General features: G+C 43.4%; 21 protein-coding genes, 1 long non-coding RNA gene, 3 other non-coding genes and 5 pseudogenes across 85 annotated transcripts; 17 read left to right on the plus strand and 13 right to left on the minus strand.

Moving 5' to 3' along the window:
* Window positions 1-3,751: 3,751 nt before the first annotated feature.
* Hk2 (hexokinase 2) lies at window positions 3,752-101,837 on the minus strand. 2 transcript variants are annotated; one of them, XM_021258253.2, is made up of 18 exons: window positions 101,725-101,837; window positions 54,714-54,876; window positions 35,852-36,000; window positions 31,153-31,272; window positions 30,519-30,614; window positions 29,662-29,761; window positions 29,269-29,452; window positions 26,393-26,548; window positions 24,726-24,959; window positions 23,124-23,428; window positions 21,508-21,656; window positions 21,147-21,266; window positions 18,333-18,428; window positions 17,762-17,861; window positions 17,488-17,671; window positions 16,242-16,397; window positions 14,913-15,146; window positions 3,752-6,214 (listed from the first exon to the last, which is right to left on the minus strand). In XM_021258253.2, exons 1-18 carry the CDS (start codon window positions 101,731-101,733, stop codon window positions 6,070-6,072), a joined length of 2,700 nt encoding a protein of 899 aa, XP_021113912.1. In that variant the 5' UTR covers window positions 101,734-101,837; the 3' UTR covers window positions 3,752-6,069. The 2 variants fall into 2 exon arrangements, with proteins under 2 accessions (XP_021113912.1, XP_004844710.1); XM_004844653.3 differs by lacking the exon at window positions 101,725-101,837 and adding an exon at window positions 72,132-72,638.
* Window positions 78,425-78,541, minus strand: LOC147829815 (U5 spliceosomal RNA). Its single transcript, XR_015448578.1, has one exon. It is a non-coding gene; the product is annotated as a U5 spliceosomal RNA (small nuclear RNA).
* LOC147829816 (UPF0690 protein C1orf52 pseudogene) lies at window positions 85,581-87,825 on the plus strand (annotated as a pseudogene).
* A 22,402-nt stretch (window positions 101,838-124,239) lies between the features above and the next one.
* On the minus strand, window positions 124,240-294,938 carry Sema4f (ssemaphorin 4F). Of its 8 annotated transcripts, XR_015447678.1 has the most exons (16): window positions 237,819-238,083; window positions 235,150-235,301; window positions 234,401-234,460; window positions 234,081-234,179; window positions 229,120-229,213; window positions 219,571-219,690; window positions 219,319-219,470; window positions 218,527-218,705; window positions 218,172-218,319; window positions 217,817-218,039; window positions 217,571-217,680; window positions 217,299-217,459; window positions 213,294-213,352; window positions 212,890-213,038; window positions 132,184-132,343; window positions 124,240-124,326 (listed from the first exon to the last, which is right to left on the minus strand). XR_015447678.1 is itself a non-coding variant. In XM_087202139.1 (15 exons), exons 1-15 carry the CDS (start codon window positions 237,961-237,963, stop codon window positions 132,296-132,298), a joined length of 1,899 nt encoding a protein of 632 aa, XP_087058265.1. In that variant the 5' UTR covers window positions 237,964-238,083; the 3' UTR covers window positions 130,730-132,295. The 8 variants fall into 8 exon arrangements, 7 of the variants coding, with proteins under 7 accessions (XP_087058265.1, XP_087058258.1, XP_004844711.1 ...); XM_087202139.1 differs by lacking the exon at window positions 124,240-124,326 and having other exon boundaries at window positions 130,730-132,343; XM_087202132.1 differs by lacking the exons at window positions 124,240-124,326; window positions 132,184-132,343; window positions 237,819-238,083 and adding an exon at window positions 294,828-294,938 and having other exon boundaries at window positions 210,716-213,038.
* Window positions 248,438-338,296, plus strand: M1ap (meiosis 1 associated protein). Of its 3 annotated transcripts, none has more exons than XM_021258263.2 (10): window positions 248,438-248,848; window positions 253,954-254,243; window positions 278,464-278,649; window positions 284,418-284,586; window positions 310,574-310,747; window positions 315,241-315,403; window positions 316,157-316,238; window positions 334,432-334,638; window positions 336,552-336,692; window positions 337,760-338,296. In XM_021258263.2, exons 2-10 carry the CDS (start codon window positions 254,004-254,006, stop codon window positions 337,919-337,921), a joined length of 1,524 nt encoding a protein of 507 aa, XP_021113922.1. In that variant the 5' UTR covers window positions 248,438-248,848; window positions 253,954-254,003; the 3' UTR covers window positions 337,922-338,296. The 3 variants fall into 3 exon arrangements, with proteins under 3 accessions (XP_021113922.1, XP_004844716.1, XP_021113920.1); XM_004844659.3 differs by having other exon boundaries at window positions 248,439-248,848; window positions 316,097-316,238; XM_021258261.2 differs by lacking the exon at window positions 248,438-248,848 and having other exon boundaries at window positions 253,947-254,243; window positions 316,097-316,238.
* LOC147829817 (U6 spliceosomal RNA) lies at window positions 251,843-251,949 on the plus strand. Its single transcript, XR_015448567.1, has one exon. It is a non-coding gene; the product is annotated as a U6 spliceosomal RNA (small nuclear RNA).
* LOC147829818 (U2 spliceosomal RNA) lies at window positions 271,344-271,478 on the plus strand (annotated as a pseudogene).
* LOC101723798 (cytochrome c pseudogene) lies at window positions 294,956-295,809 on the plus strand (annotated as a pseudogene).
* Window positions 338,297-339,039: 743 nt separating the features above from the next.
* On the minus strand, window positions 339,040-342,356 carry Dok1 (docking protein 1). 2 transcript variants are annotated; one of them, XM_013072092.3, is made up of 5 exons: window positions 341,712-342,356; window positions 341,122-341,421; window positions 340,844-340,940; window positions 340,452-340,636; window positions 339,040-340,209 (listed from the first exon to the last, which is right to left on the minus strand). In XM_013072092.3, exons 1-5 carry the CDS (start codon window positions 341,811-341,813, stop codon window positions 339,460-339,462), a joined length of 1,434 nt encoding a protein of 477 aa, XP_012927546.1. In that variant the 5' UTR covers window positions 341,814-342,356; the 3' UTR covers window positions 339,040-339,459. The 2 variants fall into 2 exon arrangements, with proteins under 2 accessions (XP_012927546.1, XP_004844717.2); XM_004844660.3 differs by having other exon boundaries at window positions 341,754-342,353.
* Window positions 342,357-342,565: 209 nt separating this feature from the next.
* Loxl3 (lysyl oxidase like 3) lies at window positions 342,566-363,338 on the plus strand. 5 transcript variants are annotated; one of them, XM_021258257.2, is made up of 14 exons: window positions 342,566-342,697; window positions 343,511-344,467; window positions 345,878-346,041; window positions 346,643-346,857; window positions 359,900-360,116; window positions 360,341-360,521; window positions 360,660-360,814; window positions 361,062-361,229; window positions 361,343-361,505; window positions 361,699-361,942; window positions 362,047-362,162; window positions 362,241-362,377; window positions 362,479-362,590; window positions 362,783-363,338. In XM_021258257.2, the coding sequence occupies exons 2-14, from the start codon at window positions 344,158-344,160 to the stop codon at window positions 362,854-362,856; spliced, it is 2,256 nt and encodes a 751-aa protein (XP_021113916.1). In that variant the 5' UTR covers window positions 342,566-342,697; window positions 343,511-344,157; the 3' UTR covers window positions 362,857-363,338. The 5 variants fall into 5 exon arrangements, with proteins under 5 accessions (XP_021113916.1, XP_004844723.1, XP_021113918.1 ...); XM_004844666.4 differs by having other exon boundaries at window positions 342,572-342,697; window positions 344,056-344,467; window positions 361,702-361,942; XM_021258259.2 differs by having other exon boundaries at window positions 342,574-342,697; window positions 343,936-344,467.
* LOC101726111 (elongin-C pseudogene) lies at window positions 348,406-348,838 on the minus strand (annotated as a pseudogene).
* On the minus strand, window positions 363,280-366,609 carry Htra2 (HtrA serine peptidase 2). Its single transcript, XM_004844663.4, has 8 exons — window positions 365,929-366,609; window positions 365,641-365,845; window positions 365,359-365,553; window positions 365,091-365,123; window positions 364,767-364,872; window positions 364,478-364,547; window positions 363,738-363,833; window positions 363,280-363,638 (listed from the first exon to the last, which is right to left on the minus strand). The coding sequence occupies exons 1-8, from the start codon at window positions 366,420-366,422 to the stop codon at window positions 363,473-363,475; spliced, it is 1,365 nt and encodes a 454-aa protein (XP_004844720.1). The 5' UTR covers window positions 366,423-366,609; the 3' UTR covers window positions 363,280-363,472.
* A 48-nt stretch (window positions 366,610-366,657) lies between these two features.
* On the plus strand, window positions 366,658-369,690 carry Aup1 (AUP1 lipid droplet regulating VLDL assembly factor). 3 transcript variants are annotated; one of them, XR_015447720.1, is made up of 12 exons: window positions 366,658-366,845; window positions 366,923-367,060; window positions 367,139-367,289; window positions 367,475-367,659; window positions 367,905-367,977; window positions 368,067-368,140; window positions 368,363-368,429; window positions 368,528-368,630; window positions 368,761-368,880; window positions 368,991-369,106; window positions 369,228-369,408; window positions 369,512-369,690. XR_015447720.1 is itself a non-coding variant. In XM_004844661.4 (12 exons), the coding sequence occupies exons 1-12, from the start codon at window positions 366,796-366,798 to the stop codon at window positions 369,546-369,548; spliced, it is 1,233 nt and encodes a 410-aa protein (XP_004844718.3). In that variant the 5' UTR covers window positions 366,659-366,795; the 3' UTR covers window positions 369,549-369,690. The 3 variants fall into 3 exon arrangements, 2 of the variants coding, with proteins under 2 accessions (XP_004844718.3, XP_021113924.2); XM_004844661.4 differs by having other exon boundaries at window positions 366,659-366,845; window positions 369,290-369,408; XM_021258265.2 differs by lacking the exon at window positions 369,512-369,690 and having other exon boundaries at window positions 366,741-366,845; window positions 368,991-369,140; window positions 369,228-369,409.
* Window positions 369,691-370,533: 843 nt separating this feature from the next.
* Window positions 370,534-379,670, plus strand: Dqx1 (DEAQ-box RNA dependent ATPase 1). The gene is given in 10 exon segments (XM_013072207.3): window positions 370,534-370,938; window positions 371,173-371,366; window positions 371,718-372,102; window positions 372,676-372,909; window positions 372,995-373,094; window positions 373,189-373,581; window positions 376,304-376,423; window positions 376,629-376,819; window positions 377,460-377,650; window positions 377,862-379,670. Coding segments are annotated over 10 exon segments (2,202 nt in total). The 5' UTR covers window positions 370,534-370,701; the 3' UTR covers window positions 378,019-379,670.
* Window positions 379,622-379,724, minus strand: LOC147829819 (U6 spliceosomal RNA). Its single transcript, XR_015448577.1, has one exon. It is a non-coding gene; the product is annotated as a U6 spliceosomal RNA (small nuclear RNA).
* Window positions 379,725-379,815: 91 nt separating this feature from the next.
* On the minus strand, window positions 379,816-382,396 carry Tlx2 (T cell leukemia homeobox 2). The gene is made up of 3 exons (XM_013072206.3): window positions 381,361-382,396; window positions 380,739-380,976; window positions 379,816-380,626 (listed from the first exon to the last, which is right to left on the minus strand). The coding sequence occupies exons 1-3, from the start codon at window positions 381,758-381,760 to the stop codon at window positions 380,410-380,412; spliced, it is 855 nt and encodes a 284-aa protein (XP_012927660.1). The 5' UTR covers window positions 381,761-382,396; the 3' UTR covers window positions 379,816-380,409.
* A 1,218-nt stretch (window positions 382,397-383,614) lies between these two features.
* On the minus strand, window positions 383,615-393,285 carry LOC106009369 (uncharacterized). Of its 2 annotated transcripts, none has more exons than XR_001183426.2 (3): window positions 393,186-393,285; window positions 388,519-388,698; window positions 383,615-387,933 (listed from the first exon to the last, which is right to left on the minus strand). It is a non-coding gene; the product is annotated as an uncharacterized LOC106009369 (long non-coding RNA). The 2 variants fall into 2 exon arrangements; XR_015447756.1 differs by having other exon boundaries at window positions 387,745-387,933; window positions 388,519-389,410; window positions 393,186-393,279.
* On the plus strand, window positions 388,136-390,643 carry Pcgf1 (polycomb group ring finger 1). 2 transcript variants are annotated; one of them, XM_004844670.3, is made up of 9 exons: window positions 388,136-388,341; window positions 388,778-388,883; window positions 389,022-389,174; window positions 389,502-389,573; window positions 389,699-389,804; window positions 389,984-390,017; window positions 390,118-390,204; window positions 390,333-390,413; window positions 390,496-390,643. In XM_004844670.3, the coding sequence occupies exons 1-9, from the start codon at window positions 388,249-388,251 to the stop codon at window positions 390,541-390,543; spliced, it is 780 nt and encodes a 259-aa protein (XP_004844727.1). In that variant the 5' UTR covers window positions 388,136-388,248; the 3' UTR covers window positions 390,544-390,643. The 2 variants fall into 2 exon arrangements, with proteins under 2 accessions (XP_004844727.1, XP_004844726.1); XM_004844669.4 differs by having other exon boundaries at window positions 390,333-390,516.
* A 42-nt stretch (window positions 393,286-393,327) lies between the features above and the next one.
* Window positions 393,328-400,952, plus strand: Lbx2 (ladybird homeobox 2). The gene is made up of 2 exons (XM_004844671.3): window positions 393,328-396,240; window positions 397,181-400,952. Exons 1-2 carry the CDS (start codon window positions 396,042-396,044, stop codon window positions 397,564-397,566), a joined length of 585 nt encoding a protein of 194 aa, XP_004844728.2. The 5' UTR covers window positions 393,328-396,041; the 3' UTR covers window positions 397,567-400,952.
* A 172-nt stretch (window positions 400,953-401,124) lies between these two features.
* Window positions 401,125-409,637, minus strand: Ttc31 (tetratricopeptide repeat domain 31). Its single transcript, XM_087202335.1, is given in 14 exon segments — window positions 401,125-403,246; window positions 403,394-403,495; window positions 403,718-403,859; window positions 403,943-404,033; window positions 404,113-404,224; window positions 404,419-404,488; window positions 404,490-404,611; window positions 405,257-405,337; window positions 405,442-405,498; window positions 405,882-405,965; window positions 406,119-406,348; window positions 406,464-406,566; window positions 409,201-409,289; window positions 409,434-409,637. Coding segments are annotated over 14 exon segments (1,617 nt in total). The 5' UTR covers window positions 409,474-409,637; the 3' UTR covers window positions 401,125-402,952.
* Window positions 409,638-409,730: 93 nt separating this feature from the next.
* Window positions 409,731-417,524, plus strand: Ccdc142 (coiled-coil domain containing 142). Of its 2 annotated transcripts, none has more exons than XM_087202149.1 (9): window positions 409,731-410,781; window positions 411,047-411,133; window positions 411,189-411,362; window positions 411,453-411,583; window positions 411,658-411,771; window positions 415,929-416,043; window positions 416,355-416,532; window positions 416,659-416,858; window positions 416,997-417,524. In XM_087202149.1, the coding sequence occupies exons 1-9, from the start codon at window positions 409,731-409,733 to the stop codon at window positions 417,251-417,253; spliced, it is 2,307 nt and encodes a 768-aa protein (XP_087058275.1). In that variant the 3' UTR covers window positions 417,254-417,524. The 2 variants fall into 2 exon arrangements, with proteins under 2 accessions (XP_087058275.1, XP_004844730.2); XM_004844673.4 differs by having other exon boundaries at window positions 411,210-411,362.
* Window positions 417,525-418,010: 486 nt separating this feature from the next.
* On the plus strand, window positions 418,011-420,336 carry Mrpl53 (mitochondrial ribosomal protein L53). The gene is made up of 3 exons (XM_004844672.3): window positions 418,011-418,313; window positions 418,400-418,512; window positions 418,609-420,336. Exons 1-3 carry the CDS (start codon window positions 418,222-418,224, stop codon window positions 418,740-418,742), a joined length of 339 nt encoding a protein of 112 aa, XP_004844729.1. The 5' UTR covers window positions 418,011-418,221; the 3' UTR covers window positions 418,743-420,336.
* A 4,208-nt stretch (window positions 420,337-424,544) lies between these two features.
* Window positions 424,545-428,325, plus strand: Mogs (mannosyl-oligosaccharide glucosidase). The gene is made up of 4 exons (XM_004844676.3): window positions 424,545-425,065; window positions 425,250-425,476; window positions 425,987-426,183; window positions 426,382-428,325. Exons 1-4 carry the CDS (start codon window positions 424,714-424,716, stop codon window positions 428,111-428,113), a joined length of 2,508 nt encoding a protein of 835 aa, XP_004844733.1. The 5' UTR covers window positions 424,545-424,713; the 3' UTR covers window positions 428,114-428,325.
* Window positions 428,326-428,503: 178 nt separating this feature from the next.
* On the minus strand, window positions 428,504-431,263 carry Wbp1 (WW domain binding protein 1). The gene is made up of 4 exons (XM_004844677.4): window positions 430,717-431,263; window positions 429,618-429,720; window positions 429,329-429,505; window positions 428,504-429,157 (listed from the first exon to the last, which is right to left on the minus strand). The coding sequence occupies exons 1-4, from the start codon at window positions 430,783-430,785 to the stop codon at window positions 428,697-428,699; spliced, it is 810 nt and encodes a 269-aa protein (XP_004844734.1). The 5' UTR covers window positions 430,786-431,263; the 3' UTR covers window positions 428,504-428,696.
* Window positions 431,264-431,458: 195 nt separating this feature from the next.
* On the minus strand, window positions 431,459-434,419 carry Ino80b (INO80 complex subunit B). Its single transcript, XM_004844678.4, has 5 exons — window positions 434,113-434,419; window positions 433,702-433,894; window positions 433,366-433,484; window positions 433,028-433,197; window positions 431,459-432,024 (listed from the first exon to the last, which is right to left on the minus strand). Exons 1-5 carry the CDS (start codon window positions 434,219-434,221, stop codon window positions 431,494-431,496), a joined length of 1,122 nt encoding a protein of 373 aa, XP_004844735.1. The 5' UTR covers window positions 434,222-434,419; the 3' UTR covers window positions 431,459-431,493.
* Window positions 434,420-443,985: 9,566 nt separating this feature from the next.
* Window positions 443,986-459,118, plus strand: Rtkn (rhotekin). 12 transcript variants are annotated; one of them, XM_087202211.1, is made up of 14 exons: window positions 443,993-444,406; window positions 445,404-445,745; window positions 445,923-446,529; window positions 452,720-452,919; window positions 454,609-454,670; window positions 454,768-454,821; window positions 454,924-455,041; window positions 455,246-455,455; window positions 456,057-456,151; window positions 456,237-456,343; window positions 456,568-456,696; window positions 457,447-457,615; window positions 457,750-457,854; window positions 458,429-459,118. In XM_087202211.1, exons 3-14 carry the CDS (start codon window positions 446,458-446,460, stop codon window positions 458,761-458,763), a joined length of 1,656 nt encoding a protein of 551 aa, XP_087058337.1. In that variant the 5' UTR covers window positions 443,993-444,406; window positions 445,404-445,745; window positions 445,923-446,457; the 3' UTR covers window positions 458,764-459,118. The 12 variants fall into 12 exon arrangements, with proteins under 12 accessions (XP_004844740.1, XP_087058349.1, XP_004844746.1 ...); XM_021258276.2 differs by having other exon boundaries at window positions 446,114-446,529; XM_013072211.3 differs by lacking the exon at window positions 445,923-446,529.
* Window positions 459,119-459,457: 339 nt separating this feature from the next.
* Window positions 459,458-462,934, minus strand: Wdr54 (WD repeat domain 54). Of its 3 annotated transcripts, none has more exons than XM_013072214.3 (10): window positions 462,807-462,934; window positions 462,212-462,434; window positions 461,989-462,051; window positions 461,322-461,388; window positions 461,175-461,228; window positions 460,753-460,841; window positions 460,244-460,344; window positions 459,981-460,143; window positions 459,722-459,796; window positions 459,458-459,645 (listed from the first exon to the last, which is right to left on the minus strand). In XM_013072214.3, exons 1-10 carry the CDS (start codon window positions 462,848-462,850, stop codon window positions 459,514-459,516), a joined length of 1,011 nt encoding a protein of 336 aa, XP_012927668.1. In that variant the 5' UTR covers window positions 462,851-462,934; the 3' UTR covers window positions 459,458-459,513. The 3 variants fall into 3 exon arrangements, with proteins under 3 accessions (XP_012927668.1, XP_004844739.1, XP_004844738.1); XM_004844682.3 differs by having other exon boundaries at window positions 460,753-460,880; XM_004844681.3 differs by lacking the exon at window positions 461,175-461,228 and having other exon boundaries at window positions 460,753-460,880.
* On the plus strand, window positions 461,385-468,796 carry CUNH2orf81 (chromosome unknown C2orf81 homolog). Of its 9 annotated transcripts, none has more exons than XM_087202187.1 (6): window positions 461,385-461,711; window positions 461,795-461,895; window positions 463,414-465,480; window positions 466,707-466,937; window positions 467,022-467,258; window positions 467,383-468,796. In XM_087202187.1, exons 4-6 carry the CDS (start codon window positions 466,902-466,904, stop codon window positions 468,721-468,723), a joined length of 1,614 nt encoding a protein of 537 aa, XP_087058313.1. In that variant the 5' UTR covers window positions 461,385-461,711; window positions 461,795-461,895; window positions 463,414-465,480; window positions 466,707-466,901; the 3' UTR covers window positions 468,724-468,796. The 9 variants fall into 9 exon arrangements, with proteins under 9 accessions (XP_087058313.1, XP_021113931.2, XP_087058310.1 ...); XM_021258272.2 differs by having other exon boundaries at window positions 463,414-463,518; XM_087202184.1 differs by having other exon boundaries at window positions 461,385-461,707; window positions 463,414-463,518.
* On the plus strand, window positions 466,148-466,221 carry LOC147829820 (U4 spliceosomal RNA; annotated as a pseudogene).
* A 19,255-nt stretch (window positions 468,797-488,051) lies between the features above and the next one.
* On the plus strand, window positions 488,052-517,921 carry Dctn1 (dynactin subunit 1). 20 transcript variants are annotated; one of them, XM_087202023.1, is made up of 32 exons: window positions 488,052-488,201; window positions 500,379-500,624; window positions 500,914-500,992; window positions 501,189-501,223; window positions 501,906-501,926; window positions 504,228-504,245; window positions 505,631-505,651; window positions 506,917-507,108; window positions 507,461-507,658; window positions 507,808-508,012; window positions 508,098-508,176; window positions 508,299-508,458; window positions 508,556-508,660; window positions 508,811-509,002; window positions 509,088-509,204; window positions 509,444-509,596; window positions 510,615-510,775; window positions 510,881-511,049; window positions 511,325-511,393; window positions 511,637-511,699; window positions 511,800-511,949; window positions 512,112-512,273; window positions 512,356-512,487; window positions 512,710-512,835; window positions 513,453-513,595; window positions 513,861-514,027; window positions 515,476-515,490; window positions 515,678-515,811; window positions 515,930-516,122; window positions 516,367-516,446; window positions 516,957-517,046; window positions 517,437-517,921. In XM_087202023.1, the coding sequence occupies exons 2-32, from the start codon at window positions 500,397-500,399 to the stop codon at window positions 517,572-517,574; spliced, it is 3,795 nt and encodes a 1,264-aa protein (XP_087058149.1). In that variant the 5' UTR covers window positions 488,052-488,201; window positions 500,379-500,396; the 3' UTR covers window positions 517,575-517,921. The 20 variants fall into 20 exon arrangements, with proteins under 20 accessions (XP_087058149.1, XP_087058162.1, XP_087058166.1 ...); XM_021258283.2 differs by having other exon boundaries at window positions 488,053-488,201; window positions 501,906-501,929; XM_021258280.2 differs by lacking the exon at window positions 488,052-488,201 and adding an exon at window positions 498,344-498,653 and having other exon boundaries at window positions 501,906-501,929.
* Window positions 517,922-528,984: the final 11,063 nt, after the last annotated feature.

The following is a 528,984-nucleotide window of genomic DNA, read 5'->3' on the forward strand; positions in this document are numbered from 1 at the left end:
GTGAGAAAGTTCAAAAGAACAAACCATAAAGCAAAAAAGATGAATCTGGTAACTGAAAAGAAGGATTCTTAGTTAACAAAAAAGACCATGGACAAAATTAACAGGTTGGGAGAAGATACACGCAATTATCTAAAGCCAGTAACAGACTAACATCTAGATGAAACAAAGAGCTCTGGTAAATCAGGAAGGAAAAGAAAGCACCCTGGTTGAAAAGTCAACAATGACTAGGAAAAGGCAATTATCTAAGGAAACCCCAAAAAGCTAAGAAACATAGGAAGAGATGCTCTATCCATAGTAATTAGAGAAAAGTAAATTCACATAACTATAAGATCCCACTTGACACTCATCAGATTAACAACAATTAGACAGCTGGATATTCCAAGTGTTAGAGAAGTTTTGCTGCTGTTGGGATTGAGGGCAGGAGCAGCCTTTCAGGAGGATAATCTGATAATATGGGGGTCAAATGCAGCAAATCCACACACTATGACCCTGTTATCCCACTCTTGGGCACGTGCCCAGAGAGATTATCACAAAAATGATTAAGGGGATGTGTACAAAAATGCTCCTTGCAAAGATACTCATTGCCATGGTATTTGTGTAATCAGAAATGAATCAATGCACATAGGCACAATGCACATAGAGAATGAATGGAAATGCATAGTGTGTGCACACCAACCAGAAGTAATGAATTAGATGTCCACATAGCAACATCTATGGACTTTTAAAAGCATGGTGCTTTCGGAGGGACAGAAAGAGACTTTTAGCCAATAGGATTTTGTAATTTTTTAAAAGGCAAACAGCAACTGGAAATGTAGCTCAATGGTAATGTGGTAGTGCACTTCTCTTGCATGTACAAGCCCATGTGTTCCATCCATAGCACTGCAAAACACACACATGTGTGTATGTATATATGTATATATATATATATGTTTACTCAAGACACATACAAAAGTAAGTACACTAAATACAATATCATGCTGATTGCGCATGGAGAGTGAGCAATTAAAGTGAGGATAAAAGAGAATAAGAAAATAAAAGAGTAAGAAGGGTTTGTCTAAAGCCTGAGGAATGCCTTGAACAAGACAGGAGTATGAAACTAAAGGAAACAAAGCAACAACAAAAGACAGGAAGGGGCTCAACAGGCTTGGCAGAAGCTGGAAAACTATTTCCAAGCTGTCTACTTGTTTGGAAGAGACATTTTCCCCCTGGTGAGAGCAGAGGAGGTGAGAGTGGCAGGGAGGCAGTCCCAGCAAGCATATGAGCTGGGGAATCCTGGGCACTGAGGATCTCATCTTGCAGGAATCCATCTTAAATTACACACTGACAATATCCTCCACTGAGTGTGTTGTCCAAGACAAGGAACTGTGGGGAATAAAGGGTCTGCCCACTCTAAAGCCCTGGTGAGAAATGGCAGAGCAGCTCTTCCTTGAGGCTTTCAGGAGCGGCAGTGAACTAGGAAGGGCAGGAGGCAATGGCTGGGCTGAGCAGAGGCTGGCAGACAAGGCACAGGCCTGGGGCAACCACCTCCCAGCAGGGAGGCCAAGTTGAGGATAGCTGCTAAGAAAGGGGGCTGTGACCTCTAGCTCAGCTCTGTAAAGCAGAGGGGACACTGAGGGAATCCCATTGATGGAATCTTTTGTGTCATAATGCATTGTTCTTAACAAAAATAGGACCATGACACAATCTTCCCTTGGTATCTGTGTGGGATTGGTCCCAGGACCCCCCAGGATATTAAAATCCATGGATGCTCAAGTCACTTATATAAAATGGTGTATTTACATATACCCCATGCAATACTCCTATATACTACTTTGAATCCTCTCTAGATGACTTACAATACCTAATACAATATGAAGAGTTGTTACACTCTTATTACAGGGAATTATGTTTTTGTGTGGAATAATGATGAGTCCACATACATATTGAGACAAAAACAACCATTATAGGCCTGAATACATTTTGAATTCACAAATGGTTAAATCCAAGGATACAAAACCCTTGGAGGGCCAACTGTACCATCCTGTGCCACTTTTAATGTGCAGCAGTGTCCTGTCCACACTTCAAATATTCTTCTGTAACACTATGCAATGGTCTTATAGGGCATGTTCTTTGTTACTTTGAGTTACTTGGTTCATTTGCTCAGATCCATGCTGTGCTTTGCATGTTGCTAACACAGGTCTCCCTATGTTTAGCCAGAAGGAAACACTGCAGAAAACTAGAGGGTAGGAAGGAGAGAAACCGGGGTATCTCTACATCTACTAGGCTTTGTGGTCCCAGCCCCTCCCCCACTCTCATCCCAGCCCTACCCCCAGCTTTCAGACTGATTCAGCCAAGATAGAAGTGGCTTCTCCTGATGTTATCTCTGAGTGGCTTCTCAGCTCTTCCATCACCTATATAATCAAATCACTGTATAAAAATATTTGAAAGAACTACAGTGAATTTTTTCCTGACCTTGAAACTGGTTGGGCAGACCCATTCTATAGACAGTGTCTCTTTTTAGCTATTATGTGTGAACCATACTATAGTCAAACCCTTAAAGCTAAATATTAGTCCCAAGTATGTATACTTCCTTAGCACAAATTTCTAGAAATTTATACAAAGCCTGTTTTGGTTGCATAATGCCATTTCCCCTACTATACAATAGGATTGTACCAAGTTATACTTCCAAAAATCTAATTGTAATTTTTCCCTCACTAGGAAAAATTATACCTGTTGGCTTTTGTTTTTGAGACAGGGTCTCCCTATGTAGTTGTGGCTGGCCTTGAACTCATTATGTAGCCCAGGCTGGCCTTCGACTTGCAGTGACCCTCAGCCTCCTGAGTGGATTACCAGCATGTGCCACCACACTTAGCCTGTGGGCTCTATTATCCTCTTTGCATTGATCATTTTCTTCCCTTAGTTACTGTCAAGCCACATCAATGTCAATGGGTATCACTAGAAACCTCTGGGAAATTTGTTCACTGGATGTTTTTCTTATTGGGGAGTAGGAAAAGACTGGTAGAAACGGACAAGAGGCAAGTGCTTTATGGATGTTTACATCAAGAACTACACATCCTGAAAGAGAATCACATCTGCCTCCTGAGACCAGCTGCAGACCCTGGGGGTAACACTACATCCTAGCCCACTGCTTAAACAAGAGATGCCAGGATAACCGTGGTTCTCTAGTGGTGGTTGACTCCAGGAAAAGCCACTTTCCAGTTCCATTAGGACTGAATTTCTGGGGAGGAAAATGTCTAGGATCAGGCCATGTCCTGACCACACACATGCCTGTCATACACATATATTTGGCCTCCTTGTCCATGGACTCCAAGGGTACAGCCAACCAACCTCAGGTCAAAAATATCCAGAAAAAAAATGCATCTGTATTAAACATGTACAAGTTTGATCCCCAGTACCCCTGGCCCCCCCCAAAAAACATGTACACTGTTGTTGCCATTTTTCCTTAAACAATACATTTACCTAGTATTTATATTGTAGCAGATATTATAGTCTATACAGAGGATGTATATAAATTCTGTGCAAATGCTACACTACTTTATGTTTTATGTAAGACTTATATAAAATTCATAGATTCTGGTATCTTTGGGTGGGTTCTTGAGCCACTCTCCCTTGCATACTGAGATGACTATACACACAAAATCCAAGACATACATAACTCACTCATCAGACTGTTCAGGAAGTACTAATATGTCCCTAAGATAGCCAGTCTTAAAAATGCACACTGAATATTTTTCTCAGATGACACACTGAATATTTTGAAAAAAGTTAAAATTTATTAATAATATTTAACATCACATAGTTAATTCAACTAGTTCTTTATTGTACATAGTGACGACATCTTCACCAAACTGAGTGCTCAAGGGTTTGACTAATCCACGTTCGGCACACTCCAGGCAAAGACTGAGATCAACTCTATTTACACCATGCAGAGCAGCAGCAACCAGGGGATCACAGTCAACATGCACTGTTGAGAGTTCTGGCTTAGAAATCAACAACATATCTTTAATAGCCACACACATATTACACATTTAAAACATGTAATTTTAAAATGTAATAATAAAATTAAGTTAAAAATTCGTCTACATTTCATGGATATCCTTTAGTGATTGACAAGTCTATAGGTGGCTTTTGACTTTTCATTGCAGTTGAAGGCACCCACGTTTTAGATAATAACTGAAGATGGGGACAGCAGAGGAGCTTCACTGGACATGTAAAGTCAGACTATAACAAGTGAGGACGTGTCCCCTTTCTTTTTTCATTTCCAGGAGGATCTGGGCCATTTTCACTTATTCATACCCCATCTTGTTCAAAAACGATAACTGGGCGCTGTTCTCAGCCCAAGTTTGAAAATGTACAAAAATTGGGTGCAACTAAGTTGTGAGCCTGTCCATTTTTCTGTTTTGATCCTTATATTTTATTTAATAGTTTTACAAGGCCATTCCCACTATCATACTGTGTCCAAGCTTAATGTCCATGATTGTTTTTACATTAGGGCAGAAGTGGGTTTTCAGATTCAGATTCAACTGCATTCTTGGAAAGTAGTCTGGTGGCTTTTACACCATTCTAATCTCTGCCATGAAATAAATATGTATATAAAAAACAAAAACAGGCCCGTAGACCAATGCCAGCTCAGATCAGGAGAGCACATTTCTTGTAAAACATTTACAAGACAAACTCAAGATGAAATTTGCTGGGAGGGCACAAACACACCAAAAATGTTGTCCCTGAGGTTTTGTTTGGTTCATTACTTCGTTTTGGTTTGATGTTGACAATTAGAATTTTAAAAATTTTTGGTGGCTTCCTTTGTTAGACAGCTTTAAAATACTATTGACTGTCATAAGAATACAGATAAAGACTTCTAGGCAATGGGTCTACTTGAAATGATTTCTTTGGTTTCCTTTGGTTCATATCCCCTGTAATATTGCCCCAGGAAAGTCTCTAGACAGAGCAGACAGTTGCTGTGGTTTCTTCAATCCATGGGCCCAGATTTTAGTCTCCATTCCTGCCTTCCACACATTTTCAAGAATGCAGGGGAGGGAGGAGCCAGAAAGCTGATGCTTTGCCATTCACTCACCCCGAAGAGGCTTCCCTTCTCTTCCTGCAGGCAAATGAGGTATTTCTAGGAGCTTGTCAATATCTTTACCTTCCATCCTAAACTAAATTGCTCTATTAAGACTTGAGGCCAAGTCTGAGGATACTTTGTGTGTGTGTGTGTATATATATATAACAAATTAACATATATAAATACATTACATACAATCAATCACATAATGAAGAGTAGACCTACTTCATGAACTAAGTAAGTTTCACATATAAATTAAAATACAGTATTTCCACTTATACAGGAAAATTTTAAAAAATAAACTCAAAGGTTCCCTTTTCCCCAGGTTCATTGCTCAGATGATCCATGTGCCCATGGTGAGATGCAGAGATCAACCCACTCATGGGATGTGTCAACTCCTGGCTTTGGTTTCATTGCCCAGACTTGGAATTCCTTGATTCCAGAATAGTAAATGCTGGAATCCATGGGGTAACACTCATAAACATGTCAAAGAAAGGATGCCATGGATGCCTATGAGATTTCCTTCCACTTGCCACCTCTCCGCCCTTCCAAGTCTGCTTGCAGGAGGATCAGGCTTGCATCATTAGTGGAAACCTGCGTCCTCTAACTGGAGAATCAGCATCAATGTTCATGCAAGGGGATGCTCTCCACCTAGAAATGTCACGTTCAGCTCCAAGGTGAGGCAACCCCATCTTTAGGACTGCTTCCATCTTGTAGGATTGTATAGGGATGTAGAATTTGGCCAGGGAATCACATTTTTTTAAAGTGAACCAGTAGGAATGGTTGTGACCAGTGTGAACAAACCCTTACTCTGTACCTCAGAAAAGGCAAATGTTAGGTACCAAACTCTACAGTGAACATATTCAGAGACAAAATCTAGTCCACTGGGGTCCTCTCTGCCAAAGGAAAGCCATGGGGTCTGTCTGTCTCTGATACAGGAGATGACACCTTATAATTTAAACAGGGAAAGGGGAAGCAGAGATGTCCCTTCCAATCTTGGGGGGGTTCTATCGCTGTCCAGCCTCACGGATGCGGCAGGCCACGGCAGTGATGAGAGCAGCCCCCTTCCCACTGCCATCCTCCGATTCCAGGAAGGACACTTCACATTTTGGAGCCAAGTCCTTCACTGTCTCATGCATGACTTTGGCAAAGCTGGAAAAAGGGTAAAAGAAAAAAAAGACAAATGAAAAACCATCTTAGTCATGAATTGATTTATGTCCTCAGAGGTAAGACCCTAAGAAGTGATGCTGGAGATCCAGGAATAATTAAGAAGAGAAGGATAACAGCTACAATATGGCAAACCGTTACTATGTCTTGTGTACCAGAAAATTAAGACTGGAAAATGCTAGTAATATGCCTAAATTCTACCTCACAGTGGGCCACTGAGGGATTAAGATTCAACCATGAGGAGTTGCGTGGAAGATGCTGAATCACCCCGCTGCAGACAGGCAGGTCTGCCCACGCACTACCGAGGTCCTGAGTCACACAGAACACGCTGAATCAGCCCGCTGCAGACAGGCAGGTCTGTGCATGCCCTACCGAGGTCCTCGGTCATGCGGAAGATGCCAAATCACCCCACTGCAGACAGGCAGCCACCTGGTTCCACACTACAAAGATGCAGAGGACACCAGACCACCAGACCAAGGTACTGAGTCCCGCTGCTCCCCGCCCAGAGGTAGGGGCTTCTGAGCCGCCATCCCACTGCTCCTGGTCCAGAGGAAGGGGCTTCCCAGTCACCATCCCTCCCGCTGCTCCCAGCCCAGAGGAAAGGGCTTTGGGGCCACCTTCTGTCCCGCTGCTCCTGGCCCAGAGGGAGGGGCTTCTGAGCCGCCATCCCACTGCTCCTGGTCCAGAGGAAAGGGCTTTGGGGCCACCTTCTGTCCCGCTGCTCCTGGCCCAGAGGGAGGGGCTTCTGAGCCGCCATCCCACTGCTCCTGGTCCAGAGGAAGAGGCTTCCTGGCCACCATCCCTCCCGCTGCTCCCAGCCCACAGGAAAGGGCTTTTGGGTCACCATCCCTACCAATGCTCCCAGCCCCTGTCCCACCTCTCCCAGCTCAGAGGAGGTAATTCGTGCAGGCACTAACAGCCCCCCGCACCAGTTGAAATGAGAAAACACGTCAATAAGTCTCAAAACCAGACTTCCAGATCACCTACAGCAACGCCAAAGGGAAATGAGATGGAATGCTCTGATACTCAACCATCTGGACCCACTGAACTGGCAACAAAAAGGGATCTGGAAAAAATGAAATCAGAAATAATTTCTCAGATAACAGGAGAAATTGTGCCCCTAGTGCAAGACATGATTAATAAACCTAGAGAGGAGCTCAGGAACATGATGGAATCCCAACATAAGAAACAAATGGAATCCATAAAACAGATGCAAATAGATTTCCAAGGCATGAAAAACTCCACTGAAAGTCTACACAGCAGAATGAGCCAATGTGAGGACAGAATTTCAGATATAGAAGATAAGATTGCAATTAGTGACCAGGAAAAGAAAAATGGCTTCAAAATTATAAGGGAACATGAGAAATCAATCCAGCAGCTGCTAGATGATGCAAAAAAGAATAACATAAGACTGATTGGGCTCAATGAAGAAACAGGAGAGAGTGCAGATGACATAAAAAAACTCTTCACAGAAATAATGGCAGAAAACTTCCCAAGCAGGGGAAAAGACCTTGACATACAGATAAGTGAGGCATATAGGACTCCAAATAGCCTTGATCAAAAAAAATCTACACATAGGCATATAATTGTTAAGATTCCAGAAACTCAACAGAAGAACACAGTTCTACAAGCAGTTAGAGAAAAGAAACAAATCACATACAAAGGAAAGCCCATCAGAATCACAGCAGACTTCTCAACATAAACCATCAAGGCAAGAAGAGCTTGGAGTGACATATTCCAAGCTCTAAAAGAACACAGCCTCCAACCCAGATTGATATACCCTGCAAAACTATCTTTCAAAATTGATGGAGAAATAAGATACTTTCATGACAAAGAGCACCTTAGAAACTTCGTGAATACCAAAGCAGCACTCCAAAGAATTTTACACAATATCCTAGGAACAGACATTGAGGATCACAACCCCAGGAAGCAAAGGAGAATGAACCCACCTGGCATGACAAGAAATTAAATGTAAAGGGGGAGAACCCAAAAAAAAGAAAAAGTCATGGCAATGACAAGTCAATACCTTTCAGTTATAACCATCAATGTTAATGGTCTCAATTCACCAATCAAAAGAAATAGACTGGCAGAATGGGTCAAGAAGCAAAATCCAACAATATGCTGCATACAAGAAACACACTTCATTCAAAAGGAAACTCATAGGCTGAAAGTGAAAGGGTGGAAAATAATACTCCATGTGACAGGAACCCGAAAAAAAGCAGGAGTAGCTATCCTCTTGGCAGATCAAGTAGATTTCAAACCAACACTGATTAAGAGAGACAAAGAAGGACACTACATCCTTGTAAAGGGAAGAATCCAAAAGGAAGAGATGACAATCATAAATACCTATGCATCAAACACTAGTGCACCCAACTATATAAAACAATTACTAACGGACATCAAAAGTCATATATGCACTAATACAATTGTAGTGGGGAATCTCAACACCCCACTGTCACAAATAGATAGACCAACTAGACTAAAAATAAGCAATGAAATACTAGACCTCAATAGAACTCTTGAACAAATGAACTTAACAGATGTTTACAGAGTCTTCCACCCCACAAAATCAGAATACACATTCTTCTCAGCTGCACATGGGTCATTCTCCAAAATAGACCACATACTCACACATAGAACATGTTTAAGTAAGTGCAAAGGAATTGAAGTCATCCCTTGTATATCATCAGACCATAGTGCAATGAAATTGGAGATCCATAGCAAAAGAAACTCAAAAAATTTCATAAACACGTGGAAATTGAACAACACACTTCTGAATAATCAATGGGTCACAGAGGAAATTAATGAAGAAATCAGACAGTTCCTTCAATTAAATGACAATGACAATACAACATATCGGAATCTATGGGACACAATGAAAGCAGTCTTACGAGGGAAATTTATAGCAGTGAATACACATATTAGGAAAACAGAATGACCCCAACTAAACAACCTGATGCTGAACCTCAAGCTTCTAGAAAAAGAGCAGGATAACCTCAAAGCTCATACAAGGGAGGAAATTATAAAGCTCAGAGGAGAAATCAATGGAATGGAGACTAAGAGAATGATACAAAAAATCAATGAAGCCAAGAGTTGGTTCTTTGAAAGAATCAACAAAATTGACAAACCTTTAGCCAACCTTGTCAGAAAAAGGAAAGAAAAGGCCCAAATCCATGCAATTGGGAATGAGAAGGGTGAAATGACAACAGACCCAGCAGAAATCTAGATGATCATCAATACCTGCTTCCAGAACCTATATGCCAATAAGATGGACAACACAGAAGAAATGGACAGATTCCTAGATACATATGAATTACCAATGTTGAATGAAGAAGACCTAAAAATTCTGAACAACCCAATATCAACAAATGAAATTGAAAATGTAATTAAAAACTTATCAACTAAGAAAAGCCCGGGCCCTGATGGCTTCACTGCTGAATTCTACAAGACATTTAGAGAGGAACTACTGCCACTACTGTTTAAACTCTTCAATGAAATTGAAAGGGAACCAGTACTCCCAAATTCATTCCTGGAAGCAAGCATCACCTTGATCCCAAAAGCAGAGAAAGACCCAACTGAAAAAGAGAACTATAGGCCAATCTCACTAATGAACATAGATGCAAAAATCCTCAATAAGATAATGGCAAACAGAATGCAGAAGATCATCAAGAAGATCATATACCCTGATCAAGTGGGATTCATCCCAGGGATGCAGGGATGGTTCAATACACGAAAATCAATCTATGTAATACACTATATCAATAGAGCCAAGGACAAAAATCATATGATCATCTCAATAGATGCAGAAAAAGCATTTGACAAAATCCAACATGCATTTATGATAAACATGCTGCAAAAAATTGGAATAGATGGACTCTACCTCAATCTGATAAAAGCCATCTATGAAAAACTAACAGCCAATATCATACTAAATGGTCAAAAACTGAAATCCTTCACACTAAAATCAGGAACAAGACAAGGATGTCCACTATCACCACTCTTGTTCAGTATAGCTCTGGAAACATTAGCCACGGCAATTAGACAAGAGAAAGAAATAAAAAGAATAAAGATAGGAAATGAAGAAGTGAAATTGTCATTATTTGCAGATGACATGATACTCTATATAGAAGACCCCAAGAACTCCACCAAAAGTCTTCTAGACTTAATAACCAAATTCAGTCAAGTAGCTGGTTACAAGATCAACACACAAAAATCAATAGCTTTCCTCTACACCAATGACAGACTCACTGAGAGAGAAATAGGGCAAATACTTCCTTTCACAATAGCATGCAAAAAACTGAAATACCTAGGAATCAACCTAACGAAAGAAATCAAAGACCTCTTCTGTGAAAACTATGGCACTCGGAAAAGAGATTGAAGAAGATATCAGAAAATGGACAGACATCCCCTGCTCCTGGGTAGGAAGGATTAATATAGTGAAAATCGCCATACTTCCAAAACTGCTATATAGATTCAATTCCAATTGAGATCCCAGCAGCATACTTCATAGACCTTGAGAAAACAATCCAAAAATTCATTTGGAACAAGAAGAGACCCAGAATAGCAAAAGCAATTCTAGGTGACAGAGACATGGCAGGGGGTATCACAATCCCCAACCTGCAACTATACTACAAAGCTACTGTGATAAAAACAGCATGGTACTGGCAAAGAAACAGACCTGAGGACCAGTGGAACAGATTAGAAGATGCAGAAACAACGCCAGACACACTCAGCCATCTCATCTTCGATAAAGGAGCCACACACCCTCACTGGAGGAATGATAGCCTCTTTAATAAATGGTGCTGGAAAAATTGGGATTCAACTTGCCAAAGATTAAAACTAGACCTATATCTCTCACCATGCACTAAACTAAAATCAAAATGGATTAATGATCTAAATATTAAAATAGAAACTCTGAACCAGTTGGAACAGAGGTTAGGTAGAACCCTTGAAGACATCAGTGTAGGAAAAGATTTTATGAACAAAACTTCAGTTGCCCGTGAACTGGCACAATCAACAAGTGGGATCTCTTCTTATTAAAAGGTTTCTGCACAGCAAGAGAAACCACCAGCAGTGTGAAGAGACAACCCACAATGTGGGAAAAAATCTTCACCTGCTCTTCCTCAGACAAAGGTCTACTATCTCAAATCTATAAAGAACTTAAAAAGATCAGACCTCCCAAATTTAAAGACCCAATCTGAAAATGGGCATCTGAAATGAACAGACATTTCTCAGACAAGGAAGTAGAAATAGCAAATAAATACATGAAAAAATGTTCAACATCACTGGTCATTCGAGAGATGCAAATGAAAACAACGCTGAGATTCCACCTCACTCCAGAAAGAATGGCTGCTATCATGAAATCAAACAATAACAAATGCTGTTGGGGCTGTGGGGAAACAGGAACCCTGCTCCACTGCTGGTGGGAGTGTAGACTGGTGCAACCACTGTGGAAATCAGTATGGACATACTTCAAAGAACTAGGACTGGAAGTCCCATTAGACCCCACTATTCCACTGCTGGGATCTTCCCCAAAGAATTAAATGAATCATACCACAGTGATATATGTGTGCCCATGTTCATAGCAGCACAGTTTTTAATAGCTAAAACTTGGAAACAGCCCCAATGCCCATCAACTGGAGACTGGATAAAGAAAATGTGATTTTTTTTATAAAATGGAGTACTACTCAACCATAAAAAATGAGAAATTAGAGACATTTATAGCTAAGTGGATGCACACTGAGGCAATACTCTTAAGTGAAATAAATAGGACACACATGAATAAATACCAAATAGTTTCTCTGGTGTGAGAAACTGAAAGTGTAAATAAGGACTAAATGTATAATAGGTCATGTGAAATAGGAAGAAAAGGGGCAAAGGGGAAGGAAGTGGGAGGGCTAGGGGAAAGGATAGAAGGGAATGGGATTAATATGAGAAAATGGAAAAATAGGAACAAAATCTTTGTAAATAGGGAGGAATGGAGGAGTTGAAGGGAGGGCTGGGCAAGGGTGAAAAATAAGAACCAAGAGAGACTATGTAAAGGTGCAAATTTCCAGTGACGAATGTCATTATATTGTATACCTAAAATGTACCAATGATTAGAATGAATAATTGATAATGCAAAATAGGAAGAAAAGGTCCAAAGGGGTAGGGGTAGTGGGAGGGCCAGGGGAAAGGAAAGAAGGGAAAGGAAAAATGATGAGAAATGGAAAAAATGGAAATAAAGTCTTTGTAAATAGGGAAGGGTGGAGGGCGTGAAGGGAGGGCTAGGAATGGGGAAAAAATAAGAACCAAGATGCATTATGTAAAGGTACAATTCCCAATGAGAAATGTAATTGTGTTGTATACCTACAATGTACCAATAAAAGAATTTAATTAAAAAAAAAAAGATTCAACCATGAGATAAATGCCTTCAGTGAATTCTGCTCTTAAAATTAGTCTGAGAGAGGGATGGGGATTAACTCAGCAGCAGTGCGCCTGCCTGGCAAACATAAGGTCCTGAGTTTAATTCCCAGTACCAAAAATATAATAATAATAATCAGTGAGAAAGTCATAAGCCACATACATGCCTTGCTGTTTATAAACTCTGCAGGGGGCACCAAGACCCTCAGGTGTGGTTTTATATTGTCCTAGGGTAAGGTTTCACATTAAACCCACATCTACTCTAAAACACAACTGAAAACAAAAAGGGAAGATGGGGCAACCATTTGGGACCCCTCCTTTCTCTTGGGAGCTATTCTTATTCCCTATTACTATTCCCAATCCTATTCCCCAATAGATTTTCCTACTCTTAGGGGAGGGCAGATGTATAGGGTTGCTCTTAGGACATTAGAGTGATCACAGATTTTCTCTATATGGGACTTGAAAAAGAGCAGTCACTATTCAACCCCACACAGCAGGGTCTAGAGGCCCTACCATCTGTGAAGAAGAAGACACCAAGCTCTAGGGCTGCTAGCTAGTTTTATTCCATCCCTGCCATAGTTTGGATCTGAAATGTTCCCCCAAAAGCCAATGTGTGAAAGGGTTGGTCTCCAGTTTGGTACTATGGGGAGATACGAGAACATTTAAGAGTTGGGAGGTATTTAGGCCACTGGTTGAGTGCCCATGGAAGGAACTGTGGGACCTTGTCTTTCTTTCTCTTTTTTACTTTCCAGTTACAAGGTATGCAGTTTTACTCCACATACTCTCCTGCCGTGGTGTGCTGCTTTTCTACAGGCTGAAAAGCAACAGGGCCAACCAATCATGGTTTGAAACCTCTAAATAAATATTTTCTCTTTATATGCTGATTATCTCAGGTCTTTTACTACAGTTACAGAAAGCTGACTAACACAGTCCATCTCCCAACTCATATCTGGAGCCCAGGCTATTTTTACAATATTACTGATCATCAAGGAAAGGGACTTGGATCTTCCATGATCCCCTCTTTAACCAACACACACAAGGAGTGCAGGTCATTGTTCAATCCAGGACTCTTTGTCCTCCCCTCCATCCTGCGTATGCTACCAGGCTAGGGCACAGGTCTACCCCTTTAACTTCTATCTGAAAAGTTTCCAGGGAGAGTGTTTAGGACTCTTCTTGACTTTTAAACAAATTATGTAAAACATACACAAGGGAGGGAAGAAGAAAAGCAAAATGGTGATGGGAGAGAGAAAGGAGAAGGAAAGTAGGATGAAAATGAAATTTGGTATTTACATAGCGAAAGATGGCAAACTCTCAACAAAGGAGCAAGCAGCAAATACTTTCAGCATTGCAGACCAAGTGGTCCGTTGCAATTACTCTTCCTGTGAGAGCAGCCGTTGCCAGTACAGACTCACTTGGGTGTGGCTGCATTCCAATAAAACTATATTTACAAAAGCAGTCAGTGGCATTACTTGCCAATCTCTGCTTTAGACCATAGAAAAATGTCTTGCTTGAGGTCCTAGTGTATGTTTACTAGATATTCACAGCAGTACTGAAATAGTCAAAATCTAGAAATGATCCAAACATCACATCAACAGATGAAATAACATACTCATACAAAGCTATGATATCCAAAATTAATGAACTGTAACTGCACATTTCAATGTGGATACCTCACAAAACCATAAATACAAGCTGAGCACGGTGATGCACACCTATAATCCCAGCTACTTGGGAGGCTGAGGCAGAAGGATTGCTTAAACTTGGGATCTGTGAGGCTAGCCTGAGCAACGTAGGGACACATCACCCTGAATGAAGGAAGAAAGGAAAGGACAAAGAAGGAAGGGAAAGAGAGGAAGAGAAAAGAGAGAGCGGGGAGGAGGAGGAGGGAAGGAGGAGGGAAGAAGGAAGGAAGGTAAAGGGAGAGAGGGAGGAAGGAAGGGAAAATACTTTTTTTAATCATACATGCGGTATGTGAGAAAAGTCAGAGAAAAGGTGCCATGTGATTCCATTCACAGAGATTTATACCTAGGTACATGGGAAAATTAAAGCAAGAGACTGATTCAACCCAGCTCTGGTCCCTGGCAGGAGAAAGGAGTGTAAATGTGGGAGGGCACACGACGAGGCTTCCAGTGCTGGGGGTGAAACATAGGCCTGCTTCTGATTGTTAATTTTCAAACTGTAAACATCAAACACTCTTTGGAATGGCTGAAAATTTATATAAAGTTAAGAAAGAATGGGAGAAGGGAAGAGAGAGTAGAGTAGGCCAGGGCCAGGTACTCACTGAGGATGTAGCTTGTAGAGGGTCCCATCCACACCCACTGTCACTTTCAGGGTGTCCAGCCCACGATTTTCTCGTATCTTGTCCACCACGGCAGCCATGCCTGCGCCACAGAGCTGGGCAGCCCGCCGCGCCACCACAGTGCACACCTCCTTGACAATGATGCTGTCATCACAGGTGCTTTCAAGCCCCAAGTGGTGCAGGATGGCACGGACCTGCAGCAGGGCTAGGCAGTCACTGGGGCAGGAAGGAGACAGTGTGGTCAGTCATGCACAGAGAGGGAGGTGGCCCCAGATCCTTTATTAAGAGAGGCTCCTTGGGGTTGGGCTCTCAGGGTGCAGGCTCTGTAAAGTGGGCCCTGCCCCTGAAATCAGAGCACTGCCCCTCCTATGGTAACACCCTGACTCTTCCCAAGAGAGACAAGAATATAAAGACATGGCCACACAAGGTAGCATTGCCACTATACAACTGATATTCAGAACAGAAGGTGGTTCACTGTCTATATATGCCCCTCATTTGGAAATAATAAGGCAGTGGCAATGCCAGCATGTGGTAGCTTCCAGGTGCAAAACTCATATCCTTTCTTTCATTGCTGTCTATGGGTCTGCAGGACACAGACACTTCTGACCAGCATTAGACTCCTGTTGTCTGGATCCTACTTATGTACTATTTATGAAACAGGTGTAAATAAAACTGCACGAAGAAAATAAATGCTATTATATACAGTGAAATACTTTGGAAACCTAGAATCATCTCCTTGCACATGAACAGACATGCAAACTAGAATACACTCTCTCTATTCATCTGTACAGATGCCCAAGGGGTCTATTCATGTCAAGTTCCTAGTCTATGAGCTGAGAGTAATGACAGGATTAATTTTTAAAGGGCTCTAAAATTCACCATTCTAATTTGGAGCCAACTTTTCTGCCATTAGGCTGGAGAAGCAAGAGTTTGCTCTAATGGGCTGCCTGATGATCCCACCTGTTCTCAATCCTGGCTGCCCAATTACTATAGCCAGCAGTTGAGAAGCACCTCCAAGCAGAGCATGGACACATTGTCTGGTTTTCTTCCTGTGTGTTTCAACATACATCCTATAAGCAGGTTTCTTTCTAGCTTTGATATTTGGTCTAAATTCCAACGCTATCACATTTCATGGCCTCATGCCACACTGAACATAAACTTTCAAGAGAAAGTTATCCACCAATGTGTTAACCACTAAACTGACCTTTGTCTAAGCCACACCCTAAGCTCACTTGAGCTGTGGAATTCCTTCAGTTTGTCTGTCCATGAAAAAAAAGGAGGACACAGTTCCATCAGCCCCAAAATTCATACCTCTCAATCTGAGACAGGAACTTGGTTTCAAAGATTCCCCTTGTCTTGAGCCGCTCTGAGATGCGGCCACGGAATAGCAGCCCACGTTTGGTGAAATCAATGAGGATGTTGCGGACAATCTCGCCCAGGTACATTCCACTGATCATTTTCTCAAACCTGCAACATGTGTAACATTCACAGAGGTTAAGCAGGAAGGTGGTGGGACAAAGTAGAGAGCAGCAGCCTCCCCCTAGTGGGGAAGATGCCTCTTAATTCACTTGGGCAGGATTCCTGGTGGCTTCACATGCTGATCCACCACCTAACCATGGTACCCAAAGCCCATGGGGCTTCTTGGCATTGGCCCCACCATCTAGGCTCATTTCCTTTTCAGGGCTTATTTCCAACTCCTCAGGAACACACCCCAGAACTCCACCACACTTCCAGCAGCAGGGAGGGACACTCGCTGAGTCTTAATCCTTAATTCCACTAGGCAGGTAGCATGCTTTCTGTTGGACCTGACCAGTATTCTCAAGTAGCTAGTCCCCGCTGCAGATCCTCATGCTGGTCACTGGAGCTGGAGGTGACTATGACATGGTTTGAGGGTCTTTTGATCCTGAATAGTGCCCTTCACAAAGTCAAAATCCCCAGTGTTAACCAAAACCTGGACACTGCCCCATCTTACCTTACTACAGCCTCTTCCCACAGATATTTTATTTAGTCTGGGAACTGTATGGTAGACAAATGTTTTGCAAAGTACATTCTGTAGGACTAGGGTCCCTGATTAATCCAGTTAGGAAACCCTACAGATAACATCTTCCTAATGGGCTATGTGCTAGAGCTTACAATCCCTCAGCTGAAACCTCCCACTGCCACACCACCACTATCCATGGGGTGTTGTGACTCTGGCAACAGAGGGCACACCAGATGCTGGATGGCTGAAAAGGATTAGCTCCTGCAAGGGCTAACCCAGCAGTGCTTCTCCCCAGGGCAGCAGGTGGTCTCACTTTCCATTTGCTGTCCCTCAGAGTCTCAAGACCTGGATTCCGATGCTCTCCTGCCCGTTCTCCAAGGCCTCCAGGTGGAGGGCTGCTTATATTTGCTAATTCAGAATTTTCCAGGTATTTTTGACAAGAAACCCTTTCAAGAAAATCCATTAGCAACTCAACAGAACAAGCATCCTGGGGACTATATGGTGAAGGCTCTGATCACTCAATCACTAGTTGCAGGCCAGTTCTGAGTTGTGTGGCCCACACATTTGCGTGCCTACCTCTGTTTACTGGGGTTCAGGGAGAGTTCATCCACAGCCACATCAAATTCTGTGCGGAAGTCATCTAAGCATCCATTGTCCCCGAAGGCCCCCCACTCCATGTTGACACACATTCGCCCCTCTTCTCCGTCCACCAGCTCCACGTTACGCATCTCCTCCATGTAGCAGGCATTGCTGCCAGTACCTGCCGATCACAAGGGCATCTTGCTCACACCTGCCTTCCACCCATCTGACACTGAGCATCACCATGTGGGAAGGGTGGTTGGTGCCTTACCAACAATGAGACCAACTTCACAGTGAGGGTCTTCATAGCCACAGGTCATCATAGTTCCTACTGTGTCATTCACCACTGCAACTACATCCAGGTCAAACTCCTGAGAGGGCAGAAGCAGATATCTAGTCCACAAATGAACGCCAATATTCAACTGTCAGACATTTGTAAGGGAGACTTATATGTGCATAAAATATAACTCATATCATGGGTCATTCTCTCATCTCATTCAAGTCTTTGCTCAAATGTTACCTGTTCAGAGACCTGGTCCCCAGTTGTGCTAGTAAGATTGTTGCTTCCCTGCCTGCTCTTCTCATCCATTTCATTTTTTTTTCATAGCCCTGATAGCACCCACCACTGGGTCATGGGCTTTTGATTATTGAGCTAGATCTTGTTGTGGTCACTCATGAATCCCTATGCCCAGAGCAGAGCTTAAGGCATAGGGGACATTCAACCATTGTTAAGTGGCTAAGTTAATTTTCCTCCAACCAAAACAACAACTCAATGTTGCACCCATGTTTCGCTTCAAGATAAAGAAATTGACACAGGAGGTCTCACACTGTGTCTCCCCTACCTCTCGCCGGTGGATTGCTTCCTTCAGCAGGGTGACCACGTCCTCACCCTCACAGCCAGATGCCTTGAAGCCTTTTGTCCACTTGAGGAGAATGCTCTAAAATTCACATATGCATGGTGAGAAAACATCAGAGAAGGCCTCCTGCGTCATTCCGGAAGCCTGGCTATGCTTCTAGACCTCAACCTCACGGATCAGACAGATTCCCTGGAATTACCAAAAATCTCACCTACAGAGGATCGTAAACCTGTTTCTTAGGTACTCACTTTGATTTACTGAGTATCTATTGTGCACTACATAGTGGGCTAAGCACAGCACAACATTTAATCCTCACAGCCACCTTGTAGAACACTTACCACAATCACACCACTTGACAAGTAACTGAGGCACTGATGTAACCTGTCTGAGACATGCAGTTTGAAGTCAGGAGAAGAACTCACCTCCAGGCATACAGACACCCATGAATGGGCTCATAGCACTGAGCAAATAAATGCCCCTACACACTTGTTTCCTTCACTGGGCAAAGCAGTTTACCCTGTCCCTGTCATTTGTCAGAAAGGTCATGTATGTCTCTTAATTTTGACACTCTAATATTCAGTAAGTAAATGCCCCTGCCATAGCTGAAAAGATGTCTAGACTTTGCTACCACCCTACATTTCTCAGAGAGGAAAGCTCTCCACCATCTGCAGAGTCCTCTTTGCACCTGTCTTTAATGTGGTCCTTCACAATGTCACAGGATCGTCTGGGGAGCAGATGCTGATGGCTTTGCACCTGAGAGAGGTGTTTGTTTCCTGAGACCCTCTATTCTATGGCACCCATCAGGAACCAGCACCGGCATCTCCAGATCCTTTTGCCAGAACTCACCCGTATGCTGTGTGCTCACTGCCACCCACTTCCATCTCCAGGACTTCTTTGGTGGTTCATCCCCATGAGCCTGGCACTTTATCAACCTGGGTGTATCCCAGGAGATTTAGAAGAACAAAGTACATCCCTGTGAAGCCCTTAGTTTAAACATCCACATCCAGACAAGGGAGTGTTTATCTCCACCTACCTCTCTTGTCTACAAGTTAGCTTCACTTCTCTGGCAAAGGTTTGTATTTGACACTTCAAAGTTTACAAGGGCTGGGGGTGTAGCTCGGTGAACAAGCACTTACCTAGCATGCATAAGGCCCTGGGTTCCATTCTCAGCACCAGACAACAAATAGAAGTCTATAGAATGTTCAAATTAACATCACTCAAGTGATCCTTGTAATAAGACAAACAGGTCCCAACAGCTGAGGAGACTGCACAAGGCTAGTGATGCTAAAGTGCAGCTGGATGCCCCTGGGCCTCTAGGTCTCTTCGGCACCTCACCTGCTGACCCTTCATGAGCAGGATGAGCTCACCAGAGCTGACAGACGGAACTGCCTCCCGCTATGCTCTTCCTTCTTATGATTCCAGACTTACATGTGCTTCTTACAAAATAATTGAAACATACAGAATAAAATCCAACAGAATGACCTGGAATCTTATGATTCACATAGAAACAATTAACAGTTCTTCCAGTTCACCTGATAAATAGATAAAGGGTATATACACATGTTGATGTGAAAAGATAGTGTCTGCTTAAAATGAAATTTAGTAGGAAAAGCCCTGGAAGAATATATACTGGAGTGTCATACTTCATGTTCCTCTTAATCATTTTTTATATTTGTGTATATTATGAGATTATTATTTTTAAAGAAAAGTTTTGCAAAACAACTTTCTCCTGACTTTTCCACGAACTCCTCATTCTTCTGGTGTCCTACAGGTGTGTGCTCCATGTCCTTGGCTCTGCAGCATCCCATTAATGCATGTTCCAAATGCAGCTTGTACTTTTCTGAGCTTACTTCATCAGCCCAATTTATCTGAAAGTATCTAAGGCAGCAACCACGCCTTCTTTACTGGCAACTGCATCCACAGCAAACCATACACCCATGGCATGCATGTGGGCTTCTTCTACATGACTGACAAAAAGAGTAAACCACTCAAATAACTGAGCTCTCAGGCCTAAGTCAATAGCCCAGGCTCAACCACTGCCTACTCAATCCTTTACTTCTTAGGACAGAACATCTGGGAGCACCAGACCTGTATCCACCTGTTTCATCCACCCAACCTAAGTTGAAGGGGAATGGGAAGCAAAGGTAGAACCAGAGAAGACCCAGAGGATCCACAACAGGAGACAACAAAAATGACCTGAGCCGTAACGAGCAGGATAGTATAACTTGGCAGCCATGAGGAGCCAGCTTCATGTACACCCAGATCCTTTTTTAAGAGGCCAGAACTTGCTAGTAATCTGTGTGCTCCCTACCACCCACTTGCACAGTGCCTCCAGCACTTGCTCAGTGCTTTATGCCCGTCAGCTTGGCATTTTATCAACCTGGATGTGTCATGAGTTTCAGAAGAACAAAGCACATCCCTACAGAGCCCTGGCTTACACACCCACATCCAGATAATATGGATCTACAAACAACTATCTTATATGGTTGCTGTGAGGATTAAAGGAGATCGTGCACACAGGAAGCCAACATAGCACATGGCAAAAAGTGCTTAAAATTTTTGAGTAATATTTTAATTTGATCATTGTTTTCATTATTATCCCAACAACTGTTGCAGCCAAGCTAACCTACTTAACTTCCATCAGCCTTGATCAACTCATTCCCACCAGGAAGCCCCCCTCCTAATGGTCACTTGAGCTCTCTTTTCCTTCCTCTCAGCTCAGCTTTCTCCCCAGCTCCAAACTTGGGCTCATTTAGTCAATAAAAGTCCCTGGAAAGTGCTCCAGGAGGGCAGTGTTACCTCATCCAGGCTGTTCTGCTGGCATGGGAAGGAGAAGGTGAAACCCAGAGGCAGAGACACACCCTTCATCCCCATGTACTCCAGGAAGTCAGCGATGCACTGGACAATGTGGTCAAAGAGCTGCAGGGAGAGGTTGGGGTGCTGAGAGATGGACTCTGGCCAGGGCAGGCTGCCTCCAGCAGGTACTAAGCCCAAGTTCAAGGTTTCTACCCAGAAGAAACATAAGTTCAGCTTAACCCCAGACTCAAGGAGAAACCAGACTGTCATCATGGCCCCACTAGGACCACGGCTGAGCAGAGACAGTGCTGTCCTTGAAGCCAAGAAGTCTACTGAGCCCTCATGGGGTACCAGCCTGCCTCACCTCCTCCCCAGTGCCGTGCATGACCTCCTGTGGGATGGAGTAGATCTTGTTATGCATCTCCACTCCTCGCCGCTTCCCATTCCGCACACGAACCAGCAAGACCCGGAAATTTGTTCCTCCAAGGTCCAAAGCCAGGAAGTCCCCTTTCTCTGAAAAATCAACCCAGGAAGATAATGAGTTGGGGTGGCAGAGAGTGACAGATTTCATGCTCCACTCCCTGAATGGGGGTCCTCCCTAGAGCTTCTCAAATTTCAGGGGGAAATGGTATGTGAGCTCCCCCTAATAGGGAAGATGATTAAGATCCCCAGACCATATCCCTGCTGGCTTGTTAGTGGTTCTCAAAGAAGACTATGTGGTGGGGACCCAAAAATCAGAATGAGTTCAGCAGAACAACATGGGGAACTCTGACACTCTACACTTAAAACTATCGAAATACAACATTTGTACCAAGACAAAAGCCACCCTAGGTTAGACTCTAGAATAGAGTATAGCTCTTTAAAAGAAGTTGAAAAGAAATCTTTTAAAGTGAGGGCTGGGGATTTAGCTCAGTGGTTTCACTGCCTGCTGTGCAAGCGCAAGGACCCGAGTTTGATCCCCAGTACCAAAAAAAAAAAAAAAAAGAAATACAGGTGATGTTGACATCTGTCAAACCTGGGTGGTGGAAAATAGAATCTATTTTCAAAAAAAAAAAAAGTCTTGAAGTGAGAAACTCTCCCTTTTTGGGCAATTTCAATGTGCGGAAAAACCCTCGCATACAGTCCTCATCCAACCCTTAGGCATTGCTTGGATGGAGGCATCTCATTCCTCTCATGGAATGAACCAAGATCTGGCTGAGCTGGCAAAGTTACTTGTTCAGGGCTAAAATGGTAGAAAAAGTTGAGCAGGAACCAAACTCCACCTGCAACCTCACTAACCATGCTCTACTGACCTCCTCATCAGTCATTTGGTCTGAATTGGGAAGAGACTAGATAATTTTTCAGGTTACAAGACCTATATAAGAGGTCAAAAATCTCTTTGTGTAAAGGGAAGACAACTAACATTTTAAACTGTGTAGGATATATAATCTGTCTCAACCGTTCAGCTTTGGCAGAGTAGTATGAAGCTATGAACACTGCATAGATGGATTGCATGGCTCTGTACTAATAAAATTTTATTTACAAAAACAGGAAAGGGTCAAATTCACCTATGGAATATAGTTTTTGGCCTCCTAACCCAGACCAATGTGATGGTTATGGGAAACGGCTCTGGAGCCTGAGGTCTTAGGTTTGAATTCCAGCTCTGACATTTAACAATTGTATGATCTTGGGGCAAGTTCTGTTTTCTGCCAAACATGGCAGTTTGTCAATCAAGGAAATTTCTAAGTTTTAACAGTTAACAAATACTAAATGAATTAATACACAATGGGTGTGTTAACATAGACCAAGCACTCAGTAACTACTGACTAATATTACTGTTTGATTTTTAGCAGAGGAACCCCTTGTTGACTACATGGAACACTAACATTCACTTAAAGTACAACAGCTGAAGAAACATTCTGGTTCAAAAGTCCATGGCTAAGTAATGCTCAGGGAGCCCTCTCTGAGCATCAGTACCAGGTCAGGGCACCTGCCTCATACCTGTGCCATCGGGAGTGGCACATACATAGGTGGGCAGCATCTTCACAGGGGCAATGGTATGTGTCTCCTTGCTTAGACCTCGCTCCATTTCAACCTTCATCCTTCTCTTGACCTCCAGCAGCTGCTCGCGGCTCAGCTTTAGAGGTTCAAGGGTCTTCTGGCGAGCTCTGTGTTGGTCAGCCAGCCGATAAGCCACTGCAGTCACCATGGCTGCCCCTTTGCCACTGCCATCCTCAGAGCGGAGGAAGCGAACGTCGCAGTCAGGTACCAGCCTCCGCACAGCCTTGTGAAGATGCTTGGCGAAACTACAGTCACCAAAGGGGTTGAGAGACAGGTGTCCACAGTTAAGAGCTGGGGTGCAAATGGTTGCCCAGTGGCTAACTGCCTCAACCCCAAATCCTAGGAGACCCCTGTGGAAGCAGATGCTATCCTCAACCTCCTCTCTCCATTCTCCTAAATTAGAGGTCACTATGCAAAATTTCAGGTATTCAATTGTGACCAACCCTGCCTGAGTTTATCCCCCACTGAAAGGAAAGAACCCTTCTAACAAGCCACCAATTCCAGCTTACAGTCACATAAGACTTCCTCTTCCTCAGCAAGCTGACCTGCACACCAGTTCCTCTGCTCAGTAAGCTACAATCAACCTCTGCTGGGGCAGCCTGAAGGACTCACATGGCTCTGATGCCATTTTACTTTTCATTCCTATCATTTGTCTTGATGTTGCCTAGGAAAGACACTAAACAGGTAGAAATGCTTTTCTTCTGGCCTGTTTCTGCCAAAGATCTCAAAAGCATCTGAAGAGCTGAGCACAACAGGCAAATTCAGCAAGTAACTCTCCAGGTGAGAGAGAAACTTCCTCACTCGCTTTGAGCCATGTGTCGTCTGTGGGCAGCACCTCACTAGGGACTGGTAGAGATACAGAATCCCAGCTCATTCCAGAACTTCTCACCCAGAATCAGCCTCTTAACAAGATCCTCATAGGATTCATATGTACACTGAAGTTCCTGAGGCTCTAGGCTAGGAGACTAGGGAAGCTTCAGGTTACAGCTTTCATAGTAGTCCATTCAGTTAATGAAGGTCCATTGACCTGGCACTCCCATTAAGAGAAAATGATGGGAAAACACGTGAGCACAACTGAGAAGTATCTCCCAGGTCCCAGTTGAAATTTGAGCATTTTGGTATATATGGTATATATATATATGGAAGGGATCAAAACATGGACAAAGTGGGATCAATTTAATATCAAAATCAGCCAAGAGTAACCCACTAGGCTAGAGTGGCCCCTAGCAGAGGACACAGCACCTGTAGGACCCACTAAGAGTCATGCAAGAGTAAAGAACGAAAGACTAACTCATAAGGAAAATGGTGACAGGGAGAGTACCCAGGAGCTAGGGGAGCTCTGAGCAGAGCCCGTCTCAGCAGCCTCCAGAAATCACCTCTACACACAGCAGGGATGACATCACCCAGCTCCCACCTGCTCAATGGACACTTATTCTACACAGAACCTCAACTCCATGGAATGCACACTGGACGGCCCCATAGAGTCACCAGTCCCAAGTGCTCTCGGGTCTCCATCACCTCCAGGCAGGGAGGCTGACTCACTGAGGGTGCTTCTTGTAGACAGAGCCATCAACACCGATGGTGGAGCGCAGCCGATCCCCGCCCTTGTTTTCCTTGAGGCGCCGAAGTACAGCAACCAGTGTGGCTGCACACAGGCTGGCAGAGCGTGTGGACACGATCTGGCAGACCCGGCGGGTGGCCACACAGTCTTCCTGCAGGGGATCCATGCCCAGCCGCACCAGGATCTGGTAGGCCTTCTGGATGCCATCTTTCTCCCTGGAAAACAGAAAGATGATGTTGTGGGCAAGTGTATGACCACTGTGGGCTCACAAGGAAGCCTCAGCTCCAGCAAACTCCATTTCCAGGGAGAGCAGAATCCCTCATCACTGCTGTGTGGGGTGGGGGTGAGGGAGTAGGACCAGAGTGGGGATAAAAAACAGCCACCTGAGGTTTTTCTCGTGCTCTCTCTCACTTTCTCTCTCACCCTGTCTCACCCCTCTAGTGCCCTCTTTTTCCCCCGATTAAAAAAAAACTTAGTATTTCTCTCTATGTGCAAAATGAGGACAAGGCCTTGTTTGTGGTGCTTTAAACAGAGTTGGTAAGTTAGGGCTATTTGCTCACGTTAGCACAGACAGATGGAGTCTCTGCCATCAGCCACCTCTGAACATGGGAATCCGGCTGTTGTTTTCACTCCAAAGCAGCCACAGGCTATTTGTGCCTGAAGCTGCTGGTAAAGGGCTGGCGCAACCTTGGCTGAGCACCCTTGGCTGAGCACCCTTCACATGGGAGGAAATGCCTAGCTAGTGTGAATACTCTTCTCCTGGGACTAAGCAACAGGAAAGCATAGTTCCTCTGGGGTTTCCACTTATAAGAAAATCCTTTAAACTTTGTTCATTGCTCCCTTTGATTCTAAAACCACCTCCTCTCTACAACTGGCCCCTGAAACCACAGGACCTTCTCAATCTACAAGAGAAAATCTCACAAACAGACAACTAGGCCCAACTCTTGTGATACTGTTTCCTGAAAAATAAAAATTGGACCTCATGCCTGCCCCTGCTGGGCTGTGAATAGGTGGGTCTACCTCTGGGCATCTAAGGACCTATTTTTGTACCAGGAAGCAGGGGTCAGGATGGTGTCCTGTTGTTGTTTTATTTTGGTTTTTGGTACTGGGAATTGAACACAGGGCCTTTGCACTGAGTTACACCCCCAGTCGCTTTTTTAGTTTTTATTCTGAGACAGGGTTTTACTAAGTCACTATGTTGCTCAGGCTAGGCTTGAACTTGCAACCTTCCTGACTCAGCCTCTCAGAGTGCTGGGATTACAGGTGGGTGCCACCATGCCTAGCTGGGACGGTCCTTTTTGAGAATTGCCAATGAGGAATGAGAAGTCAGAGCTTCAGGGGAAGGAAATGGAGGCAAAAACAAACAATCATTGAAGTCCCCTCTCTGATGCCTTCAGCATTCAACCCAGCGCAACGCCCCAGTCCTTGCACTTGGGAGCCAACTGTCCCCAGCACTGAGTCACTTCAGTGTCACTCTCATCATCAACAAGCCGGGACCCCAGCAAGTGGAGTGCACCATGGGCTACCTGTGAGACCTCTGTGGCCCTGCATAAAAGGTCAGAGCCAATACGTCTTTCTTATTCCCTAGACACCTGTGCCCACATCCAGAGACCCAGTGAACAGAGAGGTGGTAGAAGCAGAAGCTTACTCTTCAATATCTGAAACGTCTTTGGTCTCAAAGCTGCCTGTGGTAAGGAGCTCTGGGCTGAGCTTCCCCCGGAACAACAGCTCCTCCTTGGCCATCTTCACCAGGATAAGCCTCACCAGCTCCCCCATGTACATCCCACTAATCATCTTCTCGAACCTGCAGGGAGACAGAGACAGAACAGCAATGTTCCTCTGTCAGTAAACACATAACCTTCCTGGGGAGGGGAAACACACACGTGGGACACTTGAGCATAACTTAGAGGCTGGTGTATGGTTAAGGATTAACTTATATGGCACTGTCTAGAAATCAGATTCAGGGCTGGGGCTGTCCCTCATGCTGATAGCCCTTCAGCAGCCAAATGTAACATCCAAGCCAAGTAGGGAACTTTCTGGAACAAGCTGAGATGTAGGTAAAGCAAATTTTGTCTAGGAAAGTGATTTTTACAAATTTTTCTCCAGCAAGATGATTTTTAGAAATAAAATCTTATGTTGAGGCCCAGTATATATTTTCAAGAGAAAAAAATATGTCAATCTGATTAAATGCAGGGCATAGTACTTGCTACTCATCAACTTGCGCTACACTCCCCCCTGCAGCTCATCTGTAGGTTCCTGTGAAAACCACCCAGGACTAGGGTGAGGGGGAAAGGTCACAAGGGAAGGCTGGGACAGAGCTGGAGAGTCTAGGGGTAAACACACTAAAAGTTTCTGAGCAGGTAGGTAACAAGGGAAGAGGCAGAGGACACCCCTCAAACAGAGAAGGCAGCTGGAATAATTTAGTTTTCCAACACTAGGTGACACTGTTTTCTTTAGAAATTAGTGTTTCTGGCTAGGACTATGTGACAGAGTAAAGCAAGGCCTGGTGATTTTCTTTTTGTGAAAGTCTCTCCCTCAGAAAGGATCTGGCTCTTAAAGAGTGGACTGCCTGGACTAACTAGGGTGAACAGTAATGGAGGTCCCTGAGCAAGGGTGTAGAAAGGATTTGGACATCATCTCGCAGGGAGGAAGCCCATGCCCCAAGGCTCAAGGTCCAAAGCCAGGTATGGTGGGGTTGGAGCTAAGGGAGAACTGGCCCCATTTCCCTGAGCTCAGGCTTCACTGGAGATGCATAGTACCAACACAGGCCCTGCCTGGGCAGCAGCCTGGCCTCCACAGTAAAAAATTCTGCATGTCTACTTCGACATCCTCTCCCCCCTGAGAAAGTGCCCTGGAGTCAGTGGGTCCCCATAGTGTGACACTGTCTATCGTGACTTCAGGGCTACCACAATTAAAAATTTAGAATAATGTCCTTCCAAACTTTGTCTTGTCCATGGAAGGCCAGGGATGTATCGCCAACTGGCTGGCAATTTTCCCTTTGGACATTTCAAAGGACACATGGCTCCTCAGAATGACAAGGGTGTGTCTCACTAACGGAGGCAGACATTGAGTGACTTCCTAGCTCATAAATATCTCATCACCCTGGGCAGACACAACCAGTATGTTCCTAAGAAAGTTCAAGTAAGTGGACTCACATTTCAACATGTGAGCAAAGCTTGTAACCAAAGGAAACCCTGCACTAAGGAAACAAGGGCTCTCTGGTAAAGAAAAAGGCTACCAGTGCTGATCTGGAATAGGGCTGGTTTTCCTCTCCAAGAAGAGATCTGCCCTAAAAGCTTTCCGAAAGTGATCACAGCACCAAGAGAACCACAGAGGTCCTGCACTGCTGCTCAAAGTGTTTTGCAACTGTCCTCAGCACTTGAAGCAATCCTGTTTGAAGCTCTTCCAATAGGAACATTCGGCAAATGTGAAAATGAAATGATGTTGTGTAAGAATCAAAAGTGACCAAAAAGGAAAACAAAAAACTTCCGCAGCCTGCCTTCCAAGCGCAAGGACCTGAGTTCGATCCCCGGTACCAAAAAAAAAAAAGAAAAAAAGAAAGAAAAACAAAAAATACCAAGTCTGATCAGGCAGGAGTGTATAGTACTCAGGGTGCAAAATGCTGGGGTCCTTCCTGCAATCCACCCCAGGACATGGTTGGACCACAGATCCACAGCAGAAGCCAAAAAGCTCCTTCTCCAGCTTTTCCATAGGTCTTGGTCTGCCAGCTGCTGGGGCAGGAGGCCCTGGGACTCTGTGGGCCAGAAATAAGCAGCCACCTGTCACAGCCTCATCTTCTGAGGAAGTGATGCAGTGAGAGCTACCAAAGGCACTTCCAGAGACCCCAATCTTGACCATCTAGATATGACTTTGCTATGTTGCTTACAGGTTCTACGGAAAATTTACAAGTACAGTAGACCCTTGAGTTATGACCAGCTTGACATATGAACAACTTGGGTTATGACCAGAATTTTAGTTTTAAGTTACAACCAAAGTATTGAGTTACAACGCAAGTGCTGGCCACTTGTGCTTCCAGATGGTCTCAGACACAGATTTAAACCTTAAAGAGTCCTGGAAGGAACATTACAGCATCCTTTCCTGTGTGGGGTTAATTGAGAAGTCCTGGGCCAGTGTCTCTCTAAGGACACTGAGATCTGCCTGTATATAGGAGAGAGATTTTGAAGGCTGTGTAGAGGAGCCTGGGCCTTCAGTTGACCAACCTGAGTTACAACCAGCCCTAGCAAATGAATTGAGTACTAAGGCAAGCACTGTAAGGTTGAAAGACAAAGGCCACACACTTAGACTATGATCTTCAAATGTGACTGCCTGAAGGATGATCTAGTTTATCCACTCTATTGATTTCAGAGCCATGGCAGAGATTGACAGTCAGTAGTACCTTGGCAACCTTTTGCAGAAAAGGTTAATACTATAAAGACAACATGAAAACCAACCCCTGTCCCAGCCGGCCCCAACCGAAGCCTTCCAGCCCTGCCCTGCACCACCCACACAGGAAGGGACACTCACAATTGCTTCCCAGGGTTCAATGAGCCCATGTCGATCTCTTGGTCAAACTCAGTGCGGATGTCATTGAGTGCACCATCGTCTCCAAAGGCCCCCCACTCCATGTTGATACACATTCGTCCCTCGTCGCCCTCTACCATGTCGATGTGGCGCATCTCCTCCATGTAGCAGGCATTGCTGCCAGTGCCTGGGCAGAGCAAGAGACCAGTCAACACCTATTTCCATTGTCGGCATCCGCCTCATCTCCCTCTTCTTCCCCTCCAAAGTGACTGAACCATTATTTTAGAATGTAAAGTACAAGGAAATATCCAGGCATCCAAACCTCCTTCCTCTATAGCCCACACCCTCCATGTACTGGGCACTGGACTGCACCATGCTCACACTGTGCTCACTTACCCACAATGAGACCAATCTCACAGTTCTGGTCATCATAACCACAGGTCATCATGGTCCCAACTGTGTCATTCACCACAGCCACAATGTCAATATCAAAGTCCTGCGGGATCAAAGAGAGGGCTCACCATCAGAGAAAGGACACAGATGTGAAGATGGAGAAACAGTAGCAAAATATACAGCTCAAGGGTAACAGAAATGCCCCTTTATATGCAGAGCCAAAGATGAGAGCTGGAAATCTGGGCCTAGATCCAGTCAAAGAGCAGCAACTCACTCCCACCAGTTATCTCCATCGTGGAGGACAATTTTCCTGACATCATCTCTATATTCTAGTCTGTAGCCATCAATGCACTAAGAACTCATCTTGCTGTCTTTTCTTTCTTCCCTCCCTTCACCTCTTCCTCCTTTTCTTTCTCCCTCCCAATAACCCCTCCTATGATAGACTTTTATGTTGTCCTCTCTCTGCCCTGTTCCACTTTCATCTCAACATCATCCCAACTTTCTTAAAGATAATAGTCAAGTCTTCTTCATAGTTAAGGACTGAAGGGGTTTTCTTGCACTAAGGTTAAGATTGCTTTCCATCATGCTCATCTCAAAATGCCTGGGCAGTCAGGGATTTAGCTCAGTGGTTCCGCCGCCTGCCTCGAAAACACAAGGACCCAGGTTCAATCCCCAGTACCACAAAAAAAAAAAAAAAAAAAAAAAATTACTGAAGGATCAAAATGCCTGGGTAAACATAACATAGCAGGGAAGAAGCAAACTTCTCCAAAACTTTCTCATATTGAGTGTGAGGACAGATAGTGAAAGACTTCAGAGTGGACCCAGCAGAACCTGCAGGCCCAAGCTTCTGTCCCACTCACCCCTCTCCGCTGGATGGCCTTCCGGATCAAAGCCACAATGTCTCTGCCTTCCACTCCACTGGATTTGAATCCCTTGGTCCACGAGACCAGGAAACTCTAGAAAGGACCAAGGAATGAATACTGAATCTCCACAATTAAAACACAGACCACATGCCTCCACCAGTCTTCATTAGCAGAGACCTCTGCCAGTGGGCTAAAGTCATGACTGAATTTATAGACTGCCTCTTGACTAGCCTAGGAAGAGAAAGAACTCAGGCTTCAGACTGGGAAGAGATTAAATGAATGATTCCTTCTGCCCCTAAGAAGGGGGAAAAGCGGGTTATAAACTGCCAAAATCTCTTATTCAAAATAAGAGATTCATGCCATCAACTGCCAAGCATCTTACAGGGGTCTTTCTCATAGTACTTTAGATCAGAAGAGTTTTTAAGTGTGTGGAAGGCAATAGGGAATATCCCAAATGTCTTCACACACACATACACACACACAACTATCAACTCTCAATAATGAAATGTCTGCCCAACACCTCACGCTGGGAGTCTTCCAGAAGCAAGTAACTCAGGAATTCTTTCCCAGTCCTCCCAGGCCAAAAACCGATGCATTGAAAACATCAGAGAACCTTGGAGAACCTTCTTACCTCATCTAGTTTAGTCTGGTGGCAGGGGAAGGAGAAGGTAAAGCCCAGTGGGAGCTTCTTGTCTTTGATTTGTAGCTTATCCATGAAGTTGGCCAGGCATTCAGCAATGTGGTCAAACAGCTAAGGACACATAACACAGGAAGATGTGTGGGGAGGCAGAAAAGCACAGAGGTTAGTAGAGGGAACTTTTTGATTCAGAAAGAAACTAGTTGTGCCAGATCTTTATCCTAGCCTCTGATGTCTTCATTCGGTCATCTATAAAATGGGAATGATAACTGAACCTGCTCTTGCAGGGTTACCACAAGGATTAAATGAGTCAGTATGTATAAGGGCTTAACACTTAGCACTCATCAAATGGTATCTTCCATGTAAGCCATTTACCCAGGTTCCTCTCAAAATAACCCTGTGGGCAGGGGGAATCACAACCAAAGTTATCAGAAAGTCAGCAAAGGCCCTGAGAATACAGCATGCATTTGGTGACTCTATCACAGATGCCCAGCTGATTATCCTGCAGAATGCAAGGCCCATCTCACTGCCAAGAAGTACCTTAGCATCCCTGTCTCTCATGATTGGGAGAGAAATGGGTCTTTCTCTGTTCCCATTCTGTGAACCAACTTAATAAAAATAAGCAACTTTTATATTTGTCCATTCTAGAAAATGAATCCCCTGGGGACAATTCAAAGTTCTCTCCTCATTCCACAGAGGAAGACAAATGCTCTATGAAGAGCACTGCAGAATAGTGTTTTGTGTGTGGGTAGCCTCACAATTGTGGCCACACTGAGCAGGACCTAAAGCTCCTAGGCCTTAGAGAAAGCTGTTTATAGTAAGCCAGGCTTCAAATCAGCTCTGGAGACCACAGCCCCCAGGCTTCTTTCTTGCCCACTCAACACCCTCAGAGAGAAACTGATGCCTCTCCAGATGCCAAGAAGCTGAAAGAAGGGGCATTCTGGTACAGAAAGTAATCAGAGGCCAAGGAGCCTGAGCAGATTCCAAGGACCAGGTTGACTAGATAGCAATATTCAAAAGCCAGGGAAGAGGGAGAGGAATGGAAGAGAACAAGTATCTTTTCTCCACTAAAGATTCCCAAAGTGGTAATCCTGAGCCAGCAGCACCCCTGCCATTACCTGGGAACAGGTTAAAAATGTAAATTACACACCACCACCACCCCCAGGCTATGATAGCAGAAGCTCTGGGAGGCTCAGCAATATGTTAACAAGCCCTCCAGGTGATCTGATGCTAGTATAAACCTCAGAACCTTATTTGCATTTACACAGGAAATAAGAGGTTCAGGGAGGGAGGTTGACAGGCCCACTGGCCCCAGATGCCTGGGTATGTATGGTCAAGGGCAGGGGCACAGGAAGGCAAAGCCAGACCAGTCTGGGGAGGTGGCCAACTTTAACTGACCTCCATTGTCAGATTCTGTTCCTCTATCTGATCCCCTGCAAAGTTAACCCCAGCAGACCTGAACCTTCGACCTCCAAAATAAAAACATCCTTGAGTGCTGGACTAAGGCAGGGCTCTCTTATGAAAGGCCTCGCCCACACACATGGGCCAGCTCCTTTGACAAATTTTAATATGTAAATAGAGTTTCCAGAAAGATATCCAGCAAATTCTATTCTTTTTTTAGGCAGCAGAAGACAAATTGAGGGATATATTTATATATTAAACAAATACATAGCATCTTCTTATTCACTAGTCAAACTTAGCTCTATTATTTTAAAAAAAAAAAAAAAGGAAGTTGCAGAAGCTGTGCAAAGAAGTAAAGCAATCACTGGAGATGGAAGGACCCTTAGAAAGCAGAGAAGCAAGATGGCTTCCCCTCACCAGCCCTGGCCCCTGCTCCCTCTCTAGCTGCACTCCTAATGGGAGGAGGCAGAGAAAACAGGCAGGAAAGCAGCTCTAAATACTGCCTTGGCCCACAAAGTAGCCACTGACCATCTGTGACTATTTTAATGCATTTGTTTGTTTAACAGTACTGGGAATTGAACCCAAAAAGCCTTCCTACTAACCTACATCCCCAGACCTTTTTTTCATTTTTTATTTTGAGACAGGTCTGGCTAAGTTGTCCAGGCTGGAGTAGAATTTATGATCCTCCTGTCTCAACTTCCTAAGCCACTAAGAAAACAAGCTGTACCATAATGCCCAGCAGAACTTTTAAAAATTAAAATTCAGCTTTTCAATCAAACTAGACATATTTCAAGGGCTCAATGTCACAGATGGCCGAAGTTAACATATTGCACAGGACAGTTAGTGAACGTGTCTATCATTGCTCAAATTTCCCATCGCCAGTGCTAGGTTCAAAGAACTTATACCTTTTTTAAAAGAGGAGACCATCTGCTTCCTTGAACTGGAAGGTTGTCTCTGTTAGCTGAAGACCTAAGGATAAGATGCTTGGAAAAAGAGCTAATACCTTCCTGCCATAAAAAGGTTCAAAGGGCATTATTTTATGAAGTTAGAAAGATTTTCTTTTCCTTGTTGGTCTGAGGATCTGCCCATTTCCCTTTCTACAAGATACACCTTAAAACTCTTATGTGGCTGCTCTTCAAGTTTGTGGACCAACGCTCTGAAATGGAAATCAATGTGCCAGAAGACAGGTTCTACCTGGGACCCACACTGCCCAGGTTCTCAGTTCAAGAGCCTCTTGCAAGTTTGGCCCTTGGTGGTTTTGGTCTTGGTTTAACTAAATCACATTTTTTAAATCCATGTTTTCCTTTGATTAAAATACCTATAGCTAATATCCAAAAGGAGGGAAATATATATACTTTTATTATATATATATATATATATATGAAAAATAGCACCAGTTAATTATATCACTAAATAGCTCCTTTGAATTTCTATTTTTTTCCAAATATTTTGTTGTTTTTAGGCATATAGCATTATTTCTCTTCCTGAGGGTGACAGACACCTGTCTATATTATCTTCTGGTTTTCTGTTTCATTTTTGTATAGTATTTTTCCCATTTATTCAAAACCTTTGTAATACACCAATAATGCTATTGTTTCTTCCAGGTAGACATCATACTTTTTATTTTTTTATTTGAACCAAAACATTTTATTCATATAATATATTAAGAATAGAATTACCTTTCTCTATACCCTCTAACTGGGTGAGGTTTGAGGGATTTTAAATTAAGTTTTTCAAAGAACTTTACTCAGATCTTGAATGTCTGAAATGAATTCCCTCTCTGGATTACCACAGACCCATCTGTATTGTCCACAGCCATTGTCTGGCTCTTAGGAGACCCCTTGCTGCAGAAGCTGTGAGGTGCCTGAGCATTTTGTGTTGCTGAATGAAGAGTGAACAGGAGGCCATGGAGATGAGAAAAATCCACCCAACATGTAATCATCGCATTGCAAGTCTTTTTCAGAAACACAGAGAAACTTTTTGGTTTTGTCTTGTTTACTTGGTTCTCAAATATTTGTAATCTGGGGTTGGGGCTCAGAATGGAGATACAGTGGACACTCGATCAGCCTGACATACGAACAACTTGGGTTATGACCAGAATTTTAGTTTTAACTTACAACCAAAGTCTTGAGTTACAATGCGAATGCCGGCCACTTGTGCTTCCAGATGGTCTCAGATACAGACTTAAACCTTAAAGAGATCTGGAAGGAACATTACAATACCCTTTCCTGTGTGGGGCTAACTGAGAAATCTTGGGCCAATTGTCTCTCTAAGGACACTGAGATCTGCCTGTATACAGAAAAGGAACTTTGAAGGCTGTGTAGAGAAGCCTGGGCCTTCAATTGACCAACCTGAGTTACAACCAGCCCTCACAAACGAATTGAGTTCATAAGTCAAGGATCCACTGTAGAACCAATGGGAAAAAAGTGACCACAGCCACCATGATGGGGAATAGAGCAATGGCTGCAACAGAGACCAGGAGCAGAACAGGAGGAAGCAATTAGATGAACAGACAAAACTTCCTAAGGAAAAGCAGTAAGAGTACCAGTTCAGGTGCCAGGCACTGTGCAAAATCCTGAACATGCATCTTCTCTTCTAATCCTCACCACAATCTGGTTCTATTACCTCTCTCTTTACAGATGGATAAATCTAGGCTCTGCTGGGTGCTTTCACTTGCCCAGAATCACAAACCCAGACTAGTGAGTACAGGGCCAACCTCTTTAGCACCTCAGCATGGCAAGAATGGAGGAGACAGTGGAAGAGCCTCCCCGCTCTATGTCCTTCCAGACATTGTATTAGAGCCATGTAACACACTGTCCTAGGACACTGCCTCCTCCTCCCACCCCAGTATTTAACCAAGAAAGGAGGTTTACCCTCAAGGCCATTCCCAAAGACAAATAAAGGATCAAAAAATATCTCCCTCACTTGCTCTGCTCATAATCAGAAATTCCTTTCCCAGGAATGGCCTGGTTGGTGGAAGGAACAGCAAATAGAAAACAAAAGGCTTCACTTCTCCCAAGCCTGAGACCCATGACACAACAATGCTGGAAAGGCATCTTATATCAATCTTTCTCCCCAACTCATTCCTTTTATTATCATACCCCACTAGGTACGAAATCCAGCAGGAAGAGCCAGAGGTCCAGCTGACATGAGTCCCTCCAGCTATGCTAGTTTCCAGGAATGTCTTGATGGTTCATCTTTCCATGGGTCAACAGCAGCAAGAGAAGGTACATAAAGAACATCCCCAGCAGGTATTTGTAGAGCAGGACCTTTCCTGAGAAAAGGATCCTACCTGAGTGCCACTGCCTCGCATGATATCCTCCGGGATGGCGTAGATCTGATTCTCAATCTCAACTTTCTGGAGTCCGTTGTCTGTTACTTTTACCCAGAGCACGCGGAAATTGGTCCCTCCAAGGTCCAGGGCAAGGAACTCTCCATGTTCTGTAGACAAAGGAAGGACCATTAAAGTTTTAAGAAAGATTAAGATCTGCCGGGGATTCAGCTCAGTGGTTCCGCAGCCTGTCTTGCAAGCGCAAGGTCCCGAGTTTGGTCCCTGGTACAGAAAAAAAAAAAGACAAGACCAAGCTGCTTCCCAGAGACAAATCATGACTTAAAACCCTGAGTCTTTCCATAAGCAATAGTCATCTATGGGTGATATAAGGTCATCAGTGGATTTTTTTTCTACACATATTTATGTTTGGTTTTCTTAATGCTAAGCACTTTAACATTACTTTTCTAATTCTCATCAACAATGGGACAGTTTCACATCCATCAGTGGGGCACTCACCCCCTCACAAGACTAGGTCCTCAGCTCCTTCAGCAAGTCTCATAGAGCTCCTGGGCTCCAGCAAGCCTACTGCTCTGCAGGTCTGTAGGCCCCAGACCTGCTGCCAAACCGTGGCCCCTGTCCAATATTTTCATACTATGATGGCAATGTCCTACAACGGGATGAGTTTCACATGATGGAATGAAGTGGGATCCAACCAGCTATAAATTCAGGAGCCTACCAAGTAAATTCTGCAGCCCCTTCCCCAAGGAGCTTAGGCTTACTAGACAGGAAGAGGATGCTGACCCTAGAGTGTATATGACAAGATTTGGGACCCTCAGTTGGTCCACTTGAGCCATAGAGCTGTGAGGGAGTGAGAAAGGGGACTCCTCAAAAGTTCCACAAACACCAGGAAAGTAGAGGTCCTTCCTGCCAGGAAATAAGCAGTGCAGGCAGGAAACATCCAGATTTGGGACAATAATACGGCCAGCTACAGGGAAGTGCCTCCATTGTATGACACAGAATGAAAGTGCTGAGGCATGGAGCCCAGAGAGGGCTGTGGCTGGCAAGTGAGCAGTGGGCAGGCAAGGACCAGGAGAGGAGGCAGCTTGCCCACACCTCAGCCTCAACTGGTAATGGCTGCCTGAAAACCTGCTCTAAAGATACGAGGGCATGTCGGCATTCAGCCCCTCTCCCAATGGAGGCCTGCCACTGAAATAAGGCCAAATGGAAACCCAGGCATGAGCTCTGACTAAATAAACTGCAAGGCTTATTCTGGATCTGGGTTTCCTCATTGCCTTTAGCACTTTGGTCCTGAGAAAAGCTACATCTTGCCATCTCCATGGCAACACCATCCAGTCTTTAGAGTACGGAGAGGAAACCTGGAGCAGACCTCATCTACTGGAGACTCCTCAGGACTCAGCTGCACACACAGCCAGCTGTCAGGTGACAATGGGAAACTAGATATGGAACCCATATTGCCTATGCAAGAATCCTTTTTAGCAGAAACAAGTTCCTGGGCCCTAAGTCTCAACTGGCTCATCTCTAAAATAGGAACATCATACTTCATTCACAGGGTTGTTGTAAGGTAGAAGATTATTAGATAATGGGCCTCAAGCAATCAGCATTGTACCAAGAACTCAAGACACATTCGGTAAGTGTGAGATTGGTTCTATCCAGCAAATGTTTCCCCACACCTACACTTGAGTCTCCCAAGCTCAAACAGCGAGAAGACTATAAAAATCTATCCAAGAAAAGCCACAGGAATCAGCTCCAGTGACTTTCAGCATTCCTCCCGAGGAGCACTAATTTTCCATTCCCTGCGTAGTGTCTGGAGAAGGCCCACCACTCAGCACACTTGCTTGCTCACTAAAGCAACACCAACCCATCTGGGGGGACTTGCCCCGTCATGGCCATGGGCAACTTTTCCAGACACTCCGGTTCTGAACCTCCCTTGTAGTGGGGCTTCAGCCAGATTCAAGGAAACAGCTATGTGGCAGTTGTCATGAGGGATGAAAAGGACAATCAAAGATGAATGGCCTCATCAGCACTCTCAGGCCCAGGACATGCACAATCTGCTGAATGTGTGAACCCAGAGGACTGAGGCAGCCAGGCCATCCCTGGTTGGTTCTCGTCCAAGGCCAGCCCAGCTGGATTCACTGGGGGGCCCCGGCTCTACCAGGAATGTGATTTTGCCATATTTTCTGGTGGACTGAAGGGAAATGACAAATAATAAGGGACTGCTGAAAATTCCCAGAAAGAAATGTCAAACCCCTCTGGAACAGCATCCCTCTTCCCAATACCCCCTCCACAAATACAGGACAACTACCACAGCCAAGGACTATCATCTCCTTCTGATTCCAGAATCTGAGGCAGGCCCAGCATCATGACTCCAGAAATCTTAAGGTGATCTCAGGGCAATGAACAGACTCTCCCTCATTGTACCCACATCTACACTAAGCGTGACGGTCTGCCATAAAGCCGTGGTTAAGTGTGGGACCTTAGAGATGGTGGGCAGGCCTCATGATTTCCAGCTCAGCTGTTTCATTACGTGTGTGCCATAGGCCACACAAGGCTCTCTGGGATGTCACCCTACCTATAGAACACGGCTCATAATGCCAAATTTTCCTAGCAGTTGTGAGGCTTACATGAATATGGAAAATGTTAAATGTGTATATGTGTCCTTAGGTACATTTTATAATGTAAGCCAGTAGTGGCAAACCTATGGCATGAATGCAGCAGCAGGTCATTCATATCACTGAGAGTTCTAAACGTTTGCCATCACTGTAGTAAGCCATCAACAAATAGCTAACATCCTTAACATTATGTGTTATTACCTTATTCCAGTCTTATTATGTTGCTCCTCTCTCCTAGTTTTTGGCCACTCCAAATCCTACCTATTGCTACTGGTAGCTCAAGATTTACTTCCACTGAGAACTTTCCAGGACATTTCCGAAGCCCAGAGTAGAGCTCATATGAGGATGTGATGGGGTGTGAAGGACAGACACATACATCTGCAGGCCTGGGACAGAGCAGGATAAAGACTGTGGCACAAGAAAACAACATCCCAAGGGCAGGTTTCTTAAAGGACAAAACCACATAGCAGAGAGCCCAGTATTACAGTCAGAGAGGACATTCTGTAAGTATCTGATATTTGAAGAAACTGTCTCATGCTGAATTTGCCCATTGATAGTTCATTTATTAAAATGTTTGAGTACCAACTATGGGATTTCAATGAGACTATCGGGTCAATGGTGAGGTTTCTTTGACTGCTAAGCACGCTATTATCTCTGGATAAAAATTTTAACTTTTTAAAAAATAATAAAATACAAACACTTGATATATAGTTCAAACAGTACACAAATAACACCTCTTTCTTCTCCACACTCTCTAAGTAAAGTTTCTTGGTGTCCTTGGGTATATTTTGTAAACACAGGGAATTGCTGGCTCTGAGGATGTGTTTTTAATTTAGGATATTGCCAAATTATCTTCCTAAAATTTCTCATCAATTTCTACTCAAACAACAGACATGCTTCACTCATGTTATATAGCATGCTACATAGCAATTAATCTTTGCCAACTTGCTAGGTAAAAGTGCTAGCTCATGTTCTAAACTTGGTCTCTCTATTTGTGTAAAGTTAACATTTTGAAAGCTTGGCCTTTTGAATTCCTTTGTCTGTGAATCATCTATTCATGTCTTTTTTAAAAATATTCACTGTCTTCTTAATACTCTAAATGATCTTTGTGTAAAAGAAAATAGCCTTGTTTATTCTATATTTGCAACTATGTTTTCCCAGTTGGATGTTCATCTTTTCATCTTATTCACTATTTTTTCCATGCAGAAATGTTTAATTTTTTATGTTACCAAATATTTATTCAATATATATTCAATATTTATTCAATGTATAGTCAAGGTTTTGTCATGTCTCTAAAAATTCTGAATAAAGATTGCACACACTTGTCAGCCTTTTAGAGATCTCCATTTCCTCCTAAATGTGGCCACCACTACTGTTAATAAAAGAAAGCAAGGTATCTTATAGATTTGTCTAAAGGATCGAATTTTTCTATTTTCTTATGTGACCTTTTTGGAAAATAAAATCAAAGACCTTCTCTTTATCTCTATTACCCCAGCACAGAGTTCATACTTTCTCCCTTACATCTGGATTATTGTGGTAATAAAGCAATGAAAAGACAGAGGAAGGTGGGAACACTATTTAGTAGATTGATGGCCCAATATATACCTGTCTTTCAAGAAAGAGAAACTACGGCTTCTTAAGCAGCAGGCACTTTTTTTGTAAACAGTATCTCTCTAATCCTCAGCAACCCTGTTAGGTCAAACAATTCCAACCAATATCCAAATCTAGAGCTGGCTCTTTAGTATGGCAAAGTTGAAAATCCTCAAATAACGAATTTTTCACTCAAAATCCCAAGATTATAACAAGACCTAACTAATAGTGACAGCAGCCTCAGAGCTGGCTGGGTGAAAGGAAGTGATGTTGTATCTCTGAAATTGAGTCACCCAGCTAAGGTCATGCAAGGGTAAATAAGAATTGGGCTTTGAAGCTAAGTCTACCTGACTCCAAAGCCTGTGCCTGGCCTTTGGTACCACATCCTCATATTTTCTGGCTCTGGCTTCTGGAAGCCATAAAGTAGTAAGAAAGAAAGCAAAAGCACCCGAACCTTTATCAGTAACCACAGCCCACCCCACCTTATGACATGGCCACATCCTATCAGGCTCAGCTTTCTACATTGAGTAGGGGGATATAAGGGTGAGTGAAGTGGCAGGTACACAGCCACCAGCTAGAGGTGATATGGAGGACCTACTAAAGCTGGCGGATGTAAGCGTGTTTTAGTGGCCTCTAATTGGTGGTGTCTCATACAATTACACCAAACCTTTGTTCCCACCTTACAGCATGCCTTTCGAGTCCTCTTTATTGGAGATTCTCCTTATTAACAGTGTACCAGCTCCCCTCTAACAAAAGAAGGGCACTGACTTTCTACTAAAAGAAAAAAAAGGGTACTCAAAGATACAGTGCTTGTGCACAGCAAAGAGGAACTGGAGAAAGGAGTGTTAGGTATCTTTGTCATCTCCAGACTTGAACCTATATGGCTACCCAAGAGGAGAACACTTGGCATCTAGAGGGCCTTTAGATAGACCCTCTGGAGAGTATGTCTGACTGCCAATCACAACTACCCCTTTAGCCAGAAATAGAGGGGTCAGCCCCCTTCCCCCTTCATGGCAGTTAGGAGTACCTCTTCAGAAGGGGGAATATTATAGACAGTTAAATTAAGTAGAGATATTATAGGCAGTGAGACAGGCCTAGGCCCCTCAAGGGGGTCTGTGCAGAAGAAGAGAACACATCAAAACTGGCTGGAGGCTCATCTAAAGATTAAAATCACAATGGCCAGATTTACATATTCGAAGGGATAAATTGGAAGCTTGAGCTTATTGGTACCACCCTTTTTGAGATTTCCCATATAAACAGACATTATCTCACTAGGGGTGGGCCATCCTCTCCCACCCACTAAGACTAAGACTAAAGACTAAGACTATAGATTACCAACCAAGATTAGTGATGTTATCCATATGCCCTTGCTACTATTAGGTCAATATTAGCTAAGCAGCTAAACTTGTAATCTTGTTGATTATAATTTAACCCACCTGATGAATTTGCTGTCTAAAACTTTCTCAGAAAAATGGGCTCATTGGCAAACCACTTTCAGATCCCTGCCAGTCTCTCAGGAGCTATTTCAATAAATTTTCCTACTCTTAAGTGTTAGGCTCAGCCAGGCATGGTGGCACATGCCTGCGATCCCAGCCTGTGATCCCAGCACTCAGGAGGTTGAGGAGATTGAGGCCAGCCTGAACTAGAAAGAGAGACCCTGTCTCAGAACAGAGAGAGAGAGAGAGAGAGTTAGTTAGTTCAATGGTGAAGGCTGAAATGGCTCCAGCAGTTTGTTTGGTGACTCCTTTTCCATCCTAGACTACCAGTCAGCTCACTTTCAGTTCCACTCTTATCAGGATACATAAAGTCAGCAAAATAAAGGCATTACAATTTCTCTTGGGAACTCACCTGTCACAAGGCAAGGCCAGGGCTCATATAGCATTTGACTAACCACCTACACATGATAATCAATGTCACCTTAGGTGATCTGACATCAGTAATGTATTGGAACAAATCATTCCTCCAGCATTGTTAAAAGTGTATATTAACAGGTGGCCTGGTACCTAACTGCGTCTATGAATTTTTTGAAGGAAGAGGGGCAAGAGTCAGCTGAATTTCCCAGCAAGGTCTATTTTCAATCATTAGATACTTGCCACTAATTAAAATAGATCACCACCTGTTCCTCTCATCAGGCACTCAGAGCAGTGTGCCAGTCAGGGCTCTCAGTGATCTGCAAACAGTTTTGGTTTGGTTTTGTATTTTTAACTAGCAGTGTCCTGTCTAAGGTTGGAGCTAGAATTAGATAATTAAACAGCCTTGTTCAGAATAAGCTCCAGAACCCCCTTTCTAAACAAGTAATTTTTATGTGGTACATATTTCCAGAGTTCTAGGCATCCTCGATGATAGCAAGATCTGTCCTTAGCAAGGGTTACAGGAGATTACTTAAGGTACAGCTCACTTCCTGTACTCACTTCCAGTTTCTTTTTTCTGCCTCTGTCTTTTATGTATATGAGATTCTACATCAACTTTCATTTGATTGAATTTGGGACTGTGATCTGCTTTCAAACAAATGAAAAACAAATTCTTTTCAAACAATGTTTGAAAATCACTATTTTAAGGGTCAAAATCTGAATCCATTCCCAGATCTGAAAACAAAATATTTCTAACACGGCCATTAGTTGTTTCAACACGGAGCATGTAAGCCAGTTGCTCAAAGATTCTTAGTGCCTGGTGCTATATGCAACCCAGCCCATGATTTGCTAGGGAAAGGAACATGTATAGAAAAATGATTAAGTCTCCTCAAACAAGGAAGGCTTCTCAGGAGGCAACATGAGAGAGCCAGAACTTAGTATGAAGCTGTTACACAGAGAAATGAGGACATATAAAGGACATGTGTCGATGTCCAGTGCGCTTGGGTTTCCAGTAGTAAGGCATGATAGAAGTTTGATATAACTATACGAGATAGCGCCAATTTGTGGCTGCCAAAAAAATATCAGGCATGTCCAACATAGGGCTTACAGGACCTGGCTACAAGCATGCAACAGATCCCATTGCCAAGCCTTTGATTCTTCAGCAGGTCAGACTTACATTCAAAAGGGCTAGAGTAGTACTGTGAAGAGTAGGTCTATAGCCAAGGAAGGAGTCTGGCTAGAAGGTTGCCATGGTAGTCCACCCAACCAGCAGTAAAGGCCTGGGTTCCAGGGCAGTGTAGGGTGGGTCAACATCCTAGTTTGACCAGGGGATGGAGGGGTTTCCTACAATATGGGACCATTCAGTGAGTAAAACTGGCAAAGTTCCAGGCAAACCATGATGGCCAGACTGCATTGGATCAAACCACAAAACTTTTTCAGCCCTTCCTTGTTACCCAATGCCTGAGACATGTAACCTTGAGCTTTGAGAGAGGTCAAAGACACACATCCAGACTTCCATATCCAGTTCCTGAACTAGCCCCCTATAATAATTCCATGTCTCTAAAGGTACTTGACTCTTCCTGCCCTATAATAGCATTTCCAGTGCTTCAAAGTGACTGCACTGAACGTCCTGCTCTTCCTTTATGAGGGCTTTGGTATTTTGTGGGGAAGAGTTTGCTTTTCCAGTGCTAGCACACAGCAGCAATGGCCTGTTCTAAAAATGTATGGCATGTACTCTAATTCAAAGGAGGACTAAAAAGATCAATCTCCAGGTCCCGGGGAGGTAATCCAGCAAGACACAGGTTTCAAGGCATGTATTCTCCACGGACTTGAAATGATCACCATCACTGCCACATCTGGCAGCCTCTTCTTAGACTCTAGGATCTCAATTACTCCATGGCAATGCACACCAGCCTCCACTCAACAGCTCGGCATTAAAGTAACTCTGTGTCATTAAAGGTATCAGATCACAGTTGGGGAATGCTGGTGTGTGGTACAGTCAAGGAATAGAGTAATCTGATTTTCTATGTCATTGGTTTTTAAGACATTTTAAGAAACAGTATGCTTTTCCCACATAAAAATTGGTATACTGGATTCCAAAACAAAGAGTTCAAGAAAGTAGAGCTGCTCCAGTTGAAAGGAGGGGACCAGAGCACATAAAGCACATGGTGTGTATAGATGGTGCTTTTTCCAGAAATGGTTAACACTCCAAATATGCTCCAGTCAGAGAGGTGCAACATTAGCCCCACAGATATGAAACCACCCTTCCAAGAATTAAAACACAATTATGGCTGGGGATTTAGCTCAGTGGTTCTGCTGCCTGCCTTGCAAGGACCTGAGTTCAATCCCCAGTACCAAACAAAAAACACCATTATATTTCAATTCTGTATAGGCTTTAAGAGTGTTAAACTTTTCAGGCAAGAAGACCTGGTTTCAAATACTGTTTTAACATGTACAGTATTACCCACATGACTTCATATTATTTATTAGGAATCTGATACTCAGATTTCATTATCTGTTTAAAAAGGGATAATGTAATTTCCTCTCTAGCCAACACCCCAGAAGACTGGGACATATTTATGACACATGCTCATGCACACAGTTTGTCAAAATTTAATACCTTGAAGCAATCCCCCCAGCCCCCCGTGCAAATGAGAAGACATGTAAACAAGTCTCAAAAACAGACTTCTGGATCACCTACAGCAACCCCAAAGGGAAACAAGATGGAACAATCTGATACTCAACCACCTGGACTCTCTGAACTGGCAACAAAAGAGGATCTGGGAAAAATGAAATCAGAAATAATTACTCAGATAACAGCAAAGATTTTGCTCATGGTGCAAGACATGATTAATAAATCTAGAGAGGACACATAAAAAAATAGAGGATCTGAGGAACATGATGGAATCCCAACACAGGAAACAAATAGAATCCATAAAACAGATGCAAACAGATTTCCAGGAAATTAATATTTCTTTGCCCAACTTTCCACAGCAAACCCCAATGGGGGATAGACAATAAATCTTCATGGGGATATGAACCATGCAGAACTCTATGTTGTTTTTAGGAATATAAAACTGTTCAACAACCTGTGGAAAAGGTCTGGTAGTTCTTTAAAAGGTAAGCATATACCAAATTATGACCAAGGATTCTATTCCTAGTTACCTATTTACCCAAGAAAATGAAATCTGTGTCCACAAAAGGTTCATGCAAACATGTACATAGCAGTATTATTAATAATAGCCCCAAACGGGAAACTGCCCTGGTATCCATCAACATTCATGTTATGAATGATTTCAATCATACCATAGAAACTGAGTGAACTACTGATTCACAATATTGATAAATCCCACACTAAGATGAGTTTAAAAAAAGATTTGCATAGGGCCAGAGATTTATCTCAGTGGCACCGCGCCTGCTTCAAGCACAAGGTCCTGAGTTCAATCCCTGGTACCGAAAAAAAAAAAAAAAAAGATCTGCACAAAAGCAATTAATGAAATAGTCAATATGTGAAGTCCTAGAACAGACAGATCTAATACATGTGGAAAATATTAAAACACAATGTGTGTAATCCCAGCACTCTGGGAGGCTGAGGCAGGAGGGTTGCAAGTTTGAGCCCACTTTGGCAACCTGGCAACTTAGGATGACCCGGTCTCAAAATTTTAAAAATATAAAAATGGCTGAGGACTTGCTCAATGTGAAGGTCCCAAGTTCAATATCCTGTACCACAAAGGGAAAAAGAAAAAGGTGACTATCAGGGTGGAAGGGTAAAAATCAAGGATGGAGAATGACTGGGAAAGGACATGGGAGATCTTTCTGGAGCATACTAATGGAGACTGAATTAAACAAGTATATATTTTTTTTTTTCTTAAGTTCTTTTATTGGTACATTTTAGGTATACAATTCGTTTACATTTATCATTGGGGAAGTATATGTATTTTTGCCAGCTGATCAAATGATACACTTTCATTGCATGTTAATATTACATTAAAAAAAGAACAAATATGGAATTCTAGTTGAACTCCATGAATGCTCAAGTTTTAGAGTTGAAATAAATGTATTTCTGTAATTTATTTTGCAATACATCAAACACCACAAGATGGACTGCTGGGTAGAAGATGAAAGATTATTATAAAGCAAATCTGGTAAAATATGGATGTTCACAATAGAGTTCTTTGAATTTTTTGAAACTGGGAGAGCCAAGCATAGTGGCACCTGTCTATAATCCCAGCACTCAGAAGGCTGGAGCGGGAGGACTTGTTGCAAGTTCAAGGCCAGCCTGGGCTACATATACATAGTGAGTTGAAGGCCAGCCTGAATTACAAAGTGAGACCCAGTCTCAAAAAAAAAAAAAAACACTGGGCAAGGAGGGAACAAAATACAGAGAAAACATTCTTTTATATAGATTTTTAATTGTTTTTAATTGTCATGAGTTACCATATTAAAATTCAATACATACAGGAACTTCCAGGAAAATGACAGAGTGGTGAGCAGCAGAGAAAGAGTCTCTCCAAGATTTAGTGTCCTGACACTGGAATATAGTGGCATGCAGAGAAAGTGGAAGGATCTAAAGTGAGAATTAAAGCCCACAGGAAGAGCAAAGAGAGAGATTTCAATGAAGAGCAGGGAGGTGGCAGGCAGCACTTTCAGGGAAGGATGGCTCCAACCTGAAGATGCACAGTGACTACTGGCAACCCCAGGAGTCTCCAATGGAGAAATGCACCAGTGAAACAGAGCAGTGGATATAGTGGACTGCAGTGGCTGGTGAATTATTTGGGTTCAGATGTCCCCCAGGAGAGAGCAACTGGCCAGTAGCTGTCTTGGAGAAGGGCTGAGCTCAGAACTCAGAACAGCTGTGGGCTGGCTCCTGGTGTCACAGTGAGACTGCTGAGTTCAAGTCAGCAGGAGGTCAGGGAACCAAGTTCAAACCAGCAGAGAGCAGAGTTCAAGCTGGCAGGAGGCAAACAGACTGTTTCAGGCTTAGCAAATCCTGTTCCAGCCTTCACAGCCAGAAACCAGCCTGAACTTCAGTGGAACTAAAGGTGCAGGCTTGCCTCAATTATCTACTACCCCACTGTGAAGCTACCTCTGGCTGGCTGGGATTAATCAACTTGGATCTGGATTCTGTCTGCCCATGTTATCTACCAGTGACAGCAGAGATACACCTTAAATTGGACTTTTTTTTCCTCTTCTTTGGTTTTTGTTTTGTTATTTCTTGATTGTTTGTTCTTGTCTTTATGAGTGTGAACAGTTGGTAGTTTTTTGTTGTTGTTCTGTTCTTGGCTTTATTTCTTCCTTTCTCTTCCCCTCCTGTCTTCTTCACCAGTTTCCCAAAGTTTGCATAATCTTCCTTTGTCCTACCTACAGCCTTGCTTCTAATCTCCTCCTCTTCTATTTCTCTATTTTTTTCCCTCCTAGCCCCTTTTAAATTTTCTCCCGAGAGTAAAATTGCCATATTGAGGGCTTAATAACTCCATACAATTTTCTGGCTCATTTTAGATTTCATTATATAACCACAAATTTAGTTCAGATGGTTAAAGGTGGCAAATTAATAGTTACCACAGTTTGTCCTTTTCTAGGTTGTGTTTGCTGCTATTGTTATTGTTGATTATACTCCTTTAGCCAAGGTGACATAATTATGCTAATCAGTTGTTCTTCATGGTATACCAAGACTGAAATTGCCTAAGAGTCTTAAAAAAATACTATAACCCAGTGCTGAAGAACCAAGGGCTGGGCTAAGTAGGCAGCAACTTCTCATTCCCAATAAATTGAAGAGGCAGGATTTTGCAACAAATTCAAAACCCAAAAACCAGATACATCTGGAAACCTCTGAGAAGTCATTTCCTAAGGGTTCTAAATACTAGTGATAAAGCTACTTACCATAAGTAATTTCCAAGCATCAACCCAAGAATTAAAGTAAAAAAAAAGAAAATGAAAAGACACTTAGGGCTGGGGATTTGGCTCAGTGGTTTCGCCACCTGCTGCGCAAGTGCAAGGACCCAAGTTCAATCCCCAGTACCAAAAAAAAAAGAAAAGAAAAGACACTTAAACAAGATGCAACCCCATAGTTTCAGCTCACCAAGGGCAAACCCATGGGGCAATGAGGTGGAACAATCCAAAAGCCACCACCTGGACTCTCCGAAGCGGTAACAGCAGAAGTAACAAAGCAGATGAACAAGCCTCTAGAAAAAAAATCAAAGCAGGGCCAGGGATGTAGCTCAGTGGCACTGTGCCTGCCTAGCAAGTCCAAGGTCCTGAGTTCAATCCCCAGTATGGAAAAAAAAAAAAAAAATCAAAGCAAAAGTCATTCCTCAGATAACTACAGAGATGGTGCCCAGAATGAAAGACATGGTTAATGACTCCAGAGCAGACACAGATTTTTAAAAAATAGAGCTGAGAAAAATAGAAAACATGAATACCAACCAGAGGAAAGAAATGGAATCCATGAAACAAATTCAAATAGATATCCAGACTAAAACTTCCACTGAAAGTATATACAGCAGAATGAGCCAATGTGAAGACAGAGTATCAGATATAGAAGACAGGATTGTGGTTAGCAATCATTAAAAGATTTCTTAAAAATAGCAAGGGACCACAAGAAATCAATCCAGCAGCTGCTAGATGATACAAAGAATAACATAAGATTGATCAGAGTCAATGAAAAAGCTGGAGATAGCACAAACGGCATAAAACATCTGTTCACAGAAATAATGACAGAAAATTTCCCAAACAGGGAAAACAAATTTGACATACAGAAGGTAAGTGAGGCATATAGGACTCCAATTAGCCATGATCAAAAAAAAAAAAAAAAAAAAAGTCTTCCCCAAGGCCTATAATAGTCAAGATTCCAGAAATTCAACACAAGGACAGAATATTAAAAGGTGCTAGAGAAAAGAAACAAATCACCTATAAAGGAAAAAAGCCCATCAGAATCACAGTAGACTTCTTAACACAAAACCTCAAGTCACAGAAAGCTTGGAGTGAAGTACTTCAAGCCCTAAAAGAAAATAACCTCCGACCCAGAATGATGTACCCTGCAAAACTATCTTTCAAAATTGATGGAGAAATAAGATACTCCCATGATGAAGAACACCTGAGGAAATTCATGAACAGCAAACCATCACTCCAAAGTGTTCTGAAGGATATTCTAGAAAGAGATAACAAGGATTACAACTCCATGAATCCCAACACAACGAATCCACCAGGCAAGGCAACAAATTGAACAGAGAAAAAAGGCAAAGCAACAACAGGAAAATAACATGACAAGGATAAGTCAATACACATCAGTCATAACCATCAATGTTAACGGTCTCAATGCACAAATCAAAAGAAACAGATGGGCAGAATGGATCAAGAAGCAAGACCCAACAACATGCTGCATACAAGAAACACATTTGATTCAAAAAAAAATTCATAGACTGAAAGTCAAAGGGTACAAAACAATACTCCATGTGACAGAAACTTGGAAAAAAGCAGGAGTAGCAGACAAAGTGGATTTCAAACCAAGACTGATTAAGAGAGACAAAGAAGATCACTACATCCTTATAAAGGGAATAGTCACAGGAGATAACAATTATAAATATACATGCACCAAAGAGCAGTGCACCCACTATATAAAACAAATATTAGTAGACATGCAAAATCAAATAAGCACTAATACAGCTTTAATGCAGTCGTAATGGGGGACCTCAATACCCCAGTATCACAAATAGGCAGATCAACTGACAAAAAAAAAATCAACAATGAAATATTAGAAGTGAACCAAACTTTTGAACAAATGGACTTAGATATCTAGAGTGTTCCACCTCACAACATCAGAATACATTCTTCTCAGCTGCGTACAAGACATTCTCCAAAACAGACCACATACTAGCTTATAGAACATGCTTAAGTAAAGAAATTGAAATGCAAAGAAATTGAATGCAAAGAAATTGAAATTATCCTTCATATATTATCAGACCATAGTGCAATGAAATTGGAAATCAATGGCAAAAGAAACCACAAAAACTCCATAAACACATGGAAATTAAATAACACTCTCCTGAACAACCAATGGGTCACGAATGAAATTAAAAATTCAATATATACAGTAGGTAACAATCAAATCAAGGCAGTTAACATTTCCATCTCCCTAAACATTTTTTTAAGTTTAATATATAAAACTTGCACATGCCCTGGCTAACACCAAATTCAGTCATCAGAGTAAGATATTCTGAAGCCTTTTTTATCTATTGCGCTTGCCAGTCATGTTTCTTCATACATGTACTCCACTCAAACTCCGCCTCAAGCACCTCAGCCCCAAAGAGCCCAGTGGTTTCAGACATCCACTGCCTTCTCACCAAGAACTGTAAGCCAGGATTTACAGGTTCCCTTTCCTCCAGTGTAATGGAGGTGCCCACCAAAAAATGGATGCCCTGAAACTTTCTGAATTCTCTCCTACATCTTCTACCTAGACTTTTATTATGACTAGATGGCTGGGCTAGATATAGAGCCCAGTCCCTGCTCTAAAATGTAGGCTCACTGATGAGGATGAGCCCTCACTCTACTCACTCTACCCCAATCTCCTTCAAAAGAAAGGACCTAGGGGGAGGGCCAGGGATTTAGCTCAGTGGTTTCGCCGCCTGCTGCACAAGCGCAAGGACCCGAGTTCAATCCCCTGTACCAAAAAAAAAAGGAAGGACCTAGGAGGCTCACTCGCCCTTTCTCAGTAAAATCTGAAACAAGCATGCCTTTTACCCTGATGAGCTTTGGCTATAGGAGCATGACCCTCGCACACATGGGAAGGTCACAGAGCTGGTTCTTCTTTATGTCTCAGAGAACCAATGCTGATGTTTCCTCTTTTTATCAAAGCAGAAATGGAGAAGCACAGTATAAATGAACAGCTTGAATTAAAATCCATTTAAACCTAGATTTCTGCTCCTCACCCTTGTCTCCACACGTACTTGACACTATATATTTTATGCCTGGCAAGTAGCTATCAATATTAGGGTTGCCAGCCTACTAGAACAAGACTGGGGTGAGAGTTATTTAAGGCAGTAGCTTTCTTTTTTAAATTTATATTTTTATTAGAACATTTTTTAAGTACATAATGATCACTTCATCATGGGGGATTTCTATGGGTATGGCATATCTCGATTCTTTTTTTGTTGTTGTTCCCTTTCCCTCCCCTTCCTCCAACTGTTCTCCCCTTCCCCATTTACAAAAGTTCTATTTCCACTTTTTTCTTTAAATCCCTTTCCTCTTCCTCCCTTCTCCCCTCCCCCATCTCTTGTTCCCTTTCCCGTTTGAAAAAGTTCTCCCTACTTCTTAATATCTACCCTCCATTTTGCTTATTTGGGTTTCTCACACAAGAAAAACAATGTATTATTTAAGTGTACATGTCTGATTTATTTCACTTAAGATTATGGTGTCAAGACGCATCCATTTATCTAAAAAGTCTCAAGTTTATCCTTTATGGCAGAGTATTCCATTTGCTTTATCCATTTTTTCATGTACCTCTTGGCCATTTCTACTTCTTCATTTGAGAAGTGTCTATTCATTTCACTTGCCCATTTTTTGACTGGGTCTGTAAACGTGATGGGTCTTTTTTTTAGTTGTATATTCTAGTTATTAGTCCTCTGCCTGAGGAGTAGAAAGGAAACATTTTTTCCCATTCTGTAGGTTGTCTCTTCACTCTTTTGGTGGTTTCCTTTGATGTGATCCTATTTGTTGATCCTTTGTAATATTTCCTGTCCAACCAGGATTTTGTTCATAAAGTCTTTAAGGTGGCAACTTTCAAAGTGCCAAGTTGCAAAACATTTTGTAGATTCTGGCTACGTAGATTCTTTCTTAAAGAATGGGAAATAGATCCAACTGCATCGCATTTAAGAATAAATTCCTGGAGCTTGCGTCATTTCATATAAACATTTATGCATATGAGTCTCTTGCCGTAAGGATATAGTTTCAAAAAGTTAGAAAGCTACTGATTTAAGGATTAGGTCCTTCTAGATTTGAGGTTTTAATTCCTTAGATTTAAAAAGTAATGCTGGAAATGAACCAAGGCTCTGATAAAAACCATGTTGAGTAGGCAACACTGGAGCAAAGGTCTTGGGCCTTCTGTGGCAGAAACACATATAAGCACCAATAGCAGCAACAGAAGCTCAGGCCCCAGCCTTGACCAGGAAGCAGGTGCATGGGCAAGGCCCATGGTTACATGTGACGAGATTTAGGCAGAAAGCTACAGGCCCTGTCTGGCCACCACTGCACCCCCAGCCCTTCTCAGCACCTCACTGGGGTTGTCCACAACAAAGAAGAATCTTCATTCTGGCTAGTCTTTATCAACTTAGGAGAGCATCCCCACCCCCACCCCTCATTCTGTAACTCACACCAGCTGACAAAACACGAACTTAAAAGCCATGATGTCAACCAAATTTGATAGCTCATGCCCTTACATTCATCTCCTCAGTTCCACTTTCCTTTCTCTCTGGAGAAACAGCCCCTATCACCTATCTGGTGGACATGTTCAGTATCTATCCTAACATTTCTAGGATGTATCTCTATGTGTGTGCCATCGGCAATGTATTGTTGCTTTGAGGGATTTTTTTTAATTTGCATTCAACTACTAGGAGGTTCATGTCCTTCCCCAACTGTTTATTCACAATTTTTTGGACATATATCCATATTTAATATGCTTATTCTTGTAACATGCTGTGATTTCTCATCACATATGAACATACCCCACACTATTTCTAATATGCTGTCATTATAAGCAACACTGCTGTGAACATTACTAGACATGTCTCCTCAGATATACATGGGAGTTTGTTCAGAGTGTAGTTAGAATTGCCAAGATGTCCCACATCTCATAACTCCCATAATTGGTTCAACAAATTTTTCACCCACCTATAACATGGGCAAAACTATAAGCCCCAATATCACCTCAAAAAATTTTAGGTGAGTATTTTCTGTGTGCTCCAGTACTGAGTGCAAAGACCCACACATGCACAAAAACACCAACACAACAAGTGTGGTCTTAATGCCTCAATTTGGGTTAAAAAAAAAAAAAGTTTAACTTATGGCTTAGCTTCTCATTAGCTGCATGATTTGGGGCAAGGTTTTGGACCATCCAAGGCTCAAATTCCTCACCTGAAAATTGTGGCTAAAATTTGCACCTACTTCATATAGTTTTGTGAAAAGTAAAAATGAGTTAACATATGTAGGTGTTCGGAATAGTCCTTAGCCCATAATCTGTCTTTGGACATTTATGGCACTTGATGTGAGTGCTGAGTAAAATAAGATCTTTCAAGACCAGGTAAATTCATCAGAATGTCAAACAGAATCAATAGAAGTGGATGTGGTTTCTCTCTGAAAGTAAATGTGCCAATCTAGAGGGCACAGGAGAAAGAACTCCCAGGCAACCCCACCTCAAGGGAGTCTTTGCAAAATAGCCCTGGAACAAGGTCACACTGGGTCCAGGCTATGTCCCAAGGCTTCAGCAAACATACACTTAGGTTAAAAACTATACAGTTTTGTTGGACAGACCAGGTCCCTAGAAACTCTCAGGATGGTGAACCTCAAGGACACATGAGATAGAAATAGCCATGTGGCATGTAAACAAACCCTCCCATGTGCCCTTCAGCAGCCCCCAGCCCTGTGCCTCTCTGCAAATACCTTACCCCACCAGTTGGCTTCTTGGACTACTCTCTCCTCCTCAGGTCCTTCTGCTGCCTCACAGTTCCCCCTTGGGCCCTCTCTCCTGTCCTCCTAGATGTAGCCTCCCCCTGCCCCCACCCCTCATGGGCCTCACAGGTGTCATTTCTAAGACGTGGGAGGGTCATTGTGAGGAGTAAATCAAACAAGTTGTGTGAAAGCACTGACATAGATCAGTTCTGTGCCCTTTTCTAGGAGGGTGTCATACAGGCAGCTGTGCTCCCCCTCCTGACATCCCCTTTGATTCTGCTCTCTTCCCATACCCTACATGGACCATGTCTGTGCCCTCCCAGCCTCCACCTCTCTCCTGCACTCTATAGCTACTGTTGCTGCTGCAACATCCATCAGCAAGACAGTTGTGCTCACACACCCCAAAACCTTTCACTGATCCCCAGTGCCTACTGAGGATTCCACATTTTAGGCTGGCATGCAAGGCCTTCTGGGAACTAGCTTTTATCTACCTTTTAACTGTAGTCTCCACTCATGAGAAAAAACACTTGCTAGGTGGCACACCACAAAAACAGTATCCAAATAGAGGATTAAAAAAGCATAACAGGTTCTTATTGCAGAACTTCAGAGCCTTTAATACCTTAATGTGTACTCTGAGTCTTCACATTTTCCCCAACTTATACTTCTAGTCATTTTTTTTTTTTCAAGTTCATGACACAGTCGAGGGCAATCTGAGCTATGCTTTCCCAATATGCCTACAGAACGTGCCAGTTAGGACATGTGCATAGGTGGACCTGAGAGCAGTTGCCACAACCAATGACTGTGACCATGAGGGCACATTTGTTGTGGTCCATCACTACCACTGTGGGAAATCTCTGCGGGACTATAAAATTCCAAATGGAGCTAGGAAGCTTTTCTCAGCACATGGATGAAAAGTAAATGTCAGTCAGCAGTGCCTTGTGAGGGCTCAGAGATCCTTCAAGCTTGACTGCCAAGGCTGCCAGCTTCCCAGTCTCCAGCCCAGTCCATCCACAGCCTTCCAATGGGTCCCTGTTTGACTTCTGAGACTTGAACCTTCATCACTGACACATAGGTCTTTGGGTCCCCGAGCAAGCCCCAAAATATCGCCTGTCAGTCAAGGGGCAGTCAGAGCCAGCAACCCCCCAGGTGCAGTACCTGTTCCATCTGGGGTGGACCTCACAAAGGTGGGCAGCATTTTCACAGAAGCAGTGGGATGGGTGGTAGCTCCAAGCCCTTTTACCATCTCCTTGCGGAACCGCTTAGAAATGTCCAGAAGGGTCTCATCAGAGAGACGCATGTGGTAGAGATATTGGTCAACCTAAAAGAATGAGAAACCAAAAACAGAGACCAATGAGTTAAATTATCATATAGTTCTTTGGCGTGGAATGTCACTCAACTTTTCAAAAGGCAAAATCTGTCATGAACAGAAGGTGATTATTAGACTTTTAGCAGAAATCAATTTGACAAGGCTTTGTTCTGGAGAAACACCAGCAACCCTTCTCAGTTTCCTTCTTGGAAGCTCCCACAGTCATTATTATACTTTTTTATATTTTTCGGCACTTTTGTCAGATCCCCTTGACTTTTCTTTTTCCTTTGCAGTATTGCGGATTCACCTAGCAGTGCTCTATCATGCCCATCCCTTTTTATTTTTTATTTTGAGATAGACGCTTACTAAGCTGCCCACGCTGGCCTCAAACTTGTGATCCTCCTAGTAGCTAGGATTATAGGCATGGGCCACTATGCCTGACTTGAATATTTCTAACAGAACTTGTAGCCTAGGATTTCCAAAGCAGCAAAAGGCATTTAATCCTCTAAGGGCAAATCCAGTGTCCTCCTCTTTGTGACAAGAAAAAGAAAGAGAAGTCCCTTATATCTCCCTTGAGGCTGTATCTTAACTCGCCATGGGGTCAAGCAAGCCCTTCTCTTTGGGACTGTCCCTGCCCCTATCAAATAATGGACGGGCCTTCATATCTCTCAAACACCCTCGCCAATACTGATCTTTTATCGTTCCTCCAAGATCCCAAACATTGAAAAACCACAGTCTGGGGTAAAACACTGAAAGCAGCTGTGAGCAGAACAGAAAATTCATGGTGTACTAGTCAACTCCTCCATGACTGCCAGTATACAAACAAGGAATCACAAATACAAGGTTTGTGTGGGCTAGATAAGGACAGAGTAGGAAGAGACAATGGTGAAGGGGCAGCTTCTTCCCATTCATCAGGATTCAGCCTCTTCTCTATTCCTTCCCCCACCCAAAGTGAGACTTGTCTATTCTGTTGGGTTTGGGATTGCACAAATGAGAATTTCTTACAAGTCTCTTATTGCCATCACATATTAGAGAGCTCTCTTGGGCTATTTGAGTCTCTTGGTCTAAATCAGGGAGAACCCAACTGTCATTCCATTTCATTTCAGGCTCCTGGTACCTCAGCCAGCCAGAAGGAAGGAGCACCTGGCCCAGAGTCACGGAAGAAAGCCATAAAGGAGATGCCAAGTATACACATGGCAGTGGGACAGCTAAAAAAAAAATCCACTTAACAAAGGAAAGCCCTTTAGGGTCACTAGCTCAAAATCCCAGTGAATACAGCATCTGTATTCAGACAGATGTAGACTTTGTCAGACTTTGTAGACTTTGTCACCCTCCCACCCCAATAATTATCCAGCCCATATTCCAACACTTCGAAGCTTGAGAGGCTCACTGCTTCTCTAAGTTCCAGTTTGAGTTAGAAAGCTTTGCCTCAATTAAAGATGAATCTGGTAACTCCTGCCCAGTCTCCATTTTGCCACTTGTGATAAGAGTTCCCAGAATTGAATGCACATCAGAATCATGAGACACTTTTTTAAATCATTAAGAATTCCAAATATCCATTCCAACTCACCAAATGAGCACCTCTACACCCTCCGGCCCCAGCAGAGTTCCATCTCCCAGTAATGGGATGAGTGACTGTGTTGTAGTCAACACTATTTAAGGTCATTTTTACCACTTCTCTGCCTGGGGTCTCTGAAAGCCCATAGTGAAAGACATTAGGCCAAGAGTGTCCCTGTGAAATAATCCTGTGTTGACCCCAGAGTGCTGGGAGCTGAAAAGACAAACCCTGCACTTGCTGGAAAGAGATCTGAGTTGTTGGAAACTATCAAAGCAGAATCATTCAAGCTAAACCTTAACTTTTTTGCCACTGGTGGTGGTGAAGTCAGGGCTTTGGCAGCAGAAAAATCAGCGAGCAAATCCTAGCTATAGCACTTGCACGGATATACAACTGGAAAAGTCACACTCGAGTCACATTCAGTTTCCTCACTATAAAATAGGACAAAGAGCCCTATATACAGAAGCATAATTAAAAGTGCCAAACCTAAAGCCCTGCACTGCCCCCTCTTCTACCCTTCCTCTTCTTTCTGCTGAATGTCTCTGCCAAGTGGCACCCTAGAGGAACAAAGATATTTCTCAACCCCACTTAGTCATACTCGGAGTTAATAAGGCAGAGACTGTTTCCCAAAATTGTTCCATCTCTTTCCATAGTTGGTGGGCCTATCACACAGGGCTGCTTCTCTGTAAGTCTGGGCCAAAAGAGGAAATGAGGGGTTCTTTCAAGCTAGAGAGCCCAGAGACAGGCCACAGTAAAGCCTGGCTGGGGTTTGTGAAAGCTGCCTGCCTGCCTGCCTGCCCTAGAGGCAAGGGTGTGTGCTACAGAGAATGAGATAGCAGCTTTAGTTGAAATCTACTCAGCAATGTTAAGATTAGAACTTCCTCATAAGGCAATTTTGGTCAATTTCATTTTCCCCATAACACACCAGTCCCATACCCTTCAGTGCCCAAGTTTCCTTCAAGATCAGCACTAAAAGGAGGGAACATTGCAAAGAGCAAAATAAGAAGTGGGGAGGTAAATTTTTCTCAAATGAGAAGGAGGTCAAGAGATGAGGAGAGGAGGAAAAAAGGATACAAAAAAGAATTAAGATGTGTTATGTAATGTACCAGCTCCACACAATGAATGTAAACATTATGTACTGCAAACATGCACTTTAAAAAAAAAGTAACAATGGAAGGAAGAGAGGAATCAAAAGGTCATTCTCAAAGAGGCACCACCTCCAAGTGTGCAGGGGCAGGTTGGGTCAGGAACAGCCCTGGTCAGGTATGGGGCTCCAAGAAGGAAAGGCCTAGAGGAAGAGGTCTGTCAGGAAGCAGCCTTGGCCAAGGCAACACAGTTGAGACTGGAATCTGTATCACCCAGATAAATGACAACCCTGCTGGCCCAGACGGGTCCACCTCATTTCACAGGCCAACTCTAATTGAGTAGTTGGTTGGTGGCTAATGCCTGGATCCTGAGACAATCCCATCTGGTCTCAGCAAGAATCAAATTATAGTTGTGCGTCAAAAAGAGTAATTTTCCTACTATAAATCCTACCTTGAGTACCTGGAGAGACTTTAAAGTCTTATATTTCTAAATCTATAAGATTTGTTATCATTCAACCTGAATCCCTGACAACTGCTGCAATCTGAATCTTCCACTTTAAAGCACTTATTCCATACGAAGCACCAATTCCATACAAAATACCACGGTGATCAGGTGTGATCAAAAATACATAATGTTTAAATTTATTACAGTAAAGACATTGCCATTAACAGTTCCCCTAACTTCAAACACACTTATTCCATCATCTTTGTGACTTTCTAAAGCCGCTCTAGAAGTCCACTTTTAGTGTCTTTACAAGGTGAGATTAAAAATACAATAAATGCTGCTGCTGCCAAGTGCCATCCAATGGCAAAAGAGACTCATAAAAACATTAATGTGTCCTCATCCAGCTTATTCACCAGATCTGGCACTATACAACATCTGTCTCTTCCCCAAAGTCAAAATGACCATGAAAGGTAAACATTTTTAAATCAATTCTAGACATCAAGGCAGCCACAACAATGCCACTACAGACACTTACAAAAGAGGACTTCCAGAACTACTTCAGAAAGTAGCAAGAACCATGAGTATAAGTGTGTTCAAAGTAAGGGTATTTTGAGTGGGATTAACGGCAATGTGTCTTTCGCTGTAATAATGTTTTTTCTGATTTAAAGTCACCATATTTTTCAATCACACTTCAAACAAACATAATTTTAAAAGAAATCCACTGTAGAAATGTATACTGGTGATGGTTGAACAACAATCTGAATGTATCTAATGCCATTTGATTGTATAATTTAAATGGTTAAAATGGTAAACTTTGTTATGCATATTTTATCAGAATAAAGAAAATTGAAGAAATCGTGATCCTTGCTCTCTAGGACTTTATAAGATAGCAAAGAACCTGCCTCAAGTTATAGAGCAGTTAATGCCACTGGGATGCAAGGAAGGATAATTTTTGGTAGATCAAAAACCAAGCACAACACAAGGCATCCAGCCCATGGCAGTATCATGGGCTTCGGTGACCTGTGAGATGAACATCCAGCGGACATGGCTTCTGAGCTAAGCCTTCTCAGTGGATGAATGTTGACTTGGAGATCTCAGTGTGAAAATGTTCAGAAGGTGTGGGCAAGCCCAAGATCCTACAAAATTATCAATTCCAGGTGCCAGAAAGCTATTCAGATCACTACATTACATTATCTCCCTATTGATTTGCTTCAATGTAGTATGATTTAATTCTATCATTTTTCCTCTTTAAGGGTTATTTGTTATCTTATTCATAATCAATCAGCACAATGTAGAGTCTGAGAAATCTCAAATGAGGCCACAGCAGGTCAAAAAAGGAAACAAAACGCTGAATTTTTCAGATGCTATTTGTATGAACTATATAGATTTTTTCCACCTAGGAAACAAACTCAAGCTGCAAGCATCTGGTCAACATAATTCTATCATTTCTAAGCAAGGAATCATGGGGATGAAGGATCATAAAGATCACCCTATGGAGTAAAGCTGCTGTGTGTTGTTCACTAACCTTCCCCCTTCCTTGGCCAGTCAATTCCCTGTAGGGTAGTGTAGAAGTCTAGGTGCCCAGACCATGACACCATGTTGCCTACTATGGGCCAATGAGATGAAAACGCTGATTCACAGAAAGCTGTCCTTTTTGCCTTAACTATCAGGAATCTCAGAGTTTGTCCTCAACTCCAGTGAACTATCCTTAATCAATGGGTTTTTTTGGTCATTACTCCTGCCCATTTGATGGCTCTTATTCTAGAAATCCTCTTACTGAAAACTGACCCAAGTTGCCAAAGCTTTTCAGTAAGCAGGCAGAAAATAATACGTGAATAAGCAAATGCTCACCAGTTATTTCCACAGGACACACTCTCCTGGCAGAAGGGTGAATTTGAGTGATCAAACAGGATAAGAAAGTGACTGTACAAGCTTAGAAGCATCAGAGCAAAGGATGCAGGGACAATGATGCAATCTTACTTTTCTCCATACTTTTAGTGTTTTTGCTAATACCTAGAACATTCTCTCCATGTAGCACTGGAGGAACACTAGCCAGTTGCTACCTATTAGCTTCTACACCCCAAGCAAACCAACCTATCAAATTTCAGCTTTCTTAACACACATGTTCTTGTCCTGAAGATACAATCAAGTCATCTATATTGTCCAACCTGCCCTCCTGGAAATTTAGGAAGGGCCATGCCTTCTGAAAGTGAAGCACCCTGTTACTTACTCTTGCCTGCTTTAAATCAACCACAGCCAAAGCAAGGTGTGGCAGGAGGCACTACGTGACCTAAGCATGAACCACCTACCACCACATGCAGCAGAAATGAGTCTCACAAGGTAATGTTGGGTGGAAGAAGCAGACACAAAAGGGGACACCCTCACAAAGTGAGTCATTCATATTAAGTATAAAAAAAGATCTATGCTGGCAGAAGTCATGATAGTGATTACAATTAATGGTATGAGAAGGAGAGGGAGGGGTGTCAGGGCCAGAAAGTGAGGCTGCCACTGGTAATTACTGTTACTGGATGTGGGTGGCAGTGACCACATGTGTCCTGTTTCCCATGTGCATTATACTTCAATTTTTTGAAATGTAGGAAGAAAAAGAGTCAGAGGATACCTACTTGGCCCTCGTAGAGAGATCAGAGGTCAAAAGAGGACAATCCCAGCTGGGCGTGGTGGCATAGGCCTATAATCTCAGCATTAGGGAGGCTGTAGCAGGAGGATCACAGCAAGTTTAAAGCCAGCCTGGGATACACAGTGAGTTCAAGGACAGCCTAAACTACATAAGTGAGACTCTGTCTCAAAAAACCAAAGAGGACAATCCCAAAGGGAGATTCAGAGTTTAAATCCAGCCATACACAGCCTTCCAGTGACTATGCTGACATATACTCGCTACTAAGTATCAGAAGAATTTCCTATTTTTTGCATTATTCCTTTGTCAGTGTTTTCCCCAAACCGCAAGCCTTGTCCCTGGCAGGACCCACAACATCCGGTGGCTAGCCAAGTGCCCCAACCTGGGCCACAGGTATGCCCATCCCAGGAAAGCTGGGCTACTGCTATCCATGACCTCATTAATAATAATGCCCTAGCCAGGGATTTAGCTCAGTGGTTTCACCTCCTACTGCACAAGTGCAAGGACCCAAGTTCGATCCCTGTATCCACCCCCCCCCCAAAAAAATGGGCCTCAGGGGCCAGAGATTTAGCTCACCACCTGCCCGGCAAGAGCAAGGACCTGAGTTCGATCCCTGGTACCAAAAAAAAAAAAAAAAGTTTGGTTCCAATAATAATGCCCTCAGACTCCCTGGGAGGGCCAAGTCTGTGCAAAGAACAGCAAGTTTATCCTGTATACCTGCCAAGGCAAGGCCAGATGTTTCTGATAAAAGCAAAAGAGATGACTGGGAGAGGACACACAGCAGCAGCATAACAAGGGTTCTTTGAGGGCTTGTCCTCTGAATCCCAGCTGCTAGAAAGTTAACAGAGCTGCCACACTTTCTTCAGTCAGGAAGAGAAGGCCTCTCTCGAGGTCCGCCGTGCCACCTCAGAGAGATTCCAGTGTTGATCACCATGTACTCACAAGCCTGGGTGGCGGGGTAAGTGTGGCCTTACCGGGGAGCACAGGAGCCACTCCTCCAGGATCCTGTTGCACAGTCATGGGGTTTCCTGTTCTTCCAGTTCTCACTCTCAGCTGCATCAAGTTACAGCCAGACAGACCTCAGGGGGGAGCACCTGTCCCAGCTCCAGGAGATGGGCATTTGGGGTACCTAGCACCGGGCCCTCCTGTCCTCAGTCTGCTCTGACTATGGGGCAGTAGTGAAAATGAAGAGTCTGTCCCAGGTGTCCAGGACCCTGGCTCAGTCCATTTACCCAAGGATCCTGACTGAACACCAAATTGAGTGTGCCAGGGATGGGCAAGGAAGACACTAGAGAAAAGGAGACACCAGCCTCTGACAGCAAAGGGCCCCATCCATGGCAGGAGGCGATATGCCAACATGTAATTACAAACTGAAAGTGAAGGCAGAAGTGGCCAGTTTTGTCCACTGTAATACACACATCACTACAATTCTGAGCAGCATTTGTCTTGAAAATGTTAGGAACATGTGCATGTATTGGCTCCCATGCCTAGAATGTTCTCCTCAGACCTAACAAATTCCCATTTGCTTTCAAAATAAATATCCTCTCCCCACCCAGTGATGCCAACGCACTTTTGACACCTGTTTCCTCCTCAATAGTCCCAGAGGACTACAGGCACTAACTAAATCTTCTTCATACGTAGGCTGCCAGCAGTTCTCTCAAAACTCAAAATATAGTAGATTCTCCAGAAATGTTTGCATTGGCTCCCTACAAGAGGGTACAGAAATGCCAAGAGGAGCTGGAATAAAGAACAACTCAGTGAAGGAAGAGCTGGCTACTCTGGACTGACTGTGCTGTGCCTAACCTCATTCTTCAGGCCTGTGCCCTTGCTGTAGGGGACCTGCCATTGTTTCCTCCCTATCCACCTGCCTTCCCTGCGTAGATTCCCTAGAGGTCAAATACCACCTATTCCTAGACAGCCCCATGCCAGGGACCAGAGCCTGCTTCTGAGCCTCTTGCCCCACAGTGGCACCTGCACTCCCTGCTCTGCTGACAAGTGACCACCTGGTGAGCCAAATTCCTCTCCCATGCATCCCTGTTCGCGCAAGACAATCTAAATTTATACCTGTGGTGGTGGCATGGCCATGAACAGTACTCTCTGCATTCATTTAACTCTCAAAAGTAGCCCAGTTTGAACAGAAAATTATAGGGTTCCCACAGGGACAGTCCACAAAGTAAATCCTGACTTTTCTCTTGGGGAACCCACACTTTAAAGATAAGAGTTCATGCCAGGCGTGTTGGCACACACCTGTAATCCCAGTACTCCAGAGGCTGAGGCAGGAGGATCGCTTAGTTCAAGGCCTGCTTGGGCTACATAGTGAGTTGAAGGCCAGCCTAAACTACATAGAAACCCTGTCTCAAAAAAACAACAAAAAGAAAAACCTTAAAAATAAAAATAAAAATAAAAATAAAATAAAGATGAGAGTTTGTGCTACACTGACAGTGTTTAATAAAGGAAACAGGACAGAGATCAGGAAACCCTTTCCAGTCTGAGGTCTATTTTATGAGTGCTGGGCTGCTGAGTACATAGCATCAGCTTTCTTAGGTGTAATTAAAGGGTTTGGATGACTTGATCCCAAAGGTCCCTTCCTAGATGACATCTGACTCATCACCCCATAAAACCTCCAGTAGTCCCAAGCAACCCCATGCAAAGGGTGGGGGTAATGTGCATGCATGGGTTCAGGAATCAGACTGCCTCACAAATCCTAGCTTGCCCTTGGGCAAAGTGCTGTCCCTCTTTCTGTGCCTGGTGTTTTCATCCAAATGACAGATAAAGTAACTAGCCTAAAGGGCAGCTTGAAGGTGGCCTGAGCTACTGCACAGTGGAGTGTACTAGCAGAGGTCAGCTCTTAGAAGTATTGCAAATGTCTGTCAGTTTGCAGACCTTTGTGGGGAAGCAACTGATAGGACACAATTGGAAAGTTTCATGGAGGACATTGAGAGAAAAATCTGAAAAGATGCAGGAAGCAGGCAGAGGAAGCACCTCAAATGAGAAAGAAGGAAAAGAGACTCAAATGCACTCATTTAAATTAACCCTAATTAAAGCTGTCAGGTGGTTTATCTGGTTTCATTTCTTCCTTTATCAGATGATAGAAATACCAAAAAGAAGGGGCTAGAAAGCATGGGGATGTAATGTAGCTCAGTTGCTACAGTGGTAGAGCCTTTGCCTAGCATGTGCAATGCCCTGGTCTTGATCTCCAGCACTGCCAAAAATAAAGTTGCATGTGACTTCAATGTGGCCTAACTAGGCCATCCTGAAGCTTATCTTTAAAAAAATAAAGAAAAGAGAGAGAGGTTGGGTATAAGGCCTTTTAAGTATTCAGGTGGTTTGCCAGGCATGCTGGCACACACCTGTAAGCCCAACACTTGGGAGGCTAAGACAGGAAGATCTATGTTCTAGGCCAGTCTGGGCTACAAAGTGAGTTCAAGGCCAGCCTGGACTACACAGTGAAACCCTGTCTTAAAACAACAACAAAGAAAGAATTCAGATCATCTCCAGGTGGGAAGGATAACTGGGTGTACCCCAAGGGCTTCAGGGCCAGAATCTTAGAGCCCTGACCCATTCTCCTGGTTGGCTCTGAGATAAGGCTCGACAAAGGTCCCTCCAGGAAAAGAATGTCAAGCTTGTGACCACCTGTAAAACAAGGTGGCACTTTATGGGAAATGAGATTCTCTATTCACGGGAACAGAGCCAAAACTCCTGACTAGGACAAGACAAAAGTTGTTCAAGGACTAGAGAATATGGGTCCCACATAGAGAATCCCCAGGGCTCTGTCAAAAACCTGAGGCACTCCAGTGTCCGCAGGTGACACTCAAAAGCCCAGGGTCTGAATATGAGGGGTAAAAGGGCTCTCCACTGAGGTCCAAGGTAGCCAAGAGCCTCCATACAGTGAGCCAAAAGACTGTGGGGAGCACCTGATTCCTTCCAGCCCCAGATCCCTTCAGGGGATCTCTGGACATCAAGGGGAGCCAAACCACCCATGGCATGACCTTGTGACCTTTCCGCCCAAGGAATCTCAAGCAGTTTCCCCAGTGGGAAGCCGGAGTCTGGGACAGATGTCAAGAAGGAAAAAGCAAGAATCCAACTGGAAAAAAAAAAAAAAAAAAAAAAGAATCCAACTGAAGGCCTGGGGATGTAGCTCAGCAGCACAGTGCCTGCCTGGCAATCGCAAGGTCCTGAGTTCGATCCCCAGTACCAGAAAAAAGAAACCAACTGGAAAACTCTGTAGCAGAAGGAAACTTGGAAGGAAGCAGCCTCAGCACCTGTCCTCTGGAGCCTCTGCCCTCCTGCTCTCTGAGGGAAGTTCCTGAGGGAGCTGAACGATGCTGAGATCACTCAGTGCAGCTGTGTGGAGTCATGAGGATACTTCAAACCTGGAGTCCACCGTGGGCAAGGCATCCCAGAGACCCAGCCCCCACCAAGATGCCACCCCACCCCCAGAGAAACAGGAGAGCTAGTTAGGATGAGTCTTCTATGTTCAGAAAAGCTGAGGTTTCACAAGTTGAAAGGACCCCTGAAGATGCTTCTTTCTCTCCCATCTTCAGAAACTTTTTACCCTCTGCCCCTCCATCCTCTGACCTAATCTGACATCAGAGCACAAATGAGCCTGAACTCACACATTCTAAAAGCCCTCAAGCAATACGAAGGTGAATGCAGGGCATCTTTCTGCTCCTGTCCAGGTGGGTAGGGCAGCAGAATACCTAAAACGTTTCCTTTCTCCCTGCATTAATACGTAATACTTAAAGCAGAAACAGTCCTTAAGAGCTTGACATATTAACTCTCAATTTATTCCTTCAAACTCCCCTATTAAAGGTGTTATTCAACAATCTTTTCTTTCACAAAAAGAAGAAACTGAGGTCTAGAGATGTTTCAGAATTCAACCCTAGGGAGCCCAACTGTGCCTCACCACACCACCTCCCCCAAGAACTGCTGGACTGTCCCTACCCCTCAGGGGTGCCACTGGCCTCTCGCCTCTGCTCCCCAGCATGGTAGCTCCCCAACTCACATTTCTCAAGCTCACGTGCCTTCCTTGCCTGGAAGCAGAGCAGATGCCCAGCCTCCATGAAAACTTCAACACAGCCAGAGTGAGAGTCTCCCTAGGACAAGAACACTGGCACTGCCCACATTTTTCTGGTTGAGAACAGAGAAACATCAATTAGCCCCAGCCCCTGCCCCTGCCCCTGGGAATCCACCTTTCAGTGAAAGATCACAGGCAGCTGCTGACTGCTACGGGGCTGTATGATGCATTTGAAAACTGAACACAGGGAAGAATTGTATTCTTCTAAGGCAGTTTATCAACCTCCACCCCATAGACACTTTGGATCACATAATTCTTTGTGAGATATTATGGTTTGGATCTAAAATGATCCCCAAAACCCAGCTGATGGGCTTTGGGGAAGTCATTGGATCATGAGGATGCTAACTCCATCAATGGGCTAATTGATCTCAGAGTTCATCTGAAGAGCTATTAGGGAGGTGGGGCCTAGGTAAAGAGAGTGGGGCCTGGGGGAAGCATGATCTTGGGGGAACTACACCTTGACCTTGCCCCTGGTCCCTTCCTCTCTCTTCTTCCTAGTTGCCATGAGGTGAGCATCTTTTCTCCATCACACCATTCTCTTCTGCCTCCCCTCAAGCGCATAGCAACGGAACCAGCCAAAAGCAAATGAAACCATAAGCCAAAATAGATCCTTCTTCTTCTAAGTTATTAATTATTTTCAGGTATTCATTATGGCTAACTAACCCAGTGGGCTACCCCGTTCATTGCAGGATGTTATCCATCCCTAGCATCTACTTACTAGACACCAGTAAAACTTACCCACCAACCTTGTGACAACCAAAAATGTCTCCACACATTGCAAAAGTCCACTGAGGGGAAAATCATCACTCCTAGATGAAAAATATTGCTCAGAAAAACAGTAAAAAGACATAGGCTTTATTCCTGCCCCTCTGCATCCCCTATAAATCTAGGTAGAGTAGAAATTGTTACTTTTTAGGATAGGCTGGGATAGCCAGCTCCTTATAAAATTTTCTGGGCCAAAATGTCAACAGTATCAAGGTTGAGAAAATTGCCTTAGAAATAACAGCAACAGAGACCAATACCACCACACCCACCCAGCAAGCTGCTGTAAGATCCATAGATGCTATTAAGACACATCTAGCCAGGCGTGGTGGCCCATAATCCCAGCACTTGGGAGGCTGAGGCAGGAGAATCCAGCTTGAACTACACAGTGAGACCCTGTCTCCAAAAAAAAAAAAAAAAGACACCTAGTGAACTCTGGGATTTTATTTGCCACACCCTACCCCTGCTGCTTTGAAGTGGCAATGACAAGACAACACAGTGTTAGAAAACAAACCAAACTTGCTGACTCTAAAACTCCACAATGATAATGAGGAACCTCTTATCAAGAGTTGCTCTCTTAAACAGGAAAAGTCTGAACAAAGGAAGCCGGTTTTCTAGGGTGCCCAACTTTTTTTGGCACATCCTATTTCCTTACTCCAGCTACCACCTTTTAACTTTGCAGTTTGTGTTGCTCTGATTGTCCTTGGAATGAGGTCCCCAACTGCCCCCGAACTCCTCAGGTGCTACAAAAGTTTGACTTTGAAAAAGGATGTTAAAAAAGGTGTTGGCTTTGGCTGAGCAGCCTCAGAGAGAATTTTAATTCATGCAAGGGTAAAGATAAAAGTTCTTCTTAGCATTCTCTGAAATAGGACTTTGGTGATATGAGGCAGATGGTTATTTAGCAAGCGTGTCTTCTGAGCAGGAGAAGGGGTAGTATTAGGATACTAAGATGTTACAAATTGAAGAAATGACACACTGTACCTGTCAACAACAGTTAACCTAGCCAAAACTAACCCAGTCAAAAATAATCTTAAGATTTTAATCAGTAGACCACTCCTATTACTTTAAATAGCATTCAGTAGGTGTTCAAAATGTACGAAGGTTCTGTTGAGGTCTAACTCCCCACCAAGCCATCGTGATGTACCCCCTTTAGTGTTAATGGCCATAAATTATCTTTCCTGGAACCTTATCTCTCCAGACATCTGAAAGGTGTCTTGGTTTCTGTTTCTTACATAATCCCCAGAGGGCCTTGTACCTTTAGTAACTTCTTGTCTAGGGCTGGGGATTTAGCTCAGTGGTGCTGCTTCTGCTTCACAAGGGCAAGGTCCTGAGTTCCATCCCCAGTATGAAAAAAAAAAGTAAAATTCTTGTCTATCTAGACTCGTGGAGGTTGTGCTGAATCTTTCTGCTCCCAAGACAGTCCCCACTCAAGTCCAAGTTGAAGGTCACCCCTTGCTATATGGTAAGGAGCCTTTATTTCAGGATTAGAGTTAAATATCACTAGTCTGTGCACGTTAAAACAATTTGATCATGGCAAAAAAATTATACACTTCATTTCACTTTTAGTTAACTTAGCTCTGATTCTTGTTCCTGAGACAAAAATCTTGCGTCTTGCATTTGTTCACCTCAAAAAAATGACCACACACACAAACAAACAAACACTCGAACCTTGATTACTGGAGAAGGAAACACTCTCCCCTCCCTCAGGATCAGCCCTGGCAGGCCAGGGATCCGGAGGAGGAGTAGCCCTGAGAACTGCTTTCCCCTGAAGGGTCTACACACCCATCCCTTGCTCCACTTCTTTCTCCACAAAGGTCCCCTCCTTTATTCTTGCACTAATTAGTGACCAGAAGCTTCGATGACAAAATTGAATATCCAGGATGCTTCCTGCCCTAAGGAAGAAACTGGAACTGGACACTACCAACTCTAACGTAGGGCAAAATGAAACAAATGCCTTGAAATATTCAATTCAGCAACATGGGCACCCAGGCAAAGTAGAAAGCAGGAAACAGTCTATGTAAATAAGGAAGAGTGGAGGGGGTGAAGGGTGCACAGGTAACGAGGAAAAAATAAGAACCAAGATACATCATGTGCAGGTACAAGCACCCAATGATAAATGTAAACATACTGTATACCTAAAATGTACCAATAAAAGAATTTAAGCAAAAAAAAAAAGAAAGAAAGAAAGCAATAGTGTGAAAGAGGAAGTAGCTTTTGAGGGGAGGGTGTTAAATGAAATAACAGTCTGAACATTCAGGGTCACAGAAAGGGCAAAAGCAGAACCTCACATGAACAGGCATAACAGAGGAATGGTGACTCAAGTTTCTGGAGAATGAAAAAATGGAGAGGAAGACAAAACTGAATAAGGGTAGAGCCAAGTGGCTTGCAGTAGCCAATACAGAGCTGTAGAAGGCTTCTGAAATACTCTAGCCTGGCTCCAAAGAGACTAGAAATAAGAAATGCATAAGCCTCTGAAGTAACCCACATACCAAGTGACAAAGATGTGACAGTGAAAAAGGAAAGTTGGTGAAAATGAATCCAGGGCTCACAGTCATCAACCCAGCAGGAGAGCTAGTTCACTTCCAGACTTACTGAGTAGAAATGCTGCCACAATCCAGGTGTGGACAGGCACAGGCACAAGCCAGGATCCCACTAGTGTTCCCCAGATACAGGTGAGCATATGGTTAAGAACATGGTACTCTTATGCAAGAGAACAAAATAGGAACATAGTACTCTTACAAAAACCTTGTGACCCATTTGTACGTATCTCATGGAGTTGTTTCAATGAGCTAACCTATGTCAAAAGCTTTGAAAGTGCCAGATACACAATACATGCTCTGTTTGGTCTTGAGTTCCAAAGTTTTAATTGGCAAAAATTAGCAACAATCCTTACTCTCTTCCCAGTGCCTCAAAACACTGGGCTTGTCCACCAGGAGTTGGATGGGGCTATTTCCCTAACCCTTCAATGCCACAGACTATAACATATAAAATGATGTTATCACAAGTGGATTTCAGGACAATCCAAAATCAAGACATTTTCAGAAGACTCTAAAACTCAAGCTCTACATAGTGAGACTGTCTCAAAAACAAAGAAAGAAAGAAAGAAAGAAAGAAAGAAAGAAAGAAAGAAAGAAAGAAAGAAAGAAAGAAAGAAAGAAAGAAAGAAAGAAAGAAAGAAAGAAAGAAAGAAAGAAAGAAAGAGAGAGAGAGAGAAAAAGAAAGAAAGAAAGAAAGAGCGAGCAAGCTAGCTCAAGCTTCGGGGCAGGCATGGTGGCTAACACCTATAATTCCAGCACTTAAGAGGCTTAAACAGGAGGCATGCCATGAGTTTGAGGCCAGCCTGGGCTACAAAGAGACCTTGTCTCTATTAAATAAAGGCCGGAAGTGGTGGCACATGCCTATAATCCCAGCACTCAGGAAGCTGAGGCAGGAGGATTGCTCCAAGTTGGAGGCCAGCGTGGGCTACATAGTGAGTTCAAGGCCAACCTCAACTACATAGTAAGACCCTGTCTCAAAAAGAACAAACAAGTAAATGAGTAAAACTCAAGCTTCAGCCTTCTCTAATGTTTCCTTCCAGGAGCGACTCATCAGAACACTCCCAAAATACTCTGATTCTCCTCTTCCTAATTCAGCTGGAATCAAACAGCTTTGCTCAATAAACCCGCTTTAGTTACCTAAACTGGCAATCTAAATCCCATGCCTGACACCTGATGAGTTAAAGGCCTTATTCAATTCTGCCCCCATTGGTAACTTAGAAGAAATACGCCCAAGTATCCTCAGGGGAACTTCACAGGCTGAAAAGGTGGCTGGCTGCAAGTGTGAAGAAGAGAGGCCTACAGGAAAGATATTTCTACATTATTGTACTTCATCATCACTGCTCCATAAAGTGGACAAGGCTTCAGTCATCTAAGTCTTACAAAAAAGAAATGGGTGATCCAAAGAGGCTACAAGGCCCTGTGGCTACAAGGAACTCAAATCATTTCCCAATACTCAAGCTCAATTATTTCCACTCTGGGACAGAAGATGATCATTCCAGGCCACAGAAGCAGTGTAACTCTACAGTTCCAGCCCTACCTTTAAGCCTCTAGGCTAGGGATAAGTAACTTTGTGAAAGAATTTAAAATGCCCTGGAGCAATAGTCACTCAAATGAGAAGACATCCCTGGTATTAATGATCCTCCACTTTGTATTTCAGGACTTGCAGAGAGATGACAGTCTTCTCCCAAGAGTTAACTCATATCTTGGAAGAAGTTGCCAAGATCCTGCCAGCTCAAAGACACGTTTAAAATTAACAGAATTAGAGTGCAGGGCCACGGCTGGGCGTGGTGGTGCATGCCTGTAATCCCAGCACTGGGGAGGGTGAGGCAGGAGGATCGCCGAGAGTTCAAGATCAGCCAGGGCTACATAGTGAATTCAAGGATAGTCTGACCTACAAAGTGACACAATGTCTGAGATTCATCTTCCACGGCTTTGGAAATATCAAGACGGTAACTCATCATACTGTCCCCTAGGCCAATCAGGACTGCCAGAATGAGGACACAGCCCTAAGACTTACAGAGGGGAAGGAAGACCTACAGAGGATGTCCAGACATTTTCCCTAAAAGGTGTTCTCATTAGACACTGAAATTTCAAGTATGTAATTGAGCAATACTCAGTACTTGCCTCACAGCCCTAAAACCCTCCCAACCCTAACCACTGCCCCCCCCCAACCATGCCGTCCTTTAAATCCTAGCCAAGACCCCGGCCAAGATCCAATCCCTGAATTTGGGCATTTCAGAAACTCAATTCCCCTCGAATTTGAGAGCCCGGAGTCTGGCCCTGACCCACCCCCACCTTCACACCCCGAGGCAGGGATAGTGAAAACCCCGGCTAGGCCCGAGGCTCTTTCTTATGTAAATCACCTGCGGGCCTCAGCGAAAGCTCGGGTTGGGTGAGGGAAGAGCCAGGTAGGCGCAGACAGATCGTGGCCTCTGGCAGGGAAAAAAAACTCGTTTTCAGAACAACAATCTCAAAAGATCTGGGAAAGCGGGGGTGGGTGTAGAGGGAATGGTCCTTTCCGAGTAACTTTTACGCGAAAACTAAAAAGTGTCTAAAAATCTAACCCCAACTCGGGGGCAGATCTACGGGACGGATGCGGGAGAATGGTCGCCCCTCGCCCAGCCTCAGTTCCGGGGAAGGGGCGCGCGGGCAGAGTTCCTCTGCGTCTTTTCCCGCTTCTCCCTGGGTCGGCTTTCCCTCCGATCGGTCTCCGCAGGGTGGTGAGGAATCACAGGAGAAATAGCACCCTTCCTAAATGCATCCTTAAGCGCCTGAGGCCCCCGGCTGCCCTACGCGGCCACAGAGCCTCCTCCCCCAGCCGCGATTCTCCTCCACGTGCTCTCGCCGGAACTCCGGCTTCAGAAGGAGGGCTCCTCCCACGTGGCCCCGGCAGTCCTAGACTACGTGCCGGCCTGCGCCCCTCCAGAAACAAGAAAAAAGGGGGTAGGAGAGGGCAAGCGCGCGCAGGACCACAGGGAAGGGGAGGGCGCTCTCAGGCGCGCGACAGCCGGCCAGTGCCTAGGAGACGTGGCTCCTCGTGCCCCGGAGTCTCCCAGCTACCCGACTTTTTCCGCGTCCACGGCCCCGAATAAGGAAGCAGGACCCAGGAGTTCCGGGAGACCACGCAACTTTGTCAAAAGTGAGCCACCACCCCTGCTCTTGCTGGCTTACCTTCTGCACTTGGTTACGGTTGAGCTCCGTGAAGAGGCAGGCGATCAAATGCGAGGCAATCATCCTGCTGAGGCCAGACGGAGTGAAGTTGGGAAACCAAGAAGCAAAGGCTTGCAGGGGAGGCCGGTGGCGCGGTCCGACCGCTTTGTACCGGGGCTCGGCTCCCGGGTGGCGCACAAAGCAGGCTAACAGCGATTGTAGGCCGGCCGGGGAGGGGGCGCTCAGGTCTCCAGAAACAGGTTTTTGGAGTAACAACTGCTGGAAACTGCCTAAGTAAGTAACACTCCTGGCAACTTGTTTGGTTACCCAGTGTCAAGGCGCTAGCTTCAGCCACAGGGTCACTTAGGAAGAATCACAGCCAAGCTCCACTAGGGTAGTGGGACCTCTCAGACTCACTCACACGATGCTCTGACTGAGCGAATCTTCTCAGATGAGTGACACGGCGTTGCTAGTAACCTGGGACTCCAGCGCTGGAGTTTCGTGCAACAATGTGCCTTATTGAAGAGCTGCCGGCTCGCGGGCCGCCCGCTCAATGACGTGCGCGCTCCCATTGGCTGCGCAGAGAGGGTGTGTGCGCCCGCGGGCCGCCCTTCGGCGCGGCACAGCCAATCAGCGCGCACGGCCCGCAGGCGCGGCAGCTCTTGACACCCTAGCTGGCTGGCTGGAGAGGCGCGCCTGGGGCGCGGGGCGGGACCTGGTGTCGGGATGGGACGTGTGTTCCGTGGCAAGAAGCTGGGACGCTAAGGCGCATGAGCCACCGCCGCGTCAGCCCGAGCTACTACTGGGGGCCGCGTGATCGCGGATCCAGGAGAGGTGGGAGGACTGGAAAGACAAGTCACTGGACTAGCACACGCCCTGTCCAGAGGAGATATACCACCTGGTATCTCGGGATCATGTGAGGGGCTCCATCACACGTCTGAAGCATCCGTGTTCTCACCTATTCTAGCTCAACCCGTCCACCCATCGGCGATGCGAAGTGAGCCGCCTTAGCTGCTGCTTACTGTATGCCAAAATTATGAAAATCCTCCCATCTAACCCTCACATCGCCGATAGGAATGTAAGTTACACCAACCCCGTTTTACAGATACGGAAATCAAAGCACAGCACTGTTAGATTTTCCCAAGATCACACAGCCAACAAGTTGCAGATGGAGAAAGAAATTCACATTCTTTTTATTTGAGACCCTATTCGATTCCCCATTATAGAATCCTGCCTTTCTAGGAGCCAGGGAAGTAGACAGTGGGAAGGGGCATTGTCTGCAGCTGTGGGGCTGAAATGTGGGTGAAACTAAGTGAATGGAAAGTGTAACAGGATGAGCTGGAATTGGGTGGGGCAGGGTGGCTTCAGAAGCTGACAGGAGCAGGAACCCCAGCCATAGCTAATGCCTGGCACCAGACTCCAAATTTATGTATATTGGTGGAGTGGCAATGCAATACCAACCTCAGAAAACACAAGGTTAATACTAGTGGAGAAAGATAAGCCTAGGGTTGGAGAAGTCACAGTGGAGGGAAGGTAAAGATCTGCCATGTTCTACTGAGGAGCTTCTCTCCTCGGTAGGGTGCTTCTGCAATGTGTGTAGACATTATTACATGAGAAATAAATGCTCTTTGTTGGAAAACAAGAATACCACAGGGATAAACAGTAAAACCTACCAGCCTCAGCAAAACCTGAAAGGTGGATAGCCTTGTCAACTATACAGCCCTACCCTTCCTCACCTGTCAGATTTGGGCCCGAATTGCTTTGGTCCCAGTCACCACAGTGACCTACGTGTTGTAAATCTTGTGCTCTCTTCTCTTTCCTGTCCAGCTTTATTCCACCTCTCAGCGATGCTGGGGACAGGAGATTTCATCCTCCATTTGGACCCAAACACACTTTCCTTGCCCACTCAGAGCCAGAGGCTTCACTCTGCTGGGTTCCGGCCCAGCTGCATTCCCCCAAGCCCCTCAGCCCGTGTTCTCTGCTGGCACGTGCTGTGGAATTCCAGAGCTGCCTTCCACCCTACTCTCTGATCTGGTTACTGGCTCTCCCAGGGTGATCCTTCCCAGCCCTGTGACTGGAAATATCACCTACATATGGGTGAATCACAAAAGTAAATCTACAACCAAACCTCTCCCAGAGCTTCAAGCTTATTCCTCCAACTGGCATTTGTCATCATCACTGAAGTGACTAGTATGTCACACTTAACATAATGCAGAGTTGAAGTTGACTTTTTTTTCCCCAAATCTTTTTCTTTCCCACTTGTTTCAGAAAATGGCATTTCCAGCCAACTCAAGTCATCCTTGATTCCTTCTGACCTCCCACCTTCACATCCCACCAGTCTGTCAGTAAGCAGTCTGAATGACCTGTTAGGCAGACTCGGGTCTGACCACCTCTCCATACCGTGACACTTCCTATCCAAGTCACCAAGGAACCCAGCAGAGTTGATGCCCCATCGTCCTGCTTCAATTCTTGCCCACCTCCACCCTGACCCCTGAAATCTCTTCTTCACTAAGGAGCCAAAATGACTCTTAAAGTATAAACCACACTGTTTTCCCCTAGCTCAGAGCCACCCAGTGGTTTCCAATCTTAGAAGAAAATTTGAGCTCCTGACAATGACTGCAAAGGTTTTAAGGTTCCTGCTTCCCTCTCTACCCCATCATAAGACTTGCCCCAGTGCACTGCTGGGCACCCACATGGGCATGCTTTTCTCAAAAAATGCCAAACTATTTCCCTCCCAAGTACCTTTGCTCTTCCTTTTTCTTCTAAAATATTCTCCAAGTCTGTCTCCTCATCTTTCCTCATCCTCCCTTCACCTCAGATATCACTTCCTTAGAGGACTCTCCCCTAACCAGTTTATCTCAGGAAGTTCCCATTCACTGTCATTTGGCTCTGATTGACTTCCTATTTACTTTCTATACACTGTATTCTTTCTCTCCTCACTAGAGGTTATGATCTCTGTCTGTGTTCTCTTATATTTGCAGTGCCTAGAATGATAGATGTGCAAAAGCATAAATTAATAGAAGAAATTATAAAACTACTAATGTTCACATTTTGTATAACAACACACACAGTTTGGTTTTATATGTTTTATGTATTTCTCAAATCTTTCCCACCTCTAGAGCCCAGTTCATACATCCAGTGTCTCTCTCCTAATTGCAAAAGCCTCATAACTGGGCTTTCTTCTTTACACATAGATACACCATAAATATCCAACAAAGGAGAGCTTAAAGTGGGGAGTGATGGAATCCAACTGGTTTTTGTAAGACAATAACTGCCCTCACGCGAAGCAAGAAGAAGCAGAAACTATAACATAAGGACCTGAGCCAAGTGGTGAGTGGGGCAGGGAGTTGGGCTATGAGTTTACATGTTATGAAGTCTAAAGCAGAAAAGGAAGATTATCTAAAACCAGGCATGGTGGCACACGCCTATTATCCCAGCACTCTGGAGGCTGAGGCAGAGGGTTCTCTGTGAGTTCAAAGCCACCAGGGGCCAGGGATTTAGCTCAGTGGTGCCGCCACCTGCCTCGAAAGTGAAAGGTCCCAAGTTTGATCCCCAGTGCCAAAAAAAAAGGAAAAGAAACAGGGTCACCCTGTGCTACATAGTGAGTCCAAGCCCAGACTGAATTATAGAGTGAGACCCCATTTCAAAAAAAAAAAAAAAAACCCCAAAAATAAAAATAAAATGATCTTTCTTACAAAGGAATTGACACTTAAAATAGAAAGATTGGGCCGGAGATTTAGCTCAGTGGTTCCGCCACCTGCCTCAAAAGTGCAAGGTCCTGAGTTCGATCCCCAGTACTAAAAAATTAATTAATTAATTAATTAATTAATTTAAAAGATTATCTAAGCCTGCCTAGAAACACTTAGAAAAATAACAGCCCAGTGCAATAAAACCCACTGTCCCTGGCAGGTGAGACTAAAGTCAGTGGGGTCAACCATGACCCCCTTTCCACACACTAATGTTAATGCCTCCTCCACTCCCCTGTCTGTCCCATCATGTGGATTAGATAATAGTCACAAGTACTTTAGGTACATATTATCTTTTACAAAGCTCCCAATAACCCTGGGAGATGGTTGGAGTGGGTGTTGTTATGTGCCTCCAGTTTATACATGACAAAGTAAGGAAAAGCTGCCCACCCAGGCTGAGATATGCATCTTTGGCTTTTCTGACTCCAAACTCCATATCTAGAGTTTATTTATTGATGCTCAGATACCCCTCCCTCCCCTCCCCACACACATAGATGTAGTGATGGGACAGCCATATAATTTATACTCCACTCCAAAAAGAGGGAAATAATTCAACAAATATTTATTAAACCCTTACAATGTTCAGAACTTTTCAGTGCTATGAGAAATACAAAAGGAAACATAAGCTATGATTCTTGTCCCTATGTGATTAACTGTTTAGTCAGAGATGTAAGCTAACACATTAAACAAATACTACAGAATAGAAAAGTCTGTCATCGAAACCCAAATATGCTTGTGTCTTCATATGTGGTGGAGGTTCTGGAGAGGGAGAGTCACAGCCACAGGCAGCATCAGCCAATGGTGGTCTGAGAGATGAGTGCCAGCTTTCCAGCTGCACGCCAGGCTGGTACTGGCACGAGCCCCACGCAGAACTGACGTGAGCGCGGCCACTGGGCATCCAGGAACTGTCCTGAGAAGACAGCTCTTTGCCGAAAGATTTCTGTCTACCAAATATTCCTCTTTTTATTTTATTTTATTTATTTTATTTTTTTGAGACAGGGTCTCTGTGTAGTTCAGCCTGGCCTTGAGTTCACTATGTAGCCCAGGCTGGCCTCAAATTCACAGTGATTCTTCTGCCTCAGCCTCCCAAGTGCTGAGATTATAGGCATGTACCACCATGCCCAGCTATTCCTCTTTTTTAAATTAAGATTTATGAAGTTTGCAGACATTCTTTTTTTTTCTTCTTCAGTTTTTTGAGACAGGGTCTCACTAGGCAGTTCAGGCTATTTTTAAACTCACTATGTAACCCAGGCTGGCCTTAAACTCTGATGATCCTTCTGCCTCAGTCTCTCGGGTGCTAGGATTACAGGCGTTTACTACCATGCCTGCCTTTTCAGCGCATTCTGATTGATAGGATTATGTAGAGAATTTTAAAACAAGGTGGATAGTGGACATGGTCTGAATATAGATACATTTCCTTGCATCCTAATACCTGTGTGTATGTGTGAGCACACGCATGCACTCATTTTTCTCAGCACCAGGAATTGAATGCCAGACCTTGCACTTCGCAGGCAGGCATGGTGCCACTGAGCTAAATCCCAGGCCCACATCCTAATATCTTTAAATTGGGCCTTAATGGTATAGATAATCTCGTGTTTCAGAGTTCAGTCAGACAATTATAATGTATAAATTGGAGGAACTGGGAAAGAAAGGCATTTAAGTGTTTGTTTGTTTGTTTGTTTGTTTGTTTGTTTTCAGTACTAGGGATTGAATTCAGGGCCTCTGGCATGCTAGGCAGGTCCTCTACCATTGAGTTACCTCTGGAGCCCTTAAAAGCATTTAAAATAGAGAAATGGAAGCCACAAGGATTCACAACTTCATGTTACCTATCAGAATTGCAAACAGAACCCACCCAAGCTAGTTTAAGCAAAAAGGAATTTATTTTTGGGTGTGGTGGCATACACCTATGATCCCAAGGCTGGGGGCTGAGGCAGGAGGATGTAGCCTGGGCTACACAGTGAGTCCAAAGCCAGCCTGCATTATATAGCGAGACCCCGTCCCAAAAAGAGGGAAGGGGTTGATGAATTTTAAGACCCATGCTAGATCTTTGGGAGGGCCAGAGAATGAGGCATGGAGGCTTAGCCTACCAAGAGTGATGCCCAAGTTATATACCATAAAACCTGTCGGGGGAAATGGTATTGCTATAGCCACTGGGTTATTATCTCTGCCCGTGTTCCTGTTATCAGACATGGAATGCTACAGCTAAGATGTGTCACAGCTGCCTTAACAACTGGATGTCTGTCTCTTGGATCACTGATTGAAAGTATGCTGCATAGTACCTCCATCTTTATGGTATTTCAAATCACCGTTTTGCAACTGGTTAGCAGAGCTTGAGTAAGGTGCCCATACCCTACCTGCAAGGGAAGCCAAAAAAGTGGTCCAAAGAGTCAGGAGTCATAATGTGAAGAAGTCCCAAAACAGAAGAAAGATATTGGAAGAACTGGGAACTCCCAAAATGTCACAAATATACACCACACCCAACAACTACTGAATGTGCTGTGGTGCAAAGTTTTAAATGCCCTCTTCATGCTACCTCTTTTTTTTTTTCTTTCATTATACACCTTTATTAGCCCTGATAAAAGCAAGGCCTCAAAAAATTGGGTTAAGACTCAGAATTGTTCCTCTCCATGGAAATCTTTAGTAAAAGGTGAAAGATTTATACGATCTGATGAGAAACCAGAGTACCCATGCTACCTCTTATATTTTTCTCAATTCTTTCACTGATTCTCTATCTTTCTGCCATGAGTCTAACAGAGGCCTCCAGCATCTTTTCTCAGGACTCTAGGATCATTTCCCATTAATTTATCCTCTGCTTTGTTTCCAGCCCATGCACTGTGTCTTCCGGCAATGATGGTATTGTTTTATTTTAATAAATTTTATTCTATTTTACCCCATTCCCCCCCATACCCCTCCCCTGCTGATGGGATTCTGTTACCTCCTTTCATTTCAACTGAGCCCTGTCTGCCTGCCCAACCTCCCTTCTGCAATTCCCCTCTGCAATCATCTCTGGAGAATAGAACCCTTAGACAAATTGGCTTTCTAAAGTCCAAAACACATCAAAAGCATTGAAAAATAGTACCTCTGCACACTGTCAGTTAAAGCCAGGGGAAAGTAGTCAGTAAGCAAATTAAAATCAGAAAAACTGACTATGAATGAATTGACATTGAGCTTGACGACTAGCCTTCTCCACACACAAGCTTGCAGCCCAGTACCTGTACATCAATGGCTTCAATGTCACAGCAGATGTGGGGAAGGCCACTATGAAGATCTCCTGAGGCCTCCTCCAAAGGCCATCCCAAGTTTGGGGGCTACACGTCTGACACTCTAATCCTGATGGGCATAGGGCAATGAGAAGGACATGGTGGCATGGAAAGCTGACACAGGAATGCTGTAGGATCTTGGCTGTAGGATCTTCTGAGCTCCATTTTCCTCATCTTTAAAGTAGACATTATGAAGTGAATGTGCAAAGCCTGTTACCTAGTAGATCATGAATACTAGTTTTCTAAATGCATCATTCATAATACCATGTTCTATATGAAATAAGAACTCAGGGGATAAAACAAACAAAAAAATCAGTCGTGTGGCAAGAAGAGCACTCAGGATGTGCAAAAGACTGGTTTGTTCCAAATGGAAGTACAGAACTCAGTCTAAAGAGATGATTCCATATCAGAATGGCAACAGGGAGGCTGGGCAGGTAGACAGGGCTCAGCTGAAAGGAAGGGGGCAATAGAATCCCATCAGTGCCTGAAGACCCAGAACGTGAGCTAGATGCAAAGAGAACAGATCAGTGGGTTTTCCCAGAGTCCCGAGGAAACATGCTTCATGAAGACCTCTTTTAAACTCACAGCGAGAGAGAAGCAATGAAAGAATATGAGATTGGCTGAATAGGACATGATTAAGTGAGTGAATGTGAAGGGAGTGCTAGAAGACTCCAAGACAACGGTTCTCAGACTCCAGTGTTCTTTGGAACAGGGCACACCAAGGTGTGGGGGCAGCCCTGCCCGTGGTCGTGAAAGGAACCACACCATAGAGAAATTGTGAGCAAAAATAAAACCTTCAGTCAGTCTGCTTTTTTATTATCACAGTTGCTGACAATCCTAAACAATTCAGTGACAAAATATACCTTTCTAGATTCCAGCCTATGGATCCCAGGGAACCCCTCATTCCTGCCCCTTGTACACCTATTAGGTTGGGATCTCCTGGAGAATATCAAATAATCCTGAAGCCAAATTAACAACAGATGTTAGTGAGATCTTTTCTTCCATTATAATAGTGAACAGAAAAACAAAATTTGAGGAACTCAAACTGTGTAAGGAACTTAAAAGATTGGAGTAAGTAGGGAGACCTAACTAACAGTCATGAATTTAACTTCCTTGTAGATTAATCTGTAAATTTTAAACACACTACACCTAAAATAATGGGCTTTTTAAAAAAAAATACTTATTCTAGCATTCATATGGAAAAGTAAATAAGACTACTCCCCAAATTTCTGCCAACCATGGAAGGAAGCTAGTTCATTCACTTTTTAGAGGTTGATTTTTTTTTTTAGATACGGACTCACTATATAGCCCTGGGTGGCCTCAAACTCATGGTGATCCTCCTGCTTCAGCCTTCTGAGTGCTAGGATTACCACCATGCATCACCACACCCAGCTTTCATTTACTTTTTAGTTCATTGAGACAGAGTCCCACTGTGTAGCTCAGGCTGGCTTTCAACTGACTATGTAGCCCAGCTAGCCTCAAAACTCCTAACAATCCTCCTGCCTCACTGTCCTGAGTTCTGGAATTACAACTGTGTGCCACCACGCCCAGCTTCATTGGGAAGAATGATGAAGCCATTTTGGGAAAGACTAAAAACCTAAATGCCATTAAAAAAAAAAGTCCCATAAGCCAGGCATGGTGGCATACCTGTAATGTCAGCACTCAGGAGGCTGAGGCAGAAGGATCACTGTGAGTTTAAGGCCAACCTGGGCTACATAGTGAGTTAAGGACAGCCTGAACTGCCTAGCAAGACCCTGTCTCCAAACAAAACAAGTCATAAAAGACTCCCTATTAAGCAAGTTGAAAAGACAGCTAGATAAAAATATGTATCACATACAAAAGGGTCGTTTTCCCACCAAATAAAGAGCTTCTTCAAATTATTAAGAAAAAAATTCAAGGGCTGGGGATGTAGCTCATTGGTGCCATGCCTGCCTGGCAAGCACAAGGCCCTGAGTTCGATCCCCAGTACCAGGGGGAAAAAAATCCAACCCTTCGGTGAAGGACACAGTTAAAGAGGTCACAAGAAAAGAATAAATAGACATTTGACATATGAAAACACAATTAATATCATGTACAATAATAAATGCAAATTTAAACTACACTAATGTGTCTTTTTTTTTGCTCATGGGGTGGGCAAAAATTAAATAATGATAACAGACCTAATCATACCAAACCACACTTTAAAGAAACACTCTTTAAGGTGAATAGATTTCTCTAGAAGGAAATGAAATTTATGAGGCACTGTTAACCCTTTCGTGCTAGTCTTCCAAGTTCCACATACAGTTGAAGTTTCTAGATATTTTGTCTTTTTCTTCACTATTGTAACAGAAGAACAAACTATTGATGGGAAAACTTAGTCTCCATGAGACCAATTTGACTCTTCGCCAACATAAGGGCACCTGCCCCATGGGCCAGCAATTCCATTTTTCTTACAGGTTTATCCATGCATTCTGGAAAAAGGTCTTCACTGCAATATCATTTGCCATAGAAAGACTAGGATCCACTTAAATTTTATTATTTGAGGACAGGTTCAATACGTTAGAGCACATCCACACAATGGAACCACTTAGCCACCATATAAAAAAAAAACAAGTAAAGAAATTCCGTAAGCATTAATATGGAAAGATCTGCAAGATTCAGTTAAGTAAAAAAAGCAGGATGTGCTGCTCAAGCACAAGGTCCTGAGTTCGATCCCCCGTACCAAAAAAAAAAAAAGAAGAAGAAGCAGGATGAAGAACAGTACTGTAGAAAGTTACCACTGGTACACAAAAAGAAACTGAAAATTAAATTATATCTGTGCATGACATAATGCAAGTCAGAGGAATGAGGTGACTAGGAAATGTGAGCAGGGAGATTATCTTGTGTAGTTTTGAACCAATACAAGTGCTAGTCACAAAAAAGTGGTATTAAATTAAGAAAAAACTCTTCTAGTGTGAAGACAGCACATAGAATAGAAAATTCGGAATAAAATTACCTGAAGCTATCAAAGTTTTAAATTTAAAAAATATATTAATGTTGCCCAGACCACAGCACAGACCAATTATATCAAAAACTTTTGGAGGTGGGAACCAGGCCTCAGTAATTTTTTTTTGTACCAGGGTTCAAACTCAGGACCTTGCATTTTCAAGGCAGGTGCAGTGCCATTAAGCTAAATCCCCCACCCAAAGCCATCAGTATTTTTGAAAACTCCTCAAGTGCTCCAGTGTGCAGCCAAGGGGGCAAGCCAGAGGTCTGGCAAGACTCTAGGTGCTTTGGTTTCAGGGTTTGGAAATCAGCTGAGCCTGTGTCAGTCTTAGCATCTAAATCTGACTCTTCCAGGCCCTCAACACCACAACCAATCTGACCCCTCTGCCTGTCAGAGCTTCGAATCTCTTCCTGCCCCCACATCATCTAGTCCTTATCTTTGTAGCAGCCTCGTTCCTGTACTCTAAATAGGAACTCAGTTTTCTTCTTATAAACTTGTCAAAATCCAAGAAAACTCGCTCACCTCCTGTCATTTCAATGATGGGAAATGCATTGCTTCTAATTAAGAAGGTGCTTGTCCCAGCAGGCAGAGCCAAGGCCCTTTCGGCAGCAGTGCCGGCAGACTAACAGTGCCTCTCCCTGCACCACCCGCACCCAGTGACTTCAGTTAGGATGGTTTCAGATGCAAGTAACAGAACACCCTGCCTCCAACAATATGCATGTTTGTTGTTTCAAATAAAAAGCTGCCCAGCTGTGGGCTGAGAGCCAAGCTGGTGCAGCAGGCTCTGGCCCTACCTCTCAGAATCTCGGATCTGCTTTGCTCCCCAAATTGCCTCATGACTGCATGGTGTCCAGGTTTCATCCACAAACAATGAGATCTAGAGACATCCTTGCTTGTCACAGCTGGAGAATGCTACCACTGAAATAACCTGGCTTAGACTAACCAAGACCCACCCCTATAGCTGAGAATAGGGTCACTTTCTCTTAGTTATTGGGTGGTTCCCAAACAGTACTAGCTTTTTGGAAATAAAAAGGGGATTATGGTAGGCAACCAACTATTCCCCTTATTCACTGGCTCACAAGTGCTGGGGTCCAGCACCTGCCTCCAGCAGAGTAACCAAAATGGGAAATTTAAGAAATTGGTGTTCTTAAATGGATGTGGTGGTGCACACCTGTAACCCCAGCACTTGGGAGGCTGAAGTAGGAGGATTGCTACAAGTTTGAAGCCAACCTGGCTACATAGTGAGTTCAAGGCTGAATTACATAGCAAGACCTTGTTTCAAAAAAAAAAAAAACTGCTGATCTCATTGCAATAGATTATATGGGTGTATAGTTCTGGAACACAGTGAAGCTAACATTCTTTATATAGTATTTGTATTTTTGAAGAAATAAAAGGCTGGCATGCAAAATGGCTACTGGACACTTGCTCACTAGTGAGTCCAAGAATATTGCAAAATCGCTTCCCTAAGTCAGAAGGAAAAGTATAGCACCATTATTGGCAGAGTTTGAGCCATCAAGGAAAATGTGGAGTTAGTTGCTCCCATTTGAAACACTGGTTAGTATTTCAGGGAGACATAGGAGTTCAGGGAGGCAAGATTAGAGTATCAGCTAAAACATCCAGAAGAACAATATATCTCTGTTCTTTGTTTTTTGCTGATACTATTCTTTATCCAATATCTCTTTGGAGTGGGGAAAAAACCCCATTAATTAGAGGACTAGTTCTTAGGGCAACGATTAGGGTGGGTGTGCCACACTAGGAATTATATAAGGTTGTGTTTATTTCTGATCATTAACCCTTTAGAAAAGTCTTGAAATTTTTTTTTAATTTTTTTTTATACCGGGTATCAAACTCAGGACCTTGTGCTTGCGAGCCAGGCGGCAGAACCACTGAGCTAAATCCCCAGCCTAGAAAAGTCTTGAGAATCTATTTGCATTTACAGTAGAGGTGTGGATGCAGCCCCTCCCCAGGTGATACAAACTGATTTGTGAGCCAATGTGACTCTATTCCAGAGTTTTTATCCAAAATTTAGAATTCAGTCAATTCACCTTCTACATTAGTCAGCTTTTTGTTGCTGTGACAAAATACCTGAGAAAATCAACTTAAAGGAGGAAAAGTTTACTTTGGTTCATGGTTTCAGAAGTTTCGTCTATGGCCAACTCACTCCATTGCTTTAGGTCTGTGCTAAGATAGAAACATTGTCAGAGGAAAGTTGCTCACCTCATGGCAGCCAGGAAGCAGAGAGGAAAGAGCCAGAAAGGAAGTGGTCAGAGACAAGATAGAGTCTCCCAATTCCACACCCCCATGGCCTATTCTCTTCAACTAGGTCCTACCTCCTAAGATCTCATTCCCTATGAACTCATCAGTGGATTATCTGTTAATGAGGTTTGTGCTCTTATGATCCAGTCATTTCCCCAAACTCCATTAGCTGGACTTAGTGGGAGCATTTTAGTTCCCAACATAACACCTCATGGCTCACATCATTATAATTCAGTGATGACAAACCTTTTAGAGACTGAGTGCCCTAACTGCAACCCAAAACCCACTTACTTATCACAAAGTCCCAACACTGAAATTAAACCTGAATACTGAGGTTTTAGCATAGAAAAAAACAACTGTTATCTGACGCTTGGCTCCTGGGACAAATTGGCTTGTGTACCAACAGAGAGAGATTTGCATACCCAATATGGCATGGATGCCATAGGTTTGCCACCACTGTTATGGGCTATCATCACTACCTATAATAATCTCTACCTTCCTGCCTTGCCTGCCATCATTATTCTCTAGCTTGGTAGCTATTCTGTAAGATAGGTAAGGCAAAAATAGGCTGATTGGGGCTGCCTTTTTTTTTTTTTTTTTTGGTACCAGGGATTGAACTCAGGACTTGATGTTTGCCAGGCAAGCACCGTACCACTGAGCTACATCCCTGGCCCTGGCATTTTTGATCTCTAGTTTTCAAGGCTGATTATTTTCCAGCTCGGTCTTATTTTCAGGGAAATTCAGTAGCTCTATTCCCCAAGTATGTCTACTTCTCCCTCTAACTTCTTGGTAGGATTGCATAACCACATCCTTTTAAGGTTGGATGTGGCCATGTGACTTACTTGGGCCAATGAAAAATTCAGCAGTTACACACACACACACACACACACACACACACACAAATTGTGCTTTGACTATCACAAAGAGAGACAGAGCCTCTACTAGCCTAAAGATGACATAGAGCAGGATCCCTACCTACCTGTAATGAACAAATAGTTTAACTAAGAAATTACCTTTTAGTTTTAAATCACTGAATTACTGAATTGTAGGGTCATTTGTTACTGCAGTATAACCTATTTTATCCTGACTGATACAATATTAAAAACGTTGTCACTGGGTATGATGCACACGCCTGTAATCCCAGCACTTAGGCAGCTGAGGCAGGATCATCACTTCAAGTTTGAGGCTGACCTGGCTATATAGTGAGTTCAAGATCAGTCTGAACAGGTCGCTTGTCTCCATCATGGCAGTTGAGAAGGATTCGCTGAGCTATTTCACGGCTTGCAGGAGCATCAGCTCAGACTCTTCGGGCTAGGAGGGTAACAGCGAGCAGGAAGAGACGAACCGAACCGTAAAACTCCAGATCCGGCAAAGTCATCGGGCAGCTGCGGGAACAAGGCGGAGAAGCGGCTGCTGGGACCAGACGAGCTGTTCCGGAGCGTGACTCGCCCAGCCTTTCTCTACAATCTGCTCAACAAACAGATCGACTGGGAGAGGCACGTCTTCAAGGCCCCCAATTCCACCAAAGGAATTCAAAATATGGAAGTCAAACTATGTACCACCTCCCAAGACCCACACTACTGAGAAGAAACCTCCGCCTCCAGAGCCGGATATGGCAATAAAATGGTCGAACATATATGAGGACAGTGGAGATGATGCCCCACAGAATCCTAAGAAAGCTAGGCTTTTACCAGAAGGGGAGGAGACATTGGAATCACATGATGAAAAAGAGGCGCATAATTCCAAAAAGCGCAAAGTAGAAGCAGGAGAATCAACAAAAAAGAAAAAGTAGAAAACAACAAAGGAAGAGACTTCTGGACTACTAAACCTGTTGAAATGTGACTTTGGTCAGATTAGTGTGATATTGTGGGTTATTATGACAAAACATCTCCATGGAAGTATTTATGTTAATGAACTAGTAAGTATTGCTTCAAGAACTTTCCACTATAGAATTCATTTTTTAATTTAAAACTTGTTTGTATTTAAAACACAAATGACTACCTGTGATTGTGAAATTGACAATACTTGGAGGCATTCTTTCTGTCTATCACAGAGCTGGTGGTGTGCTTTGAGAGTTGTCACACACTGACATGCCAATGTTCTATGAACCTTTTATAAAGGAATATATTTTTAAAGTAAATACACTGTACTGTGAACTTGTGAGGTGCTTTTCATCAGTGTTTGTACAGTGTAAATAAATCATGGAAACAAAATTACTTAATTCAATATAAAAAAAGATCAGTCTGCCTAATAAAACCCTGTCTCAAAAAAAACCAAACAAACGAAAAGAACCTTGCCTCTCTTCCAATCATCTGCTTCCTTCTATATCTCCTCCCTCTATTCCCCCAAGTTTATTCTCCTCCATCTAATTTCCTGCTTCTCATCCACATTTCCAACATCTGAAGTCCTACATTTTGACTTTTAATTTTTAAAGCACCTCATAATAGCTGGGCATGGTGGCACACCTGTAATTCCAGCGCTCAGGAGGCTGAGGTAGGAGCATCACCTGAAGTTTGAGGCCAGCCTGGGCTACACAATGAGTTCAAGGCCAGCCTGAACTACATAACGAGACCCTGTCTCAAATAACAAAAAAAAAAACCAAAGGACCTCATATTGTAAATGCATAACACACTCTCATTGCTCAGCATAAGATCCTTTTACAGTATTTGTAATTTATTTATTTTCACACTTCAACCTTAATATTTATACCCTTTTTCCTTCCCAGCACTTGTCATAGGCTAGCATTCTACTGTGTTGAACAGGTCCTTAAAAAATATGCAATCAAACTCAGAAAATGAGTTTTATATGCTTGTGTTTTTAAATTACATAAATGATGTGCAATTAAAAAAAACAAAAACAAAAAAACAAAAGAGGCCTTCCTGTGAGGTCTTGTTGGGTGGCTTCTCCTGATGAGATGGCTGAGATCCACATACAAATATATACACAATGACTCTTATTATTTGAATGGGCCTCTGAATCTGTTTCTTGCAACCAAAATAACTCAGAGAACACACTACCTCATATGATCTTTGTGAGGCTTAAATGAGAACAAGATGTGTGGTGTCGAGACATCCCCAGCCCAGTGCTCAAATGTCAGAACCTGTATTGGAGTAGTTGACCTGAGGATGAATAAAGAATTATTTAAGCCAAAGTTAAGGATTCAGTCTCTATATGGTCCAGGTAGCTTTGCTAGATTCCAACTCTGCCCCAACACTAGCCTAAAAAACCATCATGACTGCTTTGAAATAATAGTAAAAGTCAAAGAATTCAACACATGAAGCCAGACATGATTAGTCCAGAACAGTGGACAGAGAAAAAGGCTCAGAAACAGACTTGGGGAAATGTAGAGGTTTAGTATATGATAAAGTTTGGGGTTTTCAAATCAGTGGGGAAAAGATGTATATCCAATAAGTGACATTGGAACATCCAAGTGATGACATGGAAAGAAAACTGAACTTGGATTCTTATTTTACTGGTTTTAACAAATTCCAGAAGGAGCAAAAAATTATCTATTAAAAAATTGAATCATTAGGAAAAAAGGAGAGAGCTTTATTTTGGCACACTAAGTTTATTGGTACATTTTAGGTATGCAATATGATGACATTCATCATTGGGAATTAGTACCTGTACATGATATATTGTGGCTCTTATTTTTTTCCCTACCCCCCTGCCCTCCCTGCAACCCCTTCACCCCTCCCTATTTACAAAGACTGTTTCCATTTTTTCTTTTTTCACATATTTTTTCCTTTCCCTTCTTTCCTTTCCCCTACACCTCCCAGTTCCCCTTCCCCTTTAGACCTTTTCTTCCTATTTCACATTATCTATTATACATTTTGATCCTTGTTTACACTTTCAGTTTCTCACACCAGAGAAACTAGTCAGTATTTACACATGTGTGTTTTATTTATTTCACATAAGAATATGATCTCCGGGCCGGGGATTTATCTCAGTGTTTCTGATGTCTGCCTTGAAAGTGCAAGATCCCGAGTTCAATCCCTGGTACCAAAAAAAAAAAAAAAAAGAGTATGGCCTCAATGTGTATCCATTTAGCTATACATGTCTCTAGTTTCTCTTTCTTTATGGCAGAGCAGAACTCCATTTTATTACACACACACACACACACACACACACACACATATCTTCTTTATCCAGTTTCCAGTTGATGGGCAATTGGGCTGTTTCCAAGTTTTAGCTATTATTAACTATGCTGCTGTAAACATGGGTGTTCATATATCACTGTGGTATGATTCTTTGGATTCTTTTGGGAAGATACCCAGCAGGGGGGTAGCTGGGTCAAATGAGACCTCTAATCCAATTTTTGAGGTATCTCCATATTGATTTCCACAATGGTTGCACTAGTCTGCATTCCCACCAACAATGGAGAAGGGTTCCTTTCTCCCCACAACCCTGCCAGCATTTGTTGTTGGTTGATTTCTTGATAGCAGCCATTCTTTCTTGGGTGAGGTGGAATCTCAGTGTTGTTTTCATCTGCATCTCTCGAATGACCAGTGATGTTGAACAATTTCTCATGTTTATTTGCTATTTTTACTTCTTTGTCTGAGAAATGTCTTTTCACTTCAGATGCTCATTTTTGAATTGGGTCTTTAAACTTTTTAAAGTTCTTTATATATTCTAGATAGTAGTCCTTTGTCTGAGAAACAGCTAGTAAAAAAATTTTTCCCACACTGTAGGTTGTCTCTTAGCTCTGTTGGTGGTTTCTCTTGCAGGGCAGAAACTTTTTAATAAGATGAGATCCCAGTTGTTGATTCTTTGTTCTAGTTCTCATGCTAGTGAAATTTTGTTCATAAAGTCTTTTTCTATTCCAATGTCTTCAAGAGTTCTACCTAACCTATCTTCCAGCAAGTTTAGTGTTTCTGTTTTAATATTTAGATCTTTGATCTACTTTGATTTTAGTTTAGCGCATGGTGAAAGATATGGGTCTAGTTTTAATCTTTGGCAGGTTGAAATCCAGTTTTTACAGCACCATTTATTAAAGAGGCTATCTTTCCTCCAGTGAGTGTGTTTAGCCCCTTTGTCAAAGATGAGGTGGCTGAGTATGTCTGAAGTTGTTTCTGCATCTTCCAATCTATTCCACTGATCCTCGGGCCTGTTTCTTTGCCAGTACCATGCTGTTTTGTTGTTGTTGTTTTATCACCATGGCTTTGCAATATAGTTTCTTGTTGGGGATTGTCCCTGTCATGTCTTTGTTGCCTAGAATTGCAGATCTCTTCTGGTTCCAAATGAATTTTTGGATTATTTTCTCTAGTTCTGTGAAATATACTGTTGGTATTTCAATCGGGATTTCATTGAATCTATGTAGCAGTTTTGGAAGTATGGCCATATTTACTATATTGGTTCTTCCTACCCAGGATCAAGGATGTCTTTCCATTTTCTTATATTCTCTTGAATCTCTTTTTTCAGAGTGCTGTAGTTTTCAAGATAGAGGTCTTTTATTTCCTTCATTAGATTGATACCTAGATATTTAATTTTTTTTATGCTATTGTGAAAGGAATTGTTTCCCCAATTTCTCTCTCAGTGAGTCTGTTGTGCATAAGAAGACTATTGATTTTTGAGTGTTGACCTTGTATCTAGCTTCTCTGCTGAATCTGTCAATTAAGTCCAGAAGTCTTTTAGCAGAGTTTTTTGGGTCTTCTGTGTAGAATATCATGTCATCAGCAAATAATGACAGTTTAACTTCTTCCTTTCCTATCTTTATTCTTTTTACTTCTTTCTCTTTTCTAATTGCTGTGTCTAATGTTTCCAGAACTACATTGAACAGGAGTGGTGATAGTGGACATCTTTGTCTTGTTCCTGATTTTAGTGTGAAAGATTTTAGTTTTTGACCATTTAGTATGATGTTGGCTATTGGTTTTTCATAGATAACCTTTATCAGGTTGAGATAAAGACCACCTATTCCAATTTTTTGCAGGGTTTTTTTAATTATGAATGGGTGCTGGATTTTGTCCAACGTTTTTTCTGCATCTATTGAGATGATCATGTGGTTTTTGTTCTTGACTCTGTTAATATAGTGTATTACATTTATTGATTTGCATATGTTGAACCATCCGTGCATCCCTGGGATGAATCCCACTTGGTCAGGGTGTATGATCTTCTTGATAATCTTCTGTATTCTGTTTGCCAGTATCTTATTGAGGATTTTTGCATCTGTGTTCATTAGGAAGATTGGCCTGTAGTTTTCTTTTGTGGTTGGGTCTTTCTCTCCTTGTAGAATCAATGTAATGCTTGCTTCCGGCAATGATTTTGGGAGTATTGCATTCCTTTCAATTTCATTAAAGAGTTTGAGAAGTAGTGACATTAGCTCTTCTCTAAATTTCTTATAGAATTCAACAATGAAGCCATCAGGACCTGGGCTTTTCTTTGTTGGTTAATTTTTAATTACATTTTCAATTTCACTGTTTGAAATTGGGGTGTTTAGTCTCTAGTGTGAGAAACTGAAAGTGTAAATAAGGACTAAAAGGCATAATAGATAATGTGAAATAGGAAGAAAAGGGGCAAAGGGGAAGGGGAAGTGGGAGGGGTAGGGCAAAGGAAAGAAGGGAGTGGAATTAATATAAGAAAATGGAAAAATGGAAACAAAGTCTTTGTAAATAGGGAGGGATGGAGGGGTTGAAGGGAGGGCAGAGGAAGAGGGAAAAATAAGAGCCAAGAGAGATTATGTAAAGGTGCCAATTTCCAATGATGAATGTCATTATATTGTATACCTAAAATGTACCAATAAAATTAAATTTTAAAAAAAGAAATTGGGTTATTTAGAATTTTTATATCTTATTCATTCAACTTTGGTAATTTATATGTACCTAGGAATCTGTCCATTTCTTCTGTGTTTTCCATTTTATTGGAGTACAGATTCTCAAAGAAGACATTGATGACCCTCTGGATTTCTGCTGGATCTATTATGATTTCACCCTTTTCATTTCTAGTTGGATGGATTTGAGCGTTTTCTTTCCTTTTCTTGATAAGGTTGGCTAAGGGTTTGTCTATTTTATTTATTCAGTCGAAGAACCAACTCTTCGATTCATTGAATTTTTGTACCTTTCAGGAGAGAATAATCTTCAATTAAAGGTTTCCTAACCACTATACACAAATTCAGATGCCTTAAAATAAAGGTGAATTTAGCTACATTAAAATTTTTTAATTCTTCAAGATAAGCCTACCATGAACAAACTTTCTTAAAATATAAATAACTTGTACACGTCACTAAGGAAAAGAATATCTTTCCAGCTGAAAAAATGGGCAAAAATATGAAGAGTTCATAGAGAAGGAAACATAAATTCTCTAAATGTACAAATATATGCTTGAGATGAAATAAAATGCAAACTAAAATTACAATGACAATGAATTTTTCAGTTAAAACTCAGGACCTTGTGCTTGCCAGGCTGGCGTGGTACCAGTTTGTTTTGTTTTTAAGACAGCATCTTGTTCTGTAGTTCAGGCTGCCCTTGAACTCACTATGTAGCCAAGGCTGGTCTTGAATTCATGGCAATACCCTGCCTCAGTCTCCTGAGTGCTGTAATTACAAGTGATTACTGTGATTACCACCACTCCTGGCAAGATAGTACTCTTATAAATCACTCTAGAGGGCAATTTGACAATCTCTATCAAGTTAAAACACTCCTTGATTTCTTTCTTTTTTTTTTGTACTAGGGATCGAACTCAGGACCTTGTGCTTGTGAGGCAGGCGGCAGCACCACTGAGCTAAATCCCCAGCCCTAAAATACTCCTTGATTTCTGATAATTTATTCACACATATACTTGAATGTGTGGGAAACTACATATTCCATTTTCTCAATGTAAATTATGATTCATCCAAATCCTATGCACCTATAAAAAGTTAGTAAGTTTCTGGATTATTAATACAGAACATATTGCTCCTAGAACAGAGCAAAATGCAAAACAGGGGGAAGGAAAGGACAGTGAAACTATCTGCCTGTGAGTCTCTGGAAGGAATGTAAGAAACTTACTGAGAGGACGTGTGGGTGTGGAGGGAGACAACATTACATGTTTACCTTTTGTAGCCATTGAATTTTATCATATGTGCATCATGATGTGATATAACGTAATTGTGAATTGATATATATACATCCAGGTAAAATGCAACCAGTAGTTTTTTCAGCAGTAACTTCAGTGTCCACTGACTTATGCTTTTAATTTCTTGTACTGTATGTATGACTCCCTTCCCCCAAAAAAGGAGAAGTTTAAAAAGGAAATAGAAAGAGGCCACAGAGAAAGAGAGATGTCCTTACTCAGAAGAATGTTTACTTAAGCACTTTGTGATGAAAAAATACCTGTTTCCTCAAACCATGGGGGTATAAGAAATGGATCCTCCTGGCTCTTGAGAAAGAGTTTCACATAGCATCAGAGAGTGGGTGTTAGGTCTCAGAGGTGGCAGGGCCATGTACTAGTGCCTATGCTGGGCAGCCAGTCAAGCAGGAAGTGGGGGGGAGTGCTCTCCAGTCAAGAGTTGAGCATAGGATCTGGTTGGTCCAGCAGTTATGGCCAGAACATTCCAGACCCTTCTGGAACACAGGGGCCAAAAAGAAAGGGCAGCTTTCTGGGTGTGGGGAAGCAAGAAAAATAGATAAGACAGACAGATAGACAGATGTATGAGAGAGAGAGAGCACACTGAGGATGTAGTTCAGTGGTGCAGTGCCTGGCTGGTACCAGAAAAAAAAAATGATAGAACCAAGAAGCTTGAAGAAGCAAAGAAGATCAAATTATGGAGGAGGAGTATACTCAAGGAAAAAGGCAGAAAATACTCATTTGCCTTTGATTTGTATTCTGATGATCATATAAAAAGACAAGATCTCCAGCAAGTTCTATGCAGATTAATTGCACATTCCAGGCAATTATCGTGTGTTAATGTTTATTCTCACATTATAAATAAATAAATAAATAAATAAATAAATAAATAAGACCCTATCCCCCTTTGCACTGGAAGTATTCACTCATGCATTCAGCAAGAATATATTGAGTACGTATAATGCTGTTGCAGCATGTATCTAAATGTTCCCCCAAAGCCTCATGCAGTCATAGGTGGGGCTTTCTGGAGATAGCTGGATCTAGAGTGTGTGATGCTGAGATAGAGGATGTCATGTTGGGATTGATTCACACTGTAATGCTAGGATTAAGAGATTAAATATAACAGACAGAAAGAGAGCTGCTGGCGTCACTTGTCTCTGCTTGCTGCTTTTGCTGTTTCCTGCCTTCCATACCATGAACTGTTCTCCTCTGTGCTGCCCCTCTCCCATGCCACCTTGCCTTGGAGCCAGCCAATTATGAACTGAAACTTCTACAAACTGTGAGCTGAAATAAATCTTTCCTTCTTTAGCTTTAGGTGTTAGATATTTTGTCTCAGCAACGAGAAAAGTAACTAAAACACCCCTAAAGCCTCATGTGCTCATAAGTGGAGCTTTTCAGACCTGGCAAGATCGAGGGTGTGTGCTATTGGGATTAAGGGTGTATGGTACTAAATTAGTCCATTGATTGGTTTAGCATAGTTCTGGGTGTGGCTGAATGGATTTATTGAAGACAGATTTTGTTACTGAGAGTAGGATTGTCGCTGTGACATTACCTGCCCATGTGGTTCAGGAGCCTTTGGAAGTGGTTTAGGGGAAGAATTTAGAAAGGTATAGAGATGCCATCTGAAGAAGCAGCCCTGAAATGCTGTAAGCTGAACTTGAGGAGAGATTATGGTCAGAGCTCAGAGACCAGAATGCTAATAGAAATGCATCTGGTAAAGACCAGGCTCAGGAGTTTCAATTAGGAACAAGGGCTACATTGGCTATTAGACTCTAGACCATGCATATTATACTTTGGCAGAATATTTGTCTACATTTTACTTTTTTCCAGAGGCTTTGCCTAAAACTGAGATTAAGGGAAGCAGATTAATTCATCTGGCAGAAGAAATTTCAAGGCAGTCTAATGTTAAGGCAGTGACATGGCTACTGCTCTGGGTTTTTAGCCAGCTGTACCTTTGGAATCAAGAGCAAACAGCCCAGTGATTTAAAACATTTTGAGTTTGGCCAGAAAGGGAGCTCCAGTAAAGTTGCAGCCTCCAAAGATGGAATGGAGGAGAACTTGATTGCTGAAGAGATTAGCACTAAAATGCCAAGTATTTCAGAAAAGGACAATAGAAATGATGGCCTGGGAGCATCACAAGAACCAGTAAGGATCCATCCTTTGCAACTTCAAAGTTACAAAGATGAAAGACTGTTTTGAGAAGAGAACCTCAAAGCACTAGGTTCCAGAATAGCAGCAGTCTAGGGAAGTTGTTCCTTGGGATTTGTTTTACAGACCTCAGCAACTGAGGCACTCAACCCCTAGAGCCAAGAGAGAAAGAAGCCTGGCTACTGCTCCAGCTGGTGGCAGTCCTTGGCATCATCCACATAGTGCTGGTTTTAGGCTCATAAAAAATGCAACAGTTGTGGGGTCAGAAAGGCTTCCACCCAGATTTCAAAAGAAGGCCTGGGAGGTCAGGCAGTGTGCCCCTGGGAGGGCAGTGTGTGAAGCTGAAGGTACAGTGGAGACCCTAGAAGGTTGGAGAAGCCAGGGATGTGGATTGTCTGAGGAAAAATGCAAGGAATGAGCAGAGCTCACACAAGAAAGAAGCCATGGGAGCTATAGCCACTGGCAGTACTATAGGGGCAGGGCCACCCAAGGCAAACTTGGCAAGTTCGCATCTTGCCAAGCTTACTCTGGATCCTGGACATGGAACTACAGGACTTAATATTTCCCCTGCTGGATTTTGGGCTTGATTTGATCCCATTCCTTTCTATTCCCTTATTTGTACATTTTGGAATGGGAATGTTTATCTTGTGCCATTGTATGTTGGAAGTGTTTAACTTTTTTTCATTTGTACAGGAGCTCAAAGCTAAAAGCTTGCCTTAAATCTCAGAGGAGGCTTTGTACTTGGGCTTTTTAGCAGTGTTGAACCTGTCATAATATTGGCAACTCTTAGAGATGTACTAAATACCTTTTGCATAAAAGGGTGCATATGAGTCTTTCGGAGGTGAGGGGCAGAATGTTATGCCCTTTATTTTGAGTTCCCCCAAAGGTTTATCCACTCATAGGTGGGGCTTTTGCAGCTGGCTGAATCTAGGGCAGTAGTGCTGAACTTATGACATATATGCCACTGCAGTCTCTTTGTATAGTTGAAAGTTTTAAAAGGTTTGCCATTATTGATCTAGCGTATGTGACACTGGGATTAAGGGTGTGTGTTATCATTATGTAAGCCTAAAATGTACCAATAAATGTTTTGCTATAAAAAAATGAAAAACAAACAAAAAATTAAAATTTTCTGAAACAAGATTGCCATTAAAGTGTAAGAAAAGGAAAAAAAGGGGGGGGGTGCTACAAAATTAGTCCACTGATTGGTTTAGCATAGGTCTGGGTGTGGTTAATGGAAAGGCCTACCCTGGGTATGAGTGACACCACCCAAAAGTTTTGTAGCCTGGATGGAATAAAAGGGAAAGGGAGGCTTGCTTTACTGCTACTGCTTCACTGCTTGCTGCCTTCTTGCCTTCCCTGCCATGGATTGTTTCTCTTCTGCAATGCCCCTCACCATGCCACCCTGCCTTGGAGCCAGCCAACTCTGCTTTTGTTTTTGTTGTTGTTGTTGTTGTTGTTGTTTTTGGTACTTGGGATCAAACTTGGGACCTTCTGCTCGCAAGGCAGGCGGCAGAACCACTGAGCTAAAACCCCAGCCCAAGCTAACTCTGGACTGAAACCTCTACACACTGTGAGCTAAAATAAACCTTTCCTCCTTTAACTTGTGGGAGTCAGATATTTGTCCCAGCAAGGAGAAAAGTAACTAGACAAATCCTAAGCACTGTATCAAGCCCAGAGCTAGAGATATGTCAAGTATGATCCTTACCTTCATGGAGTATATAGTGTAGGAAGGAGACAGGCATTTAAAAAGTAAAAACCCACATAAATATATAAGTATATACTACAAATTATGAAACGTTCTAAGCAGGAAAATGTGACATATCCAGCAGGCAGCATGCAGGCCATAAAACTTTCCAGGAGAAGGAACAACATGCTCAAAGTCATGACAGCAGGAAACATTTTGGTAAGAACAAGCCACCATAAGAAGTACAGAGAGAGTACAGCACAGAATAAGGGAGCATGGAGCTTCCTGGAGAACCTGGAAGGCTATGAAAGGAAGGTGAGATATTTTATTCTAAGTTCAATGGGAAGACTTCAAAGAATACTGAATGGCATGTTGTATTGCGTGTGTGTGTGCACGCACACGTTTGTGTGTGTGTGTGTGTGTGTGTGTGTGTGTATTCAATCACTCTGGCTACAGAGTCTGAAACACCAGTTAGGAGGTCACTGAATCAACCAGGTAAAAGATGAGAGACTTGGCAAAGTGGGATGGCTGTAGAGAGGGAGAAAAGTGGATGGAGTCAAGACATACTATGGAGACAGAACTGACACCACTTACTGTGCATTGGATGTGAGCAGTGAAGAATGACTCCAGATTTCTGGCTTAAGCAAATGGGTAGAACCATTTATAGAGACAAGGGAATATAAGGAAGAATGGATTTCAAGGCTAGATCCAAAGTTCCATTTTGAACAAGCTAAATTGAAATACTTGTGATAATCCAAGTGTGGATGACAAGTAGCCATTTATATGACTTTCAATTCATATTAGAAATGTGGCTGCAGATAAAATTCGGGAGTTGTCAGCCTAAGATTATATTTAGAGCCATGGGAAAAGATGAACTCCCTGACTGAGGGAGCCCAGACAAAGAAGCTATTATTTCTAAGGGGCATGAAATGTTGTGGTCTCTCATACATCATGGACTACAACATACACTTGTTTTCTGAAGCAGCTGGAGGCAAATCTTCACCTCTGTTTTTGGCACTGCAACAGTGAACCTAAATATCTCTCCTTCCAGCAGAAATCTGACCACCTTGGTAATTGTGGGGTGCTGGGCATAATGAGTCTCAGGTCTCCTGCATGTGGGATTTATTCTCTACCCCTTTACCTCTAGTGTTAGATCCGTTCACACATGGATTGAAAAGCTTTTTTATTGTTCTAGGGCATAACAATGTTATACAAGATTTCAAGGATGGACTAGGAACAAAGATGAGGATACAAGGAAATGTAAGGGCATACAAGGTCTGTTTATTCTTAATTTTTCAATTTGTCTGAGTTCCAATGTATCCTAGGTTTGGGTGACCAGCATGCCTCAAGAACTGAGACACCAGTAGCTTTGCTTACTAAGGGTTTGCCAACATCTCTCTGTACATTTGACATGTATACTCCCCAGTAAAGAGAAGTTTGTGCTTGCTTGTCCATCCAATATGGGTCCCCTATACTAAGCTAAGTTTTTCTCCAAGCCACCTCACAATCGATTGACCTCTATGATATGCAATGCAATTATTGAAATGGATACAAAGTTACTGTCACTTTTCAACATATATGGCTGAGATACTGCAACAAGATGCAACTGCTACTTCTAGCCTGGGAAGGGGCCAAGTAAGGTACATCCTTTTTTAGAGCTCTGGCTTGAAGGAACTACACTTCTTAGTTCTATCAGCAGGGCTGTGGTAACAACTCATCCTCATCTGAAGATGCCAGAGTGTGAAACTTCAATCTGGCAAAATTAGAAAACAACAAGACTGGTGTTCTAGAAGAACCTCAATATTTGTAAGTTTACTGTTACCAATCACCTCATAAAATCTTTCATTTTGAGGTGTTTTGGTTGTTCTGTTTTGCAACTCCTTTCTGCAAAGTTTTATTGCATTTTATTCTTCTCAAACTTGATAAAATCTTTTAGGACAGTTTCTCAACATTCCTCATACAAATCTTAATTATGAGCTCAGCATTTGATCAACTAGAGTTGATCCAGTTCTGTAGCACTTTAAGTTGTAAGGCATATGAAAGCTTCCAGGTAAGAAGAATCAAAGTAGCATGAAAACCTAGTCAGTGAAGGATTATTGGATCAGCCATGTGCAGACAAGTAGAACTTCCCTCTAGGGTACAACTTCAGATCTTAGAGGTCAGGTTTTTAAGATATTTTAAAGAATGGCAATCTGATAGAATACTTGATCTATTAGATCTTCTGGAAAAGTCACAAATGTATTATGGATTCCACAGAAGAAAAAAAAATAAGGAGTGCTGTCTTGTAATGTGAGGAGATAATTCTTCATAGGTCTCTGGCATTTTGGCATATCCTGGAGTCAGAGCACTACCCACTTTTATTCCAAATTAGCCTTTCGAGGATTTATGTATGGCAAACAGCCTTGGAAGACAGAGACAGTGTCTACCTCCAGAGCAGGGAGCAGGTTTGTTCATATCCTGATGTAATAAAAATAGTGTTTTTCTGGGCCAGGGATTTAGCTTAGTGGTTCCGGCACCTGCCTCACAAGCACAAGGACCCAAGTTCGATCCCCGGTACCAAAAGAAGAAAAGAAAAAAAAATAGTGTTTTTCTTCAATGCAAAATCTAGAAAAGTATACTGTCTATTGTAAATATCAAGTTCTCTAAGCTTGGGTTCCTCCTTGTAATATAATCCACTAAATGTACAAGTATTACCTGGCTCTTTTATATCACTCTGTGGAAATTGGGATTTGAGGAGCCAATGCAAAAAATGGTGGTACTCTGGTTACTGCTATTACTCGGAGTAATAGCTGTCCTTTGTCTGACCAGCAGACTTGTTTTTGTTTTTGGAGACAGGGTCTCACTTTGTAGTGCAAGCTGGCCTTAAACTATGTAGCCCAGGCTGGCCTTGAACTTGAGATGATCCTCCTACCTCAGCTTCCCAAGTGCTGGGATTACAGGTGTGTGCCACCACGCACAGCTGACTAGCAGACTTGTGCCTTCCATCAGCACCCACACTGGGAGCCTGTTAGCTTGCAAGTAGGGTAAACTCTCAAACCTTTCACAATTCTTGACAGTCGAGGCCCTGTATTTTAGCATAGGTTTGAGAACAGTGTTAGCATTATCAAGAATTGTGTTGGAAATTTTAAACAAAACCTTCCTGACAACCCAGATAGGAGAATCCCTTTACTTCTTCAGACTGTAGACTATATGCTAATAGCTTGGATCTGGAACATCCCCCAGAGGCGTGTTACAGTTCGGTGCCCAGCCCAGGACACTATTGGGAGAGGTAGACCCTTTTGGAGGTAGGTCATCATGAAATTAGGTCATTGAGGATATGCCTTTGAAGGAGACATTGGGACACTGGCCAGCCCTTTCCTAGGGTCTCTCACTTTGCTTCCCAACAGCTTTCCTGTGCAGCACATTTCCACCTTACTGTGCTACCTGACCACAGACCCAAAAGCAGTGGGGCCAACCGATTATGAGCTGAAACCTCTGAAACCATGAGCCAAAATAAGCTATTTCCCTCATGAAATTGATCATCTTAGGTACTTCGTTATTGAGAGGAAGTTGTAGGAACAAATACAAATCTTCTTCCAGAAGTATTTCCAAAGAGTCCCAGAACTGTACAAGGATTAGAGGACAGACAATAACAGCCATCAGTAACAGTGGCCACACACAACTGGGCCAGATGTTTTCAAGAGCCAAGAACTTACCGCACAACTCCCACCAGGAGCTCCTTCCTCTCCCTTGAGTAGGTTTGGGCTCTTTCTCTCTCCCTCCTGTTGCTTCTCCTTCCTAAGTTCTTAAAATCCACTGTGTTTTTCTCATCTATGCCATCTACAATCTCATCATTTCTCTCTCCCATTCTTCTCTCCTTTCAATCAGATCATACATGGCCATCAGAATTTATACTTTCCTTGAACCCTCATCACCACAAGCAAAGGCTTCCAAACTGGGAAAACCTGATGACCGCTTGTATCTGTTTGGTGTATTGGACTTCTGCTAAGATTATTTGGACAAACAAAAGAGGGGGGAAATTAAAGGTTTTTTAAAAAAATTTTAAGCCAGGCAAAGTGGCACAGATCTGTAATTCCAGCCCTCAGGAGGCTGAGGCAGGAGGATTGCTGTGAGTTTGAGGCCAGCCTGAGCTACATAGTGAGTTCAAGTCCAGCCTGACTATGTAATAAGACCTTGTCTCGAAAAGCAAACAAACAAAAAAATTTTTTGACAAACTAGTCTGAAAGATAAACTTCAATCCCTTTAACTTATCATTCAAAGGCCTTCATAATATTGCACAAGCCCTGGTCCTCTTCCATCTCAGGATCCCTACACCTGAGCCACCCTCCTGCATCCGTATCACCATCTTACACACCTAAAACTTTCTCCATGCTTCTGCTTTCATCAAGCCTCGACACCCACAGGATTAAGTGCCAGCTGCCTAAATTGTCATTCAGCACTCTCCCTGTTCCACTCTACCCAGCTCCTTTCTGACACAAACTCTCCCCTCCAGCAAGTTTGGTCTCTCCCCGGTGTAGTGGAAAGTGGGCTTCTCTGAGTCTTCTTTGAACTTGTGTTTACACATGGCTGAGCCCTTTCTCTCTGGTGTGCATCCCCTCACCTTGGTTTTCCCCACTTTCCACCCTGAATATGTTTAACTACAATGGACAAAGCCTGTTGAAAACACTCAGTGGGGTGCGTGTGTGTGTGTGTGTGTGTGTGTGTCCCAACATATTTATAATTCCTTGAAGGCAGAAGCACCTTACTCTCTCTCCCACACTCACACACATACTCAGTTCCTGGCAGTGGCAGATCCCTGATAAATGTGAGTTGCTTCATGGACCTCAAGACACTTTCCTCTTGTTTTCTCTACCTTTCTATTTGAGAAAAACACATTTCTGATGCACCACTGCCATCTCTGACTCTTGACTCATGCTGTGTGCTGCCTCTCACCCTACTCTTCATCCTGGAATCCCCTGTGCTTTTCTCCCTTCACTGCCTATCCAATTCCAGTTTATTCTTTAGGATGCAGTTCAATTGTCACCTTCTTGTTCAACCCACGGTTCATGCTACCCTGGACAATTTTAGCAATGAGATTGATCCATTCTACATCTTAGGGCAAAGAGGAATCATAGGGGCTACTAAGGTAAGCCCTAGATGATAGGGACAGCCAGCTATACAATTTGCAAGTCCCAGGGAAAATGCAAATGTAGGACCCCTTGGTCAAATATATTACAATATAAGGGTTTCTTTTGGCGGGGGGGGGGGTCGGGTACCGGGGATCAAACTCGGGTCCTTGTGCTTGCACAGCAGGCAGCGAAACCACTGAGCTAAATCCCCAGCCCAATAAGAGTTTCTTTTTCTTGACTTGTGGTGTTGTTTGCTATTTAGTGTCATCCTAAATACAGAATAGTTAAAATTTTATATTGTCATGAATTTTACTGTTAATGTTTATATTACACAATACCAGTTTTAAATATGATATACATTTAACTCATACTGGAAACTAACAGAATTACATATTTTTACTTCATACCTTGCACATGCACGTGTGTTCATGCCAGAACAGTGGAAATGCCACACAAGTCAAATTCAAGTCTTTTTATTTCACTTCTGGATACATGCACCGACACTTTCTGCTTTTGGCTTACTGCTGAGTGAAGGAGGTCTGAAAAGAAAGGGAACTGTGAGTTGTGCAAGGTTTCCTTTCCTTCCATGTCTTCTTCAGCATAAGTGGCAGGGTGGTACAGTAAGAAAAGATCTGATAGGGTTCCTTGGTTGTTTTTGTTTCTCAAAATGCATTATTTCTATATTTGAAGAAATTTCTATTTGGCATGAAAAATGGCTTCTATGGCTGTCGAAGTTCCCACTTACTCAGTTGTAGACATAACATGTTTACCTTGCATTCAATTGCACTTAAGTCACACACTGCCACACATCATGAGTCCACCAAGTTCTGTACTCATGGGGCATCATGAGCTCTGTCAGCAGGTGGAGCAGCCAGGATTGGCAGACCACATGGGGCTCGTTCCTCCTCTGTTCATGTGCATGCCTCAATTATCCTACTGGACTTCACTTAACTAAAACCAAGATCAAAGTTGAAATTATTAAGTATTGCAAGAGGACCTCAGCAGAACATTAAGTCAAGCACAGGGCATTTCTGAGCATGTTCGTGTGTGACTATGCAGGTCACACACTTGTAAGCTGGCTCTGTCTGGAAAGCTACAGATGTCATTGAGGAGAGAAGGTGATATGATCAGGTGTCTCATGTGTGGTCTCACCTCCCACCACTTCCCTCAGATGAGTTCTTGGCTACCTGTTCCTGAAACTAGGAGATTAATATCACCCTTCCCATCCTATGACAGCTGCCATCCACTGTATGAACATCACCTGGGTCATTCCTTCACAGCCTTCCAGGCCCAGCCAGGGCCCAAGTGCGTGAGTAGGGAGGGTCAGAGGTGGGTCCGCTTCCTATAGGATATGGCGAGGGCCAGGCCTGCCCTGGGCTGCAAGGGTTCTGGTAGTGGTGTATATGGCAAGTGGCCTCTCACCCACTCCAGTTTCAAGCAGGTCCTCACATAGAGATTGCAATCTCTTGTGGAGCACCTGTCAGACATAAGTCAGGGGAAAGGCCTGTGGTAAGGGGAGATTGATTTCCCAGGACGTCCCACATCTAGACAGGGCTCACATTTCATTATGCACAAGACCCCACAAATCAGTGTCATCTGCCTGATGTTCTCTCTCCCTAGAATGCTTTCCTCTCTCCTCCCCTCACCCTCGTTTAATAGAAAATAGTAATAATAACTATCATTTATTGGGCTCTTTACAGCACTTTAGGCTGCAAGGAATGTAAGGACGGTTTATAATTCCAGGTAGATTTTGGGAGCAGAGAAAGTTCAAGAGAAGCAGAGATGGTTCCAGGTGAGGGGTTTGAGGGTGGTGGATCAAAGGTGATGGATCTGGCCCTGAGAGCTTCACAGCAATTTAATGCACCCAAGACATCTTTGTACTGTGGGAAAAGCAGGGTGGGAGGCTCTGTCCCTGAATAATGGGAACAAACTGGGAAGAGCAAACAGCAAAGAACACATTGTAACACCCTTAGCACTAGCTGGTCTGGTGCCTCCTAAGCACCTATTTTGGGTTACTTCAAGATTTTTTTTAACTTGAAGGAGAAGAGGCTGGATTTGAGCAAGCCCTATAAATCCTGTCCCGTCTTGACTTTTTTTGCTTATAAATAACTACTCTTTTGGAGGCAAGTCTCCCTCTGACTGCCGTTGTGGCTGAGAAGGGCTTCTCTAGATAGAGCTTAGAGAACCAACCCAAAGGACCCAAGATAAGAGGGTGGACGAGGCCAAGGATTTATCTCAGTGGTTTCCCCGCCTGCTGTGCAAGCACAAGGATCCAAGTTAGATCCCCAGTACCGGGGTGGGGGGCGGTGGGGGGATGGGGGGGGTGTTGGATTTTGAGCAAGTTCCCAGGGAAGCCTTTGCTTTACTGTGAGCTAGGAGCAAAGTGACTTTAAAGGGCTGTAGAAAAAGGATTCCCCGAACACCACCTCCTTTTTGTGTATCATCAAGATCTTGCTCCATCTCCTGCCACTTCCCTATACACACCCCACCTTCCAGCCACTGTTCTCTATTGGTTCCCCAAACTTTCCCCACTAGATTCCACTGCCCATTGACTGCCTGTGTTCAGTTTGTTCACAGCTCAGATCATTTTTCATTTGTCTCCCTGAGAATCGACGTAACCTGCCCCTGCCTCAGACACCTGCTGGAGCTTCCCTGATATGCCCTGGATGGACTGAGAGGATTAAAAATTGGAGGGATAGGGCCGAGGATTTAGCTCAGTGGTTCTGGTACCTGCCTCGTGAGCACAAGGTCCCAAGTTCGATCCCTGGTACCAAAAAAAAAAAAAAAAAAGTTTGAAAATTGGAGGGATATATAAACAAGAGCAGCAAAAATAGATGTTGTTGAAGCTGGGTGTTGGATTCAAAGGCAATTCATCGCTGATTCTTGCCACTATTAAATGTGTTTTTAGACTTCCATAATAAAAAGTTCAAAAAGAAAAAACCAGAATAGAATAACCTTGCAGACCAGCAAGGACTCTTTGGAGTTCTCCATACATTCTCCTTTTAGAGAGTTAAAAGGGAATTCTTTAAATACCCCATATCTTATCCCCTAGCCCCACTCAACAGCTCTTCCTCCTCCTTCCTGCCTCCCTTCCTTCCCCTCTTTCTTCCCTCCCCTTTTTTTCTTTCTTTCATCTTTCCTTCCTTCCTTCTTTTCTTTTTGGTGGTAAAATACATATAAAATATGCTCTTTCATTTTTTCTTTATTTTTTTTCTTCTAGTAAAATACACATTATATAGAGGCTGGGGATAGCTCAGTAGTAGAGTCTTACCTAGCACATGCAAGGTCCTGGATTCAATCCCAGCATCACAAAAATCAACAAAAAGACAAAATGTACCTTTTCAACCATTTTTGAGTAAACAACTTAGTGGCATACAATATTGTGCCATTATCACTAATGGCTCTTAAATGTTAAATGTCAGTGTGCAGGGAAGCTACTAACATCCTCTAACGTACAAGGCAGCCCACCACAAAGCAGAATCATGACTCGCCATGAGTGTATTAACTGTGCATAGCCTAAAGTGTGAATAGGGCCAAGACTGAGAATCTCTGAATTATCTGTAAATACATTTCAGGATGACTATAGTTTGGAAGGCTCAATAGGAGGTCACATTGCTTCATATTATACATTCCCTGGGTTCTTTGTCAATTAATATTTATAGCCATACTGGGCAATTGATCATAACTCTGAAGTTTTCCAGACCAAATATGTTACAATCATGCTTTTGAGTGAAGAATGTTGAAGTTTCCACCACCTACATGTTGGTGCTTATATTGCTATACATCTAATACAAAAGTGGTTGCCAGAGAGAAATCTTGGCCCTCCATGATCTCAGGTATGTGGCTGGGACAGTAGCTTTAATTTTTATAGAGGAATATCCTCCTTCACTTGGCTTGGTTCACAGAATCATCCTTAATCAGCATCTTTATCTACACTGAAGTTCTCTTAAAGAACATCACATAGGGCCGGGGATTTAGCTCAGTGGTTTCGCCACCTGCTGCGCAAGCACAAGGGCCAGAGTTCCATCCCCAGTACCAAAAAAAAAAAAGAAGAATATCACATGGCAGGGAGAGCTGGGAACCCAACACAGTTCTGAGCTCCCTTCTACAGGAAAGCATTGGTGCAAGAAAGTGGCAGACCCGCCGGGTAATGTATTTCTTAGCATGCCCCCTACCCACCCTTTGCTTGTGCTTCCCTCACCTCCCAAAAAATATGTTGAAATCCAAACCCCCTTGCCAGGTGTGATGGCACATGCCTATAATCCCAACACTTGGGAGGCTGAGGCAGGACGATCACTAAAAGTTTGAGGCCAACCTGGGCTACATAGTGAGTTCAAAGCCAGCCTGAACTACATAGTGACACCTTGTCTCAAAAGAAATCCTAACCTCCAAGGTGATGATATTAGGAAGTGAGGTCTTTGGGAGATGATTAGGTCATGTCATGAGAGCTGTAATCATTCAGTTATGTAGTAGTTCTCACTCTGGAGAGATGTTGTCCTCCAGGGGACATTTGGCAACATCTGAAGACAGTTTCGGTCCTGAGGTTTTACTAACAGGATTCATGACCTTCCAAAAAAGTTAGTTTGCCCCTTTGACCATATGAGGCTGCAGGAAGAGGCCAGCTTGTACAAACTAGAGAGCAAGCCCTTACCACACACCAAATGTCCATTGACCTTAGATTGCCCAGTCTGCAGACTTGTGAGCAAAACCTTTCTGTTGTTTATAAGGTACCCATTTATAGTATTTTTCTTACACTAACTCAAATGATCTGTGAAACCCTCACCTCCCACTTTCTTAATTGGTTATAAAAATTCCTCTTTATGGAGGATAACCTGAAGCAGAGATACCAAATCATGGCCTGTGACCCAAATTCAGCCTGCTGCCTGTTTATGCACAGTGATAGTCTACAGCTAAGGATGGATTTTTATAATTTTAAGTGGTCAAAAAAACCCACTCAAACAAAGAATTCATCTTTTGTGACACATGGACATTATAAGAAATTCAAATATTAGTGTTACTTAATAAAGTTTTATTGGAAGGAGAAGGGGATAAAAAAAGATTAAGATATGTCATGTGCACGTACCAACTCCCCATGACAAAGGTAGTCATTCTGTACAGCAAACACATACTGTGCTAATAAAAAGTAAATTTTTATTGGAATCCAGCCACATTCATGAGCTTATGGACTCTGTGTGGCTGCTTTTACACTACAACAGCGTTGAGTAGTTGTAACTGAGACCTAATTGCCTAAAATCCTAAAAAATTTAGTATCAGGTCCTTTACAGGTAAGGATTGTCAACCTGTAGCTTGAAGGATATGCAAACTATCCATTCCTATGGAGATAATGTTTGGAATTTGTCTCCTGTCTCAGGCAGAAAAGCTCAGAACACACACCAGGTCTAGTTTGTTATAACCCCTAAGAGCATGAGTTTCATTGAATGGCTCCAAGGTACTTTATCAAAGGCCTATTTTTTTAGGACCCCTGAGATAGTTCTCATTAATCTCAGGACCAGGGAAATGTGTGTCACTCGCTTTGTGACATCTTTGCCACAAAATATTTACTTTGGCTGTAAGTTTGCCCTGAGTCAAATCCATGGTCCCGTCTGCAATGGAACAGGCACTTAGATGAATTTCTTGAATATTAATACCCCTTTGGGATTATTTCACTTCCCTACACATTATTCTCTCCCTTTATCACTGCCTTTAAAAATTCCACTCAAGAGCTGGGCGTGGTGGCACACGCCTATAATCTCAGCATTCAAGAGGCAGAGGCAGGAGGATCATCACTTCAAGTTCAAAGCCAGCCTGGGCTACATAGTGAGTTCAAGGATGGCCTGAACTACATAGTGAGATGCTATCTCAGAAAAATATTCCATTCAAGCAAGGCATAGCAGCACACATTTTTAGACCAAGCTATTCAGCAGGCTGAAGCAGGAGAATTGCTTGAGGCTATAGGTTCAAGACCAGCCTGGGCAACATAGCAAGTTCCCACCTCAATATAAATTAATTAATTAATTACATTTAACTACACTGTATTAATACTATAGTTTGAATCTCAAATGTTCCCCAAAAGCCCATGTGTTAAAAGCATAGTCCCCAAGGTGGCACTATTTGGGAGGTAGTGACCCTTTAAAAAGTACAGCCTTGTGGGAGGTCTTCCAGTCATCAGAAGCAGGTCTTCAAAGTGAATTATGGGACCTCAGTCTCTTCTTTCTCTCTTTCATTTCTTGGTCAAGAGGTGGGTAGTTTTGCTTTGTCATGCCCTCCTGCCCTGATGTGCTGCCTTGACACATGCCTTAAAGCCATGTGGTCACCCAGTCAGGGATTAAATCTCCAAACTGTGAACCAAAATAAGCCTTTTCTCTCATGAGCTGATTATCTCAGGTCTTTGTTACAGTAACATAAAGCTAAAAAATCACAGATGTTTGTTTCTCTGAGCCACTTCAGAAATTCTTTTTTATATGTGGTAAAATACAAATTAATCAATATGTAAATAAAGCGAAGGAATTGTATTACATCCTTAAAATAAATGTGCTATCATCAACTTGAAAATGTTGGGAACTCTCACAAAATCCCCTTGCTTGTAGGGTCCTGGATCTCACAGGTGAAGGTGAGATGGGGGAGCAGCAGCAGCAGCCACCAAGTCCTAAATGTCATTGTACATTTGAGTAGATTAGAGACATCTGAAGAGGGACAGGTGGCTTCCCCACTCTGTGACCTGCTCTTCTTCCTGCTGTCTTTCCCAGTTTTCAGCCCTGCTGTCCAGTAGTGAGGCCAAGCCCCACCAGCAGACATTTTGCTTCATAGCCACAGAGGCCACTCTGAGTCCACCACCGTCCCTGGACTTCTACACCAGCCCCTCGTAGAAAGGAAGTCCAGCTGCAGGGTGTGCCTGGACTTCAGATTTCCGTACAACTTTCAGCTCATTTGCCAGCTGCAGGGCCTATTAGTGACTCTTCTCTTCTCTGATTCTTCAAGGCCTCCCCCACCTCTTTCAGACTTGTGATTTCTCAAGATCTCCCACACTGTATAAGGTCTAATTCCTCTAATAAAGTCCTGATGCCACAATACTCATAGTGGTACAATGTCTCAAATTAAACCCAGACTCGCACAAGTAATGTAACATATATTATTACAACAGGATTAATAATGAGCACTTGTCTATCCTAATCCCTCACTTTCTGTTATTGGCCCCATGGCTGCTTCTTTCACTAAGTGAAAATATCCTCATTTCTAGATTTCAACATACAGCAAAAGTATTTCTAATTATGCAAGGTTTTAGAGTTATGTAAATTTCTCAAGTCTTGAGCCAACCAAACACACAGGCTGTGTTAGAGGCAGGTAGGACCACCTCCTCCCTCCACTCTGCACCAGATACTCATGTGGTCATCTCCCAAGCTTCTCTCTAGGAAACAGAAGTTAGGAATTTTGCCAGCTATTTACAACCAAGAACAACTCTGCTCACCTCACCCAGTTTTCCTAAATCCTCTCTAAATGAACTTCCACTGGAATTGACATCACCCTTTTGGTGCATTTTGAAAGATATTGGAATTCTGTTATTAATGACTCATTCTTCAGGCAAAATACCGAACCACTATATAACTCTTACTATGTGGCAAGGACTGTACTAGACATATCTCAAATACTAACTCATCTGAGCCTCACTGCCATCCTTTGAAGGAGTTACTTTTATTATCAATATCCTCCCACTTCCTCTCAGATGAAGAAACTGAGTGAAGTACAGAGTGATGAAATAACTTTCCCAGGGTCTCTAGCCAGTCAATACCACACTGTGACCCCAGCAATCACTTTCAGAGACTGTTTTTAACCAGCACATTGTGCTCTAGCTCTGGAGACATAAACAGCTTTGGCCAGATTTTACTTATTCATTTAATCAAATATTTATTAAGAACCTGCTATGTGCTAGCTGTTTTGCTAGGCCCAGGATACAATCATGAAGGCACCCACACTGTCCTTGTCATATGGTCCTTGCTGTCCTAGAGCTCATTTGTGGTCTCATCTTCACCCTCATTTGTTTTGGCCTGGCATTTTCAGTGAATAGAGTGCTTTGGAAAATAGCAGTATGGCTGATAATCCCAGCACTGGGGAGGCTGAGTCAGGAGGATCTCCTAGAGTTCGAGGCCAGCCTAGGCTACATAATGAGTTCAAGGCCATCCTCTACATAGTGAGACTCTGTTTTTAAAAAAAAAAAAAAAAAAGAAGGGCCGGGAATTTAGCTCAGCGGTTTGCCCACCTGCCTTGAAAGTTCAAGGACCCGAGTTCAATCCCTGGTACCAAAAAAAAAGGAAAAAGGAAGCCAGGGATTTAGCTCAGTGGTGTCGCTGCCTGCCTCACAAGCCTCAAGGTCCCAAGTTCAATCCCCAGTACCAAAAAAAAAAAAGGAAAAATATCAGTGTGAAAATTATAATAACCACCATTTATTAAGTAATACTATGAACCACCTGCTGTGGTTTTTACCATAATGACCTGCCTGATTCCCCCACAGTAACACCCACCTACCCCAGTCCATCATGCTCCAGCCAGTCTTCCACAGGCCACCCGTGGGGCCTTTAACCATCTTCCTACCCACAAGCAGCTCAGACCCACCCAAATTTCTGTGCTCAGTCTTGCTTGGCTTGGAGAAAAGAGAGACACTGGTTGAAACCTACTGGCCCTACAAGTTGGAAGCTGTTATACTGGAATTGAATTGAACGATCCTTTTCTTTATCTGAAAAAGGAGTAGAATTTTTTTGAGGATTTTTATAAGTATTTACTGAGCACCTCTATAAAGAGACTTTAAAAAATCTGGGCTAAGGATATAGCTTGGTGGCAGAACACTTGCCTAATATATGCAAGGCCCTGAGTCAGTCCCAGCACCATACACACACACACACACACACACACACACAATAATCTTACTAAAGCTATCACTAGTTATCTAAACAACATCAAAAAATGTTTAGGGCCGGGGATTTAGCTCAGTAGTTTCGCCGCCTGCTGCACAAGTGCAAGGACCTGAGTTTGATCCCCGGAACCAAAAAAAAAAAAAGGTTTATAGAGCTACCCATGGTGGTGCCCACCTGTAGTCTCAGCTACTCAGGAGACTGAGGAAGGAAGCTCACTTGAGCCCAGAAATTCAAGATCAGCCTGGACAACATAGTGAGACCCTTATCTCAAAATAAATAAATAAATAAATAAATAAATAAATAAATAAATAAATAAATATTTAAAAAGAATTTATAGTATGGAAGTAAAGGAACAAATTAGCAGAAGGTGTTTTTTTGGTTTTTGTTTTGTGTTTTTGCCAAACTATCCTCTTACTCGCACCCCTTTGCCAGCCATTCCTGATGGTGTTGCCTAGCATGGGTGTGAAATTAGGGACCCCTAGATTGTAATCCTGACTTCTTCACTCTGCAAATTACATGAGCTTGGGAAGGTGCCTCATCTCACGGAACTTCAGCCTATTATCTGAAAATGGCAATGTGAGCTACAGAAGCAGAAAGCTTTCCACACTGCCTGCTGCTTTGCACAGTCAGCCCTTTGCATCCGCACATTCCTCATCTGCAAATTCAACCAACCGCAGATTGAAATGTACTTCATACCATGATGGTTGCATGTGTACCGAATATATAGACATTTTTCTTGTATTTATTCCCTAAAGAACACAGCATAATACCTACTTAGACAGCATTTACATTAGGTATTATAAGCAGTCTATAGATGTTTTAGTGTATAAATGTACCTAAGTTGTTTATAAATAATATGCCATTTTATATAAGGGATTACATCTGTGGATTTTGATATCCATGCTGGACCCAGAATCAATCCCCCATAGATACCAAAAAATGACTGTAAGTGCTCAGTAAATTGATAAAAAGTATTATTCCCTTCCATCGCCCTCAAAGATGCCACTGTAAGTGTCTAGGGCCTGATTATATTTTGTCGAAGTGCCCAATTCCATCTAACCTCTCTCACCTAAAGACACTGCTACAGAAGCATAAGTGCTGGTGAAGGAAGGTGACAAGGGCTAATACCTTCATCTTTCAAATGAGAAAACCTAGTCCCAGACACAAGAAGTTATTTGTCTCAGCTTGCATAGTAGCTAAGATAGAGCTGGACTTACAACCCAGGTATCCTGACTCTCTGCTGGGAGCTTTTTAAATTATGAAAATTCTGCTTGGAGTGGTTCTCCACCTGGCAGTCGAGGGCAGCATTCTTCAATCCATTGTAAGGAACTTGGAAGAACAGAAGTGACTCAAGTGTCAGGGAGGTGATGCCAGGAGGTGAGGCCAAGTTACTCTCCACTCTTTATCCACATCCTTGAGGTCTCTTCCAAGCCCTGGACTCCTGGAGCTCCCTAGTGACTGGGCAGCATGTGCATGGCTCATAGGTCCCCAAACTAAACAATTCAGAACTGAGCTCCTAGTCTTCTTCCCTAAACACATTATTCTTTCTACATTCTCCATCTTCCTAGTGACCTCTCCAGTCATCAATGCTGATGCTCACCTCAGGGAGCATCCTCATCGCTTTCACACATTTACCCACCATCTCCTCACACTCAGTTGATCCATGTCGTAGCTTGTCACCATCTTAATCAGCACCCAGAGCCTGCCATGTCCAGCTCCATGGTAATCCCCTCTGAGACCAGCTGTCATGAAATTATAAGAGGAAAAATTGTGCTAAAGAAACAAAATCTTCCTTCTGCCTTATCGCCAGACAGTCTGGATCCTGGGAAAAATTTTGTTCAAAATGTTTTGAGGAACACAAGTGTACAATTAAACATTATCCATTGTCTTAGTTAAATGTTTGGAAAGCAGAAAAGGTTAGGAAGCTCAAATTAAAATTCTGAAGTGGGAAGTATTTATCTTCCAATAGAGAAGACTTGAATGCTCACCTGGTGGCTCATCTTTCTTCTCAGAGTAGCTAATCTCCAGACAGCTAAAACAGCCCTGAAAGGCCACTAGGTAACAGATGCAACTGCCAGTCTCTGGGAAGACCAAAGACAACCAAGAGCTAGTTCTGAGATTAGCAGAGTCAGAGGGTCAAGAATAGAACTGCAGGGTGGTGAATTTTGGTAAATGTCCATATTTAGAGATAGGAAAAGGACCAGCCTGGGCTAACAATTCCTCCTAGGAACTCTCATGCCACTTTCACAGCATGCATGATGTCATTCTGGTTACAAGCTTGTCCTCTACTGTATCCCTAGTGCCCAACCAAGAGATTAGTTGCTAGTTGTGCATACATTCAATCAATATTTGTTGAATAAATAAATGAAAAATTGAAGAGTCAAGAAAGATCTAGAGGGAATGGATTTACTAAAGCAAAATCAGCTGGGTGTGGTGGCAAACCTCTGTAATCCCAACTCTCCCAAGGCTGAGACAGGAGGATCAACATGAGTTCAAGGCCAGTCTGGACTACACAGTGAGACCTTGTCTCAGAAAAACAACAACAAAAATAAAGCAAAAGAAAGTTAAAAAAAAAAGTATTAGGTATTCTGTTCTTGGCCAAATCTCTTGCAGCATTGGTGTAGCATCTGGTAAGTGACAGTCACCTGGGAGGTTAGATAAATGCCTGTCCATTCTTGATGCTAAGGGACACTTTGAGGTCATGCCTGCCTAAGAAGGTTTCACTGATGGTCTTTTTTTTTTTTTTTTTAGATAGGGTCTCACTATGTGTTTTTTGTTTGTTTGTTTTGTTTTATCACTATGTATTTGAAACTGACCTTGCGCTTACTATATAGCTCAGGGTGACCTTCAAACTTGTGGCAATCCCCCTGCCTCACCTTTCCAAGTGCTGGAATTACAGGCATGCACCACCACACCCAGTGGATAGTCTTTTTTTTTTTTTTTTTGGTACGGGAGGTTGAACTCGGGACCTTGCGCTTGTGAGGCAGGCTGCGGCACCACTGAGCTAAATCCCCGGCCCTCCTTCTCAGCTCTTACCAGGGACAAGAAAAAAGAAGAGAAAGCTATGCACCTGTCCCCTTGAAACAGATAACAGAAAGAGGAACCTAGAGAGAGTGAGCGGAATGGCTGCCTAAGCCGTAGCCATGGCAACATCTCCAGCCCTGCCCCTAGCAGCTGCGTGCTGCTTGACATGTGCACTCTGCCAGGTCCCTGGAGGGCACTGCTGTCTCTCACTTGCTCAGGGTTCAGGAGTGAGATGTTAATCTCAGGATTCAGACAATAATATCCAAGGGCAATCACGGGACCTTGAACCAGCTGAGGCTGAGGACTCCTGTCTGTGGGCCCTCGAGGGAGGGGCCCCTGCAGTCCTCCCCAGACATAGGGTTTGGCTCAGAGCAAGGGTTCAGGCACTGCTGCTAGAATGGCTGAAGGAAGGAAGTCTCTCCCAGGTTCCTATACTCTTCGTAGATGGAGGTGAAAGGAAAGTAGAGCTTGGAGGAGAGAAAGGGCAGACCCAACCCCATTCCGGAGGATGTGTATACATTTATCTTCATCAGGATTCTGTTAATCCTGTTGCTGGTTCCTCTGAGCAGTGCTAAGGTGTCATTAACAAAGTGCTATCTTCCAGGGTCCTGAGCTCCCCACCTCTCCCCACAGAATGCCCCCACACACACACGCACACACGCACACACACTTTGGGAGAGAGATACGCAGCCTTGGATTACTAAGAATAGAATCTTTTTTTTTTTAACTAGGAATAAAATCTTAATACCCTCTGAAAGTGATATAGGAAAGAAAGAGGCTACATGGAGTCCAGCAATTTGCGATGAAGGCCTGGAGCACATTTAAAAACATATATCCTAGCCAGGTAAGAGGACAAATGCTTGTCATCTCAGCTTCATAAGGTTGAAGCAAGAATATTGCAACTTTGGGTCCAGCCTGGGCAACTTAGTGAGATCCTATCTCAGAATGAATTTTAAAGCTGAGGCAGGAAGATCCCTGTGAGTTCGAGGCCAGCCTGGACTACATACCAAGACCCTGTCTCAAAAAGCCAATAAATAAATAAATAAATAAATAAATAAATAAATAAATAAAATGAATTTTTAAAGTGAGGGGAAATTAAGGCTGTAACTCAATAGTGGAGCATTTGCTTAGCATGTATGTGGTCCTGGGTTTAATCCCCAGTACTACCACAACAAAACAAGACAAATTGCATATATATGTCCTCAATATCTTCTTCCTTTGAGGGCAGCTATCATATATGGAAATGGAAGATTTATGAAGGAGGTAAGATAATGCCATGTGAGATAAAAACATTTTGAGAGCTAGAGTAAATAAAGTGTTAGTCTTGAAGTTTGCTTGTTTGGGGGGAGATTTGTTTGTTTTGGGATTGCAGTCAAATGAACAATTTGAGAACTATTCCTTGAATGTGTCCCAAAATCAGGCACCCAACTCAAGCCCTGGGGACAGTGAGAAGTAGGCTGGGATGGGATGGGACTCCCTGCCCTAGGGATGGGAGGGGTCACAGCCCACAGAGGAGACAAGTGGGCAACCACAAGACAGCTGCTTACATAGTTTGAAACGTTGTCCATCCTCCAACACCCCCAACCCATTGGTCCCTTCCCTTTGTCACTCTCTGCTGGCCCTCTGCTCAGTGTCCTGGTTACTGAAAACTGCTAGAGAAAAGTTCTCAGCCAGACAGACCTCCATTGCTTCAATCTTATATTCTAAGAAGCTTAGAGGCTTTCACACAACAGTGACTCTACATTTTAACCACATCCTCAGGCCCACCCCGCGGGGCCACCATCTTCTCCCTCAACAGCAGCAGATAGCCTAACATTTTTCAGAGGTGAGAGCTCCAGCAACCCACCAAGCTCCCAGCTGCTCTCTCTAGGGACCAGTCCTCCTGCCATCTTGCCCATCTCTACTCCTGCCTCCTAGACCAGTCCTCACTCATGTACTTCCCAGAGAACTGGCTTCATCATCCCATATATCTAAGAAACACACCCAAGTCTCCCCTGCCCCTGCTGTTTATGAACACTCAAACAGCCACTGCAACAACAAACCCTTGACTCTCTGTCCTCTTCAGTACCATGTCATATCACTCTTTTCCTTCTCAGTAAAGCTTTTTTTAAAGAAAAAAATAGCTTACTAGACTGGGCATGGTGGTGCACACCTTTAATACTAGCACTTGAGAGGCTAAAGCAGGAGGATCACCATGAGTTCAAAGCCAGCCTGGGCTACCTAGTGAGTTGAAGTCCAGCCTGAACCACATAGCAAAATGCTGTCTCAAAAAACCAAAACAAAACAAAACAAAAAACATTTGTATTTTCTTTCCTGTAATAACGGTATAATTCTGTATGAACTGCATTCATGTTGTTTACCCATCTTTACTTTAGGTTGCTCTTTCTCTTATTAATATATAGGTCTGTATTAGTTAGTTTTTCTTGTTGCTGGGACAATATACCCAACACTCACAAGTTAAAGGAAGAAAGGTTTATTTTAGTTCACAGTTTGTAGAGGTTTCAGTCCATAGTTATCTGGTTCCAAGACAGGGTGGCATGCCACAGGAACATGGCAAAGGAGAAACAGTCCACAGCAAGGTAAGCAGGAAGCAGGAAGCAGTGAAGTAAGCCTCCCTTTCCATTTTATTCCATCCAAGCTATAAGCCTTTTGGGTGGTGCCACCCATACCCAGGGTGGGCCTTCCCATTATCCACACCCGGAACTATGCTAATTCCAATCAGTGGGTTAATTTTTTTTTCTTTTCTTACTATTTAATGGCAATCTTGTTTCAGACAAATTTTATTTTTGTTTGTTGGCTTTTTAAATAGCAAAACATTTATTGGTGCATGTTAGGCATACATAATGATAACTCTCAATGTAGGGACTTTGCACCTGTATGTAATACATCCTGCCTCTTTTTTCCTATTCCCCCTCCCCTCAAGCCCTATCCCTTCCCTACGTACAAAAGCTTTGTTTCCATTTTTTTCCTTCTATTTTCTCTTTTTTTTCTTGTCCCTTCCTTTCTCTTTCCCTCCTCTCTTGTTCCCCTTCCCATCTGAACATTTTCCTCCCATTTCCTAATATTTATTATATATTTTAGTCCTTATTTCCACTTTCAGTTTTTCACACCAAAGAAACATGTGTGTCTGATTTATTTCACTTAAGAGTATGGTCTCAAGGTCCATTCATTTAGCTATAAATGTCTCAAGATCGTCCTACTTTGTTCTTGTTTGTTTGTTTGTTTGTTTGTTTTGGTACCAGGGATTGAATTTAGGACCTTGTGCTTGCCAGGCAGGTGCAACACCACTGAGCTACATCCCTGGCCTAAGTTCATCCTTCTTTATGGCACAGTAATACTCCATTGCATAAAAAAAACCACATCTTCTTTATCCATTTGTCAATTGATGGGCATTTGGTACCACACACACTTAATCCCAACATCACTCAGCCTAGATCCAGACACTTGAAAAGCCACACCTATGAGCACACATTTCATAGATGGCTTTGAAGGAACATCTAGATACAAGCCATACCAAAGTCTTTATATATAAATCCTTTTATGATGAGTTACCTTAACTAATCTATATAAAAATATGTATTTGGGCTGGGGATTTAGCTCAGTGGTTCCAGCGCCTGCCTCGAAAGCTCAAGGTCCCAAGTTCAATTCCTGGTACCTAAATAAATAAATAAATAAATATAAAAATATGTATGCATTAAACAAAAACTAAGCCTGGCATGGTGACACACACCTATAATCCCAACACTGGGGGTGCTGCAGCTAGAGGACTGCCGAGAGTTCAAGGCCAGCCAGGGCTGCATAGTAGTTCAAGCTCAGCCTGAACTACACAGCAAGACCCTGTCTCAAAAAACAAAAACAAAAACAAAAATAAGAAAAATCCAAAAACTAAAAAATACCCTAAAATGTTATTACATTCAAGTGATAGGAGATCGTAAATTCTTTTTTAAATAAATTTTATTTTATTTTATTTTATTCAATTCCCTCCCCTCAAACTCCCTCCCCTCCCTATGTACAAAAGCTTTTATTTCCTTCTTGAATCTTTTCTACATTTCTCAAATTGCCTACAGTGAATATGTATTGCTTATATTCAAGGTGGAGGAAGAAATGTTTTAGAAATTACTAAACAAGGTATACAGATCTACATTCAATCCCTTGGTGTGTATGCTGCCCTGCCCAGCATGCTGTCACATGCAGCCAGCCCGTTCTTTATATTGTATCACAGAGAGCTTTCTAGGGGTGGAGGTGATGCCCAACATTAGGACTCTATCTCCCAGCCAGTGTGAATCGATTTTCTGAGCAGTTCTAACCCAGCTAATTGCCCTTGGAGCCAACCTACATTATACTATGGCTCTAGCAACCAGAATATGAACATTCCTGTCAAAAGTCTCCCTTCAATCAACAAGTATTGATTGAATCTCTACTATGTTCCAGGCCTTGTATCTATCATATTTCCTTAACAAAAAAGCCTAGAAACAAGATTAAGGAAAGAAAAGGTCAGACTAGCATACTTTGTTTTCAAAATCTCAGGCTGGATGATAGTGATTGCTGCTATTCCAAAAGTTTCCCAAATATTATTAATGTTATTATTGTTTAAAATAATCTAGTGTAGAATCTAGTCTGAGACTGAAGCCAAACTCCATCAGTATTGTTTTGAGAAAGCTATTTTCACATCCAAGTAACTTGATTTCACTTTCTTCTTCTGGGATTGCTGTCATTGCCCTAAAATCTCTCAAAGATCACCACTAAGCCATTCCTCCCTCCCATAAACCTTCTAATAACTGGAATATAATTCCTTTGCTCCAGAGCTAGAACCCCATGAGAACAACAAAATGCTGGAAATTCTTAATTCTGGCACTAGTGTGGAAGAAAGTCAAGGAGAAGCTAAAAATTTACAAAGCCCTAGAGAAAATTTCTCAGGAATTTTGACTTCCATGTAGGCATGCAACTCCACATTATGGACCTTCCTGAGGAATATATGTTTTTGCAACAATTCTTTTACTTCAAAACTACTGTCTTTGGCCATCCTCCACCAGGGCAGATTTTGGACCTGTCTTTCCCCTACAGTGTCTCATACAAACGCCTTCTGGACAGTCATTCACTCAGGACCACAGTTAAATGGGAGCCCTCCAGGCATTTGCCATCTGCCATGAGGCAAGAGGCTCTGATCTTATAAGGACATGGCTGTCATAGATCACTTTGCATCAGGCATTTTCATGCATTATCTCTAATTACCAATACTCCAAGGTAGATTGTTGCCATTTTTCCCATTTAATAGGTAGAGAAAGTACAGCTCAGAAAGGATGACTTGCTCCATCATACATGTAGCAAATGGGTATCACAGCTGAAATTAAACTCCAAAATGGTCTTTAACTCCAAAATCCAAGCTCTCCCTATGCCCTGCATCCTAGGTAAATTGAAGTGCTTTCTCACCATGGTGGTCAGAGGTAGGTAGGAAAGAAGGCAAAGGATAAATCCTGGCTGCAGCCCAAGGACTTGCCCAGGGCTGGGGACCTGGGTGAGGGCATAGCTTGGCAGCCCCACGGCAGCTTGGAATAAAGGAATATGAGCAAGCTCCAAGCCTGTGGGACAGGGGAGTTGGGATGAAAGCAACTTGTCCTTCATTCTCACAGTCTTCACAGGCCAGGCCAGCTGACTGTACTGCTGGCGGGCATCACAGCAGGGAGAGAAAATTCCTTTCACACAACCTGTTGGAATCCATTCCTAATGGCTATTCTGACCTGGGCTCAGGCCCCACTGAATTATCCTACGTCAGGCAGCAACCAGGTCCTCACTAAATAGATACTTCATTAGGGTTTATTTTTTTGTTTTGGTTTGGGGGTGGTGTCTTTTTTTTTCCTTACACCTAAATATTGGACAAGGAGGATGAAGAGAGGAGGAAATAGCTAGACATAAAAATAATGTGTGGGGTGATAAGATTATTATACATGAAATCTGAATAAAGGAAACTATGTGGTTCTTTTTTTAACATTTTCCAAAGTACAGCAGTTTTGAAGTAAAAACTCTGTTACTAAAACATAAATGTTCCACTATAATTATTGTCCATTACCCATGTAGACATAAAATAATATTTTGTTTGTTAAATATATTTCTGGATATCTGTTTGCAGACCCAGGCTGATCTTTTTGGGGCAACCCCATCTGAATGCCCTTTATCTGGGTGGCAACTCCATGGTCTCTTTGGTCCCCAGTACATTTGTCTTCCCCTTTCTCTTTAAAGTTTAGACACCAGTCCAATATTAACTTCAGACCACTTCAAAGCTGGCTTTCCAAGTTTATTTTCTTTCCCTCTGTGAGTGAACACAGGCTGTTAGGATTTTGCCTTTAAAGCATGGTCCTGCCGTGGGTATTCTGTCCCCAGGTGCTCAGCACCACTGGCCACCCAGGGAGACATTATACATACTAGACATCAGGAGTCACCTGCTTGCCGCTGACTTCTCCTCACCCACATGCCCAGCACTGTGATGTGGTGGGGTAAAAATGGGCAATCTTTTCCCACCTGGCCATACTGAATTACCTAGCTTTACAGTGTGGTGGAAAAGAGTATAAGCTTTGGTGTCAGATTGAGCCCTGGCTTTGTCACTTATAGCTTGTGCAACCCTGAACACACTCTTTTCCCTCTCAGATTCAGCTTCCTCATCAATAGAACAGAGATCAAAATAATGCCACTTGCAAAGAGAAGCTGTGAGAAACCAAATAATGCACCTAACATGAGCACTGAACAAGTGCAGATTCATCTCATTATTCTCCCTCCTCTATACCCCATTTCTGCTTTTGGCTAAGCTCCCACCACTTACAAGATGAGACTTAGAGTCACAGGTACTCCTGCTTCAACAGGCCTGAGGCTTTTCCTTCTGGTGTCTACTGGACTTCACAGGTTGCCCTGGGGCACAGCACTCACCCATGGATGTGGATTTTTGTTGCTGTTTTGTTTTGTTTTGTTTCTTGTCTGCTGTATTGGGGAATGAATTCAGAGTCTTTGCACTGGGCTACATCCCCATCCCTTTTTATTTACTTTATTTATGTTTTTATTTTTTTGGTACCAGGGATCAAACTTGGGACCTTGCACTTTCGAGGCCGGCGCTGGAACCACTAAGCTAAATCCCTGGCCCTACTTAATTTATTTTGAGGTAGGATTTCTGTCTTCAATACTTTCTCATTGCTGAGAAACACTACCCAACACCCACAACTCTAAGAAAGAAAAGTTTATTTTTGCTCACAGTTTGTAGTGGGGTTTTTTTGTTTTTGTTTTTTGGTAGTGGTTTCAAGCCATAGTTGACTGGCTCCAAGGTAGGGCAGCATGGTAGAGGGGCATGCCATGACGGCTCATGGCATGGCACCAGGAAGGAGAGAGAAATCAAAGCAGAAGGGGGGAAGATGTACCCTTTTAGGCCACGCCCCCCATTAACCAACTCTTCCCACCAAGCTTTCCCTCCCAACATCACATTCAGATATAAACTCATCAGTGGAGTATCATGCTCCCATGATCCAATCACCTCCCCAAAGCCCCACTATGATCTCAGGAGTCTTTGGGGGGACACCTAGATATAAACCATAACAGTGTCCCTAAGTTACCTAGTCTGGGCTAGAATTTGCCACCCTCTTCCTTCAGCATCCCAGAGTGTTGGATTACAGGCATGTGAGCCTGTAGTTCCCTTGGGAACTCCTGGGAGTGAGAGGAGGGAAGGGGTATTGAAGGAAAAAGAAGAAATGACTTTATAGAATGATTTGAAGAATTTGATGCTTATTTTTCACTGGGAAACCACAGACTGGCAGTATTGTTTCTATGGAGGTAAAACACACTTCAGGGTCCAGACCACACACTTTGGAGACACAGCTGATCCATATTTCATGTTCTAGAATGATATAATCAATGAGTCCCTATCAACTGCTGCAAGAGACAGTGAAACAGAACCTAGATACTCAGCTTAAACATCAAAAGCATTCCAAGCTCAAGTAGCTCATATGTCCATGGCCAATTTTCTCCTCTTTCTTTTCTTTTTCTCCTCTTTCAATTAAACACATCTTTATCAATGATTTATCCAGCTCTTACTGTGAGCCAGCAGCAGAACCTGGTATTGGGGATACTGAGATAAGTAAGTTCTGGGCTTCACCTTCCAGGACCAGTAGCCTGTGGGAGAGCTCTTGTGGGGCTGGTGAGCAAAGAGTCAGGGGTGGGGAGCTCCATCAGGAATAGTCAAGCTTCCTGAGGGCAGTAATGCCAGTCTGAGACTTCAAAGATGACAGCAAGGCACCGGTACCAGACAATCCACCCAACCCCTATCTCCTTCCTACTGAAAACGCCAGGCCCATGGGACCCCTAAACAGGTGAACTGTGACAGGGCTACTGACTGGATAGGTAGATGCCTGCACAATGGCTTGGGCTGGCTGGAGTGTTCTGTGAGGTGTTCAGTACGGGTGGCATTGACTATATCAGCCAACCCCCACTGCCTCTGGAATTTATCCAGAAAGCATAGCAAGGACGTGGCTAGTAAGTGAAGAGTCAAGTGCAGAGAAATAAGGATATTAGACCAAACTAGGCATAGACACTAAAGCTGCCTCTGCCTAAACTTTGAGCTCTACTTGAATCTGTTCCGCCTAACAGACCACCTCAAACTTAATGGCTCTTACACTAATAATCATTCTACCACTCACAATCTTCATGAGTCAGGAATTTGGGGAGTGCTTTTTGAGGTTCATGGCATGTGTGGAAGCCATGGCAGCTCCTGCTGGGTATAGAACCTGGCCTTTCTTGGCATCTGCTGAGACGATGAGAAGCAGAGCATGTTGCAGTTTAAAAGTAATAGATGCAGGCAGGGCCTGAGTGATCCCCAAGAAAGCAGAGATGGTATAATGACCTGTCACATACATCTGCCTCATATTTGGTTCTGAAGTTCAACTGTATGAATGAATATTGCTCTAAGTCTATTTAAGATTGAAGGATTGGCTGTGAACTTTGAAAAAAAAATCTGAAAACTCATTATCCTAAGGTATGGGCTAAAGGATTTTCATGATGAGATTTCTATAAATGGTACATTCTCAGCCTGTTTCTGAGACTGAAAAAGGATCCTCTGGTAGGTACACTGCGCCAGCCATCCTGATTCCGGAGTTGGGCCAGGACCCACAATGGAATATCTCATTCTAATGTCTGTGGTATGAGACAGAACTGATTTTCAGTTTATCTCCCAGTGATGATGGACTGGATCAGCATAGGCCTGCTTCTGCTTCTAATGCCTGTAAAACCACCACCCCAAAATAGAATTATTTAAGCATTCTTTGGGTTTCACCTTCAAAAGTAGCCAAGAAATTCAAGTGACAGATATTATCCTAGGAAACCATGGGAACTCAGATAACTGCTTTTTGGTATCTTTCAAGTGCCTTCAATTTAAAGCAACGTGTTTTGGAGTGGTATTTCCTGAACTCCTTCAGTGGCTAACTTTGTTAATGAGCAATTAGAGCGTACTTTAAAACAAGTGAATTAGGTAAATGAACTTATCACAGCTCAGGGAATCTTTTTCAGTAACTTAAGTTCTTGGAGTACAGTCTGTAGAATTAAGTGGTATATATTTATGAAATACTTGAGTTATTTTTACTAAGTTAAAACTTATTATAGGATAAATGTAATTTTGATTAATGGGAGATTTCCCAAATACCTTTGTTGTTTGGAGTAGGCCACTAAAACGTGGTTTGTTTTTTACCGGGATCAAACTCAGGTCCTTGCACTTGTGAGGCAGGTGGCAGAACCACTGAGCTAAATCCCCTGCCCTAAAAAGTGTTGTTAAACAGGTAAGCCGGGCAAGGTAGACATGCCTGTAATCCTAGCACTGGCCACAAGTTCAAGGGCAGCCTGGGCTACATAGGGAGTTTGATGTCAGCCTGAACTATGTAGTGAAGCTCTGTCCCAAAAACTTAAAGCAAAAAAGTGCTCTGAGGAGAAAATAACTGTTCACGGCTTTCAGTGAAATGTGACATGTCTTGGTCAGTTAAAAAATATTGAGTAACAAAATGACAAGTTGGTTGACTGGTAATCAATGTGCGCCATTTCACAGGTATTTAACTACCTTCTATGTGTAACATTCTGCTAGGTAGATGTCTCCTTCATGAAGTGTCATAGTATCATAGGCAACTAAGTTATGAAGAAATATTATAGGCAGTCTAAAAGGGCTAGACTCTTGAAGGAGTCAGTGCAGAAGATGAGAAGGCATCAAAACTATGGCTGGAGGCTCATCTAAAGAAAGGGGCCGGGGATTTAGCTCAGTGGTTTTGGTACTAGCCTCAGAAGCGCAAGGTGCAAGTTCCATCCCTGGTACCAAAAAAGAAGAAGATTAAAGTCACAATGGCCAGATTCACATACTTCCCTAAGGGACAAATTGAAAGCTTGAGATTATTGGTACCACCCTTTTGAGATTTCCCATATAAATAAACCATCATCTCATTAGGGATGGACTATCCTTTCCCACCCACTAAGACTAAGACTAAAGACAAGACTAAAACTACAGATTATCAACCAAAGTTAATGATGTCATCCATATGCCCTTACTACTACTGGATCAATGTTAGCTAAGCAGCTATACTTGTCTCGCAATTTTGTTTGTTTGGGCTTTTTTGGTACTGGGGATTGAACTCAGGACCCTGTGCTTGCAAGGCAGTCAGAGGAACCACTGAGCCAAACCCCCGGCCCTTTATACTTGTAATCTTATTGGTTAACCATAGTTTGACCCACATTGTACCCACCTCGTGATTTTGCCCTATACAACTCTCTCAGAAAACTGAGTTCTGTGGCAACCCACTTTCAGGACCCCTCCTGTCTCTCAGGAGCTATCTCTTTCAAATTTTCCTACTTTTAACCTCCATTGTTCCTTAGAATTCATTCTTCAATTTCAGGGAACACAAATTCAGTGTATCTGACATCTAGCAGGTTGGGAGTGGCATTTTTTTCTCCCTATATCAGTAGAAAATCCGGGCACGGCACGTGGCACACACCTGTAATCCCAGGTCTCTGGAGGCTGAGGCAGGAGGATAGCCACGAGTTCAAGGCCAGTCTGGGCTACCTAGCAAGATTCTGTCTCAAAAAAAAATAAAAGAAAGAAAGAAAGAAAAGAAAGAAAGATAAACAGATGCATATACACAGGATAAATAAGAAAACACACAAAACTAGTAACTGTTAGGTGCTGTGAGAAAAAAGAAGGCTGTCCTTCACCATTACCTGTGTTAGTGTCTGCAAATAAAGAATGATTGAATTGAGGTTCTCACACCAGCTATGTTTTATGTCAGCTATTTTTTTATTATCTTTTTTTTTTTTTTTTTTGGTACTGGGGATCTAACTCGGGACCTTCCACTTGCAAGGCAGGCAGCAGAACCGCTGAACTAAATGCCCAGCCCAATGTCAGCTATTTTTTGTTGCCTTACTTCATATTAAACATGGTTCTGGTCTCACAGTTCAGTATCTGGCCATGAATGATTTCAGCAAGTGGAACATCCTGTGATGTGGTGTAGGGAAGGAAGGTATATTTGGGCCTGTTGATAAACATGAGAAGTGTGAGAAAATATGTTTATAGAGGTCCTGAAATGGTACTCATCTACCAAACACTAGTATAAAATAGTTCAAAATTGCTCACTTCCTAGGTTGGCACTAGAAATTAGGGCTTCTGATATATATATGACAGAGATAGTAACATAGTAACACTAAAACTAGAACTAACTCATGCAAAGAAAGAGTTTGGGTGGGTAAAGCTATAAAGCTATCAAGTGTGAAAGATGTCTTCTTTTTAGGGAAGACCAGTAATTTTTGGCCCAAAGTGACTGCTTATTCTAAAATGAGAGAGGAAATGAATAGGACACATAATTGAAGGGATATAAGAAGGTTATAGAATATTTGTGAGCGGAACCTTTTGAAAGGAATTTTATGTGATCAAGCTGGCTAGAATTTAAATAGAACTATTCATAAAGTTTTCAAAGGATTGAGCACTAATATCAAAGCTATAACTGTGGAAAAACATAATTTTGTTTTCTATGTAAAAAATCATTTTCTTGGAAAATTAATCTGCTCTTACTAGGAAATAAAGCTTTATTAGGACTTTTGATTACTTAGGAAGCCTGAGTCCTCTCTGTTAAAGAGCTGAGTTTTTTTCCCTATGATTATGTGACTTTCTATATTTGCCTCTGAAATGTTTTGTCATTTTGGTTAGGTAAATAACTATTTTGCAGTGACCTGTGATTTTCTTTTTTTTTAAGGGATGAGGTCTCTTATGTTGCCCAGGTAGCCTCAAACTCTTTATCCCTCAGTCCTTTCACCTCAGCCTTTCAAGTCTGGTGTAATCTTATTTTACTCAAGAGTACTGAAATTTTATTTCTGACAAATTTTCCAAATTCAAATTCTAAGTTCTTTTGATCTCTGATTTTGAGATATTCCAGAAGACCCCCGAAGCATTGAAAGGACAATATGAAGTCATGTAATTTTCATGTTAACATGTAAAATTTTTAAGTAAATTGGGAACATTGTCAAAGAAGTGATGCTATAGCATTTTCATTATTTATATGAAGTGTTAGTGTTTTAAATTCTATGAAATTCATAGAAATCTGATAGTCCTGATAATATTGTCAATCATAATTCTAGTTACATTAAAAGATTATATGCAAAAAAAAAGGAAACAACTTTCTTGTCAGTTGTTTCTGTATTTGGCAAACTCCCATCAAATCTTTAATCATGGCCATTTCCAATCTCATCAGGTCATGGATGGCTAAATGCTTGCTTTGTCCTAAAGTATTTCATCTCCAAGAAGACTCAAGGAAAGGATTCTGACAAGTACAGATTTTTTTTTAAATCTCTTTGAGATCTCATCATTGGACAGGATAAGAATTCTACAACACTAGTAGAGAGACTGATTTTGTTTGGGGGGGGGGGGTGGTACCAGAGATCCAATTTGGGGCTTTGCGCTTGCAAAGCAGGTGGTGGAACCACTGAGAGACTGATTATTTATAAAATTGTTAATCCAATTTCAGGCCAAGCAGGAAATGATTGAATATTAGGGTAATGCCTTGATAGTTTCATGCTATATCATCAGGGATGAGATTGACATGTGCAGTTCGAATGAACTCCGAAGATTGATTCAGTCTAATCCCCCAAACCTGTGATCTTCCTGCCTCATCCTCCCAAGTAATTGAGATTACAAGCATGTATCACCACACCCAGCATACATACATTCTTGAAATGGTCTACACTCTCTAATATATGGAAACTTCCTGTGAAGTTATGCCAATATCATAACAGTAGTTTAAAAGTTATTAGAAAATGTATTTTCCTTATGGAGCAACTCTGGAGCAATTCTCCAGCCTCAGAGGAACTTGTTTTATTGTGCAATTTATAAAGCAGTTCAAGGGAGGGGGGTAAAAAATTAAGAAATGTAATGTACATGTACTAACTCCTCACTGTGAATGTAATAATTATGTACTACAAATAATGTACAATAAATAAAATAAATAAATGAAATAGTTCAGATATTACAAATAAAGTGGCATTGCTATTGTCCCTATCATCCTCAGCATTCTGGAAATGTTGAAAAACTAGATGGCACATTGAAACTGAAACTGGCAAGGTCAGTTGGATTGTCTTGGCCAAAGGTACTACCATTGCTTTTAAATTACTGCAAGGTCTATGTCCTTAATAACAGAATTTTATGTATCTCCTATTCTTCTAAATTCTGATGACTAAATCCCTCATGGCTTTAATATACTATGCTAAGGGATATTTTTACCAGATAAAGAAACTTCTTTGTGACCTATCAACTGATGACAACCAGACCTTTCATGACCTAAAATCTGAAGACTAAATCTACTAGAAATGAAGTTCTTCAATCCCATTGGAAGAGGCTATATCAAGTTCTTCTCACTATTTACTCCTTGGTAAAGCTTTGGACCCTCAAACTCTGGCTCTATATCTTACAACTTAAGGGGATCCCCACCACCATGGACTCCTGGAGTGGTGCGCCTGATAGAGACTTTAGAGTAACCCAGGAGACCAGAGGATATGGTCAGCTTTTGTCAAGACATCAGAACAAGACGCACTCTTTCCTCTGTATTTTCCTTATTTGATAATGCTGTGATGAAATTTTTGGACCCTTCTAAACACTTATTATCCTTGTTTTAATTTTACTTAGTTGTGGTATGCTAGATTACTTACTAGCTAAATAAGGAAGACTTTGTACAATTGCTAGTACTTGGTGCATAAGAGTAAGTACATTGGGTATTGTAGAGACTCACAAGAAAATTACAAACAGGTTATGTGGTTAAAATTGATAGGTCCTTCATTTGTCTCATTTTCTATCATTTGATTATGGTTGGTGTGGTTCATGGGTTCCTGAGCTAAAGAGTATGCTCCAAATTCTTAGTATTATCTCTTTTTTTTTTTTTTTTTTTTTTTTTTGGTACCAGGGATTGAACTTGAGTCCTTGCGCTTGCGCAGCAGGTGGTGAAACCACCGAGCTAAATTGCCAGCCCAGTATTATCTCTTAATAGGTAAGAGCAGTCTCCCTGGGGCACTGTAATCTTGAAAATTCTTAAATGTCCACTGCAGCCATCTGCTAAACACTAAATGGTTTTTTCAGCTCCAATGATAAGAATTCAAGTGCCTGATCACAAGTACAGTGTAACCTATAAATATTGTATCAGGACTGGAAACTCAGGATAATGGAGACTGAGATTAGCACTGATGCTCTAGGTTTTGGTCAAGACTTCATCAGATGAGAGTAAGAACAGAAAGCGTGGGAGGCTCTTCTGGGGAGAGACTATGGATTTCAGATGAGCACCTGTACTGGGCCCAATAGACCAAAGAATCACAGTAACTGAGCTTTGATGGTTTGCAAAGCTGTAACAACTTGTAAACAGTTAACTAAGTTGTAAATAAGTAACTATTAAGCTGCAACCAATTGGTTAGTTGATGAGGTTATTGTCAATTGTTTGGTATTTCTCTCTTCCATTTTCCTATAAATGCTATCTGATCACATTCTTGGCTAGTGTTCTTAGAACCTACCAGATTGAGCAAAACATGTTTTGCTTTGTTTTTTTTTTTTCTTTTCAAATTTAACTTGACATAATTGGCCTAAGGAATTTTCCTCTTAACTTTACAAACCAGAAAATTGTTAACAGTGGACTCTTTATTTTTGCTTGGATGCAAAGCAAGAGAAAGACTAGCCACTGTCCTCTTTCAGTGAAGCATGTGCTCTCCCCCTTAGCCATAGTCTCCACTATTTCCTCTTGCATCACTGTTGTCCTGTTGCAATAATTTTCTGGTAAATACTTGAGTTCGGGACTCTCAGGACTCCCAAGGGCAAGAACTTTGCTATTAAACCCTTCTCTTGTTTAACATTTGGCCATGAAATTCCTTATATACATATATAGTCTCTCTTTATTCAAAGCATAATTTAAGTTTGTGAACATCATATGTATACACGTTTTCAACTCCTTTAGAGAGAGAGCTTGCACTTGGGGTCATCTTGCTGAATTAGGTTTTGCCAATTTGTTTAGAACAAGAAAAAAATGTATAAAGTATAAATTAAGCACCTGGTGATGCCTCTGCAGGAAGTTACCTCAACTGCTCTTGTGAGCCAGCATCTCAGCCTGACGGCTGGACCAATCAGCACATAAGTGATTTCAGAAAAGTCCAGTTTGGATATAAATCACTGAGTGTAATCTCACCCAATCAGAAGTGGCTTGTCATACTCTTCTTTAACCTTGCAAATCCTACGCTTTCTTAAAGCCCCAAATCCAGTCCCACCTCCTTCTTAAAGCCTTCCCAAGCTATACTGCTTGCATAGACAGGCGTTATTAACCAGGACAGCCTCTATGGATGGCTTTGTGCCTGTATTTCCAAGTCCATTCCTCCTCTCTCTTCCCTCATTGTGCTTTATTCCCATTGGACTCACTTTTGGCCAATAGCTTGCCTGGATCTTGCCCCATTATGGCTGCAACCTCAGTTTTCTTGCAGCTTTATGTTCCACTATGGCCTCTCTGGTAGGGTCAGCTCCTCCAAGGCCTGTTCCTCTCCACTGGGTAGCTCTGGGGCCTTTACAATTCCCCCTCCCTTTGATAAATGTCTATTCCTATGTCTCAGAGACACAGAAAACAATGAGAGGGTGAGAAAATGAAAAGAACAGATTTTGAGGAGACAAAGAAATAGCCAGAGGAAATTTCAACAGGGGCTGACTCGCCTATATCCTGGTATCTTCTTCATTCAGATTAGAAAATGAACTATTGCAAACAATGGTCACATGAATGGCCACCAGGGATCCATACCCATTTTTATGTTGAGATTGCATTTCAGATATGAAAAAGGGAATTTCCTGAAGAGGCCAATATGACAAAGCAGACAGTCTGAAGAAGCAAAGAGATGGGGGCCCCACCATTAGGAATGAAAAGAATGAAAGGACAACAGGCCCCTCAAACTTCATGAAAGAGCAGGGCGTGATGGCATAGGCCTGTAATCCCAGCACTTTGGAGGCTGAGGCAGGAGTATTGCCAGCCTAGGCTACATAGGGAGTTCAAGACCAGCCTGAACCATAGAGCAAAACCCTGTCTCAAAAAACAAAAACAACAACCACTTCATGATAGAGAATCACATGCAGTACAGAAGGAGAGGATGGGTGATTGGCATCTATCAATAGGCAGTATTGTACCCTGACTCAAACATTTAAAAATGAAACCCTGTTGTAATTTAGGATGTACAGATGTGACAGCAATAGAGGTTCATGAGCTAGAAAACATCATGTGTGGATTAAAGTAGTCTGACTTATTGATCCAAGAAATGATCAAAGTTTGATTCATGTTTCTAATATATAATGAACATTAAATAATATCGCAGATAATATGTTGAGATTATATAGACAGGATGCGTAATGAGATCAGGCCAGATAACATCCAACATGATGGTGAAATGCTGTCCATCTATCAATCATCTCACATTTATCCATTAGATGATTTCTCAATATCTACTAAAGACCTACAATAAGCCAGGTTCTAGGGCTGCAATCACGAGTAGGAAAAACATGGTCCCTGACTTCATGATAATTGCTGTCTAGGATTAGTTGTCTCCACCCAATGGTAATAACATCCATATCCTCAGGGCACATTTAAATACAGGGGATTTTTAATTATGTAGTGACTGAGGACCCCACTGGCATTTAGCTGGCAAGCACCAGGGATACTAAACGTTCTGCAGTGTACAGACTCTGACTAAAAGGCTAACAGCACCCCCATCAGGAAATACTGGTAGTTCAAGGTACCACACACCATATTTAGAGGCAGATTCTTTTCATCATAACATTACCAAATACATAATGTTTTTCTGAAGTATAAATTTTCCTTATTCTCTTATGGGATTACTATTTAAATAGCATGGAATTCTTCTAAATAACAAACTTTGGAAAATGATAGAATAGAAGTTAAGAGCAGACACTATTATGTTTGAATCTTAACTTCATCACAAAATTTTGATCTCAAGAAAACTAACAACTTTGAACTTTCTAACATGCGGCAAATAACAGCAAGCTTGCTGAGGTACTGTTTATATTGTTGGAAGGACTTGAGGTAGTCATGTCTATAAATTGCCTTGTACGTTGTCTGGAAACCAAGATGGAAACAGTGGCCATTATAAACAATGTAGCCCAAGCAGCTTGGGTGTGAAAAAAGATGATGTAATGGGCAGAGAGAGAATTAGGGACAGGAGATGACTTCTTAAATAAGAATACCTGAGGTACTGAAGGGCAATGAGGAATGAGAAGGGGCGAAAAGTGGGGAAATGATCCAGGTAAGAAGACTACACCTAGAAAGAGCTATTCCCATTCCACTGCATTCCAAAAAGCAATTCATTTTCTACATGGATTCCTTTGAGCAACCACATGCCTCTTTGAATTTCACCTTGATCTACCCTTCATTTTCTTTGTGAATCTAATGCCACCTTCAGAAGAACAAAGTCCTCCCTCTTCATCTCATGTGTCCCTGCCTCAGATGAATCCCCTTTTTCTGGAGGGAAAGGGCAGTGTCCAACCAACACCTAGAAATGCCCTTGGCTCAACCTCTCTTGGCAGGTCATCTTAGGGCCCATCACTGTACTACAAAGTCAGGAGCAGGAACAAGAATGGGGAGGCTAAGCATATTGACAGTTTGTTTTTACTCTCTATGATTTTTTTTTCTTGCTTGCTTGCTTGAAAGTGTTAACTATCTTGGTAAAAATTTTTCAGAGTTACTTCACATCACTTGCACTGGGCAGAAATCTTTTTCAGAATTCTGCCCCAACCAGGAGCAATCATTTCTGAGGCAATTCTAATGCCAATTGCATGATATAGAGCAGTGCTCTGGGTTTATAGTCAGAGAGGAAGCAGAACCAAGGGCAGGACTCTGTTTCCTGGCATTTATTTCCATGAAGACTATTGTAGGCTTTATTGACACTTATTGACTCTTCTGGCTGGTTGATTTTATGCTAGCTATAGGAAGCCCCAGCTTCACAAACTAAATATTGGCTCTACCCACACATTAATGAAAAGGCAACATCCCAGCTGCTGCCCCCGTCCTCTTTGCCTCCTTCCCTATATAAAAATATCCAAACTGTAGTTGTCTCTTTCTTGGCCTCATCTATGCTTTCCATTCATTCTCAGTATCATGCCCGGAGCCAGCAGCTCTCTGAAAAGGGGAGTCCTAGCTCCCAATCATCAGAGTTATAGCCAATGGGCCACACCTTTGCTCTGTGCTTGTAGATGTCACCAGGCAGTTTCCCTTGGCTGGGTGTTAGCATCCATCAGCTAAATGCTAAGCTCTCCGGTTGGCTCATTTGATCAGTCCAGGAAGTGATTAAACTATAGTGCCATTTGGTTTGTTTAGAAAAGAAAAAACTAAACCCATGCAACTGTTCCTCCTTTTTTATACTCACACTTTAGAGCTGATTGTCAGGCGACACAGAAGAACCTTGACCTTCCATACTGATATGATCTCCAGAATCTCTTTCCATGTAAAAATCTCATCTTTCCATTTATGCTTTGGATTCAATATTTAGGGAAGCAGTAACCACTCTGCAGTAAAGAGCTGTCTGTCTGGAAAACAGAAACATGGCAGAGTGTATCCCATGTGTTTATCATCCCTAAATTATGGAATTGCTTTTCCTATTATTCCTAGGATCAGAGTTCAGCCCATTCATTGTGCTGTCCTTGAAACCTATAATTACCATGAAAAGAAATCTATTTTTACCTGGGCCACTCAACTTCTTGCATTCAATTAACTATTTACTGAGCCCCAACAATGAGCCAAATACAATCCTAGAACAAAGTGTCAGTGAAGAAGAAAGGCAAGATATGGCCCTCATGGAGCATATTTCCAAATAGGGGAGCAAATTCAAACATAAGAACATTCCAGGAAATAAGTGTTTTGAACAAATAGAATATGCATTAGTCAGCTTGCTATCATTGTGATAATCACCCCATAAGGAGGAAAGTTTTATTTTTTTTTCTTGAATTCTTTTATTGGTACATTTTAGGTATACAATACATTTACATTTTTTTTACATTTACATTTATCATTGGGTGCTTGTACCTGTACATGATGTATCTTGGTTCTTATTTTTTCCTCATTACCTGTGCACCCTTCACCAGCTCCACCCTTCCCTATTTACCTAGACATCATTTCCATTTTTTTTTCTTTTCTCATAATTTTTCCTTTCCCTTCCCCTTCCCCTCCCATTTCCCCTACCCCTTTGGACCTTTTCTTCCTATTTCAAATTATCAATTATTCCTTTTAATCATTTTAACCCTTATTTACACTTTCAGTTTCTCACACTAGAGAAACTATTCGGTATTTACACGTGTGTCCTATTTATTTCACTTGAGAGTATGGCCTCAATATGCATCCATTTAGCTATAAATGTCTCTAGTTTCTCATTCTTTATGGCTGAGTGGTACTCCATTTTATTAAAAAAACCACATCTTTATCCAGTTTCCAGTTGATGGGCACTTGGGCTGCTTCCAAGCTTTAGCTATTACAAACTGTGCCGCTATGAACATGGGTGCACATATATCGCTGTGCTATGATTCTTTTAATTCTCTGGGGAAGATACCCAGCAGGGGAATAGCTGGGTCAAATGGGACCTCTAGTCCTATATTTTTGAGGTTCTCCATATTGGCTTCCACAGTGGTTGCACCAGTCTGCACTCCCACCAACAATGGGGAAGCATTCCTTTCTCCCCACACCCCCACCAACATTTGTTATTGGTTGATTTCTTGATAGCAGCCATTCTTTCTGGGGTGAGGTGGAGTCTCAGTGTTGTTTTCATCTGCATCTCTCGAATGACCAGTGATGCTGAACAATTTTTCATGTTTATTTGCTGCTTTTACTTCTTTGTCTGAGAAATGTCTGTTCACTTCAGATGCTCATTTTTGAATTGGGTCTTTAAACTTTTTTAAGTTCTTTATATATTCTAGATAGTAGTCCTTTGTCTGAGGCACAGCTGCTAAAAATTTTTTTCCAGATTGTAGGTTGTCTCTTAGCTCTGTTGGTGGTTTCTCTTGCAGTGCAGAAGCTTTTTAATAAGATGAGATCCCAGTTGTTGATTCTTTGTGCTAGCTTCCATGCTACTGAGGTTTTGTTCATAAAGTCTTTTCTTATGCCAATGTCTTCAAGAGTTCTATCTAACTTATCTTCCAGCAAGTTTAGTGTTTCTGTTTTAATATTTAGATCTTTAATCCACTTCGATCTTAGTTTAGTGCTTGGTGATAGATATGGGTCTAGTTTTAATCTTTGGCAGGTTGAAATCCAGTTTTTCCAACACCATTTATTAAAGAGGCTATCTTGGAGGAAAGTTTTATTTTGGCTCACAGTTTCTCAGGTTTCAGAAACCAAAATTTCAGTCCATGATCAGGTGGATCCAGTGCTTTTGTGCATTTGGTGAGGCAGAACATCATGGCAGAGTATATGGCATAGAGACTAGAAAGCTGAGAAGAGAGCTAGGAGGGGGGCTGGGGTCCCAGTATCTAACTTCATTCCACTAGGCCCCATTTTCTCAAGGTTCTATCACCTCCTGATAATGCCCTCACTGGGGACAAAACCTTTAACACATAGGCTTTTGGGGCACAGTGAAGATCCAAATTATGACATACACCAATGGGATGAAGAGTGACTAATGAAGATCTGTTTGCTTTTTTTTTAATATACAGAGATATACTATGACATGTTTATAAGACATTAGGGTAATTCTTGTATAAAAATAGAAATTGGTAGTTTAAGAAAGAAGTATGGTTATAGGAACAACTTGGATTCCTCTTTCTCTTTCATATACCCTGCCTTTACCAGAGCAGATCCATTTTTCTCTCAATGGTTCATTGGTGATGTTGTAGCCATTAGGTTTTCTGTGACTCTGGGGTTACTTCACATATGCCATGCCTATAAATTCCCATGGAAAGTAACTCACAAGAGCATGAAATATCCTCATATCCGGTACTTTCACATAGATATAGGAATTTTTATGCTGTCTGGACTCACTTGTGCCTTCTTAAAGTTGGTTATGTCTCATATGCTACCACTAAAGATTGGCTTTCCTCTCTCATATTTCTTCCAAAGGATCCATTTTCTTGATTCTTCCTCTTAATAATCCTCTCTATTTTTGTCAGCAACAACAAAGAATTCTTTTGGCAAACTAGTATGATCATTTAGTGTTAATTTTTCCCAGTAAAAGTAAGAGAGCAATCACTACAACATCAAATCCACAAATTTATGGCCAACAGCTCAAGTTCTCCATAAGTTAAATATATATATATGTTAATTAATTTATGTAAAATATATTTTGGTGTCCTTTTCAGGTCAATTTTAATTCTATCATCAGGTGCCAGTTATATAAAAGTGAGCTACCATATTTGTCAATGCATTAATTTCAAATGTATAAAAAGTTTTAAAGTTCAAAAATCACTTAAAACATAATATGGTTAGTCGTCAAATCATTTTTTCACTCTTATTATTAATCATGAGACAAAACTGATAATTATCAGATTTAATCTTCAGCTAGATGAACATCACTCTGACATTAAGATGGAGAAAAAACAAAAGAATAATAAATACAAAAGTGAGATAGGGTTTCCCTATTGGTATGAGGACATGAGGAGGGAGAGTGGGATATGTATATGTCATCAATAAAATGGATAATGTTCTAGTTTATAAACTAGGCAGTGGTCTCACAAATTTGTCACTGCTACAAAGGATGTGAAATGTCCACAAAAGCCCCACATGCTAAAGGCTTGGTCCTCAGCTTGGCACTATTGGAAAACAGTGGAGCCTTTAGGAGGTGAGGCCCAGTCACAGGAAGTTAGGTCATTTAGAGTGCGCACTGGGAGAGAATATGGGGACCCCTTTCCTGATAGCATCTTCCTATCTCTCTCTTTGCTTCCTACCACCATGAGGTTAGCATCCTTCTCTGCTATGTGTTTTCACCATGATGTCTTATGTAAATGTTCCACAAGCCCAAAACTACAGGGCAAGCAAGCATGGACTGAAATCCTGCACCAAAATAAACTTTTCTTCTTTTAAATTGATTAGTACAGATATTTTGTCACAGTGATAGAAAGTTGACAAACACAGTCACTATGTTTTATAATATGCCAATATATTATATATATTCTTTTATGTGTATAAAATCTTATAAAAGAAATATATCAAGTTCTATCTTTTTCCAAATGGGCATTTAAATATCCCAGTACATTTATTGGCAAGACTTCCCTTCTGCCCTGTCACCTTTGACAGAAAAAAATGGTCCTCTTATCTGTTTACTGTTCTTAGCATCTGGTAAATACATTCATCTTTAACCCAATACCATGCAGTCTTAATTATGATAGTTTTATAATTAACCTACATATTGCCACTGGGAATAATTTATCCCCTATTTATCTTTAATCTTATTTACATACATATAACCTCAATATATTTAATACATCACATGCTACATTATTTATTGTAATGTGTTAGCATATTACAAATGTATAATTTTATACATTTATCTTTTCAAAATACATATCTCCTAGGCAGTTTTATCTGTATCATACAAGTTGCTTTATATAGTAGTTTATTATTATCCAGCTTAATATTTTATAATACTATGGGCATACATTTTTAGTATTGTTGTATCTTCCTGGGGAGTTAAACCTTTAATTATGCCTTTTTCTAGAGAGGATTTGTGTTATTTCTTCGATGTGATCTGGGATCACCTTAACCCAGTTTCAGAGACTGAATAATTAAAGCTGAGTTGCAATCCCTCTGGAGGCCTATTTACTCCTGGTGCAGTCTCACTCATAGGTGCAGGGATGTTTGGGGTCTCAGTGTAAAGGGAAGCAGGCTCACCAGGCTTCCCTCTTGCTGGGCCCCAGGTTCCAGACCTTGTGACCCAGCTCCATGAGTCTATCAAAGGGGCTTCTCGGCCTCCTCCAGGATTGGCAAGCATCCCACTAAATTTTATTGCTGGGAAATAAGAAAACTGTTGCTTTGGTATATTAGTTTAAACTGGTCGTGAGACTAAACTTGCTCATTAACTCTGGACATATTTTTCTGCTGCTTCTGTTGCAATTTCTAGGTAGATAATAATATAATTGGCAATAATCATGCTTTTGTCTCTTCTTAGCATTTTGCAAACACAGGAGATATATACAACCAGACCCATTTTTAATCTTGCTGCCCAGCCTTAATACTTTGTGTTTATTTTATTTATTTATTTATTTATTTATTTATTTAGGTACCAGGGATCAAACTCGGGTCCTTGAGCTTGTGGGGCAAGCAGCAGAACCACTGAGCTAAATCCCTGGCCCTCTTTGTGTTTAAATATGACTCTCTTTTCATTGATTTGGTGTGGATGGAGCAAATCATTTTTAATCAATATGTAAACCTCTTTCTAACAGTCTGAAAATATTCTTTTGTTCCATAATTTTCACTTCTGTTCCATTTATTATATACTTCAATTATTAGAGTTATTTACAACTATTTATAAGTTATGTCTCAATTTTCTATTCTCTATGTCTATATTCTCTTACATATTTTTTCCTTTTCCTCTGCATTCTAGGAAAATTTTTCAAGCTTGCCTTTCACATACTCTTGTTGTCATCTTCTATGTTACCAGTTATGTTCTTTATTAATGCTTTTACATTTTTGTTATGTAGTTCTTTTATCTCTTTGTGGGCTTCTGTCCTAGTTCATAAGAACATTTTTTTATTCACTGAGTATATCAAACAGCTTTCTAAAATTTTCATCTGAAGCCTATAGTATTTGTTTGTTTGTTTGTTTGTTGATACAAGGGCTCACTATGTAGTTCAGGCTGGCTTTGAACTCACTTGGTAGCCCAAGCTAGCTTTGAACTCATGGCAACCTTCTCGCCTCAGCCTCCTGAGAGCTGGGATTATAGGTATATGCCATCACTCCCAGCTTACATTATTTTTGAAAATATATTTGGCCTCTGAATCTTCAATCTGTTTCCCTTCCCTTGTTTCTATAATTTATTTACAAGTTCCATATTAAACTGCTTTTCTCTTTAATTATAATCTTCATCATCATAATATAGCTTGCATTTATTGAGTGCTTACTATAGACTGTCCCAAGCATTTCTTGTGTATCAACTCATGTAATCCTTACATCTCTGTGAAGAAGCATTATTAACCTTATTTTACAGGTGTGAATGCTGAGACATTGTGGTTAAGTAACTTGCCCAAGGTCATAGAGCTGTAAGTGCTGGAGTCAGGATTTGAACTCAGACAGTCTGGCTCCAGAGTACCAATACTGTACTGCCTCTCAATGGTCTTTGTCATTTTTTTAAGACAAATGCTGTCTAACTCAGTATTTTGACAGCAGATAATGTGTATGGGTTTCACCTAACTCCATTTCTATCTGTGTGAAGGTCAAATTCCATTCTCAGGTCCATCCAGCCCAGTTCTGACTTCTGGTGGGGCTCATCTATTTAAACTCTGCACCTGAAACTTGAAACCAAAGCAATTCTAGAAAAGCTATAGCTCTAAGAGTTCTGAGTGGTTCCAACTGAGTTCTTTCTCTCAATCCCCGCTCTGGCAGCTCTTTACTTGTAGAGACTATATGACCCGGGATGTAAGTACTATCACCAGTCCCTCACCCTGTCATCTCCAGATACACACAACACCCCACTACCTACTACTGGTTAACTTCTGGGTAATTGTTGCTGTCTTTAAATAGATGAAAAAGAGATAGCAAGAAGAGAGGACTCCCTCTCCATTACCTCACAGTAGGAGGACAGTTGGGTCTTCGGGTCAAAAGACAACTAGTGGGCAAGTCTGAAGGGTATGGCTTTTCAGGTATGTTCTATTTTGTGAGCCAAAATGAGGGGAAGGTTTGTCATATATTCCCTTTTCTATTAAATATGTCTCTGAATTTCTGGGTATATGCTTTCCATTAAATTTAGTTTTCAAGGTGATTATAAGCTTCTTCCCAGCATTCCTTGCCATGGCTTTCCAGAGACTTTACTGAAAAGTCCAGAGATACTGTGTCACAGGCTGTTAATCAGATGCATTTTTAAACCAGAAGTCCTCTCAGCCATTGTTTTTAAAGCTTACTAAACATATTAGAACAAATCTGTGATCAAAGGCATTCTTATAAGTACTGAAGAACCGCATTAATTTCTAAACCTAATTAATTTCTTCAGTAGCCTTTGTGTATACACTCACACTTTTCAACTCAGCATCTTCAAAATCCTCAGCATATCAAAATATCCAATCTAGAGCCAGGGATTTAGCTCAGTGGCACCGTGCCTGCCTCTCAAGTGCAAGGTCCAGAGTTTGATCTCTGGTACCAAAAAAAAGTATAGGGCAAAATATCCAATCTAGACTGTCTGAAACAACCTTCCAATATTGGACATAAATAGACAACAACTACTGGTTGACTACCCAACCAGTACTACACTTCTCTACTTCCTGAGTGACACAACCCCAATTTTATTAGAAGTGACTACATTTTCAGCCTCTCTTAAAATTGTGTGGCCATGTGATGTTGTTTTAGCTATGGAAATGTGAGTAGATGCTGGTGGGGGTTGGGTAAGGGGACAGTGCACAGAAAAAAATCCTTAGACAGCTGGAGATTGCATTCTTTTTTTTTTTTTGGAGATTGTATTCTTGTACTCTTTTTTTGTTCTTCCTCCTGCTTCCCACTTAGCACATACATTTTAGCAGCAGCTATCTTAGACTATGAGCTACCTAGAATGGAAGCCATGCACTGTATCTCTAGGAATTTCCTGTGTGATATGTATGTCTGTTGTTCCAATGAAGTAGCCCTAAACACAACCCTGGTTAGCTTCAAGATGGGAGCTTATCATGACAAAGAACAAGCCATAATTAGAAGTTTAAACTTTCAGCCCCACCCTACCTCATCTTCTAAGAGGAGAAGAGGAGCTAGAGATTGAGTTAATAATCAAACATGCCTATCTGCTGAAGACACCATAAAATCCCTAAAATACAGGGTTTGGAGAGCTGCTGGGTTGGTGAACACATCCACACACCAGCACAATAGAGCACCCCCAAGTCTACAGAGACAGAAACTTCTGTACTCAGTACCTTTCTAGACCTTACCCTGGGTACCTCTTCATCTGGTTGTTCATCTATCCCTTATCTTGCCCTTTATAATAAACCAATAAATGTAAGTCTTGCCCAAGTTTTGTAACTTGTAATAGCATATTACCAAACCTGAAGTAGGGGAACCCCAATTTGAAGCTAAGCCAAAAGTATCAGTAAAGGGACACACTACTTTTGATTGGTTGTCTGAAGTAGGGGCAGTCTGATGGGACTGAGTCCTTAACCCATGGAGTCTTCACCTACTCCAGATCTTGTCAGAATTGAATTAAATTACAGGACACCACTTGGTGTCATAAGTGAAGTATATGGAGAATATATAAAAAAGAAATTTTCCTACACAGCTCTATTCTTTTTCTTTTTTTTTTTTTTTTTGTACCAGGGATTGAACTTGGGACCTTGTGCCTGCGAGTCAGGCGGCAGAACCACTGAGCTAAATCACCGGCCCACACAGCTCTACTCTTAACCTCCTCTAACATTCCAATTCAAACATCAAAACTTGCCCAGAAAATATACCAGGCACTGCAACTGCACAACTGTCAACCCCACGATGTAAGCTAACCAATTGTCAGGCTCATGTGTGCCTTTGTAGTATTCCATGACTTTCTGATCATTGGATCACAAATGTTGCCAAAAATGCAAACTGACAGCTGATGCACAGGCTGAGCTGCAACCCTGGCAGGGATTCGGGACACTGTTGCATGCAGGTGCTGGACCTCCTGCTGCCTTCTCAGGCAGCCCAGCCGTAGCCCTGAATTCACATCATATTCAAGGATCTTGCAGTTTAACTCACCCTTTGGCAAAATCCCAACTTCCCCCCAAGTAAAATAGAAGCAGAACAGTCATAAAAATTACATATTTGTAATCCTTTAGCTTTTCTAGTGCAATATGGTTAGGTGTAGGTGTTCAGATTATTAGCATGTATGAATCAACCAGCCCAGAACAGTATTCCTAGTTTTTCTTTTGTTCTTCTTCCTTCATTCCTTCCCTGCCTTCCTTCCTCCCTCCCTCCCTTCCTTCCTTCCTTCCTTTCTTTTGTACATGTTTGAGATACATTTACCTTGGGGAACTGGTGCATACACATATCACAGTATGATCATTTTTTACTCCCCCTTCCCCTCTTGCCCTCCTCTCTCTTTTCTCAGTTCCCCTTCCCATCGCCACAATCTACCCTCCTATTTCTTACCATTTCTCTTTTATTTTGCTTTTTAAATTATTTATATGTTGGAAGTTTCATATTAGAGAAACCATGCAATATTTAACCTGTGTCTGATTTATTTCACTTAGTATTACGGTCTCAAGATCCATCCATTTTCCTACAAATGACTCAAATTTACCCTTCTTTATGACTGGCTGAGTAGTATTCCATTTCCTAATTTTTCTGTCTGTATGTGCATTGCATTCACAGCTTACCACAGAGTAATCAAATGCATTTATAAAAGTTTACCAAGATCGCTTGTATCATTTATATATACTGTATATTCATATAAGGTATTTCCTTTTTTTTTTTTTTTTTGTACCAGGGATTGAACTCGGGTTCTTGCGCTTGTGCAGCAGGCGCCGAAACCACTGAGCTAAATCCCTGGCCCCATATAAGGTATTTTCTAACCTTTTCTTGGTTGATTTTTTTTTTTTTTTTGAGACAGGGTCTCACTAGGTAGTTCAAGCTTCCCTTGAGCTCACTATATACCCCAGGAGGCCTTCAACTTGTAGTGATCCCCCTGCCTCAGCCTCCCAAGTGCTGGAATTAGAGGTGTGTGCCACCATGCCTGGTTTATTGGTTGATTTCAAGTTAAAAGTCTATGCTTGCACCGGGGATTTAGCTCAGTGTCAAAAAAAAAAAGAGTCTATGTCTACAGAAAATTTTTGCTTTTCTCCTTTTTGTTCTCACCTATAATCTGTTAAAAAATTATACTGAGAACTTTTGAGTAGCGAATAAGAGTCCAAGATATACCAATTTCAGTAAATGGAGAAACTGAAAATTTTACCAGGCCCCAAACACATTAGGCAATGCTGCAATAGGACCCAATTTTAAAACATACATTGCCAAGACTCAGGATTTTAGAAGCTTGGAGAGATGGGGGCCAGGGAAAGAGTCAATCTTAGGCAACCTGGGTAATCCCCTCTCCACAAAACATGATTTGACGGTGAACAGAAAGTTTCCTCTTAACTGTAAACTTTTCTCCCACTGCCTACAGGTCATGTCTGAAATCCTACCTCTGTAAAACTTAATCATCTCCTCCTACAATTACAGAATGCAGATACTACTCAGAAAGAAAATAATAAACAACAATTTTGTTCTCCAAGAACAGTGACCTAGTTTATCAGTGCCTTTCCAACCTTAAAACTTCCTGAGAAGGAAACTAGTAGGACTCCAAAAATTGAGCAGGGGGTGGGGGGTGGGGCATGAAGGCCAGACATAGTGGAGACATGGGATATGCAGAAAGGTCAAGGTATACAAAGATGGCTGGAGGCACTAGAAGATGTGGGTCCTGCAGGGCTTCTTGGGGAGAACTGGGATCATGCAGTCTTATACAGGAGATGAGAAGAGAGGAACTGGACAGATGATCTTCAGCATAGAGCCTTTCCCCTGTAGAGACACCTGGGTAGAAGATCTGCCACTGGAAAATGAGAGCAACATAGAGGCTGTGGGCCCCAGAGGATGAGGCAGGGTAGGGACAAGAAGAATAAAACACGTCCAGTGCCTCTTGAGGCCAGCATGAACACTGTGGAGCTATTCCCAGTTAGCTCTAAGCCGGCCTCACAGCTCCTCTTCCCAAGGTCAGTCTGCAAAAGCTGGTTGCCCAATCACATGGGAATGAGTCAGGGCCCCACCAGGCTGCAAGGGGCGTGAGTGTGGGCAGGAGCCCAGGGAACTTACACAAGCCTGGACTGCTGAGGTCATCAGAGGGAGAGCAGCTGTTGGAGTGGCTCCTCCAGACTTGGAGGGGAGAAACTTCGGGCAGTGGGATTTCTGGCCTCCTCTCTGGGTTGGTCCTCTGATGTGTCCTGTCACTTCCTGTATTAGTAGGAATAAGTAGGCTGGATCCTGCCTGCCTCTATGGGTAAGAGGAGAATCGAGGAGGTCTAAGCGGCAACACCCTGCCAGCCCCAAGCTTGACCTCTTGTGCCTGCGCTGGCTCTTGGCCCTTCTGAGTCAGACAGTGGCAACAGCACATCTCAAGGGGATTCCCTGAGCCTCTGTCACAGGGGAACTGAACTCCTGCTGAAGGAGCAGAGTCCTTGGGGGTCACTAGCTGGCTGGGGTCTCAGGAAAAAGGAATCAGGGATGCTGAGCCACCAATCCAGCTGGGGGTGGAGGGCAGAAGTGCCTCAGAGCCAGCCTAGGCTTTCAGCACATTTGGTATCCAACCATCTCCATTCCCCACAACCATCTGCTGAGAAAAGACAGGGAGCCAAGTGGACAGGAATAAAGACATATCACTAGAGATGGTGCAGAGAGCAGAAAGTTAGACCTAGCCTATCCCTGCTCATACCTAAAGCATGTCACATCCAAGCTGAAGTCAACAAGGAAACTCATGCAGTTCTCCAAGAGAACATGCTTTGGTAGGAGGAGGGGTTTTTTTTCTTTATTTTTAAGGCATAAATTTCTGTCTCCTCCCATCTCTGCCTCCTGAAGGTTGGGATTACAGATGAGTGCCATTGTACCTGGCTTGAAGGGAGAGTTTTCCATTCCCACCAGCGACACCATGCTGAGATTTTCAATCACCTTTCAGGTTAAGAAGGCTGCAGTAATGACAGCCAAAAAGGTGCAGTAATAACCTTCAGAGTGTCTGCATGCTCTGGCCCCTGTGTGCATATTCTTCAGGGTACTGGGGCAGACAAGTAAAAAGCCCTGATTCATTGTGTCATTACTCTGAACTTGTCTGAGCATGACAGTTTGTTTACTCATAAGACAGTCCAGTCACAATAGAGGATGGTCAGAAGAGGCCAAATTTCACCCCTGGGAGGGGTGCTAAGGGAAGTGACCCACCCTGATCCCAGGTTCTCAGCCAGGCAGGTGAGGCTGGGAGTCAGTCACAGGAGGCAGACAGTGAACAGTGGGGCCAAAGCCCAGGCTTGATGTGATCACAGGTGGCTGGAGGGCACCAGAGGTAGATTCTAGTCGGGCAGGTTGTCCACCTTGAGAAATCTGCAACTTTGTTCCAGGATTTACAATTCTCCATTGTGAGGCTGGGGAATTAGCAGGTATGGCAGTGAGGGAGGGACCCTAAGACATCACCAGAAAAGGGGCCCAGGAATAGAGGCTAACAGGGAACACATGTGGCTCACCTTGTCAGTTGAAGGGAAGGGAAGTGAATGGCAAAAAGTCTTGGGGAAAATGGATGAGGAGGAGGAGAGAGGAGATTCACCTGGCTAAGAAGAATCAGGAGACGGAGAAAGGGGTGAGTGCTGGAGCGGCAAGGAGGCTGTCTGCCTCTTTAGGGTGCATAACCAAGGCCTCTACGTGACCACATGGAACACTGAACATACCAAGGTAGTAGACCCACCAGTGACACACAAATGGCTCCTTTGTAGGGAGAGAATGTCTTCACTTCTTGGAGATGAAAGTAAACAAGGGTGCAGAACTGGAGGACAGAGCATGTGCTAGATTTCAGCACTCACAAGGCCAGCATCTGTGTGCAGTCCACACACAGATGGACACCTGTATATGGATGCCCTTTGAACAGGTGTGTGAACCCACCTGTTCTTCCTGACAGTGGGCAAGCTTAGACCTCCCAATGAGAAGCAGCGATTGTAGGTAAGCTGGGTGCAGCACAGGAAATGGCACTGGAAGAAACTAGTCATTGTGTGATTGAAAACCACCCCCCACATCTCAGCTGCCACCCTGCAGTATAGGCTGTAATTGATTCCTTGTTCGCACCATGTTGGAATTTCAAGAATCGGTGCTAATAACACCCCCTCCACACCTTGCAGTCCCAGAGCCTTAGTTGGAAAGAGGCTGATAAGCTGGGTAGGCTCGGTAAGGGCTTCCAGCTGGAGTCCTGACCTGCAAGTTGTAATTACCAGTAACAACGAAATTCATGAAGCACACTGCAATTCACCACATACTTTCATGTGCATTCTGCCACTTGCTCCCTGTGAGATAAGGATACCTGTGGCCTTCCGCATGTCTCACCTCTCGCCCTCATGCATCTGCTGTTTGTGGCACACACACACACACACACACACACACACACACACACACACTCTTGTTGGAGTGCTGATTGTTTTCATCTCAGGGAGGCCCTTCACAAATGAGAAGACAGACACCGAGAAGTCTTATGTGGCCAGGGAGTATAGCAGGGAGTATAGGAGAATGGAGCTTGCAGGGTTCCCATTTCCTGCCTGTGTGACATACTGCACGTTGCCTCACCAGAAATGGAGATATTAGTAGCTACCTCATGCATGAAGCAGCTGTGGTAGTTTAAACACTTAGAACAGTGCCTAGACTGGACAAGGACTCCCAAACTCACTATTTTGTATATAATCTCACATTTTACAGCAGCCCATTTGTAGCACACATATGAGATATGCTTTAAAAATACAGTGAATACTTGAATTTTAAAAAAATGTATTACAATAAAAACACATTGCCATCAATCCCCCTCAGATACCTTCACTTGATTCAAATACACTTATCAACCATTCTTGCCACTTTCTGAAGCAGTTCTGGAAGTTCTTTCTTGTGAGTGTCTTTAGTTGCCTTGTTATGGCTCCCTCAATGTCCTGAATGGATTCAAAATGTTTACCTTTCATGGTCATTTTGACTTTGGGGGAGAGCCAGCAGTTGTGTGGTGCCAGATCTAGTGAATAAGGTGTTCTTACAAGCCTGCCTTTCTGTTGGATGGTATGTAGCAGCAGCAGTCACCATATTTTGATCACACCTTGTAAAGACATGAAAAAGGACTTCCAGAACTGCTTCAGAAAGTAGTAAAAATGTTGGAATAAATGTGTTCAAAATAAGGGGGAGTATTTTTTTTCTGGTGCTGGGGATCGAACTCAGGACCTTGTGTTTTCAAGGCAGGCACAGCACCACCGAGCTAAATCCCCAGCCCAGGAGGAGTATTTTGAGAGGAGTTAATGGCAAGGTATGTTTTGTTTTAATGTATTGTATTGAAATATTCACTGTATATTTTGATCATATCTCATATGGTCCATTCCATTTGGAAAATTTAATTGCTGATAAGTTTTTTTAAAAACAGGGTCTCACTATATAGTTCAGGCTGACCTTGAAATCACTGTGTAGCCTGGTTTGGCCTTAAACTGAGGCAATCCTCCTGCCTCAGCCTCTCAAGTGCTGGGATTACAGGCCAGTGCCACCATGCCCAGCCACCTGGTAAGTTTATTGAGCATCTTTTAACCTCCACATAGCTGGACATAGTTGGCTAGATACTCAGAGATGGCGACCACAAATGCAGGTGACCAAGAGGGAAGCAGGTAGACAGATTGGACTGAGCAGTGTGTGCCTCCTCCTATGGAAAAGCAACTGGCCAAAAAGGGGCAAGTGGGATACAAGCCCAGTGGAGCCACATCTTCTCCTTTCCAACAGAATCTTCCCATTTCTCAATACAAGACCTCAGTGCTGTTTTGTTTTGTTTTGTTTTTTGGTACCAGAGATCGAACTCTGGACCTTGTGCTTTCAAGGCAGGCAGTGGTACCACTGAGCTAAATCCCCGACCTGCAGTGCTGTTTCTTTTTTTTTAACTATGAAATGTCCTGATTTACAATTTTAGCAACTCTTTTTTTTTTTCTAAACAAAGTCTTGCTTGTATGGGCCAGACCCAGCTGCAAGCAGTTGCTACCCCAGGAGCCTTCAGTGTCTGCTGACTGCATACACTTCTCCAGGCCTGGCTTTGTCTGTCTCCACACTGGACGCCACCTTGGTTGTTCTGCTCTGTAGGTGGGAAAATTCAACCATGTAGGTGATGAGTATTCTGCATGAAGCATTTCAGAGGGAAGACACCATAAAAATTACTCATACTCATACTTAAGGAGTATGAAAAATTGTGCCATATAATACAACATGAAATGCACTCTTTCTTATAAATATCCAGTGGGAGAAAGTTGGACACACACGTAAGATGAGGTATTATGTGCTTCCTGTAATTTCTAATACTCATCTCAGGGGAGAGCTTTGACACCACATGCAGAGTCCTTGTTAGGGGAAGAAACTTCAAGATCATCTCCCCCGACCTCTTATATTATAGATGGAGAAACTGAGAGAGACATGTCAAGATCCCAGAGCTGGAACGCAACACAGTGTTCTCCATATGCCTACTAAGCCTATTCTTCCAACTTTACTATCCAATTCCTATTTTGCAGGGCCTAGATTTCCTCCATGAGCTGCTCCCATATGTGTCATCCCAAGTCAAATATGTTCTTAAGTGGGTGCTTCTGTATGTGCAGTGTGGCACCAAAGCCTCAGGAAAGCAGCTTACATTTATAGGTTACCACATATGGTTATTTTACAGCCTCAGTGTGTTTCCCTATTTTTCTGAAATGGGCACAAGGCAGGAAGAAAAAAACTAAATACTACTTACAAATCATGTGACACTGTGGGAGGCATTTGGCCTTCTTAAGCCTCCTCTTTTCATGCTCTGAATAATACTACCTATGCTCTAGTGTTGCATATTTATTGCAAGGTTTCCCATCCCCCAGTTAAAGACATGTTACTGAGTAATTGTGACACTGGGCCCCTGAGTCCAGTCCAAGAATTCATCTTGGTTAACAAGTGGCATATTGAGAAATGGTACAAGGTTCTTGAATCCAACACAGAGGAAAGTTATATGCACAAACATATAGGCATATACTTGCAGGCGTGCAAGGCTGAGCACTGCCCAGCAGAAGGCTGCTGAGGAGTGGCCCTCGGGAACCCACCCATAAGCACCCGTGACAGTTTACTGTCCCTGTGAACCAGACTTCAGGTTATTCAGACTTTCCTGGCAGCAAGGGCCAGCAAAAGTCTTGGCTGGGGTTGGTGGCCCCTGTACCTGGCTGGCTACTGGCACTGAGACACCTTCTCCCTGACTTCTGAATCCACTTGGCAATCCTGGTATACAACGAGACCAGATTGTGGTGGCTGAGAATTACAGAGTGACCTCAGCAAGACTGAGGCAACAGGATTATTAGGGCTGAGGGCAGTCGAGAGCAGCACTGCTCAGATGCGTGCTGAGAAAGTTACGCAAGCTGGTGGGGCCTAAACTTGAGGGGATCAACATTCAGAGTACAAAGGATTTTCCAGAGGGGAACAACTGATGAAGATCGATGGCTGAGTGACTATTCAGATAGACAGGGATGGAACACCTGTGGCCTCAGCTAGAGGAGCCAGGAGCTCATTCCAAACTTCATCACTGGGATCCTACTTGACTCAGGGAAATACCTTAGTCTTCTTGGCTGTAGTCCTTCCCAATTGTAAGGGTGTAAAATAGTAGTCTTCAGATATCTAGTGGACGCTTACAATAAGCTGGGAACTGTGTTAAAATTACGTGCTTTGTATATGTGCCTCATTTAATCCTCACAATGAGGAAGGTTCTATTACTATTTCCATTGTCCAGATGATGAGATTGAGATTTACAGACGTTTAGCTATTTGTTACCTAATAAAAGGGGTGATAAATTATCGTAGGAGGAGCTTTAGAAAAGAGATAGTGATAGCAATATCTTTTAAAATAATCTTTAAGATGAGCTGTTAAGTAGGCAGCAAGAGGACAGGAATTGTTCTAAGCAGAGAGAACAGCTTATACTAAAGCCCAGAAACAGGAAATGAGCTGGAAAAGCAAAGTAGGATTAGACTGAGAGTCTAAATGAAGGAATTGGGTAAGGACTTTTGAGTAAGAGTCATATGGCAGACTTGTTACTTGGACTAATGATTTGAGGTGCCTTTTAGAAAGAAAGTTTGCATTCTTCATTTATAATGGCTACAAATTACGCTCTACCCTTTGTATCCGGCTCTATAGCTTATTATCCAAGTGGAGCGTGTATTTCTGCTACTATTTAATCTTAAAAGGAGACAAGGAACCTGCTGACCTACACTGCACATGTATGTACACACATGGTGAGATGCAGCCCAGGGAAGAGAACATGGCAAGTGAGACAGAGAGAGGGATTGGAAAAGCAGAGTCCACAGATGGGTCACCGTAGCCAGAGTCAGCACAGGGAGCAGCTGGCCGGCATGTCACATGTTGCCAAGAGGTTAAATTGGATGAGGACTAAAAAAAGGGCCTGGGATTGAGCGATGAGAAGGTCACCAGGGACAACAAGGACAGTTCTTTGCCCTGTTGAGCCAGACACAAGTGGGAGATAAAGACATACTGGCAGCAAAGTCAGACTCACACACTCCAGAAATCTGCAAAGGGAAAGAGAAAATGATTGGTAGGTGAAGGAAGAAGAGTGTCTTTTACTGCTGGTTTGTGCTGTACGTTTTAGAAGGATATGAACATGAGTGGCAAGATGAGCTTTGGACATGTAAAGTGACCCTGAAAGAAAGCATGAAGGGATTGATGCACCTTGAGGTAGAACCAGACGGTGGCCCTGGAGATGGGGAGGAAGCTAAAAATCTAAGCTCTGGGATTGCCTTAGAATGACAGATGAGTGTGAAGTCAAAGCAGAGCATCTGGGAAGCGGGTTCCTATCCCCCACCTCCAGAAATAGAGGTCACTGCTCCACCAGCAGGGTCCTAGCACTTCATTCCCATAGCCCCCAGATACATGAACTTACTACAAGTCCCTGGGAATTGTCCTTTCTCGGGGCCTCACTTTTCCTGTCTAAGGCTCCTGATAGGGGTGGAACCACCTCCAGAAAGGAAAGGGAAGGAAGCCCCACACTGGAAGGGAGGCTGGCAGGAAAATGGCAAGCCAGGGCTTGGTATTGTGGGCACCAGGTCCAGGATTTCTGCCTTTTATGTCCAGCTTCTCTTAAAGGACTGGTTTTCTCCAACTGATGGACAATTCCTGTTCTGCCTGTTCCCCAATAATGCTTCCATTTCCATCCCAAAGTTGAACTCAAAGAAGCTTGTATCCAAAAGGATTTTTTAAAAAATAGTATGCCTGGGATAAGAGAGTCTGGAGACTGCCAGCACATATGTCATGCTGCCTGTTCCTGTGTGCTTACATCCTCACAGAGCAGCTGTGAGTCACAGCAGCCAGCAGAGCTGAGACGTGATTAAGTTCTCATAACCTCTCTTCCTGGAACAAGGCAGGGTGTGCCATTTAACCCCTCTGCTCCCTTGACCTGGCACAGCAGGGGCTGTTCTTGGGTGGACACAAGATGGTGAATTCAGAGCACTGAGAGAGGAACCCCAACTTAGAAAAATACTTCTCTGACAATAGCAAAAGACCTTTCTCCCACAGATGCAAATGCCCCTGGAAAAAGCAACACATAGGACTCCAGCATATCAAAGCTGAAGGGAACTCTAGTTATATAGTTTAGTAACCACTTAAGGTCACAAGCGGGATAGTAGCAGAATGAGGACTTGAACCTGGGTCTCCTGACAGCAAGTCCACAAAGTGGGAGAGGATGATGTATTGCCAACATTGCCCTCTGTATTTCAGGCAGGAAGTTAACTGGTTCTCTACTGTAGCCTCATGCAGCTCTAGGAAGAGTAACCCCAAAAGAGTTTGCCCTTACTCCTCAGGTCTTACTTATAATACCCATAGCTGGAGTTCTTGAGGGAATTGTATTTGGGTTTAGGTTGAATCTCTGGAGCCTGTGTGCATGGATGTGGTCCTATCTCTGGTGCATCCCAGCTCACTGACTTTGGGCATGTTATCTAAGTTATCTGTGTCTCACACACTTCACCCATGAAATGAGATAAAAACAATAGGGTTGTTGTGAACTGACATAATTTATGAAAAGTGCTGAGCATGGTCCCTGGAACAGAGTAAGTGCTCAGTAAGTGGACGTTACTATTTCCAAGCTGGAGCACAGCTGCCTTCACAAAAGATAAGGAGTGCTTGCCAGAAACACACCAAGAATGCTGCCTGCAGGCTGCCACCCAGATACTCTCCATCTCCATGATAACCTCAGCCTAGAGTCTTTCCACAATGACTTTGAAGCTCCTCAAGAAAGCTAGGCAGGTGCTGTGTTTCAGGCCCCTGCCCTGTGTTTGCTGACATCTAGATGTGAGAACATCTGAATTGCCACATCCTATGTGGTTTTGTCTCTGGCGATGGCAGCAAAGGAGTGCCCAGGGAGGCAGGTTGTCTTACCAGCATCCCCCACAAAAAGATTAAAATGCCATCCCCCACCTCAAACATCTCTCCAAGTTTTACCTAATAACTAATTGACTCTGACATCTAAGAGTTTATCTAAATGAATGATTATAAGAAATATTTTGTATTTTTATAGTTGTTTTATAATCTGAACATGTTTAAAACCTACATTCTAGGAGTGAGAGGCGTGCAAATATTAGCAATAGTAAAAGAGGCACTGGACTGGGGACCACAGACAGAGGGAAAGCTTGGGTAAAGAGAAAGCTTGAAAATGGGGCATTATGAGCTCCGGGTATGGTGGCACACATCTGTAATCCTAGCAAATGGGAGACTGAGACAGGAGGATCACTGCAAGTTCAAGGCCAGCTGGGGCTATATAGTGAGTTTAAGGCCAGCCTCAACTCCATAGCGAAATTCTGTCTCAAAAAAAGAAAGAAAGAAAGAAAGAAAAGATTATGTAATATCTGCACACTAAACAGTGAGACCTCTTTACATTTCCCTTGCTTAGTTCCAAAAATGCTGCCTATCAGGTTCCAATCTCCTAAGGAAAGCTTGATCTGAAGAACTGAATCACACCAAGAGAAAGACCTACAGATCCTACAGACACTGACATTTGGAAGCACCTCAGTGCAAAAGTCCCATTGACTATAGCACAGTTGCTCTCAACTCTATCAGACCCCACCTCTCTCTCTCTCACTCTCCATCCCTCCCTCCCTCTCCCTCCCCCCTCTTTCACCTCTCTCCCTCCATCTCTCATTTTTATTGAGGAATAATTGACATATAATATGCTACTTATATTTAAGGTGTATGATTTGGAAACTTTTGATACACACACACATACTCATGAAACCATCACCACAGTCAAGGCAGAAAACTACCTCTCAAAGTTCCTTCATTCCCCTTTGCAATCCTACCTCTTGCCATTCCAAGTCCCATTTTCCATTCTCAAGCAATCACTGGTCTTTTAGGCTAGTTTGCATTTTCAACAATTTTATTAGGGTGGAATCATTCAGTATGTACCCTTTAATCTGGCTTTTCTCACTCAGTGTAATTTTTTTTTCAGTATTGGGGATCAAACTCAGGACCTTGCACTTGTGAGGCAGGCACGGCACCACTGAGCTAAATCCCTGGCCCTCAGTGTAATTATTTTGGGATTTGGCTTATGATGTAGGTAGCTTCAACTTTCTTTATTAAGCAAGTATTTTGAAATAATCCCCTTTTACTATCTGAAATGAAATCCATAGTTAAAATACTCAACTTATCAATAATTTTGTTAGAAAATTATACTACCCTGAGAAAGGACAAATAAAAGAAAAAAATGTATGATATAATATGATGTGTTTCATTATGTTTCACTATGTGATCACATGGGCCACATACACTGGAAAATGTAATAAAGTAGTTACGTCCTTTCATCATCTCAAAATGAGTAAGTTCAAATTTAAGACAATGATCATTGACACTTTTAAAATTGTATGTTGTCCTGTTTCTCATACTGTATTTGCCATCCTGAAATAAGATCTAAATCTGTGCATTTGAATCCCCATAAATAAGGGGAACAATTACACAGAGATACTGGTATATTTAATCACAAGTAGCACTATTGTCAGTGACACGTTTTTCTAAATGTGACAATCCTTGATTAAGTTATAATTAAAAGTCTAGTCTCCTCTCCACTTAAACAGTAGTTGCATTCTTTTTTGAAAAATAATTTTATTTATTTATTCATTTATTTTTCAGTACCAGGGATCAAACTCAGGACCTTGTGCTTGCCAGGCAGGCATGGCACCACTGAGCTACATTCCTGGCCCCAGTAGTTGCATTCTTAAAAATCACAGGGTTAATTAAATCCATGCAAAAATTTTTCTGTAAGTTTTTATTTTTATTAGTACCTGTTTGTAGTACATAATGATTACATTCATTATGGGGGATTGATATATGTACATAACACATTTCAGTTCTTTTTTTCCTCCCTTTCCCTCCACTGCTTTTTTTTAAACTTTTTGTTAGCATCAGATTCATTTATTTATAAGTCCTTATCAAGTTAATTATTATAAATACAGATCAACAGCCAGACTAACAGGCAAAAAAACATATAAAACACATAAGACAATTATACTGAATCAAGGTACATATTTAGATACATTATGCTGGATTACATAACTTTCTTCTCTTTCTTTTCTTCCTATTGCCTGTCTTTTATTTTGAAATTTATTTATATATTGGATTTCTCATATAAAAGAAGCTGTATAATATTTAAGCTGTGGTTTCCTTTGTGGTGCAGAAGATTTTTAATTTGATATGATCCTATTTGTTGATTCTTGGTATTATTTCTTGTGCAACTGGGGTTCTATTCAGAAAGTCTCTGCCCACCCCCCCAAAAAAAAGAAAGAAAGAAAAGAAAGTCTCTTCCTATGCCTACGTCTTTAAGAGTTTTACTTATTTTATCTTCTGGCAGATTAAATTTTCTGTTTGTTTGTTGTTGTTGTTGGTACCGGGGATCGAACTCAGGACCTTGCACTTGTAAGGCAGGTGTAGTGCCACTGGGTAAATCCCCAGCACAATTTTCTGCTTTAATATTTAGCTCTTTGATCTATATTGACTTTAGTGCATCATGAGAGATATGGGTCTAGATTAAATCTTCAGCATGTAGATAGCCAGTTGTCCCAGCACTGTTTGTTAATGAAGCTATCTTTCCTCCAGCAAATGTATTAGGCTCTTTTATCAAAGATAGCTGACTATGGGCCGGGGATTTAGCTCAGTGGTTCCGCGCCTGCCTCGCAAGTGGAAGGACCCGAGTTTGATCCCCGGTAACAAAAATAAAAAAAAGAAAGAAAGCTGAGCTCCCCCACAAAAGTGCTATTTGGGAAAAGATAGCTGACTATGTCTGGGAGTTGTTTCTACATCTTATACTATATATATAAAGCATATATATAATATACGTATATCAGAATTGATATCATGGATCAAATAATTATAAACATATTTGTACCTATGAAACTATCCAGCAGGACATTGAAAGTAGAGTGAGAAGCCAGGCAGGGTGGTGCACGCCAATACTAAGCCCAGCCTGATCTATATGACAAGTCCCAAGCCAGCCTGACTACAGAGCAAGACTGTCAAGAGAGCATGAAGGAAAGAAAAGGAAGGGAAGGGATAGGAAGGAAAGAAGGGAAAGGAAGAAAGGAAAAGAAAGTGGAGAAGGGCACAGATAGGATCTCTAGATTTAGGCAATAAGCATACAATACTTGAGATATACTAATACAAAAAAATACATTTGTTTACCTGAAATTCAAGTTTAACTGTGTTCCTATATTTTATCTGGTAACTCTAAACACAGGGAAATCTTTGTTGAATGGAGCTGTCCTTTAAGTCAACTAGCATTCTTAGCTCCCACATACTAAATGCCAATAACTGTGATAACTAAAAATCTTCATGAATTTTCAAAATGCCCTACTAGCTGCTTCTATTGAGAATTGCTGTTCTATATTGAAGACTTCCAGGGGTAAGACCTACTCCTACACACAGAATCCCATCACCTTCTTAGTAGTTGACTTATATATCAACAAATAGCTAAGGATCCACAGACATTTGAAAAATATCTTCAAAATGAAAGACCAAGGCCAGAGCAAACCTAAAGGAAAAAGGAACTTGGAGAAAAGATCAGGAAGAAAGAAAGAAAAAGATGTTAGAAAAAAAATTTTGTAGATAATCTTTGGAAAGATAATAGCAAGAAGAAGATATTATAGAAGGACAAGTAGAAGGAAGATGACCACACCTATATAAGCACTTGGAAATTAAGTATATGAGAGCCAAAGTTGAAAGAAATCAATAGAAGAGGTGGAAGATAATTCAAGGGGGTATTCCAGAAAGCAGAAAAATAACAGAGGTAGATAATAGGAAAGAATGAGATAGAAAATTAGAGGATCAATTTGGAGTACCCAATGTCCAAATAATAGGACAAGGGAAGAAATTTATCAAGAAAATAATTCAATAAAGATTCTTAGAACAAAAAGGCATGAGTTTGTAAAAGGATTTATCAAGTACCAACATAAAGAATATAACCTATATCATGATTACATTTCAGAACCCTGGGGATGAATAGAAATTTCTAAAGAAAAAAAAAGATCACACTAAAATAACTAAAACTAACAGTAGCAATTTCTTAGCTGTAACATAGGAAACTAGCAAATGTGGAGCAATGCTTTCCAAATTCTAAGGTAAAAATCATTTTCAGTTTAAAATTCTACACACAGCCAAATTATCAATCAAGTATAAGGATAATGAAAAATACAGGTTTTCAAAAGAATTTTCTCCCATGTGCTCATTCTCAGGAAGCCTTTTGAGAATGTGTTCTATGAAAATGAATAAATCAATAAAACAATATTTGGAGATCCAGGAATTGGGATCAAACATAGGCGAGAATCAAAGAGGATTTCTAGGATGATGAAGAGAAGTCCCAGAGCCATGCAGCACAGGTCTCCCAGAAAGCTACAAGTCAGCATGGAGCAAGAGAATAGAGGCAGAAAGCTATGGGAAAGTCATCTGGTAAATTATTTCATACATGTAACCATGTAAATAAACATGTTAAGAGAAACAAGTAATTAAAGCAAACGAGGGGGACAGTTATTAACTCTAGAAACATTCAGAAGATCACAAAAAAGAAACATTTATAATACATTTCTCATCTCTGCATTGAACAATGTTTACATAATAATGTAAACACTGAAATCATATTCAACCAACAATTACAATGAATCTCTATTGGCAGAAAGAGGAGTGGAAAATGGAGGTGAGGGACAGAAAGAGAATTATATCTCATTGAATCTATAAGAAAGTCAATAGATAATGTCTAAGTTAATGCCTCAAACCAATGATATGCACATACCACGTAGAAAAAATAGATATAAATAGTAAAGAAAAAAGAACTAAAAAAGAGTTTAAGACCCAGAAACCTCACTACTGGGAAATGAAATTAGTAGGTTGAAGAGACATCTGCATTCTCGTGTTTATTGTATCACTAATCACAATAGCCAAGAAATTGAATCAACCTAGTGTCTTAACAATGGATGAATGGGTAAAGATAATACGGTATGTATACAGAATGGAATACTATTTGACCATAATAAGGATACAGTCCCATCATTAGTGATAACATGGATGGACTTGGATGATATTATGTTAAATGAAATAAGCCAAAGAAAGATTCGTGTCTGGAATCTAAAAAGTCAACCTCACAGAAGTGGTGAACAGAATAGCAGTTACCAAAGACTGGAGAAGGGAAGAGACTGGTCCATGGGTACAAAATTACAAGTACATAGGATGAATAGGTTCTAGTGTTCTATTGCATAGTAGGGTGACTATGGTTAACAATAATGTATTATAAATTTCAAAATATCTAGAAGAAAGATTTTTGAGTGCTTTCATCACAAAGAAATGATGTCAGAGGCAATAGATATGCTAATCGCCCTGATTTGATTATTATCCAGTGTATCCATGCATCTAAACATCGCATTGTGCCCCATAAATATATATAATCATTATGTCAATTAAAACATTTATATTAAAAGGTAATTGTTAATGGGAGAAGAATTTCAGAGTAGATGGGACAGGAGTCAGCTGTTCTTCCTTATGAGCCTTTTGGCACTGTAACTTGTAAACCTTAATGTGTGCTTCTTAGATAAAAGTGAAAATTAATTTAAAGAAATGGATGGATGTAATAGAAAAGGTTTGGAAATTTCTAAAGCAGGAAGAACAGATGCATTCTGATGCTGAGTTTAATCATTGAGCTACACTCTACCAAAGTGGACCAACACCTTTGAAAAGTAAACCAAGGACTTCCATAGAAGAGGAAAGGGTTGGGGAAGGACCCTGTTGTGCATACCTGTTATTGCCAGTCTCTATCTCTGTCTCTGTCTCTCTGTTTCTCTGTTTCTGTCTCTTTATCTCTGTCTCTGTCTCCCCGGCTCCCTGGCTTTTATTTGTGTTTTGCCAAGTCACCAGGAGAAGGAAGCCACTTTCTCTATTATAAAGAGCAACAAAAGGATGAATGGTTTCAATAATGAGGACTGATAACTGTCTAACACAGAGAAGACCTGGGCCTCTGGAAAGCTTTAAGTTACAACTTTGATGGCACTGATCAAGCACTGAAGTTGCAACTGGGACATAGAGAAGTCACAGAAGATGCAGGCTGAGTGTTTTTCTCAAACACAAAGAAAAGCTTAGATTCAGATTAAACCAAAATTCCCAGCTATTGAAGCAAATTGGTGAGAAAAAAATGAAGAGATGTGTTTATCTCTTTAATCTTACTCTAAATTGCAGGTTGCCTTGTATGTAGGGTGAAGATTAGAGATTATTTAATTGCTCTTTGGTTTTAATGGAGAGCTCCATTTTGGTAGAAGAAACACAAATGGGTCATGTGGGATATAAGAGTTTGATTTGTGACTTAGTTAACCACACTTAAGAAAAATTTGGTCGACTTGGATCACAATCCTGGAACTCAGCCTCCTCCACTCGTACAGAAGCAGCTTTACCTGGGATCAGATCTGGTGTTCAGAAAGAGCAATGGCCCTATACTAGCTTTGCCTAAACCCAGGACTTGATGAGAAATGACATGCTGTTATAGTTTAAATCAGATATGTCCCCAAAAGTCTCATTGTTCAGAGGTGGAGCTTTCAGAGGGTGATTAGATCATGTAGCATTATACTCATCAATGGATTAAAGCATTAATGAATTCACAGCTAAATGTACTGTTAAGAGAGGCACCCTGATTGGAAGAGGTGAGTCGCTGGAGGTGTGACCTAAAAAAAGTATATTCTTGTCTCTGGATCTTCCCTTCTCTCTCTGCCTCCTGGCTGCCATGGGTTGAAAAGTTTTCCTATGTCATGGCAGTCTACCATGCTATTTGTGCCTTAGTGCCAACCAGTTATGGCACTAAACCCTCTGAAACTGTGAGCCAAAATAAACCTCTCCTCCTTTAAGTTGCTGGTGATGGGTATTTTGTTCCAGAGATAAGAAAGTGGCTAATACAAGGTCCCTGTGTCTCTTTTCAATGTAGAGTCTCTTGAGTCAGATCTGATGATTTTTCCATGTTCATTACAAATTCTGATTGAAATAACAGTGATTTGACTCTGCCAAGCAGAATATACTGTGGCCCAGGTGTGTTTCAGTAACTATTTCATGAAGAAACTTTGAGCACTACATCCATGCTCATCCATTGCGGTGGATCATGTGGAGAGATAATGAATGGCCTAGCACTCTTACCCCAACTCTGGATGACTTTGAAAGTCAAGTCCAGCTTCATCACTCTCGGTGGAGCCAACAGAGGGTTTTGTGACATCATAGCCAAGTTCTCCCTCTGTCCAACCGTGCTTCCTTCTCTTCCTTCCCCAACCAGGGGAATTCCTTCTAATAAAAGTCTACACAGTAACTGGAAGGAAGGAAGGAAGGGAGGGAGGAAGGGAGGCGAGGGAGGAAGGAAGGAAGGAGGGAAGGAAAAAGTGAAAAGAAAGGGGGAGAGGGGAAGAAAATGATGAGAACTTTTGAATGTTTAACAAAAGCAGTTGAAGAGCTACAAACCAGACATTAAGGTAATCATTTCTGAATTTATCGGACATTGGCTGGCTTTAATTACATATCTTAACTAATTCTAATATCCCCTAAAATGGATTTAATTTGAGCAATAAAAAGACAAAAAGATGGACATAGAACATGTGAAGTGTGCAAGTGTACCCTCCATATAGAATCAGCAGCTCTAAATTCTCGTAGGTGTCTTATAGAACATTCTGTGTCTCAGGACCCAACATCTTAAGCTGCCAAGCTCTCAGCTCTCCAGATAATCTGTGACAAAAGTCTCCCTTCCTTACTGGTGAAGTGTAAAGTTGTCCTGGACCTGGATGCAGGAGCCTATGCCTTAGTCAAGAAAGTCATTTGGGGGCCGGGTATTTAGCTCAGTGGTTTCGCTGCCTGTGGCGCAAGCGCAAAGACCTGAGTTCAATCCCCAGTACCAAAAAATAAATAAAAAATAAAAATTTGATGAGAAATGGAAAAAATGGAAATCAAGTCTTTGTAAATAGGGAAGGGTGGAGGGGGTGAAGGGAGGGCTAGGAATGAGGAAAAAATAAGAACCAAGATGCATTATGTAAAGGTACAATTCCCGATGAGAAATGTAATTGTGTTGTATACCTACAATGTACCAATAAAAGAATTTAATACAAAAAAAAAGAAAGTCATTTGGGGCCTACTATATGCTCACCCTGAGTACTTGCAGTGGAAAGGGTGTCAGCAGCACAGGGATGGTAGTCTCAGAAGAGTGTGCATGTGTGAGAAAGAGAGGGCCTGCTTCACTCTCCCTGTTCCCTGCCTTCCAACTTCTTCCAGTAATAACAGGATAATAACACAACTATGTCCACTCCTCAGGACACCAGCTACTACTCAATTACTGCTGATCCTAGCACCATTACTGAGCAGTTACCACCATGGCAGGCACATGACTCATTTATTTCACTCAATCCCTATAACAACCTCACAAGATGGTGAGTGCCATTTTCCAGGTGAAAAAACAGGCTTCAAGAGTTTAAATGACAAGCCAAATCCATGTAGAGCTGGTATGCCAACTTACGTGATCTGAGCAGGCCTCTGTTTCTATTTCAGTATAAATAAGTTCATCTTGGATTTCTGTCACTTAAAACCAAAAGGGTGCCATCCGATATAGAAAATTAGTATAGTGGGTAAAACATGAAACTACCAAGTCTCAAGAAGGGCAGGAAGCTGGGTCTGAGAAATTTCGGTTTAACTATGTGTGTTGCTTTCTTGCATTAAGTGATTGATGGTATGTTGGACTATTTCTGAGAGCACAAGTAATTTTTATTTATTTAATATTTTACTTTTAATTTTTCTGCAAAAATATATATTACACAGTTTTTTTAAGTTATGCAGAAAACAAAATCAAAACAAATTCCAAACTGCTAATTGTCATCACCACTTCACTGCTAACAATCCCAGAAAACACACTAGACTCCTGAAAGCCAGAAGGGTGGACAAAATGTGGCCGGATAATACGCAGAGATGACAAAAATGTTCTGTCTCTCTCATTTTTTCATTTCCTTTTCTTTTTGCCCAACTTAAGTCACAGTCTGCTTATCTCAGAGGAGGTATATCAGACAACAGAAAACAAAAAATAGCATGCAAGATGCTCTCTTTTCTGGGTTTTTTGTTTTTGGTACTGGGGATCGAACTCAGGACCTTGCGCTTGTGAGGCAGGCACGGTGCCACTGAGCTAACCCCCTGGCCCTCTTTTCTGATTTTTATTTCCAAAGCCTAAGTACCAGAGAGGAGAGAATTGTGGAAGGAGGCAGGGTATGTGGAAGATGCATGAACAAAAAGAATTTCCTCACAAATCTACAGAGATTCACCAGGGAGAGGATGGGAGGCAACAGTCTCAGAGTACTGCCACAAAAGGTTAAGATTTTCTTCCTTTTCTTTCCTAAGTATACATTACAGAAGTATGTAAAAAAATTAAAACTTCCTAGTAATTCATACACTGAAGAATGCAAAAGTCTGCATGGAAAGAATTACTATAAAGAACTATTTTACCATCAACACAAGAAGCCCACCAAAAAGGGACTGGGGATTTAGCTCAATGGTTCCACCACCTGCCTCACAAGCTCAAGGTCCTGAGTTCAATCCCTGGTACGAAAAAAGAAGCCCACCAAACAGGAACCCTTACCAAAAAGTTTTAGAATGTTCTAAAGAGATGAAAAGGCCATAAAATCAAAGATCTCAAGTTATTTCTATTTTGAAGCTACTCTTTTAACTTTAGAGCTCACAAGAGACAGAGATTAAGTGAAGTGAGGTCCTGTGAAGATATTTTTGGTACTTTGCTTTCTGGAAAACTTAAGGGAATTGCACTTCATGTTTTTTCTGCATAAATGCTCTGTCCTGGTTTCTGCGTCTCTGCTTATGGATATCACCCACCAAGGAACCAAGATGTGTTCTACACAGCCTTCCCTTCTGGCCCTTCTTCTGCCATCTGAGGATCAATCCAGGTCCACAAGTAAATTACACCGTCCTACCTTGTAATGCCCAACTAATTAAACCCAAGAAAGAGTGTAGGGCTGGGAGACCGGAGATGGAAGGGCCTCATCTTATCATCTGATTCAATTGTGTTGACTTCAAGGTTTTTTTAAATAAACTTTTTGATTTTTGAATAATTTTAGATTTACAGAAAAGTTGTAAAAATAATACAGAAAATTACTATTTACATCTTATTCAGTTTCCCCTAATGTTAACAAAATTAAGAAATTATTATTGGTGCATTAGGATTAACTAAACTTTATTCAAGTGTCACTAGTTTTTCCAGTAACTCCAATTTTTGATTCCAAGATCCAGTCCAGAATACCACATACCATTTTGTGATTTATTATTTTTAAGTTTAACATTTATTTTTATAAAAGGTATACATATTCACAGTTGAAAAAATAAAATGATCAGAGATGACTTTACAACATAGAAAAGCAGGCTTCTGCCCAAGCCCTCCTACTTCCAGTTATCTCACAGACAAACAATGTCAAATTTCCTATTTCTTTCACCCTTTCTCCCTTCCACCCAGCCACACTGGCCTCTGAACAATTCCTGAAACATGCCAGGCCTTTGCTCAGACTTTGTCTTTGTCATATATCCTTCCCAACAAAGTCTGCCCTGTACACCCCATTTTAAATCATGATATACCTCATATGCACATTACCACTCTCTCTTTCTCTGCTGTTTTTTTACCCCTACAACACCTTTGTATTTGTTTGTTTTGTATATCATATCTCCTTTCCCTACTCAAAGGTAAAAACCTAGAACAGAGCCTGGCATACAATAGACACTCAATAAATATCTGTTGAATGAATGAATGAATGAGCATTTACAGAAAAAGAAGCAGGTAGGGAGATAAGTTCCCTTTCCTCCTCCAGGTCTGCAGAATCTCTATAGTTCCCCACCTGACAGAGCCTAGCCCAGACCCAGCAACAAAGAAGAAATATGAGTTTTCAGAGTTTCAACCCCAGCATCATAGAGTATAAAAGGATAATTTTATACCTAAGAGACGAGAACATAATAACTGGAATGCATGCATTCACACAACATTATGTTGCACTAACCTTCTCAGTATATTTATACTTCAATTTTTTGTTAAATATATATTTGCATTACTTTAATATAGAGTGTTATTCATAGTTAAATCATCTAATGTAGCATTATTTCATTTCATTTCTTATAAAGCTCTGATTTTCCTGAATTTATTAATTATTAATTGCCTTACTTTTCTATGTCTTAATTTTATGTGAGTTTCATTTTGAAAATTTTCACATAAAACTCCTCTCACAACAAAAACATCAGGAATCTATCAGCGAATTTCTTCTCTAGGCCACACCGTTTCCATGCACTCCTCTGTACTCTTGCTTTGCATTTTCACCCATTTAACTTCTTTATTCATAAGGCCAAGTCTTCCCAAATTCTATAACAATTTATCAATACAATTTTCCATATGGTCTAATATGTCAGGTGACCCATCTGTTCTGTTATTTTCCTTCCTCTTGGAGCTGTGTGCCTCCTGCTCCGGGATGGATTTTTTTTTTTTTCTTGAGGCCTACTTCATGGTTGTTGTTTTAGAACTACCCTTCCCCATTATCCTTAATGCCCTCTTGTCCTGTATTTATTTTTTTAACTAAAACATTGATCGATACATTTTAGATATACATAATGATAACTTTCATCATAGTCCTGTCCTTTATTGAACCTCATATTTAGGGATCCCAATCCTCCTCTTTCTTGGTGCATTTTTGTGGTTTACAGCCTCTGGTATGTTTCTGAGAAAGAATATCATGGAGATAAATGTTTTTCTATATTTGAATTGGTCCACTCTCAGACTTGATGGATAGTTTAGCTAGGAACAGAAATTCAAGTTGAAAACTACCATAATATATTGAAAGCATTGTTCCATGGTCTTCTAATTTTTCAAATTGTTATTGAAAAGTCCTATGTTATTCTGCCTCGCAGGCCTTTTATCTCCACTCTGGAGTCTAGGGCTTTCTTTGTTTCCTGTGGTATTTGCTGATTTATGTGTCTGTTTTGGTCTCTGGCAATCCATGACTGATTACATAGGTAAAAAATGAAAGAGTGAAAGGCTGTTGGCAATTAACTGTACCTAAGCAGGGCTTGTAGATTAGCAGGCCCTGCCTTGATATATGATGATTAAGCAGGGACTCAGGCATTTTACTGATGAATCCTTTCTGTCAGTATTTTCTCTTAGACTGGTCAGTTTCCCCAGAGATAAGTAGTTCAGTTTAGTTTATGTATTTCTGATGAACTTAGTGTACTGGGGGAAAGAAGTCTGCTTGGCCTACTCACTTTTATTTAATCATATTCTTTCAGCAAGATACTTTTACTCTGCCGTCTGCTATAACCTCTTCAGTTCAGCCCTTATGGGACTTGAAAAGGATGAGAGAGCGCTGTGAGAAGTGGAAAACTGTGTCCCGGCAGGTAGTGCAACATGAAAATTACATTAGGGCAAAATCATTACAGCATGTTTGGGGCCCGATCTATAGATGGAAATGATGAAATTGGACAGTAAACTGGGGCCATATTATGGAGAGTTTGCGCCTATTCTCTAAATCAGTGGCTCTGATAATTAAAATCCTTGGAGAGCTTTAAAAGATGCCATGGACCCCATCAGATTTTATAAATCACGGCATCAGTGTAGAGCCCAGGAACCTACATTTTTAAAACTCCTCACACAATTCCAATAACTAGCATCCTTAAAGAAGGAAAAATTTAGACACAAGAACAAACATTCATAGAGGGAAGATGATATGAAGAGAAGTAGGGAGAAGACTGCCCTTTACACATAGAAAGGCCTAGAACAGACCCTTCCCTCCCAGCTAACAGAAGGAGCCAACCTGTTTGACACCTTGATCTCAGACTTCTAGTCTCTAGAACTATGAAACAATATGTTTCTGTTGTTTAAATAACTCAGTTAGTGGTACTTTGTTTTGTCAGCCATAGGAAACAAATGTACTTTTGGAATCATCATCATGGATCCAAAGTTTTCTCCAAGCCACCCTCCTGAGAGGTCTGGAAGCAGTGATTGCAGATTGACATGTTTCCAATATTGTAGGAAGTTTTCTACCTAAAGAGTGAATGGGGTGGCTTTTCTGAGTCAGCAGCCAGATTGTGAATCAGACTGTGGCTAAATCCCCAGAGGAAAAAGGAGGCTCATTTCTTTGGAGTCATTAACATCCCACTGGTAGCTCCCCCAGAGAAGGGGGAGCTGCATGAGATGGAATAAACTATAAAACAAAAAATGCAAACCCTAACTCTGTTGTTCAGTGTTTTGACCTGTGCTGAAATAACTAACCTCCATGGATAACCAAAGAATTTCCAAGAACTCAATATATCAAGTTCAATGGCATGATGGCTGATATGACTTCATTGGGCCAGGGACAGGTGAACTTGCCCCAGAATTCATTCTTGGCCTCCCTCACATTCCTGCCCAGCTGGAACCTATGGCCAGCTATTTAGTGCTGTCCTTGGCCCCCCTGGACCTTTTGCCTGCCAATGTGCCCAATGCCAACCTCACTCTAAGTCATCCACCACCCATTCACTCTAGTACTGCCAAGTTTGCTAGAAAAAGTATTCCAACTGTGATGCTGGTCTGCTATGTATTCCCACTCCCCAACCATATCTGATCCCTTCCTGTTCCCATGATTATCCATTTGCCCTTAGCTTCCTGTTGCTTCTCTCCAAGCCCTTGCAAAGACTTTTCTAGTCTCCACAAATCTCTAGCTCTATCTCCATGCTTCTCATTTTCAGCCAAGGATTCCCTTTAATCTTCCTTGAAGTAAAAGCTCTCCAGGCATATACCACCTTAGACTTCTCTCTGTCCACATCAGTCCTTTCCTAGCTTCCTCCTGTTCCAAGGGAGAGGTGACGTGTTCGTTCCCTTGTCCGAGCAAAACCATCTCTGCTCTGGGCCCCATTCCTCATTACATCAACAATGTTATTTATTTAAGATAAACACATATGAATTATTTTATTTACTTTTTATTCTGCTGTACTAGGAATTGAACCGAGGGCCTCAAGCATGCTAGGCAAGCCCTTTACTACTGAGCTACATCCCCAACCCTGTACTTTTTATAATTTCAAATTTCTCTGCCTTTTTTTTTTTAACCTGTAAGCTCAGGTTTCATCCACCTTAAAAGCCAAAAAATGTAAAGAATCTTAGTCCTACTACTCCTTTGAGCTATTTCCAAATTTCTTTCTATTTTTTAAATGGCCAAATGTTTCCAAAAACTTGTTCCTTTGTCCTGTTTTTTAACTCTACAATCTAGCTTCAATCCCTGCCATTTATTGGAATTTTCCTTGATTTTCTTCTTTGTTACTTTTAAATAAATTTAGACTTTTTAAAAAGCTGCCAAAAGTATGAAAAGAGTTCCCATATATTCTTTACTAGCTTCTCCAAACATTAACATGTTATATAAACAGAGTACACATAACAAAACCAGGAAATTACTTTTGTTACAAAACGATTAACTACAGAGTCTTGGAATTTCAATAATTGTTTCATCATTGTCAAATTTCTAAAGCCATTCTTTTAAAAATGGTTTTCATTAAACTCATCTTAAAAAAATTTTTCAAAATGTCTTGAAAGTAAGGAATAATGAATGGAAAACTTGGAAACTATACAAAGATATGAAGAAGCAAATAACCTCCCCACAGTCTGACCAGAGATAAAACTACTACAGTAGTACAAGGGACAGAAAAACATGGTAACCACCACCACCACAGAGATACAGTATCATCAGCAAAATTCAGACTGAGGATTTCTTCAAGAAAAAATAAAAAATAAAGGAACAATAAAAGAGATGAAAGAGGAACCTGTATCTTAAGAGATTTATGAGGGAAAAAAAGAGATTTATGAGATAGAATAACCAATTGCAATGTGTAAACTTTGCTTGGATTCAAATTTAAATATACTGCAAAAAGTTCTAACAATAATCTATGAACCATGAATATTTATTTGGTGATACTAAAGAATTATTATCAATTTTTCAGTGTGATATTCCTACAATGTTTATGTTTTTTTAAACCACTCATTTTAGATACGTATGGAAATATTTACAGATGAGGAAGTAGGTGAGGATACAGGTAAAACGAATTGGCAATGTACTAACAATTGGTGATGCTGAGTGATGGTGAATCGGGTTCATTAAACTATTTTCTGTACATTAGTGTATGTTTTAAAATTTTCCATCATGACATACTTTTTTTGGAAGAAAGAATCATCATTTCCTGTTTCTCATCAATAAGGCTTTATCTTGATACTCATCGATTAAATAAATATTTATTTATCTATTTAAGCATCTTATTAACACATCTTATTATGCCTAGGATTAGTAAATATGATTTTTCCCTCTCAAAGCTTACAGCCTAGTTCAGAAGATTATATTTATAGAAGGAAAACTAAGAACGATTTAGGGCAATATTTAACAATGTATCTAATCAACTACAATCAAATTCCATATTGTATAACCCAGAAAGAAGATTTTCTGGGTGGGCAAGATAGGGAGGAGTCAGTAGGAATTAGAAGTGAGGTGGGGAAGGGTGAAGGCAGAAATCTTTATTTTTTTTTTTTGGTACTGAGGATTGAACTCAGGACCTTGCACTTGCAGACCACTGAGCTAAATCCCTGGCCCCTAAAGGAAGAAATCTTTACAGGAAGATCAAGCTGGCCAAAAAGGTAGCCAAATGCAGGGCAAAGAAAGTGGAGAGAGGAACCATTTTACAGAAGAATAATTATACCTACTTTCATGGGGGGGGGGGTGACTAAAAGCAGTCTACCAGCTACTTGGTTGATAATTCTTTTTGCAGGAGTACTATGAGTAGATGACAATGTATGCCGGCTGCGTTGTCGGCTGCATTGTTCACATGTGGCAATTATAATTATAAACACTGGGGAATAAGATGTACCTGTCAGAAGACTGGGTGAGCAATGAGTGTTTCACAAACCTGTAGCTGAATAAAAGCAACTACAATTCCTGGAGAACCAGGTCTGATTAATGAAGCTTATTCTTTATTTTGAGACTCCAAGTCACTATTCAGTCACATATAATAAGGTCGCATCTTCAAGCTTCACCTAAAAAAGCTTGCCTCTCAGTAGGTCTTAAGTAGGGCATGAGCTGATCTTCAGTCGTTGAAATGTAATTTAAGGAATCCTAGAAAGAAACCTACCCCTAATAAACTGTCCCCTAAGAGCCTGTCCACAAGTCTGAAATGCAACAATCTCATCTCGAAGTTACCTCACAGTGCCTAGTTCCTGTCTTAGAAATGTAAGCATCCTTGTACAAGACACATTAAAGTTTTGAATCTTTTTTTTGTGTGTGCCAGGGATCGAACTCGGGACCTTGTGCTTGAGAGGCAGGCAGAGGAACCACTGAGCTAAAGCCCTGGTCCAGTTTTGAATCTCTGAATTTGACTGTGATTTAGCCTGATTTGTTTTTTTTTATTAGCCTGATTTTAAGGGGAAAAATACAGTTTCCCTTCACAGGAGAAAGGTGGGGGACAAAATAACTAAAACCTTGCCTGGTCTAAAGAAAAAAGCCTCCTGTTTCCAAAGGGCAGACCCAAGACTGGTTCCCCCGCTCCCGCAGCAGCCTGCAGCAAGTGAGAAGCCAGCCTGGTGGAGCCTGCAGGCAGCCCACTCTTGAACGTGCAGAGCGGCAGCCCTCGGCATCCCCAGGAGGGACAGCACGTGGGAGGGCAGCTGGCCTTGCTCAGATGCTCAGTGGCAGTGGATGCAATTATGTAAGGTCTTATGAAATGTGCAGGGCCGGTCCTGGAGCCCGCAGTGGGACTACGGAGGGCTCATACCCACGCAGGATATTGATCAGGTACCTGCTCACGGGAGTGGAGTGGGGAGGGGTAGGGTGAGGTGGGGGTGCGGGGCTGTTTAAGGGAGTGGATGGGTGGGGCTCCCACAGGCTTGCCAAAGGATGCTGCGCCCACCCTGGCCCGCTGCAGGTCTCCAGGGCCCATGAGCCCTGCTGTGGCGGAGTTTCAAGTTGGGCTGGACAGAAGCTTAAATGAATGACGTGTTCTATCCGAAGTCAGAGTTCAAGCGATCATATTTGCCTATCCAACCCAGTTCTCATCTTCTTATCCCCAAGTTACCCTTAATGGCTCACAACTTGAGAAACCTCAGGGGCAGCGATCCGCCCTCATGCTGCCACCTACAGGTGAAAGAAGAAATCGCGAGCGCTGTAGCTGGGTGGCCCATGCCTAGAAGGGGGATTTCAGGACTCTGTAATGTATATTCCAGATTTCTGGAACTACTGGTATTACTGGTGTTTCAACAAATTAATTCCAAAGAGCACAAAAGTTGGCCAAAGCCTTGGTCCAGTCCCCTCATCCTCTGGAGGTTTCCCTTTGGTTTGTATTTTCATAGTAAATATTTGCACAAGTGTAATTCAGTATTGTAAAACATGTTCACCACCAAACATGTAATTGAGGCCCATGGGTCAGAGCTGGGGTTTTTTAACCATAATGTCACTGTGATTTCCATCGCAGTCAGTTCCTGCCTGCATTGCTCAGTGACCCATGTGACACCACCCGTGGTCATTATCTGGGTCATTCACAGACGGGCGGGTTCCCCCATTACTCTTATTGTGCACAGGAGACAGCCTTTCCTCAGGCATTCCAACACCATGTTTCTAAAAATGAATGAGTATTGTAAAAATAATTTTAGATTAATTTCATTAAAGTAGTGATTAAGATCATGTCCCTGAGTTTGAATCCTGACTCTCACCTATTAACTTTGTGACTCTGTGGGGATTCTTTGTTTGTTTTTTTGGTACCAGGGATCAAACTTGGGACCTTGTGCTTCTGAGGCAGGTGCTGTGCCACTGAGTTAAATCCCCAGCCCTTTGAGGGGATTCTTTATTCTCCAAATGCTTTAGTTTCCTCCCCTAAAGCATAAGGATGATAATAGGGTCCCTATAGGATTGTTGTGCATTATAAATGAGATACTACATATGAGTGCTTACAGTATTGTATTCAGTTTTTGACACATGCTAGTTTGGGGATATGGGATGAGTTTCTTCCCTTCTCTGGGCCTCGGGTTTCTCACTTATAAAATGGAGATGATAAGAGTATCTCTTTCACCAGGTATTTGTGAGAATTAAATAAGACAGTATGTCTACCATACTTAGATAGAGTAAGAACTAAATAAATGTTAAACTTTAGTCTTTGCTGGTTTTGGTATTCTGTTGTTTGGAATATTCTGGTTTTTAGACTCTCATATAAATAATCTTTATTTGTGCATTGATTTACCTTTGTCTCTAGCACAATCATATAGTGACCCAGCCATCACCTTGGGAGGTAGATGTCCTCATCTCTAGTTTATAGATTAAGAAACTAAGGCTCAGAGTGGCTTAGTGACTTAGCTGAGATCAGCAGCAAGTGGAACCAGGCCATCCACCCAGCTCCTCTCTCCAAGACCAGGACTATATTTACTATATCACCGCTATCTTTATAATGCCTCTAACCACGGTAAGTACACATTTTACTCTATAATCTTTTTCCACATATCTACGCAGCTTTGAAATTTTTCAAGTTATGGAAACTTCCTAACCAACCTCAAAAGTTCAAGAAAACTAGAAAAAATACACATAAAGCCTTCTCTTCATAACAAACCTTCTTTGTGACTTGTTAATGGCTCATTAGGATCATATCAAATTCAAAAGCTTCTGTAAAGCAAAGGAAACAACCAACAGAATGAAGAGACAACAGAATGGGAAAAAACAATTCTCCAGGTATTCCTCGGACAGAGGACTAACATCTAAAATATATAAAGAACTCAAAAAAAATTTAGACCCCCCCCCAAAAATAAAAGAATCAATCAAACAATGGGCAACTAAAATGAATAGACACTTCTCAGAAGACGTACAGCTGGGGATTTAGCTCAGTGGCACCACAGCTGCCTCACAAACACAAGGTTCTGAGTTCAATCCCCAGTACCAGGGGGAAAAAAGTACAAATGGCCAATAAATATATGAAAAAAATGTTCAACATTGCTGGACATTAGAGAAATGCATATGACAACAGCACTGAAATGCAATGCAATCTTACTCTAGAAAGAATGGCTATCATCACAAACTCAATAAAAAATTCTAGTGAGGCTGCAGGGAGGAAATAAAGAAATCTTCTACATTGATCTCTTTCAAATGGGAAGGGGAACAAGAGATGGAGAGAGCGGAGGAGGGAGAGAAAGGAGATAAAAAAGAACTGAAGGGATAAAAGTGGAAATAGAGCTTTTGTAAATGAGGAGGCAATGGAAGATGCACGGAGAGATGGGAGAGGTAGGAGATGAAGAAAGAATTAAAATGTGTTATACATATGTACAAACTCCCCATGATAAATGTAATCATTATGTATTCCAAACATGTGCTAAAATAAATAAACAAATAAATCCCCATTAGGTATTTATTTCAAAGTGAGCTGAAGTTAAGCTTTGTTCCTCTCCCATTCCCAGGACTCCACACTCCCCTTTTGAGACTCTCCTCCACTGTACTGCAATTACTGATTTTCATCCTTTTTCCTGGTACACTGTGAGCTCTAATGAAGCTCAAGATAGTGTCTAACATGTCAGTTCCTTAAAAGTTCTTTCCATAAAAAACAAATGAAAAAAAGAAATAATTTTTGATGAAAGAAGTCGAGAAAAAAGAAGATGACATTTCCTTATGAACACTGAATAACAGATTCATCATAATCTAAAGAAGGATATTCGGGGGCCAGGGATTTAGCTCAGTGGCACCGAGCATGTCTCACAAGTGCAAGGTCCTGAGTTTGATCCCTGGTACCAAAAAATAAAATAAAATAAAAAAGAAAGATATTTGGGATAGATTTAATCATTTGGCCAAAATATTCCATCCAAGAGCTTCCTTTTATTTGTTAGAAATAACAATAAACATTTATCCAGTTCCAACCATGGGCAGGCACTACACTAACCATGTTGTACATATGAGTTCATGCAAGTCCTACAGTGACTCCATACATAGCCCCAAGTATCTACAAGTTCCACAACCATGGATCAAAAATATTTGGAAAAAAATTGCATCTGTATTACACATGTACAGACTTTTTTCTTGTCATTTTCTCCTAAACAATATAGTACAACAACAGTTTACATGGCATTTACATTGCATTAGGCATTATTTTTTAAATCTAGAGACAATTTAGTATGCCAGAGGATGTGCATGGCTTATGTGCAGATCTTACATCATTTACATAAAGGACTTGAACACCTATGGATTTTGGTATAAGTAAGGAGTCCTGGAACAAATCCTCTACAATACTGAGGGATTCCTTCTCTTTATTTTCCATCTCACTGGCTGGAGCCATTTTCTTTGTCTGCTTTCTTGGCCATGCCTGGCATTCCTGGCCTTGACTCAGGCCTAGAATGCTCTTTCCCCTAGTCCCTGGCACAAGGGCAAGAGGGATATCCAGTGTCAGGGTCAGCAAAGCCCTTCATGTGACCACCAGACAGACTGGCACTCACCCTCCCAGCAGACTGCATCCATGACTCCAACGAGTGGCTTCAGTGGCAGTCAGCCAGGCGCAGGCCTCCTCCCTCCTCAGCCAGGCACAAATGCCCAGGTCACAGACAGCAGCTGCTCCTCTGCATGCTCCTGGCCCCAAAGGCCAAATCTTTCCACTTGATTCATGTGGTCCCAAAGCCTCTCCATTCCTTTACCTGTGTCCCCATTTGTTCCTTCCTATCAAGGCTTCCAGAGCCAGATTCTTTTATTTCCAAATACTCAGCAGTCCCATCACAGTAACCACACAGATAGATCCAGATCATTTAATAGCTTCTGTGCCCAAGATTTTTTTAAAAGCTTTTAAGGGTTGTTTAGAATTCCACGTTTCTTTTCCTGTTATATGTGGTTCTAAATAATCATTAGGAACAGTGGAAGACTTTAGAAACCAGAGATCACACACTGGACACTTGCAGGAAAGATTTTGGAACACCAATGCTCAATGCCAATGTGGCACTTGAGGAAAAAAACTCCAACTGGAGAAGATGGCAGAGGAGGCAGGGATTCTGGAGAGTGCTCCAGAACAACTTTCATGGTCAGAGAGTAAGAGCTTCTCAACTCCCAGGTGCAGAGGAACTATCAGGAGACTGTATCAAAATGCAGATCCCAGCCAGGCATGTTGGTATACACCTGTAATACCAGTACTCTGGGAAGCTGAGATAAGAGAACTGCAAATTCAATCTCTACCTGGGCAACTTAGCAACTTAGTAAGACCCTAAATTTTTTTTAAAAAAATTTTAAGGGTGGGGATGTAGCTTAGTGTGAATCCCTAGTATCCAAAAATGCAAATTCCAAGGTCCCTCCCCCCAGAGATTCCGATTCCTTGGGTCTAAAGTGGACCCAGAACCTTCAGGACCAACTAGATCCCACTCAAACCAAGAGATCCATAGATAACACTCAGAGAAAGGCTGCACAAGAGGCCAAGAATATCCCAGAGGTGGAACTGGAGCAGGGGAAATACAGGGAGTTATTCAGAGGGGAAGTCAGAGAGGGCTCATACTATGAATGAGAAAGAGATGGAGACCTCAGAATCCCACTTTTTTTTTTTTTCAGAATTCCACATTTTGAAGGGAGGTAAAAGTGAAGCTCTTTCTACTCCTTATAAATCCCACATTCCAGAGAGCATTCAGCACCCCCTTAGGTGTTTATAACCAGTTATCCCACTTTCATTTCTGTATATTAGAATATTTATCTTATTGAACCAAAATAGACCTATTATTTTTATCTGATCCCTACAGAATAAAAAAGTTTTGAAAATTAATTACTGCTAATTAATGTGTGAGTGACTTTTAGTCAATAATCTTACTAGAGATAACTTTTATTAAACAACTTTATTGAGGTACAATTCATATACTGTATAATAAACTCCACACATTTAAATTATACAGTTTGTAGGGCTAGAGCTCCCATTTGACCCAGCTATTCCCCTGCTATGTATCTTCCCAAAAGAATTAAAAGAATCATACCACAGAGATATATGTGTACCCATGTTTATAGTGGCACAGTTTGTAATAGCTAAAACTTGGAAACAGCCCAAGTGCCCATCAACTGAAAACTGGATAAAGATGTGGTTTTTTTATAAAATGGAGTACTACTCAGCCATAAAGAACGAGAAACTAGAGACATTTATAGCTAAATGGATGCATATTGAGGCCATACTCTTAAGTAAAATAAATAGGACTCACATATGTAAATACTGAATAGTTTCTCTAGTGTGAGAAACTGAAAGTGTAAATAACAATTAAAACGAATAATTGATAATTTGAAATAGGAAGAAAACGTCCAAAGGCGTAGGGGAGTTGGGAGGGGAAGGGGAAAGAAAAGAATGGAAAGGAAAAATTATGAGAAAAGGAAAAAATGGAAACAAAGTCTTTGTAAATAGGGAAGGGTGGAGGTGGTGAAGGGAGCACAGGGAATGGGGAAAAAAATAAGAATCAAGATACATCATGTACAGGTACGAGCACCCAATGATAAATGTAAACATATTGTATACCTAAAATGTACTAATAAAAGAATTTAAGCAAAACAAAAGAAACTGCCAAACTATTTTCCAAAGTGGCTGTACTATTTACCCCAGTAATGTATGAGAGTTCTGCTTTCCCCACATCCTTGCCAACATTTGATATGATCAGTATTTTTAAGTTTAGTAACTCTCATGAGTAACCAGCAATGTCTCCCTATGGTTTTAATTTGTATTTCCCTAATAATGAGATGTTGAATATCTTCTCATGAACTTATTTTCCATGCATATATTGTCTTTGGTGAAATGGTTGTTCAAATATTTGGCCAATTTGGGGGAAGGAAGGTTGTCTTATTATAATGACTTTTTTTGTATACCGGGATCAAACTCAGGACCTTACGCTTGCCAGGCAGGTGTGGTACCACTGAACTACATCCCCAGCTATAATAACTTCTTTTTCTCCCATGGTTAAACCAAGAGCAATGTGTTTAATTTATTGTCTTACAAAACCATTTCATACTTTATTTATTTCCCCTAAGGACACAAAATTGATAAAGAAAATAAAAGCAAGTGAAAAACTCAAAAGAGTTCTCTGCAGGATAGCATAGAATGTTTATAAAGTCAATAAATAGTTCAAAGATGACTTTTAAATCAAATGCTTATCTAAATCCCAAACTGTCCTTGGTTCTGCTTTAAAAATCTTTCAAATAAATAAATACAGAAATGAACAAATTCAAAACTTTAAACAAATGAAATTAGAGCAAGCTCCAGGAAAAATTCTAAATGGAAACAAGAGCAAAAAAGATTAGCTTAGGAGCCAAATACTGGTCTAGTGTGGTGGCACACATCTGCAGTCCTAGCATTCTGGGAAGCTAAGGCAGGAGCAGCTAAAGTTCAAGCTTAGCCTGGGTAACTTAGTGAGACTTTGTCTCAAACAAAAATTTTAAAAGGCTAGGGAATAAATAAATAAATAAATAAATAAATAAATAGCTACGGATATTGCTCAGTGTGAAAGCCCTGGGTTTAATCCTCAATACCAGGAGGGGGAAAGCCAAATACTGAACAAAACAATTCAAAAGCTAGGGATTATATAATGTGATTGACTACTAAAATGGAATGCTTTAAGTTCTGCTGCACTTGCAGCATCATAATTAAACTTTTGCTTTGAGTTACTTCCAGTTCTGACTTCCTCATTCTCCGTGGGACCCTGACTTCCCCATTTTCTGCCAGAGGTGTCAGCTTCACCCCACTTCATTGCCAGAGTGAGAGCACAGACTGGGAGAAGCAGAGGGTCATGGTTGTGGGAAACGTCTACTCCCCAGACTCCTCCCGTATGCTACAGTATAAAATGCTAACATCCCCTGTGGGTAGGTTGACTTGAGATCTCAGTTGGGTTCCTGCCTGAGCTCATTACCACTGAATTCCACATGGGCATTGTTCTTTTTAAAAAGCGAAGGTTATTCTTGACTAGCTTATCTTCTGAGCACTGTCATGACTTCTTCAAATGGTGAACAGCTGTGCCATAATTTTACTTTTTCCATTGTTCTTTCTTCCATTCTGACAGTCCAAGATTCCTCTTTGTATCCTGCTTAAGGATTTCTTTCAGCATTCTTTAGGATAGGGTCAGGTAGGGTAGGGTAGGGCATGGTAGGGTATGGTAGGGTACAGTAGGGAGGGGTAAGGTAGGTATGTGCACTGGTGATAATTTCCCTTAGTACTGTATTCTGTCATCTAAGAATGTCAATTCCTCCTATATTTATGGATTATACAGGATTCTGGACTTTCTTTCAGCACTTGAAAAATGTTGCAGTACGTCCTTCAGGCCTCCATGGTTTCTGATGAGGAACTTCTGTCTTTCAAATCATTTTTTGACTATAGGCTATTTCTCTCTTTCTGCTTTGTTTTAATTTTCAGAAATTTATAATGTGCCCTGGGGTAGATTTCTTTGGGTTTATCCTAGTTTGAGTTCCTTCACTTCTTAAATCTTTGTGTTTATGTATCTTGCCAAATGTGGGTACTTTCTAGTCATTATCCTCAAATTTTGGGGACAGTATTTTTTCAGTTCTAAATTTTCCATTTGACTCCTCTTTACATCTTTGCTGAGACATTATTTTTTGTTTGAAGTGTATTTATAACTGCTCATTGAAACATTTTATAGTAGTTTCTTTAAAATTTGTCACTATCTTCATCATCTCAAATTTTATGTCTATTTATATCTTTTCTCATTCACATTGAGATTTTCCTGGATCCTGACATGATGAGTGATTTTCTTTTGTGGTCTGGAAATTTGGGATATTGTTATAAGATGGTAGATATTATTTAAATTTTTATTTTTGCCAGTCACTTCAGACACCATGCAAGCCAGAAAAGGGGGTTACTGCCTTATTACTGTCAGGTGGGGTCGAAATCCACATTCCTCACTTTGCCTCCATGGACACTCCAGTGAGGAAGGATTATCTCAAGACTTCTGGGTGCAGGTGGGAATTTCAACTCCCCACATGGCCTTCCCTGACATTATAGGGGTGAGGGGTCATGGGGTAAACACCCCACCCAGGAAGGGTAAGAGTGCCTGATTACAAACTGGGTAAGAATAGACATCTAGGGTACCTATTTCACCTTTAATGACAGGAAAAAGTCATAGCTTTTTATGTGGGTCATATTTTTCTGCTTTTCTACATAGCTGAAATTTTTTGCGTAAGTGCTAGGCATTGTTACTTCGCGGATATTTCATTGTTATTCCAATATACTTTCATGATGTTGGGGGGGTCCTGAGAAGCGCTTGGTTGTGGGCTATTTTCTCTGCCTATGAGGCAATCTTCTCCAATGTACACTACAGAGTGCCCTGTGAATCATGAAGCTTTCCAATCTGGTTGGCACTGTTCCAAAACCTGGGAGCACCAACCCCTGTTGCTTCCAGTCCTTCAGGTGGTCACACACATACACACACACACACACTGGTCAATACTCAGCTGAGCTGATTTTGTGGAAAACTTCAGAAGGTCTCTTAAGTTCTCTCCTGTGAAGCTCTTCTCTCCCCTACAATCATTTTCCTATAAACTCTTAATTGCTTTGATCTCCCCCAGACTCTTACCTCTGTTTCCTCAACTCAGAGATTTGCCAGGCTCTACCTGGATACCTTGATTCCCTCTCTCTGAAGTGTGCCCTGGGAATTCTTTCAAAGCAAAAGGCTAGATCAATTATAGGACTCTTTTTGTTTGTTTATCACCTGTCAGCAATCACTGTTCTTCACTGCCTGATGTCCATGTCTTGGAAAAACATTCTTTCATATCTTTAAGGGTTTGTTGTTGCTGTCATTGTTATTTCAGGCAAGAGGACAATCCGAACCTGTTTCTCCATCTTGACCAGGAGCAGAAGTCTCCTAGAGAAGTTAACTTGTGTGTGTGTGTGTGTGTGTGTGTGTGTGTGTGTGGTGGTACTATGGATTAAACACAGGGCCCTCACACTGAACTACATCATCAGCCCTTTTTTATATTTTATTTTAAGACAAGGTCTCACTAAGTCAGTAAGTTGGCCAGGTTTGGCTTGAATTTTCAATCTTCCTGCTCCAGCCTCCCAGAGTGCTGGGATTATGGGTATGTACCACTACACATGGCTTAACTTTTTATTTATGAAAAAGAAACTTTCATAAAAATTACAAGCGTAGTACAATGAATACTTACATACCCTACCTAGATTCACCATTTGTGTGGGGTTTTTTGTGTTTTTTTGTTTTGTTTTGTTTTTGCTACCGGGGATCAAACTCAGAACCTTGCACTTGCAAGGCAGGGGGTGGAACCACTGAGCTAAATCCCTGGCCCACCAATTGTTAATATTTTGTTTTGTTTTACTTCTGTCTAGAGAGATATAGATCTACACACATGTACATATCATCATTGTTTTTGCTAAAGTAGTTAAGAATAAGTTATTGACATCATGCTCCTTAACCCTATATACTTCAGTACCTATCTTCTAAGAAAAAAATTCTTTTATATAAACACAAACAAGTTCAGAAAACTTAGCATTGATAATAAACTATTATATAATATATAGTCTACATTCAAATTTTGCCAGCATATTTTCTAGTAATTATTTTCCAATCCAGAATCATCTAATGTATTTGTTTAAAGATACATTTTCAAATAAAATCCAAATGAATCTATATTTAGCCAAATGCCAGGCAGCAGAGGAGGTAAGATATCAGCCTGCCCTGCTAGGCTTAGCCTAGGATTTACCCCCAGGCCCAGCCCAACTCCTAATTTGCCCCAATTTCACCCCCAGTGTCTACCTCTGCCCTCTGCTCCTCGCATCTCTTCTCCAATGTCCCTGGTATTCTGGAGGCTTTTGAGTGATAAGAGGAATGGCATAGCAGGAGTCCTGCTTGGTCACTGTCTTTGGGACCATCTACCCAGTCACTGCAGATAGGATGTTTCCCCTCCTCATCTGGCTCTTTATTTGAAATAGAAATGCTCAGAAGTGCTCAATGTAGTCCAAAGGGTAATAAAAAAGAAATGAGATTTCAAACAAATAGACAAACACAGATGTGAAAAATCAATGAGGCAAAAGCTATCCTGTTAGAAAATAAATTAAGTGTAAAGGGATCAACCGTGAAATATGAACTACAAACCTCATTTGGTACTGCTTGTACCAGAAGCTTCCTATCCACTCCAGACTCCCAGCCTGTTCCCACCCTTTCTCCTTGCCACTACACCCCCCACCAACCTCTAAAAGCCTTAGTCCCAATTGCTGACTCCTGAAATCTGACATCAAGTCCACCTTAGATCTCCCTCCCTGATTACTGCAGCTGGAAGAGCTCCCTCCCTGCATCTCCACAGCCCTCAGTTGGTGTCATTCATGTGCCACTGATCTGGGTCTGCCTGGACTTGCCTTAGTAGGTTCTGAGCCACTCACAAGCTCTTGTGACATCATGGAAAACTTTTAAACCTATGTGAATAGTGGTAAGTGCTTTGGGATCAGACCTGGTTTTGAATCCCAACAAATGTATAGCCTTAAACTAGTTATTTTTTTCTCTCTCTCTCTTTTTGAGATTTAACTCAGGACTTTGCACTTGCTAGGCAGGTGGTGGCATCACTGAGCTAAATCCCCAACCTCTTAAACTTGTTCTTAATCTTGTATGAGCCTCAATTTCTGTAAACTGAGGACATAATATCCCATGCAATTATGGTAAAAGTTAAATTAAATAAGTTGTACAAAGGATTCAGCCTGGTATCTGGCACATTAGAAACTTTGAATACATGTTAGTTCTCCTCTTACTCATTTTGAATTCCCCAAAGCCTAAAATATGCTGCCAGTAATTTTATGCGTCTTATAATGGCTTGTAATTACATGACTAATTCACATTCATAGTAGAGCAATCAGAGAAATAAAGAAACAAAAAGTAAAAAATCATCTGTAATTTCCAAACCCAAAGATAATGATACTAGTGTATAAATTGGTACCTATCTTTCAAAACTTTAAAAATATAGATGTTCTCCACTTACAATGGGGTTGTCTCAATAAACCCATTCTATATTGTAAATATTTTAAGTCCAAAATGCATTTAATATACCTACACAACTGAACATCATCATGTAGCCCAGACTACCTTAAACATGCTCAGAGCATTTGCATCAGCCTACATCTGGGCAAAATTACGTAAGCAGAGACCATTTTATAATAAAGTGTTAAATATTTTATGTAATTTATTGAACACTGTACCAGAAGTGGGAAACAGAGTGGTTGTATGAGTATAACTTGCACATCACATTAAAATTGAAAAATCAAGGGCCAGGGATTTAGCTCAGTGGTTCTGCTTCCTGCCTCACAAGCACAAGGTCCTGAGTTCAATCCCTGGTACCAAAAAAAAAAATTGAAAAATCATGAATTGAGTTGTTGTAAGCTGTTGTAAGTTGTTAATACATATTCATTATAACATACGCCACACAATGTTTTGTAAGCTTCTTTGCTATATACAACAAACATCTTTCATTGTTCATAACAGGTTAATTAATATCCATTATGGTTACAGAGTAATCCTATATAGGGATATGTTTCAACTCTCTAACCAATCCCAACTTTTGAACATTTAGATCATCTGCAATTTCTCTACTATTTCTAAGCAATTACTGTGATGATCAAGATTATCCTCATTCTCAATTAAATTCCTAGGAGTGGTATTGCTAGAATAATGTGCAAATGTTAGTGCTTTTGATACACATTGCTGAATTGTTCTCCAGAAAGATAACATTATGTGTATTCCTACTCGGGGTATATAGCGATTTTTTTTCTTGTTTTTAGCATAGGGAAAATAATATGTAATTGTTATTTTAGTTCCCTTCTTTTAAAAAAATTTCACTTGTGTTTAGTAAATATTGAACTGAATGAGTGCACTTTTTGTCCATCTTGACCCACAGGCTAAAGCCATCTACATATTTGCAAGCTTTGCCTGTCTGGGATGAATGGTCTTGAAGAGAAAATGATCATAATTTGCATGAAGCTGACTCACCTCTGGGTAGAGAGAGGTAAAGGACCAACCAGATAGAGGAACAAAGACATCTGCAGTGTTGACAGGAACTGAAGAGGAACAGGGCAAATCATGGGACTCTAGGGCTGGCAGGAAGGAAGGTCAGGATTATGAGGCCTGGCTTGGAGCAGAGAGGATGGGAGGGGGTAATTTCATAACCATTCAGAAGGCTATCAGGGCTCTGCCAGTGAGAATATTATTGAAGATGCCTGGCTAGGTTTGAATCCAGCCCACATTGGTGGATTAGGTACAGTTTTTATTTGTTCTTATGTAGTCCTTTATACAATATTTATCCCTAATAATCATTTTTCCTCATTCCCAATTGGCTAGCTAATAAGAAGGAACATTTGTTGAGTACTTTCCACATGGCAGGGGTTACACTCTACATTCATTATCTAACTTGACCCTTGAAATGATCCCATTAATTTGCACTATCTTTCTCCTCATTTTACAGAAAAGGAAACTAAGGGTTGGAGACATGCAGCAGCTTTCACACAGCGAGTAAAGGGTAGGGGTAGTGACAAAATAAGAACTCAAGCCTGCCTATCTTCAAAGTAACCACGTTATTTTCCAGGGGCTCAACTCTTTCCAGTACATGGGTCATACTTAGATAGCATTTCAAAGTGAAGGCCAAACAGCTATGAGAAAATAAGAAACCAGTGGGAATTGGAGAAAAGAAGATCAAGAATCCTGCCTTCATCCTTCCCCAGCCCACTACAGTGGCTCTCCTAAGGCCTCAATTATCCAAATATCTACTCTGTTAAAGAAACTCAGAATATGCCTCTCTAAACAGGGGAGAATGTAATATACTTGACTCCTCACAGATTTGATGATCATTTTGGACCAAAAAAATCTATTAGTTTCCTGATTTTCATATGTGATTGCTTTCTCCCTTATTCAGTCCAATCTAAAGTGGGTGCCAGATGCCAATGATGGTGCACACCTGAAATGTCAGCACTCTGAGAGGCTGAGGCAAGAGAATCAAAAGTTCAAGGCTAGCCTGGGCAACTTAGTGACTTAGTGAGACCTTTGTCTTGGAATTTAAAAATTGTAGAAGGGCTGGGGATATAGCTCAATGCAAAGGCTGTAGGTTCATTCCCCAGTACTGAAAAAAATGAGATAAAAGAATTAAGATGTGTTACATACATGTATAAACTCCCCACAATAAATGTAATCATTATGTACTCCAAACATGTACTAATAAAAAAATAATAATAAAAGAAAAGAAAATGGCACTAGGGCACTGGAATCTGTAGCTCAGTGGTAGATACTTGCATGAGCAAGGCTCTGAGTTAAATCCCCAGCATAGCAAAAACCAGATAGATACTAGGAAGTCAGACTTCTCATTCCCTATTTGCACCTGCCCTGGGGGAGTTGCCCAAGTTCAGGTGAGTGAAGGGGAGTGGTCCCTTAGCCCAAATTGTACTATCTATATTAGGACTTAACCAACATCTCTAGAGGACAGATGCAAGCTCATTAGGAGTCACAGAAGGACCTTCCTGTTGGCAGCTTCCAGGGATAGCCCAGGGCAGACTATGACCCCCTAAATTTTCATACTAGAAATATTTGGAGGTAGAGGTTGTTGTTAAGTTCCCAGGGCTTTGGTTCTTACTGGATTCAAAGCCTGGGCTTGACCTGAAATATTTCTCCCTTCTCCAGCCAATTCTGACCAGGCCATGCAGAAAGCTGCTGAAGACAATGTCACAGTTTTGTGTTCCTGTTAGTGTCTTCTCCTGACCCCATCTTCCTGAAGAAGGCCAAGGTTACCATTTCATTCTGGCCCATTACATCACAAGCTGCTTCCCAGCAGCTGATGGGTGGGGAGGGAAGGCAGGAAAACTTGCTTCACTTTTTCCCAGCTGAATCCACTCCTTCATGTGGCTTTTCCAGACCTCTCTTGCCAACAGTTCTTTGGGTTACATCCCTTCTCTACCCTGTAGCTTCTCTGACCTTCTAGAATACTGCTTATCTCCCTCAGTCATGCACATAATGCCTGGTTTGTTGCTTCTCCAATTGACATGTTAATGCTGCATTTGTTTCCTTAACAAGATTGTGCATTTCTGGAGAGCTGGAACCATATTTTAAAGTGTTTTTATATTTTCCCCTAGCTAAGAATATGGTATTATGTATCTTCACTGATCACTTTATTTTATTTTCTTTAAGACAGGGTCTCAATATGTAGTCTAGGTCAATCTGGGACTTGGCATCCTTCTAAACGCTGGGATTATAGGTATGCATCACCATACCTGGCTCTGATTACCCTATTTAAAACTCCAAATGAATCATTTCCTCCTCTCCAACCTGCAATATAAATTATTTCTTTTGCTTAATATCTGACCCCATTAGGTTAATTCCAGGAAGACGAGAGATTTTTGTCTTTTTTGCTCATGGATTTTTCTTCAGAACATAGAACAGTGTACCTGCTCAATTAATCCATGTTGAACTATTAGATGAATTAAGGAAGAATAATGAAGCAAAGCATCATTATTTATGGGAAAAATGACTTTTTCTATCTCAAGTTTTCAGTGAATATTCTATGTATTTCTCTTTATGAATTTCCAGAGAATTTCTTTAGGGTCCCAAATAAACTTCTATTTATAGCTCAGGAAATTCTGAGATAAAGAGTAACCACTAGTACTTAATTGAGTTTTTATTAGGCAATAGTAATTACATGTATTCTCATTTAATCAACATGCCTCTCAACTAGATTGATGCTATTTAAACCACCATTTTATGGATGAAAATCTGAATCTCCTAGAAGGAAAATAACTTGCCCAGTCTCACAGTTAGTTAAGTAGCAGAGCTAGGGCTTGGACCCAGGCCAGTACAGTTGATCAACAATCTGCTTTGCTGACTGAACAAGCCACATTTCCAGGATTCCTCTTATGCTTCCTTGCCTTGAAGTCCTCAGGTCCTGCCCAGACTAGACTAGCTTTACCTGGTTTAAGAGACTAGTCTGGAGGTATCCAGGAAGGGTTGAAAGTCAGTGACTAGCAGAAAGACAGAACTAGCAGAGAGTAAGTTCATAGCAGGAAAATAATATAACGTTCCTGGTCAAGTGTCTTCATTAGGTACTAATGAGCAATTTTCGTTACACCCTCAGCATTAACTGGACAGAGAACAGTCCCCCTGCAGGCAAGGGTTAAGTGATGTCATTCTGAATTCAAGAGATCAGTTTAGCCCACAAGGGCAGCTGTATTCCATAAGCAGCTGAATATACAAGTCTTAAGTCAAGTAAGAGAGTAAGAGAAATTTAGAGTCCACAGCAGCATGGAACTTTGTCTAGAGCAAATGCCTCAAGCCTACCAAATTTGCTTTTAGCTGTCAGAGCCTCAAACTGTGTCAAGTGCTTTTGAAAGTGCCATGTGGAGGTTGTAGAGTTTCCTGAATTGTGCAGCAGCTGTGTTACAAAGCTCAAGTTTCCCTACTTCCCTTCGCACCAGGGTCCTATTAGCACAGCATAGTGTGCACAATCAATTGCAACTGTTCAATAGTTGGCAGTGACTAACCCCAGAGATTGCCTCTTCGGCTCCTTTTTTTTCTGGGCTTCCAGGGCTGCCCAACGCACTTACAAATGGATTCTTTTTAGATATGTTAAAACCACAATCCAAGCCTGAGATCTAACTTGCTTCTTTTCCTTGACTTTCTTTGATCTGAAATAGGCAACACCAATTTCCTAGTGCGATTTTAGGACCCTCCAATTTCCTTTCTTTTCACAGGAAGTTCCACCCTCACTAACTACTCAGTTGATATGCAAGCCCTTCCCTGCTCCAGGCTGTGAATGAAGATGGAAATTACAGAGAATGAGGGTACTAAAAGGGAGGGGGAACTCAAGGAGTGTATGTATTGGACAGAGGTGGCCAGAGCGCAGAGCAGTTGACATGAGGTACAGTATCTGAAAAGTACTGGCTGAAGGAGAAATAAAAAGATTTCTTTAGCAGCATTGAGAATCCACCCAAGGTCAGAAGTCATAAATTTGTTCTGGAACCAGCCAACCTGGCTGTGGAATTTTCTTTAACTGAACTCAAGCACAGAAAACAAATGGTAGGGATGATTTAGGGTTAGGAAGTGACCTGACACAAATGCACAGGGAAAGCAAGTTATGGGTCACTGACAAGAATGTAGGTGAAATAATTGCCAGTGTGTCCCCAGCTGGGTGAGGAAGGGAAAGGAATCCAGAAGGAATTAGTAGTGTCCCATCTCAATCTGGCTGCAAGTAAACCATGACCTCAAGGGACCAAGCATGAGAGCAATCACACCAGTTGGGTTCAATTCCCTCACAGTCCCATCCTCTCTCACAAGCAAGGCAGCAGGAGTCCTACACAACCTCTCACACTACCCCTCAGGGTTCCCCAAATATCAGAGAGTAGTGAAACTTGAGTTTCCCATGAACAATCCAATACTTCCAGCTGAAACTCCACAGCTTCACCTTTCATTAAAATGACCATGAGTATCTGATGAATTGAATCTCAAAGAAAACAGGAACCAGGAAAACTCCCAGGGATCATAAAAGGACTAGAACTAACCAGACATGGTGGCACACACCTGTAATCCCAGCACTAGGGAGCCTGAGGCAGGAGGATAACCACGAGTTTAAGGCCAGTCTGGGCTACATAGTGAGTTCAAGGCCAGACTGAACTACATAGAGAGACCCTGTCTCAAAAAAAAAAAAAAAACACATAAAAGGACTAGAAGCAGGGACTCAAATACCATTAGTGTTACACCCAGTGAGAAAGAACCAACCAGAGACCAATATTAAATCCACACAGGAGTTTATTACCGGCCGGGACCCAAGCCGAGCATCGGACTCGAACCTCGACTGGGGGTTAACAAACATGTTTTATACACCTTTGAGGCCAACAGTTTCTAGGCCCCCCTATGGGATAGAACTAGTAAAGCAAGCAAAAGGTGCAGAAGCAGAACGTCCTGCTGTTAGAACATTTGTAAAACAATAGTTGATTAATCGTTATTTCTAGAGAGACTTTCTAAGGGGAGGAGGTTTTTAAGCTTCCTCCTTCTGAGTTCATCTAAAGGGCAGGCAGGTGGATCAAGCAGCAATATGGAGTCTGTCTTGCTAACTAGGGTCCTTCAATTAGAACCATTGCTCTCTTTTTACCCACCATCTCTCCTTTGCTGTACAGGTTACCTTCACTCTCTCTTACTAAAGAAAGGCAAGAGGGTGGACTCAGGAGCCAGATGCCTGAGGTTTTAATCCTAGCTGCTGTTCCATTTATGGGCTATATGACCTTGAGCAAGTTCCTTACCCTATCTGTGCCTCAGTTTCATCATGGCAGCAATAGTGCCCATCTCATAGGGTTGCTTGAGAAACAAGTTATTTAATATTTTGAAAGCATTTGAAAGAGTTCCTGCCCTACTCCCAGGCTCTGTCTTACTGGAGTTTGGATGCCAAGTACATTAAAAACCTATCTAGCAGGGAATGGTGGGAGACATTTGAAATCCCAGTTACCGGAAAGTCTGAGGCAGGAGGATCACAAGTTCAATCCCGGCCTGAGCATTTTAGTGAGGGGCTGTCTCAAAATAAAAAAAATTAAAAGGGCTGAGACTAAAACTCAGTGGTAGAGTGCTTGTCAAGTGTAGGTGAGTCCCTGGGTTTAAATCTCAGTACTGCCAAACATAAATAAGTGAATAAATACAAGTTATTCAAATCCCAAGGTTGAAGGTCCCATTCAGACCTATAGGATCACAGAGATCTCATGTCATAAAGAGGGGAGCTAAGGCACTATTAGAGTCAAGTAGAAGACATATTGTTTTGCTGGGAACAGGAGAATCTATTCCAAAATGTAGTGTTTACTCTCAGACCCCTATCCTACCATTGCTCCACTTACTCTCAAAATATCACCACATGGGGCCGGGGATTTAGCTCAGTGGTTTCATCGCCTGTTGCGCAAGTGCAAGGACCAGAGTTCAATACCTGGTACCAAAAAAAAAAAAAAAAAAAATACCACCACATGAATGGACAAAGAAAATGTATGGTTTACATATACAATGGAGTACTACTCAGCCACAAAGAAGGATGAACTTCAGTCATTTGTAGGAAAACAGATGCACCTTGAGACTCTAATGGTAAGTGAAATAAATCAAACACCGAAGGTTAAATATCCCATGATTCCTCTTATATGAGAAACCCAAAATATAATTTTTTGGTACTAGGGATTGAACTCAGGACCTTGTGCTTGCCAGGCATGCAAGGCACCATTGAGATAAACCCCCAGCCCTCAAAATATAAATATTTAAAAGAGCAAACTAGAAATAGATGATAGGAAAGGAGCCAACCATCCTCACTGGAGGAAAGATAGCCTATTTAATAAATGGTGTTGGAAAAACTAGATTCCAACCTGATAAAGATTAAAACTAGACCCACATCTATCACCATGCACTAAACTAAGATCAAAGTGAATTAAAGACCTAAATATTAAAACAAAAACACTAAACTTGCTAGAAGTTAGGTAGAACTAGAAGACATTGGCGTAGGAAAAGACTTTATAAACAAAACCTCAGTAGCGGGCCAGGGATTTAGCTTAGTGTTTTCGCTGCCTGCTGCGCAAGCACAAAGGACCCGAGTTTGATCCCTGGTACCAAAAACAAAAAAACAAAAAAACAAAAAAACCTCAGTAGCACAGGAACTAGCACCAAAGAATCAACAACTGGGATCTTATCTTATTAAAAAGCTTCTGCACTGCAAGAGCCAACAGAGCTAAGAGACAACCTACAATGTGGGAAAAAAATTTTAGCAGCTGTACCTCAGACAAAGGACTACTATCTAGAATATATAAAGAACTGAAAAAAATCAGACACCCCCCCCAATTTAAAGACCCAACTAAAAAACGGGCATCTGAAGTGTACAGACATTTCTCAGACAAAGAAGTGAAAGCACCATATAAACATGACACATGGGGCCAGGGGGCGTGCCGGACTGAAGCAGAGCGAAGGCACCAGGGAGGTGGCAGAAGAGCCCCCCTCAGGTTACCACCAAAGAACATCATTCTGGTCTAGGGGCTCCAGTTTCTGAAGCTGAAAAAACCCAGAATACTCTCCAGCTAGAACAAGAAGTAAAAAACCAAGATAAATTCATCTCCACACTGAAATTACAGATTGAAGATCTCAAACAGACAAATCATGGCTTGGAAGAATATATTAGGAAACTCTTGGATAGTAAGGAAGTGGTAAGCAGTCAAGTAGATGATTTAACCAGCCACAACGAGCATCTTCGTAAAGAATTAATTAAAACTGACCAACTAGCAGAGCAACTAGAAGAAGAGAAAAATTTTGTGGTGGATACTGCTGACAAGGAACTTGGAGAAGCAAAGATTAAACTTATATACCAACAAAATAATATAACAGTATTGGAAAATTTAAAAAAGGCTTAGATCTGTAATTTTAGAGACTGAAAAAGCACAAAATCAATCTCCTTCTAGACTTGATTCTTTTGGCAAGACTTTAGAAGCAGACAGAAATTACTACAAAGGTGAAGCTCAACATTTGAGAAAAGTGCTCAGAAATAGATCTAAAAGCCCAAGATGCCCATCTCCATCTTCCAGGGGTGCAAACTGTGATGTAGAGCTTTTGAAGTCAACAACAAGAAATCGTGAAGAACTCAAATGCATGCTGGAAAAATATGAGCATCATTTGGCAGAAATTCAGGGTAATGTCAAGGTTCTTACATCTGAGAGAGACAAGACCTTCCTTCTTTATGAACAGACACAGGAGGAAATTATCCGACTTCGACGACAAATGATGAAAAACTGTAAGTCTCCTAAATCAACAACAGCGCGTGCTATTCTCCGGCAGGTGGAGACTGAGAGAGATGTAGCCTTCACTGATTTACGAAGAATGACCACAGAGAGAGACAGTCTGAGGGAAAGACTAAAGATTGCTCAAGAGACAGCACTTAATGAGAAGGCCCATTTGGAACAAAGAATAGAAGAGCTGGAGTGTACAGTTCATAATGTAAAAAAATCAGTCTAGGCTATAAAAGCCTCTCAGTAACCTTTCCTTTTCCCTGTTTTCTATGTTCAGAGAAGTTCTTTTATTTTTATAAGATAGTGTTTGTAGTCCTAAAATACTTAAGGTGGTATATATGGTATAAATCATCACTGTTTTACTTGTTCATTTCTTTCTAAAAATATGAGCAAATTGTTTTGTGTGTTTGGTTGCAAAATGTGTTCTTCTAAAAAAATTATCAGGATTCACTAGCAGGAATTTTAACAACTTTCTCCTCTGTTTTGTTAAAAATAATATTTCCAGGGCTGGGGATTTAGCTCCATGGCACTACACCTGCCTTGGAAGTGCAAGGTCGTGAGTTCAACCCCTGGTACCAAATAATAATAATAATAATAACGCCAACTATGAAGATGCTATAGATCTATATTTGAGATGTTATGGCTATATAAACAGGATTAAATGGATTAAGGTTTTTCATCAAGTTTAATTAGAAGTTTTTAATAAATTTATCTGTACTTTTTTGTTTTAAGTAGAAAACACTAGACAAGAGAAATAGAATTTTTATTTTCACAATCCCACTTACCTCCCCATAATCCCATTTGTAATTTATTAATGATGGATAACAAATAAATTCTTTTGCAATTTGAAAAAAATATGAAAAAATGTTCAACATCACTGGTCATTGGAGAGATCCAGATGAAAACAACACTGAGATTCCACCTAACCCCAGAAAGAATGGCTGCTATCAAAAAATCAACCAATAACAAACGTTGGCAGGGGTGTGGGGAGAAAGGAACCCTTCTCCACTGCTGGTGGGAATGCAGACTGGTACAACCACTGTGGAAATCAGTATGGAGATACCTCAAAGAACTAGGACTAGAGGTCCCATTTGACCCTGCTAGTCCCCTGCTGGGTATCTTCCCAAAAGAATTAAAAGAATCCCACAGTGATATATGTGCACCCATGTTTATAGTGGCACAGTTTGTAATAGCTAAAGCTTGGAAACAGCCCAAGTGCCCATCAACTGGAAGCTGGATAAAGAAGATGTGGGTTTTTTTATAAAATGGAGTACTACTCAGCCATAAAAAATGAGAAACTAGAGACATTTATAGCTAAATGGATGCATATTGAGGCCGTACTCTTAAGTGAAATAAATAGGACACACATGTGTAAATACCGAATAGTTTCTCTAGTGTGAGAAGCTGAAAGTGTAAATAATGATTAAAATGAATAATTGATAATTTGAAATAGGAAGAAAGGGTTCAAAGGGGTGGGGGAGGTGGGAGGGGAAGGGGAAAGGAAAGAATGGAAAGGAAAAATTATGAGAAAAGGAAAACATTGAAGGAAACAAAGTCTTTTTTTTTTGGTACTGGGGATTGAACTGAGGTCCTTGTGCTTGCGAAGCAGGCAACAGAACCACTGAGCTAAATCCCCAGCCCCTCAAAGTCTTTGTAAATAGGGAAGGGAGGACAGGGAATGCAGAAAAAATAAGAACCAAGATGCATCATGTACAAGTACGAGTACCCAATGATAAATGTTAACATATTGTATACCTAAAATGTACCAATAAAAGAATTTAATGATCTTTTTGTTTTTTCATAGTGGGGATCGAACTCAGGACCTTGCGCTTGCGAGGCAGGCAGTAGAACCACTCAGCTAAATCCCCAGCCACAAATAAAAGAATTTAAGCAAAAAAAAAGAGAAAAGAAGATAGATGATAAGAAACAGAGAGGTAGACCTTTTAGAGATGAGAAGAGGATCTAAGGATGGAAGGAGAAGGGAAGGGCACTAGGAGGAAGGGGAGTAAAAAGATCAAGATGCAATACGTATACGTACCAACTCCAAATCATGAAAGTATTCATCATGTATCATAAACACATACTAATAAAGAGATATATAAGCAGAAAAAATATCTACTACATCAAGAGAAAACCAGGTATCTTGCTCTTCACCCTACCCTTACATTCAGATCTGTCTGCTTTGAAACCTATGTGTTGTCTTTCCTCCATCCCTGTGGATGAGGTGTCTTTCTTACTTAATAATCCCTCCTTATTGTCTTTCAGTGCCTTCACATTCTTCCTCCAAATTTGTCCCATCAGCCATCACTCCTCCCCACCCCTCCTCACACATATATCTTCCACCTTTTTCTTTCTCCCAGCCCTTTCCCATTAGCTCTGAAATAAACTAAGATCTCTCTCACCTAAAAATAAACAGCTCTCCATTGACCCCTTCCTTAGATTTCTACTTCCCTTCCCCACTAGCATCTCAGAAAGTTGTCTCCACTCATTGACTCCACTTCCTCCCTTTCCATTCTGTCCTCCACCCTCTGTTTTCCTGTTCCCACTTTCATTTCAAAGAAATGACACCTCCTTGCAATTGCCAAACATCTGGGCCTCTGCTACATTAGACAGTGCTGTGTCCTCCATTTTTTTAAACCCGCACCTCTCTGGATTTCTAAGTAACACCGTCCCAGGCCATTATCCTGCCACTCTTTCTCCATGTCTCTGCTGGACTCCTCCCTCTTTCTCCAGGAAGAATCCATCTTCCCCCAGGTTCCATCTTCTTTCTTTCTTACAGTTTCCCTACATGACTTCATCTACCTCCAAGGTTTCAACCACCCCTAACAAGCTAGTGATTCTCAAATCTATATCTGTTAGCTTAGTCCTCCCTCTGAATTTCAGATTGTCTAACCAAAGCTCATTCGACATCTTCCCTTGGAGGTCCCTCTGAGACATTGAAAACTCAGCATGTGGGTTTAAGGGTGTTCCTAAAACTACAATGTATCAAGAATAGTTGAAGACACAAGAGGTGTCTAATCAACAGTGGTGACTCTGATGGGTTATGGTGGTAAACCAAGCCAGTGGTCAATCCAGAAAGGAACTGGAGGTATTCTCCACGTACCCTAAAGGGTCAAATAAAGGCCAAAAATTGAAAAAGACAAAATTCAGCTGAACCTGACAGTCAGGCTGGGTAGGAGTTTTGTTCCTGAGTCTGCAGGATCCCTCCTGGGTAGAGGACAGAAGACTGGAGTTGCTGTCTGAAAAGGATGGTTCCTGCCAGGCATGGTGGCACATGCCTGTAATCCCAGCATTCAAGAGGCTGACAAGGCCAGCCTGGGCTACATAGTGAGTTCAAGGCCAGTCTGAACTACATAGCAAGATTCTGTCTCAAAAAAAAAAAAAAAAAAAAGATGATTCCTACTCATAGCCAGCTCTATGCATGTCTATGGCACAATGCACCCCAACAGCTCCATCCCTGTCCATTCCTCAGGTATCCCATCCCATCATATGAGATTATACTTACGTTTTCTTGCTTATGTGACACCTACACACTCTGCCTACTTTCTCCTGTTTAAATCTTCTTACTATGAACAGATTTCATTGACTTCCATCTGGTTTTTCTACACCTGGATTTGCCAACTCTATCGTATGCCTTCAGATTGATGATGATTTGACTGGATTCTTTCACACAGTACCACCCTTAGACTTGGTCTCTACAACTGAGAGGGTTTTGCTCTGGAGGAATCTATGGGCCTAAATGGTTGTGCCTCCCTAGAGTCTAAAATTCCCTCTGGGCCTCCTCCAGATACCTGGGGCCCTGGAATTCCCTATTCCAATAGCCCTAAGCCTACTTCCAAGGCCTGGACAGGCCTCAACCCTGATCCTGGAGAGTCGGCCTTGCTGCCTGTGAGTAGAATCCCAGGGCTGGGGGTTGGGGTTGGGGCTGCTAAGGCCAGTCCACAGGACTCCCTAAAACAGAGGATGGAGCCAGGATGAAAAGGGGGAAGGCTGGAGTCTGGGATCTTTCACTTGTACCCTTGCTCTGCACTTTGCAAATCCTAGATGTTCCAGGTACAAAATGAATGTGGTCCAGTCCCTGGCCTCAAGCAACTTCAAAGACACAAACAAGCCAGGGATTAAGATATTAATTAAACTAAAGATTCATTCTTCTGTCTTAAGCCTGGAGCCTGGAGCCAGTCTTCAGTATGCTACTCTCTGAATGACCTGCACCTCCCCTGCAAGAGGCAACTGCAGTTCAAAGAGTTCCTCTCTCACCTGGTGTGACTGTGCACACCTGTAATTCCAGCACTTGGGAGGCTGAGGCAGAAGGATCACTGTGAGTTTGAGGCCAGCCTAGGCTACATAGCGAGTTCAAAGCCAGCCTGAACTATATAGCAATACTCTGTCTCAAAAAAACACAGAGTTCCTCTTCCAAAATGCTCCCCAGCTCAAGTTTATCCCCAGCCCAGAAGAGGAGGGGACATTTAGTACTATCTTACCCTTCTATGCCTCTGTTTCCTCATCTGTCAAGTAGAAATCATAACTATGCCCCACACTGCACAGGATCACTTTAAGGATAAATTTAGAATCAACCACCTGATTGCCCAACATCTAAGGCTATTCTAAGCAATAGCCTGTTGAAGGGAAATTCAAGAGCTAATTTGGGGTGAGAGACAATTATACTCTAGACTATATATTATGCACTAACTATGCCAAGTTTTTAAGTCAAAGCTGATTCCCCATGTTACCCAGCATGCCTCAAGACTAACATTCCTTAATTGATGCCAATTGGTATATACTCAAGAAATGAAACAAAATTTAATCTTAGTCCAAGGAAAATATAACCTAAGATAGAGCTCTAGCAAGGATGAACATGAGCTGTGGGAAAACAGGCACACTTATGCTCTGCTGATGGGAATGTAAAGTGGTACACACCTTGTGAAAGGCAACTCAACAAAATCTACCAAAACTACACCCAGCTACCTTTTGACCTCCCAGGCCCACTTCTGAGAATTTATCCCCTGGATAACACCTGCATTCCTACCAGATGACATTTTTACAAGGTTATGGCAGCACTGGTTGCAACAAAGATTAAAACTAAATCAAAGGTCCTTACCTAGAGACTACTTAAATATACTGTGATATACCCTGTGACAAAAGACCTCAAAATGGAACAAGGAAGATTTCCATAAGAGATAGTTTGAAATGAGAATGTATTTTAATCTTTTTACCTTTGGTTAAGTTTCACAAAGAAACAGTGGAAGGGTTGTGGGAATTTGATGATAGAAATGGGAAGTTTTTCAACATATACCTTTTAATATTGTTTTTGTTTTTAAATCATATGACTATTTTAACTTTGTAAAAAAAAAAAATCTCTCCGTAATACATTCTAGAAGGGCATAGTGCTGAACTGGATGGCAAAGGTTCTGATTTGACCCTAGCTTAGTTCCTGCTGCCCTGAATTCCCTTTGCTAGAAGACAGCAGGGGGTGACCCTGTCTGTTCTCAGTTCCTTCCAGCCCTTCTCTTCTATAAATAAGATACTTTCTGGACTGTGCCCTGTTTTTATATCTGTGCTACCTTCTGTGTCCTTTCGTTTGTATAGACAAATGCAAATTGACTGAGCATGTTTGGCACCAGTCACTGGAGAATTTACAGCAATTTACAATCCATATTTGGTTACTTCCCACTCTTGGACTGTATTTGTCACTCATCCATGTTCATGTGCTTCTCTCTTCTTTTTTTTTTTTTTTTTGATACTGGGGACCAAACTCGGGTCCTTGAGCTTGCGAGCCAGGTGGCACATGTGCTTCTCTCTTAAGCTTAATATAGAGACTTTTAAATTTGCACTTCAACTTGGATTAACCCTTTTAGAATGCAATCTGATCATATAAAAGGCAATTCATAAAAGTTTAGTAGAACATTCTATTTCTTGGATAATTACCTTCTACATGACAAAATCCATTTCTGTCTGATTCATTCATTTGGAATTACTTGTTAAGGCTTGTGGAGATGAGGGACCACAAATAATAGAAAACCATAGATATATATAGATATATGGATGATATGAGCTGATTGCTTGGCGATGTGTTGGGGAGAGAGGTTAAAAGCTAGGGACTAAGGTGGAGCCAGATAGAGAAGTGCACTGTGCCTTGGGCTTTTCAGTGCTCTGTGCAGGACAGAAGCACTGTTGAGCTCTTAGGTTGTGCTAAAAGGAAGCACTATGTGGGGTACAGAGATGGGGGCAAGGCTACAGGCTAAAGGACAATGAGGAGGTCTGTAAAAGTAAAATACCAGCTCAAACATGTTGAGTCCCAACTACCAAGGAGACAGCTGGATTGTCACTCCTGGCTCGGCATCTGATACTGGGGGTGAACAGTGCAGGTATAACTCCCTGAGATCCTCAGAGATCCCACCAAATGAATTTTCTTAATTTAAAAATCATTTTTTCCCCAGAAACTTAAATTTTTTAAATTAAAAATATTCTCAATCTAACAATCACGACTCTTGGCCTTTACCCAAAAGAGTTAAAAACTTATGTCCACACAAAAAACTACCTATGAATGTTTATAACACCTTATTTCATAATTGCCAAAATGTAGAAGTGACCAATATATTCTTCTCAAGTAAATGGATAAATAAATGGTGGTATATCCAGACAGTGGAATATTATTCAGCACTAAAAAAGACATGAGCTATCAAGCCATGAAAAGACATGGAAGAAACTTAAATGAATATTTCTAAATGAAAGAAGCCAGTCTGTATGATTCCAACTATTTGACATTTTGGAAAAGGCAAAACTATGGAGACAGTAAAAATATCAATGGTTGCCAGCATTTAATGGAGAGAATGGGATGTAGAGCACAGATTTTCAGGGGAATGAAACTTCTCTATGGCAAGGTGTGGTAGTGCACACCTATAATCCCAGCACTTGGCAGGCTGAGGCAGGAGGATCACTGTGAGTTTAAGGCCAGCCTGGACTACATACTGAGACCCTGTCTCAAAAAAATAAAATTTTTTTAAAAAACTGCTTTGCATGATACTCTACATGACATTACGTATTTGTCAAAATCCACAGAGTATATAACACCAAAAGTGCAACCCAAAGTAAACTATGGACTTTGGGTAATAATGATATGTGCCAATATAGCTTCATCAATTGTAATAAATGTACCACTCTAGTAGGAAATATTGATCATGGAGGAAGGTATGCATGTGTAGGGATGGAAGATATATGAAAGTTCTCTGTATCTTCCTCTCAATTTGGCTGTGAACCTGAATCTACTAAAAAAAAAGTCTACTTTATAAATAAATTCAAATTACCCTCACTCAAATATAACTCTTTTCTTCATATTTATTTCCAGATTCTGACCATAAGAACTTACTTTTCCAGAAGTAGAATAGTTGTGTAGATAAACTTCTGCTGTTTTTATATAGCATTGCTTTATAAGCCTATGGCCTCAAAGTCTTCATGATGATTATTTTAGTGACTTAAAAATATTCCATTGCATAGATACACTTTAACTCAGTTAACCATTTTCCTATTATGCTGAGGTTCCTTGTAGTATATTTAGCTTTCCTATCCTTAGGCAATTTTCTTTTGAACAAATTCTCAGAGCCAGGCATGGTAGTCCTAGCTACTGGTCCAGCCTCAGCCAATTCATAGATTTTTTTTTTTTTTTGGTACTGGGAATTGAACTCAGGACCTTTCATTTGTGAGACAGGCACTGGAACTCAGCAATTTATAGAGACCCTGTCTCAAAATAAAAAAGGCTGAGGAGGTAGCTCAATGATAGAATGCTTGCCTAATATATGTAAGGCCCCAAGTTCAATCTCTAGCACTGCTAATAAAATGAACCAGAATAAAATATTTTCTAGAGGGGCATACCTAGGTTAAAAGACATGAACATGTTGGATGTTTTTCTACTTTATATTCTTCTTCTCAACTTTATCCTATCTTTAGCCATAGACTTTACTAATACAAGTAGGTAGATTATCCATATACATTTTTTGGCGATTCATTGAGATCAAGACTTTGTTTTCTTATGTATTTGAATAAGCTTTTTAATCTTCAGATTTAAATTAAAATTTAAAATGTCGCACTGATAGATATAATCTATTGTATTCTTAAATTCTTTTTAGAAATTTTCCATTATTATCAGTCCTTTATCTTTTTTTTCTATAGCTTCATTTCCTACAATGTTACTCTTTCATGATAGCAATAAATAAACTTTCCTAGTTTTTCCATGATTTGATTTAGATGTTAATAAGCTTGCAGACCTGGAGTTCACTGTGGTGTGTGACTCCAGGAAGGAGCAGAAGTCAGTCCTGATTGACTATATTTGTCTTATAACATATACAGTTCCTCCCTGGGGAAATAAATTAGGCAACATTAATTATCCAGTGGGAGCAGTTATTTATAAGTTAACCAATCAACTTACATATTGCTCTATAAGATAAGGCTTCTATTTATCCAACCATGAGCTGACTTAAATTTCTATATACCCTATAACAACTAGCCTCATGCCTTCCACATGGCAGATATTCCATAAGTATTTGTTAATTTCACCTGATCTGACATCAAAATGAGCTGTTACTTGAAAAAAATAAACCAGAAGCTGAAGGGCATTTTTTTTTTTTTGGCACCAGGGATCGAACTCAGGACCTTATGCTCATGAGGCAGGTGCTGGAACCACTGAGCTAAATCCCCAGCCCGAAGGGCATTATTTCTAACCACCAGAATATAATCCCCACCAGTCAACTTTTCCCTGCATGTTTTTAGCTGCAGAATGGGAATGTTAGCAAAGCTGAGGATGGGCATAGCTAATAAAAAGGGTCTGGTATAGATGAGACAGACTTCGCTTCTAATTCTGTATCTGCCACTTTCTAGCTGGAGGCCTTGAGCAACGTTAAGTTCTGGGTTTTTCCTTTTGTAAGAAGATCCCAAAAAGAGCTCTGGCATTGTTGAAATAAGAGTGAGATATAATACAGTCAAAGCATCTAGAACAGTGCCTGGCCCTGGGAAAGTGCTCAATGATGCCTCATAACAATTACCATCTTTACTTTCTTTGTCCTAGAAAATCTGTGCATTAAAAACTAATGAGAGGCTGGAGGATGTGTACACCTATAGGAAAGCATAGACATCAAGAAGGAAATATAAAATGTATGGGAGAACCAAACTGTTATGGCTTATATCTAGATGTCCTCCCAAAGCCTCATGTGGTCATAGGTGGGGCTTTTCAGAAGTAGCTGGATCTAGGGTGTGTGGTGCTAGGATCAAGGGGATGATGCTGGGATTGATTCCCTGTGGGATGCTAGGATTAAGGATGCAGGTACTCTGGATAAAATATTGGAGACGAAAGAGAGCTGCTGTCATTGCTGCTTGTTGCTTCCCGTCACTTGCTGCTTGCTGCCTTCAGCCTGCCATGAACTGTTACTTTTCAATGATGCCCCTCTGCCATGCCACCCCATCTTGGAGCCTGTAAACTATGAACTGAAACCTCTATAAATTGTGACCCAAATAAATCTTTCCTCCTTTAACTTTGGGTGTTGGGTATTTTGTGTCAGCAATGAGAAAAAGTAACTAAGACACAACCCTCCCCCAAACACACACACACGCCCAGCAGTTCAAGGCCCAATGAGTAATAATAATGTGTGTTTCATCATACATACATATAGATCATGTCCAAGTTATCTAAATTCTGTTTACCTGAGTTTATCAGAGTTCATCTGTTTAGTTGTCACTCTCTAAAAGGCTGAAAGCTTCTCAATTCATTCTAATACACACAGCAGTCTCATTTCTGAGAACTTCTTTTAAAGTATACACTCATGAAATAATGTATTAATACTACAGCAGAAGACTGGAGACATCTAAAATCTTTATCACTAGGAAACTGGCTGAATAAACTATGACACAACCACACAAAGGAACACTCTGTAACTATAAAAAAACAAATGAGGAAATTCCCTATGAATTGCTAGGAGACAATTTCCTGGATTTATGGTTAAGTAAAAAGAGCAGGTGTAGCACAGGTTATAAAACATGCTAACTTATCTATAAGACTTCCAAGAGCAGCAACTTCCCCTTGCCAAGTTGCAAAATCACAAACACAGGATTCATCCCAGGAAATCAAGTAGATCATTAACAAGCTAAAGGAGAAAAACTATACAAATTCTAGAAAGTTATTTGATATAATTCATACATCCTGATTCTCTTTCTTTTGTTTTGTTGTTGTTGTTGTTTGTTTTGTTTTGTTTGTTTTGTTTTGTTTGTTTTTTTGGTACAGGAGATCGAACTCAGGACCTTGTGCTTCCAAGGCAGGCAGTGGAACCACTTAGCTCAATCCCAGGCCCCACATCCTGATTCTCTTAAAAGAAAAATTTAGGGGCTGGGAATGTAGCTCAGTGGAACCATGCCTGCCTGACAAGTGCAAGGTCCTGAGTTTGATTCCCGGTACCAAGAAAAAGAAAAATTTAGAATCCCACCAGTGTTAGAAATAATACAAAGAAACTCCCTTAACACTGTAAACTTATTAGAAACCAGCAGGAATTATGAGAAACAAGGGTGAAATACAAAGGCGCTGCTATAAAATCAGAATGAGCTCCATCTGGGCTGGTTCTGGAAGTTCTAACCAACACATTAAAATAAGAAAAAAAGAAACTTATTTTTGAGGACTTGCTAAAATAAGAAATTATCAGAATAGAATCCTAATGTAGCTACCAAAGATAAGAATGTAGAACTATATTATTGTGGGGTCTAACAGAAGATTATAAAAGTTTTATACTATGATTTCATGTAAAAATTATATTTATTTATCTATGTTGAATATATACATAGAGAAAACCTAGGAAGGAAATTAGTCAAAATATATTTAGAGATTATATCCCTGGTATATCAGGGGTTTTTTCTATATTGTTCAGTATTTCCTGAATGCTTATTTGCTCGTTTTTTATTTGTTTGAGAGAGAGTCAATCTTGCCTAGAACTCACTATGTGGCTCAGGCTGGCTTGGAACTTTCAGGGATCCTCCTGCCTTGGCCTCCTGAATAATGGGATTACAAGCATGCACTGCCATGCCCACTTTCCTGAATGCTTTAGTATGAGTATATTTATATAATAATTTTAAAACCAATAAATCTCTTTTGTCCACAAATGGGTTGTACACATGCAAAATCTATTTCAAGGTCACTGAGATAAGATGCATTTCTCCTAAAGTAGTAGGGTTTGTGCTACTTTCCAACTCATCTCCACCTACGTGGAAAACCAGAGTGATCTGCTCTACTTGGTCCCTTCCTCGGAAGGGAGGCCTCAAATCATTGGGTTCCAAGAAGGTCTAGTCTGGCTTGATTCCTCGGGTGACCATGGCCCCTAGTATCAGTATGCATACCCAGTCCTACCCTATGCTAGCTGTTTGCAGAAGTCCCCAGCCCTCCAGAGGCTACCCACCTTGCCCAAAGACAAGAGGGCTCCTCATTGCTACATACACCAGAAGTTTCTGCCTCCCAACTCGGTGGATTTGGAAATCACTCTGGTAGCCTCAAGCCTCTAAAACCCAGGCTTCTCAGTCTCACTGTTAGACTGAAGGTCATGAACAGAATATGCCAAGGCCAGCTACTTCCTTGCATGGTTCTTGAAGACCTTAAATGTCCTTCATGTGGACAATTCCTTGGGTTTCATCCCTGTTCCTCATACAGCTGAGTCTTTCTGCTACCTCACTCCTACAGGTCACATTTTGTAAGCCCTCTACCTGCCATTCCCCACCTCATGTTAGACATCACCCAGCACAAATGGCTCCTGTGTGTGGTCCTCTTATTCTCCACTCTTCACCCTGAAGTTGTGAGACAGTCTCTACTGGGTTTCATTTCATCTGGGTACTGGATTGACCATCTCCGTGTCATAATCTAGTCACTTTCCCTAGAGCCTCCTCTACTTCTCACTCACCCCACAATCCATCGCCTTTCTTCATGGCCCAGTACCCACCACACCTTTAGAAGGTGTGAGGTTGCTCCCAAAGGCTGGACATCTTTCCCTCAGCCAGGAGCATTCCATTCCAATCACTGCAGCACTGGAGTGAGTGATCAAGCCACACCAGTGTCCCAAACTAAGATCAAGTCTGGCCTTCATCATCTCGGGAATTTGAAAAATATTGACATAGTCATTTCTTGTTGTGGGGGCGTTGGCCAAAGATATGTATGAGATGAATATGCAGAGATACTACATGCCCAAAACCTCTTGGAATGCATAGAGATTTAAAACATAGCCTATAGGAAGTCCAAGTAGGCTCAAAAGACATTGCCTTAAGGAATGAATGCTCTGGCCCTCTCCTCCCCATACTCTGATTTATCACTTAAATTGAACCTAAGGTCAATCATGTAACAGATCACCCTGACCTGTCCCTTTCCTCCCCTGTCCCCTACATGAATTCCTGCACAAAGTTTCTTTTGTCTTTTATCCTTGCTTCCTGGTTCTAGTAAGAAAAAGCCACAGAAGCTTCAGTTTGGGGTTGTCCTTATGAGACTCTCTCACACTGAGGAGTCTCAATTAAGGGCAGCCCCTTTGGGCCTTCTTGAAGTTTGAATTGGACACTGACTCCAAGTAATCTCTCATTCTTTGTGCCATGCCATGGTCGTGAACTGTGAAACCTTGTCTATCCAGAACCAGCTCTCTTTCAGACTCCTCTTTCCATAATTCAGTTATGAACCAGGAAATAATATACCAATACAAATGCCTTCAAATAATTACTTTGAACCTGGTAAACTTTAGATTATACTAATTTATACCTGCTTTGGTTATTTTATTTCTAATTTCAGATTATTTTAGGAAAAGGAAATAGAAAAAGGGAAATCAGCAGCTACAAGGCAGGCACCAGAAGTGACTGACTGGTAATAACATGCAAGGGTTGAAAAAGTATAAAACCTCCTAGAGAGGAAGCAAACAGCTCTATGCCTCTGCTATGCCACTGATTACCATGCAGCACAATAGCCTGTTTTTATAACTGGGCTCTCAAGTCATGGACACACAAACAAGGGTCACCTTCAGCATGCTTCCTGAGGATATCTAGATGTTTCCAAAGAACTCCAAGACCTCTGAAGGCTGCCCACCTTGCCCAAAGTTGAGAGGACTCCTTCTTGTAACTCCTCCACCAGAAATTTTACTCAATTATCTATATGGACAACATGAGTTGGTTCACATAATTTGTATGGCAGTTTTCAGAAACTGATCAGAAAGTATTTTTACTGTTGATCTACTAATATACTTAAGGTATAAAATGTTTCATCACATATGTGCCTGTTCCTACAACTAGCTAAATGATGAGAAAGAAAGCTGGAACAATTCATTGTAATTATTTAAGCTTTCTGGCTAGCTTTACCTTCCTCATCTGTAAAATGGAGTTAATAGTACCTTTCCGAAGCATTTAAAAGATTATCCCCCAAAATCTAATAGGGTAGCTATGCAAAAGTTCTATAGAAAAGAATAAAGAATGTGTTTGTTTTTGTTTTGTACCAGGAATCAAACTCAGGGCCTCATGCTTGCTGGGCAGGCACTGTGCCACTGAGCCACATCCCCAGCCTTAAGAATGTGTTTTACTGTGGTAATTTCCCTTATCTCGATTGGGTCATGAATTAGTTACCAAATGAAAGAAAGCTATAAGAACCTATTACTGAAGAGTTAGTGTTGAGGCAAATCTCAAGAACAAAAATAATTGACAGAATTAAGCACAGCTCTGAGAGGACTTCTGCCTGCATTAGCCGTAGGCCATTGTCGGGGTAACAGCGACATCTACTGTACCTAACTGTACTGCACTGACCTGGAAAACCAGAGGCTTTGACAGTTAGTTCAGTCCTGACCTATGTACAGTTTTAGTCAGGTGCAAAGTTCTTGTTTTACTGTTGCAAAACTAAAAATTAAAAATTGACAACAAGTATATTCTCTGGAAAAATAATAATATTTTCCATTTTAAAGCAACATTATTTTCATTTTCAAATGTAATACATGTTATTTGTAGAAAATTAAAGAAAATAAAGATCCTTCAATAACATCATTATCAACATTTAATGAATGCTTCATTTAGAACCACTGACCCACCATTATTATCTTTCTCTTCTCTCTTTCCTCTTCTCCTCTTCCTCCTCATCCCTTCCCTGACTCAATCTCTCTCTCCACAAACATTGTAAAAGAAAAATGATAAATCAAAAATGAAATCTCTCACCAGGGTTTACTATTGCTCACAGATTAGTGTGTATTATTCTACACAATTTTATGATAATAAAAATTCATACCATCACAAACAATAATGAAATGGCACTGTCATTGCTGTCCAGCCAAAGGCACAGGAACACACCTATGGTTGAGCAAGTTGGGTTTATTACTCTGGGTGAAAGAGAACACACACCATGGGGAAACTATCGGCCATTTCAGTGAGAGGAGGTTAGAATTCACGATGGTCCTCCTCTATCAGGAGTTGTCATCTTCTTCAACCAAGTGAGCAGCTTCGGGAAGGATCCACTTGGAGCTGTGAGGGAGGAAGGGGACACCCCCCTAGCCAGCCAGATCAGCAGAATCGACCCTCTCTGTGGTGACAGATGTCGCAGCCAGATCACCCTCACATCCTTAGAGTTCACTGAAACTGGAGCTTCTTTTAGGTGGTTTGAAGAAGGGTTTATAGAAGCAGGATGTTTCTTGGATTGTGTCAGAAAACAGTAAAGCTATGATTGGGTGTATTAAATATCATCTAAAAGAAGGGAGGATTAGTGCAAGGCTAAAGCTGATGAAAAATTGGTATAGCTGCAGCATTGTTCATAACAAGGACAGGTAGATGCTTGGTCATTTTTGTCATTTGGACAATGTTTTTGTTTGTTCCTGTGTCTGTGTCCAGACATGATTATGGAGTCGTCTCATTTTCATTTTGATCTATCTTTGGCATTGATTGTCCTTATCTGATGTATCAGGCCTGACTGTGAGTGCCAGGCCAGCTCCCAGCTCTCTGGGACTGCTTTTCTCTTGCTTGTTGTTCTCTCTCTCTCTCTCTCTCCCTCCCTCCCTCCCTCTCCCCCTCTCCACCTCTCTCTCTCTCTCTCCACTTAATGTTGTAGGCATTTTTATATCAATATGAGTCTTATTTAATCGAATTTCTCCTGTTGAATATTACATTTTTCATGTGCTTTAAGCTTATAATTTAGTATTCTTTTTTTTTTTTTTTTTTTGGTACCAGGGATTGAACTCAGGCCTTGCGCTTCCAAGGCAGGCGCGGTGCCACTGAGCTAAATTCCCAGCCCATAATTTAGTATTCTAATGAAAAAAAAAATTTTTTTTTTGGTTTTTTGAGACAAGGTCTCACTATGTAGTCCAGACTGGCCTTGAATTCACTATGTACCCCAAACTGGCCTTGAACTCAAAGTGATCCTCCTGCCTCAGCCTCCTGGGTGCTGGGTTCACAGGCGTGCACCCCCACGCCCGGCCTAAAATGAAAAGCTTTAAAGATACATTTGTGTGCAAGCTTCATAATCTGAGTGACCTTGGATTTGGTCCCAACTCAATCTTCAATCAGCTTCATGACTCTCAGCAAGTTACTTCTCTCAGAGCATTTTTCTCTGACTGAAAATGTGGCTATACCAGATTTTCTGGGATTAAGATTGGTTTGCAAAATGTTTAGCCCAATGCCTACAACTAACAAATTATTATACTTTAGGATGTTTTAAATTATTTAAGGCAACTATCACAATTTAAGGCATTTATGCTTAGTAAGGGACATTGGGTTTCCCAGGAATGTTTTAATTTCTTCATTCTGAAAGGAAGAACAGGGAGAACCTACCAATAAGCAACCAGATATAAATTAGGGCCCAAAGGAAAGAGAGGTTCAGGCTAGAGTTCAGAATACAAAACAGAGAGAAGTTGTTTGGGATCTAAACTATCCCACGCAGAGCACCAGCCTGGGAGGGAGAGGGACCCAGAGGCTGTAGCTTGGTACTGCAAAACCAAGGAGGCTGGGAGCTACGCAGGCTCCTGTAGAAATACCAGCCAGCTGGTGGTGTTGGGTTTTCTACAAGGTCTTAGTTCTTTCCATTGCTCACAGTAAGCCAGTTCAGAAATGGCCATATTCACTCATTCATTAAATATTTATTGAGCATCTACTATGTGTTAGGCCCTGTTCTAGATATTGCAGATATATGGTGAACAAAACACTGAGCTCTCATGGAGCTTATAATCCAGTAAGAAGGAAAGTAAAGATAAACAAGAAAATATGAGTTAATGATAAACTTTATGTTGAAAAGCAGGATAAAGTGTTACTCCTTAGAGTAACAGGAATTTTATATTAAGTGATCAGGATGGGCCTCTGTGGAGGTGATATTTGAGATGATTTAAGATTTCATAAATACTAGCCAACAAGCCAAGTTTGCAAAAACTAGGAAGATTAGTTTAACTGCCTTAAGGTGGAAACAAGCTTGGTGTGTCCAAAAAAATTGAATGATAGCTGGTTTCATGGTGAGGGAGAAGAAAAAATAGTTTGGGTATACAGGCTAGGGGCCTAGCAAATAAGACTGTACATGTGAATGAGGAATTTGGATTTTATTCTAAATATCATACGAAAACACAGGAAGGTTTTAATTTGGAAGGAACATGATCTGATTTATACTTTTGAAAGATAATTATATTTATGAGGGCTACAGTAAAATACAATACCTATTATTTGGTCTGCCAACTTCATGCCTTTCTTCTGAAAATTTAATTTTGCCCTCCTTGTGCATGCATGTGACTCAGATCCAGCCAATCAATGTATACCATTTCATTGGTTCAGTGTGGGCATGTGATCTAAACAGGGCCAATCAGAGTCTTTCCTTGAAATTCTTGGTTTGGAGTTAAAGAAGTGGCTTTGGTTCTGGGGAACAGAGCTGAAAGAATATGAAGGCAGCCATCTTCCCTACCTCTTAGAATAGAACCATTATAGCTTGGAGAGAAAGAAATCAAAAGAAACAGAGATGACTTCCTGTGGTTCTGAGAGCTACCTACTCCTTATCTTCTCTATTAAGTGAGCCACTAAATTTTCTTTTTACTAAAGTCTATCACCATTAGAGGCAGCTTGGGCTGGGGATTTAGCTCAGTGGTTCTGGCTCCTGCCTCGCAAGCGCAAGGTCCTGAGTTCGATCTCCAGTACCAAAAAAAAACACATACACCATTATAGGCAGCTCTTTCTTATCCCTTTTTTTTTTTTTTTTTGTACTGGGGATCGAACTCAGGACCTTGAGCTTGCAAGGCAGGCAGTGGAACCACTGAGCTAAATCCCTGGCCCTTATTCCAATATTTTTTAAAACTCTCTAGTTTCCATTTCTCTAGAAGAAAATTCAAGCCAGGTATGGTGGCACCCACCTGTGATCTCGGCACTCAGCAGGCTGAAGCAGAAGGATCGCTATGAGTTTGAGGCCAGCCTGGGCTACATAGTGAGTTCAAGGCCAGCCTGCACTACAAAGTGAGACCCTATCTCCAAAAACCAAAAAAAAAAAAAAAAAAGAAAGAATTCACTTCCATCATAGATATGGAAGAGAATTGTGCAATTGGGTTTATGAGTTCAAAGATTTAACATAATTTTTCTTCCAAAAAGAAACAAAGAGGATATCAGTGGCTCCTGGTCTAAGCAGAAGGGAACTGTGGCTATCAGACTTTAGGACTGTTGTCTGAACTCAAGGGTAAGATAGCCCATCTTTGTTGGCTTGAACTCAGGCATACTCATGTGACTTGCTTTGTTCATTAAAATGTGCTTAGAAAAGATGTGTTGCTTCTAGCTAGAAACTAGGTGCCCACATGTGGCTGCTCACATTCCATTTTTTGTCTCAATAGTTAGGGAAGCCCATGTCAAGACTGAGCCTCCAAGAGCCTCAGGTGTTTTGTTGTTGTTGTTTTCTTTTGGGGTTTTTTTGTTGTTGTTTTATTTTGTTTTTAGAGACAGGGTCTTGCTATTAGTTTATGATGGTCTTGGGCTCACTATGTAGGCCAAACTAGCCTGGAACTCATAACGATCCTTCTGCCTCAGCCTCCTGAGTGCTGAAATTATAGGAGTACATCACCACACCCAACCTTAGGAGCCTCAATTTCTGAGTGATACCCATACAACATGAGTAAAAAATAAGCATTTTCTTTTAAGCCACCAGGGAGTTTGGAGTTGTTTGTAATTGCCTCATAATTAAGCCTGTCCTGACTAACATACCAATAAGTACCTCAAAGTATAAGAATTTATCTAGCAAAATTCAAGATGGCTTTATCATAAACCTTTGTATAGGTAGTATGTGGACATCTGGTTTGTGGACTAGGACCTCGTAGGTTCATGTTCCTTTTCTCTGAGTTTTGCTGTTATGATTTAGACCTAGAATGTTCCCCAAAACTCTGATGCACTCAGGCAGGGCTTTTGGAAGGTGATTGGATTGTAGGGGGCTCTATACTCATCAGTGGATTCATGCACTAATGCGCTCAGCAGCTGAGTGTGCTGTTAGGAGGTGGGGCCTAATTGGGGGGGTGGTTGCTGGGGGAAGACCTAGAGGAAAGTATCTCCTTCCCAGCTCCTCCCTTCCCTTTCTGCTTCTTGGCCACTGTGATATAAGCAGCCTTCCTCCTCCAGACCCTTGCACCATGCCATTTCTGCCTTGGAGCCAAGCAACCACGAACTGAAACCATGAGCCACAATAAACTTCTCCTTTAAATTGTAGGTGTCAAATGTGTCCAGTGCAAAAAAGTGACTAAGACATTTGTCAAGGAATTATGAGATTATCACAATCTATGATGACCTATAAAGTATAAGGAAAGAGCTAAGGATTTAGCTCAGTGGCACCACGCCTGCCTGGCATGCTCAAGGTCCTGCATTCAATTCCTGGGAAAGAGAAGAGGAGAGGGGAGGGGAAGAGGCCACGGATAAACTGCTTAAATCCACAAATAAACTGCTTAAATCCAGAAAATCTGAGCAGTGATGGGTTTTGGGGGGTTTTGTATTTTGTTTTGTTTTTGTAACCGGGGATCAATCTCAGAACCTTGCGCTTTTGAGGCAGGCACAGTGCTACTGAGCAAAATCCCTGGCCCAGCAGTGATGAGTTTCAAGCTTGGTAGAAGATTAATTTGGTGGATATCTGTGAAAAGAAGCTATTTTATGAAAGATGACTCCTGCAAAGGGTTGAAGGGAGCCTCTCTTCATTTTGAGCATCTACTGCTCACTCAACTCCATCTAACCTACAGCTATTTTACTTTCTCAATCTACAGGCAGGTCCTTAATGCGTGTGCTCCAGACTCAGCTAATTTTAGAATGCTGATGTCAGTCGAGTAAGCAGGAATTTTCCTCTGCAAACTTATTAGTACAAGAATTATTTTATTTCTATCAATCAAATCAACTTTGTTGACCAGCTACCAGTCATCTAAGAGGTGAGATATTTGATCTCAGCCATCTTGGGGGTGGTCATCCCTCTCCCTAGAATTTCACAAGAATCCAGGAAGCATATGTGGCTCTCAGCAAAGGGCAAAAGAGCCTCTGGTTCTTATGATTGCTGCTAGGAAGCTCATTATCCCAGGCCACACAGAGAAAGGATGGGCAGGCCCCTCTCTCCATATCAATCATGGGGACACTTTTCGACAATCCACCAGGCCACAACTGTCCCCATGTGAACACTAAAACACTAAAGAACACTAAAGAAGCTACACGGAAGCAAGGTTCAAGTCTGTTTCACTCCAAGAATAAATCATTCTCACCTCAAGGATGGTGCTTTCTCCCTTCTTACAGGTCTTATCAAACACACAGACATCTTGAGAGTGTGGGGGCATGCAGAAGAGAATTCTGACAAATTCATTTGAGTTGACTAGAAGCCCTTACCTGACAGACATGCAATGTACCTGTGGAGGCATGAGGCCTGAGTTTTTACCATGAAGTCTCTGCCTCAACCTCCATGACCAGATATCTCCAATCTCCTTAACCATTAAGCCTCAGGGAGTCCCTGGTGTTTTAAAATGCACCCAGGATTTAGCTGGTTATATGACACACAGACGCAGAAATGACTACCATCAAGGAAGAAGAGTGTACTCATAGCTAGAAACAGGTGGAAGAGCACTCCACGCAGGGAGCCACACAGAAGCACCAGGGTGGGTCGGGAGGGGCTAGAGCCCTTAATGTGGTTTTCCACAGGAAGAAATGAGTAAGACTGACTAAGTTTAGGATTAACTACTTTGAATAATCTCAGTGGACTTTAGGGTATAGGAGCTGTCTTTAGTTGTCTGGTACTTGGCCCTGAAGTGATTAAGACAGGAGGATTGGAGTCCAGTGCCTAAGATCCCTGAAAGACCTCAATAAGGAGACTATTGGGTATGGGGCCTGAATTGGCTGGTTTGCATAAGAAAGGTCATCTGCAGACAAGTCTTTTACTCTCTCTGGGAATTGGCTATTCATGGGAGTAACATTCTCTCCAGGATCACCAAGCCCCCAGATGTAAAAGCATCAAAAATACAAAAAATATCCCCAGTACCAAAAAATACAAAGGTATGATGAATACACCTGGGCTAAACCTCAGTCTTGGAAGGATTTTATTCCCAGCCTTCTCAACTCAAAGGACTTGCTTGTACCTGAGAGATGCTGGTCCTGGGTTTCAGCATCAGTTGCTGCTGTAGTTACTTTTCTCATTGCTGAGACAAAATACCCAACACCCAAAGTTAAAAGAGTAAAAGGTTCATCTGGCTTACAGTTTGTAGAGGTTTCAGTCCATAATCAGCTGGCTCCAAGGCAGGGTGGCAGAGGGGCAACAGTTCATGGCAGACAGTAGCAAAGCAACAAGGGATCTTAACAGCATCTTCCTTTCCCATTTATCTTATTCAGACTACTTAGGGCAGGTAGCACTCACACCCTTAATCCTAGTGCTCTCAGGCATACATTGCATCATGAATCACACACTGTAGATTCTGCCACCTCTGAAATAGCCCCACCTCATTCACAAGAGGCTTTGGGGGAACATCTAAACAAGCCATAACAGTTGCTGACTCCTCCTGTCCCAACCATGACTCCAGCTGCAGGTGCTCAAAGCATTTAGCTTGCAGTTCAACAATGCCATGGCCCAGAGTCTGTGAGAAGAATGCCAGCTGGGACTTAAATAAGCAGTGCCTTACCCACAAGGGACAAGTCTGGAATTCATCTGTAGGCCTAAACCCTGTGTCCAGTGTGTCCAGGGAAAACCCCAGTCCCATAGGCTGGGAGCCCTTAAAAACAGGAAAAGTCCCTGGTTTGCACTTATTTCTCCACAGGAACAGCCCTCCTCCAAACCTGAGCCATCATCTTGGCTCTTCCAACCACCTTTGCCCTACCTGACATCCCAAAGAAGCTGGATCATTCTATTGTTTTTCCTTCCCAACCACAACCAGGACCTAGTGTTTTACATGAATCCAGATGGACCATTCTGGAACCTGATGTCTACTGGCCACACTACCTGTGTGTCACAGAGAAGCATGTCCCTGGGCCCCATAAGAGAGAATCAGAAAACTGCAGAAAGATTTCTTTTTGTTTTTATTGCTAGTTTTCCCTCCACGTGATGAAAATAATCTTTAAACATTCCAATCTTGCATTTGCCCAATTAAAAAGGCAAGTTTTAGCTCTTTGCCTTTAAGAGATCGGTCTCCAGCCAACCAAGAATAGTTAATTGTGGTTGTGACCCCCTCCCCCCATACAGCAGAGTAGCAAGAAGGGTCAGGACCCAGCAAGCACTGAAAGGAGCCCTTTTCTGATATCACTGAGGCCACTAGTTAACTTGGGGGCTGCTGAGGAAGGTGGAGGAGCAGGGGCAGTTCTTGGACAGGAAGTAGATTTGCCTCCTGTTGGGGTTAGGGCCAGTAATGAGCATCTCTTTCTAGCTCTGCATCAGTAAGGTTACATTGATAGAAGCAGATCACTGCTTAGGTGTAACAGGCTAAGAATCATCTTATGGATCAGGAACCAGAATCAAAAGCAGAAGGAAATTTGAGAGTGAGGGACAGAAAGCTGCAACCCTCTGGAGGTAATACAAACACAAGTGACCACCCAATAGCTGCAGTAATGTGCAAACCTCAGGCAGGACCCTGGCAGCCAGAATCCTAACAATCCTCCTGCAGAAATGCAAGGGTTGAGGCCTCAGTCTATCCCAACCCTACACTGTCTTTCAGTTCCTTGGTCCATGGACACTCTAATTTCCCACACAACCAAAGATGGTGTCATCATTCATACTATTTCTTCCAGAGTTAGTTTCACATTCCCAAACTCGTTTACTCTTGGGGCTTGAATTTTCCCAACAATCAAAATCCATATCCCTTCCTTTCATACCTTTTCATGTCCATCCTTCATTTTTTCTACATTCCACATCCCATATTTCACTAACCAGAGCTACAGTTCAAGGACTACATGTTCCAAATCCACTGTGAACTCTCCTCTCCTGAAAAAACTCTGCTCCTACCTCCCAGGGACTCTAATCTTCCCACTTTCCTCTGCCAAGCAGAACCGCCTCAAATAAGTAGTTCTGCAGTGAGGACAAACCAAAGTACGTGAAGCATTCCTTCTCTGTCACATATGGAGATGAGCAGGTCACAAAAGTCAGACACTCTGAGATTTATAAAAGTCACAGATCTGCCTAAAACCCAGACCCTGGCAGCTAAGATCTGGCAAGAAATGACGCAGGATAAGATACCTGTGTGACAACGGCCCTCTTCTTCCACTTCAGGGGACTTAAAATGATTGCATGTGTCATGGTTTTCATATGGTTAAGCTATACAATTATGGCACAATAAGTCAATGTTTACAATAACAACATCTACTTGTACATATAGTGCTTTATTGTTTACATGTTTTCTCATTTAATCCTTGCAGCAACCCTGAGGTAGGTATTACTATCCCCGTTTTACAGATGAGTAAGCCAATGTCCCTAGGTTAGAATACATCCCCAAGATTATATGCTTCTTCATGGCAAACCCACTGAAATTTCAAACCCAAGGGGACTCTTGAGTAGTTCACAGGCTGCTGTCAAGGAAAGTAGAGCAGAAAACTTCAACTGGAAAGGACTAGGCCATTCACTGGACCTTGAAGGAGTCCCTCACTAGGGATGAAAGAGGCACATTCACAGGCCAAGACCAGGACCGGGCAGGAGAAGCCTAGAGCACGTGGGAATTACAAAGCAGGAAGTTCCGGACATTGAGTGAGAGTTGACAGTGTCTTCAAATATGCAGAACCCAGCTTCCATGGACTATAGAAACAGAGGGAGGACCTTCAGCAGCTACAAGTCCAGGGACTGGCCACAGGCAGCAAGGCGAGGCTAGGAGGAGCTGCCATAGAGTGGCACCTTCTTGGCTTGGCCCAAGTGCAGTGACCTCCGGGAAGTGGTCCTTGAATGTTGTAAGGCCTTGAGAATCTGATGAAAGCCATACCCCACCAGCCACCCCCCAGAAAAATACAGACACACATGTACAAATGTACAGACAACATTTTGCATACAATTTTAGGGAGCCCATGGACCTGAGGTGGGGGACTCCTGCTTGAGGGCAGAGGAGTCAACCTGAGTAAAGTCACTGATCCAACTTATCTTTAAGCTGCTTATATTTCCTGTTACTGTACCCCTTTTGCTGTCCTCTAATATTTAGAATGTTGTGAAGTTCATTTTTAATGGTTGCCAAGGAAAAGAGGTTCAACCTACACTCTAGGCAGGGAAAGAGCATCTATGTCATGGCAGTGGTGGCAAAAATAAATAGAAGGATGGGGTCACACGTAATAGGGCCCTTCCCACCCAGAAGATCACTTCAGGAGCTTCTCTCTACTCAGATTTAGAAAAAGGTTGTGGGTCAATGGAGAGAGGGCAGTGTTTTGTTGCCTTTTAGAAAAAAAAGCCACTCACTAGGTGCAGGGTGTGGAGTTGTGCAGGTATTGGCCCCACTTCAACCTCCCCCCTCCCCACAACACCTAAGCTTCAGCCTGGTCACTCATACACATGTAGCCAGGTCTTCTATGAACACCAATGTATTTACACACACTCTTTCATGGAAAAAGGAAAACTGGGGTAGGGGGCTTCAGGCAGAGGTTCCACATTGCAGCATAGGGATCATGCACTCACCACAGAGAATCAGTAAAATAGAGAATCAACAGAACCATCTCAAGGACTCAGTTCATATTGGCCCCCAACTACCTCCATCGCTCTTCCTCCTGACCAGAGCCCACCTAGAAAGCAGTCAGGGTTCTATCTTGTGCCCCATAACCAAAAAAAGGGCCCAAGATAGTAGCTCATGGCTGAAGGGTCATAGGAGCTCACAAGTTGAGGAGAGGAGGCAACCTAATTCACTGCAGCCCCAATTCTCATGGGAATCAGGAATCAGACAAAGGCCTGGCCCCAAGCCCATCCAGGCCCAGACAGGGCAGACACTGACATCCAGGTGATCATTCAGACTCAACAAAAAATGAGAGGCCATGATAGTCTTCCAGGCCCAGCGACCTGGTCTCAGTGGTCACTTTGTTCCAGCATTCACTCATTTGCCTGGCTCTAGATGGATGTTTCATCACATGTGGCCAGTGGAGCCCCGGTGAGCCTAATATGGGCCGGGCTCGAGCAAGGATCAAGCAGGAAGGGTGGAGGGAAGCCACCAAAGCCACTACCCCTCTTGGCCAGGGCCAGAGGCAACCGCTCATCTTCAGGAGAAGGGGAGGGAGGGTCTTGGCTGTAGCTTGTGGTCCCAGACGGTAGGGCCCCTAGGTCTAAGCCCACCTTATCTCTAGCCAGAAGTTCCCTCTGTTGCCGTCTCTGCTGACACCGACCAATCAAGAGGAGAGTCAGAGATGCTACAAGAACCCCCAGGAAGAAGCCAATCAGTCCAGCCCCCACTGTGTGGGCTCGGTTTGAGGGGCCCTGGTGGCTGCCCCACACCAAGCTGTAAGCTGCTACCACACGGGCTGCCCCACCCTCCTGACATTCACAGGCGTAAGCACCCATGGCCCCTGGGCTCACCACCACCTCTAGCCCATCACGCCGGGGGGTGAGTGCAGTCATTCCGCTGGGCTGATGCCACACACAGGATGCCCATGCTGAGCTGGGGGAACATGGCAAGACCACATGTGCAGATGTGGCCACAGGAACTTCAAACACTACTGGGTGTTCTGCAGAGAGATAGCACAGGCATAAAAAGTGGTGAGACTACAGGCTAATGTGTAGTGGAGAGAAATGCTGGGTGACATCAGACATGAGACAGTACCATGGGGACCAAGCTAAAAAGGAGATTCCCAAAAGAGTAAGGCCGTGGGTCACTGGCTGCCATGTTTTCCAGAATCCAAGTTTTAAAGCAGGTATAAAATGGACAGCTTTCTAACCCCCCTTTTATCCATTCTTCCCATGTTTCATGAAACCATACAAACCTCCAGGCTCTTTGGGACACAAAGAAGAGACATCTGCTGACTCTATGTCTTGGACCAACCTACAAAGAGAAGAATAATTGATAAATCCAATGTCAGCATTCTTTTCCATCTTCTCAGCACCATGGAACATTTATTCATGCATTACATCTACTGCCATCTTATAAATCACTCCTTCTTAGCACAAGCTCCTGGAAGAAGTCACCAGAACTCCCCCTGCCTAGTGGGCCTTCAGGGCCTGGTAAAGGGAATGGACACTGACTACTGGCCAACCTGGGCTTGCTGAGTCTGTACAGTTCCTGCCCAGCCACATCTCCTGTTAGAGGAAGGAATCTACTTTAGCTCAGGTCCCAGGCAGTTCCTCTGTCTGGAGCCACAACTATGTAGATCTCAGAAGGTGACTCCTACCCTCAGCTGGCATTCAGCCCAGAGTCTTGCCTTAAATTGCCAGTTAGCAGGGAGTGCTTTCTCTTCCCACTCTACCTTGAAGCCCTTTAAGGACCTTCCCAGAGTGCAGTGGTACTACCCCTCTCCACAAGTCCTTGACCCCTCCCACTCCATTCCTTTGCCAAGTCTCAGATGCCAATAAAGTTAAAAAAGAAAAAATTGCCGATTTTTCCCCAATATCCCTTATATACTTCATCATCATATTTTCCAGGTCAAATTCTACATTTATTTCTAGCAGATCATTGTCTATTGTAAAGATGTTTGGTGGGTGTGCTTAAAAGAAACAAAATTCTTCTAAGAAATAGACCTGATTGTCCACAACCACAAGATTTGTCTGGAATGAAAAAAATACAAACTATAGCTCTTGTTGTTTCTTCATTAATAGAAAGAGCAAATTTGTTTTCTATAAAATCTAAGCAAAAATTCCAGGACTGTAAGTTATAAAAACAGCTTGTCTCAAGGAGGAACTCTCTCTATATAGCTGCTGATATATACTGACTTCTAATGGATCTGTTTCAAACAGCACAATCCTGGTTTTCCAAGATGGGACACTCTCTACTTAGTTCTCTGGCACCACTACCTGAGGACAGGAGACCAATGAGAACTCTACTAGGACTATCAGGGGAAGACAGGTAGAAGTCTTAACACTTGAAAGCCTCAGCCAGAGATAGACTCTGTTTAAGTATGAACTCCTTTAAAATGAATTTAAGTCCTTGAAGTGAGTCCGTGAAGTGAAGACTAGTATGAATGGGTAAATCCAAGGCTGATCAGTCTAGCTGAGAGTAGAGAAAGTGCAGAGATCATATGTACAGATGGAGCCACAAGAACCTCATAATCTGTTTTTCTCTCTTCCATAAATTGAGGTATGGAAGGCAGAATGTACAGAAGTACCAACCTAAGACACACACACATAAACTACCCCCAATTCATATCTGAACCATTCAGGCTCAAGTACAAAGGATATCTAAGACCAGTGAAATTCTTTTTTCAATCAATATTAGAACAATAAAGTAAGAATAAAGCATTTGCTTTTGTCTTAGAGGTTTAAAGTTCTCCCCCAAAGAAACTACAAAACCAGGTCAAATTCCTTAACCAAAAATGCTAAGCTGACCAAGCCTGACACCTTATATTTCCAGTTAGCAAAATGTCAAGAGGTGGCACAAAATTTTACATTTATAATTCAGTATGAATATCAGAAAGGCAATATTAAACTTTATGACTACTTGGATTAGATATCAGTTACCAAACATTTTCACTTTGTTTTGACATATGTAAATTAATCTGTTTTATTCTGAAAGGCAAGTACATTTACTTCTAAAGGATTTGTAACCTTGTAAAACGTAAATTAACTGGGCTTCAAAATAGGAAACTTTGGGCCAGGGATTTAGCTCAGTGGCACCGCGCCTGCCTCACAAGTGTAAGGTCCTGAGTTTGATCCCCAGTACTGAAAAAAAAAAATATCAAGGGCAAAATAGGAAATCTTAAGGTTAATTTGAAGAAATAATTTCCAAACAATTGATCAAAACATACTACATAAGGAGATTTCAATTAAAGATTAGAAGAATTAAGAAACATACAAACCAATTATAACTGATTAATATTATTTGGATCCTGACTTAGATTAATTTTTTAAGTATATGAAATGGAGAAATTAGAATATTGACTTGTAGTTATAGCTTGCATCTAGATGTCCCCCAAAGCCTCATGTGCTCATAGGTGGTGCTTTTCAGAGATGGCTGGATCTAGGGTCTGTGAAAATGGATTAAGGGTGTGTGATATCTGGATTAATCCCCTATCTGGATTAGCATAGTTCTGGGTATGACTGAGTGGGACGAGGGACGCCCCACCCTGAGTGTGGGTGGCACCAATCAATAGTCTTGTAGCCTGAAAAGAATATAAAGGGACAGAAAGAAGGCAGGTTCTTTGCCTCCTTCCTGTCCTGCCATGGACTGTTTCTCCTCTGCCATGCCACCCTCCCTTGGGGCCAGCTCATTATGGACTGAAACTTCTACAACCTGTGAGCTAACCTCTTCTCCTTTAACTTGTAGGTGTCAGGTATTTTGTCTCAGCAATGAGAAAAGTAACTGAAACAACTGACTCTCTGACGACATTAAGAAATTAAGTTTTTGGTACAGTAATGATAATACTCATTATATAACATAATGATTATATTTTGAAAGAGCCCTTATGTGTTTGTGATAAACAAAGAAAGATTTATGGATGAAGTGATATGATATCTAAGATTTGCTTCAAAATAGAAGGAAGTAGGGTCATTCATGAAGCAAGACTGGCCAGGAGGTGATGGTTGTTGAAGCTGAGGATAGACACATGGAAATTCATTATTTTAGTCTCTCTACTTCTGAATATGTTTTAAACTTCCTACAATAAAAATTTTCAATGGGCCGGGGATTTAGCTCAGTGGTTTCACTGCCTGCTGCGCAAGCGCAAGGACCCGAGTTCGATCCCTGGTACCAAAAAAAAAAAATTTCAAGACTATCTTTATCTAGTACAGATCTATATTGAAATATTTAGGATGAATACAATGTCTGGGTTTTTCTTCCACGTGACATGTTTTTAAGCAAGCTGCTAAGTGCCACACATATGGCAGGAGCCAAAAATGCTGTACACGACGATATCAATTGGAAGGTTATTAAAGTAGTCCAGTTAAGAAGTGATGATGACAGTGTTGCCACACCTGCCTGGCAAGCACAAGGTCCTGAGTTCAATCCCCCCTACCAAAAAAAAAAAAAAAAAAAAGAAGAAGTGATAATGGCTTGGACTACAGTGGTGGCAGTAGGGTTGATGGGAAGAAGACAAACTGGGGATATACTAGAAGTATAATTACAACAAATTACACTATGATGTGAGCATGTCTGGCTTGAGCATCAGGAGGGACAGAGGTCCCTTTATTGAAGTGAGAACTGGAAGAGAAATAATAAACAATAGTACATACTTAGACTTGCTAAATTTCAGTTGCTTGTGAAGCATCCAAGGGGAATATCAAATAGGCATTTGGATAGAGAATTCTGCAGCTCAACTAGAGATAGATTTGTGATTACCATCTGCACTCACATGATACTGGAAGCAATAGATAGAGTGTGGCAGTGTAATGAGAAGGGGGCCAGGAATATCCACAATCAGTGGCTGGATGAGAAAAGAATAGATAGAGAGACAGAAAAATACAGAGTTAAAGAAAGAAAAGAGGAATGGGTGGGAATGGGTGGCTGTGAAAACACTTCTGAGAGCTCTTGTAAGATGAAAACTAAGAATAGCCTACCCAAGAACTGTCTCACAGACTGACATGGAGTGTCAGTCTCACTGTCACTAACTGACATGGACTCAGTCCTACTACCAGGACAGGTCTAGTAGAAAGGCAAAGACACTGATGAGGCAGCACCAGATGGACAGACAAATGGAGTTAGTACAGGTTGACAGATGGACATGCAAGTGATGCAGACATCAACAGAAGAAAAAAATAAACAGAGACAGGGTGGCATTAGTGGATGAGAAACAGGAAAATCCCTAGAACAGCAGGCCAGAAACCAATATAGCTGTACTCACCCTTGGAGCTCCCCAGCATGGGCCACACATGAATCTAGCTGGAAGCTCCAAGCACAGGCAGGGTCCTGGGCCAGGATACACTCTGAGCAGCTCAGGAGACGACCACAGTTGATTGTGTTCACTTGTGTCACCTCAGTACGGGAGCCAACCAGGAGCCAGCCCTATAGGAAGGGAACAGGGAAGGGAAATATGCTGGATGTCTCAGACCTCAGGGTCACCTGTCTCTACACTCCAGTGTCTCCCTACCGGATTTCTCTAAATCTGTAACTCACATGGTATAATTTCATGTTTTCAACTGGCTGTGGCTCTGGGAACAACGCCAGATCCTCAAGGACACTAAGCTGGGCTCCAATGCATACTGCTCGGTGCAAGTGTCCATCCTCTAGGAGACAAGAAAGGGATAAGAATAATGGCCTAACACCCCTGTGCATGGGAGTCTGATGCCTGTATATATTAGAGGGTCCTCTCTGTGATGAGAGTATACACTATATGGCAACTTGTTTGACTACTAAATATACCTGTACCCAGGTAGAGCACATCATACTCTTTCCCTGAGAGGCTAGTCACCCTGTGGGCCACCACTCTGAGATAGGCTGTATCCGTAGTGACCAGCAGGGGATGACCATCAGCGGGAAACACTGGCCTGTCCATGAGTGGGTGATCCCGGATGAAGGTGAGCACTCGATCAGGCAAGGAGAGTGATGACCCAAACTGCTGGAGCTTCATGTTCTTGGTGATACACTAGAACAAACATAGGTCTAGGTGACAAAGTTTCTCAGGGAACAAAGTGTCAGTGATATTTAGCTCAGCTCTTGCCTTGAGGGCAACTCTTTAATTTAGCCCTGGGTTGAAGACCCAGCCTGGCTCCCTCACCTCTCCAGGTCTGGGCTGGGGCACATCATTGTCCATGACAGGTAGTCCCCTGTTGCAGTCATGTTTTAGCTCTCTGAATGAACCATTCAATACTGTCCGAATGTCTTGGGGTCTGAAGGCACAGATAGCAGAGATGGCAGCCCCTTCCCTGGAAAAGTTATAGGTTCAAAGAATATACCTATAGGGAGCTAGAGAACACCAATTTATCTCTTATCAAATGAGATGACCCCAAGAATCACACAGGCAGCCACACAGCCAAGGGAGAGAGTCTATCACACTCTGAGGGAGACATCAATGACACGGTGCCAATCTCATGGTCTCCCACCTTATAACTCTCCACACCAGCAACCCTCACCACTGGGAAGAGAAGATGCCATAGAAGACGGGGGTTCCTATTCCAAGATCAGGTCGAAGCTCAGCCATGTCCTGCAGGACAGTGGAGGCTCGGCCATGCTCAGGGCCTGGACACAGCAGGTCAGCCTTCAGGAATGTTGTCCACCTTTGCTGAAGGGTCTTCCGGCCCCCAAGGTCCCCCTAGGGTGACAAGCACATGGAAAATTCTCTTTAGAAGGCTAACATTGAGCACGGAGCATGGAAACCAATGCAAGTTTCCTCCTTGACTTCAGGGCAGACACAAAGATGGGGAGACATGCATAGAAATATAAGAACAGACATACAGACAGAGAAACTGTAGGGATATGAGATTCAGGAGTTGATAAGGTCATAATAAGAATGGCAGTAACTAAGTCAATTGTGCACTTATTATGATGTGTTTTATTAAGTTACCCCATATAATCCTCAAAACAAGTTACCCCATTTAGTCCTCAAAACAACCTAGGTCAGCATCACTATTATCTTCAGTCTACAGATAAATTTCAACTGTGCTATAAAACCCACCCAGGTAAAAGCAAGTGGTGTAGCAGGACTTAAACCTGGGTCTGTCTGCCACTGGTTCCAGCCTTTATCTTCTACATTCGTCCACCCTTAGGGACAGGAGGGGTCTGAGAGGCCAGACATTCCTCAAGTTCCCAGGAAAGAAGGCAGAGAACAAAGAAGACAGAGGAGAAATGCAAAGACAGAGGCCCAAAGAGGAAAAGACACGAGTACAGACAGCAGGAGATGACAAATAGCCAGAAAAGGGTCTTACCGCACACACACGGGCCACCCGTGGGACCTTGATGTGCTCATATGAGTCAAATGTTCGGGAAGTCTCCGTAAAGAAGAAGTAGATTTCGTCATCACCATCTTCATCCCCCCACTCGGCTGGACTCAGGGCCACGGCTTCGACAAAGGCTGGGGCTGGGGAGACCAGTGGCCTCAGATCTCCACAGACACAGCCTGGGGCCACCCAGCCTCCACCCTGCCTGTACTTCAGGGGACTCTGTCTCCCTCTCCCCACCATTAAGCCAGGCTGGCAAGGTCTCTGTGCGAATCCAGTCCTCAGCGCGACCCACAGCCCGGGAGATAATTGGCTCCGTCCCCAGGTAGTTTTTCACAGTGGCAGCATAGAGAATCCCCCCTGTAGGGTGACAGGGAGGAGATGGGCTATCAGAGACCCACAGAGGGAAGCAAAGGTGGTTACAGGCAGGGAGGAGCAGGGAATAAAGCAAAGCAGCAACTCTCAGGCCTGAATGCCCACCAATGCCAGAAACCACTAAGCACATAACAGGGATCAGTTTATGATAAACATACAAATAAATTTACAAATAAATTAGGGAATAAAGCAAAGCAGCAACTCTCAGGCCTGAATGCCCACCAATGCCAGAAACCACTAAGCACATAACAGAGATCAGTTTATGGCAAACATACAAATAAATTAGCCTAGGGAAGTACAGAAACCAATGTGAAGAAAATACTGTGCCAAAACGTTCACTGGTATGAAGGAAGAATAAAGGGCTCCCTGGTAGAAATCAGATTGTGTCTTGAGTTTTTTGTTGCTAGTGTAGTTACTCAGTAATATGCTTATCATCCTGTGACCTTCGTGGAGGGGCACTGGCTTTGTGGCACATTCCAGTATTACTTAAGTTTTCCACTATGGTAAAGTCAGGGAACTCGTTTTCTGAGTATCAGTAGGCATACACTGCTCTGGAAAAAGTCATAACTCTAGAGTACACTAAAATCACTTGGGGGCTTAATCAAAATACAAATCCCTGAGCCCAGAAATTCCTATTCAGTAGAGTTAAGGGGTATCTCAAAAACCTGAATTGCAAACAAGAAATCAGAATTATTCGATGCAAGTGGGTCAGGCCTCAGTTTGAGAAAATTTGAGAAAACACAAGCCCAGGGGATAAATGGGGCTTCACAGACAGCAGAGAAAGCAGCAAAGGAATTGGGTCCTCTATCCTGTACAGTGGAGGGGCAGACACACTCCAGGAATGCTGGGGATTTGAGAAGAGATCAGTCACTCTGGGATGGAAGGGAGGCACAATTCTTTGGGCTAAATAGGAAAGAACTACAGCCACCCTAATACTGCCAAGGACTCAGACATGAGTAGGAACATAATCAATCAGTGTAGTAGAAAGTCATGGACCCCTGGAGCAGTCCTGAGCATCACAAGTGCCCTGAAGAGAGCAAGATGACATCCTTTCACCACCTATAACATCCTTTCACCACAAGGCACTATGTTGGGTGGTGACTATGTTACTGCCCTCAAGAATTCCCATTTGAGCCAGGAAGACAAGCATATAGTCAGACACTAGGAGGTTGGAACTAGTAGAAGAGGGCAGCAGGGTTACATAGGAGGATCAAGCTACATCTACCTAGGAGAAAGCATGTCTGAAGAATGAGAAATCTGTCATACAAGGGGAACTTTGGGGAGAAAGACAGGCATGCAGCAAAGAGGGGAGCCATATGAATGCTGGTGGAATACTAGTGGCTGAAGCCCAAAGGGGCAGAGGGGGCTGCCAGGCAGGGCAGGTGAGCAGAGATAATGATGGATGGGTGGAGTTGGTCTCCCAGATTGTGAAGAATCCACTCTGCCATACCAGCAACATGGACTGTGTCCTACAGGGAAAAGTAAAATGGCAGGGGTATTTTTTAAGAGAAGAGTAACATAACCAGTTTTTTTTTTTTAGAAGATAATACTATTTGCAGGCCATTCACACAATCCAGGCAAGTGTAAAAGGACAGAACAAACACAAGGCAGAGAGGATAAAGGAGGTGGACTTAGAAGATATTTCTGAAGTAGAATCCATTAACATGATTTGAAAGTCAATTGAATGTGAGATATGACAAAATGGAGTAAAATAATGTCTCTTAAGCTTACACAGCTGATGACAGTAGATTATAATATTACTCAAGCCAGAAAATGATAGGAAAGGTCCATGAAGGAGGCAGTGGAGGGGAAGTGAGTTCCTCGGCCATACTAAGGTAAATATGCCTTCAGGACATGGGTCAGAGACACTAGAAAGGATTTAAAGAGAAGGGTCTGGGAAACAGGACCAGAGTCAGTAACTTGAGAATCATCACACATCCTGTTTAAGTTACAAGATGAACAACAGGAAGGCAATAGGGAGAAAGGCAAAATGAGACAAAAGTCCTCCGTTTAAGTGAAGGAGGAGCTGCTGCTGACTAGGTCAGAAAGCTGGAGAAGCAAGAAGACTGCTGTGCTGGGAGCTGGTAAATGGGGGCCTTAGCAAGATCTTTCAGGACTCATGCTTGCTAGGAAAGCAGAAGAAAGCCATATGGAGGGAAGAATAATCACCCTAGGCCACACATGCTCAGAAAAGTTGCATGTGGGAGGCACTGGTAAGATAACTGACCTATGAAAAACAGAGCAAAAAAGGCCCAGGAGGACTCAGGGCAGCAGTGGCGGTGTGGGAAACCTCTTTAGGGAATGGAAAGGGAGTCTGTTCTATCATTTGAGATTGTGGGACTGAGTTTGGTGGCATACATCTGTAATCCCAGCATTTAGGAGACTGAGGCAGGAGGACTGCCATGAGCTCAAGGCCAGTGTAGGCTACATAGAAAGTTCAATGCTGATCTAAACTACATGTTGAGACTTATCTCAAAAAAAAAAAAGGAATGAGATTGTGGAAAGAATCCAAGTGATTTGGAACCAGAAAGACTTTGGTTTGAACCCTGACTACTACTTGCTGTATGATACTGGGCAAATTAACTTTCTTAAACGTCAGGTTCTTCAAATGTAGAATAAGGATAACACCACCTTCCACTCAGAGAAAGTGCAGAAGGTTCAATGAGATCAACAACTACAGAGCCTTGTCTAGGATCTGGCACATGGTCGGCATTCAATACACATTAGTTACAGCTCCTTATGAAACCTCAAATAGCTATATGCTATCAGAAGGAAAAGGGGAGCTACAAAATGACATCTCATTCCCTTCCAGAGAATTTCAGAAAAAAAAATATTGAACATAGGTCCTAGCAGTAAATGGGGCAGTAAATGAGGCAACGCTTTGTACTTCCAAGAGGGAAAAATGTTGATAGAGAAGAGCTGGATTGAAAATTTTTCCTAACAGCACAATACATAGAATACCCTAAAGCCAAACTCTCACAGAATCTGTGTGGTGGACACCTGAAGACTGAAAGAGATGTGGAACAGGAGACAGTTACATTTATTTTGAGAATATGGCTTAGAGTATAAAGTTGGAGGAAAATAATCATTAATATTCTAAATACTGTAAAAAGACTATAGATCAGCATGCAAAAACCCAACAATGGATGGAGGTAAAGGGTCCCAAAATGTTCTAAGGGATCAGTGGGGGAGCTAGCAACACTGGAACCTAGAAATGCAGAAGAGAACACTCAAGGTAAAATAACAGAAGGTCACTGACACCACAGGACTGCAGGATGGATCAGACACATTGGGAGGAAGTAGCAGAGCATAAGTGCTCCAGGAGCACCAAGGGAATGTGACAGTCTTACACACACACACACACACACACACACACACACACACACACAGAAGACACAGCAGGCATTACAGTCACGAGGCCAGGATGACACAGGACCACTATGTAACCTAGATTTTCCAAGACACTATCAATTCCCAATTCCAGTACAATGGAATTGCAATGTTCATATAATAAAATATCCCCGAACATGTAATCATTTGCCAAATTTGTGCTCAGTGGATCAAGTCCATAAAAATTAAAATACACAGCTGAGTGTTAGTAAAAGATTATGTGCAAAACAGAGTGATGCCCACAGTTAAATTCAGTGGACAAGCTAGTTAGGGGGAAAAAACCCCACTGGAGCTAATTCAGCCCTGTTTTTAAAAAATACATATACTATCCACAGACATAGAAAAGATTTTTGAAGAAGCTGTAACTCTACAGTGATGATGTATCTTTATGATTAATGGAATCAGAAGTGATTTTTTTACTTTTTTATATTCATTTTTTGTACTTAGCTTTGTAACCTCAATAAGATACTTCATTTTAGAAATACAAAAACAAAAGATTGAAAGCCACAAAACATGAAGAATCATAGGCAAAGAAAAAAACCACAATTATGTGTGAAAATGGATCCCTACTTGTGCAGATAGAAAGCCTGTGAACCCAGGCCTCCCAAAAGTGTTAGTACCCCAAAACTGACATGCTAGGATGTATGGCATGACAGGGAATATTGAAACCATGGAGGTTTCAATTTTCCATTCTGATGGCAAAATGCTCACTTTGAGGGGAGAGGTACTGGGAATTGAACTCGGGACGTTGCACTTGCCAGGCAGGCACGGAACAACTGAGCTACATCCCTGGCCCCAAAATGCTCACTTTTAAAAGGAGAATTTAAAAGGAGCCTTTTCAAAGAAGCATAAGAATTACATGTTCCTTAGTTTTCAAAAGATTTTAAACATGCTCTGGCCCTGTTTTTTGCACCCCTTTTTCTCCTCAAGTTCAGATTCTTTTTAGGGTAGATACCTCCTACTTTAATGTTCTCTATTTCCTTATCTACGGATTGAGCCAGGTGAATACTTTTTTTTAACAGCCTTTTAGTAAGCCATAATTAGATCACTGAAGATGCAGTGTTTTCTGGATTTAAGAGGTAGGGTTGGCCCCCAAAAGGTACCAGCAGCCAGTGCATCTGCAACAATTCGCAGCATTTCTTGCCAATGCATTATCACAAGATACACTGAAAGCAGTGGATAAAAAAAAAGCACAGGATGGGTTTCCAAAGAGCTTCTGCTCATCTTGATGAAAGCTTGATTTACTACAGGATATGGAAGGGAGGAACCAAGACAGACTGACTGCTGGCTGTAGTTTGAGTACCTAGGTAAGTAGTAGCACTGTGCACTCCGACAAAGAAATGCTGGTAGAGGAGCAATTTTGGGGAAAGTAAGCGAAGATGATGATTTTGAGATTCCTGTGGGACATCCAAGTCTGAAAGATGTCTGAAAGGCAGCTGAAAGGCAGATGTCTGAAAGGCAGCTGGATATGTGGTTTATACCTCGATAATGTCTGGGAGGCAGATACAGATTGGGGAAGCACCAAAATGTGGCAGAAAAAGAAACAATGGGGCTGGTTGAGATCACAACTACATTGAGCAAGGAGTTGCTTGGTGGCAGCCTAAGGAACCCTAACACTTAAAAAATGAGCAGAAGACAAAAAAACCTACCAAGGAGACTGAGAAAGACTCACCAGTGATTTTAGGCTAAATGTTACTGTCAAAGTACATTCTTCCAGAAGGAAAAAATAGAAACAAAGCTTCTGTACATAGGAAGGGGAGGGGGCTTAAAGGGGGGAAATTGGATAAAATAAAATTTATTTTTAAAAATATATTCTTCCAAACTTGAACAGTACAAATAAAGACACTGAGATCATTTTGCTAATTTTATCTAAGGGCAGTATGGATAAATGCCATATTTGAAAACTAGACTTATGAAGCTTTTCCCAAAAGACATTCAAATCCCAATAAATACATGAAAAATTATTCACCCTCACTAGCAGAAATGCCAAACAGAATACAGCAGAGGAAGCCACTGTTATTTTGTATGTTTGGTAACTATATTACTTGGAACTTACAAGGGTGAAATGAAACAGACTCATCACTGGTGGTAGGACTAACTAGAGGCAATTTATCAAAATCCATCAACCACCATCAAAATCTTTACACCCTTCAACCTAACAATTCCACATACTGGATTGTCTTATATGCCATTTATTAAAGTCACATAAAGGACTGACTTAACAATTGTATAAAAGGATTTTGGTTGCAGCATTCTTTATATGACCAATAGTTAATTTTAAAAGTGGAATGCATAATTACATGGGAATATCATCCATGTGAAAGAAGAATATGCAATTACTACAAACTATGTTTTGAATAATTATACAATTTCTATGATAGGAAAATGCTTAATATTAAATGAAGTAAGCATGATAATTCCTCCTTATTTATAAATGCACACATACACATAGACAGACACAGTAAGAGAAAATATTCAGTATACTCCATAATAACAGTAATTACCTGGTGATGATAAAATTTTCACTTTCTTCTTTATATATTTCTAAACTTTCTACAATGCACATTGTAATTTTTATAATGTAAATAAATACTTCTGGTATTATAGCCCAGTAACATTTTCATTACTAAAAATTCTTTTTTTAAAATTTCAAAATACCTCTATTTTTGTTAAAGATAGTTTTACAAAACTAACTGGGAATTTTGGGTTAATTCTTACATACTGTTTGGACTAGTTTCTATATTGATATTTTCAAAACAGAAGGACAATAGAACATAATGGATCAATACTAAAAGTGAATACTGCCACTTAAGAAGTACAAGAAAAAAATTTTAAATGATAGCCCTATAAAGCAAGAACTACAGACAAAATTTATAATACTGGTATTGACTGTGACTGGAATCTGAGGCATCTGGAGACACAGAGATTCTAATTGGGGATAGCCGTTCTAAGCTAAAAAATGTGTTCTGATAACTTCTATCAATTGCCAGTTGAAAGACAATCCTAAATTTTTTTCTTTCTTTGGCCAACCCAGAATGTTATCATTTGAAAAAAGAAGACTGAAATGCTCTCTCTTTCCACTTTGTCATACAGCAACTTTATTTATGAAATTTGTCTTCTTAAATCACATCCTAATATGAATTCATTTGCTGATTAAACAAAGAGAAATTATGCAGTCACAATCCTTAAAGATTACTACTTGAAACAAAGCATGTTAATTGATTACTTTGGATTATTGCAACTGAGAAGTCATTTCTGTTGACAATTCTGTAGAATCAAGAGATATTTATGACTAAAACTTAGCAATCTTTCTTAATGATTCCAATTAATGGCTCAGAGTTTTTGCCAAAAATGTTGATAAAAGCCAAGAAAAATATTTACTAAACTTTTGTTTTATTTACTAAACAGGTATGAGTAATCGCTTCTCAGCCTAATGAGTAATCGCTTCTCAGGCTAAGATAAAGTGTAGTATCAAATATGTATGAGTATAAACAAGATCTCATCAATCGCAGCAGTAGATAATAATTATGACAACTCAAACTTTGTGTTTACTTACCATGTACATTATGCTACTTTCAAAAAATTTTACATTATTTTATTATTTTTGGTACCAGGGATCAAACTCGGTACCTTGCACTTGCAAGGCAGGCGCCGGAACCACTGAGCTAAATCCCCGGTTTATTTTATTATTTTTCAGAAAAGGAAAGTCATTAACTTACATGTGACTTACACAACTAGAGAATGATTTAATCTGTATAGCTTTTAAGACTTTTCCTAAAATAAAGTTATACATAAGAAAAATTTTCATTGGTAGATCCTGTGTCCCAATTTTTAATTCACATAAAATACTGTTCAGAAGTACATAAAATATCAATTTTATGATAAAGTTGGCAGCACAAGTCAGTGAAGAAAGAAAAACAGTATAATTAATGTCACTAAGTAACTAACTACTAGCTAGGAAAAATTAACTTAGATTCCCTATCTCATACCATTCATCAAAGTTAATTTTAAATATATCAAAGAAGAAATTTTTGAGAAAAAAATTAAAGGAGAAAATTTCTTATCTGCTCTCTACATGCAGACAGACTGAACTTTGAAAAATATAACTTGGATCCCAGTTCTCTGGAAGGCTAAGGCAGGAGGACTGCAAGTTTAAGCCCAGTCTGAGCAATTCAGCAATTTAGTGAGACCCTGTCTCAAAATAAAAAGTAGACAAAAAGGTCTGGGAATGTAACTCAGTGCAAAGGATTCAATCCCCAGTACTGGTGATGGTGGTGGTGGTGGTTGTGGTGGTTGGATAGACAGATCTCAAAGCAAAAGGTATGTAGGTCAGAACACTAGTATTCTACCAGTAACTGCCCCAAGGATATAAACAGAGGATTTGATAAGGAAGAAATAAAAATAAGCACTAAAACATGAAAAATGTTCAACTTCACTAATGTTCAAAGAAACACAAATTCAAATAATATACCATTTTTAAGTCTCAAATTAGCAAAGATTTTTAAATTACAATATATTATGGTGAAATTTACGTGAGAAAACAAAACACTCATATATTTCTGGCTTAGGGTGTAAATTGGTACACCCTTTCTAAAAACTCAATTAGCAACAGATAATGAGCCATAAATGTTCACACCCTTTGCTATATTAATCCATTTCTAGGATGATCTAAAATGAGGACAAAAAAATATGAACAGTCACCAGGTGTCGTGGCGCATGCCTATAATCCCAGCAATTGGGAGGCTGAGACAGGAGGATGGCCCTGAGTTCAAGCGCACCCTGGGCTACATAGTGAGTTCAAGGCCAGCCTGAACTACATAGCCAGACCCTGTCTCAAAAAACAACAACAAAAATATGAACAAAAATATTCACTACAGCAATGTAGATAATAACAAAAACTTTGGAGTAAACTAAATAAAATAACAATTTGGAATTGCTTAATTTATGGTATGTTCAGAGAATGAGTAACTTGATCCCATTAAAAATTAACTTTACAATTTCAGAATTATAAAGAAATTCCTACCATATAAAGTTATACGACAAAATTCAAATTCATATATATAAAGTATAAAAGTGTTATATAAAATTTCCATTAATCTGCTTTATAACACTATCACGAGAAAACATCTAGGTTTTCAATGAATTTGGAGGGTATATGTGGGGTGGTATAACCTAAAATACAGTATGAGTCACAAAAACAATTTGCTCTCTGGCTACCAAAGAATTAGACAGTCATTCTCCAGAAGAGATTCAGGCATGATCTATGATGAACCATTCCAGACTTGCATAATTGTAGATGGCTTGGTCAAAGGAAGCAACCACAGGAATGTATTTAACAGTCATTACTGATTCCCCTGAACAACAAAGCACCAGGTAGTAAACTGTATGTGCCTATGTGTATATGGTTGTGCACAGACACATTTAAAAGGCTAGAAAGAAATAAACTAAGACACTAGCAGTGGTTTTATAAGAAGAGATATTCTAGAACTGCCTTAATATGGTAGCCACCAGGGCCAGGGATTTAGCTCAGTGGTTCCGCCGCCTGCCTCAAAAGCTCAAGGTCCCAAGTTTGATCCCTGATACCAAAAAAAAAAAAAAAAAGAATATGGTAGCCACTAGACACATGGGGCTGTTTATATAAAATTAAATTTAAAATGGCTTCCTTTAGTCACAATAGTCACATTTCAAGGGCTCAACAGCCACAACAGCAAGTGGCTACTGAATTGGACAGTGCAGATGTAGTACATTTCCATCATCATACAAAGACATTTTAGACAGTGCTGTTCTAGACTTATGTTTTTCTTAATGCTTTTTCCAAATTTATTACAATATGCATTGTAGTAGATTCTTCTTTGGTCCCAAGCACTCAGGGAAGAACAAGAAAGGCAAAAAAAAAAAAAAAAGAAAAAAAAGAGGAATAACAAACACTCCAAGGAAAGAAATGACATAGAAATTCCAACAGCAGGGGTGGGGAAGGAAGCAATTAGAGCAAGAAATCACATGATCTTGTCTCTCCCCACTCACCAGCCATTACAGCTGCTGACCGCTGAGCTGGCTCAAAAGGACATTTCCCCCGGCCACTCTCAAGTCTTTCAACCTGCTGGAAACTGGACACATCCTACAGATCATAAGGGGGCAAATGGTTTAGGGTCATGGGGAAAGGTTTATGGTGAGAAGTACAAAGATCGTCAGATGAAGGAAGACAATGCCCATCCATGTCCCTCCCCTGACTACTATCCCCACCATCACCTACTTCTAATTCTTCTACATAGTCCTCATTTCCTGTCTCTGCTATCCCTTTTGCATCAGTTTATTGCTTTTTCCTTAATTCCTTTAGTACCTGTCAGCCACGTGCCCTGATAAAGGAGCACCTAGGATGGTCCTAGAAAATACTGAGGCTGGATGAGGTATTTCTGCTGGTGCACTACTAACTGTAGAGCTTGCAATTTACTAAATAATGTTCTACAGAATGAAGAGGATCAGGGAACATAGCAGCTTCCTAAGGGCTGGACCTCTAAGGAAGGTCAAAGAAAACTGCAGGCTGATAGAGGATCAGCTGAAGTCCAGGGATCTAGAGAGAAAAGGACCATCCTCCCCCTATTCCTACACCAAGGGTGAAAGACAGGCCTAGAGTCATATATCCAAGTGAGGAAGAAAAACCACAAAGTCAGTGAAGAATGACCTGAAGCGCAGATCTGAATTTGAGAATCTGATAGGTAAGTATATTCCTCTTCCACAGACTTCAGAGGAACTGACCTGGGTAGGATTCAAGAGTTCCAGCGGGGCCAGCCAGAAGTTACCTTAGTCTAGCATCCTAGCTAGAAGAGGTGTCAAGATAGTATCTAAAGATGGAAATCAAGGATGATTTCAACCTAGGACTGAAAAGGAAGTTAACTGTAGCTGGTTGGGAATCAAAGTTATGACATGGAATGCAGGCATGCTATCTCCAGCTCACTAACTGGGTGGACATACAGTATGGCTACAGCTTAACTTCTTTGATGTTAGCTGGAAGCTTAACATATATAAACTACTGGCCCATTCAGATTGCTCATCTCTTTGCTGTAAATGGCAAACAAGGTATTTTACTCAGAAGCTCTTAAAGGCAGTCTATTAAAATGAGATATGATCTGGGGTCCCCAAAAAGGGGATATTAGGTCAAAAGACCCTACTGGAATGGAACACCCCTCAGAGGCACAAGTATTTCACTTGTGTATCAGGGGAGCACCCTCTCCTGAGAAGAAAGTTAACAGTTCTGCAATTAGCAAGATTAGCAAAGAGTTCAGGCTCTGGAAATGGAGGTTATCACCTGCTCCTGTCCCTCTTCACTCTCCCCTGAATCTCCCAGTAACCTCTTTTCGCTATGCTATCTAGCCCTACCTCCACTTTGTATATCCACCCCAGTTTTACTCTCCAAAGTATCAGCCACTTACCAGACAGTAGAATTTTGAGCATGAGTACAAAAAGGCCCACTGCCTAGAGTATAAATTCTGATTTGATCTATTTATTTTCCGCTACATCTTAAAATAATCTCTATTCTACCCAAATCAAATCATCTAATCCTGGAAAACATGTTTTCCCATATCTATGTCTAAGAGCTTTCAGTTTTCCCTCACATTTCACCAAAGACTAAAAATATAAGCCTTTTCTCAGTTCTCAATCTCTCCCACCTTTATGCACCATTTGACACTTGATTCACTGTCTTCCTTGAAATACTCTATTTTTTGGCTCTTGAAACTCTACCTTTCTGGAGTCCCTATTCCTACCAAATTATTGTTTCTCTATCTCTTCTTTAGTACCTACATGTGCATCTTTAAGACCTATTCAAAGTCCTTTTCACATATCCTTCAAAAGTCCCATTCATGGGCTGGGGATTTAGCTCAGTGGTTTCCGCCACCTGCTGTGCCCGAGTTCCAAAAAAAAAAGTCCAAAAAAAAAAAGTACCAAAAAAAAAGTCCCATTCATTCTTATATCTCCAGCCCTTCTATGTAAATCATTCCCTAAAATCTGAGTCTAATGTTTTCCAAACCCTAGTCCATGTTTTCGTTTGACTGCTAGACTCTCTCGGAGAGATCAACTATCAACTCCTTAAAAGTCAGCATGCCAAAAGTAGTCTCCTTCCAGTTTCTCCCATCTTTCTTATCCTTCTCATCCTCCCAGTCCTTCTTATCATTGAGAAAATGAGCTTCTCATTAAAATACTAGATAGGCTCTGATTACCTTGCAGTCAAAATGACCTTTCGCTCCGGCTTCAAAGGGGCAAGACCTTTCCACTATATTCTCTATTGATATGTTTAGATTTGTCACTGTATTATTGTGTCAGTCAGCAGAATCTCCCAAAGATCAGCTGTAGTGAAGGCAAGTCCCACAAGGTGAAAGCCAGGGCTAAACAGGAAGGCTCTCATTAAGCAGTGAGGTTGGAACTGGTCCTCTGCCCTTTGTCAAGAAGGGAAGAAGGCATATAAATACAAAAAAGAAAAGAAAGATAGTCCCTGATACATGAAACATGTCACATGCCACAAGAAACTGAGGCCAGATAAGGTCTTCTGGGCTACAGGCTGGATTAGTGACACAGAGTAGAAGAAAAGAGCCAGACAAATCTAGACTTAGATTTTGGCTCTGTTTCTTCTAGCTACAGAATCTTAGATAGGATAGCTATTTCCTCTAAACTTCAATTTCCTTGCTTACAAAATGGAAATAAATAATACTTAAGTATCATCATGAAAATTAAGCCTAATCATAAATGTAAAGTACTAATACCAAGCCCACAACCAAGTGGTCATCATTGTTGTCACTGTTAGAAGCCTAACATTTTTCTCTGTTAACTGCTGGAATTTCCTCAACAAATCAAACTAACATATTTTCCTCCAATGTCTGATGAGATAACATTGAGGGAAAGCACTCCATTGTTAGAAATGGTAGATCCAGTGTTTCAACTTCCTTTTTGTAAGAATCTCATTTCAGGGCCAGGGAGTTAGCTCAGTGGCACCCCGTGCCTGCCTCAAAAGCACAAAGTCCTGAGTTTGATCTCAGGTACCCGGCCCCCAAAAAAGAATCCCATTTCAACATGAACAATTCTGAGCAAGTTGTTGTGTCTAGATCAACCCTCTCAGAAAAAGTTATATATAGTCTCTGCATCATCAGTTTAGGACATGAGAAGTTCAAGCACTAAGTTAAGAACTTTGCGAAGCAGACTGAGATTGCCAACTGGGATAAGACAGGTAAAAGCAAAAGAGAATGTTCAAAAAGTCTATAGAGCAGGCTCAGGATATGGCTTGAATAACCATAACAGAACTGCCTTCTTTCTCCTACAAATGATCTTTGACCAAGAATAGCCCCTCATTTCATGAGTCTGCTCTACAGGAGGGTTCAAAGAGCCAAACTGGAAGGAGTACAAGACACAGAACCTGGCTTCATTCTGTGTTGCTGATGTCCTTCAAGAATGGATAGAGGTCCAATTCAAGTCACACAAATCCTAATAGATATGTCCAGAATATTTTCTATCTAGAGACCTTATCTAACAACCATTTGGTCACAAGGAAAACCAGAAAACCCTACAACACTATCTTGATGATCACACTGTCTCTAGCCCATGGCTCTGATATTCACATTCATGTGATCCATGAGCCTGTGTAGACCAGAAATGACCACATATGGCAATGACAACATCACTACTGCTTTGTAAGCTTGTTGAGAACTGTAGGAAAACTAGAATCTCAACATTACCTGATGGAATGTAGGGATTTTTTTATACCACCTTGAAGTGGAAAAGCATACCAGGATGAGGGAGCTATCCAGGCTTTTCTAAGGAGCCCATCACCCACATTATGGAAAGGACTCAACACAACTCCAACCAACCCCAGGGCTCACCTAGAGGGACTAACTGTAGCAATCCAGCATATACACTTATACCCTCCTGAGCCAAAGATATGAGGATGGTCTACAATGAAGAGAGGTTTAGAGATACACATTGACTAGATCCAGCTGGATTATTGGATCACTGAAAACTACAGACGTATACAGTCAAGATCTACAGTTAAGGATCAAGATCAAGAAAGGAGATGCTGGGCCGAGGATTTAGCTCAGTGGTTCTGCCACCTGCCTCAAAAGCGCAAGGTCCCAAGTTCAATCCCCGGTGCCAAAACAAAAGAATGAAAGGAGATGCTGTATTCCACTGGATACAATGGACATGTGAGGTTTTTAACCCACACTAGAGCCTATATACAAGTGTGTGTTGCCAGAGGACTAGTGCTGGCTGCTGTATAACTGATGGGGAAAGCTGAGAGTTTAAGAACAGTCACCATCCCAGGGATTCATGTGGCCATGACCAGAGGAGTAAACGTGTCCCAAGACTGCTTGGGTATGAGGATGGTGAAGCCCAGGCCTTCAGCAGTAATGAACCGGATCCAAAAGAAAACATGGCTGACAGAGTGCTTACCCTGAAGGCAAGATTCAAAATATGGGTCTAGTAGGTATCACATTAGTGGGCAGTGACATCACAAGGCAGAGAGCAGAGAGTCATATCCCACAGAATGAGGGTGCAAGTGGAGGTGAGGGAAGGTGGCAAGAGAGTTACAAGCTATTAGGGAAAGAAACAGACATTCGCTACACTAAGAAACAAATGCAGACATCCTGGCCAAAGCATTCACAGGGAAAGGGAAATAGGAGTTCCTGGTTTCTGAAGTTTCTTGAATTTGTCCTCCCCACTCCCCAACCAGCATCCCTAACTTCTTTCCTAACTGTCCTACTACATCTCTTTTTATACTTTGTACACCTCACCCTCTACAGACAACCTCCCTCTCCCTCTGCATGCTACCCTTCCTGTGAAGACGTCCCCTTCCCCCAACGCTTATCATGCATAGTGGTTGACTTAAGCACACCCAACATGATCACTCACTGAAAAGCCTTCCCATCCTCCCACTCACCACCCCCAAATAACTCACACTGGTGCAGGCACTTTCTCCCTCTTCTCCCACCCCTTTCACTCACAATAACCCCGCACTTCGGATCAAAAGCGAAGGTGCCACAAGTGAGGAGGTGAGAGGCATTGGCAATGACGAGAATCTGGACAAAATTGTGACATTCATCCTGGGGGTCAGAGATGGTTAGAGAGAATCAGAAGCAGCAAGTATGCAGAAGGTCAGCTAGCTTCAAGACAGTTAGACGCAGCTCTGGGATCAGGGATGATGGGTGATGGCTTCATCCCTGCCTGGGCCCATTGTGATGGGAGCAACAGGGGACAGACAGCAAGTCAGGGCTGGATCAAGGACTCAACAAAAACACAGGACAGGGCCAGAATTTATACCTACCTCTTTCTTGCCTTTCTTCTTACAGTTCTGTCTGTGAGCCTCAGGCACCATCCAGTCAATCTGAGAAAGGAGAAGTGGCCATTTTCCTCAGATTCCTTCTACCTTAAACTCCCTCAAGATCAAGGTGGGGTGAAACAGTTCCATAACCTCCCTCAATTTGGGAACTTCTGCGATCCCTCTAGAGCACTGCTTTTCAAACTGGAGGTCACCACCCAGCAATGAGTAATAAAATCAATTGTGACCACAAACCACATTGTTTTTAATGAAATATAATAGCACGTATCAGAATGTATCACATAGAAACTACTGTGAGGAGGAAACTTTCTTCAGTACATGTCTGTGCACTGGGACACAATACTAATGGGTAGCCAAAACAGTTTGAGAGCTGCCTCCTAGAGTATGGCAATTGTAATAATCCATCTGCCCACTCTTCCCTGAAACCTGATCACTGTGGCCTCATCATCATCATCATGAACCTCCCCAATAGCTTCCTCAGTCACCATGACTCCCCATCACGCTCAGCCAAGTCAATGAAAAGACAACCCCTCTATCATGACAATTATATCTTTAGTAATGAACCCTCCCACTACTGCCCATAAAACTTTTTTTTTTTTGGTGCTGGGGATGGAACTTGGGACCTTGCGCTTGCAAGGCAGGTGGCAGCACCACTGAGCTAAACCCCAGCCCTATAAAACTATTAATCTAGCAAATGCTATGGGGACTGGTATCCTCCCACTCTCATCTCTCACCCTTCGGGGTCTCTCCCCTGAGAAGGGCAGAGATAAAGCGAAGATGGTGTCTCGGGCGCCGACATAAAGAGTTTGGGTAGCAGGATCCACAAGGAGAACAGAGTAATCGTATGTATGAGGGACAGCAAACCTGGTGAGATAGGCGTCAGCCTCTGGTAGGAAGAAAGGAGGAAAGAGGAAAATGGTATCAGAAGGGCAGAGCCAAAGGGGCCAATTTTTGTTTTCATCCAAGTATCATTTATTTGACAGCCATCAAAGGAAAAAACAGAGCCGTGACAGGCCAATTATCTACACTTCCTAAAAGACAGACAACTGATGAGACAAGAATATTTAGCACACAATGCAGTCAAGGATGCTTTCCTACAAAAATGAAATACTGTATGAAAATAACAGCATAATTATTAAGTCTGTAATCTCTGCTTATAGCAATGTAATACATAATTTGAAAATACAAGGTACAATACTTTCCTTTTTTTTTTTTTTTTGGTACTGGGGATCAAACTCAGGTCCTTCTGCTTGCGAAGCAGGCAGCGGAACCACTGAGCTAAATCCCTGGCCCCTTTCCTAATTTTTTAAAATCACTGCTGAATAGTAACTTCTTCTTGCTTAGAAATGCTTTATTTATTTATTCATTTATTTATTTATGATACTAGGGATTGAATCCAGGGCCTTCCCACTGAGCTATATCTCCAGCTTTTTCTTTTTTTTGATACCGGGGATCAAACTCAGGACCTTGCACTTGCGAGGCAGGCAGTGGAACCACTGAGCTAAATCCCTGGTCCTTTTTTTTTTTTTTTTTTTGAGACAGGCCTAAATTGCTAAACCTCCCCAAGCTAGGCTGGAACTTGTGATCCTCCCACCTCAGCTTCCCAGAGTTCTAAGATCGCAGGCAGGTACCACCATGTCTGGCTGAAATGTTTCATTCTTTTACTAACATCAGGAGTCTATCTTCTCTCTTGTCTACAATCCTTGACCTACAGAGTGTATAGTGGAAAGAGTATGTGTTCCAGAAATAGCCCAGCCTGAGGTTAAATGTGGCTCTTCCACTTACCAGATGTATGATCCTGAGAAAGTTACTTGCCCTCTCTGAGTATCTTTCCTCATCTGGAAACACCACCATCCAGGGTTTAGAAAATTAAATGAGATAACATGTGGAAACACCTGGCACACACTATGATGTTTCACAAATGGTCCCTTTCTTCCTTAGGCATGGGTTGTTTTTGCCAAATACAGAACTCATACATCAGCACTTAAAAACTCTTATCTATTTAAAGATCATACAAATAACTTTTCATGAATTTACCTTCCTAGCTTATCTTTTGGCTCTGGGGATCCTACCCTTGCACCAGTAGAGCTCTGCTCTGCCTGCTTCATCTGCTCAAATGCCTCAAGACAGCAGACGGGCACCAGACCATTCATTCTGAGATGTGCTGACCTAAGCCCCACCTGCTTCATCCTTCCACATACACCCACACTCCTCTCTGCTGTACTCTTTCTACTCTCTCATGCTTAGTATAAACCCTGAATTACCCAACCTCCTTTTGTAACACCTTGCCTTCTAGACTCCTCTGGATTCCTGGACATCAACTTAGCCTGGCAACCTTAATTTACTTTGTGGCTATTGCTTCAGCAAGAATTGAAACCCCAAGCTCTAACCACACCTTTGCCTCTGGATTCATAGCATCCCTGTATGTCACTGGGCTGTGTACAGACTGTAAATTACTATTGACCAGTTGTGCGCTTTTACCAAGAGGTTGTACTTTTGGCTTCACTGGTTCTGTCTGCCCAGTGCGTTAATACTGAGAAGAAACAAGGTCCATGCCACATGCATACGCACCTCAATAGAGTCTCTAAACTGTGAGTAACCACTCTTAACCGTGAGGCATCCCTGGCTTCCTTCACGTCTTTTCAAAGAAACATGACCCTCCCTCTCCTTTTTCTTTCTGAAGACTTTCAAAATCACTTAAGCAGAACTTTAAATCAACTCACTGGTTTTCCAACATTTAATGTAGTGAATGGGCAGATGGACCAGGGAGCTATGAGGAATTTCAAAGGGTAAGGTGAATCTGGTAATAGGAGGTGGTGTCGAGAGATTCGAAAGGACTGGAAAGTCGGTTACGAAGATGAAGGTTGTGAACAGGGCAGGAGGGTTATGTGGCTGTGGGAATGTTACTGATAGGGAAGTTGGAAAGCTAGAGCTGCGGACTGAGGTTCGGATGAGGTAAGTGGTTAGATTAGAATGAAAGAATGAACGGTCTGGTAGCAGAATAGGCTTCCAACCGAAGTGATGGTGATGGATTAGGTGTATTTGCGGGTAGAACAAGAAAATAAAGGTGAGGGAAGAACAATGAAATGGACAACCTCCAGCAATCCCATTCCCTTCCTGGGCCTCAGTGTCGGTATCTGCACGGTATGGGCCTGAGGAAGCAGCCAGGGTGCGTCGTGGAAGCCGAGGTGTGAGGAGGCCCCGGCCGGGCCTGCGATGGAGTAGCACAGCGTGGGGATTTCATCCGGGTTCCAGCGGAGAGTGCGCCGTGAGACGCTGTGCAAAGCGTTGGGGCGCTCCGGACGCTGTCCCCGGGTTGGGTTTGGGGTTGGGGTGACACCTGCCGGCGAGGGGTGGGCGCGGTGCAAGGGAGGGACTAAGGGCGAGGGCGTCCGCGCCTTACCGGAGATGGGAAGCGAGGTCCTGGGAACCGAACGGGGGACGCGGCCGGACACAGAGCCACTCAACACCATGAGCAGTACCAGCGGGAAGGGTAAGGCCAGAGGCGGCCCGGGGCCCGGGCGGGGCCTTGCATCCCAGGCCAGCATCGCTGGCTCCACCTGGCTGTTGGGTGGGGCGCGTCCAGCAGCCTTCAATTTAGGGCCGTGGCGCAGTCGGGTCCCCTCGGCAGAATTCGGCTTGCGCCGCTAGATGGAACAACCCGGCTCCTGCCCCTCCAAAGGGACCAATGACGGATCGTTTTCTTCTTCAAGCCAATCATAATTGAGTAGAGGCGGGACTAAGGAGCAGAAGCCCAACCTAGGCAGAGGCAGAGCTAGACACAGTTAAAGGTGGAAGTTGTACTCGGAAGTGTACTGGCGGTGATCCTCTCGGGAGTGGCAAGTTTGCTCCAATCGCTCGAAAATATCAAATGCCAGTATCTGTACTATAGGGAAAATATGTAAGTGAGTATACGCACCAAATTCCTGGGAATTACTACCAGCGTAACACACACTCATACACACACACACACAAAGATATGACACAAAAAGTACTAAAAATCAGTCCTTACCTTTAGGGAGCTCACAGTGCAGTGGGCCCCCCAAATGTAAACAAATAACTGCAAATAAATTACAACACAAAGCAATGCATGTTTGCCTTAGTAACGTATATCAAAAGGGATAGATTTTTGTCTAAAAAAGGAGTTTCACAGAAGAGGTAACATTGGAATTGAGTCTTCAAGAATAAGCAGGCCTTTGAGGGTAAGGAACAAATACTGCCTATGGGACAGCTCCACTTGAATATCCTACAGACAAGCCAAATACAGTCCTGAACACAATTGCCTTCCTCATCCTAATCTCAGTTCTTTCTTAAAGCATTTAGTCCTCTTAATTTATAGCCTTGCAGGTAATTATTGGTTTCTCCTCTTTCATCCACCTTTGTATTAGTTATCTAGGCTGCATAACAAATACAACAAATTAACTTCAATATTTGGCAGTTTACAACAATAAACATTTATCTCTCAGTATTTCTGTGGCAGTTTCAGGCTGTATGTTCTGGCTCTGGTCTCTAATGAGATTACAGTCAAGATATCAAATAGGAGTGAAGCTCAGCCGGTCCCAGCACCTGGAAGGAAGCTCGCCCCTGCCATCCCAGGCTCCTAGGGCCAAGAAGGTGAGCCAGTCCCAGCACCCGGAAGGAAGTTCCCCCGCTGCCATCCCAAGCTCCTAGGGCAGAGAAGGTGAGCCTCATGGGTGCCAGAAGCACCCCCACACACCCGTGGAAATGAGAAGACACATAAACAAGCCTCAAAAACAGACTTCCAGATCACCTACAGCAACCCCAAAGGGAAACGAGATGGAACACTCTGATACTCAACCACCTGGACTCTCTGAACTGGCAACAAAAGAGGATCTGGGAAAAATGAAATCAGAAATAATTGCTCAGATAACAGCAAAGATCTTGCTTATGGTGCAAGACATGATTAATAATCTACAGAGGACACATAAAAAAATAGAGGATCTGAGGAACATGATGGAATCCCAACATAGGAAAAAAATGGAATCCATAAAACAGATACAAACAGATTTCCAAAAGATTAAAAACTCCATCGAAAGTCTGCGCAGCAGAATGAACCAGTGTGAGGATAGAATTTCACATATAGAAGATAAGATTGCAATTAGTGAGAAGGAAAAGAAAAATTGCTTTAAAATTGTAAGGGAACACGAGAAATCAATCCAGCAGCTGCTAGACGATGCAAAGAAGAACAACATAAGACTGGTTGGAGTCAATGAAGAAAGAGGAGAGAGTGCAGATGACATAAAAAAACTCTTCACAGAAGTGATGGCAAAAAACTTCCCAAGGAGGGGAAAAGAACTTGACATACAGATAAGTGAGGCATATAGGACGCCAGCTAGCCTTAATCAAAAAAAATCTACACATAGGCATATAAAAGTTAAGATTCCAGAAATCCAACAGAAGAATAAAATTCTACAAGCAGTGAGAGAAAAGAAACAAATCACGTACAAAGGAAAGCCCATCAGAATCACAGCAGACTTCTCAATGCAAACCTTCAAGACAAGAAGAGCTTGGAGTGATGTATTTCAAGCCCTAAAGGAAAATAGCCTCCAACCCAGACTGATGTACCCTGCAAAACTATCTTTCAAAATTGATGGAGAAATAAGATACTTTCATGATAAAGAGCGCCTCAGGAACTTCATGAATACCAAACCGGCACTCCAAAAAATTTAAGACAATACCCTAGGAAAAGACAATGAGGATCACAACCCCGGGAAACCCAGCAGAATGAATCCATTGGGTGTGACAAATTAAACGCAAAGGGGGAGAATCCAACAAAAAGAAAAAGTCATGACAAGGCTTTTAAAACTTTTGACTTCATCTCCCTAATGAGTGTATAATTCAATCTTGTTATTGTACTGATTAGTATTTTTCTGATTCTAGAGTTGCATACCACTCCTTGTGCTATACTGGCTATTTATCATCTTCTTATGTCTACATTTTAATTGGGTTGTCTATTAATGAGCTCTAAGAGTTCTTTATATATTCTAGTCATAGGTTATATTCATTGTAAATATGGTCTGTTTAAGGACTACTTTTCATTTTAATGATGTCATTTAAAGTTCTAAATTTTGATGGAATCTCATTTATCAATTTTTTCTTTTATACATCATGTTTTTTGTATCCTAGGTAGTTCTTGCCTACCCTGAATTCATAAATATTTTCCCTTATAATTCCTTCTTAAAGTTTTATACTTTTAGGCTTTCTTATTTAGGTTCATAGATCCCTTCAAGTTATTTTCATGTATGGAAAAAAAGGCTTGAGGTTCATTTTTTATATACGGATACCAGGTGTTCTAGTGCCATTTGCTGAAAACACTATCTCTTCCTCGGCTCTTAAATAGAGTTTATATTCTATAAAATGCTAATGTTAAATAATCTTTCAAAACTCAGTGGACCATATATGTGTGGTTCTCTTTCTAGATTCTCTGTTTTATTCAAATGATCTATATGTCTTTCCTTACACCAACACTGCCTTGATTACTGTAGCTTTAGAAGAAGTCTTAAAATTGGGTGCTAACATCTTCCAACACTGTTTTTGTTTTTGTTTTTGTTTTTGGCTTTTCTGGGTCCTTTGTACTCCTACATAACTTTTAAATTTCAATATCCAATTCTTCATTTATAGCAAGTATACACAGACCTGAATTTTTATATATACCTTGTGTTTTCTAATCCTGCTAAATTCAAGTACAAGTTCCAGGGGCTCCTAGAGATTTCTTAGTATTTTCTCTGTAGATGATCATTTCATCTACATATAAAGATTTTCCTTCTGCTGTGCCAATCCTATCCTAGTTGTGTCATTTTATTGCCAGACTATTTTGGTTTAGACCTATGTTTCAAGTCTAATGGACAGATGAAGAATAGGCATATATGCCCTTGTTCCCCACTTTAGAGAGAAAGCATTGTATTGTCTCCATTCATAGAAGGAGTTTTTGTTGGAAGTATGGAGTACATGTCTTTGATCTGTTGAGAAGTTTCTGTTCTACGTCTAGTCTCCTGATAGCTTTTACCATGAACAGCTGTAGAGTTTAGTCCAATACTCTTTCTCCAACTAGTGACAGGATCATATGGCTTTCTCCTTTCCTCTGTAAAAATGATGACTTTTGGGGGTGGATCTTCCAATGCTAAACCAACACTGCCAGCCAGATCTGACTTCTTTTTTTTTTTTTTGCACTTTATTAAATTCTTTCATTGGTACATTGTAGGTATACAACACAGTTACATTTCTCATTGGGAATTGTACCTTTACATAATGCATCTTGGTTCTTATCTTTTCCCCATTCCTAGCCCTCCCTTCACCCCCTCCATCCTTCCCTATTTACAAAGACTTTATTTCCATTTTTTCCATTTCTCATCATTTTTCCTTTCCCTTCTTTCCTTTCCCTTCTATCCTTTCCCCTGCCCCTCCTACTACCCCTACCCTTTTGGTCCTTTTCTTCCTATTTTGTGTTATCAATTGTTCATTCTAATCATTGGTACATTTTAGGTATATAATATAATGACAATCATCATTGGAAATTTGTACCTTTACGTAGTCTCTCTTGGTTCTTGTTTTTCACCCTTGCCCAGCCCTCCCTTCAACCCCTCCAGTCCTCCCTATTTACAAAGATTTTGTTCCTATTTTTCCATTTTCTCATATTAATCCCATTCTCTTCTATCATTTCCCCTAGCCCTCCCACTTCCTTCCCCTTTGCCCCTTTTCTTCCTATTTCACATGACCTATTATACATTTAGTCCTTATTTACACTTTCAGTTTCTCATACCAGAGAAACTATTCAGTATTTATACATGTGTGTCCTATTTATTTCACTTAAGAGTATCGCCTCAATGTGCATCCACTTAGCTATAAATGTCTCTAATTTCTCATTTTTTATGGCTGAATAGTACTCCATTTTATTTTTAAAAACCCACATTTTCTTTATCCAGTCTCCAGTTGATGGGCATTTGGGCTGTTTCCAAGTTTTAGCTATCACAAACTGTGCTGCTATGAACATGGGTGCACATATATCACTGTGGTATGATTCTTTTAATTCTTTGGCGAAGATCCCCAGCAGTGGAATAGTGGGGTCAAATGGGACTTCCAGTCCTAGTTCTTTGAGGTATTTCCATACTGATTTCCACAGTGGTTGCACCAGTCTACACTCCCACCAGCAGTGGAGCAGGGTTCCTCTTTCCCCACAGCCCCAACAGCATTTGTTATTGGTTGATTTCATGAAAGCAGCCATTCTTTCTGGAGTGAGGTGGAATCTCAGCATTGTTTTCATTTGCATCTCTGGAATGACCAGTGACGTTGAACATTTTTTCATGTATTTATTTGCTATTTCTACTTCTTTGTCTGAGAAATGTCTGTTCATTTCAGATGCTCATTTTCAGATTGGGTCTTTAAATTTGGGAGGTCTGATCTTTTTAAGTTCTTTATAGATTCAAGATAGTAGACCTTTGTCTGAGGAAGAGCAGGTGAAGATTTTTTCCCACAGTGTGGGTTGTCTCTTCACACTCCTGGTGGTTTTTCTTGCTGTGCAGAAGCCTTTTAATAAGAAGAGATCCCACTTGTTGATTGTTTGTTTTAGTTCACGGGCAACTGAGGTTTTGTTCATAAAATCTTTTCCTACACCGATGTCTTCAGGGGTTCTACCTAACCTCTGTTCCAACTGGTTCAGAGTTTCTATTTTAATATTTAGATCTTTAATCCATTTTGATTTTAGTTTAGTGCATGGTGAAAGATATAGGTCTAGTTTTAATCTTTGGCAAGTTGAAGCCCAATTTTTCCAGCACCATTTATTAAAGAGGCTGTCTTTCCTCCAGTGAGGGTGTTTGGCTCCTTTGTTGAAGATGAGATGGCTAAGTGTGTCTCGTGTTGTTTCTGCATCTTCTAATCTGTTCCACTAGTCCTCAGGTCTGTTTCTTTGCCAGTACCATGCTGTTTTTATCACAGTAGCTTTGTAGTATAGTTGCAGGTTGGGGATTGTGATACCCCCTGCCATGTCTCTGTTACCTAGAATTGCTTTTGCTATTCTGGGTCTCTTCTTGTTCCAAATGAATTTTAGCATGGTTTTCTCAAGGTCCATGAAGTATGCTGCTGGGATCTCAATTGGAATTGCATTAAATCTATATAGCAGTTTTGGAAGTATGGCCATTTTCACTATATTAATCCTTCCTACCCAGGAGCAGGGAATGTCTGTCCATTTTCTGATATCTTCTTCAATCTCTATTTTCCGAGTGCCATAGTTTTCACAGAAGAGGTCTTTGATTTCTTTTGTTAGATTGATTCCTAGGTATTTCAGTTTTTTGGATGCTATTGTGAAAGGAATTATTTGCCCTATTTCTCTCTCAGTGAGTCTGTCATTGGTGTAGAGGAAAGCTATTGATTTTTGCGTGTTGGCCTTGTAACCAGCTACTTGACTGAATTTGGTTATTAAGTCTAGAAGACTTTTGGTAGAGTTCTTGGGGTCTTCTATATAGAGTATCATGTCATCTGCAAATAATGACAATTTGACTTCTTCATTTCCTATCTTTATTCCTTTTATTTCTTTCTCTTGTCTAATTGGCGTGGCTAATGTTTCCAGAACTATATTGAACAAGAGTGGTGATAGTGAACATCCTTGTCTTGTTCCTGATTTTGGTGTGAAGGATTTCAGTTTTTGACCCTTTAGTATGATATTGGCTGTTGGTTTTTCATAGATGGCTTCTATCAGTTTGAGGTAGAGACCATCTATTCCAATTTTTTGTAGGGTTTTTATCATAAATGCATGTTCAGATCTGACTTCTAAGAGTTTGTTTTGTTAAACAAATTTCTATCTATGTTTATGTTCTATCTATGTTCATACTTTTTTCTTCTATTATCTTTATCCAGTTTTAGGATTAGCACAATGTTGAGTTCATAAAATGAGGGGAGAAGTGTTCCTTCTTTTTTCTGCTTTAAATGTTTAATATAATTTATCAGTTAAAATGTTTATGAGCCTGCTGTTGTCATATAGGTAGGTTTTCAAGCTAGGAATATACTTTCTTTAATAGGTGCTATTCAAATTTTATATTTCCTCCAGAGTTAGTTTCATTAATTTGTCTTCCAAGGTACTTCTTAGAAGTTGTCAAATTTATTTCAAAAAAGATTTTTGTAATATGCTTTCTATATCCTTTTAAATTCTATAAAATCTGTGGTAATGTCTCCTAGATCTTAATATTGTAATTTTAAAGATGTATAACTGATACTGTGTAACAGGAAGAAAAGGTCTAAAAGAGCAGGGGATTTGGGAGGGGTAGGGGAAGGGAAAAAAGGGAAAGGAAAAAATATGAGAAAAGGAAAAAAATGGAAACAAGTTCTTTACAAATAGGGAAGGGTGGAGGGGGTGAAGGGAGGGCAAGGGAAGGGGGAAAAAAATAAGAACCAAGAGACTCATGTAATGGTACAAGATCCCAATGATGAATGTAACTGCATTTTATACTGAAAATGTACCAATAAAGTTAATGGGGAAAAAATAAAAAATTTTTAAAAATAAAAATATTAAAACGATGAAAAAAAAAAAAATCAAATAGGGCTGCAGTCATTTAATGGCTTGACCAGGGCTGGAGATCTACTTCCAAGGTGTCTTCCATGCTTGGCAAATTGGTTCTGGTTTTTTGCAGTTTTTCTCCACATAGATTTCATGGGATTGCTTGAATGTCTTCAGAATATGAAATGGCTTCCTCAGAGCTAGTTATCCAAAAGGGCAAGGCAAAAGCCACATTATCTTTATGACCCAGCTTCAGGAGTAACACACAATTGTTCCTGCCATATTCAGTTGGTCACACAGCCCAACCCTAGTGCACTGTGGAAGAGGACAACACAAGGTAGAATATGAGGATTTCAATTATCCATCTTGGAGGGTGACTACCATACCAATATGTAAATATTCACCATGTCCTGATAATTTTGACTCATAAACAGCTTAAGTCCATCCTTTTCCTTCTATTTCCATCATAGTTCAGGACGTATTTTCACTTCAAAATGTTAACCTGGGCTGGGCGTGGTGGCACATGCCTGTAATCCTAGCACTCAGGAGGCTGAGGCAGGAGGATCTCCCTGGGGCCAGCCTGAGCTACTTAGTGAGTTCAAGGCCATCCTGAACTACATAGCTAGAGCCTGTCTCAAAAAAAAAAGTTAAAATTGTTTCATTTGAAAAATGCTAATTGCCTTGATTTGATCATTATACAATGTATATACATGCATCAAAATACCACACTGTACCCCCATAAACATCTACAATTATGTGTCAATTAAAAATGAAAATTTATAGCCAATCATGGTTCACATGCCTGTAACCCCAGCACTCTGGGAGGCTGAGGTAGGAGGATTGAAAGTTTGAGCCCAGCCTGGGCAACTAGGGACTCAGAGAGACCCTGTCCAAAACAAAAAATAGAAAGGGGTATGGATGTAGCTCATTGTGAAGGTTCAATCCCCACTATATTAAAATAAAATAAGATCTTGTGGAGAAAAAAATCCAACTGTTTCCAATCTCTCCTTTTCCAGACTATCATCAGGGTGCTTTCTCCAAAGTACAAGTTCTAATTTTTTCATTCAGTAGTTATGGAGTGACTATGTGCCAGGCATTGTTACATATTAGGGATAAGATGAAAGCTACGACCTTTGAATGCAAATTGTTTCATCTAGAGGAGAAATCAGATCTTGAAATGAATACCTCAAATCTCTCTAAAATCTCTTGAACACCAACTCTCCTTGAGTTTCTTCCTCTGACGTCAACATATTCTCCTTAGCTACTCTCCAGCAAGCTGGTATAGGCCTTAGTCCCTTCTGTGAACATGACTTAAAAACTGATTTTTTTTTTGTCTTTTGATTTTTTTTTTTTTTTTTTGTACCGGGGATCGAACTGGGGACCTTGCACTTGTGAGGCAGGAGCTGGAACCACTGAACTAAATCCCCAGCCCTGTCTTTTGATTTTTTTAAAAAATCTTTTTTCAAATTTTTTATAGCAACACATAAAAGTTTATTTTTATTGCTACCTAAGCATATATAAGTATATACATTCATAGTATATTAGTGAAATAAAATTTCCACAAAGACATACTTACGTTTAACTTTATTTCAGATGCTAAACCATAATATTTTCTATTATATTGCATTTTATTCTAGTCCATTTTTTAAAATGCTCATTGCAACCTAACAAATTGATACAAATACCTATCAATGAGTTGAGATCCTCACTTTTAAGAAAATCACTGTTCATGAAAAATCAGTAAAATTCATAATATATTTAATTACTGTTAATTTCCTAAATCTGCATTTCCAGGCCACATTTCTCTCTTCAGGTCCTGATGTATCCAGCTGCCTACTAAACATTTCCACTGAGTGTGACAACAGACACCCAGATTTCAACATGTCCAAACTGAATTTTCATCCTCACTCCTGTAACAACTAGAGTAACTCAGTTGATAATGGAACCAGTGTTCTCTGTCTTTTGATTTAACACCACTATCCTTACAGCCAGAAACTTTGCATTCATTACTCAAAAAATATTCATTGACTGCCTATCATGTTCAAGGACCTATCATTCTGGATTCCTCCTTTATCAACTCAAGCAATCACTGAGACCTGTTTAACCTCAAAAACTCTACCAATATCTCTGCATTCTCCCTTCTAACCACTGTCTTCTCTTCCTAGACTACTTCTCGCTCATCTTGCCCCCATGCCTAGCTACCACCACCCAACTTCAGCCCGCAATACATTCCCCTTGGAACAGGTAGAATGCTCTGTTCAGTACACATGTTGCCCCTCACTTAAACATTTTTCAGTCCAACTCCCCCCAACCTCACCCCACTTTTGCTATGGAATGAAATCTAAAATCCTGGGCCAGGGATTTAGCTCAGTGGTTCTGGTGTCTGCCTTGCAAGCACAAGTTCCCAGGTTCGATCCCTGGTACCAAAAAAAAAAAAAAAAAAACAAATCAAAAAAAGAAATCCAAACTCTTCAGTATAGTCTACAGGACCTTACTTATTCTGCCCTTTTGCACTATCTCTCCTTCATTTTACAACTCCTCTTCCACATACAATACTCCAAATTGGCTGAGTTTTTTCATTTCCCTCTGCATGAAATGCTTTCCATGCCTCTTGCGTGGCTAACTCCTTTTTACTTTTGTTAATGTGAAGAAGATAACCCCTTTCTCCAGGAAGCACTCTTCAATTCTACAAGTCTATGCCTTTCCTGTGCTCGGTAAATTTGTGTCTGCTACAGCATGCATCGAATGACCTCCCCAAGGGACAAGCAATATACTATAATTGTTATCACCTGGCCCAATAAAGTCTATATAGACATCAGTCGCCCAGGTGGGTGACCAGGACCTCCCTACTCATCTGTTCCAAAAGATGTTCTTATTCTTTCCATGTACACTTGCTACCTGACTTGTTTCCCCATTGGATCAATATTACCTAAGCAGCTATACTTGTAATCTTATTGGTTGATCATAGTTTTGTCCCTCATTGTACCCACCTCATGATTTTGTAACCACTTTGCGATTTTGCTCTATAAAGCTTCCACTGTAAAGTGAGGTCCACGGCAACCCACTCAGGTCCCCTCCCGCCTCTCAGGAGCTATCTCCCTCATAAATATTTCCTACTCTTAACCTCCTTTGTTCCTTACAATTCATTCTTCAGTTTTGGGGAACATGAACTTGGCGTATTTGATATCCAGCAGGTTGGGAATTATATTATTTCCTCTATATCGTTTGGAGGTCCTATATCAAAACGAACTGTAGGAATCAACCTCAAGGAAGTGAGAATGAGAGGAGAGGGGCACACCCTTAGAATGGAGGAATTTGAAAAGATTTAAAAGAGCTGCTTCAGTGATTAAACTCTAACTTTGGGGGGTGGCATTATTTGGGTATCTACTGTACCCCAATCCTAGTACAATGCCTGGTACAGGGCGCCCATCACAAATGATTACTGAATAAAATAGTGACTGACTGATGATGAGGGGAAATGTTCAAGCCAAGAACACGGCGGGGGGGGGGGGGGAGTGGGCAGGGATTTAGCTCAGTGGTTCTGCCGCCTGCCTTGCAAGAGGAAGGATCCGAGTTCGATCCCCGGTACCAAAAAAAAAAAAAAGAACACGGCAAAGGAGCTACTAGAATGTTCCGTTGCAGGGGGTATCTGAGGAGGAAGTATCGGATTTAGCACAATATTTGCCAACAGAGATGCAAAACTCTCAAGAGTCAAATAAAGGACTATTCTCAGGGCGCGGGCAGAGTAAGAGAGGGCGGTGTGAGAGTAGCAGCCTCAGGTGAAGCCTAAGAGATCGCCGCGCACCCTTAGCGCCGCTTGGCCCCGCCCCCCGCGACCCCCTGAGGGGGAGGGGCGCCCCAGCCGAACGCGGGAGCCGGGCAGCCACGGGAGGCGTCAGCCGGTCCGAGGTTCTCCCTCTCTCCAGGTTGGAATTCCCAGGGGTTGGGACCAGCGCAGTATTCCAGATGTAGCTCCGCGAAGACTTAGAAGGGCTGAGAGAATATTCAGACTTCTTTAGTCAGAAGGAAAATAATGAACCCTTAAGGTCACAGAAAATGTTTTCATTTTTTTTCCTCACATGAGGGAAAAACAAAATGTTTAAGGCCCACGAAAATTTATTAATTTATTATTATTATTAATGGGAGAAGCAGCGCGTGAAGGCAAAGATGCTTAGGACCACTTTTTTTTTTTTTCGGTCCAGGGCCGCGCCGGACCCTGACGAGCTTTGGCACTGAGCTACACCCCAGCCCCCCACCAAATTTGTAAAGGGCCCCTGCCACAGGGAGAGCCACTGAATAATTTATCACACGGCGAAGCGTCCTGCAAGCTATAAACACATAGCCTAGGGCTGCTTTAATGAGGAGCCTCGACTAAGTAGGTGGGGGAGAATGGGGGTGGGGTGGGGTAGGAAAAAAGCGTCCGGGCCAGGAGCTCAACTGCAGGCCTCTGCTTTCCGTGGATGGGAAAGACGCCTGGGGGTGGAGTGGACAGGAGAAGGCTCCACCTGAGGATAGACTAAGCGGAAGAACCAGGCAGAACTTTGGGGGCAGGGTAAGGACTTTGGGTTTTGTTCCTAATGTAGTTAGAAGCCCTTGAAGGGTTTTTAGTACTAGAGTAACTTGCTTTTGTTGGTTCAAGGCCTAGTTTAAGGTTTAACCAATTTTCAGGCGACAGCATTAAATGGGTATTCTTGGGAAAAGTAGAGTATAGGATCAGAAATAAAGTCAGGCAGGTGTGGTGACTACTCCTGTGATCCTAGAACTGGGAAGGCTAAGCCAGGAGGATCTCCCCATGCCTTTGAGGCCAGTCTGAACTACATAGTGAGACCCTGTCTCAAAACAAAAGAAAAAGAAAGTCAGATCCTGTTTATTAGTATGCCCAGACACATCCCATGCATTATTTGATACATCTGAGGAGAGAGAGTAGAGAGCAGACCTTTACCTCATTTAAAGGACAGTCTTCCAATTGCACTTTAATGTGGGGTCTAAAAATGACTTAGCAAGCTGAAATTGCAAAGATTCTTAATGGAGGAAGTTACATTTGTTTCCTAACTGAAAATCTTCAAGGCCATCTTGAGCTACATAACAAGACCATGTCTCAAAAACCACCCACTCTCCATAATTTTCACTTCTAGCATTATCACTTTTTGTTTCTTTGCTTTACTTTTTTTTTTTTTTTTGGCCAATTCCCTGTTTCAATTTTTTTATTTTTGTAAAATGTCATGTGAATTTATCACAAAAAGACAAGGAAGTAACACAATTACCCACTGTGCTGTCTATGCACAAACTGAATAACAGATCTACAGTGACCACTGAAAGATTTTAAGAGAAGTGACATAACTGATTGTGGATATGATGTGTATCTATTGTTTACAGAATGATTTGTGGGCTGAAGAACTATGTGCAATTTGCACTTTGTGTAATTAAACTGTTGATGGAGGACTAGTACTAATTACACTGTAATACTTGAAATCTGTATATGTTGGAACCATGCTAAGTGAGTGCTACCTGTATCTAAAATGACAGTATTTTCAGATGTGAAGGAAGATGGATAAGGGAAGTTAAGATCTATGGGTACCTACATATTTGTCTGTATCAAGTTGTGTTTCAAATTCAGTTTTCTATGTAGAAATTGCCCCATGCACTTAAAAGTATAGTTAAGAGACATTTATAGTACGTGCTATCTTGATAAATAGTTTAGTCATTAATTGGGATTTCTGGTAGATTATTTTCAATGAATTAACATATTCATTTTTTTCAGCAATAATACATAATTGGAACTCAATAAAAATTATTGAATGAACAAATGACAAATTCCATGAATTTGGAGGGAACTTTGAAGACAATAATTTCACAGATTCATCTGAAAAAATCTATCTCAAATCTTTTTTAAAATTTTTGTCATAAAGAATCCACTTGTCAAAAAACCAGGCTTTTGAATGGAAAGTTTATTCCAGTTAACAGAGACTAAAATCAGGAGATTCTAGCAGCTAGCTGGGAAAAGCCGAGTTTCTTACATCTGTGTGTGGATGGGCTGACATTGGGAGAGAGAGATCATGGCAGCTAGCTGGGAGAGATTTCGGGGAGAGAGATATTAGCAACTAATTGGGAAAGGAATTAGGTTTATATAGGTTTTGAAGGGACAAAGAAATATTTAGGACTTGGATGCCCAAGGATGGTCTGTTCGGGTATGTACACAATTACTGGACTTCTTGGCACCAAGGGAGTTATATATACTACATTTTGAGTCCATTTGCCCTATTTACTGGGAAGCTGCTGTTGTTTGCCAAAAGCAGCCTGTTTACTTTGTCCCATTTGTTTGTGAAGGACTTGCTTAAGTCAGACCTGACAATTTTGTTTTTTGTTTTTGGGTGTTTTTTTTTTGGTACTGGGGATCGAACTCAGGACCTTGGGCTTGCGGGGCAGGCAGTGGCACCACTGAGATAAATCCCCGGCCCTTGTTTTTAGTTTTTTGAGACAAGGTCTTGCTGTATAGTCCAGACTGACCTTGAACTCACTATGTAGCCCAGGCTAGTCTTGAATTTTCAGTGATCTTCCTGCCTAGCCATCGAGTGCTGGGATTATAGGCCTATGCCACCACACCCATCCCCCAAATCATTTTTAAAGATTCCAAATTCCACAGTGTTTCTGAGAAATTCACAATTATCTTTCTTTTAAAGAATTTTTAATTTGCTCTGCATTTTTTAGCTTAAAAAAATTATGTAAAATCATTTTAGTTCCTAGAGGTGGAGACATTTTTTTAATCTTTTATTTTGCTTCTTTTGTTTTATGATTGTCCTAATGTTTTCTTGTGATATTCTCATTGAAAAATATAACATATATAGAAAAAATGTCATAAAATCATGTGCATATAGTTTATTATGAAGTAACCACAATAAAGATCAAGAAATAGAACATTAGTGCTTGCTTTGGCAGCATATATACTAAAATTGGAACGATACAGAGAAGATTAGCATGGCCCCTTTGCAAGGATGACACACAAATTCATGAAACATTCCATATTTTAAAAAAAAGAAATAAAACATTACCAGAACCTCAGCCTGATAGATTTCCCTCCAATTTAGGGTGGCTGCTGTGTATAATAGCCACCTTCTTTCCAACATGCCCCTATTCCCCCCAAAAGAATAATCTAATACTTGCTCTCCTCCTAGCAACTAGTGACATCACAGGCTCCTCCAGTCCCCAGCCACTACCTCACTTAACCCCACCCCACCTCCTATAAGAAGCGCTCCCTCCCTGGCCATATTGCTTTTGTTTCTCCTTTGTTCAGAGACAGCCCAGCAGATTGTTCCTATAATAAAGGCTTGTTGTGGCCTGGTCTGGTCTTGGTTTTCGGCTTTTTTACCTGACACACCCTTTGTCCCTTCTAGTCATAGTACTCTCCTTTTCCACAGAAAGATCACTATCCTAATTTTTGTGATAATTATTTTCTTGCTTTTCTTTACAGTTTTATTACTATGTATGCATCCCTAGACAGTATAGCTATTTTACATTATTTTTAAAGCTATGTCATTTACATAGCTATCATAGCTAATCATGCTATATGTATATGTATTCTGTGTCTTGTTTTTATTCATTATTATCTTTCTTAGATTTATCTGTGTTGTTGCTAACTAGTTCATTCATTTTCATCAGTATATGTGTGAATATACCACAATTTATCCATTTTAATGTAGATTGACATTTGTTTTACCCACTTTGGATTAATTGTGAATGAGACTGTTATAATCTTTTGCTGTTATGATCTGACTTTGTTCCTGTACCCTGGTGCATATCTTTTTTTTTTTTTTTTTGGTACCGGGGATCAAACCCAGGTCCTTGCACCTGTGCAGCAGGCCGCAAAACCACTGAGCTAAATCCCCAGCCCGTGCATATTTTTTTTTACAGGTTATCTGATTGAAAACAAAAAATCTGAAAAGATCTACAGATAAATTACTGTATTTAGTGAGAGAATACAGAAGTGTTTTCAAATGCAAAATTAATATACAAAAACTCAATTAGTTCTATACATTTGCAAAAAACTAAAACTGAAATTTTAAAAGATGTCATCTAAATTAATATTTAAAAAGAACAGATGCACCAGGCGTGGTAGCACACTACTATAATCCCAGCACTCAAGAGGCTGAGGCAGAAGGACTGAAGTGAGTTCAAGGCCGGCCTAGGTGGGCTACATAGTGAGTTCAAGACCAGCCTGAACTCACCAGCGAGACCCTGTCTCAAAACAGAAAAAACATAAACTGACAGGAGATGATGCTTACACCAGTTAAATTTCTTTAATAGTCACAGACCACTTAGGTTTCTAAAATTTCTTTTTCATTTAGCATTGATTACATTTTTTTAGGAATTTGTTCATTTTATCAAATTTATTGTCATAAAGTTGTTCATTGTGTCTCCTTAGAGCCCTTTTCATGTTTGAGCATTTGTCATGTATCCCCTTCTCATTCCTGACAATGGTTCTTTGCACTCATTTTTCTCTTATTTCTTTATCTGAGTCCTGGGAATGGTCTTGAAGAAAGTTTAAATTTTACCTTATAGGAGATAGGAACAACCCAGTAATTTCATCCAAGGGAGAAATATGATCAAATTTTTATTTGTAAGAATTACTGTGGTTCAAACATTATGCTAAACACTGATGAATAAAATTAATGAGATAGGCTCTACACCTTTGGAAATCTCACAATATAGAGGGAGATGCAGTTATAGAAACAAATTACAATATAGTACAATAAATGCTAATAAAGAAACAAAGTTTAGAAACCAGATACCTTACTTTGAAACTGAAATTTGACTTTTGAGTAACTTCTTTATTAGCATCTCTAAGAATTCTCAGGCTTTTAGTCAAACATCTAGATCCCTTGGGTGCTATTAACATAGGATAGCCTAGAAAGGCTTGATTTGGTACCCAGTCTGACTCTTTCCTGGGCCTAGTACCTTCAACTTGTATTCTTTGTTTCAACAGAGCATATAATTCAGTTTTATGAAAGCTAGTGGTTTCTTTCCTTCCTTGTAGGTATAGAGAATAGCCACGTTGTGGCTGTAATTCCAGCTGGTTTGGCTGCCATGCATCATGGGCGAACTATTGCCAAAGGATCCCCCTCTGCCACCCAGATTAACCAGCAACCTCCTCGACTTCTCATTGTGCACATTGCTCTACCATCCTGGGCTGACATCTGCTCTAACCTTTGTGAAGCTCTTCAGAACTTTTTCTCTCTAGCCTGCAGCTTGATGGGCCCTAGTCGCATGTCTCTGTTCAGTTTATACATGGTACAGAACCAACATGAGTGCATCCTCCCATTTGTGGTAAGTACATTTATATTTGTTCATTTTATCCTATGAGGATAAACTATGAGGTTTCTGGAGCAAAGATCATGGTCATTATTACTTATAGCAATAACTATACTGGTTTCCCATATCCATTAGCCTCAGGTCTTCCAGTGAAAGTCAGATGTCATCCTGCATATACACGGGGACTTCTACTGCAGAAGAGAAGTCCCAAAATAATTAACTCTGTGGTTAAAATAGGCAACCCGCTCCACTCCTGAGAGGAGAGAAACCTAGGTATTTATACTTCTTTGGAATGTAAACAACTGACTCTCTTTACCTCCTTTGAAACATAAATAATAAGGAAGTAAATCTCCAATAAGGAAGTAGATCTCTTCATAGGTCTCTGACTACTGAATAACACTTAACTTACAAGACATGTTCTCTACAGCAGGTACAGTTTTCTTTGCTCAGAAAACCCTAACCAGGCAAAAAGCAGGATGAAATTTTCTCTACAGTCCACGGATAAAATTTGAATTGTTTTCAGGTAAAACTAACTCCCCCTAGGTTTTACAAAGCATTGGTGGGCCAAGAGCAACATTTTGCTGGAGGTCCCTCATAAACAGACAATTGTCTATTCTCTTCTTTATATAAAGTTCAAATTGAGAATCACAGGGATGAGAAGAACTTCCAGAGGTTCTATGCATCTCCTTCTTTGAGGCAGCTGTGCAGCTAATACATCCTATTAAATGGACATAAATCCTATTCTTGGGCCGAGGATTTAGCTCAGTGTTTCCGCCACCTGCCTCGCAAGCGCAAGGTCCTGAGTTCGATCTCCGGTACCAAAAAAAAAGGAAAATCCTATTCTTTAAGATTCCCAAAGGAGCAAATTTCATAAATCTGTCAATGAATTATTAGTGTAACATCTCATTAGGGTCTACTTATTTTTAAATTAATGCTTTAGTTTCCCTCATTGAAGGTGAAACAATAACATCTCCATTGTTACTCTAAAGATAATTTATGTTGCTTTACGCTACTTAAGTTATACCATTATGAAAATAGAATGTACTCTGGTTGTTTTGACTGAACTTTAGACTCAGAAGCTAGAGTTTAGTTTTTAAATAAGTTACATAGGGAAAGTTTTGTGTATAAATTCTCGATGTACTAAGTTTAGTGAATTTGCGTGTGCACTGTTACTTAGGCTGGACTGGAGAGGGGAATGAATAAAATTAGTTAAGGAATTTAACTGATACTTTTTACAGATGGAGTAGAATTTTATTTCTGTACTCATTTTCTGCTTTCGTGTAACACATTATACCAAAACATTGTGGCTTAACATTTTTATATCAATAAACATTTATTACTTTGTGGTTATTGTGAGTTAAGAATTCATAAGCAGGGCCGGGGATTTAGCTCAGTGGTTTCGCTGCCTGCTGTGCAAGTGCAAGGACCCGAGTTCGATCTCCAGTACCAAAAAAAAAGAATTCATAAGCAGCTGAGTAGATAATTCAGACTTGGGGTTTCTCATGAAGTACACATGTAGTCAAAATGTCATCCAGGTGTCATCATTTGAAGACTTGACTGAGTTTGGAGGATCCACTTCCGAGATGATATTCACATGGCCATTAGCAAGAGTTCTTTTTTTATTAGCATTTGGATCTCTCATTTTACAGAATTAGCTTCTCCCAGAGCAACTGATCCAAAAAGAAAGGAAAAGTAAAGAGAAAGCCAAAATACCTTTTATGTCCATGTCTCAAAAGTAATACACTGAATGTTTTTTCCCTAACATTAACAACATAAAAAAGATATGTGTTCTCATAACTCTTATTCAGCATAGTACTGCAAGTCCTAGGCAACACAATAAAGTAAGAAAAGGAAATAAAAGGCATAGTTTGGAAGGAAAGAAATTAAACTGTCTTTATCTGAAGATGACATAATGGTCTTTTGGATGTTATACTACCTTTTGAGGACAAGCATGTCAAAGAATTTGTGTGGATATTTTTATTTTTATTTTTATTTTTTTATTATTTTTTTTTTTTTTGGTACCGGGGATTGAACTCCAGTCCTTGCACATGTGAGGCAGGCTGCAGAACCACTGAGCTAAATCCCTGGCCCTGTGTGGATATTTTTAAATTATCACAGTTCTCATTTAGAGATGTATCAAAACCTTGAGTCAAGTGATGAGTGCCAGATTCTCAGATATAGAAGCTCAATCCTCAGGTTCTTCTCACTGGCAGTTTTACTGCTAAGAAATTCTTAGTACATTGACCATCAACTCTCTTGTAATATATTACAAAACATTTGCTCATCATTTTCAGACACACAATTCACACAAATTACTGTTTGCTAACATGTTTTTTGTTTGTTTCTTGTTTTTTGTTTTTTATGAGATAAAGTCTCACTGTGTGGTCTTTGCTGGCCTTGAACTCACTATGTAGCCCAGGCTAGCCTCAAACTCATAGTGATCCTCCTAACTTAGCCTCCCAAATGCTGAGATTACAGGCATGTGCCACCAGGCCCAGCTTGTTTGCTAATATGTTAATAACATTAAGCAGATACTGTATATGGAATGCTTACTGTATGTGAGATGTTGTGCTAAATGTTTCTTCATAACTTTCACTTGTATCCTAATACGCTGCATTGTAATGTGTCATTGGGAAAATAGAGTTCATGTATACAAACCTAGATAGTATAGATCAATTACTCAATGTGGCCCTTATTGATACAATCAAGAGATGCAGTAAATACAAGATACATAAGACTGCTGTTGTCATGACACAGTATGTTCTTTATGGTAAACTTTTTTTAATAAGTAGGAGTGCACTCTAAAATGCCTGTAATAGCCAAGGGTAGTGGCACATGCCTACAATCCCAGCACTTAGGAGGCTGAGGCAGGAGGGTTGCTATGAGTTGGAGACCAGCCTGGGCTACACAGTGAGTTCAAGGGCAGCCTGAACTACATAGCAAGACCCTGTCTCAAAAAAAATCTTAAAAAAGGCTTGTAATAAATACATGCACTAGTAACATAGTAGCATATTATTACCAAGCATTATGTGCCATATATAATTGTATGTGTTATACTTTGTATGACTGGCAGCACAGCATCATCACAAACATATGAATAATGCATTACACTATAATATTACAGTAGCTACAACTTCTCCAGGCAATAGTAATCTTTCAAACCATTATAATCTTATACAATCACTCGTGTATATGCAGTCCATCATTGACTACGTGTTGCTTATTGATATATACATTTAAATAATTTTTAAATCTACAGCATTACCTTTTAGCCTCAAAGTCTTAAAATTATTTTACTAGTTCTCATTTTCCTTTTTTGAGTGGGATACTAATATAAGGAGCTCTATAAGTCAGTCAAGTTATTAGCAAGAAACAGATTATGTACTCAAACTGAATAATTTTCAGAGATATAGAAAAAGAACACTTAAGAGGTTAAGGCAACATTTAGGAAAAATGAATGAAAGATGGCACAATAGTCAGAAAACACCTAGGACTGAAGAGGAGAGAGTGGTCAAGCGAGCTACCTTGACAATCTGTGGTCTTTGTTAAAGAAAAACTTACTGTTCTTGTGAAAGTATGGTAGAAGCCTTTTTGAGAACCATTGCAATAGTTATAGGGGCTTTGACAATGAAATTTTGCAGTAGAAAAAAGAGTTTGATCTCAGCTCTGAAAACACCAGTGGCAAATGGGAATTTTCACCCAAGGAACAGGGCTGGAGTTAGAAAGTGGAAAATTACTAAGAACAACTACCAGAGGTAAGGGAGATTTTTTACTACACCAACCTAACAATTCTTGCTGAAGATAGGCCAGGGTGGCTAGACATTACCTGGGGTGGTGGTGGATCACTTTTAATCAAATAATGAAAGTGATGAGATGTTGAGGGCTAGAGTTCTTACCCTACTGACTTAGCAGGGGTTTTGGCTAAAACTGAACTATACAAGGAAGTGCACAGATGGCCCTAGAGAGAAGTTCAGCAGCCTGATTAAAATTTGGCCAAGCAAAGAATCTTTATCACCTTCAGTGGAGACATACAGCCATCCAATGACAATCTGATGGGGAGGAAACCAGGGAAATAAATACCCTGACCTAACTCTCCTCCCAAATCTAAATCTCTGCTTTGTGCCTTCCATTGGCCACACCCAGCTGGAAGAAGTGTGAAGGAGCTCAATGAATCAATCACTATAGATCAGCTTCCTTGGCACAAATCAAGCTACGGAAAAGTAGAGAATGATATGGGAGGGCAAATGAAAGATATACAGAATAGGGGGTTATTAGAAGATGAGCTTGTGTCCCAAACAAGGATAAGAGGATTTTTCCCTCCTCAAGTGGCTATGTTATATCCTCCTGACACTCCCCAGTTACATTTGGCCCTTGTTGAATCCCTTGATCCCTCAATTACTGTTAGGAAGACAGACATCCTTAGACTAGAAACCATTGACTTGTTAGAGCCTGGAAAGAGAGCTGAGCTTCCAGGTGTCACATAAATCAACAAGCCAAAAATGAAATGGTTAAGCCTTTAATCACTGTACAATAGTATAAGCAAGAGCCTAAAATGGAAACAATACCTGCTTCCTCTGTTACACACACACACACACACACACACACACACCCATGAATAGTCTACTGGCTGAAGGTCAAATGGATCAGCACAGATGTGAGGATCATCTTACTAATGAGGGAACCCTGTATAAAAGGCTCTGGCAGTTTTATGGCCCTGGGATTGGGGAAAGCAAGGAGAAAAGGATAGGAGTGGAAAAGTACTGAGTCAGAGTAGGAAAAGTATCTTCAACATTTCTCCTTTGTTCCCTCATAAGAAGCTCTTGGCAAAATTCGCTGTGGAGGACCAAGCTCATGGCCTCAGATAAAGAGACCTGGGAATGAAGGTGCTAGAGATAGGAATACTAATGTTCCAAGAACAGGGTCAGCTGGGGAGGCCTAAGTCCTTAACTGGAACTCTCTTCAGAGACTGCAGTGCATTATCTATGCACCAAGTCCAATGCAGGGAGGGCAGCTTCTCTCCCCCACCAACTCTATGGGACCTGCCATATAAAGCTTTTTTACTTTTATGTGGTCAGGCCTGAAAAATCAAGCAAAGGTTTTTAACCAGAATTCAAACTCTGATCACTCAGAAAAAATTACGAGCTAAAATATCCTTCCTGCAGAACAATAAATCCAACCCTATTTACTAGTTCAAGAAAATTACAGGAAATAAATCCTTTGTCGTTGTTCTATTTAAATATCTGATATTTTCTATCTGCAGAGGAAGCTCAAAGTATAAATGTAGAAAGATAATGTGAGAAATCTTATCCAAGATGAGTATCTCCTCATGTTTAATTTTTGAATATGATGAAATAATTCTGAACATTTTATAAGGAATCATGACAGAGGACTCATAATTAAAATATTAGAATTCCTTTTATATCCATTGTACCTTTAATATAAATAATTCAGATAAAAATGATCCATTTCCCCCTCAAAGAAGGGATTCAGAAAAATGTCCTTACTGTGAAGATCTTCCCAATTCTTTTAACTTTTCATGTTAATGAAGAAGTTATTTAAATTATATATTATATACAATGAACTATTAGGACTCAGAATGTTCTGATTTATCTATAACACTTATTTCCTTTAATAGCTGATATTCAAATGAAATCACTGCAAGGTGAAAATAATAGATATATTAAGCAATATAAAAGTAAATTCCTTAAGAAAGATAATATAAAACTATAATTGAGTGCTACAAGAGGAGGGAAAGAGTAAGAAAAGGAAAGATGCTATTCATCTTCATTATGGTGACTTGACTATTACTAAAGAATAACAAGGATTACGTAAACATAGTTACAAAAATAAACACACCAAAATACAAGCCTTTCTAATTATAACAAGAAAAACACATACAAGTGTGTGGGGGTGTGTGTGGGGGGGTGCTGGTTGGTGGTGCACACCTGTAATCTCAGCACTCTGGGAAGCTGTAGCAAGAGGATCTGAAGTTTGACCCCAACCTGGACAACTGAGTCATTTAACCATACCCTGTCTCAAAATAAGAAATAAAGAGGAACTGGGGATGTAGCTCAGTGCAAAGGCCTTGCATTTACCCCAACACTTCAAAAAATAAAGAAAAGGAAAAAAAATACACAGAATAGGATATTCTAAAAGCTGTAGAAACAAAAAGTATACAATAAAATAAGAGAACTAAAAACAAACATCTAGCATGTAAATAAATCCAATCATGCTAAAACCATCTACTAAAATGCTTTTTTGCTCTATAGATTTTATCACAGCAAGTCTTGATGTATTCAAAAGACTCAGCTCAGGAGCCGGGGATTTAGCTCAGTGGCACCTCACCTGCCTCGCAAGTGCAAGGTTCTGAGTTTGATCCCCAGTAACAGAAAAAAAAAAAAAAATCAAACAAAGGACTCAGCTCAAAGACTTACTCAAAGTGATACAGAAAGGAAAGAGTAGGCAAAAGTATACTAGGCAAACACAACCAAAAAAGGATCATGATCAATCTCAGACAAAGTTGAATTTGAGGCAAAAAGCATTAAATGAAACTAAGAATGGCACTGTAATGCTAGGACATAAGACAGTGTAGAGTACATAGTGATCAAAAGGCCTATGAAAGATAGCACAGGGAGCTTGTTGGAAGAGAAATCTATTGAAAATAATCAATTTTAGATACCTACACACCAAATAACATGGTGACATTTAAAGAGAAATCTGATTGTATATACAGATCTTGACTTAAAATAGTGTATGTCCTGCTAAGCCAACTGTAAATAAAAAATACAAGTTAAAAATGCATTCTAATACTTCTACTAAACATCATGGCTTAGTGACAGTAAACTGTAGTGTATTAGTTGTGTACCCTTATGATCACATGGCTAACCAGGAGCATCATAAAAGAGTATCTTACTGCATTTCACTAGCCCAGGAAAAGATTAAAATTCAAAATTTGAAGTACAGTGCTTATTTAATGCATATCACTTTTGTACCATTGTAAAAATAAAAAAAAATCAAAAGTCAAATCATCATAAATCAGGGACCATCTGTGAAGTCACCCTCCTGAAGTGCTCATGGATTGTCACAAAAGCCAATCATACATTAAAACACAAATAAGCCTCAAAACTTTAATGATGTCCACAAACATAAATAGTTCAGCCACTATTCTTTTTTTTCTTTGTATATTTTAATTGCACATAAAATTTTCAGAGCACAAATTGAAAAGAAAACATCGATCCTAATGAATGGACTATCGAAGACTTTAGCTCTATTGCTATGATGTCTCATCAAACCAATATGATGGACATGTTGGTTTTGTATTCTCCCTGATTGTTGAAGCCTGAGGCAAGGATTATCTTCCTCTGGCCATGCATACAGCCAATGATTCAAAGATCGTTTAATGAATATTTTACCTCATGATGGTCTAGACCTGATTTCCAAACTATGGACAGATATATCTCTTCCATCCTCTGCTAATCATTATTCTTGCAGTGTAGGAACTTTTTTTTCCCTCAAATTCATTTATTGGTACATTTTAGGTAAACAATACGTGTACATTTATCATTGGGTGCTTGTACCTGTACATGATGTATCTTGGTTCTTATTTTTTTCCCCATTACCTGTGCACCCTTCACCCCCTCCACCCTTCCCTATTTACATAGACTTTGTTTCCATTTTTTTTCTTTTCTCATAATTTTTCCTTTCCCTTCTTTCCTTTCCCCTTCCCCTCCCACCATCCCTACCCCTTTGGACCTTTTCTTCCTATGTCAAATTATCAATTATTCATTTTAATTCTTATTTACACTTTCAGTTTCTTACACTAGAGAAACTATTTGGTATTTACACGTGTGTCCTATTTATTTCACTTATGAGTATGGCCTCAATATGCATCCATTTAGCTATAAATGTCTCTAGTTTCTTGTTCTTTATGGCTGAGTAGTACTCCATTTTATAAAAAAACCACATCTTCTTTATCCAGTTTCCAGTTGATGGGCACTTGGGCTGTTTCCAAGCTTTAGCTATTACAAACTGTGCTGCTATAAACATGGGTGTACATATATCACTGTGGTATGATTCTTTTAATTCTTTTGGGAAGATACCCAGCAGGGGAATATCAGCCAACATTCTTTGAACATCCTGCAATAAAACTAGAAATAAATGACAAATATCAGAGAACAGGGCTAGGGATATAGCTCAGTGTTACAGTGCTTGCTTGAGACCCTGGGTTCAATTCCCAGCCCACAAAAACAAACAAATAAAAACCTCTCTAGTACTCAATTTTTTAACTCTTAAATAACTTTTAGGTCCAAGAGGAAATCCAAGATCCAAACTGAATTGCAAGTATCTAAACAATAAATACTAGTGAAAACACTACAAACAAGGCAATGCTGAGAGAAAAATTCATGCCTTTAAGCTATGTTAATTGAAATAATTTAAATTATATTTAAAAACAACAAAGATGATATAAATGAAAGAACTGAAGAAAAAATATTAAAAGTTTAAGGAAAGCTACATGAAGGAAACAGTAAAAATAAAAACAAATATTAATATAAAAATAAAAATGGCACAAAAAGTAAATAAATTCAAGAGCTGGTTCTTGAGGGGGTCAGGAAAAGATAAACCAATAGTTATCCTAGTTTTAGGAAAAAGTAATGGAGGACAGACAAGACATATATACACAAATAAGATATGAGGAAAATAACCTCAGTGGGTGAAATACATAATTACTTCCTCATGAAAATATAATTGCTAAAAAATATATATATAATTGCTAAAAATGACTTCAGAAGAGATACAGTATTTCAACTGGCTGGGCATGGCAGCACATACTTGTAATCCCAGTACTTGGGAGGCTGACCGGGAGGATTGCCATTAGTTCAAGACCAGCCTGGGCTACAGAATGAATTCAAACCCAGCCTAAACTATGTAGCAAGACTATGTCTCAAAAAAATCTAAACTGGTCATTTCCCATAAAAGCAATTAGGAAAGTTGTCAACAGCTACTTTCAAAAAAAAATAGAGCATTGTTGCTAATTCACTTGATGTTAACAGGGTCACATAATTGTCACTATTTCTTTGTAAGCCAACATTCAAGTTGCTTTTATGACACTAACAATACTAGAGTACATTGGCAGAGAACTTGGTTGCTGGGCTGGCTAACTACACTCTATCCTCCCCTCCCAAATTAACCAAGGTGATCAGATCTTTGGGCTGTGGCAAAGGATTATAGTTAGTCACGCCCAAAGTACATCCCTGAAAAGCAACTAAAGAGATTTCTATACTAGCAACAAAGTCTTTAGACTATAAACATCCACAAACTTCAGCACAAAACAAAACAAAACAAACAAATAAAAACAGTAGAAACATGAGAAGAAAAAGCAACAAAACTCCCAACTCCCCAAAGTCAAACCAGGGGGCACCTAGAGGCAGAATAGCATAAGCCATGCACCCAAATTTCTCAAAAGAATAACAGAGAAGGGTAGAAAAGAGCTCAAAGAGGTATCTAGCAGGATTAGAGAAGATATGACTAAACAGATAATCAAAGTAATAACCAAAAAGATGCAGGAGATTTCAGAAGACACTAATAAGAAGCTAGATGAGCTAAACAAAATGATACAAAATATGAACAACCAGTTTACCAAGGAATTAGAGTCCATGAAGATGTTTCGATCAGAAATGCAGGTGATTAGAAATCATACTGAAAGTATGGTCAGCAGAACCATCCAATGTTAGGACAGAATTTTGGAACTAGAAGATAATGATGCCTTTAAAGACCAACTACTCAAAGACACCTTAAAAACACCAACAGAACATGAAAAATGGATCCAACAACTGCTAGATGATACAAAGAAGATTAATCTAAGAATTGGAATAAGTGAAAAATCAGAAGACAAAACAAATGTCATTAAAAACCTGTGCACAAAAATAATGGCAGAAAACTCCCCAAATATAAGGAGAGAAATAAGCATACAGATAAGCATATAGACCTCCAAATAGCCATAATCAAAAGAGAACCTCTCCACGCTACATTATACTCAAAGTACCAGAAGTCCATCACAGGAACAAAATCTTACAAGCTGTTAGAGAAAAGCAACAAATCACATATACAGGTAAATCATTAGAATTACAGCAGACTTCTGTACACAAATCTTAAAGACCGGGAGGTCTTGGAGTGAAGTGCTTCAAGATAATGACTTCTGACCCAGACTTATGCATTCTACAAAACTTTACTTTAAAATTGATGGAGAAGTAAGGTATTTCCATGACAAGAGGCATCTCAAAAAATTCATGACCACCAAGCCAGCATTACAAAAAATTCTCAAGGATCTCTTAGAAAGAAACAATGAAGCCAACAATGCCAATAAGCCAAAAAGAATGACTATACCTGGCAGGATGAGTAGCTAAGCAAATGGGGGAAAAAATGGAAAGCAGCAACAGAAAAATAATGCAATGATAGGAATAAGTCAATACTCTCTTTAATAACTCTCAGTGTGAATGGTCCTGATTCTCTAATCAAAAGATTGGCAGAATGGATCAAGAAACAAAATCCAACAGTATACAGTGTGCAAGAAATACATTTAATTCAAAAAGAAACACAGAATAAAAAGTGTGCATACCCATGTTTATATTAGCACAACTCATAATAACTACCTCTTGGAAACAGCTTATATGTCCATTAACAGATGAATGGATAAAGAAAATGTGGTATTTATACATGATGAAGGACTACTCTGCTGTAAAGAAGGGTAAACTTGAATCATATGTAGAAAAATGGATGCAGCTTGACACCATTATGTTAAGTGAAGTAAATCAGATACACAAGCTTAAATATAGCATAATTTCTCTTATATGAAAAACTCAGTATATATATAAAGTGTGAAATAAAGGATAGATAATAGGAAAAAAGACAGAGAGGAAAAAAGTTATTGGCTAATCCAGTATCTAAAAATGTACCTTGATTTAGTATAACTGTCTTATTTGTTTTATATGTTTTTTGGCCTGTTAGTCTAGTTGTTGATCTGTATATATGATAATTAACTTTTTAAGAACTTATAAGTAAATGAATCTGATGCTGGCAAAATAAAAGTGATGGAGGGAAGAGGGGGAAAAAAGAACTGAAATGCATTATTACATTACCGTGTGACAGGAACCTAGAAAAAAGCAGGGGTAGCTATTCTATTTGCAGACAAAATGGATTTAAAGCCAAGACTGATCAAGAGAGACAAAGAAAGTCACTACATCCTTGTAAAGGGAACAATCCAAGAGGAAGAGATAACAGTCATAAATATAAATGCACCAAATACCAGCACACACAACTATATAAAACAAATATTAATGAACATGAAAAATCAAATAAGCACTAATACAGTTGTAACGGGGGACCTCAAAACCCCACTGTCACAAATAGACATATCAACTAGACAAAAAAAATCAACAAATATCAGAACTAAACTAAACTTTTGAACAAATGGACTTAGTAGATGTCTAGAGAGTGTTCCACTCCACAACATCAGAATACACATTCTTCTCAACTGCACACAGGACTTTCTCCAAAGTGGACCAAATACTAGCTCATAGAACATGCTTAAGGAAATGCAAAGGAATTGAAATTATCCCATGTATTTTTTTTTTGGTACCGGGGATTGAACTTGGGTCCTTGAGCTTGCGCAGCAGGTGGTGAAACCACTGAGCTAAATCCCCGGCCCATATCCCATGTATATTATCAGACCATAGTGCAATGAAATTGGAAATCAATGATAAAAGAAACCAGAAAAACTTCATAAACACATGGAAATTAAATAACATCCTCCTGAATAACCAATGGGTCACAGATGAAATTAAAGATGAAATTAGACAGTTTCTACAATTAAATGATAATGCCAATACAACATACTGGAACTTATGGGATGCAATGAAAGCAGTCCTATGAGGAAAATGTATAATGGTGAATTCTCATACCAGAAAAACAGAGTGAGCTCAAATAAACAACCTAATGTTGAACCTCAAGCTTCTAGAAAAAGAAAAGCAAGTCAAGCCCAAAGCTCATATGAGGAAGAAAATTACAAAGATCAGAGCAGAAATTAATGAGACTAAGAAAACAATACAAAGAATCAATAAATTAAAGCATTGGTTCTTTGAAAGGTTAAATAAAATTAACAAACTCTTAGCCAACCTTATCAAAAAAGGAAAAAAAATACTCAAATCCATGCAATTAGGAATGAAAAGGGTGACATCACAACAAATCCTGCAGAAATCCAGAACATCATCAATACCTACTCCAAGAACCTGTATTCTAATAAGATGGAAAACTCAGAAGAAATGGACAGATTCCTAGACACATATGAATTAGCAAATCTGAGTCAAGAAGATATACAAGTTCTAAATAACCCAATATCAGTCAATGAAATTGAAGAAGCAATTAAAAACCTACCAACAAAGAAAAGCCCAGGCCCTGATGGATTCACTGCTGAATTCTACAAGAAATTTAGAGAAGACCTAATTCAACTACTTCTCAAAACTGTTTAATGAAATTGAAAGGGAAGTAAACCTCCCACATTCATTCCTGGAAGCAAACATTACTCTGATACCAAAATCAAAGAAGGATCCAACCAAAAAAGAGAACTAAAGGCCAGTCTCCCTAATGAACATACATGTAAAAATCCTCACTAATATACTGGCAAACAGAATACAGCAAAACAAGATTATACACTATGGCCAAATAGGATTCATTCAGGGATGCAGGGATGGTTAAACATATGCAAATCAATAAATGTAATACACCATATTAACAAAGCCAAGGACAAAAACCATATGATCCTCTCAAAAGATGCAGAAAAGCATTTGACAAGGTCCAACACCCATTCATGATAAAAACGCTACAGAAAATTGATATAGATGATCTTTATCTCAATCTGATAAAAGCTATGACAAACCAACAGCCAACATCATACTAAATGGACAAAAACTGAAAGATTTCACTGTAAAATCAGGAACAAGACAAGGACGTCCACTACCACCACTCTTATTCAATATAGTTCTGGAAACATTAGCCAGAGAAACTAGACAAGAGAAAAAATATAAAAGGAATAGGGCCAGGGATTTAGCTCAGTGGTTCCGGCACTTGCTTCGCAAGCTCAAGGTCCTGAGTTTGATCCCCAGTACCAAAAAGTAAATAAAATAAAATAAAATAAAAGTAAAGTAAAAGGAATAAGGATAGGAAAGGAAGAAGTCAAATCATCATTATTTGCAAATGACATGATACTCTACATAGAAGATCCCAAAAACCACCAAAAGACTTCTACATTTAATAACCAAATTCAGTGTCATGGCTGGATACAAAGTCAGCAGTCAACAATCAATAGCATTTCTGTACACAAATAAACTTACTGAAAGAGAAATTAGGGAAACAATACCTTTCACAATAGCACCCCCAAAAATGAAATACGTAGGAATCAATCTAACGAAGGAAATAAAAGACCTTTACATTGAAAACTACAGTACTCTGAAAAAGGAGATGAAAGAGGATACCAGAAAATGGAAAGATAGTCCGTGTTCTTGGGTAGGAAGAACCAATATAGTGAAAATGGCCATACTTCCAAAATTGTTACACAAATTTAATGCAACCCCAATCAAAATGCCAATTGCATATCTCATAGAATTAGGGAAAACCTAAAATTCATTTGGAACCAAAAGAGACCTATAATAGCAAAAGCAATTCTGGGCAACAAAGGCAAGGCAGGGGGCATCACAATCCCTGACTTGAAATTATACTACAAAGCTATTGTGATTAAAAAAAAAAAAAAAAAAACAGCGTGGTACTGGCAAGAGAAAAAAACAGACTCGAGGATCAATGGAATAGATTAGAAGATGCACAAACAATTCCAAATATACTCAGCCATCTCATCTTTGACAAAGGGGCCAAACACCCTCACTGGAAGAAAGATAGCCTCTTTAATAAATGGTGCTGGAAAAATTGGCTTTCCACGTGTTGAAGATTAAAACTAGACCCATATCTTTCACCATGCACTAAAATAAAATCAAAGTGAATCAGAGATCTAAGTATTAAAACAGAAACACTAAATCTGCTGAAAGATAAAATAGGTAGAACTCTTGAAGACATTGGTGTAGACAAAGACTTTGTGAACAAAACCCCCATTGCACGGAAAATACCACAAAGAATCAACAACTGGAATCTCATTAAAAAGCTTTTGTACAGCAAAAGAAACTACCTACAGAGTAAAGAGACAACACACAGTGTGAGAAAAAATGTTTGCCAGCTGTTCCTCAGACAAAAGACTAATATCTAGAATACATAAAGAACTGAAAAAATTCTGACTCCCCAGTCTACAAATGGGTATCTGAAATGAACAGACACTTCTCAGATGAGGAAGTAGAAACAGGAAATAAATATATGAAAAAATGTTCCACATCACTGGTCTTTCAAGAGATGCAAATTAAAACAACACTGAGATTCCATCTCACTCCAAAAAGAATGACTGTTATCAAGAAATCAGTCAATAACAAATGCTGGTGGGGCTCCCACTGTTTGGTGGGAGTGTAGACTGATGCAGCCACTGTGGAAATGAGCGTGGAGATTCCTCAAAAAACTAAAACTAGAGGTTTCATTTGAGCCAGCTGGTCCCCTCTTGGTATCTTTCAAAAGAATTAAAAGCATCATACCACAGCAATAATGCATACTCATGTTTATAGCAGCATAGTTTATAATAGCTAAATCTTAGAAACAGCCCAAATGCCCATCAACCATTCAATGGATAAAAAAGATGTGGGGTTTTTTTATACAATAGAGTACCACTCTGCCATAAAGAAGGATAAGCTTGAGATATTTCTATCTAAATAGATGCACCTTGAGACCATACTCTTAAGTGAAATAAATCAGACACATTTAAATTCTGCATTGTTTCTCTGGCATGAGAAATCAAAGTGTAAATAGCTAACTATATGCTATTACTGTTGATTGTTAGTAGGGATATAGTTGTTGCATTTAGTAGATATTTACTATATGTCAATATTTGGTATGTTTTATAGTTATACAATAATTATAGATCTCTTTTCTGTGGTTAACAGTAGTACGTTATTGTTTGTTATGATGTGTCAATATTCAGTTTGTCTTTGAGGCCATTATTGTTGTTGCTAATTTAGTCACTATTGCTGAGGTGACACAGTTGTGGCTTCTAATAGATATTCTCCACATACCAATATCCAGATTGCCTGTGTGTAACTAACAATGCTGCAATTCATTCTTGGAGAACTGAGTGCTGAACCAATAACACTGCATTCTCCTCTCCTAAATTAATGGAGGTAGTTCAGTCTAGGGACAGAGGCAAAGGCCTATAGTTAACCACAACCAGAGTGTGGTCAATGAAAAGTAGACATGAACCAAAGAGATTGCCGGGGCTGGGGATACAGCTCAGTGGCCCCACACCTGCCTGGCAAGCATAAGGTCCTGAGATCAATTCCCAGTACTGGAAAATAAATTTTAAAATAAATAAATAAAGAGATTGCCATACTAGCAACAAAGTTTTTCTACTATAAGTACTTGCAAACTCTTGCACAAAAAAATAATAATAGTAATAATTTTTTTTCAACAACAATAGAAACATGAGAAGACAAGGCAACAAAATGTCTCCAGAGGTCGAGAATGTAGCTCAGTGGTGCAGCATCTGCCTGGCAAGCACAAGTCCCTGAGTTCAATTCCTGGTACCAAAAAAGAAAAAAAAAATGCCTCCAGAAACTCCCAACTCTCCCATAGTTGATCCCTGGGACATCTAGAGCGAGGAAATTTAAAGCCATACAGCTAAATTAATAAAAATGATAAAACATGAGATGAAAAAACAAATTAATAAGGTGATTGGCCAACTCAAGATATAATTTAAACAAATAATGGATTTTATTAACAATCAGCAAGTTTTCAGAGGACACTAATTAAAAAGTAGATGAAGGCTGGGGATTTAGCTTAGTGGTGCCATTGCCTGCCTCGCAAACACAAGGTCCCAAGTTCGATTCCTGGTACCAAAAAAAAAAACGAAATGAGCTGAACAAAATGATACAAAACATGAATGACCAAATTAGCAAAGAATTTGAGGCCATCATAAAGTACCAAACAGAAATCCAGGGAATTAAAAATTCTATTGAAAGTATGGGCAGCAGAAACAACCTATGTGAGGAGAGAGTGTCACAATTAGAAGACAGGACTGGTGTGATATCAATGACAAATTACTCAGAGATACCTTGAAAACACAAAGAGAACATGAAAAATGAATCCAACACCTACTAAAGCATGGTCTTTACATCTGCATTTTTATCAACGTTTTGATCTGAGCTTCAAAAAGAATCTCCCATCAAAGCTCAATTTACAGCATTCTAGGACTTCTCTAGCTGGCATCTCCTTTCCAAAATCCTTTCCAAACCTTTCCAAATTCCTCCCACAAACTAGTTCCAAAGGCTTTTAAACCACATAGTCATGAATATTCACAGGACCAGCTCCTCTCCTAGTACCAAAATCTGTCTTAGTCACTGTCTCATCTCTGAGACACAATATCTGACACCCATAGATTAAAGGAGGAGAAGTTTATTTTGGCACACAGTTTATTTTGGTCAACAGTCAGCCAGCTCCAAGGCAAAATAGCATGGCAGAGGGCATAGCAGAGGAGAGGCTGCTCACATCATAGTAACCAGGAAGCAGAATGTAAAAAGAGAAGCCAGGGAGAGATACACCCTTCCAGGTCATGCCTTCAGTAGCCTACCTCTTCCAACCAGACCTCACTTCCTAACAAGTCAGCTGTATTTCCCCCATGATTTAATCACCTTCCAAAAGTCCCACCTATGAGCACATGAGGCCTTTCGGGACAATCTTTACCTAAGCTCCCACTGGTCTCTGGCCCCAGTAGTTTCGTGTTTGGGTGGAATTCAGCTCTGAACAATTTAAATTGTTCCTGTAAGAATGTTGCCAAGGCAATTCATAAGGAAAAAAGCTTAAAACAATATAGGACTTTCAGATGCAGTCATCAATCTGTCATCCTGTGATATATAGAAATTGTGTCTGGGCCAAACTATAGAAGCTTTTCAAATCCTAGGCAATTAATATTTATGCAAAGAAATCGCTTCTTGGCCTTTTGGCTAAGATCAAGTGTAATATTTATGCAAAGCGTGCATTTTTAAATTACTTCCAGAATCAAAGTTATTAGAAGTAAGCTCTTGAAAGATCAGATTCAATTTTCAAGGGGTACAAAGCATACCTGTATTTTATCCTACATTCTGTTTAGTTTATATTTTAATGATGCAAACTTTTAGATGAATTAGGCACATAACCTCCTATGATAGCAAATAAGAAATACCCTCCTCTTCTAACTTGAGTATTTGGTTTTACTTACTTGAACTAGGAATGTCCTGAAACAGTTACTGATCATACTGTCTGATTATTGTCAAAAGGAACAGATCAATATTGATACTGCCAAAATCACTGCATTTGGCAGGATTTTCCAGTATTCAAATACAGTCTTTTTTTTTTTTGGTACTGGGGATCGAACTCAGGACCTTGTGCTTGCACAGCAGGTGCCTGAACCACTGAGCTAAATCCCCGGCCAAATACAGTCTTTACAAACCTTGCTGCAAGATTATGTCCCTTTTTCAAAAGCTATTGTCTCCTCTGAAAGATACATTCAGGAGGGCATCCTATTTTTTTAATTTTTAAAAATTACACAAGAAGCCAGGCAAGGTGGTGCACATCTATAATCCCAGCACTCAGGGGGCTGAGGCAGGAGAATTCCTGTGAGTTCAAGGCCAGCCTGGACTACTTAGTGAGTTCAAGGCCAGCCTGAACTACATAGAGAGACCCTATCTCAAAACAACAACAAAAAATTATAGGAGACAATTTAAACTTTTTGTTTTAATATTGAAAATATATTTAGTGATTTTTTTCTTTTTTATTAATTTTAGTGGTACACTTTTGATATACATAATGATCACATTCATCATAGGGAATTCATACCTGTACATACTATATCATGATTCTTCTTTTTTCCCCATTGCCCTATTTAATGTTTTTTTATGATAAAAATCATGCTTTTGTTTTAGAAAATTTAAATGCAAAAGAATATAGCCTTTTAACTATTGTTAACATAGTTAGTTAGAAACATACTTTTATGGTTGGTTTTTCACAAGACACTAACAAAAAGAAAATAAGAGATTCTCTGGTTGTTTGGTTAGTTTTTTGAAACAAGATTTCACTATGTAGTTTGGGCTGGCCTTGAACTCATAATCCTCCTGCCTCAGTTACCCAAGTGCTGGGATTTTGGGCATGTGCCACCAGGCCCCATTAGTAGAGGAACATTTTAAAAGGCATTGAATCAGTTAAGAGTACTAGATTCAACTGCCAGGTAAGGTGGAGCCTGCCTCTAATCTCAGCACTCAGGAGGCTGAGGCAGGAGGATCGTAGTGAGGTCAAGGATATACTGGACTACCTCATGAGTTCAAGGGCAGCCTGAAGTACATAGTGAGACCCTGTCAAAAAAAAATTAGATTCCACCTTAATAGATACCTTAAAACAAAAGTGGCTTAAATAAGATAGAAATTCAATTCCCAAATAATTTTAGGCAATCTATGACTGGTATGGAAACTTTGCAATCAATAGGATACCTTATTCCTTCTAACTTGTTGCTCGATCTTAGTACTATCTGCAACACAGCCACTGTCCTATGATATAGACTGCTCTAGCTCAGTCCCTTATTCCTGTCTTCTATTCAGGAGGAAGAAGAAATGGGAAAGTAAGGACCAACATACAATTTAGGATCAACATACAATTTAGGAAATTTCTAACATGAAATTTAGACACTTAATCCATTTCTGTTGCTATAACTGAATACCTGGGACTGGGTAATTTATAAAGAAAAATTTTTATTTCTTACAACTCTGAAGACTAGAAAGTCCAACCAAGCCTTCCTGGTAACGGGGACTCTGCAGAGCCATGAAGTGATACAGAACATCATATGGGAAGAGGGGTCTCACAAGAGTTGGTCAAACTGGCTTTTATACAGACCTACTCTTGTGATAACCAACCCACTCCCTTAATAGCCCAATAATGCAAGAATGCAGAAGTGGCTTTGCTTTCATGACCCAGTCACCTCTTTTTTTTTTTTTTTTTTGCTTAAATTCTTTCATTGGTACATTTTAGGTATACATTATAATGTTCCCATTTGGTCCTGCCTCCTGTTACCTGACAATGAGGAATGAATTTCAACATGAGTTTTTGGTGGGCACATTTACACCATAGAAGACACCAAAAGAAACATAAAACAAAAAAAAAATTTTTTTAAAGACAACTTGGAGGAAACAGACTGTTCAAGAAGAAACTCAGTAAAAATAAAAGCTACCATTGATGTGCTTAGATATACAGACCATATTCTATCTATAAAATAAACACAGGCTGCTTTTCATACTCAGTGAAAAAAAAAAAGAGCTCCTGAAAATTAAAATTATGATAATTGAAAAACTCAATATATAGCCAGTATATAGCCAGTCATGGGGAGGGGGGCATGCCTGTAATCCCAGCACTAGGGAAACTGAGGCAGGAGGATCGCTGCAAGTTCAAGGCCAGCTTGGGCTACATAGTGAGTTTAAGGACAGTCTGAACTACATAGTGAGACCCTGTCTCAAACAATCAAAACAAACAAAACAAAACTCAATATATAAAAAGGAAAGAACAGCAAAATAAAGGAAAAAATAAAAACAGGAAGAAAAAAAGAATTAAATAGAGCCAAGGAGAGAGAGAGAGAGCCCAAACCCTTCAAAAAAATGAAGAAAAAAAAATTGAGTAAAATAAATTCCTCTGGGAGCTGGGGATGTAGGTCATTGGTGCTGTGCACCTGGCAAGTGCAAGATCCTGAGTTTGATCCCCCCAGTACAAAAAAATAAATAAATAAAATAAAATAAATTCCTCTGAAAAACAAAAAAGGTCAGTATTCATAAAGTTTAACTCCAGAAGAGCAAAAGATATGGAGACTAGGAGAAACATACATAAGGAAACTGATAAATTAGTTTCAGAATTCCAACGTGCAAATAATGAAAGGTACAGAAGAATTGAGAAAATACAAGAGAAGAATTCATGTAAGAGATAAAAAAATTTCCCTAAAACTGAATAATATGTTTCTAGATTAAATGGGCTCATAGAGTGCCCAAAGCAATGATTGAAAATATAGTAACACTAAGACACATTCTTGAGACTTCAGAAAGCTAGGGACAAAATTAAAAATCATATTAGACTCAAGAGAGAGAGAAAGAAGCAGTTCTTTTATAAAGGAATAAGAATCATTATGGCTTTGGTCTTCTCAAAAGCAACCCAGGAGACTAGATGACAATAAAATAAGATCTTGAAAATTCTGAGGAAAATCATATCTAATACAGAATTTTCTATTTAGCTAAATTATTGATCAAGTATTCAGGCAGAATAAGATATTTTCTGATATACAAAGTCTCAAAAAATTTTCCCCAGTAGGGTAACTGTGGTTGACAACAATCATTTGTATATTTCTAAGTAATAATGAGGGTTTTGAATGTTTCCCACAAATACATGTTTAAGATGATAAATATGCCCATTACCCTGATCGTCACATATTATATAGAGAGAATAATATATCACAGTACTCCATAAATATGTACAACTATGTGTTAAATATATATTTTTAAAGAAATCTTTCTGCTATGAACCCTTTCTTGTGAACTTCTAAAGAATATATTCACAAAAATGAAAGAATAAACCAAGAAAGGAAATAATGTCAGGTCCAGAAAACAGGAAATTCAACACAAAGGCACTGAAAGGGAACTCTAGAAATGATAAACAAAGATTCCTCTTTGTAGCAGTGCACCTGGCAGAGAAGGAAAACAGTCCAAATGGAAGCAGGCTAGAAGGCTCTCACCCCAGGAAAGATTTTTTTCAGAAAAAAGAAATTGATAAAATAACCAAAGTGTCTTAATATGTGGAAAAAAAGATTTAAACAATTGTTTTAATTAGATTAAAATACCTAGAATTTAAATGGTGACAGAAAAGTTTGCATATTAAAAAGGTCTACTCCAACAAAAAATGCATGGAAAAAGAAAAGTAACAGCATATTACATGACTCAAATGTCAACAGATTTTATACAATCATAATGAAATAAACTGAATGCTGATCAGAACAAAATCAAAACTAAGTGTTGAGAGAATGAGAGTGAGGTGTACAAGGAGAGCTATGTTGGTTTATATGGGGGCAGAAGAGAAAAAGAGAAACAAATTTTCATAGACTATGATTGGAATTCATCAGATAACACCTAAAGCTGAAACAACAAGAATAGCAATATGACTGGGTTAAAAAAAAAAGTCTGTGCCACCAGGTGGTTTCCAATTTTTTGTTTTTAAAATGAAAAGAACACCAAGTTGAGTAGCACTTGCTAGAACATTAGAAGCCATTTTTATTGGTAGCTCTTTGTATGGTTTTGGCATATAAGTTAGAAGGAATTTGACAATCTGATATCTTAAATTTATGAAAATAACTTTTCTTAGCACTATAACAATAGAAATAAAATTTATACAGAATATTATATCATTCAGCCAGGCATGGTGGTTCACACCTGTAATCCCGGCACTTGGGAGGATTGCCATGAGTTTGAGGCCAGCCTGGGCTACATAGTGAGACCCTGTCTCAAAAAAAAAAAAAAAAGAATATTATGTCATTCATGCAGTAATTTAGTCACACAGACCTGAACTAATTGACAAAAGAGCCCAGTCTGGTCATACTATTCAGAGGTACATTTCTAATTAAAGTTTATGCTTTGTGCCAATAATATTTCCCAAAATTGGAAATGTGTTGTTTTGATTAATTATATTGAATAATAATACTAATAATGACTCAGTCAAGATTACCCCTTATAGCCCATGCTCATAGAATATTTAGAAATCTTGCAATACAGAGATATTTTTGATACAAAGAACTATGACACAGTGATCAATAAAAGATTGCCAAGCATAAAATTCTTTTACATTATCACAAAACTCTGAAGGGAAAGTATAATGGAAATATGAGTTCAAGGAGAAAAGGAAACTATAAATTTCCATCAGTTAAAAAAGAAGAGCTTGATCACTTACCTAGCATATGAAAGATCCTGGATTCAATCTCTGAAAACTACAAAAAGAAAAAGAGAAGAGAAAGAGAAAGAAGGAAACAGACAGCTTGAGTGTGGCACAGTAGCACACAAATGTCATCCCAACTACTTGGGAAGCTGAGGCAGGAGGATCACAAGTTTGAGGCCAGCCCAGACCACTTAGTGAGACTGTATCTCAAAATAAAACTAAAAGGGCCTGGGGATGTAGTTCAGGGGTGGAGTAATTGCCTAGCATGTGCACAGCCCTGAGTTCAATCCCCAGTACCAAAAAGGAGGAAGAGGACAAGAAGGAAGAGTAGTTTGTTCAGTACTTTTTAAATTGAATAATGTGAGGATCAAATCACCATGATATTTAGATTCCATTGCATTACATTTCTAAGAGTGACATAGAGTCATAATAACTAGTTGAAAAACTGTAACAACTAGTTTTATTTTAAATGTTGATATTTAAAATATGCTGGAAGGTACATCTTTAGCAACTACTTATACTTAGAATTTTCAAATCTAGATATTTACTTAAAACATATCAAGAGGTATATTGCTTTTAAGATTCCTTTAAGAGATATGTGAGAAAAAAAAATGCTCAAAGCCAAGGCTAATTATGGTCTGATTTGTGTTCTCTCTCTCTCTCTCTCTCTCTCTCTCTCTCTCTCTCTCTCTCTCTCTCTGTTTGTATCAGGAAGCAAATTTAAGGCTTCACACTTACCAGGCAGGTGCTGTACTGCTAAGCTACATCCCCAGCCCTTGTTCTCATTTTTTTCTTGATAGTTTTCTTCTCTTCCTATCTCAATCACAAGTTCTCTTTGTGTCAGAATTATGTTGAATTTCTTGTGCCCCCCTTCAAAAAATAAAAACCTCAGGAAGAGGAGCATGTAAAGCAAAGTAAGCAGCCCTGGAGCTAAACAAAGCACTGGTTAATTTATACGATCATTGTACCCTGTCACTATTATAGCTCATGGTCATGGATTTTATGTACATTGCAGGTATAAATCAGGTGTAGTCTTTGGGCAGGAAGGTTTCCCTATCCCAAAATATAATTCCTCATTTTCTCCAGCTGCTATTGTTGCATGGAGTTCCTTCAAATATTGTCACAGATCTTTAGTCCACATTTATTCACAATGCATATGCCTTAGAAGTAACATTGACCTAGAATCATTAGATTAGTTCTTTTTTTTTTTTTTTTTGGTACCGGGGATCGAACTTGGGTACTTGTGCTTGCACAGCAGGTGGCGAAACCACTGAGCTAAATCCCCGGCCCAAAAGTTAACTTTTTTTTTTCCTTTTGGTACCGGGGATCGAACTAGGGACCTTGTGCTTTCAAGGCAGGCAGTGGAACCACTGAGCTAAATCTCCAGCCCCAGATTACTTCTTTTATACTGCAGAAATCTTTTTTTTTTTTTTTTGGTCAGTGATCAAACTCGAGTCCTTGCGCTTGCGAGGCAGGCGGCAGACCCACTGAGCTAAATCCCTGGCCCTCCTAGATTACTTCTTAAGAACAAGTTTTCATAAATGAGGATGAGAACCGAAAAGTCACTTGTCTGGAGTTTACATGTTAGTTTCTCAAACTGACAGATGAAGCCAGTTATCTCTGTTGTACTGAAATAATCCTGAAGCATGGATCAAGTATGACCTTAATTCTGAAAAAATCCTCATTCCTGGAAGCACATCTTTTTTTTAAAATAGACAGCTTCTCAGTGACTAAGTAAAAATAAAGGTAACGTTTACTAAATGCAATGCTGCTAGGTCTCCAGTTTGCAAATTATCCAAAGTAAAACTAAGCAGTCACAACTAGACCTTCCAATTGGTAAGTGAATGACTTAAAACTCTTCCTTTCCTACTTCTGGTAAATTTACACAATCAAAACCTTTTGGGCTGCAAATTTTCCTTCCGCTAATAAAGGGAAGATATTATTAGTTCAATGCCTACAATATGATAGGCATCCACTATTGTATGTTGTTCAAATAAACTGATTTTTAGGAGGGAAGAAATTCCTGAGGAATAATGGATAATGAAATTGGACTGCTTAATTAAACTGAAATCTGGGTCACTAAAGATTTATATCTTTGATTCATTTTTTTCTGCAGCAAGTGAGAGGGAACTTTGTTAGGTTGCAAGCCTGCATCTCAGAGCTCCACATGTTACAGAGAGAGGGTTGTTTCAGACCACAGAGCATTTCTCTGCAGCTGGCAGTAGAGGATGGGCTCCAGCAGTTCAAGCAATATAGCAGACATATGAACACAAGTGCTGCCCTGCCCTACACTTCTCTGGAGGTAAGAGATGCTGACTTTTAGGACTGAAAGCCATCTTCCCATTTTGGTCTATATAGGTGTTTCATTATTTATAATCCTTACATTGTTCTCTGTTTTATACAAGTTGAATGTAATTTTCAAAACTAGATTCTCTGCTCCTTGCAGGCAGAAACCATGTTTCTCTTTATCCTATAACCTATAAGAGTCTTAAAATATAGATAGGTATAGAAAGGAGCTCAGTAAATTAGAGACTAAAATGAATTATAAGGAAAAGCTGAAATAAAATCTGAATGTGCCATCTACCTCCAGATTTTTGGAATTTGTAAAACAAAACATTAAACTCTGTAGATTGGTATTGATATTTATGTTTACCTGAATATCCTTAAGAATTTGTAACTATCCTTAATCAAATTTTGGCATCAAATTGAGTAAATTTTCTTGGGATTATTTAATGTGCAAATATAAAAATTGCTACTATTCTAGTGCCAGACTGAGACAATTTTTTTTTTTTTTTTTTGATACCAGGGATCGAACTACAGACCTTGCACTTGCAGGGCAGGTGGCAGCACCACTGAGCTAAATCCCTGGCCCAGATATTTTGTTTGTTTGTTTGGTATTGGGGATCAAACGTGGGACCTTGCGCTTGCGAGACAGATGACAGAACCACTGAGCTAAATCCCCAGCCCTTGACTGAGACAGTCTTAAGAATATAAGTTAAGTTAAGTCATGGCTGCATACTCCATGGGTACATGAGTGAGTATGAGTTAAAATACATTTCAGCCTCTGGTAACTTCAGGCAGCAAACAGATGAGTTAAAAATAATTGTGTGGGACTTCTGCTTTCCAGTTTCACATGCAAGAAACTTGGAAGTTGCCACTTCATTCTAAATACTAGTGAAATACTAAACAATCTGAAAAGTCAACAACTGTGTTCAACTCCCTAAGAGAAATAAGTTCACAGGGCAAACTCCTGCCTTCAAAATTAGAGGGCTGGGGATTTAGCTCAGTGGTTTTGCCGCCTGCTGCACAAATGCAAGGACCTGAGTTTGATCCCCAGTGCCAAAAAAAAGAAAAAGAAAATTAGAGAGACAGATGGACAGAGGATTATAACATACTGGAGCATAAACCTCCATGGGAACCAGTGTGTGGCTAGAAAAATAAGAACTTTGATGAATAACTGAAAGCTAGGAATGAACAAGTCTGAAAGTTAAAAACTCCAGGACTCAGTCATAGAGAGGCCTCAAGAAATTTAATGAGGCTCTCACAATAAATATCAGGGGGAAATTACCTTATGCCTAAGACAAGGGGAGGGTAAAAGCAACCATTTTTAAATACGTCAGAGCATTTTGTTCTTTTTAACAAGTTTTTGCCTCAGAAGAAACTAGTTAAGCAGTTAAACAAAGCCTAACCTGCTGGGATTTTTATCAGAGCCTAATTGACCTGGGGGACAAGAAATACTAAACTTGGGCCAGCAATAGACTTCTAGCACACTCTAGCCCTCTTGTCCCAACTAATGGGGAGGGAAAAAAAACTAAGAAATACTTCTGAAATTTACAGTTCAGAGACATAGGTTCTCAAAAGACTGAGATCTAATATAAAATAAAATATAAATTATTTCATATTAAATTACATTTTATTTTATTAAATTTATACAACTTATATGCAATTTATAAAATTATTTATATCATTTTGTTTTAATATAATTTAATTTAATGTAATGCTAATGAATGCTTCCCTTCCTCCCATACTTAACACCGCATTATTAAGGGCCTCTTACAGCAGTCTCTTTGGCCCTGTACATCATGTCTGACTATCAAGAACATATAAGGCTCAATAAAAAGCAATGACCCTCACTGTTTGAAAAGACAAAACAATCATCAGAGCTAAATGTGACAGGGACATTGACATTATTGGAATGTACAATGTAAAACAACAATGATTAATACGGTAAGGGCTCTAATAGATAAAGTAGATACATGAAAGAGCAATTTGGCAAGAAATCTAATGGATAAAGTAGACACCACGATAGTCAACAGAAATCAAACACTTAACAGAAATGAAGTTTTTGATGGACTGGTTAATAGATTTGTCATGGCTGAGTGAATAATCTCAGAACATGAGGCTATATTAATAGAAACCTCCAAAATTTGAAAAGCGAAGAAAACAAAAACTGAGGGAAAAAAGCCCCAGAACAGAATATCTAAGCACTGAGGAAAAACTACAAAAGATATAAATAAATATATACAATAGAAATACCAGAAAAAGAAGGAGAAAGGGATAGAAGAAATATTTGAAGCAGCATTGATTGCAAATTTCCTAAATTAAGATCAGACAGCAAACTTAAGACCCAGGAAGTTCAGAGAACACTAATCACGTTAAAAGAAAAAAAAATCCTATACCTAGACATATTATTTTAAAACTACAGAAAATCAAAGATAAAGAAACAAGCCTAGAAGAAGCCAGAGGAGGGGAAGAAGAACAAAGAATTACATCCAATTTCTGCTTTAAAAACTACGCAAGCAAAACAGGAACAAAGAGAAGTATTTAGGGTTGAGAGAAAATAATCCACCAATCTGTAATTCTGTACCCTGTGAAATTATCCTTCAAAAATGAAGGAGAAACAAAGAATTTCTCCAACAAAAATTGAGGGAATTTTCCATAGACCTGTCTTCAAAGAAATGTTAAAAGAAGTTCTTTAGAGGGAAGGAAAATTTAGGGAGGCAGTGTAAAGGGATTGAAAATGATCAAGAAATTATATAACATATATGACATGTATAATATATATAATATCGTATATATTATATATAATATCCCAAACAAATGCAACTATTTTGAAACAGTTATGCAACACGCATACACTGATTTTTAAAAAGAAAAGAAAAAAATGAATCATTAAGAAAAGAAGCTCTTTAGAGAGAAGGAAAATAATATCAATCAGAAACTCAGATCTAGCCACATGCAGTAGTGCACATCTATAATTCTGGTTATTCAGGAGGCTAAGGAAAAAAGATCACAAGTTTGAGGCCAGCACAACTTAGCAATTCCCTGTATCAAAATTTAAAAAAAGGAGCTGGGAGTATAGCTGAGTGGTGGAGTGCTAACCTAGCATGAGTGAGGCCCTGGGTTTAATCCCCAGTACAAAAAGAAAGAGAGAAACAATGGTATAAAAGACAGGAGAGAGGAATTAAGATTGTTTTGTTGCAATAAAGTACTTGTAAAGTGGTATAGTGTTATTGATGTGTTATGTATACATAACAGCTTTACACAAAGAATGTAAACACTATGTACTGCAAGCATGTAGTAATAAAAAGTAAAACTTAAAAAAATAAAAAAGTAAGCTTGGATTAATTATAAATGTATATTGCAAACTCTAGGACAGTTGTGGTGAACCTATGACACGTGTTGTTTATCTTTTATGACAAAAGATGTTAATGTATGAGTTGTTCTTTCTAAACTAAAAACTTAATATTCAGGTTGAATTGCAGTGTTGGCACTTTGTGATAAATAAGTGGGTTTTAGGTTGCAGTTTGAGCACTTGATCTCTAAAAGGTTCGCCATCACTATTCTAGGACAACCACTTTAAAACATAAAGAAAAGAACTATAATTGACATGTTAAGAAAGGAAAGAAAATAGAATCATATAAGGTGCTTGGTTAAAAATACAAAAGGCGGGCCAGGGATTTAGCTCAGTGGTTTTGCCGCCTGCTGCGCAAGTGCAAGGACCCGAGTTCAATCCCCGGTACCAAAAAAAAAAATACAAAAGGCATAAAAAGAGTGAAAGTCAAAAATAAGAAAAAAGAGCAGCAACAAATAGAAAACAGTAATAAATATGATATATATTACCACTATGTCAGTAATCACTTTGAATGTCAGTGATCCCAGAGTTGGAGCTGGGACTGTGGTTCAGTGGTAGAGTGCTTGCCCAACCTAGGCAAGGCCCTGGGTTTGATGGTCAGCACCACAAAAAAATTAAAAGTAAAATTTTAAAAAGATTGTTAGAGTGGATTAAAAAGGAAGACCCACCTATATGCTGTGTATCAAAAACCCAATTTAAATATAAAGATGCAGGGGGAGGGAGGAGAGGAAAAGGAGGCAGAAAAAAAGGGGTAAAGAAAGAATTGAAGAAGGGAAAAGAGAAACAGAGCTTTTGCAAATGGATAGGGGACCAGAAGTTGGAAGGAGCAGACGGGAATGGGATGGGTAGGGGATGAAAAATATTAAGATGTGTTATATATGTGTACCAACTCCCCACAATAGATGTAATCATTATGTACTGCAAACATACTAATAAAAAATTTTAAACATAAAGATACATATAGCTTAAAAGTAAATGGATGGAGGGCCGGGGATTTAGCTCAGTGGTTCTGCCACCTGCCTTCCAAGCTCAAGGTCCTGAGTTCAATCCCCGGTATCAAAAAAAAAAAAGTAAATGGATGGAGAAAAATATACCATGCTAACACTAGTCAAAAGAAAGCAGGAGTCACTATATTAATTACAAACAAAGCAGACTTCAAGGCAAAGAAAGTTATCAGGGATAAAGAAGGGCATTACATAATGGTAAAGAAGGCAGTTCTTCAAGATGATATAACAATCCTTAACATGTATGCTTCTAACATCAGAGTGTCATATTAATGAGTGTCTTAAAGTAGTCAGATTTTTGTCACAGTGACAAAATGCCTGAGAATAACAACTTAAAGAAGGAAGAGATTTATTTTGGTTCACAGTTTCAGAGATTTCAGTCATGGTCATTTGACATTATTGCTTCTGGACCTGTGGTGAGGCAATATATCATGATGGAAGGGCATGGCAGTAGAAAGCTACTCACTTCATGGTGGCCAGAAAGCAAAGACAGAAAGGCACAGAGGACAAACATACCCTTCAAGGCTATACCCCCAGTGACCTACTTCCTCCAAGTAGGCTCAACCTCCTAAAGTTTCTACAACCTTCTAATAGCATCACAGGCTAAAACCAAGCCTTCCATACATGGCCTTTTGGCGACATTTCAGATCCAAACCATAAAAAACAAGGTAAAATCATATAGAATTGCAAATTAATAAGTGAATTAACTATATGTACTTAGAAACTTCACCTTCTCCCTATCAAAAATAGACCAATCCAGCAGGATCAGTAAGGACATAGTTGAACTCAGTAAATAACACCAATAATCAACTAGATATAATCATCATCTATAGAATACATCATCCAACAATAGAAGAATACACATTCTTTTCAAGCTTATATGGAGCATTCATGAAGGTAGACCACATTCTGGACCATAAAACACTTCTTAGAATAGGAATCATACAATGTTTGCTATCAGGCCACAACTCAATTAAAATAGAAATTAGTTAACTGGAGATAACTAGAAAAACACCCAAAAATACATGGAGATTAAACAACACACTTTCAAGAAACACATGGGTCAAAGAAGAAATCTCAAGAGAAATTCAAAAATATTTTGAACTAAATTAAAGTGAAAACATGGCTATCAAAATGTGTCAGATACAGTAAAAGCAGTGTTTTGAAGGAACATATCTCAGTGGTCCTTTTCTGGGGTCAGCTCATCTTCCCTTGAAAGGTCCTGTGATGACCTGTCTCACTATAGTCTGCCAAATGAAATTTGATTTTATAGCACTTCATGGCCTTTTGATGAAGATTAACTAAAATTTTATTTGTAACTTACAGTTAAATCTTCTTTTCATTAAATACAATAGCCACTACTACCGACTTGTACTGTGATGTTCCTCATTGGACATCAGGGAGAACATTGATTCCTGGATTTATTTTCAGATTACCATCCTGACTTCCCAGCCTGGAAAAGAGGTAGTCAAACAGTTGGAGGAAGGGTTGAAAGATAAAGACCTACTTAGAGTCAGGAGGCTTCAAGTTGTTGAAATCATAAAGGGAATCCTAGAAGATATGAACTCAGCATCTCCTATTGATGAGTCTGGCAATGATGGTAAGATTTTTTTTTTTTTGAGATGAGATGTTGCTCTGTTGCCCAAGCTAGCCTTGAACTCACAATCCTCCTGCCTCAGGAACTTAAGTGAAAGGAACAGTAATAATTTATTATTAATAAGTAGTCTTTTACAAGTCAAGATGATTATTTTCCATGTTCTTAAATGATAAATTAACCCAGGAGATATCACTGCATTTCAGACAAATGTTTTTAGGTCTTAGACTGAATTATGTAATAGTTACTTTATTTCAGAAACAATATATTCTACCAGTAAACACTGAAATTTTATAGATATTAAAAGGAAAAATTCCTTCCTCCTCCTCCTGCTCCACTCTACCACATAGTGAATTAGGGTGGTTGGTAACTAAGGGTGTGGTTCTTGTCAAATTCTGGCACATATGGATGCTTCTAGCATCTTAAAGCACTGACATTGTTCTGGCAAAAGAAGGAGACTAACCAGCCTTGGCCATGTGGTTTGTGAATTCTCATCTGCTATATACACTCTGCTTCTCTCAAGCCGGTCTCCTCACTGACTGTCCTTTTGAACCCCAATCTCCTCACTAATCTTTTCTTCTGAATTCTTTCTCCTTTTTTCTTTTTTGTTTTTGTTTTTTTTTTTTTGGTACTCGGGATTGAACTCAGGTTGTTGCGCTTGCGAGGCAGGCGGCGGAACCAATGAGCTAAATCCCCGGCCCCTCTCCTTTTTTCTTAATTCCATCTCCTATCCTCTTCCAGCCAAATCCTGCCTATGTCTTAAATCCTAATTCAGTTCATGACTACAGTATTGATTTTCCTCTCCTTAGAACTACATCACTTGTGGTATGTACCATACATTTCAGCACTTAATTGTAGGCCAGGTAGAACTTTTCACCATTGCTTTATTGTGTAATAATTTTGTCTATTCACCTAAATTATGAACTATTTCATATCTTTTCAGTCTTCATTAAACTCTGAATACATCAGGTTCAGAGACTTGTTTTAATCATTTTCTGTGGCCAAGTGTATCAAATAGCCTAGATTATCAGAAAGTATTTGTTGCATGAATTGCCCCTCATACCTGTGAAGTCCCTTCTTGGTTGATGTGGCATACACTACATTCTCTTTCTGTGGCAACACCTCCACTTTTAAGGTCACAGAGTGGGCCATAACCCAGGCTAAGGCAATCACAGTTCCCCATAGTACCAGTGGAACCCTCCCCATTGGCTTCTCAAACTAATCTGCTAGAAAGAACCTCTTCTTTCTCTCAGTCAAGTATAGATGAGGCATAGATTATGTCCCTTTCCCCCTTCAGAGACTATATTCAGAAAGAACTTGTATCTCTAATAGCACATAGCCAGAGTATTTGAAGGCTGCTTGATGCCTTCTTTTAGAATAGTCAGTGGCTTGTGCTTTATAGTAGAGCTTTTAAATGTAGGAAAGCTCCTTTTACCTTATTCATTGTCCATGATAGCTCCTTGTTTGCTTCTAAAGAATATATTAGCTCACAAATTGACAGTAGTTGCTCTTTTAGGCTAAGCATATGTTATGGTTTAGATCTAAAATGACCCCAGTCAGGTGTGGTGGTACATGCCTGTAATCCCAGAACTCAGGAGGCTGAGGCAGGAAGATCACTGTGAGTTAAGGCCAGCCTGGGCTACATAGTGAGATCTTGTCTCAAAAAGACAAAAAAGTAAAATAAAATGACCCCCAGAAGTTTCATGTGTTCGGAGTGGGGCTTTTGGAAGGTGATTCAATCATTCAGTTGAAGGAGATGGGTCATTGGGGGTGTATTTTTGAAAGATATACATCATGCGCTTCCATCATGATGTTTCTGCCTTGGAGCCAGCCTGCTATGGACTGAAACCTCTGAAACCATAAGCCAAAATAAACCTTTTCTACTTTTAATTATATATGCTAGGCATTTGATCCCAGTGATGAAAATCTGACCCATACAGTATATCTGGCACATTGCTTGAAGTCTTCCTAGTTTGTCGTTATTCTCATAATTAGTCCCTTTATTTTCTTAGTTTTTCCTTCATTTTGTTGTTGTTATCAAGACAGTAGCAAAAGGAGTTTCTCTCATCTTCAGAAGAATGAGTACTCCAGTACTAGGTTGCTTGACTCTAAATCTCAGTTATATCACTTACTATCTATGTAACTTTGGGCAAAGTACTTAGCCTCACTAAACTACTGTATAGGTTATTAATTCCTACCCATGCAGTAGTTATGGGAATTAAATGAAATAATGTGTGTTAATAACCTAGTACATGGTAAGTACTCAGTAGAAGTTAGCTACTCTTACTAATAGTTTTTTAAATTTTTGTAACGGATGGTTTGGTATATTTCTGAGATTTCCTTTTTCTTTTTTTTCTTTTGGTGCTGGGGATGAATCCAGGATCTCACATATACTAGCCAACTACTCTACAACTGAGCTATATTCCCAACCCTGAGATTAATTTATAATATCCAGTTCATAAATGGATTGTCAGTTACCTAAAGCTAAGACTGTTTCTTATACATCTTTGTGTCATTAGCACTTAGCACTCTGCTTGGCACATAGTAGGTTCTCAGTAAATGTTTTCAATAAATAAATTAATAATTTTAAAAATCAAATGACTTGAGAGAGGTTGTGGTCACCCTCTGTGATATCAACTCAAATAGGGACATATTCCAAGTATTGGTAGCTTTCCTTTGTAATCTGTGAATAATATAAATTGATTCATACAGTTCTTAAAACTAGTTACAATTTTTAAACTCTGATAAATATGGTCATCAGTTAAATAGAAAGCTTCTGTACTTTTTGAAGAAACAAATCAAGAGAAAATTTTGATAGATTAGTATTAAAAGTAAAAATGAGAATATGTCCTTCAATTAGTCTAAATCTGTCATCTATAGTTCTACTCAATAGGAACTATTCATCACAAAGAGGACTTAGAGACTCTGGAAGATTCAGAAACATCAAAGAATGAATTTAGAATTTTAAAAAGCAGACTCACTTTTTTTTTTTATCTCCTTAAAAAGATCTAAAATGAAGCCAGAGATGGTAGTGCACACCTGTAATCCCAGAACTTTGAGACTGAGGCAGGAGGATCACCATGAGTTCAAGGCCAGCCTGGACTACATAGTCCCTGTCTCAAAACTCTCTCCCACCACCACCAAAAAAAATCTCAAATGAAAAGATTAACTTTATATTGCACTCACATTAGTTAAGGCTTTCTATAAATATTTAACCTGTAGAGGGGCCGGGGATTTAGCTCAGTGGTTCTGCCACCTGCCCCTCAAGCGCAAGGATCCAAGTTCGATCCCTGGTACCAAAAAAAAAATTTAACCTGTAGAGTCTAATACTTTTTCTTCCAAGAATACAAATGTTACTTTCTTTCATTTATTCCTGTTTGATCTAACTTGTCTACTTTATTCTTTATCTTCAGATTTACCTGAAAGACCCTTCCAGTGCTCTTTGTGGTAGCTTTTGTCTTTTTTTTTTTTCTTGTGGTACCAGGGATCAAACTTGGGACCTTGCGCTTGTGAAGCAGGCGGTGGAACCACTGAGCTAAATCTCGGTCCTTGATTACATTTTTTAAAATTCTTATTGCAAGTTATATAAATTTAAACACTAAGAAGTATAAAAGAGACAGTTCAAAAGAAAGCAAAAATCCCACCTTCCAAAGATAAGCACCATGATGCAAGACATGATTAATAAATCTAGAGAGGCAAGAAAAAAATCCAAAAATTCATTTGGAGCAAGAAGAGACCCAGAATAGCAAAAGCAATTCTAGGTAACAGAGACATGGCAGGGGGTATCACAATCCCCAACCTGCAACTATGCTACAAAGCTACTGTGACAAAAACAGCATGGTACTGGCAAAGAAACAGGCTTCAGGACCAGTGGAACAGATTAGAAGATGCAGAAACAATGCCAGACACACTCAGCCATCTCATCGTCAACAAAGGAGCCAAACACCCTCACTGGAGGAAAGATAGCCTCTTTAATAAATGGTGCTGGAAAAATTGGGCTTCAACTTGCCAAAGATTAAAACTAGACCTATATCTTTCACCATGCACTAAACTAAAATCAAAATGGATTAAAGATCTAAATATTAAAATAGAAACTCTGAACCAGTTGGAACAGAGGTTAGGTAGAACCCTTGAAGACATCGGTGTAGGAAAAGATTTTATGAACAAAACCTCAGTTGCCCATGAACTAGCACAAACAATCAACAAATGGGATCTCTTCTTATTAAAAGGCTTCTGCACAGCAAGAGAAACCACCAGCAGTGTGAAGAGACAACCCACACTGTGGGAAAAAATCTTCACCTGCTCTTCCTCAGACAAAGGTCTACTATCTCGAATCTATAAAGAACTTAAAAAGATCAGACCTCCCAAATTTAAAGACCCAATCTGAAAATGGGCATCTGAAATGAACAGACATTTCTCACACAAAGAAGTAGAAATAGCAAATAAATACATGAAAAAATGTTCAACATCACTGGTCATTCCAGAGATGCAAATGAAAGCAATGCTGAGATTCCACCTCACTCCAGAAAGAATGGCTGCTTTCATGAAATCAACCAATAACAAATGTTGGTGGGGCTGTGGGGAAAGAGGAACCCTGCTCCACTGCTGGTGGGAGTGTAGACTGGTGCAAGCACTGTGGAAATCAGTATGGAGATACCTCAAAGAACTAGGACTGGAAGTCCCATTTGACCCCGCTATTCCACTGCTGGGGATCTTCCCCAAAGAATTAAAAGAATCATACCACAGTGATATATGTGCACCCATGTTCATAGCAGCACAGTTTGTGATAGCTGAAACTTGGAAACAGCCCAAATGCCCATCAACTGGAGACTGGATAAAGAAAATGTGTTTTTTTATAAAATGGAGTACTACTCAGCCATAAAAAATGAGAAATTAGAGACATTTATAGCTAAGTGGATGCACACTGAGGCAATACTCTTAAGTGAAATAAATAGGACACACATGTGTAAATACTGAATAGTTTCTCTGGTATGAGAAACTGAAAGTGTAAATAAGGACTAAATGTATAATAGGTCATGTGAAATAGGAAGAAAAAGGGCAAAGGGGAAGGAAGTGGGAGGGCTAAGGGAAAGGATAGAAGGGAATGGGATTAATATGAGAAAATGGAAAAATAGGAACAAAATTTTTGTAAATAGGGCTGGAGGGGTTGAAGGGAGGGCTGGGCAAGGGTGAAAAACAAGAACCAAGAGAGACTATGTAAAGGTGCAAATTTCCAATGATGAATGTCATTATATTGTATACCTAAAATGTGCCAATGATTAGAATGAATAATTGATAATGTAAAATAGGAATAAAAGGTCCAAAGGGGTAGGGGTAGTAGGAGGAGCAGGGGAAAGGAAAGAAGGGAAAGGAAAAAATGATGAGAAATGGAAAAAATGGAAATAAAGTCTTTGTAAATAGGGAAGAGTGGAGGGTGTGAAGAGAGGGCTAGGAATGGGGAAAAAATAAGAACCAAGATGCATTATATAAAGGTACAATTCCCAATGAGAAATGTAATTGTGTTGTATATCTACAATGTACCAATAAAAGAATTTAATACAAAAATAAATAAATAAATAAATAAATCTAGAGAGGACACAGATAAAAAAAATAGAGGATCTGAGGAACACAATGGAATCCCAACATAGGAAACAAATGGAATCCATAAAACAGATACAAACAGATTTCCAAGAGATTAAAAACTCCATCGAAAGTCTGTGCACCAGAATGAACCAATGTGAGGATAGAATTTCACATATAGAAGATAAGATTGCAATTAGTGAGGAGGAAAAGAAAAATTGCTTTAAAATTGTAAGTGAACACAAGAAATCAATCCAGCAGCTGCTAGACGATGCAAAGAAGAACAACATAAGACTGGTTGGAGTCAATGAAGAAAGAGGAGAGAGTGCAGATGACATAAAAAAACTCTTCACAGAAGTGATGGCAGAAAACTTTCCAAGCAGGGGAAAAGAACTTGACGTACAGATAAGTTAGGCTTATAGGACTCCAGTTAGCCTTAATCAAAAAAAATCTACACATAGGCATATAATAGTTAGGATTCCAGAAATCCAACAGAAGAACAAAATTCTACAAGCAGTGAGAGAAAAGAAACAAATCACATACAAAGGAAAGGCCATCAGAATCACAGCAGACTTCTCAATGCAAACCCTCAAGGCAAGAAGAGCTTGGAGTGATGTATTTCAAGCCCTAAAGGAAAACAGCCTCCAACCCAGATTGATGTACCCTGCAAAACTATCTTTCAAAGTTCATGGAGAAATAAAATACTTTCATGATAAAGAGCACCTCAGGAACTTCATGAATACCAAACCGGCACTCCAAAAAATTTTAGACAATACCCTAGGAAAAGACAATGAGGATCACAACCCCGGGAAACCCAGCAGAATGAATCCATTGGGTGTGACAAATTAAACGCAAAGGGGGAGAATCCAACAAAAAGAAAAAGTCATGACAAGGCTTTTAAAACTTTTGACTTCATCTCCCTAATGAGTGTATAATTCAATCGTATTATTGTACTGATTAGTATTTTTCTGATTCTAGAGTTGCACACCATTCCTTGTGCTATACTGGCTATTTATCATCTTCTTATGTCTACATTTTAATTGGGTTGTCTATTAATGAGCTCTAAGAGTTCTTTATATATTCTGGTCATAGGTTATATTCATTGTAAATATGGTCTGTTTAAGGACTACTTTTCATTTTAATGATATCATTTAAAGTTCTAAATTTTGATGGAATCTCATTTATCAATTTTTTTCTTTTATACATCATGCTTTTTGTATCCTAGGTAGTTCTTGCCTACCCTGAATTCATAAATATTTTCCCTTATAATTTCTTCTTAAAGTTTTATACTTTTAGGCTTTCTTATTTAGGTTCATAGATCCCTTCAAGTTATTTTCATGTATGGAAAAAAAGGGTTGAGGTTAATTTTTTATATACAGATACCAGGTGTTCTAGTGCCATTTGCTGAAAACACTATCTCTTCCTTGGCTCTTGAATAGAGTTTATATTCTATAAAATGCTAATGTTAAATAATCTTTCAAAACTCAGTGGACCATATATGTGTGGTTCTATTTCTAGATTCTCTGTTTTATTCAAATGATCTGTATGTCTTTCCTTACACCAACACTGCTTGATTACTGTAGCTTTAGAAGAAGTCTTAAAATTAGGTACTAAACGTCTTCCAACAGTTTTTGTTTTTGCTTTTAACTTTTCTAGGTCCTTTGTACTGCTACATAACTTTAAAATTTCAATATCCAGTTCTTCATTTATAGCAAGTATACACAGACCTGAATTTTTATATATACCTTGTGTTTTCTAATCCTGCTAAATTCAAGTACAAGTTCTAGGGGCTCCTAGAGATTTCTTAGTATTTTCTCTGTAGATGATCATTTCATCTACATATAAAGATTTTGCTTCTGCCATGCCAGTCCTATCCTAGCTGTGTCATTTTATTGCCAGACTATTTTGGTGGGGCCTAGGTTTCAAAGTTTAATGGACAGATAAAGAGTAAGCATATCTCCCCTTGTTCCCCACCTTAAGGAGAAAGCATTGTATCTTCTCCGTTCATATAAGGCATTCTCGCTGGAAGTATGGAGTACATGTCTTTGATCTGTTGAGAAGTTTCTGTTCTACTTCTAGTCTCCTGATAGCTTTTACCATGAACAGCTGTAGAATTTAGTCCAATACTTTTTCTCCAAGTAGTGACAGGATCATATGGCTTTTTCCTTTCCTTTGTTAAAATGATGACTTTAAAAAAAAAAAATGACTTTTGGGGGTGGATCTTCCAATGCTGAACCAACACTGCCATCCCTATAATAAAACCACTTTCTACATCCTGCCAGATCTGACTTCTAATAGTTTGTTTTGTTAAACAAATTTCTATGTTCATACTTTTTTTCTTCTATTATCTTTATCCAGTTTTAGGATTAGCACAATGTTGAGTTCCTAAAATGAGGGGAGAAGTGTTCCTTCTTTTTTCTGCTTTAAATATTTGATATAATTTATCAGTTAAAACGTTTATGAGCCTGCTGTTGTCATATAGGTGGGTTTTCAAGCTAGGAATATACTTTCTTTAATAGATGCTATTCAAATTTTATATTTCCTCCAGAGTTAGTTTCATTAATTTGTCTTCCAAGGTACTTCTTAGAAGTTATCAAATTTATTTCAAAAAAGATTTTTGTAATATGCTTTCTATATCCTTTTAAATTCTGTAAAATCTGTGGTAATGTCTCCTAGATCTTAATATTGTAATTTAAAAAATGTATGACTGATATTGTGTAACAGGAAGAAAAGATCTAAAAGAGCAGGGGAATTGGGAGGCGTAGGGGAAGTGAAAAAAGGGAAAGGAAAAAATATGAGAAGAGGAAAGAAATGGAAACAAGTTCTTTACAAATAGGGAAGGGTGGAGGGGGTGAAGGGAGGGCAAGGGAAGGGGGAAAAAAAATAAGAACCAAGAGACTCATGTAATGGTACAAGATCCCAATGATGAATGTAACTGTATTTTATACCTAAAATGTACCAATAAATTTAATGGGGAAAAAATAAAATAAAATAAAATAAAATAAGATAAGCACCATGAATAGTGTAGACACAATCTACTGAATTGTACTTCCTATACATACATATATATGGGCAGACATGTAACATTATCACTGTTATTGATATTATTTACTTTTACAAATAGGAATATAACATATCCACTTTTTGCATCTTTTACTTAGATATTTATTGATAGTTATTATTAAATAGCTATTTAGTAATTTTTTCCATATTAAAATATAGAGTTCTAACCATTCCTTTTAACAGATAGCTGTAAATTAGTTACTCTAGTGCATGACTTCACTACCAATTATTTAAACATCCAATTGGATTTTTATAACTTAATATAGAACTGTGTGTTCTTGAACAAGTTACTTTCTTTGTTCCACAATATTCCCATTTATAAGAGATGACTGATTACAGATATTTCATGGGGATTTTGTGAGGATTAAATATACCTTACATGTAAAGCTCTTAGAACAGAACCTGGCACAGATAAATAAATAATATTTGTTGATATTAATAGCAGTATCTTTTTTATGCTTTTTCCTGAGAAATTTTAAGCTTAATAATTTGTATTTTATCAAAAAGAAAACAAGACTATCAAATAATTTTTAATTTAAAAATCATTCATTATCCTACTACTCCATTACACTACTTTTATTTTTCCACATTGCCTCTCCATTGTCATCATGTTTGTTACATAGTTGTAATTCATATATGTAATTTTTTATTTTCGTGTAACATAATATACATTTTTCCATAGTTCTTGTGGCTTTTCTTTTCTACTCTTTTTCTTCTTCTTTCCTTTCCTTTTCTTTCATTTTGTTTTGTTTTGTTGAGACAGGATCTTGCTATGTTGAAGCTGGCCTTGAACTCACTATGTAGCACAGGCCTCAAATTCATGGTAATCTTCTTGCCTAAGCCTTCCTAGTGCAGGGATTACAGGCACGTACCACCACATTCAACTCCTCCTTCACTCTTAAAAGAGAGCTAAGAAGTGTTGGCCCAAGAAATAAACTATGAAGAGGTTTATCTCTTAGGGAGAAGTTACATTCTTTCTTTATCCTTTTATGCCGTCTTTACATGTAAGCCAAACCTACACCTACAGCAAATTCCTAATGCTAAATCTTGATCACAATAAATTTAGGATCTAGGAGCTCCTTCCAATTCTACCAGCCAAAGAACCCCATAAAAGAGTCGTAAGTCATGAGAATAATGCTACTTATTTTGTTTTTAAATAACTTCCTAGCCTCAAGAAAAAGAGACATGAACTAAAAGCCACTCTTAACATACTCTAACATTTGTTTCTAGATCATAATAATAGCACCATTTCATTGGATCTTTACTATTCAAATACTTTCTAAGTCGTTTCCACATATTATCTTACTTAATCTTTAGGTGAAAAACTAAGACATAGTTTCATGTTCAAATTAACTTTCCCAAGGTTTCTCAGTTAATAGAACAGAGCTTCAAATTCAAGTAGTCTGGCTTCAAAGCTCACATATTTAATCTTTCTCTATTATTATTTTGGTTGAAAAGGCCAATAGAGATAATAAACAATTCAAAAATTCATTCTTTTAAAAAAAATACCTAATAAAATAGAGAATTTCTCTAGTTAAATGAATGAAAAACGAGAAAAAAAAAAGCCCAAGAAGTTATATTAGGAATGGGAAAAGAGACCATACCTGCAGGTAGAACTAGGAATTCAAATGTGGATTAAAATGGATATATTCAGTAGAGAGCAGGACGTCTGGCTTCTGAGCTGGGACTTTCTCTGTGCTAACAATGTAAGAGCGCTGAGCCTCTGACGCGGAAGCCGCCGCAGATTTAAAAATGGGTGATGTTGAGAAAGGCGAGAAGATTTTCGTACAGAAGTGTGCCCAGTGCCACACTGTGGAGAAGGGAGGCAAGCACAAGACTGACCCAAATCTCTATGGTCTGTTTGGGTGGAAGACAGGTCAAGCTGTTGGATTCTCTTACACAGAAGCCAACAAGAACAAAGGCATCACCTGGGGAGAGGAGACATTGATGGAGTACTTGGAGAATCCCAAGAAGTACATCCCTGGAACAAAAATGATCTTCGCTGGCATTAAGAAGGGAGAAAGGGCAGACTTAATAGCTTACCTCAAAAAAGCTAATAATGAGTAATAGTCACTGCCTTATTTATTACAGAACAGAAATGTCTCATGGCTTTTTTATGTGTACCATAATTTAATAGATCTCATACACCAGAATTCAGATCATGAGTGGCTGACAGAATATTTTTGTTGGACAGTTCTGATTTAAGTAAAATTGGCTTATAGTTAAATGGATATCTTTTTTTTTCAAGTTTTGATAGTAATTCCAGTTCAGCAAATACTATCACTGTTTTCCCTTTCTAAAAATATGGTTGGACTTGACTAGTAATGTTCGACTTTTCACAAAGATGGAGAATGCTATCTCAAAACCTACTGGAGGGGGCCGGGGATTTAGCTCAGTGGTTTCTCCACCTGCTACACAAGCGCAAGGACCTGAGTTCAATCCCCAGTACCAAAAAAAAAAGACTGCGACCTTTTACCTACTGAAAGGCATTTCAGTGTGGTGTATGTATAATACTAAATAAAGAATATTTAACACTTCTCACCTTTTATAGTTGATCTATAAGTTCAGATCCTTTTAAAAGCATGATACAATAGCAAATTAGATTTTATTTTTGAATTCTTTAATTTGGACTAAGTTATTATTCAGGATAGTATTTAAACAGCTATTTAAAAACACAAGATTGAAAGTACTGTTTTTTTGTGTGATTGGCAGTGGTGCTTTTTGTCAGCTCATTAGAAGGATTAAAGTGGGGAAGGTACAACATCAGCACATATTTGTATGTGACCATAATACTTAATTAAAAACAAAATCAGATTTTTAAAAATGGATACATTCTTTAAAAGATATACCTTATTAAGAAAGGGGGTAAGGGGAGGTGGCTATAAGAGAGATAATAGGGTGACTGAAATTATCAAAATTATGCATGTCTGAAAAAAGTTGGAATTCATAATTCTGAAAATACTGGACATAAATGGGAGTATAACTTTATCTTTTATCAATAAATAGTCAAGGGGCTGGGGATTTAGCTCAGTGGTTCCACCGCCTGCCTCATAAGAGGAAGTACCCTAGTATGATCCCTGGTACCCCCCCCCCAAAAAATAGTCAAGATTTAAAATATATCCAGCTGGGCCGGGAATTTAGCTCAGTGGTTCCGGAGCCTGCCTTGCAAGCAAGCGCAAGATCCTGAGTTCGATTTCCGGTACCAAAAAAAATAAAATAAAATATATCCAGTTGGGCATGGTAGTGCATGCTTGTAATCCCAGCACTCATGGAACTGAGGCAGGGTTGGGGATGTAGCTCAGTGGTGCCATGCCTGCCTGGCAAGCCCAAGGTCTTGAGTTTGCTCCCTGGTACCAGAAAAAAAAAGGAGGGAAGGAAAGGAAAGAAAGAAAGAAAGAAAGAAAGAGAGAGAGAGAGAGAGAGAGAGAGAACTGAGGCAGGAGGAACATTGAGAGTTCAAGGCCAGGCTGAACCCAAAAAACAAAAACTAACGAACAAAAAAACCAAGCTAGGACAATGTAAGAATACAAAATTGCAGGCCAGTCTCAGTTGTGAAAATAGAACAATCTTAAATAATCCAGTCATATATAAAAAAATGGTACTGACAAAGTTGAGTTATCTCAAGAATACAGGGTGAGTTTTAATTAGTAAATATATAGTTTACCACATCAACAGATTAAGGTAAAAACCTTGTAACCTTAATATACAGAAAAGACATACAATAAAATTAACATCCATTCATTATTTAAGACAAAACTTCATTATTTAAGAGAAATTCATTATTTAAGAGAAAAATCTTAGCAAACCAGGAATAGAAATAACTTCCTTAAGTTATCAAAATGTTATCTATCAAAACCCTATAATAAGTATAATTTTTATTGGTGAAATATTAGAAAGATTAAAAATCAAGAATAAGACATGGATACTCCATCACCATTCATTTTAATGTAGTTATCCTAGTCTCATAAGACAAAGAAAGAGTAAAAGATGTGATGATTGTAAAGGAGGAAACAAAACTGTCATTATTTATAAATTATTTGGTTAGTTACTTAGAAACCAAAAGATTCTATGGACAATTATTATAATTAGGGTTTAGCAAGGTAGCTGGATATAGGATCAATAGCATTTTTATAATTGGAAATAAATTGTTATAAAATTAAACATTAATAAATACCTTCAATAATAATAAAAATGTAAGGCATTTACAAGTAAATAATTTTTATAGTTGTTTTGCTTTGTTTTGGTTTTTGGTTTTTTTGTTGGTGGTGGTTCTTTGGTTGGTTTGATTTGGTTTATTTAGTGGTGCTGAGGGGTAGGGCCTTGTACATGCCAGGCCAGTGCTTTTCCATCGAGCTATGATCCCAACCCCTTAGAAATAAATCTTAACAAAAAGATATATAGAATGTTTATTGGGAATGTGTAAAACTTCATTAGTGCCCCTTAAAAAAGATATAAATGGAGCATGTTAATGGATAGAGCATTCAATATCATCAGTTCTCCTTAAATTGATCTATCAATGTCATTCCAATCAAAATCCTATAGGGTATTTTTACTGAACTTGAAAAGCTGCATATATATTATAAATGTATAAGTTAAGATCAATATGCATCTTGAATTTTACATATATTTAACCTTGAAAACATACACATAAAGTTAAGATATATGTTTAAGGTGAAGGTTTGCCTTGCCAGATATTAATGTGGCTTATAAAACTAGTTCAATTAAAATAGTATCATATTGTCCAGTCTAGAATAGAGAGCCCAGAAACAGGAAGCCACATGAAAACTTGGTATGTGGCTTGGCTAACATATTAAAAAAGTAGAAAAAAGATGAATCTAGTTGTTAAACCATACTCAACTCATCAATACTCCATATGGGAAAAAAATGAAATTGGATCCCTATCTCACACCACTTATAACAATATAGTTTTTTTTGTTTTTTGTTTTTTGGGGTTTTTTGGTACCGGGGATCGAACTCGGGTCCTTGCGCTTGTGCAGCAGGGAGCGAAACCACTGAGCTAAATCCCCGGTCCTATATAGTTTTGATGGATTAAAAATCTCACTATGAAAAAGAAATTAAAAATAAATAAATAAATAAATCTCACTATGAAAGGTAAAACTCAAAATTGTAGAAGAACTAATGTAAGAAAAGCTTTATGACCAAGAGTGGAGGAGAGGAGGAAGGATTTCCTAAATGAGACATAAAGTTTCCTAACCACAAAATAAAATATGGATGAGTGTCACTATGTTAAAATTAAGATTTTGAAAATGAATAAATGAATCACAGCTATATATAACAATATGGAGCAATTCTCTCAATATTAAAAAATGAAAATAACCAAGGGTATATATACAAGATGAAACTTCTTTAAAAACCTCAAGTGGGCCAGGGATTTAGCTCAGTGGTTCTGCCACCTGCCTCGCAAGCGCAAGAACCCGAGTTTGATCCACGGTACCAAAAAGAAAAGAAAAGGTCAAGCAAAACTAAGTGTTATTTAAGGTAATAAAGCTACTTTTAAAAGAAAAGTAATGGTTAAAAAACAAAATACAGTGTGCCAAGGTTTCCTCTAGAGGAGATCAGGGAAACCATACAGATATCTTAGTGGTACTGATGATAATTCTGCATTTTAAGTTGAACAAAAGAATTCACATCTGTCCATTTTGTTGCTATGCTTCATAACTTACATATATATTGCATGTCTTCATTTGCATATAATAAAAATTTTATAATAGCTATCTAAAGAATGGCTGAGTAATAAATATGCTGAAACTAAAAAGGCCACTGCTATCAACTTTGGCATCCAGAGGGCATCTGTCCAGGAGGAAAGCAGTCTGCACTCATTTGGTATATAAGTCTTTCAACCAGTTACAAATCTACCTAACGATGCTGTCAACCAGCCTACATTTCTCAGCCATGTACACAAGGATATCAGGTTTCCTTTCTAAGTGCTCACAATCCATCTGTTTAATATTTCCTCATGGAGTTTGCCAGGGATTGATGTCAAACTCCTTTGGAAAAGTATTTTATCCACATGTGTTCTCAGGAAACATCAAATGTTAACAACCAAAACAAAGAAGATAAAAGATTCACTGCTTCTTAACGGATTTCTGAGAGAACTGGGGAATGGGGAGTCCCGTCTGTACTTCAGTGCAGTTGTCAAATTCTATATATTGATTTTTCTCTTTTCAGTATTTTAGAAAATAGGCCAAAAAACACAGCTGTTCGTTGAGTTTGTGTTTGATAACTGCATTAGTCATTTCTCTATGACATTAACACTAAATTAGAACTACTATTGTGTTAATTAACTAAAGATTTTTAACACAGACCTTTTTTTATTTCATTAACAGAAGCCATAGTCTCAGAAAAATAGCAAATTATTCCTGTTTATAATTAAATAATACTTTAGAGTTCAGCAGAAAATCTAAAGTTATTGAAAATTTGGATTTTAAAAAATTATCTTCACATCTTAATTGAGAAATAAGTTATATAGCATAAGTTGTATTTAGCTAGTACAATTCAATGAGTTTTGATAGTTGTGTGTGTCCACAAATTATCACCACAATCAAGATACAAAATATTTCTATCATACCCCCAAAATTTCTTCTGTTCCTCTATGCTCCATCCCTCCCTCCATCCCCAGTATAAACCACTGATATGCTTTTCATCTGCAGATTAGTTTGCATTTTATATAAGTGGAATCATATATATTTCCTTTATGTCTAGCTTTTTTCATTCAGATTTTGAAATTCGTCCATGTTTATAACAATAGGGTTTTTTTAACTGTTGAGGAATAGTATATTACATAAGTGTATCACATTTTGTTTAACCATTCACAGCACATTTCAATTGTTTCCACTTTTTTTTTTTCCTCTCCTTTTTTTTTGGGTGCCAGGGATCAAACTCAGGTCCTTGCGCTTGCGAGGCAGGGGGAGGAACCACTGAGCTAAATCCCGGGCCCTGTTTCCACTTTTTTATTGTGAATAAAGCTTCAAATCTTTGTGTGGACATACATTTGAATTTCTCTTAGATCTTTCTTTATTGTTCATCTTATCCCATTCATTTACTTTCAGCCCATCTGTGTCTTTATATTTAAAGTATATCTCTTATAGACAGCATATAATTGGGTTTTGCTTTTATCTGTTCTGATAATCTCTGGGTCTTATTTGTAATGTATAGTCCATTAACATTTACTTTAAGTGTTGATGAGGTTGGATTTATGTCTAACCATTTTACTTTTATTTTCTGTAGTTTTTGTGGTGGTATTGTTCATCTTTTTATCCATGCTTTCTGCTTTCTTTGGAGTTATTTTAATTTTTAATTTTAGAATTCGATTTCCGTTTTTTCATTCAATTAGCTATTCATAGTAACATTATTTTTAGAAGCTTCTCTGGAGATTACACTACATATCCTTAACTTTTCACCATATAAGGTAAAATGTTAGTACCATTTACATAAACTATAGAAATCTTGCCAGGATTAAGATTTTTTTAAACTTTTTTACAAACTATTTAGAATTAACATAGTATCATTTCACGTAAAATTTAGAAGCCTTGCAAGTATATGGGTCTATTTATACCCCCGTGCACATCCACTGTCTTTTATGCTATAGTTGCCACATGTATTGTATATGCATTATAAAATCCACAAGATTTGTTATATATTTTTCTTTAAACAAACATATTTTAAAGAAAGTAAGAGAAGGGCCAGGGATTTAGCTCAGTGGTTCTGCCGCCTGCCTTGCAAGGTCCCGAGTTTGATCCCCAGTAGCAAGAAAAATAAAAGTTATCTCTTATTTTATCCACATATTTGCCATTTCTAGTGCTTCTCATTCATTCCTTAAGACCCAAATTTCTTGGATATCATTAATTTCAGTTTTGAAGAACATTGGTGTATTTTGTTCTTTGTTTTTCTTCTGGTACCAGGGACCAGAACTCAGAACCTTGCACTTATGAGGCAGGCGCGGTACCACTGAGCTAAATCCCTGGCCCAGCCTTCGTGGTTTTTAGTAGCATGGTTCTGGACAATTCTCTTAGTTGTTATTTGTCTGAAAATGTCTCTTTCATCATGATTCTTGTATATGGAATTATGGATTTACAGGTGTTTTTGTTTTTTCTTTCAGTACTGTAAAGGTGTTCCACTGTCTTCTAGTCTTCTATGGTTTATAGTTAAAAGTTACAATCCTTAAATCACTTTTATCTACCTGTAAAGGATCATTTTTCTGGTTGTTTTCAAGAAGTTTATGCTTGTTTTTCAGCAGTTTGACAATGATATGACTATGCATGAATTTCTTCTTATTTATCTTGTTTGGGGTTCTTGAATATGTTAACTTGCATGTTTAACCCAAGATGGGAGATACTCTGCCATTTTTCTGGCTCATTCTTTCTCATCTTTCTTTCTGGGATTCTAATTACCCATCTGTAAAACCTTTTAAAATGGTTCTGTTGGTTTGATTGTTTTGTCCAAACTTTTCTCTCTTCTTCCTCTTCCAACTTCAAAATTTTTTATTTGTTTAGATACTGTATTTTTCAGTCCTAAAATTTCCATCTTGTTCTTTTTATATTTCCTATTTCTCTATTCATGTTTCCTATATTTTCATACATTTTGAACATATTTTCCATTCTTTATTAACATAATTCTAATTATGCTGCCTTAAAGTCCTTAACTGGTAAATCCAACATCTTTCTCACATTGGAGCTTGCATCCATAGGTTTGTGTTTTCCTTTGAGATTGGGTCATAGATTTTTCTCTCTATGCCAAAAGCATTTGGATTGTATTTTGTAACTGTTACGCTGTGAACACTCTGGATTCTATTATATTCCTCTGAAAAGTTTACTTTTTTTTTTTTTTTGGTACCAGGGATTGAACTTGGGTCCTTGCACTTGCAAGGCAGGTGGCGGAACCACTGAGCTGAATCCCCGGCCCAAAAGTTTACTCTTTACACAGTTAATTTTGTTAGATTCGAACTGCAACCTATTGTGCCTGCAGTGAAGAATGACTCAGATCTCAGCCCCATTCTTTGAACCTAAATTGCTACCCACCTATTAAATTGGCCAAAGTTAAAAAGTGCCATAACATATTTTGCTGGTAAAACTATACTTCGATATGTTTCTGGTAGAACGCATAATGGGACAACTCTTTTAGAGAGGAATTTGGCATTATCTAACAAAATTATATATGTTTATTTTTGAATCACCATTCCTCTTTTAGGAATCCCGTACCCTGAAGATATTTATTCATCCAGTGATAGGAAAATACATATACATATGCATCAGCACAGTATTAGTCCACTCTATCTAAATTTTTTTAGGATATGCTTTAGGATATTTTTTTCTTTTGTACCAGGGATCAAAGTCAGGACCTTGCACTTGTGAGGCAGGTGGCAGCACCACTGAGCTAAATCCCTGGCCTCTAGGACTTTTTTGTTGTTGTTCTATTGTCTTTTTTAGATTTTTCTAACCCGACTTCCTTCTTCATTCAGTCTTCTAGATAACCCATTTCCCCACTTTCCTCTCCTACTACAATCTCTATGAAAATGTTTGCTCTCAATCAGCTTTTCAAATCGCATTGGAATTTACATTAAACACTTTTGTTTATAGAGTACATAATCTCTGCAGAAAGAAGATACTCTTTAAATGTCTTCTAAGTCTAGTATTTTCCAGGTCAAATAATATTTTAGGTTTTGGTATATCTCAATCACTAATGATGTTCTTCTGCATATTGACTGATTTTTTTCAATAAAATAAAAATAGAACCTTTTTTTGGCTCTTTAAGACAGGGTCTTACTATGTAGTACAGGCTGGCCTCGAATTCATAGCACTCTTCCTGCTTCAGCCTCCCAAGGCTAGGATTACAGGTGTGTGCCACCATGCCTGGCAAAAAAATAGAACTATTTAGAACTGTAGATAAAATATATTTCCTTACAACTTGGATCCCCTACTTTATTGAAAAAAGAAAGAAGAAAAAAGATATGGCATGGCTTTCAGTGTCTAAAATATTCACATCTGTGTAGACAGCTGGACGACAGCTTTATAATCTTTCACCCCTTATAGCTGCATGGTGCTTTAAAGTACTCTTAAGTGCTTTCAGGTGTCAAGTATCATCATTCTATACTCAAATAAACTCTTAGCCTAGGTATTTCTATCATTCCCACTTTACAGATGGAGAAACTGAGCTTAGAGAAAAGTCACTAGCCTGAGAGAAAGTAAGTCACAGAGAAAGTCTGGCTACAATAAGTTTTCTGTTCAGTGCAGCATTTACTGAGCTCCTGTTATAGGTCAGACACTGAGCTAGTGCTGGGCTCCAGAAGTGGGTAAGATCTATGTCTGGTGCCCTCAGACTTTTCTTTCTCTCTGTCTCTCTCTCCTTCCCTCCCCAAGCCAGAGCCTTCTTTCCTCCACCTTCAGGATCTCGTCTGTGGGCTGGCCAGGGAAAGGCAAGTCATCAACTCAAAACTAGGACTGTCAGGGAGTAGTAGTTCAGGGAGTAGTACTTCTGGGGCCCCAGAGCTGTGGGGATGCAATGCAGTGTCTCCCATAGAGCAGTTCCCATTTGTTCCCCTTTACAACATATAAACCCAAGAAAAAGATTCAAAAAAGCCTACTCTCCCAGCAAAAAAATTTTTTCTTTCCCAATTCATTGCTTACAAAGCACCAAATACTACGTATGAGGGCCCGCTGCAGGTGACTCTGCCTGAGCTCTGCTCATGGAATTCCCAGACTCCTCTTTCCTCTCCCCACTACCTTTCACCACCACACCACAAGGGAACACTTTGGGAGAGCTAGGCTGAAACCTGAGGGCACCCCACACCAGCTGTAGCATGGAACACCTTCAAACAAGCATTTTTAAAATAATAATTCAAAAATTGTTGAGAAGCAAATCACTGCAAAGAAAAATAGGAAGGAAAAGGAGCACTGTATCAGCTCTGCCCCAATTTTGGACACTTCCTGAACCTAACCAAAGCCTTGAAATAAGAGAAATCACCCTACTTCAAGGCAAGTGTAGTGATGTATTGCTACATAAGGAAACTCCTTTGGGGATGTCATCCTTCAGCCCAGCATCTTATCAGGCAATCGTCTCTTACTGTGTTTCAGCCTTCTTGCTGTTCCTCTAGCACACCAAGCTCAAGCTCATTCCCACCTCATTATCTGAATTTCCTTATCTTCCTATAAGGAGCAATTTTCCCACAGATATTTACATGACTCATTTCACTTCATTCAAGTCTCTGTTCAACTATCACATTTTAAAAGAGTATTTCCCCAGGGCCAGGGATTTAGCTCAGTGGTGCCACCACCTGCCTCACAAGTGCAAGGTCCTGAGTTCGATCCTTGGTACCAAAAAAAAAAAGAGTATTTCCCTAGTTGGCCAAACTGAAACTCTGTCTCTCTATCTGTCTGTCTGTCCCTCTCTTTGTCCCTCTCATCTTTTCTGCTTTATTTTTCTTCATAGTATCTAGTATTATCTGCACTCATATGTTTTGCTTGCTTATTGTTTGATCTCCGACTAGGCTGTAAGCCACAAAAGCAACTATATTGTCTTTTAATGACTGACGTCAGTCAATACCTAGCTCATACAAGGTACCAAATTAAGAGTTGTTTAAATAGCAAATGAGTGAAAGAATTAATGAATAAGTGAATGAATGAATGACAACAGTATTCTCCCTGAGAATAATTAAATTCTCAATAGTATAAGCTTTCTCTTTTTATTACATTTCTAGTGATGTTTTAACTTTCGTGTCAATTGGGGCCCCAGAATAAAGATCACCACTTGGTATGTTCCTGTACTCACTTCCCTTATTGAATCCACAGGGTAATAATGACTCCACACCTTCCACCTTTTTCAAGGGGCTTCTACTTTCCCCCACAATCCAAGCATTACCTGCACAAATTAGGCAAATATGCTCAGAAAGATAAGCTAGATTGCCCCAGTGATGTGAGCTGGTGGAGATTATCCTCATGTTATATGGATATGAGGACAGTGGTTGAATCGCTGAGCATAGTTGTTTTGAGCAAGCTTCATTTGTTCTGATTACTTATCCTAGTTAATATCCTGTGGCTACTCCTCTATTCCAAGAGTAGACAATGCTGATTGTAAACTGACCAAGACAGGCTAAGATACTATGACTGCATAGTCTCTATCATGAACATGGACATTTTTAGGGAGATATAGAGCTCTTTTGAGATTCTGATAAAAGCTATGGGCTTATCACCTTCACCTACCCAACCAAAACACATCTATCTATACACATAGAAGTAAAATTGCATACAATTTCAGAGGGTTCCCAAAACCTATAAACCCCATCCATGATGCCCAAGAAAAGGTCATGTGAGGGTCATTGCAAAGAAAGATGTCTGGCCTCTAGAGCACACCTTTATGAGACTAAGTAGAATGTACAGAACTGGGCAGGACCTCCAGTTTACTGGGCCTGTACTTTATAGACATTTTATGTCAAGAGAGAAATACAGCCATTGTACGTGCACATAGAGAATCCCGTTTTAAGCACACTTCAGTTGAGTTGTGAAATCCTGTTTTAGGGTTTCTTCTGAGAAGGTCTGCATTAGGTATTGCCTGATTTTCAGTCATTTGCCTTTCTTAATTTTTCCCATTATTGTGGCCCTTTCAGAATTTCAAGAGTTCAGTGAAGAATGTCACTTGCCTGTGACCACACGGGGGCAGACTAAGTCCAAAGATGTCAACGCAGCCTACCTCTTAGCTGCAGTGACCCAGGCCTTCCTCACTGGACAGGGTTACTCACTCAGAGCCACACTTCACTCCTGTAACCCCAACATTTCATGCCATTGCGGGGTTGGGGATGGGGACATTTCATCAGGAGCACAATGCCCTGCTCTCCAGCGAATGTGGAAGCTGCTCTTCAGCATTTGAGAAGAAAGACATCTCCTCCCTAACCCTGATGTATGGAACATATAGTTGTATTTGTGAAGAATATGGTTATATGTTGGTGTTCTTATGTATGGTAGTGGTGGGGAGAAAGCAGACAGACCAATGAAAATGACCAGGAAAAAAAGAAATATATTCCTATTTTATACAAACTAATCGTTTTGTGATGAAAAAAAGAGGAAGAAAATGACATTTATTGGACTTACTGCATGCCATTCTTAGATAATCATTTCATATTTTTAATGTGTCATATCTACAAAGTAGATTATACTATCCCCACTTTTCCCAGAACCATATAGTTAACAACTTTCAAGTAACAATTCCAACCCTGTTCTTCCCATTAAATTCTACCACCTTTCATAAATTCAGGAAAAGAAAAGTAAACCCTTCAGAAAAAAAAAAATCAGGCCAGGCATGGTGACACAAAACCTGTAATGCCAGCACACAGGAGGCTGAGGCAGGAGAATCACTGTGAGTTTGAGGCCGGCCTAGACTACATAGTAAGTTCAAGGCTGCCCTGAACTAAGTTAGATTCTGTTTCAAAAAAGAAAATTAACAAGTGTGATTAATATTGCCCAAATTAAGCCTTTAGAAATCCAGAAGTACTAATTAAAGTGGATATATTTGAGTATAACTTCTAGGTAGTCAGTCCTGAGTTGAATTCTAGAGGAGGAGCAGGCCATGGACTGACAGAGTAATAAGAGCACGAAGGAAGGAAGGAAGGAAGGAAGGAAGGAAGGAAGGAAGGAAGGAAGGAAGGAGGGAGGGAGGGAGGGAAGGAGGGAGGGAGGGAAGGAAGGAAGGAAGGGAGGGAAGGAAGTCATGTGACAAGGAGGCTAACCTAGCTGAAGCAGAAGAGTTACAGGAAAAAGTAATGAGAACAATTGTTTAACTCAATAGTCATTTGCTAAGCTTCTGTACAAGGCACTGAGCTGGGGGATGGAAAGGATGCAAATGAAAAGAAAAAATTCTTACCCTTGAAGAGTTTTTATTTAAATAGGAGAGGTCAAATGTTTTCTCACATAACAACTATAAAATGTAATGTGGACTACATATATTATGAACATACACCAAAAGCTGTAGGAATACATCAGTGGAGGTGGATCAGGACAAACTACATGAAGGAGGTAGCATTTGAGCTCAATCTTGAAGGATGGAAAAAGAGGCTTTCAACAGTAGTGATAAGCAGTAACTGAGGAAGGGTAGGGTACTTGAGGAATAATGAATTGTAGCAAGTGGACCATGTGAGCTAGTGACAGTAGGAAGGAACATGGGCTCTGTAACAAAGAAAGGAATCGCTTCTCAGCCTTTTGGCTAAGATCAAGTGTACAAAGGAAGGATCTGAAGAAACCATGAACTGGAAGTCATACCTAGGAAGTATTAGAAAGAGAGAGAGTTTGTTAGAACAACTAATAGGCTACTGCCATAATTCAGACACAAAAAAATGGACACCTGGAACCAGTGACCAAGAAAATGGAAAAGAAGTCTTTTACTAAAGTGTTCCGGTTTATACATGTGAATAACATGAGCCTGTCCCTGACAGAATGCTCTCTTCCTTCTGAAACTGCAAAACTGAAGGCTCAAACCTAAAGCACACCATCTCTGTGATTACATGAGAATCTTTTCAAAGGAAGAAGCTCTACTCTGTGGCTCGTCTAAGAATGTGTAGGTTAAAAAATTAAAAAGAACTTTAGGAAGGTTGATGGGTGTCAGCAGAGAAGAGTGCCTGCTTGCCTGCCTGCCTGCTTGCCTGCCTGCCTTGGCTGCCTGGCTCATCTGAGAAGTGAGGCATGGTTTTCCTTCATACAGATGCTATGTTCAGGATTGTTTCTCCAGGAGAACTACTCACCTTCCAAGCTCAAAATTAAAGTATATGGCACAATATTTTGGAAAATGAGCCATAACCTCCATAATCACCAAGAAGAGCAGAGACAACACAGACATTCCTTCTGTTGGGACACATGCCTGATCTAGCGTGCCTTCTCTGAGCCCCACTTGGAGAGGACTTGCCAGTGTGTGCCCCTGCTGCTCCCCTTCTCTGTGCTCCATTTCTGGCTAGCTCTCTCCCCCTACAAGGGACACATTCATCCTCTGGATATGCCAATACCGTCAATAAGGCTACATACAGCCAGATCTCACTCTAAAAACCATCTTCCATTCTTTTGTGGGGGTACTAGGGATCAAACTTGGGACCTTGTGCTTGTGAGGCAGGCGGCAGAACCACTGAGCTAAATCCTCGGCCCCCATCTTCCATTCTTAAAGTTGTCTATTTTTCATTGACCTTACCACTCTGTGTTGATTTTATAGTTTAACTATCTGAGGAAACCCTAGATAAGGAAACCCAGATTCTTAATGGTAGAGATTTTTAATAGTGCTTTGTCCCCTTACATGGCCCATGGTAAGAATTTCTAATCTTCTATTCTTTACGCTTCTTTCTGTTCTCCAAAATTCTGTCATCTGAACTCTAAGCAACTGTATCGTACTTTCTGAGCTCCTTTGGTCAATTCCATTTTTTTAGTCCCATAACTACCCTCGTCTGCTTCAGTATTTTTGCCTCACTGAAGAGAACACTCATTTCCATACCTGTTACTCAAGTTAAAGTCCAGGCAACAGCTCCCTCCCTCCTCCCTTGTTCCTCTTCCCATTTGGACATTTTCTTCTCATTTCCCAATATCTTTTATACATTTTAGTTGTTATTTCTACTTTCAGTTTCTCACACCAGAGAAACAATGCAGTATTTAAACGTGTGTGTCCAACTTATTTAACTTAAAGCATATGTTTCTTTGGCAGTGGCTTTGTATTTATCACTAAAGTATCCTAAAATATAATGGGGCAGATAAAAAAATTGAGGGAAAATGGCCAAGAATAATGTTGCTTTATAAATTCCTTTAGGACAAATAGTGTCATTCATATATATATATATATATATATATATATATATATATATATGGTAGAATGACTGAAATAACTAGTTAACTAATAACTGTTCATGGAAGATGATGGAGTTTTAATCATTCTGGCCACAGAAAAATGCATTTGGTGCTCCCTTTTCAGCCATAGGATAAGTCGTTAAATATGATATGAAGTCACCTAAGTCTCCTCACACCTCCCCTGTGTTGGAACCAACAAGTTGGACTGAAGCCCCTTTGTTCTGTGTGGAAAGTCTGCCACCTCTACCAACTTGTCCTCAGGAATGTTGTTCTAGAAATAAACCAACCTTCTCTCTGGAGTTCATGAGTCATACACAGAAGTTAATTCATAAGAACAACTGGTTTTTTCTTAGGCTTGTTGTAAAGGCATTTCAGAGAGTCCCTCATGATGAAGAATGTCGGGATTTCCTTGCTTTCTTTCCAGCTCTTACCTCATTTCCTTTGTCTGTACTTTCTCCACCACCTTATATTTGGCTTTCACTGACAACCTTTACCTGCAGACCCAGGCCCCAGTGCCAGAGCTGGTGCTGTGTAAAGCCAGAAGTACACCAGCAAAGCCTCGTTACCCCACCTACTCGGTACCACTCACTCATATTCTGAATTAAATCATACTGCACCAGACCATCTCCATCCTCTTTGCCATTAACCACACCTGTGAGACAGTATGCCCATGAATAACTTTATATTCTGTATCATAAGGTGGAACCCAGTCCATTTTTTCATTTCCTTAAAATTCAATTTATGACAAAATAATACTTAAATACATTTTAATGAACAACATAAAGTTGACGTTCCCCTTGTTAACTAAGTAATTTGCTTTGCTATATAATTTTTGGTTTTTATATTCTAGAATATTTTTAAACACAATAAATACACAATTACAGTAAAATTCAAGCAATATAGAAGTATGAATAGTAGAAAGGGAACATATGTCAGAACCCTGCCTCATATACACTTCCTGTCCACTGTTAGCAGTTTGATGGTAACCTTCCAGACCTTTGTGAAGTGCATTTACAAACATTTGTGTTAGGTGGACAATTTTATGTTCATACGGAACAATATTATGTTCAAATGGAACAATATTATATCTGTTCTGCAGTGTCACTTATTCACTTACTGTCTCCTAGCTTTCTATGCCAGAACATTTAGCTTTACTTTGATAACAACTACATAAAATTCCATGGCTTGAGCGTGCCATAATTTATTTAAACTTTCTCCTATTGATGAACACTGGAATTGCTTCCTGTTTTGATTATTTGTCATTGAAATAATGCTGTATTAGCCCAGAACATAGCTCAGTGGTACCACCACCTGCCTCGCAAGTGCAAGGTCCCAAATTTGATCCCCAGTACCAAAAAATAACAATAATAATACTGTATTGAACATTGTTGTATATGTCTCTTTGGGTACTAGGCTAGCTATCTAGAGATGCAGTTGATGGGTCAAAAGATAGGTGCATTTAAATTTTTATACTTTTCAAAATTTATAATTAAATACTTTAATCACTATTTTCCTTTCTTCTACAGAAATTTCTATCCTGGGAACTGACATTGACCTTCAGGCTATAGACAATGATGTTATCAGCATGGAGATTTTCTTCAAAGCCTGGCTGCATAACAGTGGAACAGACCAAGAACACATCCATCTTCTTCTTCCATCACAATGTTTCAGCACCCTTTCCAAAACCAAGGATAATCCAAGTATAGAACCCCCAAATGATACATTATATAGGCCAGTGATGACAAACCTCTTAGAGGTTTCACTGATACAAACAGCCTGCTGTGGCACAAGAGCCATAGATGCACCACCACTGATACAGGCTATATCAGGATTGTCTAGGATTATGACTCCAGATTGATGAGTCACCAGACTACAGGGTAGTTGAAGCTTAGGGACTGAATGAGGATCGGTTGAGGCTGTACAGTATTAGCATGAAGACAAGGAGAGAAAGTTTGAAAAGTGACACTGTTAGAAAGCTGAAGCTAATTAAGCCCAAATAGTAAGGACCAGTTAGTTTAGGAACAAAGTTTTAGACACCTCAGTGATAGGGAATTAGCCTACGTTACCTAATTATATGATGAATCATGTTTTTCTTAATAGCTCATTTTTAATGTAGTAAATATTATTGGCACCATAATTTGAGGCATCCATTACCTCAACAGTATTAATAAGGCTTGTGGCAAGAGAAAGATAACCATCATTAAATAGAGATCTTCTCACTGGGGAGGTATCAAATTGAAGAAAACTAAAGCCAGCTACAGTGGCAAGCCCCAGGGAGGGCAACTAGTCACTCAAGGCTTTGTTCACAAAGCAGTTCAGACAATTATTGAAACCAAGGGGTGAATCCAGTGTTCCAGGCATGCCAACAAGGTGTTGGCTATTTTTCTGGCTGGTAATTTTACTTCACTAAATGGTAGGGATATGGCTATTTCTGTTCTCCCATCCTTTTGAAGGTTTGCTCAGGACTTGGAGTGGCAAATGGGCCCATCAGTACAATCAGCCACACTGTTTAGGAAAACCAATTCCTTAGGGCCCAGCTCCTAAGAAACCAATTCCCTAGGGCCCAGCTCCTAAGAGGATCAAGGTGTGTCTTCTTTAGGAGTGAGAGTTTGTGCCCGTCTTTCTCATTGAACAGAAGATTGGTAGTAGCTACAGAGATCATTCAGGGTTAAAGGCTGAACTGGACATGATGCTTTCCAGACCCTTTCTCATAGGCTCAGACATGACATAGTAAGGTTTCTACCTCCTCTGAGGGCTTTTTCTTGGCCATTAGCAGTATATTTGAATTCTCTTTTCTTCCTCTGTAACACAATTCTGCTATGACCATTGTTTCTTCGGGATAGTGAAGAGCCTTTTAAAGGTACAATTAAATAGGACTATGGTTCCTGAAGATCCTTTCTTTCTCGGGATAGACATCAGATCTCTGCTCCCTTCCCCAGTTAAACCTGGGACCTTGGATACCTTTGATAACTTAATTTGATTTTACTCTGTCTTTCTTTTGTGGATCAAAATCTCCTTCCCAAGTCCTCCTTTCCATCTAGTCCCAGGCTAACAATAAAAATTCCTCCCTGACCCATCCTCTGAAATTCATTTTCCATTTTCCCAGCAGCTGGCAGCTTTATACAAGAGGCGGCTTACAGTTAACATTTTTGAGCATTCCCTTTGTGGCAAGCACTATGTTAACTCTTTTCCTTTCATTAACCCATTTTAACTTTACACAACGCCATGAGGTCAGCACTATTACCATATGTCATTGAATCTAATATAATCTATAAGTTATAAGACCATTATTTTATCTACCACTAAGAAAGAAAACATTGCCAATTGAACATTAAAAGTATTATTTTATTCTTATTGAGAGAGTTCTTTTAGGTTAGAGTTGTAAGAACTGTAACTGATAGAGGTCTGTGTGGGCAATTATAAGGCAGGTATAGAGATATTAATAGAAACAATGTGTATTCAAGTCAATCAAATACAATACTGTCCCTGTTTTACACACAAGAAACTGAGACAAAAAAATTAATCACCTTTATAGGGCTGTGCAGAAGATTAATAACAGAGCCAAGATTTGAAGCCATACAATCCATACAATTCCAGGCCACATTCTTCACCCTTAGGAATATATATATATAATATATATATAATTATATATAATTATTATATTATTATATAATATATTATATATTATAATATATTATATATTATTTTATATATTATATATAATTATATATTATATATTATTATATATTATATATATATTATATATATATTTGAACCCAAGACTTCCTGCATGCTAAACAAGCATCTACAACTGAGTCACATCCTCATCCCTTTTTATTTCAAGACAGGATCTTGTTAAGTTTCCCAGGATGTCCTTGAACTTGGAATCCTTCTGCTTCAGCCTCCTGAGTAGTTGGGATTACAGGCATGCAGCACTATGCCAAGCTCAGAAATCTATATTTTGTACATTTGGTCATTCTCAGCTCAGAGAATCAAACTAGGTCTACCTATCTCCAGAGCCTTGGCCATAACCTGCCTCATGCTGGGAAATTCTGAACAAAAGGGATAGAAATTCACTCCTTTTACAAGAAGGGCTGGAGCCCTCAAAGGCCAGGAACTCTTGTGACCAGCCTTTCCTCCACTGTTGCATATCTGTCCATAGCTTGGATCAGAATTTCTGTCCCCCACATCCCACTCTACCAGATGCTCTTTCCAGAGCTTTCAGCACCAGGGTCAGACCCAGAATGTTCATCTCCATCCATAATCATGTTTAGGAAGTCTGCACATCTTCAGGGTGCATGTAAAACTTACAGCCAGACTCCAGTAAGGTTTTCTCCTATGGAGGTCTTCACTGGAATCCAGAGGCTCAGGCACAGTTGGAATGAGTTCTGGGAAAATTAGATTTCTTCTAGGGCCAATGTGACCTACTTGAAATTATAAGTAACCACAATTAAGATCCTACTCTAGTTATCTATTATTTTTTTAAACTGATACATTGCCTCACATGTGAATTTCTGGACACATGACTTACTACAAAAGAATAAAGCAAACACAAAAACCATGAGCTCTCCTATTACAGGCTCTTTAGAGGAGTACTCCTCAGATATTTACTTTGCTACATTACAAAGCTCTCCAGCCCACATCACCTGCTTCTTTGGCTGCCTAGGTCCCTTCACCCCATCTGTAGGTGCTTCCTTTAGAGGCTTGTCTCTGGCAGACAATGTACAGGCAGCTATTGATGAGTGTCTTTTCTTATTCTCTGGTGTGGGTTTTGCCATCTCTGCATCAGACTGTGGGAGGTAAGAAGTGCATCTAGGTCTAGATTTGAGCCCTGCTAAACAGCTTCCCCAGCTTTGGAACACTGCTTAGACAATAGTTCAGGTAATTCTCAGCCCTGACTGCAATAAGAAACAGATAAGAAACTTTTTGAAAAAATTAACATCTGGGCTCCACCCCCAGAAATCTTGATTTAATTGGTCTCAGGTGGGGACCATACATCAATATTTTTTAAGGCTCTCAGAATTTTTTTAAAGGCTCTCAGTGATTCTTACTGAAACCAGATGGATACAGCTGCCCAGTCCTTAAAACTAGGGACCAGAAATAAAGAAGTGAGGCAGAGAGGAAATACAAGGGAGCTAGAGTCCTAGGAAAAGTCTCCCTTGACTTCCTGGACTGTGGCACATACCAGACCAAGAGCCATCTCACCCAAAATTAATGTCTATTTCTTATTCACTGGACCCAGGATAGCCAGCTGTATCTGACATCAAATCTGCCAATCTATTTTTGTCTTGTTATTTCTATGTTTATTTTTATCTCATGCTGCAGTTAATCCGGTGATTTCTCAAATCCTTACTATCAGCTACTAGTCTCTCACAACTGCTCAACATTTGTATATTTGTAAGTTTGCTCATTATTCAAACCAAGTATGCATTTTATTCAAAAAACTTTGTAATATCAAGGATTGTACCCTGTGGCATGTGACAGTAAATCCTAGAGCAGAAGCTTAATACAGAAGACTGTAATACTTAGATGAATAGCTCATACTCAGCCTAACACCTTCCTCAGAATTATTGTCTGATGCTGAAGTGATGTACTGAGGCCCAGAAAGTCCTACACTCAGGTTTTTGGGGGAATTAAAAATAAGCTGTTTAAGGAACTTATTCCTCCTGTAACCCTGAATGTCCCCAGGAAAGCCCACAAAGAAACAGTAACAGTCAGCTGATTGCCCGACTTCTGCTTTCCTGCTCTTCCTTAATCAGGTTTGCAGTCTTGCCAAAGCTTAGCCACAGGGAAGCACCAGAGGCAAATTTCCTTCTGTGACTGTGAAAGGGCCTCTGCATATTTTGGCATTAGCTGCCCGCTTCACAAAGGATCCATGTTCCTCTCAGACTGGATTACAAGCCAGATCTCTCACCATGAGACAATTGCTCTGCCCACCCCAGAAATAAAACATGTAAAATTTGTATCAGATGCAGAAAATAACTTAACAGTTGTGTAGAGCAATAGACATACTATAGATTGCAGACCAGCTTTACCTTCCCAAACCAATTATGCTTTCCTCTTCCCACTCTCCTACCTCTTCTCATCCTTTGCTTGCCTGGTAGAAGTGAAATGGCAGATGTTGTCTCTTAATAGCATAGCCTGAGGTAACTTGTGACTAACAATCTCTCGTCCAATGCTGCTTTTATTGTAGTGTGCCTGAAATGTGATCTCCAAGAGCGTCTTCTCAGTCCATCCCTGCTCCCTGGTACAGCTGATGGCTCCTTGAGAATGGATGACCCCAAAGGAGACTTCAGCACACTTTACCAGATGGCTTCCCAGTCATCAGCTTCTCATTACAAGCTCCAAGTGATCAAGTATGGTCCAAGGAAACCTTCCCAATCTATGCAAATGCTATTCTTACTGTCCCATGGCTAGGAGGTCCAGAGACTTAGGCAAGCATGAATCAGTTCTGAAGTATCAGTTATAAGTATGGCATGAAAAAACAAATCAGGTTGCTCAGCATGTGGAGGCCAAAAGCACAGATGGTGAAAGAAGTGTTGCAGCAGAACACTTGGTAGTCTGTATGAGAATTGAAAATCCAGAAAAGTCTCTGAACACAAGTGTCTGAAAGCAAAATCAGTAGAAAGGTGTTTAACCATTCAGTGAATGTTTATGGAACGCCTACTGTGTTTAGACATCAGTACCAGAGCTCCAACTTTCAAGGAGCAAGTGCACAAAGACTCTTCCCTGGCCCCCTCCCATTTCCCTAAGAACTACTTTCTGCTTCCAGGAGAACCAGTTCTAGAGTAGAATTAACAGTGATTGCAAATGCCACTTTATTGCTTTCTAGTGTTATAGGATCCATACATATATAAATTCCTGAGCTTTGAAAGATTTATGTATCAGATACCATGTTAGATGCTGGCCATACAGAGATAAATAATTCAGTGGCCCTAACCTAAAAGCTTTCACCATAGGGTCTTAGAATTAAGTTGAATTTAAGTAGATCTGGGTAGAGGTTCTAAATATCACTCAGTAGTCTTTCTCTGTCATCATCTTCTTCCCAGGGCTCTGAAATCTAGTGGGCTCTGCGAGTCATTGACATATGGACTTCCCTTCATCCTTAGACCCACGAGCTGTTGGCAGCTGGACTGGGATGAGCTGGAAACAAATCAGCAGCATTTTCATGCTCTGTGTCACAGCCTGCTGGTGAGTACCCATGTGCCCAGGTGAGAAAGAGTGCTCAAATACCAACCACAGAAAAGCAACAAATAATCCTTCCCTAATCCCAGATCTGTCTCAGCCATCAAGAGGACAGAAAAAATTGGAAATACTCTGAAAACTGGAGTAAATATGATTTTCCTTTGTTGGTTTAACACTATAGAGAACACTATATAGAACCCGAATTTAGTTATATAGTACTGTACTAACTTTAAAATCCCTTATTTTACAAGATTAACATTCAAATAGTAACAGAAATTTTTTCATAAGTAATGATGTTTCAAACCTGCTTTCTTTTTTTTTGGTGGTACTGGAGATCAAACTCAGGACTTTGAGCTTGCCAGGCAGCCGCAACACCTCTGAGTTACATCCCTGGCCTTCAAACCTATTTCTTAACAGTGTGCTAGACATTATGGTTCATTAGAATGAAGAGCCCCCGGTCTATAGCAGACTTTGTGCTAAGGCATATTAGACACAGACATTATCTATGACCTTAAAACACTTATTCTCTAATGGAAGAGACAGAATACATACACACACATGTGCGCACGCGCATGCACACACACATATTCTTAGTTGTAACAAGTTATTTTTCTTTTTTATTAGTATATGTTTGCAATACATAATAAATACATTTGTCATAGGGAACGTATACATGTTGGTACATATACATATCACATCTTGATCCTTTTTTACTTCTGTTTCCCTTCCCTAATTATAACAAGTTTATAAAGAGAAAGAAGAGACTGCTATAAAAGAGCCTATCTGTGGAAGCGACACTTAAACTGAGACCTGCAAGATAAGTGGTAAATAGCCAAGTGAAAGATGGCAGGAAGAGCACTCCAGGTACAGGGAGAGGTATATGCAAATATTTTAGGTCTGGAAAGAGCTGGGGGGAAAACCAGAAACAGAAAAGGCATTGTGTGACTTTAAAAAAGAGGCCTAGGATGTCGCTCAGTGGTAGAACACTTCTGTACTGTGTACAAGGTTTTGGGTGGATCCCCAGAACTGAAAGAAAAAAAGGAGAATAAGGAGGGGGTAGAGAAAAAAAGCCATTGTGACTGAAATATGAAGCAAAAGGGAAGACAGGCAAAAGGTGGGGTTGGATAAGGAAGCAGGGGTCAAATTATGCAAATCTTTGTAGGCCAGATTAAAGATTTTTGGACTTTAAGCAGAAAAGGAAATCATGAAAAATGATATCATTTATTTAAGATGGGGTTTTTGTTTCCTTCTGTTTTGTTTTAAGGCGGAAGCTTGCTCTGTAATTCCAGCTAGGCCTTGAACAATCCTCCTGCTTCACTCTCCCAAATGCTGGAATTACAGGCGTGCACCACCATGCCCAATGGTGATTTAAGTTCTTAAAATATCACTTGGTCAGATACAAGAATGAAAACAAGAAAATAAAGTGGAGAGGGTATTGCAATAGTGTAGACAAGAGACAATGATACCTTAGACTAGAATGTTGCAAGATAAGAAAACTAAACTAATAGAGAAATACAGTAAAGATAGAATCATAAGAACTTGATGAAAGATTGGATGTGGGGAATGAGGAAAGAGGAAGTATCAAATAACTGCTTGGTTTCTGACATTCCCTGAAATGAAAACAAATAAAGGAGTACAAACACCCGTGAAACGAATGCAATGCTTAGAAATCAAAATCAAACAGCTACAAATAGAATCCAAGGACAGATATAGAATAAGGTTTTGACCTAATAGGGTATGGATGATCAGAATGGCACAGCATTGCCTCTTCATCACTATCAAAAGCAGACTTCTTTTCCTGTTTCAAAGCCCACACTCCCTTTTAGGATCTACCCAGAGTTTTTGTTTCCTATCTGAAGAACATGCACCTCCTAACTTTGCAGAACAGAGACATCAGACCAGTTCTGAGTGTTAGTCCCCAACAGCTCAGTTTACTATTTACTCCACCCAGTTCCTGAGAATCTTGGAAATGATACATCACTCAGGAGAAATTTCTCCCAAGTGGCTTCAATACATTCAGTACATGATATTTTAAACAAACATTTTAATGCAGTTAGAGAGAGTATACATTTTCTGTTAAATGATACCCTTCAACACTTTTACCAATAATAAATCCCAAGAAAACAGAAAAGGGAGCAAAGATATGTATATAGAATGTTCATCTCAGTGTTATTTACAACAGTAAAAAATTAGACACAACCTAAACGTCCTAAACAGAGGAATGGTTAAATCTAAGTAGGAGAAAGCTTATAGGAACTATAATTCAGCCAAGCAATGAAATATGATGTAGCCATTACTGACCACTACATACCAGGCACTGTTCTACTGTTCTAAGAATGAAGATGGGCTGGGGATGTAGCTCAGTGGCACAGCGCCTGCCTGACAAGCGCAAGGCCCTAAGTTCAATTCCCAGTTCCAAAAAAGACCAAGAATGAAGAGACCTCGTTTTCTTTTTTCTTTTTTCTTTTTTTTTTTTCAATCTGTATTAGGGATTGAACCCAGGACCTTCAAATTGAGCAACATCCCCAGCCCTTTTTTATTTTTTATTTTGAGACAGGGTCTCACTAAATCCATAAATTGCACAGGCTGGGCTCAAACTTGCAATCTTCCTATCTCAGCCTCCCAGAGTAGTAAGATTATACGTAAGATTATATGCCAGAGTGACCTCATCTTTATTTTTGTTTGTTTGGTACCAGGGATTGAACTCAGGACCTTGTGCTTGCAAGACAGTCTTGGTACCCCTGAGCAAAATCCCCCACCCTATCTCGTCTGTATTACTCTTCTCTCATGGAAACTTACAAGTATGCAGTTGACCCATCACTAACAGATACCCATTTTTTGTAGCACTTACTAAGTGGTAGGCACTTAACCAAGTGCTTTGCATCCTTTACCTCATTTAATCCTTAACCATACTCTATAAAGGTAGAGATTGTTTACAGATGGAGAAGCCTAAGGCCTAAAGAAACCAAGTGGCATAGCAAATATCACATAGCTAGCAAAATGGCCAAGTCAGAGTGTGAGCCTGGTGGTGGTGGTGGTTGTGGTTGTGTTGTTGTTGTTGTTGTTGTTGTTGTTGTTGTTGTTTGCTGTCAGGTTTTTCTGGTTTGGGGGGCTTTAGGTTTTGGTTTTGGTTTTGATTTGGTATGGTTTGGTTTGAGAGAGTTGGGTTGGGTTGATTTTGTTTTGTTTTGTTCTGTTGGTGGTTTTAGTGTTTTGAGACAGTCTCACTTAATAGTCCATGCGGGCCTTGAACTCATGATCCTCCTTGAATTAGCCTCCAAAGTACTGGAATTGTAGTCATGTGCTACCATTCTTGGCTGAGCCTAGTTCTCTTGACTACAAAGCCCATATTTTTAACTTCTTTGCAAAATTCCCTACTTTGGATATATCCAGATAAATACAGACTATAACACTGAGGCTAATTCTCCCTTTAGTTATACCCCATGCTTCTGTATTTCATTAGTGCTGAACTCACTTAAAGTGGCTAAGCACCCATAACCACTCCTTAGCCATCTTGTGCTGCTGTTCCCTCGCTCTGTTTGTCCCTCCACCAGATTAAAGACCACTCTCCTGGTCTGGAAAAGACAGAAAGTAGTACTTAAATGGCACTTTCTTCTTGCTTTTCACATGACATCTGCAAACAGCAAAAATCTTGAATGGCAGTGTGTTACAGAGGGACAAGCTTCAGCTCTTTCAATAACAAATGTTTTTGATTACTTATTATGTAACAAGACTTATTTTTAATCCTATTTTTACAAGTTTGTCATGCCGCTTTAGCTACATCCTTGGTTTTCTATTCTTATACTCTTTCATATACTCTTTTAAAATCTGATGTCAAGATAGCTCACTATATCACTCTCTTGCCTTCTCTGTTTCATTGTGATCTTTCCCCTCCAGTCAACTTCTCATTCTAACTTCTGTCTTTCTGTTAATAGCAGCACCACAGTTATCTAGTCACCCAGGCTTGAAACCTCAGCCACTTTTAGCCATTTCACTCTACACTCACTTCACCACTAAGTCAGATAAGTTTTCCTCTCTAAGTTGGAATTCTCCTTTTTTTCCTGTTCCCACTGCTTGTTCTTGCCAAGACTTGTCCAGTAATCTCCTAAGTGGTTTCTATATTCCAGTCTCTCCCTCTTCTAATGTTCCCTGCACATTGGCACCATATTAATCTTCTTGAAGCATTCCCCTATCATGTTTGCCCATGCGTCAGTACCCAATAACTTACTTGCCTTGCCTGTTCTGTCCCTATAGTACCTATTGCATCAGTGTTTTTTAAACTTTTTAACAATTTTTACTAGTATATGTTTACAGTAATGCAGTTTACAGTCATCTTGGGGAGTGAGTACATGTACATAATACAGCTTATTTCTTTTATTTTAAACCCTCTTCTTTTTCCCTTCCCCCTCCCTCCCTCATCCTCTAATTCCTCTATCCCAATTTTTATTCTTGCTGATATTAGTAATCTTAGTTCGTGTGATGTTTACATTTACTGGGGTTATTAGCCTCCTGTACATGGCTTATCTTTGAAATGAAAACCTTTTTTTTTTTTGGTACTGGGGATCGAACTCGGAACCTTGTGCTTGCGCGGCAGGCCGGAACCACTGAGCTACATCCCCAGCCCAACATGGCTTATCTTTATTCTACTTATTTCCCTTTCCCCTCCTTCTCACCCCTCCCCTTGTTCTCTTGCACCACTTCCCTATTGCAAGAGATCCACACATCCCCATCCCCTTCTATCCATCCTTTATTATTCTCTTTGTTTGTACTTTGCCTCACTCAAATGAGAGATACCATATGTTATTTAAGCGTTTATTTCACTCAGCATTATACTTTTCAAGGTGCATCCATTTTCCTACAAATGTCTCAAATTTGTCATTATTTATAGTCAAGTAGTAGTCCATTATACGTATATAGCCACATTTTCTTTATCCAGATGGGTATACAGGCTGCTTCCAGGATTTAGCTATTACAAATTGTGCTACTATAAACATTGATATGCATGTATCACTGTAGTATGATGTATTTAAGCTCTTTCGGGAAGATACCTAGAAGGGGACTAGCTGGATCAAATGGAATTTCTAATTTCAGTTCTTTGAGAAGTCTCCACACTGATTTTTATAATGGTTGTACTAGTTTACTTTTCCATCAGCAACGTAATAGGGTTCATTTTTCACCACAGGCATGCCAGTATTTGTTATTGTTTTTTTTGTTTTGGTTTTGGTTTTTTTGGTACCAGGGATCGAAGTTGGGTCCTTGTGCTTACACAGCAGGTGGCAAAACCACTGAGCTAAATCCCTGGCCCATGTTATTGTTTGATTTCTTAATGATTGCCAATCTTTCCAGAGTAAGATAGACTCTTAGTATTATTTTAATTTGCATTTATCTAACTACCAGAGATGTTGAACTTTTTCATATACTCATTGACCAGTTATATTTCTTTCTTTGTGAAGTGTCTGTTAATTTCTCTTTTTTACTAGATCTTTAATTTTAGGTAGTTTAATTTTTTTTAGTTCTTTATATATTCTAGATATTAGTCCTCTGTCTGAGGAGTAGCTGGCAAAAAATTTTTCCCATTCTGTAGGTTGTCTCTTCACTCTACTGATTTATTCTTTTGCTGTACATGCAGCAGTCTTTTCTCCCCTCTTATTATCACTATTCTATTCAAGCCCTTTTTACCTCTGTCCTTTAATATTGTAGCAGTCTCTTAACTTCTCTCAATGCCTTCAATGTTTCCATTTCTCAATTCATTTAACATACTAACTACTGATTAATCTTGGAATACAGCACTGACTCTGTCATTCCTCAGCTTTAAAATATATTGTGGCAGCTAGTTATGGGGGTGTGCGCCTGTAATCCCAGCACTTTGGGAGGCCAAGGCAGGAAAATTGAAAGTTCAAGTCCTGCCTGGCAACTTAGTGAGACCCTGTCACAAAATTTTTTAAAATAAAATAAAAAGGGGTAGGGATATAGCTCAGTGATAGAGCACCCCCCTGGTTTTGATTCCCAGTACTACAAAAAAATGTAGCTTTTTTCGCCACCTGCTGGGCAAGCGCAAGGACCCAAGTTCAATCCCCGGTCCAAAAATAAAAAAAAATTAAAAAATAAAAAATGTAGCTTACTGTTGTTTATGGCACAAAAAAGACCTAGCTCAGATAGTGCTTTTTCAATGAGTCCTTTTAAGAGAACTCTATCATTAGACCTTGCATACTCTACTTTTTAGATAAAAGGCATATTTCAAGTACCTTGTTCCTCTGGATATGATCCTGAGTTGGGTTAAAGTCTAAGATGTAAATGTGACTTACCTTAAACTCCAGAATGACATAGATGGCCTTTTTCTCGTGTTTCTATCACTTCCCCATTTTACCAACCAATTCATCTACCTCAGTCAAATTTGGGTCCAGAATAGAATTTCTCTTTTACTTACCTCTCTTCTGGGGGGCAGGGAATCAAACAAGGCAATTTTCTAAGATACTGTGGTAAAATGTAATTTGTGTTGTCTAGTACTTTGGAATCTGATGGCCTAGGTTTCTGACCACTTCATTATTTCCTAACCATGTGAATTTCAGCAACATACTGAGCCCCTCTAAGTTTCAGTGTGTTCATCTATTTATAATCCTTACAAATCTAGTGGCCTGATATAGTTTAGTCTCTGCACAAATGGCATACAAAAATGCACCATTCAGAGCCCCAAGAATAATTTTTAGATTAATATTTGTGCTTTCAAAGAACATCAAAGACAATCTAGTTCATAAGCACAATGACATTTCTCAAAATTTTTCTCCTTCACTACTCAATTATCTCTGCCAGCTGTTTCTAGGATTTTTTACTCTTTCTCCCTCCCTCCCTCTCTCTCTCTCTCTCTCTCTCTCTCTCTCTCCTCTCTCTACCCCAATTTCTGTTCCTTTCTCAGGAGTCCTCCTCTTTCTCTCAGCCATATATTGTAAATTAGCGTAGCCTCTCTGACATAGTACCCCTCTCAGTTGCTATCTCATTCTACCTATATAAAATATCCAAAAACAAGGCTGCTTCTTCCATAAGCAGAAGTAAAGGAGGGAAGAAGGAAAGAAGGAAAAAGGTGTATGACAAACACACTAGCAACTCTTGTCTCTGTTACATATAAAATAAAGACAAAATATACCTCTTATGTTTTATTATGGTGAATAAAAATGCCATGTGTAAAACACCTAGCACATATCTGCCACATGATTTTCACGTACTTATTGGTTGGTACTGTAGTTCTACAGTTTCCAGTTTCTCTTTCTTCCCTTCCATTCTCTTCTTTTCTCTTCTTCCCTTTCCTTCCCTTCTCTTCCATTCCTTTTCTTTCCTTTCCCTTCTCTTCCTTTCCCTTCCCTTTCTTTCTCTTTCCTTTCCCTTCTCTTCCCTTCCCTTCCCTTTCTTTCTCTTTCCTTCCTTTCCCTTCCCTTCCCTGGTGTGATAGGAGATGCCTGTAATCCCAGCACTCAGAAGGCTGAGGCAGGAGGATCTGATGCAGAGGGATTACTATGAGTTTGAGGCCAGCCTGAGATACACAGAGTTCAAGGCTAGCCTGGACTATATAGCAAGATCCTGTCTCAAAACAAAAAACAAAAACCCTTTTTAATAGATTCTAATTCTTTAGAGATATTCTCCATATTTTCATCTATTTTCTTGAACATACTAATCAGTTATTTTTAGCTAACCATAATCTGGGTCAGGTGATTTATTTCTTTTTTTTTTAGAGCTAGCTCTAGGTCTCAAATTCTAAACTACTCTGCAGCCCCATGAAATTCATTATAGTGTTGGTTGCAGGTCTCTGAAAAATATTCACCACTCAGTGAGGACCCACACACAGTGTCTCCCAAACTTTATATTGGGAAAAGCTATGAAGGTCCTTTATAGTAAAACTGGGTGTTCTGTATTTCTGAGAGCTCATCCAATCCTGGCTCTACAGTATTATTGCCCTTCCCTTATTTTTCTTTTGCCCAGTCTCCCAAATTGCTTTTCTTTTTTTTGTTTGTTTGTTTTTTTGGTACCAGGGATCGAACTTGTGTCCTTGCACTTGCGCAGCAGGTGGTGAAACCTAATTGCTTTTCTTTTCCATACTGTTGCATTTTTCTAAGATGGCATAACTATTTTTATGGAATGTAGTATGTAATAAATATATAAATAAATAAAATTAATTTTTTCCAAGATTTTATGAGGCGAATCTATCCATTGCCAGGAAAATATCATTTCAACTACCAAAGCCTACTGTGTAGTCCCAGTTATATAGCTAGTGACTCACTTTCCACATCCTCATTTCTCTTACAAAGTCATGTCTGTGTGAACTAGAAAAAGAAATGAAAATACCACGTAAGTTTTTCAATTTCCTACTTAAAATGTCAGATTCTCTAGAGACATTCCAGAGGTTTCCAGGCCATGTCTGCCCTAATTGGCCACAGAAGGGACAAGATTCCAGCCAGGATGTGTCCAGCAGGAGTCTAAGTACACAAGCAGTAAGCTGGTTGGGCTGTAAATGGGTGGAGAAACAGAAAGTCCTTGGCAGTATAGGCAAAGAGTCCAGACCAAAATTTCAACCTGAGAATGAGGTGATGGCAGGTCAGGAGCCCTTTTTTTTTTTTCTTTCATGAACCAAATGAGGTTTGAAAGTAAGAGTCTGTGGGGGCAGTAAGTGCTAGGACCGCAGACTAGAATAAGGTCAGTGGGCTTCCTGTGACCCAACCTTATCTGTTTCTCTTGTTTCATCCTTCACCATGATTCTTCCATTTTCTACTCCAACCACACTAATAAATTACTAAATGTTCCCCAAATATGGTAAACTGTTTCATGCCCCCACACCATTTTTCTTTTTCTTTTTCTTTTTTTTTTTTTGGTACCGGGGATCGAACTCAAGACCTTGCACCTGTGAGGCAGGTGGCGGAACCACTGAGCTAAATCCCCGGCCCTCCCACACCATTTTTCATACTGCTTCCTTCCTCTTAGACCTGTCCACCTGACAAATATCTACTCATTTTTTCCAGATTCTGCTTAAATACCTTCACTATGAAGACTTTCCTGCTCCCACCACCCCCTGCCCCACTCATTTATTTTGCTTCTCCAACCATATAACTGACGCCATATCTATCTTGATCTTTATAGCACTGATAATAGCATGAATCGCACCACAGTTCTCTGATGTGAGAAATGTCACATTACTATGTATTTCTCAATCAAATTTAGAAAATACTATTTCTCAAGTATGAGGATGTTGACACATCCAGTATGTTTATGGGTACCTCTCCTCCTAGGGTCATACTCAGAATCGTAAGAGCCTAGCACAGCTCATAAAATATGGAAAATGGCCCTTTGGTCTTCAACATACCTCCATTACTATGTATACAAGTGGCATCTTTGTCTTGTTCTTGCTTTGGGGGAAACAAAGCACCCAGTCTTTAACCACTACATATGAGGCTAGTTGTGAGCTTTTTATAGAGGCTTTTATCAGTTTGAGGAAGTTCTATTCTATTCCTAGTTTGTTGAGGTTTTTTTAATCATAAAGTGATTATTGGATGTTGTCAAATGCTTTTTCTGCATCTACTGGATGATTATGTAGGTTTTGTCCTTTGTTCTGTTGACAGTTGATTGATTTTTTTATATTAAACCAACCTATATTCCCAGGATAAATCGTATTTGCTTATGGAATAGGATTCCTTCTTTTTTTTTTTTTGGTACCGGGGATCAAACTCAGGACCTTGCACTTATGAGGCAGGCAGTGACACCACTGAGTTAAATCCCCGGCCCTAGAATCCTTTTTAAATCTTTTTATTTTTTTGGTACCAGGGATCGAACTCAGGACCTTGCGCTTGTGAGGCAGACAGTGGAACCACTGAGCTAAATCCCCGGCCCTTCTTTTTAAAAATTTTGCTGAGCCATTCATGGTGGTACACACCTGTAATCTTAGCACTTGAAAGGCTGAAGCAAGAGGACTGCCACAGTTTGAGGCTAGCTTGGACTACGTAGTGAGTTGAAGGCCAGCCTGAACTACATAGCAATAACCTGTCTCAAAAAAAAAAATGTTGCTGGATTTGGTTTTCTGGTATTTTATTGAGGGTATGTGTGTCTGTGTCTTTTTCTGTGTGTTATGGGGTGAGATTGATTTTATATATATATATATATATATATATGTTTTATGATATCTTTATTTTTGATATTAACACTAGTCTCATAAAATGGGTTAGCAAGTGTTCCTTCTTATTCTATTTTTTGGAAATTTGTGTAGAATTAATGTTATTTTTTCCTTTAAACATTGGATAGAGCCAGGGATATAGCTCAGTGGCACTGTGCCTGCCTGGCAAGCACAAGGTCCTGAGTTCAGTTACCAGTACCAGGAGAAAAAAAAATTAGATACAATTCATCAGCAGAGTCATCTGGACCTGGTCTTTTCTTGTGGGAAGCTTTCGGATGACAAATTCTATACCCTTACTCTTTATATGTTGTACAGAAAATAGTTGATACAGCAGGCCTGAGACTCCTATCCTTAGAAAGTCCTATTTGCAAGGGTGACCTTTGACTGGCATCTGGAACCTTGAATTTTAGAAGTGTTCTTGCCACTCTAAATAATAATAGTGGATCACTGTGCACAAACTATTTGCACAAAACATATGGTTTTTACTGAACACCTGCTTTTCTTCTAACAGTCTAGAATTTTGATACATACTAGGTACAGGGTGCCTAAATAACCAGCCTCCAGTAAAAAATCTTGGGCAGACCGGGAATTTAGCTCAGTGGTTCCGCCACCTGCGTCATAAGTCCAAGGTCCCAAGTTGATCCCCAGTACCAAAAAAAATATCTTGGGCACTGTGTCTCTAATGAGAACATTTCATGCATGTTAATTCAATGCTGAAAAAATTAAATACACTCCATATGAGTCTATAGGTAGATGGCTTTTGGAAGCCTGTGCCTAGTTTTCTCTGGACTTTACCTTATGAGTCTTTTACTTTCCTAATTTTGCTTTGTATCCTTTTTCTGTAATACATCATATACATGAGTACAAGTATATACTGAGTCCTGTGAGTCTTCCTAGGGAATCACCAAACATGGTCCCTCAACAGGTTTATTCAGATTTTATATTTCTTCTTGAGTTTTTCTAAGAATATGTCTATTTTATCTAGGTTATCTAATTTATTGGCATGCAACTTTTATTATATTCCCTTATAATATTTTTTATTTCTGGAAGGTCAGTAGTGATATCCTCTTTTATTTCTGATTTTAGTAACTGGGGTAGTCTCCTTTTTTCCTTACTCAATCTAGCTAAATGTTTTGCAGTTTGGTCAATCTTTTCAAAGAATCACCTTTGGTTTCATTGGTTTTCTCTATTATTTTTCTGTTCACTATTTCATTTATTTTCACTCTAGCATTATTTCCTTCCTTCCTTCTGCTTGCTTTAGGTTTAGTTTGCAATTTTTTTAGTTTCTTAACTAGTTTACTGATTTGAGATTGCTCTTCTTTTTTAATATAAGAGTTTTGGGGGGCAGGGAATTAGCTCAGTGGCACCACACCTGCCTCACAAATGCAAGGTCCTGAGTTCAATCCCTGGTACCAAAAAAAAAAAAAAAGGTTTTGGCTATAAATTTCTCTCTAAGCCTTGCTTTAACTGTTTATTTTAAGTTTTACTATGGTATATCTTAGTTTTCAAATTCATCTTAATGTATTTTCTAATTTCTCCTGTGATTTCTACTTTAATCCATCAATTATGCAGAAGTACATTGTTTAGTTTTACATTTTGGAAATTTCCCAAATTGCTTTCATTATTGATTTCTAATTTCATTCCACTGTAGTTGGAGAAAATATACTAAATGTTCCATGTTCACTTGAAGGAATGTATAACATGTTTGGGGGAGCTTTGGAATTCCTTTTTTCCAGTCCTGGGAATTGAACCCAGGGCATCTCACGTGCTATGCAAATCCCCCAGCCCTAGAATCCCTTTTATTATCTTCTGATCCCCTTTGTAGAAGCCAGTATGAGAGCAGCAAAGTATTGGACATTACAGCTTCTTCTTCTCCCTGCCTAGGTCTTGCCTTTCTGGGGTGAAAGAAACAGAAAATACCAAATTAGTTTAATTTCTTCCTGACACAGTTCCAGTTTCTAAAGACACACCCCCCCTTAACTAGCTGTAGTTTCTCTTCCTGTGTACATTATGCCAATGAAATATATCTCTCAAGCAAAGCAAAATGAGTGTTCTTGCTTCTTTCTGCTTTCACTAGCTGCCTCAGAAACATTCCCACTCAAGGGTTGATCAGTGCTTAATTAAACACTGAATTTAGTCCCAGCCCATCACATTGATGGCAGAACAAGAAAGTGTTAGTTTGATGAGATTAAAGCTTTCATGTGCTATAATAAACTCCTACCTGCCCTCCTGGGAAGGACTACACCAATGCCACTAAAATGGTTCTTTTCACTCCTGTCTCAGCCATGCACTCAGAAGTGAATACTGTAGCACATCTTCTTCCTTCCCTTTGGTATCCATAAGGAATCTATTTGACTGCAACTATCAACAACAAGAAAAAATCCGATTGTAAAGTAAATAAGAGTTTATTTTTCTCATGTAACAAAAAGTTTGGGGACAATTTCAAGGCTCAAGCAGTTGATTAATGAGACTATCAAGGGCAGGGCTCTTTCCATTTTTATGCGCCAGCACCCTTAGCAGGTAGACATCATCCTTATGCCTGTTACCTCATGGCCACAGATAGCTACTACACCTTAAGACCAAATCCTGTCCTTTGGAGAAAAAAGGGGTATGGTATACAGGCAAAACCTCTGCCAGCATATTATAAAGCTTGTCCAGAAGACTCACCCAGCAACTTCTGCTTTTGTCTCATTATTTAAATCTAGGTCACATGTTCCCCCCAGACCATGACTGAAGACTAAACAATGGGCAGAGAGAGGGGAGAGGGGCGTGGTGGCTAGCCAACTGTGACAGGCTGCCACACCTTCCTTCACAGCCTTAGTAGGGCCTTAGGAGGTAGAGAAGGAGTAGGGGAGACTGACTTTAGTCAGGCTAACCTTGAAATGTGAAATGCCATTCAACTCTGTCCCTGTCCACAGCTATTCTAAAGACAGTCCCATCACTTCATAAAGTCTGAGTTTCCTGAGCTTGTGGCAAAGTTCCTATCATAAACACAGAAATCATTTGATAAATATAACATCTAATTCATGCTTTCTTTAGAATTAGCAAAAAATATATTCTAAAGTACTTAACAGTCATCTACAATCATTAAGCATTGCTCAATTTGAGGACCCCAAAGGTTGGTCTTCTGGGACATCCCCAGACACTACTCTTTTTCTCATCCTCAGTTACCTGCTATGGCAGTTAATCATGTCCATTATATGTACAACTTCCTATTCTAGCAAGGTAGCCCATGAGTTGGACTTCAAACTTGGGCCCTAGACCTTAAGTCTATGGTGCCATTAATCACTTACCAGGAAAAGACTATAAGTTCAAATCTTTAAACAGGGACCTTAAAGTTCAACCTCTCTACTCATTTTTTCTCAATGCTCCTGGGATTGAAGATAAATTAATATGTTCATCTAAGATGAATTTGCCTATCTTCCAGAGCCTTTGACCAATCTCTCTATAAATCACTGTATAACTTTTAAAGCATTCTTTTTTTTTTCTTTGAACTATGTAGTTCAGGCTGGCCTTGAATTCATTATGTAGATGAGGCTGGTCTCGAATTCATGGTGATCCTCCTGCCTCCAACTCTCAAGTGCTGAGATTACAGGCATGCACCACCATACCAGGCATTAAAGCATTTTTTTTTTGGTACCAGGGATTGAACTCGGGTCCTTCCGCTTGCGCAGCAGGCAGCAAAACCACTGAGCTAAATCTCCGGCCCCATTAAAGCATTTTTTAAAATAATTTCAGTTGTGCATTCTCTTTCTAGACCTCTGACAGTCCCCACATCACCACTGACTTTTGAGAGACTGCAGACATTTCTGCATAAGTTACCTAACAGAAGCTTAGCTATTGCTTCAAAATCAATAGACTCAAATTCTAGCATCAAAAGATTTCCATGTGCAACACTCAAAGATTATTAGTAACCCCACAATGTACCAGGTATGAACTTGTACCTTAACACTAAGATGCAAGAAATGTCACTGCCATCATTTGCTATGTTTTAGACCCTAGCATCTTTTTTTTTTTTTTTTTTTTTTTTTTTTTTGGCTTAAACAGAAAACATTTATTCTCATAGTTCTTTCCAGGAAGGCGTCAGAACCACTGAGCTAAATCCCCAGCCCTGTTCTCATAGTTCTCGAAGTTGTGAAGTCCTTGATCAAGGTACCAGTAGATCTGCTATCTTGTGAGGACTTACTTCACAGTTTTCAGATGGTCATCTTCTCACTGCATCCTCAGGTGGAAGAGAGAAAAAGCAGCTTTTCTTTTTTTTTTTCTTTTTTTTTTTTTTTTTGGTACTAGGGATGGAACTTGGGACCTTGCACTTGCGAGGCAGGCAGTGGCATCACTGAGCTAAATCCCCAGCCCAAGCAGCTTTTCTTTTAAGGGCACTAATACTATCCTGAGGGCTCCAACCCTCATGACCTAATTACTTCCCAAATCTCCAAATAACATCACACTGAGGAGTAGGGTTTTAATTATGAATTCTGAAGGGATACATACAAACACTCAATCCATACCAAGATCTATAGAAAAGATATATAAGGAAGAGAAAGAGATTTTTCCTCCCCCTAACCCTGTGGCTAATAAATGCAGGAACCACACATACAAACTATGAATCAGATTGGGGTTATCTTCTAAGTAAAGATTTTCAGTAGATAACTCTGGTTTTGGTTTTTGTATGTATGTTTGGTTTTTTGTTTATCAAACCCTGGGCCTTGTTCATGCTAGGCAAATACTTTACAACTGAGCTATATACCCCAAACCTCTCACTTGGTTCTTTTTTTTATTAGTGCATATTAGTTATACTGAATAGTGGGTTCTGACGTATCCATACATACATTTAACATACTTTATTCATCCCCTCCCCACTCCCTAGCATCTTGCTTCAGTGGCCATTGTTTTACCCCCTTGCATCATGTCAGTAAAATCTATTCTTTTTCTTGTTGTTGTTGTTGTTGTTGTTAAATTCTTTTATTGGTACATTGTAGGTATACAACACAATTAAGTTTCTCATTGGGAATTGTACCTTTACATAATGCATCTTGGTTCTTATTTTTTCCCCATTCCTAGCCCTCCCTTCACCCCCTCCACCCATGTCAGTGAAATCTAAGAATGATGACTGACCATACTGATTTGTCCAAGCCTAAGGTTGCCTGGGCCTGTCAAAACTAAAATCAGGCAAGCCAAAGAAGTGAATCACCCTAAGACTTTGACAAACATTAGTTTATAGCCCTTCCCCCTTACTTTTTTTCTTTTTAGACAAGGTCTTACTATGTAGTTCAGGCTGGCATAAACTCACTATGTGGACCAGGCAGCCCTTGAACTCGTGGTGATCCTCCTGCCTCATAGCCTGGTATGGTAGCCCACACCTGTAATCCCAATGCTTAGGAGGCTGATGCAGTAAAATTGTGAGTTCAAAACCAGCCTGGGCTACACAGGCCAGTGTGAACTACAGAGCAAGACCCTGTCTCAAAAGAAGGAAGAGGGCCGGGGATGTAGCTCAGTGGCACTGCACCTGCCTTAAATGCGCAAGGTCCTGAGTTTGATTCCCCAGTACTGGGGGGGAAAAAAAAGGAAGAAAGAAGGGAGAGAAGGAAAAAAGGAAGGGAGGGAGGGAGGGGGAGATAGGGGACCCAAATCTTGAGCCCCATTGCAATTTACTTGAGCCAACTGAAACAGAATACCCTGCAACTTCCTAGTTAGCTCTTTCAGGCTTAAAAAAAACATGTCCCTGGGGCATTCAGATACTCCCATGTACACATACATCATGATTTCAATATTATTCATTTCCAACTTGATGGATTTTTATAAGTATAAGGAAGACTTCCCATCACATTTTGGACCCATCTTCAGGAAGACAGCATGTCTCAATATAAGCAAAATGCTAAGAAAGCATGCGCTTCTAAAGGGATCCATAAAGCTCTTAGCACAATCCCTGGCACCCAGTAAGCATTCCATTAATGTGGGGGTTTTTGGGGTTTTGTTTTGTTTTTTTGGTACCAAAGATCAAACTTGGGACCTTGCGCTTGCAAGGCAAGCAATGGAACCACTGAGCTAAATCCCCGGCCCCTAATGTTTTGATTATCATTATGGTTATGATTAATTTTCCCATGCTCAAATTACCTACCCTCCCCCCCAAAAATAAAAATCTTTTTAGTGAGGAGGCACCAAACCTTTAGAATTATCTGTCAATTCCTACCCCACAGAGAGGTCACCAACCACTGAAACAATACACTCCTGTTCCTGGAAACATTCACAGGTTTCTTATAGCTTGCTAGTACTTACCAGACTCCTCAGAGTTCTGCTCTGTATGGGGTGATAACACTGCTTTGAAGTGTCAGAGCCTCAGGCCTTTCCACTCCCACCCCAGAGCATTCCTTCTGGGTGTAAATCCAATGCCACTTCAATCCAATGATCCCTGTATCATTTTCCACTTGTCTTCCATAAGACACTGATATTTTTCCCCTTAAAATCTTTTCCTTTGAGCCTTTCTTCTAACATTATTTCTCCCAATTTTTCATATAAGTTTCACATAAGTGGTAGAACTAGTGTTTTCTTTCATCTTATATATGAAGGAGACTGTTGTGTTTGTGCAAGTTGTAACTGGTGGTCATCCCAGCAAGAAGTCACAATTTATAGATGATTGTAACCATTCTGACTCCCTCTTTCCTGGGGTTTTGTGGTTGTCTTTGGAAAACTACCACAGAAAGTTGCCTCATTTCCATTCCTCATCTAAAAGGGTAACCTATAAAATCTGTTTATAATTCTGCTTGTCTCTTCTCCTCAGCCATCCACTAACCTCTGTCATCTCCATGGTATGCAGTAAAGTGCAATCCTAATTCATTCACAGAGCTGTTGTGCTTTTTGCTTTGTCCTGTGACTTGGATCCCAAGGGCCCTGCCCCAACCTACTGCAGCCTTGTTTTACTAAAGCTTTCCTCTCTTCCTGCTCCCTCCTCCTCTCACTCTTCAGGCTGCTTGGAGAACCTTCTTAAACCCTCTCTGGGCATTCCAGGGACATACCCCAATCAGCTTATTCCAAACTCAATTAGACTTCCTTGACCTCAAAATAAAGCCTGAATTTCTACACCACCTTATACAAGTCTCTGTTTCAAGATTTTTTTTTTTTTTTTTTTTTGGTACCAGGGATCAAACTCTGGTCCTTGTGCTTGCACAGCAGGCCACTGAGCTAAATCCCCAGCCCTCAAGATTACTTTTGATAGGCTGATGGTCAGATAAGCATTTTATTGTTGTCTTCCCCACTTCTGTCTCCTTCCCTCTCCTCCCCATACCAGGTGTGGTGCCACTAAGCTACATCCTCAGCCCACAAAATTACCTTTCAGAATTACAGTTCTTGCCAGGCATGGTGGTACGAACCTATAATCCCAGCACTCAGGAGGCTGAGGCAGGAGAATCAACACAAGTTTGAGGCCACCCTGGGCTACATTGTGAGTTCAAGGCCAGCCTGAACTTTATAGTGAGACCTTGTCTCAAAAACAAAAAATTACAGGGCCGGGGATTTAGCTCAGTGGTTCCGCCGCCTGCCTTGCAAGTGCAAGGACCCAAGTTTGATCCCTGGTACCAAAAAAAACCAAAGAATTACAATTCTTGGCTGAGGTGGGGAGTAGCTCCACAGTAGAACTCATGCTTAGCATATTAGAGGCCCTGGGTTTGATCCTCAGTACCAACAAAACAAAACAAAACAAAAATGATTATAGGAAGACTTGTAATTATAATTCTTGAAACTCCACATTCACCATTGAATAGTCTCTATGAGATGAACACCAACTTCAAGTTGAAGAGTATTTCTTAATTTGTTTTTCCATTGTTAATTTTTGTGTGTGTGCTCTCTCTCTGGCACATCCTAGACAGGGAGGAAGAGTAGTACTTCGTGGTATTTGTGATTCAGGCAGGAGGTCCCTCTCTACCAAGGCCTAAGAGAAATGGTTCTGCCCTTCTCAAACCACAGAGGAGCTCAGGGAAGCCTCAACTGGAAGTGATCCTCAAAATGTACCAAACACTAAATATAAACCAATATTTATGTACGTTCTTGTTTCAGAAAAGAGAATGGCTGCTGTTAGCCAAAGGGGAACCCACAAGCCTAGGACACAGCCAAAGAATCCTTGCCAGTACTTTCTATGTGATTGTACCATCACGCTCCCTCACACTTCTGGTGAAGGCAGTAGCCACTCGGGAACTGATGCTGCCCAGCCACTTTCCCCTGCTGCCTGATGACCCACCTGAAGACAGCCTTAAGATTGTGGAGGTAAGTGGAGCCCATGTTTTATGGGACAGATAGAAAGAAATAAGGGAGAAGAATAAACCCCTGAGAGAATGTGGGTGTGGAGGGAGGAGTCATCCTAAGAAGATAGGAAATGGGCTGGTGAGAGGAAATCGATGCTTAGATTAAGGCAACAAGGTGAGAAAAGAAATGGAAGACTGACTTGAGGGAGGGCCTGGGATTTAGCTCAGTGGTGCCACCACCTGCCTTGCAAGCACAAGGTCCTAAGTTCGATCCCCAGTACCAAAAAAAAAAAAAAAAAAAGACTGACTTGAGGGAAATAAGGTTTGAAATAACTGAGGAAAAAAAGGTCAGTGGTATAAATGGGAATTAGTACCATCCTGGAAGAGCATGAGACACATGTGCGTGCATAGGCGCACACACCCCTAAAATCCGAGTAAAATGAGCACTGGTGAGTAGGTAACTATGAAGGAGAAAAGGAGACGTGTCTCAGAAGGAAAACCAGGTAGCAAGCAAGGGAGAATGGAGGCAAGAGAAGTCAGTACAGGCAGGTCCAGCTTCAAGTTTTTGGTTATTTTGACCTAGTTTTATCTGCATCAGATGGCTATATCCTGCCCCTCTATCCTGCAGTTCTACCATAGAGAGGTAACTGAAGTTGGAAAAGGGTGACGAATGCATTAGAGACAAAAGAGGAAGGAAAAAACAGGCTGGAAGGCAGAGGACAAAAGAAAGGAGGAGGAAGTAAAAGGAGATGCCCAAGAAATATGAACCTTTGAATGCATTTTTGTGTCTGTGTGTGTGTGCGCGCGCGTGTGTGTGTGTGTATGTGTGTGTGTGTTGGGTCTTTTGTTTGTTTTTGGTATCCCTAAGTGTGTATGTGTTGAGTCTCTGGGTTGGTGGCATGTCTGAGCCTTAGTGTGTAGCTCCACCAGTGCACATCCATGTGATGGTATGTTCGTATGTCTAATTATCTGTAGTACATGTTCACATGTGTATGTACTTGTTTTTGTGGCCATCTGTTTCCACTCATTGGGAAATGAAGTAAAAGACAGTCAGTGAGGGCCAGGGATTTAGCTCAGTGGTTTCGCTGCCTGCTGCACAAGCACAAGGACCCGAGTTCAATCCCTGGTACCAAAAAAAAAAAAAAAAAAGACAGCCAGTGTTGGCACAAAGATTAGGAAGGTGTCTCAAAATAAGACTCCAATGCAAAGGAATAAACAGCTCTGAAAGAAGATTCTCCTCCTCTCTTCTCTGTATCTGGAATCTGTATTCCCTGCTAGGGTCCCTAGGCTGGAGGTGGGAAGGGAGGCTCTCAATGGGGAGAATTGGAACCACATCAGTGCTGGATCGAGGGCTGACATACAGAAGGACAGAGCCTGAGATTGTGCTCTCAGTTTGGCAGCACACTGGGATACAAAGAGAGGTGGGCACGAGTAGCCATGGCTCGCTCAGTGTCTCACTTCAGGGCCAGTGGTTCCTGGCACAGGATGTTGTGGCCGGAAAACCTGACTACTAAGGAATGCTGTGCTCCTTTGGCCCTCCCCACCACCACCTCACCTCAGGCCAAAAACTGCATGTACTCACTTTACAGACTAGAGCACCCCCACCCTGTGTGTAACCCGAGGACACACCTCCTTCTGCTGCCCACACTGGACCCCTTGTACCCTCCTAGATGCTCTGACCCCTCTCAGAACCCAGTGAAACACTTCCTGGAGCCAGTGTCTTCAGACCCCTAACCACTACTTCTGTCCTTTTGCCTGACACTTCATAAGCACTCAGGCCTCAGGCAAAGCACCCCTAGGACATCTATTTCACAGGTCCTACTGTAGCTCTGAGTCTCAGTGCTTTCTCCAGCCTCTCACACTCACTGGTCTCCTCAGGGCATCTGTGTTCTGTGACCTCAAGTTCCTTGTTGAGGGTTCTCCTGTCTTCCTCAGAGCATACTGGACAGCCTGGAGCTGGAGCCCACCTACAACCCCCTGCAGGTTTGGAGCCACCTGTACTCACACCTGAGCAGCACCTTTGCCAAACCTCGTGGGCAGCTCTACTCAAGCTGGGAGAGCCGGGGCCCAAGAAAGGTACAGCTCTTCTTCTTCCCTCTACTTCCTCATATCCCTTCCTCCCCTCTATTCCCAGAGAGCCCTCCAGCCCCAGCCCCAGCCCCAACAGTGTCTTACCCATGGGAGCAAACAGCCTCCTCCCCAATCCCACTGCAAGTGGCAAGGAGAACCAGGAGAATAAGGAGGGGAATAAAGACCAGCAAAATCACTCCTGCTGGGTAGGGAGGCTTGTCTGCTTAGGCATCTACCTATGATCATGCTTAGGTGTTTTAAGTGTAGTGTTTATGGTAACTCTAATAGTCACTTAACAGACCATTCTCGTTACGCAAACTGGCTACACTGGAATCACAACCATAGCCCTCTCTGAAAGAAAAGGCCAAGGGAATATAAGGAAAAGAACTTCCCAAGGGAAAGGAAAGTGACATATATAGAGCACCAGTCATATGATTAGAGTACCAGGTTTTATGATTAGTGCTTTTACATATTTTCCCCATTTAATCCTCCCAGCATCCCAACAAGGTAAGTGTTGTGCTCACTGTACAGATAGGAAGAGGAAGGCTGACCAAAGTTGGTAACTTGGAGACAGGGCTCTGGTGACAAGGTTTGAAGTGAAAAGTCGAAGGTGAAATATTTGTATGAGATTCGTGTTCTATATTTGGGCTTCCTTTTGCCCTTACTAATTTTTTCCTAATTTCCCAGTAGCAAAGGCTTTAGAAAACTTCCATTTTTGTCTTAGCTAAAATTACAAGAGTAGACTGTTTCTAAACTCAGCCCATCTAGAAGTGAGTGCAATGATCAGATCCATGGAACAGAGCCCACCCCAAGTTAGCTTGGTGGGCGACCTGACAGGGGAGGGACACTGGGCAAGGAGAAAACCCTGTAAAGGCTACAGTCCAGGGGACTCCACAGCACTGGCCTGGGCCTTCAGGGTGACACTCCAAGGATAGGATTTGTAAAGGAATGAGGACAAGATGCCCACCAGTGAACAAGATATGAGGAACACAGACCAGTGAGTGTGAGAGCCTGAAGAAAGTGTTGAGGAACTGTATGGTTTTCAGAGAAAGCTCTAGTTGCTCAATTTGCAGGCTGGGCAGCTGCCAACCAACCGAGTTCGAGCCACAGTGGTCCCCCTGCCAGTGACTCCAGCCCCAGGCAGAGCCCCCAAGATGCCAGCAGCCAGCAAATCTTCCTCAGAAGACTTCTTCCTGCTTTCGGAACCAGAGGAAGAGTATCCCTCCCAGCCCTGAGTCACGAGTGCCAGAGCACAGCGCCCCTGTTCAACCATGTCTATGCCAAGGCTTACAAAGTAACTCTGTAGGGCTGGGGATTTAGCTCAGTGGTTTCGCTGCCTGCTACACAAGCACAAGGATCCAAGTTCGATCCCCAGTACCAAAAAAAACAAACAAACAAAAGTAACTCTGTGATCAGATCTGCCTTCTATCCACTTGAGCCTCAGAGAGCTCAAGCTGACCCAGAAACAGAGCCCCACCCCACCATCTTCAGTGCTGCTCCACCTCTCTCAACACACCCAAGCCTGTCCTTTCTCCAGCAGGGACTCTCGTTTTCTTCTGGATCATTTGATGCTGTTAGTACAAATGAAGATTAAATGTATAGTGAGCCTCCACCATTGTTAAGGAGCATTCCTAGCCCAGAATTTCTTCTTACAGTTCTGTGTAAACAGGTGCATGCGGTCAGGTCACCTTCAGGAAATCAGAACACAGGAACAAGAATAACATTTCAAAGGTCATGAAAAACAAGGATTGAAATCCAAGCCTCATTCCAGAACTGGTACCCTTCCTAATATACCCACCCCACTGCAGTTCCCTCAAGCTCAGGTCAAGTGTTTGGTGCTTGGTGCCTATGTGCAAAGTGGAGGGAGGCACAATATCATATGGCCAAAAATGGGGAAAGGATGGTATGAAAAAGGCCAACTCCCTTCATATTCTCCTCTCATACCTGCCCACCTTCCTGTCAGCACCCTCCTTACACAAAATAATAGCTATCATTCAAAAAAAACCCACTTTCTCTGTGCTTCATAATATACAAAATACTTGAGAAAGGTATCCATTTCATACAAAGCACCCTGTAATATAGACCTCATTATCAGTTCTCACACTTTCTAGAGGGGAGACTGGGGGTTGCAGATGTTCTACAACTGATCCAGGTTCAGCATGAAAGCCCAGCCAAGGTCAGTCTGACTTGACTACCTGGGTCTCGAACTGCCACATTGCAGGCTTCCCTCCCTGGGGCCTTCCCTCCTTCCATGGCCCCCAATACATTCTGGTTCTCCTCTTGATCCCTACATACCCACCCACCACACCCTGCCACTGTGTCCCCTCTGTGCCTGTTCACACACAGAGACCTCTTAAACCCAAACTGACTTTAATACAAATCTTTAAAATTTTAAAAATATATCTCTGGCAAAGAACAATACAGGGGGGTAAGGATCCAGGCAACTTCCATACAGGCCCCTGGCTCTGCACCCACTCTGACCAAGTACCCCTTTCTCCAGAAGACCTGGTCCAGCAGCTATCTATTACTTTGGGATAGGGATGGCTTAAGGGTGCCAATGTTCCCCAGAGCTCATCCCTCAGCGCTGCCATCTGTTCCACTTCCTAGGACATCCAAAGAGGACCCTCCCACTCTCTGGTTCCTGCTTATTCTAACAGGATTTTCTGATCCTTAATGCCACCTTCCCATGGTCCTCTTGTCAGCTACCTTTTCAGGTGGAGCCTTCTGACTTGACCCCAGTCTTGTCAGTACCTGCTCTAGAGAACCCACAGTCTCAGTCCCGTGAGATTCCACTCTTCTGGACCTGGCTATATAAGGCAGTGTCTGAGCTGTGGCCTTTGCTGCCACTACCAGCTGCAGTACCAGGTTCAGGGAAGGCCAGGCCCTGGGGCTTGGGAGCTGGGATGGGCTTTGTGCTCCGAGGGGGTGGCACAGCATAGTCATCAGTGACAGGGTTGTAGGGGAGCTCGTAACCCTCCTCCTTCACCCGAGCTTGGCACCACCATGCATCCTTGGGCTCCTGAGGCAGATCATAAAGCCCCCGGGGAGGGGCTGTGGCCAGACCCTCAGGTTCATCATAGATGGGGTCCTCTTTGGTGTTTGTCAGCTTGGTCTTCTGCAGCTGCTGCTGCACATGTGCAAACAAATCCCAGTAGAGAGGTTTCTTTGCCTGTACCCCTTCTGCTGCCCGAGAAGGGGTACTGTCTATGGGGTCTGAGTATAAGGAGTCCTGTGAAGGACCTGGAGGAATGCGCAAAGAGTCTAAGGGCTCAGCATACAGGGCTGGGGTGCTGCCTTGGGGCTCCTGGGGGTTAGGAGCAGAAGCCAACTTCCCCTCTGTCATCTCCCCTTCATTAGAGTTGGCACTGAGGACATCTTGCCCTGGTCCCACTTTTCCCTGGGCCTTCTGCTGATGGATGGCAGTCTCAACTGCTTGAAATATGTCATTTCCTTGTACAGTCTGGAAGGTGAAAGTTCCAGGGCCAGAGGGGCAACGGCGACCAGCCTCAAAAGAGAACATGACCTGAGGAGGGTATGGAGGGAAGCAGATTATGGGGAGGTCAGATCTGGTGAGTCACAGAGCCTGAACTAGTGAGGGTATCTACAAAGATAGACCACTCAGGGACAGAGGTTGGGTCAGAGTGTGTGAAAGGAAAGAGGGGATCCAGAAGGCAGAGCTTCCCGCCTTCCCTTCCTGCCCCACCTGGCTTTCAACTGTCCAGCCCAGAAACCCTCCCTGAACATCCTCCCTGACAGCTCCTGTACCTTGTCTCGGCCATAGCGGCGCAACAGAGTGTAGGGCCAGGAAAGAAGCGGCTCCAGGATCTGACCCTGTGCTCCCAAGGTCAAGAGAGTCAGCCTCTCAGCCTCTACCCTCAGCACATAGGGCCCATGCAGGCCACAGCGCTCAGAGGCCTCCGTCTTCTGTATGGTTACCCAGAACTGGGATCCTGGAAGGAGTACACAATTAGGCACCTGGGCAGAAATGTACTGAGGGGCAGGGGTGAGAATCCAGAGGACTCCGGAGCAGGGTGTCCAAAAACTCATTTGGAAGTCAGATTCCAGGAACTTTTCTGTGAGTCCTGGACCCTCTAATCACCCACTCCCCAAGAACACTCCTTCCCATTCCATCCCTGCCAGACTTCTCAAGAATCTACCTTCCCACATAGGGCTGTACAGTGAGTTCTCCAGCATCTCCAAGGCAGAAAGCTTAGGTGGTGGGTTTGTGACCGGCGCCAGAGCCCAACTTCCTTTCTGTGGTAAAGAGATCATGAAGGACCCTATAATTCCCACAGTATGGCCCTGGGGTAGAGAGTGAGGAATCCTGGGCCAGCCAGCCCCACGGGTGCTGTAACTGCTCCACCGCAATGGCCCTCAGGCCCAGTGCGGTTCGCCCCAGCCCCTCGCCGGCCGCCGGCAGCAAGGGTTCCCTCACCGGAAAGGCATTTCGGCACAATGTTTGCACCCAGACGGCGCTGGACGGCGCGTCCGCTGCCAGCAGGTGCGAGCGCTGCGCAGTGTCCAGGCGGAAGGCAGCAGCTCCGGGTTCAGGGGGGCTTTCCACAGCCACCGGAGCCACGCTTACACACTCGGCCAGACGGATCACCTTGCAGTCCAGGCGGCGCGAGCTCCCTCGACCACCTCCAGAGCTCGACCCCTTGTGATCAAAAAACTCGAGCCGCGCTACGCCGTGAGGACTGGCCGGGTAGAGCACAGCCCACGTCTTCTTCCATTTCTAGGGAGACAGCAAGAGACGCAGGGGAGGTAGAGAGAGAGAGAGCGCGAGCAGCATGCGCCCAGGCGGGGAAAGAGAGAACAGTGCAGGCCAACTAGGGGGTCTGAAGCTTCCCAAGGAAGGGCAAAGTTTCCCAAACCCAAGAAAGATGCCACTCGGTCTTTCCAGCACTAAGGAAGGCATAGTTGGAACCTACACATGCTCTCCAAAGTTGTAGAGCAACTTAGCAGGAACCTCACCGGCTCTCCAACTGCTGCCCCCTCCCCTTCTTTCTGGACCCTTTTACTCACTTCTGGCCCTCGTGGGGTTAGGAATCCTCTGCCCCCCACTACCTTAGTCCCGAAGCGCTGACTCTGCAAAAAGAGCGGCCCTTCCATCACAGCCCCGTCCATGTCCCTGGGAGGTTCCTCTGGCGCTTCCTGGCCCGGCGGGCGCAGGGCTGGAGGCGGGGCTGGGGCGGCGCTGGGGCGGGGCCTGTGAGAGGCGTTCCACACACATGCTGTCCGCTTTCGGGTAGTCAGAATGGAGGGCGAGGGGAGTGCATCAAGTAGGAAAAGAGTAAGGGTCCCCAGATACGCAGGGCAAAGCGCTGTCTCCAGGCCCCTACCCGCAGCCCTAGAATCGCACAAGTGGCTCCACCTAGAGAAACTTCGTGGTTTCAGCCCGAGAGCCCTATAGCCCGGGAGCTGGAGCTGCCTATGACATCACATGCTCAACGTGACATCAGAGTGAAGGTCGTGACATCACCTGCTCACTCCCTGAGGCCAAATAGGCCCTCGGAACTTCAGTCCCCCGGCAAGACATGCCCGTAGCCCAGTTGGAGTGGGACTGTTTACACTCCGCCTAGCTGGGGACGTGGAGGAAGGGCAGGGGGCTGGAAAGATTCCTGCTGCCACAGGGGCCACCGCCCAGGCAGCTCTGTCGCCCCACGGCCGCTTGCAAGTCCAGCTCCCCGACCGCAGCTGCTCGGCCTCCAACCTGCGGGCAAAGAAAGCTTCATTGAGCCGGAGGGTCGGGAAGGGGGGAGGTGGCGCTGCCGTGACCAGCTCCACGGGGGAGGGGAGGACCTAGAGGAGAGGAGGAAACTGGCCAGCGGAGGAATGGAGCGAGAAAGCGGAATGTGGGAGGGCTCAAGGGGACGTGGGAGGGACGAACCGAGAGGGGGGAGAAAGGGGGGGTCCAGTCTCCCCTGGCCGAGCACTTTTTTTGGAAGTCCTAGGACTAATCTCCAGGATCAGGACTCTTCTCCCAGCCCCTAGGGCCCTGACCGCCAAAGGTAGGGGAGTCACACTGCCGCCAGAGGAAGGGGAGCTGGGGATGCAGAGGATGGAGGAGGGAGGAGGGAAAAGGGGTGGTCAGGGATGGAGTCGGGGAAGCCAACCAACTGAGAGTTTTATTATTGTCAGAGGAGAGTGAGACACGGAAGTGTGAAGAGAGAAGCAGATATTGGGGTTCGGGGAGCTGTAGGATGTTCCATATAAGGCTGTGGGAGGGCCCAAGGCTGGGGACCCCTTCGTGAGGCCCTACCCCTGGACTCCCAAGCCACAATGTCCCCAGAACAAAGCTGTCTTGTTAAGCTGTTTGTTGGGGGAAGCATGTTCAGAGGGCCCCCTCGCTAGAGAGGGGCTGTTCTCAGCCCTGGCCAGAGAAGGCCTTGGCTGATGAGCCGATAATGATAGGGAGCCCTAGCCTGCAGGAGACAACCCCACCCCATTCACTCCCTGCCCAGCATGAGGCCTAGCCCTTCAGGCCCCTTGACCCTGCAAAGCATCTGAGAGCTTGAGTGCAGTGGCTTCTCCATGCACTCCTTGGTGTCTACCCTCCCCTTCTGGGACTCTGCCCAGATAGGGCTCCCTTTCAGGGTCTCGTAGGCCCCCTTGCCTGCGTCTCTCCACAATCAGTACAGCTGTCTGTCATCTAGCTGGCTAAATGGAGTCATCTAGTTATCTCTCCCAGGTCTGCTCATCAGCTCTTGCTGGTCTGCCTTCACTTGTATTCTGCTCTCCCCCCTTCTCCCTCTTGCTCCTCAATACATGTTCTTGGTTCTTTCACTACCACCTTCTATCCATCTTCAACATGTCTCTCCCAGCCTCTGTTTTTATCCCTTCATTCCCACAGTCTCCCTTCCTCTCACATCCTGTCTGTCTGGTTCTTGTTCTCTATGTCTCTTCTTAGTCTCTATCTTGACCATTCTCCAACGCTTGGTCCCTAACCTCTGCCATTTTCATCTTTGGGTCTCTCAAACTGCTGAGTGGGGGTGAATGGAGCTGAAGATGGCAGAACTAGCTGGATGTGGTTGTGCACACCTGTAATTTCAACACCTGGGAAGCTGATGGAAAAGAATTGTCACAAGTTCAAGGCCAGCCTGGGCTACATAGTGAGTTCAAGGCCAGTCTGGGCTATATAGCAAGACCCTGTCTCAAAAAAACAAAAACAACAACAAAAATGACAGAACTAGGGGAGGACGTTGTGGGACATAACTGTTAATTATAAAATTTTTATTATTTACAAAAGGAAAAGGAGAGCCCCCTCCCTACCCCCAATCTGGGTTTCTAAAGCTATGCCTCTTTGACTTTGCGTCTCTGCCCTCATTTAGTGTGTGTTTCTCTTTCTGTCATTGTCTGTTGGTCTCAGATCTCTCTCATTCTCTTCTCTCTCACTAGAGCGCTCGCTCGCTCGCTCGCTCTCTCTCTCTCTCTCTCTCTCTTTCTCTCTCTCTCTCTCTCCTTCCCTGCCATGAGATTTGTCAGTGTTTGCCTGTGGAGCCCATGGGGGCTGCTGCTGTGCCAGCTGAGCCGGTGCTTGGGGTCTCCATCTCCCTCCACGGCCCCTGACAAGAAGATGGGAAGCCAGGGGCTGCGGTTCCGGCTGGCTGGCTTCCCTAGGAAGCCCTACGAGGGTCGAGTGGAAATACAGCGAGCTGGTGAATGGGGCACCATCTGTGATGATGACTTCACACTGCAGGCAGCCCATGTCCTCTGCCGGGAGCTGGGCTTCACAGAAGCCACAGGTTGGACCCACAGTGCCAAATATGGCCCTGGAACAGGTGAGCAATGCTCCAGGCATAGCCTAGGTATTACCTAATTTCACCCTAACTTCAAAGAGAGAGAGAACAGCAGGATGATATAGCCACAGGGACATGGGACATCAAAAACAGCCAGTGTCAAATAAACCAACCAACATAGTTACTTCCACAGCTTTGTGACCTTAAGTTCATTATGTGAGCCTCAGATGCACCATATGCACGAAGTCTAGTTGATCTCTAAGTTCTTTTCTGCTACAAAAATATGGTTCAACAAAGCTATGCACAAGGGCATTCCAGATACAGGTGACTCCTTATGATTAAAATACAGTTGGTTTCAAGGGAATCTGAGAACAGGTAAATAATGTCTGAATGTCCCAAAGCCAGAAGGCAACACAGATACCATAGCTAACAAAATCAGATTACAGACCAGAGAGTAAACTAACAAGCTGGAAACAACTTAGGATAAGTTTGGGGGTACAGGAGGTGCTTAAGTGATGTGCTCACTGAAATTCTGACACCACATGGACCCACTCTAGGAATGATGGACAGAAGTGGCTACAGCCATTTCCCATTAACTAGACCACCTCTGGAATAAAATGTCATTTGTAGATGCTACATTTTAAGAGGGACAGTAGAGAGCAGCTGTCTCTTTCCAGGGAGAGCTGCTCAGATGTGAAAGATTCAAAAACCAAGTTTCAGAAGGGATAGCTGAATAAATAAGAGGTTTGTTACAAAAAGAAAAAGCCTCAGACTGCAGTTACATGATGGTTCTCTTCAAATATGGGAAGGACAGTCATGTGACTGAGGTTTTTTTCTGGATGGCATCAAAGTCTAAACTTTTGAGATTCCTCCCAATTCTGAAAGGAAGTCAGTGATATTCAATATGGTCCAGGCAGAAAGAACAAAAGACTACATGGCAGCACAGTAAGGATGAGCATGTGGGAGAATGTCATGGTGAAGTGAAAGAATCTTAGATTTCCAAGTCTTATAGACAGGCAAAGTCCTAAGCCCCTAGTGGCTGTGTTGTCTTAGGCAAGTTACTTCTCTGAAACCCATTCTATTTATATAAAAAGGTCTTCTGGCAGCCCTGTTCTAAGAATGATTAAGAGTACACACCATGGCAGACTGTCTGGCACACAATAGGTACTTTATTAGTTATCATTGAATGAGTAAGGACTGATCAGAACTTCATTGTTGATTCTTGGTTTTTTTATTTATCCTATTAAATTCTTAAGTATCACCAGATCACCAATTTTCCATCAATTTTATGTCCCCTTCCCTCTTCCTCTCCAGGGTTTCTTGTACCTTCTCCACTCCTTTTCCTACCAGGCTCTTGGGATCATTATCATGACCAACTGTGAGGCCCCCAAGTATTACTTCCCTTATCCTCCCTCCCCAAGCTTCTCTATCCCTCCATGTCGCCTTCCTTAGGCCGCATCTGGCTGGACAACCTGAGCTGCCGTGGGACTGAGCAGAGTGTGACTGAATGTGCCTCCCGGGGCTGGGGGAATAGTGACTGTACCCATGATGAGGACTCTGGGGTCATCTGCAAGGACCAGCGCCTCCCAGGCTTCTCGGACTCCAATATCATCGAGGTCTGCAGTACATGCATGAATGCATGAACACACTCACTCTACCCAGGATGGTCAGTCAAAAGGGCTGTAAGGGTGGCTAAATGTGGTTAGAGAAGATATTCGAAGGTAGGAAATCCCACAGGCCCTAATGGGATACTGTAGTCTTGGAAGAGGGGATCAAATGACAGATTATAAATCCAAGGATTTTTTCCTTCAGTATTACCACTCAAGTTACTAAACTTGGCATAAGCCTCTCCACCTTCATTCCCGGTCACCCCAAGGGGCATCCAGTGCCCTCTCTGCATGTGTTCGTGCTCTCCTGGAACATCTTCCTCCTCCTTCAAAGCCACTTTTTCTGTAATGTGCTCCCCCTTGCTCTGGGCATAGTTCTGTCTTTCCCACCCACCCTTGACCATGTCTACAAGCACAGCATAACTCCATTCCCAGCTACAGGAGAGCCCACACACCCCAGACTGACAGGGAGCATAAATCTTCCTCAGCCCTGCCTCAGTCCCATCCCACCCCTGGGTTTACAGAAAGCACATTCAGTGTTCTTTAAGGATAACAGAACATGTGAGAGGTGCTACTGGGATATCTTCCCTACTTTTGGTCCCATCCCCAGGTGGAGCATCACCTGCAAGTAGAGGAGGTGCGACTTAGACCAGCCGTTGGGTGGGGTAGGCGACCCCTACCTGTGACTGAGGGTTTGGTTGAAGTCAGGCTTCCTGATGGCTGGTTGAAAGTGTGTGACAAAGGCTGGAGCCCCCACAACAGCCACGTGATCTGCGGGATGCTGGGCTTCCCCGGTGAGAAGAAGGTCAACATGGCCTTCTACAGGTGAGGAGCTGTGCGTGCTGACTGCGGCGGACAAGGTTTGGAGGTGTTCATGGAGGAATGGTGTTAAGAGACCTTTGAAAGGGTCGGGGGAATGGGGGGGTTCTGGAATAGTGGGTAAATAGGGAAGCTGTTGGGAAGCTGGAGAGTTAGGAAGTTGTATGTGACCATAAAGTGTGAATCCCCCTAGAGGGATCCGAAATGGGGTCTGCGGGGTTCCCATTCTCTCCTGTGGGAGCTGGACTGGGCGCCAAGCGGCAGGTCGTGCTTCTGCGCACGTGACGTCAGCAGTGGGCAGGCAGATTCTCCAGCAAGCTAGTTCTGAGCTTCTGGGTGTGGCCCAGGGTCTAAGGGACGGTGATGGGCCCAAACAGTTGTCGCGTCGTTGTGGTCTCCCCCCCACCCCCCAGGCCGTTCAGATCCGGGAGGTGCCTGAGAGCTCTGGGAAAGACAGGCTGGGTCTTCGACCTGTGCTGCCCGCCAGGGGCATCAGTGAGCACGAACACTCTGGACTGGGGTTGAGGGGTCTTTAGAACATCCTTTGGCCCAGGCTCCCAAGCCTGGTTTACACACTGGCCTCCAGTGTGGCTTGTACTTAGAATGGCTCCCTTACCCTGGAGCATCTAATTTGGTCATTTTGAGAAACAGCCTTTTGGAGCCAGGCAAATATTTGGACATCTTTCTACTTACTGTCTCTCTGTAGTTTCCTATTTTGCAAGCCAGAAATACTCATTTTCTTCAGCTCATCCTTAGGTCAGTTTTGCTGAAAGGCTTCTTGACATCTGGACTTTCTACTGAGCACACTACATATGGTCTGGCCTGCAGGGTGCAGTAAAATGCACATCTTTGATTAAAGTGTGCCTCCAGTTTGCTCTGCTTTTCAATCAGGCAGTATCCTAGTGCTCATATTGAACGTGTACTGTAATCACCTAAAGGCAATTCCAATCTTCACTTTTCTTTAATACTGATAGCCTTTTTGAACCTAAACATATAGTGAGTTTGCACTATTAAATTTGTTTTGGTTTTTTTGTTTTGGTTTTTTTACACTTAAACAATACTGCAGTTTATAAAAAACACATTTAAGAAAAACTCTTATTCTTTTAGTTATAAAAAATGTTTTGACTAAGTTATAAACATGTTTATCATGTAATTATTTGCATAACTCTAGAAATACTATCAGCAGCTATGATGAGAACTTTAAAGAAAAACACTAAAAACATAAAAATACTTAGCCCCATCATTTACTTGTAGAACATGTTCATTTATGCCTACATTCAGCATTTGCTATATCGTCATCATTCTAATTTAAAAGTTACATCCAAAAGATAAGGCAAAACCACCTACGAATTGGCATATCTGTTTATTTTTGTTTGTGAAAATGTCCTTAATTTGCTGATGTGGCAAACAAATTTCAACAGATTGCTATGCAAAAAAACAAGATGATCTGCTTTGCAATTAACTTTACAATTCAATTGCATACAGGCAACATGCTTTATATGAAAAAATTAGTAACTGAACTACAAGTATTAAATACTGAAAAATTAAGTTTATTATAATTTATTTTATTTAACAATCTAGGAAGTTCGCAGCCATCAGCAGTTCCAGTGCTATTTCAGGTGCAATGGGAAATTCGGGAATCTCAGTGAAGCTGTTAGTGTACCGAACCTTGTAGGTAAAATACATGCAAACTTTTGAAAGCACATGTGAAGTGATCTCTAAAATTGCCCTCATTGGTTTTGTTATCAGCAAACTGACCTGGGCCACTAAACATGGCTTTTATTGTTCCTGATGTTAGTGCATGTTCTCTTTTTACAATAAATTCATGACCATCAGAAGATATCAATTTGACATACATAGCATCAGGGCCTTCATGGCCACCATAGGTTTTCTCCTCACCATCCATTATGTTCTTATATAATTTTACTTTGGTTCCACAGGAACTTTAGTAGTTTCCTGGTGAGGCGGGGACTCACAGAGTCTACCACTAACTCTAAATTTGTTTGGTTTTTTTTGGTACCGGGGATTGAACTCAGGTCCTTGCGCTTACGCAGCAGGTGGTGAAACCACTGAGCTAAATCCCTGGCCCTAAATTTGTTTTAATACATCATTTAAAAGTCATTTAAAAAGCCATCATGATCCCACGAGATCATCTTGAGTCTTGACATGATTTTCCATCTGTCATCCATGCCAACCTCCTATGATGAACGGACAAGAGAGCTATGCCCTCCACCTTCTTCAGAATAACTGTAAAAATCATTGTTAAAATGCTTAAAACCAAAGTCTAACATAACACTTCCTGCAAAAATTTTCTCCAGGCTTGCTCCCCACCTCTAATCATTAGTTGTGAAGATATAATTTTCCACCGTCTGGGAAAAAAACAGAACACAATAATGTAACCAATATCTTTCTATCTTATATATAATAAAATCATAGGAGATTTTGTTAGTCTTTGCTAAAATCCAGATACACTGTTCACAACCATATCCAACCCTCCAATTTAGTACTCTCATTACAAAAGGACATCATAGTTTAGCATATGGTAATTGAAATCCATTTATGTCTCTAAGGATTACTATATTTTTTTCCTAAATGCTCACAAACTTTTTATTCAATAATTTATTCTTGAATACTACTTATCTGTAGATTGAAGAATCTTTATTCTTCTCTCTCTTTCTCTCTGTCTTTCTCTGAAAATCAATACATTATCTAATCACTAGTCTTTTCCATATTTGTTCAAATTTTCGTTTATTTGAAAGTTCTTTCAGCCCCAAGGAGTATACTTTATCTGGCCTGGAAACTGAAACCATTTTAAAATAGCTGTGTGCTGTGTTTGCTTACTGTCATCCACATTGGGGTTGTACTTCTTTCTCTGTACCTGTTCTTTACCTTTCCTAATCCAAACTCTGGATTCAGAATGATTAGTAAGATTTAATGCAGATGTTCATCATTTAATGGCCAATTTCTATTCTTGCAACTAGGTCATTAAATGAATTGGTCACTAAATGAGGAATTTCATATAATATGTACATTACAATGTTTAGAACAAAGAAATGGTCAGAGGAAACTCCAACTTGATAACTCTGCTTTTATTTCCATAACTCTCACATGCAGTACTGTAATGTATAATAGAACATAAAGCTACAGTACTGTACTATACAGTACAATAAGCAAAAATTACAGTACTGTGTAAACAAGGTGTTCTGTACAAAAAAGACCTTGAGGCTCCATCAAAAATATGTACAGAACTGTACCATAAAAAAGATGGGTTGTAAGTGGAACAGTCATTAAATAGGTGGGTTGTTAAACAAAGAGTATCTTTAGGGTTATTCCAAGTGAAGATGATAGCATGAAAAAGGTCTAGAGTCATTCATCCAACATTTGCTTATTGAGACCCTACTGACCCCCAGGTACTGTTGTAGACACCAAGGATTCAATAGTGAACACAACACAAAAATCCCTGCTCTGGTAGGCTAAGGGAGAATCAGGAAATAAGTAAAATGTAAGGATGGTAAAAAGTGCAATGGATAGGGCGGGAGGGTTTAGCTCAGTGGTGCCGCCGCCTGCCTCGAAAGTGCAAGGTCCCAAGTTCGATCCCTGGTACCAAAAAAAAATAGTGCAATGGATAAAAATAAACCAGGAAAGGGGTAAAGAAGTAGGACTGAGACTGCAGTTTTAAGTAGAGTGGTCAGGGAAGGGCTCTTTAGGGCTCTTTGAGGAAAAAGATCACCTATGAAAAGGTGCTGGTGTGCACGTGTGTGTGTGTGTGTGTGTGTGTGTGTGTGTATCTATGTCTGTATGGTGTTGGGGGAGAAGCCATTCTTCTCATTCTCCAGGAGGCCACTGTGGCTGAAGCTGAGTGAACAAAGGAGAAAAGGGTAGAAGATGTGCCATCCGACATGATAGGGAAAAGAGGGTGAGCCACACACAGTAGGACCTTTGGGGAGATTGGCTTTTACTCTGTGAAATAGGAACCTTTGGAGGGTTTTGACCAGAGATGTGACATCTGGCTTCCATTTTCTTTAGTTGTTTTTGTTTTTTGAGACAGAGTCTCACTGTATAGTTCAGGCTGGCCTTGAACTCATGTAGCTCAGGCTGGCCTGGAACTAGAGGCAGTCCTCCTGCCTTTACCTCCCAAGTGCTGGGACTAACAGGCATGCACCACCACACCCAGCCTGACTTCCATTTTTAATGTATTACTTTGGCTGCTTTGTTAAAGACAGATTGTAGGAGCTGGGATGTGATTGTGCACACCAGTAATCCCAGCACTCTGGTGGCTGAGGCAGGAAGATCACAAGTTCAAGCCCAGCCTGGGCAATTTAGCAACTTAGTGAGACCCTGTCTCAAAAATTAAAAATAAAAGACTAGGAATGTAGCTAAGTGTGAAAATCCTGGGTTCAATCCCCAGTACTCGGGGAGGGGGGGGGGAAGTCAAGGTGACTCTTTAAGGGGTTATTATCTCTTAAAAGCCAAATAGAGAAAATGAAAGGTGATGGTGACAAGTGAAAGTGGTGAAAAATAATCAAATTCTGTGTATAGTTGAAGGGCTGACAGGATTTGCTGATGGATTCAGTGTGGAGAGAAAAAGAGGAGTTAAGAATCATCCCAAGGTTTTTGGCCACAGCTAAATATACAGTAGGCCTCCTCTGATAAAGAAGTCAGTTAGTGGAGCATGTTTTGTGTGGAGACGGGTGTGGGGTGAAGGTTAGGAACTTGTCTTTAGATAGAGCTGTTAAATTTGAAGGTCTTAAGGACTGGGGATATGGTTCAGTAGTTGAGTGCTTAGAGCACTTGCCTAAAGTGTATAAGGACGTGGGTTTGATCCCCAGCACCATTAAAAAAAAACTTTTTTGAGGTTCTTTAGGATATTGAAATGGTGAGGCTAATCATAGGCAATTGGATACATGACTCTAGAGTTAAGTTCAGTAAAAGTATCTGAAGTCCTGGGCTAAGACTGTAGCTCAGTGGTATAGCATTTGCCTGGCATGCCCAAGGTACTGGGTTGGATCCCCAGCACTGAAAAAGGAAAGGGAAAAACCCAAGGACTGAACATTGGAGATCTTAAATTTTCAGAAGTCAGAAAGATAAGGTGAAATGCAATTAGGTGAGGTAGGAAGGAAACTAGAAGAGTTTGGTGGCCTAGAAGCCAAGAAAAGGGCTTGGAGAATAAGAGATTGATTGACTGAGTCAGTGCTGCCAATGGATCTAAAAGCATGAGGACCAAAAATGAGCACTGGATTCAGTAATGTGAAAGTCATTATTGACCCTGACAGAGATAATGAACAGGACATATTTAGACAATAGTAAGTGTACAAGAGTAGAAGGTTTATATTGAGAAGCAGTGGAAAAAAGATCTGAATGGATAGGGGCCAAAAATGGAACATTTTTAATGCCATATCTGAGAGTTTTATCTTTGTCTTATCTTTTAAAAGTTAACAGTAATGGGCCAGGGATTTAGCTCAGTGGTTCCACCACCTGCCTTGCAAGCACAAGGTCCCAAGTTTGATCCCCAGTACCAAAAAAAAAAAAAAAAAGTTAACAGTGAAAGTATTTGTGTGGGCAATAATAAGTTAAGGCCAGTGTTTTGTTTTGTTTTTTAAGGCCAGCATTTTTTAAAGTTTGCTTGGTAGTAATAAGTGGGGAGAAAAGCGTCTAGATGCAGTAAATTAAGAGTTTATTATAAAAATGAAACTTATTAGGAGGGTGACAACAAAGATGGATGGGAATGACTAGATGTAGAAAGACTAATAGAATATAGAAAATGAGAGAAGAGACACCTAAAATGATTCTGAAACTGTCTGGGAGAATGAGGCATTTCTGAGCTTCAAGTCAATAGTTCTAAGAGATTGGTCATGCTTGGGAAGTTAGAGGCTTAGTAATTGTCCTTGGACATGCACAATCTTAAATAATTTTCATAAGGCAGGAATATTTGCTGTGCATATGGAATCTAATAATGAATCTTGGACCTGAAGGCAAAGGAAGGAAACATACTAAAGCACAAAGGTCATTCTCTCATGTAAGAGATTACAGATGGGAGATGTTATAGCTCTTCTTTCTCAGGTCAAGTCAGCCAGGGAGCATTCTCATAGGAAATACAATTATGAAAGATATTCAAGATAAACAACTCTGTCCTCCTTTGAGGGAAAAAGTTGATCCACTATCTTTACAGGAAGTCAGTGAGATTTAAGGAATGAAAAAATCAGAGCCTGATTTATTTATAATTTTTTAACTTGTCTTGGTAGTCCACCCAAGAGCACATGAAAGTCATAGAATTTTATAAGAGGAAAAGAATGTATAAATAATAAAACTATTTACTGCTTTTGAAAAGGGAGTGAAATTGAGGCTTTAAGAGCTTCAGTGCCATTTAAGAAGTCACTCTTTGGTTCATTTCAATTAGACAGATATTTATTGAATGTCTCCAATTTGCCAAGCATGGTACAAGGTGCTGAGAATACAAAGGTAAATAAATTATAAGAGAGGTAATTAGGTACCAGGTCATAGGAGACCTTATGGGCCACATTAAGTTCATGGGAAGCCACTAAAGTGTTCAGGTGAGGAAGGAGCTGTGAGTTGACATGATCAGCTTTGTGGCTCCAAAGATTATTTTGACTGCATTTCTGAGAAGAGTCTGGAGAAGACCAAGAGTGACTGGATTGGAGAACTATTTAAGAAGTAAAATTCACAAGTCTTGGTTATTGATTTACTTTGGGAGCCAAGGAAGGGAGAAGTCAAGGTTGATTCCTAGGTTTCTGGAGTGGATTTTGTGGAGAGAAAATTGTGCTTTTATTTTTGGACCCACATTATATTTTAGATGACTAAGATATCTAAACAGAACCACAAAGAACGTAGTGAAATAAACAAGGTTGGGTGTGAATGAGACCATATAAAGAGAAGACCATGAGGGAGACCATGGAATGAGAAGAAATGAATGCCTAAGACAGAGCTCCAAAAATTCAAATGACTAGACAGACAAGGAGCCTGCAAAGAAGACAAAGAAAAAGTAAGCAGAATTGGGAATAAAACCTGGCTGTTGTGATGTTATGGCCAAAGAGAGAAGGCAGCAGAGTCAAATGCTGACTTGAAAATGAAGATGAAGACTGAAAAATGTCTGCTGGATTTAACAACACAGAAGTTAAAGCAGACTGTTGGGCATAGTGGTGCATGCCTGTAATCCCAGCACTTGGGAGACTGAGGCAGGCAGATCACTGCAAATTTGAGGTCAGCCTGGGCTACATAGTGAGGTCAAGGTCAGCCTGAACTGCAGAGCAAAATTCTGTCTAAAAAAAAAAAAAAAGGTTACTACTCCAGAGTCATAGGTATGGAAAACCAGAGGGAGTAGTTTAGCAGAGTGGAGAAAGAGAATATAGAAATGGTATATACTAGGGGCCAGGGATTTAGCTCAGTGGTTTTGCCACCTGCTGCGCAAGTGCAAGGACCCAAGTTCGATCCCCGGTACCAAAAAAAAAAAAAAAAAAGAAATGGTATATACTGGCAACTCTTAAAAAAATTTTCCTCTGAAGAACAGAGATGTAGGGTAGAAGGGGTGTGTGTGTGTGTGTGTGTGTGTGTGTGCATGTGCGTGTGTGCGTGCGTGCGTGCGTGCGTGCATGGGTATAAGAAAGATTTACATGTATTTAAAAGGATTCAGTGGGCCGGGGATTTAGCTCAGTGATTCCACCGCCTGCCCTGCAAGCACAAGGACCCGAGTTCGATCCTCAGTACCAAAAAAAAAAATAAATAAAGGATTCAGTTGAGATGAAGTTGTGCATGAGAGATGTAAGATTGTAAAGGATGAAAGTCAGAAATATTAGAGGGGAGTGGCCTTCAAGAAGAGAGACAGTTGGAAAGAATGAGAAGTTGTGCAGAAGTAGGTAGGTTTTCATGTTTGATGGCTGAAGGAAGATGGGAGAAACAAGCACATCTGTGAATAAAGAAATGTATACCAAGACAAATATCAGCACTGGCCCTAAATAAGGACCAGATACTTTATTCTTTTATATACTTGTGCAATATACACACTGTCTTAATTATTTTTCTCATTACTGAGACAAAATACCCAACACCCAAAGTTAAAGAAGGAAAGGTTTATTGTAGCTCAGTTTGTAGAGGTTTCAGTTCATAGTTGGCTGGCTCCAAGGCAGGGTGGCATGGCAGAGGGGCATCACAGAAGAGAAATAGCTCATGGCAAGCAGAAGGCAGCAAAGTAGCAAAGAACCACAACATCAGCCTGCCTCTCTCTTTTATCCCTTCCAGGCTACCCACCCTTTGAGTGGTGCCATCCACACCCAGGGTAGGCCTTCCCATTATCCACACTCAGAACTATGCCAAATCAATCTAATCACACACCTAATTCCAGCATCACACACCCTAGATCCAGCCAACTCTGAAAAGCCCCACCTATGACCACATGAGGCTTGAGGGAGAACATCTAGATACACACACATCTAATATTTATAAAATGAAAAATTCCAAACTATACACACACACACACACACACACGCACGCACACACACCCACACCCCTTATAGGTCCTTAATTTAAGGAAGAGATGATGTTGGTGTCATAGTGCTGGTTGATCAAACCTATAACCTCACGTTCTAGGCAAGTGTTCTACCACTGAGCTATATCCCCAGCCCATGAGGTACTTCCAAGTTTCCAGATAATATTAAATTTTTCTGAGTACTACTCCAGTGATCTTTCTGGGTTTGTTGGTCAAAGAAACTGCCACATGTATTTCCCTTTAGACATTTTTGAGAAAAAGTCATTTGGAGAAAAAAATTTTCACATCATATTAGTAAAATGAAATGTTCTAAATTCTTAGTAATGTCTACAGAAAGGGACCTGAGAGCTGTAGACTCTTTGATAGAAATGGTGGACATTCTGGATGTTTTGACAAAAAGACCAATTAAATACATTCTCAGGAAGACACTGGGGCAGGAAAAACTAACCCATTTAAAAAGCACATACTAGGGCCAGGGATTTAGCTTAGTGGTTCCGCTGCCTGCCTTGCAAGCGCAAGGACCCGAGTTCAATCCCTGGTACCAAAAAATAAAATAAATAAAATAAAATAAAAAGCACACACTAAAATCCTAGTGCAATTTTTACAAAGTATACTATGTTGAAATATGACTCCTCAAGAGAAACAACCAAGGAGGAACATGGTCAGAAAAGGATAAATTAAATGATAACAGAGAACTCCATAAACTTACAAGACATAGAAGTATTATCTTCATCATAAATAGATGGACAGGACAAAGAAGGGGCAAAATTACAGTTTTAAAAATTAAAAGAAAAATGAAAAGAAAAACAGATCTGGTTTCTGTTTCTGTTATTAGACTTAAAGAAGCCTCTCAAAGAATTAAAGAAGTCAATTATTTAAGCCAATCAAAAGAAACAAGGTTTGGGCTGGGGATTTAGCTCAGTGGTTCTGCCGCCTGCCTCGCATGCACAAGGTCTCAAGTTCAATCAGTACCAAAAAAAAAAAAAGAAAGAAAGAAGGTTTATCTCCCTAGATGTAAATTTGGGAAATGAGCTCAGTTTGTGACTGACCAAAGCATCTGGGATTGAAATTTAAGCAGGAAGGGTACTCCCCATTCAAACCAAGTTAAATATTTTCAGATATCCACCCTTGGTCCTTGGTCCTGGTCCAGCGATCTCAGGCCTGGACAATGTGAGTGAGAGGTCTTTCTTGGAAACAGCATCCAAGAAAAAAAGGAAAATACAGCCTCCCTAGGTCTGATCCAAGCTAGTTCTCTGTCTTAGCCTGGTCAGACTGGCAATTCTAATAATTATAACACCCTTTCCTTTATCCCTCTCCTGAAGTTTACCAAAAACATCCAGATCCAGGAGTCCTCATTCTCCATCTGCCTTAGTCTAATCTCTGAGGATCCTGGTATTTGGATGTATCTGTCCTGAGTCCGTGGCCTTCACTGCTGTTCACCTACTTGCTCATGTGTTTATGTGGGCAAACAGGTGTGGTGGATAGGACTCAAGGAATACCTGATGATATATTATCCTGCCATCAGAAACCCTTCTGCCTGCTGGGAAAGAAATCTTGCCCCTGGTCTTGGCTGCACCAGTCTTTTCCACTTGGTTCTACACTGATTTTGACTACTATTATCTTATCCTCACAGAAAGTTGAGGAAGCGAGCGGCCAAAGCCTCGGCCCGACACCCCAAATCCCTTGGAAGGTAATGGGGCAAGAGCCCCGGGACCTCCTGCTTGCCCCTGAGGGCCCAGGAGGTGGATGGATGGATGGCAGCCTATCCATGTCCATCCCAGAACCCAAGCTAATGAATTAGGCGTGTGACTCGGAAAATGGCCATTCCTGGGGGAGGGAAGGGAGGTAGGCATGAGGATGGGCAAGCTTTGATCTTAGGAAATGGGAAGAAATAACGTAGGAACAGCTGAGGACAAACCTCCCATCTGTATACTTCCCCCAAATTCATGGACTGCAGCTTCCACCACCTGTACTCCTCCTCCCCCAACTCCCTTCCTCCCTTAGTTTACCCACATTTTCATTCTTTCTCCTCCCTTGACCTTTCCTCTGACCTCCTCTCCTCTCCTCTCCACTGCTTGGGTTTCCATAACCAGATTTCCCATCACTCACTGAATACAGAGAACAACCTGAAGTCCTGCGATATACACACTCCCATGGTGTGCAGCAGCCAGCGTATGCAGGAAATTCTGCCACCCTTCACTTTCCCCTTCCCACACTTTGTATGAAGGATCCTTACCAGAAACAGAAAAATAACCCTCTATCTTTCCTAGGCCATATACCTAACCACTAGCCCCGCCATCTTTCTCCTTTTTGCAGACCAATCACCAAGCTTAAAGTCAAACCCAAATCCCGAGTGGGCAGGGGGCCAATCAAGAGGTAAATGATGTTGGGGCTGGGTGGAGAGGTAAGGGAGTGAGGAGTCATGAAGTTGGGGAAGTTGGACTGTGGTCAGGGGGCTTAAAAAGACACCTGTTTGCCTAACAAAGGAGCAGAAGCTGTGAGAAAATACCTTCCAGATTTTTAATAGAAATTTTAAGTATGACAGACCCTATGTTAGTCTCTGGGGAATTATGCTCGTCGGATTTTTGGTTTTATTCCACAGGCTTATCTTCCTTCACTTGAGTTCTAGTAAGATGATCTGGCACCTTTCTCCTTCAGACTCCATACTACACTAAGGTTATATTTGCCTAAGGGACCAGTGATCCCATCCTATCTTTATTTGATTCATTTTTAAAATAAGTGTTACCCATTTGCCTGAGGCAGAGTGAGAGTCACAGTCCCCTTTGGTGCCTTTCCAGGGATAAAGTGAAAAGCACAGTCCCTGCCTCTCTGGCTCAGTCTACACAATTAGGCTCCCTGTTCCATAATTTTCCTCCTGGGCTCTTTCAGAGCTCAAGGGAATGGGAATCTTTCAACCTTTCTATCTAACTTGTTTCCAAAAGGCAGTTTGCATATTAAAAGTCTGCTAGATGACTTCTTCAGCAGTGACTGAGGTTCAGAAAATTCATCCCTTTCTATTGTCCTCTCTTCTCCTCAGCAAATTCCAGATCACCCAGTGGTATCCTGGCCCTCACTTCCCAGCTTCTCCCTTTGGTGGCTGGCTGCAAAGGAACTCAGAATTTAAGGATGTTCTTGCAGTGTCCTTCTGATTTAGGGTCATCTTTGCCCAACCTGGCCATACTCTGGCCTTCCCTGACCCTCACTTTACAGCATACTCTGCTGGTTTTATTAGTCATAGAGGAAGGAAAGGAAGGAGTTTAGAAGATAGATAGATAGATGTCTTTTTTCCTGGGATGCTCTCTCTGACTTTTATTTTCAGCAAAACAAAATTCTGGGTGAGTACCTGATCTCTTTGATCTTCAGGATCCATTTATCCTGAGTTTCCAAAAGTATTCTGTAAAATCTCCAGGCTCCTTTTCAGGTTTTGTTTACTAAAAGTAACTTTTCCTTCTCCATCTGTCTTCCTAGCCACTGGTTTCAAATTGTTATATTCCTCCCTTCCTCTGACAAGTGATAGGGCACAGTACTACAATAATTCACCACCAGATCCCACCAATGCCAAGTCTCATGTGCTTCCTTTCTCTCTGGGCTCCACCCTGCTGTTTTGGCAAGAGAGCGTTTCTCTTCTATACACACCTTGCTGCAATCTCTCATTCCCCTGGTATCCATGAACAAGTCCCTTCCTTCTGTCAAGTCTCTCTTTGCAATGTCTCCAGGATTTAACATCTCTAGTTCAGTCCCATTTTCTTGCCCAAATGGCTGTAGGACATTGTTAGGTTGAAATTGCAGAAGCATGAACCAAATCACTTCAACAACTCAGCTCCAGTCCTGGGTTGTCTTTTCCATTTTGTTACTCACATTCACTTTCCTTTCGGGCCACGCAGTCCCTCCAGCTTTTGTCTGTCCTGCATTCATACATCCCTTGCGTACACCAGCACCATACCTTCTGATGGTTAGCACCTGGTCTGTTCTTTCTGCAACTGCCCATCATACTTTATCCTCAAGGTTTCTCACCTGGACTCCCCAGTAGCATCTGAGAAGCCACTGAGAACTAAGACTTCCTCTGTCCTTTGCATCTGGACTTGTTTAGTTATTTCAGTCTCAGGATAATAAAAATGTCTGAATAAAAAATAATAATAATAAATAAATAAATAAATAAATAGGTCTGCTCAATTGGCAGCTCAGGCTTCCTGTTTGTGTCAGGCAGTCCTTCCTGACCATCTCTTCCAGCTGAGTAGTCCTGGCTTCCCATTCAATTTGCATAACAGCCTTAGCCTCAGCCTCCTTTAGAGCCAACAGCCTGAAACTACTAGGAACACGGTTTCATCAGGCAAGACTGGCCATCCTCCTCCTAGGGGAGTTGAGCTCTTTCAGCCTACATACACAACAATCCCTTTATCTCTTTCAAGGGAAATGTAAGAAGGGGAAGAAGAGGGGTAAGTGGGCATGAGAGGATGGGGACATGGTAGAGGCATGGGCTGGTGAATTGTGGGGCAGGGAAGCAGAAGCATTGTTTTACCCTATTGCATCTCACTCCTGTGCCCTCAGGTTGCTGGCCCAGCGGCAGCAACACTCCTTTGGTCTGCATGAAGTGGCATGTGTGGGCACAGAGGCCCACCTCTCCCTCTGTTCCCTGGAGTTCTATCGTGCCAATGACACCACCAGATGTCCTGGGGGGGCCCCTGTGGTTGTGAGCTGTGTGGCCGGCCCTCTCTACTCCATGTCCAGTGGCCAGAAGAAGCAACAGTCAAAGCCTCAGGGGGAGGTATGTGAGAGACTCACTATGACCTTTCCCACCCCAACAGAACTCCTGGCCTGCCCACCCCCTTACTAAGCACAGCCCTGACCTTTGAGGACAGAAAGGAACCTCCCTCGGGGGTGGGCCACATACCTGACACACCCACTTCCTCCCACCAAAATCCTTTATCTCCCAGGTCTGCTTAGCCCTCCTGGGTATTAACCTCTGCTGGGCACACCTCTCTTCTATAGGCCCTAGTGCGTCTGAAGGGCGGTGCCCATCCTGGAGAGGGCCGAGTGGAAGTCCTGAAGGCTGGCACATGGGGCACAGTCTGTGACCGCAAGTGGGACCTGCAGGCAGCGAGTGTGGTGTGTCGAGAACTGGGCTTTGGCAGTGCTCGAGAGGCTTTGACTGGCGCCCGCATGGGGCAGGGTGAGGGGCAAGGAGATAAGAGATGGCACAGGCGGGAGGAGGCTCACACTCCTCTAGAGTAAATCCCTGGAAAAGTAAGGAGTCCCTTGGGCCATGAAGCTGTAATTACACCCTGCTGAGCCATGACTTCTGGCCTAGGCATGGGTGCCATCCACTTGAGTGAAGTTCGATGTTCTGGCCAGGAGTCCTCCCTCTGGAAATGCCCTTCCAAGAACATCACTGCTGAGGACTGTTCTCACAGCCAGGATGCTGGGGTCCGATGCAACCTGCCCTACACTGGTGTGGATACCAAGGTCAGTCATACTTTCCACATTGGCTCAGGCCTCCATCTCTCATTCTATCCAGCCCTAACCTCCAGTGAATAGCCTGATAGTCCCCAGTACACTGTCCCAGCCCCCTACTGTCCCAAAGCTCCCACCTGCCCCCACCACTTGCTAGCCCTTTACATGCCTCTGAATCACTCTTTTTGCCACATTCCTGCTACAGACTCTCACCACACCAAAAAGCTTCTCTGAGTGCTTCCATTCTGTGTCACTACAGATTCGACTCAGTGGGGGCCGCAGCCGACATGAGGGGCGAGTCGAGGTGCAAATAGGGGGACCTGGGCGCCTCCACTGGGGCCTCATCTGTGGGGATGACTGGGGAACGCTGGAGGCCATGGTAGCCTGTAGGCAACTTGGTCTGGGCTATGCCAACCACGGCCTACAGGTAAGTAAAAAGGAGAGGAATGAAAGCCATTGTTTCAAAAGCCTGTGACTTGGGGAAAGGACTGCGGAAATGAATGCCTTGGCCCAGGAGGCTGTGCCTACTTATGTCTCCAGGAGACCTGGTATTGGGACTCAGGGAATATAACCGAGGTGGTGATGAGTGGCGTGCGCTGCACAGGGATGGAGCTATCCCTGGACCAGTGTGCCCATCATGGCACTCACATCACCTGCAAGAGGACAGGGACCCGCTTCACCGCTGGAGTCATCTGTTCTGAGAGTGAGTGAAGGGCAGGGGATAGCAAGCCAGGGAAGGCTCTAGGCCAATCTTTGGCAGGGAGAGAAGGGGCTGTCATCTGGCAGGGCACTTCTTCCCCATAGAAAGCAGTCTCACATCTAGGGAATGGAAGCACACCCTTCCATCCCTGCCCCTCAGCAGTGACATCTGTCACTCTCCTTCCTTTCTTATACAGCAGCCTCTGATCTACTGCTGCACTCTGCGCTGGTGCAGGAGACAGCCTATATTGAGGACCGGCCCCTACACATGCTGTACTGTGCTGCAGAGGAGAACTGCCTGGCCAGCTCCGCCCGCCTGGCCAACTGGCCTTATGGCCATCGACGTCTGCTCCGATTCTCTTCCCAGATCCACAATCTGGGACGAGCAGACTTCAGACCCAAGGCTGGGCGCCACTCCTGGGTGTGGCATGAGTGCCATGGGTGAGAGGGTAGAAGGGGTCAGAAAGAAAGCTAAGGCTACAGGGGATGGGACAGGCCTGCTGAGATCAGGGAAACAGGAATCCCCTTGCACCTTATCCCCACAGGCATTACCACAGTATGGACATCTTCACTCATTATGATATTCTGACCCCCAATGGCACCAAGGTGGCAGAAGGCCACAAAGCAAGTTTCTGTCTAGAAGACACTGAATGTCAGGAGGGTGAGTTGGGGCCTGGAATGGACTTTGGCATCTCCAAAGCACAGCCTTTCCTTTCACTGACACATGCTATCCCTTCAGATGTGTCCAAGAGGTACGAGTGTGCAAACTTTGGAGAGCAAGGCATCACTGTGGGCTGCTGGGATCTCTACAGGCATGACATCGACTGTCAGTGGATTGACATCACAGATGTGAAACCAGGAAACTACATTCTCCAGGTGCCTGCGGTCTGGTGCTTCCAGGTGGTGGGCAGGAGTCCTAAAGACACTTTGGGTTTGAGGGTTGCAGCTGGGTCAAGTGGCCATTCTCTCATTCACAGGTGGTCATCAACCCAAATTTTGAAGTAGCAGAAAGTGACTTCACTAACAACGCAATGAAGTGTAACTGCAAATACGATGGACATCGCATCTGGGTGCACAACTGCCACATTGGTATTTGATGGGAAGGGCAACAGGAGATTAGGGGCTGGGAGAGAAAGGCTTTCATTCTCTTTTCCCTAAGTGTCTTCCCACCCACTCCTAGACCTCTGTCTCTTCACTTCTACCCACCCTTCCCCACAATGGGTTTGGCTTCCTGCCTCTGTGCAGGTTATCACCCACACTGCCTGTCCATTCTGCCTACAGGTGATGCCTTCAGTGAAGAGGCCAATAGGAGGTTCGAGCGTTACCCTGGCCAGACTAGCAACCAGGTTGTCTAAAATGTCACCACCCTCCTCTTCAAACCACCACTGCCCCCCAGTAGCAGGGGTCTGAGGCTGCCATTACCTCAGGAGCTTACCATGGAACCCTTGATGGTAGCAGGCCCACCGCATTCATCCACCCATGGACTGTGGATATGGAAATGACAAGCAGAAGTTATTTTTTCCTAGACTGGTTGTTAGTATCTGTGCCACCATGGAGAATCTCTGTTCCTAGGCCCAGCGTGGAGCAGAGCACACTAATGAGCAGCAACTGACTAAATGCCCAGAACACCACATGGCAGCAGCTCATTTTCTTGAATATGAGGTCAGGATGGTCAGCTCCCACTATCTCCCTCAAGTTCAAAGGGAACACAGCTTTACCTCTAGTGTTCTGGTGGGGGAAAAGATCCAGCTCCCTTCCCCACGTGTTTGACTATAAGATGTTGCTAGGTATAATTTTATTTTATATAAAAAGTACTCTTGTGATTGTTCAGAGCCCAGGGATTGGTGCTGGTGGTTGGAGGGGCCTGCCCCCCACTGGTTCATTGAATCCTCTGCCCAGGTGCCCTCAGAACCTAGGCTAGGAAGGCAAGGAGGAAATCAGAGCAAGAGCCTCATACTCTTGCTAATCCAGTCATTCTGTAATCTCAGGGGTCACATATAAAGTCAGGGTTTCTGGTCCCCGCCGGATTCGCACTGCCAGCTGTGATTGGGTTCGAACAGCTTCATAAACATCTTCGGCATTTTGTACCAGCTGCTCCCCAATGGCCAAGATCACATCACCAGGCCGTAGACCAGCCCTACAGAGGATGAACAGAAACAAACGAGGGAGTACACAGCCCAGTTCAAGGACTCATGCATACTTCCCCTGCCCCACCTCACAGTAGTCTCTCTTTTACCTGTGTGCAGGGGAGCCCAGGATGACTTTATGGATGAGTACACCATGCTGAACATCAGGAAAGCTTGGTTCTCGAAGCTGTAGTTCAGCCAGGATGCTGAAAGGACACAGATCAACCTATTAGCTACACTCAGACACTCTCCCAATCTTGGGTTTACCTCAAGTCTCTCATCAACACACTGGTAAATGTGTGGCCAGGACACATACTAGGCACTAAAGGTACAAAGATAACTCACTTTCTGCCTTCTAGCAGTTAGAAAGTAGGATATGTATGTAAAAGAAAACTTAATTCCAAATGACACATAGTGTTAAATCAATAGTACTAGTATCATTCTAGAATCCTAGGAGAAGCTTTAAGAAGGGAGTAGAACTTAAGCTGCACCTAGAATGATGGGTCTGATATTAACTATATAAAACAAGAAGAGTATAAAGACATACGTGTGGGATATCAGGTTGGCTGAAACTATATTGCTGTGGGAAGTAACAGAAGCCAACTCTGGAAGATTGATTTAGTCAGGTGAAAAATGCCGGTAAGTGCCAGGATAATGAATTGAAAGCTTTGAATGAACAAGAATCAATTTGGTGATGGGGTGCAAGATGGAACATGCTCAGAAAGTCAAAATAATGAGAAGGAACAGCTCTTGCAGCTTATGTTAGATCAGGACAAGCAATAACAGAGCCTGACAGAGGAGCCTGTTGCTCATCACTGATTCTGCACATCACTACCACTAATGCTCATACCTGGGAGTAAGAGTTAGCATCATCACTCCAATGTAGCGGCGCTGGGATCCACTAATTCCAAACCAGGAATCTATGAAAGAGGGGCAATGAGCCCCCACCCTGCTACATCTTTCTTTCCCTTCCCTCTCCTCCCAATGAACACCCCCATGTCCCATCCACCACTTTAAAAGAACCCCTTGGGGGCGGGGGGTTAGCTCAGTGGTGGCGCTGCCTGCCTCGCAACGGCAAGGTCCTGAGTTCGATCCCTGGTACCAAAAAAAAGAACCCCTTTTCCCTCTACCACACTCACTTTTCTTTTCCCCACGACGTAGAAATTCTCTAAGGCGATCAGAGGGGATGGCAAAGGAGATTCCAGCTGTGACCTTCATAGTGTTCACTCCAATCACCTCACCATCCTGTAGGGATACAGCCCCCTGTCCCCTAGCCCAAACAGATAGCAGGGGATGGGACATCTGAACAAGAGTATCAGAAATTGTTGGAGAGAGCTGGCTGGATACTGGGAGATAGCAAACAAGGGACTCACTGAACAAAACTTTCTTGAAATTAGAGGAAACCCACCCTTCCCATACTGACCTGGGGCAGGGATTCTTAGAAGAAAAGATATCACACTCACCAGGTTAACTAGGGGACCTCCAGAGTTTCCAAACTGCAGGACAAGGAAAAAGCATGGCAGAGATCAGGGGATTCTAAGCCTGGGGGCATAACCAAGAACTAAGCACTTTTCCAGATTCTCTCCTTCACCAGCCCATAATTGAATGGTTACATTTTTGCAGCCCAACCTCAGTATAAATGCCCATCCAACACACATCAGTTGGTGCTGTAGCACACAGTACCTCTGCTCCCCCAAACTAGTTTGTCATTTTTCTCATATAAGAACATACGTCAATAGCTGCATCAGTCTGAATGTATTCCACATTGGTTTGGGGGAGTCCCAGGTCTCTGGCTGGACGCTGAGCAGAGCTGACAATGCCAGATGTGATCGTGTTCTGCAGCGCAAAGGGACTTCCCATAGCAACAACAAACTCGCCTTGTCGGACATCAGCTGAGCATCCCAGGGGCAGCGTGGGGAGAGGCTCCTAAGAAAAATGTGTACAAGAGACGTATCATCTGGAGATGTGAGCAAGTAAACTACTGCAACCAGACTTAGCCTACTGCGACCTCACCTTGGTCTGAATCCTCAGCGTGGCGATATCTGCCACAGGATCCACAGCTGTAACCATGGCCTCATATGTGTCGCCGCTAGGCAGCCTCACACGGACGCGGCGCCGATCAGCCACAACATGGGCGTTGGTAACGATGAGTCCATCAGCAGCCACCACGAATCCTGAGCCATTTGAGATAGGGACTTCACGACCCGAAAAAGGGTGCCTGGAATTGGGAAAGCACTGATAATATGAAGAAGCTTTCGCCCTCCGCCTGTAGTTTCCACGCCTCCCTGTCTATCCCATTACCGGTCCAGGATCTCGATATACACCACGGCAGGTGCAGTCTTCTCCACCACATCTGCAATGAAGTTGTACTGGCTCCGGGGAGAGGTGGGCGGAGGAGCAAGGACAGCGGCGAGGACAGGTGGAGGACTCCAACGCCAGCCCCACAGCAACAGCACTGCGCCCCCAAAACCCAGAGCCACCGCCAGCCACGAGCGCGGATGGGTTCCAGGGGTCCCCGACACCTCCTGGATCTGGGAATCTGGGGTCTCTGAAGTCAGTCGTGCCCGGGCCCAAGACGTCAAACATGCACGAGGTTCAGGGACCCCCAGAGACAACCGGGACTGGAGACTGGAGGTCCCATAAGTCCCCAGGGCCCGGGGGTAAGGAGTTCCTGACGTCAGCAAGGCCCGAAGGTCAGGGGTCAACAGGGGTCCCTTCCCGCAGAGAATGCCCCCCAAAGCCCGCCATCCCCGGAGGACCCAGCCGACACCCCGCCCCGCCCTCAGTGCAGCCATCCGCTCCACCTCGGCAGCCTCCTCGCCCGCCCAACTCGGAGGCGGTGCCCAGGACCCGAGCAGGCCGACAGCGTGACGCTGGGCACGCCGGAACCTGAAGTCCTCCAAAAGTGCATGCCGGGACCCAGGATTCCCAGGATCCAGCTCCGCCCCGTCCCATGAACGCTGGGAATTGTGGTCCCCACCGGACGCGAGTTCTCAGGCGGCCCCGGGGGCCGCAGGGCATGCTGGGTCTGCTAGCCCTTCCGGGGCGCCTCCGGACTTCGGGTCGAGCACCTTGGCGGATGCCCAAAGACTCCGCCTTCCCAAGATCCCCTGCGGCCCGGCGCAAAGATGGCGGCAGCGGCGGCCGGGCTACCTTAAAACAGCTGCGATGGAGCCTCTCCCGGTACCCGGGCCGGAGCGGCTCTTTGACTCGCACAGGTAAGAGCCCCGGAGGGAAGAGGCGAACTCCTACGTCCTCTCGGCCTTCCGTGCCTGATTACCACCTCCCTCCTCAGGCTCCCGGGTGACGGCTTCCTGCTCCTCGCGCTGCTGCTCTACGCGCCCGTCGGCTTCTGCCTCCTAGTCCTGCGCCTCTTTCTTGGGATCCACGTCTTCTTGGTCAGCTGCGCGCTGCCAGACAGTGTCTTCCGCAGGTTCCGACTCGGGCGCTAAGGGAGTGTCTGGGCTGGGCCGAACCGAGGCCCCACAGTCACCACAACCTGTGCCCTCAGGTTCGTGGTACGGACCATGTGTGCGGTGCTGGGGCTCGTGGCCCGCCAGGAAGGCTCTGGACTCCGGGATCCCCGCGTCAGGGTTCTCATTTCCAACCACGTGACACCTTTTGACCACAACATAGTCAACCTACTCACCACCTGTAGCACCGTGAGTGGGGACGAGGCCTAGAGCGCCACCGGGTGGCTCCCTGGGCCCGAGCTCTAGGTTCACCTATCCTGTTAGGGTCTCCCTTGGGGGATACTGATCTTACCCTCGTTTCACTACACCACTTACCATTTTTTCTCATTTCCTTCCATTCTTTTCATCTTTTTTTCTCTGCTCCCTGTTCCCAGCCTCTCCTCAATAGTCCTCCCAGCTTTGTGTGTTGGTCTCGGGGCTTCATGGAGATGGATAGGCGGGTGGAGTTGGTGGAGTCACTTAAGAGATTCTGTGCCTCCACAAGGCTTCCTCCCACCCCACTGCTGCTGTTCCCCGAGGAAGAGGCCACCAATGGCCGGGAGGGGCTCCTGCGCTTCAGGTGAGTGGGCACAGGCTCCAGCTGGGTAGGTTGGTCAAACTTGCAGGCCTTTGGGTTTTCCCAACCTTCGGCCCTTATCCCATTTCATCCCGTTTATTTCTTTTCTGTTGACATTTAGTTCTTTCTCCCAAATCTCTATTTCCTATTTATCTGTCTGTGCAGTGTTACCAGTTTTCCCTTTTTAGTTAGATAAGAGCTGCTTATGGGGCTAGCTGGACTCCATTCTATTTTCTTTTCTTTTCTAGTTCCTGGCCATTTTCTATCCAGGATGTAGTACAACCTCTTACCCTGCAAGTTCAGAGACCCCTAGTCTCTGTGGTGAGTGTGTGTTGAACAGGGAATCTCTGGGGTTTGGAGGGGAAGTTTCCCAGCCCTGGCCCTGGCCTCACTTCATACCCTCCCCTCAGACGGTGTCAGATGCTTCCTGGGTCTCAGAACTGCTGTGGTCACTTTTCGTCCCTTTCACGGTGTATCAAGTAAGGTATTAACTGTCCTCACTTTTTGGTGGCTGGGGAGAGGCTCACCTCAAGGTCATAGTGGCCTCTGCCTTGTCCATTTGTAGCATTTTTAATATCAAGGTCCCACCGCAGAGGCAACACTGTTTACTATATCCCCACACTCACCACCACTGTTCCATGAAGAGAGGTACCAAAGTGGAGAAGGGATGACCTAATACAGCAGGTGGCTTCATTTTTTTTTGCAGGTGGCTTCATCCTGTTCGTCGCCAGCTGGGAGAGGGAAATGAGGAATTTGCACTCCGTGTACAACAGGTGGTGGAGTATACTAGCAGGGTGGAGGTGGGGTGCTCCTCCTTAGGGAGAAGAGGAGGAAGGCTGGCAATCTTAACACAGCCTTCCAATTTTCCTAGCTGGTGGCCAAGGAATTGGGCCAGACAGGAACACGGCTTACTCCAGCAGACAAAGCAGAACACATGAAGCGACAAAGACACCCCAGATTGCACCCCCAGTTAGGTGTGTGGTCTCTGTACAAAAAGCTTTTTGAGCTTATTTCAGCCTGTGGCAATTTCTTCCTTATTCCTAGTCAGCCTCTTCTTTCTCCTAATTCTCCAATTAATTATATTTCTGAATTTTTATTTTTCAGCCCAGTCTTCTTTCCCTCCCTCTCCTGGCCCTTCTCCTGATGTACAGCTGACAACGCTGGCTCAGAGAGTCAAGGAGGTTTTGCCCCATGTGCCATTGCACGTCATCCAGAGAGACCTTGGTATGAGAAAGGGTGGTCTCACACAAAGCAACACAGGGAGGAAAAAGTAGGCTATGAAGAAAGAGGTGAAAAGGGAATGGACTCCCCTGTCCTCTCTTCTTTCTTCTTAGCGAGGACTGGCTGTGTAGACTTGACCATTACTAATCTGCTTGAGGGGGCTGTAGCTTTCGTGCCTGAAGACATCACTGAGGAAACCCAGTCCCGGCCTACAGTCTCTGCCCCAAAGGTGAGACCCAGAAGCAGTCAAGTCCAATACTTGGGTAGGTTGAGACAGTCCATGTACTCCCTATTCCTGACTTATCTTTTTGATCATGAGACCCTAGCACAGTGCCTCTCTTGCAAAGTAGGCATACGATTCGTGTTTAATGATGATGACTTCGCAAGCCCTCTGACATTGTGATCACCTCAGTTCCCCAGCTCTGGCCTGGTGACCCCTCAGCCCACAGCCCTAACATTTGCCAAGTCTTCCTGGGCCCGCCAGGAGAGCCTGCAGGAGCGCAAGCAGGCACTGTATGAATATGCAAGAAGGTGAGGGGTTAGACAACAATGAGTAGGAAGGGGCAAGTTGGAGAAGGGTATTATGGAGCCAATACGACAAAGCCTACATGATGTCTTTCCCCATATCCCACAGGAGATTCAGAGAGAGACAGGCCCAGGAGGCTGACTGAGCTCAAAGGATGGTACCCAGAGCCGCAGGACGGAGACTGGGGGCAGCCCTCACCCACCTCAAAAAAGGCTGGATGAGTGGGTGGTAAAAAGGGAGGGATGGGGCTCCCCCAATCTCACATTAAATACAGGGTTTTCACTCAAGGTCTCGGTTGCCTCTCTGGGTTTCACAATCCTCTGAGCAGGTTTCTTTTCCTTTTTTCGGAGAGTATGGGGCTGAGAGTCTCCATAGGTTTGTGAGGGATGGTCAGATAGAACTGTCTGAAATCATCTTATGCCAGGAGATGAGTGATGCTAAGGAAATGTAAATGAACTAAAAACAGACAACCAGATAGATCCCAGCTTGGGTGTTCATCCCAGGCTTGTGAAGCTTCTACAAAAAACTGCAAGTCCCAGGATGCCTTTCATAAGCACAAGACTGGTGTTCACACATGCTCAGTGTAGTCTCAGAAGCCTATTTTCTATAGGTTCTTGGCTAGGTTAAATAAGGTGGAGCATGTAGCCCCACCCCAAAAGCAAGCATCTGGATTGGAGTTTGAGCTTAGCCCCAGGGTGGAGCTAGAATTTACCTTTGTACTTCAGGCCGTCAGCAGTTGGCTGGGTGGGCCTGGAAATGGCTGCTATCCTGACGTCTCAGAGAGCTGCAAGCAGGTTTGAATCCAGGATCCTTGTGGCCCTTCTATGACCACCCCATTCCTTATCCTTTAACCCCCGGGACCTTCCCCATTTTATTATGTCTCACGTAATTCCTGCAGGGACCCCTGGTTAGTCATAAGACTTAATACCCAAATAGCAGGTGAAAGTGCACTTTTGATGATCCCTTAGAAACACCTAGTACTGTTTCCTGGCAAACAGGAAATGCTGGGAAGGATGGACCCCAGGGCATTAATACCTGAAGATAGCTGTTAAGAGTTAGGGCCAGGTGTGTTGGTGCACGCATGTAATCCCAGCACTCAGGTGGCTGAGGCACAAGGATCAATGTGAGTTCAAGGCCAGCCTGGGCTATATAGTGAGATCAGGGCCAGCCTGAACTACAAAGGGAGACCCTGCCTCAAAAAAAAAAAAAAAAGAGGGCCAAGGTGGGGAGATGATGTCAGTCACCAAATAGGCTTTATTAGCTGCTCTGCCTTCTGTAGGTCCTCGAGGACAGCCACCATGGCCTCTCAGCCTCTTAGGCTGGCAGAAGAATCTGATCCAAGTCCTGGGGAGTCTGAACTGGCTGTGAACCCCTTTGATGGGCTCCCCTTCTCCTCCCGCTACAATGAGCTGCTTGAGCAGCACCAAGCCTTGCCCATCTGGGCTACTCGCTTCATCTTCTTGGGGCATTTGGAGAGTAGCCCCACAGGAGTAGTCCTGGTGTCCGGGGAGCCTGGCTCTGGCAAGAGCACCCAGGTGGAGGGAGATTCTGGGAGGGGCTAAGAAATTGCCTTTTCCCTGAGTGAGAGGTGGACTGTATGGGGATATGGGGGAGGTGGGCAAAGGGAAGTGGGACCAGCTGCCCCCAGGGTGCTGATAAGGGACCAGGGGCCTCCCCAAATAGAGTAAATGGCTGTTGCTCTCTGGCATTTTGGCCAGAGTTCTACGTCTCCCTCACTGGTTGTCCTTCCCTCCCTCCCCCTACCCTAGATCCCTCAATGGTGTGCAGAATTTGCCCTGGCCAGGGGTTTCCAGAATGGCCAGGTTACTGTCACTCAACCCTACCCTCTGGCAGCCCTGAGCCTGCCTTTGCAGGTTGCTGATGAGATGGACCTGACTGTAGGTCATGAGGTTGGATATAGCATCCTTCAGGAGGACTGCACAGGACCCAACACTCTGCTCAGGTCGGGTCTTCTGCAGTGCAGCCTAGCATCTCACCAAAATCTCCCCCAGCCCAACTCACCCTTTAAATCCTGCACAATGCAACTTCTAAATTAAGGCCTTGAGTCCTGGTCAGGGGCCTCAGTCAACCTCAACCTCACTGTGATAGTCTCACTTCCCATCTAGGATAGTGAACTAAATGTCCTCAAAGGGTTTATGGGGTCATAGTTATGGGTCTTCAGGCTCAGGAAGTCAGTCACACCTTTTTCTGACCTTCAGTATCAAAATTATGTCCTTTGGAGAGGGGTTCCCCTACAATTCTGGCGCTTGTCAGTGTCCACACTGACTCCCCTGCCTACTACTAATATCAACAGGTTCTGCTGGGACAGGCTGCTTCTGCAGGAGGTAGCCTCAACCTGGGGCACTGGAGCCTGGGGTGTGCTGGTGTTGGATGAGACTCAGGAGCGATCAGTGGCCTCAGATTCACTCCAAGGGCTGTTGCAAGATACCGTGCTGGAATACCTTCCAGGGGACCATCGAGTGGTTGTGGTTACTGACCCAGCCCTTGAACCTAAGCTCCAAGCCTTCTGGGGCAATCCTCCTATTGTGCATGTACCCAGAGAGCTCAGCAGGAGTCCCATCCCTATCTACAGGGACACTGCTCCTAGTGATCGGGTGGAAGCTCCCTGCCAAGCTGTGCTTGAGCTATGTTGGAAGGAGGCTCCAGGAGATGTGCTAGTGTACCTGTCCAGTGAGGAGGTAAAAGGAATGGATTGCAAAACCAAGTACTCGTGTATACCACCTTCCTGCCCCAAGGAAATGGGACTAATGCATGTTATGAATGGTGGAATGGTAGTACTTATTCTCTGCTGAGGTCCTGGAGAAAAACCCAAGGATTTCAGAGCCAAGGATGATGGTGCATGCCTGTAACCCTAGCAATCTGAGCAGCTGAGAAGGGAGGATCACAAGTTTGAGCCTACACTGGGCATTTTAGCAAGACCCTGTCAAAATTTTAAAAAAACAAAAATTTTTAAACAAGTTAAATAAACATAAAAGGGCTGAGATGTAGCTCAATGCAAAGGCCCTGCATTCAATTCCCAGTACCACAAGAAAAAAAAAAAAAAACCAAAGATTTTAGGATAGAGATTTCTGCTACACATGTCCTGATTCCTTCTAATGCAGATATTTCAGTGAACTTCTGACAACATCTTCAACTTTATGAGAATGTATATTTTTTCATAGTGAAAGGCCATACCTTATATCAATTTTTCAAAAAAATCTGTAACCCCAAAAATGCTGAGTACTGCCCTAATGCCTGACCCCTCTTTTCAGGAAATTTCCCTGTGCTGTGAATCCTTGTCCAGGGAGGTGGGGACCCTGGCTTTCCTAGGGCCTCCACCACGGGTGCTACCCCTTCACCCAGGCTGTGGTCAAGCCATTCAGGCTGTGTATGAGGACACAGACATGGGTGCCCGGAAGGTCGTGGTCACTCATTGGCTGGCTGACTTCTCCTTCTCCCTCCCTTCCATACGACACGTCATTGACTCAGGACTGGAGCTTCAAAGTGTGAGTGAGAGAGATAGGGGGAGTGGGGCTACAAATAGAAATGGCCTGTGATCTATCTGGACCTTGGTTGGGGTGTGGGCAATAGGTTTACAGTCCCTGGATCCAAGCAGACTCCCAAGTCTTGAGACCAATCAGCAAGTGTCAGGCAGAAGCAAGACGACTACGGGCAAGAGGGTTCCAACCAGGTAAGAGCCTTTTGCCCTCATGGAGACCAAGCATGAGAAGAGGTGCTGTGTGCAAGCCCTGGTAAATCTACTGTTCCAGGTCTTCTTCCCTCAGGATCCTACCTCTGCCTGTATCCAAAGACCCTCCTAGAACTGGAGGCTCCCCCACTGCCCCAACCCAGGGTGTGTGAAGAGAATCTGAGCCCCCTGATGTTACTACTAAAGAGGAGACCGATTGCTGAGCCAGGGGAGTGCCATTTCCTAGACTGGCCTGGTGAGCACCCATCCTGCCCAACTGCAGCCCTGTCTTCACCAGCTCCAGAAGCACTGATGCAGGCCCTGGAAGACTTAGACTATCTGGCAGCCCTGGATGATGATGGGAACCTGTCAGACCTGGGAATCATCTTATCAGAGTTCCCCCTGACCCCTGAGCTGGCCAAAGCCCTGCTGGCCTCCTGCAAGTTTAACTGTGTGGATGAAATGCTCACCCTTGCCGCCATCCTCACGGGTATATTTATAGATTCAAGCCACAAGGGGGTAGGAAATTACATCACATTAGGTGTTTGGGGGTCTTGTTTTTGTTTTCTCAGTACTGGGGATCTTGCTAGGTAAGGACTGTGCCACGGAGCTACAGCCCTGGCCCCTCTCAGGTATAAATCACTGCTATGAGTCAGTGGCTCCTGCACCTTGTATTTTAGTGCTCCTACTGCTGGCCCTTTCCTCTCTGCTCTAATTCACAACCCTCACAGTGCCTAAAGAACCAGGCATAGTCAGCTATCCCTTTCATCTCTGTAGTCTTTTCTCTGTATTTCTTGCCCCTTGATATGCTTATATCTCTCCCATCTGTTATAACTAAAGCTCATACACCCCCCTCCTCAAGTTTGTCCTGCCCCCTCAGCTATAGCAGTGGTAGTGAACCTTTGGTACATGTGCCACAGCCAGCTGTTATCACTGAAAGCTCTAAAGGTTTGCCATCACGGAGATATATTATCTAGTCTCTATCCCACCCACTCCACCTGGCTTCAGGCCCATGTACCACTGAAACAACTTTTAACTCACCAGGGACCTTCCAAATGTCTAACCCAGTGGACACTTCTGAGCCTTTATTGATGACATTTTGACACAGAATGCTGACCACAGAAGGTGAAACTGCCTCTTCCCTGTGCCTCTATGATGCTGTTCCTTGTATTTTTTATCCTACCTCTCTGGCTGTTTCCTCCATCCCTTCCTGAGCTCCTCATCCTCCACTTGTCCATTGGACTCAAGGTTGTATCCTTGCCCCTTATGTCTTCTGATTCCTTTAGTTTTCTGGGCAAGTTCATCCCACCCATATTTGACACACTGCCTTTGTACTTAACAATGTCTCAACTTTATACCTTGTATCTCTACCAGTTCCATTCTTCTAGATCTTAGGAAAAAGGAGGGGGTAGGAAAAGAGAGGGAGATCCAACTCCTGATGGATATTTTTAAACAGAATGAGCCACAGTACATCAGCTCAGAACTAAACTCAAGCACTCTATTAAGCTATCCCTCACAGCTGGATATAGTAACACATGACTATGATCTGAACAGTCTGGGAGGCTGAAGCAGGAGGCTCACAAGTATGAGCCCAGCCCAGGCAGTTAGAGACTTAGCAAGACCCTGTCTGTACATACATACGTACATACATACATAGGTGGAGATGTAGCTCAGTGCAGAGGCCTGGGTTCAATCCCCAGTACCAAAAAAAGAGACTTATCCCCATCACCACAAAATCTTTTCCTCCCTCTTGATTTTCAGTTTCAGATAATACTATAACCTCTATTGAATCACTACCATCATTCTAGACTAACCTTCCTCTAGATTTTCTTCATTTTTATCTCCTAAATAAAATTCATCTGCTCTTCTGCATATTCACTGCCAGTGCCATTGTTAGGTCGTCATCATGGCTCAGCTGGATCCCATGAGTAGTCTCCCAACTAGTCATGTGAACATTTCCAAACTCATGGACTCTCCTACTTAAACACTTCTCTTCAACAGGTATTCTTTTCGGGGGGGTGGGTACTGAGGATTGAACTCGGGACCTTGCTCTTGCGAGGCAGGCACCGGAACCACTGAGCTAAATCCCTGGCCCTCAACAGGTATTCTTTACCTTCAAGACAGAATGTAGGGCCAGGAATTTAGCTCAGTGGTTCTACCGCCTGCCCTGAAAACACAGGGTCCCAAGTTCAATCCCCAGTACCAAAAAAAAAAAACTCCCTGTACAGCACATCTGGCCTCTACCTAGCTCTCCAGCTATATCTCCTGCTAGTCTGCCACATCATTCCCTCTACCCAACCAGGTGGCTTGCAATTCTCAAACTGTGCCATGCTATTCTATCCCTTATTCCTAGAGCCTTGAATGTTCTCCCTGCCACTTGTCCACTGAGATATTCCTACTCAAACTTCAAAACTTGGCCCAAGGACCCCCATCCTTTTCTCCCACATCACCTTCATCACCATAACTGAAGCCTGGATTAACTGCCCTACTCTTTGTTTCCAGAGTACCATATACATACAGCTAGCATGCTTATCACATCTGCTTACTTGGACTTTCCCACCAGACTCTAATCAGAGACTATCTTTCATTTACATCTGTCCCTCAGTATCCATGGGAGATTGGTTCCATGTGTATGCCATAACCCATTGATGCATATTTCTCTTACAATAAATGGTACAGTATTTGCTCATAACCTATGCCTCCCTCTTATACCTCAAATCATCTGTAGACTACTTATAATACCTATCACAATGTGAATACTATTTAAATGGTATACTGTGTTGTTTAAGGACTAACAAGAAAAAAGTCTGGGCCAGTCATGGTGGTGTATGCCTATAATCCCAGCACTTAGGAGGTTGAGGCAAGAGGATTGCTGGGAGTTTGAGTCCAGCCTGTGCTACATAGTGAGTCCAAGGCCAGCCTGAACTACACAGCAAGACCCTGTCTCGAAAGAAAGAAGTCTGTACATGTTCAGCCCAGATGGAATTTTTCCCATATATTTTCACTCTTCAGTTGGTTGAGTCCACAAATGCAGAACCCACAGATATGGAAGGCTGGCTGTATTTATTTTCAGTGTCTAACAGAGTGCAGAACACCTAGAAGTTATCAATGTCTTTTAAATAAAGTTCCCCAAGTGACACAGCTTCTCAGTATTCCACCTATACTACTGTCCTGTCTCATTCCTCAAAACCACTTTCCTCTTCTGCCTGCAGCTGCCCCTGGGTTTACACGTCCTCCACTGTGTGCAGAAGAAGCTGCCCTGTGTTGGGCCCTCGAACATGCTGATGGTGACCACAGCTCTCTGATCCAGGTTTATGAAGCCTTTATCCAAAGTGAGTGGTCCATTGCTTGCTTCAGCAGCACATATACCAAAGTGAGTGGCCCACCCATTTATAGAACTCCAGAGCTTTCAAAGGGGGTAGTGGTGTGCAACCAATGGCAGACCTCTGTGCCCAGGAAAAGGAGACTCTTTGGCCAATGTTTATGTTCTTTCAGAGGTCTGAAGGACTTTATTTTTAGCTGTGTCTTCTCTTCTAGATGGAGAAGACGAAGCTTGGTGCCAGGCTCAAGGTCTAAATTGGGCAATGTTGTGCCAAGCCCATAAACTTCAGGGAGAACTCCTAGAACTCATGCAGTGAATTGAACTTCCCTTGTCTCAACCAGGTTTTGGCTCTGAACAGAATCGCAGAGACCTTCAGAAAGCACTGGTGTCAGGATACTTCCTCCAAGTTAGGGCAAAGTATGGGGGTCAGGGTGAGAAAAGGAGCAAAAGGCAGAGGGAACAAATATTAGTATGTCACCTCTGAAATTAGTGTCCAAGTGACCATTCTGAAGACTTTAAAAGCTGCCTGTGGTGGTGCATGCTTATAATCCTGGCCCTTGGGAGGGTGAGGCAGGAAGATTGCAAGTTTGAGACCCAGCCAGGCATGGTGGCACATGCCTGTAATCCTAGCACTTGGGAGGCTGAGGCAGAAGGATTGCCATGAGTTCAAGACCATCCTGAACTATATAAGGAGAACTTGTCTCAAAAAAAAAAAGTTCAAGTCCCACCCTGGGCTACTTAACAAGACCCTGTCTTAAAATAAAAGGGCTGGGGCTGTAGCTTAGAGTGAAGATCCTAGGTTCAATCTCCAGTACCACCAAAAAAGTCTTTAGAACTAAGAGATACTTTTCTTTTCAGTCCCTTAGGGTACAGGGAACTGTAGAAGATGCCATATGGTATGTTGGGGACCAAACAATACCTAGAGATAATTAATGCTTTACTTTAAAACTCTCACCATCCTTACTAATTCTTTCTCAACCCCCATTTCTTTTTTCTACTCCCTGCCTCTTTTATTTATTCCTTCAGTATCTTTGTCTTCTAATGAGGTGGCCTGAGACACAGATGGGACTGGAAATTACCTGCTCTTAACCCATAAGCATGTGGCCCAGCTGTCCTTATACTGCTGCTACCGAAACCACTGGGCTCCAGCCAGACCCCCACAATGGGTGCTATATCACAGCTTCTCCATTTCTAAAGACAACTGCCTTTCCATTGTTTCTGAGATTCAAACTGAAATGTGAGTTATCTATACCACTTCTACCCTGTTCATTCAATCCTCATTCTTCCAGGGGCCAAAACTAACGATGGAAAGTTGGAAAGACGCAAGAAAAAGGGATCTTAGTGGCATATGTCTTGAGGACAGAGGACTGGGAGAAGGGGTTGTGGGAAGGTCTCATCTGCTTCATAGGAGAAGATACAGATCACCTAAATATGACTCTCTCTGCCAGGCTGGTGGAGCTGGCCCCCCCATACTTCCTGAGTAACTTGCCCCCCGGTGAGAGCAGAGACCTCCTGAACCAGTTGAGGGGAGGAATGGCAGATTCATCAGCAGAGAAAGAACCTTCCTCCACCCAGGAGTTCAGAGATGCCTGTGTCCTGCAGTGATCTGCCTACCCAAGGAATGGAACTGAGCTCATCTCATAGCACTCGATTCTCCTTCAGTCTGGCACCAAGGCAGCCAGCCACATTTAGAAACCCAAATTTTAGGATCAGATGTACATCCCAGAGCCTAAGTCCCAAGAAGCAGTGGGCACAGAGTGGTGGGAATGGGGTAAGCCACTGTCTATGTAGCCTTAGCTTTCTCCTATTTATTGGTGAGGGACTGACATCCTTCCCATTCCATCAACTTATGCGAAACCTAACCTTATACTCCTTTTTGGTCCATAAAAAGATTTTCCTATAATGCCAAATTTTATTTTGGTTCTGCAGTATCATACAACATCCATGAGCCAGAGAAGATACCATATCAAAGATCCAAGACCAACTCCTGCAGCTATAGCCTCTTGCCTGGCTCCCACCTCTGGTCAAGCCTTCACCCTCTGACTGACATAGCTGTCACTAGCACACAGCATGAGGAGTCTGGCTACAGTTGGTCTCTGCTCTCTGCCTGTTTTCCCTTTGTCACAATGTTCCAGTCTCTAGGGCAGAAAGAATAGGGGTAGAAGAATTAAACAGATTCCCATTCTTCATTCTTTCCTTTCTTCTTCATCTAATTTAAATCCTATTCTTTCTACCCCCCATTTCTGGAATTGAACCCAGGGCATGGTATGCCTTTATAAACATGAAGGCTATCACAACCATTTCCTAACCGTACTCATCATCAGCAAACTTCCCAGCAGCCTCTGGCCCATCTACAAGTTGAAGTCTTTCCTTCATTTTAATGTGTGAGCATGTGTTCATGTGTGTGTGTAGTGGTAATAGTACTGTGAATTGAGCCTGGGGCCTTCACATTGAGCTACATCAATTGCCAGCCCCTTTTTAAAATATTTCCTCTTGGGCCAGGGATTTAGCTCAGCAGTTCCACTGCCTGCCTCAGAAGTGCAAGGTCCAGAGTTCAATTCCCAGTACCAAAAAAAAAAAAAATTCCTCTTGCAACAGGATCTTGCTAAGTTGCCCAAGCTAGGCTGGAATTTGTGATTCTCCTACCTCATCCTCCCAGAGTGCTTAGATTACAAGTGTATACTACCTCACTGGGCTGCTGATGTCTTTCTAAAATTTTTAGAGGCATCACACTTTTCTTGCCTTTTGGGCAGGTACTCCCTTCCTTTTCATGCCCCTGGAAGGTTAACTTTGGTATCCTCCACCATCTTGCCCATTGTAAATGTGTTCATAGAATTTGGCAGATAGAAGAATTTACACCTAGAACTCTGCTTTTCTTCTCAGAGTCCTTCTCTTAGGGATTCTCTCTGGTCTTATCAGTCTATCTGCATCTCTGTGGATGTCATCTGATCTCCAGATGTTTTTCCCTCTAGATCTAACATTTAGCTTCACCTACAAAGTTAATCTTACTACAAACGTCACAATTTTCCCTTCATCCACAGTACATTGACTTCCTGACCCTCTGCATTTCTAATCTTGAAATTACCTTTTATTCTTCTGGGGCTTAGCACTTCCTAAATATTTGCCAAATTCTGCTCACCCTGCTCCACTGGAACCATTAACTGTGTCCACTGTTTCCTCTTTTCCCTTCTCTGTCCCTGTGGAACACCAGAGCTAAATTTTCTTCTTAGATTGATCTTTCATCTGGCATGGAAACGCCTGTCTTCTCTGTATCTTTCCAATTTTAGTATATGTGCTGCCAAAGCGAGCACAGCACCTGTCTTCTCTATAGTGCAGGTGTATTGTGTGTTCTAGTAGGATGTGCCAGCAGATTAGACACGTACGAAAACATGAGACTCAGAATCAAGAAGGAACCCTTAGCGATTATTTTACAGTTGCAGGATGAGATGCCCAGCATGGACAACCCTCTGATCCCTGTCACAATCGGCCAGATTTTCAGCTCTGGCGCTTCTTTTACTCTGCTGTCACTGGCATCTTCCTTATACCTTCCGTATATAAACCAAAACAGCCCTGGCTGCAGCCACCTCTTGCCCAGGACTGCTGGCCTCGCAGCTCGCGCTCCTAGAACCCCAGCTCTGAGCCCACTCACCGCTGTCCCTCCAAAGGGCAGTTGGGGTTGGCCAGGCCGCTCCCCCACCCCACCCCACCCCACACACCTCATTGGCTACTGTCCTGCAGGTCCCGCCCTTTGGAGCCTCAAATCCCAGCAGCTGTTTAACAGCCTGTCAGTGAAAAATGGCGGGAAAGGCCGCGTCTGATCGCTCCCGGCGTCTGCTCAGCGCTGGCCTGAGTGCCCGCTGTTGGCCAAGGAGCCCTAGATGATTTCTCAAGTCCTGCTGCTCCTCATAACTCGGCTACCACGAGTCCACGTGCGCGGACAGCTGTGTGCTCCACCACCGCGGACCTGGCGTGCTCGACCGATTCGGCGGGCGTAGCTCACACCACCGAGGCCAGCCCCGACACGGAAGCCACTTTGTTGTCCTCTGCCCAGGGCTGCAGGTTCTGCAGCGCGAAGAGCGATGAGTTGTGCAGGCAGAGCGGGTCCGGGGGCAGCGGCGGCCGCAGCGGCCGTGGTAGCGCGTCCTGCTGCAGGTGCAGGAGCAGCCTGCCCGCGCGGTGCCGCTCGGCCTCGCGCTCCTCTGCGGTCTGGCGCCTAGGCGAGCAGAGATGCGGGGTCAGCGATGCAGCCCCCACCACCCCGCTCCTCTCCACCACGTGTCCCGGCCCGGCGGCCCTGGTCCACCCTCGCCCGCTCCCGGCCTCACCGCCACTTGGTGCGTCGGTTCTGGAACCAGGTCTTGACCTGTGCGTCTGTCATGCGCAAGGCCTTGGCCAGCGCCGCCCTCTCGGCTGAGGCCAGGTATTTCTGGCGCAGGAACCGCCGCTCCAGCTCCAGCACCTGTGAGCGGGAAAAGGACGTGCGCGGCTTCTTCCGCTTCGGGGGTGTCCGGTTTTGGTACGGGTGGCCTATGCGGCGTGTCCCAGAGAAGGGCGAGAGCGCAGCTGCCGGGAGGAAGAAAGCAAGGGAGGGCTTGAAGGACGGTCCGAGGTGTCACTGAGACCTGGGCCCCGGCTCGGCTCCGCATCAGCAGAGGCATCCAGAGAAGACCGGGCGTCAGAATAATCGGCTCTCCCCCTTGAGTAAGACAGAGACGACCCCCTAACTGTACCCTTCCCTCCCCACAGTGTGAGCGCTGGGATTGCAGAGGGCTCGGGCACCGACGGCAGCTCCCTCCCTACTGCCTCTGTCTGCAGGAAGTGAGATCTAGGTTGGGGAAGGATCCCAGGGTTTAATCTGGGGAGGGATGAAAGGGCTCCTTGGGTTGGAGCAGAAAGAGATGAGAAAACAGGGAAGGGCGGGGCGCTGAAGGCGTCGAGTCACCTCACCCGTGAGCCGGTCCTTGGCAAAGCGGCGGCCGCTGTCCATCCAAGGAAAGGTGAGTCCCGCTAGGCCTCCGGCGCCGCCCAGCCCTGAGGGCCCAGGGACCCCAGGGGCGCCTCCCGCGGGCGGCGGCACGGGCAGCGGGCGGTGAGCCGGGACGCGGATCACGCCGCCTGGGCCCACTCCAGAGCTGCTGGGCAGCGGGGCCAGAGAGCCTGAGGGTCCATAGCCCGAGGCTCCGTGGAATCCACCCGAGAACGCTGCACTGTCCCCTTGGCTCTGGCCCGTGCGACCCGGGCCTAGGCCGCCTCCTGGGGGTTCGGGGCCGCTCAGAATCTGATCAATGCCGAAGCTGATTGGCTCGTGGTGCGAAAGGTTGTGCGGAGCCAGCACCCCGGGCTCCATGGGTCCCAGCCAGGGAGAACCGCTAGAGGTGCGGTGGCTGGGAAGGGCGCCTCGGACAGCTCCGGGAACCCAGCGGCGGCGAGCTCCAGGCAGTGGGCTCAGGGGCCCGCGGGGCTGGCTGCAGCCGGGCGCCGGGGCCCCCGGAACAGCAGCATCCCGGTGCACCCAAAGCAGCCGCGCGGGTGCCCGCCCCTGCCGGGCGTCCGTGTAGGGACTCGCATCCCGGAGGAGCTCGGCCGGCCGGGGCCCCAAAAGCTCCCTCGCTGGATCCGAAGCGCAGATGGACGCTAGGCTGATGGGGCCGCTGCCCAAGTCCCGGGTGGAGAGGGTTGGCCAGCTCGGGCTGGGGCAGTGACTGACAGGTCGGCCCCGGGTGGGTAGTGAGGGTTGGGGGTAGGGCAGGGGCGGGGCCCGGCCGTTAAAGGGGAATGGACGCCTGTTTGCGCCGAGCGCCGGCCCTCTGGGATGGCCGGGCGGAGGCCAAGGAGGGCGAGGGCGTTTAGGAACCAGGCTCAGAGCGGGAGGGGCCGGAGTGCGGGCCGCTGAGTCAGCCGGGACTCTCACCGCGCCGGCATCCTCGCCAGCCTCCGCCTTCGGGCTGCCTCCGCCTTGCCAGCAGGTGCCTCTTTCCCCAGCCCACACTCTTCACCTCCCGATGGGTCCCGCTTGCCAGATCCTGGATTCGTTGTGGCCCTTACCTAAGTGCCCTGTAAGGCCAGATCTCGTTGTGGCTTCCCGGCTGCGTAAGAAGCGGCAGGGGAACGGCGTCCCGCGATCTGAAGGCCCAAGACAGAGGACAGGTGTAGGAAGGGGCTCGAAGGGCGCGTTCGGTGGGCTAGGGCGGGGACATCCACCCCGGGCTCGTGATCCTGGGGCACCTCCTGGCCTCTCCTGTAGGGTCCCCCAGCCCCGTCCGGGCGCGCCAGTATTTGGTGCCGTTTCCTGGAGTTTCAATTTTCCGAAATCGTTGTAAATGGGACCTGTGGTTCAACCTGGGCCAATTCAGACCCAAAGTGCAGGTGGTCCCCAGCCTGGAATTCTGCCCCTCTATTATTCGCTTAAGATGTCTATTTTCACACACTCTCCCCTCTCAAAAGTGGGAGGGCGAGATCGCCCCAGGCAACACGTGGGACTGGCTGAGGCCTTGGGAGGACCCCAACCGCCTCATTTCCCATAGACACTTCACCCCATCCCAGCCCCAGAAATTGCGCCCGGAGCGTGCCAGAGAAAGGAAGTGAAGAAAGACTGAAGTCGTTCGGTGACCTTGTGACCTCTGGCCTCGAACCCTGGAGCCGGGAGGGAGTGTGTGAACTCTCCGTCCTTCCCAGGAATGGGACCCTGGCCGTGCGGGCCCCTGAGCCTTAGACCCGCCCCCGCCGCCACCCTGCCCGGTGCAGGCCGCCATAATCAGGTTAGCTGAGCCGGAATTACATTACCTTCCCCCGCCCGCCCCGGCCCTTGGGGGGGCCCTGGCGCCTCCGAGCCGGTGAGACTGGGCGCGGGGAGGGGGGCGCCCCTGGCATCGTGCAGCGGTTGGGCACCGACCTGCGGCTCAGCCGGCTTCAAACATATTGTGGCCAAAAGATCCCGCCTGCCCGGCTGTGCCAGCCCCCGACCCTCACCCCCAGCCCACTGTATGCCCAGCTCCACCCCGAGAGTTTCCCGTGTGAACCGAAATGCTTCTAAATCTGCTAGATGGGTCTCCCTGAGAGCGTTGGTCTTCCAACTGATTCTTCAGGATCCCCTGGGAAAGACTGCCCCTCCTTTCTCCCCAGCAGATGGGCTGGCAGCCTGGCGCCTGGGGCAGAGGGAGAGGGTCTTTTCCCTCCTGGGAAACAGGAATGATATTTGGGCATCTGGGCATGAAGACAGAGAAGGAAAAATGGGCTCTCTCCTCACCCAAAGCCACTAGATCCCCAGTGTTCTGAGAAGCTTCAGCCTGAAGGAGATGAACCATGGTGGGGGTGGGGACAGTGGACGTTAATAATACTATGTGACAACTTCCCCCACCTTAGTCACCTCTGTCAAGCAATTTCTCCAGCCCTTCCTCGGTCCTGCTCACAGCCCCTTCTCAAACCACAGGGATGCTCTTGCTGATTTGTCAGCTGTGGTTTTATCTCGGTGAAGCAGACAGACATCACCACTTCCCCATCCCTTTACAGAAACCCTCACCCCTTCTTAGTAGCAGAGCAAGGCTACAAGGAGCATGAAGCCTCTGCTGTTCAGGCAAAACCAGAGAGAGCATAGGCAGGGCTCCACCCAGTGAGGAGAACAAACCCAGAGAGACAGCAAAGAAACAGCCTCCGAAGGGGCTGGCTGAAAAGTTCCTGCTCTGGAGGGTGGTTGGTGTGAGGAGGAGTACCAAAGTGTCTCCAACCAAGCTGAATAAATCTTTGAATGGAGCAATGAGTAGATAGATCAGTGAATGAGGAAAAGGCAACATCGTGCAGACTTGGCTCCCCATACATCTGTACTTTTGAGGTCAGCACAGAAAGTACTGCACTCAGAGATTGCCCAGCTGACCACTAAGAATGGTCAAAAACTCAGTAGTATAGACAGACATTTTGGGGGAGTTTAAGGGAGAAAAAAGGTTTAAAAAAATTTTTTTTGAGACAGGGTCTTGATAGGTAATTCAAGCTGGTCTTGAACTCAATATGTAGCCCAGGCTGGCCTCTAACTCCTAGTGATACCCTTGCCTCAGCCTTGAAGGTGCTGAGATTACAGGCGTGCACCAGCAAGCTCAGCAGAAAAAAAGATTTTAGAAACCAGGTGTGGTAGCACACGCCTATAATCCCAGCACTCTCAGGAGGTTGAAGTAGGAGAATGGCCTGGAGTTCAAGGCCAGCCTGAACTACATAGTGAGACCCTCTCTCAAAAAAATAAATTTTTTTTAGTGCCCCACTTCCAGAACTTCTGTACCCCCCCTCCTCCCCCATAGAGTCTCAAGACAGGGTCTCACTACATAGTTCAGGCTGGTTTTGAACTCATATGTAGAACAGGATGGCCTTAAACTCGCCATCCTCCTGCCTCAGCTTTCTGAGTGCTGGGATTTTAGGCATGCACCACCATGCCCAGTAGAATTTCTCTTGCCTCAACCTCTCTGATTCTCAGGGGAAGGATGGTTCCTACTAGTTCATGTTGACCATGATGGAGGCACAGGGGCGAACACCTCCTCCTGCAGCACTTTGGATCTGCCTGACCTTGTCCTATATGCATTCCTACACCCACCCTCTAATCTTTTGGCCTTCTTCATAGGAAGAAGCCAAGCTTCCAGCCTCTACTCCTGCTCCCTCCCTTCCTTCCTGCTGTTAGGGGGTGTCCTTCGTTCCAGATGGTCCCCGCTCCTATATCATAATTTCTCTCATCAGTTTAGTCCTTCCTGCCCACAACTGTCTCAGATCTTTATCATCTGGACAAAATCTCTGCCTGGCCCTTCAAGAGAAATTATGTTTTTCTTTGCTCTTTTACTGCCCATGCCCACTGACTCCTTTTCGTCCTTTATTCTTGTTTTAACCCAGTATAAGCCAGCTTCTCTGCTCTCTTTCTCAAAGAGCTCTAGTGTCTGGTGTGCCTCCACCAGGACTTCTCTGATATGCCTTACTTTGTTGGTCACCAACTATTTCTTGAAATGTCTTTTCTATTGATAACATGATCTTACACTATATCTTCGTCTTTCAGTGTCACTGCTTATGTCTTTCTTGACCTTATACTTTCTACTGAAGACTGTGATCATTCTTTAGGGCTTAGACTTCAGCTTTTTCTCTACATCTTTTCAGGTTTCACCCACTCCAGTAGTCCCAACTCTCACATCTATCTGGACAACTCTAAGACCTGACACTTGAGCCCCTCACTCTCTTAGCCTTCTGGCCAGCTCCCCCTGCCTTTCTTGATGCTCCTTAAATCCAACTGGTTGGAGGACATGCTTTTCTCTCATTCCTGGCTAATTCCTTCCATTATGCTTTCCTCTGAAGAGCTTCAGATGCTATCTTTCCTTTCCATTTCCACTGCTACAACTCTAACCTAGGCTATCATCATTACCACCAGGATTCACTCATTTGTTCATCCAGAAAATCTTGATTGAACACTTATTCTGTACCTAGCACTGAAGATATAACTGTGAACACGAAAGGGGAGAAAACAGCCTGCCTCTGAGAAGCTTACAGTCTACTGGAAAAGGCAGATGAAAAAAAAATATATATATATATGAAACACATTATACATTAAATATAATAAATGCTAATAATGCTAGCATGTGGCAAGAAGAAAAAGCAAAGAAGTGAAAGGGCAGATGGGAAGATTATTTACCCAGTGTTCACAGAAGCCTCAGGGAGTAAACATCTGAAAGGAGGGAGCCATTTTGGTATCTAGTATTTCAAGTTGGGGCCACAGCAAGAGCATATCTTTGTGTGTCTATGGAACAGGGAGGGGTCCACTATGGCTGGGAAAATTATACAGGGCCCTACAGACAGTTATAAGGACTTGGGCTTTTATTGGGTGAAAAAGGAAGCTATAACAAAGCTTATTTTTCTTAACATGCATGAGGCCCTGGATAGATTCCCCAGCACCTCAAAATATTTTTTTTGTCCTTGTGCTATGCCAGGGATGACACCAGGGCCTCAAGCAAGCACTCCACTACTAAGATACAACCCCATCCCTATCAAAGGTTTTTTTTTTTTTAGTACCAGGGATTGAACTTGGGACCTTGCGCTTGCAAGGCAGGAGGTGGATCAAAGGGTTTTAAATACAAACAAAAAAAAATCATTTAAAAATAATTTTTTTTGAGACAGGGTCTTGGTATGCAGCCCGGGCTGGCCTTGAACTTGCAGACATTCTTCTACTTCAGCCTCCTGAGTGGTGGGATTACAGATGTGCACCACCAAGCCTGGAAATTTTTCTTGAAGTATAATTGAATACTGTACAATATTCTGCAGATACTTATTTATTTTGATTTTTTCCTTTTTTTGTGTACTAGAGATCGAACTCTGGACCTTGTGCTTGCAAGGCAGGCACCAGAACCACTGAGCTAAATCCCTGGCTATTTTGATTTTTTTGAGACAGAGTCTCACTATGTAGTTCAGACTGGCCTTGAACTCACTGTGTACCCCAGGCTGACCTCGAACTCACGGCGATCCTCTTGCCTCAGCCTCTGGAATACTGGGATTACAGGCTAAACTATAATTTGAGGAGTCCTGACATATGTATACACCCATGGGACTATCGCCACAATCCATCCAAAACTTCTCTTGTGTTCTTTTTGATTCATGATTTGTCAGAGTCACTCTGAACTGCTCTGTGGAGAACAGACTAAAAAGAAGGGCAAAAGTAAACAAAAGAAAAGCAGTCAGCACGGTGTTGTCCTGCTGCTTGTATTCCCAGAATACAAGCAGGCTGATTCGAGAGGATCACGATGAGTTAGAAGCCAGCCTGGCCTACAGTGAGTTCAAGGATAGGCTGAACTACATAGTGACACACTCTCTCTCTCTCTCTCTCTCTCTCTCCCACACACACACACACACACACACACACACACAAAAGCCAAGAAGGCACTGCACTAATTCAGGGGAAAAGATGAAAGTGGCTTGGGCCAGGGAGCTAAGCAGTGGCTTGAATGAGTAGCTGATTAATAAATCACTGACTTCCTAACTCCTTGCTGCATTTCTATCCCAATTTTGTCTGAAGACTCCTGAGTCTTTCCCGAGCGCGAGACTGGGCCTATGCTACTGCAGGCGCTCGCTGCCTAAGTGTGTCTGTGTGCGCCAGTGTCCTTGTCGTCCTCCCCTCCTCCTTCAGCATCTGCTCTGCATTAGTCTGTCCCAGGCCTCCGCAGGCGCCGATGATTAAATCATCATCATTAACCAGGGCCTGCCCCCCCCATCCCTGGCAGCAGGGGGAGAATGGCGGGGGGGGGGTAAGCGCACTAAGTCCCTGGGGGTCTCTCCCTCCCCACCCTAGCCCCAAGCACCCTCTCGGAGACTCCGCAAAGCCCGGAGAAACTCCTGCGCGCACAGCCAGGAGGAAGCCCGCCATCTGTGTGAAGCTCCGCAAGGCGGACACGTCAGCCGCCCAGGGCAGCATTAGGAGAGCACCCAGGAGGGGATTCTTCGGTGGGGTCGTCGTCACAGGAGAGCGACGTTTCCGAGCAGTAGCGGGCTAGCGGGCAGCGATCACCGGGCCTATTGGGGTAGGAGGGGACAGTCTCAGTATCCAAAAGTTAGTCCTGAGGTTGGGTTGGATCTATTCAGATGACTACTACGGGAGGTCGTTGAGATAGAACCCTTCCCTACACTCCCCGCACTCCCTAATTGCCGAAGGAGGAGGGGAGGGGGAGGGGCCAGTGGGGCTCAGGTGAGCACACAGGGGAGAAAGGGACATGGGCGGGGCCTTACAGAGGGTGAGCGAATCCGAAAAGACCTAGACCCCCGTTGCTGGGAGACAAGTCCCGCCCCACAGGCGGCACCGGAAGTGGCAGGCCCGGATCAGCCTTTAAGATGGCGTCTCCTCAGGGGGGCCAGATTGCGATCGCGATGAGGCTCCGGAACCAGCTCCAGTCAGTGTACAAGATGGACCCGCTACGAAATGAGGTGCAGGGGCGGCAGGGTTACTGCTGTGGTCCGCTAGCGGTGCAAACTAGGGCGGGCTAAAGGTCGGGCGGTGGCTGGCCAGGCGCCCAGTGCGCTTGCGCAGAGAGAGGGTGCAAGATGCGCTTGCGCGATCGTGGTTAGGTTGCCAAACTGAGTTAGGACGCCTGCGCATTATACCTTCAACGGCGTATAGTCTCCCCTGGGAAAGGAGGGTCAAGCGAGTCCTTGTGAAGGGAGCCCCCGCTGTGAACGGAGCCCTCTGCTGGGCGGAGGAGAAGTGCCAGTCCCCGGGAGTTATCCCTTGCTGACAGTTCACGGTGCAGGACTTGATGGTGGTCTGATCCCAGCTTCCCCAAGCTGAGAAGAGACACAAGATGTGGGGGGAGTGGGGTAGGGATGAGCGATGGGTGATCGGTGACGGAAGGTGTGCCCGCAGGAGGAGGTCCGAGTGAAGATCAAAGACCTGAACGAGCACATTGTTTGCTGCCTGTGCGCAGGCTACTTCGTGGACGCCACAACCATCACAGAGTGTCTTCATACTTGTGAGTGCCCTGGAGCAAGCCTGGTTTTTCCAGGCCATTCCTCACCAAGCTGACTGCCAGCTTCTGTGCTTCTTGCCCAACCCATCCCATTAATCAGGTTTCCAGAGGGCCTGAGAGTCTATTCTTCTCTTCCTCTAGTCTGCAAGAGTTGTATTGTGAAGTACCTCCAAACCAGCAAGTACTGCCCCATGTGCAACATTAAGATCCATGAGACACAGCCGCTGCTCAACCTCAAACTGGATCGGGTCATGCAGGACATCGTGTACAAACTAGTGCCTGGTTTGCAAGACAGTGAGTGATCAGCTTGACTTTCAGGGGCCTCTTGAGGACTGATGCTGGGTTGCAGCTCTAAGAGACAGGGTTTTGGTGGAACTCTTGTGCATAAAGAGATCAACAGAGCCGGGCATGGTGGTGCACACTTGTAATCCCAGCACTAGAGAGGCTGAGGCAGGAGGATCACAGGGAGTTCAAGGCCAGCCTGGGCTGCATAGTGAGTTCAGGGTCAGCCTGAACTACAATGGGAGACCCTGCCTCAAATAAACAAAAAACAAAACAGATCAACAGTCAGAACAAAGAGGGAGAATTAATTGTTTACTCCTATACTTCACTCTCTCTTAGGTGAAGAAAAGCGGATTCGGGAATTCTACCAGTCCCGAGGCTTGGACAGGGTCACCCAGCCCAGTGGGGAAGGTATGTCCCTGGCAGGAGGGAGGGTAAAGCAAAGCTTCCAAAATATTCTTCCCACCTATTTTGCTCTCTGGGTAAAGAAGGTTATAGAACCTGTACCATCCTCCTTAGTACCCTGTTTTTCTCAGAGCCAGCCCTGAGCAACCTTGGCCTCCCCTTCAGCAGCTTCGACCACTCTAAAGCCCACTACTACCGCTATGATGAGCAGCTGAGCTTATGCCTGGAGCGGCTGAGGTGAGGGGCAGGTCAAGGGTTGTGTGAGGTGGCTGTGCCAATGACTCAGAGCCAGAATGGCCCTGGAGAAAAGTCAGGCAGTGCACCAGGTGTCCTTTCCTTTGAAGAATATACTATGGTTCTGGGTCGGGGAGAGAAGGAAAGATAGGGCCCTCTAACCTATTTCTTTTTCTCCCCAGTTCTGGCAAAGACAAGAATAAAAGTGTTTTGCAGGTGAGAGGGGGCTGAAAGGAAGGCCTCTTTAGCGGGACTCGCCTCCCTGTGGCCCTTCCCTCATCCACTGTGTCTTCTTCCCTCCCTTTTCTGCCCCTAGAACAAGTATGTCCGATGTTCTGTTAGAGCTGAGGTACGCCATCTGCGGAGGGTCCTGTGTCACCGCTTGATGCTAAATCCACAACATGTGAGTAATACCACAGTAGGTTTTTTTGAAGAAGGGGCTAAGGAAAGGAGGGACAGATTCTAGGGTGGATTGACTTAATTCTAGAAACAAGAGTAGAGTGCCTAAAACTGTCACCATGTTCCTCTTAGGTACAGCTCCTTTTTGACAATGAAGTTCTCCCTGATCACATGACAATGAAGCAGATATGGCTCTCCCGCTGGTTCGGCAAGGTAAGCAGGGATAAGGGTGGACTGAGGGGCCCTTCAAATAATGCTACCCACTGACTGTTGCTTCCTCTTTATTTCTCCGTAGCCATCCCCTTTGCTTTTACAATACAGTGTGAAAGAGAAGAGGAGGTAGGGGCCAAGCCCCCACTCCACCCCTCTCCCCTGTCCTCCCCAGATATTTATGTGAAATTAACTGTGGCTTTATTTTTTGAAATAAAAGCTTTTAAAAAGCATTCATCTTTTTCCTCCTTTCTACCACACACTCAGGCTTTTTCCTCTGTGCTCCTTTCCTCAAAAATCCTCTGAGCTTCATTGTCAAGAAAGGCCTCTCTTCCTCCTACTGACAAAGGCCCTCAATGTCTTGCCCAAGGAGAGGGGTAGAGGATCCTAAGAAAAACTCAGAAAGTGAGCTACCTGAAACCCCAGCGAACTATATGAGCTCTTTTTGGTGAAGGGCAGGCTTTCTGTAGGGCACCTCTCACTGTCCTTGTGTGCTGCAGCATTATGGTGCAGGCCTGCGTGGAAGTGTCATAATTCCATGTAGAGAGAGAAGGGCTAGGGTTGGACAATGGCCACTGCGGAACTGAAAAGGAAAAAGAGAAATCCAAAGAATTGCATCCTGGTTCCATAAGTGGAAGGACAGGGACAAAAGAAGGAGGAATCTAAAAAAGGAATGAGATGGGGGCAACAGAGATAAAATGGGAGCTGACGTCGAGAACAAGGGCAGCATCGAGTAACAAGAAGGAGGTGGCAACATGACAGCTCCATCGGTTGATTCAGCCAACATTCCTTTTAAGCCTAGCCATGCAGGCTGGGCTCACAATAAACCAGTGTTCTTGTTCTACTGCTGCTAAATGGAATAGCCAGAAACTTGCCAAACTGGGACAGCAACATCCAAAGCAAGGGTCTCCTGAGGGAAGCAAACTGGGTCAAGCAGAGTGGAGCAGGCAGCATAAAGGTCATGAGAATATGAGGGTAAATTCTAAATACCATGCTGGACAGAGTCTCACTCCAGGGCTTAGAAGTTGATAAGGGCTGAAGACACCAAGCTTCTGTGGATGGAGGCCGAATGGCAGAGGAGGTGGTAAAGGCCTGGGAATGGTTGCAGCGTGGGCCTCCTGAACTGAATAAGAAAGCCCAAACCATGAGAAAAACCAGAACTTGATTTTGGAGGTTTTTCAGCCTTTCTCAGCTTGACAGTCTCCCTGAGTTTCCTGGAAATTCCGCCGGGCCCGTGGATGAAGGTTGCAGCACCAAAAGGAAGGCAAGGGTGGAGAGGCCAAAGGGGCTGAAAAAGTGCTCCAGTGTGTGGAGCAGGCCACAGGGACCTCAGTACGTACACCCCAGAGCCATCGGCCTGGGTACAATTCTTTCCTGACGCGCTTCAAGATGCCCAAACCTTCCCCTGTGTCCAGGCCTCTTGTCCAGAATGCTCCCCCACTCTGAGGGGCCCTCTCACCTCCTCCAGGAAACCCTCTCTCCATCAGGAGTCATTGCTGCTTCTAAGGCCTTTAAACCTACCACAACACCAGGATGTACCTCAGGGTTTTGAATGAGTTATCTCTCTCAAGACTCACCACTCCTTTCCCTCCTAATTTAAATGAAGGCTCACTGCACCCCTGCTGTTTCTCCAGTAGTCAATGTGCAAACAGGCATTTCCTAGTAGGAGTTATGGGCCCTGGAGCCATGTGGGCCTGGGGAAAGGTAGCAGTGCTCCTAGGATCTTGGGGGTGCCGTGCAGCTTCAGGAGTTGGGGAGCAGTCTGGGTCTCCTCTGAGGGCTCTCCCTCCCATTAGGGCTTGCTGGCAGCTTTGTGACCCAAAGGGTGGGCCTAAAAGTGAGTGAGCCTGAGGCCAGGGATCTAAGCACTAAATCTCTGAACCAGACCTCTAAAGACACAGGCTTTGAAGCTGAAGGCACTCGGGCCTAGACCTGGTCCTAACACTTGGCACAGCTCTGTGTGGCAGCCTTTGTCTATCAGCACAGTGGGGTCGCTAATACCAGCTGCGGGCTCTGAGCAGCTCAGCTGCCCTGTGGGTCCATTTTCCCTTCCTGTTTTGACACTGGATCTCTAGGGTGTAAAACCTTGTGCACGTGCTCGGGTCCAGGGGTGGGGGTAGTGAATCACGCATACTGTTCTCTGGAGACCCAGAACACACCACCGACACCAGCGCCCTTTGAACTCAAGAGATTCATCCAGCCCACCCTAGAGCTTCCTTGGCCTCTAGGTGCTTCTGGGAGGAGGTGTCAGTCCTCACCAGGGCCAAATCCGCCCCTGCCTATCAAACCCGAGCTCATGCTCCGGAGCCCACTCTAAACTCAGGCATGAGGAGCCTGCCTTTGGCACAGAGGAAAACAGGTCGCTCTCAACCTGGCCAGTCTTTCCCAGCGTTTGCGGGGAGAGAGGAGGGGGTGTTAAAAAGTGGGCCCAGGAGGGTTTGAGCCCGTGGTGCCCTCTGGAGCACAGTAGCAAACCGCAGGATGGCTGAGAGTCCAGGAAACTGAGAAGCAGCAAACAGGCCCAAAAAGAGATCACAGACTCGCCATCCCCAACGTAAGGAAGGAACCTAAAATTTAAGTGCCTGAATTGGGTCATTACACAATGACATTTGCTGGAGGGGAAAACAAATCCCGTAATCATGTATTAGATGGGCCGACACCCACCCCACGCTCCTGCCTGGATTGGATTTTCCTTTCAATTCCCACTTCCCTCTCACTCTGAGGATTTTCCCTAAGCGTGGGGAGAAGGAGCCCAAACACATCTATTAAACTGACCTTCTTGTCCACTGCCCAAGGGGGTTGTTCTGAGATTTCTCCAACTCCCCTGTAAACTGGGAATTCCGAGGAATTTGCGGGCAGGAGTGGGGGTGGGGTTCAGGGAAGACTAAAGGTCATTTATTGAGCAAACCTCAGTGCCAAAGTGGGGGAGGTGAGCTGGGTCTGGCCTGGGTGGAGGAACCTCGGGTGAGAGGGGTGGGTGCCTCAGAATGGGAAGTCTGAAAGGGGGTGATGAGGGGAGGTGTGAGAAGTATCCTTAAATGGGAAGTGGGGTGCCCTCCCACGGGGGTGAAGGTGGGAATGTGAGGATCTTTACAAGGAGAGACAGCACAAAACCCCAAAGTATCTGAAGGGACGATGAGGGGAATCCTTGGAGGTCGGAGACCAGAGACTGCCGGAGAATGACCAGAAGGAAAAGCGTGGGATCCCCTGCAGGCTGCGGAGAAGGCTTGGAGTTGGGAATTGGTGTGGCTCACGGGCAGGGAGAGTTGGGTCTGGGGTGGGGGCTAAGGTCAAAAGAGGTGTGCAATGAGCTCCCAGAGCCTCCACCTTCCTGGCTGGAGGGGGTGGGATGGGGGGTGTCTATGAGACAGCTGAGAATCCCCTCAAACCCAGAACCAAGGTTTAATCTCTTAATCTCCCTCATTAATCACTCACCCTCCTCTTGCCCCTCTCCTCGGATCCAGTTTCGCCCCAGCTCGTGTTCCAGACGCTTCACTGGGAAAAGCCCCCTTCTGTGGCCCCAGGATAGCCTGGACTACTCTCTGGCCGCTGAGATGACCTTGGGTTGGCTTCTGCTGTACGGGGCATCTTCCTTTTTACTAGTCTCCGCTTCCCTCTCCTCCCCCAAACTCGTGTCTGGAGACCCTCCAACCCCATTACCTGAGCTGAGCTGCAGAGGGGAGAAGGTGGGCCTAGGACATGGAAGGGGAGGAAGTCAGAGGCCCATCAGGAGAGCCCCACACTCCTCACAGACACACAGGGGTAATTGAGAGCAGAGGTAGAGAGACAGGCATAAAAGCTATATAGTGGATGTATGAGCGCTGTTTACAGTATCTGTTTGGTGACATGCCTGGGATATAGTAGGGCAGTTCCTGCTGCCTCCTGGGATCTGCTTTAATTGCATATTAAGTGAAACCACAAGGATGGTGCTGAGGCCTGCAGCCAGAGCATCTCTCCCGCCCTCCCCTGCCCCCCACCATTAATAACCAATTAACAAGGTCCTGAAGCAGCTCAGCTTTCTACCATGGCCTGGCTCTGCTCCCTGACCCAGCAGTAGCCCATCAGGCTTCAAGTGTGTTGCCCAGGCCACCATGAAAGCACTACATGAAGGTCTGGGTATCTGGGGGTCTCACTGGAAGGACCCTTTTACCAAGAAGGCCCCCACTATCTAGATGCCTTCCCATCCATGTCAAGGAATCTGGCTTTCCTAAGCCCTGCTCGTGGTGCCCCAAGGAAGACACAGGTGAACACAGAAGGGCACGGCACAAGTGGTGGGAGATGCAGAGGTCTACAGGGCAGGTGACATAATGGAAGTTTGGGAGGGACTGGCCTGGTTCTTCATGGTGTGGTGGTGGGAGATAGAATATCATCAGTTCCCAGCCACCCTGGCAGCAAAGCAGCTTCTTGAGAATGGCAGGGATTCTCCATCCCTGGGCTGTGAACTCTCCAGCTACAGTATATGAGGTGGGCTAGAAGAAGAAAGCTGAATTCCTGTCAAGCCTCTACTCTAGGGTGGTAAGCCCAGGACCAGAATAAATGCAGGGGAGAAAGGAGACCACCCAGATAAAATAGGAATGAATAAAGTAGCCTCAGAGTTGGTGCCTGGGTTGGCAGGGGTCCCATATGATGACGGTTGGGTCCATGAAGTCTGTGCTTCAAGTCAGTCTTCCTGAGGAGTGACTCCACCCTGATCAGAATCCCTCCTCTGAGGCTGTTACTGAGCCTCTGCAGAGTGGAGAAACCATATCTAAACTTCAAGAGTTTCATAAAAAGACAGATCCACTGAGAGACCAATAGACTGAATAGGAACCCCTTTCTAGAGGCCAGCCTTGCTGGCCAAGAACCCTCTTGAGCATTAGTGCCATCTCCAGTGCAGCATGTTTCTCTCCGGAGACTCCGCTGTCCTTGTGTTTTGAGTTAATTGGAACCTCTAAGACACGGCAGGGCAGACTCGCAGACTCCCGTCTACTCATTTGCACTGGCTTCTTCGCGGTATTCCCACTATTGCTGTTGCTCTCCTGGGCCCGGTCCTCCGTGTCTCACCTCCCAGACCACGCCACACTAATCACTTCCAGCCACCAGGATCTCTTTAAGAGCGTTTTATTACAGGAGTTGGTGCAGAACAGGGGGCCAGGTTAGGAGACTGAGGTCTACTTGAGATCAGGGATCCTAGCACAATCAGCCCTGGTCCTCCTCCTTGAAACTTTGCAAATCTCCAGCTGTTGGGGCCAGGAAAAGCAGTTTTATCGCCCAGGAGTTTATGAGCTGGAGGGGAGGAGCTCAAGGCAGGAGACTGCGGACGGCACACAGAATCCAGCAGAATGGGACCAGTTTCGGTGTGCACTTGGCTGTGCCCTGCAACACGGCCCTAGTCTGGCGGACGGTTCTGCGGTTTTCTCTCTGCGCCTCTCTACTCTGTAGAAATAAGGCTGCTGGGACGTCTATGGGCTCCAGACCCTCCGTGGCCCTAGGGGAAAGATAGGGGCACAGAAGGAGGGGCACACAGGACTCCAGCGCCGGGGGCGGGTCTGAGACAAGGGGGCCCGAATTGGGAGCCGAGCGGGGGGCCCAGGCAGCTTCGGAGTAAAGCGCAGCGGGCTGCGGGACCACAATATCCCATCCCGGTGGGCCATGAATTCGGGACGCCAGGCCCGGACACCCTTCAGCATCGCAGACATTCTAGGCCCGCGCACGGAGCCCCGAGCACCCTCTGCGCCACCGCTTCCAGAGCCCGGCCCGGGTCCCACGTCGCCCCTGGGCGCGCTGGAGGAGCTGACCAGTAAAACCTTCTGCGGACTGGATGGGTGCGGCCCCCCGCAACCCTCTGAAGGTACAGCGCCGGCGTAGACTCGAACTTGGCGGTCTCCTCACTTCTCTCTTTCTGCTTCTCGAGCTCAAACCTCCGTCTCACCCTGGGCAGGTCACCCTAATCCGCTCCTGCCCTTAGTCCACGCGTCGAGACTCGCACCTGTGGCTCCTCCCCTCCCCCCTGTAGTCTTCTAACTCCGGGGTCGCTCCAGGAGGCCGCCTGAACCGCGGGAAGCAGCCGAGGTGTCCGGAACTGTGAGACGGGAGGGTCGATTCGCTATAGGCGGGGCAATCGCGTCTGAGCAGGCAGTAGGAAACAAAAGGCCTCAGGCGGGGAAAGGGCAGTGCAGAAAAAGCTAGTAGGAGGAGAGGCTCTGTCTCTCCAGTTGACCAAGCTCCGTTCCAGGCCCTCACTCCTGGAGGGCGCGCTAGGAGCCGCAGGTCTTGGCGTGGCGTTGGGTACGCGATCCCGAACTCTGCCTTTCTTCGCACTCTCTGCTCTTTCCATTGCACTTTTGGGCTCGCTGTTGTACGCTGAGTGCCCTACATTCCTCAGGAGACTAAGGAGGCCCTTTTTCCTTCGCCAGGCTGAGTAGCAGTCCATACTCCGATCCACCTCTGGTGCCACCCCAAACCTGCTAGCCTGCTCAGCTCCAGGAGGCCAGACCTTGCACCAGCTCTCCTCTGGCTTGTTCCACCCCTCTTTTCTTCCACTCCCCTGCAACAACCCTCAGTGGCGGCTGGCACTTTGTGCTCGCTGGCCGCACCTCAGCTGACCTTGTGCGCTTCGCGCTTCGGTGAGGTACCACTCGGTGAGGTACCACGGCTCTGGTCCCCCTCTGCCTTCTTGGCTCTTTTTCTTTGGCCCCACGGGCCTGACCCCACCCCCAGCTTTTCCTCACAGGCCACAGACAGATTCCCTCCCTCGGGAGACTGACCCGATTCCCGCCCTATTCCTGCAGACAAGGCCGCCCCAGCCGTGCTGGGGCCTCCTTCCGCGGGCCGCAGACGGCGCAAGTCACGCACTGCGTTCACCGCGCAGCAGGTGCTGGAGCTGGAGCGGCGATTCGTCTTCCAGAAGTACTTAGCACCATCAGAGCGCGACGGACTAGCTGCGCGACTCGGCCTGGCCAACGCGCAGGTTGTCACTTGGTTCCAGAACCGCCGTGCCAAGTTCAAGCGCGACGTGGAGGAGATGCGCGCTGATGTGGCCTCCCTACGCGCGTTGTCCCCTGGAGTTTTGTGCCGCCTAGCTCTGCCCAGTGGTGCTCAAAGCCCTGGCCGTCGCCCCACTGGGCCTGACTCCGGGACCCACCTGTCAGACGAAGAGATACAGGTGGACGATTGAAGGCAAAGCCACTGCCAGCCGTGGGCTCTGGGGCTGTGGACTCTTCGCCTCCCAGCTCTTCCTCTTGTCTGTGTTCTGGGGTGGAGGGAAGACCCGGGTCAGATCCGGCCTACACCTTTCCGACTTGTTGAGAGTAAAGTCTCAGCTTTGTTGCTAGACACCCCAATCCGGACCTCCAGGCCAATAACAGCAAAATATGCTGACTATTGGAGAGATCTGATGGCAGCGCTGTGAAGAGCGCTTGAGATACAGGATGTCTCCTTTAACTCTCATAGCAACCCTACAAGGTAGGTGAATAATTATGCCCATTTTACAAAAGAAGAACTCCTAGGTCAGGCTTTGATCCAGACAGCTAATCAACCCTCAGGGCAGTGTTTGTCATCCTTCTGCTCAAGAGACACTGGACAGAGGGAAAGGGGTCCAGGACTGTCTGTGGCTGCAGGCAATAAATAAACCCCTACTGGCTGCCTGTGGTCGCAGGACTCTGTCCTGCCTCTAATCAAACTGGCCTGGGAAGCCTCTAAGATGGGTGCAGAGCCCAGAGAGACAACATGGTGCTTGATTCTTCCCTCTTTCCCCACCCTGTGCTCATTTGTAGTGGGTTCCCCATGTGTTTCCCTGGCTGCATTAAGAGCCCTGTGCAGAGACAAAGTGAAAGGTGTCTGCAGAGAGGGCATCTTCTACCTCTGGACTTCTGTGTGGCTCCTGTGCTGCCAGTGGACCCACCAGGACCAGCTGGCAAGGGGCTGGAAAGCTGGCCCACCGAAGTGGAGTCCGGAGTAGCTGGGGATCCCAGCCGGGTTCCACAGCTGACATTTCTGACATTTATTTATTCTGCTGGAGATTAATCACCCTATTGCACGGTGAAGGGGGGGGGGGACACGATATAGCTACAAGACTTCCCCATCCCTGGCTGACCCAGCTGACTCAGCTGATCTTCAGAAGACCAGGCTTGGATTTTTTCCTGTTTCCCCTGTCTCCTCTCAGTCCTCTAGTCCCTCCTCAGACTGCCCCCTGCTTCTGCCCAGATGTGACAACTCCACTTCAAAAGATGCCCCAAGGGTGGGGGTGTCAACTAAGGCCCCAGTTTCGGGCATGGTAGCACAAGCCTGTAATCCTAGCACTTGGTAGGCTGAGACAGGAGGACTGCCCTGAATTTGAGGCCAGCATGGGCTACATAGTGACTTCAAGGCAGCCTGTCTCAAAAAACAAAACAAAACAAGGCTGGAAAGTAGGAGAGAACCTGGCATTTGGGGGCTATAACTGCCTTTGTTCCTACTGCTTTGCATGACTTAATCCTCACAATAACCCAATAGGCCCGAGATTTTTGTATTCTTATTTTCAGGATAAAGAAACTGAATCACAGGAGCCCAAGGAAGATTAGCCAGGCTATGCAGTTTGTAGTGGTGAGGTGAGGCTAATCTTCATGCTTGTCTGACTCAGCAACACATGCTTTTGGTCAGTACAGGTACTGTCCCTATAAAGGTGACTGGGGCTATCTTTTTTTTTTTTTTTTTTTTTTGAGGCAGGTGCCGGAACCACTGAGCTAAATCCCCGACCCTGACTGGGGCTATCTTAAAGAAGCAAAGGATTCACAGAAAGAAAAGAGGGAAAAGGGCCAAAGGTAGAAGTTAATACTTTGTACTGTAGACAGACCACGGGGGTGGATTATAAGGGAGGGACAAGAAAGCAACGTTTAGGGCAGGTTAATGTGGCCGAATGTGCAAGGTGGACTAGACCCTGGCAGAGACCTGAGGAAGGCAATGTGTAACCCTGGCCACCGTGGAAGGTAAGAGCCGAGAGAATTCAGGGCTAGACTTTGGGGTGGGTGGCTGGTCACTGAAGAGGTATGATTTCTTCCCAGTGACCAAGAATTGTATGAGTCAGTGAAAATCATACAATCCTGGACAACTGGAAGAAAAAATGACCTTATGGATAGAAATAGACAACGACCACTGATGTAGAGTTAAAAATCTGTCAGTCATTATATATAAAAACTATTATTTGCAATTGTGCTGCCCCTCTAACACACATACACAACCTACTTACCACCCCTGGCTCCTATTGCTCTCTTATCCCCTTTATCACCTCAAGATCAGCTTTCTGGAAACCTTCTAGGCAGTGACCAACTCTTCTGTGTTTTTTGTTTTGATTTGTTTTGTTTTGGAGACAGGGTCTCACTCTGTAGTTCAGATTGGCCTTGAACTCATAGTGATCTTCCTGCCTTAGCCTTCCGAGTGCTGGGATGACAGGTGTGCACCACCACACTTGCCCCAACTGTTCTGTTTTCCCAGCACTTTCCCAGTCATAGCGATGAAAGACCCACACCCCAGCAAAACCAAGATGGTTACTCACCTGCTTTCCATTCCAGAAGACTCCAAACACAGCCTGCCTGCTAGGTCAGAACCCTATCAATTTGGGAGTGGTGAGTGTCGGCAGAGTGAGGCAAGGCATTAAGGGTCCTGTGGCTCTTGGCTAGAAGATTCAAATCCAGGACAGGATAAGAGGTGCTGGGGAAGGAACACTTATCTGTTAATTAGAAGAGTGCTTGCTGGGTGTGGTGCCACACCTTTTGTAATATCAGCACTCTGGGAAGCTGAGGCAGGAGGATCACCAAGTTGGAGGAGCCCAGCCTGGGTGACAGGGACTTAGAGAGACGCTATCTAAAAAAAAAAAAAAAAAAAAAAAAAAATTCTAGGTATGTAGCTTAGTGTGAAGGTCCTGGCCCCCGTATTTAAAAAAAATTTTTTTTAGAAGAGAAGCCAGCTCATTGTAAAGGCTAACATGCCACACAGTACTGGTCAGTAACTATTCTTTGAGGGGCCAGAAGCTCTAGTAAACTAGTAAAGTTCCTGAAGTATCCAGATCCAGGACCTCCCCCAAAGGCCCTGTGGGCAGACCTCTTAAGGAGTCATTAATTACCCCTTTTAAATAAAAACAACCACCTCTCTTCCACCCCTAACCCAAACTGGGATGAACAAAGAAGTCCCAGGGCAAGTCCTTCTAGCTAGGAAATTAGGGTCCAGTCAAGCTAACTAGCTCTGAACCATAGCCCCCTCCCCTTGAGGTTTCCTAAACTTCAGCCCAGAGTGTGGCCACCTCCTGTACTCAAGCCTTATGCAATACTCAAACATGTCCCATCCTGGCAGAATGTCCTGTAGAAGGATGTCTGCTGCACTACGGCCCTAGAAGAGTGTCCATTCTGACCACCTGGAGAGCTTATTGAAATACACATTTCTGGGCCCCACCCTCTTGGTTTCCAGCTTTAGACCTGGCATAGGGCCTGAGGGTTTGCTTTTGTCACAAGTTTCTGGTTGATGCTGATGTTGCAGTTCAGAGACCAAACTTTGACACCCACAGCCCCAGGAACGTTAGATTTTCTGAATTTAAGCAGCAATTCATTCTTATTCTCCTCTTCCTACTGTAGGAATCACAAATATGTGAGACAGGGCCAGAGATTTAACTCAGTGGTTCCACCGCCTGCCTCGAAAGTGGAAGGTCCCAAGTTTGATCCCCAGTACCAAAAAACAAACAAAAAACCCCAAATATGTGAGACAGTTGCAGGCAAAATTTGGTTTATTTAGCACCCACTATGTACCAGGCACTTTGTAGGTATTTTATTACTCTTTTGATTCTCACAACAGCCCTGTGAGGTAGGGCCTTCCCCCATTTTACAGATGAGGAAACTGGGGCTTAAATGTTGAGCTGCCCAGATGACCCAACTAGTAATGGCAGACTTCATCTTGCTAGATACTATTTAAGGAACCTAAATCATAAACAATAGAAAAGATGGGGGAAAGTCCTATATAAAAGAGATATTTTGGGTCCGGGATTTAACTCAGTGGTTCCGTTGCCTGCCCTGCAAGCACAAGGACGTGAGTTCAATCCCTGGTACCAAAAAAAAAAAAAAAGAGAGAGATGTTTCAACACCTATCTTCAAGTGCAAACTTTATTGGGCAAGATTTATAGGGCAGAAGCATCATTTATCTTCATGAATGGTCCCTCTGGGGTGGGGTAGGGGCTACAAGTCCCGTAAGGATTAAATGGGCTTAGACTCCCAGCCAGGGCCAGGGAGGACCCAACTAAGGAAAGCTGCCAGGATCTTAAACCAAAAGGAGATCATGAATCTCCCATAGAAGTGATTATAACACTTGGTGGTAAAACTCCTATGGGGAAAGACTAACTGTAGTGTCCAGTGCTGGGGTGAAGTAGCAGCAGCCTGGATACCATGCAGGGAATGTGATATGTGGGCCTGCAGCTCCAGGCAGGAGCTAGTGAGGGACTTCCCAAATGCAAACCCTTGAAGAATTTTCCAGCAATGGGAGGAGGTGGGTGTCAGACCACTGGACCAAGAGGTCTGAGTATGCACGGCAGTGTGGCTGGAAAATGGCATAAAGAGCTAGCAGAATACTGCGGGCTGTGGCTAGAGAAAACAGCAAGAACTGGGGTGAGGAAGAGGTGAACATTCACCAGGCTGCTGAAGAGTGGGACTGTTTTTACTCCTTGTGACCCCCTTCTTGAGCACAAAACTCCACCTGGTGAATAAGTTCCCTAGGGCCAAGAAGCACAGCAAGTCCCAGAGGCCTCCTTGCTGGCTCTGCTGTAGTCCAAAAACCTGAACTGCTGCATAATGCAGTTTCCCCCAACCATCCCCCACCCCTTTTTGGCAATACTAGGGATGGAACCCAGGGCCTTTGTGCTGAGCTGCATCTCCAGCACTTTTTTTTGAGAGTGTCTTGCTAAGTCACCAAGCTGCCCAGGCTGGGCTTGGACTTGTGATCCTCTTGCCTTAGTCTTCCAGAGTGCTGGGATCACAGGTGTGCACCCTTGCACCCAGGTACAGTTCCCCATCTTGAGCTCTGGTGGAGTTTGTTTCCTTACCACCCCCAGAAGAAGCCATCTGCTTGAGAACCAAAGAAAGGATGTTTCAGTGGATGTGGGGCTCCTTTCTCTCATGAGAAGATTCTCCATGCAAAAGGAATGACTGCCAGGGGTACCTTTAATACGGACTTTTAGTGTTTGCTTTTTCGTTTTTTGAGACAGGGTCTCACTCTGTAATTCAGGCTAGCCTTGAACTCACTATGTGGCCCAGGCTGGCCTCCAACTTGCATTTATGGCAATCCTCCTGCCTCAGCTTCCCAAGTGCTGGGATTACAGGCATATGCCAACATGTCCAGCTCAATGTGGATTTAGGGTACAGGGTCTCAAAATATGGAGAAAAATATCAGCACACAGTGTTCACTATACTTGTGGGATGTATATGGTTTCACTTTATGAGAGAAAGAGGCTTCTGGGGCTGGGGATTTAGCCCAGTGGCAATGCGCCTCCCTTGCAAGTGCAAGATCCTGAGTTCGATCCCTGGTACTGGAAAAAAAAAGAACCTCCTTTATCTGGGCTGAGGCAGATGCTGGCATCCAAAACAAGGAGTCCCCCAGCTCTTTGAGGAATCCTGGAGATAAACAGGGTGGGGTCTTCTAATCTGAGTCTGAGAAAAAGACAAGGTGGGGTAGCTCAGGTGATATGTGGGAGAATACATGGGCGGAGACAAAAGGCCCGGGGCCCTGGAAGCCATGCTCTGACTGAAGGAGAACAGGTCTGAGTCTCCTGGTTTAAAATGGGGAAGTGACTCGAGGACACCAGTAGATCGAGGTGGCACATGGATTCTTCCTCGTTGATCCTGCTAAAAAGGGAAGAGAGAAGGGCACGTGAGCCCACCATTCCTGCACCCTCCTTATCCACTGGAGGCAGTGATTCGGTACTACATGTCTCACAGTCCCAGGTGGTGCTCCCTGATGGCCCTAGCCTGAGGGCGGGCCAGTTTCCTTACCAGAGCAAGTTGGAGAAGCCAAGAGTGGAGTTCCCAGGCTGCGCTGGGCTGGTACCCACCCCTCAGAGTCTCCTGGAACACAGCAGCTGCCTCTCCAAAGCGCTTTGGCCCCAGAGGGATTGGAAAGGGAAAGTTTAGGTGTCAGGGGAGCCAAGGAACTATAAATTGACCCTTTTCCCAAACCGGCCCCACCTTCTAGTACTGCTACCATCAAGATGCTATGGTAGTGGGAGCTTATCTAGGAAATGTCAATGTAGACCCCATTCCCACTGCCCTGTCCCCCACCCCCTACCTCTCCTCTGCTTCCAGTCCCAGTCCTATTACCTGCAGCCCCATCAAGGCCTTGCCCAGGTGGAAGAGGCCCCGGGGCCAGCCGGGTTGTAGGGTAAGGGCCACCTGGGCATCAACCAGGGCCCATGCTGGCTGACCCAACCGCTCATGGCAGAAGGAGCGATTTCCAAATAACCTGATAAACACAGAAAGTGGCCAAAGGTCTGGATCTTCCACACTGTGCCTTGGCCTGATCTCCCAGCACATGTCCCAACCTACCTGTGGTCCTGGGGGTTGAGCTGTAAGGCCTGAGTGAAAAGAACAACAGCCTCATGGTAGAAACCATTTTGAGCAAAGCTGGTACCCAACTCTGGAAAAAAGAGAGGGTGGGAAGGTTCCAATGGGGCTCCTGCAGAGAGGAGGGTGAAGAGAGAAAGAAAGGATCTCACTTGCCAGTTCCTGGCTCTGATGTATGGAAGCTGCCAGCAGTCCTGGAGATGCCTGGGGCTGGGGAGGAGAGTCAAGCAGGCCTGGAGGCCTCCGTCTTCCCAAATCTTTCTCCTTTGTTCAGTTACACTGCAGTCAGTACCACCCAACTAATATATGCAATTCTCCCAACAACCCTGCAAGAAAGTACCTTCCTACAGAGAAAACTACTCAGGGTCAGGGTGACAGTGATGAAGCCAGACCCCAGGTCTCTTGGTGCTAAGTGGAGGGAACTCCTAATGGACAGCCTCTGACCATCTCAACTGTGCCTTAGGACTCTGCCTAGGGCTCTCCTCTCTTGAGGGATTCCTTTCTTTTTGGACCATCTTCTCCTGGGGGCCCTGGTCCTTGACTTGGTTGGGGCTTTTGGCTTGGTCTCTTCTCTCTGTGGGTACTTAGGAGCCAATCCCCAACCTTGCGTAAAGCCAGAGACACAAAACTGCTAGATAGATCCAGTAAGTCCTGTGGGCAGAAGGAAAGTCGGGTACAGACGGACAAATAAGGCATGTTCTTATCTATACATGGAAGCTAAAAAGTGGATTTCATAGAAGTAGAGAACAGAATAGTGGTTACCAGAACCTGGGAAGGATTTAGGGGAGGGAGAATGGAAAGAAGAGGGTTCATAGGTACAGGGCTAGAAATAACTTTTTCCTTTTTTTTTTTTTGAGACAGGGTCTTGCTGTATAGTTTAGGCTGGCCTTGAACTGACTGTGTAGCCCAGGCTGGTCTCAAACTCACAGCAATCAGGTAGGAGAAATAACTCCTAAAGTTTTATAAAACAGTAGAATAACTAATTGAATATTTCCAAACAGCTAGAAGAGATTTTCAATGATCTCACACAAAGAAAAATGATAAATCTCTAAGGTGATGGCTATGCCAATGACTGTGATCTGATCATTACACATTGTATACATGTATTAAAATGTCACACTGTACCCACAATTACGTACAATTACTATGTGTACAATTAAAAGTAACAATATATTTTAAAATACATTTAAAAAATTTCTCCAGGAAAGTTACAGAGGGCCTGGGAATGAATTATAGTTTGAAGTAGGAGGAAGAGAAGATGGGGAGAGACAAAGAAGGGAAGGAAGGGGCTCTCACCTCTTCCTCACCACACAGTCCCCGAGCTGGGTTTTCAGGGCTGGCTGGGGGGCTGTCATCCTCATCTGGGGTAACTGTGGTCTGGATGGAAGGTAGACAGAGCTGGGATCACCTTGAGCCACCTCCCTTCTCAGCCCCCATCTTCTTGCTCCTTGCTGCTCTTGATATCTGCCTGTTGAGCTCACCTTGGGCTCCCCACTGTCCTGTTCCGAGCGCTCCTGTCGCTTTCTTTCCTTTTGACGCTGCAATAATAATAATGATGATAATTTATTTTGAGCACTTACAATATGGCATGCATTGGACTACATACACTACTTGGATACACTATTTCATTTATCCCTGGGACTCTATGAAGAATGTATTTTTATCACTCTGAAAAAGCAGACAAGAGAGTCACCAGCCAGAGGCCTCATAGCAGGGAGACAGCTTCCAACCAGGGCAGTACAGTGGGATTCTAGAGCCACCACACTGATGGCTTCCAGGAGAACCTGCAGTCCCGGACCCATACAGCCTACCTGGCAAGGGGTCCACTGCAGGTTGCCTTGAGCTCCCTCCTGTTCTCACACTCTTCCCTCTTTCCCTTCTCTAAGTCACTCTGGGCTCTCCTCCTTCCACCCCCAACCACATTCTTCTTTCGTTGTTTCGTCTCTGCTTTCTGTTTCATGTGTTCCTCCTCAGCCACCAGCTCTGCAGCCAGGCGGTTGGCTTCCTGGAGAAGGAAGGGCAGGTGACAGGAAAAGAGAAGGAAACAGGAAGAATGAGAATACAAAGGGAGGTAAATAGTACAGAAGAATCTGTACAGATGAGGGGAGGTACAGGGTGGGAATACAGGGATCATGAAGCCTCTTCCTGAGAATCTCACCTCTTTGGTTACCAGGAGCTTCTGGGGCATGGCCACCTGCAGCAGGCTGTCTGAGACACTAGAGAAGGATGGGGAGGCAGAGGGACTTTGAGGGCAGGGCTCAGACTCTTGGGGAGGGTAAAGGAAGGACTTTCGAAGACCACAGTAGTTGCCCAGTCCCTTGGTCCCCTTGCCCCTGTCACTCTGTCCAGTTGTGTTTCCTTCATTAGGGAAACAGTCCAGGAGGTAATCTGTCAGGAAGAAGAGACAGGAAAGGAAGAAGAGCATGAACAAGGGGAGTACCTGAGGGTGAGCCTACCCCAGGGTTCCAGCCCCGATCCAGGGTCCAGGCCCTGCACTCCCCACCATGGTGCCACAGCTGCAGCTGCCTGCTGCTCCCATCCACGTGGATCCAGTGCAGGCCCTGGGACTCACCCTCCATTGGCTGGTGAAGAAAATCCACTACATTCTGGGAGGGGGAGGGGAGGGGAGGCTGGTGTTGGGAGGGAAGCTCTGGGAGAGAGCAAGGGGTTGCCTGGCTTGACTTCTCCACCATGGCAGCCACAAAGCAGCCACCCAGCCCAGAGAATCCTTCTGGCTCTGACCCCCCCCCTTAAAATCTGCTGTTCTTGGCTTTCTTGATGCATTGCCTCCTTTTGCTACTCTCCCACATTCCCTAAGGGCTGAGGGTGGCATTCAGCCCAGCCTTCAGCACCTTCCAGGATCTTCTCTCTCAGACCTGTCACTAGGTCAGCTGCACAGAGGCTCCTGGAATGGAGCCCTCTTACCTGCTCTTCCAGCTGTGCCCTGTCATATCCTTGAACATGAATAGCCCCTATGCAGAAATAAGTACAGCAGCTCCCAGCGGCCTCTTCTCTGCATTGTTTCTCCCCAAAACCAAGCCCTCAAAAACTACCCCTTACTAAAAAACTTCCAATGTCCTTCACTGCCAAGGTCATAAGCACAGTGAATCTAGCACCTCTGCCTAGGATTCAGAGCTTTCCAAAAAGCTCCCTGGTGACCTTTCCAACCTTCCCTCGTAATCCTCCTGTTTAGCTGCCATCCTCCTTTGGCCACCAGGCTCTCTCTAGCCTTGGGGCTGCCTCCCAGCTGTCCTCCAATCCTTCCTGGCTCAGAGTGCCTTTCTCATATTTTGTCTCACCTTGAAAGTCCAATTCATATTCTATTTCCTCTTAAAGCCTTCTCAGATGTTTTCATCTCCAATTAGCTCTGGCCTCTCTCAACCAAAATGTGCCCACAAAGTCTATGTTATACAATTTAGAGCCTTATTATTCATTGCTTTTATTGCTCTCTTAATTGGTGCAAAGAATGGAACTGGAAAGAGTGCTATGCTAGAGTGGAGCCATTTGCATCCTAGTTTTGACTCTATTCCTGCCTGAATGTTTCATTTTGGAGAAGTCATTGACAAAATGAGGTAAGACTCTTCAAGGTTGGACCCATATACTCTATTTTATTTTTTGGGTAAGGGCTGGGGATAGAACCCAGAGTCCTATTTGGTCTACAACTGAACTACACACCATGCAACCAACACTGACTCGGATGTCATTTCCTCAGTGAGCGTAAGCTTCCGAGGACAGGAATCATCATATCCCTATGTGGCCTATGGTCACACATAATCTGGCCCCCCAATAGCTGCATGAATCTTCTCCTACTCTCTCATCACCTTCCTTCAGCCACCATGGTATCCTTTGAAGTTCCTACAACATACCAACTGTGCTTCCATTTCAGTGCTTTTGCACTTGTTATTTCCTGCCTGGGATCCTCTTTGTCCAGTGAATGGCTTACTCCATTATCTTCTTTAGATTTCTGCTTAGATGTCACCTTCTCCTGTTCTTTTTTTTTAAATCTTCCAACTCTACTCAGTGTTCTGTTCGCCTCCTTGCTCTTTCTTTGAACATATATGCTATGTTCTTTATTTATTGACTGGCTGCTTCCACTAGATCCTTCAAATTCATTGAACAAAAAGACTTTTATCTCTTGGTTCACTGTTGGTCTCCTATAAGTGTCTGGTATATAACTGGTGCTCAGTGAGTGTGTGCTGAGTAAACAGAGAGATTAGTGGGGAGGCTGTTACAATAGAGAAAAAGGAAGGAACTATGCCTGTAGAGCCTTGTGTTACCCACTGAGTTTGGGCTTTTTTTTTTGGTACCGAGGATCGAACTTGGGACCTTCCACTTGTGAGGCAGGCACCACTGAGCTAAATCCTCGGCCTCTGTGCTTTATCAATGATGGAAGAAAACTTGATCAGAACAGTGAACTGCTCATAGGAAATAGTGATAGGGAAGGTGATGGAACTAGGGGGTGGAAAGTTTAGTTAACAAGACATTACTCAACTCAGGCCAAAGAGAATGTGGCCTTGAACTCAGCCTTTGAACTAAGGCTGTGGCAGTACTGGGAATAGGAATGTAAATGAAGGGTTTGTGGTTTGGAGGGGGGGGTTGGGGGGGTTTTTTGGTACCAGGGATTGAACTTGGGTCCTTGCATTTGCACAGCAGGCGGCCAAACCACTGAGCTAAATCCCCGGCCCAGAAGGGTTTGTTTTAAGAGACATTTCTGAAGTAGATTTTAGTGACTGGCTAAATATGTGAAGTAAAGGAAAAGGAGAATTACAAAAGCAATCAGTTGCAAAGATGATGAACTAACTTTTGGACTTGAATTTGAGATACTAGAGATCCAAACCCTTGTGCTAAACGAGGTCTTTCCAGCCATCACCTGCCTTCTCTCTGGTTCCATCTTTCACTGTTTCAACCAAACTCTTTCTACTATGATCTTACTTTAGTGAGGTTCTTTTTTATTTTTCCTAGTGGTCCCATTGTCCTCTCTCCTGGAGACACGTGTACCCATCCACAGTCCTCAACCCAGACACACCTGTCTGATCAATTTTGTTCACTTTGACCATTTATTACAGGAAGATCACACTTCTGGTCCCTCATCCCTCACCTGTCTAGCAGGTTGTAAAGCTACTCTTCCCCACAGGCCCCAGAACCCTGTTTGGTGCCAACTCAGCGAAGAGTCTCAGGACAGCTGATTAAAAGAAGCCATGAACGAAATGACTAGGCAAGTAAGCTCAGGTCTCTTTTACCTCTTCTCCGTAGACCTCTGGACCAAATTCCTTGCCGAGTTTAGGGACAGCAGCGACCCTCAGCGGGCAACCAGGCCGCAGAGGGCAGTCTACAGGAAAGGAAGGTGGTGCTGCATCAGGGGGCTCAAGATGGATGGGCAAGAGCCCTCCAGCCTCCGCTTGAAAATGTCCAGACAGACTCAAGAGGGCTGTTTCTGCCCTCCTAGGCCCCCTCCGTCTATCACAGAGCTCACCTAGCTTGATTCGCTCCACAGTCTTCAGAACCGGCGCCATCTCCAGTCAGTAGTAACCCGAAAGTGAAAGTTAGTCTAGAATTTGATCCCAGCAAAAGGGCGCGGCGGGATAGAGTGTGCAGCCATCTTTGTTAGGGGCAGATGCCGTCGATTACGGAGCGCGAGAGAGTCCGTGACAGTCTCAGCGGTTCCTGCGTTAGAGACTGCTCTTGGTAAGGGGCGGAGTCCGAGCTACGGCGGGCGTTGGGAGGTACGAGGAAGCCGGAATTGTTAGGTTCGTTTTCAGCCCGCCTCTCCATGGCCCAGGCATCCCGCTCTGGTGGCCTTCTGCCCCCTCTGTGGGCGCAACCCGGGGGCGCTGGGGAGGGGCAATGGGAGGGAAGGCGGGCGGGCGCTCTCCGCGGGGAGGGTCGTGGCCTACAGGGGCAACCGATTGCCGGGAGCATCCCCTGCCCGGACCTCCGGCCCGGCGGAGCTCCGAGAGGACCACCGTGGTGGCCCGCGTTGGCACACGCGGGCGAAGACAACGAGGCTGGCCCGGCGAGTTGGAAGCGGGAGCCTGCAGCAGGCACCCCGATCCCTCCAGCGCTGCAGCGTCTCCGTCGGGTGATGCTGCGGCTGCTCCGCGAGCGGGAGCAGCTTCTTCAGGCCAGGGACTGCGCCCGCCACCTACAGGCGGTCGTGCGCCTCCTGAAGACCCTGAGCCCCAGCACGTCCACCCACGGTCCTGGCCCCTTGTCCCAGCTGTGCCGCGACCTGCAGCTGCACCCTTCCCGAGAGGCGGTTGTGCGAATCCGCCAGCGGGACTCTCTCGAACCGCTACTTCTAGCGCGGCCCATCGGACTAGCGGCCCAACGTCTGGATGCTGCCATCAAGATGCAGCTTCGAGCTCTGGGTCGGGCTCCCGCCACTCTGACTCTGACATCCCAACTCGCCGAGCTGCTGCTGCTGCTTCCTGTCTACCACAGGCTGCAGGGAAAAGCCATGAGCCAAATTCCAGGAGCAGCGCGCCCTTTCCCCTCGGCCAGTGTGCTTTGTCTTCTAACCGAGGAGCGAGGTTGCCAGATGGCAAGTCGGCTAGATGAGGCACTCAGGGGACTGTGCTTGCGGGACCAGCTCCGCAGGCACTGCCAGGAGGAGCGGGAGCTGCTACCAGGGTTACTGGTTATAGTAGGGGGCGTGACCGGTTCAGTCAGCAGTGGGCTGGGGCTTGGAGGAGCTGGAGCCCTTTGGAACCAATATTGGACGCTTCTTTGGGCAGCCTGCGCACAGAGTCTGGACCTAAATCTAGGACCCTGGAGGGAACACAGGGCAGTGGCACAACAGCTGAGTGAGGCACTGGTTCAGGGTGAGTGACTGGGCCTAGGTGGGCATTGGGGAGGGCCACGGTCGCTCGCTTCTCCCTAGTCTCCTCACTCACTTGCCAGCCTGATGACAGAAGCAGTCTGTTTAGAATGAACATTCCCTGGGTTCAGACTATATAGCTTCTGGCCTTTTAAGGGCAAGTCTTGCTTTCTGCCCATCTTGAGTTGTGGAGGAACAATCTTTGAATGTGCAGGGGCTGTGGAAAGGGAAACCTTGTTCTCAGTTTCCAGAGTCATTTCTCCTTCTAGCATCCCTGCCTCAGGAGTGTGTGAAGGAGCTGGCTTCTTTGTGCCACAACCTACTTCATCAGTCTCATATCTGGAGCTGGGATCAAGGTGAGAAGAAAAATATTGGGGTGAGGCAAGACCCAGGTTGCCGCTTCTGTATCAGACTGTACCCTCTCATCTTCAGGTTTCTGCCAGGCCTTGGCATCTGCAGCCCTTGGGGATCAGAGCAGCCCTGCCTCGACCTCTCATACTGCTGAACTGTTGCGACAGCTTTTTCCTCCACTCTTAGACACCATCCAAGAATGTAGGTCAGGATTGATCCTCTGTCAGCCTCCAGGTGAGGCTTGTTCCTTCACTCCGCTCTGAAGTTTCCCTCCTCCCAAAGGCGCTCCATGAACTGTAAGATACTCTGCTACTCTGCTTCCAGGCCCAGCACCTATTGCCCTAGGGCTCTGTACTCTGCAGATCACCTTGCTCTGGTTCTTGGGCAGAACTCAGCAACACCTGGCAGCATGGGCCCCAGATTCCTTCCTGCTCCTGATCCAAAATCACTTACCTGTGAGTGGCGGGGGGGGGGGGGGGGAGGCGCAGTTAGGCTGGGCTAAGATCTCACTTCCTGTTTCCACCCATAGCCTCTATTGCATGAGGCAGAAGCTTTATCCAGATTGACTTCAGAGGAAAGCTTAACTCTGGCAGTGGAGCAGCAGCTAGGCCTGGAGATCCAGAAGCTGACTGCACAGATGCAGGTGAGAACAGGGAGGGGTCCTCATAGTAGCAGTTTAAGACCCTGTTCTATGCCAACCTAAAGGGGTGGGCAGAGTGAAACATCTCAGTGACTTGTAATCCTTGAGTCATCACTAGATTTATTTTTTCTTCCCTTGTTAAGTTTTCATTCTTTGTGTGTGTGTGTGTGTGTGTGTGTGTGTGTGTCTTGCTGGGGATTGAACCTGGGGCCTCACACACACTAGGCAAGCACTGTACCACCAAGCTATATCTCCAGCCTAACTTTTTTTTTTTTGGTACCGGGGATCAAACTCAGGACCTTGTGCTTTCAAGGTAGGCGCGGTGCCACTGAGCTAAATCCTCGGCCCTCTATCTTCTTACTGTAGGAAATTTTAAACATGTACAGATGAAAAGGGAAGGGTATAATGGACCCCCATATTCCCACCACCAAGGCTTTAAATATTATCAATTCATGGTCAATTTTTTTTTTTTGGTACTGGGGATCGAAGTCGGGTCCTTGTGCTTTTGAGGCAGGTGGCAGAACCACTGAGCTAAATTCCCGGCCCTCAGTTTTGTTTTATTTATATACCTTCCCCCTAATAATGTTGGACTCTCATTTGGTGATATTAATAGCTGCTGACAATCATTGCCTAGACTCATTCTTTCATTAGAGATGGCAAAGGGGTGATATTTCAATTCTATCATTCCTTTTTCATTTATTGGTTGGGTAACTCCTATAAAGAGAAATCTACCCTCATTAGTGATTTGAATATCCTAAGGTAAATTTTTTTTTGTTTTTTGGAGACAGGGTCTTACTATGTAGTTCAGTCTGGCCTCAAACTCACTATGTAGCTGAGGCTGGCCTCAAACTCACAGCAATCTTCCTGCCTCAGACTGCCAAGTGCTGGGATTACTGGCATGCAGGCATGCTTCACCACACCCTGCTCCTGAGGTAAATTTTATAAAGAAAAATCAGGATGATTATCTCTTTCCTTTTTCTTACCAGTGTTCAATACAATGTTTCTTTCTTTAAAAAGTGTTTCTTTTTAAAAGTACAACATGTGTTCTTATTAAAGTAATACATACCCATAGTTTAAAAAGAGAAATAGGTCCCTAAAGTGGCTCACATCTGTAATCCCAGCATTTGGGACACTGACACAGGAGGATGAGATCCCATCTCAAAATTTAAAAAATCAAAAAAGGCTAGGGGTGTAGTTCAGTGTTAAAGTGCTTGCCTATTATGCACAAGACCCTGGATTCAATCCCTAGCACCCTCCCCCCCACACACATTAAAAGTGAAATATGTAGAACAGTGTTTCGTTTTTTCTTTTGGTATTGGGGATTAAACCCAGAGTCTTCACAGTAAGCTACATCCCCAGCCCTTTTTTATTTTGATGCAGAGTCTTGAAAAATTGCCCAGGCAAGCTCAAACTTTTGCTCCTCTGGCTCAGCCTCCTGTACCACAACACTCAGCTCCTAGATTAGTATAAACCGTCTAATAAAATAGCACTTTATTTGCCCCCAGTCCCACTTTGGATTCCTGTTTTAGAGTGGTAAGCTTTGCCATACTTGGCTGTTTCTTCTAAAATCTCTTATATTTATGAATAAAGCTATACTTCCATTTTAATTTTGCCCCATTTTGCACATTATCTATTCCTACTATGGAAGATGTTTTTCTCTTCCTGCCCAGTTTTCTTGTTTACTCCTTTTTGCCCTGAGTAGGGACATGGCTAGAGTTCATGTTAACCTTCTGCCCCTTTCCTCTACATTTGTTCTTACCCATAGTGTGGGATTTTTTTTGTTTTGTTTTTTTGTTTTGGGGGGAGGTTTTGGTACTGGGGATTGAATTCAGGACCTTGTGCTTGTGAGGCAGGCGCTGGAACCACTGAGCTAAATCCCCAGCCCTTGTTTTGTTTTTTGAGACAAAGTCTTGTTATATAGTCTGGGCTGTTCTTGAACTCACTGTGTAGCCCAGGCTGGCCTCAAATTCACAGATCCTCCTGCCTCAGACTCCCGAGTGCTGGGAATATAGGCATGCACCACCTTGCCTGGCAACCTATAGTGTCTTGATGCTGTGAACTCCCATATTTTAGTTTTTCTGGTTCCCAGAGTTCTAATCCAGCATCTTCATTTGCCTCTTGGGCATTTCTACCTCAACTACTGCTTTCTCCTTAAACTCAACATGTCCAAGAGCAAGCTCAGGCTGGGGATTTAGCTCAGTGGTTCCAGCGCCTGCCTCACAAGCACAAGGTCCTGAGTTTGATCCCCGGTACAAAAAAAAAAAAAAAAAACAAGAGCAAGCTCACCATCAGTAGAGCAGTAATGAACTATGCTATGGATAGAAGGTTCCAAGACCTGTGGCTATGGCTTGAGTTGGTGGGTAGGCGCTTCAGAGGCATACCAGGGATTACTGGAGGTGAGCAGTTCAGAGATCCTTGGAAGAGTAGAAGAGAGATGGGCTGACCAGAGTAGAGACCTGGTGTGTGTTGGGGAAGAGGATGTGGGGGTTGGAGTAAGCAATTTATTTATTTATTTGTTTGGTACTGGGGATCGAACTCAGGCCTTTGTGCTTTCGAGGCAGGCGGCAGCACCACTGAGTTAAATTCCCGGCCCTGGAGTCAGAAATTTAGCATCAAACTGTGGAGGGCACTGAACTCCATCCCAGAGAATGTGGGCTTTGTTTCACAAGTGATGAGGAGCTACTGTCATAACAGAAGGGGCACAGTGAAGACGGTGATAAACATTTGATTTAGCTATAGAGGCATTTTAGAGGGGAAAGGGGGAGACATGGGATGAGAAGTGTTCAGCTCTTGGTAGCTGAGAACAGAGCAAAAGGGATAGGGACAGTGGGCTCACATGTGGACCAAACACTGCAAAGCACTCCACATGCCTTGCTCCTCTGCCTGGTGATTGTACTTTTGGGTGTCTGTTCTAGCACATACAACCCTGGGATGAGAAAGAATAGGTACTGTGTTTTCTCCCAAGCTTGCTTCTAAGGTCTCAGAATGGGTGGGGGCATCTCATACTTTGTACTTTGTATCCCCAAGACAAAGATAAAAGAACAAAAGAGTAATTTCCCTGATATCTATAAGGAAAGAGAAGGGGAATCTGGTTTGCTGGAGAACAGAAGCATTAAAATTTACACAGGTTGTCGTCAGATGTGCCAGGAGCTACATCAGCTGTGTCCCATACCTTGCCCCACAGGCCTTCTCTCTCTCTACTAAAGGGTGGAACCTAGGGCCTTCACACTGAGTTACATCTCAGCCTGTTTGTTTGTTTCTTTATTTAGAGATAAGTTCTTACTAAATTGCCCAGGCTGAGCTCCATCTTGCAATCCTCCTGCCTCAGGCTCTCAGGGTGCTAGGATTACAAGCATGTGCTACCATATCTGCCTTTTTGTCTCTTTAGATTCCCTGGCAACCACATTTTCTTTAAAGAGCTGCCACCAAATACCCCGTTTCTTACAGTTCCTCACCTCCAAGATGGTTATACAGCAGAAATCTTTATTGCTCTCGTCTCTTTCCCAAAACACAACCTACTCAACAAGCCTCCCCCCCCAAAAAAAAACCCCAAACAATACCAGCATATAGGCCTTTTCCTGTTTATATTGCTCTGGAGAAATGGTAGTAGGAGGTCAAGAATATTTAATGTGGGGACATTCCAAAGGTTCCTGAACCCCAGAACATTAAAATAGTCAATGCTCCTGATCTATATAGAGTTCCTGGCTTCTTTTTGTAGATAACTAGAAGATTGTAACAAGTCTCCCCTTTTCCCTCAACCTCTGCCCATCTGCAAATCATACAGATCCCTCTGTTGGTCATGTCCTTTTGCACATTGGTGGTAGATGGTTTTTTTGCACATTGAGGGGTGGTCTCTTTTTTTCCCTAAAGTTTCAATAGAATAAAGTGAACCCTGAAGATTTTCCATCCACTGAATCAAGCTGGGGAGAGCAGGATAATCCTAGGACAATTGTATCTATTGTAATTTGGGTCTAGATTACCTGGAAAACTCAATGAAAGCTATAGCATTTCACCTCAGGAAATTCTCAGACCCACACAATTATGCATTTAATTCTGGGGTTTTATGGAGACCAAGTTGAAAACCTCAGGTTTATAGCAGCATCATAATTTGGAAAATTCCTAACAAATAGGCCCCTTTTACTTTCTCTCTATCCCCACAGCTCCTGCCTGAAGAGTCACTAAGTCTTTTTTTCCAAGAATGTCATAAACAAGCCACACAGGGCTTCAAGCTTTACATGCCACAGGGTCGGTACTGGAGGCTTCATCTCTGTCCTGGTAACTTTTCATCCTAAATTCTCCTTCCAGGGTTCCCAAGGGGTAATTGTGTCCCAGTCCTTCCCAGATCCACACCTCTGCCTCCATTCTTGTCTTCACCTTCTGTGTTCTCCCCTCCTGAGATCCTAGCCTCTTCTCCCAAATACTCCATTTAGGGATCCATTGGATCTCCACAGCCTCATATTCTGTCCTTTCTTTTTTTTTCTTTGGTACTGGGGATCGAACTCAGGACCTTGCTCTTGCAAGGCAGGCAGTGGAACCACTGAGCTAAATCCCCAGCCCTATTCTGTCCTTGTTTTTTCTCACTCCAGGACTTCCCCGAGTTCCTAGTGAGTATGCTGGGTTGGTGGTTCGAACCGTACTGGAGCCTGTGTTGAAAGGAGTACAGGGATTGCCACCTCAAGCCCAGGCCCTCGGCCTCAGTCAGGCGCTGACAGCCATCCTGGGTGCCTGGCTGGACCACATCCTTACCCATGGGATCCGGTTCAGGTGGGAAGAAAAGCCAGCAGTTGCAGGGGAATGAATGGACCTGGGGAAAAGGAGGGGGATAGGCGGGATGGAGCAGTTTGGAGAGGCTGGAGGAATTTGCTGGCCACATTGTACCTGAACATTTAGCCTGCAGGGGGCGCTGCAGCTCAGACAAGACTTCGGAGTGGTCAGGGAGTTGCTGGAAGAAGAGCAGTGGGATCTGTCACCAGAGCTTCGCCATACTCTGCTCATGCTCAGCATTTTCCAGCAGCTAGATGGGGCCTTGCTGTGTCTATTGCAGCAGCCCCTGCCTAAGACTCGAGTCCACAGGAGGTCTCCTTGTTGCTGTGAGTCATTTTCTTTCCCCAAATCCCCCTCCCCCCACGCACTTCCCAATTGCTTTAAGTGACCAACACCCTACTTACCTTTGATCTGGTTTTAGCATCTCACTACCAGCCACTTGCTTTCCACTCCTGTCTTACTAGGTGTTTGTAATGAAGTCCAGACCACAGGATTGGCCAGCAGCAGCCTCAACAGCCTGGAGAACTTGGAGCCCCCTCTACTGCCTGGAGTACCCCCATCCCAGACAATGCCCTTGCAAAGCACCCCGGGAAGTGGAAGACCTAGCCTTGAGGCTTATCTAGTAGAAAATCAGCAGGCCTGGCTTGCCCTTAGGCAGCACCAGCACCCTCGTTGGTACCTGCCTTTTCTTTCCTGCCTGGGGATCAGTCCTGAATCCTAAGGAGCCGAGGACCAGGAGCTCCTCATCTCTGATCGGAAAACCGTGGACATGCAATTTCAAGAAGCCTAGACCTGAGCTTAGAAGAAGTATAAACTTGGGCTGGGGATTTAGCTCAGTGGTTCCAGCACCTGCAGTGAAAGGTCCCGAGTTCGATCCCCAGTACAAAAAAAAGAGAAAGAAATTATAAACTACATAGAACCTGGAATTACAAGCTAAGAATCCAAGGTCACTGTAGTGCCTGTAATCCACAGTAAAGAGCAAAATCACTGCTTGCAGCCTGAAGGTTAGCATCCTTGGGGCGCCTAGTTCCTCCTTCTGAAGAGATCTCAGGAGAAAGGGAAAAATAATAGAAAACAAGCTAGATGGTGCTTCCTTGTAAATCCCAGGAGCCGGGCTAAAAAGGGTTAATTCTTGGGGAGTTACAGAGTTGGAATAAGCACCTGGGTCAGTCCCCAGGGGTGTGTTGTCCTGTATTCCCTCCCCATTACTATTTTCAGTCATTTAAAAATATTGGGTTGTAGGACCTCCAGTTTAAGCTTTGGTTATTCGGTTACCTAAATGGAATTTACCTCCTGGCAGGCAGATAATCACTGGTATGGTAGTGTCCTCTCTGTGGAAGGAGCAAGGATTTCAGTTGGCGTTAACATAGATCTGGACCGCAAGATGCGGAAAGGGAAAGGCTGCAGCTGCAGAAGACAGGTGTTTTCGATGCAAAGGTGTTTTGCACAATATTGTTTTCACTGTAGTACAAGTGGGCTTAACTACAGCTCACCGTTTTGGATCCTGTCACGTGCTGTAACGAAATCACCTCTCCCAGTCTTCCTCCTCCCGGCCTGGGGACCCGGGAGCGGTTTGTAGACAGGCGGCCTGGAGTTTACCCGGAAGAAACAGGGCGGCGGGGTCAATTTTCTGCAGCGGTATCCTGGGAACACGCCTCCCGCTGGAGTCCTTCCGGGGCGGAGGTTACCATGGCGGCGGCCATGGCTCGGCTTGGTCTGCGGTCGGTCAAGGAAGTTCGGGTTCAATTCTGCCCTTTCGAGAAGAACGTGGAGTCGATAAGGTACCGGAGAGGTGAAGGGAGAGGATGGGGAAGGGCTCCGCCTTCCAACCCCTTCAGTAAATCGCTCACACGGTTTTCCCCGGTAGGGCTTTCCTCCAGGCGGTGAGCAGCGAGAAGGTTCGCTCCACCAATCTCAAGTGCGCGGTGATTGCGGACGTGAGGCACGACGGCTCGGAGCCCTGCGTGGACGTGCTGTTTGGTGGGCTTGAGTAGGGAGACGGGCAGGAGGGGCGGCAGGCAGCCCCAGCCCTGCCATGCCTGCGTTGGCTGACTCTTCTGTTTCAATCTTCCCCAGGAGATGGTCATCGCCTGATTATGCGTAGCGCCCAACTCACCGCTCGGGAAATGTTCGTTGCCTTCGCTTCTCACGTCCAGGCCAGAAGCGCTGCAAGGAACGGGGAGAAGCCAGGCGCTGGTACTGGGCACTGACAGCGAGGAAGAGACCAACGAACAGATTTTGGCCTAGGACTAGGACATTTATCTGAGAAGACATTGACTTAATCATTCAAGGGTCTACTGAAGGGCCACTGAGGGGGTAGGGCGAGGGGAGCGTCATAACTTCTGGGGCAAGATGGGGTGAGAGGGCTCTGGACAAACTTTGAGGGTTTTTTTTTTCACTTCTTACCATCACTTACTGCTTAACCGTTTTGAATTTGGCTTTTTCCATCATTCAGCATACATTTTAATCCTTTTTTTTTTTTTTTTTTTACCAAACTAGTGATTTTTTCAGTCCTTATCTTCCTTAGTAACTTCTCCCACTCTTAATTCACCCCCTGGTGGAAGCTTTCTTCCTCTTGGATATTTTTCTTTTTCTAACTATAAAGGCATGTTACCCTCATCCTTTTTTTTTTTCTTTATCCCTGGGACATCCAATCTTCTGTGTTACAGACTTTTCATTTCTGTTTGGTTCTTTCCAACTTCTATGCTATGGTAAGTTTACCCACTACCAACTTTCTCCACATGCCACCAACATGCTTTGTGTAAAACAATTGATAATCATACCTACACATATGTTTACCTCTCCCACCTGGCTTCCCCATACATTTTGTTTTTGTTTTTGTTTTTTTCGGTACTGGGGATTGAACTTGGAACCTTGGGCTTTCGAGGCAGGCAGTGGAACCACTAAGCTAAATCCCTGCCCCCCATACGTTTTTTAAACATTAATTTTATTGGTATATTTTAGGTATACAATATAATGACATCATCATTGGAGATTTGTACCTTTATTCCCCATACTTTTTTTTTTTTGGTACCAGAGATCGAACTCAGGACCTTGCACTTTTGAGGCAGGCGTCAGAACCACTGAGCTAAATCCCCAGCCTTCCCATACCATACCTTTTTTTTTTGGTACCGGGGATCAAACTCAGGACCTTGCGCTTTCAAGGCAGGCACCGGAACCACAGAGCTAAATCCCCAACCCTTCTCCCATACCTTTTTAAATGGCATTTCATCTGTTCAGTCACCTGGACTGGAAGACACAGGTTTATCCTTTGTTCTGCCCTCTCTTTCCCTGCATATTTCATCTATGAGTTCAGAATATTCTGTAATTTTTAAAATCTCTTGGGACCGGGGATTTAGCTCAGTGGTGCCGACACCTGCCTTGAAAGTGCAAGGTCCCCGGAGTTCAATCCCCCATACCATAAAAAAATAAAATAAAATCTCTTAACAGTCACTTCATTCCCATTCATTCTCTTGTATCACTATTGCATTCTCTTGTCTCCTTTTTTGTAATCATTTTTGCTACTTAATTTTATCTTTCCAAAGCACATGACTGTGGTTACCTCAAACCAATAGCTGTTTGACAAAACAGTGCCTGAAGTGGTTTTTCACATTGGGTTAACACCGATTAGTGTGAATCATGAAATGAATTTAGGGAATTAAATCAACTTTTAAAAAATAAAATGGTAAGGGCCAGGGATTTAGCTCAGTGGTTTCACCGCCTGCTGTGCAAGCTCAAGGACCCAAGTTCGATCCCCGGTACCAAAAAAATAAAAAATAAAATGGTAAAAAGTTTCAGAGTGCATATCACTTGAATTGAGAAGTATTCTTTCTGGAAACTATATAATTGTGTGTGTCTGTGTGTGTTTGCATGTATTCGATTATTTCTTACTGTGGATTATAGCAAAAACAACAAAAAAGCTGAAACCCCCTGCTTTAAAGAACTTCAGAATGCCCAGCTAAGGCGAGCAAAGAGCTTTTAGACACTGGCTGCTCCTGATTTTGCCAAATACATTTGCCGTGACCCTCCAATACCATCAAATCTTCCCCACCAAAAAGAGGGTTCGAAGCATGTCTCCCTGTACTCCATCTACCTTTAAAAAAGAAAACTACTTGGAGGCAGTATAGTCCAGTAACCAGCCAGAGTGCCTAGGGTTGAAGTTGCAGCTCTGCCCTTAAGTAACTGTGTGACTTTGGACAAATTAATCTATCAGTGCCTGGTTCCTCATTTGGAAGTAAGGATAATAGTACAGTTGGCCCTTTATCCATGAGTTCTGTATCCTTGGATTTAACCATCCTCAGATTGAAAATATTCAAGAAAAAAATTGCATCTGTACTGAATATACACAGCCTTTTTTCTTTATCATTTTCCGCTAAACAATACAGTATAAGATTTACATAGCATTTACATGGAATTAGGTATGAGTAATTTAAACTATGTAGGAGGATATATGTAGGTTATATGCAAATACAATGGTTTTTATATAAAGGATTGGAGCAAGGGCCCTTTAAGGGATTTTCAGGGGTTCTGGAACCAATCTTTCATGGATTCTGAGCAATAACTACCTACTTTATAAGAATGAGAGGATTAAATGAGTTAACTATAAAGTTCCTACAATTGTGCTAGAAGTAAAGTGCTATTTAAAGAACTTTATTCTAAAGTGAAAAGAACCCTGACAACCTGCATTTGGCTCCTTGGCTGTTACTTTGTACCATTATTACTTTGTTTTTTTCCAGGGTTTTGAGACGGTGTTGCTATGTAGTTCAGGCTGGCTGGCCTCAAACTCGCAGCAGTCTGTCTCAGTCTCCCTAGTGTTGGGATTACAGGTGTGTGCCACCATGCCTAGCCCCTTGCACCATTCTTAGTCGCTGAAATGTAAAAATGAGAATGGTTCAACGTGGATTGAATGTTGGTAACATGTTTATAGATTATGATCTTGGGGGAAGTTTTTTTTTTTTTTGGTACCGGGGATCGAACTCGGGTCCTTGCGCTTGCGAGGCAGGCGGCAGAACCACTGAGCTAAATCCCTAGCCCTGTTTTGTTTTGTTTTTGAGGCAGGGCCTCTCTGTGTACTCCAGGCTGGCCTTGATCTCTTGGTGATCCTCCTGTCTCAGCCTCTGGAGTGCTGGTATCATGGGTGCGCACCACCATGCCCTAGATTGTAAACTTGAAGTTGGTGATTTTCTGTGTCTCCAGCATCTTGCATAGTGTGATACAGGTGTGCAATAAACGTGAATTTTCAGATACTGCACATCAGCTTTCCTGCTTATAGCTGTGATTAGTCTGGGATACAAAGGGAATAACTCAAACATAGGTATATAGTAAGTACTACAATAGACGTGGACTAAGTACAATAGTAACAAGAAAGTAACAAAGCGGGCTGAGCACTGGGTTTGGTCAGGTGATTGTTCAATGAGTAAGAAGTGTATATGTGCTGCCCTCAGTGAGTAAAACTAAATGTGTGAGAAGTGTATGTGTGCTCCCCAGTGAGTACCAGTGTGGAGTAGGTCAGAAGACAGATTATATGGTGAAATATAAGTGGGTATGTTACAATAAAACATTGTTATTAATGATGAAAAAATAATTAAGATGTACTACTCTATATACATGTACCAACTCCCTGCAAGGAATGTAACCATTATGGGTTTGTTTGTTTTTTTTCTGGGGGTGGGGTTGAGTCAGGGTCTCACTATATAGTTCAGGGTGGCCTTGAACTGTGTGCCACCACACTAGCTAACTTTTGATTTTAATAAAAAATTAAAATTGGAGAAAAATGTAAAAACTAAGTCATTTGTATTTAAATTTGAATACTGCATCCCAATATCTGATTTGCATAACAATATATTTTTTAAAAGCTTAAAATAGTGTAGGTAGAATGATGCTAGCTAGAGGGGCATAGGATATAGAATAGCTTGAGCTGGGTGTAGTGGTGCACACTTGCAGTCCCAGCACTCCGGAGGCTGAGGCTGGAGGATCGCCTCAAATTCGAGGCCAGCCAGGGCTACACAGAGAGACCCTGTATCAAAAAAACAAAAACAAAAATGGCTGAAGCTGTAGCTAAGTGGTGGAGCTTACTGCCCTGTGTGAGGCACGGCGCTCAGTCCGCAGTGTGTGTGTACAGAATAAAATTTTTGTTTAGCATGGGATGGACTTTATGAAAATACTTTTTTTCCTCCTCAGTACTGGGGATGAAACCAAGGCTTGTGCACTGAGCTACATCCCCAGCCCTTTTTTGGCTACTTATTTATTTTGGGGTACCAAGGATCAAACTCAGGACCTTGCGCTTGTGAGGCAGGGAGCAGAATCACTGAGCTAAATCCCTGGCCCCTTGGCTTTTTATTTTGAGACAGGGTCTTGCTAAGTTGACCAGGCTGGGCTTAAATTTAGTCCTGATTCAGCCTCCCAAAGTACTGGTGAAAACAAATTTTATGTTGCACTGTAGGTGAGAAAGTAACTAGGATCTAAACTATACTTCTGAACTACTATCAAAGGCAATGTTGAAGCTTATAGATCACCTGAGGCACATATGCTACCTCTCTCTACATCTTCGTTGACCTAAGCCATCATTTGCCTAAGCTCTTGCTTCTTGGGACTGTAGAGGGTTAAACACCTATTAAGTACAAGCACCATCATTATGGGCCAAAGGCTTGTCCAACTTGCGGCCTGTGGGCCACTTGTTTTGTTTTATTTTGTTGAGACAGGGTCTCACTATACAGTTTAGGCTAGCTTTGAACTCACTATGATAGCCCAGGCTGGCCTCGAACTCGTGGCGATCCTCCGCTCCTGGACTTAATTGCCCTTTTTTATTTTTTTATTTAAAAAAAAAATTTCGGTACTGGGGATCAAACTCAGGACCTTATGCTTGTGAGGCAGGTGCGGTGCCACTGAGCCAAATCCCCTGCTGCCCTTTTTAAACGTTATAATAAAATATAGTAAAAGGGAAGTTTTGTGGCTTAGATACATTATATGTTTCATATGTGGCCCAAAGACAATTCTTGTTCACTCATTATAGCCCAGGCAAGCCAAAGAGTTGGGCATTCGCTAAAGAATTGTAGGCTGAAGAGCTGGGGTTGTAGCTGGGTGGAACAGTGCTTGTCTAGTATGCACCAGGCCCCGGATTGCAGTACCACATTAAAAAAGACTGAGCTGTTCCACCGCCTGCCTCGCAAGCGGTCCTGAGTTTCATCCCCGGTACCAAAAAGAAAAAAAAAAAAGACTGGGCCTAGTGGCGTATGCCTGTTAACATCAGCACTGGGGAGGCTGAGACAGGAGGTTCACTAGGAGTTAATGGCCAGCCTGAACTATGTAGTCAAAAAACAACAAAAAAAAGAGTACGCTGAGCGGAGGTAAGACTTGCCTTAAGTCATAGCATAGTTTAAAGACAGCTAAAACCCAGACCCAGTCCCACTCTTGGAGCCTCTCACCACTCCGCGAGGAAAAACGTGGAACGTGGGCAAAGCGATCCAGCTTGGTTCAGAAACACCAGCGTTTGAAGTTAGTCACTTCCCAGCCATTGGCCTGGGAGCTGTTACTTGTAAATATACTTTCTAGGCCACGGTTTTCCACTACCTGATTAAGGCGGGCATGGAGCCTCCTGTTAGCATATTATCGTTATTTTAAGGGCCGGGGATTTAGCTCAGTGGTTCCACCGCCTGCCTCACAAGCGCGAAGGACCCGAGTTCAATCCCCAGTACCAAAAAAAAAAAAAAAACACCCCACTATATCGTTATTTTAAAAAAGAAACTCAAGGGCTGGGGATTTAGCTCAATGGTTTCGCCGCCTCACAAGCGCAAGTACCCGAGTTCGATCCCTGGTATCAAAAATAAATAAATAAAATTTAAAAAGAAACTCGAAATGAATTGGTTCTCTCTAGTAGCCTATGAATTGTATGAGAACGCCCAAGAAGCGCAGAGCCAGGCAGTGGACTCGGCCCGGGGCCCACGAGCTGACCCTATCTAAGCCCGCTGGAGACAGCGGTTCCGCTCTGGGGACTTGACCTGACGTAGTGGGGCGGGACTTCCGGAGGGAGGCGTTCGCGGGGCTGGAGGCGCGGGCGCCCAGGCACTGCTGACAGTTCGGTGGTCACTGCGGCGCCGGCGCCGGCGCGAGCTGGAGAGAGGAGACAGGACCAGGGCTTCACTGCCGCCTCTATTCTCCCGCGAGGCTGACCCCGGTGCCAGGATGGCTCGAGGCGAGCGACGGCGACGTGCTGTGCCGGGAGACGGAGCGCGGACAATGGAGAGGGCGGCTCAGGGCGGCCCAGGGCGACGCGACGGCCGAGGCGGCGGGGCCCGTGGTGCGGCCGGGGGAGCGGCTCTGACCGTCGTGGTGTTGTCTCTGGCTCTGGGCCTAACGGGGCGCTGGGCGCTGGCGTGGTACCGTGCTCGGCGAGCGGTCACCCTGCATTCCGCGCCCCCAGCACTACCCCCTGACTCCTCTAGCGCCGGGGTAGCCCCTGACCTCTTCTGGGGCACCTACCGCCCTCACGTCTACTTCGGCATGAAGACTCGCAGCCCGAAGCCCCTCCTCACCGGTAACCGGGCCCCAGGGCGGGCAAGCAGGTGGATTCTGAGCCTGGGCAGCCCGGCTTCCCGCCTGAGCAAGAGTAGGGAGGAGTGGATCAGGAGGCTTACGGAGAGGGAGGAGCTGGAAGTTCTTGGAGGCCCGAGGGACAGGTCCCCTGCTCTCTTTGACTTATGTGGCCATTCTACCCCCAGGACTGATGTGGGCGCAGCAGGGGGCCACCCCAGGGACCCCTAAGCTCAGGCACACGTGTGAGCAGGGGGACGGCGTGGGTCCCTTTGGCTGGGAGTTCCACGACGGCCTCTCCTTCGGGCGGCAACACATCCAGGATGGGGCCTTAAGGCTCACCACTGAGTTCGTCAAGAGGCCTGGGGGTCAGCACGGAGGGGACTGGAGCTGGAGAGTGACTGTAGAGTCTCAGGTCAGGGCCTCAGGATACCCCTTCCTCAGCCCAGACTCCCTGCGTCCCTCCCTTGCTGCCAGCAAATGGATAATGAAGTGGGGGTTAACATCAGGGGAAACCGAGTCTGACTGCCTGGTTTGAATCCTGCCTTAAACACTTGTCTGTATCACCAACTGTTTACCACCTCTCAGCCTTGATTTCCTTGTTTGTAAAGTGAAGATAATAGTAGCACCTAACTCACAGGAACATGAGAATTAAATGAAGTAATCTGTGTAGAGTTCTTAGCGTAGGAGATAGCACAAAAATACGCTATGATTTCTCGGAGAACTTTGTGCAAGCCTCTTTAGCTCATTCCATTGAGTGTATCTGCTCACTCTCAGTGACACTTAGCACTGCCAGATGTATTTTGTTTACCAATTTATTCCTTCCTGGGATCCCTTTCCCTCACTAAGGCTGATTCTCAAAAAGAGAATGCCAACTAATGCTGTTTTTTTCTCTTGTTTTCCTCTGTTGTCCTTTGTCTCCTAGGCCTCAAGTACTTCTGCCCTCCCTTTAGTCTCCCTGTTCTTCTATGTGGTGACAGATGGCCAGGAAGTCTTACTACCAGAAGTTGGAAGCAAGGGGCAGTTGAAATTCATCAGTGGGCACACCAGTGAACTTGGTGACTTCCGCTTTATACTTTTGCCACCAACCAGCCCAGGGAACACTGCCCAGAAGTATGGCAGGTAAGTTGGGAAGGAGGGTGAGCTGGTGAAAGGAATGGTGTGGTCCCTCACACTGCCTTTCCATTTATTTCCAGTCTCACTAGTCTCCTGGTTCCCTGAATTGCTAAGACCTCCATCCTGATTCCCTGAGCACGTTGTATTTCCCTTTATAATCCCCCCCAACCCTGAACATTTCCTGTTTGTCTTTTTGCCTTCAAGCTACAATATCTTCTGGTCCTCCAACCCTGGACTGGCTCTACTGACAGAGATGGTGAAGAGCCGCCTAAATAGCTGGTTTCAGCATCGTCCCCCAGGGGCCTCTCCTGAACGCTACCTCGGCTTACCAAGATCTCTGAAGTGGGAGGACAGAGGCCCAAGTGGGCAAGGGCAATTCTTGATACAGCAGGTGACATTGAAGGTCCCCTTTTCTGTGGAGTTGGTGTTTGAATCTGGCAGTGCCTGGGCAGGCGGAAACCAAGCCCTTGGGCAGCTGGCAGGCGGCCTACTGACCCAGGCCCTGGAAAGCCATGCTGCAGCCTTTCGAGAGCGCTTTGAGAAGACCTTCCGGCTAAAGGAGAAGGGCCTGAGCCCTGGAGAGCAGGCTTTGGGTCAGGTTGCCCTAAGCGGCCTCCTGGGTGGGATTGGCTACTTCTATGGTCAGGGTTTGGTATTGGCAGATATGGGGGTAGAAGGGTCTGAGCAGAAGATTGATCCAGCCCTCTTTCCACCTGTCCCCCTTTTCTCAGGGGTGCCCTCCAGATCATTCTTCCCACGAGGCTTCCTTTGGGATGAGGGCTTTCACCAGCTAGTGGTCCAGCGGTGGGAACCCCGCCTCACCCGGGAGGTCCTAGGCCACTGGCTGGGGCTACTCAATGCTGATGGCTGGATTGGACGGGAACAAATACTGGGGGATGAGGCCCAAGCCCGGGTACCCCCAGAATTTTTGGTGCAAAGGGTAGCGCATGCCAACCCCCCAAGCCTGCTCTTGCCTGTAGCCCACATGCTAGAAGGTGGTGACCCTGCTGACTTGGCCTTCCTCCGCAGGGCATTTCCCCGCTTGCATGCCTGGTTCTCTTGGCTCCATCAGAGCCAGGCAGGGCCAGTGCCATTATCTTACCGCTGGCGGGGCCGGGATGTAGCCCTGGCCACCCTGCTGAACCCCAAGACTCTCCCCTCAGGGTTAGATGACTACCCCCGGGCTTCACACCCTTCGGCAACTGAGCGGCACTTGGACCTTCGATGCTGGGTGGCACTGGGTGCCCGTGTATTATCGAGGCTTGCAAAGCAGCTTGGGGAGGTGGACGCAGCTGCTGAGCTGGGCCCACTGGCTGCTTCACTGGAGGCAGAGGAGAGCCTGGATGAGCTGCACTGGGCTCCAGAGCTAGGAGTCTTTGCAGATTTCGGGAACCACACAAAAGCAGTACAGCTGAAACCTAGGCCTCCTCAGGGGCTAGTTCGTGTAGTGGGCCAGCCCCCACCTCACTTACAATATGTGGATGCCTTGGGTTATGTCACTCTTTTTCCCTTGCTGCTACGGCTGCTGGACCCCAACTCACCCCACCTTGGACCCCTGCTGGATGTTCTTGCAGATAGCCGACATCTCTGGAGCCCCTTTGGTTTGCGCTCCCTTGCTGCCTCCAGCCCTTTTTATGGCCAGCACAATTCTGAACATGATCCTCCCTATTGGCGGGGTGCTGTGTGGCTCAATGTCAACTACCTGGCCTTGGGAGCACTCCACTACTATGGGCATCTAGAGGGTCCCCACCAGGCCCAGGCTGCAAAGCTGCACAGTGAGCTCCGTGCCAATGTGGTAGGCAATGTGTGGCGGCAGTACCAGGCTACAGGGTTCCTATGGGAACAGTACAGTGACCGGGATGGCCGGGGCATGGGCTGCCGCCCTTTCCATGGCTGGACCAGCCTTGTCTTACTGGTCATGGCTGAAGACTACTGAAGGGGATGATGAGAAGAAAGCCAGGCCACTCATATCACTGAATCCAGAGGGAAAAGGTCTCTGGCTTCTGCCCCCAGCTCTTCAGATCCCAGTAATTCAAACCTTCCTCAGCTCATCTCAGGTGTCTCCTTACTATCATCCCACACAGCCCTGGGGTGAATGTGAATTCAAGAGTCTATTTTTCTAAATAAACTGGGAAAAAACACACCAAACTCTATTGCTTTTGCTAGTTTTGCCTCACCAAGAGGTCTTAACTCAGTCTTGGCTTTAGGGCTTCTTGCTATCTTCAGGGAAGGTGAGATGAATAGCCATTATCTGTCCCTTTCAGACCCAGTCAGGCTAAGTGCAATGTAGTTAGCTGAGTTCTAGTCCACCCAAATCCACAGCAGCTGGTTCACATCTCTTTAATGAGATCAAGGCTCTTGTGTATGTTTTGGGGGTCGTTAAAGCTAGCACAGTCCCCCAGTACCACCCCTGTCCTCCAGGTTCCAGCCCTTGCAGGCAAATTCTAGAGGGTAAGGAGAGGCTAAGGGGGCTTGAGGTGGGACCAGGGCAGGTGACCCACCCACCCTCCCATAACCACTTATGGGATGTCCCCTTCACTGGAAGCCAGGCCCACAGGAGAGACCCGGGGAATGGGCTCTGGAGGCAGTGCACAAGGGGAGTGGTCCTCCAGCTCCAGTGGGGTAGCACTAATTCTCACTTCCTTGACTGGCTCACCCTTGCTGGAGTCAGGACAAGGACAGAGCTCAATACCTGAGTCACCAGTCAGGCGACGATAGCGACAAGAGGGAGGTGTATGGGCTGGGCTCATCCTTGCCCTGGGCTCACCCTCTTGACAAGGGGGGGCACTCTGGTGGGAAGAAACACCTTCCACATTTGTCCCCTCACAGTGGCCAGGGCAGCTGGATGCAGAGGAACAACAGGTACATTCACTGGAAGCAGTCAAGTGGTGGCCTGGGGCCATAGTATATGGAGGTGGTGGTGTGCCTGGGCGTTGAACCACATCCTCATAGGCTGGGGGTTTGAAGGTGCTGAGAAGGCCTGCAGGGAAGAGAACAGCATGGGTGGCTGAAGGCAATCAGGGATGGGGGCATGATCTCATACTAAGGAAAAGGGTGCTTTGAAATGTCTGCAAAAGGGAATATGGGATGATTCAAGGCACTGGTTTGGGAAAGGCCACTGGTAGTGGCCCCAGAGCCTCAAGTCACTCACGAAGGTCAAGCAGTGAACCAGTTGGGGCAGGGCCAGTCCCATGGCATGCCCCATGGTAGGCCAACAAGTTGATCTCACGCTGCCTCTGCTGTTGTTGCAGCCGGAGTTTAGCTCGCCGGTGGCGGAAGGCGCAACAGCAACTAAAGAGGATGAGGACAGTCCAGAGCAGCCAGAACCCTGCAGGAGGCAAGAGGAAGTGTCTCAGATACCTCCCATGCAGAGAAAGGTCCTTGCAGTTCCAAAGGAAGGTGGGCCGAAGGACCTGAGAACAGCCCTCCTGGAGACTCACACCAGAGCTCATAGTAGTAGGTGCAGCAGCCAGTCTCCCCGCAGCAGTGACCACTTTCACAGAGGTAGGGCTGGTTGTTCACTCCTGGGCACAGCTCTCGAAGCTGGGGGCAAGGAGGCACTTAGAATTCAGGGACCTTCTAGCCCCAGCACTGTCCGCCCCCACCTCCTGCATGCATATACAATCCCATCCCTTAGAAAGATGAAAGGAGTGGGAGATGCTGAGAGGAGTACTCAAATATCTGAAGGGCTGTCAATGTGAAAGAAGATTTGGAACAGCAAGAAATCAGTCTGGAAAACAGGCAGAGCTCTGCATTTCTGAGACATCTCTCACAATGCTGGCCCCCTAGGGTTCTCTCTTTTTTTTTTGGTACCAGGGATCGAACTCGGGTCCTTGCACCTCAGGCGGCGAAACCACTGAGCTAAATCCCCAGCCTCAAGGGTTCTTTCTCTTAAGGGAATGTTTTGGCAAAGGCTCAAGACAGTCTGAGCTATCTCAAAGTGTCAGACAATGGGTTGGGACTTAAGGCCATTTCCAAAGCTAATGGGCTTTCAGCAACCCCTACCATCTGCTACCCCCACCCACAAGCTGGGTCTTTTCACCTCTGGGTCTCAGGCTCCCTAGGGTAGAGGAGGGGCAGTGTGAGACCCAGAGCAGTGATCTCAACCAGATTGCTGTGAATGATAAAGGATGGCATGCTGGGCGTGAGTCTGGTTTCCAGCTCTTCTCCAAATTGCTCTCTCAAGAGAAGACGCTGCTGGACTCTGTTGTGATAATAGGCACATAGAAAAACATCGCAAATAACTGCTGCAAGACAGAGGGAGCTTTCCTGGGGCCTCACTACGCCTCTGGTTACTGGACAGCCAATGCAAGCTTCCACTGCAGCCACGGGATGGGGTCTGGGGCTGCAGGTAAAGTCAACTGCGTCTGTTACAAAGTTTAGCCAAAGAGAGGAAGGAACATATTTAGGAACTTCACGGTACCTTTGGCTCCGTAAGTTCCTCTCTCAACCTCCCCATTCCCCCCAACAGGAAGGGACAGGAGAGGGAAAAGAGAAATAAATGGCTGTCGTGATAGGCTTTTGGAGCTGTTGGGATACCTGCTGTTGTGGCGCCCGAAGTGGCCCCCAGGCCTCCTCGCTGCCGTTCCCGCTGCTGGCCCGAGCCATGCCTCCACCTACAGCCCCCTGAAGACCACAGCCTCCTCTACTGCCAGCTGCCCCGCCCCTGCCACCTTTGCCGCCACCGCCATGGTCCCTGCCTGGCCCATTCTCACTGCAGCCACCATCACTCCGAGGCCGGCGCTTCCACCCAGGAGAGCTCCTCCAACTAGAACCCAGGTTGCTCTGTCCGACCAATCAGCATCACCCTTTGATAAACAGACCAATAGGAGCCCACCAGAGGTTTCTTTCTGTGACCAATACCCAGCAGCGCCTCCGATGCTCACCCAGACAACAAGAAGTAGTACAGACAAAGACTGGGGAAAGGTTGGCCCGGGCTGTGACTGACAGCAACAATAGCCAATATATACAACAGAACAGGTTTTGACTTATCAACCAATGAATAGCCGTCCAGGAGAGCAAACTCCTGATGATTGGCTTGAGCCATTGGGAAGATGCCGAACCATGGCAGGTAATCCGGATGAAGAGGCTAGGTTCCGAAAGTTGGCCCAAGTCCGGGTCACAGACCCGCTGAGCTTCTAGAGGTCCTTTTCAAGCTTCAGGCAGGGCAAGACATGCGTAACTAAAGATTCATCTGCCCATATCCCAGTCCCCAAATTCTGTACAAGCTGAGGCACTGGATGAAGTTTAATAGGGGAGGGAAGACACTGAAAAGTGAGCATGAGAGAACACAAGAGTCCAGGTTTAATAAGGGGCTTAAATTGCTAAAAGAGGGGATCCAGGGCCCTCAGGGCCCCCCAGCCGCATCTGCAGGTTGATGCGGTAGCACTGAAGGCTGCAGAGTGCCTGGCCGGTGCGGGAGCAGGCGTAGCGGCGCGGGTGGGGGCACCCAGGGACAGAGCAGCGCGGGGGAGGACCTAATGGGGCTGGCCGCTGAGACACTGCTGCGGGGGCGGGGACGCCGGGTGGGAAAGAAAGAGTGGAACCTTGTGCCCCGCTGCAGTAGCGCACCATGGGGGTTGGAGCCGCGGCCCGCCCTCCCCTCCGTTCGCCCCGCGCAGCTCCCCGGCCTCCGCGCCCACTGGGCGCAGCAGTCTTGGTAAGGCGCTCGATAGTTTGGTTCTTGTGTTCTTCTGCCCGCCTCGCTGCCTGCAGCCGCCGCTTCCGCGCCCGCTCCTCGCGCTTTAGCAGCATCTCCTCCGTGAGGGCTGGGGCTGGGCAGCCCGCAGGGACAGGGAGAGGCAGCATGGGGGAAGGCTGACTCCGTGTCTTCTGGAGCAGGGCTCGCTGAGGAGAGAAGTGGGGGGGTCAGACAACAGAGAATGACAGAGAATAGGTCTGCCAGGTCGAGGGAGGTGAAAAGAGGGGCCAGGGAAGGTGGGTTCTACAGAATACAGCCCTGGGAGAGGGGGAGTGAGGAGCATCCCGTTGTGGGACCCTAAATACTGCTTCCTCTCAGGTCTCTTGATGTTCAGCTTTAGGTCCTTGACTCTCAAAGAGAAAAGCACCAGTAAGGTTACCTGCCTGCCCTGTGTACCAAAACTCTTTTGTACTATCTTCCAGAGGTTTGTTTTTAATCTTTTTATCTCAATAGATGGCATCAATGGAATAATTTTTCAAGCCAAAATTTTAGGGTTACCCTTGATTCCTTCTTTCTCCAGCCCCTTCCTAACAAATATCTCCAGAATATATCCAGTATTCATCTGATTTTCTCCATTGTCATTATATTCCTCTTGGTACAAGTTACCATCTTCTCTCAACTGAATACACTTACTTCAACAGCTTCCTAGTGGGTCTCCCTACTTCTAATCCTTACCCCTACTAAGACTTGTTCTCCACATAGAAGCCAAAGGAATCCACTGACATGCAAATTTAAAAATATGTCTGTACACAACCCATCACTGGCTTAGACATAATTTTCCTTCTCTTTTATCTTGCTTGGCACGGTTCCATTCTCAGGGTCATTGTGCCTGCTTTGTACCTGCTGCCTTTGCTATTGGAAATGTTATCTCTTCAAAGAGGCCTTCCCTGACTACCCTACCTAATGTCTTTTCTCCCACTATTTCATCACCCTATTTTATTTTTTTCATAAACTGTACAGCTTTTTGAAATTATTTATTTATTTACCCCTTATACCAAACACACACACACACTAGGATACTAGTTCCAAGAGAACAGAAATTTTTGCCTTTTCTCCCCCATTGATATCCCTACTGCCTAGTAAAGTGCTCGGGACATGGCAAGTTCTTAATATATATTTGGTGGGTGAATAAAGAATGAATCAACTTACCTGTCGAGCAGTGAGTAGCCGCTCATTGATCTCCTTCTTGAGGTCTCCATTGTCATCTAGCTCCCCTTTCTCCAGCGCATCTAGCCATCTCTGTTCCTCCTCTTCCTCCTGGTCCCCCATCCCCCCTGACAGGTCCCGAAGTGGGGAGGGGGACAGATTACTGTCTTCATCTGGATAGGAAAGTTGAAGAGAAAAAAGTAAAATTGTTCAGATGGGGGAATCCTAATTTGGCTTAATAATATTGGGATAGTCAAAATTCCCATCCACTCAGAACTAAGCCCTTCCCTTAGACAGGTATAATGAGAAACCCAGTTTCCCCACCTCCAGATCCTTCTCACCCAGCCAGGCCCGGTACTGCTCCAGGGGAACTCCTTCCATAGGTTCCTCTTCATTATCCACAACCATCAGGGGAGAGGGTGAGCGAGGGCCCTCAGGAATCACAGTGAAGGTAGGGACACTGAAGAGAAGCAATACTACTCTGTAAAGTGAGAAGTGACTCCTCCTGCTGAGTAGCTATATACAGCTTTCCCGAACCTCTTGAGTTCTTGCTGCCTTAACTGGGCCCTGAAGTCAATGTCTATTCTCTGGCTGCTAGAAAGCCCTGCCAGCTTCTAACTTCTGTCTGCACCTGCTCCTTAAGTTCCCCAAGTAAAACTTTGATCCTTTGGCCTCACCTTTTGGTGCCTAGGACCTGCCCACCCAGCTTGATTTTGAGTTTGAGCTGGGGCTTGGCAGGAGACGGCTGTGTTGGCCCGGTCTCCTCTTCCTGATGGTGTTTCTTCTTGTGTTTCTTTTTATGCTTCTTGTGCTTTTTCTTGTGCACTCCGTGGCCGTGGGCACCGGCCAGGCTCAACTCCAGTGCTTCCCCTGCGGAAAGAGAGCCTGTCAACGTTATCCCGCTGAACTGTGGCAGGGCAAGTCGGAGGGGTCCCATTCTTCCAACCACACTCCTTGTTACCATAACAACAGCACCGCCTTTCCCCTTCCCACCAGTGGCAAAGCTCTGAGGAAGCTCTTGGAAGCCCTGAGGGGAGAAAAGAGGCCCCTTTTCCGAGAGGGCCTAAGTTTGATTGACCCGCGCGTACCCGGTTCGGGGGTCTCCATAGCCCCAGAGGTGCTCCCGCGCCGCCACAGCTTACTCATGGGGTCCTGCAAGGAAAGAGGACTAGAAATGGTCGGGACGCAGGCAGACATGCCGTTTCCGCCCCGCGGAAAAATTAACTCCAACAAAATAATCAGCTACTTCCGCTGTGGCAACCATGCTTGTGCGGGGCATGCTTTGCAGGCAATGTCCTCCCTGAGAAACACCGATTCTTTCAACAAAAGTTCCGGACCCACAAAACAAGGCCGAACCACCCAAGGGGTGCGGCCTTCCCTTAGCTCGGCTTCCCCGCTCTGGATTTCGGAATTCCAGAAGGGCTGGTCTTATATTACACTTATAACTCCGCCCACGTGAGTGGGTGAGGTCTAGAAATTACAAAGTTGTTACCTGTGCTTTTTTTTTTTTGGTTACCGGGAATCAAACTCGGACATTGTGCTTGCCAGGGGACACGGCACCACTGAGCTAAAAAGTTGGATATGAACACTGCTTCTGCTCCAGAGGAGCTCACGGTTTGATGGAGAAGTACATAAACTATTGCCACAAAATGGCAGAAATGCTTAATAGCATAAATGCCTAAGAGCAAGATAAGTGGTACTAAAGCCTAAATTTTTACCGTTAGGGAAGTGGACAAGTGAATTGCGGTGCAGCTAAATAATCTGGGAACGCCATATAGCTAGGAAAAGTTGAGTGATGATAAGACTGACACCCAATTTAGAGTCTGATAAGTAGTAATACTGTATTGGAAAGAATCTAAGTCTCCCCCTGATGGGACATGAAAACAAGTTTGGTATGTCCCTACAATGGGAAGTTATGGAGCTGTTCAAAGAAATAAGGCTGGGTGTGGTGGCTCAAGCCTGTAATCCCAGCATTTGAGAGGCTCTGGCAAAGGAATCACAGCAAGTTCAAGGGAAACCTGGGCTACATAGTTCAAAGCCAGCCTGAACTACATAGCGAGTCTGTCTCAAATGAAACAAAGCAAAAAAGAAGTGAGGCTACAGAAAGTGACCCAAGACACCAGTGAGGGCATTGCTGATGGGTGTTTGAGAATCAAGGGTGGAAGGAGACATTTTTCATACCTAATACAGTGGACTCTTGATTTAAGAACTCTATCGGTTCCCAAGGGCTAGTTGTAATTTAAATTGGTTGTAAGTCAATACAGCTGAGATCTGGGTGTTTATCTGGGTACACGATATAGATAAGAGGCAGATGAATTTTCCATTAACCTAATTAATCGGAGTTGTTCGTATATCAAGCCAGTTGTAACTTCAGGGTCCACTGAATATCCTTTTGTGCCTATTGAATTTTGTATAACACGTGCTTTTTTTTTTTTCTTTTAAAATCATATGTATAATGGGCCAGGGATTTAGCTCAGTGGTTTCGCCACCTGCTGGGCAAGCGCAAGGAAACGAGTTTGATCCCCGGTACAAAAAAGAAAAAATTGTATATTTTACCCAATTAAAAAAAAATACCAGCAGGCTGGGGTTGTAGCTTAGTGGCACTGTGCCTGCATGATAAGCACAAGGTCCTGAGTTCCATTCTTGGTACCGAAAAAAAAATAAAATAAAATTCCTTTAAAAATACCACCAATCGCGATAGATCCATATGCACTTATAAGCAAGAAAAGCAAATTTTAAAATATGATTTTATTTTGTTCAAGGCATAACATGCCAGGATATACATAGAAAAAAAATGAGGAATGCATGTATACTGTTTGTGTTGATTATGTTTAGGAGTTGGGATTGGGGAACTTCCACTATTTATAACAAACTTTCTTTTTTTTTTTTTTTTTTTTTGGTACTGGGGATTGAACTTGGGACCTTGTGCTTGCGAGGCAGGCGGTGGAACCACTGAGCTAAATTCCTGGGCCTTCTTTCTTTTTTTTGAAATAGGGTCTCACTATGTAGTTCAGGCTGGCCTTGAACTTGCAGTGATCTTCCTGCCTCAGCCTCCCAAGTACTGGGATTACAGGCATGCACCACCATGCCCAGGAGTTTATAATGAGCTTTCTTATAACTAGTGTATATCATCTTTGTAATTAGGAAAAAACAACTCCTATGTGTGTATATATTTATTAATCTATTTTGAACTACTTTCAAATTTACCAAAAAAATTACAATAAGAGTAGAAAGTATATATTGGAGGTACTGGGGATTGAATACAGGGCTTTCACACTAAGTATATCCCTAACCCTTTTTATTGTTTTTAAATATTGAGATGAGAGGCTGGGGATGTAGCTCAGTGGAACAACACCTGGCTGGCAAGTGCAAGGTCCTGAGTTCAATTCCCAGTACTGGAAAAAAAAAATATTGAGACAAGGTCTTGCTGAATTACTAAATTTCTCAGGCTAGGGCTGGGAAGTGCCTGGCAAGTGCAAGGCCCTGAGTTCAATTCCCCATACAAAAAAAAAAAAATTGCCCAGACTAGCTTGAACTGGTGATTCTCCTTCCTCAGCTTCCCAGAGTGCTGGGATTACAGGTATAGGTCACCATATTTTAATATATATGAGTTCTTGAACAAGGTGGCAACAGTAAGCAAAGAAAGGAAAGAGCTAATTCAAGAGACATTTCAGTGATAAAATGATCAAAAATCAGTGAGCAGTTATGTATGAGAATTCAATAAGAAGTCAGTGTAGTACAGTGAATAAGAAAGTGGGCTTTGGAGTCAGACAATCCTATTATCAAGTCCCAGTTTGGGTTCAAAGTTATTTAAGCTCTTTGAACCACAGATTTCTGCTTTGTTAGGGGAAAAAAAAAGAACAAAATAAAATAGAAAAATTAAAAGAAATTAAAAAAGCAAATCAAGAATGCAAAAAACCTGGGGTGGTATTGGGCATATAAGAGATGTTTCTAGCAAATAATAATTTTTTTTTTTTAGACAGGGTCTTGCTATATAGTTCAGGCTAGCCTTGAACTCACAATATACCCCAGGCTGGCCTTGACTTCACAGCAATCCTCCTGCCTCAGCCTCCTAAGTGCTGGGATTACAGTGAGTGCCACTATGCCTCGCAATAACTGTGATATTAACAATAAATGATTTTAGGGCCAGGGATTTAGCTCAGTGTTTCTGCCACCTGCCTCGAAAGCCCAAGGTCCCGAGTTCAATCTCGGGTACCAAAAAAGAGAAAAAAAGACCCCAAACAATAACTGATTTTAGGTTTCTAGCCCAAGTATTTAGAGGAAAGGTGGTGTTTTTAATAAGGAAGAGAAATAAGTAAGAAATCTTTTTTTTTTTTTTTTGGTACCAGGGATCGAACTCCTTGCACTTGCAAGGCAGACAGCAGAACCGCTGAGCTAAATCCCCAGTCCAGGAAGAGAAACAAGTAAGAAGGAACTGTTTAGTTTTGCCCAAGGTGAATCTGAAGCATCTGTAGGAATATCCAGCTAGAAAGAGAATAACCAAGACATGTAAGTCCTGAAGGTGGAGTGAGGTTGTCATCTACATAATGATGGTGACTCCCAAAGGCTGGGACAGACTAGACACTCCAAAAAGAACAGGAAAACGAAGAGGAAAAGGGCCAGGAAAACAAAAGCAAACAAACCAACAGTGAGAGAATACCTCTCCTGGACAGGCAGGCAGACGTTTCAGGCAAGGTTGCAATTCAGGTTTGGAAAAGGAGGCAGCAGAGGCAAGAGCGTCAGCCCCTAGAAGGCTGAGATCCACTGTGTACAGTCCTGCAGGGGCCAGCCAGGAGGGGATATACTTGAGAAGGTGCCAAAAAAACACATTAAGGGCCAGGGATTTAGCTCAGTGGTTTCAACGCCTGCTACGCAAGCTCAAGGACCCGAGTTCGATCCCTGGTACCAAAAAAAAAAAAAAAAAAAACACATTAAGAGTTTATAATCTGCGCTTGTATCCTTTCTCTTCCTTGACATCCATGACAGCTCCATAAGGGAGATACTGTTGTTCCCATCTTAGAAACTGAGGCTCAGAGAGATGAAATGTTTTGGTCAAAGCCACACAGGGAACAGCAGAGCTAGCCTCAAACAGAGGCTTCCTGACCCTCTCCCGTGATGTTTCCTCCATATCCTGATGCCCAGCAGTGAGGAAGTGGTGACAATACTGTGTGACTGGCTTCTTCGCTTTGTTTTTAATTTTCCTTTGTTTAGAGTGAGAAAGATTTGAATGTTTGTAGGCTGAGAGGAGCTCTTCTTTCTGAAAGAGTTCTTGGTCTTATTTTAAAAGTTGTTTTAAATTATTTTCAAATGTACCCCCAAAAATGCAATGAATACAAAGAACACTTATCTTTTTTGGTTTTTGTTTTGTTTTTTTTGGGTTTTTTTTGTTTTTTGAGACAGGGTCTTGATATGTAGTGCAGACTGGCCTTGAACTCATGGTGATCCTCCTGCTTTAGCCTCCCAAGTGCTGGGATCATAGGCTTTCGCCACCATGCCCGTCTATCACTTATCTTTTTTAAGCCAGATTCTACACCTGTTAATATTTACTTGTATTCATATCCATTATCATTTCTTTTTCTGATCAATTTGAGAGCAAGTTGCAGACATGCTGCCATTTTACCCCTTAATATTTCAATGTGTATTTTTCCAAACAAGTACAATGTCCTATAAACTTCATGCAACCCTACCAATCGGGCAATTAACCTTGATACAACACTGCCATCCAATCCACAGACTCCATTCAAATTTCAACAAATGTGCATTGTCTCCTTTTCCTTTTTAGCCTAAGTTCCACATCCAAGGTTATGCATTACATTTGTTTATTGAGTCTTTTTAATTTGTTTCAATATGGAACATTTTCTCACTCTTGTCTCTCATGACCTGGACAATTTCAGAATGTGGTTTTTGATGGATTCTATAGGATAACCTTCAGCCTAGGGCTTTCCAGTGTTTCATCAGATCTAGACTTATAAGTTCTTGGCAAGAATATCACACACACACACGCACACAATTATGCTGTGTTCTCAATGTATTACATCAAGAGACACATGATGTCAACCCATCCTACCAATGATGATGTTAACCTTGCTCAAGGTGGTGTCTGCTGGTTTCTTCCATTATAAGTCACCACGTTTGCCTTTGTAAATAGTATTTTCTGGATAAATACTCTGAAACTACTTTAATACGCTGTTCTCCATTGAACCTCCACCAACCCATTTTAGTATTCATTGTTGAATACTGCATGAGTAAACTGTACCATGATAATTGCCAAATGGTGATTTATTTTCATTATTGTCTTTGCATGTATTTGTTGGCATTGTCTTATAAAGAAGAGCTCTCCATATATATTTCAGTGTGAATTCCCATTTCAATCAATGGGTTGTAATCCATTGTTATCTTTATTTTCATGTACAACTTTGTCCCAGATTTGACCAGTGGTATTCCTTTAAGCTGGCTTCCATGTCCTTTTGATATGTCTCCATTTTTTTTTTTCAGTACTGGGGATCGAACTCAGGACCTTGCACTTGCAAGGCAGGCATGGTGCCACTGAACTAAATCCCCACCCCTGTCTCTATTATTTTTGAGCATGTTTTAACTCTTCTCTCTCTTTTTTTTTGTGGTGTAGGAGTTGAACCTAGGAGCTTGCTTGCTCATGCTACATCCCCAGCCCTTTATATTTTTAAATTATGAGACAGAGTCTCACTAAATTGCCAGGGCTGGACTTGAACTTGTGGTTCTCCTGCCTCCATGTCCTGAGTAGCTGAGGTTATAGGTGTGCATCACTACATTGGGCTACTTTTAAACTTTCCTTCTTTCTTTCTTTTTTTCTTTTCTTCCTTCCTTCCTTCCTTCCTTTCTTTTCTTTTCTTTTTTCTTTTTTTGTACCACGGATCAAACTCAGGACCTTCTGCTTGCCAGGCAGGTGTGGTGCCACTGAGCTACATCCCTGGCCCTCTTTTTTAGTTTCTAATGCCATAAAATGTTTGGGGCTCACCTTGTACTCTCCCCAGGGCAGGCAACAGGAAATGTGGCTGAGGTTATACCAAGGCCACACTAAAGTCATGCCACAGAAACTTGCCAGTGAGCATGTTCTGCCAGCACCATGCACTCCTCAGGAGCTGCAGGTGCAGTGAGTGTAGCATGAATTCTCCCTGGGTCTTGTCTGCACTCCAGGATTCAGAGTCCACTTGGAAGCATTCCAGTCATTTGGCTTAGGCAAAATGCCTACCCCTGGGCTGTGTGAAGTGGGAGGAAAGAGAAATGTTCTCTAGCTGCCATGAAGGGGCTGAAACTCATCCTTCCAATACTGTCCTATGAGAGCCTGTGCAGAAATAGGAAGATGATTTGGATCCTGTGCAGCTGATTTCATAGTCAGAGAGATATAGGTACAGAGATAAACAAAGGGAAAAAGTTGGTAAGATTTGGTCACCAAACCAATAGCATTCTGGTAAAAGTTTAACAAAAGCTCCCCAGGGGGGGAAAAAGACACTTATTTCTGTTGTGTAAATGCCCTCATCATGTTCTATTGCAAACATGACATCCCTGAACTCAGAGTTGAAAAGAAATGTGCAGCAGCACACCAATATGTAGCAGCAGTAATAGTAAAATACAGTAAAATAATCAGGAAGTGATGAGTTTATCATCATTTATCACCTTTGCTTTTTTTTTCAAGACAGGGTCTTGCTATGTAGTTCAGGTTGGTCTTGAACTCACTATGTAGCCTTGGCTGGCCTCACAGTGATCCTCTTGCCTCAGGTTCCCCAGTGCTGGGATTACAGGTGTGCACCATCATGCCAGTGTATGTAAGTATGTATTTATTTATTTATTGTACTGGGGATCAAACTCAGGACCTTGTGCTTGTGAGGCAGGTGTGGTGCCACTGAGCCAAATCCCCAGCCCTTATTATTATTATTATTACGAGTTCTCACTAAGTTGCCCAGGCTGGGCTCAAACTCATGATCCTCCTGCCTCAGCCTCCCAGAGTGTTGAGTGTACAGGCACGCTCCATCCTGCTCCACTGAGCTCAACTTCCTTACCAAACACCTGTTCTTTTACCACCTACCTGGGCCTCAGACCAGGGGTTTTCAAACCCTCTCACAGAGCCCATCTTCTGTGGCAGAGGTGCAGGGCTAGAGGCTGAAGGCCTGTGGGGAGGACATGCATGAGGCTCCAGCACCTGCTTCCATCACAGTACTTGGATTCAAATAAGCTTCACATATTTCAGGTAAGAGTTCATTTGGAAAAAAGGGCTCCATTGCTTAAAAACAAACATTTCAAATGAACTGTTTTAGTCTAATAGGATGGCTCATTTTAGTCAAGTATTCTCAAATCCATTTGCTTCTTTACTTACTTCTACTGATGTTTATTGAGCACTTGCCTTGTACCTGGCACTGAGGGTAAAACAGTGGATAAGATAGATTGTCCCTTCCTGGAAAACTGATAGTTTAGAGGAATGACAACTGATACTTGAAATTAAGAAACAATGTTTTTCTTTTTCTTCTTACTCATCCTTTTTCTTTTCTTTTCTTTTCTTTTTTTTGGTACTGGGGATTGAACTTGGGACCTTGCGCTTGCGAGGCAGGCGCCGGAACCACTGAGCTAAATCCCCGGCCCATCCTTTTTCTTTTTTCCATCCTTTGAGATATATCTCAAATGCCATGAATTTTTCAAATTTTGTTTTTGTGTTTTTGAGACAGTCTCACTATGTAGTTCAGGTTGGCTTTGAACTCACTGTGTAGCCTAGGCTAGCCTCAAACTGGTGATCATCCTCCTCCCTCAGTTTCCTGAGTTCTCAGATTACAGGCATCTACCGCCAGGACCAGCAAATGATATGGATTTTATAAAACCTTTCGATTTGCCTTTCCTTCTGACTAGAACTCCCTTCACATAAATTTTTGTGTGTGGAGTATGTGTTAGTTCTGTTCATCCTCCATTCCTTCACCTTGGAACATTCTTTGGAGAACAACCTTGTCTTAGTTATTTTTTGTTGCTGAGTCACAATACCCGACACCCATAACTCTAAGGAAGAATGGTTTATTCTGGCCCACCGTTTGTAGAGGTTTCAGCCCATAGTTGGCTGGCTCCAAGGTAGGGTGGCATGGCAGAGAAGAAAGAGCTCCTGGCATGGCAGCAGAAAGCAGAGAAAGATTAAGAGAGGAGGGAGAGAGGGAGACACTTCGAGGCCACTGCCCCCATGACCCACCTCCTCCAACCAGACTTCACCTCCCAACATCACATTTAGCTATAAATTCATCAGTGGGTTAATCCACTGGTTAGAATCAAACCCACCTAGTCCAATCTCCTCCCCAAAGCCCTACCTATGATCTCATGAGGTCTGGGGAGACATCTAAATATAAACTATAACAAACCTCTCCCTGCCCTTCTCTCTCTCCCAGCTCACTGAGTTCCAGTTGGTCTCCAGGAGTGTACAAGTGACTCAGGGTGGCCAACTGGCAAACAGAACCCCCTCAGCCACAGTGATTGGTTCAGGTTTGGCTAATCCTTTGGCAACAATGATTGGGTTGGGATGGACAAATGATCCCAAGTGGCTCACAGTGAGTCCCAGACATATTCCAGAGCCTCAAGAAACAGATGTTCTCTTTTCAGCTGAATTGAAGCCTAAGAAGATATAGACATAGAATTTGTGACAGCACTTTTGCTATGCTGTGGAGAGAAAGGCCAATGTGGAGGAAAGAACATCCAAGTGATAGAAAGAGACTGGATGCTTGTGAAACTCAATGCTGGATCAAGCTACAATAAAACCTGACCCTTGAAACCCTGACATTTCAGTTCATAAGCCAGTAAATTTCCTCTTTTGCTGAAATAATTTTGTCTGCTTTTTCAAAAGAATATTGAGTAGTTCACTAGCACAGCAATTCTGACGTGTAGACTCCTTAAGAGCTGTAGGCTACTATGTCTCCAGTTCCACCCCATCTGCTATATAGGAGCCCTGCCATCTCTGAAGTTCCCCCCAAGTTCTGAATCCTCCAGGAAACCCCTCATGAGTGCTCCTCAAGCTAATATCCCAGATGTCCTTTGGCTCCACTAAGCTCTTTGGGGGAGAGGAGGAAACCCTGTTTCAGTGGAAGCAGGGAATGGTAATCTTCTTTCAGTCACCCAGCAAGACAGCTGAACGATGGTCACAATTGAGGTTGGGAAAGCCCTTGCCCTCTTGAGTCACTTAAGGTCTGGGTCTAAGGAGCTGTGACTCCTGTGTCCCATCCAGGGACACAAAGCTGCCATCAGTCTCCACAACTCCATGTATGGTGAATTTGCCTTGGGCCAGGTATTATACCAGACATTTTACACTCATTCTCAGATATAATCCTCAGAGCAATTTGAGGAGTAGGGATAATTGCATCACTCAATGAACAGATGAAAAACTGAAGCTCAGAAAGTTCAGTCACTGAGGGGCCAGGGATTTAGCTCAATGGTTCCGCTGCCTGCCTCAAAAGCCCAAGGTCCCAGGTTCAATCCCCTGATACCAAAAGAAAGAAAGAAAAAAGTTCAGTCACTGAGCAGGGTAGAGTGGCCCACCTGTAATCCCAGCTACTTGGGGCCAGCCGGCACAACATAATACGACTTCCATTTCACCACACACACAATTCAATGACTCAGCCAAGACTGCAGTTAGTCAGTGAAGGATCTGGGGCTTCAAGATGTGCATTAGGATTCCTTTATGAATTGTAGCCCCTACAGACGGGCAGAGAGAAGCCTAAGTGGGGAGAGATGAAGAAGGGACATTTGGAACTGTAGGAAGTTGAAGTGGTCGCTTTGGAGGCTGCCTGGGTAGGATTGGGGCTGTCTAGCCCGGCTAGAGAGGGAGTGTGTAATGCACGATCCACGCGACCAAGGGATTTTCCAACCTGAGGACTCAGGCTTGACAGGTGGGGGCTGTTGGAGGGGCGTGGCTCTCTGTGCCCGCCCACGTCCAGGTGAGGCGCCTGCCACCCAGCCGGAAGGGAGGATGCGCCCACGCAGGGCTCTGGAGGTGTAGGGTGCCCTCGGCTCTGGGGCTGTCCGGCCGGGGTTTCTTGGCGCCCGGGTCCTTCCTGGACGGGCGGGCCAGGTCTTTGGCAGGGGTGGGAGTGGAGGGTGCCGCGCCCTGCCCGGCCCAGGTGTCCTCTCCGGGGGCGGAGTTTAGGAACCAGGCAGCTGGAGATTCCGGCTGCACTGGAGGGCGGGCGGACGTCTCGGGATAGAAGTGGACAAGAGACCTAGGCCGGGAGCTCAGGGAGAGCACAGGGCAACCAGAGGCGCGGGGCCCCCAACATGTTCTCCCGAAACCACCGGAGCCGGGTTACCGTGGCCAGGGGCTCAGCCCTGGAGATGGAGTTCAAGCGCGGCCGCTTCCGACTTAGCCTCTTCAGCGACCCGCCCGAGGTAAGCGACCGCGTCCCCGTCCCCCCCTCCCTGGCCCCTCAGTCAGCCTGGCCGCCTCAGCCTCCTGCACGCACGCGTCCGCGCACGCTGAGGGGCGCAGCCGCCGCGAGTGCAAACTGACGCGAGTTGTTGATTTGAAAAGTAAGGTGTGGACCCTCCGCGCACGAGCCCCACACCTTCCCCGGCCTGGGTGGTATGATTTGTCCTCGCCTGGAAAAACTCCTGCTTGGCCTCGATTTGAGGGGGTCCAGGTTCGATTCTTAAAATGTGCCTGGACACAGCCCCTGCCGGGCATCTCCTGGCCAGGGTGTGGTGGAGAACAGCCAGGCGGGCTCCAAACGCTCCGGCGCCCGCAGGTTCCCGGCTGCCAGCCCCGTCCCACGCTCTTTCCCAATTTTCTGGGCCAACCTCTGCCACGCCTCTGGACTTCTATCTGCCGCTGCGCTGAAGCCTCGCCGGTAGCTTCTCTTTGCCTCGATGGGCAGCAAGTGTGTGTGTGTGAGGGGGAGGTATTTAACCCTTTGGAGTTATTCCCCACTCCCAAACTTTCCGCCTCTTTCCTGGAGTTTAAGGGGAATCTAGCCTCTAAGCTGGCAGTTTCCTCCCGTCCACCAGTCTACACCTCTCATGCCCGGCTGAGGCACCTGAGCCCTGCCTGCAACCCCTAGAAGAGGCCGAGGAGGGACTGGAGGGGTGCGGCTGAGCCAGGACAGAGGGTGCACAGCCACCTCAGTGACATTCCTGTCCCCAAGGTCAGCTACACACTGACAAGGAGAGTCCAATTCCAAGCTGTCCTCTCCCGGCCTGGAAAGGGTTAAGTGAGGTGGGCCTTCCTCCAGCCCCTCACCCTCCCTGCTGGGATTCCAAGCCTGGCTTCTGCCCTTTCCCTCCAGGCTGCCCAGAACAAAGGCCCTTTCACACCCGTGTCCTGGTGTCCCAGGCCTTCTCTGAGTCAGAAGCTGGTGGACTAGGGGAGATTTTCTCTCCCCACCCCCAGGAGCTCAGCCTGAAAACCACGCGTGGGACAGTCGTGGAGAGTTAGGGGCGAGGCCCGGGAACAGGAGGAGGGGCCTGTGAACCCAGCCGCCCCTGGAATCTGCCAGGCCTTCGGGAGCCCGGAGCCGGGGCGGAGCCGCAGGGCCCAGCAGGCTGCCGCCGAGGAGAGTGTGACTCCGTGGGCCTGGGGTGGAGGGGGGGGGGCACGCTGTAGCTGGTTGGGACTCGAAGCTGGTTTCCTGTCTGGAAGGGAAGGGGCCCGAAGAGGGGAGCGGGGGCAGCAGCAGACAGGCACACCCCTGCCTCGCTCCCTCCCTCTCCTCCCTTCTGCTGGAAAAGCGAGGTAATTGTGAGCCCAGGGTGGGGCTAGCTGGCTGGTGGCCCGAACTGGAAGAAGGGATGGCCCTGGGGCCTGGACTCACCCCTTTGTCCCACTCCCTGTGCTCATCTCCCTTCAAGTCCCCACTTCAGTTGCTCTTCTTGCTAACTTTCTCAAACTAAGCCAGACCTCTTCTCCCAGAGCTCCAACCTCCGGACAAACCCCCGGACTCCGTGAAACCCGCAAGAGGCGTGCCCTCCCTGCCCCTTTCCAGCTGTGCCTGCCCCTCACTGCCCTCTCCTCACACAGATTCTCTGTCCACCAGGCCAGGGATGTGGGAGGGAGCTGGGGAGGGGCCAGAATGGGAATGAAAGAGCCTTTTTCTTCCACAGCTGGGAGAACAGCTGCCACCAAAGCAAGACTAGACACTCTGTGCCCATAGTCCCCTCTGCAGCTGGCCTCCCCTCCCAGACCCCTGCTCATCCCCACTTCACTTTCCTTTTCTTCCCTCCTGGCTCCCGCCAGGGCTTTGAAACAGTGGTAGGTGAGGAGATTTTTATCACAACAGCAAGAGTGTCTAATAGGAACACAGCGGGAAAGGGGCAGCCTCTCCCTTCTGTCCAAGAGCTGGCCACCTCTCTGAGACAGGGAGCAGTGGGAGGAGTAACTGTAGGACGTCGTGGTGCCACCTGCCCCCCAGGGGTTGCCAAGGGAAAGGGCTCTGGGGGGCACAGAGATGCAGGACAGATTGCACATCCTGGAGGACCTGAATATGCTCTACATTCGGCAGATGGCACTCAGCCTGGAGGTAATGCCTATACCCTGGATCACACATTTCCTCTGCTTGCACCCCAGCCTGCATCTGCCTTCCCTGTCCCTGCTGGGGCTGGGGGGAGGGTGGTGTTTGCTCAAAGTGGGGAGAGGGACAGGTGATTCTTTATGCCCTATGTTGGAGGCAGTGTATGGACTTAGGCCCAGTTCTGCTAATCAGAATATTAGGTTGACAGCATTGTTTTCACACCTATTTTTGGAAGCTCTATGGGTGGGTGTGGATATCTTCCGGGGATAAGGGATGCTTTTCGGTAAGTGATGAAGACAGGCATTCGATGTGAGAGAGGTTTTCAGGAAGGATGAGAAGACAAAGGAGACGCTGGGCAATTAGTAAAGATCCTGTTGGCCTCAGAGATGGTGAGGCACTATTTATTCATAAATTTATTCTTTTTTAGTTTTTTATTTTTTGAGACAGGGTCTTGCTGTGTAGTTCAGGCTGGCTTTGTACTCACTGTGTAGCCCAGCATAAACTTTCAGTGATCTTCCTGCCTCAGCCTCTGGAGTACTGGGATTATAGGTGAGCACCACTATGCCTGGCCTCTTTTTTATTTTTTGAGACAGGGTCTCACTAAGTTATCCAGGCTGTCCTTGAACTTGTGAACTTCCTCTCTCAGCCTCCCAAGTAGCTAGGATTACAGGTGTGTACCAACATGCCTAGCATTTATTTATTCTTAAACACATTTATTGAACACGTTATGTGCCAAGTTCCTATCTAGAACATGGGATACCTAAGTGAACAAGACAGGAAAGGTCCATTCTAGAGGGAGAACAGACAATAAATATACAAACCATAAATAATATCACAGTGAAAATGTGATGAAAATGGGGAATGTAAACAAAATTAGGTGGGGGAGGGGGCATAGGTGTGAAAGTCTGTGAGCATTTGCAGATATGAAGGTGGAAAGAAGGTTTTCCAGATAGAGGGCATAGCAAGGGCAAAGGTACTTTGATGAGGGTGACATGTTTGTGGGAAAGAGAGACAGTGTGGCTAGAATACAGTAGTTGAAGTTGAGCTGATGGGCGTGGAAGATCATGCAAGGCCTTGAAGGTACTTGATGGTAAGGTACTTAAATTACTTAAGATTGCACTCTGTGTGATAGTGGTCCATAAAGGGTTTTAAGCAGAAGAACAATGCATCTAAAGTTTTTAAATGATAGCTGGTGTAAGAATAAACTGAGGGTTTGGGGGGCATTGGCAAGAAAACTAGCAAAAGATCACCTGGCGAGTGGTCACGTTGCAGTCGTGGAGTGAACCTGGTGGTGTAGATGAGTGCTTGTGGTGGAGAAAGGGAGAAGGGGTGCATTTTGAATGATGGTGGCAAATCTCATGGGGCTTGCTGATGGACTGGACCTGAGGGTGAGGGAGACAGGGAACACTAGAATGATTCTCAGGTGTGTGGATGAGCAGCTGGATGGCTTAACCCTTTATTGAGATGGGAAAGATGGAGGAAGCTGTGGCAGTGACTGTCTGGACCAGAAAAGGGGCTGCTGCTAAGGGAGGTCAGAAGCAGGAGTGTGAAGCATAGCAATTTATTGGACATTTGCTGCTTGCCTAGTCCTGCCCTACTCCCTAGATCAGAGTGAACATTTCTAATCAACCATAGCACTCTTCACCAATGAGCCAACGTCAGCACAGACTTGGTATAAATTGTGTAGGTTATATCCTTTATATGGTGCCACCCAGAAGCAGGAGTCTTGATCTGGGTTCAGCTGCATCAGGAGGAAACACTTTAATTTGTTTGCTTGGAGAGAGTCAGCATTTTCTGTTTTGCAGAAAGGTGCCAAATGAAGCTGCAGGGATTCTGACATTACTTAATTGTCCTATGTCAGCACATGAGATAAAACCTATTTGTTATTCACAGTCCGCTGTGCTTTATTACTAGTTACATATGACCATTTCAATTTAATGTTAATTAAAATAAAACATTTCATTTCTCAATTTCTGTAGCCACATTTTAAGTGCTATATGGCTATGGAGCATTTCCATCTGCAGAAGGTTTTATTGGACAGAGGTGGTCTAGGTATATAAATGTTTGAATTCTACATCTTGTGCTCTGCTCCCTGCTCAATAATGTAATTTCTCTCCATGGGAGGCCTGACTAAGATTTGGGGAACATAGAAGGGCCTTAGTTTTCCCTTTGGTTAACTCTCCTTCAGCCATAGGCTGAGGGTGTTGTGATTCTTTCTCCACCAAGTGCAGAGGATCCTCAAAAGAGAGCCCCATTGATGTTTCTGGGATTGAGGAAAAAGGTAGTTCTGGAAGAGTAAGTCTGAGACTTTCTCAGGGAGGAAATTTAAGCTGCAAGTAAAGGGGGAGGAAGAGTGAGAGAAAGCTTATTTTAAAATATGTGCTAGGCCCAGGTAGGTTAAACTTTCCCATTTGATCCTCAAATAATGCTATGGAAGGAAATGAAATACCCCCAAGTCGATTGAGTAAGACTCCAGAGGTTGAATATGCACAGCTTGTCAAGTCCCTAACCTAGAATTTGAATTTAGCCCTGGTGGAGATTTTGAAGGGAACAGAAGGTGATAGACAGAGCTGGAAGTCAGGGACAGAAAAAAGTGGGAGGAGTGGGAAAGGACCTCCACAGAAGGCCTAATGTGTGCTGGGGCTTCTGGATCCTTTTCAGTCTCTAGGGATCTGACCCAGGTTCCACTGACACTCAACTCTGGGCTCTTTCCCAGGAGCCTGGGGGAATTGCTGTGTATTCAGAGAGAACCAGTGTGTGAAGAGTAGGGAGGGAGCAACAAAGGAGCTATCCCTGGTGTGGGGATTGGGGTGAAGTACATGGATCCAGAGCCTGACCCAGGCCCCCAGATGCTCTACTCAAAAGAGTAGGAGCTGGTTTTCTGGGGCACTCTTGGGAGAGTAGAACTGGGGCAGGAGGGCAGTGGGCAAACAGGAGAGATTCCCGGCCCCCAGTTTTGTTTGTTCATGCTGGACTCAGCGACCTTTCCAGGGGCCCAGTTTTCCTACTTTATACACCACCATCCCCCAGCCCCCTGGGGAAGGGGTCACCTTGGAGGGTAATCACAATGCGGGAGGGGCCTTCGGGCCTCTGAAGGACCAGGAGCCCATTCCAGGGCAATGCAGGTGCTACCTGCGGTCCTGTGCCTCAGGGTCTGCGTGGTTGAGATGCTCAGAGCCCGGATCCTAGCACTGCCAAACTCCGGGAGGAACTGCCCCGTGCCCTGGAGCCCCTGGGCCGCTCTCGCGGCAGTTGAGATCTGATGTCACAGCGGCGCCCTGAGCGCTGCTGGCAGAGGCAGTACGGCAGCTGCAGAATGATTTCCTGCGGCCCTCCCTTGCCCCCGCCACCGGCTCCAGGCTAGTGCTGCTCCCTGGACCCCTCGTGCCAGGGCAGGCGCCCGCACAGGCAATGGACAGGGCTAGGGAAGAATCTGTGAGTGCTGGGGACTGGGACAATGGAAGCTAGCCTGGAGGGGCTTGAGGATGCCTGTGGGTCACCTCTCTTTTTAGGGTTTTTGTGGTAGAAGCTGGATGCAGAGTGGGGTAGAGGTTGGCAAGCAGAGAAACTTAACTGAGGTAGGTCCTTAATGGAGACAAAGCTGGGCTGGGAGGATCTATGTAGTCTGGGAGCTCTTCCTGGCAGAGGGGACTTTGAGTCTGTGTTGGCCTGTCTTGGATGGGAAACCGGTGCTTGGTGCTGGAGGGAAGGGTGATGAAAGTCTGGTCTAACACAGTGCTTCAGAAAAATAGATAAGGAAAGGTGAATTTGCAGGCAGGTTGGACAAGGATTTTTTTTTTTTGAGACAGTATTGCGATATAGCTCGGGCTGTCCTTGAATTCATATATTCCTCTTGCCTCAACCTCCCAAATTTTGGGATTACAGGTATGTGCTATGGTGCCTAGCTGGACAAGGGATCAGGGATGCATGAGGGAATTCAGGGTGTTCAAGCCTTGTATATTTGAAGGCTGTAGCCACCAGGGACAGAAGCAAAGGCACAAGATGCTGGAGGATAACTGGGGTGAAAGAGAAGATAGGTTTGGGGAGGTCACATACATTCCCCTCTTCCAACTGGATGCCTCCACTTGCCTGGTTTCCCCAACCCATGTGTACTATGGGTTAGTCTCCCACCTCCTCTCTGAAGTCTCATGTGACTGCCTCAGCCAGGAGCAAATGGGATCTGTTTACTGTGAGTGTGTTTATGCCATGACACGGCACTTATGGAGCAGCCATTAATGTCTGCGTCTCTCATCTGGGATTTCAAATAGAGCCATGGACAGCACAAATGCTCCTGTACTCATTGGAGGAACACTGGTGCTGCCAAAGTGGCATCACTATTAAAACTCCCACCCCTACCATTCACACATACAGTACTATGTGCTAGCATTGTGCAGAGTCCTTATCTCACAGTCCTAGGATATGGGGATGATTTTTATTCCCATTTCTTAGGTGGGAAACTGAGGTTTAGGAGATTGAGTAAATTACCCAGTGCTCAGTGCTTTTAAAGCACCAGAACCACTTTTTTTTTTTTTTGGTACCGGGGATAAAACTCAGGTCCTTGAGCTTGAGCAGCAGGCGGTGGAACCACTGAGCTAAATCCCCGGCCCACCAGAACCACTTTTTAAAAGAAATGTTCCTGGCGGCCCTGATGCCTCTTCTAGTGCCTCCCCTCTGGCCCTTTTGTACAGCCTGTCCAGGCCCCAACTCCTGGACCATTTGCATTCATTCCCATTCCTTGCCTCTGACCTCATGCCCAAGCTCAGAAGGCCAAATGGTGGTGGGTCCCCTAATTTGGGGTGAGTGTGGGGTTTTGCACAGCAAGGGTAAACTTTCAATGAAGGAGCCTCAGTTCACCGATCCTGTAAATCTATTTTCTATTTGTAGCTTCCAATTGGAAGACCCAGACCACTAATATTTTATGCATAAATATGCATATATATGTATAGGCAAATATATACACATTATGTATATGTATATATTGTGCACAAATGGTAACACACATAATATTGTTCTGCTTTCTTTTCTCATATTATATTTTCTGGAAATTGCCTCATATCTCTTCATATGTGTCTAGCTCACTCTTTAGTGTCTATACAACATTACGTGGTATAGGTGTGCTATAACTTATTTAACCAATGCCCTATTGAAGGACTTTTCATTTTGAATTTCAGGAATCTTGACTATTATATGCCTTGGGGAAGATTTTTTTTTATAATGGCTAGTTGGAGTTCTATATCCCTCACTTATCTATATGTCAAATTCTTTTTCCCTGTTTGGGAAGTTTTCTGCCATTAATTCTGAGAACAGGTTTTTTAATGTTATTTGTGCTATCTCCTGCTTTTTCAGTGACTCTGATCAATCTTATGTTATTCTAGGACTTTACATTTTAATTTTGATATTTAAAACAATGTTGCATGAGTATTTTTGTACAAATGTTATATAGTTATATATGTAACTATATCTGTGAGATAAGCTTCTGGAAATTGGTTAGATGAAAAGATATGTGAACTTGTAGTTTTCCAAGATTTTTCCAAATTGTGTTCAAGAGGTAGAATGAATTTATATTCCCAACCATCAAGTGCATGGGGACATCTGTATTTTTAAAAGCTTTTCGGCCGGGTGTGGTGGCGCACGCCTGTGATCCCAGCATTTGGGAGGCTGAGGCAGGAGTTTGAGGCCAGGAGTTTGAGGCCAGCCTGAGCTACATAGTGAGTTCAAGGCCAGCCTGAACTACATAGTGAGACCCTGTCTCAAAAAACCAAAAAAATTAAATAAATAAAATTAAATTTAAAAATAAAAGCTTTTCTGATTATTCTTGAGCAACTGAGGTTGAGGCCCAATGTTTGCTCTTTCCCTTTACTTTTTTTTGGGGGGTACTGGGGATTGAACTTGGGTCCTTGCACTTGCAGAGCAGGTGGCAGAACCACTGAGCCAAATCCCCAGTCGTACAGGTTTTTTTTTTTTTTTTTTTTTGTTACCGGGGATCAAACTTGGGACCTTGCACTTGCAAGGCAGGAGCCGGAACCACTGAGCTAAATCCCCAGCCCTGAGTGTTTGCTCTTGAGTTGCCTGTAACATTAGTTTATCAGTTTTTCCTGGTGTACAGCTCACTTGGGGACTCAGGGTAGGGGGTGGGGTTGTGCTTCAACCTGTTCCCCAATTGACATTTCCTTTTCACCCTTCCCCTGACCCTGGCTAGGACACGGAGTTGCAGAGGAAACTAGACCATGAGATCCGGATGAGGGAAGGGGCCTGCAAACTGCTGGCAGCCTGCTCTCAACGAGAACAGGCTCTGGAGGTCACCAAGAGCCTGCTGGTATGCAACAGCCGAATCCTCAGCTACATGGGCGAGCTACAGCGGCGCAAGGAGGCCCAGGTGGTGGAGAAGACAGGACGGCGGTGAGCAAGGAGGAGGCCAGGCCTTGTGGGAGCAGGAGGCTTTAAGAGTGGTGGTAGTACAGCACATGCACCTGTGGAATGTGGACCACTCTGCAGAAAACCTCGTGAAGGCTTGTTAGGGGCTTGATGTTCAACCACTGCAGTGTGCTGCCCAGAGTAGCTAGGGTTGCACTCAGTAAGTCAGTGTGCCTGGTGGAAGCTGGCAATCTGAGGAAGTAGTACAGTACAACTAATTGCCAAAACCTGCCTGTGATCGGAAAAATCTGGGTGGTTTCTAGAAAATGAATTATCTCAAAGTGAGTTCACCAAATAGCCAATTTCCCCAAAATTGCCAATAGTTTGTTGTACTGGGGATTCACCATTAGAGGCAGGAATTGGGAAAACAAATAATTGAAAACCACTTAAAGGAAAGCCTACCCATTCTTGTAAGTTAGATTGTATTCTAAAAGGGTTTAGCTTCTAGGTGTGAAACACAATGACACTAGACTGCTGATCTGCCAGATCTACTGTGAAGTGGCTCAGGTGATACGCTGTGGTCAAGCTAAAATGCTAGAGGCAATATTTGGGAAATTGATCGTTCTGAGAATTGGCCATTTTTGGTGAACTAGTCATTTGGAGAATTGGCTTCTAGCAAAGGGGCCTGCTTGCCTTACCAAGGCTGAGTGGGGAGATGGTCCTAGCATTCCAGCCATGAAGGTGACACAAGGGAAAGTTGCCAGCACACTCATGAAGCCAACAAAAAGTGAAAACTCACCCTGCCGCTGCCCCATGTGGCTAGAGGGAGGGCAAGCAGGTGAGGGAACAGTTTCTTCTGTGAGTGTGGTCATCAACAGATTGCCCTGCCTAAGTCACCACACAGCCCACACAGTGTGACCTGAGGTACACTGGAGTCCCTGGTAGATAAACACATTGCCATTAGTTCCATATCATTTAGCTGAAGATCTTACTGAGTCAGAAATTACTTTAGTGCCATTAGAAGTAAGTACAGAAAAACTGGCTGTCACTTTAGCAAAGAAACACTTGCTCAGTTAGTCCCAGAGGGGATAGGTGGGGAGGATGCTGTGTGGGGGGAGGCCCTGGAGTGGGGAATGTAGGGCACTGGGAGGGTGGTGCAGCATATCTGGCTAGGAGGCCAAAGCAAAAACAAAGCTGGGGGAGGGGTAGTGAAGGCATCTATGGTGAATGGAACAAATGTTCCCTATTTGTGTTTCTTCCTTTCATCAAACACTGGTCAAATTATCCTCTGACTGACCTAGCACCCTCTTTGATCAAAGAAGTGACAAAATGGTAGAAAAGAGTGGCCTCCCTGTTACTGCAAAGAAAACCTGCAGACATCATCAAGTCTGGAGTCTAGTGGAGAAGAGCCCTCGAAAGGGAAGAGAGTCTATCTGTGGGCACTCAAGGCCCCATTTGTCCCTGGCAGGGTCTTTATAGATGGTCAAGGAGGGTGCGTGAAGCAGCAGAAGCCATGAGCTTGTGGGGTTCATGATCTTGAGTGTCCCTAAGCCCAGCACACTCCTGGGTTCAGTCAACAACTCTTTCACAGTCCCTTAACCCCAACATGTCAGCCTGGTTAAGGACCTGGGGGCTGGGCCCCTGGGATCTGGAGGCTCCTAGAGTCCTTGAGAAACTAGAGCAAGGGGGAGAAGCATCTAGAAGGCAGGCCAGGACCTTGTGATCTACCCACAGGCCTTCTGACAGCGGGCCGCCCCCTGAGCGCTCCCCATGCCGCGGCCGGGTCTGCATCTCCGGTAAGAAGCACAGCTACCCCAACTGCTGGCACCCCTCTCCCAGCCACACCTTCTCCTGCCCCGTCTCAACATCTGTTCCTACCCCACTGCTCCTTAGACCTCCGGATCCCACTCATGTGGAAAGACACAGAATATTTCAAGAACAAAGGTGGTAAGTTCCCCACCGTAGGACAAATTCAGGGCCATATTGCTGAGGTTGGAAGCTGTTGTGGGACACTTTTTTTTTTTAACCAGTTTTGTCCTTTGTCCCTAGACCTGCACCGCTGGGCTGTATTTCTACTGCTACAGCTAGGGGAACAGATTGAGGACACAGAGATGATTCTGGTGGACAGGACCCTCACAGACATCTCCTTTCAGAACAGTGTGCTCTTGTGGGTACCTCACCCCAGTGGCTCCCTTCTTTCTCCTGTCTGCTGTAATTTCCAAGGCAGTTCTGTGAGAGGAGAGGGCAGAAGAGGAGGAGGGAGAAGAGGCAAGGGGCGCTGGGCACCCAGATTTCCCCATGGAGCTGTCCTGTAATTGTACCCCCCTCCTGTTGTGGTGACCACCTTCATTTTCCTCCCACACCCCTGTAGCACTGAGGCGGGGCCAGACTTTGAACTGCGGCTGGAGCTGTATGGGGCCTGTGTAGAAGAAGAGGGGGCCCTAGCTGGCGCCCCCAAGAGGCTTGCCACCAAACTCAGCAGCTCCCTAGGCCGCTCCTCAGGGAAGCGTGTCCGTGCATCGATGGACAGTGCTGGGGGCTCAGGGAGCAGTCCCATCCTGCTCCCCACTCCTGCTGTGGGGTAAGACCCTGCACTCCACCCTGCCCTCAGCTGCCATATCCTGCACACAGTGACCTTTAAACCGCACTAAGCATGGAGAACTGACTTTGCACCAATGCCAGGAAGTGAAGATGGAAAGACATGAATGTGCTGGGAGGCATTCCAGGCCACGCCCCAGAGCTGGGCCTGCGCCAGTCCACAAGATCATAGAAAGACAGGGAGAGTTAGACACTGGGGTCCTAACTTCTTAGCAGTTGCAAATACATCCTATAGGTGTGGCCAGAACAGAGCTCCCTAGTTGGAACAAGGTATCTTGGCCCTGGAGATACTTCATAGACTCACTGGGACTTGGAGGAACGACAAATTATGGGCAAGGTTCTTAATCTCTCTAGGTCTCAAGGTGCCTCATCTATTAACTGAAGAATACCATCAACCTCACAGGGTTTGGGAAATACAGTGGGGTAACATGTATAAAATGTAGGTCAGTAAACTGTTCATTCCTAACCCCTGGAAAGGAGGCAACCCGTTAAGAGAGGGCCGCCTAACAATGGGGCTGACCTGCTCAGCCTTACAGGCCCCTCTAACGCACCCCTCCCTCACCTGATGCCCCCCCCTTCTCTAGGGGTCCTCGTTACCACCTCTTGGCTCAAACCACACTTACCCTGGCAGCAGTGCAAGATGGGTTCCGCACACATGACCTCACCCTCACCAGCCATGGTATGTGTGTGTGCGTGTGTGACACTGGTGATGGTAACTGAGACTGTGGGATTCCCCAACTCACCTTGCATTTCTCCTCCTCTAGAGGAGAACCCTGCCTGGCTGCCACTTTACGGTAGTGTGTGTTGCCGCCTGGCAGCTCAGCCTCTTTGTATGACTCAGCCCACTGCAAGTGGTACCCTCAGGGTGCAGGTGAGGGGGTCCCAATAAGTAGAAAGGACAGGGAGGAGGCAGAAGGGGGCTGGACCACCTAAGAACAGGGCTATTGGAAAATGAAGGCTTGGGTGGAAGGGGGTATGGCAAGATGAGGGGAGGAACAGACAGGAGGGTGGGCAAAGGGGCAGCTTGTCAAGGGGGCTGGGAGGAAGGGTGCTGGGGGTATGACTCCCCCAGGAAACACTGAGTCATTTATACAGCAAGCTGGGCAGCTACAAAATGGGGCACGAGTGCATGGAGTCCTGAAAGGCACAAACCTCTTCTGTTACCGGCGACGAGAGGACACAGACACTGGGGAAGAGCCGCTGTTAACTATTGCCATCAACAAGGTGATGGGGCCCCTGGTGGTGAGGTCACCAAGTACCTGGGCCCAGGTGCTGCTCCTTCAGGCCCCAGGAGGGTAGGCATAGACATCGGGGACAGGGAGGTGGCCTACTACTCCTAATAGCATCACACACTTCGTCGGGGCCTGGGTTGCTGAGGATCATATTATCCCCACAATAGCATCACTGGAAACACCTCTGCCCCTGCCAAGTCTCAGAGAGGGTTTCACTGCCAGTTTAATACTTTTCATCCTCTTTCCCCTGTTCCTGATTCCAATATCTACCTCACACATTCTGTTTTTCTTTCCCAAGGTCTATTTGCTCTTCTTTGCTTCCTGGCCCTTTCCTGGCTTCCCTGCTTGTGCATTTCTTTTGTGGTGCTAGGGATCAGATCCAGGATCTTATGCATGCTAGACAAGCACTGTACCACTAAGCTATAATGCAATCCCCTCTTTACATCTTGGGAGTATGGAGGGGCCTTGGGCCTCAGTGCTCTTGCCTACTTGTGCCTTTCCTGCCTGGCTCAGCCCCTTTTTTCCTGCCTCAGTCTGCTCCTCCTTCCCTGAGTCAGCAGTGACTGTCTCATCCCCAGCCCTTTCTTGCTATTCCTTCCCACTCCATTTAGTAGGAGGTAAATGAGGGCTCAGCAAGGCCCACAGCACTTCCTCCTAAGGTGGGGCGGGCTCAGGCTGCCTATCACTGCTGAGTGCTATGATCAAGGTGGAGGTGGAAGCAGCACTCTTCTTTCTCCTGCAGGCAACTCGAGTCCGGGCAGGAGAGCTGGACCAGGCCCCAGGGCGGCCCTTCACCCTCAGCATCAGTAACCAGTATGGGGATGACGAGGTGATGCACACCCTTCAGACAGACAGCCAGGAAGCCCTGCAGAGCTGGAGGGAGGCTCTGTGGCAGCTCTTCTTTGACATGAGTAAGAGAGAGGAAGCTAGGTCAACCTTTGGGAAGGGACTGAGGTTTCTTATTTTTACCAAATGGAGTGTATGGAAGGGAATGTAGCAGGAGAAGGGGCCTGGCCCTCTCTTGCCATCAGTGCTCTTCCCACAGGCCAGTGGAAGCAGTGCTGTGATGAAATCATGAAAATTGAAACTCCTGCTCCCCGGAAACCGCCCCAAGCCATGGCCAAACAGGGCTCCTTGTACCATGAGATGGGTGAGTGAGAAAATGCACTCAGGGAACTTGATGGGAAATGGGGTTCTGGGTTTCAAGGGAACCCAGATACTGGAAACAGAGAGAAAGCACACTTTGTGCTAGGATACATTTCTGGGGACCCAAGGCTCACCCAGTCTTGCTGTATGCCTTTCTCCTCTCCAATTCTTTTTAGAACTACCTCCACCAAAGTTCAAAACAAAACTTCAAAAAACCAGATTCATTTCATGGGTTTCTATCCTAATTTCTTCTTTTCTGTTTTCCTTTCTGCATGCGGATTCCTGTCTCTTCTTCTGACCCCTTACTTGCCTGGCACGGCTTTCATTTTCTTTTCTTGGTTTCTTCACTCACTTCTGCTCCCCTTTCCCTCCTCACCCATCCTGTATCCCACAGACTTATCAGAGCCCATGGTCCCAGGAGGGCCCAGTGAGGGGCTGCTTCTGCAGGATAATGCAATCTCGGCTGAGATCCGGGCTTTGCTTTCTTATTACAGTGACAGGTGACAGTCAGGGCTGTGTAGGCCTGGGGCCTGAGCTCTGACCAGCCCCCTCCCCTCAACCCCTTCCTGGTGCAACAGCTATTGAGCCACTAGATGACATCGCAGCGGTGACAGACATCCTGGCTCAGCGAGAGGGCACAAGGCTGGAGACATCCCCACCCTGGCTAGCAATGTTTACAGATCAGCCTGCCCTGCCTAGCTCCTGCTTGCCTGCCTCAGTGGCCCCAGCCCCTGCCTGGACCCCCCCTCTGCCCTGGGGGCGACCCCGAACCTTTTCCCTGGATGCTGTCCCCCCAGACCACTCCCCTGGGGCTTCTTGCTCGGTTGCCCCCCTCCCCCCACATCAATCCTCAAGTTCTAGAGGCCTCTGCAGCAAAAGTCCTCTCCGTACTTGGCTCCAGTCACCAGTGTGAGGGACAAAGGCACTGGCAACAGGATGTGGCCAGAAAAGAAAATGATCCATGTGCAATCAGGCTCTGGATATGGCGCTATCTATAGCAAGTCGGCCAGCTTAGCCTCCTCTTCCTCTGCTGGACTGGGTAGGCTGGGGAAGCGGAACAGATGCCCTTCTTAAGTTGTGGTTACCATGGTACTGAGCAGTTTATTCCCAGAGCTAGCTGGGACTCCCCAAACACTTCCTGGGAGAAAACTGGAACCCTTCCTTACCTCCCTGCACTAACCAGCTTTGAAGATGGCACTGAAGAGCTCTGGGAGAGGGCACACCTCCCTTGTGACTCCTATATAAACCATTAAAGTTATTTAACAGCAGCCTTCACCTGGTTCTTTTTTTTTTTTTTTCGGTACTGGGAACTGAACCCTGGGCCTCATGCATGGTAGGCAAGTGCTCTACCCTGAGCTACATCCCCAGCCCTTTTAAAAGTTTATTTTGAGATGAATTACCCAGGATGGCTTCAAACTTGCAGTCATCCTGCCTCAGCTTTGGATAGCTGGGATTGCAGATGTGAGCCACTGTGTCTGGCTCTCATCTGGTTGAGGAATACAGGTTGTTTCTCTCTATGTGGCCTGGACCTGCCACACCCTCTTCCCAGGAACTTACTTCGCCACCTTTGTGAAGTATGACTATGATACTGAGTAATCAGACAAGGACTGGGTGGAGGAGATACTTTATAAATACCACAGGGAGGAGAACAGCGGCTCTTCACTCACACACTGCCAAATCTCAGGATCTCAGTGAGGTCATACCCTGTCACAGCAAAGGAGCTGCCTGAGGGATCACAGAACTGAGCACCACACACCTGGGTGTCAGATACACACTCACTATGACAATGTTCCACCTGGTAGAGAAGAGGGCTGGTCAGGGCCTGTTGCCCCACACTTGGGCCCCTGTTCCACCCCTCCCACAATTCGCACCTCAATGCAGCCATTCTGTGGGCTTCTGCTCAGCTTCCAGATGTGTACAAAAGTGTCTTCAGCTGCAGAGAGGAGCTATAAAAAACAAAAAAACAAAACCATGAACAAGGAGTGAGTCAGAATACCCTGATGGGACAGGTGTGGGCTGGAATGCCCAGTCCTAGTGCCTTGGGAAAGAGACTACGCCAAGTAGCCTGTGGCATTTCTCTCAACATCCCAGCACTAGGAAACAGGGTAAGCAGGGATGCATGAGACTGACCTTGCCCACCTCAGGAGCTAGGTTCAATGCACAGATGGCCCTGGCATGGGCATTGATCTGGATGTTCAAAGTTCCTGTAGTGGCCTCATATAGATGCACCTGTCCATTCCCATAGCCTGCTGCTACAATCCCCTGCCACAGCTGCACAGAGGAGCATGGGACCCTGCAAAGGTGACATTCAACTTTGATTTTTCTAGATCCAAGTCTACATTCCACCTTGAAGCTACCTCAGGAAGGCCACAGTCCCCTTTTGCCTCACCTACCCAAATCCTGGAATACGGGTCAGTAATGTGAATTCCGGTCCTGACCTCCAGACACACAGTGAGCCAGAGTCATCTGCTGTCACCATGTCAGCCACACCATCCTGAGGGGAAAGATGGGATCAGTTCTTCCCTTTCTCCCCTGCTGTGATCCTGAGCACAGGGTATGAGATAAAGGGAGGTCATATTTGTATCTGTGCCTCTCTGGGGTAAGGGCAAGATGTGAGGCCCTCATTGGCTGGATCCATCAGTAGCCCTCCCCAGGGTTCCCTCAAGAAGCATGGACCGCTTTCCTTGCACTTCCTTACAGAGTCTGACAACCAACCATGCTCTCCTCTCCCATCCTGTATTAAAAGGGGGTACATAATATCCTTATTGGATTGATGAAACTGAGGCCACAGTGCCAGGACTTTCTGGAGGTCTTGCAGTGACCCAGTCACAATCAAGACTAGACTCTGGGCCTCCTGACTTGCCAAAATGAATCCTTCCCTGTGCCAGGGACGTCCACTTACCTGTCCTTGGGCAGGCTCAGTGGCAATATCTGTGATTGGTGTCTGGTGTCCTGCCAGCTCCTCACTCAGCACAATGTTGGGACCCTTGGCTGGGATGTCAAACACCAGCACTCGGCCTGACCACGTTCCTGTAGCCAGAACCAGTGCCCTGATCTTCTGGGTCTCAGCCACCAATCTTAGCACTCCCTCCATCCCAGAAACTTTAATAACAAACCCATGCCCCAATCCTTCATTCACTACCTTCATCCTATCCCATCCTGCCTCTCTGACCCTTCTGTATCTTTTCGGAGTCTCAGATATCGATTTGCTCCCACTCTTGCCTCAAACCCTGCACAATTTCCTCTGGTCCTCAGTATCCTCCTGGCTAAAGCCCACATCCCCACACACCGTACCCCTTAATGCCCTGTCCTTGGCCCCCTCACCCACACAGATGAAGTGGCCACTGGCAGCAATTCCTCGGGCAAACACAGCCTGTACTGAGTATGAAAAGGGAAAACTATCAGATATAGCACTTCTCCCAACCCTAGGTAACACTCCCTACCCTTATGCCCATTTGGTCCTGCCAGTACCTGAAGGGGCATCTCCAGAGTCTAGTGCATGCCAATAGACCATGATGGAGCCATCAGACTCATACATCTGGAAGACAGAAGCAAGGATGGGGCATGATCCAGCTGACTTTTGTTGAGCTCTGTGCTGAGTACTTTACATATCCATGTTAGCCTTAACCCATTTAATACTCAAAACCACACTTGGAGGTAGGCACCATTCCCCCTGCCCAAGTACTGGGAATTGAACCTAGAGCTTTGTGTATGCTAGGCAAATGCTCTACCACTAAGCCACTTTCCCAATTCTTTTTATTTTGAGACAAGGTCTTGCTAGGTTGCCCAGACTGACCTGGAATTGCCTCAGCTTCCCAAGTAATTGGGATTCCAGATGAATGCCACCATGCCCAGCTGTAGGTACTGTTTTTATTCTGTTTTTCAGATGAGGACTCCAGGCCTCTGCCCAAGGTCATACAGCTATTTTTTTTCTTTTTTTAAAGGTCATACAGCTATTAAAGGGGCAGATGTTGGAGATGGCACTTGGGGACTGGAGAAGATGGAAGAAGATGAAAAATGGAGAGTGGGCTATTCATGTGAAAAGGTTGGAAGTATTAAAAGCCAAATAGGGAAAGGTCTGGGGGCCTTGCAGTGGAGTTGGGAAGATTAGTGGGGGATGTCAGCAGGTTCTTCTTACCTGTATCCCTCGATGCGAAGTGAGTACCAGCAGTACTCGGAAGGGGAGGACGCACCAGTGGACCTGAAAGGAGGTGGTTCAGAGGAGGGAGGAAAATTAAGAGTAAAGCTATGAGGCGTAAGAAAAGTAGAAATTCTGAGGGTCAGGGAGTGCCTATTCCTTGATATTTGAAGGGCGGGGGAGGGCTGAGTTCAGTAACACTGCTCCCAACACCATGCCTCACCTGAGTGATATGTGGGGCGCTCACTCCAGCTCCCTCTTTAACGTGGAGTTGGCGCTGGGCTAAGGGCACACCGTCAGGGGCAGCACTGAGAACCTGGGCGCTTGGTCCATGAACTACCCCAAAAAGGGTGAGGTTGCGGGCAGGCAGCTGTAGCACACTGAGATTGTTGCACAGAGCGGCGGCAGAGCCTTGAAGGGGGATGGAACGCTCCCGGCGGAACATCCTGTGGGAGGGACACCCGAATCACCGCGCGGGAAAAAGATCACAGTGGAGACTGGGGAGGGCGGACAATTATGAGGCAGAGGGAGACCTCTGAGACTAGGTAATGACATGAGGTGTCCGGAGAATAGTGATAAGGGAGGGTCGTCGGGTGGCGGGAGGGTCTCCTGGAGCATAGAAGGGGAGTCCCCGGGGTGAGTCACTGGGAGATGGGGAAATCCCAGAGGAGGAATGGTGATGGCACAGGACCCGGTGGCTCCAGGTGCTCGAGCCCAAAAGGCAGGACGAGGCTCCCAGGCACTTCCCCCTTCAGCTCGGCTCCCTGAAGCACTGTGCCTGAGTCTAAATTCACACCCTCTGCCCCAGATCCCCTTGCCTGATTCCAGGATCCTTCGGCCCCTCCGAATCCGCCGCCACCATAGAGACGACGCACACACGCACGCCGCTGGGCGGGGCGAGCGGCCGGAGCTTACTGCGTGCTGCCCGGTTGCTGGGGTAACTGTGGGGGGGCAGGTTGCCGAGACGACCGTTAGGCGGCCTCAGGCAACTACCTCTACGCTGGGTGTGCGCCCAGGAGACAGTTGAGACACTCGCGTCGGAGCTATAGCGGCAGCAATGGCGCAGGAAAGCTCGGCGGGCTTGAGCTCAACTAGGGGTGCACCAGACCTGGGGTCGGCCGGTAAGGTCGGTGTCGCGAACAGTGGGCCAGTTCTATGGCGCCCGGGTGTTCAGGATGACTTAAAGAAGCCAAGTCGGTGCTTGGGCAGGAAGCCTACATCTTCACGGTGCCCACTCACGCTTTGTCACACTCGGGCCCTGAGGGAAAAAAATCAGTTGAGGTTGTAGAGCCCCAGAACAGGGGAATTTCGAAACAGCTAGTACATGCGATAAGTTTCTTACAAGTGGTACCCATTTCAGCGGATAAACCAGAATTGGTCGAGTATTTAGGGAGAGGTGTTGATCCATAAATCATCTTTTTGCAGAATTTCTCTGGAGGAAGAAAATGGATTAAACAACAACGCCGAAGCTACACCTGAAAGTCCAATTGTTTAAAAGCCAAGATATTTTAAAATAAAGAACACAGGCGGGTAGGTGGCACAGGCCTGTAATCCCAGCACTCGGAAGGCAGAAGCAGGGGGATCACTGTGAGTTCGAAGCCAGCCTGGGCTACATAGTGCGTTCAAGGCCAACCTGAGCTACATAGTGAGACCCTGTCTCAAAAAAAGAAGAAGAAGGAGGAGGAGGAGGAGGAGGAGGAGGAGGAAGAAGAAGAAGAGAAAGAAGAGAAGAAGAGGAAGAGGAAGAGGAAGAGGAAGAGGAGGAGGAGGAAGAAAAGAAGAGAAAGAAAACAAATTTGAAGGGCCTTTGTGCAAAAAGATTATCCCCTTTGGTCAGGCCACATCTAGACATGGTCACCATCAGGGATGTCAGATGAGAGGCTGGGAGGAGTCGTCTATTCCCACCTTATCTGTCCTTCTCCAGCCAAGCCAGGCCAGAGCTGTGGGCCCCATCCCGGGCTTGGTACAGGGCTGACTGCTCTTGGTGGTGGAAAGGGGGAAATAAAGCATAAGGAATTTTGAGTTCAGTGCAAGGGTTAAAAAACACCAGATTTGAGGAGAGAATGAATTTTAGGGAATGTTACATATGAGGCAATAAAGTTGGGGAGCAGTACATAAAGATTTGGGAATATTGCCTTTGGAGACAAATTTTGGAAGGAACCAGGTTCAGGGAGACTGTTGTGGGGAGGTAAGTAAGCTTTCAACTGTTAGTAAATTACCATGACCCTAAAGTGAGTTTGGGGCCTAGACTTTTTATAGTGGATTTTTCTTTATTATTATTATTATTTTGGTTTTGTCAAGACAGAGTCTCAATATGTATATAGTTCAGGTTGACCTTGAACTCACTATGTAACTAACATAAGCTGGCCTGGAACTTGCAGCAGTCCTCCTGCCTCAGCCTCCCAGTGCTGGGATTACAGGTGTTTGCCACCACACCAGCTTTTCTTGATTTTTTTTCTTGATTTTTAAAAGGATACAAATTCATTGTTGTGAACTTATAAAATGGAGAAAAGAATAGGAAAGAAATATACCTTCTGTAATCATTTTGATGTTTTCTAATATATATTGGTCTATATAATTCATATTATAATTAATGTGCAATTTTGTATCTTGTTCGTTTCACTTAACATTCAAATCATGAGCATTTTCATATGCTATTGGAAATTCTTCCTAAAGGCTACTTTAATCATTACATAATATTCATTATACAGATACAGCATAATTAACCATCTACTGTTTCTTTGACAAGGATTCAATATTCTGCTATTATAAATAACACCACAGCTAATATATTGGAATATATATTTTTCAATTTTTATATTTTATTAGCACATGTTTGCAGTATACAATGATTACATTACATTTGTGATGGGGAGTGGGTACATGTACATAACACGTGGTTTTTTCTTTTGGGTACCGGGGATCGAACTCAGGACCTTGCCTTGGGAGGCAGGGCCAGAACCACTGAGCTAAATCCCCGGCCCTACATAACACATCTTAATTCTTTTTCATCCATTTCCTCACCCCTCCCCTCACACTCCCTCCATCTCTTGGTGCCCTACCCACTTGCAAAAGTTCTATCTCCCTATTTCTTATTATCTTTAATTTGCTCTTTATTTATATTTTGGCTTCCTCATATGTGAGGAACCATGTGATATTTAAGCTTCTGTGTCTGATTTATTTCACTTAACATTATGGTCTTAGGGTGTATACATTTTCCTACAAATGACTCAAACTTGTACTTCTTTATGGCAGAGTAGTATTCCATTATATACAAATGCCATATTTTCTTTATCCATTTGTTGATGGACATATAGGCCACTTCCAAGATTTAGCTATCATGAACTGTACTGTTATAAATATGGGTATGCATGTATCTCTGTAATATGATGTCTTAACTCTTTTGGTTAAAAGTGTCTTCTAGGGCTGGGGATTTAGCTCAGTGTTTTCGCTGCCTGCTGTGCAAGCTCAAGGACCTGAGTTCGATCCCGGGTACCAAAAAAAAAAAAGAGTGTCTTCTAGATACCTAGAAGGGAAATAGCTGGGTCAAATGAAATTTCTATTTTTAGCTTTTTGAGGAATCTCAATATTGGAATATTGACTATATACCTCACCAAAACATAAGTATTCTTATTTTGAAAATAATTTCTACTTTGATGACCTAAAAATCAGAATATAAATTAAGTTTGTATATTTTGATATTTTTAAAAGGTTGGATATCTTTTCAAATATTTATTAGTCATCTATATTTTCTCTTTTGTGAAATATTATGCTCTTTGCTTATCTTTGGGGGTCTTACATTATTTTATTTTATGAGGTTTAGTGTTGTTTTACTACTTTGAGATAAGGTCTCACTATGTAGACCAGGTTCACCTTGAACTCACTATGTAGCTCAGACTGGGACTCTCTCAACTGATCCTCCTGTCTCAGCCTCCTAGTGGATTTTGGGTGTGCACCTCCATGCCCAGCTCTTTTGAACTTTTAATATATTTGCAAATATTTATCCTTTTTATGTTTGTTGAAAATGTTTTTGTTTCGCAGGCAGGATAAAGTCAGACTACAGATTTAGGCACATTTGCATGTGAATTTGGACTATACTACTTCCTAGTTGTGTGATCCTGGGCAAACTACATAAAATGGGGATTTAAAATACATGGGTAGCTTTGTGCAGTGGCAGTATCGTAGCCAATGAGGTTTATCCGAGGAGTGATTATTGCTAATTGAAAATACATAGGTAAACCAGGGATTTAGCTCAGTGGTTCTGCTGCCTGCCTTGCGTGCACAAGGTCCTGAGTTCTACCCCCGGTACCAAAAAAAAAGAGTAAAATACATAGGTAATAAATGTAAAAGAGATAAAATAGCACCAATACTTACAGTGTGCTTATTGATTCTTTATTCTCAAGTTCTTTGAACTCAAGAACTTTGGAGACTTTGCACTGTTGTAAATAGCAAGGGGCCATGGAGTTAGAGATTCATACCCTAAGTTCTGTCAAGCTTCAGTTTCTTTGTAGAGCAGACTCAGAGGGCTGTTAGGAAAATTGAAGTACTTACATCAAATACTTAAAAAGCATCAGTCATATTATAGCCTCTTAGTAATTGTGTCCCTGGCCGTTTTCCTTCCTAGTAAACAACTTGAGAAAGCTTCCTTCTAGCTTCTAGATGCTCTTCGGGTCCGCTCCTCGGTTTCCTGCCCTGAGAGCCCTGTTTCATTTCCATAGAGGCAGGAGAGGCAGGCTCGAGACCGCGGCACGACCCGATCCAAGGTGGAAAAGGCGCGTCCGCCCACCGTGCCGGTGCCGCACGTGGATATCGTTCCTGGGCGGCTCAGTGAGGCGGAGTGGATCGCGCTTCTGGCACTGGAGGAGGGCGAGGACGTGGTGGGAGACATCTTGGCCGACCTATTAGCTCGAGTCATGGACTCTGCCTTCCAAGTCTACCTGACCCAGCAGGTGGGCCTGGACCTGGGTTTTCCAGACCCTTGTGCTCCCTCTGGCTCCTCCTCTCCAGGCTGAGACCCTCCCTCACTTCCGCAGTGCATTCCATTCACTGTCAGCCAGGCCAAGGAGGCCATGCTGCAGATCGTTGAGTGGCGCTTCTTGGCCCGGGATGAGGGAGACGCTGCAGTGGCCGAGGACCCCACGTGGGGCGAGGACAAGGAGCCGCTGGCGTGCGTGACCGACACCTGGGCTCAGGGCTCGGTGCCCGTGGTGCACGCGCCGGCCTGCGAGAGTCTGGAGGACTTTGAAGACGAAGACGAAGACAAAGACGAAGTAAGTCCAGCCTTCAGCCTCCTTCTGACCTGAACCTCGCCCTGTCTTCAACTGAGGTCTCGGGGACTCCTCCACCTGACTTCTCTCCCTTTCCATCTCTCATTCCCCTGTACATTTCCCCCAGGACCCTGGGAGCCGGGGCAGGATCCTTTTAGGAAGATCGTGGTTGGCTAGAGGCTCCCAGGAGCGTTTTCCGGAGCTGAGAGTCACCCCCGGCCCTCCGGCCACACCCGAGCTGTTTCAGAAGGCAGGGGCTGGAGGAGCTTTGCAGGAACCTGACGGCCAGGCTAGAAGCCTCTTCTTGGCCGGGTCCTTGAATGAGAATTTGCAACGTTCGGGGGAGGCGGAGGGGATCCAGAGTCCCCACCCTTCCCTGGAGCTGTCCCAGGTAGCCAGCCCTCTGGCTTCTGCCGTGAGGGGACAGCCCCTGGGCTCCTGCTTGTCACCCAAGGACCTCTACCCCCAGCCAGACGCAGCTGGGGACCGGCTGCTGAACGTGACAGAGGGGATGTCTTGCATGGCCTCGGGCGTGTCCTGCCTCTCTCGGGGCGGCCCCCCCTCGCTCAGCCCCTCTGCGTCCCTGCAGTCGTACCAGCCCGGACGCTTGGGTGAGCCTCACTACCGGGCAGGCTGCAAGGCTACAACGGCGCACCTGGACCCTGAGCAGCTTCCCCGACACTGGGTGCGCCCCCTGGCAGAGACTGTGATCCCAGACTCTGACGCTTGCCCCTTGGAAACCTACCTCCTAGACTCTGACGCTCGCCCCTTGGAAACCTACCTCGGGCGCCGGAGGCACTGCAAGACCAAGACCAGAGCCAGACCACAAGGCCCTGTGTCGGGCGACCGTGTCTCCCCAGCAGCTTTCTTCCCTTTCCAGCCTAAGGGTCCCTGTGCTTTGGGCCCAGACGCCGCTTTAAATTTAGCCCCACTCTTGCCATCCTCCAGGGCAAAGGTGCCATTCCCCAGCCATGGGGCCCACTTCCTCCCCAAGCACCCAGTGCTAGCTGAAGTTCCTCGAAGCCCTAGTCCTAAATCGTGGCCCAATACCAAGTGGCCCCGTGGCTGGGAGGGCAGGGCGGAGCTGCTGGGCAAACTGTGGGCTGGCCGGACCCGGGTGCCTCCACAGGGCTTGGAGCCTGCTGACAAGGAAGACCAGGATTTTGGATGGCCCCAAATAGCACCCCGGATCCTCGAGGCTTCATCCCAGGTGCTCTGGAAGCCCGTGGTGCGCCCAGAAGTCGTGAGGGTGGCTCCTGGTGTGAGCATGTGGAACCGGAGCACCCAAGTACTTCTCAGCTCTGCTGTGCCCCAGGAGGCCAAAGAAGGAGGTACCTTTTCTTCAATTGACCAGCATGCCATCCAGACAGGTGTGCCCAAGCCCCAGGTGACTGGGGGAGAGCTAATAAAGGCTACCCCCAAAGTATGGCTGCTCCCCTCCAAGCCCATGCCCCAATCTAATTCCTGAGCTTTGGAATCCTGGAGGTGGGAACTGAACCTTCCCCCTGCCTATGGAAAATAAATGCTGAGTCCCTTAGGAATTGAAGTTTCTTGTCAGTTTCTTCCAAGGGTGTCCATTCTCTCACTGAACCCCAAGCAAAGCAGTTGTCCAGGGCTGGAAGAAGGTTGAGTAATGGCTGCAGCAGACAACCCAAAGGCTTAGGGGACCCTGCTTTAGGGCCAAGGCTATTTCCCAGGAGGGGCATTATAGATACCCCCACCCCTGAAAAGGAGCAGAGAGAGGGCTGCATTGAGATCTGGCTCAGTACGGAGAGCTTTCTCTCTTTAGATAGAGGAGGGACGGGATGGATCTTTATTTTTCTTTTCTTTTTGGGGGTGGGGGGTACCAGGGATTGAATTCAGGACCTTGTGCTTGTGCACCAGGTGAGGTGCCATTGAGCTAAATCCCTAGCCCTGGATCTTCTTAAGTACAGAATGATTCCTGAGAAACTTGACTTGCTTCCCTGGTTCCTGGAGTTTAAATCAGTTCACATCATCCAGGTTTTACTTCTGGAGACAAGTTTGGCCTATGCAGGGCTCAAAAAAGCTCTGACCCTCTTGATCACTGGCTTTTGTGGCAAGAACTAGGGTGAGGTAATCATATGCCCAGGGTATAAAATTTGGGGAACTCACTCTCAGGTTCAAACTGTGGGCTTAAACAAATGCAAGAGTGAGTGCCTTCTTAAAGTTTGTCTTAGGCTCCACACCTGCCTCTTTGGTAGTCCCCACTCTGCATCACCTTGCCCCTCCTTTCACCCACTTGAACATCCCAGTGGCAGGCTGGCAGGCTGGCAGTCTGTGCTGTGTTGTGGGCTCCATTCAGCACCCTGGTCTGTGGTCCTGGCTCTCCTCCTTATTCTGGTTCACTTGCTTGAACAACATGGGCAGCTCTAGTGGAATCTCATCCTTGAGACCTCTACTGCAGCTACAGATGTAATCTGGGAAGACAGCATAAGCATTGGGCCCAACAGTGTTCCTCCCACCTGTCGCTGCTGGGGGCCTCTGCCCCCAACAGGGAGGGAAGACAGGAGGTCAGCATCCACTGTCAGCACCTTTGTCCTTTCTCTTCTATTGTGCTCTAGTCACCACCCAGATCAGCCTACTCTGAAGCTGTTCTCCCTCAGGTATTGGGAAGATTATGTCCTAGGAGCTGGCCTAACACGAGACCCATACAATTCTCACCTCTAAGAACTGGCAGCATGGGCCGGGGATTTAGCTCAGTGGTTCTGGTGCCTGCCTCACAAGTGCAAGGTCCCAAGTTCAATCCCCAGTACTAAAGAACTGGCAGCATGAATATGAACTGACCTAGACTGAAGCAGCCTTAAGCAGTGCCTGCTTGCTGCTTGGTGAGGTGAACTTAGCTCTGCGACCTCCCTTTACATCTTTGGTCAGCAGCATCTATAGGAAGATCCTGAGATATACCTGCTAGTAAACAAGACTGGAGTGCAGTATATACTTGGATTTGCTTCCTTACACACTTTCGAGTGCAAAGACCCCAAAACAGGAATTGTCAAAACTTAACCTGTGCATCCTGCTGAAATACTCTAATCCATATACTCCCCTAAAATTGCTTAGGTTATAACCTCAAACTCACTGACCCATCTTTGCATATATATATATATGTACTCCTGTGGTATTTCTTCTGAACCCCAACATATCCTTCAGACCTTGTTTCCCTTAAAGTAACCCCTCTATCACCCACCACTTACGTTCTCATCTCCTCTCAGGATACCCTAAGACACTTATCCCAGAGGGCCTCGCTTTCACCTTGGCCACTATGTTGGGCCTTTTCTGCTTTCAATTCCGCTCTAAGGTAAGGAAGGATGGATGCTCACCTTTTGTGCTGCCTCCTTTTCCCTGTACCCTGGTCAGTTACTGATTCCCATGGCTACCTCCAGCCTCTTTGCACCCAGATGCTTGCCAAGGGCTAACCAGACACCACACTCTTTCTCTTCCTTCCTTCCTTCCTTCCTTCCTTCCTTCCTTCCTTCCTTCCTTCCTTCCTTCCTTCCTTCCTTCCTCTCTCTCTCTTTTTCTTTCTTTCTTTTTTTTCTCTTTCTTTCCTTCTTCCTCTCTCTCTCTTTGTCTTTTTCTTCTCCTCCTCCTCCTCCTCCTTTTTCTTTTTCTTTTTTTTGTGAACCCAGGGCCTTCATACCAAGCTGTATCCCCAGTCCTTTTTATTTTTTTTTATTTTGAGACAAGGTCTTGCTAAATTGCCCAGGCTGGGCTTAAACTTGTGATCCTCAGCTTTCAAAAGTACTGGCATTAAAGGAGTGTGTCATCATGCTCCCAATACACTTGGTGTCACATAGCAGGGGGACCCAGTAGTACAAGGCAGAGTTAGGAAGTTGACAGAATTACTGCTTGGTGGCAGAATTATTCAGCCCTAAATATTACTGCCAAGGGGATATGAGATCCCATCTTTCCTTTACACATTTGTTAGTTCTAGCCAGACCAATAGACAGTCACTGCTGCAAAATCTTGAGGGGGACATTAGGTACAAGAAATAGTTGCTGGGGGCCAGGGATTTAGCTCAGTGGCATCGAGTCTGCCTCGCAAGGACCTAAGTTTGATCCCTAGTACCAAAGGAAAGAAAAGAAAAGAAAAGAAAAGAAAAGAAAAGAAAAGAAACAGCTGCTGGGAGTGGTGGTGCATGCCTATAGTCTCAGCACTCAGGAAGCTGAGGGAGGAGGATCACTGCAAGTTTGAGGCCAGTCTGGGCTACATAATGAGTTCAAGGCTTGCCTGAAGTACATAGCTAGACCCTGTCTCAAAACAAAACAAAACAACAACAACAAAAGAAACAGAGAAAAGAACACTGATTTTTTGCTCTCAGAGAACTCAGAGCCTGAAAAGTTGGCTAGCCCAGCCTTGCACACAACATGATATAACTTTTAGTTCACATAATATAGCAGCTAGGAATCCTTGTTAATCTCTAAAGGCTGAAGCTTTAGTGTGGAAGATGATAAGAAACCTGAGTGGGTTGGTCCCGTAGGGAAAAGAACCCCAACACCCATGACTGAAATAAGTGGATGAGGCCTTGAGGAAACCTCTCTGGCCTTGCTGATTTTGACAGCTACCAAAGCACCACAAGCAAGCTGTAATTAGAACTGAGCTGCCAAGAAGTTCAGACTTTCCTTTCTCTTGATGAATTAAAGGAAATGGCTATAAGGGAAAATGGAAAGAAGCTGGGAGATGCTGGAAGTTGAGGGTACAAGTCTGAGTGAAGGAGGGAAGAAAGATTGGGAGCATCTTACAGTGGGGTTCTTTCCCCATTTTAAACTCCCTCTTATTTTGCAAGTATACATTCTGTTTCTGTTCTTTCATGGTTACTCAGTATTTTTTAGGAGAATTTTTAACTTGCACATTTAATTTAACATCTTAATATCTTTATTTTTCTTTTAAACTATGCATAGATCTTAGAGTTCTTTGACAATCATACTCTGAATTTACTTTTTTTTGTAAACCAATAATTTATATCATTATTTTGTTACTCTTACCTATCAGGTATACTATTAAATGGTCAATAATTGGGTAGATTTGTTGCTATGATTAATATTAATAGTTAATATTTCTTATTCTTCTTCCTGTGTCTCAGATCTTCCATCCTGAGTTATTTTTCTTCCACTGAGGTACATCTTTTAGGAGTTCCTTTAGTGAGGACTTGTAGTAGACAGAATTCTAAAAGACCCCAGGATTGTATCTCTTTTGTATACATTCTGTAAAATCCCCTCCCCCTTAAGTGTGAGCAGAATTTACAAATACATAGGAAACGCCCATGATTATGTTAGGTAACTGACAAAGAGATTTTACTGATGTAATTTAGGTCTCAAATTGGTTGATTTTTGAGTTTGTCAAAGGGGAGGTTATTTGGGTGGGCCTTAACTAATGAGAGGAGTTCAGCCTTTCCAGAAGTTAGAGAGATCCTCTTGTTTACTATGAAAAAGCAAACTGTCACATCATGGAGAGAGCCATGTGGCAGGAAGATCACATAGCATCTAGTTGCTGAAGCCTCAGTTCCACATTCACATGGGACTGGATTCTGCTAGTAACCAGTGAATAAGGAAGAAGACTCCAAGCCTCAGGTGAGAGTGTGGTCCTGGATGTCATCTTCTTCTTCTTTTTTTTTTTGTCACCTTTTTTTTTCAGATTGATGAATGAAAACTTTATTTTTTTACACATAAAGGTTGATGAAAAACCATTAGTTTCCTATTAAAGAAAACCCACCATTTTAATTAACAAAAATAGTATCTGAATTTACTCATTAAACATTATTTACATTTTCTAAAACACAACTTGAAAACATCCAGCATGCTTAATCTCAGTACAAAGGATTCAAGACCAAGTATACACATTACATGCATCAAGGCAGATTACAAATTGTCATAATCATCACCAGCACTGTCATTATCAGCATCCTCACACTTTCTTTTCCACACATTTGATGACTCACTGGCAGTATTTTGTGATGATACCATGTTAGAGGTAATAAGATTGTTTTTGGACCCAATTAATGATGGATTAATCAGAACACTCTGAACTGCTGAAGTTGCAGGAATGGAGACTTTTGCAGCAGAGGCCTAGGAGCCATCTGCACCATAAACTTCTGTTCAGTGAGGGACACTGGAGCTCCCACTTTAGCTGAAACAGACATGGCCTGTGGGGTTGGTGTCCCTAGCGGTTTCTCCTCTTTTCTCTCTTTTCTCCCCTTTCTTCTTTCTTTTCTTTCTTTTGAATTTGGATAATTAATTGTCCTAGTACCATTTGTTGAATAGTTTGTTTCCCCCACTGACCAACAATGTAAAATTTGTCATATATCAAATTTTCGTAAATTTGCTTGTTTTAGGTCTAGATTCTTCTCTGCTGCTGCATTAAAAAAAATCACATCAATATCATATTGCCTTAATTACTATGACTTTAAAATAAGCACAACTTTCCACCCCCATCAGCTTCCCCACACCCAGGAGTTTCTTGGCTGTTTTTGCTCTTCTCTAAAAACTAATTTATCAAGTTCTGAATGTGCATTTTTAAAGCTATTTTTAATATATCTTCAAGTATGATTTTATAATTTTGGGTGGTGCACATCTTTTGTTGTTTATTAGTAAGAATGTCAGTTTGGGGCCGGGGATTTAGTTCAGTGGTACCGCCGCCTGCCTCGAAAGTGCAAGGACCGGAGTTCGATCCCCGGTACCCCCCCCACCCCCCAAAAATAGAATGTCAGTTTGAAGCTGGGAGTGGTGGTGCATACCTGTAATCCCAGCATTCAGGAGGTTGAGGCAGGAGGATTGCTGCTAGTTCAAGGCCAGCCTAGGCTACTTAGTGAGTTCAAGGTCAGTTTAAACTACATAGCAAGACTGTATCTCCAAAAACCATAAAAGAAAAAAATGTCAGTTTGATTTCAAAAATTGCACAATTTTTCATTTTTGATTATAGAAATGCAATTGATTTTTGCATGTTGATTTTATATACAGCTACCTCCCTAAATATTTTTATCAATTCTAAAAACTTTCAGGTTATTTTGGCATTTTTTTGCAGGTCATATCATACAGTGAAAACAATAACAGTTTAATTTCTTAAATTGTAATGTTAATATTTTTTGTTTTCTGTTCTGTTTATGTCCTTCATATGCTTTTCTTGCTTCATGGACAGTGTTGGTATACAGCTAATCCAGATACTTCTCTCCCCTCTATCTGTCCTCCTCCATATTTGGCTTTGTCATCTTTGATTTGCCATTTGCCTTTATCTATCTCTGTTCCAAGTTTTTTAGCCTGAAAACCCACATACTTCTGGAAAATAGCATTCTTCCTTTAGGGAAGGTCTCTCCCCCTTGATCCCTTCCTATGTCTTATAATACCTAGGATTCCATTCTTATGAGGACAGATGTTCTGTTTTCTGCAGCACACATTGGTGTGAAGATTCCTTTTCTCAGTACTGAGAAACATTTGAATCTTTTCTGTATTGTACTCCTATTCCATCTGAGGCCTGGTGGCTTTATATAAAAAAACCTCAGCACATCCATTAGAGGTTGTTAAAGCCACTCAGAAGGATTGGATGTTTAGATATAAAAATAAGAAAGGCATGGCAATCAATATGTGTTAATATGTATGACTTCCAATCTTTCAAGATATAATGTCCAACAGGGAGAAAAGCAAGTTTCAATACAGTGTACATATATAGGAAGCTGCTGTTTTCATTTAAAATGCTCAAATTTCCAGAGGCTCATTCTGGAACAGTACACAAAATACTGGCATTGGGCTGAGGATTTACCTCAGATGCACCACACCTGCCTTGCAAGCAAGGTCCTAAGTTCAATCTTTGGTACAAACAAACAAAACAAAAACCCACAAAAACCAGAAAATACTGGCATTATGAGTTACTTTGGAGCTGGGTGTGATGGCCTGCACCTATAATCCCAGCACAGGGAGTTGGGGAGTGAAGCAGGAGGATCGCTGTGAGTTCAAGGTAGTGAGTTCAAAACAAAACAAAACAACCCTCCCCTCCAAAAAAGAAAGAAAAACCCCAAAAGCAAAGTTGCTTTGTGTAGGGATACTGGGGATGGGGTGAGTAGTATATTTATTTATGTTTTTAAAAATGTGTGCATATTTACAATAGCTAAAAAGTGGAGACACCTCAAAGGGAAAAATGTATAAACAAAAAGTGACTTGTTTTACAAGGTCCCAAGTTCAATCCCCAGTACCAAAAAAAAAAAAGTGACTTGTTTATACAGTGGAATATTAGTTCAGCCTTAAAAAAGAATGAAATTCTAGCATGTGCTACAACATGGATGAGGTGTAAAGATATCATGCCAGAAAAAGCTAGAAACAAAAGCACAAGTATTGTATGATCCTACTTATAGGAAGTATCTAGAATAAGCAGATTTTTTTTTAGTTTCATTTCCAGTCTAACCTATTTTTTATTTAATGGAGATACAATACCAGTTAACTATTTCTAAACCAAGTCAGATAGAACAAAATGTATTTACAAGGGAATGGAAAAGGGAAAAAAACATTGAGCATACTTTTCACAAAAAAGTTTATTAAAATGAAAAAAATTTCAGTCACAGAGGCATAGAATATTCAGATTTAAAGAGACAGAGCAGTAATAATTAGGGTGAGGGGAAGGGAGAATAGGGAGCTAGTATTTATTAGGTACAAAGTATTCATGTGGAATAAAGGTGGATGGAAAGTAATGGTTGTACATGAACATGAATATAATTGGTACCAGCAAACTGTACATTTAAAAATGTAAAATGGTAAATTTTATGTATGTTTTACTATAATTATTATAGGTGAGCGGTGGAAACTATAGAGATGCACCATATTCTGAGTCAGATTTGCTTCTGTTTATTTAAAGCTGGCATCTGAGAGGGGCCTAGAGCCCAGAAAGTTCTCTTGGCACTGAGAAGCAGTTTGATTTCTCCTTTTAAATCATGCTTTCAGTTGAGGAGGACTCAAGGGGAGAGCAAGCAGAATTTTACAGAAGCAGAACCATGTCAGGTTAGTCGGGGGCAAAAGGAAGCTTCACACACTAGGTGATCTACACAACCTCCTGCAGCTACAGCAAGTTTTCTGCCAAACAAGATGTGGGTTTTTGATACTTTGTCCAAGCACAAGTACACAATGGTGGTAAGGCTCAAGATGGAGATGGGTTGGCTATCACATTCCCAAATCCTCTAAGCATGATGTCAAAGTGTTGACTCAATGAAAGCCTCTTGAGTGGCAAGGGATTATACAAGGGATTATAGTAGGATCTCATATACATCAGTTTAACAGAGGCTACATGTTGTTTTTCAAAGTTGATTATCCAGTTAAGAATACAGGGGCCAATCAAGAGCCCAAGAAAAAGCAGGATGAGGGGACCAGCCAGTCTGGTGATGAGGGTAGTTAGTTATACAAGGTAGTTATACAATATCATGAGTTTTTACTTTCCTTCTCCTTCTGATGTCTATCTAGATTTTCCTTGACCTTTTGAAGAGTATCTTGGATTATGCCAGACTTGTTGGCATAGAAACAACATGTCTACCCTAGAGCAGCATATAATCACCCTTGTGACAAGAGCACTAGATCAAGTCCCCTTCGATTTTGGAGGACCATCTCAGCTAGTGAGCCTGCTTGGGAGTGAAGAGTCTCATTGGTGTATTGCAGGCTTCCTAGGTCACTGTCTACCTGTTCTGATAGAGCTGAGAGTACAAGTTCTCCTCTAGCCAATGTGGCAGTCCCAAGTGCTGCCAAAGCAGCTACCCCCAAACCCAACAAAATTGGAATGACTATGGGGTTGCTTGCTTCTGTCTGTACAGTAGTTCTGGGGGTGCTATAAAATCCCATCCCTGCAGTCCTCCGTACACATATACTTGAGGGAGAACTTGGACCAGGATGCACAAGACCTCAGGTCTAGTAACTCCCTCAGGAGTTTTGACACACCTAGTGAGGCCCAAGGTACAAGCTAGCCAAGTGCCGCTAGAGGCAAAATAAGCTTTTGAGGTATCCAGAGTTGAGATTTGGCTACATAGAGCATGGAAAGGGAACTTACTCATATCATAAGAAGAAGTTGCCAGACAAGTTGCATTCCCATAAACTTCACCAATTGTCGAGGGGGGCTTTGTAGAGGTGCATGCTAAGGCAGCACCTAAGGCTTTGATTGGGGCCAAGGCTCCTACATCCACATAATAAGGATGCTTTGCTTTTAGACAGAGCCAACAGCCTGAGCCGGGTCTGGTTGAGTAAGGTTTAACACAGTGCGGACAGCTCCCAGCATGGAGAATAGGGAGGGAGGCAGTATGTGTGAGGGGTCTGCTTTATTGGTAGCTAAGGGCAAATGTTTGAGGGAGGGATAACAGGGTGAGGCTCAAGCAAGGGGTCTTATTGTCTGTCTTGGTGCCTGGTTTAGCAACCGGGTCTGAAAGGTAATGATTGCCCCAGGGTCAGGAATTAGTCCTCTGGGGAGCCAGAAGCGGAAGCTCCAATTCCATCCCATGGCCCATTTAGAGTCCTGGGGTCTTTGTATCATAATTGTGACTCTGTGCCCATGTTTCCAAACTATGATATCATTAGTGGCATTTGGTCCCACACTATAGGAGGTGATATTTACACAGCCCCAGTTAGGGCAGTAGAAATCAATTGGGGACCCACAATCTCACTGTCTAAATGGATTGAATCCTGGGCACATGTAAAAATCATGGCTTTCCAGGTTTATAAACTGATAGTAGTAGCCCCCTAATCTCTCCTAACCAGTTTACAGAGGTTGACCTTGGGCAACCTAAGAGGTTGCTGGGGGCGGATGGTACCAAAAGTAACATTACCTAGAATTTTTCTCCCCAGCTAAAGGAGGTAAGGAGGAAGGAGTACAACTCTCCTCATTGCATTTCTCCAGAGCTTGGTTTCATCAGCCCAAAGACAATAAGAACAAGCATCACAATCATGATCAGACTGGCCTTGGCTTTAAAGGATCAGGTCCCAGCTCAGCAGTCCACTGTTTCACCTGCTTGACGTGCAAATGGTGAATCCACATCGAGATTCCATCAACCTTGAGAGCTGAGGGCATTGTGAGGATGACCATGTAGGATCCCTTCCAGACTGGAGTGAGTCCTTCACTCTGAAAAGCCTTGATGAAGACAGTATCCCTGGCCTGGAATGGGTGGCATGGTGTAGAGTGGCAGGGGGTGAGTAGCTTGTATTTCAGAGTGAACAGTTTTCTGTACCTGTTGGAGAGACTGGAGATACTTTAACAGGGATTCGTTAGAAAATTCTTCTAGTACATCATTTATTTTTTTGGTACTGGGGATCGAACTCATCTAGTACATCATTTTTAACTTTGGGGAGCAGGGGAAGGGGTCTTCCAAACATAATTTCTTAAGGAGTGAAACCTGCTTTATGAGGGGTGCACCTTACTTTAAGGACAGCCAAGGCCAGCAGGCTGACCCACCCTTCATCAGTTTCCAAAGTCAATATGGTCAGAGTAGATTTTAGGGTCCAATTCATTTGTTCTATTTGCCCCAAACTTTGGAGCTGGTAGGGACAGTGGAGTTTCCAACTTATACCCAGTGCCCTACTGACTGAGTTATGCAGGAGCAAGGGGGAGGAGGACTCATGGTAGGTAGGATGACTGAGGGTTCAGCTGGCCTCAGGGCTGCCACTGTGGCTGAGAGATCTGCAAGTTGATTTCCCTTAGCCTTGGGTGTATTGTCCTTTTGGTGACCCCAAACATGAATGATGGCTACCTTCTTGGGAAGCCATCCCACCTCTAGGAGAGACAATATCTCCTCTTTGTTCTTGACAGTCTTTCCTGCAGCTGTTAGGAGCCCTTTCTCCTTATAAATGCTCACGTGAACATGTAGAGTAGCAAAGGCATACCTACTGTCAGTGTCTACATTTATCTTCTTTTCCTTTCCCCATCTCAAGGCCTGGGCCAAAGCAATCAGTTCTGCCTTTTGGGCTGAAGTCCCCTTGGGCAGAGGCTGGGCCCAAATGACTTGATCAACTGTAGTCACTGCAGCTCCCATCCTTCGCGCCTGGATTACCACCATGCTGCTTTCATCTGTAAAGAGGGTGGTATCTGCCTCAACCAAGGGGGTGTCTGTTAAGTCTGATCCACTCCCCTGCATCTGGTCCAGCACTCCCTCACAGTCGTGAATTGGGGTGTTGAGGTTATCATTCAGCATCAGTGTAACCAGATTGAGAACCTGCTCTGCTGGGAAGACAATGTGAGGCTGGTCAAGCAAGAGGCTTTGATACTGAGTGAGGTGGGCATTTAACATCCATTTGTTAGTAGCCCCCCTGAGAAGAGTCTCTACTGAATGAGGGGCAGTTAGGACTAGGTCCTGTCTGAGGGTCAACTTATTAGCCTCCTTGACCAATAAAGCTGTGGCAGTTACTGCCTGAAGATATGAAGGTCATCCTGAGGCCACAGGATATAATCTTTTAGAGAGATGGGCCATGGGGTGCTTCCAGGGTCCCAAGGACTGTGTCAAGACTCCCTTGGTGATCCTTCTTACCTCATGGATGAAAAGATGAAAAGGCTTGGCAACATCAGGCAGTGCCAGGGCCAGGGCCGATACCAGAGCTCTTTTCAGATTCTGGAAGGCTTCTTCATCTATTCCCCATTCTAGAGGCTGATTTCCTTCCATGCAGCTCCTCCATTCAGCAAAGCCTGGTATCCATAGGCAACAGTATCCAGCTGCACCTAGGAATTCTCATACCTGTTTCTTGGTAGTTGGTGTGGGTATCTGGAGGATGGCCCTTTTCTTGGCCTGGGACAAAGCTCTTCTTCCTTCTGAGATTTCATAACCCAGATATGATACTTTAGGAGCACAGGGTTGTTCCTTCTTGGCTGAGACACAGTAGCCAGGCTCCTCTAGCAGCTGAAGAAGCTCTCTCATCCCCTTCAGGCATTCTGAACAACTAGTAGCCCCTAATAACAAGTCATCCACATATTGAAGCAGGCTGAAGTTAGGGAGGTGGGATCAAAAACTCACTAAGTCCTTCTGGAGGGCCTCACCAAACAGAGTGAGTGAATTTTTGAATCCTTGAGGCAGCTGGGTCCAGGTGAGCTGGCATGGGTTTCTGGCAACTGGGTTAGTCCACTCGAAGGCAAAGATAGGCTGGCTAGCTGGGGCAAAAGGCACATTGAAAAAGCATCTTTTATATCTAGCACAGTATACACTTGGTGCTCAGGAGACAGCAAACTCAGGAGGGTATATGGGTTGAGGACAGTAGGATGCAGAGTTACCACTTGCCAGCTGACTTCTCTCAAGTCCTGGACCAGCCTGTACTTTGACGTCCCTGATTTCTGTACCAGCAGGAATGGGGTGTTCCATGGAGACTGACAAGGAGTTAATATCCCAAAGTCCAGCAACCTCTTAATGTGAGGGTCTATCCCCTGTCTGGCCCTCTGAGAGATGGGGTATTGTCCAACTCGCACAGGCATCGCTGTCAACAAGAGCTCAACTATCACTGAAGGGTGGTGAGCAGCCAAACCCGGTGGATTAGTTTCTGCCCACACCTTGGGGAACTCCACCTGAAGTCTGTCCAATAAGTCCTTGGGGCTTGTTTCCTCTGGGTTTTCTTCCCCCTAGAGGAGATACACCTCGGACAGGGCAGTGGTCAAGGATAGTTGGTATGAAGGGAGTGACGTCCAAGACTCAGTCAGAGTGAAAGAAATGGTGCCCTTTAGTTTATGATGGAGGTCTCATCCCAGGAGGGGAATGGGCAGTCCGGTATCACCAGAAAAGAGTGAGTAACTTGTTTTGATTCCATGCACACCATTCATTTACTGGTGAGCAGGCAGTTTTGGACTGCTCCTGTGGCCCCCTGGATGGGAACGGTTTGTGAGAAAAGCTCTCCCAGGGGAGTTTTTAACACTGACCTCTTGGCACCAGTGTCCACCACGAAACGGAGCTATTGGCCCACAACATTTACTTCAACATTTACCATAGGTTCCCAGGGACCAAGAGAGAAGGAGCCTTGGCCCCCTCAGTCTGAATCTTCCTTTCCCCTGGATGTGGGGAGGGATAGCACCTTGGCAGAGGGTCTGTGGGGGCATTCATTTTTCCAGTGCCCTTCCTCCTTACAATAGGTACATTGATTTCTGCCCAATGGCGGGTGTCCTCCTGGCTCTAGGCACCTGTCCTTTGGACTTCCTGTAGTTGGGTCTCACGGGGTCCCCTCTGATGGCTGCTGCCAAGATGTTTGCTTATTTCTTGTCTGATCTTTATGCCATAGCTGTGGCCAATTTTTGCTTTTCTGAATCCCTATTGTCAAGCACCTTTTGAGCTACTTCTTTTTTTGGGGGGGGGTACTGGGGATCGAACTCAGGTCCTTGCGCTTGTGGGGCAGGCGGTGGAACCACTGAGGTAAATCTCTGGACCCCTTTTGAGCTACTTCTAACAGCTGAGATATGTTCATTCCTGGGAATCCCTCCAATTTTTGTAGTGTCCTCATAATATCAGGTGCAGACTAGGCAACAAAAGCCAGATTTATAGCTCTATTGTTCTCTGGAGCTGAGGAGTTGAACGGGGTGTAAACCTGAAGCCCTCTCAGAGTCTCTCCAGGAATGCAGTGGGGGACTTTTCTGGTCCCTGTGTTACTTCAGTGGTTTTTGACAGATTTACGGGTTTCTGAGCTACCACCCAGATCCCGTCCAACAAGTTCTGGTGGAAGGTAATCAAAGTCCTTTTCCTCCCTGAAGAATTTGGGCCCCATTCACAGCCCTCTGAGGGGAAGCCTTGTTTCAGCAATTCGTTGGCCTCTTCCTCTGAATGCCCTTCAAATAAAACCTTTCTAACCTCAAACCTAATCCTATCCTGCTCCTCAGCGGTGAACAGGGTCAGTAACTGTTGACAGTCATCCCAGGTTGGTAGATGGGTCCTAAAGATTGACTTGATCAGGGAAATCAGAACCTGGGGCTCCTCAGAGAATGGTGGATTCTGGGTTTTCCAGTTGTAGAGGTCAGAAGTGGAAAAGGGAACATATACCAGGAACAGGTGGGTTCCTGGTCCTGGCCCATCCAGAGGTGGGGGCCTCCCTCAAAGGCAAGACAGCCTCTCAACTGCATCTTCCTGAGGTGGTGACCTCCTGCCTGGATTGGAGACACTCTCATATAGGGGGAGAGGTGGCTGGAGACGTAGAGGAAGAAACGAGGGAGTTGGGGGCAGGTGGGTCAGGACAGAAAGGAGAGGGGTGAATGAGGGTTATACAGAGGTGGACTGGGGAGGACTTCCTCAGCATCTGACTGCTGCAGGACCAGTTTCTGTCCTACTCTGGAGTTCACCCACGAGGGGGACAACAGCTTTTGGAAACAAGCAACTTTGAATAGGCCTTTCCGGCACAGGCCTTTAGCCATGGAGGAGGGTGCTGCACTGCGTTAAATCAGGAGTCGATGTAAGGGAACTGATCTGGGTGTCCTTGTGACCTGGTGATGACCCTCCAAACTGCTTGAACCAGGGTAGGGTCGAGGGAGCCCTCAGAGGGCCAGGCCATACCAAGAGAGGGCCACTCAAGTTCACAAAAAGTGCGAAGTTTGTTCTTTGACATTTTCACCCCATAATCATCAGAAACTCCTGAGGAAAGAATTTTAAGCATGCAAACCAGGGGTATAACAGGTTGTGAGGATGACGACGCCATGGTAGAGAGACTTAGGGCAGGCAGGAGATACCCAAGAATAGGAGCTGCAAGAACAAATAAAAAGAGAAGAAGACAAAGTAGCATGAGGGAGAGGATATCAAAGGGGTCACCGGTTAGAGGGGCCTGACAATATATTGATTGGGGAGTTAAAGGCGAGTCTCCATTAAGAGTTTCCACAAGCCTTGGGAGGGGCCTTGATGTCGAAGTCTCAGATTCCACTGATGTTTCCACTGGAGAATGGCAAAGAGGCTCCAAAATGCTTCCTCCTGTAAGGGTTGTAGGATGGCCTCAACTTGAAGGTTGACAAGCGTCCGGGGTATAAAGGGAGGGGAAAAGATGCCCTTAGGACAACAAAGTCACTGATGGTCAGAGGATGTCCTCAAAATTTGGTTTAAGGAGTTGGAAACCCAAGGGGTAAAACACTGATGGACACGGACATGGTCAGGCAGGGACCACCCAAGGTGGACATCAATAAAAAGCAGATGAGTGAGAACTGACTGAATTAAATATTCTCTTGTGCTTGGCTGCAGGCAGGACACAGGGAAGGCAGAAAGGTGGCAGAAAAGATGGACCAGAAGATGGGACTAAAACTGAAAGGCACCTCTGTTAGGCCAATTAGTTGGCTTTGGGTCAAGGGAAGATTGCTGAGGACATCGGCCCAGAAGATAGAGAATTTGGCCCTGTAGAAGCCAGTGAGGTCTGTCCCAAAATATGACATGTGAAACACAGAAGGAACAGTGTTGAGGTGAATAAGACAGGCAGGAAAGAGTCAGAGGAGTCCCAGTGGCAAGAGGTCAGGGGCAGTTTGGAGAAAGAAGACAGGTCCAACTGTTAGGGGACAATGGGGGCATCCAGAAATAGAGAAAAAAGCTTTAGTGTTTATGTGGTGCACCCTTGAATGATGTTGTGACAGACAAAGGAAGGGGGTGTTCCTCTGTGGGGAGGAACCACACACTTGGTCGACTGGCCATGGGCCTCTCAGCCACTTTAAGGACAGTCCAGGCTTTAGGGTGTATTTATCTCATTGCTACAGCACCAATTGGCCTTTCTTAGATGCGTCCATGGAATCACAGTACGACCTCACTCAGACCTCGTAACTCTGAGGGGGAGAAGTCCCCTTCTTCGTTGTGGGGCATGGATGGGACAGCCCATAGCTTATGCTGCCCATTTCCAGTCACTCACCCATTCATACAACAGCCATTCAGCGGTTAGAAACATTCCAAACTCTTCCCTGAGGATTTTCCAGATTGGCTGACTTGCAGCCAGACCAGACCAGACCAGTGGGCCACCTCAGTCAGTGTCCTGACCTTAGGAGGAGCCCAGGGAACACCTTTGTCAAGGACTATTGTTCCCCATCAGAACCAGAAGGATCCTTGCCTTCAGACCAGATCAGATGGACTCTGGAAAATTTAGAGGGTGTTTCAGGCATCTCTGCAGTCTCCTCAGTGTCAGCAGTGAGACTCCCAGGTCCTGGAACTTCTCAGGGGTGCCTCCCCTATAGTTTGCTGCTGCAGACAGGAGGGACCACAGTGAGGCCAGTCCACCCATCATGACGATCTCGCTGGGGCCTCCAAGTGTTATAGGCAAGCTAGTTGGAACTATAGAGATCTGCCGTGCTCTGAGTCAGATTTAAGTCCATTTATTTAAAGCTGGCAGCTGAGAGGGGGCTAGAGCCCGGAAAGTTCTCTTGGCACTGAGAAGCAGTTTGATTTCTCCTTTTAAATCATGCTTTTAGTTGGCGAGGGCTCAAGAGGAGAGCAAGTGGAATTTTCAGGAGCAGAACCATGCCAGGTGTGGTGGTGGTGGGGGGGGTGAAAGGAAGTTTCACACACTAGGTGAGCTGTACAACACCTTGCAGCCACAGCAAGTTTTCGGCCAAACAGGATGTGGGTTTTGGGTGCTTTGTCCAAACACAAGCACACAATGGTGGTAAGATTGAAGATGGAGTCAGGTTGGCTATCACATAATGACAAATATGAATATGCAGTGCTTTTTAAAGCCTTTATTTTTCATATCATTTCTCTTTCCTTGAGGGTATAGAGACCATTTCTACTAAAATTATAGATACATTTATTATCTGACCAAAATGTATCCTACAGATACACCTGCGGCTATCTTTCAGAGTGATTCATTGCAACATTGTCTGCAACATTGTTGCAATTGCAACAAAGTATCAAGTAGAGGAACCTGGTTAATAAATTTTATGTGTCCATGCCATTGAGTACTACGCACCTGAAAAAAATGAATGAACACAATCTCTAATGTATTGATTTAGAAAGAGTCCTAGTATATATTAAGCAAACATGGTGTATGACTTTGTCTCACCTGGTCCTCTGCCTCCCAGGCAGGAGCCTGGGACCAGGGCAGCAGGCCCCCTCCACTAGCTTGGGCGCCAGGCCCTCCTGGGAAGTTCTGGAGTCTTCCACCTTTCCATGAGTCCCTCCCCTGGGGGGAGGCAGGCAGACATGCTAGGTTCTGTCCCTGAAGCTCTGCTGAAGGGCCACTGTGCACCACGGCCATCCCCAGGGCCACATGTGCCTGGCTCCCTATCAGTGAGGCTGCTAGTTGCATTTCTTTTCAGGGGGAGGGAGAAGTGTTGTCCATGAATTGGCTGTTGCCTCTCCCTGTGGGTAAACCCCATTATCAAAATGATTCTGCATTCAGCTTAATTAGTAATTATTATTATTTTTTGGTACCGGGGAGTGAACTTAGGACCTTGGGCTTTCGAATTACTAATTATTTATATACTGAAAGAAGACTTTAAGTAAAGGGGAAAAACAACAGTAATAACATACCTGTGGAGCAGCTAGCCTGTATGTGATACCTTGCTTTTCGTACAGAACTGGCCAATACAGAAACAATTGATGTGTATATACTTTTTATTCATTTTACACTGTTGTATTATAATACACTGTTATATGTTAAAAGTAATTTTTCAGGGGCTTTCCTTACTTGGTAGTTGTCTTGTGTGCATTTTGTTTTGTTTCTGAGAAGGTCTCACTATATAGTTCAGACTGGTCTTGAACTCACTAAGTAGCCCAGGCTGGCCTTGAACTCATGGCAATCCTCCTGCCTCAGCTTCTTGAGTGCTGGGTTTACAGGCATGTGTCAACATGCCCAGCTTGTGTGGTTTTTTTCTTTTTCTTTTTTTTTTTTTTTGAGAGATGGTCTTACTATACTGTTCAGGCTGGCCTTGAACTCAAGGCAATCTTCCTGCTTCAGCTTTCTGAGTGCTGGGATTACAGGCATGCACCACCATGCCTGGCCTTGTTTGTTTGTTTTTATTTTTATTTTGTTTTGAGAAATGATCTTGGTGTATGGTTCAGGTTGACCTGGAACTCACTTTATAGCCCTGACTGGTCTGGAACTCATCTGGCTGTGATCTTCCTGGGATTACAGGCATGAGCCACTGCGGCTGGCCTTTTAGTTGTTTTTATCTGAGCAGAAAAAAGTGCTCATCTGCCACAGGGAACGAAGCAGCCCCACAGGCCAGATTCATGTGTGGCATCTTTTGTGGCTGAGCTAGGGGCAGCCCTATTTCCAACACAGTCTTTTCCTTTGCTCCTTATCCCCACCCCACTGACCTCAGCAGCCAAGGAGGGCAGTGAGCCTGTTCTATCTAGTGTTAAGTCAGGACTCTCAAATGACAAGGATTTTTTTTCCCCAATTAAGTGGGGGAAAGCCCATTTCCACCTTTCTAAGCACCTGGAGCTTCCCTGCCCCTTCCTGTGTCCTCTGCTCCTGCCAAAGAAAATATGATGGCTTATTTTGCTACCTGAAACTGTTTTTCTGTAATTAATGTGTGCTTTCTTGTTTACAAATGTCTGATTTAAAAAGAAAAAAATACGTGGCCTATTTATCTATTTCGATGTGATCTTGTTAGCCCTTTTGTCCCTCTCCTCCTTGAAGCAGATGACATTGTACAATGAAGGACTTTGAGAGATGAAGAGAGAGAGAGAAAAGAAAGCAGGGTGCAAATGTACATGGAACCTTTTGCTTAAGAAATGGAAAGAGTAAGACTATATATTCCTATGTGCTTGTATTTAAATAAAACACCAAGAAGATAAGCAAGTAGTAAGAGTTAGCTGTGAGGGCCAGGGGGTGGAGTATATTGAAATAAGGTTGAAGGGAGGTTCCTCAGTGTATGCTTTTTAATATTATTTTGATTTTTGAACCATCAGAATGTATTATCCAGAATAATTAGAAATATTTTGAGGGAGAGATGGGGAAGAAAAGGTTAGTAGAAGAGGGACTACCCAATTCATCTCTTTAATCATTTAGCTCCCACTTCTACCAACCATTGTAAGAGTTATCTTTCAGGTGCTTTAAAAAAAATTTTTTTTGGAGACAGGGTCTTGCTACATAGGTCAGGCTGGCCTTGAACTCGCAGCCATCCTCAGCCTCAGCCTCCCAAGTGCTGGAATAACAGGCCTACACCACCACACCTGGTTCTTTCAGGTTCTTGAGAGAGTCACTTAGTTCATCTGACAATCTGATGAGTTAGATGCTGTCATTAACATTCTCATTTTACAAATGAGGAAACAGACAAGAAGTTAAGGAAACAGCCCATGATCTCACAGAGCTGGTAAATTGCAGTTATAATTTGAACCCATGTCTATCAAATCCTGGCTCATCCAACATCTTTGCACAAACACGTTTCACACTTGGTCGATTATTTCTTTGGGTTACATTATTAGAAGTGGGTGCATTGGGACCAAAAGTTTAATTTTTATTAATATAAAAGTGCCAAATGCTATTAGGCAAATTTGTGTTATTCTACATTCCCATCATAAAGGCATGAGGATGCTTGTATCCCCACATAGTTGATAATACTGAGTTGCAGCAAAATATAAATTTTTTCTCCAAGACAGCTGACGAAATAAGATTTACTGCTATTGTTTCAACTAGCCGTTTGGCCCTCAAAAGCCTACAATTAAGTGATCCAGATTCTCTACACAGTCTCCCCTTCGCCGGCAGAGGGTGCTCGCCACGCCGCACCCCTCCACCATGGCCCTTAGCGGCTGCTCAGGCCCAGTGCGCGTGCGCAAATCCCTCTTCAGGTGTCTAGCTTTGTGCCTGATGGGTGTCATCTCAGCTACACCCAACGCGTACTTCTCAGCCCGGAAGGGACTGAGGGAAAGAGTAGCGTGTTCCCTAGATCCAGAGAGCCTCTGGGCCTCTGGGGAGAGCGGTTTTGGAGCTGTCCTATAGGGGTCGGGCGGCTAGTCGGGCAGCCCACGAGGGCGGAGCGGCGGGGCGGAGCTGGCAGGGGCTTGGGCGTCAGTCGCCGGTGGGGTCCGAGGTGGGCGCGGAGCCCTTGACAGGACAGGTACGGAGGTTGCGACCCTGCAGAGCATCTGCCCCGCCACCCTCGCGTAATTGTGAGGTTGCCCGCGGTGGGCTGGGGGTCCGGCGCTGGCTTGGGGCGCGGCACGAAGCCAGATGTGCGGGGCGGAGGCCGGCAGGGGTGGGCGCCCGCCGGGGTCTGGGGGCTCCGCCCGAGCGTTGGACCCCGGGTTTGTCCCACCCACCTGAGCTTCTCGGCCTGGGAGTGTTCGCCTGGGCTTAGAATGCCCGCGCCTGAGTTCTCCAGAGCTGTTAGGGTCCCCTCCTTTCCCGGGAGTGTGCCACAGGTTTCCTGTGGGAACGTGGTTGAGAAATCTTTGTCACACGAGAAAAAAGAAATCATAGAGAACTCAAGCGTGGGGGCCTGGACATGGGTTTAGTGTGTGTGTATTCCCTCTTCGGGGGGTCCGCCTTAGCTGGCGGGATGACCCTGGTGAAGTCATCTTGCCCATCCCTCTTGACTTCAGGCAGGACCACAGCTAAATCACCCAGATGAGTAACTTCGCTGTTTTTTTTTTTTTAATTTTTAATAAGTTTTATTTTATTTTATCACATTCCCCCCCCTCAAGCCCCCTCTCTAGGTACAAAAGTTTTGTTTCCATTTTTTCCTTCTATTTTCACTTTTTTTCTTGTGCCTTCCTTCCTTTCTTTCTCCCTCCTCCCTTGTTCCCCTTCCCATTTAACTTTGCTGTTTTTAAAGAGGCAGAGATTTAGAAACTGCAGTGAGAATAGAAAGCTCTTATTGACCACTTGGTACAATGATATACTTAGAGTACTGAGAGTCGAAGAGCTGTGAAGTGAAAATTGACATTCTTTACCTGAGCACTGGCAAAGCCTAAGGTGAGGGATGTTAAAAGTGATAACTTTTTTTTTTTTTTTTTAATAAAAAGCATTTGGTGCTCCAATGTGTTTGGAAAATTCATGGTTAAAGTTTTCTGTACTGAGGACCATTTCAGAGCCTGCAGTATGCCAATGTTACGTATCAGAAATATCCAACTGGGGGTATATATGATGAGTTTCCCAAAGTTTACCGGGAAATACATACTGTTTTTCTTGGGTGTCGCCTCTGTTTAATGTCTGGTGCAGTCTGTAACATGCAGTTTCAGAATTAGAAACTCATTGTGTGGAAGGGGCATTGTAGGTTATTACCTTTCCAGTGTTAATGAGATGTTGTTAAAGTACAGATTCTGACTGGTTCTAAATTTCTAACAAGTTCTTAGGTGATGCTAATAGCCCTGGTCCATGGACCCCATCTGAGTAGCAAGGGCATAGGTCACTGGATTGAAAGTTAGAGATAATGTTCTGCTCCCTGCTCTCTGGACAAACCGCTGCCTTTGGTGAGTCACTTCATCTATCCAGGCCTTAAAATAGGAGTCTGGACTAGGAGATCTTTAAAGCTCCAGATCTAAAGCACCGTGATTCTAGTCCAGTTATCCTTGTGACAGCTGAATTCCATATGCTATATATTCTTGTCAACTCAGCAAATTTTGTGCTTTGGCTTAAACATTTCTTTTTTTGGTACTGGGCATCGAACTCAGGTCCTTGCGCTTGTGCAGCAGGCGGCCAAACCACTGAGCTAAATCCCTGGCCCCTAAACATTTCTGATTATGAGGAATTAGATAGAAAGCATCCCATTGCATTCCTGGGATAGAACAATAAGGATGTTCTTCAGGTTCTTGAAATAAATACATTTCTGCAACTTTCATCTTGTTGGTTCTAGGTTATTTCTTAGAATCAAATAAACAATAAAAAAAGTAATCCTTATTTAAAAGTTGACTCAGCCTGGTATGGTGGCATGTGGCTCTATTCCCAGCAGACTAGAAGGCTGAGGGAGGAAGATTTTAAGTTCAAGCTTAGCCTGGATAACTTAGTGAGACCCTTTCTGAAAATAAAAAAATAAGAAAGAGCTAGGGGTGTAGTTCAGTGTAAAAGCTCTGGTACTGAGCAATTCCTAGTACTGTTAAAAAAGTTGACTCAAAGTTTTAGATGACAGCTATTCCCCCTCTTCATGTTTAAGAAATTTCTTTATTAAATTTGTCCTCATTCTGCATGTAATGGGGCTTTAGCTGGATTTTGAGGGATGGGTGTGGCTTGCAAGACTAGAGAATGCATCCTAGGTGCAGAGATGAGACTGCATATGTCAGATCCAGGATTTTGTTTGTTTTGTTTTGTTTTTTGGTACCGGGGGTTGAACTCGGGTCCTTGTGCTTTCGAGGCAGGTGGCAGAACCACTGAGCTAAATCCCTGGCCCCAGGATTTTGTTTGATTAAACCAAGAGATGAGATGTTAGGGAAATATGTTGAGCAGATGAATATATGGACAAGACAGTTGTTGTTTTTTTTTTGGTACTGGGGATTGAACTCAGGACCTTGTGCTTGCGAGGCAGGCAATGGAACCACTGAGCTAAATCCCCAGCCCTAAGGCAGTATTTTTGAGGTTGTATTTGTCTTTGTGGTATATAAGGTGGTTGGAAGTGAGGAAGAGAGACAGAGTCAGGCTTCACTTACCAGTGATAGAAGACTTAGGTAGATGATAATAATAATGCCTTGTTTTTATGTACAACACTACAGATCACAAAACTTTTTTCCCTTTGCCGGTACTGGAGATTGGATCTAGGGCCTTTGGACTGAGCTGCACTCCCTCCTCCCCCCTTTTTGGCGACATGGTCTCCCTAAGTCACTAAATCACCCAGGTTGGGCTTGAATTTGTGATCCTTGTGCCTCAGATTCCCAGAGTGCTAGAAGCACAGGCATATGCCATCATGCCTGCTCCAGATCATAGAACTTTTTATGGGCCTGATGTCATTTGATTTAATAATCTTGTGATGTAGCAGAACAGCAGACAAGGCACCAAAAAGGATGACAAAATGATTTGCCTTAATTTAAAAGCTACTGAATGGCATACCAAAATGATGACATTGGTAGTGGAGGAGAAAGGAAAGATGCTGGGCCGGGCCTTTAGCTCAGTGGTTCTGCTACCTGCCTCAAAAGCGCAAGGACCTGAGTTTGATCCCCGGTACCAAAAAAAAAAAAAAAAAAAAACGAGAAAGGAAAGATGCTAGAGGTAATACTAAGCAAGAATTGATAAATTAGGTCTGACTGGATATGAGGGTATAAAGAGGAAGTTGTATAGAAGAGTCAAAATAGTTGGGAGAATCATAACACCATTGACAACTGCCACTCTAGGTATTTTCTGTCAGCTCTATCATTGCTAGTGGCTGCCTAGAGTTATAAAATGCGAGGGATTATAGCAGGTGATTCCCAATTGCTTGGCTTGTCTGTAGTTACTAAGTAGTTCTGGGGGGCTTGGGATATCGGTCTTATACCACGGGAAATGGGGTCCTCAGTGTCCCCCAAAGAGGTAAGAGATGACAGATGATTCTACATTTTTAATTTTTGAGACAAGGTATTGCTCTGCAGTTCAGGCTATTCTTGAGCTCACTATGTAGCCCAGGCTGGCCTTGAACTCGTGGCAATCCTCCTGGCTCAGTCTCCTGAGTGCTGGGATTATAGGCCTGCGCCACCATGCCTGGCTAAGTATATCTACATTTACAAAAAATTCTTACTTATTAGGCTCAATTTTCTTTCTCAGCATGGTACTTGTAGTTATTGGGATGGGGATGCTGGTGTGGGCTCCCTAAGAAATAGGGACTTGAAAGTGGTAAAGGAAGCTTGAAGCAACCATTCAGAAGAATTGAGGTAAACTCCAAGAGTCAGTACTCTCTGAACTAAAATCTTATACTTAAGGGTTCTCCCAGTCTTCCTCACAATAATAATGGCTTACATTTATTGAGTGCTTCACACAAGCTATGGTTTTAAGTTCTTTTCAGGCATTCTTCTGTGATTTTAAATAACAGTCCTTTTAGAAAAGTTAATTGTTATGCCTGTTTTACAGAAGGGAAAACTGAGGTGTGAAGGATTGATTACTTAGGCTTTGAGTCACTTTGTGTGCTACTCTGAGCATCACGGTAGCGTGGATGGGGAGGGCAGTGGGGTCAGTGTTGGCTGCCAGCCTTTTGCAGGTACACAGGGGAACTCTGAAATCCTTGAGTGATTTTCCAGCATCCTGACTAGAAAGACGAGACTGATAGTGATTTGTCAGGCTGAGACTGTGTCACCTGAGATAATGAATAAGGAGACCTGGTTTCATCCTCATCACCCACTAAGTTATGGGACTAGGCAGACTTATAACCTTACATAATAACAATGCTTATTAATTGATTTTATGTGTTTTCCCAGTGTGTATAATAGATAGGATTTGCAGGTAAGGTGTACACCTGACTAAAGTGAAAAAGGGGAGAATGATGGGATGGCAGGGTGGAAGACAAATGAGCTTACCCTTTTCTGCTGCAGCCACTGAAGCATCATCTCTGTGTCCTTCCTCTTGAGGTTGCCATGGTTACGCCTTTGCAAGGTGGTTCGAGGAGGCTGATTTCCATTATGATCAGATGATGACGAGGGTTTAAAAAGAGAAAAGATAGAGTGATCTGCTTCTGGGGAGTGGCCCCGGTGAGCTGCCCAAACAGCAGAGCCTGGCAGAGCCCAACATAAGCTGAGGTGGCTGTGGCTTTGTTGGCTGCTTCGGCTTTTGCTGAAGTTGTGAAATGGTGCATCTTTCTCTTTAGAGCGCAGGCTCAGGATTCCCTGACTGCAGGGTCCTAGTGCCAGGAACTTGCTGGTTGATTCAGGGGAAGAAACCAACAGGAACTTCAAAACAGGCTACGTGGGACTCCTGTTGTTACTGGGAGTGTTGCTATTCTTGGGTACTGGGCCTAGTGCTTCTTGCATTCCTATAGAAGTTCCTTTGTTGAAGATGAGTGAGGTGTACTGTGTAGCTTTCCTTCTTGACTCTGGAGGTGGACCTGGAAGTGATTGGGTATGTTTTGGGGAGCAGGATATTTTGGGAGCAGGTAAACCTATATTCAGACTAGGAATGGGCTGTAGACATTTCTGGAAATAATGGAGTTGGAGAGGTGAAAGAAATCCATTTAGGGTCTATCCATTTGTATGAGGTCTGTAAGGCAGACACAGGAGTAGAATTAGGAACAAAAGGCTATGTGCATGTTATTTTTCTGGGCTTCTGTGGGTATCTGGAATCCAGTTTCACCCTCTTGGCCTCCATTCCCTTCTTAGCAGACCTTTTCCCTTCCTTACTCCTGATGGGTTTACACACATACTTATCTCTTCCTTACTAGTGCTTTCAGAGATGTACATTTTGTCTTGTTGTCAGACTGCCTGGGTTTCAAAGCATCTCTTCCAGGAGTGGGATGAGGCAAAGCAGATGGTTGAGTTAGCCCAGTATCAAGGTTTGGTGAGGTAAGACAAGAGATCAAGGTATCAGGATGCTGGAATGCCAGTAAAAGTGAGGTAGCAATGCTTCTGGCTGGATAGAAAGGGTAGAAACAGAAAAGAAGCTTTTTCTTCCTACTTGATCCTCCTTACTCAAAAATCTCATTTCCCTGCCATCTTTTGAAATTTTCTTCAAGATTATTGGTAACTTGTTTGCCACATACAAAGATTTTTCCCTCTTCTTACCATTTTTCCTAGATATTTCAGTAGTACTTAAATTGTTGAGGAGGAAAATGGATTAGAATTGCAAGGAGTATCTGTCTTGTATCTGTCTCGTTCCCTGTCTGAGAACATGTAACTCAGGAAAGTCCTATGGGATGTACACTGGGGCCTAATAGTGCTATGGAAGGGGTACCTACCTGTACAGCTAGTCAGATGTGCCTCTTTGCTGTTTTTGGCTGTAAGACTTAGGCAAGTCATTTGACTTCAGAGACTCAGTTCTGTCACCTATAGAATGAAGGTAATGGAATCTGTTTTGGCTACATCAAAAATACTTGTTTTGTTGGAAATATTTTATTTTGAGATAATTAATACATTTTCATGCAGTTAAAAAATAGTACAGAGATTGGAATGCCCTTAGTTTTTCATAGTAGTTTACATTTTGCAAAACTGTTGTACAGTATCACAAGTAGGACACCCGACATTGATGCAGTCAGTATTCTGAACATACACACAGAGTTCTAAACAGTTCCATCACTGTAAGGATCTCTCATATTGGCCTTTATAGTTCCATGCCCTCTCCATTTCCCTTTTTTACTCCTCTTTATTCGTAATTACTTGCCATCAAGTACTTACTGTATTTGAAGGAGATAGTGAAATATACGTTAGTATTGTAGGCAGATTTGCCCCAGAGAAGGCCAGAAGAACAGGACTGATTTTTTTCTAAGATGCTCAGTTTCGCTTCCTATTGCCTAAATTCTGTTAATGTTTCAACCATCATTCTTATATTACTCATGCTTGAAAACACCCCAGTTCATAATTAATATATTCACTCATCTACCCAGTTATCCTAGCAACATTTGACTTTGTCCTGTGTACAAAGCGTCATTGATACACCGTTGCAATAATGATGGAGATGATATCTATAATATATTGAACACATATTTTATGTCAGGTATTTTGCTAAATGCTTTACTTAAGTCTTACCCATTATAGCATCCTATAACGTAGTATTATTTTCTCTTTACAAATGAAGTAACTGGGGCTCAGAAAGTTAAATACCTTACCCTGAGCTATACAGATGAAGAAATAGACCCAGAGCTGTGTCCAGGTCTGTCTCCAGAGCCATGAACTGTCTCTTTCCTGTGTCAGGTCTGTCCCAGGGTCTTCTCAGAGCTGTTCTGGTACTCTGTCTGAATTAGCCTCTTTTCTTTCATGACCCTCATTCAGATCCTCCTGACTCTATGTTCATTATTGCAGCAGCCTCCTCTTTGCCAAGTTGCTGCTGCCTCCATTGTATCCCGTACATGCCACCAGTTTGATCTTCCTAAAATAATTTCACTGTGCCACTCTACTGCTGAGGAATGAAACTAGCTTCCTGTTGTCATTGGACCAAGTCCATCTGTCTCTGCCTGATGTTAAACTCCCTGTCTATCCATACTTTCCTCCTAGTGTATCTCAGTAAATATTTGACTCTACGAGCTAAGGGCAACTGGATCATAAAGAGGGAAGTTGTGGCCTTTGCTATAAAAGGCTTTTAAGGGACCAGGGATTTAGCTCAGTAGCATGACACCTGCCTCGCAAGCACAAGGTCCTAAGTTCAATCCCCGGTACAAAAAAAGGCTTTTAAGTGTCCTGGATTTAGCTCTGGCACCACACCTGCCTCGCAGCACAAGGTCCTGAGTTCAATCCCTGGCACAAAAAAGAAAAAAAGGCTTTTAATGTGATAGAACTCATTTAGAATTTTTCACTTCAACTAAGCTAGTCTTCTTTAATACACCAAGCAGAATTATTTCTGTTTCTACTCAAACTGTGTTCACCTTACTGTGCTTTATAGGCCTTTCCTCCACATAGCAAAACAACAAACAAAACAATGCTATGGTAGCTCATATCTGTAATCCCAGCACTCAGGAGGCTGAGACAGGAGGATTGATGCCAGTTCAAGGCCAGCCTGGGCTACATAGTGAGTTCAAGTTTGGCTTGGACTACATAGTGAGACCCTGTCCCCCCAGAAACAAAACAACACCATGATTCAAGGTATAGTTGGGTACACCGTTTTTTTCCAGTGCATATTTTTCCTATCTGTAATGCCTCATAATATTTACTGTATAGACATTTTATTTTAAGATTTGTATACCAGCCAGGTATGGTGGTGCACAGCTGTAATCCCAGCACTCGAGAGGCTAAGGCAGGAGGATCGCTGTGAGTTCGAGGCCTGTCCTGGACTACATAGTGAATTCAAGGCCAGCCTCAGCTACATAGTGAGACCCTGTCTCAAGAAGAAGAAGAAAAAAAAGGATATACTTGCTAGCATTCTGTCAGCAATAATTCTTTGTATTTTTGTAGTTTCCTATTTATTTTATCTTTCTTTCTTCCCCCCGCTCCCCCAATAGTGGGGATTGAACCCAGGGCCTTCATACAGAACTACATCCTCAGCCCTTTTTTATTTTGAGACAGGGCCTTGCAAAGTTGCCCAGGCTGGGGTCAAACTTGGGAGCCTCAGCCTCCCAGAGTTGCTAGGATTACCGGATGTGCCATGACACCTGGCTTTATTTTACAAAATATTTTTATGTGCTTAATCTTTTTTTTTTTTGAGTCTCATAACACAAATATAGATATGGCAGATATTTTTCCCATTTTATAGGCGAATAAACGCCTCTCAAGAAGATAGTAACTATGTATGTATGTGTCACTCTTGAATTATGAGGCTTTTCTTAGATCTGAGGTCTTTGTTGACTTTTTTTTTGGTACCAGGGATTGAACTCAAGATCTTGCACCTGTGAGGCAGGTGGCGGCACCACTGAGCTAACTAAATCCCCAGCCCTCTGTTGACTTTTTGAAGGCAGTGTGGTCTACAGAAAGAGCCTGGCCTTGGAAGCCAAGAGATGTGTGGCATCAGTAAGGGGTAATAGAAAACACAGAGGGCTCCGGGTCAGGTTTTGGCTTCACTTTTTACCTTCTGTGTAACTTCAGGGAAGTCACTCAGTTCTGTTTCCTTGTCAGTGTCACCCCTCTCTGTGGTGCTATTGTAATGTCAAAACATGATGATGATGGCATTGTCCTTAGGTAGCTTTTATTGAACACTTACTAAATACCAGGCACGGTCCTAAATATTTTATATTTCCCCAGCTAGTCTTCACACCTCTGAGAAATGTTCTTTGATTGTTTCCAGTTAACAGAGTTGAGGCACAGAGATGTTAAGAACTAGACCAAGTTTATGCAGCTACCAAGTGATAAGCTAGGAGAGCAGCCTGAGTTTAGAATCAGTGCTCTCAGCTATGCCACTGTGGAACAGTGTTTCTAAGGTACTCTGCAGACTGTAGCACTCTGAATATGTCAGACCTGCCCTGCAAGGCCTACATGGCCCTGCCAACAGTAGAATGACAGTCAACAGAAAGAATTACAGCCCAGAACACCTCTCTGTATCTTTAATCCTGTCCAGACCCCTAGGAAACAACTCTCCTCCCCTGCAATATCTAGGGAGGGAGGAACATGTAGATACATAGCCCCCAGGAGAAAGCATAATCTCACCAGAAAAGCATTATCTCAGCTTGGTGTGGTGGCATATACCTGTAATCCCAGCCCTCTGGGAGACCAAGCAGAAGGATCACAAATTCAAGCCCAGCATGGGCAATTTAGCAAGACCTGTCTCAACATAAAAAAGTTGCTGGGGATGTAGCTTAGTTTGAAGTCCCTGGGTTCAGTTCTCAGCTGCAAACTGCCCCCCCCAACCGTAATCTCACTAATTTTCTATAGTTTATTATAAAGGTAATATGTGATTATTCAGGAATTATTTGAAATATGGAAATATAAAAAATAAATCATCTCATTGGATATGTTAGTGGGCAGGTCCAAAGAAACAATACAAGGGGCAGGTGGTTGAGGTGGACTGGGCCTTAGGCTACAGGGGGAAAGTGGGGCTCTGTGCTTGTAAACACTCCTCTGAGTAATCCAGTTGAATCTGATACTCTTGGGGTTCAGTGTTTTTTTGGTACTGGGGATCGAACTCGGGGCCTTATGTTTGCGAAGCAGGCGGCAGAACCACTGAGCTAAATCCCTGGCCCACTCTTGGGGTTCAGAGCCTGGCTTGTTGTTACAACCAAAAGGGAGGAAGAATGATTGTGACACCTTTGCTAGTGTGTGTGGGGGGACCTGGGGTAAGTGTGTGAAATTGCCCCCATTACTCCCCTTTGTTGTTTTTGGGCAGAGCCTGGCTACTCTGGCCTAGTGTGAGATTGAAATCCAGGCCCTGAGTCCATAGTTTAGAGTGTAGGGAGAGAGAGAGGAATACTAGCAGGAGGGGTGAGAGACCCTTATTTTGTCTGTGTGAAGACTCTAGGCAGCTGATCATTTTGAGGTGTCACTTGATACTTGTGGGCCTTCTGAAGCCTCATATCCTAGGGGCAGGGGAGACAGTGATGATGAGAGGGTACAGGCTAGGAGGAATCCTCAGGACTGTGCTGTCAGCTCTAGGACACTATACTCTAGAAGTGAGAGCTGAGGGGTCTGTGGTTGGGCCTGTCTATTCCTCCTCTCTGCCCCTCTTGTCTGGCCCAGGTGAAGCAGGGGAGCATTAGGACCCAGAGGCTAGCACGGTCCCTGACAAGTCTAGAGCGGCACTAGCGCAGAGTGAGACTCATCAGCTGGCAAGCAGGATTCGGTGTCTCTGGGTTCAGGAATCCTTGGGGAGCAGAGAGGACCTGCTCATCAGCCCCCAGCACAACCCCCATCCCTATCCCGTCGGCCACTGAAGGAGGCCTATGGAGGGGAGGGCCGTGCCTGACGGCCCTGTGTCGGTCCTTGAGGGCCCAGTGCCCTGACCCTCCTGCCTAGGTTTCTGCCTTTCTCTCTGTCTTTGGTCAGCTGGGGGAGGGGGTAGAGGCCGGGTGAGCAACATGGCCCAAAGCAAGAGGCACGTGTACAACCGGGTAAGTGGCCCTAACCTGGATGGCCCTGGGAAGGCTGCTGGAGAAGGCCTGAGTGCCTGTGGACATCACTGCAGTGGGGGCTGGGGAGATAGGCTGGAACTCAGCTGTGGGTACTCACAAACTGTGTTCCAAAGGAGACCTGGAACCCTAATGATGACAGGCTGGACAGGTTTCCCTTCCTGGAGTTGGGCCCTAAATGGGGACTGCCAAGGCCCAGCCTCTGACTTAATTGGCTATCAGGGTAGGGGTTCCTGAAGGGGGCCATGCTCTCTTGGGGACTCAGCATGGGGTTGATGGGTCAGAGAGGCAGGATAGCAAGGCCTTTCTTTAGAGCTGCTTTGTTGTTTGTTACTTGGTTTCTTTTCTGTCTGAGATTGAATCTGTACCCACTGTTGAGTCCTCCTGGTTTGGAGAGGCTTGTTGGGAGGTTGGGGGTAGTTTCTGAGTTTGAGTATAGCCTTGATATCATTGGAAATTTCCTTTATCAGGTCCATGAGATCTGGCCTGCTGTCCAGGTATGATTCGAGGTCCTGAGCCCCTGGGAGCTGTGTCCTTACCTTCCTGGTGAAGGGAATTAGGGAGTGACAGGCTGGAAGTGTTCACTCTTCCCTGGCTCTGGGAGGGCTCCCTTCTGAAGCCAAGTGAGGGTATAAGAAAGGAGCTCCACGAAATCTTTAAGACTGTGGTGTTACTTCTTCTTGCTTCATTTATCAGTTTGCTGCAAGGCTTCTGGTCCATGGAGCTGCTATTACTAAAAATGGCTTAGGTGTGATTTTCTTCTAAACCATGGGCTGATTTGGGACCTAATTTCATGTTGTGTCCTGTCATCATAAATGTGTTAGAAGCTAAGAGCTTCCCAAGGACAGTGTTTTAGTTTATTCCTCTTCCTTGCCTATCTGTGGAGTGACAAGATATCCATTTGCACTGCTGGGCAGATGAGGTACAAATGGGACAAATCTGAGGTACCTGATATACCTGGCCTGTGTTTTTCTTTTTATAGCAACATAGCATGGGAGAAGAATCTCCAGAGCTTGGGAGAAGAATCTCCAGAGCTTAGGAGAAGAGTGGACAGAGCAGGATACAGGCCAGGAGGAAGGGAGTAGGATGGGTGAATAGGGTGCTGTGCAGCTTCAGGAGTATCATCGTGGCTATGTGGATGGGAGTGACAGGAATGAGATCAGGAAGGAGTGGTGGTGACTTGAAGGCCTGAAAAGAGTAATGGTTGTATGTCTCTGAAAGGGAAAGGCCTGAAAGAGCTGTTTGAACCCAGGGAAGACAGATGACAGTTGAAAGGGAAACAATGCAGTGGGGACGCCCACTGAATCACCTATCTTCCCCTCTCAGACTTTTGAGTCAGGGTATTAGGTTATGAAGAGCCTGGTGTAAACTGAGTTATTTGCTTGAGTTTAATTCCTCTCCTTATGGGCAGTATTCCTGAGAAAACAGCCATGTGGTAAATTTGACAGGTCTATCAATGAGTTCTGATGTGTTGTAAAATTTAAATGTAAACTCTTGAAAATTCTAGGAGATTCCAGAGGAATTTGAAGAAGCTATAGAAAGACTTATCACTGATATTTTTCAAAGGGCAATTTGGAGGCTAACACCACCCTAAGAATCGAGTTCACAGAAGCAACTTCTGGTCTATTTTCAGTCCAGGTGGATAGTTTCTTATGCATTAGGATGCAACCTTTGACCTGAGGCCCCTTGGATATGTGTTTTTTTCAGACACCTAGTAGCAGCAGGATGAGTGCGGAGGCAAGTGCCCGGCCTCTGCGTGTGGGCTCCCGTGTGGAGGTGATTGGAAAAGGCCACCGAGGCACTGTGGCCTATGTTGGAGCCACACTCTTTGCCACTGGCAAATGGGTAGGCGTTATCCTGGATGAAGCAAAGGGCAAGAATGATGGAGTTGTCCAAGGCAGAAAGTATTTCACTTGTGATGAAGGGCATGGCATCTTTGTGCGCCAATCCCAGGTACGCATCCTTTACTTTGTGTGTGTGTGTGTGTGTGTGTGTGTGTGTGTGTGTGTGTTTTAGTGCATGCATATATCTGCTGCATGTACAGCTGGTGTGTTGGTACTTTCTTTTCCAGATTGTGGGCATAAGCTTCTGGTTGGGAGAGTAGGAGGTAGCAGCAGTGGGAAGATTGGCAGTTCATCCTTATGAAAGCTGCCCTGTATTCTGTCTTGCTTGAGAACTGGGGAGAGACCCATATTAGAGCCATTCTTAATCTGGATGTATTGAGTCTATTCCATGGCTTCAGATCCAGGTATTTGAAGATGGAGCAGATACTACTTCTCCAGAGACACCTGATTCATCTGCTTCAAAGGTCCTCAAAAGAGGTAACAGCCACCCACTTAAGTTGTCTCCTCATGTCCAGAAGTCCTAGCACTTCATATAACGGGGGCCACAGTGGATACTGAAAGTTTTCCATCACCACCATATTCTGTTGTTATATCTCCCCCCACCCCACCATGATATTATCTGTCCCTAGCCCTTTATACAAATGCATACTTTGTTTCTGTTTGCTTTCTACAGAGGGAGCTGATACAGCTGCAAAGACTAGCAAACTGGTAAGTAGTTTGTTGGTGGGTGTAGGGAGTAACAGAGAGAGGAAGGGAGGGAGACCCAGTGCTAGGTAGAAGCCGTATGTAAGTCTGAACTGAGGTAATCTAGTCTCTCCAACCTCCCTATAAGGATGCTTTCTGAATATGAGTTGCTGTATTAGGTTTAGCATAAAGGTGGTAGCAAGGAAAGGCTATTAGGTTCCAGAAGTGCAGGGTCAAGTGGGACTGAGCTGGGGGTGATAGGAAGGATAGATCTGACCCTAAGAGTGTAGCCAGGTTCCTACCTTTTGGTACCCAAAGATGCCAAGATCTAAATAGTTGGAGGGTAGGGTAAGGTAGAAATAGAGGAAAAAGGAGCTCTCGTATTCACAAGTGGTGACAAGGAGCCAGGCCCTCTGCCACCTGATTTAGTCTGTATGCAGAGGGTCCTTCCTAGCTCCCCTGTACCATTCCTCTGCAGTGTTGTGAGGTAGGGCTCCAGCTTCTCTGGACCAGAGTGTGGACTTCCTCCAAGCTGATCCTTGATGAACACCTCATCTCATTCATAAATTGACATTGGCCTGCTCTGTCCCCTATCCCCTGCCTGTGTATGCTTGAGTTGGTAGTAACACTACGTCTGGATTGTCTGACGAGCTAGCACAATGTGATGTCTGTTTTCTAACTCCGCCCTTTCCTACTCCTCATGCAGCGGGGACTGAAGCCCAAGAAGGTGGTGTGTTTACTGTTTGTGCTGGGGTGGGTGGGGGCCATGAGCCCCCTCCCCTGCTGTCCTGCATGTCCTTGGGCTGCTGCATGCATGTGTGTGTAACCTGGGGGCTGGGATGGCCAGAGGATATGGTGGCCTTGGCTTCCAGAGCTCCTTTAAAGGGTGCAAAGACATCAGGCTCAGGGTCTAGCCCAAGTAGCACTCATTAGAGATGATTTCTTCCTGCCCCAGACTCCTAGTTAGAAACTCCAACATTTGACTAAACAGCAACAACATGAAATAGAATGTTTACTGGCTTATGGTGGGTTCTCCCTTAGTTGAATTTAGGTGGCAGTGAAGAACAGACTGGAGGAATGGAGCTTGAGAAAGTACTCAGTAAAGTGATTGTGCAGAGAAATGGGAGGTCAGGGGACAATGCACAGAAGGAACAGTTGGAATGCCTGAGAGTCTGCCTGCCTCTGGGTGGGTGTTGCCATGAATATCCACCCTATCAGTCTTTCCCTGCCACTTCCTTCCTCTGGTGTGTGCCTCAGGTCCACCCCTCACCCACATATACAGGGTCTCGGCTGTGCCACCTCCTTCCCCTCCACAGAGTTTTAAACACTTAGAAGTGCTGACATGACTGCTTCCTCATGCCACCTTCTGCCTTGGGCCCGTGCCCAAGCTGTCCCTGACCTGCATGTGCCTTTCTGAGCTGAATGTATATGCTGTATGTATTGTGATTTTCTTGTTGCCATACTGTGTCCTGCCTTGCTGATGTTGCATGGAGAGCTACTGGATTATGGCAGTGGGAAGTGAAGGGAAAACTTCTCCCTTTGACTCCTAGTAGGTAATGTGGCCTCACTTTGGAGTCTTGCAATGGTAGAGACCACATGCTAGTACTTGCTTTGGTCCTCAGTCCTGGCTCCAGGTGGGAATGGGGCTGTAAGAAAAACAGTGCTCTAAAGGATGCTGGGCCCATTCTAGCATCATGGAAACTTGGATCATCTCTTGATTATTACCTCCTGGTTGGGGCTCCTGTCTTACCTCAGGACCCTGAATAGAGAAGAACATGAAACTGCAGTCTGAGGTCTGTGGAGGAATTCTGGTTGCAGCCTGACGTGACCCTGGAAGGGACCTGAGCAATGCCAAACCTGTGGAAATGTGGCAGAGCTCAGCCTGGACTGCCCATGCTGGCTTGTAGCACCTTGCAGTGGACAGTGTCAGTCAGGTAGTAGAGTACTCCTGCTCTCCAGTCTTCCACCCTAGTGATTCTCTCAAAACAAATCACTTAGCCAGGGCCTCTGCTCTCATCTGTGGAACAGAGAGCTAGATCCAGAACAAAAAAGAGTGCTTTGAGGGGAGGGCAGAAGAGAACACAGATGTGTCTGCAAAGTACCTCGTCCTTTCTGGAAAGCCCTTTAGGAACAGGCTTTATTTAACCTGTCTACAACTAGGGGACCATTGGAAGAAGAGCCCATCATTGTCATCAGAGTTGCTGCTGTTCTGATGGAGTGTTCTCCAGGGTTTCTTAAATTACTCTGTTGCTCCTCAGAGTTTAAGCTGGTTGCTGGAGGGGAGTTGTGCGTGTGTGTTCCTGATGAGACATCAGGGTGTAGCCAGTGTGTATAAGAAAAGTGGAAGCAATGGGGTTGTAGAAGGAGCAGAGTGCAGTTATGACATGAGAAACATGGAGCAGGGAAGCCCTGTGTCCCTGCCCACTGATGCCATCTCCCCATAAGGTGCCATTTCTGGCATGCCCTGGGGCCCACTTTTTTGAAGCAAGCTCTTGGGGATGGGTAAGGGAGGGGGAGGGTGGAGCATGAACCTATTCTTTAGAGGAAGCAGCAGGGCGGGCCCAATGCAGGACTTGGTCCAGTCACGATGAGGAGGAGGAGCCAGCAGGCCCCTGGGTGGTTGCTAGGTGACCGAGGAACAGTGGCTCCACCCCCTTGGAGCAGAGGAGGGTGGGTGCATGACGTCAGGTGGAGCTGATGCTGCGGCCACTGAGGCTGCCATCAGCCTAAGCTGGTGAACTCGGCTGGTTACTGCTCCAGTGCCTGCTGGAGCCTGGCTGTCCTGCTGGGCACCTTCGGGGGCCTCTGTATTGGAGCGGCAGCCATTTGCAGGCTGGGAAGCTGCTGGCCGGGAGCTAAGGCTGCATTGTTGGGATTTGATGCACTAATCTGTCTCGCCGCCTTTCCCTCTGTTCGGTCTCTTTCCTTCCCTCCCTTCGTCTGTCCTTCCTCCCGGTGTTTGTCTATCCTCTCTGTCCCTCCTCTTTCCTCTCCTTGCTTTCTTTGGTTTTCTGCAATGATGAGACAGGCACCGACAGCCCGAAAGGTACTCTTGCTTGCTGTGGTCCTGCTGCTGGGTTGCCAGGTCGATGGTGGCAGTAGGCTGCTGGGGTGGGGGTGGGCGCTGATTGACTTCATCTGTCTACCTGGTTGGGGGAGGAGTATGAGGGTGAAGGGAGGGGGCAAGGAGAGGTGTGTATCACCACTGTGCCTCACCCCTGGGATTTGCTCTGTGCCCTGCCTTTTGGCTCTGATGAGTCTGTTCCAGGCCTTGTCTCCAGTGGTCTCACAAGCTTGGGCTTCAGGGATCCCCTACTGCAAACAGGCTTGAGAGGATTTTCTGTAGTAGAGCCTGAGGAAACAGGCCCAGCTGTCTCAGTGCCTCTAACAGGCCTGCCTGCCTCACCCAGCCTTTCTAGAATGACTCTTGGTTGTTCTCTCAGTGTCCACCACCCTGGGATTTGTGTCAGGGGGCTTCCAAGGGTGGGATGGGGACCCTAGAATAGTTTTTGACCCACAACTATGGAAGCTTAGTCCTCGGTAGGAGGGGTAAGGATAGGTCTCCTTGGGCTAAGTGTCTCCTGGAAACTGGGTCTGAGCCAATCTTGGCTTTGCCAGAGCAATGAGATACTGGGGAGCAAGAATACTCTATGGGAATTGGAGTTAATCACCCATTTACCATTTTGCAGTAATCTGAAGTGTTTCTGGATTTGGTTTACAACAGTTTCTCTGTTTTCTGCTCCCCACCCCCAGCTCCCTTGTCCAGCTGGGTGGGGTTACTTTGCTGAGCTCTGGGCTTCTGCTAATGCAATATTCATAGTCCTGACACCTGAGCCCTCTGCGTTAGGGATGGGGACTGCTGCAAGATCCAGTCCTGGGGAGGAGGAAGGACAGCTGTGTTCTGCTTTAGGGATCTGACCTCTCACTTCTGGGCTTTTATCACTCTTGTCATGGGGGAGAGTTCTTCCTAGGGAGACGATGGAGTTTGGCACTTGAAGGAAGAGGCTGACCTGGGACAGTCCTTGGGAGTGGTAGATTGGCGGGGCCTATGGTTCTGGGTTGGAGGGGGAGAGGTTGTTCAAAGAAGGACAGGCCTCTGGAGATCTCAGAGTTGCTGCCTTTGGTCTCTTGTGGCTCAGACTAGGAGACGGGACTTCTGGGATTTCCAGGTTGTCTTAAGGGGTGAGGCCTCTAAAGGTTGGGCAAAAGTGAGAACAGGAACCAAGGGTAATAGGAATTCTGGGTTTCTGGAGTAGAAATATGGTGATTCACCGGAGGGAGAAGGGGATGGGATGGTGTGGAGGAGTGGTGGCTAACTATAGCCCCATTCCTGTTACTTCTGCTCTCATTGCTGTCCCTTTGCTGTCTGTCTTCCTGCCATTATCCTTTCTTTCCTGACTACTTCTCTTCTGGCTCCTGTTACCTCTCCAGACCACAACTCGGCGGCCCAAGGTGAGAACAAATAGGCCTCTGTGCAAAGCCACTGCTGAGTAGTATACACACGTTTCAGGCATGTGCATGTATGTAAGCATGTGCACTATCAAATAAAAGTTGGCCACAGTGCAACATAGGTTCTCTTTGAGGGGAAGGAGGGCCCTAGATTTGGTGATAGGCCCCTCCTGGGAAAATGACTTCTAGCTCTCAGCAGCTTTTCTGACCTAGTACATTGAATTCAAAAGAGAAATGAGAGGGATTGTGGTTAATCCAAGACAGGCATTCTTGAATAATGTAATTTTGACTAGTTTTGAGGGGAGGGATTAGAAGAGGTAAAGTACTTGGCAGTGTAGAATGTTAGTAAGGAGGTGAGTGTGTCTGTGAAAGCCTTTGGATAGGAATGTTGGGATAGAATGCTCTTTCCAAGTGTCAGCCCACTAGAAGAACTTTGGGGTTCAGCCCTGCTAGGGAGAACACTGGGCAGGCTTGTCCACTCCACAGAGCCTTGAGGGTAGCTCCTCAGCACCCACCTCCACCAAGCCCCACAGTGCCCTGGGCAAGCTACCGGATTAGATCCCCTTTGTCTTGGGGGACTAGGTATAGAAGGGTTGTTTCAAGGGGAGTCTGGGGCTACGACTTTCACTTTGACCCTTTTGCCTGTGGGATCCCCTGATACAGACCAAAGGAGGGCAATTCAGTTTGACTTCTGGAGAGGAGGGAGGGCCTGGCAGTGGTAGAGAGCCTGCACCTCACTTTTATTTATTATTTTTATTTTATTTATTTTTGCACCTCACTTTTAGCCCAGCCCTCTCTGGGAACATGAAAATTGAGAACAATCTTTAATCTATTTGTTTTTCTCTGGGAATGATATTGAGACACTTTTTTCCTACTCTGGGGGAGTTGGGTGCAGACCCAGAGTAAGGGTAGGACTGGAAGTATTAAGAAATTGCTAGAATGACACAAGTAGGTCACGGGGAGTTTTGGGGAGATTCTGTTCTAAAGGGTAGTGCCACAGCTGGGAGGAATGTGGGGTCTGTGCCAAAAGGAGGAACCTTATAATAATCTTGAATCTTCTCCCACCCTTTTTCCCTTTCCTCCTCCCTCCCCTGTCCTCTGTCATTGTTGCTTTCTGATTCTTGTTATTTTCCCTCCCTTTCTCTCTGTCTGTTCTTGTTGTTCTTTCATACTCTGACTTTTCCCTTATCTGTCTCTTTCCCTTGTCATATTCTCATGCTCTGTCTGTCTCCCTCTCACTGCCCTGTTCCCCTGTCCTCTCTGAATAGCCCACTCGCCCAGCCAGTACTGGAGTGTCTGGGGCCAGTAGCTCCTTGGGCCCCTCTGGCTCAGCATCAGCAGGGGAGCTGAGCAGCAGTGAGCCCAGTACCCCAGCTCAGACTCCATTGGCAGCACCCATCATCCCCACGCCAGTCCTCACCTCTCCTGGAGCAGCACCCCCACTTCCTTCCCCTTCCAAGGTAAAGACTAGGGTTGGGGTGAAAGAGACTAAAAAATGCCAAGGGGCCTGTGACGCCTGGCTGAGTCTTGGAAACTTCCCATGGTTGGAGAAGACCTAGAACTTAGATTGGAGAGATGGGGACATAACATATGGGTATCTTGGTATTGGCCAGGCTACCCTTTCCGCCCTTCTTTCATATATGTTTCCTTTATATACTGTGCCAGTTTCCTCTCAGACTTTTATATGCCACTTGTTTTTGATGCTGGGGCTGGGGTGATGTTTGCACACGTTTTTGTCTTGTCTACTCCAGCTCACTTATAATGGGAAGCAAGGGTGGGCTGTGCTCAGATCGTGAGGCCTCTTCTTGGCAGGAGGAGGAGGGACTGAGGGCTCAGGTTCGAGACCTGGAGGAGAAACTGGAGACCCTTCGGCTAAAACGGGCAGAAGACAAGGCAAAGCTGAAAGAGCTGGAGAAACACAAGATCCAGCTGGAGCAGGTGCAGGAATGGAAGAGCAAAATGCAGGAGCAGCAGGCAGACCTGCAGCGGCGCCTCAAGGAGGCACGGAAGGTAGAACTCAGGATGAAGGGGCCAGCCGGGTGGGATGAAGGTCCTGAGGATGTAACTGGAAACTAGGTTGATGCTGGAGTCCAGAATCCCATGTGAAGAAGGGCTGCACAGACATTTCTATGCTCTTGCCCACCCACCTCACCCCTCAGGAAGCCAAGGAGGCAATGGAGGCCAAGGAGCGCTACATGGAGGAGATGGCAGATACTGCTGATGCCATCGAGATGGCCACTTTGGACAAGGAGATGGCTGAAGAGCGGGCTGAGTCTCTGCAGCAGGAGGTGGAGGCCCTGAAGGAGCGCGTGGATGAGCTTACCACAGACTTGGAGATCCTCAAGGCTGAGATCGAAGAGAAGGGTAAGGAGCCAGAACCTGTGTGTGTGGGTGGGGGATGAGTTGAGGGGGATGTGACAAGCCTGAACATGGCAATGGTCTTTCCCAGGCTCAGATGGGGCTGCATCCAGTTACCAGCTCAAGCAGCTTGAGGAACAGAACGCTCGCCTCAAGGATGCCCTGGTGAGGTAGGCTCCTCTCTCCTCGGGTCTGGAGCTCACTCACTGGCCTCTGAATGTGTTAGAGCACCCATCACTTGCTGACTCTGACACATACTCTTCCCCCTTTTCTCTTTCCCTCTTCCTCACAGGATGCGGGATCTTTCTTCCTCAGAGAAGCAGGAACATGTGAAGCTCCAGAAACTTATGGAAAAGAAGAACCAAGAGCTGGAAGTTGTGAGGCAACAGCGAGAGCGCCTTCAGGAAGAGTTAACCCAGGCAGAGAGCACCATTGATGAGCTCAAGGAGCAGGTCTGGGGAGTCCAGCCTGTGCCCAGAATCTCCCTACCTGATTTTCCTGTTGCCACCCCTCAGCAGCACTTTTCCTTGTCCCTTCCTCTTAACACAGGTGGATGCTGCTCTGGGTGCTGAGGAGATGGTGGAGATGCTGACTGACCGGAATCTGAATCTGGAAGAGAAAGTGCGGGAGTTGAGGGAGACTGTAGGGGACTTGGTAAGAGAAGAGTAGATACCTGATGGAGAGTATATGGAAGGAACTTGCTGAGAGATTGATACGTTGAGTAGGCTTGTGTAGTAAAGGACTCATCTTAGCCCTGCTGCTCTGACCTTGCCTTTGGTTTCCCAACACTACGTTGTGTTCTAGGAAGCAATGAATGAGATGAATGATGAGCTGCAGGAGAATGCACGTGAGACAGAACTGGAGCTGCGGGAGCAGCTGGACATGGCAGGTGCCCGAGTGCGTGAGGCCCAGAAACGTGTGGAGGCAGCCCAAGAGACAGTTGCAGACTACCAGCAAACCATCAAGAAGTACCGCCAGCTGACTGCCCACCTGCAGGTGCCTGCCCACACCCTGTTCATGTCCCATGATCACCCCAGGACTCCCTCACAGCCTAGCTGTACCTCACTGTCTTTGCTCCCAGGATGTGAATCGGGAATTGACAAACCAGCAGGAAGCATCTGTGGAGAGACAGCAGCAGCCACCTCTAGAGACTTTTGACTTCAAAATCAAGTTTGCTGAGACTAAGGCACATGCTAAGGTCAGGAAAGTAGATGGTCTGAGGCTAGAATGTTAGGGAGCTCAGCCTAGGTATATCTGTGGGCTGACCTGATAGAGAATTATGAGCTTCAGGTTCCTCAGGGAAGGTGTGCTTTGTGTTGTAGTTTGGGAAACTACTGGCCTGGGCTTGTCCTAAAAGCATGGGTCCTGGTAGAGCAGGGTATGGTGATTCTGAGGCTCTACCTTAGCTGAGAGCCCTCCTCCCTGTCCACTTCATAGGCAATCGAGATGGAGTTGAGACAGATGGAGGTGGCCCAGGCCAACCGGCACATGTCCCTCCTGACAGCCTTCATGCCTGACAGCTTCCTTCGGCCAGGTGGAGACCATGACTGTGTCCTGGTGTTGCTGCTTATGCCTCGTCTCATTTGCAAGGTATGGCCGGTTATTTGTATGCACAATAAAAATCTGTTGAACTTGCTGTGATCCAGATGTTGAGGATGCTGAGTGAAGACAGCAGTCAGCATCTGCCCATAAAGAGTTTTTTTTTTTTTGGTACCGGGGATCGAACTCAGGTTCTTGCACTTGCGTAGCAGGCGTTGAAACCACTGAGCTAAATCCCCAGCTGTAAAGAGTTTTTGAGGTAGCAGAGGAACTTATAGTCAAGTCACAGATAACAGATGACTGTGAAGTCTCTATAACTGTAGATTCAACCAACTGTAGATCAAAAATTTTAGGGGAAAAATTATATCTATATTGAACACATACAGACTTTTTTCTTTTCATTATTCCCCAAACAATGTAGTATAAAAACAGTTTTCATAACACTTACATTGTATTAGATATTATAAATAGCCTAGAGATGATTTAAAATATACATGAGGACATACATAAGGTAATATGTAAATATTATGGCATTTTATATAAGAAACTTAAGCATCCATAGATTATTGTATCTGTGTAGGGTAATGGAACCAATCCCCTACAGATTCAAGGGATAACTGTATTACAAATTGTGTGTTATAAAAGAGAGATAGACTCTTTGAGGGAGCATCATTGGGGATCTGATTTAGATGAAAGCAGGATATAACTGAAGAGAGAATATTTTAGCTCAGAGCCAGAAGATGGCTAGGATTTAGCTAGGGGAATAATTGACAGCATAGTATTCTAGGTGGAGAGATAGTGGGGCAGCAGCTCTAAGTCAGGAAGACTTGGTTCTCATGGTCTCACTGCCCTTTTCATTCTCATACCATAAATCCTCACAAAATCCAATAATCACATCATTACCCTTTCCCCAGGGAGACTCCCTGCCCATCTAAGAGCTACTCTGCTTTCTCTCTCTCATCTGTCTACATCCATGCTTCCCACATAATTGTTAAGCTGTGTCCACTATTCCTAAGTCTGTTCTCCAGCCTCTTCTCTGAGTTCTAGGTCCCTGGTCTTCTCTTTGCAGGCAGAGCTGATCCGGAAGCAGGCCCAAGAGAAATTTGAACTAAGTGAGAACTCTTTGGAGCGGCCTGGACTTCGAGGAGCTGCAGGGGAGCAGCTCAGCTTTGCTGCTGGACTGGTATACTCACTGAGCCTGTTGCAGGCCACACTGCACCGCTATGAGCAGTAAGTGACTCCTGACCTCTGCTCCAGGGTCATGGGTCCAGGATAGGCTTGAACTGAAGTTGCCTGGAAGACCCTAGCCTCACAGAGCCCTTCTCTGGTCTCTAGTGCCCTTTCTCAGTGCAATGTGGATGTGTATAAGAAGGTGGGCAGCCTCTACCCTGAGATGAGTGCCCACGAGCGCTCCTTAGATTTCCTCATTGAGCTGCTGCACAAGGATCAGCTGGATGAGACTGTCAATGTGGAGCCTCTCACCAAGGCCATCAAATACTACCAGGTCTGGAGCAAGAATTCAGGTTTAGGGCAGGAGGGAGGGAAGCTTTTGTCTGATAGGAGTTATTGCCAGTGTAATCAAGATTGTATGTGTCAGGCTGGCTGCTTGAAGCCTGATTTACTCTTAGATAAACTTGCCTTATGACTCAGCTGCCTAGTGGTTTTGGATTCTTCTGTACCTCTGGAGACTTACAATGACCCTGGCTCATGCTGTAGTTTGGGAAGAACTCCGCCCTCTTCCACAGGCTAAAGGCTGTTTTTTTTGTCATCCCTTCCCAGCATCTGTATAGCATCCACCTTGCTGAACAGCCTGAGGACTGTACCATGCAGCTGGCTGACCACATTAAGGTGAAGTGTCTGGATCAGTGGTTTAGTCCCCTGTACAAACCAGAATCAGAGGACATTACATAAAGAGATCAGGCTCCCAAAGTGTGTCACATGAGACTGGGACAGGGCCACCAAAGCCAAATCAGAGAAGCCAAAGGATCCACTTATAAATGGGAGTCAGCATAGGGTGGATATTTCTTAGATATGATGATGGGGCAAAAGGTTCCTGATAGTGGCCGATGACCACATGTTCTCTCCTCACAGTTCACCCAGAGTGCCCTGGACTGCATGAGCGTGGAGGTGGGGCGGCTGCGTGCCTTCTTGCAGGTGAGGGCATTTCGAGAGCTGTGAGAGATTCTCTTCCTTCTTGGTCCTCACCTCCATCTCTAGTGCTTAGTTTCCCATTCATTTCCTGTTTCCTTCCTAGAGTGGGCAGGAGGCTACAGATCTTGCCCTTCTGCTTCGGGACCTAGAAACATCATGCAGTGACATCCGCCAGTTCTGCAAGAAGATCCGAAGGCGAATGCCAGGGACAGATGCTCCTGGAATCCCAGCTGCACTGGCCTTTGGATCCCAGGTTTAGGACTTTGAGTAGGGAAGGAAACGAAGCTGAGTAGAACAAGGAAGGGCCTAGCATGTTAAGATCTGGATCTGATCAGGGGACAATACTGGTTTTTTGGGTAGCTGGGAATGTAATGCTGGACTCAGGGTGGGCTCTTGACTGTAGTCTGTCACACAGGTATCGGACACACTCCTAGACTGCAGGAAACACTTGACATGGGTGGTGGCTGTGCTGCAAGAAGTGGCAGCTGCTGCTGCTCAGCTCATTGCCCCCCTGGCAGAGAATGACGGGCTACCTGTGGCTGCACTGGAGGAGCTGGCTTTCAAAGCAAATGAACAGGTTGGCTTGGATGGCTGGGTAGAAGAGGATGAGAAGTTAGTGGCCAGGGCTGTGCTCTCACTCCTGCCCTTGGGTCCTATAGATTTATGGGAGCCCTTCCAGTAGCCCCTATGAGTGTCTGCGTCAGTCATGCACCATCCTCATCAGCACCATGAACAAGCTGGCCACAGCTATGCAGGAAGGGGAGTATGATGCTGAGCGGCCCCCCAGCAAGGTAGGTGGAGATTTCCTTGGAGGGGCTCCAGTGGCCTGGAGAAGCAGGACTTGCAGAGTTGCTGCTAATTGTGGGAGAGCAGGGAGGCAGGAAAAGAGCGTCTGGAAAGCAATATCTTGCCTAAAGGCAAGAATGTTTTCCCTGAAACTGGATCTTTCTGAAAGAAGCACTTTGATAATATCTGCTCTCCACCCCTACCCTCTGACCCACCCTATTTCTTAGCCTCCTCCAGTTGAGCTTCGGGCTGCAGCCCTTCGTGCGGAGATCACAGATGCTGAAGGCCTAGGTTTGAAGCTTGAAGATCGAGAGACAGTTATCAAGGAGTTGAAGAAGTCACTCAAGATTAAGGTGAGGGTAAGGGTATAATGTCAAGTAAAATAAACCAGACACACAAGCTTAAATATCTCATGGCTTCTCTTCTATGAGAAACACAAAGTATAAATAAAGAGCAAAATAATAGGAAACAAGGAGATAGATCTTTTATGAAAGGGAAGGGGAACAAGAGATGGAGGAAGAGTGGAGGGAGGACAGAAGAACGGAAAGTAAAAATAATCAAGATGTGTTGTGTACATGTACCCACTCCATTCAAATGTAATTGTTCTGTACTGCAAGCATATACTAATAAAAAAAATAGAAAAATCAAAGGTGAGGTTAGGGTAGACTTGGGATTTAGGGGCTAGGAAGTATGGTGGGACCCAGGGCAGTAGCAAGTACAGGGATTGGGACTGAGACAGTTTTGGAGGAAAAGGGACCAGGGAGCTGTCAGGGAGCTTTTTTGTGTTTTTCTTTTTTTTTTTAATGTAATGCTGGGGATCAAACCCAGGGCCTTGCACATGCTAGGCAAGCACTCTACCACTGAATCAGATTCCCATTCCTGTCAGGGGTCTTTCTAGCTCATGGTCTAACCTAGGTCTTGGGGATGTGGGGAGGATGTCAGGGAACTAGAAGCTCCTTGTCTTGTCCAGGGAGAGGAGCTGAGTGAGGCAAACGTGCGGCTCAGCCTCCTGGAGAAGAAGCTGGACAGCGCCGCCAAAGATGCAGATGAGCGTATTGACAAAGTCCAGACTCGGCTGGAGGAGACCCAGACACTGCTGCGGAAGAAGGAGAAGTCAGGCACTTTCCCTGGGGCCTACTTTCTCCAACCTTCTCTCTTGCCGAAGGCTCTCTGTTACTAACCCTTCTCCCTTCCCCTCGTAGTGAGACTCCCCATTATCCTTCTCCATTCCAACCCTATTGGTTCACCCCATCCTGAGCCCTGTTGCCCTGTCTCTGTCTCCTCACTAACAGGGCTACCCCAAGAACCTATCAGTACTGAAAAGTCAGGTGGGGCCTTGAGGAAGGGACACTGCCCAAGCCCACATTCTCTTTCACAGAGAGTTTGAGGAGACAATGGATGCGCTCCAGGCTGACATTGACCAGCTGGAGGCAGAGAAGGCAGAGCTAAAACAGCGACTGAACAACCAGTCGAAGCGCACAATTGAGGGGCTCCGGGGGCCCCCTCCCTCAGGCATTGCTACACTGGTCTCTGGCATTGCTGGCGGTGAGTACAGTGGTTTAGGTAGTGCTGGCCCAGAGGAGACTGACTGTATTGCTTTGAAGGTCTTGGCCAAAGTTTGACTTTTGCCTCTCTTCCCCCTGGATGTTTAGCTAAGAACATGTTTGCCTAGTTTCACTCTGCCCGCTTTCACCAAGTTTTCACTTTCCCTAAAGATATGTGCAGAGTTCCTCTGACTAAAGTAGGGCATTCACAAGTTTGTCAGGGAAGTTCAGAATGATGATGACAGTTGCACTCTAGTAGCTGGCCCTTCTGGGTCTACAATCTGGCCTTTCTGTCTCAGCTTTATGTTCCTGAGGGTTGTCAGTCTGCTACCGTCAGGTTTTCCAGCCTTGCCTGAAACCTGCTTTTGACTGTCCCTCCGTTTGGGCACTGAGCTCACACGGCTTCATCTTATGGTGTGATTGTCTTTTCCATTGCATAATTCTCCCAGTTTTACTTCTACCTTCTATTCTGACCTTTGCCTAGTCACTCACTATGATCAGGGCTCTTACCTAGGGTTTCTATGGCTTCAGACCCAGTCTCCCCAGTTTCCTGGGAGAGGAAGTGGCTGCTGCATCTTGGTTCTCATCTACCCCATAGTTTGTTTTTGTTTCCCCTTTAGTTTTTCACGTCCAGAATATATCTTGTTTCCCTGGAATTAAACCATCAAGGCCTCTGGACTTTCCCCACTATTCCTATGTCTTCTTTTTTTTTTAAGTACATGTTTTCAGTATGTAAGATTACATTCATTGTGGGGAGTTGATACATGTATATAACACATCTTAATGCTCCTGTGTCTGTCTGCTTGTTCTCATCAAAGTCCTTGTCACTGGTGCTGCTTGCTTTTGGGAGGTAACCAAGTACCTTTGTGACATTAGACTCCTGTGGTACAGACAGCTTCATGTTCTTTGAGGGAAATCTTCAGAATTATCACCCTGTACTGTTTTAAGCACCGTCTTTTTAAACAAATATTGATTCTGAAATCATGAAACACCCCAAAATTATGAAACTTTGACTCAGGGCAATGGGGAAACCTGAGGAACAAGGGAATGTGCTTGCATCCTCAACTCAAGCTTTGCTGCTGGTGAGCACTAAGGGTACAGACATATGGGGCTCTCTAGAGCATCCTCATTCCCTTCTTGGAGATAGAGTAAGAGACAGAGAGAGGAGAACAGCCTCACATCTCAGGTGCTTCATCCAGCACTCACTTTGCCGTTCTTCTCACAACCTGATTCATGGCCTCACTCCCCCTAGTTCTCTTTTTCCACGCATGTGTACTCTTAGCCCAAGGGCAGGGACAGAGATGGGGTATTATAAAGAGGGTAGGATGATTAGGCAAAGGGTATTCCTACAGGTCGGGTTCAGGATTCCTCTGGTATGTCCCCCATCTCCAAACTATCTAATTCCTCTTTCCTCTTTTCCTGCTCCCCCATGGGCTATCCCGAGTACAGAAGAGCAGCAGCGAGGTAGAGACCCAACCTGACTGGGGCTTACCAGGGCTGGTGGGCACTGGGGCTGGGAGAGCAGGGTGATGCTTCCTGCCATTTGGGAGAAGCCAGGATTGGAGGTGGGAGGGAATGAGGAAAGGGAGAGAGCAGTGATGAAGCCCAATTTTCCTCCTGGGGCTAAGGACATTTGTTATGGTATCCACAGGAAGCACTCCTGGGCAGGCTCCAGGGTCCTTGCCAGGCCCAGGGCTGGTGAAGGACTCACCCCTGCTGCTTCAGCAGATCTCTGCCATGAGGCTGCACATCTCTCAGCTCCAGCATGAGAACAGCATTCTGAAGGTGAGGAGCTCCCAGGGAGAACTGGGATAAAGGATGGAGCATACCTGTCCCATTGATGATGCATGAGAGAGGCCTTCTATCACCTCTCACCACTACCCCTCTTTTTTTTCTCCCACAGGGAGCCCAGATGAAGGCATCCTTGGCAGCCCTGCCCCCTCTGCATGTTGCAAAGCTTTCCCTCCCACCCCATGAGGGCCCTGCTAGTGAGCTAGCCGCTGGAGTGCTATATCGTAAGACCAGTCAGCTGCTGGAGACATTAAATCAGCTGAGCACTCACACTCATGTAGTAGATATCACTCGTGCCAGCCCTGGTATGTACCTTCTGATGATCCCTGAGATCAGTAACACACCCCTTCCCCTTACACCAGGAATTTAGCCCCTGCCCAGGCAGTCCCTGCACATAGAGGCTTTTCCCAGCAATGTCCTTTACCTTTACTGTTTAGTTTGCCTGATTCTCTCACTCTCTCTCAAGTTCATTACCAGTACTCCTGACTTAGACCATTTCAGCTGCCAGCCTGGGCTTTGGTGGGCCTTACTAGCTTTCCCTTTCAACAGCTTCCAAGAGCCCATCGGCCCAGCTTATGGAGCAAGTGGCTCAGCTCAAGTCCCTGAGCGACACCATTGAGAAGCTCAAGGTCAGCTCAGACCCTGCCCTTCCCCACCCTTCTAAACTCACTTCAGAGCATTCATTGACAGAGTCAAACAAACATTTTTAGAGTTCCTTGGGGGCCAGCCCCATGATAGATGGCACACTGGGGAGAGGGTAGAAGGGAAGGCAGAATTTTTGCCTTAGGAACTGAATGTCTTGGTACAAACTGAAGATAAATTCTTATCAACAAAATTCATGAGTTGGGCTCATCTCTAGAGTGTGTCGTTCAAGCTGCAGCTTGTCAGAGTTGAGATCACTGTAGGGTAGAGTTCTTGGGTGTGGCATCCCAGAGGCAGTAGAAGGTAAATTGGGTCTCAAAGAAGAAGAATCTTTAAAGGAGGGATGTTGGAGTGGGGATGTGGTTGGAGGTCAGGGCAAAAGAAAAGTAATAGATTTAGTTCTGCCCTCCTGGTGTTAGTAACTCTTTGAAACCAGGGAGGTCTTGTGCTAATCTGTGGGAGGGTCCCCTAAATAATTTTTGTCTTTCCCTCCTCAGGATGAGGTCCTCAGGGAGACAGTATCTCAACGCCCTGGAGCCACAGTCCCCACTGACTTTGCCACTTTCCCTTCATCAGTCTTCCTCAGGGTAAGGGGGAGCATGGGGCAGAGGATGGCATAGTGTGGAGGGTCCAGATGGGTCCTGTTCCTCCTCCAGAGTTTCAGCACACCTCTGGAGTCTTAGATCCCACAACTGCATGCACTCTGCTTTATCTAGCAAGTCCAAGTCTTAACTTGGAAGTAACTCATAATTCTTGTAATATCTTAGATAAAACAATACCTTCTATGACTTGATACCATGACTCCAAACTCCCTTGCAAGATTGTGTGCCCCGTTCTAATTTGAAAAATGTGGCCACGATAGCCCAAGAACTCAAAAGCCTCATTCTCTGAGGGGCTGCCTTGGTATCAAGGACCTCTTCAGTGGCCCACAGTTTAAGTGAGCCCCTGACCTGGAATCTTCTCTCTTTAACCCCAAGGCCAAGGAAGAGCAGCAAGATGACACAGTCTACATGGGCAAAGTGACCTTCTCATGTGCGGCTGGCCTCGGACAGCGACACCGGCTGGTGCTGACCCAGGAGCAGCTGTACCAGCTTCATAGTCGCCTCATCTCCTAAGCACTCCTCCTGCCACTGTCCCCTTCAACCCTCAGCCTTCCTCTTGCCACTTGGCCCAATGCACAGCCACCTCAGCCAACCCTAGGTAGAACCATGTGGGCTAAAATCTTCCTGTCCTGTTCAGTTTTGCTCCCATCTTGGCAGAGCTCCACTCCTACCCCTTAACCTGGGTTCTTCCATTCCTGTCCCCAGGCATTTTCCATAATTTGCTGTTCATTTCTCCCTCTTTCCTGAGGCGCCCCAGGGCATGTGGGGGGTAGGCTGAGACTCCCACCACCAAAGGTTGAATGAGGTCCCTCTGATTGAGTGAGGACTTCATCCCTTGATTAAAGCAACTTCTGCTTCAATGCTTTTTGTGTGATGTTGAGGTTGGGCTTGGGCCATTTGGCTCAGCAGGAGTGGAGGAGAAGGGATGCTGAAGAAGCTCTGTCTGTATTAAATTTGAGGGCCCCTCTCTGTACTGACCAAGAGTGCTGTGCCCCTCAAATCTGTGTGCAGTAAGTTACTCTGAGCAAGGGGACAAGGACTAGACTAGGTGTAGGCATGTATGTTCATTGAGAGAGTTCAGAGAGCTGAGGGTGGGTAGCTCTGCTAGCCCTGCTGTGTTTCCACTGCTCTAGACCAGTTTCTAGAGCTGGAATAATGATGTGATCACCACCCCAGCCGACTTTATTAGACCTGGGGGCAGTTAGAGGAACATTTACTAAACAAGGGGAAACCAAAACAACAAACCAGTAAGAAAGGATGGAAGTTGTGAAAACTATTCCTAAATCTCACTATAAATTATTATCAGTTGAGGAGCTACTTCTACAAATTTATAAATTTCTGGGTCTTGACCTAGACTTACTGAAATGCCTCAAGGGTTGGGATCCACTGGGCCTGTGAGTAGCACCCCAGCATTTTAGAACTTAGTTCCAGTTTAGTTGGCTGGCTCCTTGATATACTTTTTCATTGCCCACTTGGGGAAAAATGTCAGGCCACACTCCCAAAGGGTTCTGATCCAGATGAAGAAAGAATTTCTCGGTGCCTTGGAGCTGTCTGTCTGGGCTGGGTCCTCCACTTGTATAGCTTCTCATGAAGGGAAGAGGCAAGCAGGAAGAGGGGCTCCAAGGTAGGAGCCCAGGGGCATATTCTCCATCTAGAACACCTTCAGGCAAGATAGTGAGTCCTGGTAGTATCTGATAGCCTACTCAGTGCCTAGAGCCTTTTTTTTTTTTGTACCAGGGATCAAACTCGGGACCTTGCCCTTGCGAGGCAGGCACCAGAACCACTGAGCTAGATCCCCGGCCCCTACATCCTTTCTTGACTGGGGTTCTGAGAAAAAGTGATTTGAATAATTTTCTTCAGTACTCTCACGGATGCTATATGGCTAGTACCAGTCTAGATGTATAAGATTTAATTTGTTACATACAAAAGATGACTTAGGATGTTATGGCTTACTTCCCACAGAACTGATTAACAAGGATTACTGTGTCTTGACACCAGATAGTGCTTGCCTTACCTCTTCAAGTTTGGCTTCTCTAGTGCTAAGGAATTGCACTACACTGACCTTCCCCTGTGATTGGATTGTATTGCTGTCCTTTCTACCCAAGCTGCTGACTTGCCTCCTGATTGGTGCTCAACACACTGAGGGTCAAGAGTGGGCAACTCTAAAGGCACTCTGAGAAGGGAATAGGGCTTTCTTTGTTCCATCTTTTTCCTTGGTGATAGTTTCTCACCACTTGAACTACTACTTTTTTGAATCCCAGACTCATTCAATTACTTGCTGGCCACCTCTGTATGAGTGCCCACAAGTATCTATCTAAAATTTGACATGTAAAAAACTGAAATTGCTTTTGTGTCCTGGATGCAACAAACCACAACCCTGTGTTTTTGACTCTTCACTTACTTTAGCTACTTTACCCAGCCCTGTTGAATTTTACCTTCATTACTATCCTAAATCCACTTTTACTTCACCTACTTCTAACTTTGTATATAACTTCTTGCTCTGGGTACTTTGGCAGTCTTTAAACTGGTTACTCCACCTCTGTTGTCTTTCTTCAGCCGATTCTTTACATGGAGAGGGACTTTTCCAAAATGCATTCTGACCCATGTCATTCCCTGCTTCAAATCCTGAAGTAGTCCTTCCAACTGCCTAAAATCCTGAAATGGTTATTCCGAGTGTTTAGAATTTAAACTTTTATAGTCATTAGAATGGCACATAAGGCCATTCATGGTTTGGGTCCTGCCCACCTCTCCAGCCTCCAAGGGGCTACTTTTCCAAACCCTATGGTTTATTAGGTGCTTCTTTCTGAAAACAGTTTAAGTTTTTGTTTGTTTGTTTGAGACAGACAGGGTCTTGCTATGTTGTTCAGGCTGGCATTGAATTCACTATGTAGCACTGTGTAGCCTAGTGAACCCTCAGACTTTCCACAGTCCTCCTACCTAAGCCTCCCAAGGGCTGATGTGTGCCACCACACCTGGCCTCTGAAGACTGTTTTTAAAAAATATATACCTTGGGCCGGGGTTTTAGCTCAGTGGTTCTGCCGCCTGCTTTGCAAGCGCAAGGACCTGAGTTCAATCCCCGGTACAAAAAATAAAAAAAAATATATGTATATATATATATATATACATATATATATATATACACACACACACACACACACACACACACACACATACACACACACCTTTATTCTAGGAATGCTTAGATTCAGTTGGTTTATAACCTTGGTAAGGTTTCTAATCAGGATCTGTTTTCTTATTCACAGAATAGGAATTATATATATATATTTTGGTTTTTTGAACTTACTGTGTCTGGGTTGGCCTTGAACTCACTATATAGCCCAGGTTGGACTTGAACTCAAGGTGATCCTTGTGCCTCAGTCTCCCAAGTGCTGAGATTACAGGCATGTACCACCATGCCTGGCTGGGAGTGATATCTTACAGATTTGTTGTGAATGCTAAATGAATTAATGCATACAAGCATCAAGCACTGTGCCTGGCACACAGTAGGCTTCCTTCTCTTCTTCCTATACTGCTTTATACTAGTAAGTGTCTGTTTCCATTGTAATTGGTTGTTAGCTCCTCTATCTCCCCAACCCAGACAGATTCCTTTAGTGTGCCTTCCATCTCTGCATCCCCCAAAATGCATAGTTGAGGAGGGAAATGGTGAGTTTCGTTCTGGACATGAATTTGAGATGCCTGTGAAAATGTCCAGGTGGAGATATTCATTTGGTAATTACATCCAGCTGGGTCTTGAGCTTAGCAGAGAAGCCTACCTTGGAGATGAAAGGCTGGAGAATGATTTGGGAGTGTATCAGTGGTTGAAGGAATGATTTGAATGAATTTACCATCTTAATTCAGATTACTTAGAAAACCAGACCTGGAGCAAAACTTAGCCAGTTCTTTATTGGAAGGTACAGTCCTAGAGCAGTGAGACTGACAGAAAGGAGAAAAAAAATCAAAAGTTTTGTTTAGTAAGTTGGCCATTTTGCTTCACAGAGACACAGCTGGTCACTTGCCTGTGTGAGATGTCTCTGGACAGACTGCACAGAAACACCAGGCCTGGGATTGATTGAGAGATAGAGAGGAAGTTCACCTGCTCTCCCTCCTCCCTGTCCTTTTCAATTTGAAGTTTGACCTGGGGAGCATTAGCTTCCTCTCACCAAAGGGGATTCTATGTGGCATGGCATTTCATCCACTTCCTGAAGAACTGAGGGATAAATATGGGTACAGGCTTCAAAGCTGGAGGTCTGGGAATCAGGTAAGGCTAAAGAATCTGAAGCAGCAAGTCACCCCATAAGAGTGTACAGGGGGAGGGAGAAGGTGATATCCTGTGCAGCCATGGGAGTTAAAGAGCACGCAGCAGGGCTGGGGATTTAGCTCAGTGGTTCTGCCGCCTGCTTCGAAAGCACAAGGTCCTGAGTTCCATCCCTGCCTGGTACGAAAAAAAAAAAAAAAGCACACAGAGCCTGAAGGAGCATTTACTGTGCCAATAAGAGGAAGCTCAGAGAAACTTGTCCCAGGGCCAAAAGAGGAAAGAGACTGAGGAGGTCAAAGGACAAGTGAGTTCTGGGAAGTGACCAGTGTAATTCACAGACACCTGGTGAAGTGGCAGAGCAGTCTTCCTGAGATAGAGCAGAATCAAGTTTGTACTGGTGATCAAAGAAAGAAGGGAACTCTCCTGCACTACTGCACTACGGGGTTTCAGCTTATTGTGGAGGTTAGGTGGCCGGGGATGGCAGATGACAATGGGAGTGATTTCTGGAAACAGATGTTATGGTGGATAGGAGGCCTGGCAAGGAGCTTTTTGTACCAAGGATGGAGCATAGGACGATAATAGCTGCTTTAATCTATCCAAACCTAGTGTGATAGAACAAAGGAGATTGGCTGGCTGTTGGTAGGGGGAGGTATGAATATTCTCAATCCTGCCCTCTAGGAGCTCCTCTTTTTTAGGGGGATTCTTGGGCAGATTCCCAGGAACAACATCACTTGCCCCAATATGGAAGCAAGTTTGTGAAGAAAATTCCAACTCTTGGGAAGTTGTTTAGTCTCTCAGTCTCAGTTTCTCTACCTGCAATATGAGGTTGATAGCCCCTTCCCTAGGTACTATTCCTTAGGTAATCTTTAGGAGTAAGATAGAATACTTGACATGGTTGCTTAATTTAGAAAGATAAATGGGAGATAGTATACAAGTAAAAAGCAAATTAAATACAAGCAGCCATATTACCCAGACACAGTTGTGACACAGATAATCCCAAAGCATAAGTAGCTCATTTTCATGTGTGGTTACTATCTTATTTTCTACCATACAGGCACTCTTTCCTATTCTCAGCAGGCCAAGATTGAGGGAGAAACTTAAATTTGGAGACATTCCTTTACTCTCTCCACCCACAATTTGAATTAATCTGCTGGGTTCACATCTCTTGTGTTGCCCCATAGTGAAGCAGGGATGGGGGCAATACAGAGACCCAAATCTGCTGCTTGCTAATTCTAGCAATGTGTGAGGACCCTGACCTAAGGTCCCTGTCCAGGCTTGGGAATCAATGTGGATAAGCAGTAGGTGTGCTCCACAGCCCAGGTGCTATCCTGGGAAGCTTCATGGCACTGATAACCTTAATCCCTCCCAGGAGGGCCCAAGGCACCTGGGAGTGTGCCTGTTCACCCAGCCTCTCTCTATCTCTATCATGTGTGCCAGCAAAAACAGGCACTGCTGCTCCCATAAACAGATAACCTCTGCTGCTAAAGTTCAGAGAGCAGCAGCCTGGGACATCTGGCCTTCATTTGTCTACAGAAGGTTGAGGACTTAGGGTGTAGGACTTAGACTCTTGCTCAAACAACTGGTGCCAGAATAAATTCATATCCCTCCGTGATTATTACTTTTTATTATGGAAACTTTTAATACACTAATGAGAGTAGATTATAATAAGTCTCATGTACCATATTTATCATTTTTATCTATAATCCTTCCCTCCCTACATGTTATTTTGAAGAAATTCAAGACATTTTATTATCTACTTATTACATCTTAAAGTATTTTTTGTTTTGTTTTTTGAGACAAGGTCTTGCTATGTAGTTCAGACTGGCCTTGAAATCACTATGTAGCCCAGGCCAGCCTCAAATTCACAGTACAAAAACCAAAAAACCAAAAACCTAAAGTATTTTAGTATTTCTAAAAGAGAGCTCTTTAAAAAACTACAATACCATTATCAAACCTAAAAATAATTCACCAAATGTCCAGTGTTCAAATTTTCCTGAAGCCTTCAGAGTTCATGTATTAAGTCACTATAGTATAGGCTACAATGGCACACAGACACCTGACACAAATACTATTTAGGTAGTCAAAAGTCAGAAGGAACTGCATAGTTTGCAAGATATTTTAACTAGTGTGTGGTCAGTCATAAGACTGAATAAGTAGCTCAAGTAGAGTACTATTAAGCACTTAAAGTCTCAAATACCACTCTAAAATTGAAGACATGAAAGCTTTGTGTTTCCCCATCTTTCATTACATGGTTAGATATCAAGACCTTAGGTTGAAATTTTCAGTTACTGTATATGGTGGCTTAAGAAGAAAATGAAACTTCAGGAAGCACAAAAGAAAGGGAAAAAAGAAGCACAAAAGATGTCAAAATCCATAGTCTGCTTTATCAAATGCTTTTCCAGTTCCTTCCATTACTTTATTGATAGTAAACAATCTTTAACCCTAGCAAACCTCCTTTTCCTCCTTTTCTCTCTCTCTCTCTCTCTCTCTCTCTCTCTCTCTCTCTCTCTCTCTCTCTCTCTCTCTCTCTCTCTCTGTCTCTCTCTCTCTCTTCTTTTTTGGTACTGGGGATCAAACTCAGGATCCTGTGCTTTTGAGGCAGGTGGAGTGCCACTGAGCAAATTCCCTGGTCCCTAGCAAACCTTTTTGAGTCCTTTCAAATCAAGAGATGCTGGCCAGGGATTTAGCTTGGTGGTTCTGCCGCCTGCTTTGAAAGTGTGGGCTCCTGAGTTCAATCCCCGGTACCAAAAAAAAAAAAAGAGAGAGAGATGCTATCTTCAACTTGTATTCAACTTTGTTATCAAATTGGCATTGGAATGTCATTTCATTGATGAACTCCATGATAAGATCTTCAAGAATATCTACTGGCTCAGTGTAGGATTCTGATTATTCTCAAATCCATATATCATACATTTTAACTCTAGGGAAAAAAAGTCTTTTGCCAGGTCCACCTTGTGCATCTCCTCTAGTGTTTTATTTTTTCTTAATTTTCCTTCCTTTTCAAAAGTGGTGTTTTCTTCTCCATCTTTTCAAGGTCATTTGAATTCCTCAAGTCTTACCTTGATATCATGCCAATACTATTCATCATGGGACACAATTGGTGCCTGCAATACCATAGTGTAGAACAGAGCTGGATCCAGTCCTAAAGTCCGCTTTCAGAGACTGGAGCTGGTACTGCTGTTACAAGAGAAGCAGGAATATCCCAGCCTAAAAGGATATCTGTATCACTGCCTCTGTAGTTAGATTTGGAATGGCTAGTGAGGTGACATGACTACTGATGGAGGGGGAATAGTGACTTGCCTCCAGTTGGGGTTAAGAGTAGACTTAGACCTCTAGTCACTTGTAGTTCTGGGCTTAGAAACATCATCTCTTGGTTGTAATGTTCACATTAGTCAACTTTATGGTGTATTCTTTAAGTCTGGATCCAGCTTGGGATGGGTGTCCATTTCCTGAGATTCTTTGGACAACTCAGATACCTGCTTTATCCCTCTTACAATGATTTTGCAAGATGTTTTAAAAGCATTGTCTTTATTTTTTTGGTACCAGGGATCGAACTCGGGTCCTTGCACTTGCGCAGCAGGCAGGCGGCAAAACCACTAAGCCAAATCCCCAGCCCAAGCATTATTTTGATCTATGAACCCAGTGTCAATGAAAACACTATGCCTGCACCATTGTCATCCCAGAACCGAATTACAAAGTAGAAGATGAGGGGCCGGGGATTTAGCTCAGTGGTGCCACACAAGGTCCTGAGTTCAGTCCCCAGTACTGAAAAAAAAAAAAGTAGAAGCTCAAATCTCTCTGCAGCACCAGGATGTTATTCTACTGATACCTGAGGAAAGAGCTTTCTTAGCATTTTATACCCACATTGTCATAGGTATTCTTCCCCTTTGAAGTGATTTGGAGGTGACAGCTTATGCAGGCTGGCCCAAATTCTATCCTGTAGTACTATTGGAGGCACTGAGCAGACTCTGGTAGATGCTGACATCCAGCTTGTGTATAAAACAGGCTTATATTCTGACTTGGCCACTACCTTGGTTCTTCTCTTTCTGCCTATTAAATCTCTTTTAATTTGTGGGTTATTTATTGGTTGCCTTTTAAAATTTTTAAATTGTCTTTTTCAGTACTGGGGATTAAATTTAGGGCTTTTGCACTGAGCTATATCATCTGTCTGTCTATATCTGCTTGAGAAAGGGTCTCACTAAGATATTCTCCATGATAAGCCTCAAATTTATGATCTTCCTCTGCAATCTCCCAGAGTGCTAGAATTAATACATTTGTGATGAAGTTATAATTCATATTCTTACTGCCAGGTGACTTGAACCACTGGTGGTACATATACGACTGTGCCATGCATGCCTATACCACTTCTACCACCAATGAATGATATTGCCTAATGAGACAGTCATGCATGTACCACTGGTGGTTCAAGCTAGCAGCAAAATGATAGAGGTGTGTGCCACCAAGCCCAGCTTCTTGCTTGCTTTTCCTTTTAATTTATTTGTTAAAGGAACTACTTCTCAAAGTCTGGATTTTTTTCATTTCCTACCCCACTTTTTTATTAATATGTATTGGCTATACAGATTAATGGATTTCATTTTGGCAGATCACTCTCCCCATCCTTGCCCTTGTCCCACCCTACCCCCCTAGTTTCACATTTCTTGAGGGGGGGTTCAATGTGTATAATATATTTTGATCATATCCCCTCCCATTACGTGGCCTTACACTACCTCTGTTTCCCCACATACCCTTCCTCTTGTCCAATAACAGTCTCTTCTAACTTGGCACTTTTTTGGATTCCATATATTATGGAGAGTGTGCAATATTTGTCTTTCTGAGTCTGGCTTATTTTGCTCTAGATGATGAACTTTAGATCCTTTCATTTTTCCTGCAGATAATACATTTTGGTTTTTAAATTTAATTAATTAATTTTTTGTACCAGGGATCGAACTCGGGTCCTTGTGCTTGCGAGCGCATTTTGGTTTTTTTAATGGCCAAATGCTGCTGTATATTATGTATACATATGCACATTTTATTTATTCATCTGTTTACGGGTATTTAGGCCATTTCTATACCTTGGCCACTATGACTTGTGCTGCAGTAAGCATGAGTACACAAGTATCCCTATGTTATGCTGACTTTAATTTCTTTTGCTATATTCAAGGAGTGGTATAGCTGGATCAAATGGTAGCTCTATTTTACTGTTTTGAGGACTTTCCTTCTGCACTGATATCTGTAGTGGCTATACTAATTTACATCCCCACCAGTGGTGCAGAAGAGTTCCTTTTCTCCCACATCCTCACCAGCATTTATTGTTTTTTGTATTTTTCATGACAGTCATTCTGATTAGGGTGAGATAGAATCTCAATGTAGTTGTTTTTTTTTTAAATTTTGGTACCGGGAATTGAACTCAGGACCTTGTGCTTGCAAGGCAGGCACCATGCCACTGAACTAAATCCCTGGCCCCTCTCAATGTAGTTTTGATTTGCATTTTCCTAATGGCTAAAGAAGTTGAACACTTTTTTTCTTTACTTAACTATTGGTGCTTCTTCTTTTGAGATGTGTCTCTTTGATCTTTTGTCCATTTATTGATTGGGCACTTGATTTTTTGGTATTAAGTTTTTTGAGTTGTTTATATGTCCTGGATATTAATCCTCTGTCAGAAGAGTTGCTGGCAAAGATCTCTCTTGTTCTGTTTGTTGTCTTTTCACTCTGTTGGTTGTTTCCCTTGCTGTGCAGAAACTTTAATTTGATATGGTGCCATTTGTTGATTCTTACTATTATTTCCTGTGCTATTGGAGTCCTATTCCAGAAGCCTTTGCCTGTGCTTGTTTCTTCAAGTGTGTCCCCTATGTTTTCTTTTAGCAGTTTCAGATGTTATACATAGGTCCATGATCCATTTTGAATTGATTTTTGTACAGGGTGAGGGATAAAGATTTAGTTTCAAGCTTCTACAAGCAGATATCCAGCTTTCCCTGTACTATTTATTAAAGAGGCTGTCTTTTTGCCAATGTATATTTTTGGCTTCTTTGTCCAGAATAAGAAAGCTGTAATTTTATGGGTTTCTGTGTCCTCTCTCCTGGTCCATCGGTCTACGTGTCTGTTTTTGTGCCAGTAGAATGTTGTTTTTGTTGCTATAGCTTTGTTGTATAATTTGAAATCAGGTATTGTGACACCTCCAGACTTGCCATTATTGCTTAGAATTGCTACGGCTATTCTGGGTCTTTTGTTTTTCCATATGAATTTTAGGATTTTTTTTTTTAGTTCTGTGATGAATATCATTGGTATTTTGATGGGGATTTCACTGAATCTGTAGATCACTTTTGGTAGTATGGCCATTTTAACTATATTAATTCTGCCAATGCATGAGCGTAGGAAGCCGTTCCATCTTCTAGCGTCTTCTTCAATTTCTTCCTTTAGAAAGTTTTAGTGTAGAGATCTCTTACTTCCTTGGTTAGATTGATCCCTAGGTTTTTTTTTTATTTTAGAGCTATTATAAATGTAATCATTTTATTGATTTCTTCTTCAGCTAGTCCATTATTAGTATAAAGAAACATTATTGATTTTTAAATGTTGATTTTACATCCTGCTACCTTGCTGAATTTGCTTGTCAACCCTAAAGTGTGGATTTTTAAAAAACTGCATCCTCAGGGTGTTAACAGTTTCCTGTCTTCTGCATTTCATAATTGTTAAATTGTTAGTTTGATTTACAGTAGTGGTTCTCAAAATGTGATCCCTTTACCAACACTATCAACATTACCTGGAGATTGTAGGGAATGCTACCTTCTACCTACTCCAGAGAGTCTGGCCATGAAAATCACCATCTTGGTGAGGCCCATGATCCCATTTCTATGAAATCACTCACTGGAGCAGAAAGATCAGAACAGTTGAGATGGGGAAAGGTGAAATATTGAGTGAGGCCATAGTAGCTGTTATTATTTCTAGATTTTTACCTTCTATCAGTAAAAGCTTTGGATTTTTTTTTTTTTTGCATAATGTCGTAACAAGTGGAATGGTGAAAACACTTAATTGACTTAATGTACTTTGAAAACTGTATGATAGTCATGGTCCAGTTGTTCCCTGCCATTCACTAAGCAAGGGGACAAATGTTCACTGTCCTTGATGCTTAGGGCACCAAATCTTGACTTTCTAGAAAACAAAGTAGTTCGGATATGGCAAACCCTCTTCTCTCAAGATTAGAGTTTTAGGTTACTTGCATAATCAGTAGCCAAAGGCACTTTGTTTAGAAAGATCCTTGGCCAGGACCTTTAGCTGCTGCACCAGTTTATCAAGGTTCTGTGGAGAGTACAAGCTAGGCTTGTTTTTTCCTTTCCAGAAGAGACCCTCTGATCTTAGTAGAGAGGGTCAGCCCAGGACTAGCCATCCTGGAAGGTAATCTGAGGCTACTTAAGCAGTTTAGTAAGGACCGGTAAGTGGAACTGAACTTTTGTGAACTCATGGAGTAAACACAACTTGTCTACTACATTGTGAAATCAGACTTTTTCCCAAAGCCTCAGTGAACAAGTCTAAGGTAAATAACTTTTAAACTGTCTTGATATTCCTTTGTCAAAAACAAAAAGCAAAGGATAAGGTACATGCATTTATTAATAGTCATGGAACTAAAACTAAAAAAGAATTGATTTTACTATATATAAATTTTAAGAAGTTAAT

This window comes from Heterocephalus glaber, unplaced genomic scaffold, assembly GCF_053883595.1.
Source record: "Heterocephalus glaber isolate CG9 unplaced genomic scaffold, H.glaber_assembly_v1.0 deba00000470, whole genome shotgun sequence".
Lineage (NCBI taxonomy): Eukaryota > Metazoa > Chordata > Mammalia > Rodentia > Bathyergidae > Heterocephalus > Heterocephalus glaber.

What these genes read in the sequence shown, in the direction of transcription:
- Hk2 (XM_004844653.3), bottom strand. Translation starts at nt 72,194, where the DNA reads ATGATTGCCTCGCATTTGATCGCCTGCCTCTTCACGGAGCTCAACCGT. An exon ending in TGCCACTCCCGATGGCACAG is followed by an intron (nt 21,657 to 23,123) that starts GTATGAGGCAGG and finishes TTGATTTTTCAG; the next exon opens with AGAAAGGGGACTTCCTGGCT. An exon ending in TGAAGTTGGTCTCATTGTTG is followed by an intron (nt 17,672 to 17,761) that starts GTAAGGCACCAA and finishes TGTGATCGGCAG; the next exon opens with GTACTGGCAGCAATGCCTGC.
- Sema4f (XM_004844654.3), bottom strand. Translation starts at nt 237,963, where the DNA reads ATGCTGGCCTGGGATGCAAGGCCCCGCCCGGGCCCCGGGCCGCCTCTG. An exon ending in ATCCGAAGTGCGGGGTTATT is followed by an intron (nt 229,214 to 234,080) that starts GTGAGTGAAAGG and finishes TATGATCTGTAG; the next exon opens with GATGTGTCCAGTTTCCAGCA. An exon ending in TGTGCTCTACCTGGGTACAG is followed by an intron (nt 217,681 to 217,816) that starts GTATATTTAGTA and finishes CTTGTCTCCTAG; the next exon opens with AGGATGGACACTTGCACCGA.
- M1ap (XM_004844659.3), top strand. Translation starts at nt 254,004, where the DNA reads ATGCATCATGGGCGAACTATTGCCAAAGGATCCCCCTCTGCCACCCAG. An exon ending in TACAAGCTCCAAGTGATCAA is followed by an intron (nt 315,404 to 316,096) that starts GTATGGTCCAAG and finishes TCTTCTTCCCAG; the next exon opens with GGCTCTGAAATCTAGTGGGC. An exon ending in CTCTGTGTCACAGCCTGCTG is followed by an intron (nt 316,239 to 334,431) that starts GTGAGTACCCAT and finishes TTCTTGTTTCAG; the next exon opens with AAAAGAGAATGGCTGCTGTT.
- Dok1 (XM_013072092.3), bottom strand. Translation starts at nt 341,813, where the DNA reads ATGGACGGGGCTGTGATGGAAGGGCCGCTCTTTTTGCAGAGTCAGCGC. An exon ending in TAACCCCACGAGGGCCAGAA is followed by an intron (nt 341,422 to 341,711) that starts GTGAGTAAAAGG and finishes CTGTCTCCCTAG; the next exon opens with AAATGGAAGAAGACGTGGGC. An exon ending in TGTGCCGAAATGCCTTTCCG is followed by an intron (nt 340,941 to 341,121) that starts GTGAGGGAACCC and finishes TCTTTACCACAG; the next exon opens with AAAGGAAGTTGGGCTCTGGC.
- Loxl3 (XM_021258257.2), top strand. Translation starts at nt 344,158, where the DNA reads ATGAGATTTGTCAGTGTTTGCCTGTGGAGCCCATGGGGGCTGCTGCTG. An exon ending in CGGACTCCAATATCATCGAG is followed by an intron (nt 346,042 to 346,642) that starts GTCTGCAGTACA and finishes TCCCATCCCCAG; the next exon opens with GTGGAGCATCACCTGCAAGT. An exon ending in GTCAACATGGCCTTCTACAG is followed by an intron (nt 346,858 to 359,899) that starts GTGAGGAGCTGT and finishes CTGTGCCCTCAG; the next exon opens with GTTGCTGGCCCAGCGGCAGC.
- Htra2 (XM_004844663.4), bottom strand. Translation starts at nt 366,422, where the DNA reads ATGGCTGCACTGAGGGCGGGGCGGGGTGTCGGCTGGGTCCTCCGGGGA. An exon ending in ACGTCGTGGGGAAAAGAAAA is followed by an intron (nt 364,548 to 364,766) that starts GTGAGTGTGGTA and finishes CCTCTTTCATAG; the next exon opens with ATTCCTGGTTTGGAATTAGT. An exon ending in ATGCTAACTCTTACTCCCAG is followed by an intron (nt 363,834 to 364,477) that starts GTATGAGCATTA and finishes GTGTCCTTTCAG; the next exon opens with CATCCTGGCTGAACTACAGC.
- Aup1 (XM_004844661.4), top strand. Translation starts at nt 366,796, where the DNA reads ATGGAGCCTCTCCCGGTACCCGGGCCGGAGCGGCTCTTTGACTCGCAC. An exon ending in TTGCACTCCGTGTACAACAG is followed by an intron (nt 368,430 to 368,527) that starts GTGGTGGAGTAT and finishes CAATTTTCCTAG; the next exon opens with CTGGTGGCCAAGGAATTGGG. An exon ending in CGTCATCCAGAGAGACCTTG is followed by an intron (nt 368,881 to 368,990) that starts GTATGAGAAAGG and finishes CTTTCTTCTTAG; the next exon opens with CGAGGACTGGCTGTGTAGAC.
- Tlx2 (XM_013072206.3), bottom strand. Translation starts at nt 381,760, where the DNA reads ATGGAGCCCGGGGTGCTGGCTCCGCACAACCTTTCGCACCACGAGCCA. An exon ending in TGCCAAGGACCGGCTCACGG is followed by an intron (nt 380,977 to 381,360) that starts GTGAGGTGACTC and finishes TCCTCCCGGCAG; the next exon opens with CTGCGCTCTCGCCCTTCTCT. An exon ending in AACCGACGCACCAAGTGGCG is followed by an intron (nt 380,627 to 380,738) that starts GTGAGGCCGGGA and finishes CTGCTCGCCTAG; the next exon opens with GCGCCAGACCGCAGAGGAGC.
- Pcgf1 (XM_004844669.4), top strand. Translation starts at nt 388,249, where the DNA reads ATGGCGTCTCCTCAGGGGGGCCAGATTGCGATCGCGATGAGGCTCCGG. An exon ending in TGGACCCGCTACGAAATGAG is followed by an intron (nt 388,342 to 388,777) that starts GTGCAGGGGCGG and finishes GTGTGCCCGCAG; the next exon opens with GAGGAGGTCCGAGTGAAGAT. An exon ending in TTATGCCTGGAGCGGCTGAG is followed by an intron (nt 389,805 to 389,983) that starts GTGAGGGGCAGG and finishes TTTTCTCCCCAG; the next exon opens with TTCTGGCAAAGACAAGAATA.
- Lbx2 (XM_004844671.3), top strand. Translation starts at nt 396,042, where the DNA reads ATGAATTCGGGACGCCAGGCCCGGACACCCTTCAGCATCGCAGACATT. An exon ending in CCCCCCGCAACCCTCTGAAG is followed by an intron (nt 396,241 to 397,180) that starts GTACAGCGCCGG and finishes CTATTCCTGCAG; the next exon opens with ACAAGGCCGCCCCAGCCGTG.
- Ccdc142 (XM_087202149.1), top strand. Translation starts at nt 409,731, where the DNA reads ATGGCCCAGGCATCCCGCTCTGGTGGCCTTCTGCCCCCTCTGTGGGCG. An exon ending in GAGTGAGGCACTGGTTCAGG is followed by an intron (nt 410,782 to 411,046) that starts GTGAGTGACTGG and finishes TTCTCCTTCTAG; the next exon opens with CATCCCTGCCTCAGGAGTGT. An exon ending in GATCCTCTGTCAGCCTCCAG is followed by an intron (nt 411,363 to 411,452) that starts GTGAGGCTTGTT and finishes CTCTGCTTCCAG; the next exon opens with GCCCAGCACCTATTGCCCTA.
- Mrpl53 (XM_004844672.3), top strand. Translation starts at nt 418,222, where the DNA reads ATGGCGGCGGCCATGGCTCGGCTTGGTCTGCGGTCGGTCAAGGAAGTT. An exon ending in AAGAACGTGGAGTCGATAAG is followed by an intron (nt 418,314 to 418,399) that starts GTACCGGAGAGG and finishes TTTCCCCGGTAG; the next exon opens with GGCTTTCCTCCAGGCGGTGA. An exon ending in CTGCGTGGACGTGCTGTTTG is followed by an intron (nt 418,513 to 418,608) that starts GTGGGCTTGAGT and finishes AATCTTCCCCAG; the next exon opens with GAGATGGTCATCGCCTGATT.
- Mogs (XM_004844676.3), top strand. Translation starts at nt 424,714, where the DNA reads ATGGCTCGAGGCGAGCGACGGCGACGTGCTGTGCCGGGAGACGGAGCG. An exon ending in CCCGAAGCCCCTCCTCACCG is followed by an intron (nt 425,066 to 425,249) that starts GTAACCGGGCCC and finishes TTCTACCCCCAG; the next exon opens with GACTGATGTGGGCGCAGCAG. An exon ending in ACTGCCCAGAAGTATGGCAG is followed by an intron (nt 426,184 to 426,381) that starts GTAAGTTGGGAA and finishes TTTGCCTTCAAG; the next exon opens with CTACAATATCTTCTGGTCCT.
- Wbp1 (XM_004844677.4), bottom strand. Translation starts at nt 430,785, where the DNA reads ATGGCTCGGGCCAGCAGCGGGAACGGCAGCGAGGAGGCCTGGGGGCCA. An exon ending in CTACTACTATGAGCTCTGGT is followed by an intron (nt 429,506 to 429,617) that starts GTGAGTCTCCAG and finishes TGCCTCCTGCAG; the next exon opens with GGTTCTGGCTGCTCTGGACT. An exon ending in TGGTTCACTGCTTGACCTTC is followed by an intron (nt 429,158 to 429,328) that starts GTGAGTGACTTG and finishes TCTTCCCTGCAG; the next exon opens with GCCTTCTCAGCACCTTCAAA.
- Ino80b (XM_004844678.4), bottom strand. Translation starts at nt 434,221, where the DNA reads ATGTCTGCCTGCGTCCCGACCATTTCTAGTCCTCTTTCCTTGCAGGAC. An exon ending in TATGGAGACCCCCGAACCGG is followed by an intron (nt 433,895 to 434,112) that starts GTACGCGCGGGT and finishes CTCTTTCCGCAG; the next exon opens with GGGAAGCACTGGAGTTGAGC. An exon ending in CAGGTCCTAGGCACCAAAAG is followed by an intron (nt 433,485 to 433,701) that starts GTGAGGCCAAAG and finishes GCTTCTCTTCAG; the next exon opens with TGTCCCTACCTTCACTGTGA.
- Rtkn (XM_004844683.3), top strand. Translation starts at nt 444,296, where the DNA reads ATGTTCTCCCGAAACCACCGGAGCCGGGTTACCGTGGCCAGGGGCTCA. An exon ending in TTTCAGAACAGTGTGCTCTT is followed by an intron (nt 455,042 to 455,245) that starts GTGGGTACCTCA and finishes ACACCCCTGTAG; the next exon opens with CACTGAGGCGGGGCCAGACT. An exon ending in GCAGCTCTTCTTTGACATGA is followed by an intron (nt 457,616 to 457,749) that starts GTAAGAGAGAGG and finishes CTCTTCCCACAG; the next exon opens with GCCAGTGGAAGCAGTGCTGT.
- Wdr54 (XM_004844682.3), bottom strand. Translation starts at nt 462,850, where the DNA reads ATGGTGGCGGCGGATTCGGAGGGGCCGAAGGATCCTGGAATCAG. An exon ending in CTTCGCATCGAGGGATACAG is followed by an intron (nt 461,389 to 461,988) that starts GTAAGAAGAACC and finishes TCTGTCTTCCAG; the next exon opens with ATGTATGAGTCTGATGGCTC. An exon ending in TGGCCACTTCATCTGTGTGG is followed by an intron (nt 460,881 to 461,174) that starts GTGAGGGGGCCA and finishes TTCTGGCTACAG; the next exon opens with GAACGTGGTCAGGCCGAGTG.
- CUNH2orf81 (XM_004844679.3), top strand. Translation starts at nt 463,046, where the DNA reads ATGGCGCAGGAAAGCTCGGCGGGCTTGAGCTCAACTAGGGGTGCACCA. An exon ending in ACCTGGGGTCGGCCGGTAAG is followed by an intron (nt 463,115 to 466,706) that starts GTCGGTGTCGCG and finishes TCATTTCCATAG; the next exon opens with AGGCAGGAGAGGCAGGCTCG. An exon ending in AAGACGAAGACAAAGACGAA is followed by an intron (nt 467,259 to 467,382) that starts GTAAGTCCAGCC and finishes CATTTCCCCCAG; the next exon opens with GACCCTGGGAGCCGGGGCAG.
- Dctn1 (XM_021258280.2), top strand. Translation starts at nt 498,621, where the DNA reads ATGGCCCAAAGCAAGAGGCACGTGTACAACCGG. An exon ending in TTGATGAGCTCAAGGAGCAG is followed by an intron (nt 508,459 to 508,555) that starts GTCTGGGGAGTC and finishes CTCTTAACACAG; the next exon opens with GTGGATGCTGCTCTGGGTGC. An exon ending in AGAAGTCACTCAAGATTAAG is followed by an intron (nt 512,836 to 513,452) that starts GTGAGGGTAAGG and finishes TGTCTTGTCCAG; the next exon opens with GGAGAGGAGCTGAGTGAGGC.